Raw genomic sequence first — 518,530 nt, forward strand, 5'->3', positions numbered from 1 at the left:
CTATTTTATTAAATCGGGAACAACACCAGGCCATGGGCTGTAGTCCAGTATTAAAGCTCAGGAAAGTGCATACCATTCAGAAGGTCAGACAAGTGCATCCTCACAAGCTGCATTCTTAAGCTGAAGTGTTACTGATGGAGCACATGTTGGAAAGAAAGAGAACTAGGACTGTTAAATCACTTGTAGAACCAGTACACTGAGAAAAGATGGCCAGAAATGTTTTTATTTTGCACAAGTATAGAACAACATAAATGTCTTTAGACACTTTTGAGCAAAGTTCCTTAAATCCCAAGGTACATCCAAGTGTGCTAATCAATGATAACTGAATAAGCAATGAGACAACAGGTAAACACACCTCCTAATAATGTTGCTCAAATAAATTAAAGCAGAATATTTCTGAACCATCAATAGTATTAGCAGATGCTCTTTTTTCAATCTACTTTTGAAGCGATGTCATCACTGACTAACTTAAAACGATCACATTTTTCTACAACTAGGTACCCTCCTCTAGACTCTCAATCAGAAAGCAGGCAAACTGAATGGCTGTTTTTTGAAGGGGAGCAGTAGATGTGTCTGCTCGTGCAGTACTGACTAAAGATTGAGACAGTAAATCTTGCACAGACAGAAAAGATAAGAGATATGTCTGACAGTCCACTGGAATTTCACTTGTTCTGCAGACAAAATAACAAGGTTGCTTGGAGGTAATCCAATAAACTGTTCCAACAATTATTAACAGAAAGGATTCAAGAAATGTGGAAAAACTGTTAGATTAAAAAAAAAAAAAAAGCAAGGCTGAAGATTTCAAAATTTCTTCGTTTTCAACACTCTCATTAAATGCCTGAATCTCCAGAACCTTGCTGACATTAGTTAACCTTTAAAATGAAGGTTCAGGCATGAAGAACCCTCTCATAAAACACGAATAAGATCCAACGTTATCCTCAGCCGAGGAATATCAACATTCAGCACTTTAACTTCAACTCTTTCTCCAGGACCTAACCCCAGGCTTCTTCTCTTCTTCACTTTAGAAAGTTTTGCTTCTGTTATGTTTCGCACTGGAATCAAACCTGCTTTTCCCACACCAATATCAACAAAAACTCCAAATGGCGTTGCATTTTCAACTTTTCCAGTCAGAACAGTACCAACACTTAAGTCTTCAAAGCAGACTATGCTTCTCTTGAAGTCAGGTTTATCAAAATCTGTTATAAGAAACAAGAAACAAAAATAAGACACTGGAGAAAAAGCTGGCATTATTTTCTAAGGGTTGTTTCCTGCTCATTATTTCTAATTAAGAAGTCATCCCAAGGTAGCTCTAAAGTCCCAAATACTGCTTCATTAGTTTTTTAAATAAAGACCCATCTGTGATAAACAACTGATTTCTTGTATCTTATGAATCACTTTAAAAGACTACGATTAATGGAGTAATAAGTATAGTGAACTCCATGGTATGAAACTATCACAAGGGGATCAGAAGCATGTAGTTTGTTAGCTAGTGACTGAAAGATTCTTTAAATGTTATTGGAGCTAGGGAGAAAAGACTTCAGGTGACTCTTACTTGAGCTACATAAATTATACATAAAATTGTATTCCTATACAAATTTGCATACAGGAAGGTGAATACTCAGCCTCAACACACACTAAAGAGAAAAGTCAACAATGCACTGCTCTTAGGCTTGCTGTTCATTTGCACCACGACATCACACAATGAACTGCTTCCCATGACATCACACGATCAACTGCTTCTTTGCACTGACAACTTAAAAAATCACACACGCATGATATAAGCAATATCCCAATATATTAAAGTCCACATTCTGCATTTAAGGGCACAGACAGATTTTTTCAACTCTCTTGTTACTTGCTTACCACTTTCTGCTCCTGCAGAAAACCCTTCTGACTCATCTCAACAACTTCCCTTTCAACCTTTTCCTACTGCTGTTTTACCTTTTCCAAGATATTACAGGACTGAGATTTTCCACTGAGAGCACCACCAAACCAGGATTGCAATAATTTTCCTATATTTGCCTTTGAGAAATAAAATACAGCCTGAACAAGTTTGTAGCTAAAATGCACTGGAAATCAGTCTGTAACTTCACCAGGGTGTGGATCAGACCCCAACTGAGTACACAAGCTGGCAAATGCAGCAATAGGCCTTGAATGACACAAAATTTTCTACTGAAGAAATGTACCTAATTGCTTAAGTCCAAAATGGTTAATCCTTTTGCAACATTATACTGTGCAGTGGCACTTCAATGAAAAAAAACAACTAAACAGCCATTCAGGGCAAGAAGCACATGAAGATTCAGAGGAATGATGGGAATCTTTTTAAATGTTTGCAAACCTGTTTCCCCCCCCCCCGCCCCCATCCTGGCAGATTCATTACAGTTACCTGATTAGCTGTTCAATGTTAAAAAGACAATTTCTTGCAAGAAACGCCTTGCAAGACCTTGGCTAGAAAAACATTCTAAAAATAATATGATAAAAATATTCTATTATTTCCCTTTCCCCAAACAATTCCTCCCATTTTTCTTTGTACTAAAATCATTCAGGAAAAATAAACACCATAGAATTTCAATTAAATTTAAGAGGATACAGAGGAAAGCTACTCTTTGTCTGTAATTCCCTAACATCACATCTCTACTGTTGGGAACAAGGGAATTGAATCTTAAATCAAGATCATTTTTTGAATCAGGGTAGAGTACAAACCATTCAATCTGCCCGAGTCCTGTTAGATGTGATACATTTCCTCACTGATGGACATTATCAGGGTTGCAAAGACAATGAATTACAGCTATACAAGGCTACTAGTCTGCCTACAGTAATACCAAAATGTACTAGAACAGCAGCATATGAGTTACTTCCACTGAAGATCCTATTTTGCTTTTATATCTTCATATGTTAATAGTCTACCCTACTGTAATTTAGATGTGAGACCACCAGAACAAATGGAGACATGTAAAATACACATTTCCAAGATCACTAGTGGAAAATATTTATAATATCTGCAAGGAAACTACTAAGGAACCCACAAAAGGAAAACAGGTTTTTTTTCTTTTAAGCATAACTTTATTATTTGTTATTACAAGCCTGCATCTTTGCTGCCTACCTTTATCTCTTGCTGTCATAAGAGAATCCAGATGTAAGTTTCATTAAACAACAGCATCTCCAGATGTTTTACTTCATCGCTTACCTCATCTTTCTTCCCCTCCACCTCAAACTGTTCAGCACTACTGCAAAGTTCTAGCTAAGGTAGGTCATGAGCCATGTGTTCCAATTACACTTGTTGCCAGGAACTAGTGCAATTGAAGAGCAGAACTACACACTACTACAGTACTGCTCCACCGGCCTTTATTACTACTGTTTCAGCTTGTTCTCAGCATTCCCCTCCGTGATGGAGAGCCAACACACATTTAATCAGTATAGAGTCAACATATTGAAACTATTTCATTTGTTAACAGCCATACAACTCCCCTCTCTATGGCTGAAAATACCATGATTTAAGACAGGATACACACTCCTTACCTACTGAGCTGGAAAGAAACATCTGACTATGATACAGCTTTAACCTTGCCCGAGAAAAGAAATGGAGTTACAAGTCCGTGAAAATCTACTACTGACTTCAGAAGAAAACGTGCTGTTTCAAAACTGGTATGTGGAACAATCAAAGTGAGATTACAAACTTCAAAACAAAGATTTACCTGTTCGGATGTCAAAGCCTTCAGGCTGAGTCAGACCATCAACGATCAGCTGCAGTGTGTGCACCGTTGTATTTAGCCTTTTGGCTGTGCCTTCCAGTCCTTCCTTTTGAATGACTGCATTTACTTTTTGCTGCATATCTGATTTTCCTATGTCATTTGCGTTTCCTCCAATTAAAGATAAAAACCTGGGAAGTTCAAACACAGATACAGAGAGAGATTTGTAACATCCTTTAGTGGGAATGGAACTTTTACTATATTTAGGGGGTTTAATTACTTTTGCATTGATGTGTGAACAAAACTTCTGATAACAAAAAATATGAATAGTGAACAGTTTCCCAAGTGCGTATCCTCTCAACTCATCACTGATCAGACACATACACGGAAACTTAGAGTCTATCTGTATACATGTATCTCCTGGAATAGATGACAAAACCAGAAGCAAAATTTAAAAATGTAAATCACTTCTCAGACCAATAATTTCATCTCATGCTAAAACTGAATCTGTTCATGACTGAAAGATGTATTTTACCACAGAAGTTCCCTAGAAATAAGTGAGAGTTCTACAATATTGTCATTTTTATTGTCACTCTCATTCAAATTAAAATGAATAGCAATTTAGTAAAACAACAATGAACATTTAAAATATTAAATTGATATGAAGAATCTTTAACCAAATTTAAGAAAAACTTTACATAAAATACTTCTCTTGTTGATGAACTTCATGACTAAGAACAATGAGTTTTTCAGAAACTAGAAAATTATCAAGTTGAAGTAGTTACACGACACAAACTCCCTTATCTTTCCCTATTGTCACATACACACACACATTGCACATTGAGACAAATATGGACTGGCATCTAAAAAGGCTGAAAAGAAATACTTTAAAATAAATATGTCTTGATCTGTGATCTCTTTTTTTTTTTAAATAAAAGAAAAACCCCAAAACACACTCACTGAGGTTTTTAGTTCAGCAATGCTGGCACGTTTGCTGAGAAGTGCAAACAGATGACAAAAATTCACATGCAGACCCTACTCCTTCTTATCAGCTGTGATGCCTTGGATAATGTTTACTTATCACTGAATAAACGTCCTTATTTTACTGAAGGACTTAAAAATGCAAAACAAGTGTTTAATGGACATAAACCAATGAAAATGAGGATGCAGCTCATAGAAGCAGAGCCACATTGTACTAAATAAAGCAATTTGTCCTTTTCTCAGTAGCCACTTCAGTTATCTGTTCTGCTGCCCTGCTCTGCATCTCACCATGAATAAGCCTCTTCTACCCCGCTTAACCATGTCCCTTATTGTTGGAGGGAGGCACATGTTTTTTTGCGTGTTTTCCACCCCAGCAGACAGGTAGAATTATTGTCCCTGTCCTCCAGAGACTGAGTAAATGTTCCTTCCAAATTCCTAAAAGAGATCCCTCCTTCCTGTCCTTATCCTACTTCACAACAGGTGTAAACTACAAGCCACAAAAGAAGCGTTGACCTGCAGGTTCATGCCCTGCACTTGGGAGCGGTGGGAGACATTGCAGCTCCGTAAGAAAGCAAAAGCCCCCAGTACTCATCCTCCTTTCCCCCCTCAAAAAATACATGCTGTGCTTTTATCAAAACCTGAGGCTAGTATTTCTTCTGGTAGGAGACACAGTGGGGTTTTCTTTGGTTTTGTTGTTATCTTTTTTTTAACCTGAGGAACCCAACTGACACTATTTCAGGTGGTGAGTGATATAAAGTTATATGCACTGAAAACAAAATTAAATTTCTTTTTGAGAAAATATAAATGGAAGGAACATAACTAAAGCAATAACCAGCTTTCAGTAAATCACAAAAGTCACCTTTGAGCACAAGGGCAAATCTTCACTCTGAAATGCCCACTAATTTCGCCAAAAGGAGGACATCTGTGAAAATTGGCTGTCAGGACCTCTACTTTTTTACTGAATTCAAGTGCAAGCATGGTAATTTAAGTGTACTGTTTGCTCAAACACATATATTTGCACTTAGTAGTGATAGATATAATTTTCACATTAATTTTCTTAATGCATACAGATCTTTCACGTGGCAATGTATGAAGAAAAAAATTAATAAGGATTCAGTGGATGATACTGTTCTCAGGATTTACTGAATTTTGTTTTGATTGACTGCGTTTCAACTTTCAACACCACTTCTTAAAGTAGTTTGAGATGGTTTGGAAACAAAGTAAATATCAAAACAGATGCAAAATTGTTTATAATATTAAATAAACATTTTTATTTTCTGTAAGCTAACAACAACACACTACTACTCCTCAAATATTTTGGCTAATAAGAGCCTATATAAGAAAAATACCAGACCTTCTATGAAACCATCTTCTGTTGGTCTCAAAAGAGCACTAAAAGTGGTTTCAATGATAATACTGAAAATGCGCGTAGGTGCAGGCGAAGTGCTCCTCACAAAACTGCTGGGGGCTGCTGGCTGCTAACGCTGATGGATGGACAATGCCCTGCCAGGGCACTAGTGACAGGCGGCAGCTGCCCCAGCTTTGACTGACATGCCAGATGTAACACGACAAACCCAACCAGCCTCATGACTCAATCTTCTAAATAACGTAGGCTTTACTGCCCGCCCCTATAAACAAGTTTGCTGACATTCACATACTTGGCTTTATTTCACTTCAAATGGAAATTCAGCTTGAGTACCTTCAAGTAATATTTTTTCACCATTAGGATTTCGCAGAAGCCCATTCACTTTGTAAATCGATAACAGGGTGGGTTTCCCTGCTAATAAGTGCAACCACATGGAACAGCCACCGATGTATTAAAATAAAGCCTGTTACGTACAAACTGCCGACTGTGTGGATAATGCAATCAGAATGCACGGCGCTACGTGCGGGCTGCTGGAAAGAAAACCCTCTCGAAACAGGACACAACCCAGGTGCCCGAGCCCTCAATTACTATTCATGAAAGTTATTTCACCCCCTCCTCCTTCCTCTGCCTCTCACACCCTCCGGAAATCCCACTGAAAGTATGCATCTGATATTAAAAAGGATTCCTCATCTAGACAAGGGTGGTAGGTTTGGGCCCTACATTACCAATTACAGTTGTTTCAATAACTTACTAACGTGGTTACTGCGCAGAATAAAATTTTGGCTCCACCTCAAGATGATGCTGAAAAAACACGTGCCCAAGTCTAAGTATATGACAAGTCCCACTGACCTCAGCAGAATTATTAATGTTCTAAAATTATTAATTAATTATCAATGTTCTAAAAATCAGGCATTTGGTTAAGAATATTTCAGAATTACAAGGTATATTACAGGCAGAACAGAGCACTATAACAAGGCCCAGTGTGCACAAAAGAAATAATCTTTAACAGAAAGAATATATTTCTACTTTGGAAATTCTCACCTTTTCAGGTTAGGTTTTGGTAAAAAATATGTACTAAAATATTCCACAATAAAAGCAATTTCTTAGTGATTACAGATGTAGTTTTTTTAAAATACTGTTGGATCTAGTTATACATTTAATGTATCATTTTCACTCAAATGACCATAGCCTGAAGGCACTTAGAATAAAAATCAATATAAAGCACAAATCTCTGACTGAACAGTGGTGCATTACATTGATCATTTCTATTTTTAAATGTCATTGCTAAGAACAAAGTTAAATGTTGCCTTATTAAAAAAGCAACCAACAACTTCCTTCGAGAGTTATTTCAAGGTCAGGAAAAAAAAAGATATAGTCAGAAAGAAGACTATGGCGGGGGGAGGGGAAAGAGTTTTCCCTTAATTTACAAATTTTGATCTTCGTAAAGTTAAACTATCTCACTATGATCTTTGAAATATCTCACCCAATTTGTAAATGACAGTCCCAGGTGCACACCATAGGAACATGAATGATCTGTGTAAAAATGAAAGCCCTTCAAGTATTTTCCTGTCTACATATGTAAACTAAATAACATGTTGCAGTAGTTCAAGTGTTATGTTTATCTACTAGAAAGATAAAACCTAAAGAAAAATTAGCAGAAATGGAAATGGGAAAGACAAGATGTTTCTTCTGAAGTGAGGTCATTCTTATAAGATATACTATCCTTATTTCCTCAAATGTTGAGTGTCTTGAGTGAACAGCGAACTTTCTATTCAAGGCACATCAACTCAGATAAAAGCTGCCAGAGCCTTAGGAGAGTCTTTCAGAACAGAGTGAGATTTAGCTGGTTTAGAGACTTTGAGTTTTATGGGTTTGAAATTTAGAAGATACTCAGAAACCTCTGCAACCACCTTAGTTTTGAAAGCAATCTTTGCAGTCTTACAGGACCTGAAGAGAATGGTCATGGCTAAATCACTGATGTTTTTATTTAATACATAATTTCATCCATCTTACCCAGATAAAGAAAGAAAAGTAGCATAAATGTAACAAATAAGCACATCATGTTCACTTAACATACACATCTGCACAAAATTATAGCACAGCCCTTGCAATGCTTAAAAGATAATGCAAATTTCAGTGGAATGCAAAAAACAGTCAGAAAAGAGTAAAAATATTACCAAGGGAAGCCTTCAGCAAATTTTTACTGAAGAAGTTACTTTAAACCCCCCAAAAAGCGTCTTATAATGTGCAGGAGTTCTAAAGCTTTGCAAGCGTTTTAGTCACAGTCATTTCTGTTTTATGTAATCATTTCCAGCAACACGACTTAAGATCTGGGAGTACTGGATTCATTACATTAAAGCAACATGATACGCCATTACATCTTGTCACAGTGCACACATGAATTAAGGGTAATGCAACATAATCACTCTGAAAACAAAACAACTTTGCATTAGCATGTGCTTTGTTAGGTAAAACGTACATTCACGACAGTAGCAAACTTAAATTATGCAGACATTTATGATTCAGTAATGCTTTGAAATACAAAAGCATGATTCATATAATACAGATGTTGACTGTTCTTGTTCTCACCAGTGATATGGATCCTCCATTTTCGACTACTGTTGCAGATTACATATCAAACAATATTTGTGCATTACTCTCTGTAATTAGTTGCTGGACACAAAGTTAAAGTTTCAAATATATTTAAAAATATTTATGTGGTTTAGCCAGATAAGGGTATTTCACCAATATGTTTTTCCTCAAATGTGTAAATTATGAACATTATAGATTATCTGAGTGCGTGAAGAAGACTAGAAAGCACTCGGATAATTTATGACGTTTTGAACATATACATCTAAGGAACAATGAGTTTCTAAATGAGGAAAAAATTTCAGACACAGTTACACTGCAGTATAGCTCCTTTGCTACCATACCGTTAGGCACACTCTTGCTGGCTGTTTTCATGACTACCAAGATATCACATAACTGAAGCATAACCCCAGATACAAAAGTGAAACATGATTAGTTATCCACAAAGAATTAGTACTACAATTAAAAAAGATCATTCCATGAAAAGCTTATTTTTTTCGTTCGTATTTTTTTTTAAATGCAATCAGTAGGAAGTTATTTAAGTTTCAAAAATTTCAACAAACAAAAAAATACCACTTGATTTATGGGTCTAGTATTATAGTGTTACTGGAGAGTAATTCTTTATTATTTCCTGGTTCTTCTAATAATTCTTCTTAACTGCTTATTTTTCATCACAAAAGTTTAAAAATGTCTTTATGGGACGGCAATTAGCATTGAAAATCTTTTCTGCTCTTCTATTTAAGAAGATTACTTTCACAAATATGTCCTCTAATACTCCAGCTGCTAAGTTAATAGTCAGAACTGCAAATGAACTGGCCTTCTAAAGTGATGCATATGAACTATGATTTATTGGGCTTAATGGCCCTAATTCTGCAAGTGTTCTCTTTAATTAGGGTTAGCCATTTCCTATTGGAAATAGTAATAAAGATTCATTAATTTACTGAGCTTAACTTTTTTTAGGCTTTTTAAAAAGAAACGTAAGACTTTACTAAAAAGCATTATTTTGCACATTAAATAGCTTGAATACGCACACACGTGCACATACTCAAGTACAGTCTTACTGAAGTGGACAAAAGATGTTCCCGGTTACTTTGCAGTGAATTTAAGGAAAGGCATCCTACCACAGTAAAAACTCCTATCCTCTGTAAAATATTCACATGTAGCTGCATTATTAAATAGAACAATTTGTTTTCATTGCTCAAACACCATACCAAGTAACTGATATATTCCCTCCCTGATTTCTAGTCCCCTTAAGCATCGCCCCAGCTGCCCAGTGACATCGAGGGGACCTGGCCAGAGCATGCCAGCTCAGCAGAGAGCTGGAAATGCCATCAAAGGGCAAGTGTGCAGTTGCATAACGGGCAGAAGAGGCAGACCTCTTTCTTTTGGTGGTCTTTCCCTAATCAACAGTTTTCCTTCTGCATTTCCCTAAGCGTCAGTACTTGCCTTCAAAGCTACCAAGCGCAGCTACTTGTTGCAGCTTTTCAGCAAAGCAACTGAGACACTACCAATCAGCTGCTACATCCATCCATGTAAGTGACTGGCAGAAACATTAGAAATATTTGAAAAGTGATCAATCCCTCTACAATGGAATAAAAAATGTTTTCAACATAGTGCTCATTGCAGTAAAGCCTTCAACTCCAAATGTTTTACTTTGGTGAAGACAGGCACATGAATAAGTGCTTTGCTGAATCCTCTGGGGATTTTGAAGCCCTTCTGGGGATATCAAGAAGCACTATATCAATACACATCAAAGGGTGAGACATGAATCCTCATTGGAAGTCACTCTGCTCAGTATGTCAAAAAACTTCTCTTAAGGCATAACCAACCGCAGCGAGCAGTACTATCCTCTACCAGGCAAAGTCCTAAACTTGGGTAATTAGCCAGGGAAGATCCCCATCTGCATTATGCTAAATCACAACTTCAGATCTTTTATAAATATTGGTAAAATATTTCTAAGTCAGACTGAAATACAACCTGTCTGCCAGATGCTGCAATTTGTGAGGAACAAATACACATTCTGAGTGCCAACCTTTAGCAAAGCGCATTTTTATGAGATTTAAATAAAAGTCAGTAAATGTTAAGATTCAGTCATACGAAACCAACTGCACCCAGCAGACTGATACAACAAAGCAAAAACATCGCAGTTTCTTTCCAGCATTTTGGTTTATAAGCATAACCTGGTTGTAACTTCTTGGGACTTTCTAAACGTTTCCTCGGTTTTCCTAGCCGTTCTTTTACAATATGTACCAAGAAATTGGATATGCTCGACATGTTGTATTAATTGTATATAAGAGATTCTGCCATTATAGACTGGTTTTCACATATAAACTTTTCAGAAACTTGAAACACAGCTCTGCTTTGCAGGAAAACAGACTGCCTACAAAGCTGGGGGTTTTTTACTTAACTTTTAGGAAATCCTGATTCATAATATTTAGAGGTGTTCATAAGCTTGGTCACTCCCCATGACAAAGTCAAGCTTTGACAGTGTGGAAACCATGAACAAAAATGTTTTGGTCATCTGAAGATGTGTTAAATCACCAGTAGGATGTTTTCCAGTTATTTTACAGAAATTGTACAGATTTTAAGTTGTTTAAAAGCCATAAATCAATCATACCAGCACCATTTGTGCCACTGTAGTAAAGATTACATCAGCGTTTCCATTATAAAAACCCTATTTTTCCGGACTTTCTAATTCAGCCATAAAAATTGGCTCTAGCCTAAAGCTTGGCAACCAAAGTCACCACTTGGGAGCAATTCTTTTAACCAATTTCTTTTTTTTTTTTTTTTTTTTTTTAAATGGATTGGCCTTTCAAGCTACAAAATAGTTCAGAAAATGAAAATTAGCGGTTTCAAATTTTGGTGAACTTCTATCCCTCAAAAATATTGTTTTAAAAACTGATAATTTTGTATGTCATAAATCTGTAATGTGGACTGTTGCTTTTGGGTAATTTGGATAGAAGCAGTGGATAAAGAATCACCAGCTTATTTAGTTTAAAAATAAATGTAACTTCCCATGAAAGCTTTTAATCCAATAAAATTTTCACAAATGATTTTCTCATGGCAAGATGTGGTAGACATTGCATGAGGAAGCCTTTATGACTCATTTATGCAGTATCTATTCCATTTATTTTTATTTCTGTGGTAAGAGGTATGTAACTGTATTTTGATGCCTTGAATCAAATCTGCCCATCTTCAAGGCAACAATTCTGCCCTTTGTTGGCACAGATCCACCTCTGAGCTTGCCGTGGTCCCTGACAATGTTCTGTGTAAGTACAGAAAGAGAAGAAATACTTGGAAAGCGGCAAAGAAACAGAACTCCTTTAAAATGTATTTTGTTTAAAAAAATATGTATTAAATACTGATTCTAACCCACTAACAGTCTCAATTTTTCTCATGCACATTAATGTAAATTATAAGAATTATCAATTAGGTTTTAAATCTAGTTCAGTTCTAAGATGTTAACAAGTCCTACGGATGTTGGTTGATTTCAGTAAGACACCTCAAATCAACAACATGAACATGATTTGATCTTCAGGCTCTCAGAAGCTTTCTCATGAACACAGGCTCAGCAAAAGGGAATTACAAGCCCGGTCCCATCCACTGCCTCTCAAAGTCAGCAAAACTCATTAACAGCCTTGATGAGCTTTGGACTGAATCCTCCATGCGGTGTGAATTCCTAGAAGATTTTTTTCTTAATTCATATTTAGGCAACAAATTGGTTTGGATAGCCATTTCCATAAGTTTCAGGAAGCTTAACAGCTCATACACTTTTTTTGAAAAGTCCGTTTAAATATATAACCATTGCTAAATTATAGCATTAGTTGCTTGAGGGGAGGATGTCTGGTTTATATTTAGCCCTTATGTCATCAGTGTCAATTTTTAACACTACACCTCTTGGCTTTTGTCAGTTTGCTGCAGAGCTGCATTTTCTTTTCTTCAAATAGCTATTTGCAATGAAAAAAATATTAGAGATATTTGCCCCCTTCCCCACACCATTTTGTGGTATCAAGTTAGTGCATGTTAATACAATGTATACCATAAAAGTTATCACCTTCATATTTCAAGGAAACTATCTTTTGATTGCAAGAAAAAGAAAAATGCTGTAGAACATAGAGTACATTCATAGAAAGCACAGAAAGCACTTTGAGACTTTTTTCTCACATCCAACTACGTGTACAGATACTCGTAAGAAGGCAACAGAGAAAAAGCCCAAAGAAAACAGAAAAGAATGATTCAGTTTAGTTAGAGAGACAGATACTATGCTTACTAGTTTTGTTGTTCCATTAGCAAATATTGTTATTATGTTTTTATGTTTGTTTTTAAATCAACTGATATTCTTTTGCATAGAAAACCCTGTATGGTACAATACCTACAACATGCACTTGGATCTAAATACTTCACCTGAAAATTCAGTCTAGGAAGGCAAAGTGTGTGGTGAGAAAGAGAGAACAGACAATGGCACAGCTGGAAACTTACTTTAAAGTAACTGCATTAGCCAAAGAGAAATGACATGATAGGGAGCACTGGTCTGTAGCCACGTCATGCTTCTGCAATGGCTTTGCAGCTTTCAAAGTCCAATGAGTTTGACCCTGAGCACTTTTTAAGAATCTCCAAGGTACCTTCTAAGCAGTGTTGGCTGTGCAATAGGTGGCAGTCTCCTCTCTGAATCACGCATAAGCCTGTGACTCAAACTACTATCTTTTGGTTGAGATGTAAAATTTGTGCTCATTAACATTTTTTACAATTTTTTTTTTAAATAGTGATAATTCTGGGTTCCCAGCCAAATTCCAACTCACAGTCATATTATTTGTGATACCTACTAAAATTGTCTCCAGAATTTCAACTGTATGTGAATATTTGAGCTACCCAATGCAGTAATAATCCTACTCATCACTTCAGATATAAAAGTAATCTGTGCTGCTCTGGAAACAAAGTCACAATTCTTTATATTCTGATCAACCTTTGTAATGGTATTGTATGTAGATAAATTCCTGCAGTATTCCACCATTAACTGGCTATACTTCTCTGCTCCCTGAAGTAATCTTTCTACAGGAGTCTTTAAGTGAAGCTGGTAACACTGTGAACACTTTTACTGATTATTTTATTAGTGTACTAGGGCTGGAAAACTAAACGGACGGTTAACCAAATCCTGACTACTTGATACTTAAATTGAATGAAATACTTCATTGAAAATCAGTATTAATTTTGCCTAACTTTTTCTTTTTTTTTTCAATATTAACTCACTCTGAATAATCTCTGGTAGGGGTGACCAAGCTTCCTTACCCTATCCACTACCTACCAAATGTAAGGTCATTAAGATCAGGACCTTGCCTGATTTTTTCCACAGCTATGCACAGGGCAGAGAACTAGTAACAAATGCTGATGCATAAGGAAAAAAGTGAAATGGTCATGGAAAAGGGGAAACCAAAGTTACTTACACACTGCACAAAGAGCATAGACTCTAGCAAGCAATTGCACGGTAGCCCTAGAATCAGACACAAAGGAGAATGAACTGTGGCAGGGGGAGGATGGAAACAAAAGTGCACTGCATACCTAGCAGAAAGAAAGCATGTGGACCTATGCACAGGAAGTTGTATATGCAATTATTTCCCCTGGAGAGAGAACAGTGCACACACTGTAGGGAAGGTGTCCTAAAAATGGAAGGTCCTGTAAGACTTTTTAAGACAAGAAACTCATGCTTCATAAATTCAGAAATTCACCATATCTCTGAAGCTTAAAGATAATTTTGTTTATAAAACAGGAAGCAAGACTTTCTTTCTTCAGGAGTAATATTCTCAACAGACATTGTAAGAATCCTAAAGCATCCAGCTACTGCTGAAATTAGCTCCAGCACATTTTAAGAAAACAACCTGTTCACCGCAAATCACTTAAAAAATAAATACGTGATGGTTTATGGTAGGAGATAATGTTTTCTCAAGAGGACATGCAGAATCCAATTTCAACCAGGGCTGATGATGGAAAAGATCACATCTTATACCAGCATTTACCAGCTGCAGTATCCCCTAACCAGAGGCACGCATGGATTCCTAATTACTTTTTTCCTGACCTACACAAAGACCATTCTCTTCTTTTAGCCAAAGGTCACTTAGTAAAACCACCACAGTGTTCATGTATTTGGGAACTTAATATATACATCTTAAATAGATCTCGTAATATCAGAATTTAATTTAAGGCTCATAATAATGACACATGCTCACATATGTCCATGCATTTGTGTGTACACTCAAACACACAAACAAATTCTGGTAGTCAAAATTCACTAAGCAGAAAGTTTGTTTGGCACATGCTAAACATAAGCAACAATGTAAAAGCAGTTCTTAATTATGCAGAGGTATTAAACTACCGCTGACTGAAAATTTGCGTGGCATTTCAATTAGATTACGTTTAAGAACAAATAAAACTACATTTTAGTTATGGTCTTTTACATAATACATGGGGGCAAGGTAGAAGGAAAAAAAATCAGGTTTTAAACATTTCTAGAATGAATAGTTTGTCTCCACACTTTCTGAACTGAAAGTCCAAACTGAAAGTGATGTGTGGCATAAAGAGAGTTGGTAAACAGAAGGAAATTGAGAAAAGTGGCCTCAATGAGGGGCAAAGTGATGATGTGAAGACAAGGTCATGGGAGGAAAGTCTGGTGAAGTTTTGAAAATCCACTGATTTCCTCACTGAAAAAACAACGTGAAAACTAAGAAAAACAAAGAATAAAACTAAAAACTTGCATGCACATAAGAGGCAAAACACACCAATTGAAACACTTCACTTGTATTCCTGCCTCAAAAGGCTGAGTAGGCTGTTGTAAAAAAATCAGTACTTTCGTTTTAAAAATTGACAGCATCAGTGGTTCAGAAGCTTTCCCACTGCTTACCTCACTGCAATGTTATAAGACTCTGGATGAATGCAAGTTTGGTCCAAGGGATTGGGCAGTCGCGAGGCACATGGTGTTGGTTTGCTCTTCTTTTTACCCTGTGCACCTGCTTTAGTCAAAAGTGCATGACTTCCAAGTTCAGTTTTCTTATTGCTGTCAGAAATTGAAAATGGACACGTCATTCTTAATGAACAAGATCCTAGCCCAGTGCCCACACATGAAAAATGCAAACTTTTATATATAAATGTTCATTCTTTACAAAACAAAAGTACAAACCCCCTAAAGGTCATTGTCAGTGAACCTTAACAATACAATTATAGCATAAACAATAAAATATCAATGTATGCATAAATTAATTTAAAATAGAAATAAATATTGGGAAGAGATTCTGTGCTTCATTAAAATTTCTTCATGATGACAAGACTACAAAGAAAACACTACACAGCCTATTGTATTGTTTGCAATGTGGATAGCATCTTCTTTCTGTAAAATGGGGACAATTGCATTTACCTATTTGATAAAGATCTTGTGAGGATACTTTCATACTTAACTGTCAGTTAATAGTCTGCATCATTTTAAATTTGAGATATTTATAAACAAAATTTCCTATTCACACCATCTTTACGTAAGCAAATTGCATCTCAAGCATGTGTACAGAACAAGGAAAGTATGTGAATGCTTAAACATCACAACTCTGTAAACCACATTTATTGACTTCCTATACTTAAATTTCTGAAGAATTCTGCTCAAACATGGGCCAGGTCAAAATATGAAAAATTTCAAGTCAAAAGAACTCAGATCAAGATTTACTTAGAACAGAAAAAAGCTAAAGGCCAAATCTACCACTATTTCAGAATTTATAAACCATTTTTGCAAAAGTATCTTAATACAGCTTTCCTTAAAACTTAGTGCATACATCACTGACTCCTAGTCAGTTAGCTCCAGTTAGCATTTGGATTGGGCTTCCTCCCCTGGCCTTTAATTGGCTGGATAATGAAAAGGCTCCAAAGCCTCAGAGAGATCCATGGACAGACTGCCCACATTGGTAGGAAGACTTTACAGAAGACAGGAGAGAAAGATCTCTCTTTGTGTGCATGGCATATTCACAACTGGCACACTTCTTCCCTTAAAGTTTCCCTTAAGTAAAAAAGATGCTCAGGATACAGTAAAGGCAGCAAATGACTCCTACTGGCAAAAGCTCCTTTCTTGCCTCTTTTTTTGTTTGTTTCCGTTTCCTAAATCACAAGTGGTTCCTGCTTCTGTAGGACAAAAGAAAATGCACTGAAGGACACGGAATTAGCATGCACACTTTGGGCCCTACCTATGCATGGACCATCAGCAGAAATGCAGACATAACTTTTTCCTTCCATATCAATTTTTAAAATAACCACTATTTGTTAACTCCCAAGTACAATGCACAAAAACTAATTCACACAGCACTCTATAGCCATCAATATGATTAGAGAGGACAAAAATGAAACCTTCTCAAAGTCTGTTTCAAAAACATTTGGTTTTGCCACCTGGGCCCACAAGAAATGTGGAGGCAATGGTGTTAGAGCTTTATTTTGGCCTCAAACACCAAAGTTATAGCAGATTTTTCAGGTTGTACAGTGTTTTCAAGTTTTATGGAATCTGACTAACAACAGAAGCATGCTCCAGCAAGTAAAAAAATATAATGTTCTTAAACATTTCACTGGTGAACTTTTGGAAAAAAAACATGGCGTCAGCCTTTTCTTCATCTGTTATATTGCAGCATTCACTAGAACAGATCTGTAAAATGTAAGACCTATCGATCATCTACAGCCTTGAAAGCAATTTCTTTGGTCTTCTGGTGCTTACAGTGTGCACCATTTGGCCTGCAGCATGTATCTCCCTGCCAGATGGGCAACCAATCTGTATACCTTCCACCCGGGCAGTAAGCCAGCCCTAATGTGCCTACCTCCTGCCTGGAAGTTACGCGTGTGCTGTTTGGCCAGCAGCAACTGGGAGTACAGTGTTGCTTCTGAGCATTGGGTTGGCTAAAAAATAGCATGTGCTTCCCAGGAAAATATTTTTTGAGAAGAGTCAGCGGCAAAAGGGTGGGGATGGTGCTACCACTATGCCCTTTCTTAGTTCTTTATGTTGGAAGAAGCAATGGGAAAGACAGGAGAAGAGACATTGCCCTAGAAAGGGCAATTTCAGTTGCAGAGAGGAAGGATTTCAGGTGAAGAGAAGCACAATGAACGGTTGCAAGAGGGAAAGGCTTGCTACAGATAAAGGGAATGAAATGGCAGGGAAAAAGATGAGCCATCATTGACAAACTGGAGTTGGGAAAAGGCCTCTTGCACATTTGAGATACAAGGCAGTCACATCGCATTTGCTAGGCACAGGAGTATAACACAGACAGAGCTTGGTCCAGGCAGCTTATTCAACTTTCTCTCTCCAGGTAATGGAATTGAAACTCTCCAAAAATCCACTCTAGTTTACTACCATTATGTTTTGCAGAGTAATTTTACCACATTAAAAAGAATTTACAGATCTCTAAATCATGCCTCAAACACAAAACTAAGGTTTTAATCTCAGATCACGACATTGCTGCATGCCAAATTTCTTCTGCTGATTCAGTGGCAGAATTTGTAATTAAACTTTCACACTTCTAGAAACCCTGACTTAGAGTTCTAGGTTAATAAACCATGATTATTCAGCGGAAGGCTTATGTTCAACTACTGACTTGAAGTTTATTTGTAAGATACTGTCTTTCAGAGGGAAAAGGCCTAGGATTCCTCAAATCGCAAGCCTGAATATGAAACAGAAAGGGAAGAAGTCTTCTAATAATATTTTGGATAATTAAGTCAAGATAGCCAACATCTCTTTTACCTGCAGAAGGTCTTTATATATTCTTGATTGAATCTGATGAAGCCAGCGCACTGTTGGAAGGATTTGGGACCCAGACCTTTAACTTCCTTGAGCTGTTCTCGGTTTATAAATGGTCCGTTCTTCTCTCGCCATTCAATTATATTTTTAGCCCTGTTAGCATTCAGTCCTGCAATGTGTCTAAGAGAAAAGTTTACCGAATACACTTACTACCATTGAACAGTCATTAACGTAAGTCCTATCCATTACCAGGATACACATTACTGTAGAAAATCTGGTTTAAAAAACTTAAAAACAGCTAAAAAATTTGCAAATAGACTCCCAGATCAAAGGCATCTTCTGAAAAAGGATCCCTTCTCTTAGTTCTGTGTAAGGAATCCACTCAAGTCAGCAAAACTTGGTACAGCAATACGGTTCTGCACATACCTAAATAGTAAGCCAGGGATGTGTAATTTATGATCTGTTGGCTATTTCTGTAATGCCAATTTAATTTGTCATGTCTTATGGCCTGCCCCCAGCTGCCCTCTGCAGGAAACAACATGGGAGGAGGATTCAGGACAGATAAATTGTTCCTGTGAGAACAGCCCGCTCGCTCTCAGCTATTCTCTTCCAATGGTACCACAACACCTTGCCCCAACATGAAAGGCTGACGTCTGCTATCCAGAAGGAGAGTAGCTGGGAGCAGCTTGCCTTCCTCATACAATTTAACAGGTCCACACAGCTTGTTCCTTTTCTCTCAGCTGCTCTTGAGATAAAAGAGAAGCCGGTAACAGGCTGCACGAGTTGTTCTGAGGGCAGCTCAGATCTGGCAAAGAACTCACCTGTGAAGCGCAACTGCAGTTAGTCAAGTTCCTTCAGGAAGCAGTGGGTTTGCTGCACATTTTCTGTATGTACATGTGAGTACAACTTTCTGTGTATGGAGTACATTAATCACAGAAAGAGAGAAAAGAGCTGTGATGGGCAGTTACTCCTGGCACTAGAGAAGGAAATGTCACTCATCTGGCTCTATATCAGATGCCATTGCTTTAAGTCAATGGCAGCAGAGACTTGTTTGTGGAATGGCATGGGCTGATTCTAGAAAACCACCACCAACAAGCCTGGCAAAAATAGTCAAAAATCAGGGGGGGAAAAAAAGAAAAAAAATCTTTCCATTATCCTCATCCTCAAGCAAAAGTTAAAAAAATAATCCAAAGTTGGTGAAATATCAGAATTAAATTGGAGAGACACACCTTTAACCATAGACAAAGTATTAATCATTAGGAATGGAATTTTCTCAAAAAAATTCTTAGAAATATTACGAAATCCAGCTTATTTACACTGACAAAGGAACATGACAGCGAGTTCACAGAATTTTCCACTGATGATCTCAAGTCTTTCAAGTACGATACTCAGCAGTAATGCAAGTACTGTAGCATTGTCACCCCTTCCACGTGTAATATGTGTCAACAAGTGTATTTGATGCATCAGAAACCATGAGAAGAAAACCCTGCTCATGATATATTCTAGCTAGGGTGCCAATTTCAAACACTGTATATCTGAGGGAAACTTACAGAAACTTACATCTACACAGAACAGCAGAATTGAACTGATGAGGATTGAGTTAGATCCAGAACTTGTCGCAGTATGTGCATACGAGTATCATAAGCCAGGCTGATTAGACCGAAGTATTTAGCCAACATGGTTACCACCCGTAACCATGACTGGACAGTGTCACTCCACGCTCACAGTTTTGTGGAGACACAGCAGCACCTCAGCCTGATGCCCTCTGCTGAACTGCACAATATAGTCGTACCCTGCAGAAGGCTGACAGTGCTCACCCACTGCACTTGCTCAGGCAGGGTTTTAATCACGAATGAAAGGTGGTCAGCCTCATTTACCAATAGGTACTGCTTGCTCTCTTACTAATAGGTGATCTAAGTCTGAAAGAAAGTAAGACAGAAGATAAACCAGAAGTCAGGCTAAGAACCAGGTAAACACACAGAAAAAAGAATAAGGAAGACAAAGTGGAAACCCAAAAAGAACAGACAGAGAGCCTCTTCAAAGCATGGAAAGATGTTTTCAAGAATGAAAATAAGGGGTTAAAAAAATTAAAGAGAGCTAGCAAGAATACATTCTTCGTAACTTTGATACCTAATATAATTGTCACTACCTAGTTTATGGACATTCTTTTTCTTCCAATCCTACTACAGATGACAGCAACACCGCTCTTCTGAGAGGCTGCTCAGCTTCTCAATTCTACACCCTCAAAAGAAAGAACGAGCTTTTAATTTCTAACCAAGAGAAATAAAATCCAGAACATTTTCCAAGTAAATATGGCATAATTACTCAAAAAAAATCAGTAGAAAGGGATAAATTTTTCAGCAGTTTCCCCTTGAATCTTTCCTTTTCTCCTTTCCTTACCCAACTTTTACAACCTGTTCCATTTAACTGTACCTATAAAAATACCTTCTAAGAGACAGAAAGTACATTTAAAAAGCCCTTTCTCAGTGTAAAAATACAAATTAATTATATCAAGTTTTTCTAAAATTTCAATGTTGGTTCAAAATTTTTAAATATCTGTTTTTCTCCGAATAGTAGTTTTACCCTGGCGAATCACACATACTCTTAAACGCTGACTCTCAATGATCCAGTGAAATACTGTCTTAATGTGTCATTTCCATGTAATTGGAAGTTTAACACAGGAGCCATTTGCTCCAGCTGAGCTTGAGTCAGATGGCAGACTAAACAGAGACTCTGTGATCCCGAGCCATGTAATTACTGGAATAGGAAAATGTTTGACTCACCTTAATAGCATTTCTGAGCAGATGTTAATATCAACTCCTACAAAGCTGACACACTCTTCAACCACACTGTCCAGAGTTGCTTTGAGCAAAGTCTGTGATACATCATGCTGAGAAACAAAAATGGAGATATCGGGTTACTGAAATATCGAAGTGTACATAAATAAGAACTGCAAACAATAGTAACATTAATAAAATAGTTGATGGAATTTATAATATCTTATGTGAGGGTACCAGTTAAAAACATAAATTGTAGAACATTTTTAAAATGTACCTCTTTGAAGATACAGATTTTTAAAAATACCTCTTTGCAACATCTTTGTCATTATACAAACCCCTAGAATGTATTTTTTTTGTTTAATAACTATTTCCCTGCATCATGTAAAAACAAAACTATATTAAACACATAATGATTACTCAAAAGGAGTAATGCTTCTGTTCATCCACTGTCTTGACTTTAATCTGACATTTATTTACCTATAACATCAGTTTTTACAAAGTAAGACAACATTTTAAAAATATTTAGAGAAAGGATCACAAATGCTGTACTTTTGCACCTGCACACACATAAGTTTGCAAAATTGTCCTATTTATGAGCAACACACTACAGTACAGTTATTATTTACTAAAAGAACAAGCCAGGTATTGTATGAGGGTGGGCAATACATAAGGTATATATCAGCCCCGCAGCAACAAAATGTTTCAGATTTTGAACAGATATTTCTGGCAAGATTGGCAGGTCCTTGACTGAAGCACCACTAATGGAAATTCTTCCATTTTTTCCATTATTGTTCATAGTGTTTCCCCCTTCTTCCCCTCCTAAAAGAAAATCAGTCACACTTGTCAAAGATGAAAGTTCTGAAGCTCTATGATTTTTTTCCCCTACAATGTAGACATATTTCAATCTATAACTTTTAGTTCCCCACACAAGCCCATCAATGCTTAGAAGTCTGACCTGGAGGGAGAAGCCTCTCTAAATGCAGGAGCTAATTCAATCACTATGTTGGCTTAGCTTCAGGGCTCTTATATGTCACTCATGTAAATCTGGGTTGATCTGTTGTGGTTTCGTGATGCATTCATTTAGGACATCAAGCTGGATTTGAGCCATGACACCAAACACTTCACCCTATTTTGTTTTATCTTTCTAAGCCATTCAGATCTTTTAAAGATTTCACAGTTAAATTTAACAGGCCAATAGCATCAACCTCCATCTACTAATACCGGTAGTTCATTAAATAGTGGTTAATAACTGAAACAACCCTAAAACTTATGTCAATGTATTTCATAGCTACCTCATTCCTTAACATGATGATCATTCTTCAGAAGGAGTAACACACAGTTACGCGATTCAAAACTGAGGCATTTGTCGTTGTCTCTACAACGCCTTATAGCATAGGGTGTAGCAAAGAAGGTAAGCAAATCCATAGATGTGCCCTAATCTTTCTAAGCAGTTCTTTGGATGACACTTCATTCAGGAAGAGCGTTATTTCCAGTTCTGCTGAAAGTGAACTTAGATAGCAATTCAGCCAATCATAATCCCCCAAAACTGGGAAACGATATATCACAATCAAAAGTAAAAGTGTCCTGAAATAGCCACTAGTGGAAGACAGACCAGTGCTCGCAGATCTTCACTTTCAAATGCAAAGTTGGCATTTATCTGAAAATTTAAGTTTGTGGATGCAATAGTTTGTGCAAAATTAGGGTGACAGAACACATACAATGTGGAAAACCTGTAATATTCAACTGTTTATTTCTTTTGCCAGGAAGACAAGGAGTTCTCAGGTCTCTCAAAGATTATTTGTATCTTTTAACTTTATTGCTGCTTGACACTCGACAAAAAAAAAAACAAAACAAGACAAGCACAAGTTGTTCTTTATTACTCCAACCCATAATAGTTGTACCACTTGGAATGGACATTGCAGCATGCATGTGATGGCATAGATAAAGAAAAAGTGAATGGGCAGATGTGACAGGACAGGATAAGTATGAGACAGCATGGCTAAAACAATCCCTAAGCTACCAATACCTCCCAGAAGTAAGATACATTCAGCTAATGAATGGTGTTAAGTTGCAAACGCTAGGAAAACTTTCCAGATGGCAAATCTGCCTCCAAGATGCAGCTACTGACCATCACAGTTTCCCTTTTGCTATGATGAAGAAATTTCTACACCCCTCTTTACGCTGGTACAAAGCACAAAGAAGTGCTAGGAATTTAGTTTCCAAAAGTAGTTAATTAAAAACATTATTATCCCAATACCATTGTTAACACTTCCTACTGCTAACAGGTTACACTTCAGAAAGGTTTAAAGTGCAGTGCATTTTCCAGTCTTCCAAAAATTTCACTGATCTTCTCAAATATCAGAGGTTAGATGATACTATATACTTCTACGTACTATTTATATGCACTGGAGTGGTATCAGATTATTCAGGCACTACTGGAAGCACACATACTCCATGCTACTCACTTGCTACAACAGGTCTGTAAAGACAGGAATCCCTCTCAACTGTTGCATTAAGTGCATCGGAATAAAACCTGCAGAAATAAAGCCCAAGCCCAATATGCAAGGCTACTTTCAAAGTGTGCTTACGCAGAATTTTATGCTGCACAGCCTCCAACAACCTCTCCATACACCAACATGGAAGACCGCTGCATCAGCTGATCCCCTGCAAATTCCTTCTAAATAAAAAATTTTCACATTAACACTAACTCTGAATGCACCCCTATGCATGAGGGTGTCTCCGCTAAAACTGTTAAGTATTGCCTTTTTAATCAGAATAACTCTTATTTATTAACTGTCTTTATCGGTGGAACAAATACCACAACTGTCCCCTTACAAAACCAGGAGAAACTAGCTCCCTCAGCCAGCTAAACCATTCAGACCAGGACCTTCCTTCCTCAGAGTCAAGCACAAAAGGTGTCCCAACAGCTACGTCTAACAAGCAGGAGCATGTCCTTTGGTGTGACTTTCAAACATCATCTTGAATTTACCCGCAATACTTCAGCTATCTTTTCTTTTTAAATGGTATGAGGCAGAGAGCAAGGACTGTTGTTTCACTCAGTTTCAAGAGCTACAAACACTCACTGGAAATAATTAACATCACTGAAAAATCTGATCCTTGAGAGGGTGCTACTACAACTGCAATTGAAAGCCATTTCCAGTTTCAAAAACCTGTTGATGCACACAAAAGGAAGGCAGTATTTTGAACAGCCTCTCAGCTCAGTTATTTCTAGCAGCACACCAGTACAGACACTGTAGAAATACATTTGTCATTAGGATGACAAATTTATCAAGTCAAAGACCCACTGTTCACATGAAGCCTGGAGGCTGTACTTAGTCAGTCTGCATGAGCACAGATGGTGGACCAATACACTCATTGACTTTGCCTGACCAAACACTAGATTACTGGTGCTAGACTGGAACAACCCTAACCGGCATCTTTTACATGGAAGTAAATTACAACTCTAAGCTCTTTATCTTTGGCAACCTAAAAAACCCCGCACATACTAAACCAATACACATAACTATAATGCATTTGGTAATCTTTTCCTGGTCCCCTATAAAAAGCATAAGTTCAGAAAATACAGTATGTTTGCATGTCTCTCTGAAAGACAGATTCAAACAGCTTAAAATTCTACTGCAACACACAGCAATTCTTAAATATTTATTATTCTACATTTACAAACATTAGTAGACATCGACACAACCAGCCCGTGCATCGTTATTACTTTACAATGCCCAAGAGCCGAGCAAGGCACCTTACAACGCAGTTGAACAAGAATTATTCGTATCCTGCAGAGCCAACAAACGTAGTGCAGACATGACCTAATGATGCTGGTCACAAAGCAGTGGGGAGGGGAACAGTTCTTAAGTCTGGGCAGCAACCTGCAGGTTCTTGACCCAGGCTTGGCATTACAGTATTATAACAAGATCAACATTCATCCTAAATAAGACTGAGCTGCACGTCAGACAATCTATTTTGGTTTTTGATCAAGTTATACCTCACTTGTCCTTTGAATCTAAAAGCCAACTTGCAATGAAGTAAAGGCAATTTAATTTTTTCTGTCTTTAAGTAAGTCCTGAAACACTTCTAACACCTCATAAAACATTATTTTGTTGGTACCTACCATTAACTTCTGTATCCATGAATTTTAATATTGGCATGTGAGACTAGCCAACATGCCACTTGAAAAAACACTTTTTTTCTTTAAAAAGTGGTATAACTGTGCAAACTGAACGACATTTACTGAATGAGAAATTAGGTGGGACAACACATCCTAAGCAAAGTTCAAAACTATATTATTTTACAGAGATTCAATCCATGGAAACGTGTTTTAAAATTTAAAAAAGGGAAAAACATTCTCTACTAGTGCTGTGGCCTACATACAACCAGCTGCATTTCAAATGCTGGTGAAACACAAAAGCAAAATGCATTCAGGATGAGCCCTTAAGTACAGCAGGACTCACATAACACAAACAGTCTAATAAGTATCTTTTCATGCGCAGAATTAGAAAAAAATTAAAAATGCACCTTACATGTCAGGTGGAAACGTTGGAAAGTTCAGGCAGGGGTTTTTAATCTCTAGCAACCTCTGGAAAATCCCTTTCAGTTAACATTCTAAGAAAACAAGCTTATCCCTCTGAAGTTTGATAAAAGGACCTAACTTCAAGAATTTCTTTTGAAGATTGTTTGTGGTTTTTCCAAATGTTATATTGTTATAGGATATATTGTTATCCTATGTACTTAACTCTGACTCCTTTCTTATTTTCAAAAATCCAAATTCTGTTTATTTTAACAGCACATTAACTATTACTGAAATATCCCAAGAGAGAGAAATGGATTTATATTTTCAAAGAAAATGATAAAACAAAACCAAAGCCTGTCAGCTCTGACTTTAAAAAATGAAAACAAAAATGCACACTTTATCATGTAAATGCTTCAAGTCACTTGCACGTTGCTGGAATTCATCTTATATTTACTTATGCTTGTGTGCTAACAGAAGCAGTAATACTGCTAAGCTTGTTACACAAATTCAATCCCATTGCTAATATGTCTGATTTCTAAAGCTAACTACTGTGACATGAGCAAGCTAGCAGCAAATATCCAAAAACATCTTTCTCTTTCCAGAGCAGGTACCAGTTTTCTCCAATGCATATTGTTATGCAACTCAGGGGCAGCAATCTGAATTGCAATTATAATCAACCACGTAATTCCTGGAGATTTCAGTGGGACATTTTCTTTTGCTAATGAGTAGCAAAGGTGATTGCCCAAATTGCTATAGATGGAAAGCCTTACGTTTCAATTTCAGTCCAAATCTGTATTTTGGGGCTGTTAAAGCTCTACAAATATAGGGGATAGCCTGCAATACCACAGAAAGATAAAGCAAGGACCAGGAGGAGTGGAGTTTCATAGATAACATGGCTGAAAGGCAACAAACTCAGCTGGGGATTTTCCTGAAAAGTGCTGAAGGCTAAGAGGAAGGGAAAGAAAAAAAGATTACACTGATAGAGGAAGAAAGAATAGTACATTTCTAGAGGGACAAGACAGAAGTCATGAAGCCCAGGTGAGTCTGGTCATCTGTGGGAATTCTGTTTAGTCTGAAGCCAGTGACCATCTACCGCCCTGCAGCAGATGGGTGAGGAACAGCAGCTCCTGGGTATACAGTTCCCACCAGCCACACTCAGAGCAAAGGGAGCCCCCAGGAGATGTGAGGAGCTTGGGAAAAGTCTATACAAAGACACACATTTCGTCTAGCTCCACTGAAGAGACATTGGGCTTCCTCTCACTCATTTCTAATGACGAATGTGGTACTTGCAATATTATTAAAAACCACAACAAAAATGCAAATTCATTTAGGATATTTTCTAGAAAGGAAAGCTTTATACAGTTGATATGTACTTTATCATATCCTAGATGTCTCATATAAGCAACTTCTCGTGCTCACTGACTTTCTCAAAATTAGTATACAAACACATTTAGCAACTGCTACACCAGGTGACTCATATCTGCAATGCACTTAGAATGTATTTAATACAATGACGTATCCATTCCCTCATTAGGAAAAAATGTCTATGCCAAACAACGACATTCAGTAGGTTTTTAATCCCACACCAACAGAATTAGTCATAATATAATTAAGAAAAATAATTATTTTATTTAATGTGACACTACCTCCTTAAACACCTGCTGGAAAAAGCTTTTAAGTAATTTGACTTTCTTCAACACCCCCCCCCCCCCCGCCTTTTTTTTTTTAAAGTGAATCAGTTAAAATTGAATATGCTTAAAGAACACTCTCAAATCCTCCTGTTCAGTTCTCTCCCTCTCTTCTGTTTGGCTCCTCCTTTGCTTTCATCAGGCACTCCTCCCCACTTGATCCCCAACCTCTTCCACTGCATAGCTAAAGGCAAAACTAAGCTAAGAATAAAACAGAATGCAAGACTGTCCTGCAGAAGACAAAGCCAAACTCAAATAAAGCAAGCTTATGTTCTCTGCTTACTAAAAAGCATGCACTTCAGTTTGATTGACATATGGCAACTCAAAAAAGTCACCCAGGGTAGTGTTTATTGAATGACCCATGGAAGATTGAAAGCTGACAGAAAACCAGGAAATGTGAAAAAAACAGACGTTTGCTCAGAACCAACGATTATGGATTTGACAGGCAGAGTACATAAGCATCCATTGTGTCATTCACATCTTTGATAACTGAAACCAGTTTCAGCACCACTCATTACATATAACAGCAAGTTATATTTAAAGCAAAAGCATAAATAATTAATTGGTAAAAAAATCTCCATGATATAGTAAGTTTGGGCCTTTCTAAAAATCTGCTCTACATTAAGCTTAACAAAATTAGCATTAAAATGTATATTTAGTAATTTTCCTTTTACATATACAGCACAAGCAAAGTGTTTGCACATTGGAGGTCGAAAAGTTGAGAGGACTGAACAATAAATTAGCTGCACTAACTTGTCAGCACTAAAAAATTAAGTTCTCAATGACAATTTTTACAAGTGAACAAGAACACCAACATTTCTCTCATTCTCAAAACTGAGCAACATTTCAGATCCACCATCACTATTGACAGTATATTATTGTTTCTACTAAAATGATTAGCATAATATAAAGAGAAATCAAAATGAACTAGTAGAATGGCATGAACAAGAATAGTGCATGTACTACTCTGTACATGGAAGTAGCAATTGAGTACTCTTGCAACATACATATTTTTTTAAACAAACAAGATCTCAGCAGGTAGGAGGGAAAAGCACAAATCAAAGAGCACTTATTTTCCCAGTATCCCTGACAGATGCTGTGATTTGTGGCCTCATAACATAACCCTTACTTTTATTCAAGGTCTGGAAATGCCTTCAAAAGGCTTTTTTAAAACATTACAAAAATATAGTGTTTAAAGTATTTGTAAACTTATAAAATAATATAAAATTTTGTAGTGCAACAAATTAATAAAACTTGCTTGGAACATAAAGTTTTCCTTAGGTAGTCACTAGTGGAAAATTTGTAAATAATCATTGCATTACTATTACCGACTTACAAAGTTTAAAAGTTACTTACAAAGTTAGAGCTTTTAAGTATTGCATATATGAATATATTCATTGCAAATGTGTAATCTGATCACAGATTACAGCATCGTTCATTTTAAAGACTGACCTCTATTTCCCTTGCAAAATCTTTTTGATCTAAAAACAAATTTTAGGCAAGCTTGGGAATCTAATAGTTTAGAAACTCCAAAAAACTATAATTTTAAAATCAGATATCTTTATGAATTCTAATTATAAAAGCATTTAGTCCAAAAAGCAACTGTACTACTTCAGGTTTGGTTTTGCTAAAGTTTGTAAGGTAGGGGGAATAGAGTTCTCTATTTACAAACATTTACAACTGCAAGCTGGTATATAATCAAGCAAGTAGGGAATTAAAACCACCTCTGATTTTGCAGCACTTATGTCTGCCTCCCACCATTTGCAGAAGTATACCCTTACTTTACAATGTGAAGAGCAATACAGAATTAAGGTCTGCTCCATTGAAATCACTGGCTGATGTCCCAGTATGTTAATTAAGGACAGAAGTTCAATAGAAGTTTTATCTGCGCTTTGCAGGGCTGGGAGTTAAGAGATGAGGTACCAGATGGATCAATCAAATTATTAGATAGGCTTATTCAATGTGTGTCTGCTTTGGCAAATTATTACTATAAGTAATCCAGAAGAATACTACAAGAATCCAGAATTTTTAAATGTGAAAAAAAAAAATCTTTATTATTGGATGCTCCTTTCTGTATGGAATTTGTATTTTAATAACATCAAAAGACAGTTGTTTTTCTAAATAACCTAGATTAAGGCATCAAGCTTCGGACTTTTCCTCACACAAGGCAGAATTTGCTCTGATCAGAAATTAGACAACTGAGGCACCTTACATCAGCTACAGCCAAGCTTCACCTTCTGGAACACACAAAGCCTGGCAAGAAATTTCAAGTGCAAGTCTTGTAGTAAGGTCTACAGCACGTGGCTGGCTAGGCTGATGCAAGAAGCAGAGTTAATCCAAACCATGAAGAGATGAGGAAGACAGCTATGCCTGGCAAGTCATCATCACTAACTCTGGCCCAAGCAACTTCTACCTCTGATGCAAAAGGATACATGGACAGCTAATGCCGTTCCCAGCCTGCAAACTCATCTCAGAGCGAGATATAACTGAGGGTGCAGGTCTCGGCCCCACAAAGATTTGGTGTGTACCACCTGAGGTTCAAAGGTAATTCTTGTATACTCAACTGGAGCAAAGACCTATCAAAGTTTACCGATAAGCCACTTCAATAATGAGCATACGCTCAAAGGTTTGCAAGATTCCGTCATCGTAATTAAAAAGAGAATCTAGTAGGAGATTGGAACTGTTCAGTAACTATGGCAGATAGTTCAGTAGACTTAGAACAACACAAATAATTAGCTTTTCATAGGATTGTAAAAACTAAGAAAAGTTCAAGGAAGACAAAATATAAAGCTCCATTAGAAGAAGAGTTTCAGAAAAAACACACTATTTTTTAGCCATTAAAAACAGAAGCAGTCGAGAATGTGAAGAAGAAAATGCAGCCTAAAAAGTAATAGCATTGGTGATTCTGTGCTGCCTGGAATGCTCTTCCATCACAAAACCAGAACAATTTCCTCTTCAAATTGTTAGCTTAGCTTATTTAAAAGAAAACAGTGAAAATCCTAGTCAGCCTACATCCTAGGAATTAATTTTGTTTAAAAAAGAAAAAGCATTTGACATGCAGGTTAGAAGTTATACAAGGGTGTTTAAATTGCAATATTCAGACTGCTCTGTCTTCAGGTATATTTCAGTGCCAGGCAGAAGACTCTTGCTTTCTGACTTACAGGCAAGGATATAATGCTTTCAGCAGATCAGGGCTAGCTGCTGAAAAGGGTTAATATCATGTCACAACAGAAAGAGATCAGAGTTCAGAGATGATGTGGAAGCTCATAAAAACTCATCTTGCTAGCTTTCTACCATAGCAAAGCTCTCAAGTTCATATGCTACAGTTGGAACACACGGTGTTCTGATACAGGTTTAAGATCCACATTCAACAATATAATTTTCTGTTTTAAAAAAGATGTAAATATTGAGGTTTTAGCTGAATCAGGAATTTAGTGTTTCAATATTCCTTTCTAAACATTGACATACATGAATAATTCTAGATGTACATAAGAAATTCACTTGAGGTGACCTGCTTAACAGGCTTCTGTCTTCATTTGAGTTCTATTTTCATTTCTGTTAGCCTTTTGAATACAGAAAGACAGAGAAATTTCTGAGTGTTTTACCATATAAATACAATTAGGAGTAGACATCATTAGAATATGCTACTAGTCTAAAATAACATGTATATGACTTTGCCCATCACAAAAGACACAGGATACAGTTATAGGAAGTTCTATGATTTGTGCCTCACCATCATTAGCAATGAAAAATGCTGAATTGACTCTAATTCAATCTTCTTTAGGACATGAGACCATTTCAGTCGGGGGCTTGTAAACAGAGTTGAAGGTTTTGAGAATGGAAAGTAAAATCCAAAGTCATTAAACTAATTTATGTTTTTAAAGTTACAAGTAATTGAACATAACCTTTCAAACAGGTTTAGATTTGGGTTTTGGGGTATCAGGCAACCTGAAAAGACACACCAAATAGCAGCTGTATACAAGAATACACATGGTATTTTTCCAGTTACTCATCCTGCAACTAAGAGCAAACCAGTCACTGAACCTTAATCTCTAGCTACCATTTTTTGATTCCCTAGATCCTGCTCTTAAGAGTCTAGGAAATCTGCACATCAGAGTAGTGCATTGTCAAAAACTCTGAAGTCCTCTCATAAATCATGAGAAGTACTCTTAACTTCTCCCAAACTTTCAGTGGCAGAAAATACATAGTTAGTAGTACAGAGATACAAAGTGGTGACTTTTGGTTTTGGTGTACTTATTCAGACTACTTTGACCTGTAGGTGACAGAACTTATGGGAGATATTTTCTTACAGTAACAGTTCTGGTTTTGCTAGGACATTGTGAAAATAGAACAGCAATAACCTTCCCTGTCACAGCCACACATGCACAGACATTGCAGAACCTTTAAACTACACACTACTGAGATACAGGTTCCCGAAAACAGTCCCAGTTTTACAGATGACAAATCAAAACCACAAGAATTTCTCTTAAACCAAAGTGAATGAATGAAAAAGAACGGACTGTGGTCCCTTCATTTCCTGTCTGCAACCCGAGCATCATTACCCAGAAGCAAACAGCACACATTTTACCTCTCTAATATTTTATCATGTTCATGCACTGATCGCTATGTTCTCTGATTGCACAGTCCAGGGTCAGCTTACAAATGTTTTCGTATCTTTATTTTGAGATGTCCCATGCATCAATGGGAAACAATTAAAACATAGCTCTAAATATCTTTCACTTTTGAAGCTAATAACCACTTCTCACTAAGCAATTGTCTTAGTTATCACAGCTGGAGTAAAAAAAGTGCTGTAACTGAATCCATTATATCCTGCTCCACAGGAAGCGCCTACATGCCCAGTTCAGTGATAAAAATTAAGCTGCCCTCTTTCATAAGTTATTTTCAGGTAGGAATAAAGATTTAGATGCAACTAGGCTATCCCTTCAGACTAATGGATTCAAGGTCTGGACAAGAAGTTGGAAAACAAAACTATTTAATACCACAGATGTAGCCAAATCCTAGCAGTGGGGAAAAAATGTCTCCAAAAGCTGATCCCAAGTTCTCCTGCTGCTACTTAACTGCTAGCAACATCAACTAGACCACCTTCCATGCACAACCAAATAGGATGAATGGCTCCAAAATTGTTTCAGTTAAGTATATTTCTAAGATACTGACTTTGTAAAACAGGTATGTGGTAAAATGAAAGTGGCCTGTACTTCAGTTTGGTGTGGATTTTTTTTTCTGTTTTTTTGTTTTGTTTTGTTTTGTTTTTCTTTTAAATTAGATGTGATTTATGAGGAGCAGATTTTTCTTATTGCATGTATGCTTCAAAAAGAGAACTGGAAACCAACATCCAAATGGTTCAAGTTATATGCATACCAATGACCTCTAGGTATGAGGTGTGGAAACCTGGTCCAAAGTATACTGAAATACAGATAGTTAGAAAAATGAGAAGAGAGCATTGTACATAGACTCTACATTATGTCAGATCACATGAAAGAAATAATTAGTTCCTCTTGAAAATGTTTCTCAAAGGAAGACAAAACACTTCTGTCCACATCAGCCATTTGAAATTTATACTTGGAACAAACAAGAAGCTACAGCCGATAATGTTCCCCATGATGGCTTATGCACAGATACCTTCTTTACGTACTTTCAGTCTTCTCCATCATTCAATTCTAGTGCCTCAGAAAAGAAATGGATACCTCATGATTCAGATTTTTCAGGAGAGTTTAATTTCTTCCTTTTTCTCTTCCCATCTGTACACACTGCACCTCACTGCGCCACTGAAAGAGCTCTCCCGGAGAGCTGCACCAGTAGAACATTTCCAATATCTACTGACCCAGAAGCAGCAGAAATTCTGCAAAGAGATTGCTATGCAAAAATTACATTATTACAAAACTGCCTGAAATTTTAGCAACAAAATTCCTTTGTCACATAGAATAGTGTTCTAATAGAGTCCAGTTCCAGCTGGCTGTCTCTTAGGATATTGCAAATGCAAATCCACATTGACATTTTCAGAAGACTACTGCACTTGCCCAGAATTCACTCTCATTTCCAAGTGATTCAAAGGTTTCATAAAGCATTCATATCTTTAAATCATTTATATATTAATCTGTTTTCTATTTGTCTTAGTTATGTACCTCGCATTTTATGACTGGAAGAAAAAAAGGCAAAAAACCCACCCACAGAAAAAAAAGTAATTCTGAAAGTTCTCTCTAAAATTCAGGATGCAGACACTCAAAGAGACAGAAGTCTCAGCACGCTTCTTCCCAAAGCCCTGAAAACTAAACCCCACAACACATTAAGATATGCCATTTACTTGGGACACTGGCTTTTCAGAAAAGATTATGGGAGAAGCATAGTGGCTTACTAAACAGAGCTGGGAAATTATATGGTACCTAGTAATAGCAACATAGGATCTGATCTCAGGATGTGATAAAACAGAAAGACAGTCTAATGATGTGTACACAGAAGAAAGGAATGCTATGAAAATAAAGAGCATGGACATACTATTTTGCACACACTTCAGGCCAAAATCTGTACCATTACTGTTCTTGCCCACATTTGCAAGTGTTTTCAGCAAAATACCTGGATTCTTTAACAGCACTACTCAGAGTAAAGTACTTCTAACAATGGCCCTCAGGTAAGTAAGGAAAAGCTATGGCAAAACCATATTTCCCTGAGAGGTCCCTAACATATTCATTCATCATAACATATGTATAACATTCATCAACATGGCTTTACTAGACCACCACAGAGAGACACAGTTGCAGAGAGAGAAGACAGCAGGCAGCCCTGCCAACTTATACTTTCTGAGAAGACAAGACTGAGAGCGTGTTCAGGAACGCGGCTTTAGAACAGCCTTAATTAAGATTAAAAGTAGCATTTCACTATAATTTAGGAATAAATGGGTCCTGTCACTGATATAAACCTCTTCCACTGAAGAGACAGAAATTTAGGAGGACGTAATGGAAATAACATTTCCTTAACTTCCCCCCTCATTAATATATAGTTGCATCCATCAGCCAAATTAAAATAAAATGAAGGACGACTACACAGCAGGAACTAAACGGGGTGGGGGGGGGGGCAGAAAATACTCAAAAAGACAGGGAGGGTTTTAATACTTACAAAGAATGTCCACATTATCAACCCACCTGCTTTGAGGTTTTGTGATGTCTAAATTTCTGCTAATCTTAAGGGAGCAAACAGGTATGAGAATCTTGATTCACAGCAACATTTCTATGCAAGTTGGGGAAGCCAAACTGAAATAAAGTATGATAACTTAAAATAGTAAATTAGAAAAAAATACAGATGCTTAATTCTTCTGCCCAGATATATGTGGCAGAAAAAGTCCAGGCTCACCAAAGAATTTTCATCTTGCTCTGTAATAATAACATACCGTACTTACACCACTGCTAATAAGTATTACACTTGTTCTTGTAAAACAAGTGAGTTTAAAGACCTTAAATGTATGCTTATCTGGTTGAAATGAGGGGTTTTTTTTAAAGTTTTATCTTGCAATCCAAGATTTCTGTGACAGCAAATAATTCTAGTGTTTCAGTCCTTAATTTATTGATAAACATTCTGTCTTAACAGATCCTTCTTAACAAAAGGACACCATATGAAATGACCATACACGTTACTGAAAATTTACCACAGAATGCTAAAGAAGGAATACCAGAAAAAGTTACCATTAAATATGTAATAAAAAAGAAGCATCAATTTTAAATGTTTAGTCCTATTGCTGGGAGAGTCATAAGAAAAATTCAACCTGTTTTACTCTGCACGGGAACAGTGTGAACCAGTGACACATTGGTTAGTCTTCTCCACTCTCTGTATTCTCCTACTCATTTTTAAATGAAGAATATTCATTTGCAATCAATAACACATGAAAGAATGTTTTCCTACTGAAAATGACATGGAAGACAGCATTTCAAAATGGTAACCACCTTCCACTGCACCCAACAGGACAGTAGCCATTTACCTGTACCCCTTGTACTTGCAAGTGCAGGTCAAGGTCCCCATGCTGCCCTCTGCATTTTGCACAATTTGGGTCAAACTTCACAACAGCTCAACTTTCCTTTGAAACACTGCCATGTTTGGTCTATTTAAGAATGAAGCCTGCTTGCCCTTAGGGCTTGATAGAGTTAAAGGGCAAAATCCTGGCTCCATTTAAAGTCAGTGGGCAGTTTGCCATTTAATTCAATTGGTCTAGTATTTCACAGTGACCTTAAGGGTATACTGAAAAGCTTGTACCCATGTATCCTGTCTTTGCTTGGAGGAATAGTGGTGGCGTGTATTAGTTTTTAACAGTAACGTCTGGGTGGCAGCTAGGACAGTTTCGCTTTTACTTTGAAAGCTCACATGAAGGTCGCAAGCATTCATTCAAAATTACAGGACAGAACTATAAACAGTTCATCAACATAAAATTTATCTTCTGGTTGGTATTCAAAAATTAATTTTAAAATTTAGAAACTACAGAGTGAGCATCTGAGAAAACATTCACTTTCACTTAGTCTAGATAATTTTAAAGAAAAGGATCAAGGCAAATCATATTTTATTTCACAGAAGGAACACACATGGTTTTTAATATTAACCAAAATGTGGCTGTACCAGTGCCATATTGCGAATGACAGGAGACATTGCAGAGACAGCGTAAGTAGGACATATTTTACATTATCATCTCAGCATCCTAAAAAAACTACAGTGGCATGGGCTTGGATGAGTATGTCAATTTGTGTATCACTATGGGTAGGTAAAAACCTATAGAGAAGCTTTTTATAAAAGTAATTAGCCAGCTAAGAGAAGAGTTGATCAGAAATTCTAACTATGGTATGCGGAAAAGTTTTTTAATCAATCAGCAGCTTAACAATGTACAATCACTCGTAATCAATGACACTATTACCTCCTTATAAAATGAGATTCAAAAGCTCCCTCATACAAATTATACAAATTTACTCTTACAGTCCTGTACACAGTTAACCTGTGGAAAACTCCAAATATTTCCCATGTTTTACTTCTCACATTCGAGTAAAACAACAGTAGACATCAGTGATGGATGCCAGGATGCTTGGATCTCTACTTTTTTCAGTTCCCTTATGTAAACAGTAATCTGTTTCAAAGGTAAAAATACTCTTCCTCTCAGCTAATGTATATGGGTACTTTTACACCCTTATTTAGAAGCTTGGCAAAAAGCGCAGAGGGTGACTGATTTTGCATAATGTCTCCCTTTCCCATTTTCAACATTCTGGCATAATATTAAAGCCAAACTCGGTAAAGATAAGGGAAGAATAATTATTTTATGCACTGCTTTCTCAGTTTTTGACTAGAAATTAAATCAGTAATCATTGTTAAGAAGATTAGTTAATACCATAAGCTTGCCCTCACACCCAAATCTTCAAAAATAAATAGTAAAAGCTGCAGATAGTCACTTTTATCTTAAGACAGACACTGTAGTACTTGCACAGTCATTAAAAAACATTTTCCGCTTATTTTCACCATGTGAAATGAAAATATATTCCATCACTCAAATAATGGAAGCACAAACTAGCACAACCTGCTAGCCCAGGAGAAGAAGAAAGAAGGAGAATGCCAATTAACTCAATTACTGACAGAAAAGATATCAGGATGAGTACCTGTCAGGTCAGGTTCAAAAACACATCAGAAGCACCAGTGTTAAAAAAAAAAAAAAAAAAAAGAGAAAAGAAAAAAGAAAAACGAAAGAAGAAAAAAGCTCGCACTCCCTGTGCTGAGTAGCACTATTAAATTCAGATGCAGGGTTGTGTTTAGGTTGGACAGGCCCCAACAGCAGAACAAAGTCAGTCTGTCTTAGTACCATAACCAAATTCTACAAGTTAACAGCTTTTCATGAAAAGCTGCCATTTCAAAATGTCAATCAAACCTGAATATAAGTGGGAACTCCTGCAGAAATAACCAGCTGCAGGTTTGAAAAACATTTTTCACTGAAAGTGGAAACACAAAAGATGTTTGAATGAGATCTCTTTTCATTCCTGTAACAGTAGACGGTCATTTTCACAACATCAAGGACAAAAACACAAGACAAAATTGCAAATAACGTCTTGAAAGAACCATTTGCAGGGGTGATGAATGATTCAAGTTACAAATGACAGAATTATTGGCAAATGGAAACTCATTAATATGAAAAAGCTTCTCTTATAAGGCTGCAGTTTGTCTCCACTTTTTCTTATTGCATCTGAATGATTAGGTTGTACGTATTAATTTCAATCCATGTTTAATACTCGCTTTCTCACCTTGAGGCAGGAGCTTGCACCAAGATCATCCTACTTGCAATAACAGTAATATGTCTTTATGGGGTTTTAGGTGTTTATTAAACAAAAGTAACGGTCTCAGTTAATCAAAACGCAGATTCTAACACAACAAAGTTGAAATTTATAATCGACCCACTGAAAGAACTCAAGTTTTCTAATTCAGTTCTGTACATACAAACGTAAGTCACGTTTACTCAATAAACCAAAGGGAAAATATTATTTACACAAGTGTACATTATAATGGAAAAGCAGCTTACCAGTATCACTTTGGTTACATTCTCCTTTCTAAAGGATACAGCAGGAACAACGCTATTTTTTCTATTCTCTGAAAAATGCATGCTGTCTCTGAAAATAAATTTGCCGTCCAAATACCAGCTTCATCAATTTCTTATTCAACAACCAGACTGATGGAGAAGTGATTTATTTCACAAATCTCTACATTCAATGCTGTGAAACAAATTTAGCCAATAGGGAGGCTTACTGAAGAGATATACCAGTATTTAAAAGATTTGCCCCCCTCCCCAGAAAGGTAACACCTGTACTGTAGCATCAACATTCATAATCCAGTTTTCTTATTATAAACAAGTAATAAAAAGAAAAGAATACATTGCACAGTAGATGAACACCTCAACATGTCTCAAAGTTTAGAGTATTAACATAGACATACTGTCTTATACATATTTATCTCCTTGCAGCATGGCTATCACTGACTATGACCATCACGCGAATGGGATAACTAACTCTTCTGAGTGACACCACCTTTTTCTTAAGTTACACTTTTCACTAAAGTGAAAACACATTTAACAGTTAAATAAAATTCACAAATTAGAACGCGATGAAGCAGCACAGTTATATTAAATATAATTGAACATATTTAAGACTTAAAAGTTTGAAGAGTTATCAAAGTTGGAAAATAACAGATATGACTCCTCAGCAGCGTTTGCTGAAAACTAAGATGCTACACAACATAAAACTCAAACAACTCATCACCGTAGCCTCACTGTATTGAGATATCAGTTACATTATCCAATTCCACACTGTAGCACTGTTGTCTATAGCATACGTTAACTTCTGATATCCCAGATCTCCATTTTCATACTATATCAATCTGCATTTCTCCAGCTGCAGGCTGCAGCACCCTCTCAAAGTTACCTGAGATTTTTTTCTTACACTCAAACTTCACTTCAGTAGAGTCACAGCAGAAGTTTATCAATAATGCTCCCAACAAGATGACAAAAATATAGTAAGATTTTTCATCACGAGTTCTTGTTATCACTTTGTATCACCAGAATTTGTTTTCAAGCAAGCTGTAGTACATACAGTCTACTCTGAGGTTTTGGGGATGAATAATTAGCTGTATGAAGAAATACTTGAAATAAGATTAAGTTGACCATAAAATGTTGCTACCAAGCTATTTAAAAACTGAGACAGAAAAAAAGGGAAGAAGGAAAGAAACAAACTGTGCCAAACCTAGTGCCTTAGCAAGCAGAGCGTTTTTTTTTTGAACATTCTCAAAAGCATAAGGTTTCCTATTTACTTCAGGAAACAGCTTACAAGTCAAAACGTGCTGGAGGTTTTTTCGTTTTGTTTTGTTTCGAGCTGCCAATTGTTAGTCAAGATTACCACTCATTTTACAGGGGTGTTAAGAATGCAAATGGTTAACAGTAGTATAAACTATATACTTGGTTTAAGTTTGAATGTCTAAAACTATTACACACTGCATTCATCTGCATTCCCTGTTTATGGGAATGAAATATGTAGTCATTTGAAGTCCACAATATGTATACTGTGTTTGTAATAACTGCAGATTTTACAAGCACATTATTCTTTCCATTAGGATTAAAACCTCACCGAATAGCAATTTGTGAAAGAATTCTAGCAGGGCCCTGAGCCCAGAACTCTGACCTCTGATGAGATGCTTGGCAGCAACAAACTCTAGGTCTAAGCAAAACATCTGGTTTGAGTTAGACTTCCTGAAAAAATAGCCCCTGTACTGGGGAAACTGGTATTCACTCAGCTTTGTCTATACACTTTGACTGACTTCAACACTGTTGCAGGGGGGGGGAGAAAAAAAAGCTTTGCCAGAATGCACGTCAATCACTGTAGACTTCTTGGTGGCCTCCAAAGAGCCAGGCACTTACATTAGGAGATACTGTACGCATTTGTTCATGCTTCTTGGGCTTTTTGCTATTGTACTTCATAGCTCAATGTTTTTTTCAGACTTAGTGCCAACTCCGAATTATCTAATCCAAAACTACAGTCGAGCTCAAACTATAAATTTTGCCTGAAGAAATAGTTTCTGCAGGTTTTTTTTAAAACAATAATTATTTTAACTTCATTTTTCTTGCAAATTTAGACAATCACTGTCATCATAAAATGAATGGGAATATTCCCAAAAGAAACACAAACTCCTACTGCCAAGAAATTCGTAAGAACAGCAACAGCTTTTGGTTGGTTCCCAAAATATTTATATACAACACCATTTTTACATACGTTGCACAGATAACAGTACCACAGAACAGTAACTGTAATGAGAATGCTGATACACCGGGGCAGGATATCCTGAGCCTGCTGCTCGTACGCATAATCAGCACAATCTCCTACAAAAAGGGATAAGAAAGGATAGAGCTGGTGCTTGCTTCTCATTTTCCCGAGATGGAAGGTACGTCGTATCACAGAGTAGGTGAAAATGAAGAAATGAACAACTTCTGCAGGCTTGGCAAGAGTTGTGCTTTGTTAAAACTGACAGCCCAGGTAACGAAGACATGAACAGCTTGGTGCGGTAGGTAGGATGCAACTTCAGCAACACACATGACTGTCAAGCAGAAGTACGTAGCCAAACTTGGTTCACCAGACCGACATTTTCTTTGCAGAAGATTTTATATTTTTAAATATCATAGTGAAGCCCTTTGAAAGTAATTAAGCCACAATAATGAAACAGCAAGCAACACCTGCTGAGACCTGTTACATTAACAGATACACACAGGGGCATTAAGTGTCTTTTGTAGAACCAGGAAACTCAGATTAATTGATTTTGAAAGTAACAGATACAGAATTTAATGGAGATCTCTGTCAACACATTCATCGATGTTGCATATACATGCATGTATGTATAAGACGTGTAATAATACTTATCTACACAATTTTGCTATGTACAGATGAAATTACCTTTGCTGGCACTATTATTAGAAACCTAATTCTATCAGTAGAATACTTTTCTGTACACTCTCTACTTGATAAGAACCTGTTGTAGTGAAAAAAGCATCTGACAAAGTATTTTCTTCCATCTACTGCTCTATTTTACACAAGCCTGCCATACCCCTGTATATTGTCAATGCTCTCATAGTTTATTTTCTTCCTGTGATTGTTAATGCAAGAATATTTTTATGCCTGATCTAGCAGTAACTTTACACTGGAATTAAATGTCAATTTCTACTTTCCACCCCCAAAATTCTAAATTAAATGTCACTGATACTGACCCCCTGCACTCAGGCAAAATGCAGCCACCAACTCACAAAGGGACATTTATAAAATAACCCTTGCTTGTTTGAACTGCAACACTGCCGTCACTGGAGTTTCACCCGGGAGACTCAAATAAATAAAAATAAACCAAAGTAATAAACACCATGTTTTATGGAGCTGTGCAGGAGAGGAAAAAAAAAGAAAAAAAAAAAAAAAGAAAAAGAGGTCCTCCTGGCAAACTTGAAAGATTAGACTTAAAAGCTGCCTCTCTCATTCCGGAAGACTTCTGGCCCACACTACTCAATGCCATCTCTGAAGGACAGTCAGCTGTGGGCAGCAGGGCCACCCACACCAGTGCCTGCGCTCCCCTTCAGCGCTGCAGCGAGCTGCCCTTCTGTACACAACAATACAGGAAGGAAAACAATGTTCCAAATTAATTCAACTTAGAAATTTCTGAGTGCAACAGGAATAATGAATCACCTATTAGCGTCTCAAGCAACATAAGGCATGTTGAAAAAAAATTTCCTCTAGCCCAAGGCTTTGTAATATATAGTTATGTCCTCTGAAGAGCTAAATTTTTCTAGTCCTGATGGCATTCCAGTGGCCATGTAATCCAAATGTCTGATGTGAAACAATTTTTTTATTATTTTTACATTTTTTTTCTTTAAGAAAAAACTCACATCTGTCCACAGACTTTCGTTTTCAGGAAGACTGAATATAATTTTAGAATCATCATCGTCAGCTGGTTGACAGCAATAAAGACAACATTCACTTTAAATAACCCTGAATTATATACAGTTGAGTAAATTTGAATTTGTTTTGCTTTAAGGTCTTCCAAAGTTGAGGCCAACATGCTGAACAAAAATATTAAACTATCTATAACCCTGTGTCAACATATGATGCTACTGGGAATGGTAAGTGAATTAATTTTCCAAGGAAAATTAATTACTTATGACTTACAGTTGTAAAAGCAAACAACGTAACTCTGGATTAGGGCACATTTAATTTCTGTTTGGAGTAGCGATTAAATTAATTTCATATAATTCATGGTATGTAATGGAAAGCAGAACAAAGATGAAATCTTAGACAATGACTGACACACAAAAAAGTGTATATTTATGTTCCTGATCCAAAAATAAAGGTCACAGATATTAATCACTGTCTAGTAAAACATGATTTTAGTTTCTAAAATGATTTTTTCAAAACTGTTTGTTAGAAAAAGTTTTATTAGCAGGATAAAAATCTAAAAAGTAACAAATTAAAAAAATATCAGAGAGAGCTTGCATGTTACACTGTCTCAATGAAAAGAGACTACAATTTTCAGTGATATCTATTGAATGACATAACTGTCATAGGATTATTATAAGGAACAGCAACACTAAAATTCATCCTACATTAATTCAAGATCATTTTACTTTAAGGAATAGAGTAAAAATTTGATCACAGATCCAATATTTAAAAAAATATGTACACTAACACCGCACCACAACTTAAAGATAGAATGTAGGATTTTTATGAGTTACTTAGATTTTATAGTAATCGGTTACTGAGAAAAACAAATTCATAGCTCAAGTGAACCCATGAAAGAGTTCTTGCAGCATTCCATAATTTGATATTTGCTCAAACTAAGTAAGAATAACTATTTTATATATTTCAGTGCAAAACATATCAAGTTCTTATTTTACATAATATCTACCACTAGAACCATACATATTAACAAACCGTTTATGGGTTTAAAATATCATCAGAATTTTAATTGCCACTTATGGTCTCTGAATACAAATTTATTGCTGATTCCAGATTTTTGGATATCAAGTCAACAGCTGCTGTGCTAAGAACTCACATGGAATCACTCAAAAGTACGATAATATTAGTATTTTTCCTTATGAGTCAAATGAATATACTGTTAATTCATGAAACCAAAACAACAGATGCAACAGATGACTGCTGCACAGCAAGCAGTGACTACGGAATTCCACTAACAAATAATATTTACATTCATGATGTTTAAGTTGACCCCCCACACACATTCAAAGCAAGTGATTCACATCCCCACCGCCGCTTTTACCTGACTTTGGACACTAAAGAGATGCTTTTACTATGGTCATAGTTTAATCAATGTTATCATTATAATATTTACATTAAAATCCGACTTCATAACATAGCGTCTTAAAGATTAACTTACTTCACATAAAGGATGAATGCTTGAGCCTGAAACACAAGTTTTATGAACACAAATATCACATCATGGATATAGGTTATGCCAAGAGTAATCTGCGATTCTCTGGCTGTTTTTTACTGTAGTATTTTTAAGAATGTTTCAAAAATGTAAAGAACTTAAATTATGAAAATTTACATGAAGCCTAGATGAAAGGAGCTGAACAATTTTTCAATGCTAAAATTGTGTATTTTCACTTAAAAGTTATTAAACACTTGAAATATAAACAGGAAACCCAACAGCATCTCACACATTTCGGAAGCTGTTCAATCAAAATATTTTTGGAAAGATAGACCTTATCATCCTCTTTTTTGTTTCAGCTTGTAGTCAACCAAGTGTTTCCAAAACGATGCACAGAGAAGCCGTACTTGCAGGATCCCAGCCCTCACAACTCCCATTTTGCTCCTCTTGCCACTTGGCTCCCACGTCAGAACAGTCTCTCAAAAGAGTTTAAACCTGCCTGGCTGGATTGTAACTCAGCTCATCTGTGTTTGAACTAGCTCTGCCTAAGTACATTTACGGAAAGGAGAAGGAAAAAAAAAAAAAAATCAAACTGAAATATTAAACAGGCTTGAATAGAGGGTACCCCTATACCTGGGCAATTCTGCTCAGGTCACTTTTGTGGTAGTCTGGAAGTAAACAATCTTTACACCAAGTTTTCATGAACAGTAACACATACAATTTTAATCCAATTAGAGCACAAGAGAGTTTGCACCAAGAGAGTTTGCACCAAGTCCATTGTCATATGGCAACACAAAACTTCCTAACAAACTTCTGCCAAGAGAGCCAGTAATTAAGCAATCAGAAACAAACGGACAAGGGAGGGTAAAGCTGACCAGCAGCTGTTTCCTATCAATACCCTTAGATCATCCCACCTCAGTATACCAACACTTCTGCAGCTTCCCTACTTTTGCTAAAACCTCAGAAGCTCTATAAAACCCCACATATGCAGATAAAACTCTCTAATAATAAATAGCAGCAATGCAAGAGGGGGATTATTAGCGGTAACGTCTAAAATTTACCTGAAGTTCAGGTTACTTACAGAGGCACATCTCTGACAAGCTTTCAAATGCTGTCTACAGGGCATTTTTGGTGACAGCAGTGAAAAGAGATGCAGTCCCTGGGCTGCTTCGTGAGTGACATGTGCAGATGCGGTGATACCGCTGTGCTCTTGCACTTTCTGTAAATACACATGCACACATTTTCCATAGTTTCCTTAAAGGGGCAGCATCACACCTCAGTGAGCTGGCACGTCTTCTTGGAGATGCCAGTAAATATATAGAGTGTGCTAACTGGAATCAGTACTAACACAACTCTTACCTTCTTTCTATAATACCCCTTTGTTTTGTTATAACCAGCCATAACAGGCTAGCAAAAGTTTATTGTGCTTTCCTGATGGGACAGTTGATTACTCTTTGCCAGCCAGAGAACAGGTAGACACAACCAAAGAGACTCTGCCAAGTTCCAGAATATAAACCAGCCCTGGCAGCCAGCAAAACTGCTGCTGAAGATTAAATCACACAAACTTGCCAGAGGCGTAACTTATTTGGAAAGGAACCTTAAATTTTGCACACCTACTCCACTGGGGTGGGGAAGCATCCAGAAAACATTACAGGGTGACTACCTCTCCCTGACAAAGCTGTCTGCAAAGATTTTGTTCCCATAGATGTCAGCTGGCTTGGTTCACAGGACTTTACTTTTCAAAATGAGAAGCACATCATTTACCCTAGAAATGGCGTCGGGCAAAAAACACGTATGATTTTCCTTTCCTCACAGAGCTAATGCTTCACTACTACACAACAATTAAGGAATCTTTAAGTTGCTGGGTGTTAGAAATCCTGCATTAAGCACAAATGTATTCACCAGTCTACTTATCCACTTTTTTAAATATACCTTTTCCCTACTGACAATACACTTTTTGCCTGCCTTTAACAATATTTTATAGGTAAAGCCACCACACCCCATCCCTCAAAAAGTTTTTGTACACCTTTAAACTTTGAGTACTCCTCTCCCTTTTCCACAAATTTCAAAGCAAGCAATTCCTTACAGTGTGCTGCAAAAAAAATTCTGTGACTATAGTCTCTTTGCAGGAGCCTATAGGTTCACAGGAGAGGTTTCAGTTTCCTTTACTGAGGAGTAGAGCTAAGAGCACTGTGAAACCCTACCCTGCATGCCCCTGTCTCTCAAGTCCCAGTGAATTCATTCAGAGACGAATACAGAAGCAGCCCAGAATTTGTCCAGTTACTATAATAAATTTTTTATTCACAATAATGGCAACATATCCTTTAGTCTGTGTTGTTTCGGAATTTATTTAATACCAGGAACAGCCAGTTTCTCTCATCATACCCTGCAGTTTCAGCCAGACTGCAGTCCACCAGTATACTTCATATTATAAGTTTTTTCAACTTAAGGTACACCCACAGTTAACTGCCATATACTGCCAAAAAGGAGTGATACACATTCATTAATAAGTGGTCTCATTACTGTGAGATACATACGTGTGAGCATTGGTATCCTTTAACGCTTAGTGTTTAAGCAAAGGTTCTCTTTGCACAACCATTTAAATTAAAGTACAGAAAACCACAGGCAAGCTCACAAAACTGCAGTTATAGGAGACGCATTCTATGCGCAACTGTATGTATCAATTCAGTGCAGTAATACAGAAGGAATGCTGAAGCATTTTGTAGACAGACTGTTCAATTGAGCGTTGAAACCTGCAACCTACAATTCTGACCAGCAAACAACATTCCTGCTGAACTGAGTTTCCACAGGAGCTACGTGAATCACACAGTATAAAGCACTGCTCACCTAATAAGAAATCCTGTTTTCTTAATCACAAAAATATAAGTTGCAAACCAACATAAAGTTGTTTTAATAAGCTTAATAAAGCAAGCTCAAGGTTGAGGTGGTTCTGACAATCACACCTCAGAGATTTAAAAAAGAGACTCTTGCACATCGTGTATCACCATATTCTCACATCATACATGAGTGATTCTCTTATACTATCCAAGTAACACACCTAACTACTCATATACCCTATAGGTCAGTTAACCAAAAAAATATAGAAGTGAAATAAAGTTCTTAAATACTCAGTGAAAGATGTACATTTCTAACTGAAAAAAAGGAGCCAGCTCCAGTATTTTGCTCCATGTTATTAATTAAAAGCATATAGAAGGATGTATAACCAAAATCAGACACCAAGAAGGACACAAAGTCTTATATTTCACCATTAAAAAATGTGTATGTATTTTAAGGAAAAATGAAGACAAAGCCTTTCTTAAACCGCACACCAATTCTTTGTGATGGCCAATGTTCAGATTATGACAACTCTTGTTTGTACTCACCAACTACTGCACAGCTTTTTTGCTAGCAGCTTCCTATTTAAACACTAATTTTCAGGTTTCCACTGTTAGAGACACAATACATTTAATTTACCCAAAATATTGGTTTAGATCGTAAAGAAATACATCTGAAGTTTGCTAAGCCTCAGAATGGCTGAACAAATAAAGCTACTAAGTTATCCTTGCTAGGGTTTTGTAAAAATAGGCTGACAAACACCTGCAGTGCAAGAGACAAGCCAGCTTTTCTTGCAGGAAAAACAACAAATGGAAATAATGCATCGGCTTGTTCAACCCACAGTTGTATCAAGCTGACCCAACTGTATATGATCTCACTCTTACATTTAGAGATACCCTTGAGGTCCCTTTGATCCCTGTATTTCTAAAATTTTGCAATAGTTCATCTCCCAAATATCTCCAACATTAGTAGCTATTAAGCATTAATATACAGTGAGATTGCGTCACATAAATAATTTTCATGATGGGTGTGGAGAAAAGTAGTAAGATTTGGAATTATACTCCTGTCAAACATGAGGTTAATGCCACACCTTTCCAATACCCATCCCATCACTACAGGCACCCACTGGAAGTTTAGAAAGACTTGACAGAGGTGACACCACTCACATCTTTTGAGGGAAGAAGTTGATGATTAAAGAATGTAACAAACTAAAAGGGTTACATGCAATTGCAGCCACGTGCAGGAGAGGCCAGTAACATCCTTCCACCACTGCCCACCAGTTCCCCCTCATCAGCATGAGTGTGCTTTGGCACTGGGGCAGGAAAGGAAAGACCCACACAGGGATGGGCTGTGACAGCAGAAAGCATTCTTCACGACCTCCTAGGAGAAAGGAAAAAAGCCTCCCTCCTTTACTACAGGAACTGAGATATGACTTCAGTGAGATGCCTTGGTATTAACTAGCTGGCTGTAGATTTTAAACTGGTTTATATCCACAGTACTGTAATTATGAAAAACTGGTCCTAATAAGGAGGAAGTATATCTGATTAAAAGTGTTCCCTAAAGTTGCACTGTCATTTAAAAAAAACTTACCCATCTTTGGGGGGGAAAAACCTAAGCCTAAAAGGCATACCAAATTGCAACTGAAGTAATAAAATGCCCTACAGATAATAATCAAATGCAACACTGCTGCACTTCAGTAGCAAGAGGAACACGGGGAGGGAAAAGAACAAGAGGGACAGAAAAGGCATTTCCAAATTTAATTATTACTAGGCATTCTCATTAGGCTTTATGAAACTCTCCTTTGATCAGGATTCTCCAGCATTATATAGAAAATAAACGAAGAATTAGCTCAACCATTTTTAATTCCTGAAGGAATTGCTACTTAAGATTATTGTTGACAAATTTTATTTATTTCCCATTTATTCCAGCAGCATCTGGACTTAAGCATCCTCCCACTTCAGAGGTTACAAAACTACGTATATTATCTCTTGCATCCTTTTGGGTTGTTAATTTTCCAAATGTGTTAAACAGTGAAGATGTTACCACATACAAAAAATACATAATGAAGAGATTTTTGTGCTCCAAGAATTATAAAGACCAAATAGGATGTTGCTTTTTCAAGATCAGACATGGTGCACATTTTTTATTATTATACATGACTTGTCAAAAATTCTGATCCTTCAACACACACCACATATTTTGCTCTTAGACTACAGGTGAGTTTGAGCTCCACCTAGCTCTTTCCCTAGAGGTTACAGATTTTTTTAGCATCCAGGGATTTTGCACATTAAGTGAACAACAAAAGACCAACCAAACTTAACATAGTCCCTTAGCATTATTTCTCCTTTCTCTGCCTTATAATACAGATTCAGGTCTGACTTCTAAAAAGTTTATTAATTTAATTTCCCCTTTACCAGAGGCTATTTGTCTTTGATGGGGACTGGTGGAGATAAAGTTGATTCTAGTGCTGTTTTATTCTCCTGCGAAAACCTGGGTTTCTATTTGAGAGGAAGGAATTTTTTTCTTCTTTAGTCATCCTTTTTATTCATTTTCTTTGCTCTGGAATTCAATTCCCTAACCACAATCTTTGTGCAGCAGCTTTGTTCTCAGCTTTTATCTACATCTTCCAAGATCATTACAACCATAGTGGTAATTCATCAGCCAAAATTCAGTTTGCAGCATAATAAAGTCTTGAGCCACTAATTGCTTCTTCCTCAATAGGAATTTAGCTTTGAACTGGCATGGGGAGGTGGCAAGGCTAACACACTCTGTATCAGGCAGAGTCTGAGCACGATCTTCATGTTCAACTACAGAAGAAATCATAGTAATATAGCCTGAAGGTGATAAATTAATTTTGGCTAAGTTCCTGTCTGGGAGGAAAGAACAATTTTCCTAATGAGATAAAGATGAAGGAAGACAAGGACCTTTAGGCAACTGGAACTTAGTCTGAGAGAGGCCCTAAGGCCCTAATAAATCAGGTTGTGCTTCTCTTTGTTTAAGGAAATACCTGTTAGGCAATCCAGGGCCTGTTTATTTTTCTCTGACAAACTTGATTTTCTTGGTGGTGCACAAACTCAGAATTGTAACTTGAAATGAGAATAAAAGCAGGTGGTGAAGTATGAGTTTCAAATTTTTCTGCCATCTAAAGTAAGTAAACACAGACCCCAACTGATGAGACTCCATTTACAGAGATCTCTTGCTACCTGGAGACTCTTATTTCCTTACTCAGAGTATCCGTACCCAAATGAGAACATTTGCTTTGAAAACTTGCACTAGAAAAACCAGAAAACACCAATATTATCACAAACATCCATGTGAAGTACCAAAAGGCCAGGTGGGAGGGACCCAAAATCCCATGGAAGGATGCAGCCCCTTCACACAGCACTCGTAGGGTGGGGGCACACACTCCATGGGCTTTGAGAAAGCTCATACTGCGAGCAGCAGATTTAATGTGTGATCACCTGACTTTCCTGTAGCACTACTGTCATTGCTGATAGCAGCAGCAGCTCCTGCCCAAGGGGTCACTCAGCTGGACATACAATATTCCTGTGCCACAGTCCCATTGCAAAAGCTACATCCTTAGTCAGGCAGGTTTTGCTTCACCAGTCTCTCACTCCAACCTCTGAGAAAAATCTCCCAGAAAATTAATGTCTCTGCCCTTGCCTTTCAAGTAGAGTAGTTTGGGACCTCTGGCTATCTTAAACAGATAGAGAGGCCATGTCCCAAGTCAATCAAAACTCCTCCCCCAAGCCATGAATTGCTGCCCCTCCCTTATGCCAACCCAGGATATCACGTAGCTATCACCAGCACCAGAAAAGGATTGGGGCACTTGGGTAGAAGTAGCAGAAAAGGCAGGACCACCCCTTCAGGGAGCTCACGCTTTGATCAACACACAGTGAGTGTGCAACCATCCCTCAAGAAACTACCCTCATGCTTGGGCTACCCAGCTTCCACGGTCACCAGCAGCAGCACAGTCTCAGCCTGCCTCTGCCTAAAGAGGCAGAGGCTGAGCGCAGGACTAACCGCTCTCTGTCCTTCAGGACAAGAATGCCAAAACCTGGATCTGTCAGATGCTTAAATATCAGTTTCAGAGTGTTTAAGAAAGGAGAGGTCATATTTAAATGCTAGGTTTATAGTTACAGTGGGCTAAGAAAGTAACCACCTCTGTGAAAAGCCTGTTACATTTCTGATCTAGACTGCACATTGCATATTTCACCCCAGAAATTAAGAAAAAAGTTACAGCCAGCCATTAGATTATAAATTAGAATGTAATAAAACCTTTCAAATTGTCCTGGATAATAAAATTCTGTACCTGATATACTCTTCATCAGAGGGATTATGTCAGCTATTACTCTGGGACTCCTTGTACAACACAACAGCTTTTTACATGCCTGCCCTCTGAGGTGGCAGCACGTGACTGTTCTCTCTGAAGGAAGACCAGTCATAACAGCTTAATTCATTTTCTCCTCCCTTCCCCTCCCCTGCCACGAGAGAGCTCTCAAGCCCAAAGGGCAGCAGAGCTTCTGACTTTGCTTTCAAGAATACAAATTTGCTTTCAGTAGTGTCACATAAAGCTCTAGTACCTTAGAAATTTCTGTATCTTTGAACGAGAATCTTATAGCTTCTGTGGTGATACTTAAGAATTCTGACAGGACGTGTATCTATCTCAGAGGATTTATCCAAACCATGATGAAAGCACAGATAGCTGGGAATGAACAATTTTTGAGGTCTACCTCTTCCAGGCTTTTAGGAATTATTTCTCTGAAACTTTTCATATAACCAATTTGGACATGAACAAATAATGCAGTTGGGCATTTACTTGTAGTGGACCAAGAAGCTTCTCTGAAAGGGCCAGCAATGTGGTACTTACCCTGCTCTGTTTCAGCGCAAAGTAAATGACACCAGCTTCAGTCACTGATGCAGTAGTGAACTGCTGCAATACATCCATTGCAACATTCGTCTGATAATATCATGCTCCCATAAACCATACAACCACCAACTCCGTGCCTTTTTGCTTTAGGTGTAGGCTTATACAATGTGCACGTGGGCCACAGTAGATACTGTGCATCTAAATCAATACCTTCCAGTCACAGCAATGCAGGTTCCTAGTACTTACGAATTCATAGTATACTTCAAATAGTAAAATATTCCATTTTGGAATTGATTTTTAAAAATTTTGTTTAAAAAAAACCAACCAACTTCTCAAAGTGCTGACATAGCATTTCAAGATTGTTTTTGTTAAATACTTTTTTCCTTAAAGCAAGGACCAACAAAAATCTGTACCACTTTTCATTATTGTTGTTATTGCTACTACTCTTATAAATACAAGCAGTGGGTCTCCACAAGTAAGGAAACCAACTATGCTTCAGATTGAAGCTCCTCTTTTTGCCAGATGACCACTCCCCGATTCATAGCTGCCATTATTAAAACACATTTTTACTGAAATCTGGATACATATGTTAAATAAATCTACAGTATTTCAGCCCTTCAATCTTAATTTTCCTCAAAAACTATGGTATAGTTCATACTGAAAGATTAATTAAATAAGTTAGTTTTACAGTTAGCAAGCAACACAAGTACATTTTATAGGCTGTGGCAATACAAGTAGGGCTTGCAAAAGCAGCACTGAGCACTACCTTAACTCAAATGTTGACCTCAGTTCTTCAAAAACAAAACAAAACAGGATATACACTTTGAAATTTTTCGTAGCACCTTTCTTTGCCACTCCACCTTTAGCAGTGGCCGTGAAGGATTCTAGGCTGCTAATTGCATTCTATTCCATGAACTCTCATGCGCTAACCGAAAAGCACAGATCCAGACTGTTCTGTGGTTTCTGACTTCTGTTCCAGCCTTTCAAATTTACTCACATTCTGTAGTTTCAAAAATCTAGAGAAAAGCACATGCTGAATTTTCTGTTGTGGTTTTTTTTTTTTTTTTAATTTCTCTATTAGGTGGGACTTATGCACATGTATAAATGTTTTCCTGAATTGATGCCAATACGCTACAAAATGACAATAACTTATATACCAGTTCTCAATACCATTCACTTTGTAAATACAGACACTTTGAAGGTAAAAGTTACTTCTCAGAAATAACCTACAAAAATGTATAAAAATAAGAATTGTCAAACATTTTCCAATTCAGCTTTAGTAAATGAAAAACTTCAAAACAAATGCTTTTATTACAAACTTCTAAGAAGGAATGCACCTAATAGTATAAATTAATGGCTTCTGAATGGAGGATCAATATCTCACTGTATTTTACACAAAGAGCTAAAACCCCATTGCTGTAATAATACAAAAAAAAAGACAAAGCTTTACAGATCACTTACTTGTCTGATTTGATGTTTTTAATAGACTGTAAGTCTGGCTACAGCCATTTCAGAGTCTCAATCACAATCGTTAAAAGTAGAGATTAAAAAAAGAGGCAGTCTATGGCTCCTAAGTATTTACTACCATCCTATCAACTCGACAAAGGTCTTTTAAAAGAGATGTAACCAGCTGACAATTATAAAGCAGCATTTTGGTGTTGCTCTGTATCATGATAGATTACTTACATTAAATGATATGTATTATCTTACCTGATACATTCCAACTCCTATGTGTTTGGGCTCAATTTTCACTAGCTCAGCTAATGGGTCTTGGACGCGTCTAGCTATGGAAACTGAAAAATAGAATTAGAAAAAAAACTATGGGTTTTAGCTAAAAATCAGAATCATATAATTGCTTTTGCCTTTTTTTTAAAAAACTCTTCTACATATTTAATCTCTTTTTTAACCTGGAAATAATCAATAATATAGCAGAACCCTTTTTCACTGTCAGACACAGGACATGAAATGTACATTAATCAAACTTTTCAATTCAAGCAAAGACCTAAGGAGATTTCAAACTGTAATAATGACATTAAAAAAGTTTTTTCAGGCCACAGAGTTAACAAATAGGACTGTGTACACTGAATTTTCCCCCTTGTATCCAGACTAAAATGTACATGTAACATTTAAAATTAAACTCTGAAATATCCTTTAACCTTAAATCACATGTAGAAACAAATAAACATTTAAAAAAGAATGAAGTAACTGTTCACAGACTTCTTTATCAAATATAGTATTTCCTAAGGTATATATTATATACTTATATAATTCAACCATAAAATTCAGTGTTCACTTTGAAAATGGTTCTTGAACTTTACTAATCTCAACTGCATACCAAAACACATCAATTAGCAATCTGTCATTATTACAACCATGTTTAGAAAAAAAAAAAAGCCATTTCCAGCATTTCTGGTGCTATTAAGAGCACATTGGAAGAAACTTTAGTCTTCTAAATCCAAACGTTGAACCAAGACTGCACTTTTGAAGCCTATATTTATTGATGAATGATTGATCCTTTTACTTACTCAAATCTCAGAACAAATACTTATTTGCAAAATGTCAATTTGTAAATTCTCAACCTTGGTCTAATTGTGCAGAATGGAACTCAGTATCTGCAACTGTGCTCCCTTCCATCTATACTGAACTATAAGAGTTCCGCTCTACCAGTATTACATTTATAAGCTTTTTTTCTCCTGAGTAAAGTAAGGACAGGCTTGCTGGTTCAGCAGCTCTTAGAACATGCATTCTACCTACTGCGGTAAACACTGACAAAGAACAGGAGTGTCTGGAAGCACTGCAAAGATCTTTCAACAACAACAAAAAAAACCATCAAAACACCACCACACCCCAACAAAACAAAGCCAAACAAACAAAAAAAAAACCACAAAACCCAACAAAAAAACCCACAATCCTCCCAAAACAAAAAACTAAAGCCAGGCCTTGTTGCTTGTGCACTTGTGCAAGAATGAAAGACATGAAGTGGGACCGAAGCAAGCTGTGATCCTTTATAAGCTATCTCCAGAAGCACCCCCGCAGCTGGCATTAGTCATTCCAAGAGACATTTCCTAAAATTTACTTTATATTTAAATTAATTTTTAAGAAAAATCAAGAGAGGGTCAGAGGAAGAATAGACAGGAGTAAATATGTATATGCAATGGTGGTTTGGTCAACAACATATACATAATGTTTAAATAGGAAAACTGGAGCTATCTACAGTGGTCAACAGCTGATTTTATACACACACATGTACGTATAAAATCATGAGCATGATTATCATATACCTATGAGAGAGAGAGAGAGAGAGATAAAAATACATAAGCACCTTCATAGAATCACAGAATTGTTTAGGTTGGACAGATATCTTGAGGACAGACGTCATCTCGTTCAACTCCCCTGCTGAAGCAGGTTGCCCAGGGTCATGTCCAGTTGGGTTTTGACTATCTCCATGGATGGAGACTCCACATCCTGTCCGGGCAATCCATTCCAGTGTTTGACCACCCTGACAGTAAATAAGTGTTTTCCTGGGTTCAGATGTAGTTTCCCGTGTTTCAGTTTGTGCCCATTGCCTTTTATCCCGACACTGCGCGCTACTGAGAACAGTCTGGCTCTCTCTTCTTCATTCCCTCCCATCAGATATTTATACACACACTCATAACATCCTCCCGAGCCTCCTCTTCTCCAGGCTGAACAGCCCTAGTTCTCTTGGTTTCTCCTTGTATGAAAGGTGCTCCAATCCCTTCATCATCTTCGCAGTCCTAATTTAAACAGCAACAACCACTACTGCAGGGTGTTAAAGAATTCATAGCATTTTGGAAAAGGACTTGATTAAACATTGATACTTGAAGCCAAAACAGCAGATAGATCTAACACTTATTTCTTAGCTATGCAGGCTTCTCAAACCACAGATGCAAAGTTTATCAATTAAATACAGCATTAGAGATTTCTATTTTAAAGATTTGCACTGCTAAATGCACAGTTAACATGAAGTTCACTGCTCGGTCATGCAAGACTTCTCATATCCTTTATTATCCACTTTAACATATGCTGACAATAGCAGTTTGCTAGCTAGGCTCAAAGAGCGCTGTGCTGGTGACACCTGATACATCTGCCTCTCTGATAGAGTAGTTCTGAATTCAAAGGCCATCACATATACCTTCTTGGAAAAAAAAAAATATCATAAAAGGTTAACCAGTGTAAGTACACCAGCTATTGCTTACACAAATACAGCTTATGACAGAAATGCTTGCCTATAACAATCATTCATATTAATTACTTTGAAACGCAAGTGGTACGTATCACTAGTCCCCTAACAAAAGTGGAACAAAACATCAGTGAAAGTATTGATCCAAACCAGGAAACATTTAAAACTATACATTTCTTCTGAATGCATTTATGTCTATGTATAGGTACTATACTTGTCTTTCAGCAAACTTTCTTAAACTGAACTTGTTTAATAGCTATACAATGTTTTAGAGAATCTTCGTTTAGTTCCACCTAATGGCAAAACACATTTCAGAAGTTACATTTTAGATAAGCTGAGAGCAAATATCTCTCACTGTGCACATCTCCTTTCATTACATCTTCTAAAAATAGACACCTACATGGATGGGTTGATACAGGAATTTTCCAAGCATAACCTCCTCATGGGAGCCTTAAATTAAAAAGTAAAATTTAGACTCTTCTTGTCATAACAGCTAGGTTGACAATGCCATCACATCCCTAGGAGGTTTCCAGCAGAGGTTTAGGACCTGATCCAGCAAAGCACTTCAGTACAGATGCATGTCGGTATTCCCACTGGAACCAGCAAAAACTATTCACATGCAGAAAGTTACACAGACATTTAAGTGCTTTCCTCGATCAGGCCTAATAGTTATAATATCGAAGTGCAAAGATCAACTAACAGTCAGTTATATGGTTTAAGAGATGCAGCTCCTATGGCCAATACCAGCAGGATAGCTGACCTGCAGAATTCCCACTAAAGCTGCAGTTTTGCTCCAGAACTTTTCAAATTCAAAATAAAAGAGAGTACAACAGGAAAAAGGGAAGAGTTGTCCACATTCTCTCTAGGCACAAATTCAGTCAAGATTAGCACCTACTGTCTCTTGTACAGGCAAAACCACTTTTTCTTTCTTACAGTACTAGCACGCTGCAATAGATAGATCTTTTTAGGGGGCAATGAGGCTCTGCTCTGGCGATTTGATCCACGTGGCTGGACTCTTACAATACAAGCAGAGCCTTACTGAAATCATGAGGGCTCTGTAGAAGTGCAAGGTCTGCTACCATGGACCAGACAGAGACAGTAAAACCTGATGGTCTTACATTTTCCCCTTAAAAATTAAAACAACACATTTCAAAAGTTCTTTTTATCTTAAACTATTTTATACTAATACAAGTATTGCCTAAAACTATTTGTTTATATGCTTAAAGTACACTTCAGGGATGGCTAGAAACCACGCCATTTTAGAAGACTGACAAGGAAACAGGTAATGCGTTCTCAATTCTACAGTTATTACCCTATGGTTCACTTTTGCTCCAGCAAATACAAAATAAATTATATGATGGCATGCAGGGCAAAAACAGAAAATCAGATTTCTTAAAAGTAATCAGCAGGGCCAAACATGAAATGTTTGAGATGTTATTCTTAAAATAAGCTAGTCTAGGTAAAATGTGGAAAAAAACCCCCAAACTATTCAATATTAAACAGGGTATTAGGATCAGGATGACACAGTCCTCTATTTGAAAGTCACCACAAGAATCGTACACCCAAAAGATGCAAAGCTTCAAGTTGTCAGTTAAGAAGAAAACATTATTGCAATACTTGGAATGATAGTAAGAGATTGTACTGCCATGCAGTAAATCCATGTAAAATTTTAAAGCTTGTGGGGGACAGGATGGCCTAGGTGGTCCTCTGATTTTAATGTAGATGAACTCCACCTCCAAATGCAATGAGAAATAAAGGTGGTTACAGAAAGCATATTTACTGAAATCCTGTCTTGTCACTAGGACATTTTCTGCCATTTTGTAAGAAAGGCAATTTAACTGTTTGGTGGTCTTGATTCACTCCATACTTTGGTTATTTGACAAGAAAAACCCACCAGACAGTTAAGTATTTTTTCGTGTCAGTGGTGAAGTGCAATGACAGTGCGGTGGGTGAAAAGCCTCTGTAAGAGTCGCTTGCACAATTCATATCGGTCTCAGTGTCTGATCTTCATACAAAATAAGGAATTATAAAAAAATGTTTTCTTTCCTAATGGCTAATGAGCAGATGTGCCCTCTCATGAACTTGCAAGCATACTTAATTATCTGGCTACTCCTGTCTTAAAAAGATTAAATCTCTCTTAATTCCAAACTGACAAATTTAAAATTCAGACTATTTTCCCCACACATACACATCATGTAACTTTGTTTTTACTAGTACTGACTACAGCAAGTGATATCATTTTCCACAGGGATTAAAAAGGAGAGAGTTTCCACTCTGGAATACTGATAATAGTTTTCACTGCTTACGAGTGAAGAGCCGAAGGGGGGTCGCAGCTGCAGGGGGGAGCGGACAGGGCAGGTGACCCAAAATTGACCAACGAGGGTATTCCATCCCATACACGTCATTCTCAGTATAAAGCGGGGGGATCACGAGGGTCTCGCTCTCTTTCTGCTATGGCCGGTGTCCAAGGAGGACTCCGTCTGTTTTCCTGCTGCCCCCGATCCCGATCCGTGCATCCCTGAATCCAGCTCTCGACCGTCGCTAGGCCCAGCCTGGGCCTTCCCGGAGCCTGCCCTGCAGTGCCGGTGGTGACGTGGCTGACTTCAGGGGAGCTCAATCTTGGTTTTGTATATATATTTGTATATATTTGATTATTTCTATTATTGTTATTATACTCTTTTTCATTATTATAGTTTATTAAAACTGTTTTAACTTTCCAACCCAGAAGTCTCTCTCCCTTTTCCCTTTCCCTTTCCCTCTGGGGGGAGGAGGAGGGATAACAGAGAGCATCTGCCGCAGGTTTAATAGCCAGTCCAGCTTTAAACTGTGACAAGGCTATATCTTTTCAGACTAAAGATGGAAAAAAGTGTCCACTCTCAACAATAAGGGGCAAAACCAATATAGCAGGCTTTCAACTACTTCTCTAGATGGTATCTATACAAGGGCCATGTCAGCTGCCAGCCCTAAGAAATAAAACAGAATTAGTGCTAACTTCTTAATTAGGCTACCTGACTCCCCTCAATAATGGAATAGATCTAAAGCAATCATTATGACCCAAATCAGATGTGCACACTATTTAGGGTGCAAGAGCAGCTAGAAATCTTGTCAACCACAAAACAAAATTTATTATAAATAGTTTCAAGTATTGTGCCTGCTGCAGGGGCAGCCTGCCAACTTCTGTGTTCAGACACCCCACACATTAAAATGTTCCCCTTTTGCATTCTCTATGTAAGAGCCATACCATAAAGCAAAAGCTTAATGGCTATAGATAGGGAAAGAGTGAAAATGAACATACAAAGTTCTGCCAAATACAGTGTGAGAGACTGCCAGGAATTATTATGGGTGGGAGAATAAAAAAAAAAAAAAAAAAAATTTCTTTTAGTTAAAGTGGCATTCAAATGTTGCTTGCCACTGTAAGCAGAAAAACATTTCTGGCCAAAAGTCCAAGATGATGGCATTCCTTCTTTCAAACACATGGGTCTTTCTATAAGGATAAAAACTGTGACAGTTTAGCTACCTCATATAAGTGGCAGCATTTGTTTGTGTTTTGAAACTATGTGAAGCTTCCAGGTGTGAAGGCAGTGGATAGCTTTACAGATGTTTTACAAATAAATATATGGCAACCACAAGCTATTAGGCTATGATTAGTTCACCCTCAATTTTGTCATAAATAAGAACATTCTGTATTTTTATTATAAAACCTCAGTATTTCGTTCTTGCTGAGACATGCTACTATAACATCCAAGTAACTCAACCCCCCTCCTATTTTAAATTAAACTTTGCACCTTAAAAGTCTGGGTTGAAACTTCAACGTCAATGAAATAAAAAAAATATATATTAAGGTAATCACAGACTAAGTCATAAATGCATATGTAATTACTGTCAATATATCATACCAGGGTAGATATGGAAGCATTACAACTTATTTAAATCCTATTATAAAGCCTATTATTGTGTTCAAAATCAATTACTCTCCATAAGTATCTGCAATAATGTTTACTCAGTGATCGATTGTTCAGGTTTCCTGAGTCCTGGAAGCTTTCTATCCTGTTGACCTGAATTTCACCCTCCTTGCAAAGGATACAGTGAAATGTACAGTAGTCTTTTCATTAAGCATTCTTTCTCAGTAGGTCAGGATTTGTGACACAGTTTTGAATCCTCATATATCTTCTTGGTGGGTTTAAAGTACGCAATTTATTTTAAGCAACTGTTCAACAGCTGCATTTCATCCAAAATTCTTCTGTGGCAAGTGAGCAGGTTTTTGTTTTAAAAAGGTTACATTTAAGTTTACTTTTAACTCCATAAAACTGATAATCTGTTATTTGCCAAAGATTAATGAAATAATGAATGACAATGTTCTATTTATTTACTACAAAAATCTTTAAAAAAGATGGCTTGAATACAAAAAGGAAGTAAGAAATACATTTAAAGAGAAAACCTCGACAGTGAATATTACAATGCAGCTTTTTTAAGTCAATTTTTTTTCTTAGAAACATACTCTCATAAACACTTTTCTCAAGTAATAATTTCTGTATCACAGGACAGTAGCAGTTGGATTTTTTTTATCCAAGGTGACATAGGAGACAAAATCATTTAATTGAAGCCTGATGTGATTTTTCTGTCACAGAAACGAATTAGTCTTACAGGATGGTATAAGTTCAGAAAAATCTCTCCCCATCTGCTCAGCATAAAAGGTAGACATCACCAGTGTGCTTTTCACATTCAGACTGCTTGTACTAATTTTAACTGCATCACCGTGCCATTGATTATTGTTACTACTGCAAGCAAAAAATTACTTTAAGTTCTGTACGTACAAGAGTTATTCATTTATATCAACAACAAAAATTAACCTTTTGTAAGTGACCAGAATATCCCTTCCTATGCCTATAGTAAGAAAAGCAGCTTTGGTGAGCACATATCATACTGCTATACCAAAAGTAAACCAAAACACCTCGAATTGAAGCGCATCCTTATGCTCGTTGTTCCTCTGGCTCCACGCTTCAAAGAAGCAACAAAGCCTTCTAAGGAAAATACACAGACACACACATTCACAGAGGGAAGTAAATAATTTTTATAACTCTCTTATGCTAAGGAAAACTGGCTTTACCAGAGCCTGGACTAGTGCTCTGCTTCTGGAGATAGCTTTTAGACAGAACTGGTGGGGTATTTTCAGTTTGTTCAGAAGTACAGAAAATGATGCTCTGTAAATAAAAGGCCAAGTCCATCTGCTGAACTCGGACCCATCTAGGATATAAGAAATAAGTAAATGAGAGGAAGGCAAAGTGAACATCACATCTTTCCACAAAGCATGCAAAGATTACACATCAGCTGCAAACATCAACATGTGCACAGAGAATGATGCTCAGTTAAAACCTATACACACACACCCCTCTCTTAGCATAGTGAAAATACTGATACAAAACAGCCAGACAGAAAAGTTTTCATCTGGCTCAAAATAATCTCCTGTTTTAATTCTATAACAAGGCAGAAGACTAGGAGAATCTAAGTGGGTTTTGATCTTGCAGATCACAGAAGATCAAACTCCTCTACTCCAGCCTACTACTACACTCTACAGCTGCAGAGGAAATACAGTGCCGATGAACAGGATGTTATGATTACACACCATCTCTCACATACACCATGAAGTTTGCACAGAGAGGAAAACATTAGAATCTCGCTTAGAACAACAAAGTAGTAAAGACTACAAACACCTCTGTGTAACAACCCATTCAGCACTGTGCCACTGGTTTTGGGCAATTCAAGCCCATTTTTTTCTTTCTCGAAATCCTGATGCAGGCACACATGTCCATGCACAACTGTAGGAGGCCCAGTCACTTCCAGACTATCCACAGTCAGGGACTGTTTTTTAAAGTTATCCACATATTCCCTATAACTTCTGCTTAAACTGTAGAGTCTAGCCCACACCTTCAGACGGGCTTCTACTCATTAGTAGGAACTGAGTCCTATGGGGAGAGAAGGAATAAACCCCTCTTTACCCATTGCTGCTGCTCACCATCCATTTTGTTTCTAACCACTGCATCTTTTCCCTTCCAACAGTATAATTAAACTCATTCTTAAACACTACAGAACACAGTAGATGAAAGATGGAATAAAATTTCATTTCGTACTACTGTAATGCACACAACTCAACTAAACAGGCTAGCAAAATGTTTTAATGCCTAAGAATTCAGCGCTTAATTTTCTTTTCTTTTAACTCTTTCTGAAAACTTGTGGAACTTGCACCAATCCTCTACAATTAGCTGCAGAAGGAAGCTTCCACTGAGAAAGCAGTGTGAATGGTTTAACCATAAGACTTCTGTCCAATAAAGTTTCTGAAAAATGACCTTCTCTCCTCAGTAGCCAAGGGGGAGTAGTGCTCTTTTAAGAAGATAAAGAAATTAGCTCAAGTAGACATCAAGGCACTATGTCCCACACATCTAATCATCAAGTTGTTTTACTTTCCTTAAGATGAAGTCAAAAGAAATTACATTTTTTTCCAATCTCTACCTTCTACTTGCTGGCCAGTATGACAGCTCTGAACTGTATGTCTCTATCTTTAACAATACCCCAGGGGATAAAACCCCGTAGCATGACAGTCTTAAAGTCCTAACAAGCCCTCAAAGCCTATAAGGCTTTCTTTTGCAAGGAAAAGTGCAAGTGGTGTGCTGAACTTTGAGCGTACAATAATCCAATATATTCTGCCCTGTGGAGAGAAGACAAGCAGATGGGATTTGACAATGCTAAGGCAAGCTGTGCTATGTGACCTTTTGCTCTCTCAGATTCTTCTTTATCCTCAGAAATCATCCTTTAAAAGCAACACAGCTTCTATACTGGATCATACATGTGCATGCAGTACAACACACATGCTTGTCCTGTTAGTATTCCAAATCTTTGCAAAAAAGTAGCTTTAGGGAATATTTTATCTACACTCTTTTCTTTCCTAATTGGGTGACACAACTATGTGGTCTTGACAGAGGCCATGATGTTTGAGAGGAAAACAAGCATTTCTTGGAGTTTTGCATTAGACAAACCCAAGTATGTTGCCCTTGTTTCAGCATCTGAACACAGAAGTGCAAATTAAAAACCAAATACATACGATTGCATTAAGGTATGGAAATAAACTGGAGAGGCTTAGAGCAAAATCTCCTCTAACAAGTGATTACACAAACATGATGTCTGAAAAGATGTAACCCCCTTTCCCACCTCATCCTGTGTTTAAAGAACTCTACATATTCAGGTTTGCATTTTTATAAATGAATGCAATGAAGCGCATTAGGTTTTTATTCTGCTTTTTAAATAGTGAAAGAAAGAAGAAACTGCTTATTTGTTAGGGCAGTCATCTCAAAATGAAAGGTAATTCATCAATTTAATGAAATGAAGGCACTTCTCATTTAATATAACTGATCGTATATTGAAACCAGGGTAAAATCCCAGCATGACTACTGCCTCATAGCGATTCTCCACCATTAGGCCACTGTTTCACCAGAATTCAGAAGTTTCCTCTGGTTCTTACAGTTATTAAATGCCATTCATTTCATCATGGCATCCACTTCAAGAGGTGGAGAGGCGGCAGAAGGAAAAAAATTCTGATGTGAGCACATGCCAAACAATTGGTGCATCCTTTATCCTCCTTGTACTAAGGACAACAACAAGGCCACCACTAGCTGACCATACTTTAAAGAGTTTCCAGGCATCCAGGAAGTACATAAATTCCATATTTGTGTGTCAATCCTTCGACACGAGTCATATACACTTACACTTTCTATATACTTCACCTGTCCCTCCACAGTCTTCCCATTTTGCCTAGCCAAACTTGTTTAAGCCAACAAGCATTTGCAACAACAAGGAACTGTAGAAGTGGAAAAGTGCTATCTGAGAGAAACAACAGAAAGCGTGGCAGTGTCTATGTACCGACACCTGAACAGACTCATTTTATCTCTCATCCCAGAAACCTCATTTTCATTAGGAATACAGGTTCTGCACAACAAAATAAAAACTTGGGCAAAACTATATAGGACAGGATGGAGGTAAAACAAAAAAGATATCAACCTTTGGAAAATCATTTAATCCCAGAGTTCACAGGCCCAGTGACAGCAACCAAAAACCGGTTGACACTGATTGGCCCACTCCATCCATTTGACGGAGGAACGCTTGTCACTACTAAGTTTAGCTTTTTCTCTTTTACTCACGCAAAGAATACCACATCAAGACAGTCTTCTAAACTGCTCTGATAATGAAAGACAACTAATGGCAAGGAGAATTACTAGTAAACTTGCAAGGCAAAGCAACTGTTCACTAGAGCACGGTATTTAAAACTACTTCAAAGGGAAACTTGCATCCAAACCTTCCATTAAAAAAAGGCACAAGCAAATCTCAACCACAGATACCCAGAGTAATCCAGAAGATCTTATGGACAAGTTACAGTGAAAAACTCCTGCTTGAAATTGCCATGAGTAAAAGCTAACCAAAGGTTAAATATGAAGTGTTACACTGATGGCAGCTCAGGAAAAACAATAATAATAAAAACCAACAAAAGAACAGGACAGCCAAGTAAATATGAATTTGACAGCTTTACAAAAACTCCACCAAATTAAACATTTGACTTCTTCTCTGAGAGGGTGGCCAGAGGACACACACTGAGGCAGAAACAGAACTGCAGTCACCCATCCAGCCTTGCAGCTCCCTCATTGCTGTTCCACTAATCCTAAAGCAGGCACTCCCAAGGCCTTGAGGGGTTAAATATTAACAAGGTTCACAAAGGCGATGAACGTTTCCAGCTTACTAAGCACTCTTTTTATGGTGTCCATTCTCCCCTACAAAAATTCCCACCCCAAATCTTCAGTCTGTTCTTAGGCACAGCTTTGGGAAGGAGACTTCAAGGAAGCCTTACCTTCCCTGCTCTGTCAGGCTGCAACCTTATTGCAAGTTCACCCAAAAACTCCCCTTACTGAACTAGAGTCACTTGTTCTCTAAGCAGAACCCTCCTAATCTGCTGCAGTTGAACTTCCTCAGCCTATCAAGTAGGAAATCCTTTTATTGCTCTGGCCCATAAGCCTCTTATCTCCTAAATCTGTGAGGCTGAGAAATAGCTGTTCTGCTCATTAATCCTACAATGACTGTCAGAAGGGGATATAAACCTTCTCACTCTACTCAAACACGAGTAACGAGGTTTCATCAAGTTCTTTACTATCTACTTAGTTGAGTCCCACTCCACAAGATTTTATAAGAATTGGAGTAGCAGTACAGAAGCTTCTGCACTTGCATGAAATATTCAGATTTGGTGCTATAAAAATTTTAAAGAACATGGTTCAATGTAAAGAATTGATATTAGGAGCTGATATTGCCAGAAAGAAGGTAGCCATCCCTGGAGGACAATTCTAAAACTGGAGAGACCTTATTCCATTCTCTGTACTTTAGATGCCAGCAAATTGTTTAAGAAATGAGCATTTATTTTTTTTCCAAGCAAATGCAATTTTGGCTAAAAGTGCTGTATGGATGACTATAAAACTTTCCACTATAGTTTATACATACACCATTCATTTATAATGAGCCCTTTCTCAATCATTTATTACAAGCCCATGTCATACATGACCTTCAAAGACAGCTCAAAGGGGAAAAAAAAACCAAACCAACTGAGTTCTTGGCTCAACTAATATCTTTAATTAGCACCCCCAAGAAATGCTAAAGGTTGCTGGTTTTCCCCTTATATACAACACTCAGCCAAGAAGAAATTAATAAGGTAATATTTTTATCAGAATTGGTGTCTTCTATTTCTCTGTATGAAGTGAAAACTTACTACAAACAGTTGCTAAACAGCACCGCAAATATGACAGAGATCATATCACATGATGTGAAAGTTCTCATAGAATATGCACTATTTAATATTTCACATTTATGTACCTGATGGACATAGGCCTACCCATGTAATTCAAAAAACCCAAAACCCTTCTATAAAGTTTGTGTTGAGAAAAATGTTAAAGTGGCAAACTGCGTTAAGATCACAGATATCTCACATCATTTGTACCTTTTATTTTAACTACAAATGTCACACTTCATCATGAAGCTGTCAGTTTCCTTTAATGTACTAAATGCTATCATGTAAGCACAGAACCTGACATGATGTAACACAACAATTAAAATAAAAAGCAAGTCAGCTTTGACACGTTGTCACTTTTCTGTTTGCTGCAAATTAAAGGAAAATCAAAAGTACAAAAGTAAAAGCTACTCAAGACAAAAAAGTTTGCAAAAACCCCCAAACATCAGTTAATATTTCCTTCTAATGTTATGTCAGATTTTTATGTTCAGCTTTAAAAAAAATGTCCACAGCTTTAGCGCAGCTAATTACAAATTGACACCAAAAGACATCAAGAAGAAAGTCTAAAACTTCTAGAAAGATTCTATTGTAATAAATATACTTCTAGTTGTCAGATCTGTAACAGTCGACATCCACGGAACTAAGCAATTATTTTTCACTTTCTATCCACTCTGCGGTACTGCTGCGGCACGTTAAAATTGCTGGTGCTTTTCAAACCAGGTGCAACAGCACTTAAGTTATGCCCGAAGAAATCCCTAGTAATAATGAAGAAATTATGAACTCTAGATAATTAATACTGAAATTATGTATTTGATTTTCATTTACTGTATTTGATGTACAACACTAAGTAAGTGTCTGAAATTTTCAAAAATTAACTTCTGAAAAAAGGAAAATCATGTACATCTGGAAAAGTATATTGTTAATAATTAGATTTCCTCCTTTTCAGTGTTTTTCTGTTCATTTGTATCAACTCTAAAAACACATTTAATATATCGGCAACATAAAAAACTTTGGCCCAAGGGAAAGTTAGTGGCATCTGTCACAAATACAGAAATGTCACACACCTAATGTTTGCTCTGGCCGTACCGTGACACATTCAAAACCTCTGTGGCCCAGGGAAGAAATAATCACAACAGAGTCCTTTTGCAGGCAGGGAGGAAAGAATCAAGAAAAAAGAAGCTGGAGGCCTGTCCTGCAAAGGGAAGGGCTGCTATAGACATATATTCCTGTAAAAACATTCACTTGAAACATCGAGTTAACAGGAATCCCTTTTTCCCGTTTGAGGAAAAAAGAAGAAAGGGGAATATGGGGAATCCTAGAAAGTTTTACCCCCAAATACCACGTAACTTCAGAACTGGTTTCTGCTGACCTACTTCTATACCTTCTTAAGGATTTCCAGGCCAGTAACCTGTTAAACCAACAATAAAATTAAGAACAGTATCATTTTACTGGAAAAGATTTATGTATGAGAATGTTACTGCATTTTCAAATGTGCTTTATTTGATCGAGCATGACAGCAAATGGCAGGTAAACCAAGAAAATAAAAAACTGTGGTTAATAAAAACAAATACAAAAAGACACCCAATTGAAAACACACAAATGAAGTAATCCAAAATAACCTTAGACCTGCCCTTACAAGCTGTCTCACAATAAACCAAATCCATGAGTAGAATTTGGGCACCAATGAAGTTGCTGGGAATTTGACCTCTAAAGACTACTCTTTAACCAAACACTGAAAATTCTAACAGAGGCAACACTTGTACATTTCTGAGAACTTAGTCTGTATTATACCTCAGTGACATTTATGCTGAAACAGATAATTCTTTTAAAGCGAAAAGTATTTTACGAGTACTATATTCAGCTACATGAAGAATTCAAAAGAATCACAATGAAGGCAAAGAAAGTGCCGTCGTCATCCTTCAGGATGAATACACACCTTTAAATTATCTGTTCTCTTCTTATGTTTTTTCTAGCCCTTAAAATGCTTAATTATTGTTAGAGACATTTGTGCACAGACAAGGGAAAAGAGAAGAGAGGGAAAGTCTAGCTCTTGTGTGAATGGACATGTCCAACTGAGAAAGTTTTTGCAATTCATTGGTTATATTAATCCCCATAAATTCTCCTGTACCAGCCTATTGAAGGAATACGTCCACAAGGACACTTACATTACAGGCCTTAGTAGAAGACGATGTCATTTGCATACTTAGGACCTCAAATGTGAAACGATGGAAGAATTAAGGTTTAGAAACAAAACATCCAAAACCTTCACTTTTTTTACTTCTGACTATTATTATACTTAATATTATAAACAACACAGTGTGACAACTGAGAATGGAGCTCCATGTTGGAATGGTGATAAAATTAAATATACTTAATACCTGCACTTCGTAGGTTAGGGTCTAGGTCTGGCATTTCCTTGGACGCTTCTGGACTGACGCTGTAGATAGATGCTCCTGCTTCACTGACAATGCTGAAAAATAAAATGGCAAATAATCAAAACACCGCACAGTTGAACACCACAACTGAAAGACTTAGCAAGTGACTTAATTGAATGTTTGTTTTTTTTTTTTTTTAAAGCCTCATGTTTTAAAAATATTTTGAATCAACTGAATACTGATAAAAGACAGTATCAGATAAAGGGAAAGTTCTCCATTTGAGCCAAAACACCCGCCCCTGATCTGCAACATCCCTTCTTTTTCAATTCTGTCCCTATTACAATGATATCAGCCCCTGTAGTAATCTTACAACAGAGAATGAACACGAGAAAAGTGTTACCAGAAGTAAACAGGCAAATCAGCTTCCATAAACAAAACAAAAACCTACCTGACAATTTCATGACCTAGTTTAATTGATGCTAGACTTTAGAGTCTATCATGTGAACCCAAGTCATGTGTGTGCAGACACGTTTTCTAAAGCTAGCTGCCCTAAAATACTCAGAAACAACCCAACTCGACACAGACTGAGGCACAGAGCTGCAGCTCACTTCTCAGAGGCATTTAATACCGTCTTCTCCCCGCTCTCACTGCCATACCCAAAGAAAAACACAGACTGCATGTCTTCAGTAACTTAAACTACAGTTCACGTATCTACCACACACCTCAAACTCATTCAGTAATGTTGATAAACTCACCAATGCAAATCACAACACACAATTAAAAAACCCTCAAGTGCTCTAGTTCCACTCAAGAGAAAACTGCAATCAAGTATTCACAGTGTAAGTTTATTTTCAGCTGTGAAATTTTGACACCATTGAATCAACAGTATATTTCTTCAAATAACTTCAACAGAACTTGAATTTCAGGCTGATAATTAAGGCATCGTATAGCTACTGCACTGGAGAGGAAGACTCAGTTTCAGAACTATTTTTACTTTTACTTTTCCACTCTTAGAACAACCTTATCTTCACCATAAGGAGGGAAACCACAAACCTTAAGAACCAGACCTTTCAATAAAAATCATAACTTTGCTTTATATTGTTTTAAAATTAGACTATAAATTTTCCTGTTAACAACATTTAGTAGGTCAAGTTTTTAAATAAACTGATACCTAGACGCCCCTCCCTTTAGAAGAAGCTGGAGAATAGCTCAAGAGGTAAACACATTCGCATTCAAAGTTGCAAGCATATTAACAGCAAAAAGTGTAAAATGCAGATATAAAAGGTAAGAATTTCTTACTGTTGTTTTTACAGATTCCCCCCCCCCAGTCAAAACTGGAATTTGGTAGAGTGCTGTACATACAACTGGGATTTTAGTTACTCAAAACTCAAAAGAACATTTCAATATTACAGACAGATTGGATCTTTCAATAAATACAGAGAATAAAATCCTGTTCTCTTTTGTATTAGCGTTAACTCCAGACCCATTCAAACAACCGGTTTAACAGAGCAAAAAATTGCTCAGGCTAGTTGGTGAGCAAGCTGAATGGGGCAAATGAAATTATTTACATGTTTTTTCAAAAAAAAAAAACCAAACAGTATTATGGGTATTCCTTCACTCTAAATCGCATTCAGAAAACAGTCCCATAATAGAGTTCAGAAATATGGTCATATCGCAAAAAACTAACTGCTGAAAAACGAAGATGTTGACAGAAGCCTCAAACTGATTTTTCTGATGAACTGGCAGTTTAAAGAACAATGCAGCAGAATGTATTTCTTAACCTGTTCACACCTTATAAAGGCAGCATCTGGCAAGTGCTCCCTTTTTGGAAATTGCTTCCAAAAAACCGCACACGTTAGCACATACTTCTAACAGCTTTTAACTAATCGCTCTTCAACCTCTTTGTATTCTAACAGATCCAAAAGTTAACCTCTCATGCAATCTCTAAATTTAACACACTGATATTACACTTTGATTAAAAAAATTAGTGTTTTGCACACATTTTTACAGTGCTGTACTATAAACTGTATTACTGTACACAGCTTATTGCTTGAGCCCTCTCAGTATTTTGTGCAGTGAAAAAACAAAGTAGCATGGATGGGAATTTTAACACACTTGACGTTTTATTGATTCTCATTAATGCTACACTGACAATTCACAGAAGTGAGAGGAATTAAACAATACTATCATTCTATGGTAGTAAGTGAATCGTGCCAAATTTTAAGGTAGGTAATACAAAACCTCCTTGCTAAAAGGACTAAATAAAATTGAACTCAGGATGGGAGAAAGTAACATTTGAAAAGAGCACATTTCCTTTCCTCAAGTGCAAGAACATTCATACACTAGGGAGAAGTCAAGTAAAAAATTATCTCTAGCAGGAAAACAAGATATAAAAAGCACTTTCAGAAGCAGCATACACTGGATATTTGACATCCACTCTGAGATGGTTTTGTACATGCATGCAGTTATTCTATGAAGTATTTGGTGTAGCAGACTTGGAAGAGGGAGGGAAGAATTTCTGCTCACGCAGAACCCCATACCACTGCGCCTAAGACAGTAAAACCCAGAAGGTAAATAAATTTGTTACCCAGAGTAAATGCGTAGGGCCACAAGCTCCAAAGAAACCATCCTCTGGTTCGTTCAACCATAGTCAATTGAGATTTTAGACCTATTAGTGCCTGTCATGTGGTTTTATTTAGTTTGTTTTTAGCTGCAGTGAGGTGGTTACTAATGTGACACTGGTACACACAATGCTAAAATATTTAGCTTGGTCACAATACTAAGATTACAAGCAAAATAGGTTTAGGGATTTTTGTTTGCAGTTGTTCTGGATTTTGCATTTTGACTAGACAGGAGACAGTTACTTTGGTTCACAGACATTTTGTTTGTTTGCTTGTTTTCCACATTCTAATATTTCTCTTTAAAAGTGGGATGTTATATAGGACAATTTAAGCTAATTTAATGTAAAATGCTCGACATCATGCTTTCAAAGAATATACATATTTTATGTCAAGGCACATTAAGACAAAACCAAACCTGCTCAAATCAGTAGGCCATAGATATTTACTCCAAACTACTGCAGTCCACACTGTTCTCTAATCTCCCCCCCCTTTTTTTAAAGGATACAATTTTCAAGAGAGTCAAAAGAAAGCCTTCATAAGAGCTGGTAAAAACTGTACTCTAAAAATCTGTATATGTTCAGAACTAGAATTTGTTTCTACTTTGACTTTTTAAGCCACATAATGCATTAAACCAGAAAACTAGACCCCCTACCCCCTCATAAAATGAGATCCTTGTTTCTCTGCATTCCTTAAGAGGAAAGATTCTTGCACTGACCAAAATCTTAACAGTTAAACCAACATTGTTAAAAAGTTATTTTACTATTTAAAGTCAAAATGTAGTAGGTAAATAAGCAAGTGGTCATGATATGATATGCTAATGGTACATGAACAGACAAGTTTCATAAACTGCTCTCTGAATTAACAAATAGCAGGTAAAGAATCTGGGACTATGCCTCCATACTGTCTGCTTCTCACATTAGCCATCCTGCAGAGAAGATATTTCCTCAGCATCTATAACCAACTTTTAAAAATTAAAAGTGCCCAAACCACAAAGCTGCTACACAATATTTCAATTTACCCTTTTTAATTGTACACATAAGCTTGTTGCATAGAAAGTAAGTTTTCGTATACTGCACCCCACTCATTCACGTTTGTTAAGACCCATTTTAAGTACTGTCAAACCAACACTAAATCTATTCCACTAGCACCACCTCGTGGTCCCTCAGCTTTATGCAAGAGACCGTGCCTGCTGGGTTCCAAATACTTTAAGGAGCCTTGTAACATTTACCAGAGCAAGTTATTTTCTGACTTAGCTTAAATAAGCATTATATAATCTGAAGGTCTGTTCAAAACATTCAGATTTTCAATCTCTTAATTTTTACAGGGAAAAAGCCTTTCTTGTAAAAGGTAAAAAAACCATAAATCTAAGAATACATTTTTTTTAAAATTCAAAGCTATTACATACCTACAAAAATGCATAATGGTAAAGGTTACATGTAACAAACTAGAGTTACCGACAGTTACCATATATTACATTTTCATGTACATGCATGTAATGGCATGTTTTTTAAGACTTACAAGGTTCTTAGGTAGTAAGTTTTCACTGAAAAGCTTTTTAAGATGATGTGCAAAAATCTAATGGATGTATAACGGAAAAGATATATCAGGCTAGAGGCTTTTAGGGTTAAAGATGGATGCAGCTTCCTGACATTATCATGAACCTTAACAACATTTCAGACTATTTTATTACATTGAAGTCATTTCCCCACAATCAAATGCAACACCGGATTAATAACCTACAGAGAAAAAGCAACTTTATCCAACTTTACTTAACTTACTGTTTCTACAATCTCCAAAACCCTGATTTACAACTTGAAGTCTTTAACATTTTAAGAAACAATACTAGTACAAAGAAGAGACCAGGGTTAATACTTAGAAGAAAACGGTGGTTACTCTAAAAGCCAAGGATATGTCAACCTCAAAATGGGCCCAGATTTTCATATTTGGCCATAAAATGATGATCTGCCAAAATATAACTCCCTTCACAATCAAAATTTAGTAATTGTGGTTAACTCCTCTAACCCAGCTTTTTACATATTAACTGATAAATATACTCTTCATAAGCTTGTGGCAACAAAAGCTAGAGGCTCCCACAAAGGGCAGAAGTACAGAAGGGTCAAAGGATTATTCAGTGTTACTTACTAAAATAATTGGCTTAAGAATTATCCAGGACACAAAAATAAAACAAAATAAAATTACAAAATATTTGCTAGAAGAGAATGCTACATTTAGAAGCTTGACTGAAATGCTACAAGCTTTAATTATGTTGATAGATTTAGTGATGAAAAACAAACTGAAGACAGGCAGGGAAGACTTAATTAAGTACAGGCTCGAAAAGAAGATTGGGCTGTTTCACGAATGGGAAGTCCATTGGGCCTTACTGAAAACACATAAGTCACAACTAGCTCCAGAAGAGCCTAAAACCAAAAAATGGCTGAGAGATACAGGAGTACTAAAGAAATACAGGATGTCTGCATCTGTTTTTATACAGCGGCGGCAGCAGCGAAAGCGGCGGCAAGTGTAGAGTCCTGCATCTGGGCAAGAACAACCCCATGTACCAGTACAAGTTGGGGGCAGACCTGTTGGAGAGCAGCGTAGGGGAAAGGGACCTGGGGGTCCTAGTGGACAACAGGATGACCATGAGCCAGCAGTGTGCCCTTGTGGCCAAGAAGGCCAATGGCATCCTGGGGTGTATTAGAAGGGGTGTGGTCAGCAGGTCGAGAGAGGTTCTCCTCGCCCTCTACTCTGCCCTGGTGAGGCCACATCTGGAGTATTGTGTCCAGTTCTAGGCCCCTCAGTTCAAGAAGGACAGGGAACTGCTAGAGAGAGTCCAGCGCAGAGCCACGAAGGTGATTAAGGGAGTGGAACATCTCCCTTATGAGGAGAGGCTGAGGGAGCTGGGTCTCTTTAGCTTGGAGAAGAGGAGACTGAGGGGTGACCTCATTAATGTTTATAAATATGTAAAGGGCAAGTGTCAAGAGGATGGAGCCAGGCTCTTCTCAGTGACATCCCTTGACAGGACAAGGGGCAATGGGTGCAAGCTGGAACACAGGAGGTTCCACTTAAATATGAGGAAAAACTTCTTTACGGTGAGGGTGACTGAACACTGGAACAGGCTGCCCAGAGAGGTTGTGGAGTCTCCTTCTCTGGAGACATTCAAAACCCGCCTGGACGCATTCCTGTGTGATATGGTCTAGGCAATCCTGCCCCGGCAGGGGGATTGGACTAGATGATCTTTCGAGGTCCCTTCCAATCCCTAACATTCTGTGATTCTGTGATCTCCCTACATATCCATTTTTGGTGACTAATGAAAACCACCTAGGGGAGGTCAAAGCAGCTCTTCATATAAAACAGCAATAAACCCTTTATTTGCATTTTGACTTGCATCTCACTCTTTCCTCTCCTGTCAAGCAGGACACTGCCCATGGCAGAAGCAACTTTGACAGCCCCTCCAACTCCTCATCATTACCAACAGCAAGCTTCAGGCTTCTTGTCATTATGGGCAGTTACTTGCTGTTCCCAGGGTCTCAGTGTTCACCTATGCGAGCACTCCAGTCCTCATACACTATACACAGCACAGTTCCGTCTGCTGGGGAGGTGATGAATCCGGTCAACTGGAGACTGCAGCCCAGTGCAGGCTGAGCGAGATGCTGTGATTTATTCAGCCACACGCACTCTGCCACAGGAACAACAGGATACCAAGCTTGACAGACCCTGGCTCTGACACAGCCAAGCCATTACTTTTTCTTCTTATGAGGAACATATGTCATGAAAGTGCAAGATAAAAAGGTTCTGGTATACACTCAATAATGTATTCAAAGAATAAAAAGCCTGAAAAGACTTATAAAAGCCTGTTCATTCTGACAGATGAGATTAAATTCAAAATCTGGTCTTTTCCCCACCTCCAATGAGCCAGTGGTATGGCAAAGGAAGATGTTAGGATCATGAAAAAAGACTAGAAAGCAATCATTATTCAACAGAATTAAGCCAAAACCCATAACAATTCATCTATGCTTTTGAATAATCCAAAGATTTACCTTTAAATTTTAACAATATATAGAACTCAGGAGATATTCCAGTATTAAATATCTCTTCCAATGATAAAATATACTGACAGATAGGAAAGGAACTTTCATCAAATTTCCATTGCTTCATCCAAAACTTTTAGTCACTGCATACCACACAAGTTTTGCTTATGCAGAAGTCCACCTTTCAAAATCAGTCACATTAGACAAGAGGTGTTACAATCTTCTTTTGCAAAAATACTACAGAAGAGATAGCAGTGACTCATAGTGAAGCCATTCAATTACATGGGGGGGAGAGGAGGGAACAAGATCTAAAGAACAGTTCCTGCTCAGAAGCTCCTGAGCACACAAGTGTCTTCTGACAGCTCATCAAATGATAAGCAGTGATACAGACCCCGCATTGCTGTTCAGTCACATTCTGTAAGTTTCCATAGAAAATATTAGGCGAAGTTTTGAATTCACAACAAACGTTTCTACCCAGGTATGAATGAGTTTGCTCAGTATTTCACAAAGTTTACCAGAAACTACACTATACAAAGAAGAAAGCAATCTTATCCTGACCAGCTCAATCTACCTTTTAAAGTAAAAATTATTAAACTGTTTCAAACGAGGAACTCTGTCATGCAGCAAAGTACAACACAGAACAACAGTACGTCTTCCAGTCACAAACCCTACTTTTAAAATAGCTTGCCGACCCCACAGCAGGGACAATAAATAAGCACCTTATAAAGCAGCTTCTGAAATGACAGAATTTCAAGGCAACTATCCTTGCATTAAGGATTACTTCGGTCCTGTTCAGATACAAATGATATTTATCACCAGTCAAGCTGATGGCTTTCCTGGTAGACAGCATAGATCTTTAGAATCTACTGAAGAGAAAAGAATTAGGCCTGTTGTGATCAGTGTTTAGCAAGATAATCTGATCACAGTTTGTATCATTGCTTCAAATAGTTAATAGTGACTTATCTTAAAATAACATTAAGTCTTAGAACAATATTTGATTTTCTGTTTTCCAGTATGCTTATGCAGAACTAAACTTTGCTACAGAACTTAAGTATGCACTTTCAGATGAAGAACAACATGCAAAAGAAAAATTCAATGGTTTGAAATACCACATTACAGTCTTTCAACATCAGATAAAATGCATGAATTCTTTAATGTCTGTTTTATAAGATATTAGAAGGAATACAAGAAATCAAAGCCAGTTTAACTAAAAAGACCTGCATCCAAATCTCACACAAAATGTATGACAAAGACTGAAAAATTAGGAAGTATATTAAAAAAGCAATTACTGAAATAGTTGTCTTCAAGAATTACCCACTCCCCTGCAAGCTGGGAAATATGAGGGCTAACAAAGCCCAACATTTTCAACTTTCACTGCTTTAGAGTATAAAAGAGGGCTGCGTGTTGATTTTACATTCTAAGAGCATTTTGCCTGTCATCAAGCTAATAAAAGGACATTTCAAACATAAGGACAATTACGTTCTGAGCCACACAACCTGGTTGCCTATTTGTTAGCACAAAACAGGTTTTAAGAATTTGGGAGGAACAATTGTGGCATAGGATCTAAAAGGCTTCTCCTTTAAAAAAGTTACTACTTTGGAAAATGCAGCCCAGTTCTACTAACTTCCAGATTTGGATGAATGGAGAAAACGTATCCCACATAAAAGATTTCACTGCTAACAGAATCTGAAGAGTTTAAAATTTTCTGATTTCAACTCCTCAACTACCATCGTTCCCCTCCCCAAAGAAAAGTGGTGTGAAATTTCCTGCCATTAAAACAGCAAGACAGTTGCTACTTGCAGCAGAATGAAATAGGTTTGCAAATTATTGCAAGATGTAACAATGAGTTACCATGCTTTAATTTCTTCTGTATTAGACATAACTCTATGAACCCCTAAATCAAAAGCTACTTACTGTACTACACTAATAAAACTAACTGCGTAGCTATGGCCTGGAACCCTTTATTCATCTGTGTATGAAGCATGCCCTCAGCACATCCCTGCAAAGGGAAGAATGATCAGATATCTGTCTTCATCTTGTCTGAAAACGATGACATTTTTCAGTAAGAAAAGGGTCCAAATGGCAGGTGTCAAAGAGCTTTAGCTTCACACGTGGTGCTAGGAGGCAGAAAAACCAACAGTAGCGTGTGGCCATGTCAGAGCTGCACAGAAGCTGCCGTACAAGTACATATCTGAAAAGAGCAAACCTCATAGCCTGTTAAATCAATCTAGTGCCAGATGCTGTTACCAGAACAAGACTGGTGCTGCAGATTCATCCCCAGAAGAAATACACGTCCCATGTCTGCAGTGAAAAGTGAAAGACCTAGGGTGGCATGTCTCAAGACTGAAGGTGACAGTCACCTGTGACTGCCCCCACCGCTTTCATTGACAGTTTCAGAAAACAGGTCCTGTCATTGCTCATAAAGCAGCTGGAGTTGAAGCTCCTTTCTGCTCTTGCAGAGAGCTTTAAAATCTGAACTCCAGGCCCAAAATCTACTTCCAAGTTAACCATCCAACTAAAAAGCAGTTAAGTCGTGTATTTTTACTTCAAATGTTGTAGTATGGGAGGAATTTGTGAGAGAATTTAATTACTGCTCCTCTCCCTGTTGCTACAACGTCATGAAGAGAAATTGTAGCAATACAGATAAAATTAGAGAACACAATATTACCTTAATGTAAGAGGACAAGTTTTTTTTCAAAAAAAGCACATTTTATGTGATTAGAAATATGATAGCATTAAAGTAATTCTAATCAGAATTTATGATAACTAAACATATTCAAATACGTTTAAAAGTTACCTACCTACAGCAAATTAACATTAACATAGGAAAGATGGTAAAAAAGGCTTCAGGACCGACATAGGAAATGAAAATCCTAGAGTCCACTTTTAAAAATAAAATAGGCATGAAAATGGGTATGGTCAAGATCAATCCTGCCAACACTCACCCAGTTTTACACCACTAAATTATCCCAATGACCCCAGAAGAACAAACTGTATATACGATAGAGAAAAACATAGCCAAACACTAACAAGATTTTACCTAACCTCTTTTTACCCACTGGGAGGGGGGCACAGGGAGACAGAGAAACACAACTGATTTTGGCAATCACGCTTCAAAAGAAAGGGAAACTCTAGGTGATGTTAAACACTCGCATTTCGTATATTTATAGAGACTCCTGAAATGAAATTGCCTAGATGTATAAACTAAAAACATGGCACAGCCCAAAAAGATGACGCTGCTGCTCCCCCAAAAGCCTAGCAAAGCCATTCCACACTGAAGAACTCAATGAGCAGCCTTACTTAGCCCCTGGCCCTCCCAATTCCCAAGAGCTTGGTGAAGCCAACAAGCCCAACACAACACCATGAAGCACAGCAGACCAAAGGAAGCTACAAGTCCCAGAGTAGAAGGCCATCACCAACACTGTCCTGCCAGCAGCTCCTTCTCAGCTCAGCCAAGCAGAAACCCCTGCAGTGGTAGTGCACAGGGAAAGCTGGTGTTTCACCCAGCCCATTTCCAGCCATGCAGGATCTTGCAAGAGATAAGACCCATCCTGGCTGCGTTTAGAAACAGCAGATGCAAAGGGTAAAACCCTGGAACTCTGCAGTTTGTGTTCATGCATAGTTATTCAAGTTGGAGCATTATAAAGTACCAAGAACTAAGGTTTTGGGAACAAGACTTTTCTTTTTTAAAAAAAAAAAAAAAAAAAGATTCCTGCCTATAAAATAATACCTAGACTTTGCTAGTACCATCTATATTTGACGTTGTCACCAGCAGTTCATAACTGGGGAAACTGATGTCTGCCTAAACTCTGCCTAATTTTCAAACAAAAACATTTCCCTATTGCACGCATTGTCCTACCCACACCACCATTCTCCTGTGGGACACAGGACATTTAAGATAGAGACGATCCATGAAGGAGAGTCCATCAGGTTCTCCAGTGAATACAGACCTCTCAACCAGTTCATTTGTCAGTGAACTTCACAGAGCATTCAGACTTAGTCAAATAAAAATTGTATCAAGAAGTGTCACATGCGAACAGTCAGTTTGAAATTATCTAGAAAGGCTACAAGAATATGCTATTCAGTTGCTATAATTACTCTCAGGAATAATTTTCATCTGGTAGAACAGGCAACACAGATGCAGCAACTGTTGTGGCTAAAATGCAGTTAGTTATGCCAGACCAAAGGCTGGAGCTTAGAGTCACATTAACTCTCATGGAGACTTTGTCCCCAGAGTGGAGCATAACTGGACAAGACCACAACATATGGAGCAAAATGTCCCTTGGAGAACAGCACCTCCAGCAACTGTCATTTTCTTTAATGCTCACTCTGGGCAGTTGGGAGGCAGCCCGGCCAGCGCTGCCATGCAGCCTCCACAGCCTGATTCATGCAAAATTCTGATCCGAGTCAGGCTTTATTCTGTTCTTCCCCTCTTCCTACAATATCACCAATCTTAGTACTTGATCTCTCCTTAGCAAGCTACCCTCTCCTCAGCACAGACACACCAGGGAAGGCTGGGGTCAATTATGCCCCTTCCATTAGGGCTGAGCAATGCAACGGAGACTCTCTGCACGGTGCGAGGGAATCACAGATCTCCCGCTGCTGCTCCTCCCTCTTCCCTATCCCTCTTAACATCTAGGCTATATCTGCAGTCATATTAAATATTTTTAAACTACAAACACTTCCTGGCACAGTTTATTGAACTCCAAAGCATCCAGGTTTTCCACAGAGAAACTCAAAATAAGTTAAGCATTCTGGAATCAGAATGATTGCTGGCAGGAAAACTTCTTTGAGGTATTAAATACTAAGGAAAAGTGTGACCACATCTTTCTCGCCATGTCATTTCTTCTTACTGTACTTTGATTTGGAATTCACAAAAAAAAAAAAAAAGCTGTCTGCTTTAGTTCACAGAAGATACATTTGCCTCCTGTGTTTATTTTCCAGTTCAACATACTCGAGACAAACGTTACATAAACTAAATGGTGCTTCATGCAGACCTGATCAAAATCATATGCTGCTATCTCTCAAAAATAATTTCTGCAAACTTAATCATGACAATGCTCTTAGACTTTTTGAAGTCCTCATTTGGGTTTTTTTTTTGTTTTGTTTCATTTTTTTTAATACAGGAAAAAACAGCTTGCTTTGACATTTTCCTATACTCTATGACTATTCAAAGTTGACACTGACCAACAAGTGTTCCATTCTGTCCATCAAGGAAATTCTTTTTCTTCATTGGAAAAGAGGCTGTAAAACTGAGGTACTAGTTTAGTGCTTCCAGCAAAAGCTATTACCTATGAAGGAACTGTAGCATTACAGCATAAAAAGGATTATAGCAACAGACAGAGAAACAAACCAAGAAAGTTAAGAGAAGAGTAGGTTACTCATTCTTCATTAAAAGGTAACATTTTTCATGCAAAACAAAAAAATAAGTCAAATGAAGCCTGGTTTACCTTAACAAGCATATTTTAATAGCTCAACTACTTTTCTCAGACACAGATTTAAAGGTAAGAAGACATACTCAAATGTCTGTAGAGCAACGTAAGTAGATTGAGTGCTTTGTTATTAAATTACACGTTTTTCTCTTTTTAGGCCTCTAGAGTTCTTTCATGTCTTCTCTGGTGCTCCTCATTGTCAGTTTTAAATATTATTATTTTACTGATATCATATGTAACTGCTGGGCATCTAGAGTAAGAGATGCTAATCTGAATCAAATATATCTCCAAATGAAAGTGAGATAAACATTAGGTGTATTATTGGTTATCCTTTAACCATTAAAAAAAGAGTGAATACTGTCTCATTTTGTATTACCAACAGAAGTATGTATCAACCTCAGTGAAAAAAAATAAAAATAACCGCCAAATCCCCTCAAACTTGAAATCAATTCATGAATTGCATGTTTTTACAGAAAACAAATTCCTTTAGTAAGACTGTAACCAAAAGGGGGAAAAAACTGACGAAAATAAATATCTGGAATTAGTGCAATAGAAGTTCAGTTAGGTAGTGCTATATTTGTTTTCCTGCTGCTCTTTAAAGGGAATAATTTGTTCCCTCAGGTTGTGACAGATCCACACTGGAGACTTTCCATGAGTAATATCACTAGAACTGGCATAAACATATGCCGAAAGACCACTTCATTTAAAACATGATTTTCATCCAGTTACAAACACTTAAAAGAATTATTCTTCTGGACTGTAATTTCTTATGCTTCATTTCTAACCAATTACTTTTAAACTTGAAAAATAACCAAAAACTATAAAATAATCTTTTTTTTTTTTAGTTATCCAAATACAAAAGCATAGGATAAGATGGTTTTCCAGTTTTTAAAGAGATACCCTTACATCTAAATCATAAAAATGCAGTTGAATTATTTTATGTCCTACTTTTTACACCAGAATTTTCAAAGTGATTCTCCAGTCTCAGGTATGTTACACAGTACTTAGATACTCAATCACCTGCAATTCAAACAATACTACACCTTAAAATAGTGTAAAGGTTCATTAACACATCTATACATCTAATTACTAGTGAGTGCAACGAAAAATATTTTGCAGAAAAGAAATCTTGGACCATGCATCTTTTTAATCATGTTAACCCTCTTTTTGACCCCCCATTTTATAATGGGAAAGTCTCTTAGAAAGATCTGAAGAGTTGCAGGTCACAGTTGCACAATTTTAAACAAAGGCACTAATGAAAATAAAACTGCTGACTCATCCTTTTCAAATACAACTACGTTGTTTTCTCTAACAGATGACAAAGTTCGCACCAGGGAGTTCATATTCCAAGTTTTTCTTGGAAGGAAAAAAAAAAAAAAAAAATCCATCAACAGCCCAAATTCCACCCAAAACCAAAGCCTAGAATGAACTACTGATGTCCTCCTTCCTCCATTCAAAGCTCTGTTCTCTCTCCCCATCTCACATGTTACTTCAAAATGAGTGCAAGTTACTTCAAAGCTTTCCTGCCAATTCATACCCAGGCAGCAAGAAAGGAAGTTACGCTGGAACTCAATTGAAGAGTCTCATGGGGAGCATTACACAAAGTCCAGATGAACCTACACCTGCAAATACTGGCACCCTATCGTACGGGCAATGGGCATCAACTCCAAACTAACTTCTCTGGATCAGTCGTTAGATTCTTTTGTCTGGATCCTACAAGACATGCCAACAATGAAGAGTGAAGGTCTCAGAATGATTCTTTCAGGTTTTGGAAACTGTTGAATGTCAGGAAATCACAGCAGTTGAAAGGCATCTCTGGAGATCAGCTAGTCTAACACACTTGCTCAAAAGAGAGTCAACCAAAGCAAGATGCTCAGGACTGTGTCCAGTCAGGTTTCAAATATTTCGATGAGTGGAGACTCCAAAACCTACTATATATTCACAGGAACACTTGGATCCTCTGTAGCTGAGAACTGAGGTTTTGATAATATTAAACTGAGGTTCATAATTTTTTAATAGCAGTTTAAAAATTTAGCACCAGGTATACATTTCAAAAACGTACATATCTGCTCTGGAACAGTGTCTGGGAAACAAATGGAGATTTAAAACGTCAACATTCTTTGTTTTCAAACAGAGCTGCATTGAAAATTCACTAAAAAATCCTAGTTTCCTCAAATGCTATAAGTGAAAAGAAAACCTGAAATTGTTTGGAAATTAAATGAATGGAAATGTGTGCCCTGCTGATTCCTGCAGTAACAGAGTAGGCCCACTTAATTTCAAGTGTCTGATGTTAAACTGTTAAGACTATTATTGCAGTTGATAACGAACAGATGTTACTAAAAAATACCCAAACAATTTGGAGATCAGGGCTATAGAAGAAGAGACAACACAGTATTAAAACAATAATTTTCCAGATGAGAACAAGAGTTTATCTGATAAAGACTCCACGGCACCGCAGCAGTGAAGAGCCTGGAGGCGCTCTGGCTGATGCAGACAACTCCTGTGGGGGGTTATGGAGAACATATGCCAGGGTGGGATACACAGCACCCTTTAATAGGGCAGAGCATCTTCTGCCCTCGGGTGGCTGCTCAGCTCTGCTGGCTAGGGCAGAAGATGGCAGAGCCAAGCCTCGTCCTCAGCCTGCCCCTGGCAGACAGGCCAGTACTATCACTGCTGTCAGCATCTCTGAGGCCCTGAGCTGGAGCAGCACGAAGATCACATTTGCACACCAGCATCGTCACATGCAACAACATGACCCAAATCAGCACGGGACCATTCCAGGGCTTTTACTGGGCAGGTTGTTATGAGGCTGACAGCATTTCTTACATCCACTGCAGAGATGGGGTTACAAACTCCTCCTCCACCATTAGCGCCAGATGGAAAAGAACAAGGCACAAACATTAAATATCTCCCCCCCTCCAGAGAAAGGAGAGGCTTCCAAGTCTAAGCATAAATAGAAGTTCAACTAATTCAGATCCAAATTCTATTACAGAAGTATAAATGTAGATTTCAATATTAAGGGTCTAATTGCCACTTTCCAGCACTTTTTTTTTTCCTACTAATTTATACAACTGTAGAAAGGAGAATCTGATCCTAAAAAGCCAGGTAAATACTTCAAAAATACTAATTCAAAAATTTTCTGAAGTTAGCCAAAGGCAGGTATGTTCCAAATTCTGTTCAAGAAGTTGAAGTATTTTCTTCGAAAATATAAACAAAACCTTAAAATTACTAATACCACAAACTGGCATGTCCTGGTTTAGTCAAACCCTGAGAACCAGAACAAACACATTTCACAAGCTGCAAGTCTTAACTTCCTCTAAAGTTCATAAAGGCTCACATCACCACCATCATCACAAGCACCACGTGATTTATACAATTTAATTACATCAACTGTAGCACAGTAAAGAAGAAACCCCAAACTTTTATTTTGCCATTAAATCTAACGGAAACTAACTTACAAATGTTTTATAGATAAGGAGTAGACATGAACTTAAACCATACCCATATATTCCATTAAAATTTTGAAATGAGACCTGTTTTAATCATTAAAAGCTTCAACTTGTACCGAGTACAAAAACTGGTATTTCCAAAGCCAACTTACATAAAGCATCTCCCACAGAGTTCACTGTACTAATTACAAATTTTAGTTTATCACAACCTACTATTAACCACAAATCAGCTTGGCTTCATAGTACTGGTATTTAAGGTCGACCAAAAAGTAATCAACTTTGCACATTCTGCATTGCATATTAAATAAAATATATTTACACAAACTATTATAATCAACATTTAATCTGTATCTTTACTGTACAAAAAGCCGGAAGAAATTCCCTACAGACCATAAAACTGAAGAGAATCTGCTCTGAATTAGACGCCACCAGTTTTTTTTCTTCTCGCTTAGCACCAGAACAACCCCTTTATTCAAAATCCTGTCTCAATCAGAAAACATTACTCCTGCTAATGTCAGACGACCAGTAACCCACAACCTACTGTAACCACTTCATCAAAAAGAAGCCAGCAAAAGGAAAAACAATTTCCCCTAACTTGCTCCACTAATGATCAGCAGCACAGCCTTTCCAGTGCATGGTCTTCTCCAGAAATGCCAAGAGGTCATTAGGCAGTTTCCCTAAGGAGAAAGCTACGACCAAGGAGGCACCAAGTGGCTGTGGAGAAGCAGGTAAGAGACAGCGGGATGCCGGCAGAGTCAACCGGGACCTACAGGAGTAGGGGAAAACAAGAGGAATAGAGAAGAGGACAGCCTTAAGCATTCCTTTAAAAGGAATTAAGCAGTCCTTTAAAAGTCTTTCTTTTGTTGTTAGCTAAAGAAATGGGATATATTAAAAGGATACTATATCATGATTTCAAAACTATTTAATTTTAAAGCATTCAAATTGACAATGTCTCTTTCTATTTACTCTTATAGCAGAAGATTAGAGTTAACATTTCCTTCAGGAGAGAGATAATCACTGAGAAATAATGCAGGAATATCCAGTTTGATTTACTTAAAAATGACAAACTAACTTCTAGAAAATAACTTTAATTAAAAAAATGACAAAGTAACTTTGAGCTGTGATTTTACACTATGATGAAAAATAGACCAGAAACAAGTAATAAATGCATCACTGATTTTACTGAAAGCCCACTTCCAAAGTGTATTTACAGTACAACATCGTAATGCTGACAAGAGAATCACCCATGGAAGATGCATGTCTAAACTGTTTTCCTGAAACATTTATGTCAAATTCAAATGTCAAAATGTATTTTATCCAAACGTTAGTTCTAGTTCAACCCAATAAAAGAACTGAACAGGCAGTAGGCATGTTGCCTTAGCTGCCAAGGATGTTTAACAAAATATAAAAATTAATTAGGTTTGAGAGAGAAGTTTTACATGAAAAGACAATTTAATATTAGCAATAACTGCATATTGATGGACATCTTTCCCCACCCACCTCCAGGTTTTTTATTTAGAAAGCTCCATTGACAACTGAGCTCTTTGAATAGTATTTGCTGTTACATAAAATAATCTGATACAATTAGAAACTGTGATATTACTTGCAGTTGCAAACAGGATTAAAATGAAAACGTTATTTCTATGTGAGCAACAAATGTGCTTTCAGGAGTGTTAGGCGTTTGAAGGAAAGGAAAATAACTAAGGTACAGAACTGCCAGATGGACATGATTACATTTACAACTGTACGTGAAGCCACCAAAGCAAGACAAGTCTCCCAAAACTGAAAAGGAACAGGAAAACCAGCACCTCTCTCTCCTCTCCCCTCCACTTGCCCATTGCTCCATCATTGCTGCTAGGAAGGCCGGGTACTGAAGAAGGTGCTTCACGTAGCTTATACTTTTTGCTGTCTCCTTTCAGACGTACTCTTTCTTGCCTCCGTATCACCCACGACAACAAGGGGATAATTTCTCCTTCCCTCCACTTACTCATCATTGACAAAACTGCTGGGATCCAGTTATAGAAAGGAATTATCCTCAATAGGCACCTTCAGTTACAACTGTCTAACACTGCAATCATCTAAATCTCATCTCTTTCTTTTCAAGCTGAAATAACCTACTCAAAGGCCCTTTGAGACACACAGCATATCTATATTCTCTGCCTCTCACGCCCTGAAAACATCAGAAGTATGCTGAAGCATCTTCTGTTGCTCTGGCTTCTTTTGATGTCATTCATGAAGCTTTTAAAAGACTGCCATACACTTTCTTGATAAGAAAAGTTGAATGAGTTCAGGCAAGCATAGCCCCCAGTTTCAGTATCGCACAAAATTACCCCAAGTGAAGATGCAACATGGGTAGCGCTCACTCCTGCACTGCCAACAGCCTCTAAGAGCCAATAGCCTAAAATCAGGAATAGAAATGAGAATTTTATGTAACTGCAGAAGGAAAGAGCCCTTGCTTTACTGACAGACACGTCATATTTGTTTTTCAGTCCTGCAAGATTCTCAGGCTATCAGACATCCAGAAGTCATTAACATTTAATTTTCAAATCTCTGTAAAATCCAAGCCATTTTGTCTTTTTTTTTTTTTTTTTTTTTTTTATAAATCAAGGTTTTTAATAGTTGCTTTCCTGGTACTGAGGGAATTTGTTTAGCAGCTGTACAAGTGGCAATTTCCTGAGGTTTACTACTCAAAACAAACCTGAATATATTTTCAGAGGGAGACTTCTATCCAAACTTTGGATCTCCCCACAAACTTTCATTTTGTACCAGATCTCAAAAGTACTGATACTTCAAGAATAAAGAAACTTTCCCCGCTAATGACAGGATTTGTACATATGCTCACTCCTTCATTTTCTTAAACATTTCTAATCATTATTTAGACATACATGCAACCCACACATATACACTAACAGAGATCTAGGATAAAGAATTTAATCCCAAAGGTAACTCTCTGCCAGTTAAAAGCCACTGAAATTAAGGTCTCTGATGTAGAGTGTTAGACAGCCTAATGTAATCTAACCACCTAACCTAAGCTTCTGCTATCAGCATCAACTATAATAGCACAGTTTAAGTTCAAATAAATAAATAAATCTGTATATCACATCTCAAAACAATAAAGGAAGCCTAGGAAGAGCTGAAATGCAGAACACCAAATGTGGTTTCACAAATGAATAGGTATGAAGTTTGGCAGAATCTCAACTTAAGTAAAAACATATTTACTGGCAACCTCACACAAATGGGAAAATGCTTACTTTTCCATTACGTTCCTACAGAATATCTACTTGAAGACAAAATACTATCCAAATAGACAATCAGGTCAGACTGTGCAATAACACTCAGTAACTCACAAATCAGAGGATACATCTTGTATTTACATCATTTTAATCTGGATGCTCTCAGTATTAATCATACTCTATGTTTGGATACTTCCACTTTAATTAACTCCTGACAGGATTCCACAAGTAATTCCTGCTGGAGTTTTTTCACATAGTGTTGAGCCTAAATGAGTTTTCCCAATCTTTAGTACTGAAAATTTACCAATTGCCACAGCTATTTCATGACAAAGTCACTTAAACACAAATACAAATGAGAGGGAGGATTTCCTATGCACAATTTCACCTATTTTAAATATGACATTTCTGAGCCTTTCCACTTTTTGTTACTTTCAACCTGTGGTTCACAGGCTTCTTCCAAGGGGTTCACAAAGGACACAGAAGAAACCAGCCCACTGTCAGTAGCCTTACAGTCTCTGCAGCAAATTCTACACTGCCACCAGCAAATTTTCAATGGTCTGAAAATCAAAAATACATCAAAGATCCACCATCATTTAGTTTAGTCACTATCTAACCTCTCTCAGCTTCTGTTTGAGCAGGTAACATCCAAATCTGGTTACAAGAGAAATGGAGGTAACCTCACATGCCATTACTTTAAAGAAAAAAAACCCGCCTAAAACTACAAAGACACTGGAACCATACACGCTAATTTTGAAAGCTCTTAAAACAGTGCTGCAGCAGCTTGCCTGAAAGCCTAAGCTTTTCTGGTTTGTTTGAGATCAGTATCAATACCAAGTTTGCAACATTTGAGGCTCACACCATTAAATCTTCACAATTCTAGCTACAAAAGGAGTCATGCTCCTTATGCTTGTGTGGTATCTCACAGTAACTGACCAAAACCTAACCTTCTAAGCCTTATGATGAACAGACAGCATTTTAAAACATACTCTGGGGTTACATGGAACAAGCGTACTTCAGCTCACTACAGCTAAAAAAAAAAAAAAAGAAGAAAAAGTAGTATTGGGAAAAGACACATAGATGCAGCTGTTGAGACTCTGTCTCCAATTCCCACTGTGAGAAGCAGTAATATGTCATTAGGACACATTTTTCAGCTGAAGCCCAAACCTTAGTTTTAAGCTTGGATTGTACACCATCCATTTACGCTCACAAATTATTCGGGGAGGGAGCAGAAGAGAAGGGTGAACTGTTCTCTTGACATAACCTGCTCCATTGAAAAGACAAGCGACGCACAGCTCAAATGAGCTCAAAAGCTGTACAAAGTTCCCACAGTCTGTACTTCAGTGCCTCTGTCTAGAGGAAGTACCTTCAAAGTGCCTTGCCCCTTATTCCCTGACTGCACCCTTGTTCTTTCCACACCACTTCCTCCACCAACTACCCAGTTCCTCATGCTTCTTGTGTTCCTCAAGCCATCCCTAGGCCTTGGCTACCACTTAACAAAGGGCTCCTCGCCTTCTCCTGCCAAGAAGTACAAGATAGCACATACAGTGCAGAGACCTGCATGCAACCTTTCAGATGTAGACAACGACCTGAAAATTTCATCCTTCAGTATCTCTACTCATACTCCAAACACAACGTAAACGAGTCAACAGCCATCGCATGGAAGGGTGGTTTGGTGACCCTTAAGAGAAAGAAGGATGTCAGACCGAATAAGAACACCGATTCTGGGAGAAGTGGGCAAGCTATAATATCGCCTTATGTTATGTTCGTTCTGCTAAACAAGATCTTCCTGGAAATCTTTATTTGAAATTAAACTGATAAGAACCTTGTCGTGTTGACCAAATGGCACAGAAAAACTTCAAAAGTTGTAACCACATTAAACAATAACCTAAATCATTTCAGTCTGAAATAAAAAGCGTATTTTTAGCCTGTTAGGTACCTGACCCCCTCAAAAAATACCAGACACTCAAATGAACTAGTTTTGTTTCACTGTACAATCTAGCAAATTAAGATCTAGTCATCCATTTTTCTTTAAATCTATTAAATCCTTCTAAATTTCTGAGCTTTGGAAGTAGCCTTGAACAAGAGACTTTAGGCCATGGTAATTTTCATTGCCATCATAGAAAGCTCTTAAGAAAGGACAGCACATTGGAAACACTGACCAGCACACAATGTTAAGCAATAAAAGTAGTGTTTTTAAAGACTTTTACTACTGAATCAAACAGACCCCAAAAATAAAATCCCCTGCGCACAGTATAGTTTTAGTAGTTCTGTGCTGAACATTAAAATCACTGCTACACTTATTTGGTCAAAAGGTTATTTCGTTTTAAGTGAGCTTTAGGAACGAAATGCCCAGTCTTGCTCTATGAATATACCTCATGAAACAATACATTCCAAAACTGCTCCCAGGGAACCTGATGGGCACACTCTGCAGAAACAGTAGCACTTGCTCATTGCATATCCTTTGTCTGGCATATCTCAATAACCTTTTACCTTTCCAACTTGTTCTTGTTTTGTGTTTGTAAATATTTTTTGATGCTTCTCCCTCTTCACCTGACTTTTGTTGTACTGCAATACCAGATGTCTTCTAGCTGATTATTTTAAAAAACAAGATGTGTTTTACTTATCTGAAAATAACAAAGACCTACAAGGAAACAGCCTGTCTACAAATTACTGCTCAGTGGGGAATATAAAATTGAAAATAGAGAAGTCATTTTGCAATCCTAAATATAATGACTTATCTGTTAAAAAACAAAGGGGGGGAGAGGAATCATTGTGATAAATTTCTCACATTTATTATCTGATTTGCAAGAGTGTATCGAGATCAGTACACTTCCAACTGAAGAGCATGCAAAGTTGCCCTTGAACATATTGTCACATGCTTTAATAGCTTTTCATCCTAAAATCTTCCCTAATTTTACTGAAGTTATTTTGTTTGTTTGCTTAGTATCCTTTAAAGATCTCAAGATACTTACACATTGAGAATACATAACTTTTAAAATCACTGCTTGATATTATTGTTACTATGATTTTCTCTTGGAAAGAGAAAATGTAGAAGGGAAGTTGCATGAATAACTTTCCTCTCTCCCCCAAGACTGTTTTCCCATAGATTGCCCTGGATCCAAGTCAAACAACACGTCCTAGTGTTCTGGAAAAGTGGACTTTTTGCTCAAGATTTAGATTTCTTTCGCTAGTTACTCTCTTTCCTGACCCCCTGCCTTCACATTGCTGAAGTCTAGACTTCACATGTATCTTACTCTTTTTCTGAACTGAAAGGAATGAGTCATCTCTTTAACTACATTGACATACTCCCAATTAGTCCTTGTTCTCATCTTAAAAACTGTGAAGATATTTCTCTGAAATAGAATTCAAAGATGGTATTCCATAATTATGTCAAGTGTATCGCTTATAAAATTTGTTTTAAAAAGTTTCAAATTCATGCTATACAAGCCAGAAATTATCAACTCCTATTTCCCCTGTCCCACTGGATCTTCACTGCTTACCCATTTCTTTTCCTCCCCTCAGCAAAACACCTCTAGAGATGGTACTGGCATCTACAGTAAACTTTAAAAATAAGCAACAGAGCTGGGGCAGAGGGGAATCTTTGCTTTCCTGAACTGCTTCAAAATCTAAGATGACTTCCGAATTTCCCTTTTGAATATAGTATGGGTTCAGCTCAACACAGATACCAGTCTGTGGATGCACCAGGAACAAACATCAGATACTATTTTAAATCTGGACACTTATTAGAGTCCATGTTGTGCCAAACAACAGACTAATTACTGACTACAGTTATGAATAATCACGAGTAGCAGGAGGAAGTAGTCTCTATGCAGAGTGAGGTTCTAATTTACAGGACTGTCTACTTTAAATATAAATATACACAAAATGATTTTTCATTTGACGTGTGCATGATCATGAATTCTTACTCAGCTGTGATAAATAACCACAACAGAAAGTAACTTTAAAGTAAGGGACAGAAGACAGTTTGGCTGGAAATCACCACATAATTTAAAATGTTTTCATTGACTATGCTGCCTTCACGCATATTTTAAACCTGTTTGTTCCTCAGATTATTTCTTCATTGTTTAGGACTTCACGTGACTCCACTAGAGCTTGAAAGAGATGAAAGCAGAACAAAGGTTCTTCAGTGCACATTTCAGACGTGTGCATTGCTCCCGCCGAATACGTATTCCTTTTGCCAAAACTTTCCAAACTACTTTCTACCTTCTGTGTCAGACATCCAATGACCTAAGGTGTGTAGGTGTGCATACATAAATGTGTCATCAATAGTGTTATAGAGCTTAACAGACAAAAACAACAGCTTAAAGAAAATATAATCAAAAAGAAATCGGAATAAAGTTCCCCATATCCCTACCCCCCCTTTGTACTCTCAACAGACTTGAAACAACTGCATTAATGCAGCAAGCAATAGCTTGTAAAAGGATGCAAACCAGCTGAAACATTTGACAGACAGTGTTAAATACCAGAGGATTCATATCAACCACTTTATTTGAAAAGGTGCTTTGATGTTGGCTATCTTTCATGTACCTCTTTCATGGCACATTAATAAGGAAAACTGAGATGGGGTAAATTAAGTCCCAAGGTCATATCTAGAGTTACAGCACTGTGGGTACCTGATGAAATACGGATTAATGCTGCATGAGCACTGAATAAATAAAACCACTTCTGTTAACCACTCAAACAAGTTTTACAAGTAGTTCTGAACTTCATTCAGCAACTAGACTTCAGACATCTTAATCCCCCCACACTGCTTTGAAACCTAATTATCATAATGTGAACCCAAATGTTAGGTCCCTTTCAAACTGTGAGTGCTATGAAGCAGAAAAGTAATGGGAATTAAGCTAGTGTAACATTAGAAATGTAGAGGCATGGAACTTGAAAGTGGCATTTGTTAAAGCTGAGAGAGTATAATGTAGATATTCAACAACATAAAACACACATTTAAATTGAAAAGGATATTTAAAGCATGTGCAGACACCTATAAAATACAAGCGGACCTAAAATGCTGTAGAACAAACATTTCCAAATCAATTTCTTACCACCAAGGTCCAACTTCAAAAGGTATTAAACAGTCCTATTCTACCTTAGCAGAACATTTCTAAGTATTCTAAAGCAGACAATTTAAACATTAAAGAAAACCCAAAGAGAACTTTACAAGACATTACAGACTTTCCCCTATTTGTCACAGTACAGAAGTGTTTGAACTTAAACAGCAGTAAATTATTAATTACATTGCTTATAAAGTGTCAAGAGCAAGAAAAGATTTTGCTGAAAGTGGCAGAAAAGGATTTTGTATCAAGTTTAAAACCAAGTATAACACAAATTAAACACCAAGCCACCTAAAAAACAACAACAAAATACACTTGCCTGGCTGCATTCTTTAGTGCTTGTTGAAAATGATTAACAATTCATGATACCTATCAAACTTCCTTTTAAATATAAGCTGAAATACTTTATTCTGAGTGTGCATTAATGTAACAAGCACATAATAAAAGTCAGACCAGTAAGAAAGTTTGTATTGTGACAATGAAACCACTGAGGCTGAAAGAAAAACTGTGATTTTATTTTCCCAAATATGATGATTGAGCTGTTCGTGTTGTCCTACTCTAGCATAGTTCACCTGTCATTCAGAGAGCTTTCATTTCCCAGATGCCTACAAGTGACAGTAATCAAAGAAAAACAGTTGCAGTGATCAAAATACGGAATGAGATTCCTGAAATATTTTTACAAGATTTTCATTTAATCCAAAAAGGCCAATGAAATCCTAAAAGTTCATCATCAGCCATGTTAATGCTGAACACACTGTTGTTTCATTTACATTTCTGGTCCTGTTAAAACAAATACACTTGTCTAAAACAGAACATCTGTTCTGGTTATAATACAATGTATCTTTGGCAAGAACTCGCAATAGAACTAACATAAATAATCAAGAATATTTATTGAACCTTGTAACAAAAACTGATTTGTAACAAAAAACCTGAAGACTAGATATGACTGTCTCTGGGCTCTAGTCCAGTCCTAATCTAAGTCAATAAATATAGCTCTAAAAGGGAAACTACATTTAAAAAAAAAAAAAAAGTCAGTCCTGCAGTTATTTAGGTTGGATGTAGGTATCTGAAAGCATGTTGGTTACAAAAATAGTGAAAAATATTTGCTTTAAATCAAAAACTGTCAAACTGAGTCCAGACAGGTTTTAAAGCCACACAAAAAATCATGCCATATGCCTAATTTCCTACTACTGTCTTCACTGATTTGTCTTCTCTTTGGAAAACTTCAGTAAAACTATATGTCGTTTGTACTTGCCATTGCTGAGGATTTGTTATTTTAATTGCTTGCTTTTCATATATTTATTAGCACTAAAAAAGACAAAGCAGTCATCAAATAATACATCGTAACATTTTTGAGAGAAACTGACATGAACAAAATTATTTTGGAAGTCTCTTTGGATACTGATACAACTGAAATATTTTAAAGTGAGAATCAGTTAATTTGATTCTTGCCACACAACTAAAAAAAAGGCGAAACGGTGTTCTCATTTAAATCTGTAGTTAAGTGCTCGCTAGAGTTGGGTACTGAAGCCAAGGAATAACTTCATGCACAATTCTGAAATTATTGTATAGGAGTTAAGTAGTAGAGAGATTATTTCAGCATATTTCAGCATGTACTGCACATATGTGCAATCAAGTAAGTGTTCAGCTGGTTATTATCATTAACCTTCATCAGAGTGCATACCTGTCCAGATTATTTGTGCATGCATCAACTGCACACACCCTTCTTTCTGAAATTACAGAGTCTATTATTGTCTCATTTCCCTGGAAATGCATGATCCAAGTTCCCTATGACGAACTGGACATAAAAGTATGAAGAGAGTCTTTTTTTTTTTTTTAAATAATAATTTCTGATCCTATTCTCCACTTCTATCAAAAAATTTAAGTATTATCATATTACAAGCTTTATTTGCCAACGAAGCCATAGTCTGCAGTACCTCTCTATCAGCCACCTTTCTGAATGACAGCTTCGGAAGTTGATTGGAATTTTGGCTTTAAAGCACTATAAAACAATCCTGCCTCATCTGCCAAGCCACTTTACATTTGGACTCCTTTAAGGAAAAAGTCTGTAAATGCAAATACATTTGGCAATTCTCTGAAACTTACACACTGCAATGAACTGAGCTCTGTTTTGTTGGGCAAGGATTTCCATCTTCGTATAGCTCAGTGCATCACTACGAGAAGTTGAATGCTTGGGAAATGGTATCGTATTAGATGCAATCAACTCACTCTGCTACAGTACCAGAGGGCTTTTGTTTTGTTCTGCCTTTTTTGGGGGGAGTTTTTGGGGGGGAATTTGGTTTGTCGTTTTGTTTTGGGGTTTTTTTTGGTGGGTTTGTGTTTGGTTTGGTTTTGTTTTGGTCTGTTTTTTTTTTTTCCCTGTGTGTTCTGTTTTGTTTTTTTTTTTCCCTACAGTTCAAACATTAAATTGATTTGTAAATCCATTTTTTAGTTACAACTGCAACCTGTTAAAGCAGTTCTTCACAAATGAACTGTTCCAATGCTACTTAAATTGTTTCTTAGAGATTTTAATTGAAAAACAGTTTATAAAGATCATTTGATCCAAAAGCATGCCATGGGTTTCCACAGAACTGATCAGAGATCTGTATTCAGCCTATGTATAAACAAAGCCCTCATCTTTTCCCCTATCATGAGAAAACAACATAATGAAGGGAAGACTTTGTACATGGAAACAGAAAAGTTTTTTGGTGATCTGACAGCGCATGCTCTGTGTGACTTCTATTTTAAAAAAATAAAAAAAAAAATAAAAAAAAAGAGGACGAGCAGTGCACATTCTTCCAAGTCACCTTTCAGTTCCCCTCAAGAGGTACAGCAGTTCTCACAATGTATGCCCACTGTCACCTATTGCTCAAATGATAATTCTGTTCTAATTGCTCCTCTTTCAGTAAGTATCACTTACATTTCTGAACTCAGACGGACATAAATTCCAGGTATTTCACTGGATTATCAGAAGTGGAGGGGTGGATGTCTGGACTCATTATTCCTTTCTGTTACTAAGAAACACCAAGGAGATTAAGGAGAAAGTTTTCTGGAACTAGAAAGCAAACAGAGTAGCTATCCCAGCAGTGTGGTTGGGAAACCCCAGCACTGGATATTGCAATGAGATGCATGTAAAACTAGTTTAGCAGAAAGGGCAACATGGGAACCCTGACCTTCAAGAAAAAACTCAGTCAAGACTGTCAAATATGACAGTCCAGCTGCAAGTCCAGCTCATTTGTAAACCCACATAAACACGCACACAAACAGCAGTCTACAAAGTTCAACAGCATCAAATGTTGCCTATAGCGTGCAGTACAAAAAAAAATTACATTCTTCTGATTTTTATTTTAATATGCAGTACCTCAGTGTTCTGTATACAAATTCTGAAGCAGGGACTAGCTCTTCACCATATATGAGCACAGCGCAAGAAAACCATTAACAATATATACTGAAAGCAAAAATTCTTTTGATTATGCTAATTTTCACTTCCAGGAATTAATCTGGCAGGTTAAACAACTGCATTTGTATATTTTTCCTACAAATATCACAACAAGTTTTGGAAAAAGTGAAATGTTAAAAAATTATCTGTCACTACTAGAAAAAAACACCAACTTGATAACCTGACTTCTGCCTTAGAGCATTTACACTAATTCCCATTTCACAAGAGCTTTTATCAGTTCCAAGAACTTGGTACTACTGACCCCCAAGAAATCAATACTGGTAACTATTTTGCAAATTCTATAATCTTGAACTATAAAAAGGGAGAAAATATTAAAGCAAATGAGGAAAACACAGTGAGAAAGTAATCTGCCACAGTATTGCATAAATAAATTTTTCTATGTAAACTAAGTATTTACATTTTGCAGCATATGATCAATAAATAAAATCAGTATTATTGCTTCAGACAAAATGCTCATGTCAATGTAATGGATTTTTAAACTATATGAAGTGAACAACAGTAAAATTAAGCATTTGCCAAAACCCACACAGTATGAAGTGTTTTCTATTCTCTACAGTTATTACAAATCCACTGTTTCCAAGTTGGATTCAAGAAAGAGAATGCTTAATTTTTCAGAAGATTAAACAGCCTCCTTCCTTTGCAAACAATTAAAATCAGAAAAACTCTACTACATCTCACAGAATGGTTTGGGTTGGAAGGGACCTTAAAGATCATCTAGTTCCAACCCCCCTGCCATGGGCAGGGACACCTTCCACTAGACCAGGTTGCTCAAAGCCCCATCCAACCTGGCCTTGAACACTGCCAGGGAGGGGGCATCCACAGCTTCTCTGGGCAACCTGTGCCAGTGCCTCACCACCCTCACAGGAAAGAATTTATTCCTAATATTTAATCTAAATCTACCCTATCTAATCTAAATTTCTACCCTGAAATAAAAGAGAGATTTAAGTGTCACATCGTGTGCAAATTTACTTAGAAATCTTAGAAATAAAGAACAAGTGCAATTAAACGATAGTATAAGTTGGTAGGATTAATACATTTGTTGAACATTTCTGTAAAATAACTTCCTAATCTATGGAGAAAAGGCTCCATTAAACGCATATAATAGCTTGAACAGAGAAAGGCCGTAACTTTTTCAAAACTTTAGATAACTGATTTCAGTATGTTAAGACAGTGAAAAGTAAATACTGCTGTTAAACTTCAGCACAAAGGAGAATACAAAGTAAATCACCAAAAATGCTTTAAAACAAATAAAGGTGTGAATTTAAACAAAAAGAGCAGTTCTGCACAGGAGAAAAGAAAGTGATATAGTACAGTTTCCATCCAAACCAACAGCAGAATAGTTTAGTTTGAATTCAACAAACTAATGGATAAAATTTGAAGTTTAAAGAGGATAAATACCTTCACTACTTTCTGCTATGCATTAAAAAAGTATTTATGGAATGGTACGGTTAGACAACACAAGCTTTATCATTTGCATTTAAACCTCATTTATCAAGAAATAAACACACAATGCCAAATACACGTCCTTGGCTGTTTGAGCTGCTATTCTTGCATACTTTGTTACAATGATAACAGCAATGGAGTGAACCTCAGGAAGAGAAAATAAAATGCTTCAGTGAGTCTCTCTTACTGACTCAGGAGAACTACTTTCATGCTCCAAAGAGCTACAGCCATTTTCCTTTGGCAAGGAGGATGGGTCAAGCTTGACTCAAAAAGAAAAGACAAAGCAATAAACACTTCAAAAAAAGTCACACTCAAAACTACCTGTTAAAATATGCTGAACAGATGAGTATCACAGCAAGCAAAGTGATCTTACCAGTAAACAACATCCAGTGGTGCAAAATATTTCTTCATAATTAAGTCAGCAAAGTAAGCTTCTGTTTCTCTGCAGGCTGTGCCATTGCCAATCACAACAGTGCTACAGCTTTGCATGGGGTAAAAAGATGAACAATTACTCTCTTCTTTTAGACTTTTTTCATACATAGCATTCAATGCATGACAATGACCAATACATCTTATTTTATATAACACAAGGTCTAGATTTAATGAGAACATATTCCTAGTAATATCGCATTGTGTTTAACAGGTTTTCAGCGTGGTAGTTCAAGAGATGAGTCAAAATTTTCACTCATTTTAACGGAATTGAGCAGTTGTAATATCTGCAGAAAAATAAAAAATGATACTTCATATTCATAAAAGAAATATCACGTTATTTACAGTCCTCAAACCTTTTCACCTCATACTTCCCTCATCTGTTCTGAGTCATGAAAAAGGGCAGAAGCCCAAGCAACCAGAATCTTAATTCCTTAATGGGAACATCATAGCTTGCAACAGCTTGCAAGGTCATTGCCTGTGACTGCCCCACCACAGCCAGTCAGCCATCAAATAACCTTGTTTAAAGCCTATCTAATGCTTAAAGACAAACTGGACTGCGTGCTGTGGCAGTTCAGCAGCTGACTCAGTGGACCGGATGTCTGTCCACAGGGGATCCCAAAACAGTTGGATACAATAACCCTTTAATCATGCTGCCCCTATTTGTAAGTCTGTCTGGAGATCTATCTGAGCAGGATTTCCTCTGCTTAATAAAACTCTTCCAAAGACTAAATGTTGCTTTTGGAACAGGGAAAGATCGATGAGTGGTTTGGGGGAGTGGGGGGTAGGAAGAGTGAGGCTAAACTTATTAGCTGAATGTTAATTTCTATTCCTAAAAATAAATGTATTGGCAGAGCTTTATGGAGATACAGTCATAGCACGCATCCTTAGTCATAGCCACGGCTTGACTTCGTATGCTTCTAACATTTACATAGTGTAAAAGCATGAACATAGACTAAAAGAAAAATAAGCTCTGAACTACATAAAAAAAGAATAATTCCAGTTAAGTCATTAGAATACTTATTCCAGCCAAAAGCAAGTAGTTATATAGTGAAGATTTTCATTACATTTGGTAAGGAAGAGTAATAAACGGGACTTTATTTAGCATACTTGTACTGTAGCAGAAGCCTCTTTATCTTCTCAGCTTCGCGAAATCCTTGACCGGAATGCAAGTAAACGACATCCGTATGGAGTATCTGACCTAGAACAATGAAAGGCAAAGCCATTTGATAAAAACCACAAAGATCCAAAAGCTATATCCTGCGGAACTACTAAAGTTAATTTGATGATTCACAAAGCAAGCTTCTTAATAAGCCATCTTTACCTTTTATTTTTGTATCCAATTAGAAGAAATGTATAGTGGGCAGAGGACTAAAATGCTTTGGCTGCTGAAGCAAAATGAGTTGATACATCTTTTAGTTCCCTGGGGATATATCCATATAACAAATAATAAGCATCTAGTCATATTAGGCAAATAAAGGGTCTTATATTATCAAAGAGAAAAACAGCAATTCACTGCAAAAGATTTATTGCTCTAGTCTAGTAAATTTTACAGATCCAGTAAAGAGAGATGAAAATTAGGAATGCAGTCTCAGGACTTGCAGTCCAGGAGCTCTAGAACTCCAGTGTCAGCTATTGTCATCATCCCGTCTACCACATTGGGAAGTAACTCTGTATTAACTGGTACTCATAGCTTACTGTGCAATACAAGCTAATAACCATTAATAACCATTTACCTTACCTTTATTGCCATTTTAACACGTGTCAAGAACACACCTTTCCTTACACCCACCCTGGGTGCATATATTCTCAGACAAAAAGCAACGACAAAATAAAAGGAACGCAAACCATTTTCACATGGGCCAAAAGAGGTATGTATTCCCAGATCAGACTAGGATGAACTGGGAAGGCTCTGTTCTATATCTGTCTAAAAACTGAACTAAAAAGTTCTGCAAATACAATGTTTCTGACTTCTCACATTAACACACATACTATTAAACAAAAAGGGCTGATGAAGTGTCCAGATGGCCAAGATATTATCCATAAAAAAGCAAAGTTACAGCAAGTATTTAAATTCAAATTCTTTATTAAACAATAAAAATGCCAGGTGTTCTCTTTGCTGACTACTGAGAGGCACAATTATTTGAACCTGTATTCAAGAAGGCAGGAGGGATTTTAAATTCTATTTTAGAGAGAAGTAATAACACCAAAGGAGACACTGGAATCTGGGCACCAGAAACTTAACCTTAAGCCTGAAGAAAGGAATTTGCATGACAGGACGCGTAGAAAACACTAAAAGCTTAAGAAAAAAAATCAATTTGATAAAAAAGTAGGTTTTGAAACTATCCTTTCCCCTAAACGAACGTATTTTTATCAGTCCTTTCAAAAACATTTGGAATTGAAACTTACTGGTTGGTGAAATAATTGCCAACTTGCAGCCATGTTTGTAGCCAGGATCTACTCCCATCAAAGTACGGCCCCTCACAGGGCTGGTCAGAAGCAACTGCCGGAGGTTTCTCCCAAACATCATCACAGACTCCTTCTCTGCATCAGATGTCAACTTTGATCTTAGAAGGAAGAAAGCAAAAAACATTTTCCCCTCAATTAGCTTTCAAAGGCACTTTTGAATTGTTCCAAAATTGTAAGGCTTTTTCTAACCATGTTTTCATTATCTTTAATTAAATATTACACTTCCAATCAAGTTTTTGACATTTTTTAAAAAAGGATCAGCTATATGATCATCTCATTCTGGTTCTAAGAAAGTAAATCAACATAGAGTATAATCGAAACACCTATAAGAATGTACACATACCAACTAACATTCAAACATCAACTCATAATTTTGAGCAAAGAACAGCTTCCCGTCAAAGCTGATACCTAATTGCAAATAAAAGTGGATTTGAAGAAGGCATGGACTGACTTCTTCATAACTTGCCAGTTCTGGAGAAAAATCACTACCCAGCAAAAAAAGGATGATCATTTAGGCTGAGAGGTACTACAGAGAAACTGGAAGGGCCTATGTGATTAATTGTTAACACACCATGACTCATGAAGCATTTAATTTCATCTACGAATTACATGACTTCACAGTCATCACAGAAGTGTGTAGACTTGAGGTCTTTCTAGACTTGAGGTCTAGGAGGGTATTTCACTTCCTCAGAACCAGACTAGAAAGCTGATGGGAGTCATGATGGTCCCTACCTTTTTTTTCCATATTCTTCAATAGAAAGGAGTGAGTTAGTGCACTAAGGATTGACTGTGATGACTTCAAGCAAGAACACTTACTGCAGAATGTTATGAGAAACAAATCAGTCTTGTGGAGTGAAGGTGTAAAGGATGCATGATGTCTTATTTGTCAGATGTGGCCAGTAAGACAATGACCGATAGGGGCAAGTATTTCTGTAATGGTATGGCATGTTATATAAAAAAAAGCAAAATTGAAAAAGTAATGGGGACACAGATATTAATCACCTAGCTGCCTTTATTTTTTTTTCTTTTGCAGGTACTCATTGTCATTTTCAGCTGCACTACATTGTCAATAACTACAATAATTAGGCAAGCAACAGCAATCCAGTAAAGCCTTTATATAACTTAAAGTGTAGCCAGTAACCTTATTCTCCTTTTCCATTTACTCATCACTGAAAAAAAGTAATATCGGGGTTTATTTTTACAGAAGAAAAAATTTGCATTCTAGTTAACTAACCCTCTAAGAATGGGGTGGGGGAAATTACTGAAGTTGTTTAGGTCAATCAATGCACAACACAAGCAGGCTACAAACAGTTCAAACACAACCCTCATAAGGGCTATATGACACGGCAGGATATGAACATGTTCTGAGCAATTTTCAGATGTGGAAGAACTTAAGAGTCTGACTTGAGTTTGTCCAGGACCCAACCAAGCAACCAGCTCAGCCCTGTCTCATTCCACAGTGGTACAGAAAGAGCTGGTAAGCCCTCATCATCTCTCATTTGTAAAACAGTCTAGAGACAGATCTAGATTCTCTTTAATACATTATTGAATGAACATTTTCTAATTTCTAATTTCTGCTTATATACCCATGTGTTTCGTTTCTATATCAAGTATACCAAATTAACACACATGATTTAAAGCGAGATGGTGAAGGGTATACACACATTCCAAGACTCTTTAGCAATACAAATGTGCCCTCAGCACCAAAGAGCAGACACTCTGTATATTGCCACCACTAAAAACAAGAATATGGGAATGGCTGCACCAGTTCAGGTAAGTGGTCCCTCTATCCCAGTATCCTGCTTCCAAGTGGGGCTATAAGCAGCTGCCTAGGGAGCTGATACCGCAACACTAGTATAAGATTATCGGACAGGTATCCTAGCCTCCAACTATTTCCAGCTCAGAGCATTTCCTGAGCTTGACATGATTTATGTCTTTAGTAGCCGTAATCTCTTGTCCAACTATCCAGTCTCCTACTGAAGCCACGCACATTTCTTGCATCCATACAGTCCGTCGGCAGTGAGTTCTGCAGGTCCATCACAAACTGTTAAAAGGCTGTCACCTTTTGGTTGGAAGGTCTTTCTTTTTATGATGGCCCCTAGGTCTTATACTGGAAGAGAGTAAAAATTTATCCTTAGAAACGCTGTGCCACACTTCACATGCCATTCATCTCTAAGTCCTCTCTTTTCCAAGCTGAAGAGTCATAGCCTAGTCAATTCTTCTTCACACAGAAATTATTTCTTACCTTGTTCCCCTTCACTGGGCCTTTTCCAGTTCTAATGAATCCTTTTACTACTTTCCCCCCCTGCCCCACCAAGGTGAGGGGACCAAAATGGCCAATAATATTCCAAATATGGGCCAACTAAACCAATGATTCTGTTTTGTCTTTATTCCTTAACTAAATAACCCTATCTTCTGAGCACTTAACATTTATGTGGAGCTCCTTTCCACGGTGCCAAAGTGTCCTCCTTCCTGAGTGTCAGAATAGCTCAGAGCTCATAATTTTCCATATAAGAAGAGAATTACTTCCCCTCGCAAGCATCATTTTACACCCATCTCCACTGAATTTCAGCTGCAATTTCATTTCCTGATCATTCATTCTTGCAACATCCTTCTCCCATTCTTAAAAAATTAAACAAAAATAACCTAAACCACAGAATGAGGTTCTTCCAGAGAGAGTCCAAGGACAGAAAAATTTGTTGCCACTTGTGAGAGACCAGAGAAAACAAAGCAAATACCTAAGCCCCACAGCCGTATGGATCTTCCACATACGCGCACAACAGAGATTCAACCAACCAGTCACAAGTGCATAGAAATGAAGTTTAAAAGTGGCTTGTAAATGCTCTTGGACTGGAGGCTTTGTACAGAGACAGGCCAAGTTCCAGCTTTCCATCTATCCCAGAGATATGGCATCCCTATTGCCCACAATTCCAAGTCCTCCCACACTGCTGATTCACATCAGTTCACCTGTGAAGGGAGACTTCTGCAGGAATTAAAATTGCCCCTAAACACATGCTATTAGTTATGTGCACCTTATGGAAATCATGTTTAAAATTGGCATGGATATACAGAAACTTTTATAGTAACAGGAAATGTTACTGAAAGTGCCAGGTGTGTAGGAGGAACATAACGTATGTCCTTTCTACTACATAATATCCTGTATTTTTTGATTTTTAATATAGACTTCTCTTTTGTCTCTAACTGTCTCTCACTCAACACTTGTATCAATGACACTATCTACTGTCCCAAGTACTGGCACTTAATTTCAAGTTTGGGATAGTCATTTGATCCTTAAACAAATACCAAGCTACCTCAAACAATCTAGTATCTTTCTCTTTTTCAGTGCACTACTGGCTTTATCCAAATGGCAAGATGCCCAGCTTCATGTTTTTTCAATTTGTGACAATTGTCATTAATATGGCACAGATATAAGGCAGAGGCGGATAGCAGTCCTCCTCTCTAAACAGAAGAGGAATGGTTACTTTGTAAAAAAACAAATCTAATCCCTCAGTTGCTACTTTATGAAAAAGTATCAACTAAGTCAGAATTTCAAGCCCCTCCCTTGAAGTTTATGAAGCACTCAGGCTGTAAGTCACTAACAGGTATATTGTAATAAAAGAAAATAACCTAATAATGACCTACTAGCTTCTATATTCAATGTTATGAGTCAGTTTTTAAATTGAGATTTAAAACTCCCCACTTCCATATACACTCTGAGAAGCAATCCTTTCCGTGGAAAAATATCTGCAAACTAGCTTCAGGTGCGAAACAAGATACACAGAGAAATGTTGGTATCCCTGAAGACAGAGGAGAGAAAGCACTCACTTCGAGAAAGCATGGAAAATTAGGAAAGGATTATCCATTAAAAAATATGTCCATGCCACATCACTTGCATCAAATCCTGATGGAATCATTTCATGCAGTACTGCAACAAAATAAAATGTATTTCAAAGAGCCAAAAGCAACACTGGACATTATTATACCAGATACAAGAAATGATCGTATCTGACAGAATGGAAGAAAGGAAATTAAACAATAAATAAGGTAACCCTCTTGCTGGCAAGTTTCATTCTTCTGATCACTAGAAGCACCAGAAATTTCAATACGCTCTTGGAAACTTTCTGTTCTAACATTTAATGATAATAAAAAGAAAATAAAAAAAGAGAACAGTGGGGGGTGGGTTGGAAATATTAATGCTAAAAGGAGGTATTGAATACTTTAGCAGCCCTTTGCAAGAGTCCTAATAATCAGCTTTTGGTGTTGGTGGAAAGAGAATAAAAGAAGGATAAGGGTTAAGGGATCATGGAGCAGGAATATTACTGTCAGGTGCTTTGCATTCCTCTCTATAGGAAATGTTTCAGCTTTTCCTAACCAGACACCACCAATCACGCAAAATTATCACAAAGAGTAAAACATAAGCAGACATCCACTCAGGAACAGGTAGCAAGCTTTGTATTTGCATTTATGACTTGTGAGTTATCTAGGAAATAGTAGGGAAGGAAGCTTTTTTTTTTTCCAAGAGAACGGAAAACCTTCAGCAACCTACGGCCCTCAGTGTTATACACAACACACAGGCCACAAGAGTCCTGTAGTAGGAACCAAGAAGCAAAAACACAATAAAAGAGCCTTGAAGAACCCTTATGTCAGTTTGCTTATTTATGATAAAATCAAACCCCACTAAAAGGTAAGTCTTTTTTCTTTATTTTACAAGAGTTTGATTGTAGAGAAGGCTAGGAATGACAGCTACTTTCACTCTCATGTGACAGAAGCCAACAGTTGGACTCACCATCATGAGATGTTCATCCTTTTGATCAAATAGACACAGTGCCTCCCTTAAAGTAGCTACACGCACTGTGGTTCACAAAGTGAACTCAGCACTTTCAAAAATCTGTGAAATTCATAGCAGCAAAAAAACAGGCTCACTAACCAAAAGAGGTGAAGCAATCTTGCTTGCAAAGTAATGAGCAAACACAACACACTGTAGTGAAGAAACCCAAAAGCCATTAGGAGTATCTGCTGTTCAAAACTTTAGCTGACAGTTCTTCTCAGAGGGGAAGAACATACAACATCCAGCCAATGATGCTCAGGAAAAGAAGTGCCAGGAAAACAACTCCAATTTGAATAGAAACATAAGAGCACAACCAGGCAGGTACAGAACTACATTTCAGAAAGTGATTGCTGATTTTAGGTACTGAATAATCAACACATGTCATTTTGATACCAGTCATTTCAACATTCCTGGTCCAAGAAACAGGGTCTCTGATAAACTCCATTTGAACTACCTCAAAATAGGTATTAAAATTTAGGTGACTTATCAGAAAGCCTTGCCAGAATCAGACATGTCATGCTTTGGGGAGGTTCTCTTGTATTCAAGAGAAGAATCACACCATCAGTACTGTTAGCCATCTGAAGATAACACTTCTAGAATGTAGACTTTTTGACACATTAAATCATTTTGAATATGTGGTAGCGTCCTGTACTACACTATGAAAATACCCTATGTAATTAATGTTACTTTGATAACACTAAGTCTTAAATTTCCTTTAAATTTAGAACAATATTACAGATCTTAAAGTGACACTTTGTGTGATGACATCATTACTACAGTATCACCAGAAATAAGTTTACTGACTTCTCTAGAGCCATGACAATACCCACAAAATGGTCTCAGACTAGGACTATGACTAATTCATTTGCCACAAAGTGCAGATGACAAACATGAGGGACACTTCCAACCACAATTACTTTGCTGGTTTCTTTCAGACAAGTAAAAGAAAAGGAGTCAGAACAATGTCACTGACAGCACTATTGCTATGACATGAACAGATGCTGGGAAAATTCAGTGACATAACGGTTTATGCTAACACAAGGATAAAGATGCAACTGTTATGGTAATGTAGATCTAAACTCTACTTTATTAGATAAATGTACAGGCAACAAATATGTAAACATGTAAAAGATCTTCACAGAAAGATCATTTCTCTCCTGTAGCCTAAACTGGATAGGGTCATGAATTAAATCTACAGAACCAAGACTACATAGTTCATTTCTTTTGTTAAGCACAGAGGATTAAAAACATGCTGATATTTCCAAATGGATAAAAGATATTCTAATAAAAAGTTGGGGAGGGAATTGTTAAGAAATTAGTAGTATGAAAATACAAATTCATTCTGGGCTTACCTGAATTCTCTACAGAGGAGAGGATATATAAGGCGTTTATATGCATCCTCTACCGAATTCCGCAGTAACCTCATTAATTCTGGTTTTAAAAATTGCTTTGGTCTCCATCTGAAAAAGATCACAAAAACAAAAATTAAAAAATATTTTAAGAACATATGTAAAAATTCAGACAAAAGAGAATTTTCAAAAAGAGACTTCTATATTGAGTGTAATGTCCTATAAACTACAGAATTACTGCGATAATTAGGCAATGAAATCATAGCTTCAAATATGAGCAGAACGAGAAGTTGTTCATGGTTCTACTATTAGACAAGTGTCAAGGCCTACCTTTTCTTTTTTTTTTGTTAGGCATTAGAATGCAATTATATTTTATGTTTTAAAGAGAATATTAAAAAAAAAAGTTACTTTTCACTTTGAGAGGTCAAAGCTTACCACAACTGAATGAAGAACTTGGTTCCATATTACCATTAGAGTTGCATCATTTACTATTCCTCGATACATTAAAAAAAAATTACTAAACATCCTCATGAGTGTCACTGCAGAGCTACTGATGTAATACAGCTGTGCCCAGACAGAAATTCAAGAGCTAAACTAACATCAATTAATGAAACCCAATTCAAATTTCATTTGGAATGCTTTGAGTATCTCTATTCAAACTCAAAGTGAAATCTATCAATGTTGCAGCAGTCCTTTAAAAAAAAAACCACACAACACAATGACAGCAGCAAAACCCAAGCAATCTGCAAATTATTTTTCTCTTTTACCTGTTGTTGATATATTTAAAGTATAAATAATATTATAATATTCTAGCAAAAGGGAAAATGAAATAAACAACACCAAACACAAGACTATTTCCCAACATTTTCTAAGCCAAATTCTTTGGAACATTCCCTTTTCTAAGGAGACTGTGGACAGTGGTCATAGCCGTAACGACAGTTACTTCAAATTTTGTCCTAAAATACGCCTCAGTTTCAAAGCTCCCCAGAACAGAGATCCCACGTATTTATTCCATTCACCTTTTTTGTTTTGGGCAACATTCTATAAACATGAAGTTTTTACAGGTGGCAAGTATGACTACACTGGCCCAGAAAGTATCCTCAGCACAAATAAGAATGAATTTGGAAACCTGGCAGCCGTTTTGCCCTCTCTTCCATCCATTAAAGCTAGTTAGCAAACCTTTTCTCTGTAACTAGTTTATCACAGCAGATATTTTTATTACCTGCCTATATACAAGTAAAAATTATTTAGGTAACATTCTATTAGAAACCCTAGAATTGCTACAAATGCAAAAATACCCAAACAGTAAATTCAATCATAGCAAATACTGCATTTTAATCATTCCAGTACTTTATGAGGAAAGAGAAAAATCTACTTCACTGCAGAAAACAAAGCAAAAGCATGTGTATATAATTTTAAAGATCATCAAAGCCTGGTTAGGCTTCCCTCTAAGAACAGATTTTTCTTGACTAAATAATCAAGAGCTGACTTTTCAAGCCCTTTAAATGAAGCCCTATTTAGAAAAACTCCGTATAAATAGTATCATCTTACTCTGCTCATCAGCTCTCCACGTGCATGCGCTCACAACAGAGACCACCATAAGCATAAACAGCTTAGACTACGGATACACCTCAGAGGGTGAAAATATACCTCAACAGATTTAACATAGCCCACGTTAAGAACCACTAGCATTAATTAACAACTGTTCCAGGAAGAGCACAGCTAGGCTTTTAGACCTGAAGCACAAAAGACGGAGCTTTGTTTTCCTCCAAGACATTATATGAAACTTGTACCAAGTTGGTAACCACACACAAAGCATGCCTGTAAGGCCTCTACCATGGACTTTACATAGAATCTGAGAATTTTGTCTGGAAACTGAAAAAAAGATTGTCAGATAAGAAACTTCTGTCAAACAGCAAACTTGAGCTCACTCAGTTGGGAGGGATTCCATGGGAAGCTCATGGAGGATAAAGGAGCTAGTGAGTGCTGGGATTTTTTCAAGAATGCTCTCCTGGAAGCACAAAACAGTTCATCTCCTTTAAATGTAAGGGAAGTCAGTGAACCAAGAGGCCCCCTTGGCTTAACTGCGAGCTTCTGAGTCTGCTCAAAACCAAAAGAGAAGCGTACCAGAGATGGAAAAGCAAATGAATACCCATTGAGAACTACAAGTGCATTGCCAGGGCATGCAGAGATGCAGTTAGAAAAGCACAAGCTCAGCTTGAATTGAAATTGGCCAGAGTTGTAAAAAAAACTACAATAAAGGGTTCTTCAGGTACATAAACAACAAGCAGAAACAGAAGGAAAATATTGGCCCACTGTTAAACAGGAGAGGTGAATTAGTCACCAACAATGCTGAAAAGGCAGATTCTCAACACTTTCTTCACCTCTGTCTTCCCCAGCACTGTTAAGTTCCAGGCCTTGGGAACAAAAATCCAGGTCAATGCAAACACAGACCCACCATCAGCGAAGGAAGAGTTGGTATGCGAAGCATTACAGGAGCTTAACCCCTACAAATAGACAGGCCCTGACAATATCCACCTAAGGGTGTTAAGAGAGCTGGCTGACATTGCAAGGACGCTCTCCATAGTCTTTGAGAAGGGGGACATCCCAGAAGACTGGAAGAAGGCTAATGTCACCCCACCTACAAGGAGGATCCAAGAAATTACAGACCCATCAGTCTTACTGCAGTCCCTGGGAAAGTTATGGGACGAATCCTCCTGGGGGCTATCACAAGTCAAATGAAGCATGTGATTGGGAAAAGCTGGCATGGATTCACCAAGGGCAAATGGTCCTTGACAAACCTGATCGCCTTCTACGACAAAGTAACCTGCTCGGTTGATGTGGGGCAAGCGATGGACATTATCTACCTGGATATCTCCAAGGCTGTTGATATGGTTCCCCATGGCCTCCTCCTAGAGAAACCAATGCGTTACAGTCCAGAGAACTGGTCCCTGCAGTGGGTGGGAACTGGCAGACAGGCCGCACCCCGTAGTGGTAAATAGCTCCTTTTCACACTGGCAACCTGTCACAAGTGGGGTCCCCCAGAGATCGATATTAGGCCCAATGCTGTTTGGTATCTTCATAAGTGACCTGGATGATGGGATCAAGCGTACCCTGATGAAGTTTGCTGATGATACCAAACTGAGTGAGGAAGTGACACTTCGGGAGAGCCACCCTGCAGGAAGACCTGGATAGGCTGGAAGAGTGGGCTAACAAGAACCCCATGAAGTTCAACAAAGACAAATGCAAGGTCTTGCATCTGGGAAAACATAATCCAGTAGTGCAGCATGGGCTGGAACCTACCCAGCTGGGGAGCAGCTCTGTGGAAAGGGACCTGGGGGTCCTGGTGGACAAGCAGCTCAATATGAGTGAACAGTGTACTGCTGTGGCAAAGAAAGCCAACAGGATGTTGCATTGCATCAACAAGGGCACCACTAGCAGAGATAAAGAAGTCAGTACCCCACTCTACTCAGTGCTTGTCAAGGCACACCTGGAATACTGTGTTCAGTTTTGGTCCCCGCTATACAAAAAAAGACATGGACAGGCTGGAGAGGGTCCAGAGAAAGGCCACAAAAATGATCAAAGGACTGGTAAGCCTGCCATATCAGGAAAGGCTGAGAGAACTGGGTTTGTTCAGTTGAGAAAAGGCGGCTTAGGGGACACCTTATCACCATATGTTCCAGTATTTAAAGGGTAGCTACAAAGAACATTGAGACTCCCTTTTTACACAGATTCACATGGAAAAGGTGAGGGGTAATGGGTGCAAGTTACTTCTGGAGAGATTCTGACTGGACACAAGAGGAAAATTTTTCACAATGAGAACAATCAGCTATTGGAATAATCTCCCCAGGGAAGTGGTGGATTCCCCAGCATTGGACACTTTTAAGATTTGGCTGAACAGGTTGCTGGGCCATCTTGTCTAGATCATGCTTTTGCCAAGAAAGGTTGGACCAGATGATCCTCGAGGTCCCTTCCAACCTGGTATTCTATGAAATTCACTTTCAAGGCTGCAGTCTCACTTTGGAACAAAATCTTGCCCCTTGCCACAGAACAACTCCATGTTGTCTTTACACTCAAAGAGAGCTAAGCAGCCCCTCTCTGGCTGTTTCTCATTGATCCTTTTTCATTGTCCCACTTTACAACTAAGTCTTTGGGACCAGTGCAGTTCTAGTGTTAATGGAGCTAGGGTCACTGTCAAACCACAGAGATGCCATCTTCTGGGGAAACATACAATCCATAGGGCCAGGCATAAGGATATTCAGCACAAACCTGAATTTCAAGGAAATATAGATGCTTCTACAGGCTAATAATTATTATAAACTTGCAAAGAAAATACAGGCACCTTAGAGAGCATCTACATGAAGCTCAATGCAATAATGATCTCCAGTCTTCCAAACCCACTTTCTATCGGAGGGGCATTTAATGTCAAAAAATTCGCCTCAGAAGAACACAAAGGTCAGCATATTTGCTACTAATTCAACAGGCTGTAGGTGATACTGTTTTGTGGCTAGAATGCTGACCAAACTCTGTAGCAAGGTGGCATTTCTGGTTCTGCAACTGGTTTTGTGTGTGACTTTCAGTAAATTAGTTAGTACCTTTGCAAAGTTTTGAAATCCTTGCCTCAAACAAAAGTTCTTAACCTTCTGCTCTCACTAGTAAATCAATGCAATGAAAATAATGCAACTCCCACCCTTGGACAGTCATTTCCAAGCTTGCAGAGCAGAATACCCAATTACTACTTGTCAATTTGATAACACAGTTGTCAATCTAATGAGGAAGATGAGAATCTGTCCTAAATGTTAATGCACCAAGATTGACTAAAATCATTCCTTCTCAAGTTTTCTGATAGTGGAGAAGTTGTGCTTAAATAGTAAAACGCCCTAAGCATATATAGGCTCGTGAATGTTAAGTATTAATAAGTAGTTCTGTTTCCAAGGTCAATATTGTTTTTATCCCAGGATGACTCACAAAAGTGCAATCAACCAAAAATATCTCAATTTACGTCCCACTTCCATTTGTGTAGCAGTGACAAGCTGTTGCATTACCTGTGGCTCACAGTGCTTCCAAGTTTTATCATAGACACAGTTAAAGCAAAACTGCCTACAGAACATACATCTCAGGGGGAGGACAGAAATTCCGTTACAGGTATTAAAACTAGAATGAAATTTAGGTGTGCTTATGAATCTTAACACTTTACCGAAAAAAAAGTTACTTACTATTAGTCCTAGATCATATTGTTTTATCTGGCCAAACAATATTTTAACTCTTTCAGAGGTTTCCGTGTTGGAAACAGAACTATTGAACTTCTACAGTGAAAATGAACATTTTTACCACATCCCTTCCTTGGACTTGGTACGGAAGAAAAATACTAAAGCAATACCACAGTATACAATTTTATACATTAAAAAAAGTGCATCTTCCTATCTTTTTTTCTCCTTTTAAATATTTAATTTTAGGATGCAAAGGCAGGAGTTTCTAAGACATCCTCAGAACAATGCACAATATCTTGAACTATTGAGAAAGAGAAACCTCTCTTTTATACGTGCAAGGAAGATGCAGTTTGGATCACAATATTCTCCAACAGAGGACTTCAAGGTGCAGTTTCCAGGAAAAAGACTGACAGAGATATTGCACAAAACAACATATATTTAACCTAAACTTTTGCAAAAACCCTCAAAATTATGCAACAATAAACATCTCATTACAGGTTTAAAAAAAGCAACTTGTAAGAGCAAATCAGTAAGAAATAAAAGAATCATTCAATTTTTAGAAATTCAATTGCTTGAAGAATAGTGCCAGAACTCTCCAAATATGGTCAAAGGCATGATCTTTTCAGCATAATGTTATAGCAGTTGGAAATACAGAATAAGAATTATCCACCTGCTAATTTCATCTAATCCAGTAAGTATTTGTTTAAGTTGTTCTCTTAATGTAACGAGACATGTGAGGTACATTTCAGTATGCAGCTGTCTATAGAAAAAAAGATTTCTGTAAGAATATGTATCCATGCAGACCTTTCATTGACACACCACCAACAGAATTCATTCTTCACCCCGTCAGGAATGTTGACCTTCACTGTCAGGATCTTCAGATTTTCCCCTCGGTTAATGGCCAGAATCTGAGTGCAAACATAAATGGCAGAGACAGATGACACACAAAATATCCAAAAGATAAACTTATCAACATTTGTGTACGCGCTTGCTTGACATTCTGTAGCAAATCATGATGGTGGCACAGTAAATCAGTTCACAAAGTACTAGCATGTACAAATAACATCCACAATTTAAACACTGATTAAATCATGATGCGGCATAACAAATCATACAGTTTTCCTGGAGTCTGCAAGGTCAAGATCCAGTTTATCTTAAACACACTTATAAATACAAGTCCACATGAATTTAGTTGGTGGAGCAATCTTGTTTAATAATCCAAATTAAAAGTCAAGAAATTAATTGAAAAGTGATTCCCATCAGAACTAGAGATCAGAAAGGGAAAAAGTTAGTCCTAAGTTTCAGGCTTCCTTTTGCTTCTCAAGATCAATCCAAATTTTAAATTAGTTATGAATCAGAACTTATGACACAAAGGTAATCAGCCTAATTTTAAAGAGGATAAATTTTTCAGTTATTCACACCTAGTTCATAAATAGCAGAAAATATTGTAGATACACTCTTTATGTTAATAATAAACACTCCAGCCTTAAAATGTACACACATATTTCTGGTAGAGTCTTGTGTACACAACTGCATATTCATGATCTAAAGCTAAATCTGGTTGCACACATGCTATCTGCACAGAGTTCTGTTTTAAATGGAAGTCTGGGGCTCTACATTTAAAACCAGGATCACAATACGAGTGGCGGATCCGGAGGATACTGGTAGGTGTCTACTAGTCTAACCTCTCTATGAAGATGATGAGTGTTCACCTGGAGCAATCCTTACAGTATTCCATATTTATTAAGAAAACTCACTGGTAAAGAGATTTTAGAAACAGAATAACAGCTAGAAGCAGCTACAAATAAAAACCACATGTTTTTAGACTTCATTTTCCCTTCCAAAATACTTCGAAGTGCAAAAAATTAAAAAAAACCTGCTAGAAGTTGACATCCCTGTATGACTACACATGTTGCTGTATGTAGCAGGCCCTGAGCACTGTCACAACAGAGCACTCTGTGTCAATCATGAACTTTAATTCAATCACTAGCTAACTCAGACATGTCACATATGTTAAATACAATGGTTTAAAATGACTCCAGGACATAGTACCAGTTTATATTCCTCAGCCTTACTGCTCCTGTGACATACCAGGCCTGACATATCATTGAACAACAAAGCTAATAATAAAGATTGCATGTGAAATATTATAGCATCTGGTACCTTGACTGCCAAAGCAAATGTTTTCACATAGAGATTAGAAAGGCACATTTTAACAAATCAAATGCTTTCATGTTTATTCTTATTTTATTTTAAAAAAGGAGAAAGTTAAACGTCAAGCTAAAATGAAAACAAAATGATGTTCAGGACAGAGAATGTATCTGATAGAATTATAATGTCATCATTCAGCACACTGTTAGCGTAGTCAATATTTGCATCACATTTTGTTTCCTGGCACTCTGTCTGCAGAATATGTCAGTCACTTGAACTTAAACCAGCTATATCGCAGTCACTAATATTTTTTACATTTTTATTCTTAAACAATCTGCCTATCCTGTTTTAAGTGACACACGTTCAAAGAATTATCATCCAGGAAATGCTCAATTAAGAAAGTAATTACTGAATTTCTCCCCCTAGAACAATAAAGGTGGGTTGGTTTGGGTTTTTTTTTTTGTTAAGTAGCATGTTCAAATACAGCTATTCTAGACACAAAATAAACTTTCAGTTCTGGAACAGATCCAAGGGAAGGGTTAATAAAAGCAACATACATTTTTAAGAGAAAGCAAGAACAATAAGATTTATCAAACCTTATTCTGTTTATCAGAAAAATACAATATCCTTCATATTGCACAGCTCTCCTCTATGTTCCAGATTTACTTAGTCTCACTGAATAAGGTTTGTATATTTTGCCAAGGACTTTAATTTCCAATTCCTTTTTAAGTATGAGATTGAAAATAGAGCACTTGCCTCAAACATTACACTTTATTCATGAATTCTTTTCCTCCCACCAATTCAGTCATCTCCAAATAGAGTAAAGCAACCCCAAGACATACAGAAACACTGAACTGTTTACAATTAGTCAAAAATTCAAATAAACTCTTGAAAGATTTTTGCCTTAGTTATGACAGTGTTGGTATAGCTATCCAACTCCATCCTAAGAGTCCAGTCAGTTTCTCCTTGCTGCCAAAGGAAGTAAATGTGGCTGAACCTCCTGATAGCAAAATATTCCAGCTGGAAACACCCACAGGTATCTGATTATGTCAAAATCTGGAGTCAGGCTTTTTTAAACAAATAAGGTGTTTTTTTTTTTCTCATTTCAGGTTCAGTATTTTAACTTATTCAGTCAAACAACCCGACTCCATGCCAGCCCTGATTATTTCGTGGCATGTCTCAATGCACAAAATGACAATGGCACAGAAGCTAACCCAGAACTACAGCATGTGCAACAACAGCTGCAGAAACGCAGAAGCAAGCTGCAGCTTACTGCACACCAGTTACCTCATTGCCAAACACGCTGCAAGGCACGCTCATGGCTAGAAATGCTTTGGTCATAAAGACATAGCTTATTCTCTTATAGGTAACTTGCTAGTCTACTGCCCATCCCCTTTACTTACATGTAAGCTAGAGCAGAGCTAGGGTTGTACACAGACGTTTAAGTTTATTAGCACTTCCATACTCAGGCAATGACCAGTTTGAGTGCAATATTTTATGGAATCCTTTATTTGAAACTCTGCAAAGAGGTGATTTAAAGCTGACTTCTACTTTTGCCTCTAGCTAGATGCGTTGAGAACACTTGTCTGTGTGCAGTCACCTCAAAACAGTGAATTTTGCAAGTGTTCTTCAAACACAGCTATTTAACCTGCAGTCCTGGGGGATTAGTACATTTTATAAATCCCTCTGAGTTTCAGGCTTCTCTGTATCTTTTAAAGGTATAAGCTTCTTTTAAAAATCCTGAACCAAACCAGAGAATTCTTCACTTGAAAACATCTACACCTCTCCCAAAGCACATTCAAGAACATGTTTTTAACCAGCTTTTTGAATGCAGAACAGTATTTCTTCACAGTCTTAGGTGAAGGAGAAACTAATGACTTTTAGGTATTAAAAGGTATGGTTATAACCCAAGAAAATAAAAGAGAAAAAAACCCGGTCATTTGCATCAGCAGGGTAGTAAGGTCAGGCAATAAAGAAATTGAAGGTTATGAGACTTTCCAAAGAACAATACTAGGGTTTAAACTTAAGAAAGAAATGGCAGATAAAGAAAACATTTTCTTCCCTTATTTCATCATCAAAACACAAAAGGAAGACAAAGAAAGGAACTGGAAAACTAACAAAGAATCAAAAATCAACAGACATTAGAAGTTACAATATTTTTACAAAACAGAACTCTGCAAACTGCACATGTCAGAGATGATCATAAAATGCATTTTTTCCTCGAGTAGTACAAAAGAGCCCTGACATACCTTGGGCGCTGAAACCTCAGTGAAGCACAAACAACTCTGATTTTTAAGACTCATAACAGAGAAATACTCAATGTGTTAGTATAGGCACTAGCAGTAATATGCAGATGAAAGACAACACGTAAGAGTGCAAAAACATCCCATAGTTACAGGACGACCAGCTGCAAGAACAGTGGTTATTACTTCACTGGGGAGCCAGAATGGGGGGAAAAAAAAAAAAGGGATTAAGACTACTGACAGACACAAGGAGAAACCAACCAAAACAGATCAAGTTAATCTTAACATCAAACAGACAAACTAAGGACACATCCTGGATAAGAAACTGCAGCCACATGGCCAGAGTGTTGACCAGGTTTGGGAAATCTGGTTTCCAGCCCTGGCTCTATCTGAACAACAGTTTTCCTTATGTAAAACAGGAAAAAAAAGGATGTCTCAAACAAGCAGTAAATCATACCATCATCCCAGAAAACACTTGTACACCCAATACACATTGCACATCTCAGTATTCACCACTCTCAGTGCAGGAAAAACTAAACAGTCTTTGACAGACAGTATTAATTCAACAGTAAAGCACCCAAACAAAACATCCATATAGCACAACACAATCTCCTGATGAATCTACAAATCTTTCTGATATGTCACCACAATAGTCTTAGCTCGCTCTATTAACTTTTCCAGGCTCTCTAGAAGCAAGTTATCACCATCCATACTGGGAGGCTGGGGGGGTTAAAATTAGCCCTTACGTGTTATGAAATATTTTTTGTAATAAATTAATTTCAACACATGCAAGAAAATCCTTTATTAATTCAAAACATCACACACTTAAAATAGCAAGCAGACAGAAAATGAGAGCATATCATAGACACAAAAGGAAAAGCATTTTGCTGTAAAATAAGTCAGCCTTATAAAGGAAAAGGACATTTCTGGTTGGAAGTAGCTAAGAGGGTCTTTTTTGTGTGGTGTGGTTTGTTTTTGGTTTTTGGTTTTTTTTTTTTAAAGGTAGGTAATTGTGACCAAAACAAGAGACAATTCACTTGGTGATTAGTAATGAATCAGGGCAAAGGTCTTGACAGTTGCATTTAGTGTATCACACTTCAGCCTTTGAACTTCAGTAACAGGGGCAATCTTGCTATCAAGTCATCGGCTTCTCATCATCTAGTAAGTTTGCTTTGCCCCTCGTTTCTTTTTCTAGTCATATAGGTCTAGGCTTGAGGCTTAGGATTACCAAAAATGCTTCACAGAAGAGAATACTGATGACCTGTGAAACAAACCCAGTTTTGGGGTAGTGCATAGGATGTTCCCCTGAGCCTTTCTATTTTGATTATTCAACTTTTACATGAAATTGCTGCTGACAAGAACTGCTTTTGTAGGTCACCTTCAATTTCAATTTTCTGCATCCTTCCCTGATACTTCCCACCAGTTTCACCTGACAGGTTTAGCATCAATGGCTCAGAGCACTCTGACTCAGTGCTGCAGCAAGTATCCAAAAGAAACAAAGAATAAGTTTAGCCAAGTTTGCTTCCAACACTTACACTCCAACCAAGCAGCTTCCTCTACTGCGCAATACCCTAGTGTCACCCCTACAGACCATAAATTATCACTTAGGCTTTATCCCTTTATCCTCTCCTGATAACACTTGCTATGCACTTGTCACTGGAGGAAGGCAGGGAGGACATGACACACGCTGAAAATAAATCATACCAGTATTGAAATCTCTGATTATAATTATTTGTTTAATGAGAATTAATTAGGCAATGGACATACTGAATAAGCAGTCCTCTGCTCAGTTTCTTAAGACAGAGATTAACAGCTTAGTCCTGCATGTCAAGAATTTGAAAGTCTCTTATTACCTTCGATAGCTGAAAAGCAAAATCAAGTACCTCTAGAATCAATTTTAAGCAACAAAATTCAAAAGCAAAGCCATGTTTGCTGTAGTTAAAATTTTAAGAAAAAAATACAAATTTGTAGGTGTACCTGATGATGCTGAATGTTCTTTATATTACAAGAAAACTCATGGTACAGTTGGAATTTATCGATATCTTTTTCATTTCCACTTTTGGATGACACTTTTGCCAAGGCTGACTGGATACAAATGTACCTTTGCTGACATCTGAATAAAAGAAACAAATGTTAATAAGATATTTTAGCATGAAGCTTGGAACAAGTCAGTAGTGCTTGTATTAAGTAAAAATGAATTTTGAAGTCTGCCCAATTACAAGTTATGTTAACCTGCAGAACTGTATTATGTATCTTTATGCCGAGACTGACGTAACACATACTGACTGGAACATACCAAAAGAAAAAATTCAAGCAGACCTCAGTAAAAGCTGAACGCAGCCCTTCTCCTGAAGGGAATGGATACTCAAAAAGCCACCATCTGCACTTTACTTTGATCAGTTATTGGTTCAACTTCACACAACAGATTTTGGGAAGTTGAAAAAAAATTACAACAGTTATCTATTCTATAGAAATGCAACATCTCTCTTGCACCTATGCAGCCTCAGAATTAATTTCTTGCTTTGAGCACTTAACCCCCATAAAACTTTTCATTGTATTTAGGAGTAACAGGGATCCCAAACAGATAGCTTCCTGAATGCTCCTCCTGATTATTATACATACAACACACTTTAGATCAACAGGATATGTACTGCTGCAGAGCACTGTGTATCCAATTAAGGAGCTTTTAGTGGCCAAAAGAATGAAAGTGATAGCCTGCTAGTGACAGCACATCCTTTACAAAACACCACCATCGTTGAAATTACCACTTTGCTGTGCTCTAGGCTTTTGATGTAGTTGGCCATTACTCACAATAAACAGCAAACAAGGGTCAACTAAACAGAAGTGAGCTGATTCAAACCAATGCTGCATGCTCCTAAGAAGGTATCTGTTCTTTGATAACCCTGTTCTGTCCCAGATGGTACACAGTAGAGGGGAAAACAAACAAACAAACAAGCAACTCTTACTGTGTCACATCAACCCCCTGGACACGACAACCCTGAAGTCATTATGTAATGTAAGAAAACTTAAAGTCAGCTTACACAGTCAAAGGATCAGTAACTCCTGCTTTAAAAACAGTCACATTTGCTTGCCTGATTGACTTTCAAAGCCAAAATCAACCACTACTGCATGCTAATTACACTGACTGGTGTCAAGCAGGAAATATTGGAGCAATAATAAGTAAATAGTAAATATTGGAGCAGATACACCTCCGGAAAGTCATATCTTGAAGGAAGTGCAAGGCAAGAAAGCTTTCCCATACAGATCACTAACTGCAAGGGAGATATGCTCTATATGGAAGTCTTTGGGAGTCACAGTGTCATGCCATGCTCGCAGGAGATTTCTCCTCCACTGATAGCCAGATGGACAGAAAGGCTAAAGAATGTCTCCAGCACAAGTGAAGGGATGGACCCAACACAATCTCACAGTAACACTGTTTTCACATCATTAAAAAAATGAATCACTGTATTGGGTTTGCATAGCAAGGTTTTGGAAGTGGGGGGGCTACAGGGGTGGCTTCTGTAAGAAGCTGCTAGAAGCTTCCCCACGTCTGATAGAGCCAGTGCCAGCCACCTCCAAGACAGACCCACCGCTGGCCAAGGCCGAGCCCATCAGCGACGGTGGTAGTGCCTCTAGGATAACATATTTAAGAAGGGGGGGAAAAACTGCTGCGCAACAGCAACCGGAAGAGAGAAGTGAGAATATGTGAGAGAAACAACACTGCCGACACCAAGGTCAGTGGAGAAGGAGGGGGAGGAGGTGCTCCAGGTGCTGGAGCAGATTCCCCTGCAGCCTGTGGTGAAGACCATGGTGAGGCAGGTTGTCTCCCTGCATCCCATGGAGGTCCATGGTGGAGAAGGTATCCCACCTGCAGCCTGTGAAGGACCCCACACTGGAGCAGGTGGATGCACCTGACAGAGGCTGTCACCCCATGGGAAGCCCACGCTGGAGCAGGCTCCTGGCAGGACCTGTAGACCCGTGGAGAGAGAAGCCCATGCTGGAGCAGGTTTGCTGGCAGGACTTGTGACCCCATGTGGGACCCACACTGGAGCAGTCTATTCCTGAAGAACTGCACCCCATGGAAGGGACCCACACTGGAGCAGTTTGTAAAGAACTGCAGCCTGTGGGAAGGACCCATATGGGAGAAGTTCGTGGAGGACTGTCTCCATGAGAGGGACCCCACACTGGAGCAGGGGAAGAGTATGAGGAGGAAGGAGGAGCAGAGACGACGTGTGATGAACTGACCGCAACCCCCATTCCCCATCCCCCTGCGCCACTTGGGGGTAGGAGGTAGAGAATTCAGGAGAGAAGTTGAGCCTGGGAAGAATGGGGGGGTGGGGGGAAGGTGTTTTAAGATTTGCTTTTATTTCTCATTACCCTACTCTGATTTGATTGGTAATAAATTAAACTAATTTCCCCAAGTCGAGTCTGTTTTGCCTGTGATGGTAATTGGTGAGCGATCTCTCCCTGTCCTCATCTTGACCCATGAGCCTTTCACTTTATTTTCTCTCCTCTGTCCATCTGAGGAGAGGGAGTGATAGACCTGCTTCGGTGGGCACCTGGCATCCAGCCATGGTCAACCCACCACAATTACATATCTGGATGCTAGAAGAGTGAATCTTACCACGTAACTAGGAAAATTTAGAAAATAAATGAAACTTACAATTTCCTGACAAAATCCATTGTATCTTTATCTTTAGCAAAGATATCAGCTAAAATATGCTGTACTCCAGCCTCTACTTCCCGGATAGTTGAAAGACCTTATAAGAAAAAATAGTTAATAATTATAAAAAAATTAATATGAAAAATTACTTTAAGCAACTGCACACAGACTAATAAAATATATACAAGCTGAAAGAAAACTGATGCAAGGTATCTCATTGATTTGCAGAGGTTTCAATGAAGAACCCTAGTTCATTAGAATTTTTTTAACTAAGCTTCCTTTCCAATCTGAAACAATTTTTAATGAGCCTAAAGTGACCAATCATAAATCAAAATGACATCAAAATGAGAGAAAAATAATAATTTTGTGACTTTGATGCTAACACATCTTAGACATTTATGAGGCAAATTAATTATTTGCACCAGTAAAATCAGATATTCAAGTATAATTTTTGAGGTTGTAATAAAATGAGTAAAGAGATCTTTGCAGCCAATCCTGTCCTTTCTCTGCGTAACAATTTTATATTTTGACTGGTTTGTTGCAGGAGTTTGCACAGTGACACTTCTGAGGTCAGGGTACCCTCATCCTCTCCTACAAAACACTGTTCAAACAGTGAAGTTATAAAATGTCTGCATAGACAGAGTATTCTAGAGACCTGACAGCAGAATCATTCAACTTTCCAACAGACAGAACCAACCCTCACTTCAAAAGATGACAAAAGGTAGCACAGTATTCTCCTTAGCACAACAGTGGAATTAGACCAGAACCAGAAGGCAATGAAATAAAACTGACATCTTGTATTTTAAAATCAATATATCTAACCCTGTTTCTAGCAACGGTCAGTAACAAATGCTGTTTCAAGAGCTTTATTAACACCATTTTTAAAAAAACTGCATAGCTACAATAACTAATATTTTTACTGAATCCAGAACTCTGCTTCTGATTGGGCGACAGAGTTACACACTATAAAAAAAACTAATCTTGCCCTTTTTTAAAAAGGGGAAGCTAAACTTATCTGCCAGAAAGAAAAATATAAGTGTGAGAAAAAGAATTTGTTATTAAATGCCTGAACTGATTGGAAGTTGTGGAATTTCGCTCTTTACATCTATGAGAGTGTTTCATATGGTAAAAGTAACATAATATTAGAATACAAAGCTAAAGGAACTATAAAACATGCATTATACCGAATATGAATTATTATGAGATACTCAAGTACCAGAAGTGTACATGGTGACATTATTTTAATTCTAGCAGACACTTCAAATGAGATAGAACAGATCAAAACTAGTCAGGATTAAAGAAATAACCAAAAAACTCCCATTCAACAAGCACCACTCACACGGGCATTACCTGTGTCCATTGCAAAAACAGCACATGCTTGTTTAATTAGAGAAATATTGGATCATGCGTACAACTAAAAGGAAGAATAAAGTTCTCTGTTGAGCCTACTTCCATAACTTTCAAATATCTGGCTTTGAAACATGAACTGCTGTTTTTATTTCAGTTTATTTTTAGCATAAGTTTAAAAACACTCAGAATTTAAAATAACTGAATATTAAGATTTGACGAAAACTTTTCTGCACAGCAAATGGCTCATCCCTTTAACAGAAATTCACTCTGATCTCAAACAGTATATAGCTTGTCAACCTGGCTCCCAAGTTGATAAATGTGACCCAGTTCATATATGTATGTAGTTTCCAATATGCCTTTCAACTGCTAACCATTATATAAACCTAAGCAACACTATTTTTAGCACAAAATTGAAAATAGCTGTACAATTCCAAAAATTGAAGTGTTTATGCTGCAACAAATAGGACTCCCTTCTGAATGCACCCTAAATAATTTATTATTTAGATTTTCCTTTGGCTCTTTAGATTCTGCCAGAATACCCAGATATGTGGTTACAATATACTGCTATATGATGATGACACATGCTAAAATACAGTAATTAAGCAATAAGAATACGTGGTAACTGATTTTCAATGCAATGTTAGGGTCACTTTATAAACAATACTTAAATAAAAGAACAACAGAAGTGGGAAAACTAAGATTCAGCCTCACCAGTAGGTTCAGCACTTTTACATTAAAATTCAAAAATAAATGTTGGGGCAGAGAAGCACTTCTCTATTTCAAGACCATAGAGAAACTTGCAGCAATCTTTGTATTTTATTGTCAGAGATTGCCCCCTACAGATTCACCCATAATTGCATTCACAAAGAAACCCAATTCTGCAGTCTATGTGTTACAATCATATCGTTAAAGTTCTTACTCAAATTTCAGCCACTACATCTTCTCCAACCCCTACTGTCATTCACTCCCAGTCACCAAGGCCAGTTTTTATTAAGGTATGCTTTGATGGGTGACATTGACTTCAGTAAAAAGTATGAGCATAAGCCCCTTGTACAATCAGTGTGGCATCTGCAGTAAACAATTCAAGTAAGAGTAGAACCATGGAAAGGTCTCAGGTATGCAGTGCAGTTCTCTCTCTCTTACCAGTAAACACAGATGTCTACTATACTCTAACATCTCCAGACTTCTGTCTCCTGGTATACCAGAATTACTACTATTTACAGCACAAAAAGACAGGAAAGGTTTGGGAGCCATGACATTAAATTTAAAATCCACCACATGCTGCTAAAAGAACTGTGGAATTTAAAATAGTTGCATAATGCAACAGCAGAACAACTAAAAATACTTCCCCTTTTTAAACACTGTCAGGTATTTAAGACATTACTGCTCATAGAAGCAGATTGCTTACCTTTGGTATTAGGTCTAATGTAAGAAAAGAGATTGAGTTCCATAGGATTCTGCAGAAGCGAAAGAGCAGGAGGTTCTAATCCCAGCTGTTTGGCCCGCTGGGCTTTGGTGCCTTTGCTCCCAGTTTTATAAGGTGCAGACTTAAAACAAAAAATACAGTTATTAGGCAATGAAATATTTCAGTCATGCTATGTACTTTGCATTATGCACTATTTAGTTATGCAAGATTACATTTAAACTAAGGATGATCTGAAAAAGACTTGTGTACTGACCACATGGTCTAATTCTTCCAAAGTTCTGCAATTTAATAATGCTGTAAAAAGACATCCGGATAATTTCCCTTCTTTCTTCAACTTCTGTATCATCGTATGCGTCTTCTTTGCAACAGTACTAAAATGCAAGAGCTTGATATTAACAGTCACATTTCATGGTGGATTAAAAAGGCTATTGATTGTGACCTTGTTTATGACACTGCTGAAGCTTTCTCAAACCCCTGAAGATTGTATCTCACCCTAATCCTCAACAAAACAAGTATGACAATCCAAAAGAGTTTCTAACTGCTACTTTCTTTCTCCAATTAGTTCAAAACTGTTTAAAAATATCTTGTCATAGAATTAAGAGAAATCATCAAACAATAGTCATCACTGCTATATACATTTTAGCAAGATTACTGGCCTGGAAGCCAAATAAAAAGGCTGTAAGTTAAATCCATGCTGATGAGCACTTACAATTGTAATTCATATGAAGATTTTTCTGCAGTATCAAGTACAGGGTACCAGATTTTAAACTCTTAGACTTTCAATAAGATACCTGTGAACAATGACAGGCAGCAAAGGTATTTTGTTATGATTTAAATTACTGGTTCAGATAAGAACTATCTCAAGCTACCTTCCACCTTTGGAAAGAATCTCCTGCTAGGGAATAGACAAGGAGTACAAGGGAGAAGACACCATGTTGACAGAACAGCTGGCAAGTCTGTTCCCTGGCCATCTCAAGAACATACAGCCACGCAAAAGTAAGCAGTAGTGACAGCATTCTCATCCACCCCTGCAGCAGGCTTTGCTGCAATGGTCCGTGACAGTTTAGTCTGCCCTCCTGATGCACTACAACCTCAAGAAGTGTTCTTCACTAGATGCATCCCACTCCAAGCAGGGAGCTAAGGGATTCTTAGTGATTCATTTTCTTACGGCGCAGCTTACATCTAATTGGGCTAGGTATCTTGAGGACCTGTAAGTTACTAAAACTGCAGCAAGATTAAGGTCGTAACTTTTCTTTGGCAATTCATAATGCTAGATTTTTTGTTACTTGGAGTAAAAACCAGACAGGCATCAAACATAATTACTTCAGTTTTAAACTTTCTTCTTTAGGAGTTCCTTTATAATTGCAGTGTGTACAAAATGCCAAAACAGGGACACAAAAGCAGCAACCAGTTGTTAACTTACCTCCCCACCAGATACCTCCCTGTATTAACTTACTTACCGTAACTCTTCCAATGTTTGCTGCACTTCTCGCAAGGCATCGGCCTCCATATTATTGATGAGTTCTTTTCGATACCGAGCAATAAAAGGAATTGTGTTTTCTTCTTGAAAGAGGCGAATTAGGTTTGCACATACCCATGGTTCAACATTTGTTATTTCTGACAAGGCCTGTTACAAGAAAAAAAAAAAAAAAACCCAACAAAAAAACACCACACATTTAAGAAAGGTGATAGATTGCTTTAAACAGCCTCTCACTCAAAGTTCAAAACCACCCCCAGAATATTATGCTGTCCAGCAGGGACTACTGTCCTCCCTAAAATACGATGCCAGGCTTCCCATGCATCCAGCCACCACACCCAGTACTTCAGAAAGACATGGAGCAACCAATCTTTGCAGAAACTTGTAAGTACAGAAAAAAATGTAGGAAGGAGTGCATCCTGGGGACAGAAAAAAACCCAAACAATAAAAAAAAAAAAAAAAAAAATCAGAAAAACAACAAACTGCACATGGCAACTCAGAAAACTTGGAACTTTTTTTTTTAAACTAACACTGACATACCTCATGGTTAAACAAAACAAACAAAACCCACAAACCCAAAGCTGATCCAAATCCCACTCCACCAATAATCAGAAACTAGCATGATATTACTAAAGGTTCCAAGATGAACCAAGCCTCACTAAGTTAAATGTGATTTTGTACAAATTCGGCTCTCTGAAGATAAGGTTACAGTGTATCAATACAGAACCAAGGACAAACTATGTAAGTACCTTCGCTTAGTAAGACATTAGCTAACACGGTTTGTTTGTACTTCGCTACAGTTATTCCCATGGATGGCTGATTGAAAAGCCTTTCAAAAGTTTTGTTCTAAAGTCTGAAAATACAACTACTCCTGCACAATGATATTCACTGCTTTTAGAGCAGCGATACATAAAGATTAAATTATCCATCTGCATTTCCAGGAGTATTATACAAGACTCAGGAACAAAATGTTACACCTTTCTTAAGCAGGCAGTACTAAGGATGATGAATAGGATGTACCCAATCTATTCCCATTCTGTTCACATTAAAATCTTCCATAACTATACCCAGAATCCCAGGACAGGGCCTATCCTAAAACCACCTTCATCTGAACAGCTTCAAGGTTAACATCCTACAAAAACAAAGCCACTATCTCCCTTGACATCACTGTTGTTCCAAGAACGCAACCTCCTCCTTGATGGTACTGTATAAATTGATATCCAGAATCACAGAATCACAGAATGTTAGGGATTGGAAGGGACCTCGAAAGATCATCTAGTCCAATCCCCCTGCCGGAGCAGGATTGCCTAGATCATATCACACAGGAATGCGTCCAGGCGGGTTTTGAATGTCTCCAGAGAAGGAGACTCCACAACCTCTCTGGGCAGCCTGTTCCAGTGCTCAGTTACCCTCACCGTAAAGAAGTTTTTCCTCATATTTACGTGGAACCTCCTGTGTTCCAGCTTGCACCCATTGCCCCTTGTCCTGTCAAGGGATGTCACTGAGAAGAGCCTGGCTCCATCCTCATGACACTTGCCCTTTACATATTTATAAACATTAATGAGGTCACCCCTCAGTCTCCTCCAAGCTAAAGAGACCCAGCTCCCTCAGCCTCTCCTCATAAGGGAGATGTTCCACTCCCTTAATCATCTTCGTGGCTCTGCGCTGGACTCTCTCTAGCAGTTCCCTGTCCTTCTTGAACTGAGGGGCCCAGAACTGGACACAATATTCCAGATGTGGCCTCACCAGGGCAGAGTAGAGGGGGAGGAGAACCTCTCTCGACCTGCTGACCACACCCCTTCTAATACACCCCAGGATGCCATTGGCCTTCTTGGCCACAAGGGCACACTGCTGGCTCATGGTCATCCTGCTGTCCACTAGGACCCCCAGGTCCCTTTCCCCTACGCTGCTCTCCAACAGGTCCGTCCCCAACTTGTACTCATACATGGGGTTGTTCTTGCCCAGATGCAGGACTCTACACTTGCCCTTGTTATATTTCATTACATTTCTCCCCGCCCAACTCTCCAGCCTGTCTAGGTCTCTCTGAATGGCTGCGCAGCCTTCCGGCGCGTCAGCCACTCCTCCCAGTTTTGTGTCATCAGCGAACTTGCTGACAGTGCACTCTATTCCCTCATCCAAGTCATTAATGAATATATTGAATAGAACTGGTCTCAGTACCGACCCTTGAGGGACTCCGCTAGACACAGGCCTCCAACTGGACTCTGTCCCATTGACCACCACTCTCTGGCTTCTTTCCTTCAGCCACTTCACAATCCACCTCACTACCCGATCATCCAGACCACACTTCCTCAGTTTAGCTGCGAGGATGCTGTGGGAGACCGTGTCAAACGCTTTACTGAAATCAAGATAGACCACATCCACAGCTTTACCATCATCTATCCACCTGGTTATGTCCTCATAAAAGGCTATCAAGTTGGTTAAGCATGACTTCTCCTTGGTGAAGCCATGCTGAGTGCCCCTAATGATCCCCCTATCCTTGATGTGCCTAGAGACAGCACCAAGGACAAGTTGTTCCATCACCTTTCCGGGGATGGAGGTGAGGCTGACCGGTCTATAGTTACCCGGGTTCTCCTTCTTGCCCTTTTTGAAGACTGGAGTGACATTCGCTTTCCTCCAGTCCTCAGGCACCTCTCCCGTTGCCCACGACTTAGCAAAGATGATGGAGAGTGGCCTAGCAATGACTTCCGCCAGCTCCCTCAGCACCCGCGGGTGCATCCCATCAGGGCCCATGGATTTATGGATGTCCAGGTTGCTTAATGGGTCCCTGACCCAGCCCTCATCAACCAAGACAGATTCCTCCTCTATCCTGACTTCTTCTGGGGTCTCAGGCGTCTGGGGCTCCTCAGGACAGCCTCCAACAGTATAGACAGAGGCAAAGAAGGCATTCAGTAACTCCGCCTTCTTTTTATCCTCTGTCTCCAGGGCACCCACCTCATTCATCAGTGGGCCTACATTGCCTCTAGTGTTGGCTTTACCTGCAATGTATTTGAAGAAGCCCTTTCTGTTGTCCTTGACCTCTCTTGCAAGGTTTAATTCCAAGGAGGCCTTAGCTTTCCTAGTTGCCTCCCTACATCCTCTGACAACAGACTTACATTCCTCCCAAGTGGCCAGCCCCTCCTTCCATGATCTGTACACTCTCTTCTTCCACTTGAGTTTGCCCAGCAGTTCCCTGTTTAACCATGCAGGTTTCCTGGTACCCTTTCTTGACTTCCTACCTGATGGGATGCTCTGATCTTGAGCTCGGAAGAAGCAGTCCTTGAACGCTAACCAACTATCTTGGGCCCCCTTACCTTCTAGTACCCTTTCCCATGGGATTTCCCCTAGCAATTGCTTGAAAAGGCCAAAGTTGGCCCTACTGAAGTCCAGGGTTGTGATTTTGCTAGCTATTCTGTTCCTGCCACATGAGATCCTGAACTCTACCATCTCATGGTCACTACAACCAAGGCTGCCCTCAACCTTCACCTCTTCAACCAGACCCTCCTTGTTAGCGAGAACAAGATCCAGCAACGCTCCTCTCCTAGTTGTCTCATCCACCATTTGCATCAGAAAGTTATCATCAATGCACTGGAGGAACCTCCTGGACTGAGGATGGCTGGCTGAGTAGGCCTTCCAGTAAATATCAGGGTAGTTGAAATCCCCCACGACCCCCACGACAACTCTCAAACAAGTCTCTACAACGAGATGATCGACACTAAATCTTAAATTCTGAAATCTTGCAGCAACCCTTCCTGTAGGAGTTTCAGTTGACTATATCCACAAAAACAAACGTGCTGAGACAGAAGAAAGGTGCGAACTGTTACAGGCTAGGTTTATACTAAGGACTGCCTAAGTCACAGCTATTTGAATAATGTTAAAGTTTGAACTTGTAACAATTACCAACCAAAATTTGTATTTATACATGTATTATGACCATTTAAGCAGTGGTTAACAGCGCAATGACTCTGACACTTCAACTGATGCCAAGAGGACTCAAATCGTATGTTAGATTAAGTGCTAATTCTGTAAGAAATGGTTTCATTGATATCTCAGAAAAGGAAAATATCTCATACCTGTACAATATCCCAGTTCATTTCAAATTCTTCTTTTACTTTGTTGCCTCCTAGATTTTTTACTGGCTTTCCTTCAGGACATGTAGTCGACTTAATCTTTTTAAAAGGTGGTTCATCAAATGCAAAATTCTCCTCAGATTTCTCATGTTTCACTTGATTTCCCACTACAGGTACACTTGTTGAGGGTTTTTCATCACTTTCTAAACTCTTTACATTCTTCCCTTGAAATGGATTTACTTCCATTTTTTTAGGCACTTCTGGCTTTTGATTCAAAGTTTTTGGTTTTGTGCCTGTATCTTCTTCCTTAGGTTTTAGAAGTTGCATTCTATTATCTTCTGCAGGAGCAATAGGTAAGGATACATCCTGCCAAAAAGGCATTGAAACCATATTAAGCATCGACGGTTACAAACTGGTTCAACATTTCAATTGAAAGCCAGGAAGACTTGATACCAGACATCATTTTCCCAAGTGATGTCTCTGACTGGCAGGGAAATGTCAAGCCAGAAATCAAGTAACCTGAAATACATCTTGCATGGAGGAAGAAATACAAACATACCCACCAGAACTGTGATTTAAAGGATCAAATAAAATTATCCTGGAAAGACTTTAATTGGGCTCTCATTCAGAAGACACTGGCCTACAGTCCTTGCCTCAACTATCTCAACAAAACAGGAAACAGCAGGGCAGGGAAGCACTTTCTAATGAGGTGTTAGGTGCAGCATGGGAACTGGAACTGAGATTTACTCTGCTAAGATATTGTTTAACCTTGGACAAGCCACACCTTCTTTCCTGAATTTCCCCAGAGATATTCTTCAGAGTTCAAGAATGTATTTCTCAATATGCCACATATGTCAAAACATTCAGAAACATTAGTACAAACCAGAAGGACTGGCTTCTGTCATAACCTGACCCTTCATGTTAATCTTTGATAGAAGTAACTAACTTCTGATATAAGTGCATCTTGTATTCATCATCATAAAACTTCAGTCTTTACTGGGTCGAACAGCCATGCAAGGAAACATAAGTACAGGCCATCTTTTTGTTGTGGTACCCAGTTGGTGAAAAGGTAGAAGACATCAAAGGCGCAACACAGAAACCAGAGATACTAGAGTGTTTCGTTACAGAAAGAACAACAGAGGCATTTATTTACTTTTGTTGCAAGAGATCTCCAGGGACAACCATGTCCCATTACCATTGGCCAAAATTTTAAAGGAGGGCCCTTAGATCTGGGACACTTAAATACGTAAGAAAGACACGCTTATCAAATATACTGAATATTCACAGTAACAGTGGAATCAGATGAGCTGATCAGACTCAGGCAACCAAGTGAACGAGAGCTGGAAAAACTCTGCTCATGTTACTTGCCAACCACAGTAATTAAATGTCTCTTGCTTACAGTTACTCACCATTTCCTCTTTTATTGCTACCTTCTTGACCTTTTTCCTGGCCACAGCTGACCGTGGAGCAGTAACTTTTTTAGTTTTTGCCTCATTTTTCTTTGGCAAACGAGGTCTTTTGGCGATTTTGCTTTTTGGCTCCCACTCCTCCTCTTTATCCTCTGATTCAGAGCTCCTGAAAAACAAACGAGTGAACAATATGGCTTATGAGAAGAATAACAAAATACAGAAGCAAGACAGTCTGAGTGTTTTCTGACATGAAAGCAAGCAAACAGGAAAAATGAACAGAAAGGTAGGCAGACTCAACAAATACAGGTCTTTCATGCTGTTGCAGAGCTAATGGCTGGAACAATTTACCAAGCTTTCCTGAAGCTGGTCACTGCGATGTATAGACACCTGATTCCGTTTGGACAACTGGCAATTCAGTTTCACCCTAATCTTCACTGTGAGCATGAAGAGCACAGGTAATTTGTATTTAGTAATTGAAGTTTTGTGCATTAAAACTTTTAAATCAACCTCTCCAAAACTGAGTGTTGTTCTCAAGCAATCACTCATGCTTAACATAAACCTGTAAAAAAATCATAAGGAAAAAAGTAATCTTACGAATTAAGAAATGAAGGTAGTTCATCATCTTCCAATATAAGGGCTTTGGCTTCAGATTTCACCCTCCTTGGTAGAGATGACATCTGAAACAGAGGCAAGAACAGAGAAATAGAACATTTGGTTGAAGCTGTATTCTCTTATTCAGCCCTTTAACTCACTGCCAAGTGCGCCCTCATAATGTCTTCATCCATCACAAAGGTTTTCTCTAGAGCAAGTTTGGATTTCTCAGTATCCAAGAATTTAGGCTACAGCAGCACACATTCAACAATCTTTTCAACTGAGCAAATAGACAAACCAGTGCTATAGCCTCTCAAATGATTTTTCTCTTCAAATGGAGTTAATTATTTCACTTGCATGTAAAGTAGGTGTTACTTATATACTGTGCCAGCCTTTCCTCCATCAATCTAAGAAGCAGAGACTAAAATTAAGATTTAGTAAAGTGAGCTTGCATATGGTTTTGATGTGAACAGGACTACAAGAAGATTGTCCATTTTGATCTAGAATTTCACCTTTAAAGACTATCTGTTGCTTGTATGCGTAATAAAAACAATGATTTTGAAAGAGCTGCTCATTAGCATATAGAAAGTACATAAAACAATTACCAAAGGTAAAAAGGGAAGGCACAGACTTCCTCTGACCCAAGATTCATACCTACAATACCTGCATTTCAGGTAATCAGTTCTAGAATTTTTGGCAATGGTCGGGCCCATTAATTTCAATAATGACATTTGGCAGTTTTAGTTAGAGAATTTTAGGTACCCTCAAAATTTTACCTGCCAGAAAATTAAAATCAAAAAACAAACAAAGAAACCATAAAGCATTTCTATAACTATAAAATTCATAAATGTATTTTACCTATATCTCGTACAATTTCATCATTCATCACATTCTATTCTCCAGCTCTCGTACCCAAAAAACTTTTTGCACCTTGACATTTGATTCAGCCTTACCACTGCGATGCTAGCCTTAAAGTCCCACGTTTGCACATACAAACTGGATAAGCATTTTGCAAAGTGCCATTTAACTCAAGGGCAAAACGCTCTTTAATCCAACCTTATTCTGGCCTCTGCCCAATCACTAGAAGCGTAACTGTTGTTATAAATGGCTTTCAATAAGTTTTCCTTGTAAAGCAGTACCAGAATTTAAGTGACCGTTTTCAGCACCGCAGCGGAAGGACTATTGAGGCCCACATCAAATAGCACTAGCTATGAGCTTGCTTGCAAAATGCCTCCTTGTAGCAATCTTCATGGTCAGTAGTGGGTCAGCATTTCTGTGCTGTTCCACTGACTGAAAGCCCATTATGCGACCAATTAGAATGCATGTCTACCACAGGAAAACAGAAATGTCCACAGAACACAAAAAAATATTACTCACCTTATTAGCTTCCCAAGTGACTTTCCACTGTTCTGAGATACCTGGAGCTTCACCCAGCCACTCTGCTTCTTCGTTTTCCTTTGCTCTTTATAGCTGAACAATCATTATCATAGTCTTGAATTAATTATTTGTTTATTCTCATTACCTCAGAGGCATGAAAATAATGTTTCCATTTTATATTGTACTTCAATCTGTGAATGGGAGAAACAAAAAACATGTTTACAACACCAAGATTTCCAGAACTAGGTAACACCTGAGCCAGATGGATCTCTGATCCATTTTTTGCAGGCACTGGGACACTTTTCACATGGTTAGGTCTCACAGTTCTCTGTTTTCAAACTAGGTTTAGCTTACAATATCATGATCAGTCATGCTGCTTCAGCTAATCCAACTATTGTAACTTTTAGTATTTTTTAGTATTCCAGGCAATTTTGGAAGCCAGTGGTAAGTTTTTAAACACTCTAACCAGCTTCTTCATAGTTACCCATAGTTACCCACTGAATCATAGGAAGGAAGACGGAAAAATCCAATACGCATGTTCTCTCACCTGAGGTCTGCATTCCCCCTACGTAACACTGCTCTTAAAACTTCCCTGCCACTTTTGGACAGTCAGTATATCACCGTGATAGTTTTGGGGCTTACCCAAAAGCCCAGGTAAAAGAAAAGCCTCATCTGGAAGGTCTCTTTTCTGCTAATCTTTCCCTCCCACCTCAAGAGGCTCAAAGTATCTCAACATTTGTATTGTTACAGCAAGAGTACAGCTTACTGTATAAAGTTAATTGTACTTCCTGCCATCCAACACTGGTAACTCATTTAACTCTTCATATCAGCATAAGGATAGGAGACAAGCTCCTTGGTTTATGAAAGCAGGCATTTTCCGTATTCTTCATGAACAGATTACTATTTGCTCCTACACCCTTAAAGTCTAAAGTCTACTTGTCTTTATACAATGCACTGAATGAAGCAGAATTACCATATAGCAGATACGAAATGGCATAGGAAAGCATGAAATAGAATAGAAAGTGATATGTAATAAGGCTAAGTATGGGACACTTCAACATTTGTATTTTTATCCTTTTGATTTCTTGGATTTTCAACTTTAAAAAATAATTAATCATCTTTTAAGTGTTTGTTGCAGTCCTTCAGAAAGCTGAAGTAGTATCAAACACATTTGATCCAGAAGATCAAAGAAGATAAGACCAGCACAGAATCTGTCCTGTCCCACCCATAAATATTGTGTCAGTTCTTACAAGCACATAGTGAGTTGGGTCTGGCCTCAGATATGTGAAGCCCAACTTTAATTATATTATTAATCTACTAAATTTTCTTGAGAAGAGTGGTAACTTTGTTCCTAAAGGCTTTTGTACCTGCACTTAAAGTTAATTTGAACTAAGGTAAGATGTGAATTTAAAGCACAAAACTTATTTCAGAATAACTCTGCATGAACAAGCCATGGTCAGAAGTCAAAACGTAGTTCTACAGATCAAAATAAAAGTCCAGTACCAAAGAGCATCCGAGCTTAATATCAAACACAGAATATCACAAAGGAAAAAAAAAAGTCACAGTATTTTACTGTGAGATGGCGCCAAGTGATAACCACCTCCCTTTCTAGTAATGTATACACCGAACTAACTGTACTTCATATTTGTAGAAAAATAATCTTGCAGTTGCTACATATATTCTTTTTGTCTACAAAGAATGATTTTTTTTATTAGAATCCACAGAAGTACTTCTGATTTGATTCCAAATTGCCAGACAGCTGTCTGCTAAATTTTCCTCCCGAGCTGACTGCGCTAGGGTGTGCTAACACCTACAGTTAATGACTAAGAAAAACAGCCCTTCTGTGATTCACTTCGGAGTGGGAGTCAGGGAAGAGGACGAAAAAGCAACAAGTCTAAATGCCACTGATGATGATGAATAACTATTACAGATATTTTTAAAAAAGCTTAGAGACAGTCCCTGAAGTGAGGCAGGAAGACTCAAGAAACAGGCAAACACAGTTATGCCCCACATGGGGCATCTACAATGCTGACTGCACTGACTACGTGACAAGGCAATCAAACAAGCTATTGCCTGCTCCGTGCTCTGCTGCTACGGGGATATGGTCCCCCATGTCTCCTGCCTCAAGTGTTGAGGGAACTTGGAAGAGCTTTATTCACCTACCCCCCCAGCATGCTGGGATCAAGATCGAGTGAAGCTGGCCACTTATCTCCTACTATATTTTCCAGACAGACTAGCCTCAATGGGAAAACTGCCTTTACCTCTTCCTTCTCTGTCACCTGCAGGTAACCATACCCAAAGTAAGGGCTGGTTTCTACCCTGAGGAAAGAAACTATAGCTTGCATAGATCTGTGTCCCCTTCCCAAATTCAGAAAAGTCCCCCAGCTGTAGAAGAGCCAATTATAAAGCTGAAAAATTAAGAGTAACCAATTTATACCAGAGTCAGGTCAGAGCAAACTTTTTTTCCCGTCCTGTGTCTGGGTTCAGTATTGCTGTACCTTACCACAGGTGTTCACAGTGCTCGGCATCTCCTGTACTTACCACCTGAAGGAAGTAAACACGCAGCATCCAGTGACATGCACAAGTTAATCAGTCATCCTGTGCAGGATTTCATTGGCTTGCCAATTGGCATACTGAACTCCTATGAGCTCTGTTCTAGCAGCTCTCCTCACATCTGAGACCAGGAAACTTCCAAGTAACATTTGCCAACACATTTTTTTCTTATTTTATGTACGTTACTGGAAACTTTGAAGTAATTTTTAAAAAATGTTGTTCTTTGAGCAAAAGAGTTCTTAACAATCATCTCATCAACAGTATTTTACTTTCATGCCAGGCAACATGAGCTAGGCCCTGGAAACTTTGGCCTTGCCCACACTCTTCAGCTCCCAACTACTGTTTCATTTCAGATCTATCCGCATATGATCTTTTGCTTCTGTGCGATAGGCCGAAACCTTAACACTGAGCCTTCACACTAGACCCTTGATCCCCTATTCAAGGGAATCAAAGCTCTTCTGCTTGTCCATCTCCCAAATGAGAGCAGGCAGCATGAAACACCATTGCTTGAAAACACATGAACTCTCTTTGCTTCACACACTCAGAAATCACTAAAGCCTTGCTTCTCCACAAAACCCCAGTTACAGTGTGTTCTTCAAAAGTACTTCCATTGAAAAAAGAAAGAGGACTTTGCAGAGAAGAGTTGAGCCTATTTAAATCATTGCTATTGTAGATAAATATACTTCCCAGGTCTACTCTCCAAATAGTTTGACATCAGTTTTGTTGTTAGTTCTTTTGTTCCCACCACTTCTATTCTTTGCATCCAATGCAGAGCTCCACAACACACTAGAGCTATCCTGATGGCTGTAAATAGCACACTTCTCCCTGACTGTCAGCTATGCATTAAAATAAGGCTAGTGTAGCTTGGTGTTGGGCCACACCAGGAATAAAGAAGAGTGTCAAGGTAGCTCTTATTATATAGTTTACTGTACAGAATCTTAATATGGATCTGCACAAAACTTACAGCAAGGAAGTAATCATGTTTCTGGTCTCTCTCCCCAAACAGAAGTTCTAGGCTAGAAGTAGAGTGAGGCTTTAAAGGCCTTATGTTAAAGAGCAACCCAAGTCTCATTTAGAGACTGATACTCTCTTCAACCTCCCTATTCATGCAAAGAAACAACCCATTAAAAGTAAATTCCACTATATGTGAATCCAAGTTGCATAACTATTTGCAGAAAAAAATAGTTTAATAATAGTTTAAAAGTAATTTGATGAAAAAACCCTCCCTCCCCCCCCACGATTCTCACAAAACCCCCAAAAATCCCAGCACTAGCACAAGGCTACGTTTTGTAGCTCCACTATTAGAGCAACAATTTTCAGAGTCAGAAATTGATCCAGGAATCCTAACAGACTGTGATATCTTCTTCAGGGCACTTCAGAAACAAATTGTATTTAACAGTTGAAAGTTATAGAAAAGATTATACTTTCACAGTATGATCAAATGAATGCCATTATGGCAAATTTAAATCTCATAGCCTTACTACATTAAGTCACATAAATCCCTCATAAATAAATATAGATCTGAATGTCAACAAAGTCTACTGCGTCTTACAACTCAATCAAATAGATTCTTCTACCTTAAGGTACAGTATTAAAAAAGAAAAACCACAACACAGAACTAAACAAACACAACACCACCACCACATACATACTTGGAAATTAATTTAATTTCAGTAACTGCAAAAAAATCCCTCTCCAGCAGAAAAGGACACAGAAACCTCTAAAGCTCTTTTCCAGTTTATATAAAGTAATGCGTTCCTTCCAGAAAGGAAGTCTGTCTACATAGGAAGCTCCTCAAACATTGCTCCACAGGCTCTGCTTTTCTAGTATGAAGAAAATAGCAAGTATAATAGAATTTTGGATTTTAGCTTCTTCTTAAATCACACAGTACTAGTCAAACAGTTTATTATAACACAAAGCATCTGGGGCAGGACATAAAAAGCACTACGAATCCCATATGACAAATGAATTTCAGACCATTATTAGTAGCAGCAGAATGGCCCACTTCAATAATTACATGTAGGCTCTCAACAGTTTGATTTTGCTTATCATTTGAAGACATCTCCATTGCATGCTAGAATAACATCCTAAAAAATCAGTGTGAGCACACTGTCAGCAGCAAAGGGGAAAAAATGCTATGCAGACCAATAGCAGGGACTTGTATGGAAATTGTTCTATCACTCCAGAAGGTTTTTATCACCTATAACAACTAAGTTGTACTTCAAAATATAAATCCAACTTACTGTAATCCTCTCAAGGTTAACACCTTGGGGAACTCCCAGACATTTTTGCTCAGAGAAGCCGGCGCAGTAGATTTCCAAGGACTTTTCCTGCACAAAGCCAGTCAGGACTGCCTGAGAAAGGAGTCGCAGACACAGATCAGGAGACTCCAGTGCTAACTGGAAAATTACAGCCAGAAAGAAAGGGAGAGACATATAAAGTGCATACATACAGCAAAACAGTCCCCAACGCTAATCAGAAAGGAAAAGGTATAAGACTAGTATAACTACCACCTACTACTAACAGAAGTACCACCCAAAAATGCAAATGGCCCAGGTTGTTCCCTTAGAAAGCACACTCTCCTCCAAGCCTGCTCCTATAACTAGTGGTCCCACTGGGGAAAAGGAACAACCTGCGTTAGGCAGCAGCCTGTCAATGAATCAGAAGAGGTGTGCACAGGGAAGGGGGGGACACCAACACTTCCCATGCAGTTTTTAAATCCACTTATCTCAAGCCACCTACGAAAACAGGCATTATCCGAAACCAGGGGGATACTGCTTCTGATTCAGTAACAGACTGCTACATCACATGCAGCTACTCCTTTTCTCCAATCCACCAAACTAGGCATACGGTAACACTCCCATCCAGCTTCATTAAATGGGATTTCTTCACTCTTGAAGGATACGGAACATGCACGTCTGTTCTGCATGGCGGCAGCCACAGCAGAGTTTATCGCAGCAATAGTTAGCGGTTCGGAGTCTTGCAGGCACAAGGGGAGTTGAGACTAAAGCACTATTTCTTCCTTGGTGACTCACTACCATCCAAATCACTGCTTTTCAGCCCAGAAACATGACAGAGCTTCAAATACACTTTATGTACTTCAGAGCCCTATTCTTACCCAGACAGCACCCTACTTTCCTCTGATCTGTTGACAGCATTCCAGAGGAAGGCCTAACTGAGCTAAACGTCACCCTCCCTGCCTGGGAAGGGCATCAGTTCACAGGCCCAACCACGGGAAGAAGCCACCTCACAAGCCCCTTCCCGCCTCCTGCCGCGAAGGCGGAGGGCACAGGAGGCACCCCAGCGGAGCCCGGGAGCTCCACAGCCATCCTCCCGCCCCAGCCCCAGCCCGGGGGGTGCCCCGGGGCGCTGCCGCCGGATCCCCCGTCCCGCTCACCCGCCCCCCGCGGCTCTCGCACAGCGGGGCCCCGGGCACCATTTCAGGGAGAGAGGAGCCCTGAGCAACCCTTTCCCCCCGGGCTGAGGGAGCGGCAGGGGGCAGAAACGGAGGCCCAGGAAGAAAATGGCTCGTTTCCACCCGAACAACCGAGACAACAGGAAACCCCCCGCTTGCCAGCGCGGCCCGGCACGGAGGGCGCCGGGGCCAGCGCAGCCCCGCAGGCCGCTGCCCGCCCTGCCTCACCCTTGGCCCGGGGCCGGGGAGGGGCGGGAGGCTTCCCCAGACGTTACCCCCTGCTGCCGGCTGCCCCGTTTGAAAGGGCCGCCAGGGCAGCCATGGCGGAGCCGCCCGCCCGACGCGCCGCGGGGAGGAGCAGGAAGGGGCGGCTGTGCCGCGCCGCAGGAAGCGGGCACAAGAGGGGGGCGGGGTCGGCGGCGGCCCCGCCCACGACCCTGCCCCGTCCCGTCCCCTCCCCTCCGCCCCAGGGTGCCCGCCAGAAACGGCGGGGTTCCCCAGCGGTGCTGCCGGGGTTGGGCGATCCTCGGGGCGCCGGTGCCTACCGCGTTCTCTCGCTGCCGCGGGCTCCGGACTCCGGCCGGGCGGGCCGCTCCGCCGCTAGGTGGCGCTGGAGCAGCGGCCGGGGCGCGGGCGTGGCGCGGGCCCGCCGCGGGCCCGGGCCCTGACGGGAGGGGAGCGGGGAGCCGGTTCGTGGGCCGGGGCCGGGGCCTGTGCTCAGGGCCTGTGCGGGCGGTGGGCAGGGTAGAAACCGGCCCGCCCGTGCAAGTGTGGGTGTCTCTCCCCGCGCCTCAGCAGACCTGAGTCAGGAGGTCCGGTCAAGCCAGGTCTCCCCACTCCCAGCCTCTCCAGGCGGGTGTCGGTGTCAGGATGCCCCGGGGAGGTCCATACGCAGCAGCACCGCACGCCGGGGCCTAACGCGGCCTCGATGTGCCTCAGGTGCAAGGCGATGACAGTGTTTGGTCGTGGTTATCGGCTCCCCTCTTCCCCCCAGTTGCATGGGATGAAGGTGCAGGGGCTGTGCAGCCAGTGCCCGTGCGTTTGCTGCAATGCGAAACAGTCAGCAGCCTTTCACTTAAACTAAGGATAAAGAATGGAGATGCAAACTGTCTAGGTTCAATTCTTGGTTGATGGGAATTTGAAAGGTGTTAGAAACGTTTCCATTGCTTCTGCTAGCCAAAAAAAAAAACCACTGTAAAGTGGGGTTTGTTATTTTGCACAGGGGTATTGGGAGGCAGAAATCATTGTTACGTGAAGCTGAGATACTGTATGAAAGGTGACCACAGAAGACTTGGAAATAAATACATGCCCTTTCTCTCAGCTCACTGAGTAGATAAGAGCATGTAGATCCAAATATACATAGGATGTTCGTGTTCCTTTACCTGCGCAGACTAGAACTTGCATCATTTTTCCTTATAACCATAAACATTTGCACTCTAGTGCTGGAAAAAGTGTCCAAGTGTCAATCATTCATCTTAAAGTTTCATATGAAGTTATGGTTCCCTCCACTCTCTGCATCTATTCCTTTTTCACCCATGTCTGCTAAGTTAATATTCAGCAAGGATTCTGTGAAGTCCGTCTCATGCGTAACGTTTAATGGCTGCTGGTTTCTGGAGCCATTGCTAGAAGAGTGGAGTATGTAGGCTGTTACGTTAAAGCTGCCTTTCGAGCTTCCATTACCCTAAAAGGTCTTCTGCTTTGTATCATAAATATTTGTAACTTGCGGTCATAACTACCAGCCAGCTGTCCTCCAGCCTTGGAACGGCAACATCTTAAATGTAACTAAGGTGTAATAAACTTAAATAATTCATATTTTTTCTTCTTGACTTTATAATAAATGTGTGTTTAACGATCTGGAATGACTTTAAACACAATAATGTTCAGTGCAGTCTCTCTCTTTCCGTGAAGTTTACCTGACCTCTATAGCTTTCAGGGGCCCAGAGAGAGACTTATGCACATACTTGTCTTTATGCATGGGGTTGTATCTCTGGTGCCAAATCTTCAGCTGATATAAACTGTCACAGCTCTGTTGATTTAAATAGGGCCTGTGATTTACACAAGTTGAGGATCTGACTCACAGACCTCAATTGGACTGTTCACATATTTAAAGATAACAAAGTGTGTAAGAGTTTGCAGGCTTGGAGCTGGTTCACTTGGAATTTTGTCCTAGTAAGAGCTGAGCAAAGGGTACTTTAGTCTAATATTAGGGAAATAATCCATTGCTAAGACTCAGCTGTTGTAATTTAACCAGCTAATGTCATACATATGAAATCATGTTAGAACCTCAGACAGTTTTTCAGCTGAAACATTGTCATTTATAATAGGTAAGGTTCTGAGTTTTTATATTTCAGATCAGATGCTGCTCTTATGTTAATGTGAAAACAACCTTTACATACAGGAGCTCGATGCACTGTATAACTAAGGACAAAAGATTGTGAGTTTAAATAGCTTTAAAATGGTATTTGAACATTTGGTCTGATGATATTTTATACTACTTACAGTGAAACTTTCTTCAGAATATAAAAATACTGCCTGTGTCATCTGACTCCTTTGATGCACTGCGTTAAAATTCCTATGTCTAAGTACATATCATGGAGTCAACTTTATTTCTCTTCTAGTAATAGTTTGAAATTAGGTCACTGTTCTTGTAAGGATGGGCTAAGCCTGTACAACTGATTTTATAGAAGTTATCTCCATAAAACTGTTTGGGTTTTTTTCTCATGCTCCCCTACAGTGATACCGTTCCTTATCTATAATCAGTAATTTTACTGTCTATTCTGGCATATGTATTCTATGCTGGCAGGGTTTTTTTTAGATTTGTTTATAGTGACCCCTGCTGCAAAAGATTAAGACTGATGTTTCTCTAAACCTTTAAAAAAGCATTTACCCAATTATTTCAGAGTTCAGTTCAAAAGAACCAACCAGTTGTAAATTCAAGTTAAGTATATAAAATTTGAAACTCCCTAATTTGGATAATTTTCAATAAAATTAGTCTAATCCTACGAGGCTTTTTTCCCTCTCTTACATGTGTAGATTTACTTTCTAATGCAATGCAATATAGTTACAAAGTGAAATAGCTTTTCATGTCCCAGATGCAATGCTTGTTCTTTGTATTATTGTTCTTTGGTAGGGGCTAGACTTGACACCAACAAATCATTGCCTGAACTGCTGCATGTTAATGTTTTTAGAGCTCCACTCAGGAAAGCACATGCTTACGTTTATTTCTATTCAGGATAGCCAAATAGTCAAAAAGCAGATTAAAGCATAGGAGTAAATTGAAACACAGATTACCCCTCTGGTTTCAGAAGGACTTAAGTGTCAGTCTATTCCAGTATTGCCCTGAACAGAATGCTTTCTCAGGCTTGGGCTTAAAAATTCTTCAACATGGGGTATGGGTATGTGCTCTTTCACAAGCAAAAGATCCACTGACGCTCTGCGCTGGCCAAAAGCTGTGTAGCCATAGCTAGTGCAGCACTTTTTTTAACCTGAACAACTGGGCCTTGCTAATGGCAAGTGGATGAGCTGCAGCTCTATGCTATTATGGCTTCCTAGCAGTCTGCAGGCTGGACAAAATCAGCGTACACTTGCTTGCAAAAGACACTCCAGGTATAACCACGGTAAAATCTCTCATCTGTATATTAGTATAAATGTTACCATACAAATATGTATGCCTGATATGGTTTTTAAAAGCTGTGTTTAAAGAGTATTATTTAGGCTGCAAAGCCAAGCAAAAAGCCATGGTTAGAGCTCCTTGTGTAATCTTTATACTACATTTTGTGCAAATACTTACTGATGAAAGGAGGCATCCCACGGAAAACTGTGAAACTATATCAGAGTGAAATAACGACAAAGAGGCAGAATTAAAATATGATGAGGAACCTGAATTTTCCTTTCCCCCCCACTGAGTCCTTCATGTAGCATTTTCAGTAGCATTCTTATATGGCCGAGTGCAATTTTGTAAGTCTGCCAGAAAAGTAAAAGCTAAATTGAGTGCAGTTGTCCCATATTCTATATTACCAGTGGGATTGAATTCTATATTACCAGTGGGATCTAGACATAGGGATTGAGTGCACCCTCAGTAAATTTGCAGATGACACCAAGCTGGGTGGCAGTGTCGATCTGCTGGAGGGTAGGAAGGCCCTACAGAGGGATCTGGACAGGTTAGATAGATGGGCCGAGACCAACGGCATGAGGTTCAACAAGAACAAGGGCCGGGTCTTACACTTCGGCCACAACAACCCCATGCAGCTCTACAGGCTGGGGGAAGAGTGGTTAGAAAGCGGCCCGGTGGAAAGAGACCTGGGGGTGCTGATCGACAGCCAGCTAAACATGAGCCAGCAGTGTGCCCAGGTGGCCAAGAAGGCCAATGGCATCCTGGCCTCTATTAGGAATAGTGTAGCCAGCCGGTCTAGGGAAGTGATCGTCCCTCTCTACTCGGCACTGGTGAGGCCGCATCTTGAGTACTGTGTTCAGTTCTGGGCCCCGCACTTCAAGAAAGATGTTGAGGTATTGGAGCGAGTACAGAGGAGGGCGACCAAGCTGGTGAAGGGTCTGGAGGGTCTGGCCTCCGAGGAACGGCTGAGGGAGCTGGGGTTGTTTAGCCTGGAGAACAGGAGGCTCAGAGGTGACCTTATTGCAGTCTACAACTACCTGAAGGGAGGTTGTAGTGAAGTGCGAGTTGGCCTCTTCTCCCGGGCAACTAGCGATAGGACAAGAGGGCACAGCCTCAAGCTTCGCCAGGGGAGGTTCAGGTTGGACATCAGGAAGAATTTCTTTACAGAAAGGGTTATTAGACATTGGAATGGGCTGCCCAGGGAGGTGGCGGAGTCACCATCTCTGGATGTGTTTAAGAAAAGACTGGACATGGCACTTAGTGCCATGGTCTAGTTGACAGGGTGGTGTAGGGGCAACGGTTGGACTCGATGATCCCTGAGGTCTCTTCCAACCTGGTTGATTCTGTGATTCTGTGATTCTGTGTGAATCCTGTATCTTTTCCACTGTAGCCATAGTTTGATATAAAACCAGTGAAATTTGTCATTTTAGTGTAGGGTGATGGATTATGGGTCCTAACAGTGGGCAGTGGGCAAAAACTCAGCATAGCTGCATTTCTTTCTCTTTTTTTCTGGGAGCTGGAAAATTGATGCCGCCTGAAAGGTCAGGAAGGGAGGTGAGCCACTGGGGCAATGTGCTGGGTCTTCCTCTCTCCTTGTTGAGAACTGGAGGAATTCGAGTCCTTTACAGTGTTCCTGAAAATGTGCCGTTGGGGGCAGATGCTGGATTACTTATGGTATGAGAGCACAACCTGGTTCTTGGCCGCATTGCAGGAACGTGCTGAGGGTCATATGGTTTGTACTCAGGCTTCATAAAGAATGTAATCCATACTCCTGTTTCCTATCTCAGCACTTTTGGCAGCTCGTGAGTTAGCTTCTTCTGTAGCCATTACTGCTGCTTTGGTGATGATGTGAGCTGAACCATGAGGTGTTCATGTGTTTTGTTATCATCTTGGCAGACTGACAAAAATTTCCTTAGGAGTGCAACTGGGAGAAGAGAGTTTGTGATTTTTAACAGTCCATTTCTCAACAAAAGGTGACAACATGTAATGACATAAAGGTATACGTACATAGAGGAGGCCAGAAAGACAGGAGAACTCTGCCAGTGCCCTTAGCTTGTCAGACACTGGAAGGCCCCAGTCCAGAAGTAAGGTAACGGCATGAACCTAAGCTAATGAGCACTGCTGAGAGGCAGGGTATGTTAGTTTGGGCATGGTGCCACATTAGCATGACTCTACATCTTCCAGACGGAAGCCAGCTTATGTCTGGGCAGCTCAGAGCATGAGCAGAGCTTGCTTGTATCTCTCTGCACCTGTCTGCATGGCCTTGCCGAAGAAAAAAGCAGTAATTTCCCAATTAATTAGCAAAGGCCTTTTGCAAACGATGCAGGCATAAGAGCATCTGCCAAAAAAAAAAAAAAGCCCTGCTTCGAAACCTCCTCAATTTCTCTTTGTCTACAAGGCCTAGAAGAACATGGCCAGTGTTGTGTCTACTGTTCATCTTGCCAATATACTCTCAAAGTGCTTTTGTAATCCCCATCTGGTTTTGTTTTCTTCTGTTTCTTCCTGCCTTATATTTATATTGAAAGGTCTCTGAGAGCGAGACCATCTCACTGCCTGTTTTTGTACAAAAATACAGTGTGATGGCATCCTCATCTGTGCCTCTGACTCCTAAACACTGTTGTGTGCCCAGCAGTGATATGGGTGATCTGTATTAAGTAGCCATTTGATTTGGGACTGATTGATTGAAATGTCAGTCAGCAGAAGCAGAGATCTGTCAGGAAGAGTTTGCACTGCATTCGTATTTTCTACTTTCCAGCTGGACAAAGCACCAATATTTTTATTTTGTGTGGTAGTGAGTGCTTGTAAATGGAACTCCATGTCACTGTTACTTTTGCTGCTACTGCAATCTTTGGTCAGATAGTTAGACCCTACCTTTAGCCTATGCCCTGCCTGTCCACAATGCTAATGTGACCTCCACCATTGCAGACTTTGAATGCCCCACAGTCTTTACAGTATTTATAGTGATGCCTTCTCAAAATGAGGGTCTTCTCTGCTCAGATCCTAAGTTCCAACTTTCTTAGTCCAATACCTACTGAATCTACTGGCCATTGCTGTGTAATTGCTCTGTACACGTTTACAGCAGCTCTTCTTTGTGTGTGGATGATGCAGGGTGCATGGTCCATATGATGTAGAGTCCCTATGCGCATATAGGATGAAATACCTATTGTCAGAATGTGTTTGAAAACTTTCTGAATTACTCCAGAAAGCACTGGTATTTATCCTTACAGCCTTGTTTTTTCCCTGTTGTGAAGGACGAAGGTACAGACAAATTATGTGCCTTGTGCAAAGGTAGAGAACCGTATCCTGCATCTTCAAAATCCATTGGTATTCCACATGTGATCTGTCGACTGTACAGCTGCAGAGAGGAAGATAGTGTGGCTCTTCTCCCAGTTGATCCAGCAGCTGTTTTGCAGAATGACTCCTGAAGCTCCATTACATGCTAAAATGTCCAGTCTATACACATAAGGGAATGGAAAAAGAACTAAAGCTTGGAAGGAAGGTAAGGAATACCAAAGGATGTTTAGAATGAAGTGTAGACTATTGTTCCTGGGTTACTGCATGCATCTATTTCAGAAGAGAAGGTTTTGAATCAGAAGCAAACTTTGGCTTAGGGATTGCTAGAGGGCAATTCTACTTCTATAGAGGTCAGTTCTGATTTGTCTGAAGACAGGCTGAGAGGGTTGGGGCTGTTCAGCCTGGAGAAGAGAAGGCTCCACAGAGACCTTATAGCAGCCTTCCAGTACCTGAAGGGGGCCTACAGGAAAGCGGGAGAGGGACTTTTTACAAGAGCATGTAGTGATAGGATGAGGGGTAATGGTTTTAAACTGAAAGAGGGTAGATTTAGATTAGATATTAGGAAGAAATTCTTGACTGTGAGGGTGGTGAGACACTGGAACAGGTTGCCCAGAGAAGTTGTGGATGCCTCCTCCCTGGAAGTGGTCAAGGCCAGGCTGGATGAGGCTCTGAGCAACCTGGTCTAGTGGAAGGTGTCCCTGCCCATGGCAGGAGGTTTTGAACTAGATGGTCTTTACGGTCCCTTTCATCCCAAACCATTCTATGATTCTATGATTTCTGTAAATAAGCATGGTCAAGATTGTAGTAAACTTTTTTCTAGGCTGCAATGGTTTTTTGGAAAAAGTCACATTTGGGGGAATCAGAACTAAAGTACTTCACTCAAAGTTAGTCCACTGAACTAGCAAACCCCATTATTCCTGTACTATTATCCATATAAAATAATTTATCCTCTTTATTTTACCCCATATATATATATATATATTTGCCTATCACTTCTCTGCATGTGGGACTAGGATGCCTCAAAGGCAAATCAGAGTCTCCAGTTTCCTCTGCTGACTCTGCAGGAGCACCCAGGTCAGGACCTTCAAAAGCCACGAGGCCGCGTGTCTTGTTACAGAGGGACCGAATCCATCACTTCTGAAAACAGGAGACGATGTTGCCAAGTGGAGTGGCCTCAACATGTGTCCATTATTCACGCCTGTTCGAATAGCAGCTTAAGTGCTTACAAATTGATTAGATGCTTTCAGCAAGCTATGAAAAGGGCTTTGGTCTAGGGAACATTAATCTGAATCTCAGTTTCCATCTCAGCTACAGATGTCCTGTGTGACCTTCGATGAGTGACTCTTTCTGTGCCTCGGTTCCTCATTGGTACAATGGGCTACTAATAACGTTTCCTAAAACGGTGTGTGAGGATAAATCATGACTGTGATAGGCTTGGGTATTAGCATATAAGGGAGCTGCATAAGAGTCTTAGATATTAGTAACTGTAGATTTTACAGGAAAATTTCTGCCAGAAAAATTTTGTCCATACCCAGTCAGAGCATGGACAGTAACAGTATCTGATGTTTGCCATGTTCCCTACTTGTCTGTTACTTACTGACACAACAGTTTATGCAAGCATACTTAAACGTGGATAATTTTGAAACAAGAAAGTTTGTGTACAGTCAAAATATAGTCATAGTACTAGATATCATGATACAAATTATCATTTAGAGAACTTTCTTTCTCAGTCCTCGCTTCTTCTCTTTTCCCATCTTCGAAAGCAAGCTGGTCCTTTAAAATTCAAAAGGCATTATGTGGATTTTTATGCATGTGGCAAGTCCACGCAACTGTAAAGATGAAAATAAGAGTCATGTGAGGCCTTTATCACCTGCCTGAATTTTCACCATCTTCCAGAGCTGCTGGAGGTGGATTAGCCTGATCCTAGGTAAGAGCTGAGAAAGATGCAGCTCCTGGCTGCAGGGAGAGATGTGTTTTCCCTTCAGATCCAGCCCTTCTGGAACAGATGACTGCCACCAACAGCTAGACCATGGATGGCATGGCCTTCTCTGAGTGAAGTTAGAGCTTGCTTTCTGATTGATGTTGTAAAGTGTGCCAGCATTTTTACTAGCATGGCAGCCTGCAGTTTTGTTAAAAATACTTTGAAAATGGCTCTGTTAGTAGTCCTAGTGACAGTTCTTTTAAATAATTACAGTCAGTCTTGCAGACTCAGTCACAATATCTGTTCAGTTCGAAGCGTGCGCAGTATTTTGTAACCAGGCCAACATTTTGGAAGTAACATAAACATATGTAATGCCTCACCTTTGCTATATTTAAAGCAACGTTGTTAGGTTCAAGAAACAGTGATCCAGCAACCTTGGCTTTAACAGTACCAGCAGGCCTAGAAAATGGCCAGTTGGGTTGCTTCTATTATTTGTCTCGGTTATCCTGCAGCATCGCGGGTCATTCATTCTCTGACAAGAAGTTCCAAAAATTCCAGTGAATGGAGAGTGTTGACACATAAAACTTGGTTGCTATTTCTGTAAAATAGCTATTACAGTAACTAACTATATATAGCCAGAAGTAATTGCTTCTGTAAATAAAATACCACTGAACACATTACAAGATTAAAGAGAAACTTTGAGCTTCCATCACAGCTATTTGCTGACTCCCACCCATATACACACGATGACTTTGCAGTCATAGCTCTGCAATGCCACGAGACTTAATTTAGGATATGCGTGGCATATTACACTTCCTCACATTCCTAAATGAAGTGTTCTTCCATTATCTGCTTAGTTCTCATTTTAGCTGGCCACTTCGCCTTTCATTGGTGAAGAAAAGTACAGTCATTTCACCAAATATACTGCAATGCAATTATTTGTTATTCTTACTTTATAGTTAGGATTTATAAATGCATAATAAAGGCTTTAGGTGACCATGGATATTTGGATGTTTTATTTAGAGAATATTATTTTGAAACTCTTACTCTTTAAAAAAAGTCTCTTTAAAATGGCAGTTATAGGTAGTAAAAGTGAGATAAATTGCTAGAAGATCAGAAGTGATGTATCTTAGTGAATATGTGATCAATCTTTGAGAGGGAAGGTGATATTAAATAGCTTGAATACCATGCTGCTATAGGAAGAGACACTGGTTAAATTTACAGTGAACTTTACCATTCAGTGAAGGAGAAGAACTATTGCCCATAAACTGTGGGGTTTTTGCTTACTACTGGTGGTAAAACTAGAAAGACTGCTCATCCTTTATACCTTATATTTAGGTATTTAACAAGGGGATTTAGGGATTTAACAAGTTCACATGTGAGAAGTATAGAGGGCACCTACATAAGGGTTTGAAAGTCCCTTATTTTTTCTTCTCTATTTGTCGTTATTTAGACAAAGCTGGTTTTGCATGTGGACCTCTCAGAAAGAATACAAGTCTGTTCCTATGAAATACCTTTTGCTGATTCGGTCCTTATTGTTTCTATTACTGTTATCATAAGATCTGGGAGCTGCTGTGATGAAGCAGGATGCTGCCAAGCTGTAGGAAGAAGAAAAGCAGGCCAGTGTTGTGCGCATTTGTAGGTGTCACAGCAAAGAAGAGTTTTGAGTCTGAAGCCCAATGGGCAGATGGGCACGTGTCTCCAGGGAACTCCTAAGCACAAGGGCAGCATAGGAAAAGCACTTCTGTACTTGAATTAAAACGTAAGAAAGGAGTTTTGCTTCCTTCTAAGAGTCAGTGATCGGAGAAGGGTGTTGACATCTTGTTAGGAAGGAGCTATTGTAGGCAGATTGGGGATGGGCTGTGTAGGAACCTAAAAAAGAAAATCAACAGCATGAGTTTATGTGAACAGGAATAAATGAGAACAACCAGTACGTTGTTTTAGGCAAAAACCTACACGAATCCTTACAACATTCTGAATGAACAGGAGTGGTTCAGGAATACATCTGTCATAACCGAAAAAGCAGGCTGATGCTCCATTGTGTCTTGGACAGGCTGTGATTGAAGATTTTAATACTGAAAAAATCAGCAAGATGAGCTCTGAAGATAATTCAGAGTAGAAGATGATGCCTATGTTATTAGACCTGACAGTAGTGTGACAAGAAAGCAGATAACAAGAAAGATTCGCTATGGGAAACAAAATCATGTTAACTTGTTTGTTTTGTCTCTTTGTATTTGAATACGTTTGCAGCAATTCAATATCAGCTCCCCAAAACATGCAGATATTCGTGTTCTCAACTTGTCAGACAAAATGACATCAGGTAACAACCCATACTTTGGCAGTGTTGCTCCAGTAACAACAGTAATAAATGCTGTTGATGGTCAATAACTCAGTGTCACAACAGTATCCCAGTTGTAAATACACACGATACCAAAGAGTACTCGTATTACTCCTCTTTGCCCTCTTCCCTGTGGCCCGGCTCCACTGCTCTGTATCTTTCCTTTCTTCCTCCCTTTCCCCTCCCAGAGGCACAGTGAGATAACACATGACTGCTCCAGTGGAGAACAGAGAAAAATAGGGATATGAGGTGCCCGAGTTTCCTGCCCCTATAGCTCTGGAGATCTGGAAGATGAGCGTGTCCCTGTATCAGCCTGGGCTGCATGCCCATGTATCAGCCTCTACTGCATGCAGGCAGGCTTTGTCTAACAAGCCCATCAGATGGGCTCAAGAGTGAGCAGTTAATAATTAGAGAGAAAGAGCCCAAAGGCCCTAAAATTTCATAGCCTGTGTCCTGAAGATTTTGTAGTGTCCCAATATTTGATAGGTTCATGATATATATTTGTATTAGTACAATAAATATCCAAATGCTGTCATCCACTCTAAGTACCAGCAGGAAATGTAGACTGGGCTCTGACTCTGATCCTGTATATGTAGAAACATTATTTTAACACCACTTTCATCCGTCCGAGGAAAGTTGTATGGTCAAGCTACTAGTTTACTACAAATTGCTTAAATTGATGCTTACTAGAGGGTAGGCTATTATCAGAAAGTGCTGTGTCAGGGAAATTGTATCTAGCAAAAGTTGATTTCATATGTACACTCACCAGTTTCACACAGAAAGGCTATCGCAGGGATCTGAAGTACTAATGTAAGTATATGTAATCTTTCACTCGTAGATCAGCCACAAACTCTTCTGAGATTGTTGTACTCCCTGTTTGTGCGATGGGAGTGCTGTGTGCAGATTTTGGCATATGTGGTGAAGAATTGCCATATAGGACCAGTATGATCAATCTCCTGTGTTTACCTAGATAGATCTCTTCTGCCCAGTTCGAGAAATGCTTCTCTATAAAGTGTCTCTGTGAGAAAAGTTAACTGGAAGGTTGAAAGAGAAACACAGAGATGCAAGTCCCAGTGCTTGGCCCATTAAAGGAGGTACTGAGTGAGTTTCCTGTAGAGTTTGGAAAGGCCCTCCATAGAATTAAATAAATTTTTGTTTGCCCACCTAAGAGAGCTTTGGGAAGCTGTCTTGTAAAGCAGAAGGATATGGGCACGTATGTTGAACAGCTGTTTGAAGGGCAAATCTACAAAACATTCCTACCCAGGACAATTCCCAGGAACATGTTTAACTTTAATCATGCAGTGTAAATCAATCCTGTATTACCCATCTGTTGAGGATGGAGCATTTGTGCATTTCCATTGGAGTAATTGCACCCTTCCAGTGCAGTGACTCGCTGCTGCTTAGTCTCCCCTATCTTCACCTGAAGCTGCCTGAACTCACTTATGTCAAATGAAGAACCAGTTCAGAAAACCATATATGCACATGTCCTTTTTTATTCTGAAGCACTTTGCCGAAGTTACAGATGTCTTTTTAACCTGAACATATGCTTCACTACATAGCCTCATGGCTTCAGAATGGCTATGATACGACTACAGGTTGTCTCCTGAGGTAAATAAGCACTCACGTGCTAAGCTAAAAAAAAAACCAAACTATAAAGGGTATTTCAGACAATAAATACATTATCATCCGCTTCATGCAATCCACTAATAATCAAGAATGAGAAGAAAACCATCCACATTTCGTATTCCACATGGTGATGCACTGTCCTTATGGCAAAAGGCGAGTGGCAACATGTCACAGCTTGCCAGCTTCAAATACCTTTCTGAATGCTGTCTCTCATCACTAGACTTGTATTCCCAAAGTAAGTTATTCCCAAAGTAAGTAAGTATTAAGTTTCAGTGAAAGACTTGAATGTTCCATTAATGACCTAATGGATGAAGTAGGATTCAGTGCTTTTTACTCAAACAACCCCAGACTTGAAATATTTGAACTCTCTCTCACTTCTGCTTGTCTGTTTTCCTGATAGATATTCACAGGCATCCAATCATTGGATAAGTTTCTGAATCAGCAGAAGACATCTGAAATCTTTCCAAAAATACAGAATAGAGGTTGTTCAAATCAGGTATTTGAATCCATTATATCTCAGTACAGTGCCATAACTTTAAAAAGTGCTAAGTACAATGGGAGCTTTGCCTCATGATCTTGTAATTTGCCCTCGAGACCAGAACTTCAGTGTTTACATATCCCAGTGCATTTGAAATTGTTAGTTTCTGTCCTTTTAAAGTGAGAAGAAAAAGAAACCTAGGCAAAGTTTCCTTGAGGAAAATGTCTTATGTAAAGCTCATAACTTTGAAACAATTGTACTAATTTTTCCAGGCTTGGCGTTTTTCACATCACAACAAAATAAAAAAAACACAACCAAAATAAACTAGGTGTGATGTTTCTGTCCTCTGCCATTATTGAAATATTCAGGCATAAAATATGCTACTGAAACATCTGAAAAAGGTTATGTTACTAATCCACAAACAACTTAGAAATGTTTGGAATGATATTACTCAAACTTTTATATAAAAAAGATTAGGCAAAACTAGAAGAGTTTCAGTCCAAAAGAAGTATTTTTTAAAGTTACAAACATATCAGTACACACTTGGAAAAATGTGTTAGAATTATAGATTAAATTCTACTTTGATTATACTGGATAATAGCTGTTTCTGTGATACTAAATACTTACTAATTATAAAGCCATATTACTGTTTTTAACCTGATTGCTATCCCCCTTTCCTTCCTCTCTCCCTTATGACTCCTATTCAAACACAAACTGGAGCATAAGGATACAAAATTATTTTTTTTTTACAAAATTAAAGTCTCATTACTTTGAAAGGGATACAAAGATATGTTAATGTCAGTATAAATAAATAGATTAAAACAAATAAATGGGGGAAAACAAAAAAGAAGCAATGATGTACTACATGATCTGAATGAATATGTACTTTTAATTATTCACCTTACTAAGAATGAGGTGGTGTAAGGACTGCGGTACGTACAAGAATAGTGAAGTAATTCAAAAGCAGAAACGTTAGTATTTTCCCTACGCTATTTTTTAAAGCATCACATTTAGACCTCTAGATGAAGTGAATTTCTTTCAATTCCACTAAGGATGGGTGAAGGATACCAGATTCCCCAGACTCAGATAGAATGTTAAAACCATGAATATTGAGGATTTCCCAAGGGACTCCTTCAGTTATATTAATATTAGAGATGGGAGACATTTTTCATGAATAGCACTTCAGAAAAATGCCATGCCCTTATGATTATGACATACATTTTCATCAAATTATTTTGACAGTTATGACCAGAACAAAAAATACACAATGGTTTTATTAATATCTAATATTTTTTTTGAACACTGTAATCTAATTTAAACATTTTAATTAACATTCAGACTATGTGGAAAAAATAATTCATGTAACTTGTCCTATCTTGGATTTGTTAGGAGCCAGCAGCCCTACACTTGATTCCTTTGGATCAGTTACATATTTGACTTTACAAGAGCAGTATTAGGGCAAGCATCCCCCTATTTGTTTGTTTAAATTCAAATAAAAAGAAGTAATTGACGTAATTGTATAAGATTTAGATGAAGACAGTCAGCTCTCACACATTGATTTTGGAGTGTCTGCTTTCCTTAAAAAAAACCCAAAACCCTAAACTTTTATTTTCATAGGAAAACGTTAAATTCCATGATGAATGATTATTTTCAGCTGAGAGCTAGATTGGTTTCAGATACTGAACGTTTGTAGTTTATGCTATTGCTTTTTTGGTTTTGCCCCCAAATGCTTGATATGTCCAAAAGCAGAAATATTTATGTTAGAGAGAGAACAAAAGGATGTCTCTTAGAAGTTATCTGGTAAACATAGATAAATTTAGACTTATTTTTTAATGTATTTAGATAAAATATAAACCAAAACTGTTGTTTTCTTTGATTTTCATAAGGAAGAAAACATGTTTTTTTAATTAGATCAAACACAAATTTTCTTTGCCTTTATAGAATAGCTATCAAATCCTAAAATGAAAGTATGAAAGTCAAAAGGGTGCTTTGAGGATAGACGTGTGAAAATTTTGTAGAAAGCTATGAGGTTACAGAGGTATAATTACTGATTAAGTAGTACTGACTCAGACCTGTAGTGCTCTGCTTGAGCTCAGAAGTTCCCTGTACCTGTATGTAATGGGAGCGGATTGTGCCCTGTCTTGCCACAAGTGTTCTGCTTTGCAGGGTCACATCCTTTGCTTCTGCCCTTCTTGTGCTGTGTTAGAAGAAACTGGGATTACACTGAAGGAAGAAATTCTTTGCATTATTGAGAGCTTCTACAATCCAGTATAGAAAAGACTAAGAAAAACAGATGAAGCTTTTAGCTGGACAGATAGGGAGGTGGCTGTGTTTTGGGCATGTAAATGCAGAAGAAAAATGGAGTATGACAAACTTACAAACACATCCACAAAAGTAAAAAGGAGAAAGAAAAGTAAAATAAACTGTGGAGGAGCAATTGTGACTTGCTAATCCTTTCTGTCTTTATTCTGTTTGTGAACTTTAAAGTCATGAGTCATGTTAGTTTAGTGGTCAACTGTTTTCTATTCTGTGCTTGCCAGTAGAGGCTCATTAGGCATCACTACCTGGGTAAAGATGCCTCTGTCTGTCCACACCTCAAAGTTTTCTCCCAGCATTGACTCCCTTCCTTCCCTTGTGAGAAGTATGTTAGAGCAAAAACCATTGCTGGTCTATCCACGTCTTAAAAGAGTTGAAACTGCCAACTATACTTGGAAATGAAGCTGGGCTTTAGCCACTTTAAAGACACAAATATTATGTACTTGTGTAGCTAGATACGATATTTCAGTTCTCCAAAGACTTGTCCAGGAATAAGTCTACTGAAGTAGAGTCTCGAATCCTGACATTTCAGATTGTATAGTGTTATGCACATACACATAGGCCCTTTTAGGCTTTGGCCATCATTGTAACTGGTTAATGAAGCCAGGTAGAAAACAGAACTCAGCATGTCCTACATGTCTTGAGAGGCAATACTGCAAATGCTGTAAATCATGACATCACTTCTTTATTCTGCCTTAATTTCTCAATTTTAAAAAGTGTGAGTTCTTGAACACTACAGTGGGAAAAGGCTGGAGGAAGGCTGTGGGAATCATGAGATACGGGTTTTATCAGTGACTGTTAATGATGTCATATGTGATTTTAAGCAGGTGATTAGGACTAAATTCTCAAAACTGTCCACTTAACTTGAGATACCTAAAATATCTCTAGTCAGATATTTTACAATCAAAGCACTCAAAATTCAGAGACACTTCTAAAATGTAGCCCTTTAATCATTCTCTTTCTTAGTCCTCCTTTCTGTAAAGTGGTGATAATACTTACTTTTGAAAAGCATGTTCTGTTTATATTTAATTGGTACTACTGAACTGATGCATAATTTAAAATCGTCAAAAAAATTAGCAGAAGCTGGTAATGATAGCTACACCTTGGTCACACTTATTACTCTGCTGCAGCTTATCAACTGTGAAATGAGTTTGCATTCGAGTGTCACACGTAATCGTGACAGATGCTCCAAACCCTGTACAGGGTTCTGGGTAAGACAGTAAGACAAATCCTAGCAATGCTTCAGTTAAGCACATATACCCTGCCACTATTCTCAGGAACCTGACTACATCCAGTGATGTCTAGGCACGCGAATATCAAGTTGCCCTACTTAGAGCTTCCCTTATTTTTAAAATTTCTTCTGGTGTACTCACACTAAATAGTCCAGCAGAACAGGAGGCCTTTCTAGCCTGTTCTTCTGGTATGCTATATCCCACCATATGTTGTATGGCTCGCACTCCTGTAGTGTATGAGGAAGCGGAGAGTCAATTCCATTTCCTGGAGGCAAACACACTCAGATCCCCTCAGAGAGTTTGTTTTGGGGAAGTCCACCTCAAATGGGGAACAGTTTCCAGTAGCAACAATACTGTGGTACTCTACAGAGAGAAATAGAAAGAGCAAAAGCCAACAGGAGTATGGATAAACCGATCCCAAAATGCATTGGGTGTCCAGCCTCAGGGAGCTGTGACGATTGTGACATCCTGAGGACCATCTTTCCTATGATGAAAGGAATTGGATTTAGCACTAGACTATGCTTGCTCCTTGCCTGAAATTGCTTAGCTGTTAGAGAAGAAAGGAATGAAAAGGACCTGTCCTTTTCCCTACTTACTCTGCATGGTTGGTTTGGGTTTGGGTGTGGTTTTTTTTTTTGGATACGATACAAAATCATTCATTCAAGCAGCATATATACTGGATTTTTTTTTCTGTATGCTGCTTAACAAAGCACCAGCCTGGAAAGGCAAGACTGAAGTTCACGTTCCTGTCCTCTTCTAGTCCTGATGCAGAGAGTGAGCTGTACCTTTAGAAAAACACTTCTTCCAAGACTCATCCCATGCGTGTGAAGAATCTGATCTAGAGCAGAGGGTTCTCTCTTGCAGCCTGATCCATTCCAGAATTCAATCCTTGTCACTGTCACAAAATTACTCCCAGCAAGGACAATCTAATCATTCAGTCTGAATATCAACAGACTCATTATAGTCCTGAGCAACACCAGTTAACTGCAAGCTTCCCTGCCCAAGAAACCTGTTGTAAGTTCTCTAGATGAGGGCTGATAAACCAAGAACAGATCAGATCTGGGTTTTACCCTCCATGAGTTTCTCCAGCAACTCTATGTCTAGAATAGCAAGAATCCTGTGAATGGCAAACCCACAGTGAATGCTGCCAGCAAGGAAAGCTACGTATGTGAAGGCTGAGAGGATACATGTATTAGACCAAGTGGATGCCTATTTATATATTTGGAACACATTTCCAGTATAGAAATACCACTGTATTTTTCCAGAGATGTACAGTGCTAAAGCTTTTTATATCAGCATAATAAAAATCACTATCCACAAGCAAGAAAATAATTTTAAAAAGTCCACAATGGTGAGAGTCGCTGGCACAGCAGTGTTTGTCTGGGACCATACCGCTCTACAGCCCTGCCTAACTGAGCCAAAAGTCTCTAGCCTAGATGTGACCTAAGCATATGTTCTGCAACTGGTGGTATGTTTTTGTAGCACGTGGAGATATGCTTGAGCTGGCTCTAATCTTTCTAGCTCAGATAAGAACTGCTTAGGAAGGTATGATATCATGGGTTTCAGTCTTGGCTAGCAAACCAGGAGCATACCTGAAATCAGGCTGGCACTGAAGTCACTGTGTCACTATGTCTGCCAGAACTAGGTACCTTAAAGCTGAAAATCCTGCAGTTCCACATCAGTTGCAATGCAGATGTATTCCGAGAGATTTATTCCCAATGAAAGCTAACAACAAATTGAGGTAGCATTTAGTATGTTCTTTTAAAAGAGGTTGGGAAGAGTACCAAAAGTATAATTGAAAAAGAGAGAGTTGGAGAGCTAATTAATCACACATTGACAAGATCTCTTTTGCTGAGACATTTCACAGAGAACATGAGGACTGCCTTAAGTAACTTCCTCAGGTACATGCTTTGCAAGTGAAGAATAAATTAGTAGGCAATTGGCTGGACACACGGGAAACCTTGGAATGCAGTTGGAGGTTGGGCCAAGCTCAGTGAGACTGGGCTTTTTCTTTATCTTCAGAAAAGATGACTTAGCTATTGGTATACCCTAAAAATCATTTGCAGCATGACAGGATTGAAAATGTTCTTGAGGATGCTTTTTTCATAATCGTGTGTCCAAAACTAGGTATCTAAATAAGAATTTGACTTTCAAAGATAGTCAGCATTTGCCAGCAATCTTTGATTTCTTGCCAGGAAGGGACCGATCCCACTAACACTCAACTCTTGCACTTGTATGAGCATATCCATTAAGTTCAAAGGAATTTAGTGGATGTACTCATACTAGTGAACATCTTCACATATACGATGCTTGGAATATGTTCATGTCCAGTGTGGATTCAGAGCCAAAGTTCCTCAAATTTCACGAGGTTTATAACTTGGGTTCTGGCTTTTATTTCATTTTTGACATAAAGATGTTTCTGAAAGTCTCTCCTTGCATGCAAGCCTGCTTTTATTCCTTGTGCATCTGTTCAGTATAACTTGAAGAAATGACACTCCTTTTAAAAATAAAACAACACAAAATCTCCTTTCGTTCTTTCATATTGCTGTACTTGGAAAATCCTGAGAATATGCTGACATTTCTCAAAGCAGTTCTTCAGGAAAGCGCTAGAAACTGATATAAGCATTAGTTTTGTAAGCCAAATATATTCCCCTGCCACTTGGACTGTACAAAATAATAAATCCTCTTCAAAAGCCAGTCCAGCTATCTAACAACCTTGGGCAAACACACCTCGAAAGCAGTTGCAAATGCGGCTGTGACAATTGAATAAAGCCTGTTGCGAGTCCTGGAAGGACTTTACACACTCCCCCCACCAGATAGTGCTGTTTCTCCACAGAGCGACTGAGGATCCACAGGCCAGGGAAAGGTCAGGGGCTGACTCAAGGTAACAGGCTACCAGCAGCTTGCTCGTCCCTCCCTGCCACTGCCACTGCCACTCTACGTGAAACAGGGGAAGCACAGCCTGAGAGGGATTTGTGGGAGTAAACCCGTGTCATGGAAGGCTGTTGTGTGCAGATGACTGCATGCTGGTGTTGCCATCGTTGCTATCCGTTACCTGTTTGATGTATTTTCTTTCCTGAAGTAAGAATGCAAATAGAAGCTGATGCAAATAGCCTGCCCTTTTATGATCTCTCGGGGGTCTTTTCCTTACAGCGTTACAAGACACCCAAACGATGCAGTTGTCTGCCAAGTAATTGGTCGGACTGAGGCAACACTAATGAAAAACCAAAACCCCACCAAGCGGACGCTCCCACAGGTGAGCAGCGTAGGCCGGGAACAGTCCTGACACAAAGCTATGTGCAGTTTGGTCCCAGAAGGATGAGCAGAGGGACTTCTACCAGCAAAAGTTACTTCTGGGGAGTAGGTAGATCTCCTTAACCTGTCCTGAGCCTGCATACCCTGTGGGCCCTCTGTGTCCTCTTAAAAAAAACACAGCTGGGAAGAATACCTAAAGCATAGTAACTACAGCACATGGTTTACTACTCTGCTGCAGCCTTTGTAACAGAGTACAGAAATGCATCTAGAGTGCTTCTTATTGCCTTCTGCAGGAGAAAGATTGCATGTGCTGTATCTTCCTCCCCTGATCCTCCCGTGAGAAACAAGGAATAGCATTTGCTCTTCAGTTCTTAAAGAACCAAATCCTTCCGAATGCATAGCAAGAGAGCAGAAAAAAAAAATCAAGCAAACAAATATTTAAAAGCCTTTCAAGTGGAAAATGGTACTTACAGCTGGAGTGTTCTTTGCTGTCCATTACTTAGAGTTTGTGAGACCACTGAGACAATTTTTCAGATGAATTTTGCAGGAAGCATTATAATGTTGCTCAATGTACCCAAGTTACTGGATTTTAAGAATATTGTTCTGGGGTCTTTTGGTAAGTTAATAACTGCTTAGTGTTAGAAGTTCAGTCTTGACAGAAACATGCTTTCCCAAAGTATAATTAAAAAAAAAAAAAAAACAAACAAGAAAACAGTGCAAGGTATGTGTATTTTCCTAAGCAGTGTAAGGCTTTAGCTGTCTCATCCTAAGTGAGCTTGTAAATCTTTGTTCATCCAGGCAGTCGTCTCAGAAAAAAATGATTTTGAAACCAAACCTTAGCTTGCTTCAGCATATGGAAAAGTGCAGATGGCTCAAACTAGATATCAGGGCCTAGCTATATATGCAGTAGATTGTATATGTAATTAGCCAAATATAACGTTTATTTCTGTTATTTTGCATGCTGTGTTAATATTGTCTGTATTTATTCAGACTTTCGTAATATGCATGTGTGATCTCACAGAGATGCTAGGTCATTAAACTCACCATGGAGACTGTGTTTACTTAAATCTTACCTTGGGCATTCGGAATACACATAGTTGCAGGCCTCCTAAAAATAAACAGAAAAAATTAAACAGTATATCAGTTCAGCTTTTATGTTTTCCAATATCTAAGGAAATGGAGCATATTGTTTACGTTACCATTATTGAGAAACAACACAAACACTTCCAGAGGAAATGTTTAATTATAGAGTTCTTTCTGACACACTAAATGCAAGACCATGTAGCTTAATATTTGGTACTATATGTGCTAGGTTGTGAACGGAGGTGGGAGGAGAGGAGTAGGTGATTCTCGTATTTCTGGTGGGGCCTGTGAGTACGGTCCTTTACAGAAATAATGTGATAGACGTATCATGGCTGCTGTCAGTCCAGGAAAGGCTGAATTGCAAAAGAGGACATTTCCCGTAATTGGCTCCATATCACAGCTTTGTATCAAATGATTCTTCTTGGGGATTGTCAAAATGATAATGAACATGGAGATTTTGCTGTACTTCTACTTTGACTAGTAGATTAAGTGGCAACAGGCACCAAGAAGTCTTTCTTCCATTAGTGTGAATGTTCTCATGACCCTTAGGCTTCATTAGTACGGTATCTTCTGCCTGGAAACTACTCTGGAAGCACAGACTGGAGCTATTTCATCAGCTCCAAATAGAACACCTACCTCCTGAGCCATTACCTGTAGAAATCTATAATTATCTGTTACTTGCTCTCCAGTCAGGAATATCAGGTCCAGATCAAGGACTGGGTGCTCATCTTTTATGTCCTTACTTGACTGTATCCAGGCAATAGAGTTTCTTCCTTTTATGTTGCCTGAATCTCTGAAGCACCCCAGCTGCCCTCCTGGGCGCCAGCGTTGGCCCTCGGTTTCTCTTGTGATATTACAGTGAAGTCAAATCCCGTCGACGGGCAAAGTCCATCCCTTTTTCAATTACTTTCTCACAAAAGACTGGCAAAATCAGTAACTAAAAATAAATACGGCAGTAATACTTTTCACCAAAGGAAATCATCTAGATCCTGAGTACGTTTGTTCTGAGGAGGGGAAAGCCAGGCTGCACATAGTTTCCCGGTTATTTAAAACAGTGTTTGGTACCACGGTAATGAAAATGACTGAAATCTTACACGAAGTGTAGATAACGTTCAATAACATAGTCAGTACACCCTTTTACCCTTTCAGAAGATTTTTTTTTTCTCTTTTCAGTACCTTGCAGGGCAGCGGCCACGGGCTCCCCGCGGTGTGTCCCCCCTCAGCGCCAGCTCACAGCCAGGGCCGGCGGGGAGGCGCTGGGCGCCGCGGGGCTGAGGTGGGCAGAGCGGCCACGGGCCGGCTCTGCCGGGCCAGGTGATCGGCAGCAAACAAAGGGGCTGACAGCGACCCACCGCCACGGGCAGACTGCCGCTCAACAGGCGTCTTTTGCCGGGCCGGGCCGCCACCCCAGGCAGCCTGTCCCGGCCGGGGGAAGGGCGGCCGCGGGCCGGGCCGGGCGGGGCGGGCCCCGGCAGGCGGGAGGCCGCTTCCCCTGGCGGCGCACGGCACTTCCCGGCGCTCGCACACCGCGGGGAAACTCTTCCTCCGGCCCGGCCCCCGCTGACGTAGCGGTGTCTCTGCCGCCGCGGCGGCGGCCGGCGGGGACCGCGGTTGGCGGTGCGGACCGGGGCGCGGCAGAGGGCTCCCGGGGGCCGTGCTGTCAGGGAGAGAAGAGCGCGGGGCGGAAAGCCTGCGGGCAGGGGCGCCAGAAGCGCCTGGCGTGGTGGAAGTAGCCGTGGCAGTAACGGGAGCGCTGCGCGGCGGCCGGGGGCAGGACCTCCGTGATCAAGCACGTTAATAAAAGCGGGCGGGCTATTTACGGCCGGGGAGGAAGGTAGTCGCGGGTGTTTCTTCCACGCTTGGTTCACCATTTTATCCCGTGAGGAGGAGGAAGGGGGGGAGAGAAGGCCGGGGAAGGGGGAGGCAGAGGCCCCGCGGAAAGCCGCCCGGCGGGCGTGAAGGAGCAGCGAGAGCGGCCCGCGGGAGTCACGACCCCCGCCGCGGTTTCCCGGCTGGCGGCGGCCGCGTCACTCCCCCAACAGGCAAAACTTTCTACACACACACGCACGCACAGCCGGGGCCGCCGCCGCGCTCGCACCACACGCACCCGCACACGCACACACACACACACTGACGTCTTTTGCGCATTTCCTGCACTGGAGCGAGCGGCGGAGCGGCACCGCCGAGCGGGCGGCCGGGCGGGGGCTGCTCGCAGCGCGGAGCGGAGGGAGGCGGCCGGGAGGGAGACGGGAGGCGGGCGGCCGGCGGGAGGAGGGAGGAGGCGGCGGCTCTGCCCATCGCCAGGGCGGCGGCCGCCCAGCCGGAGCCCGCCGAGACCCGCGCGGCCCGCTCCGCTGCCGTCGCCCCCCATGCGCGGGGGTCGCTCCGCTGGCTCCTTGGCCTTGGCGGCGGCGGAGGAGGAGGAGGAGGCGGCACAGGACGGGCGGCTGCGGGCTGCGGCGCGGATGGAAGGTCCCCGGGTGGATGTTTGCTGAGCGGCGGCTGTGCAGTAGGCAGGGCTGGGGGGGCGGCCGGTGTTTCTGATTTGTGTGTGTGTGTGTGTATTGTTGCGCGGCGCACGGGCAGGGCTGGCGTGTGCGGGAGCCTGGGATCGCGGCTCTGCCCCCCTTGCTAAGGCTGATCCAGGATTATGGTCTAGGTGAAGGGAGAAGGCTCTTGCTCACCCCTGGGATTGATTATGCTCGGGTTTTGATTGCGTTCGGGGGTTTCTGCAGGCGCGGACGCCTCCCCCTCCCCGGCGGCCCCCCTCCCTTGTTTTCCGTTAGAAACACGGGCAAGAAAATAAATGTTTTCACTGGGTGTCGCAAGAGCAAAGGCTAAATAATCAAAGGTAACAGCAGCAGCAAGGCGAAGAGACCCGCACTGTATCCTGCTCCCCCGCTCCCAGACCTGCCTTCCTATTTATTGGCGAGACCTTCCTCCCTCCCGCTCGGTGCGAGTGCCTTGTGCGAGTGTCTAATCCCGGGGAAAGTGCAGCCATCCAGCCATGGTGGTTTTCAATGGCTTGTTGAAAATCAAGATCTGCGAGGCGGTGAATCTGAAACCCACGGCGTGGTCTCTGAGGCATGCGGTGGGTCCCAGGCCACAGACCTTTTTGCTGGACCCTTACATAGCCCTCAATGTGGACGACTCCAGGATCGGGCAGACCTCAACCAAGCAAAAGACCAACAGTCCTGCTTGGAACGATGAATTTGTCACCGACGTTTGTAATGGCAGGAAGATAGAGATGGCTGTTTTCCATGATGCCCCCATCGGGTACGACGATTTTGTAGCTAACTGCACTATACAGTTTGAGGACTTGCTGCAGAACGGGAGCCGCCACTTCGAGGACTGGGTAAGTGTTCGCACTGTAGACACGTATGTGTACATATGATTTTAAGTGGAATGGCTCTGCATGCAACATCTGTCTTGCAGAGCTAGGTTGCCAAGGGCATGTAATGGCTCTGAAGGCTTTTCATTATTTCCATGCTTTGTTACACTGAGATAGTCATGGTTACTGTGTATCTAATGCATGTGGTCTGAAAGCAAGAGAGGAAAGAAAAATAAGCTCAATCTAAGTAAGAGTTGTATAATTACCACTTTAGTTTCTGAAATTATGTTACATAAATACGAGTCTAATTATCTTGTTGTGTTTGAAAACCCCAACCAAACGCATCCATACAGAACATTACTGCAAAACCCTGATCCAGCACTTAGACCGAGTTCATCATTTCAGTGTTAACACTCTTGGTCAGCCCAGCAACGACGAGGCTTAAAAATCCAGACCTGACCTCTGACACAAGACACTTCGAGGTCTTTGTATCACTTGGAAGCTCACTGCATCACCACTTATGCTCCTCCTTCCTTCCCCCAGATGCTCTACACCTTTATGCATAGACCTAATGCAATGCTGCTTCAGTGCCCAAATCTGATAGCAGGGTCCTGGTGGATTTTGGCTCCAACCAGACAAATTCTGTTGCCTGTATACACAGCATGTCTTAACAGCTTCTGCAGCATCTTAAAGAGCCAGAGGCTAACGTGCCTCAGTGGGAGTACAAAAAAGCTGGAAAATCCTTGGTCTGACATCCTCAGGTACTGTGATTTAACATGGAAAAATCAAGCGAACAAAAAAAGAAACAGGAAACATGAATATGCACATTGCACGTTTTTGCACTTAAACAGTTAAATGATAAATCCTTTAAATAAGATGTATAATAAAACAATAGTAGCTGTGCTGTCTTCTCATTTTAAATGTGCCCTGCTTGACCAGCCAACTGAAATGTGTATGCTCATCTTTCTGTATTTTTATTTGTTATGGTCAAGGATACTAGTCAGGACAATATTTCTTTGAGAAACAGACAAAGGACTCAGGACCAAAGTAAAAATAGTGAGAGTTAATAGCTCTGAGTTTCATGTATTCTTTGGGTCTTCTTTACTTAATGCAGTGGTATAAAGAGATGTCAGAATGATGGAAAGGCATGAAAGAATTAGGCTCTATTTATGCTGATTAGGAGCTGAATAACTTTACTGTTAAAACTTTTATTTTTACTACTTTAAAATATTTTTCACTTCTGCTAAGTGCGTTACATTGTGATAATTAGAATCTAGATTATTCTGATGCTCTATAAAAGCTACACATTAGTAAGCTCGGATGGTAAAACTGGGTGGTGGGCAGAGGAAAAAATAGCCGAATCAGGAAAAGACAAATGCAGCAGTATTGCAGATGTCTTTTACCTGGATTGAATGATAATCAAGTTGTGGCTTTCCTGAAATCAAGGAGGGTTTCATCTTTGAGTCCAGTGAGACAAGGACGTCATCACAGATTTTTAGTGAAAGAATAATTATTTCATATGTTTTTTTTCTGTATGGTGCATGTTGTGAGTTTGTCGCCAAATCTGGAAGGACCTTGCAGATTGCAGACGCCAAGTTTGAATTTTGGTGGAGCTGATGTGCTGGGGTATGGCTCTGATTTTTAAGGTGAACTCGAACGTCCGAACACGTTCCCTAGATGAATAGTGGAATTTAACACATTGAGGCCCATTGTAAACATAATCTGGGAGGAATTACATGGCTGAATCAGATAAATGCTGTGTTTTATTGCACCAGGATTCATTGCTGTCCAGCATTCACCGGGTGGGAGGAGATGAGGGAGTGACTGTGCTTGTTGTCTGTTGGTGTGACAGAACGGAGGAGATGGCAGTGGATCATAACCGGCCAGCTCAATACAATGCAGCTTCTGCAGCATCGCTTACCTCGTTTTGGATTGTGTTTGTGCGGTACACATAATACACAGTGTATGCCACCCTCCCTCTATCACAGTTAGAATTAGTGGGGAGGAAAGTGTTTATAGGCTTGTGCTTTACCCTTTCCACAATCTTCCCATTTACTGAATGTGTCACTGTAATTGTAATACCGAGTATGTTTATTGGATTGTTAATAGATAGGGACCTTCAGAGAACTGGCTCTTACAAAATCACACTGTTGTTTTGTCTGATTTCACTGAGTTAAAATAAGGCCTGTGGCCATGACATCTCTATAGAGTCCATAGTGAAGTAAATAGATTTATTGGTATCTTCATCGGTGTCTGGAGTCTATATTAAAACCTGAAACAGAGAAGTTGTCTATGAAATTAATGGGTTTCACAATATAAGGAAAATGCACGTGGCCTAAACCAATGTTAGACTAAGATCTGCTGGTACAATACAGTCAGTTTTTTCTGTTTAATAGTAGGACTAATTCCTTCATTTCGCTCTTGGCCTTAAGGGCAGATATTTTTGTAGTACTCTTTCCCAACTGTATAACAAGTGAATTAAAAGCAGCAATCACAGGAACCCATTCCTCCTTACTGCCTGAAATATCAAATAAATGCAACCTAAGACACACTCTTGGAGACCATAAAGTCTTTTTGTGCCGTTATGACGGTTTCCCTTTAAGCAGTCCTGAAAGTTTGAACTGGGTAACACAGACTTGTTCAGTGTGTTCGGTGTAATTGCACTGCTGCCCCTCTTTACCTTCAGAATGATGCAACAGTTCTTGCAGGACTGGACTGTCACTATTTAAATAGGTTTGAGAAAATGCTCATGTGCTGAGAACAGCTCTTGTCAATATATTAATAGCTTTAATGCTTTCGATCTTACGTAATACTGCATGTATTTTCGTAAGGAAATTTCAATATTTGTTTTATAATGTCTGCACTAGGGTCAAGGTTACGTTACTTATCCTATAATATATTTCTATGTTCTTGTCAGAAGTTCAAAATGCAAAAAAGACTTGCAAAGAAATAATGTTTTGGTTTTTTTTCCCCTAAAAAGAAACTGTTTCTCTCTTTAGCCAGCTCACCTACTTTGATTGGTTTTTGCCATTGTGCAAATCCTTGTATTTTTTCTAAGAGATGAGTTTTTTAGGAAAATACTGGATATTTTTCTCGCTGTTAAGCCTGTGCTATATACTGATGCCATGGTTACGGTGGAAACACTAATGATAAACAAGTACGAAGCTTGAAATCATGATAGCTTCTATTGTATTAGGACAAGTCAGATAAATATGCAAAATCCTGGTTCCTTTTATCACAGAGTATTCAGCAGTTGCAAAAACGATTTTTACCTTATGATAGATATACTCCCTGAAGATATATATATATATTAAAAAAAATCAAACTTGTGACCTAGGTCGGTTGTTCAGATTTTACTGGATGGAAGCTTTTAAACAAAATATATACTTTTTTTTTTTTTAAAGATCGGTATAAAATATTTGTTTGGGTTTCTAAAAAAGGTATAGTGACAATTAAAAAGATGGCTGCTTTTCCAGTGGTGCATTAATAGAGACATAGCACAGTAAAAGTGTCAGTTTTGCAGATTTTTTTAGTCATGGCTACACTGCAGTTTTAAAGAGAGCTTTGAATTTATCACATTACAGGCTTTTCTGTAAGCGCATAAAATGTTATACGGAATGGCACAGAGTATTCAAGAGGATGCTGGTGAACTTACGCTTTGAAAAATCGAAATGCAGAACAATAAACAACCTGCAAGTTCTGACTGAAAAACAAACTAATAACATGAAAGCTGTGGCTGTATTTTTTTGAGTTAGTCATGTAATAATAAAGTATGTCTTTATCTAGATTCCTTACATGTGGCGCATGTAAATGTTGCATGTGAGTTGGTAATGCAGCTACATTTTAATCAGTAGAACTGAGATCAGGAAGGAAAATGCTGTTGATACTTAGCCCTGTGGTTACACTCCTGTGAATGAGCACGATCAATGTTTATGTGTTTGGATGATGGGTAGTATGGGTTCCGAGTTCAAGTCCACTTTCCAGAGTTGATGATAGTTGAAATCAGTGTGATTGGACCTATGCCAAAGACTCCATCTAAGGGTCTTAGCCATTAGCCCAGCTATGCACAAGAAAACCTATTGAGTTGTCCTAAGAAATCCTTTTGTGGGCTGAGTAGCAGAACCTACTAAATCAGTCAGGACATCACAATGTTTAGCAAGAAAAGCCTGTATTTCCACTGAAAATATTTTACAGCTATATTTGGGTTAATGAAAAAAGTTTAATTTTCTACTGTCTTAAAAAAATCCTAACACCATCAGGAAAACAATAAAACACAGATTTCAGTGAGCTTTTCTTTGCTAGTCCTAAATATCTTTCATACTATTTTTTTTCTCTTCAGTGCTGCTTCTTAAGGTCTAAATTTAAAACATTATACTTTTTTAAAAGCATCCTTTCATATCTCCATTTTATCAATGTGAAGTTAGTTATGCAACTGTGTCACCACTGCATAAAGCAAGTTTATTATGCATTAATACAGTATCTCAATAACAAGCTGATGATGAATTATGGGAAACGGTGTGGGGAAGAGTTACACAGTTTTACATACTCATTGAATTGTTGAGTTACATATGTTTACATCATGCTTACAATGTACTATTGAAGACATTTTCCTATCAGAAAGACTAGGTCTTTAAGTTGCAGTTCGTACAGTTAGACACCTAGGTTAACGGAGCTCTGAATGTCATGGTGCCCACCTCTCATAAGAGAAATAAAAGTAACAAGTGTGTCATACGTTAGAAAATCTGAAAGCGCTTTAGAGAAAGCTCAATATTCTTTCTTCTGTTTGAGGAATTGAGAAGTAGGTGCCTGCAGTCACCCAGACAGGCAATAGCAGAGGAGGGATTAAAAATCTGAGTCCTTGGTCCAGTGAGCTGTCCATGGACCTGACAAGTAGAACTGTCTCCTTCCAGCACGTCTAATCTGAATTAACTGGAAAGACGGCTTAGGTGCTTATCAAAGTTTGTCTATTTGGTTTTGTGTTTGGGGTTTTTTTCGGTTGTTTTTTTGTTGGTTTTTTTTTTTTTTTTAATAACCTTCTGCCATTTCTGTTGCTGAAATGGGAACTCCTTTCAGTCAGAAGGTGATCTGTGGGGGCTGGCAAACAGAGTGGAATAGTAATTGTTTTAGTGCAGCTCACGCTGTGTGTTAACCTCTGCTTGTGCCATACACTGCTCAAGATTGGCATTGGGCTAGCAGAGTGTGATTGTACCATATTTTCATTTTTATTTTCATTTACTGGCTGAACTTATCTGTGCTGATGGTGTTGAAAGGCCTAGGATTTTGCTTGTGAAAGCTTTACATCTCATCTAAACTGCGGTTCATGGGCTGCTGAAAAGCATTGTTTACAGAAGACTGTTGAAATGAAAGGGAAATTGCTGTCCTGTTTGATAGGTTTTTGCATGACAAGGCTGTCACTGAGCAAGGTCTGTCAGATTTGGGGGGGCTAGAGTGAGAGGGCTACAGGGTATCAGCAGGGTTTCACAGGGGCTCAGCATAATTGTGAGGGTGGGTGGTTGTCAGAGGAGATGGGAGACTTTGGAGAGCACGTTGTACAGGTAGGGCTCTTCCTTGCCTTCTCCCCCAGCCTGTCTCCCTCCTGTCCTCTCCTTTTCCCTCTCTGCTGGGTATGTGGTACAGTCACCACGCAGCTCACCCACTATCTCGTATCAATCCCTTTCTACAGCTGCATAAATCTACTCCTACTCCCCGCTTGAAATGTTCTCTCCTAACAGCTCCTGCTTACCTGCAGTGCTTCCCAGCCTGCTGAGAAGCAATAGAGGGGAAAAAAGCTGCCTTTGCAGTTGCTACTGGGAAAGGGCAAAGTGGGGATAGGAAGAGATGAGGCACGGCGAGAAACCTGGAGGAGGGTAACAAATAGCTGCTGCTGCCCCACATACTCCAGCTGCCCTTTTGGCAACAGCAGAAAACTGCACATGTAGGACACAGGGCTGAGCTGGAGTGGGCAACTTGACTAGTTGAAGGCCGTGTGTTGCTCACTGACCTGTTTTGGGGGAGGTTTTTTGCCTGCTTTGCTCAGTGTGTAGCTTTTGAAGTCTCACTTCAGACGTGAAAAAAATTGCTCAGGGCATGAAAAGTGTGTAGTAGAGCATGCATTTCACTTAGCACCGAATCATCATACACGTAGGTCAGGATTTGATCCCACGACTGATCAGAATCTCATCCTACTGTTACTAGTATCAATACCGATACTGATATGAAGTTCCACATAGTGAAAGTAATTCTACTGAACTCTGTAGTTTCGTTAGAACAAAGTTACCAGTGGCAGAGTCCAGTTCATAGGTATTAGTTCAAAGCTGGGCTTAAAGAAATGTCCAAGTGGAGTGAGAACGATTCCTACGTGTCCTTCTTGCGCCAGTTTTCAGGCAGTTCCATAGACACTATGCAGAACTTCATGGTTCTGAGTAAACCACCGATCTCACTGGATTCGCTGGGTTCACTGGGTTCACTGGATTTCATGCAGGCATGTGTTTAAATTCTTTCCTCAACTGGGGCCTGTGTTCCAAGGGAAAACTGAGAATAAATAACATTTAACAACATCCTTTACTTTCATTTTACTCTTACTGATTTATTATTCTTCTGCAAATCTTGCACATGCAAGCCTGGTTTCTTCTTTCCTCAGCCATCAAAACTAAATCTCTGCCTTCCCCATCCAGAATTCTTTAAATACTGCCGAAATGAGGATTTGATTTAAGTTGGAATTGTAGGACTTGGCATCTAAGTGTGATTAGTTTCCACTCCCTAACTAAACTTACATTTAAATGAACTTTTTGGGGCTTTTCAGATTTTGAAGGGAGGCTGTGAATACAATTTGTAAAAAAATTAGAGGTTTTGGAAACAATAGGGTATGCAAGTAATGGGAAATCTGTGGTCAGAGAGGGCTGAGAAGAGCCTTTCCCTCCATCCACATGGAAAGGTAGGGCTGGAACTATCTGGATATGGAATAAGATCAGAAGTCCAAAGACAGCTTGGAAAACTGCCATGTGGGGGGGGGCAAACAAACCCTTTTGTCAAGCTAGACAGAGCAAGGTCTGAAGAATAGGGATATTTCACGTGCCCTTCTGAGTCATGCAAATTGTAGCAGTTACAGGGATTTCTACCATTTGGGGGCAAAGTGGTCATTACAGAAGGCTGACAAAAAGTTTTAACCTTGGGTTTGTAAGTAACTGCTTTCCTATTTGGCAAGCAGTCACTAGAAGATTTAAAAAGTATATTCAGCAATATTAATATGAAACTGCAACTGTAAAGCTAATAAATAATTCTAGGGATTGGGTAACTTTAATGGCAGTTATGTACTTTGCACTGTATTTTAGTAAAGCAAAATGCAAATGAATATGATGTACGAACATCTGCAGAACTATTATCATTCACAGTCAGTAGCTTGAATTGCTAGTAAAGTTGATTTCTGAGCGTCCTCTCACATTCCTCTAAGAGTTAAAAAATCTTAAATTATCATTGCTGTGATTTAACAAAAGTTACAGAAGCCAAGATTTCAGATATTTATGAATAGCACAGCTAAAAAACCTGGTGATATTGGCATGTTCCCATTAAATATAACAAGAGTTTTAACATTTATTTTATTTGAAGCAGTGTTAGAGAAATGCTACACAGTTCTAAGAGTTTTTCCACCACTGAACTCTGTAGGGCTTGAATTGTTGAAGAACAGAAGTAAAGAAAGGCTGTTGCTCTTAGAATCAAAAAAGGCAAAGTTTGATTCCATCGGAGGCTTGCAGGCAGCCATTTCTGCCTTATATCGGCTAACTTGAGCTTATTTAGTTGTTCCTGACAATAGAATCATTTTGGTTGTTTCTGGTGTCCTGCTGGGTGATTTCATCACAGACAGGAACAAAAAAGCGTGAATAATGACTAGATGTTACCAAATAAATTTCACGTCTGCATTGTTTGAACAGTGAGCCCCCGTCGTATCTCTATATCTTAAATGAAGAATAGGCAAACTTAATACTTAGTGTTTCCAACTTAGTATCTTTCAGTACTTTACAGTATAAATACATTACAGTGTAAATACGTAACAAGCCTCTTACCATGGGGGACCAGAGTTTCTTACGCATTTTAGAACTCTTAATTCTTCAGTACATTGGCCTTTTTAATGTCATTAAAAATATATGGCTTTGTCAATGTTAATATGTATAAGTATCTTTAGATAGTGATGTGGTAGCAATGAAGCAGATGTAATGGTGGTGGAGACATGAAGGGAAGACTGAAGCATACTCTGCATAGATGATGAGGAAATGATTGGAATTGCTTTGCTTTGTTTCACAGTTAAAAGCCAGCAAGACAGTAGTGTTTTCTCCTTCCTTGTTTTCTTTCAGTTTCCTCTTTATCATCTGTTCTATCTTCATGATGGTAATTCTCCTTCATTCTTTATCTGTTCTGGCTTCAAGATGGTCAAGAAATGATAGGGTGACCTTTACAGGATCACGTAAGGTTTTGACGTTGGCAATGCTAGCAGACTATGTAAATGAAATGTCCTACTATAGACCTCTACAGAGACCTATTGCAAGTACAGTTTTCTTGCTGGGACCACATTTACTCATTGCATAAGTCTTTGTGGCATCTGTCAACTCCCCTTTATTTCAAGGTGAGATTGATCCATGGTCTTCGAAAATGATGTCTTGAGAATGTGTTGGAAAAGGAAAGGCTAAAGGTTTCTCATGCTGTGTCCACTTTGTTCTCTTTCTTACATGGTTCTAGTTGGATTTATTGAGGAATCTTTTTTTTTTCTTTTCCTCTGAGTTTCCTTGCCTTTTCCTTCCTTGTAACCCCATAGTACCTTGGCACCTCTTGAACATTTGACCTCATGGCCCACTTCTTTTCTCCTTAATACAGTGCTGTCACCTTGTCCTCAAGTCCTGTCTGTTTTAACTTCTCCTTCATTTTTCTTGTTATTACTTCCCATATATCCATATTGTTGTTATTCCCACCACTCGAACTCCTTCCCTCTTCTTGTCACTCTGGTGGACCAGTGAGCTCCTTGTGTCAGTAGGACTCAGCAGCATCTTCAGTACCTGACGCTCTATGGGGTTTGCCCAGCTCCTGTCATCCAGAGCATGTCCCCACTGTGCTTCTCAGCAAGCAGCAGGGAACTAACTGATCATACTGGTGGCTGTCAGAGCAGTTACCTTCAATGAGAAGTGATGCACTGAGTTTCCAGTTTGTTAATGTGCAGAAGTGGTTGAAGGAAGAAGCGTAATATGGCAGCTTTGAATTCAAGCAAAATACTCCGGTTTTAGCAGAGTCACTGGGGCGTTGAAGGAACATGATCTGTCCCTGAAAACTGGACTCTCCCAAGCAATGGGAACACTGTAGTAAAATTTTAGTTGGTACTCCCTGTTGGGATTTTCAGGGACTCCTAATCACAGAAAATACCTAGTATTGCTTGGTATTTTTATTTTTATATAAAGCACAATTATGGTTTCTGTCTTAAAAAAATTACAGTCCAAGCTCAAGTCAAAAAAATGCAGATTTGGGAAGCCAAAAGAAGTAATAGGAAAATGCTTACCAGTGTGAAAAGCTGTAGCGGTAGGTTAGCAGCAGCCACCTATCAGTTCAGCTTTGCTTGGTGTCCCTAACTCAAAATCTCAAGGCGAGAGGCAAAAATGGGCATTTTGCAGGAGGTATTTGGAGATCCTGATGCTTCACATGATGTTGTGTTTCGCTTCAAGGAGTTGACAGGTTTAGAGGGACAGCCCCTATGATCTAGTTGTGGACTGCTATGGTTCCCAAATTTCTAGTTATTTCTGAGTACCCCATATAGCTTTAAGAATGTTTGGGATCACCCACTTTTAGGGTACTACAGGATTTTTCTGTATAATTCCATGAAAGCTGGTATTAACTGTATATTACATTTGAGCTTTTGTCTTTATCAGTAGCTGGGTTAGAGCACTACCAGTACAATAATCACATACAGAAACGATATATAGGGTTAATCTTATGTACTAATGTCACTGGGCTGAGATAAGCTTTGTTAAGTTTTATTCCACACCTTTACACTTTGTGCCAGCAAGTTCTCACAGCTGTGTCAAGGCTCTGAGAGGAGGAAAGAGGAAAGAAGAGTTTTATTAACCTCTCATACTGTTTTTGTAGAAGTGTTACCTATTGCATCAGAAGCAAGTGACAGTGTGTCCTGGTTTTGTGGGGATAAAATTATAGAATCAGTTTTCTGTTACATTTTGTTTTGGTTTGTGGCCAGCTGTGGGATGGTGATCAAGGCTGTTAGCAGTTAAGTCCAGGGCAGCTGACCCAGGCTGGCCCATAGGTGTATTCTATAACATTAACATCAGGTTCACTATAAATGGGAAAGCTGGTGGGGAGGGGGAGGTATTTTGCTTCACTCTCCCGAATGGTTACTATCTCTGGAGCGACTTGCCACCACTCTATGAGCTAAGTATAATTTTGTGTCTTTTGTATTAGTATTGATATTGGTTTTCTTATTTTATTAAATCTATTTAAACTTCAACTCTCAAGTCTCCCTCCTTTTCCCGGTTCCCTTTCTCAGCTGGGGAGGGAACACTGGGTGATAGAACAGCTGGTTATTGTTTAGCCCTGGGTGTGGGCTAAACGAAGACACAGTGCTTTTCACCTAAAGAGCAAAACCTTGTAGCTCTTTGTGATGGCCTTTATGCAATACTTTATTTATTTTTATATATGTATAGTAAAGTCCATTTCTGTAAAAAGTATATTGGTTTAGTGGTCATATTTAGGAGGTAGCTTTGCATATGCATTTTTTATAAAGCCATGTAAAAAGTTTTAAAATACAAATTCAGCTAAACTGATTTTTAACAATTCTGTGGTGTATTAGCAGCCCAGACACCATGACCTAGACGAGTTCCTATGATCTCTTTAGGTGCTCTTTCCTTGCCAGTTCACCTCAGTCTTTGTATCAGCTTTGCCCATTTGTTGCAAGATGCCTTAGATAGGGGATAGCATGTTACCTTCTTCTACATATCATTTAGTAGGACTGTGGGGTGCCGATTCTTTTGTGAAAGACGTTCACAGTACAGCAGTAGTATGGTATATAAAACAGATCAGGGACAGTTGGCTTCTGTTTGTTACAGGCCAGTGAAGTGCAAAGACCAGAAGCTTTTCTGTGTTGGTTTTGTTGGTAAGCAAAAAACAATATACGTTAAACACAAAAGAAGTTTAAGCCTGTGGTGTGTGCCGTACATTAATGACTGGGGGGCATAAGTTGTCTTGCATACCGATTCAAAGCTAATGTTCCTATATTGATTTTAATGGGAATTTCTTTGGGTGGTGCTCCCTGTTGCTGAAACTGTTAAGAGTATGTGTATCACTTAGTTGCATACGTAGTGATTCCTCTGTGCTACTAGCTGAGTTAGGGAGATGGGTAGTTACATCACCATCAATTGAATTCCTTGTATGTTTAATATTGCACTCTATGTGTTTCTCAGAATTGAGGCCTATTGTAAATTTTTCAGATATGTAGAAGTCACATGAAGAATTTAGGCTCCCGATGCAGCAGTCTTTTGAAAGTGTTATCCAGCTGTCTTTTCATCAGTGGTTATTTCAGTGTCTTATCTGTTTGTGAATGAGTTTGTGAATGCATTGTGAACTGCTTGTGAATGCTTTGGTGAGAATGGTTGATTCTGACCAACGAGCCTTCTCTTCAGTTCGGTACGTACACGGTTTCTTGCAAGTGCGATTGTTCAGAGCATTTTTAAAGGAAAAAAGAGAAACAAAAACAAAAATCAAAAAAACCCAAAACCTAAAAAACCAAACCCTTAACATTTTGATTTGTTTCTGACTGATACTTCATTAATAAAACAATAGTAAGTCATGGGATATTTGAACAAATAAAATGAAAGTGATCTCTGGCCTTGTTTGAATGTACTCTGGACATCAAACTGACAGGCTCTAACATGTTCCAACTGTTACATTTTGTTTAAAATGTGTGCACTCTCCAGCCAAGCACTGTTTTGCTGTATCAGTGTTATTAATACCATAAAGCTTTCAAAATCCTTAGTGTAATCCAAAGTTTACAGTTTTAAAAATCAGATTTAAAATCAGATGTGAAGTGTGAGAATGTCATTTTGTCCTTCGTGCTGTTCCTGGAAGACCGGGGTCAAAAAAAGGCATCTGACTGGAATGGAAGGCAGGCAGAGTGAGAAATGGGGGCAGCTCTGGTGAAGCCTCTTCTCCCTACAGCAGTCTTCCGCTGGACTGTATGGACTTCTTCTGTTTGGGACCTGGGTGTAATTGTGGCCGTGATCAGTAAGACAAATTACAGGCCGAATGTTTTGTAGCACTGCCAAAAAGTTTGCAGCTCTTCCAGTGACTGTGAATCAGCCCTGCACCCTGTTTGCAGACTAGCAAGTAAAATCTGCTTCCCAGCAGCAGTGTGCTGGTCTGCAGAACCCCTGTATATAAGCTTTATGCATGGTTAATCAACTTTATGATGCAAATAATGTGAAGTCTCGGAGACGTTTTATGCTCCTATGAAAATGTACTTGATGCTAGTGATATCCTCAGTAAGACAGGAGTGAAGTGCTGAAACCTCCTCGGAGCGTGGATGTGTACCTCTGTCAGGGTGACGGTTTTGACTGTAGGAGTTATTACTTTCTCTTTGATAATGCTCACTGTGTGTTAGGTAGTGCAGAAACAGAGAATTAGTGGTTCCTTCCTGGAGGAGCTTATGCTGTAAAATCAGAAAACTTACTACCTTACTTTTGGATAAAAAGTCATAAACTACAAAATAAGCTCTATGAAGGTTTTGTACCTGGCATCAAGATAGAAGTGACATGCAAAACCCATAGAAAATGCCTAACAAAATACAAATTTATACTTTTCAGAACAGAATTATGCAAAATAAATAAATAGTGTGTTATTGCACCTTTTAAAGATGTATTTGATGGCCCTTGGGGAAACAGTACTTGTCCAACTGAGTAGTTAAGGGAGAGTGTTTTTATTCACATGAGTCAGCAGACAAAGGCTGAAGCTTATGTTGTGTAAACAACATAAGGAACATGTAAATAAGATGGACGGTCAACAAAGTGAAGCCACTTTGTAATAGTCCAGATTACACAAATAAGGAAGATCATATTTGCAGCAGGCTTTATTTAAATAAAAGTTTTAAAATGTCGTAACAGGTCACAACATAAAAATGGCTGTCATCAGTATTGCTTGATTTTCCTTAGTGTTTGTGGTAACTGGTGAGGTTGGTGAATTTTCACAGTGTGCAAAGTGTTCCTGATCCTGATTACTTTATGGTCTGAAGTTTTAGTGAGCCGTGAGGTAATGTGTAATAACTTCATCATAATCTTGCATGCTGTGAACTGGTCAGACAGGTTCTTACATACTTAGTTGTCCTACATCTACTTTTGATATAACACGTTATCTCTCTCTTCTGTAATTTTAACCTTTATTTCCATTCATATAATTCCTTCAAACAAATGAGGATGTCAGTAATCGGAAATGATGGGATGGGCATTCACTCATAGTTCAGGTATAAAATCTTCTCATAAAGTGAATAATCCAGCCTTTTATATCAGTGGTTCCACAAGAGGCCTTTGTCTGCTTTAGATTTACACATAGTGGTGCATAGATCTTATCTGTCTCATGTAGTAATAAAATTCATTAGCAAAATATCTGAGTCTGGAGAATCTTGAGCATAGTCATCTTCACAGCATTCCTAAGAGGAAGTGTAATGGATGGAGAAACTGTATTCCTCTGTGTCACCCAGAAGTATGTCACAAGCATTATGGTTTTAATCTCGGCGTTTTGCAATGGAGATATCAATATCCTCATTTTTACAGCGGGGAGACTGGGGCTGAGACCTAGACTACTAACATAAAGTTTCTGCCTGATACCTCTTAGATATCTTTCTTTCTGTCTTGCAGCGTCTTCCTCATCTGTCAATCACTCTTCTTACGCTCCTTTTCTAAAAGAAGGATTCTTACCATCACATTTCTATTTCCATCTTGTAGCATAGCTTTTGCAGGCTCTTGGGTTTATGGTTTGGTTGTTCTTTTTTCTGTTTTTAATTCGGCAACCACTTTATTGCAGGGATGCTTTCCTTCAGTTGTGAACAAGCAGAAATGCAGGGCTTCTGTCTTGCTGCATTCTTGACACTGGAGCTTTCTCTGTAGAGGGATGCATCTATGAAACCAGGCTTCCAGACTGTCAAAGCAGAGTCAGTAGTTTGAAGCTGGGCCGTCGCTCTTGATTAATAGTTGGAGGCAGCACCAGCTTTACTGTTACAGCAAAAAAATTACCATCTAGAGGTATCCTGCATGTGTGTACTTCGAGCACCTCCGGTACTGAGCCTACCTGTGTATGAATGTACATAGGCTGTCAAAGGGGCTGAAGAGTTGGGTGTGTGGATCCCTTTGAAATGTAGAACAGATTGTTTTGAACACCTCTAAAAGTTGTCGTTCTAACTCATAATTCTGTATATAATTTATAATCCCATAACTGTAGTTACCATGGTAGAAGACAACAGCAGACAAAATGTAAAAGTTGAAGTATTTGTTGTTTTATCGTTCATGCACTAAACTCAGAGGAAAGGGGACTTCCATTTGGGTCACTCATTTGAGGAAACAGAACATTTAATTTTCCATTTTTAGGGCCTCGTCTTTGTTGCTAGCAGTAGATATGGTAGGTTTTTATAGAAAGGCTTAGGATCCTACAGCTGGAGTTGTGTGAAGAGGGAGTAAGAGCAGCTGGTGTGTGCTGTGCGACAGCTGTGCAGTGCAGCGAAGCCCCATAGCCCAACACCTGAATGTGTTTATAAAACACATACAGTGAGATTATATTGGTGTTGCCTGCCTGGCAAACTGCTAGCCTGTGGTTTACACAAGGCTGTCCCTGGTTTTGAAAAAGCCACAGAGTCACTACACCAGATATGCTGACATGGCTTGGGGTTCACATGTTATGCTTCAGGATTGATCCTGGGTGGGATAAATGTGGTGCAGATTGTAGCAACTGAGGCTTTATGAATTTTGTGAAGAAAGATTCAGGGGAAATTAAAAGGTGTCAGTTTTGCTACCCAGAGTTGCTTTGCAAAATTATTAATTATTTATTGTATTTGGAGCTCAAATGAAGTGGCGGAAGGACACAACATACCCGCTGCCATCCTTTCACAGTGAAGAAGTGGCATTCTGTTGGGTCTTCTGATATTGTGTATATTATTGAGCTTCCTGATCAGTATAAATTTAACAGCTGGACTCGTAAGTGTAGTAAAGCTTTCTACTTACAGTTCTTTCATTGAAAAGCTATTGTGCAGACACTACAGGAGAAAATGTCAAAATGTGGATTGTTAAGGTCCATCATACTAAAAGTAATCAGTGACGGGAATATCAGTTTTGTGGTATTATGTGAAGCTGAAGGCATTGGAGTGCAAAGGTGATGAACTTACAGCTTCAGTTACTTAGAGTTTTCATCTGTTCATGAGAATTGACTTCAAACTCACAAGTTATACATTTCTGTGTGACCATCCAAAATTTAATACTGACTTTGCAATACACTGGTTAGTGATCTACAGCAAGAAACCAGCACCCTTAGAATATAGTCTTCTGGATTTGCTTGATTTCAGATGTATGTGGCTCATGAAATTAAATTAGAATAGCGGCTTAAGGGAGTATGTTAACAGCTTGATTTCTTACTGTAGGCTTATAATAGTGTGACACCTTTGGCTGCAGAGAGGCTGTGATTTTCTTGCATTAGGCAAATATGAGAAGACGTGGTGCCCAGGTATAACCACTTCTCTTCAAATTCTCCTGGTGTCACAGATTTACTTTCCTGGAACAGTAACACTGAGTAAGGTTCATTGTTAAGACAGAATGCTTTGAATGTATACTAGAATTGAATGAATACTAGATGAATACAGATTTATTAATATTGTCAGCAGGTCCACTGTACAATGTGAGACCATGTCAGTCATCATTGTTTCAATGTGAAGTTAACATTTGTGGCTTCACTTCTTAAAATGAGTGTAGTATGTTTGATGTTCATCTCAAGGTTGACATATTTCAACAGCAAAAAAAAGAGTGTATGGGAGAGGTACCCAGCAGTCCTGAAAGTATCTCACAAACCAGGTTCCTGGCAAGAGCTGTAATCGAAGACCCCAGGTAGGTAACTCCTTTGTGCCTCAGAATACCATCTGCCCTGAAGCTCAGATCGCGCATCCCAGGGCTTACATCTTCAAACCCATGGGCTCAATGCTGCTTTCCTTCAACCCTGCTATCATAGGGGATACTACTTTTCCAGTACCACTTCCCTCTTGTGCCTCAGTCTCCCAGTGGTACTTGTAATCACTGTTTCATTGGTTGCTGTTTGCATCTCCTTATTTGAGGACAACCTCACTTCTCCTGGTAGAATTTAAAAATCATGGTGACAGGCTGCATTTATCAAAACTCCAATGAGGGATCCTTGTTCAGAAACAGAGTATATAGCCACAGAAGACCATGCATATGCTAGCCTGATTTATTAAAAAAAAAAAAAAAAAAAAAATTGTTTTGGCTCAGAATAACTGGAGTACATGAGGATGAGAAGGGATGAAGTAATTTATCTTCATTTATTTGGTATGTATGTTCAGTTCATTCTGGATTTTCTTTCCTGTTAGGAATCTAGGAAAGGAGATGCCATTTTCCACCACCTGTGTGTTCTTTTTTTTCCCTGGAGAAAGAGAGACTGGTAGCAGCTTTAGTTACAGTTAACACATTTAATCATTAGAATGCTTAATTTGAAGACCTACTTTGTTACACTGTGTTTCTCAGTGGCTCCATCCAAATGTGAGATGGGGGTAATGGGTAGAACACATTAAGGCTGTGAATATGTGTCATAGGAAGAGGTTATGTTGGCTGGAAGGGGAGATGTTGGGCAGCCTCCCTTTTAGGGAGGTCTGAATGATAACTGTGTGAAAGCAGATACAGACAGAAAATATGTTACTGAGAGAGAACAAAAGCAAGTTCAGTCAGGTACTTCAAGGCCAAGGCGACTCAGTTGAGTTATTACTGGCTCTGATTAGCATGCCTGAAAAAAAGTAATGTTCTTTGCTTCAGCTGGGTGGCCCTCGGAAAGGGGAGAGATTCTTTCCTGCCTTTTGAAATCATCAAAGAATATGAGAGTAATCATTTCCAAAGTTATCTCTATGTCGGAAAGCCTCGCTGTTCAGGATAAGCCAGGGTAAACAAAGGACAAATAGGAAGTGACTTTTAAAAAGTATGGATTTGAACCTGCAAGGTGCTGAGTGTCTCCAGTGAAATGCTGAGCTTGCTTGATTTCCAGTAAGTTTATGGCTCTCAGTTCCTGACAGGATCAGGTCCTAAGATTAGATCTGCTTTCTGAAGTAAAATCAGGTTACTGCTGTCAGCTTTTTTTAGCTGCCAGTATTGGTTGCAGTGCACATTGTCAGTGCTCTGTATGTACACAGACATGTACAGCACTTGAGTAAAGGCAGAAGCTGATCTACAGGGACTGTATCACTTTCACATTTTCATTGTTTGTCTGTTGTACTAATAAGAACTCTGATATGAGAATGAGACATCAAGAGGGTAAAGCAAAAGGACTAGCAAAAGGAAGAATCCTTCTTTAGTTTTGCTCTCATGTTGAGGAGCATTTGTACATGGTTTTTGCTTATCTAGAGTAAAATAATGTCAAATTTGTATAGTACTTTTCATCAGTAGATTCCTAAGTGGATATCACTTTGATAAATGTATTGAATATGCAATCAAGACCTTTGGGTAGAGGAGCATGTAGTGGTGTAGTGCTTCACTTTCAGATGAATTGCAAAGCCCTTCACATTTAGTTTTGTTGGCTTCACTGGAGCCATTCATGGTGTGTGGGTGTCTCAACTGATCTGTATTGAGATTCAGAGCTTGCAAAGGATGTTTGAATTAGACTCCTCCTCTCCCACTAGTACATACTTTGCTGTCCTTATGAGGTTAATTTGATACCAATATTGAGTGCAGTCATTGTTGGTGTGGGTATCATGAGACTTCACTGTTATGCTGAAGGGGAAAACTACCTGTTTCCTCACAGTAGTTTCTAGAAGTTACACAAGGAAATCTGTATGCCTTAAGCATGAACTGAAAAATGTACATACAACAGTCAGACTGATTCAGTGTTCTCATAATTTATTGCTGTTATAACGAGCAAGTAGTTAAAATCTTTGCATCTGGTTATCGCAGCATGTACAAATAAAACTCTGAAATGATACTGAAGTTCTTAGTGACATGACAGAAATGAAGCATGATTTCTTTTCTTTTTTTGGCTGAAATATTGTATCTATGCTAATGTCGTATAGCATGCTTGGACTATCTTGAGTCAAAGAGATTTTGATTATATTATACCTTTCCCAGGGTTTGTATGTTGCTCTGTTTTCTGTGGCTTGAATAAAACTTGTGCATTCATTGACCCTTCCAATATATGGATTATAAACAAGTTGGAGGCAAAGGGGAGGAAAAATTAGACAGACTTTGAAAAGAAACAGTGCTTAATTCTACCAAAGCTGCTGCCTAAGGCTTCAGGGCTCAGAGTTTCATCAAACAGGTTCTTCTACCTCTGTTTCCTCATTCCTTCTGAGGAGAGTCAAGCTGACCATGCTCAATTAATTACGAGGCTTCAGAGCCTTCCTTGTGCTCCAGAGAAAGAGTGGCTCCATGCCTGTGGACCAGCAGCACCCAGGAAATATCTAAAGTACATCCTAAGCTATAATCATTTGGAGTGGGGGATTGTTTTCTAGGGTAGCTTTTTTTCACTAGGTCCACGGTGACACCTTCTGGGAGGCCACAGGGAGACTAAACCACATTTAGCGAGCAGGAAAGGAAGTTGCTCCTCTAGGAGGGGGAGGCAGTCTCCTGTCAAGCCTGGGGAACCTTGTTTCCCATAATGTGATGATGGAAATCAGCCAGAAAATAATGCAAAGGACAAGCCTGGGAAATATGGCATATTCCTTAATATACAATAATCTTGAGTGGATAATATTGCATAATCATATGATATCATCATGTGGGAGAGGTCAGTATTTCAAAGTCAGTGTTCCTCACTTTACCTAAAGGTAAATAGTGAAAAGCATGATGGTAGAAAGGAGAGCTATTCTGGTAGCTGCGTTTCTAACCTCCTTTAGCGTATAGACTTCCCATTACATCTTCTTGATCCCAAGTGTTTGGTACAGGACTTCCCTGAAAAACACTGATAAGGATATCTTCCTCAGAAACTTTTGCAGACTGTCCTTTGAATCTCTGAGTTCTCAGTGTGACAATAAATGTGTTTTGGACAGTGTCTACTCTGAGAAAAGAGCCAGACAAAACCTTATTCTTCACTGTACCAACAGGGTCAAAATTAGTTGAATATTAGCAATCAATTTTGAAATGGAAGGTATGACTACCTCTCTTGCAGCCAGGCCTGCAGTGATCAAGAGCTGGGGAAGAACCATTCCCAGTTTGTTAACCAATACAATGAATAAGTAACTGTGTGATATTTTTGGCTTGCAGACTATCAGCTTCAGAAAGGGAGTCCAGAAGCCTACAGAGCTTTAAATATACCTTGTGCTGGTTTTGAATGTTAGGGATGTTAGGGCTAAATGTTTCTGTTGTTTCCCTGAATGTCAAGGAACAAAAAGAGCCACATTTGTCCCTTCCTTTTCCATAATATATGGGGAATAAAGGACGGGTGAAGAGGTACACTCCCCACAACTCTTACTCCTCTTTTGACCCCATGAAGATGTTCAGTAAATAGTGGTACCTCGGTTAGTTTGGATTGTGTCACTCCATGGGCTGTGAAGCCCCTCTGTGTGAGATTGGGCAGCTGGGGGCCTTGAGGAAGTTCTCACAGGGAGAAAAACTCCTGCAAGGTAACATGGAGCACAAGACGTAGCATGAATGAACTGTTTGGAGAGTTTTTGAAATTGGTGTACTTATCTCGAGATCTGATTGGGAGCTGAGCGGTTCTCCCCTTAAATGAATAGGGTAAAGCTTGGTCCTCCCTCTTCCCTCACCCCCTTGTTTTTTACTGGAGAGCATGAATCAAAGCTGGCAGGGCTGTTGGGAGAGGAGTTGGGAGAGGAGGGAAGAAGAAAACTGGGATCATTATTGCAACATTAAAAGAATCAATAACGTCTGAAATATCTCAGCATTACCCCAGAGAAATGCACGTCCCTGATAAATGAGCCTTGATATTGTTAAAATGCTTATGAGAAGCTTACCATCTCAGGCCATATACAGCCCTCTGTGGTCTTAACACATCTATCTGTGTGTAGTGTGGTCCTGTAACCTGGCTAAAACAGTAAGCTGACAAGATGTACCTCAAGGTTCTTGGATTGTACCTGAATTATTCCATACTGGTTGATTTATACAATTTGTTTATATATGTGGAACTCTCTGCTCTTATATATCTTTAACACCAAGGCCTTAGTATCTTAATTACAAAATTGTGTGGGCTCTTCTGATACCTACCATGCCAATCGATACTTCCTCCTCAGGTGATCATGTGTCCGAAGAAGGGCCAAATGTGGACTGAGGGGGAAGAGGCGACTGTCCTTGCGGGACTGGTTGTTCAGTCATTGCCCACTAGGAGGTTTCCTGCACCTTTGCTTGCTGTGTTTTGAGGGGGTTACTGAAAGGTTTCTTCATTCTGCAGACCTCTGACAAAAGCATGGCGGTTCCTCTTTTCCATCTGAGGCTGCCAGAAGTAGTGGTTGTAAGTACAGTGTCAATAGAAAACTGTTTTTTTTTCCTAGCTAGTGTGTTTGATCATCGACTGCTTTGATTAACCAGCTCTGGGGCTCAAAGTGAGACATTGTTTTTTCCCATTCTTTGTAGTGTTTTTGGCAAGGGGTGGAGAAAATATAGTCATTGCTCCCTTTTCTCTCCGAGTTAGTTTTGTTTTCTGCTCTCTGTGCTCAAGCACAAAATGAAATGGTTTGCAAATAAACTAAATATTAAAACTAAAAAGTACTTTATATTCCCTCCTCACAGAGCTTGTATGAAGATAAATAGGAACAGATCATATTGGGAAAGTATTTCTTTCCCCCCACTCCTGAAAATAAAGCAATCCCTCTGTTATTGAAATTTTCTGCAAGTAAACCACAAGCAGGCAGGCTGAGTGCAGCCAGCTACAGGATGATGGCCTTGTTTTTGTTGTTGTTGTGCTTTGGGGGTTTTTAACTGCAGATTTAGCCATTACAAATTGAAACACTAAAAACACAGCAGTGTTATTTTGAAAATTCGAAGCAGTTTCAGCTCAGACCAGGAAGTGAGGTGTTGTCCTTTTAAAGCCTGATATACAGAAAAGGGTATTTCTGACGCATGACCTTCAGTGAACAGGAATTCCTCTACTCAAAATCTCATCCTTACCATGAACTTCACTGCTGCAATTCATCCTCTCACAGCTGTGTGAAAAGTGACATATTGTGGAAAGAAAAAAAAAAAACACAACCTTGAGAGATTTTAATCATATTTTCTTAAATAAATAACAAAGGCTGGCAAAATATAGAGCATGAGTTTTTGCTGAAATGTTTTGTGTGTAAATAAATGTAATTTTAAGTTACAAGAGGGTTTTTTTTGTAGAGTTCATTAGCTGTTAACTAAACTGATCACATTGTTAAAATCTGTTTATCTAATCATAAGTACCACAACAGAAACTACTGGGGCTTAGGTTTTTTGAAAATCTGGTTTGAATTTTGAGTGGTGAGTATTTGAAACTCCATGCTGAAAAAATCTGGCTCCGCATGCACTTTTTTTGTATATGTTTGCTTTCACTCCCCCCTCCACCCCCAGCCCCTTCTCTCTCTCTGCCTTCAGCTTAAAGGCAGTGAAAGAACACCTAGTAACGGGCAGGTTTGAGAATTAGGCAAAAATGACCATAGCAGGTAACATGCCGTGCTTAGTCAGTGATGGAGTGAATTAGCAGTAATAATTTTGTGCAGATACTGAGTATGACCGCAGTTAAATGCATGCTAAAATACAGCCTTTTTGCCAGAGATACAGTCTCTGGAAGGCATTGAATTGAAGCCTCTTTGGAGTGGGAGGGAAGTATCTGGCACGCGTCTTTTTTAGGACTCTGCACTTCTAGAATTTGCCAGTTCCTGCTGTTTAACAGCCCAGATCTGCTAACCTCTAGGACATACGGCAAGGCCTACTTTTTTCTTCTGGTTTTGTGTGGAAGTGGGTGTTGGCTAGAGCTAGATAATGATGAAGAGGGGATATGTTGCAGAGATTGCTCCGTTTTTGCTTTTGCTTTTGTTTTGTTTGCTGGATTATTTTATTTAACTTGAGGCAATTTATTTCTAGTGTTCAATTTTAAAAGCTTGCCAGTGACAGAGGGATCACTGAGCGACATTCCATTGTTTGAGCAAGAAAATGAATAAATAATAGTTTTGTAACTCAATTTCTCTGTAAAAGTATTGCAGCTGCTGATTATGTAGAGCCTGGATTGTTTTTATCTATAGGATGTGGTAAATATAGAAGAAATTTTTTCCTTAAGGAAAACGAATTCTCAAAACCAAGTGCATACATGGATCCAAATAAATGTAAGTGGTAAGCCCTAATGAAGTGAAACTAAAGATCTTGTGGGACTTCCAGGTACGTTAGGAGAAGGCAATATGGCATAGGCATCATAGTATATGCTGACACTTCCATACAGTAGCAGTGCAGATCAATCAATAGAGGTCTTTGATCATAGGCCAGCTTTTACATTAATTCGGAGACTGGGGATGAAGTAGAAATCAAAGGGATTGTACAATCGTACACCTGGAGAGACAGTACTATGCCCTCTGTGAGAGATATGTAAGCATAGTGTCAGATAGTACTCATTTTTAGTTGGTAAAAAGAGTTGCTCGTATTTGAGTTCAATATTATGTCATTGTAGTTAATGAACTTCCGACAGATAGTTTTACCAAAACTATTTTTAAAAGTAATTAAAAAATAATCAGTTGAGGAACAGAGGTGAATAGTATTTAAAAATGTTGGAAGAATGAATTTTATGATGTCTTAATACCAAAATTTATGAAAAAATATAAGCCCCACTTTAAAAAGCCTGCATAATATGACTTTGCAAAAAATGTTGTAGCTTAATTATAGTAATGTGCTTCGAATTTTCCAGTGGGGTCATTTATTTTGAGTATATGTCTCTTCTCTTATTACTGTAACTACGAATAAGCCTGTTGTTGGGTATGTGTTGTCTAAATGTGGCACATAACTTTCCTGGAATTTGTAAAGCTATTCTGTTTGACATTAGTTGGCATACCTTGTTTGCAACCCTTGTAATCCAAAAATAAAATATTTATGTGTCTCTAGTAGCAAAGTACAAAGTACCATATTAAGAGCAACCATGTACGGGCCTAGCTTTGAAAGATTCCCCTTAGCTCAGCAACTGGTTTCACATGTCTGTCTTAAAACCTGCTGGAACTACTCTGAAGTTACAACTTTGAAGCCAGAATTATCTTCTGGCTTGGCTGTATGAGGCAGACAGAGACTAAATTCTCTCAGTTTAGGGTGCCATGGCAGTTGAGGTGCTGCTGTTGGAAGCAGATGTGGACAGAGATTTTGGCTGCTGGGAAGAGTAGCTGCCACTTTGTCACCAAAGTGAAGGGAGCCGTTGGAAGGCAGCAGTAGCTTTTAGAGAAATGTATACAAAGGAAAGTGTTCCTTTTCTCGGAAAGGGGAATACCTTCTGGCCATCACCAGGGGTTTGGGTAAGTTGCCTGGCAGGCTGGAGGAGGAGGCAGTGGTCTGGCACCCAGAGATGGACTCGCAGCAGAGGCTGTGTGATCCTCCAGGTTTTTGGCTGTAGGAGAGCCATGTTGACTGATAGGCACCCAAGCTACAAATAGTGCACTTTTCCTGTGTTTTATCTGCTTTATTTGGATGTCCAGTTAAATATTTGTTTTGTTTTTATTCCTAGCTAAGGATGATATTTTTCCTATATGCTTTTTTTTTGTGTGATAAGGAAGGGAAGGAGGCATAAGGAGGGCTGGTGGGCTTTCAACCTGTCTTAAGGCTTCAGAGGTATGTTGAGGATTTTCTTCAAGAAGAATACTGTGCCAGCCATATTTTACTCTTTACTGCAGTGAGATTTGTTCACGTATCTTTCACCATCCTATCTCCTTTTCCCTCTAATTTAAATAATTTCATTGTGGGATAACAGTAATAAATTATCTAAAAATTATGCCAACTTTTTGACTCAGTGTTAGCAAATCAGTTGTGTAGAGGTAGCAGTGCTGCCCATCCGTAGCCAGAGGTTTAGGAGGAATAAAGCGTAGCTGGATTCGAGTTACTAGTCGTGCCCTTTGACTTTCATCTTGCATTGTAATTTTAGCATGGAAAGGCTGAATATAGACGCAAAAGGAATAAGATGAGTGCTGCTTGTGTTATTTTTGTGTCATGATGAATTTGCCATCTGATATTCTATCACGGCATTAAAATATGCAAATTTCTTACTGAACATTGTGCTATCTTGTGACATGGTGCTTGGCTTACAGACAGGTAGCTATTTGTCTTATGGGTTTTTAGTGTCTTTACATGGGAGTTAATTGCCAGTTGGTGGAAAATAAGGAACCATATCAACCCCAATATGAAGATGCGGTTAATAGTTACAGTAACTCAAAACAAAGGTAGTTTAGGCTTTGAAGGTGCAACCAGCGTGCTGCCAAACAGACTCTTCCTCTGACTGCACCAGGATTTCTGCCTTTATAAGGGATTGCAAGAACTCTGGGTGGAAGCCTTGCCATCGTAGGGGCTGCTGAATCCATCCCATAGGAAACCAGTGAGAGGAAACCCAGGGGTGGCTGCAGTCAGGAATACGTTTGCTGCAAATCACAAGTGGGAACAAATACAGTAAGGAAGCAGCCGGCATCTCTAGTGGTCGCCAGGAAGACACAATTAAATTTTCCGGCACTGGGGCGTGGTAGCGAACCTGAATCGTGGAAAGCCTTGGTCCCTTTGTGCTTCTGGGGAGCAAAGCAGTGGGGGAAGATAGGAAAGAGAGAGGCCATTTCAGGACATACAGCCTGCAAGGTTTCCTGCAACTCTTTATGGTAACGAACATTTTAGTGTTATACTCAAACTTCATGCTAGTTCTTAAATGTGGCCTATACAGCCTCCCCTCCTTCCTTCTTGACCGATTGTCCCTATGAGAGCATCTATTTGTGGAGATGTGTGATTTCTTAAACATTAACCTTTTCCCATTTAGCTTCCGAATTTGCTTTTGGTGAAGATGTATGAGTTTTAAGTATCATTTGCACTTTTGTTTGAAGCGCTCCTGGAACAACTCTTTGCAGTGGCCACTTGGATTATTTTATACCTCGCTTTTTCAAAAAGTGGAGACATTTGAAAAATAAGCATTATAAAGTTGTATCCATCAGTTCTTTGGCAAATAAAAACAAGATGTTCATAAATAACTACAGATAGAATTTGAGCAACATATTAACAAAAATGTTTATTTATATTTTTCATTGTAAAATTACTGCATCAGTGTTAACTTCTGATTTTCAAGAAGTCTCAGGCAGCTAGGAGAAGGGTACTGAATAATACGCTGACTTTCTAAAAATTAAAATGTCTAATCTGTAAATGAGCAAAAATATGTATCTTGTGTAGCAAATTTCAAAGCCAAATAGCACACTGTATGGAATTTTATGTATTGTATGGCTTTGACTGATTCGTATGAATGCTAATGCTCTGCTTCTTTCCACTGCTTCATTTATGCCAAGAACTGTTTTAGCATTTCAAACCTTCCAGCGATATAAAACTGGAAGGAGGAGATTCTTTGATTTGCAAGGCCCAAATAGCAAAGTATTGATGTATTTTATGCTTTTCTTAATACATGCATGTGTATATTATTAATTCATGTCTGTTTCCGCTAGAGAAATAGTAGTAGTATAGCATTAACACTGTTCTGGAAGGATAATGATTTTAGTTCATTCCTGTCTTAATTCCTTTTAATGGAGCCATCCTAAAATTGTGCCTAGAAAACCTTATACCACACTGCAGCATCGTATTACCAATGTCACCACTGTTCAGTGAGCCTGACCAATGTGATGTAGGGACGTTTCAAGCTGCATAATGAATCCATTTGCTACATGGGTCCAGTTGTCTATAAAATATGAAATGATGTACAGTGTATGTTATTTAAATTAAAATATGCAGGCAGTATCTAACCAAATTGAGTATTTCTTTGCATGATTCTATAATTCTCATAGATTTTGTCTTTGGCTGGAGAGTAGAGAGAGACAAAGCTTTTCTGGGTTAGGTGCTTCAGCGGCTGTGGTTAGATGCTAGTGTGTAGAATACCTCTGTTCTCGGTAGCCTAGAGGGATGCAGGAATCCTTGTCAGTTTTTACTGTCACACTTTGAGTCACGTATAAAATGCCATATACGTGTCATCGTGTAGTGCTGGTCAAACGCTTGTGGGTGTTGGTACGTGTGTCAAAGAATAATTTTGCCTGGATGATAGCTTGATAAATCATGAGTGTAGTTTCCATTGCCCGTGGAACGAAGCTATAAATTCCTTGGCAGTCAGGGTTACCTGGAGACTAATATAAAGGTTGCTAGTATAAAGGTAGCTTGCTTTGTTATTTCAGATGTGCGAGTGAGCCAAAAAGCAAGGCTAATGGTCTGCATTCCCAAGCTCAGGAGAAAGCCAGACCAGCAAACTGGAGACCTCTAGCCTATCCTATTTATTCCATCTGGTCAGGACTTTTTTGTTAATCCAGTTCTTATTTTGGAAATACCCATCTGTTGCAGTTTTTTTCAGTAGAGCAGAGCTGTTTTCATGTAATTTACACAGGAGAAATATTTATGAGGTCCTGGGTGGAATGCCCCCTCCTAGCCAGCAGCTTGTGATGGGGGTGGTTCGATGGTGTGCAGGAGAAGCACTTTCAAGGCCATATTTCTTTGCCGACTGTGGGTTTCTATGTCACATCTGAGCAGCCTAACCTTGTTACTGTTCGGGGGTAAATCTCTCTTCTCCTCCCCCCCATTTCATTTCAAGGCCTCCAAAGATAATTGGTTTCATTTTAATACACAGTAGAATAAGTTTGACATTTTAATGGGATGGGGGAGGGAAGCTATTTTCTGACCAGCTCTGTGCAGTAGTTAGTACCCTGGATATGCCCTAATGCTGTGTGCAAGTACTTTGCCTGTCTTTAAATCTCACCAATGGTGGTCTTTACGCTAAGAGAGTGTGAGAATTAGAAATTTCCCGATCTGTGGTGTCCTTGCCAACTTTCTCTAAGCACAGAAGAAATCCTGTACTGTGGCATATTGTCAGCCGGCGTTCATTCACTTCTTGCTTTCTTTACATTGTGAATCTTGGTTTTAGCTAATTTAAACCTCTCTGAACCCGAGGGTGTAACCAGTCCCTTTATTTATGATGGTAGTAAGGATTAAGCTTCTTTGTACAACCAGGAAGCTAAAACAATAGCAGCCTCCACCCTGCTACGGATTCTGGGGATTGCCGAGTGGATGGTTGAAAAGGTAATCTAAACTGTTAGGAAGCAGCCAGGTGGATTTCCAGCAGGGATAGGATTCATCAGGGCTAGCTTTCAGATGCTTGGAAAAAATGTGTGTTAGTTCAGTAACCACTTAGTTTTTAAAACAAAGTTTGATGGCAAATTCTCCAAAATGCAAGACCAGTTGGCTACATAAATTTGTAAAGGGAGGCTGGATTACTTTCATTTATTTATAGGTGACAATAAGGTGTTCTCTAAATAAAAAATGAGCAAACAAGCGACAATATGACCTTCCATATGACAGAAGCTGAGTCGCCCTTCTCCTTTGCAGCCTGCTGTCTAATATTATTTTCTTAAAATTTTATTGGTAGTGCTAGCATTCTTAATAAATAACAAATGATATACCCGATTTGATACACTTTTTCCCAGCAGCCTTTGGTTCACAAATCGCATTTCAGTATACTAATTAAATGGGGAAGCTAGCAAATTGTTGCTAGTTAGTTTAGTTAGCATTAGTCACACAGCTCTGCAAGAGCTTTTTGACGGGATAGTGTTGTTCTAAATAGAGATGTAAATCTTATATTATTTCTATTTTTTATTGTAGTTCCTGAGGCTCTAATTTTGGTTAAGCTGTAAGCAAAATATAAGTCTTGTAAGCAAAATATAAGTCTTGTTTTAATAGGTGTTTCACAAAAAGAAAATTACTGCCTCAAAGAGTAAATGATGTGTTATCCTTTTTTTTTTTTTTTTTTTTTGGTATATGATACTTGAAAGGCAGTAGAGAGAGGGATTAATTTATAATAGTTAAGTAGTACCCAGATATCTCATGTCCTTGATCACTCTTACTGTTCCAAGCATATATTAGCAAAGAAGAAGATCTGATCTCTTGCATCATGTCAGATGATGTTCATTCATTCTCACCTTTCTCTGTGATGTGAGATAGTTCAACTTCTCTGACACTGGGGTATGCAGAAGATAAAAGAGGTGGAGAATGAAACCATGTAGGGGGGTGGAGTATCTATAAAGAAGAAGGAAGATGGGTTGCTTCCCTTCAGAACAGTCTCATCAAAGTATCAAAAGTATCTCTTCAGGTTCTGGAGGTCACTGATGTGGTGCTTTTAGTCTTATGAACTGGAATGTCTAGTTGACTCCTATCTGGTTTACTTATCCCTAGAGATTTAAGGAAGGAAGACACTACTTGAATTTCAAGATGTTTAGTATTGCAGTTTTTACTGTTATTTGTATGTGTTATGTTACTATTTGGGGGCCAAAGATCCATTATCTTAGTGTTATACAAACAGTAAGATTCTTGTCTAAATGATGCCACTGTCTGTGATGGATACAGCAGATGTCTAGGACAGCAGGTTCAGCTGAGTTTTGAGATGGTTTTAGTTCTTTGCACAGAAGTCTGATGTCAACATAACCTCCTTTCCCAGCCAGAGGTCAGCCATACAGCAGACATCTAAATATTACTGTCATTGGTGAGTTTCTCAGCGGGTGCTGGAGGCAAAGCTATATACTCCTGGATTATGTATTGATACAAGCATTTGCACTATTTGATACTGCCTGTTCATTTACTGTAGCCGATAAGACGATAGAAAGAACACTGCTAATGTTCTGTGGCTGGTAAGTCTTTGAGACTTACATAGACCCACACAATGCAAGTTTTGATTAATGTTTACCCAGCTCCTTTAATTTAGTGTATTTGAATTTAGTCACTGCAAGTGTGTGGCCATGATGACCGAGCATGATTTTATACACTATAACATGTGTAGTCTTTGATTTTAGGCACTTGAAACTCTAGGTGTGCTCTTGGAAGGACTCATTTCCAAGTCCTGTACAGCTTTTACTAATTGGTTGTAAAACATGCGTGAAAGAGGGAAGACGATTCACTTTTTGGATGCACATAGCTGGAGCTGGGTTACTTGTGTGGCAGTTCAATGCTTCCTTGGGTAGATATACTAAAACCAAACTGGGGAAAGTCATAAGAAATTTCCAACAGCACAGTCAGATATTGAGAGAACCTTTCTTTTCCTTATGAGTATCATAACATATACATTTGTAACTTAATCAGGGCAGTTTCTTAGAGGTTCTAGTTGCAGCTTTGGGTTTTGGATATTCTTAATAAAAGAAGTTTCTATAGAAAAAGAACAGTGGTCATAGGTGTAATGCCTGCAGAAAAAGGATGCCATATAAATAATCCTTGGTGTTTATGTTCTAGTAAGCTAATCAAATCTTCCTTTGAAACAAAGAGCAGAGATGAGTCCCTATAATGAAATGCAGGAAAAAACTATTTGTCCTCTGATTTAAGATAAGTAACTCTTTATCTAATCTTGAATTTAACCTAAAAGTAATTATTTTTGCGTTAAAGTGTCTTTTAATTTTACTGGAGTCCTTTACTTGCATGTTAAAAGTATCTACTTATAGAAAATAGTGACCTCTTTAGTAGTTTGTTGAGTGCTTAAATAATTTTGAGGCTGCCAGTGTAGTACCTTTTACAATTGTAACTCAATTTCATACACTTCTTTTTTGGAAGCCAATTGCCGTCTTTTAAGATAGTGATGTTCACACTAGAGCTTGGGTTAATTTCTTTTTCAATTTACATCTTTTAGCAATTAAGGGAATCTCCAACACTGTTACTGATGTGTGAAGGGATAACACCATCTGTTGACCTTGAGAACCTGCGTTGTATTTCTTGATGTCCAGCCTGTGGTTGTGACTTTTTCCTGGTTTCATGTAAAATTCTAGGTGATGACTCTAATGTCCACACATGCTATGGGTTTTGTTATTAAGCAGCAGTGTGTAATGACAATAACAAGCATAAATGCAGGATAATAACTTTTGGAAGATATACTGATTAAATAAATTTTACTGATATTAATGAGTAATATGCCTAAGCTTCCTAGCTGTACGTGTATAGCAGATCAGGAGCTCAACTGAATCATATTGATAATCTTGTCCATGGAAGGCAACTTCTAAGAACACAGAAACCAGATACCATAGTATTCTTTTAAAGGGAAGTTAGCTATTTATTAAGAACGCTGCATAAATCATCCCTTATTTCATGTGCTCCTGGTACAGTGTTCATGTTTGTCTCCTATCCTGCTTCCTTCTATGCTCAGACCAAGAGTACTGCTTGTAAGATGTTTCTGTTTCTTTTGGTTTGTGTTCACCTCCTCCTCCCTGTTTCACCGTGTTCCGGCAAAACCTCTGTCACTGTGTCCACAAACCATCCTAAAATATTTTTACTTTCTTCAAGGTCTTTTGCAAAGCTAGCCTGTGAGGAGCAGAGCTTGTGAAAGTGTACTCTGCAAGAGATAGTCTATGGAACGTGCGATGTGGGATGCATGCATACGGAATTACGTTAAATCTTTAGAATGGTAAAGCTGTAAATGCAAGTTCTAAATTCCTGGTGAGGTAGGAATTGAACGTTAATATTAATATTAATATTCTCACATCAATACATAGAATACTTTGTAAAATACTCTTCATTTCCTGTCTTGAAACTTATGTGAGATTCTTTATGCAGAATTCTTCAGCTATTTCCCCTTTATAGTAAAGAACAGCGTCTGATTCCTGCCAACACAAACAAATGAGAACTTTAATTATGATGAATATCAGACTTATTATTCTTCCGAAAAGTAACATCTGCAGTAGCACGGTAGTCAATGGATTCAGTGTGTAATTTCCACTGAGTTGTTAGGAATTACAGGATTTTATAGGAGAAGGTACAAGAGGTATAAACATGAAATAATGGGTCTTGAAGCTGGAAACAAAATTGCTCTGTACTCTGTTAGAAGTTGCTTCTGGTGTTTGTGTGCTTTTAAAAAAAATAGCTGAGTCTAGATGTTCTTGGCTTAGAGTTAGGAAATTTCATAGCTGCAGGGTTTGCCTGCACACCTATGGCTGAAAATGGTCTAATTTGCAGAAATGTGGAGAGAACTGTGCACTCAGAATCACTGAGCTAGTAAGTCAGATTCATAGGCTCTTTCTTTTGAGCAGGGAGCTTGTTGTTTCCATCCCAGATCTCCTTCTTGGAGCAGAAGGGCCATGTCAATAATTCATTAAATAAATCCTTGAGAATTACATTGATTTAATATTTTCCATACTGAATTATGCTGAGTAGAACAAACCTGTAGAAATATTCCTACTGGTTTCAGTGGAGATACAGAACACATCCTTCAAGAAATTAAGCATGACAGTTAAAATTAATAATGAGTTTTGCTTAATTTCACTTATTTGAAAAAGAGCTGTACTACATATCGTAAGAGAAGGGTGTAAACTGTAGTGAAGAGGAATCGGAGTAGGAGTCCACAACTTGGTGCCAAAGAATAGCAGAGTGTTTACACTGACTTGCTTGCAGTGGAGACCTCGGGTTTATACCAGCACAACAGATCAGTCAGTTCCTGTTGTAACTTCACTAAAATTGTCCTCTAAGTTGAAAGTTTTAATGAATTTGTTTCCCCAACGTATTCTCTGCACATCCAGCCTTGCATTTGCTGGCTGTGGGAGGTTAAAACCACTGTCTCATGGCATGGTTAGCACAAAGTGAGACTGAAGGTGTTCCAGTTTTCTGTTGAAAAAGAGTGAAAAGAGAGCAAGACAACAACATTTTACTCATTTATAATCCTGTGGTAACTGGAGAGTTGTTTCAGAAGGTACATGATTTGTACCTTCTTTACTATTACAAGTTTGAGTATTGCAGCTCCCTTGTCTAAAATGATACCCACGTAACAACTGCACATTTTTTAAACTGTTTTAAACTAACATGTTGAGCAAGATAATGTGTATAAAGTCTTGCTTGAAATTCCTTTTTGAATCTGCGAGATAGGTAGGTAGCAAAAGAGGTATCTAGGTATACTAATTTTTACATCTGTTTTCTGGCACTTTGGGACACTTCGGGTGATAAGAAAATAGATTCATAGAACTATGCAGTGTGTTAACATTTCATGTGTTTCTTCTTTTTAAGAACTTTTTAGAATAAAATGATAGAATAAACAGGGATTTGTGTAAACAAAAATGTTGATAAATATTGGTCAGCTGTATGGAATTGTTGGATTCTTTTGGAGTCCAGATATGTAGTTCATGTAATTTGGCTTAATAAATTTTAACAGTTACATAACAGTCACTCCAAAAAGAAACTCTACTGTGGAACGTATTTGTCTTACAATACAGATCCTGGAAGCGCTTTTCTGGGTTTATCTCAGTGTAATAGATACGATCTATTTTCTCGTGAGACCCGACCTGGAGTACTGCGTTCAGCTCTGGAGCCCCCGACATACGAAGGACATGGAGCTGTTGGAGCAAGTCCAGAGGAGGACCACGAAGATGATCAGAGGGCTGGAGCACCCCTCCTATGAAGACAGGCTGAGAGAGTTGGGCTTCTTCAGCCTGGAGAAGAGAAGGCTCTGGGGAGACCTTATAGCAGCCTTCCAGTACCTGAAGGGGGCCTACAGGAAAGCTGGAGAGGGACTTTTTGCAAGGGCATGTAGTGACAGGACGAGGGGTAATGGTTTTAAACTGAAAGAGGGTAGATTTAGATTAGATATTAGGAAGAAATTCTTTACTGTGAGGGTGGTGAGACACTGGCACAGGTTGCCCAGAGGAGCTGTGAATGCCCGCTCCCTGGCAGTGTTCAAGGCCAGGTTGGATGGGGCTTTGAGCAACCTGGTCTAGTGGAAAGGTGTCCTTGCCCATGGCGCTTCTATCCAAACTATATATATGCAGCATGGTATGTCAAACAGACATTTGTTTCCACTGCCTTCTTGTATAAGAGAAAATATTGATTAACATCTTTATTTTCTGAGGAATGCCAGTATAGGTCATAATACCAGTTCATTTGGAGTCCGTCCGTATTTGTGTTGCTGACTTATGATGCCTTGTTGAGTTAAGGTATGAGAATAATAAATGTAATATTGTGCAAATGTGTGGGATTCAATTGCTGTCTTATTGCAATAGTGTCTAACTGAAATCGTACATTAACACAATGGGGAAAAAATACTTAGAATAGAAATTACAAGTTTGTTGGTGTGTTATATTGTCACATTTGTACCTTATTGTGCAATTATTATATTGTACATATTTGTGGGCAAAATCAAATGTTTGTTAGTCCAGTAACAAAATTCTCACTGGCTTCAGTGGTGCAGATTCAGTGCAGTGGTGCAGAATTCAAAAGCTAATACAGACTGGAATGTAAGAAGAGGTAATACTATGCGAGTAGTGGTAATACAGTAACTCTCTCATGGCAAATTTTGCTAATGTGAAATTGTTTCACTGAAAGGTTAGGTTCTAATAGAAGACTCATAAAAATAAGATGGTTTTTGGCAGGTTGTACAACAATATGTAGGATGCTTCTTTGCCATATGAAAGTAGTTGCTGTTGTAGCTTACGACGTTTTCAATAACAGCTCAATGAATACTGTACATGCCATCTTTTAAAGGGTTTTTCGTGACAATTATGAGAGACAGCTGTACTACTCAAAAAGCATATTTCAGGGAGGTCTTCAGTATGGGAAGCCAAGCTGAATAGTATATTTTAAACAAACTGATGATGCCCATCTCCTTCTAGGAGGGTGATTCTGCACACTTTGAAGAATTTGAGGTGGGCATAATATATCTTAACACATTCAAGAAAGGGCTTTCAACCTCTTGTCACATTTGGGACCAGTTAGCTAGACAATGAGCTCTTTTTTGGATATTTTCCATCTCACACACTTGTGTGCCTGAAACTCCAAAACCATGTCTTCTAGCTGGAAGGAAAAAATGCAGGGCTCTTGGACTGAGCAGCAATAGTGTTTTGTTGATTAAAGACAGCATGGATTAAAGACAATTTCAACCTAGAATAATTATTATTCTGTCTTGATCAGAACATAAGACCCAAACTTTTTTGTATATTTATATATTTTAATATATATAACCTTGAACATAAAAAAAAAGTATTTTTCTTGAAATAAAAATTCAAGAACTTTTTACTTTAGATCAGAGCATTGTTTTAATACAAGTTATTTAAATACTTAATGCAGAAAACTTTAATAAATTATTTGACATTTTAGAAAATAAAACTTCAAGCAAACCAATATGAATATGATCCATATTCATAAAGAGAGTCTCATACTATGAGTCTGTACCTTTCATTAAGCTACCTGTTTGAAACCTTTTACAGGATTCTTCTGCTGAAAAACTTAACAGTCCTGAAGGAGTTGCCTTTGGCTTCCGCTTCTTATGGCATTTGCTAATCAAGTTTCTTCAAATGAAGGAAGCTAAACGACTGTCCTGAACTGTAGTTTTTGAACGTCAGGCATCTGTAAAATGGAAGTTCTTCATCAAGTCTTGATGAATAGAGTGCTTCATTAATTAGCTGAAATATCTTTAAGCATGAGAATACAGTAAGAAGCTCTTTATCTATAATTAATCATACAAGATGGTATTAAACATCATTGGAAGAAATTAAAGGCCTCGAATAGAACTTCATCTCAAGTCATGCTAGAACAAACATAGAAATGTTTGCAAATTTTAGATCCTCATCATTGTAATCTGCAAAGTTTCACAGGAGAGGCGAATTTATATAACTTGAATAAATATGGGAGTTTGAATACACAGGAAGTAGTTAAGAGGCAAATTCACATGTAAAACTGGCCAAATTTGGAAGTTTTCTATTGTAAAAAGAGCAGGACTTCAGCCTCATCTGTCTTTATGGTTCTAAAAGTTCTATTGTTGCAAATCCAGAGTAATGACTTTATGAATCTGTACCAAAGCCCACTGTCAGTCAGACCAGTTCTATACTGGTCACTGGAATCTGAGTGGTGCTGACATGAGGTTATTCACAGCACTTTCTTGGATTGCTGCATTCACCATGCCTTAAATAATGCTAGTCCGTAGGCCACCTTGGTTATCAAGGAAAGACTATAATTTTAGCACATGCAAATTTTCTAGTAGTTTTATAGTAGTCATGAGTAAAGTTAATACTGGAAGTTAGAAGCTTCCAACCACTTAAGTTCAAGAACAGTGTTCTTGATGTGATAGTGGTGGCAAGATGGAAAGGCTGTTTTGGGGATGGAGTGTGACAATTTTGTCCATCACAAGGTAGGAAAATTCCTGGAGATTGAAAATTGAGTTATGATAGGAATTTTTGGCTATAGGATGTGCTGGTATCTCAGTGGAGTTGAAAGAGGGTATACTGTTGTTTGCTTCTGCCTTGCCTAATTATATGAATGTCAAGTTGTTGGTCTTCTGGTGTCACCTCTGAAAGTTGGAAAAAATCTTTTTTTTATCTTTGAAACATATTTTTGCTTCTGTTTTTTTCCCCCCTCCTAAGATTTGGCAAATATCACAGTTAGAAACACAGCGTACCCAGACTATGGTCGTGCTGTTTAAGTCATTCAGACTGTTTAGGTGTACCATATATATATGCTAGCTGTTAAACTGATTGAAGTTTCTGGGGTTGGGGAGTGTTTTTAGCACTGATGGTACTGACAGGGATATGATCTAGGACAGGACCATCCAGGATGAGAGAAGGTGGTTTTTGTGGTGGTTTTTTTTTTTTTTTTGTGGTTGGTTTGTTTGTTGTTTTTTTTTTTTTTAACCTGTCTAGGCTGTCACAGATACTTAGGCTATCTCTGATTCCCTCCATCTCTCTGGTATTTATCTTTGGTACTTTAGAGGTGTTGGTTTTGCAAAATTTCAGTCTCTTTCTTTATCACCTTCCTGAAAATATTTATCCTAGAAATTTCTATTAAATGAAAGAGTGGTTGTTCAAACAAGTAGGCAAGGGACTATCATGTGTTTTATCTGAAGACGATCAGAGTGATCCCAATTTAAGGTATACCATCTCATCTCTGCTGTTACCCAGGTGTCAGTACATCTCTCCTTAGTTCTTGAATTCAGCTAGACTGCAGAGGGAACTGCTGTGATTGTGTCCTTCACTAGAAGGCACTCCAAAGTCCTTTCTGTTACATTTTCATCTAATTTTTGGTGCACTGTGACACAGTTTTCAAAGTTGCTTCACACACGCAGCTACCACAGATGGGCGTTAGTCAAGTTATGTGTATTGTGGTGTAGCCCGTTAGCAGAAGGACCCACTGCTTCTCCCATGATTAACCAGCCAGCCAGCAACCTATGCTGTGAGATGGTGGTCCCAGAGGTGGTGGAGTCTGGAAGGGCTCCTCTTGAGAAGAAGCTTGAGTAGGTGGTGCTGAGGGGAGAGATGCAACTGTGAGATATGGTAGTGGAGGGATAACAGTGAGGTACAGCCTGGTCTCAGGAAGGTGGTATGCAATTCCACCACTGTTGTCTGCTTACCAGGATGTCTCTAGGCCCAGACCTTGGAGAGGATGGATTGTGGAGAGGGAGAACCAGACGTGCATTGGTGGGCAGAAGGGCTCTTCTGCGAGACCTGGCTATGGTGGGTTATGAGGTGTTTCACTTCGACAAATAAAAATGTGTGATAATACAAACCTGATGGAAATATGGTGTATCGCTTGTGTTAACAATAATTTAAATGTTAAATGCTCAAAGCATTAATTAATGTAATAGTTGGTGATGTTATTTTGAATTATGGATGCATAGATACTTACTCTTACAACAGGACTTCTGTTTTGTTAAAAAATGAAAAATATCTTTACGTTGTTATGAACATTTAGTCACAGGTGGGTTTTTCTGTTCTTTGTTTTTAACTTGATGCCCATATTGCATGAAATTCAGTTGGTACTTTAGTCAGTCCTTTGTGTGTGTGGAGACAGGAGTGGATATGAAGTTTGGTTCAAAACTACATGAGACTGCAGCCAAAAAATTGTGTTTAATCTGCAGAATGCCATTTAAAAGGAATGATTTCACAGGATGCCACACAGATGCTGTTGTTGTGCGTATCTGACAAGACCTATGAATTTCATGCAAAAGAGACGTGTTTTTCTTCTGTTCACTGTTAAAATTCCTACGTGAAGCATGTCCTTAATATTTAACAGATTTTACTACTTTTTTTTCAGTGTGGTACGGAATTCAGACATTGCTATGCTATGATCCTTGCTTCTGATCAGAACTTCCCTTAGCTTCCTCACCCGGTCTGTACTGGGAACCACTATGAGCATTTGCATATAGTATTCCTCACGTCTGGGATTTCAGATTGCTGCTACCTCTAGCTTGGATCAGCTAACATAATGGGGAGGCCATGGTCTTTTTCCCATTTTACTTTGCTAAGAATGTCTCATATTCATAAGTTGAAAATTTGTCTTGAAAAGCAGTCCCTCATAAGTGTGTGTGTTTTTCCCACGTACCATGTTTGTTAACGGATTACAAGAAGCAATGCCAGACATAAAAGGTATTGGTCATACATTTCTTTTGAATACCCATTCCTTGGAGGGAGTGCTTTGGTCTATGTTCAGAGCTCTGTCAGCTTATCTTTTCCTGCAATAGCTAGTGAGCTGTTCGTCTCTGCCTTTACATCTTGTCTCTTCCTTATGGCCACTTGCAGAGTGAAGGGGACAGCGTTCTGTATTGTATAATCTTTTCATTATAGCTGCAGCAACACAGTCTAATTGGCAGCCAGAAACGCCATGAAGTTAGTCTGTCTGTCACCTTTCACTCATTTTTGAAAATCTTTGTCTTTTAAAGTGCAGTTGAGCTTCTCTAGTGACAGCGCTTCCATGTGAATGAGGAGGAGAAACTGCAGAAAAGCTCTGTCTATGGTCTCCACAGCATTGCCATGAAAATCATGTATAATGTCTTGGCATCTATGCCCGGGGGACCAGGTTCAGCTGACTTCAAAGTAGGCACCACGCCATCTGAACAGATGGGCATTAATGTAAGCATTGGATATAGATGTTATGGACGTGATTCCCAGTTCCAAATGTTACAAAATGTTGTCTGTCCTGAACTTCTACCTCTGGGTGTAAAGGGTTTGTTGTAAATCCAGCTCAGTGAAGAGTTAGCTTTACAATATTAGAAATTTAAGTCTTGGATCAACTGTGTCGTTTGCAACGCTGGATAAGGGTGTGAAGTTGCTCAGGGGAACTTGCTTGTATTTTTGGAGGAGTTCCCATGAGCAAATGAAAAAAAGCATCTGTGGTGTTTACCACTTTCATATGAATAAATTATATTGTGAAGCCACCGTGGAAAAAGAGAATGATTTTACTTCTTTCTTCACCCGCAGGTAGGGATGGCAGTTCGTTGGGAATCTGATGAACTTCATTCAGCTCACCAGACTTGACAGTTCGCTTGTGTAACCTGATGGTTGTTCAGGGTGAAAGGTTCTTTTCTCTGCTTGCCCACTTTCTCCTGTATTTTTCTTGTATGCCTGTATGGTAGCAATGATAGATGCTTTCCTAGTCCTTGCTGACAAGGTGGTTTTTTGCTTGTTGTGGTCTAAGCAGTCTCTTGATTCTTCCAAGGTTGCTTCTAGGTCCTAACAAACTGAATTTCCTCTCTCCTGCCAGAGTTTTTATAAGCCCCACTGTGTTCTGAAAGTTTTTTTTTCAGGAGCTACCTGCTTCTTCCACTCTGCGTCCTAACATGAAGTGTAACAAGAGGTATTCTGAGAGGTATTTAGAGTTGCCCAGTGATTAGCATTGATCTGAATAGTGAAATGAAAAAGCATCTGTGAGAGAACAAATGGTGGCATCACCAGTCTTACACTGTGACTCGGGGAAAAGCATGGAGATGTGAATGACTGTGGGCCCGTTTACAGTCACGTGGAGAGAGGCTTTGTTGGAAGTCAGATGTGGGGCCTGTCTCTCAATGTTCTCTGCAGTGTGGAGGATGTGACCTAAATCCTATTCGTTTTCTTTTTATAACACAAAGAGATTAGAATATGTATTTGTACTGGAAGTCAGCTCCTTTTCCACATGATCAGATTATTTATCTTTTACATCCTGCCAAAAGTGAACAGAATGCCATTTGTTTGTTTATTTGGCATTTCTAAACTATCTTTTAAAATAATTTCTTTTGGGAAGAAACATCCCCCAAATTGTTAGTTTTCTTACAGCATGTCTAGTCCAGATAATTTTAACAAAAAGTTGATGTTAGTGGGATCATCCACTGAGGTCTTGGCTCTCATTCAGTCTGTACAGATGTTCTTTAGACTCTTATCCTGTCTAGATAATAAGCAGCATGCCTAGTAAGCAACTGTGGAGCATGTTAGCATAATTCACGTAATTCACAGTACATCAGCATTCAGCCTGGGGCTGCGGACTCTATAAATAGAACAACAGATTCTGCACAGCTTAATCCTACCTGCTTGTTAGTCATTATCTTCTTAATAAGCAACTAGCAGCAACCTTTTGTTTGTAGAGAATCTTTCATTCGAATGGTTTTACTTTTCATTTGGGAATGAGGCTGGGGCTTTGGCCATCTTCTTTAGTGAAGTGTTGTGGATGGGTGTGCTGATACTAGAGCAATCATAGTTAGATGCAGTTTTTAGTATTTCTCTTTTAGCTTATGTAAACTTAGAACAAAGAGGAACAGATGTTGCTTAGTAAGAGAGGAATAACTTATGTAGGTGCGATGCTGTGATTCTTTTTTTTAAATTTTCAATTCATTTTTTTCTTGGGCAAGTATATTCGATAATGATGAGATTGTCTTCTCTCTTTAAGGATATGCAGGTTGTAGAGGAAGATGCAGAGAGTTTGCCCTCCTGGCGGACATCCTTTCAGCCATACCTCTGCTCTTCGGAGGCAGCATGCCATGTGATTATTGTGCTGAGGGCTTTTGCCAAGACAAAAAGAGATTTATGCATGTTGAAGTGAAAATAGTACATGAGAATGGCAATCAGAAATATTTATGGTAATAAGCTGGGAAACCAGAACTTGAGTTTAATTTCTGCAACTTCCAGAGATAACTTTTATAATTTTAGGAAGTAACTTAAGCCCGTATTCTCAAATGCACCTTGCCTATTTAATTTTATAGTTTTTTGTTCCTAGTTTTCTGGGTGCCTCAGTGTTTAACACAGAGAGGATATGGCTTCCTTTGTCTCTTTCTAAGCTCTGTACAAACACATACAGAGTCTAATGAAGCTCTCAAGCTTGGTTTGAGCCTCTAGGTCAAGCAGTAGTACAAATAGCCTACTAATGAAAGGATAAGAAATGGGGGTAAAAAAATTACATAGCATTTATGGAAACAGCAACAAGGCTGAGAGGACAACAAAAACTTTTCTGAATATTTATAGGTAGGAACTGCAAGAGCAGTTCATCATCCAGGGATACATATATCCTATTGTCACGGTTTAAAGCTGGGCCAGCTATTAACCAGGTGGCAGATGCTCTCTGTTAACCCTCTCCCCCCCCCCAAGGGAAAGGGAAAGGGAAAAGGGAGAGAGACTTATGGGTTGGAAAGTTAAAACAGTTTTAATAAACTATAATAATGAAAAAGAGTATAAATAGGAAAGTGAGAATGACGTGTGTGGGATGGAATACCTCGTTGGTCAATCTTGGGTCACCTGCCCTGTCTGCTCCCCCCTGCAGCTGCGACCCCCCTTTGGCTCTTCACTCGTAAGCAGTGAGGAATTTAGCAGTGACCTTGGTTTCTCTAAGACTAATTGGCCTGGTTTGGGCCAAACCAGGACATTCCACCCCTTATTCCATACCATTCACGTCATACTCAGATCACCACTGCCTTTTCATTTTCAAATATATATACACATATCACTAGTTTATGATTCATCTCTATACAAAAAGTTCATTAAGTTCATTTGGTTCAGGATTGTGGGTTTCCATCTGGCTAGCAGTCTCTCAGCAGTCTCTCTGGCTAGCAGTCTCTCTTTCGTCATGATTCGTGCCCACGGGTTGCAGGTTAAAGATGTCAGACTCGAGGAGGTTGCTGGACGCCACTTGATGAAGCTAGCTCCGGTCTCATCACCACTGTCTTAACCTGAAAGACACTTATGCAGCAACAACATACAGTTCAGACTTAAGTAGTCTCGCCCAGAATCAGATCACCTTCAGGGACACATCGGACTTCACCATCTTGCAACATCACCCACCAAGTACATCCAGGTCCCTGAGCAAAAGCAATCCCACGAATGGGTTTACCTTTGCCCGTTACAGGAAGAATCCAGACAGTTTTTCCCAATAGATTCCTTTCATGCACCACAGGGACTTTATCTCCTTCTACTGTATGTAGAAGGTCTGACTGAGCAGGGCCAGCTCGATTGATAGATCCCCTGGTGTTAACTAACCAGGTAGCTTGTGCCAGATGTTTATCCCAGTTTTTAAAGGTTCCACCCCCCATTGCTTTCAGGGTAGTTTTTAACAGCCCATTATACCGTTCAATTTTCCCAGAGGCTGGTGCATGATAGGGGATGTGATATACCCATTCAATGCCATGCTCTTTGGCCCAGTTGTCTATGAGACTGTTTTTGAAATGAGTCCCGTTGTCCAACTCAATTCTCTCTGGCGTGCCGTGTCGCCACAAGATTTGCTTTTCGAGGCCCAGAATAGTGTTCCGGGCAGTGGCATGGGGCACAGCGTATGTTTCCAACCATCCGGTGGTCGCCTCCACCATGGTAAGCACATAACATTTACCCTGGCGGGTTTGAGGGAGTGTGATATAGTCAATTTGCCAGGCCTCCCCATATTTATATTTCAACCACCGCCCCCCATACCACAAAGGTTTTAACCGTTTGGCTTGCTTAATTGCGGCGCATGTTTCACAATCATGGATAACCTGTGCAATAGAGTCCATGGTTAAGTCCACCCCTCGGTCACGAGCCCATCTGTATGTTGCATCTCTTCCTTGATGACCTGAAGTATCATGAGCCCACCGAGCTAAAAATAGTTCACCTTTGTGTTCCCAGTCCAAATCTATTTGGAACACTTTAGCAGCTTGATCCGCTTGTTGGTTGTTTCGATGTTCCTCAGTTGCCCGACTTTTAGGTACGTGAGCATCTACATGACGTACCTTCACGACTAGTTTCTCTAGCCGAGCAGCAATATCTTGCCACAATTCAGCAGCCCAAATAGGTTTCCCTTTGCGCTGCCAGTTGCTTTGCTTCCACTGCTTTAACCACCCCCACAAGGCATTTGCTACCATCCATGAGTCAGTATAGAGATACAGTCTTGGCCACTTTTCTTGTTCAGCAATGTCTAAAGCCAGCTGGATGGCTTTTACCTCTGCAAATTGACTTGATTCACCTTGTCCTTCTGTGGCTTCTGTGACTCATCGTATGGGACTCCATACAGCAGCTTTCCACTTCGGATGCTTTCCTACAAGACGGCAGGATCCATCGGTGAACAGGGCATACTGCTTCTCATCCTCTGGTAGTTCATTATATGGTGGGGCTTCTTCAGCACGTGTCACCTCCTTTTCTTGTGGCATTCCGAAGTCTTTGCCTTCTGGCCAGTCCATGATCACTTCTAAGATTCCTGGGCGATTAGGGTTTCCTATTCGAGCCCTCTGTGTAATTAATGCAATCCATTTACTCCACGTCGCATCAGTTGCATGATGGGTAGTGGGAACCTTACCCTTGAACATCCAGCCTAGTACTGGTAATCGAGGTGCTAGGAGAAGTTGTGCTTCAGTACCAATTACCTCTGAAGCAGCTCTAACTCCTTTATATGCTGCCAGTATCTCTTTTTCAGTTGGAGTGTAATTGGCCTCGGAACCCTTGTATCCTCGACTCCAAAATCCTAGGGGTCGACCTCGAGTCTCCCCTGGTACTTTCTGCCAGAGGCTCCAGGTAGGACCATTGTCCCCAGCTGAGGTGTAGAGCACATTTTTAACATCTTGTCCTGTACAGACTGGTCCAAGGGCTACTGCATGCACAATCTCTTGTTTAATCTGTTCAAAAGCCTGTCGTTGTTCAGGGCCCCACTGAAAATCATTCTTCTTTCTGGTCACTTGATAAAGAGGGCGTACAATCTGGCTGTAATCTGGAATATGCATTCTCCAGAAACCCACAACGCCTAAGAAGGCTTGTGTTTCCTTTTTGTTAGTAGGTGGGGACATAGCTGTTATTTTGTTGATCACCTCTATCGGGATCTGGCGACGCCCATCTTGCCATTTAATCCCTAAAAACTGGATCTCCCGGGCAGGTCCCTTGACCTTGCCTCTTTTTATGGCAAAACCATCTTTCAGAAGAATTTGGATTATTTTCTCCCCTTTGTCAAAAACTTCTGCTGCTGTATCTCCCCACACAATGATGTCATCAATGTATTGCAAATGTTCTGGAGCTCCACCCTTTTCTAGTGCAGTCTGGATCAGTCCATGGCAAATAGTAGGACTGTGTTTCCACCCCTGGGGCAGTCGATTCCAGGTGTACTGGATACCTCTCCAGGTAAAAGCAAACTGTGGCCTGCACTTTGGTGCCAAAGGAATAGAGAAAAATGCATTAGCTATGTCTATGGTGGCGTACCACTTGGCTGCCTTTGACTCCAGTTCGTATTGAAGTTCTAGCATGTCTGGCACAGCAGCACTCAGCGGTGGCGTAACTTCATTTAGGCCACGATAGTCCACAGTTAATCTCCATTCTCCATCAGACTTTTGCACTGGCCATATAGGACTATTAAAGGGTGAGCGAGTCTTGCCAATCACTCCTTGATTTTCTAATTGTCTAATCAGTTTATGAATGGGGATCAGGGAGTCTCGATTGGTGCGATATTGTCGTCGGTGCACCGTGGCAGTAGCAATTGGCACCTGTTGTTCTTCAACCTTCAGCAACCCCGCAACAGAAGGATCTTCTGAGAGGCCAGGCAAGGTAGACAGCTGTTTAATATCCTCAGTCTCTACAGCTGCTATACCAAAGGCCCATCTATACCCTTTTGGGTCCTTAAAATACCCGCTCTTGAGGTAGTCTATGCCAAGGATGCACGGAGCATCTGGGCCAGTCACAATGGGGTGCTTTTTCCATTCATTTTTAGTTAGGCTCACTTCGGCCTCCAATACAGATAACACTTGAGATCCTCCTGTTACTCCTGAAATGCTGATAGATTCTGCCCCTTTATGATCCGATGGCATGAGGGTGCACTGTGCACCAGTGTCTACCAGGGCTCGATACTTTTGTGGTTTTAATGTGCCAGGCCATCGAATCCACACAGTCCAATAAACTCTGTTGTCCCTCTCCTCCACCTGGCTGGAGGCAGGGCCCCCCTAATTAAGAAATGGATTCGTGCTGCTCACAGGGACTGGACCTTCATTTCTGCTATTCACACTTGGGAAAAAGTGATTTGAGGCCCATCTCCCCTGACTGGGGTCCTGCTCACTGGTAACTGGAGCAGCCATCCTCCTAGAAAAATTCTCTCTGGTATTTCTTTTAGCTTGCAACTCATGTACTCGTGCCTGTAGGGTACTGGTAGGTTGTCCATGCCATCTGCTCATGTCCTCCCCATAACCACGCAGGGCAAACCACAGGATACCTCGTGATGTGTTCCGTTTCCTTTGAGCTGGTCCTGTAGGAGAGCGTTTTCTCCTAACGGCTGCAACGCGCGCCTGTGTAGGTAGAGAGTCAAGTTTATTCTCGATCATGGACAGTCTGTCTGACAGTTGTTTAAATGAGTCCTTGTTCTCCTTAGTCAGTTTTTCCACAGCCGAGATGCGTGCCTGCAGTGGGGAAGAAATACTATCTTCATACTGTCGCATACAGTTAGCCATTTCGCCCACAGTAGAATGTGCCATATCATCTTCTCCCCATACTAATATTGACAATGTATGGGTATATGTCGGTGGAGCATTCTTCACAACCTTCCGGAACATGGATCGGTTGCATTCCACTTCATCAGGATCTACAGGATCTACAATGTCCCGTGGGTGTCTATAAATGATCTCTTGCACAGCCAGTTCTCTAAGGTAGTTAATACCTTTTTCTATAGTGGTCCATTTGCTTAGGTGACTCATAACATCATCTTTATAGGGATACCTGCTCTTTACAGCTGAAAAGAGTCGCCTCCAGAGACTGATAGTGTTTGACTTTCTTGCAAGCGCCTTATCAATACCACCATCTCTGGACAGGGATCCCAGCTGTCTGGCTTCTCTGCCATCCAATTGCATGCTGTCTGCCCCATTGTCCCAGCATCGGAGCAACCAGGTAATAATAGGCTCACCGTCATAACGGCTGAAGTCTTTCCTCATATTTCTCAGGTACTTCAGGGATAAGGAGTGGTAGGTTATCTCTACGTCTGAGTCCTCCTCTTGTGATAGTTCTGCTTTAGAAGGACCTTTCTTCTGTGATGGGTCTGCTTTAAAAGGACGATCGAGGAAACCCCCATCTGTGTCAGGCCCTAACTCTGCCTGAGAAGGGCCCTCACCTGGGTCATATGATGGCTCTGCCTTAGAAGGCTCCGAGTCATCATCCTTCTCTTCATGAGATGATTTCTTTTGGTATTTCTTCCTGGTTACAGGAGCAATTGGTAGAGATTCGATAGATGCTGGAGTCTGAGTAGATGCAGTGGCTGTCTTGGGAGTGCTGAGAGTCTGAGTAGCTACAGTGGCCATCTTGGGGGGTGTAGCAGCTGTGATGCAGGCTGCCGAGGTTTCAGTGGGTTTAGTGGCTGTAGCGGCAGTACACACTGTAGGATCTGAGGTGTCTGCATAACACCTACAACTGTCCCTGCACCGATATTTAATCTTATCCCACATCAGAAACACATTCAGGACAACCAAAAATAAAAACATGCCACCTAGACAGCACCATCCTAATTTCGCAAAATCTAGTGGAATCAGCTTGGCAGAAAAGGAGAAGGTACTATTTCCCAAAGTAAAACTGGAAGTGTAATCATTAACAGAATCTGCTAAAGGACGCCTGGAGCGCGCAGATGAAGTTGCTGCTACTGATTCGCGATTAAAGCTGCCCATCATTGTGTCATAGAGATAAGATATCGGAATATTAACTGCCCAGTTTATCACAGCATAAATCAGTATCAAACCCCATACCAAAACAATACATTTCGACCAGCGCCCACTGCTAAACTGCATGTAAACATTCATAAGAAGCAAGCAATAACACAGTGCCCACGGCAGGTAAGGCATCATTGCAATACTCAATTGTGAAAGAAACTCCATAAAAAGATGAGATAACACAGCATTCAAAAATGACATCACCATCTTCACTATCTGTTTTAACTTTCCAACCCCTCGTAAATCTCAAAGGAAGAAATCTGATATTCTCTCAGCTGAGCTCTCCAGGTCTCCTCCCACCAGAGCCAGGATTCAACTTATCAGAGTAACCTGTTGGAGCTTCTCTCTTGCCCCACGTTGGGCGCCAATAAATCTGTCACGGTTTAAAGCTGGGCCAGCTATTAACCAGGTGGCAGATGCTCTCTGTTAACCCTCTCCCCCCCCACTAAGGGAAAGGGAAAGGGAAAAGGGAGAGAGACTTATGGGTTGGAAAGTTAAAACAGTTTTAATAAACTATAATAATGAAAAAGAGTATAAATAGGAAAGTCAGAATGACGTGTGTGGGATGGAATACCTCGTTGGTCAATCTTGGGTCACCTGCCCTGTCTGCTCCCCCCTGCAGCTGCGACCCCCCTTTGGCTCTTCACTCGTAAGCAGTGAGGAATTTAGCAGTGACCTTGGTTTCTCTAAGACTAATTGGCCTGGTTTGGGCCAAACCAGGACACCTATTCACCTCAGTTTTTTCTTTTTGAAAATAGGACTTAGACATCTAAATCACTTAAGTGTTCTTGAAAATTTAATTGGCTTATAAATATGGATCAATATACTGGTAACATAACAGCTGAAGTTAAGAAATGCAACAGAGGAAAGTGAAATCAGTACTTTTAAATTCCAAGATAAGTTTATACATGTGCTAATGATATATATAAAATTAAAGCCTTTATATGTCTATAAATTCTATCTGCTAAAATATAATTGGCTCTTGATGACTTTAAATAATTTGACTTTGTTTTCCCTTGTTTATACACCTTGCTGTCAATGATGTATTGCATGAAAGAAGAATGAAGATGACCAATGGATGAAAAGTTTAGGTAGTTTCTGAAGTTTATGTGACTTAAATTCTAGATTTGTGACATTTTATGGTTTAATTTGAGAGAGAAATGAGAGCTGCACTCAAAAGTATCAGTTATTGGTGTTGTTTCTGGACCATGATTCCCAGTGTAGCTAATGTTAGTTCATCTGCTTTTAAAAATTCACACAGGAATCTTGCTAGGGACTTTTGAGTCCTCTGAAACCACTGAGGGGGGAAAAAAAAAGAAAAATATCTTGTCTGGAGTTGAACACTCTTCTGGATATGCATATGTAAGACACATGATTTACAAGGCTGAGAGTGGTAGTGATTACCTAACCGCCCCATTGCTGAGCTGCAGGAATTTGTGACTGGTAGACCAAATTTTGACTGGCAAATTGCGACATCTTTCAGGACATTGTAAGTATTCTTATTCTGAAAATGGAGCCCATTTCAGTTCCTCCTGTAGGCTCCCAATATATGAGCCATCCAAAGCCATTAGCTGCTTTTGAAAAGCTTTCCCTACTTGCCTGAGGATAATATGGTTTTACATAGCACATAAAGCTCCAGACTTGCTGTTACTTGCTTCTAATACACTGAGTTACAAGTTAGAATTTGACCATTAGGTCCTTGTTCTGTTTTTCTCAGTTTGTATGTACTCCTGTCAGTGCCAGAGCACCATAGCTTTGACCTAACTCCAGTTGAATGTTCGGAAATATCTAGTTATTTATAACCAGCAAGCACAAATCTTGTCTTTTCATGTAGCTAACATACTTTAATATAATTTTGTTGGTTTTGAAAATAGCTATCTGGTCTTTGCGTCAGTCAGCAAAATTGGAGATGTCAGGTCTAGTCTAAAGCAATTCAGCAGCAAAGGCTTGATATTTTAAGGCAAAACTTCTGTGAGATTGATGGATTGCATTGACTTTCACAGAAGTATTGCACATAAGTGAAGTTAAGTTAAAATTTATACAAGGAGGTATGGTTCAATGATAACCACTCAAATGTCAAAAGGATTTCATGCACAGACAAGTTATATTTAATACGTATTTTATGATGCATTTAGTTCCTAAATATCTGAAAATGATCACCTGACAAACTTCATACACTGACATCTTCTTGTACTTGGCACATTTTTGTTTCAAAGCCTGGCTCACATTCCCATGGAAATTGGAGTTTCTTTTATTCCACTACTTTGCTTCATGGGAAGTTACCAGCTCCTGGAACCCTGTGGGAGCTGTGAGAGTTCTGGATTCTGGGACATTTAAGGCTTATCTTCTTGCGGACTTGTCTTGAGGGGTGTCTGCACAGATCCCTGCGCTAGTGAGCTGCATGGCGAAAGTGCATCTGAACTGGGTTGACTGCTGTCCCTGTGCTGCTCAGAAGCTACCCAGATACTTGGTAACTTTGATGACATGGATGAAATTGCTGAAAAAGTAGTAGGCTACTGTAGTTCGATAGTCATTTTGCTGTCGCCTTGGCTCTGATGGGGTTAGTTGGTTGGTCCGTGGGAGTGTGCCTCAGAGCAGCCAATTTATGTGCTTTGTTGAGGAAACTCAGGACTTGGCAGGCATGGACATGCTATGCTGTGCTACGCAAAATATAGTATTTGTGTTTTCTGGATGCTCTGAATGGTTTGTATACCTGAAGCTATAGCATTAATAACAATTATGAAGTAACTTGAAGGGTATTTTTTTTTTTCTTTGGAGCTTGGGAAAGCTTCTCTTAGCACAGTTGTGTTATAAATGCATTATAAATGCATTAACTGGTGAGCTCTGAAAACAGATGGCGGAATCAGTTTTGCTCTGCTCTATGGGCAGGCCAGTGTTCCTGCAGAGCAGGTAGAGGATAAGGCAGGTGGTCACCTTGTTCAAGAGCTGAGGAAGGCCTATTTCTGTATTGGTAGAAGGGGATATCTTGGAAGTGCTCTGACCTTTGAGGACCTTCAGAAAACAGGTTGCAAATACTAGTTAGCAAGGTGCTCTGGAAAATGAAAACTGTTTAAGGAATCCTGTTGCCTTCACTCAACCTGCATTTTCAGTGTGATCATTAGTGAGTCTGTCTGAGCTGAAGAAAAACCTCTGGGATTTGACGCATGAAATACTTAGTCATTGTAGTGTTTTTGAAGGACTTATCATGCCACATACTGATTTGAAAAAAATCCAAGGAGTTGTTTAAATGATCGTGGGGCAAAACCTTTGTCTGGCTTTCTGGAGTAATCTGCTCCTTCATAACAGTAATGGTATCATTATTATGGGAGACTGTGCTTTTTGGTTCTGTTGTCCAGCACTGGAGCCTTGAACAGTAACCTCCACTGAATAACAGATTTCCCAAGAGATGATGGGTAGCCCAGTCAATTGGTAACAGGGCTCCAGTGACATGATAGCTCTCAAATCCTGATCTAGACTGTAGTGAGTGGTTCTGTTTGATCACTGTCTGGTCTAGGCATGAATTGGGCAAGTGGTCTGGTGTTAGAAAAATTCTTGCAATGGGTTGTAACTGATAATATCTTAATTTTCTTGACAGCGAGCAGTTGAATTGTGCTGAGAGCGACAGCACACTGCAACTGTATAAACTATGGGTTCTGAAAAGTAGTAAAATCAGAGATTTGAACAACTTTTCTTTCCCTGTAAGTGACCCTGGTTGGCCAGAGTGGAGGCGTGTTGGTGAGGGAACATACGCATCCCAGCTGTACTTTGTGCAAGTGGAACACATGAACCTGACTTTCACAAGCGCAAAACTCACATCTGTAGAGTTTTAAAGCAGCAGCTGAAGTGGAGCTGCCATTTCAGACAGCCAGCCCAGCCCTGTGCCCTGTCCTAACTGGGTGCACAACTTCTGGTGCTCAGCTCTTCTTTTATCTGCTTGCAACAAAACCTTTGTTACTAGTTGAGTCTGTGCTCGTATTTTTGATGCATCTTTAGCCCTATAGTTGTTCCACTAAGAAAGCTGACATACAGGTAATTAAGTAAAATGTTTTGTTTTTTTTTCACGTATCTGTAAGTTCTGCTGCCAAAAGCCAGTGAATCCCTTTTTTTATCTTAGTGCGCAAATTGTTTCTAATATGCAAGACATTTTTAATTTAGCCCTCACATCCGCATTATTGCTATTTAAATGCCATAGCATATCTGTGGCACCGTTTGATGTATTCTGGATAGGAAGGGAGTTTTGCTCGAGCAGTATCAGATGTAACTCCATATGGCATTGTTGTGTGAGGCTAAGATGCTTGCCAGTTCCAATTTGGAACCTGACATTCAATGCAAATATATCATGATACAACTGCATTGCAAGGATTTGAGCCGATTGCTGTGCTCTGCTGCTTATAGGAATATATGGTTGTAGTGTTGAGGTTATGGAGTATACTCTTGCATTCAATGTTTAATGAAATAAAGGTGCTCTGTATACTCAACTGTAACTTTTTTATTTGTCTGTCTCATGAGTGTGCAGTGCACTAACCATTGTATGAGTAGGCTAAGGGGGGCTTTGTTTGCAGGGTACAACCAAAAGAGAACATTTTGGTTTGTGTTCTAATGATGTAATATTGTACATACCTTCTTCCGAGCTCAAGATCAGAGCATCCCAGCAGGTAGGAAGTCGAGGAAGGGTACCAGGAGGCCTGCATGGTTAAACAGGGAACTGCTGGGCAAACTCAAGTGGAAGAAGAGGGTGTACAGATCATGGAAGGAGGGGCTGGCCACTTGGGAGGAATATAAGTCTGTTGTCAGAGGATGTAGGGAGGCAACTAGGAAAGCTAAGGCCTCCTTGGAATTAAACCTTGCAAGAGAGGTCAAGGACAACAGAAAGGGCTTCTTCAAATACATTGCAGGTAAAGCCAACACTAGAGGCAATGTAGGCCCACTGATGAATGAGGTGGGTGCCCTGGAGACAGAGGATAAAAAGAAGGCGGAGTTACTGAATGCCTTCTTTGCCTCTGTCTCTACTGCTGGAGGCTGTCCTGAGGAGCCCCGGACCCCTGAGACCCCAGAAGAAGTCAGGATAGAGGAGGAATCTGTCTTGGTTGATGAGGGCTGGGTCAGGGACCAATTAAACAATCTGGACGTCCATAAATCCATGGGCCCTGATGGGATGCACCCGCGGGTGCTGAGGGAGCTGGCGGAAGTCATTGCTAGGCCACTCTCCATCATCTTTGCTAAGTCGTGGGCAACGGGAGAGGTGCCTGAGGACTGGAGGAAAGCGAATGTCACTCCAGTCTTCAAAAAGGGCAAGAAGGAGAACCCGGGTAACTATAGACCAGTCAGCCTCACCTCCATCCCTGGAAAGGTGATGGAACAACTTGTCCTTGGTGCTGTCTCTAGGCACATCAAGGATAGGGGGATCATTAGGGGCACTCAGCATGGCTTCACCAAGGGGAAGTCATGCTTAACCAACTTGATAGCCTTTTATGAGGACATAACCCGGTGGATAGATGATGGTAAAGCTGTGGATGGGGTCTATCTCGATTTCAGTAAAGCGTTTGACACGGTCTCCCACAGCATCCTCGCAGCTAAACTGAGGAAGTGTGGTCTGGATGATCGGGTAGTGAGGTGGATTGTGAACTGGCTGAAGGAAAGAAGCCAGAGAGTGGTGGTCAATGGGACAGAGTCCAGTTGGAGGCCTGTGTCTAGCGGAGTCCCTCAAGGGTCGGTACTGGGACCAGTACTATTCAATATATTCATTAATGACTTGGATGAGGGAATAGAGTGCACTGTCAGCAAGTTCGCTGATGACACCAAACTGGGAGGAGTGGCTGACACACCGGAAGGCTGCGCAGCCATTCAGAGAGACCTAGACAGGCTGGAGAGTTGGGTGGGGAGAAATGTAATGAAATATAAGAAGGGCAAGTGTAGAGTCCTGCATCTGGGCAAGAACAACCCCATGTATGAGTACAAGTTGGGGACAGACCTGTTGGAGAGCAGCATAGGGGAAAGGGACCTGGGGGTCCTAGTGGACAGCAGGATGACCATGAGCCAGCAGTGTGCCCTTGTGGCCAAGAAGGCCAATGGCATCCTGGGGTGTATTAGAAGGGGTGTGGTTAGCAGGTCGAGAGAGGTTCTCCTCCCCCTCTACTCTGCCCTGGTGAGGCCGCATCTGGAATATTGTGTCCAGTTCTGGGCCCCTCAGTTCAAGAAGGACATGGAACTGCTAGAGAGAGTCCAGCGCAGAGCCACGAAGATGATTAAGGGAGTGGAACATCTCCCTTATGAGGAGAGGCTGAGAGAGCTGGGTCTCTTTAGCTTGGAGAAGAGGAGACTGAGGGGTGACCTCATTAATGTTTATAAATATGTAAAGGGCAAGTGTCATGAGGATGGAGCCAGGCTCTTCTCAGTGACATCCCTTGACAGGACAAGAGGCAATGGGTGCAAGCTGGAACACAGGAGGTTCCACTTAAATATGAGGAAAAACTTCTTTACGGTGAGGCTAACCGAACACTGGAACAGGCTGCCCAGAGAGGTTGTGGAGTCTCCTTCTCTGGAGACATTCAAAACCCGCCTGGACGCGTTCCTGTGTGATATGGTCTAGGCAATCCTGCCCCGGCAGGGGGATCGGACTAGATGATCTTTCGAGGTCCCTTCCAATCCCTAACATTCTGTGATTCTGTGATACCTCCTCTGGGGCAAAGAAAAAGAAAAATATGTATTGTTTCTGACTTACCCAAGTGTCTGCTACGAGAGTTACGTCTTACAGATCCGAACAGACAGAGGTAGTTCTGAAAGGGTGGGTGAGAGTAAGGAGACAATCTGTCTGTATGTTTGGGGGTTTGAAATTAAGGCGTGCTCTTACGGATATTGGCACCAGATGCTTCAGAGGGGACAGGTGGTTGGTGGGTTGTTATCTTCCTCTTCCTCCTCTTCAATCCCAGCTAGTGAGCCACAGTGACGCAGGGGAGATCATGCTGTACTTTTGAAAGGCTTGCCATGCCTACAGTGATGTGCAATGTGGTACCTTTTCCTGCCCCTTCCTTAAGCCAAGCTCTGGTCTGCTGTCTTTTTGTGTGCATTTGCAGAGGTAGCTGCTTCCAGTGGACCCTCATAAATACTGTTAAGACTCGTCTTTCATGCATCTGTTGGCATACCATCATCTATGTTCTCTCGTAGTGTTTTTCTGAGTTTGTTCCTCCTGCATCTTGCATGTCAGCATCTTCATGGCTTCTTGGAAACACTGTCTTTCTTTTGCTTTCTGTTTTCAGCATGCACAGTTCGTCCTGGAAATAAAATCCACATCAAAGATTATCTTAAGCTTTTTGGAAACAAAAATAAATCCTGTAAATTTCAAGTCACGTGCCATTAATTTTGACCCAGTATACAGCTGAGCTAGAGATGTGAGTATGTCCAGAATTGCTCCTAATAGGATAGGAAAACCACATGTAGTAGCACGCTGTACAGAAGAGCTTCTCCTAAAAAAGAAGGGATAAAAATAAAGGATCAGAAGTAAAACAAGCACTTACCCTGTTGTTTGTACTCACAAGTGAAGTATATCAGTAATCTAGAAGTCACTGGAACAATTTTAGGATATTGCTTATGAAAAAACGTTACATTTTTGCCTGTTCCATTAGAACTTAACATTATTTTATATGTGAGAAAAATTTATGGTGAAAAGAAATAAATGTCATGGCAGCACATGGGCATAGCAAGAACAGATGCTGATTAGGTCATCTTGTTAGTAGCTTAAAAACGTCACTGCAGATGGGTACAGAACTGACAGCCCATGCTGAGGAATATATTGTTGGTGAGTTACACAAGCTGCTAGGGAACAAGAAGTGTGGAGACAGAGAGAGAAATCTGGGATCGTGGAAACTCTTATAGCAGGCCGAAAAACTGCACTATTGTCAATAACAATCCAGAATGCCTGAAATAAAATCCATTTTCCATAGCTTGTTGGCAAGAGATTTTGAAAGAAATGTCTAACATGTTTTCCAGTTGTGTGCAAATCAAAAGGACTGTTACTCTGAAATCCCCATGATCAAGTGTTCAATTCATGTGATAAAATATTTTAAATCCTTCTTAAGGGGACTAAACTTGTTAGCAGATGCTGCTTGACACAGTTATGGTTGCAGAGACAAAGGTACAAACTTAATGGTTTGTGTGCTGACAGCTGCATAGCTAAGTTGGGAGTAAACCACTATTGGACATGACTTGCAATATATTTAAGTTCCTAATCATTTGCCACCTACAGGGTACGCGATGGCTCAGTTAGTTTGTGTATGGGGCTATTTACAGAGATCCTGAGCTGATATGCAAAACATTGTGTGAGAGACTTTGTGTTAGAGGGTAGCAATGACACTGAATTTGAATGATTGGAAAAAGCAAGTTTTCCATACAAAGGAGGATAATGGCACCAGAGGCTCCTGCAGCTCTGACCTTTCAGTAATTTGCAATGACAATTCTTTTCTCTCATGGCCTGTTTGTCTAATTTTGCTTACTCCAGCTGCCCGTTAACTCAGGTGATATGTAAAGAATAAGGTTTGGCTTTCCTATCTGTTGAAGGTCGTGTATTTGGTTGCTGGTAGAATATTGTGTCATGAAGGATGACACTCAGTTTTGCTTGCACTGTTTTGCATTGTGTTAATTAATTACTGATAATATTAATATTACTTCCAGTCTCTGCTTTCAAATTGTAAGTCAAGACTGCAAAGAAAATGCTATTAGCTTTAAAGATTGGAAGTTTTTAATAATTACGAGAGGTTTTGTCTGTCTTCTAGTTTTTAAGACTTCCTGATTTCATATTTTCAAGCTTTGGTCTTCCTGGCAGGGGCTTGAAGGGTAGAAACTTAAAAAAAGAATATGCAACTGAAAGCTGAGAAGTCCATGTAACTTTCTGGAGCCCAGGCGTTCTAAAAATCCCACAAATGAAGCAATGCTGAACTGATCTTCAAATTTTCTCCCAAGTAACTACACCTGAGTTGTGTGCATGGTGCTTTTTGTGCTCACGTTGTAGTGGTGTCACTTTAAAGGCAGATGTTTGAGGAACTGCATGTTACTTGCTTTGCGAGTCCTATAACATGCTCATGAAAGTTACCAACAGGTGTCACCTCCAACAGTTTTAGGAGAAAGAAATGATTCACTGAATACAATCCATTATGGTTCTGCAACCATAGTTTTCTGAACGCTTTTTATGTCTGTTTCATTATTCATTTGCATAGATTAATATGACCTGATCCCAGTTTATTTTATTTTTACATAGAATTTTCTTTCTTTCTACTGCCTCATTCTTTCTTTGTTTTGACTTTGCATCTGTGACGACAAAGCTCAGCTTTACGTTATGCTAACTGTTCATTCACAAAACTCACCTTTGGGAAGATTTGCGTCTGTGCAGTCGTTCTGACTAAAACTTCCTGTGCGAAACAAGGAATTTGCATTTCAGTTAAAGAGAACAGAATCGGTCTGTTTCGGTGTTTTCTGTTTTTCCCATCACCATGGTATCCTAGTACTTGGTAATTTTGCAGGCCAAAAAAGAGCAAGCCAAGCTTATTAAGGAAATAAGAGATAGATCAAGCATTTATTTGATGATACAGTACAGTTTAAGAATCCCCACATGGTAGAGCTCTTGGTAAGATGCGTGTAAACGCATTAACCCTGAGCGCGGAGCTAACGTAGGTGTGAGTAGGAGAGACTCACCTACAGCATTCTTCTCTGAATGCTCTCCTGGCAGAGGTGGTGTGTGGCATCCTGCACACCCAGCAAGCAGTGGGGAATCGCTACAGCTTGGAGTTGTGCTCTTGCATGGTATCATCCTGAAAATAACTACATATATAGGCCACCTGCAAGTGTTCCCTGTTGAAACTCCTCTCCCACATTTTCATCAAAGAGCAGACCTGGGTTCGTCAAGAAGTAGGTATGCCATGAAAGTTGCCGTTGTATGAGCTGAACCACTTGCATTAGGGTTTCCTGACACTGGTACCCATCTCTCTCATTCCCTTCTTTCCAGGATGAGACAGCAGCTATGAAGAGCAGGTATTATAAAAAGATGACAAAATCTTTCTGATCTATCAGAATATTTTGAGAAGTATGCATGCTGAATGCAAAAGACAAGGAGTTGAGTTTCTTGGTTAAAAAGAAAATTGGCAGGTTGAAAAGGACATTCTTTAAAGCCAAACCTCTATGTGACTGTTGGTCCACTCTTTTCTTTTGCTCTTGTCTGAATAAGTGTGATTAGTCCTCTTACTGCACTGCCTCCATGGGTCATTCAGAGAGATTTTTCATATTTTTAAGTGTTACTTACAAAAAAATCATGTAAACACCAAAATGCACAAAACGTAACAAAAATTTTCTGCTCTGAGTTTGTCTAAGACCGATTTTCTTTTTCCATTGCTTTGTCACTGTTTTAGCTCCTGCTTTGAGTTGGGAAAGTTGTAGCATTGTGACAAGTGGATTAGCCAGTTGTATAATAATTTTACTGTAATGGTTTATGAAAAAGTGATAGGGTAGGAATGACAGAAAACAAAATAGAGATTGAAGAAGGTGGGTTGAAAAAGATGCATTTCTAGCAGTTAACCTGATTTTAAGAAGAATCAGGTAGGTGAAACAGGAATTGGTGGTCATAAAATGAGGAAAAGTATCAACTAACTTGAAGAGTTAAAGTTAAATAAAACTTTTAATATCTAGAGTAATTATATGATAGAATGCTTGGAAACATACAGCAGTACAGATACATTGAATGGAAAAACCAAATCCTCATTGCTCCATTTACTAGCTGATCAACTTCAGGGCTGATTGGCAGACTGTTTGCATTAATTTATGCCTTTGTATTTCAAACTGAAAAATCCTTGCTTCAGAACTTTTTTCAGTATTTGTAACCGTCATCATTTCACAGATTCCCAAATCTTTTAAGTAATCCAAATTGTTATGTAAATAGGGACTTTCTTCAGAGGTGACTGTTCAATCTATTTCACTGTTGAAATGCTAGGACTATGTTTTTCTACCATAGAAAATGTGTAGTTTTGACTGCCTTCATTATGGTAGGTGAATTTAGATGATACTCCGAACAGTACAGATGGAAATATTTTCTTTAAAACCAGTTCTGGAAAGTGGGTCTTAGTTTCCTCTAGGGACATTTGCAAATTCGTGTGACATCTGTAATACCGTTTAGGCAAGTCACATCCCTAGAGCAAAGAGGATTTGTAGTGTAGTTATGGCTTGTTATGAGATTTGTAGTATCAATAGTCTCAGTGAAACTGGATCAGACTGGATGGCTTACAGAGGAAGCTCACTTTCTGCATGATGATTTCCTTCTGTGGTGATTCTTTGACTATTTTGAGAAAAACTGGTGTTGGCAAGCGGAAGAATGGTGGCTTTTCCTTTAGTATTGTCTAGGCTTTGGCACTGCAGTAGAAGGCAGAAGAGAAGGGAAGTTGGGAAGCTGACACTTTGTAGAGGGTGAAAGTAGAGAGGTAGGTGTGATCGCCCGTCTAGCATGTGCAATGCTCCCAGTCCCCCTTTTGTGCATGAGTCCCACTTGATGAGAGATACCCAGGCCGGGATGTGGGATGTTTGTAACATCCTGCTACAAACTTTAATATGAAAATGAGAACTTCATGAAGTGAGGTGAAACCTACAAGTTGATGTACAATGTGAGGTTGTATGACACTAAGGAAGCCTGCTTAGGGGTTGCTGTAATACAGGCAGTAAAATAATAACCATAGCTGAGCAAAGTAGCTCATAGAAATAAGCAGAATATAGCTTTAATTCAGTGACTTTCCTCGCCAACTCAAGCGTGGGTTAGCTACGCCACAGGAAGCTGCGCTATTTATATCTCTGATTTAATACAATGTTCAGGTACCATGATGATGAACGCACATAAAAGCCTATATAGATTAACAAGAGGCATTAAACTTTGTGAGAGGGAAACAGAAAAGGATTGTCTAAGCATTGAGCGTTCTTTTAAAAATGTACAAGCTTCGTTCTGCATGACCTTTTTTATTGCTAGCTTCAAATAAAAGAATTGAGCTCATACTTTATCCTTTGGGCTGATGGAGCTGAAGTGCAGATAACCAAAAAATATTCTATTATCCTATCAAAGGAACTTGGGCCTTGACTAAATGAAAAGATAATGCCTTTCATGTGAGCCTTATCTGTAGGTTTCTGTATCTTCTTCATCAGTTGCAATAGCTTCTGAGTAAAATGAATGGAAAACGTTTTTATGGATGCTAGGCAAGTAATGCATCTCTTGGCTCTTAAAGAAGTGGCAATATACTAGTTAAATGTGAATGACGAAAGAGGTTTTGTCAAGCGTATTCACCGTCTACAGCCTGAGTCTTTCTTTGTTGCCAAGGAGAAAGATTCAAACTAAAATTTTAGGGCTGCAGGAGGAGGTATGTTTAGCAAGGTACTGTAATTCTGAGTATTATTTTCTTCCCGTTTTAATTGTTAAAAAAAAAAGGCTCAGTCCCTTGTAAACTGCACTGACTTCAAGAGGACCAGCTTCAGTATTAGATGTGGGAATGCAGGTATTCCCTGGCCTTGTTAAGCTGCTGACAAAAGTGGGTAGCAGCAGTAATCGGGGTAAAGAAGCTTCTTATTAACAGCTGCTCTCTGCTTCTCTTTGTCTTGATGGTGGCTGAAGACAAGCCAGGGAAGGGTGTGAGCTGGGGCATCCCCTGCACTCCAGGGGCACTCCTGTCATGCTAGGTTTCAGGACGTGCTGGGCATTGGTGGTGGGTGGAGGTGTTCCAGATCTCAGAAAAATTACTCGTGATCCTGTTGCTTCTTAAAAGTCAGATCATAGTTTTGCATTTGAGGCTTTTTATGCTAGGCTTCTGACAAAGAAGTTAGTCAAATAAAACAGAGTTATTAGCAAAGAGAAAAGGGGTAACCACCATTAGCAGTCTCTACAGCAGCAGCATGTCTACAGGAATTCTACTTGCCATGGAATTTATTTCAGTGGGTGTTTGGGGCACTCAACACATTGTTGGATTGACTGCCAAAGTGAGGAGGGATGAACTGATGTGCATGATATCATTTGTTTAGATAAAAACATTGAAATTACCAGAGTGAATCTTCCTAAAACTTTAAAGGCTTGTGTTTCTGCTATGTATGCATTGATAGTCAATTACAGACTGTAAAGTAAATACAATAGTTCTTTCAAACGGGAATGCCAGGCAAGGCAAAAGTCAGCCAGGAAGGAGTATTCAGACTTTCTTCATTATGGAGCTGAATTTAGGAGCTAAACTGGGAAAATAAGTTTCCTGGGGAGCCAGTAAGTTAAAGGGTGCTTTTGGAGAACAACTCAGAGCAGAGGTCTGTATGTCTAAACCAGTTTCGTAGAGAAGGTAGGCGCCTAGCATAGGCACCCAAACTGAGATGCTTAAAGACTGTGTGAATGCTATCCTAGAGCATATGTTGCCATAGTCACAAGAAGGCAATCTGCATCCCGCGAAGTATTTCTGCCTTACAGTTATTTCAATGAATAACTGTTGTAGTGTTTGGTCTTCTGTAAAAACAAGATTATCAGTTCAGTTGGCACATTATTGTTATATTTAAGAATACAATTGGATTTTTCTGTAAGAGAGACAGTGAACCAGTATATGTAGTAAAGTCTCTCTGTGCTTCCAACAAACCGCTGTCTAATTTCAGCCACCTTGATACTCAGAACTGGGATTTAAAGAGTACTCAAGAAGACCGTGTGGACTTCTAATGTGCCTTTTCTCATGAACCGTCTTTTACACTGCCTGTGTTATCCTTTGTTTTTACTGCAGCCACGTTGCATTTCTTTTCCTGCACTGTAGCAGATATTTGATGTTCAGCCTCTCTCTGCATACTTTTTTTATTTAATGGAAAGGGAAAAACTTACCCCCTACCCCATTCCTCTGTACAGAACAAATGTGAAGTAGGAATGCTAACTGATATAAATCCATTGCAGAGAGCCTAGTGTTAAGAGGAAATTAGCCCTCTTCCAGTAAGATTATATTGTGATTATTCGTAACAAAGATGTCTTACTTCTTTAGAAAAGCAGGTGATACTAGCAATAGATTGGGTACATTACGAAATGGACCACCCGTCTGCTTAATGCGTGATGTTAAGTAACCGCTATGTGAATTTTACAGCCACATCTCTTGTATTACATGGAAGCAGTTTTTAATCAGAAATTTTAGGGCCTGTTCTTTATCAGTACCACTATGTTGACTTCAACAGAATTAACATTGGCACCTGGTTTACACAGAGAGACCAGCGTATCTCTGAACCTGCTGTCTGGGCAGATGGGAATCACACTCTTCCTTTCAGAGCTCAGCATCGCTGGAGCCCTTGGCGTTTCCCGAACGCAGAGCAACCTTTCTAACGACTTCAAGGCTATAAATCTTCCTGTGTAAACCTATTGCGAGTGGTATTTGCAGAATTAAAGGAACGTCAAATTTATTTGTTGCATAGCAAGGTCACTGACTAACCAGCTTGCAGACTGGGATTACGTTGTGCTTTCTAAAGGTTTATTAAAAGATGCAGTTTGTATTTGTCTTCATTAAATTATTTTCAATCTCAGAATTAAAATCTTCAAGCCAAACTGGGAGGTCTCATCACAGCTCTATATATTGCATAACCCCCTAGAGTGCAGGTTCTGGAGTTTATGCAGAATCCTGGGGAAATAGGACATAAACGTCACTGACTGACAGTTGTGTTATGGTAACAACACAACTCACATCTTCATAGCAGATTTGTCTAAATTCCTTGTAAGCAGATTTTTTTAGTTTCCAGTGAAGTCAATTACCAGTTAGATGGTTTAATAGAGATGATACTAAAGTTTTGTTTAATGTACTGAGTGGTCCCTTGTGGCCCTGTTCAAATATGCATTGCACTTGGTTGTGGGCAGGTACCGGCTTTCACTGTCCAGAAAGGATGCACTCTTTGCTTTTCACAGCGTGCAAATAGTGAGCAGGTGTGGGAGAAGAGGTGGAAAAGAAGCAGGTAACTGAGGATGCAAGTACAAACAATTTTATCTGTCTGACTTTTCTGAATTAGGGATTAGAAGAGGGCTTATTAAATGGTTTCTCTGGTGCTGCTCCATACTGCTGAGTATGGACAAGAAAACTTCATATGAGTCTTTTTCCTCATATCAAATCAGACCAAGGGTACATTACAGCTGGGCTTGCTGGAGGCAGAAGGTGCAGCACTCTGCTTTTGTAATTTAATTTTGTATGAACCTCACAGTATGAGCATTGTGTGTAGAGCAGCTAGTTGAACAAGATAAATGGTGTTGCATTTTTGAAGTTTCACAAGCTTTATAATAAAATAATTTTTAAAATACAAGTAAGATGCAAGCTGTATAGCTTGACTGTTACTTCTGTTTAATGGCAGACTTTTTTAAAGAACCTAAACTGTCATGTGGCTGCTACCAAGCACCAGTAATTTCGTGCACAGCCCCCATGTGAAAACTCTTGTCGTTGGCTATATTTTGCTTTTGACCACTAGAAACCTCAGCCACTGTTTGTGTTTGCTGTGGCTGCACGTGCAGTAACCACAGAAAGTTGTTTCAAACCACGGATCAAAGTTCTGTCTCTACTGGTTTTTGCTTTAACATTATTTTTTGTTTGTGCTCTCACATTTGCTTTGGCTTTCAGAATACAGTAGGATAAAAGTTATATTTTTAAGAAAAGATTTTTTCAATTTCAAACACGAATAGGAATGTCTTACTGACAGTCTCCTTAGCTCTGAGTTTGGATGTTGGGGCTAGAGCAACAGGTATCATTAATAATTGCAGGGTTTGATATTCTGCGGGACTACAGTTACTGCAGTAGCCTGAAAATGTGAATAAATTGGCTTGTGGTTCATAGTGAGAACTGGGAAGGTCTCCAAACTGAAATTTGCAATGGAAGATATTAACACAGTAAAAGTGACCAAAGAAAATTTTATTTGGAGGCCAGGGATATCTGTGAAGCCAGATATGTCTCACCCTGTCTGTATGTCCCTTGAAATCTTCCTTTATTTTAACAGTAGGACTTTCTGTTGTACTAACATTGGGAAGTATTAAGAGTTTACCTAACTGTATCTTCTCTGCTACCATCTTCAGACTCTCTCCTTTTCCTCTATCAAATTTTTAAAGAACCTGTCAGATAATGGATTCTCTTGAAAACCCACTATTACCAAATAAAAGATTATGCTGCAAGGTGGGGCAGAGCAATACACATGAAGACACTTCATAATACTCTGCCTGGTTATGTCACAAGGCTGGGACGTGGGTCTTACTCAGCATGATGAAGAACCTTTGCAGCCTGAGTCGTGACTACAGTAATCTCTACCTGTTGGTTCAGGGACCATGACTACCCTGAGAGGCCGCACTGATAAGTCTGCCCTCTCTAAAAAACGTTTCCTTGCGTATGGGTGGTCTTTATGGGGGATGTGAATCAGTGCTGGAAAAGGCGGCATCCGCTACTGAGAGAGAATGCTGAATTGGACTTCAGCAATTTTTTTGGCTGTTTTCCTAACCTTTTGAGCTCCAGAGGAACTACCTCTTAAATTGCTGTGGTCTTTTCTCCACTGTACCTTTGCTTTCTTAACATTGAACTGTGTTTTATAGTCTCTCTGACGGGGCACATGGAGAGTTTCTTTGCTGTAGCAGGAATCCAAGGCAAGAGACTTCAGGTATAATCTCCCTAGGTTTAATGGAGTTTTTTTTGTTCAATGTTAGAAGATGATAATGGTAAAAAATCGCCACTGTTTTTTAATACCTGTGAGCTCTGGTTGTCTGGACCCTGAATGTAGAATGTACTTGTCTTCAATGACTAAATATTTGGTAGCTGTTAACAGCTCCCAGCTAATGAGGTGGTTAATACTGTATGGTGTCAGACCATCATTATACCCTGACTCCATACGATGGGAAGCTTGCTCCTCATCCACTCCAGGGATAGACCTACCAGGCCGCTGCCAGCTTCCTCTGGGACCTCTCAACCGTGCTTGCTGTGCCTCACCCGTGGAGCAGGTGCAAAGCAGTCACCTGTGGGCATGGGGTATTTCTGCAGCAAATCCTTGATTCGCTTTGGTCCTAGAGCGTGGCCGCAGCCCATGCTGACTATGGGGCCAAGGCAAATCAAGCAGCAAGCTTAGCCAAAAAGGCTCAACAACACAGGTGCAGTTTGACCACTGGATGGCAAGTTAAGAACATATCCTCATAAAGTTCTTAGGATTTTGAGAAGACGGTGGGCTTCCAGGTCGGAAGAGAGCTGGGGATTTGGCAGGTTTTTCTTCCTGTGGGTGGGCACTTGGTTTGGAAAAGAAATTGCTTGATTGTGGAGTTGGTTGGCAGGGAGAGCAGCAGAAACGAGGGCTCATTTTTGCTTTGAGAAGAGGCATGCAAGATGGAGGTGTTGGCAGAGACACGCAGTCTGAATTTATTTTTTATTAAATGGATACAATCATTCTTCGTTCCTTCTTTGTTTATGGGAGTAGAGAATCAGTGACCTGATGGGGACTGTTTCACTTAGACCCAAAATGAGGCAAACTAGGTCCAAATGCTGGGCCAGCAAGCAGAGGGTAGCAGATAGCCACAATGCCATTTCGCTCCATAACTGAATGGCAAATGCCTTGGGCCCGTTTCTTCTGAAGGTGCTTTCTGATTTTTTCCTGTTTCTTTCCCACTTCTGTGTCCTTTCCTTTCTAACTCCTTCTCCAGATTAAAGAAAAATAGCTTCAATTTATTTTAATGGTCCATATTTCTGTCTGTAAACGTTACATCTGTTTTTGTACAAACTGTTTCAGTTCAAAGGGGAATAGTTCTGAAAGTGATTGGTCTCCACTTCTGGATGCTGATGTTTTGTCTGCTGAAAAATTGACTTTTCTGGTCACTGGTAAAATGCATTTGGAAAGATATGGAGCATCTGTTCATAACTTGTCAAACAGATGGAGCCAACTAAATGAAAAAGCATTTTTGTGCCTATAGCCCCTTTAAAGCATTGCCTTCCAGCTGCTTCTTTCTTTAGAAAGAGTATCTTGCAGAAGACATACTGAGTATCCGGAATTCCTAATGGTAAGTCCAAATGCCTGCGCTCAGATGCTGAATTAATTACAATACTAAGTCTGGATGGAGTCATCTGAATAATTTTCTATGATGCCTAAGCAGCCATAACTGTGAGCCAAATCACCATGTTTCATGCAGAGGGAAACTGAACTCTGCAGTTTAATGAAATTCTTTGGATGTGCCCCTAAAATAGTGAGTGAACAGGATGATACAATTTAGACATTTAGAAAATTTTTGACAAGAGTTCCTCACAAAAGGAATTCAGGTCATAGGATAAGTACTTACAGGGCAAAAGGCAGTGGTGCATCAGCATTTGGAAACTGGCTGAAAGATGCAAGTAGGAATTTCTGTAGTGAATTTTTGTAGTAGTTCAAGTGTTGCAGCATATCTGTCCGTGAAGATTTGTTTGAACTCTTTGCCTGCGTTGCTGAAATGAGGGTTAACTCTAACCAAAAAGGTAAAAGCCATGGCCCTTATTGTCAGTGAATATGATCGTTTATGTAGAGGAGTGGTAAATGACCTATTTAGAATATAGATGTATTTCTTTTGCCAAAGTTGGAGATAGCCAACTAGACTGAAAGGCAATACATTTTGAAAAATAAATAACAAATAGCCCTCTACGTAAACTGTAACTACCTGCAATTAGCAGAGCCCTTAAAGGAAAGTGATGTTTCAGTGTAAAGGCATACTTGCCTTCACTTACTTTGGTAAAGGGGATCCTTAAACTCTGTTAAGCTGTTGCCAGTGATGATCCTGCAGCCCTCAGAGCAGACCTGTCTGCTGCCTCTGTGAGCGTACTGCAGGGGACGGGGTGGAAGTCAATGTGGTCTGACAGCTACTTTACCTTCAGTGACAGGTTCTCCTCTCTGCAGATATCTTTCCAGGTGTTCCTCTTCTGCAGCTGGGCAGCGTGTCTTACCGCACTGCTAGCCTGGAGGATGATCAAAAATACAGAGTTTTAAATAGAAGGCTTGGGCTGTTTGTCTGAGCATGTCTTTCAAGGGGAGGGTCTTCAGGTGGTCTTTGTGGCTGGATCAGTTCTGTGCTAACCCTCACTTGCTTGGTTTTGGGAGAGAACACACCCAAGAGCAGTCAGTTTAAAAGCCGAGGTGCTGCCTAAACAAAGCTGGGAGGAACTTCTTTATGATTCCCTATTCTTGTAATAAACTGAACCTGTGTACTGATAAAAGCAGAAGTCTCTTCTTTCTTATTTTTTCTACCACTGCTGCATACAGCAAACACTCTTTCAGCCTTGCTAAGTTTGTGGTTGCACGCTTCCTCCCTCTGCCCCCCCTGGCAGCAACCTCAGCCTTACACCCAATCTGCAGAATCTGCATCTATGAAGGAGAATTTTGTTTTTCATCTTCTGAAAATCCAACTGTCTTCTCTATTTACCTAGCTTTGAAAATAAAAGTAATGTATGTAAAATGATTGTGGAAGGGCAACCAACTATTCTTCTGAACCAGGAAAACAAGGGAATTAAAAGCCTCTTATGTAAAATTTGGCCTACGTCTCAAAAATTTCTTTCTCTACCATTCTTCTTTTCCTTCCTAAGTCCTCAGCTTTGCCATCTGCACTCTCACTAGGGGTTGGAATTTGGCTATGTGTGAAGTAGGGTAAGACAGCTGAAAAATTGTTCTAGGAAAAATTGCTGCTAAAGGTGCTCTGCATTCGAATGGTAACTGCTGAAAAAGAAGCACTTCCCTGCTTCCATTAGTGACTTTATCATGATTGCTGCCGCTGTTTTCCTGTGCTTTAAGTTTCCTTTCAGGTATATTCTGTTATTATTAGAGAAATATTCCACTTCTAACATTTACAATTATAAATCAAATGTCTTTCCTTTTCACAAGTTCAGAGACTCCTTAAAAGACACTGCTGAGTAAACTGGCCTCAGCCTTTTAAACATTCTCTGTCCTGCCTTTTTAGCCTGAGTTTGAAGGAGAGTGTACATGGACTTTTTCTTCCCCATGAGGACAGTGTGAGCCAAAGCATTCTGTAGCCCGATTCCTCTCTCTCCTTTTTGGCAACTGCGCAGAATGGCTTATGGTATGTGGAGTTTGGTGCAATTCCATTGGAATTTGCTAGAGTTGCACTGATTTATACCTGGTGTGAATCTCGTCTTTCCAAAATATTACTGATGCTGCAGAAATGCAGAGCTGAAGATTCCTTAACGAAGAAGCAGAGTGGTCTTTCTTTTGTTTTCCAGTAAGTTAATGGATCATTGTTACCACTAATGTCCGTTTTCATCATCAGCTGGGAAAAGTTGAATACTTCCAAGAGTATCAAAATAAAAACACCAATAAAAATACCTTATTCAGTAGCTTCTGGTAGAGTGGAATCCCTGAAACCTTGCTATGACTACTTTAGAATCCGCCAGAGCATCTATCTCAAAATTGGTAGGCTGCAAACCTAAACTTTTTTGTAATTGCAATAGATATTAGTATTCCTGTGGACATCATTTCCCTGTGTTACTTAAAGTGCTGGTTTTTTTAGCAGTGGCTTAGGAGGGTTGGTAGTTGGAAATACTCTCTTGTGATTGGAACATAAATCAGAAGAGCTTCAGTTATAGAGGTGGCACCTGTGTTGCTTTTTGTAGTCATGTTACCCAGGCCTTGTTTTATGTGATAAACATGGATTTTACGTTGTTTTCAGAGTATGAATCTCCCTATTTTGAGATGATGCATCTCTTTTTTTTTTCCTACAAACATCCAGGCAGTCCATAGCATTGGACTAGAAGGATGTCTAAGAAGGAAGTCAGTCACCGAGTAACAAACTTTTCACTTCAGTTGTATGTGATGTGATTCACTTCCTGCTTCAAACCTTAGTTCTGCGTTCTTAGGCAGCTGAAGTTTCACACCCAAAGTCTGTTTTTCTACAGCAGTTGAATTGATTCCTGTACATGTAAGGCCCTGCAGTCAAAGGACTGCAACAGAGAATGTGCCGCGTGTGGGTAGGTATATGTTTGCAATTGCCTACAGAAAGAATGTCACTACATCATTATAAGAGTGCTGTTTGCCTTTATGAGACCCCCTGCCTCATAAACAGCCTGTATTTTTTTCGTATATGATGGGGAGAGAAAGCAAAGTGAGGGACTGTGAAAGTGGTGGGGGAATCTGTTGGAGAGATACATCTGTGAAAGTGCAAATACTGTCTATGGTAACAGCTTCGGGTCCTGAAGGTTAATGGAATACCTTCCTTGGAGTTTTGCAACCAGTCTATTGTGTGAGTATGTGCTATGTAGTTCTAAAAGCAAGGATTGGCTTTATTACCGTGGAACTCTCTTGTTAGCAGCAGCTAAATAAATTAGATCTAATTGTCTGGCTTCTAGGATTCTGTGTGCTGTGAGTTAAATTTGCTGCTGCAGCCAGTGTAGTTCATTGGAAGTTCAGTATGTTACTGAATATTTATGAATGAATATTTTTTGCGTTTTACAATGACATTTAGCAATACGTTACAGCTAGAGCCAAATAAAATAAAACCTTCTTACAGAAAGAGCAGACTTAGGGGAAAATATCTCATCAGACTCTTGCTTTTCCTTGACAGATAGTTTGGGGACCTGTTCTGGAATTTTATAAATTGCTTGTTTGTGAATCTGGCATAAAATCCTGGCCTTGCTGAAGTTAATGAGTGTATTACTGCTGAGTCCAGCAGTGGTAACACTGGAGTTCTTGCTTCTACCCTTCTGTCCACTTTTCTGTTCGTGAAGTGTGTTGAGGTGCAGGGATGCAGACAGTGAGAGGACTGATCTTCTTTCAGCTCAAGAAGTGACTGTATGGAAGGATTTTCGGAGCTGGGCTATGTGTAGGGAACAAACTTTTTCCCCTACCCTCTGCTCTCCCCTCTGCTTCCTTAACTCTCCCTCCCACCTCCCACGCACTCTGTCTCTTGATCACTGGCATTTTCTGTAGAGAGCAAGGAAGGAAAACCTGGGAGGAAAGATTGCTGGCTATTAGCTGAAGCAAGTTCTGCCTTAAATGTTTACTTTTGCTGAAGGAAGGAAGGAAGACTGTTTGGATTTGCCTGATCTTTTAAGGGTCTGGACAATATTTGCATTTACTTTTCTGTATCAATACAATAAAGCCCAACACAGAGGTGTTTTAAACTTGACCCTCATGTGCAGCGTTCCATCCTAGCACTGACCAGTCTGTCTTAGCTCTGTATGATAAGATTGTTTTCTTTGCAACCAAGTTGATCCAAGTGACTTACTCACCTACATTCCTTCTGATGTGCTTGGAAGCTCTTTTCTTGTTTTGGGCTTGGAATACTTTTGATAATTTTTTTTTCCTAATGAATTCTCTGAAGTTGAGCTTACTGACTGTCTTTGACCTCACAGGTTCTGTCCTGCCCCTCTCTGTTGGTGCAATAAATTGTTTTAATTTGCTGCAAAATGTTTTTACTGAGATTTTTATATTTATAATGGCTGTTTCCAGGGTAAGGTACAAATGAATAGCATATGGCTATTGTGAGAATAAAATATTAATTTTGGCAAATTCTGTCAATTCACAGTGGGTGTTCTTAGCCTTTAAAACAAAATTATCACATATTTGGCACAACTATCAAGTGCCTGGGTTTTGACTCTAAGCCTTAATCACCAAATGAAGAGAGCAATGTGTTATTAACATATTATGAAGACATGGTAGCGATGACTCTGTGAGCTGAGGGTGGGTGTTCTACATGGCTGCCACGTGGTAGGAAAGAGGACAGGTTGCGAAGTTAGGGCAGTATGCAACAATTAATATACTCAAAATGGAGTTGTCTGAGTGATGTGTTTGGATCAAGCATGCCAGAACAATCAATTTGGTTTCAAAACCTAAAAATTCTGCAAGTGTTTGGCTGTGTCTGATCTTTGATATCACCCAGAATATTCAAGCGTGTTTTGGTCTGTTGTTACCATCAAGTCTCGAGGAAGAAGAAGATAGATTTATGTGTTGAAAAGCAGCAGAAGAGTGTCAGTTTGTTCATTGGAGACCCACTGATTGTAAATACCTGCATAGCACAGCATCTGATGGGCCATGCTGTATGACAGCAGCATAAGCAGTATCACTTACGACTTCATTGTGCACAGTGCTGACAGCTCCTGCAGAATCCTCTCCTTGGGAAATGAGGAAAGTCAGTGTTACATAGGAGGGCATTTGAGCTTTTTTTATCTGCATGGATATGTTCAAGTCACCTTCATTCATTTCTGAATACCTCACCCCTTGTCTGACTGCAGTCCAGAATGACATTCATGTTTCAGATTACATATTGTGGCCCTGTGGTGTTATTGATGATGGTTCTCATTTTCACGAGCATTAACAAAGCATGGTTTCATAAAGTGTATGTCATTGCTTCTGTGCTTCACTGGAGCATGATCTTCTATAGCACCACCAGCTGATGGAAAATACGGGGCTGGAGACAAGGCCATTTTCCTTTTGTTGTCGCATGTAATATGGTCTTTAAGTTATGTCTATTGTAAGATACTACGTGCCCTTATGAAGGGACAGATGTTGATTCTGTTGAAGGAGATCCTCAAACTGGGACAGATCTGTATGTCCCTAACACTGGCACTGTTAGGGAGATGACTGGTGCTGTCAGTTATGGATTCATGAACTGTCTTTGGCATTAGTATTTAAAAACTGTGGAGCCAGACTTGTAGGATTTGGGCATCTTTTGAGGGTGATAGGGAATTTGGAAGGGAGCACTAAATGAAAACTTCCTAAGATGCGAACATTTTTCATTCACATAAAACCTAGTTTCAGGAAAACTTTAATACTTTCTAAGAATACTTGGGGACTTGCTAATAGATGTACAGCGTTCTTAAATTCGATTTTTAACACAGTAAAATGCTTGTCTGTATGTGTGTGTAAGTTTGTGTGGACAGACATCGGGTTGGAGGCAGATTTCCCAAAGGGGGAGCAAGTTCAGTTCCCCTGCATGTAATTTCTGCTCCCTGTTTAGATTGCTGTTGGGAAGTAATGTGACAGTATTACTGGCTCTTATACAGAAAACATGTTCTCCTCCATCTCATATGCTAAGCAAATATACACCAGAGGAGAGAAGAAGAGAGGAAAAAGGATGGGGAAGGGAAGGGGAAAAGTCCATTCATGAAACAAGATTTTGATAATAGATTATTTTTTCTGGAAGCCAGCGTACCACCACCAGAAGATATGTTAAGTTGCAAGTTGAAGATATTTTGATAATATGCAAAATGCTTTCCAAAGTCTTTAACTAAGCCATTCTGAGATTGAACCAGTTATCTGCTACTAAACATTTCTCATTGTTTTCTGGCACTGTTTAAAAGATCCATGAGGTTTTCACTTTTTTCAAGGTCTTGTTCAAGACTGGAAATACTGGGAAGTATACTTGGAGCAATGGTTTTGTATCGTGCTTCATTCAATTGTGTTTAAGTTGTTTAATGAGATTACTGGCAAAGCAGAATAATAAATTATGAACTGAACTTAAATGACTGTCTCTTATTCTGAAATGCCTTGAGTTCAGGAGTCAGGACTGATCTGAGATTGCGAGCTGGTGTTTTTACTTGTAACAAGAGTGTAAGCTTTCTGCAGATAATTAAACTGTAGCATGTGACAGCATCCTTGCATACCAGGAACGGGTCTCTTGAACAAAATGTGGTATAACTGGGATTAGTATTTTGGTATGTCCCCTGGTGTAGTGTCTGATTACCTCACAGAGCATTCATCTTCCAAACTTAGTCCCCATTCTTCTTTGGCTTCCAGTTTGTAAGGGCCATTGATTAGCACAGGAATTCAAGTCAATGTAACCTTGAACTTGATTCTTCCAAGTCCTGGGTTCGTCATCCCTAGATGTTGTCCTTCATACAGTGTGCTACGTGTGTCTGGATCGCTGGGCCTTTCGGTGGTCCTTTGCACATTGCTGTCTGTGTTCTGGATGTCTCTGTACCCTCATCCTTCAGCGAATTTTAGAGGGCAAAGTTAAACATAGGAATTAATGTGATGACTGGCATCTGGCTATTTCTTTTTAACTCTTCACAATGGAAAATTCATTTTCTTTTTTAAGCTGAAGGATTTTTTGAAAGAGCATGGGTGTTGTTTTTTTGTTTGGGTGATGATTGCAATGGGTTTCTATGTTAGCTCTATTCTTGCTTGGATATTTTTAAGGCTACGGTAAAAACTTCCTAAAATGTTGTTTGTAGAATGATTTGAAGAATTTAGAAACATGTCTTCATGCATTTTGGTTCCTATGTATACATACAGACATCTGGTCTTTTTAAAAAACTAAAAGGTTTTACTTTTTATATTTTTTCTTTTTTTTTTTTAAGTAATCAGGCTGTTCTTTCTAGACCTACTGTCATAGTGACCCTTCCTCTGACCATGAGAGCTACAATTGGAGCCCTCTTTAATTTGGAGCTTCTTTAATACTGCTCTAAGCTCCTGCTTAATGTCACAGAAGGTTGTTTGAGAGTAAATTGAGATGCTCTCTCCTGCAGGATTTAAATGTGCTGTTTCCACTGCTGCATCCTGCTGATACAGTGGTAGAAGATTAAATTGAATATCTAATTTGATATGGGCCGAATTATAAGCCTAGCAGCCTTAAAAGCGTATATTGCATTTATTATTCATTTAGTGTCTTTTTGAGGTATTGTAGTCTCTATTTATAGTTTAAAGTGTATGTTGGCTAACTTATATGTATTATAAACTCTTTTTTCCCCACTCCTGTGATCAGTAAAGCCTAGTTTGGATATTTTTTTTTTTTTTAGCAGAAAATGCAACTTTTGGCAAACATGAGAAATACTGCAGTTTCCATTCGATGAGAGCATATTCCGCACTTGCAAAAAAACCAATATTGCCATCTAGTGGGAGTGAAGATTTTGACCTGTCATGCTCCTCCCTCTAGAATACTGTTATCTAGCTGTTCTCTTGGAGTCTAACATATGTTTTTATTGAATGTATAGCAGTTCTTCTCTTTCCCCAAACTATGGGAAAAATATCATCATTTTATTGCTGTAAGTTACTCTTGCATGTATTGCTGAATAATCAGAAATATTTTGCAGATGTAGAGAGCCAAAGGTGGCTCTGTACAAGCTGGTTTCTGAAGTACACCATCAAAGGACAGAATAGTGTTTCTATGCTACAGTCTCTTTGGGTAATGTTACTGTGTCAGTGCCTCTGCAACGTGCAGATGAATTTAAGCCTTTGAATGTGCTGATTTTCTGATACCTGTAAAGAATATGAGAAAAATACATCTTTTTCTCTTTCAAGCCTTTGTGCAAAAATATATTGAAAGTGTTCTAGGATATATGTGCAAAAATATATTGAAAATGTTCAATGAAACAGAGCAGGAGGTAGGATTTGGCTGAAGCTTTGGGATAAAGTGATTTTCAGAACATTTTTTCTCCCTTTTTTTCCCGTTTGCTTTAGATGAGGGTCCACTCGGGGTTTATAGAAATGGAGACAGGATGACACCTGATTAAATTTGTAACACTTTATTTGACTTTTGTTGCCTTGTTACGCTTTTTCTTCTGAAATTGCAGCTGGCTAGAATCGGCTCAGTAGCAATTTTTTTTCTTGGATTTAATCATAGCATTTAATCTCCTCGCTTTAGTCATTAGTCTGCAGTTTAACAATGCAAGCTAAGGTCCTAAGAACCTAAGCATTACTTCTAAGTACATTAGTAATGATTTTAGTTAATTCTCATGCTCAATCTTTGTGTTTTTGAATCAAAGTGCTAAAACAAATCACTAACGCACGCTCTACCTCACTCTGCTTTTAAAGCACAGAACAGCAGAGCGATAGTTCTGGCAGCATCGCTGTTACTGCTCGCTCTTCTCTTTCCTTTTTTTTCCCCAATCCTCCAGCAATCAACTGAATTTGATCTAGAGTGCCTTACGTATCTCTTGGCAAGCAAATTGCTACCTGTCTTTCTGAAAACGTAAATGATCCATAAAAGAGACAAATCTCTGTGTTTTCATCATATTCAATACTGTTGACTCAATCATCTTTCTTTGCTTGAGGATGTTTATTTTTTCATCAATTGCAATTGGTACTGCTAAGCTTTTTTTTTTTTTTTTTTGAGCTCAGTGCTGCATCATGGCTGATGCCCTGTTACTGTTTGTATTGGGGTGAGGCATGTCCTTCGGGAAGGTCAGGGTTGTGGATGGAGAAAGTTTTTAAGTTCAAACTATTGAGTTGGCTTGGGATGAATATCTGGGATCCAACCTCCTCATAAGCAGCACTGCGTGATGTTTGCTTCCTTTATTTGGAAGAAGACTTCAAAGCAATCAGGAGATATTTATTATAGGTCTATAATACTGCTCACATTTTAGTCATAGCAAGCAAAAGATAAAGGTAAGAGAAAAATTTGGACTAGGACCTGGTGTCCATAATAGCTGCAAGAGAGGAGGAATAAAGTGAAGGCTGGCATACGGATGCTGAAGCATACAGAGGACGTATTGGATGCATCCAGTACGTCAGTATTGTATACTGGTGGAGTCTGTGTACTTAGCACCTTTCAGCTTAATCTGTTTAGGCATTCAGCGTTGAGCTGTCTGCCATTTTCCAGTTGTTTTTCTAGCCCTGCAGAATCAAAATTTAAATTTGCTGTCCTGTAGTTGGGAATGAAACTCACTGTTCAAGCTTTCCCCGCCTCCACATAAAGTCAGTCTTGCACCTTCAAAATCTCTGGTAATATCTTTAGTCTGGAGAAGAGAAGACTGAGAGGGATCTTATCAATACTTATAAATACCTTAAGGGCGGGTGTCAAGGGGATGGGGCCAGACTCTTCTCAGTGGTGCCCAGTGACAGGACAAGGGGCAATGGGCACAAACTGAAACATGGGAAGTTCCATCTCAATATGAGGAAAAACTTCTTTACTTTGAGGGTGACAGAGCACTGGAACAGGCTGCCCAGGGATATTGTGGAGTCTCCTTCTCTGGAGATATTCAAAACCCGCCTGGACATGACCCTGTGCAACATGCTGTAGGGGAACCTGCTTCGGCCGGGGGTTGGACTAGATGATCTCCAGAGATCCCTTCTAACCCTAATCATTCTGTGATTCTGTAAACACCCTGTAACCTCAAGCCTTCTCATAGGCTGTGTCCCTTTTCATAAGGACTCTAGAACCTTCATATTATTTCTTCAAGTAACTTTACCAGTGTTTCCTGTCATTTTATTTATTGCAGACTGTAACTACTGCCAGACAAAACCTGTGAAGGCTGTATCTTGTTTATTGTCAGTTGTCAACCAGGCTTGACTGATGATGATGTGATCTAGTTTGGGTGATCACAGTGGTTTATATTTCAGAAGTAATACCACTGCTGCTATTTTAACTAATCAGAACTTTTGAAGACAGTTATACAGTATGATTAGTAGTTGTCAATGGTAGTTATCATTACCACCTTGAGTTTCAATTACCAGGGAGTGTTTTTAGTTTTTTGAGAGGAAAGTAGATCCCATCTGTGGCCAAGTAGCATTTGGAAAAAAGATAATAATACAACTGTAAATGTGATTGATCAAAACTGTGCTGAAGCACTAGAGCTTGCACTGTTTGTGGTGTTAGAAAATCTGGTTATGCATCTGATCTGTATTTGATCTACTGCTTTTTGTGGATCTTCAGGTGCTAGTCATTCAGATGTGAAAAGGAGTTTTCTAAGCAAAAATGGACATTAAAATTCCTGCTCTAGACAACATTTGTGAAAACAGATTTTTCTTCTCAAAACAATGTTTCTGAAATATTGTCATGGATTCTAAACCATCTTCTCTTCATCTTTGTGTCTCTCCTAGTACAAATTTTTTGCATGCTAAAACAGTGTATTTAATAGTAATTCTCTGACAGTATACACAACCAAAAGAAAAAGGACAAAGCTGATAAGGAGTATGAAAATAAATTAGCCAGCAGTTAATGGTCTTTGTTAAAGTAAATAATTTTTTAAGGAGATAAAAGGTAATTAGAATTAATCAGCAAGTGCTGTTACATTATTATGATAGAGAAGAGAACTGACAGAAATACTGCAATTGTCAGATTTTGTATAATTTGAAAAATAAGAATCAAAGTATTTTGAATTTTTTGAAGTTTCTTTTGTTAATATTATCTGATTTCCCTCTGCTACTATATGTGAAAAATATTTTGTGTGAAGAATAGTATATGATTACATTTCCATAAGTGTGTTTTTATTTGCTTTGCCATATTTTTCTTTGTTAGCATCTTCTTTTTAAAAGACCTTTTTTATGTTAGAACTGTATGAAAAGAAGAAGTGGTTCTTCAATCCCTTTTTCAAATCCCTTTGGATTTCTAAGGAGCTATTCCTCAAAAATGTGGCAAACATTTATTATAGATATGTTGCAGCAAGAATAATTTCCACCTGCTTTCTTTGCTCCTCTTTCTCAAAGAGGACATGGGTATCCTGAAGTTACTGCCTTGGTTATTCTGTAACCTGGAAAAAACATTATTTAGAGAGAACAAAGTTTTGCTCAGGCCAGCTGCCCAACTTTTCCTTCTAATTTTCCTGCAAGTTTTCTAATCCATCCTGCACCCTATGCTTTTAGAGCTACATTGCTAACCTTACTCGAGCTGGATTTTTTTAGAGAGAGAGTTTGTGTATGCAAAGAAATCTGGTTGAAGTTATTATAATGGATATATAATATCCCTTATTATTGTTATTCTCAATAAGCCTGAGAATAGCAGTATAGTAGGGTATTTTTCTTCTTTATAACCTCCTTCCAGGGTGAATGTCATATCAAGAATGTGGTAACGTCTGCAACTCAAATACCTCATTTCCTCTTATCTGCTACTAAAAATTGAGATGAGGGACATTTTTTCTGTTTGTTGGGAGGTTTTTTGTTTGTTTGTTTGTTTTTGTTTTGTTTTGTTTTTTACCCCAAAGAACCATTATTTAATTCTAGGGGAAAATAAGATTGTGTATATAACTTTAATTACCTTATTTTATGACTTGAGAAACCAAGATGTTGATTTCTTGAGTGTGTATTTTCCAGTATACGAGCTATTCAAAGATCCTCCCTCCCTCTTTCTTTTTGAAATTTATCTTCCCTGATTATTACTCCATAGCTCATTACTATTCACATAGAGCTATCCTCTTGCTGCTTGTTTTATGTCTGTAAGGACGCACATTAGAGAGTTAAGACAGCAACTGAATGATCTGAATAATAATGTGTAATACAAGGTCTAGAAATAAACCATATAAACAGGAAAAATTATTGCAATGTTGGAATGGCTAATTATATTGCACTTCATGTATTTTATGATGCATCCTATTTGATATCTAATTATACGTACATTTCCTATTCAATCTTTTTAATTTCTCAAGACCTTATTCTGTCACCCATACTCTCACTGAGCAGTTCCTTTGCGTTGTACCTATATGCTGTTGTCTGGTGCAGAAGAGAGCACTAATCAACTGTGTTGGAAATTATCAATTATGTTTGCTATTAGAGAATTTGGCCTTGATGATATATGCACAGTCTTTAAAAAAAAAAAAAAACAACCTTATCACCTTTCTTGATTTTGTGTGCTGACGCTGGTGTGTTCAATTTCAGAAGGAAATATGGAAAGCCCTGAACTAATTTTCATTGAACTCCTCTGGCTTTCAGTGTAGTATCTGTACAAGTTCAGCAAGACGTTGTTTCTCCTACTTCTGCATGTATTATGTTGTCCATGTATTTTCTTTTGACAAGGTCCATCAGTTGGACACTTAAAGCTATCACTGATGCTACCTTCCACTTCTCAAGTAAGTGGATTTTTGCTGATAGACCTGAAAGTGAGAGATAAAAATCTAAATTAAAACGTCCTAGTCTGTTGTGATCATCTTTGTAAGGGAGCTAGAGAGCCATGCTGTGTGCCAAGGAACAACTTCAGTAAAACACCTGCGGTGCAGAAATAGTACAACAGAGAACATTTCTCTTTGATTATAAGACAGGAACTTTTAAGCTGGGGTGAATTTTATGTCTTGGAGATAATTAGTAAACCACAGAGGGGGTTGGTTTTAGATTCTTGCCTGGAGATGCAAGTGTAATACAGCTACAGTAGGTACAAGGAGAAACTACAATATTGGCTTTTGATCCAGACAGTTTTGTAGGCTGGAGGACTGGTATTGAAACTGGGAGAACAGAATGAAAAATTATCTCAGAACAATGCTGAATTGGTTTGAAAGAAACAGGAAAACATGTTACGTGTCTTTAAATCTGTTACCTTACTTACCATGCATTTTTGTACTTAAATTTTTGTATTTGAAGCTTTGTCCACAATTATTCAAATCTACACTGCCAAGTTAGTCTGCTGTCTACAAAATTTTTGTTCCATTGAAATACACTGGAAGGAAATTGGGTAACAGGGAACAGTCGGTGTATGAAGGGTTTCACTGTGAGTGGATTCAATTATGACATTAAACTCTGGAAATACAAATATCTGTATACTATAGCTAAGCATATTATATGTACATACACTATGAAGAATTAATTTCAGAGAAGATACATTTAATATATCTTTTGTACATCATTGTCTTCTGAAATAATAATGGCAAACCTCTTCCTCTTCCATTTCCTCTTCGTGAAAATTCACGAGCTCCCACACCTTCTCTTTCATTTGTGAGCCATATGGAGGAAAAAGGGCCTCTTTGCTTCCACCTCCCCCATATTCCCTGTTAAAGACTATTAACTTTTAGTTTGTAATTTCCAGAAACTTTCAATCTTTGTCTTAAATTTAGCTTAAATTTAATTCACTCTGATGAAAAACCTGCTTCATCCACTTCATATGTGTTCTGTAATCAGTTAAAATTTCTACTCCAATCTCAGAAACTTCCCCCAGCGGGAAGTCAGGGAACATATTTTCCAAGATATAAGAATAATGGTTATTGAGATATGCAAATTGAAGACGGTGCGTATCCATCAGATGAGAGAACTTCCAAAAGCCAGAGCTAACAGGAACCTCAAGACCAAAGTGCTGGGATCAGGGAGGTTTGGGAGGAGTCAGCCTGAAGCTTTTCTCACTTCTGTTATGTCTAAAATCTATACTGATCCCAGGGTCTTAAGGAGTGTATGTTGTTTGCTATATATAGTATTGTGAATGGCATGCATTTTCATAGGTGCTTTGAAGTGTTGTTTTCAAGCCAGGACTATCTATCTTAATATGTTTGTGTGTGTGTGATTATTGGTTTCCTTGTTATTTTGGACTAGGCTTCTGAAGTTTGTTATATTGCAACATTGTCAGTATTCTGAAACAATCTGCCTTTATGTAGTTAAATTGAACTAATTTTACTTCAGCTGCAAAATAAGGAGAGTGGTCATCTTTTTCCCCTTGTTCTGGGTTTTATGTTGTGTTTTGAAAGTAGCAAAGTTGTTCTAGAGCTTTAAAGGTGGTCCTGAATTATAACAGCATTATCAAAGGTAACTAAGTTTATCAGTTTTCAGGGCTTCATGCTAAGTGACTTAACAGCTGCCCTTTTCATCATGATCTCTTCTGTTATTTGCAGTTGAATTTAAGACACTTGAACTACAGTACTAGTGGTAAACTGGATTTTCTAAAATCTGCTGATTCTGTTCTTTGGAAGTAGAATTTAAATCTTGCTTATTGTCCTGGTTTCATTGGGATTTGGTTTCAGTTTGTAGCCAGCCATGGTGATCAGGGCCATTGGCAGCTAAATGCAGGGCAGCTGACCCAGGCTGGCCCACAGGTGTATTCTGTATCATTAATATCAGGTTCCCTATAAAAGGGAGGGCTTGCGGGGGAGAGAAGGGGCTGGTTTTGTTTTCTTCTTGTCTAGCCTCCCTTTTTCTCATTGCTAATGATTGCCGTTCCTGGACAACCTGCTGCAACCCTGTAGCTAAGTATACTTTTGTGTGTTTGCATTTATATTGTTTTTTTTTTTTTTTAATTTCATTAAATCTGTTCAATTTTAACCCACGAGTCTCCCTCTTTTTCCCAATTTCCTTCCTTGGTTGGGGAAGGGACATTGGATGAGAGAAAAACTGCTATTGTTTAGCCCCAGGGGTGGGCTAAACGAAGACACTTATGAATGTTTGATAAAAAGAACCAAAACTCCTGAGTGTGTGTGTGTGCTAATTTCTCACTGTGTGGAATTGCTGTCCATATAAAACTAAAAAATGAACACTAGCAAAACTCATTTATAAAAGATTATTTTCCAAGTACTTTCAAGATTACTTTTAAGTGTGCATAGTAATTCTGCATCGATAATTATGTGCAGGTTTTAATGAAGTTTGTTCTTGTGCTGAAAGTACCAGTTGATACAGTGCTGTGTACTGTAGCATTTCATCTCAGGTGGGTTGCAGGTGAGAATCAGACCCACATAATCCCCACAGATATCCACTAGCTTCATATAGTGCTGCCTATGGTTTTTTTGGAGAAAACCCTCCAAATGCTCCCTGTCTGACTTGGTTCTGTTCCTCATTGAAGAAGCCGAAAACGCCTGCCAGCTGTTTTTTTCTGACACATTGTGAAGGTTGTTCCTGGAACTATTTCAGGGAGTTTGTACGTACAGCTTTCTATTAGATGGGATCAATAATTCCTATAACAACAGCTGAATCCTTTTACCATCTCAGATGATTCTGGGAAACTGTTACATAATCAAAAAGCCTGATTCTGCAGAATATGCAAATGTAATATTCCTTGAGATTATTGGTATGTTTGTCATGGTGCCATGAATATAGCATGTCCACAGAGTCTTATTTCCAGAAAACATTTATAATGTTTTTGGTGACAGGGAACATAATATAGTTTGTAAATGTATCTAGATAAAATGAAAAATAGGTAGAAACTTACAGAAGTCTCAAGCCCAGTGAATTACTAGTTTTGGTGGTGTTTTCAAACGTAAGTATTCAGAGCAAGAGCTGAATTTACCGAAAAGAATGTGTGAAGACCCCATAGGCTACAAGCTTGCAAAGTAACTTTTCAAAAGTTTTTGCTGGGAAATTTCAGCTGTGCAATACAGGTAGACTTTGGTCACTGAGCAAACAAAATCGAGACATTAACCATGTATTCTCTGCTGCTGCCTGCACCCCTCGCTGCCCCCCACACCCCACTGCTGCTTTCTGCCCATGGTGCCCACCTGCCCCAGCACCCGTCTGCAAAACCACCCGGACGGGGCAGCTGCTGCAGCTCCACTGCGGCAAATGTGATTACCTCAGTGTCGAATGCCTTTTAGGAAGCAGTGTTATTGATTTAGGAATAATGGCCCTTTTATCTGTCACTTATTTTTCAGCTTTCAACAATTGGCTTTTTCTTATTATTGCTCCCATGGACCTATTTCAAAACCAGTGCAGTATTTGTAGTTCAGCAGAAATAAATGGCAAGCAGCATCCTCGCTCTCTTTTATGAATAATGAAGCAGCAAGGGAAGGTTTTGGGCTTTAAAATCAGTAAATGTATTGATGGGGAAGGACAGGAAGGAATTAAACACTTGTAACTGCGTAAAACTTCTTAATTCTAGCAAAGAAACAGTTGGGTTTTTAAAAGTATTTGAAGGCAGATTTTTGAATGCCCATTGGGAAAAAGTGTAGGGATTGTAAAATAAGCATTGCTTCAATTTGCAGGAGTTAACTAACAGAGAAAAAACTTACATACATCTACTTGTCTTTTCATGGCTTTTCTACACCTCCCAGAGGAGAGCTTTTTCTGCTACTGGCCCCAGAAGTTCTTGTGCCCAGAAGCTCTGTGCTTTCAGGTGTACGGTCCCTTCCTGCTAACAACTAACTTAAATACTTTGCCCTGACTAGATGGACTTCTCGCTACCCACAAGCAACTCAACTGGTTGTAGACCAAATACCCTCGAACTTTTCTATCATAAAACAACCTTCAGACCTGAAGACCTTCTACTCTTTGCTTATTCTCAGCAGTCTACCTTTCACTGGTATTGTTTATACTAGTGCTGTTAGGTTTAGTGAAGCTACACTGTATGGACCCAAATAACCTTAAGGTTAACCTTCACAACCTGTAGTATCTTCCCTGTGAGATTTCTGGTAGGAGTGACAGGTAGTCTGTTGTAAGAATGACTTATGTGATATAGGCACTTGCTAAGCATGAGCTGAACTAGGACTGTCAGTATCAGAACAGGCTGCTCAGGGAAGTGGTTGAGTTGCCATCCCTGGGGGTATTTAAAAGACATGTAGACATGGTGTTTAGGGACATGGTTTAGTGGTGGACTTGGCAGTGCTAGGTTAATGGTTGGACTTGATGATCTTAAAGGTCTTTTCCAACCAAAACGATTCTATGATTCTGTTCCCCATGGGTATTCACCACCAGGGTAGCGAGAACCATGTTTTCTTAAGAGTGGGTATGGTTGATGGTTTTGAGTGGAATTTTGCCTCCCAGCCAAGCATCTGTCAGCTGTAAACTTGAGTTGGACATACAGTGAAAGAAGCTTAGCGGAGTAAGGAACTTAATGTAAGATGCCACTCCTCTGTATAAAAATCTGAATAGTTTTTTACTTCTAGCTAGAGAAAAGTACAGCACTGGCAATTAAAGGGATAGTGCTGTGGGTGGAGTATGGAAAAGGAGTATCTGTTCTATGCTAGTGCTAAAAGCAGAGATAAGAACCTCATGAAAACTGGCTATAGAGGTGGGATTAACCCTGCCTAGCAGTTTGCAAAACCGTGTTCTGTTTTCAGTAGACCTGGAGAACAGTCTGTGAACCAAGCTGGGGTAGGCCCTGCTGCAAAAATTCTCATGAGCTTTTGCTTATATTAAGCAGCAGCTGAAATCACATGAATATCACTGACATTGTGTGGGGTTAAAGTTAGGTCAGAATTTAACCTTGTAAACTAAATACTATTAATGCTTTCTCCATGTTAGATCATTACACCATATATGTTTGATGGAGCTACAAGATGGACTTGAACAGGGTGGATGGGATTAGGAATGATTTCTCTTCTGATGCCATTAAGCAGCCCTGTCACCCTGAGAATGCCCAATCGGGACATTTTTTTCCTTTTGGTGAATTGCAAGAATTAGTATCTCATTATGTGATTTCTAAGAGTGGCAATTATTGCTTGGGAAAGGTGATACATTGGATTTTTTAAAATCTGACCTTCCTGTGCCATGTGGCTGGATCACAGTGGAGTGATGGATCTCTGGAGACGGTACAGATGCGTGGCAAAAATATTCTATTAAAGATTTAGAGATGCATGCAGCACAAAAGTAGGAAATATTGAGGGATTTTATTATCACAGGATACTTCTATCTTTTATAACAAGTTTCCAAAGAATAACATACTTCTATGGATTTCTGTATGCCATAGCAATCCATCCTGTTTTTAAATAATGTAAATTTCATTAAATAATGTAATTTTCATGTCCTCTAAGAAGTATTTATTAACATGAACTAGAAAAGCTTTCTAAACTTGGACGTTTAAAGTTCTTCTGCAGTGTCAAAATTCTTAAACTTCTGATTCTCTCATAATGGGGGCAGCAGTTTAAAAAAGGCAATAAAGAATTTTTTTATCAAAAATGAGATGACTCCAATTTCAAGTCCTGAATAAAATGCAAAGCAGTTGAAAAGTGCATGCTAATTCTGAGCCGGTTATTTCCCACTGCAGCAGGTTTTGTTTATATTTTCATACTGGTATTTCTGTAATTTTTATTAAATTGAATTCAACTAATCTCAGTTATCCATTTAGAGTTAGTCCGATACTGTTCAGTTTGATGTCACAAGCACAAAAGCATCCTGTCATCTTTCTTGTCCTTTGGGAAGTTCCCTAAGTGAGTCAGTTGTTAATATAAAAATAAAAGTGCACAGTAAAGAAGGGATTGAAGAATAACTTAGTTCAATAAGTAAAAAAAAAACCAGGATATCTTCATTCCTGAGATGAATTAGCACTATAGGAAATACGGATGAGAACTCACTGATGCACACACTGCTGCTAACAGACACATGGGTATGATGTCCACTCATTTTGTACTTTGGATGGGGTTCAGTGATACATTTTTGGGGGTTTGTGTGGCCTCACATGAGTTTTAGCGGAGTAGGAATCTGTGGGCATTGCTGAAAAATAGCCAGGCGTGTAGGAGTTAAGATGCAGTTTTAAAAGCTGTTTGTTCTTCTCCAGGCAGATCTTCAGTGAAATGAAAATTGGGTTGAAAAATGTTATTGCTACATAATAAGCCAGAGCAAGTTTTATTAGAATAGCAAAACTTAGAAATACTGCAGCGGCTGTAAAGCATCAAATATATATAAATACATCAGTTGCTGTGGATAAAAGAAGGTACAGATATTTGTGTTTGTCATGATCGATTTACCACGTGAAATTTTGAGAGAATGCAGAAAAGAGCACAGAACATCAGATAATATTATAGAAGTGTTAGCCAGCTTTAATTAGAGAGCATTCTTTATCTGTTCCAGCCTTGCTTGTGTGGCTGCTCAGGCTTTCAGGAAGATTTTCCAGGCTTTATTTGTGGGGATTCTAATTTTGGTTTGGTGGGAGTTTTTTTTTGTTTGGTTTTGTTTTTTTTGTTTTTTTTTTTTGTTTGTTTGTTTGTTTTTTTTTTTTTTTGTTTTGTTTTGTTTTTGTTCCAGTTTCCTATGTTACCTTTTCTTACTGGTAGTAGGGTGGGTCGGCCCCGTACAGCGCCTAAGAGGTGAGGAGTTAAATGCTGTCCCCAACTGCCAGACACCCCACAGCTACTGCCAGCAATCCAACAATAAGGCTGAACAGAGCAGAGGGAGCTTCCTGGGGGGGTGTTAACAAGGCTACTTGGCAACATGCACTTCATTCCTGGCAGCTGGAGGACATAAACCATGAGCAAGCAGAGGTTTGGTGTGGAGCTTGTGGTGGGATGGAGTACAGGCAGAGAGAGGGATATACAAGCTAGGTTGAAGTAGTTAGAGTGCAATTTGCAGTGCTATCTCTATGCAGTGTGGCAATGACCTCTATTGGCCAAAGAAAGGTTTTTGAAGGAAGAAGCATCAACTGTGAGTTGCAGGTCCCTGCTTGCCAACTGCCTCGCCAGCCTGAAGGGCCGGCAGTCCCAAAGTGAGCGCTTGTGGGAGCTGACATGGGCCCTTAGGCACTTGATCAATGAAATCCCGTGCTTTGGTCCTTCATGGTGTAAGAGCAGCTCCTTAGTGTCCTGTACAGCCCTTGATCTAGTCCCTTGTGGTAGGCTTAGGCCATGCAACTCTGCATTTGCTCTTGTAGCCAAGGTTCCCTGGACAGCTTTGGGCTTCCAGCCTCACGCTAAGCACCAACCGTGGTTGCACTGAGTCGCTGCCAGGACTCCTGCTTGGTAGGTGATGGGATGGGGTGGTGGGCCAGGAGAGGTGCTTGTGCTCCACCCCAACACCTCAATGGTGGGTTCGGAGTGTTGCAGCACTCCCACGCCTTGGCTGGGTTTCTGTGATTAGGCAGTGCAGCCACCCACAGCCACCTACTGCTGCAAAAGCCGGAGGCCATTACCAGCAGCCCTTGCCTTGCAGAACTGCAAAGTAGCACCAGCAGATGCTGTGGGAAGTTGAAGCATGAGGACCCGGGGCACAACATGAGTCCCGAAGAGCTTCCTCTCCTGAGGCAGAAGGTGAGAAAGCAAAGCTGCTGGGCAACATCATGCAGAGGAGAAGCGCTCACAGGTGACTTTAATCTCTTCTCCTGTGTCTTTTGTGTCTGAGGTTTTCTGTCCCTCATCAGCCTACCGAAAAATACAGCACTGTGCAGCAGTTAGGTATGCTGGGCATTTCAAGGTCTAATTTGTTAGTATAAAACCAAAATGTTTGTTGTTTTACAGTGGCACGTGGAAGTAGTTGTGTATTCAGACCAGTGGTTTTGGAGCTTTCTGTTCTGTGTGTTTTCTTCTTAAATCTGATTTCTGCTGTAGATGTTCATAATGGGAAGAATTAAACAAAATAATGGAAGATAATTAAGGATTTTAAAATAAAACTCATTTTATTAAGGAAGTTAAGTGGTTAGTAATCCTTTTATACTATTCTGTGTTTGTAGATTAGAGCTGTTCACATAAGCTTGTAATTTTTGTTGTAATTTTTTTTTTGTGTATGAAATTAAAACTAAGAATGCTTTCAGTTATCTTGTTTCTGAGAAGGGTAAGTCGTCTTGGACGTATTAGTTTCATGTTGACCTTTGACAGGGCCAACAGGTTTTTGGAGGGGAGCTGTAGTTTAAGTTGTTCTGTTTAGGCTTAGTAGCACAAATATTTAATAAACTGTTTCTGGGCTGTTGTGGTAACACACTTGATTTTCTTTTCAAACATACATCTACTTTAAATTCTAACGTTTAAATCAGATATTGAGTAACGTTGAGTTATTGAAAAGTTATCAGTTTATAAGCTTCTAGAAAATGACAGGCATGCAACTTCAGATTTAACCAGAAATGTTGTAAATTGTTAATTTTCATAGCAAGTGGCAATGGATAGCAATTTGAACTCTCATAGTTACCAAGGTGATTTAGAAGCACAAGGTACGGATGACCAAGTCCCAATGAGCTGCTTACGTTCGTTAGAATCATCTGCTGCTTTTTGTTCCATTTCATCTTTCTGTAACTTCACTTGTTTGTTGGGGAAGAAAGGAAATTAAATTCTAACTCTTTTTCATTGAAAACCAATATAGTTGGAAAAAAATTGACTTCTGCTTGGAGTAAACAACCTTGTGTGTATGGAGGGCCTATTTATTGCAAATGAGATCATTTGTGACAACAGAATTACAAATATTCTTTAAAGTGGATGAATTGCTGCCTTTTCCCTTAGTTTCCTATTTATTTATCTATTTATTTATTTGAAATTTAGGGAGAGAATTTTTTGCTTAATCCTCAGAACTGGCTTGTTAAGGGGATATTTGAAGAAACAAGATGTAGTAAATCATACAGAATTTTTCTTTTTTTTTTCAAGAGCAATGAATTTAATGGAATAGAAAGTGCTTGCATGAAAGGCAAGACCATTATCAATGGCCATCAGTAACCCTCCCAGAAAATGCACTACCCTGGAAAGAGGGCAGTTAGAAATAGAGGTAACACTCATGCACCAGTTCAAATGGCTATCATTTTTGATACTTGTACTCCTTTATCTGAAGGAGTCATATTTTATTAATGGCTGCTTTTTTATGTGTAGGTTTTTGGTGAGGTTTTTTGTTCTATTTTAAATCTTGCATAGTTTAAAAAAACTAACTAAATAATTGTGATTCTGCCAGTATTCCTGACCTTAACAATGCAGAAAGCCTTTCCACTAAGTTTAATGGCAGGGAAGGTCCACGCCTTTCCAGCTTGGACCTGAAAAATCCTTTCCTTCTCTCTTAATTGCCTTACAAAATGGCCTGCTCCTGCAAAACTGCTGCCTCGCTGTGTAGGATGAAGGGCTATACGAATTGTGCCCAGGAGAGAAGTACAGACGGTCACGTTTGGAAAAAACTTTGGTTGGAAACTTCAGAAACACCAAGTTGACTTAAAACGTATGTTTCTCTGAAAAACAGAGGGATATGAGTGCCCACATGGCTTTGTGGGGGGTGCTTGAGCACACCAGCCTTGCAGGTTGTGCTTGCTTGTGGAGGGGGTCGTGCTTCCAGATCCACTGGGTGTTTCTGAATGTCTCATTGTATAAATTAAGAAAATAGATGGGGAAAGCAGGTGGAAATCTCTCTGGGGGATTTTGTTTTTAACTTGTTATAATGGTTTAATAGTTAGCAGTTAGAGCTAAGCAGGTGTTTTAAGAGCTCTTATTTAACAATTATCACTCATTTCCGGGCTTCCTGTTTGTTCAGGCTGCTGGAGAACATCACAAAATCAGCCAACTTGTCTCAAACCTTTTTTAACCCTTTGTCATCCAGTGCAGCTGGGAAAACTGTCAAAGATCCATGTGGCTGAAAGGATGAAGGACATGGCACAAAGCCGTTGTAGTGCAAAGACTGGCAAGTGAAAACAAGGCTCTTGAAAATTATGTTGGGCGTAGGAGCATTGCATCATTGGGAAAAGATTGTATAATTGTTTCATCTCTTTTGATTAATATTTTGCATCAGTTGTAGGGAAGGAACTCAGTGAAGCTTGTGGAGCTCATACAAGTTGGAGGTTTTTTGTTTTGTTATTTTTTTTTTCTCCTTCCTTAATACTTTCCATTAATCATTGGCCTGGGACATGACAGACACGTTGAGGATTTTTAAGTGTGATGGAGTTCTAATTCAGTGTAATTTAACCATCCGTCAGAAGCTCATATATGCTCCGAATATTCTTTGTCCTGAATCATCGTGATAGATTAGGATTTAGAAAAAAATATTAGAGAACTGTGAAAGATTTCCTTTTATCTTTAGCATTTACTGTTCTGTTGATAATATGCAAATGAGTTTTTCATCTACTTGTAGCTGTTGTTCCATAGATTAGTACTAAATTACACTGAAAGTGTAATTTTGATGAAGATTTGAAATTAAGCTGCTGACAGCACTCTGGAGTTTGGTATTTGGACACCGAGCAAACTGTAAGACTGTGAGGGCTTTTTTGGTTAGTGCTGTAAGAAGGCTTATTGTCAAATGGCTCACGTTAATATTTAATCATAAAATTAAATGTAGGCAGTTATTTTCTGGGGTGCATGTATAGTTTGCATAATGTGTATGTCTTTTTTTTTCAAGCAGGGAGTCTTTAAGAAACTGTCTTGGTAGGTTTAGAAATACTGCTGTACTTACTTGAGTGATAAAAATGGAAAAAATGGTTTTTAATTCTGCTACAAGTTGGAGTGCCTCTGGAGGTTGTAGAGACGGATAAGGATGGACAGCCTGCTTACTAGTAATGGCCCTTGAGTGATGAGTCCTGGTGAGAGTAAGAAATCTGGGATATATGTCTGTTCCTACATTCGTGTGCTGCTAATGGTAATCATGACAATTTCATCTCAGTTCATGCTGGTTTAAATATGTACTTTTTCTAGTTTGCCTGAAATTGCACCTCGGTCCTCCTAGTGTAACAGAGACTAGAACCAGGCCAGACGTAGCTCTGCTCTGGCAGAGAGGCTCCTGGTGAAGGAACTGTTCCTACCATCAGAAAAGCAATTTTTCTGAATGGGAGAGTGGGGAGGAGAGACCCTTAGCGTGCTCGGGGTGCGTGTGTACGTGCATGCACATGCACACCACAGATGGTATGCAGGGTCTGTGCAGTTACAGGGATATGCTTTCTTTACATACCCTCTCATGCACATATGTCTATTCCCAGTGTTTCTGCTGTCATCTGTGCTGGTACCAGGTGTCATTTAGTTCAGGAACTTCTGATAGTGAGTTTAAAAGTGTTACTGAATATAATGTTACAAGCTTTCTTCAGCTGAAATGACAGAGCATTTTAGTTTTAACAGGCTTGGGCTAATTTGCATTATGATGAAGCAGTACAAATGGATAAAAACAATATACATTAAGCATGTAAGTAGTAAAATTGATTTGCAGTTTAATATGCTACAAATTTGATCTTCAAAAGAGAACAGGGGGAAAGAACCCTGAATTTTGTACGCTGACTGAATTTGTGTATGGAATTACGATACCTTTCAGTTTCCTGGTTAAAAGTGTATCATAATTTCTCCTGTTGCATTTTAAGATGAAGTACATATTCTACAGATTTTTCTCTCCCAGATTTCCTGTTTGTTTTCTCATGCTGTGTCTAAAATCAAATTCCACTAATTCGTTAGTAGTAATTAATAAATCCTCATACTGAAAACCTAAGGAGACAAAGCAACGGAAACGTGTGAATGGTGTCCAAGGAAAGGAACAAAAGTATTTACTTGGAATGCCAAACCAGATTGTTATTCCTTGAAGTTCCCCAGAACAGGAGGTGGGTGTTTTATCCTGGAGCTGCTACATGGGCTAAAAGTTCTCACAGGCACCCTTCAGCACTACTGTTGCAGAGATAATAATTCATTACTCTTGTTGAGAGCCTACATTGTCTTGTAACATTTTGCTGGAGCTACTCTACTGAGCTGAAATTACTGTTGGCAGCAGAGCTGGACTTGATACTGCAAGCACCTGATTTGGCTTACGACAAGGTCAATATGCCTGGCCCAGGTACTTGGTGCTGTTTCGGGTTGATTTTTTTTTCAAAGGTGTGTTGAGGATTTGGAGGCACAATGCAGGAGATTTTGAGCACTTGAATCCTCAAGGTACGCTTCAAAAACCTAGTTTCAGTTAATTTCAAATGAAAGTTGTCCAAATGTAGATAAATCAGCTGGTAGGTAGATGCTTATGAATTACAACATTTTTATTTTTCTTTGTCCAAGCATTCTAGTAGTTGAAGGGTTGAATGTAGTCGAAGAGTTGCATGAGTAAGCATGTTAGATGTTGTCTTCTGGTATCGTGGTCTTAAATGAAGTTTGGGTCTTTTCTGATGGGTGATATATCATGTATGTCTTCCAGCTTTTCTCACTTGGAACAATCTTCCTCAAATGTTCTGCCTCACTGACCCTTCGGCTAATGTAAAATCTCACATGAGGATCTGTGTTTTACGGGGAGAGGTGGTAGTAGGAGGGAGGTTTTTGTTGTTCGCTTGAACTATGTGTAATGTGTCTTTTTTACTCCTACTTTGCTTTTCTTTTTTACTATAAACAACATAAGTATCTCTGAACACTTTGGGATTTTTTAGGATGTCTGTATCATATAGGTAGTAAAGACATAATTTACTGTTGTGTACCATGGGGAAAAAATATTACATTTCAGTCACTTGTTTGCTTTTAAAATAACATTGAGAGGGTTTAGTCAGTGACTCTGTGATAAAGGTGCGTGTCAAATATTTAAAAAACTTGGTGGCCTAGATAACTCAGGTTGATTTCTTTATAAAGAAATCTTTTCTTTATAAAGTCTACCACTTATGTCCCTCCCCTTTTTTTATTAATGCTCAACCTGGGACCATAATATTGAAACACAGAATTGCTCTGTTGATGTGGAAGCAGTAGGCACTAATTCAGAAGTTGAATTTGTGCTCATGTTCAGATTAATTAATATGTGATGTAAGGCCCTATGAGATCACTGTATGCCCAAATTAGTGCTGTTTCTCTTTCATATATGTATCACTTTCAGATTATTTTTATTTCCCATGATAGTTTCACAAGTAATTTTGTTCTGTCTCTCTGTTGTAGACAGCTTATAACAATGTCAAAGACAAAGCATGATTATAAAATTTGGAAGATTTCCTTTTCTTTTTTCTTCCTAACACATGCTCTGAACCGAGAAGAAATTTCAAAACTTTTCATGTATGTGGCAACTGGAAATGGATGTGTGTGCAATTCTGAGAGATGGAACAGTAACAGATGTTCTCCAAAGCAATAGGTAATTCCTTAACAATTCATCAAGAAAGAACATGCAACCTAGGGGAAACCAGGCTTTTTGTAAAGGGAGCATTCTCAGCTCCAGGTGTATTTGATTTATACACCAATAGACCAGGCTCTATTTTGGTGGGCCAGGAAATGTAACCAGTTTTGTGTAGAAAGCATCAAATCTTGGAACTTGTAGTTCCTATAAAAGTTTGCAGTGTTCTTTTCATTTAATAGAAGACTCCTCGACAGCCTTCTCCTGAGCGAAGGCAAGCATTTCTTCGTGTTATTTAATTTATTTCTTTTTCAAGTGCGTTAGTCTTATGTGTCTTCAATAATAACATCAGAAAAATTCTTGAAATCTTCCTTGAATCTTCTGGCTTGTAACACAGCAGTGCAAAATTCTTTGCTTGTCTGAAACTTTAGAGACAAAGGAATGCAGTGGGCTGCAGTGCCAACTTATTAGTCCTACCTCTGCCAAATGAGGATCAAGCAGATTTGCATCTTAATCTTTTCTAATGTGTTTTTAGTAGGTACCTCAAGACTGAACTCTTTTAAGAGGGGCTTAATGGATGTAATGTTTTCATTAGCTTGGAGTCCAAAATTTAGAATTACTTTTATAATAGTACTTAGAGACCACAACAGCTTATAAATATCAAGTAGATTGCATAGAAATTATGTGACTGCAAAACAGCAAAAATGTGGCACAGCTGAAGTCACAAAGAAGAAAAGAAAGATCTCTTTAGGCCTCTCAGATTCAAGAATTTTGTATATTGGGAATAGGAGCTTGGCTTGTGCATGGTGTTCCATATTCCTCTGTCCTTTGAAGTTGTAGGGGTTAGTATTGTTTTCCATCTGTGTTGCTTATTTTCATTTGCTCATCCTCTGTCCTCCATGAATTTGCACTTGAGTTATGAGAATAATACAACTTCATGAGAAGTCCTTTCTGTCCTGCATGCAGGCTGCAAAGACATTAGATAACAACACTGAATGCCTGTTTATTCAGTAGGAGCTAGTGTAGCCTCCAGTGGTCTTTCAACATCTCGGGGCACACCCAGGGTCCCAGATAATACTGATTTACTAACACTCTGCTACAGTTTGTGATTCAGTATGCAAAGCTGTTTCTTGTGCGTATAAAAGTTAAGGATTAATTATTTTGCCCTGTGCACAGGCATTTCCAAGAAGGGAGAAAAACTAAAAATAACAGGGAAGGGGAATAATACTGCTACACATGCTTTTGAATGGTTGCTTGCCCCTTTTTCAGTCCTTAGCCTCCCATAGAATAGTAGCATTTTTCCACATTGGAAATTATTTCTTAGGATTATTCTATGTGGGAGTTTAATTCATATTTGTCTAACTTTGAGGGATTAAAAAAAAATCATGTTTATGTACACTGTTTTTAAAGTATGAAATATAAGCTAAATCTCAATTAATCTCCATAAGCTAAAACTGGATTAATTTTTCAGATAGAGATGTGTGGACTGGGGGGGGTGCGTGTGTGTTAGACAGTATGTAGAAACCACAGCTTGTATCTCTGCTCCATATCTTGCTTTCTTCAAGTAGCAAGTATGAATCCCCACTTTTAATCCGCTCTACAAAATTTTAGTAAGCAATTTTATTTTTAGTTTCAAAGTATTTTATTATTAGCATTTGTATCATGCATACAGCTATAGAATGAGTAAGAGAAGCAGTTAAAACTTAGGTTTGTACAGGTCTGCTGAGACTTTTCAAGTTTGATAAAATCAATAAAATTTAAAAGGAAAAGGCTTTTTTTTTTTTTCCTGGCTATCTGAGCCTAGCAGCATTGGAATGATATTAAAGATTCTGTGGTAGAGCTTAAATTAGGGACTTCATTCAGCATTCTGTTGAAGTTCCCCTCTTTTGAAACCTACTCTGTATTCTTCTGATGCTGCTTTCTAGAGATGGCTACATGTGGTTTGTAGTACACTCGAGGGATAAAAGTATCCCTATCATTGCATGAGCATCTTTATTTTTGTGTCATCAATTTAGTGACACTTAGTAAAATCAATGCACCACGAATAATGGAATAAGACAGAAGAAACGCATGGACGTGCTCATAACCATTACTGCAGTACCAGATATTTTCAAGGAGAGTAACTTTGAGATAGATAAATAGACGGTTTTGCTGTTAACTTGTGTCTGTTTTGTCAAAGAGATCAAATGTCCTTTTCTGGAGTATGTCAGCCTTTTATTCTGCTTTCACCGGCTACATCTCCTTTTGTGGAGCTGTTCTTTAGCATGAGAGGGAGGTGATTTAGGGGAGAGAAACAAAGGGCATCATTTCTTTCTGTCTCTCCCCAAACATGTTTCCAGTAAACACGGAGCCTTGAGGTGTGGCAGATTTTTTTTTTTCTTGTTTAAAACCATTGGATGACGAAGCCCAAACATTGTTGGGATGCTCTTTGAATATTGGTTTGCTCCAGCCATCTGTGCGAAAGACCCTGAGTCTCTGACACCACTCTAACATAAACTACAGTCAGTAGGAGGTTTGGCAGTTAGGTGGGTTTTGGGCAGCCCATTATCTTTGGGATACCTTTGGAGTTCAGCTGGTTTGATTTCTAAAGATTGTTTGTCATCACTTCCAGACTGTAGCGAGTAAGGCCGCTGCTGCTGCCATGTTCTCCAAAAGCTGCTTTCAGTTTCGCCCTCAAATAGTGTCTCAAAGCTCTCAGGAAGGACCTCCTGTCTGCAGAGTGAACGTTTCAGTAGCTTTCAGTTTCTCTTCTTTGATGGTGGTTCACAGCCATCTAAATTTGGTGTGGAGGGCAAAGCTGCCATGAGCTAGCAGTGTTTCAATGCATGATCCTTCACAACAGCTCTTATGCTGCCATTAAACTTGATTCTTTATAGAAATTTTTGCAGCGTGAGCTCAGTAATTATCCTGATTGATGTACAAAGTGAGGGGAGGTAAAAGGAGGATAAGCAGTTGAGAGGAAAACATACAGTTTGGTTTGATGTGTGCTCTGTTTGTTTAGCTGTATGAGAAGGAAGCCATGTTTTTATATATATCATCTTACGATTTTTAATGATTTTATGAACAAAACACTACTAAAAATTGACGTGGTGCAGAAATAACAGTGATTTACACCTCTCAGAAAGATTGATATTCAGTAATTTTATAGAGAATGACAAATACGTAGTAATAATTAAATGCAAGTAATAGATTTTATCCTTAGGTACTGAAATCTTCTGGTATAAAAATTTCTTTTCAAATAAATAACTGCTTAAATTCCTAGAAAAACTGACAATAAAATAGGAATTCAAGAGTCAGAGTAGGAGGTATTTGAAGTAGTTGTTGCTCTAATATAAGTTAATTGGACTGTGGTTCCCAGAATGAGCTCTTGTTTCTTGAACACTACCTTTTCCAGCATGTAACATATATCTTCGTGTTTTAAAAATGTGCCTTGGTTCATGGTTATAAAATGAAAGCCATGTGTTTTGAAAATAATTCTGAATGAAATATTGATTCATCAATTGGTACTTAATTTTGTACCTGAAAAAAATCCTTGAGAAGCATTGGTTGTGCAGATAAAATGTCAGGTCTCAAAATGATGCTAACTTAGCTTCTGTGTGTATTGTCTTTTACTCCAGTATTGCTTTTTCTTGCCAAAATGTCTGTTGCAGCTTGTGAGATCTGTGCAACATGCCTATGCACTAGTCTCTCTGTTGTTTTTAATATTAGCATGTTTGCTGCTGCTTGTATTTTTCACCGTGCATTTTTTTTATAACAAAAGTTGAAGGGAGGATGGGAACCTCATTTCACTTAAATGATAATAAAATAAATTCAAGTAAACTAGTCAGGTCTTAAGTTCATACTTTGCTGAGTCAGAGAAGTCCAGTTCCTTCCTTTGATATTGTTCAAGGGGTGAGAGCAAAGCAAAGTAAAAAGCTCCCTTTGTAGTAAATCTATGGTAGCAGTCAGAAAGCTGTTGTTGTCTGCTGTCGTTGAATAAAAAGCTTCAATTTGTAGAGGAGTGAAGGGCGCAGGGGGTGAGGACTATCAGGAGAGCCCAGTGTGGCTGCCAGGTTGTGCCTTCTGCTCGCTTGCAGGGTGTTTCAGGCGTTACTTGGATGCCTGTAGGATCCTGACTGTCCCAGGGTAACGGCTCTCCTCGTTGCTGGAGTAGGCGGAGAGCGTTCAGCTTTCTCATGAAGTGGAAGAAACTTCATTAAAGTACTTCTAAAATACCTGGTAATGTTTCAGGTTTATTGCTGGGACTGTTCATGGTGTTAAAACCCATTTATTTTCTTTTAAAATGATCCCAGATGAAAATGAGAACAAATTGCAGGTCAGGGTTCAGACTTAACCTGTTTTTTATTAGGTTTGTGGAAAAAAAAATAGGCGTTAACCAATGATCTCAAAGAAAGTTTAACAGTAAAACAGCAATTGCATGTTTTTTCCCCAGCATTTCCTCAGGTATATGGAAAATACTGCTAAATTACATTGCTTCTGTTCTGAACACACAATTCCAAAGTTGCATGATCTCTCTTCTTTTGAGGACAGCATAAGAAAAATGACCAAATTACCCCAAATTAGTTACATCTCCACAGCTGAATACCAACACTATTTGAGCTAGATCCTGAGAATGCTGGCATTTTTAGCCTTTTATCGTTACTGGATCCCACTGCATCTTTATCTTCAATAGTTAGCAACTTTATTAGCATGCACACATGTATGTATGTTGAATTTTTAGAGAGGAAACCTTTCTCCTTGATGGGGGGAATGATTTTTGTAATGGGATAAATTGAAAGCACTTTTAAAGGCAGCTGCTTTGCAGAGAATGAAATGTGAAACAACCCAAAAGGGAAACTGTGTAGACTCCTGGGAAAAGTTAAAATGCAACATATTTGACTGAGCCACAAGCAACAGATTGGACAGGGTCAGAGAATCAGAAATGGAAACAGTCCAAAACTCTCACTCTGCAATATTACACAGACATCATGGAGATCTATAGGATTCCCCAGAGAGGCTTACTTAAAGGGGGGTTGCCTGGACGGTTAACAAGGTCATACTTGTGCATGAATCATTTTCATCTTTATTACAAGGAAGATAAAAACACTGCATTAAAAAAAAAAAAAGGACAAAACAAAACAAAAAAAACAAACAACCAAACAAAAAACCCCAAACCCACACACTCAAAACCTTTCTTCCGTAATACAAAGGCGATGTCCTTCCACTTCTGTCCTTGAGGTCTCTGGAGTAAAGGGACTATTGCTGCTACTCTGGTCAGGCAGATCTTTGGGAACTGTTTCTACACTTCTAGTGAAAAATTTAAATATTTAGTTCCCATTTTAGATCACCTTTTAAGATGAGTTTTTGCAGGTTAAGACTGGAGAGAGAGTTTTGAAACAAACTTGGATAAGACTTAAGTTTTGATTATAAGGCTGTCCAAGGTGGAGATTTCTGCAAGCTGTGTGGGATAGCACTTATGGAAGTCGTAGGCCAACCAGAGATGGAGAAATGAGGAGCAAGGGTATCCAAAACTTAGATGCATTCCTGAAGAAGCCTATTCTGCCTGCCTCCATGCTCCTTGCAGATGACAGATTTTTCGTGACACTTCCCCCAGGTGTGAAATTATTCCTCCTTTTTCTGTAGACTGTACATAGGAGGATTATGGGTGGTCAACTGCTTAAAAACTGATTGGAAATTGAGACAAAAAGTTTACTGAAGGCTGGATAGACTTGCTGCAAGACACCTCTGCCTTCTCTGTGTGGAATTAGAATTACAAAGCCTCATGCTGTAAAACCCAAATAGAGATTTTTTCTGTAAATCAAGGGATAAGGTTACTTGCTTTTGGGAAGTGATAGGTGCACCATAGCAGGAGTATGTGCAGGTTTGTCAGTAGGCTACAATAATGACTGATTGCTCCTAGTCAGAATTTAGCGGTTCAAATAAATCTACTAATGTGGCAGCATGCCTAGAACCCACAAACTCCAATGTAGGTAATGGTTACACTATTTGGCTGTGTAAAAACTAACCTAACCTCTTACAAAGAAATTACCTAAATACTCTTGTATTAAAAAAAAGTTTGACTTATAATCAGTTTTTTCAAAGAACAAAATCCAAATGCACATGTAAATAACTGCATTTCCTTTTTCATTATGGACTAAAAGAGGAACAACCAAATTGCTACAATACAAGGCAGGCTAAGTGTGGGGGGGAATTTTTGTTGATTTTTTTTTTTCTTAAAACCAGGAAATACTGGAAAGCTTGCATGGATGTCCGAAAGAGAGATTTTTAAAAAGGTTTACCGAGCATCTTTTGTGTCAAACTCGTATATAGTATCTGAGAACTCCACATGTGATTCAGTTTAAAACGCTGCAGTAAATGAAAATAAATGTTAAGGAAAAATGTCAGTTAATGCAGCATACACTACAACGTGTTTGTTCTTAGGGAGTTTTGAAGATGTATCTATTCCTCATGTGCCATTTCTGGCTGGTGGACTCCACTGTCTAACTTTTCAGGAACAGTAATAATAGTAGTGGCTATTTTTGCCATTTCCTTTTCTGTAATCTCTGTATTCAAGATGTTACGTTATGGACTATCTGTTTTATGGAATATAGGTTGCTTGGCAGCATATGTCAAGCTACTAAATTTTATTTTACTTGATTTTCCTTTTCGCATTTAAATGTGGGTAGCATGGACTATAGCAGTTTTCTGTTTTGTTTTTCTGTTAACAAAGTGTTTTGTAGCTGACGGGAGTCTCAGAGTTGCTCTGGGTTTGTTATGGCTAAAGCTGCAGAGGAAGTCCAAGTGAATCACAGATAATTGTAGTCCTCAGGATAGCCATTTTGGTAACAGAATTGGCTTCATTAATCTTTCTAATCTGATAATTAAACAGAGGGTAAAACATCATCAGAGCAAGACAAAAACTATGTTTAAAAAAACCCTTGACACTATTAAATGGTATCTAAAGACCTCATTGTAACACTTTCTAAAGGAAAAAAGAAACCAAACAGAACCAAAGAGAGAATGTTCCAAAGATGTTTTCTTCTGGAAGTAAAAAAGCTGGTTCCTTTGGCAATTTTTTTAGAAAGGCACATAAGATAGCATTGGGGGCAACATTTGCTGTCAAATTTTTGAGGTATTTTTTGCCAATTCTGCGTATTTGTTCAAGAAACTGAAAAAAAAAAAGTTAAATGTTTTGGTGGTATTTCTGAATTTACTTCATTCAGGGATTGAATGATTGAACATAACTCATTTGAATAATTTTATGTCATTGAAACTGCCACATTTACTGGCAAAATGTTTATCTAATACAAGTTTTTAGAAATTACCTTTTCCTTCAGGAAACGAGAATGATGTTGCTGTTTAGATATTGGACTCAGACTTGAGGGGTGCATCCAGTTCCCAGTCTGTTACAGACATCCTTACTTAAAACCCCAATGTGGAAAGGGTGATGGACAGAGAAGTCGGGGGGGCTCAGAGGGGTCGATGCAGATACAGCATCATTCTGCGTGGGCTCTGTGTGTGTGTGTGCTCAGTATGGAAAAAGACAAACGTATCTGCGTGGCAGCCAATTTCTGTAAATACTGCTTGCAGTTGTGTATGTCACGTAGTGTGAAGGGAATGAAGTCTTTCATTCTAAACTGAACAAACATTTTAAAAGGTATTTTTTAAAAAAAAGCAAAGATACTTTTGCAAGTAACTTGTATTTTATTTTCTTAATTCTGTTTTCTTCTTTCTTCTTTCACATTTCTTTAAAACTTAACAGTTAGTATAACTTGAACAAAGTCTCTGAATTGATGCAATTCTTGGCAGGCTGTTAAGTAGGAGAGCTATTTCCAGGAAGGATACTTTTGTTTAAACGCTTGATGCCAATTCTGTTTTACTATTGTGTTTTGTATATCATGTAATGTTTGTTTATTGTAATGTCAGTGTTTGTTGTAAAGCAGCTCAGGTTACAGATACATATGTGAAAGGACATAGAGAATATTTGTGTAGAACATACTTTTTCCTTCCATCTTCATAACCCAGCAGAATAATGTTTATTTGTAGTTCTTGAAGCCTGTGTATTCATGCTTTCATCTCGGTGCTTGCTAAAGAATTATTTTTTTTTGAACTAGGAAATAAATATTTTTGTGATATTTTTGCAATCTCCTCCCCTTTCAATAAACAAATTTAGATAATTCTATAAGGTGACTGTTCTTTTTTTGCTTGTATTTCCAATTTCTTTCATCAAAAAATAGAGGGGTATCTGTGGTGAACCTGAACGGAAAAGTAAGAGACATTTTTAAAAATTGCATTAAAATTACTAAAAATGATCAATTACAAGGATATCTAAACAGAGACATCTTATTTTTTAAAATTACAACCTTGCAACTCTCTGGATGAATAATAAAACCTCTTAAGTTATCATGTTTTTGGTGTATTGATTTAAAAACTGTTCTAAACTTCTTTATGACTTTTAAAAAGCTTAGCCCTTATGTTAGGGGAAAAAAAAAACCCGGTCTTTTGACATAGCAGGACAGCTGAAATAGTAATGAGAAGCATTCTAAGATTTGAGAATGAGGTTTAAAGAAGTAGAGTATGGCTCTGTTTCCAAAATAAAATTCAGCATTTTTAGAGTGATTTTAGCACAGCTTTGTTCTTGAAATGTTATTTTGCTTCCTCTTGTTTGCTTGTGACAACGTCATGCCACTCCTAAGCTGTATATTTAATTTCTGGCTCTGTATGTTCCCATGATTGCCTCTCTTCCCAAGGTCCTTTGTTCTTCTCATTCACTTGCATTTATAGTAGAAGGTATTTTGGTCTCTGTATTATGTTATTTCATCAGCTTTCTTAAGTTCTGCCTAACTGGAGTAGTGTTCTTTGTTTCTTACCTGGTAGTGGTAGTCCATAGAGTTCGTGCGCTTTGGCACTGCCTAGAGCAGCTTGGCAGTCTTGGTAGTTAAGAGTTCAGCCCTATGATGTTCTTCTTTGGCATCGGGCACCAAGGCAAGACTTGAGACAAAAACTGCAGTCGGTCACTGCACTATATGTTTAAAGGTCTCAGTGGTGTTGGACAGCTTGATTATTGGCTGAAATTTCACAAAGGGTGCACTTCAGTTAACTGCGAAGTAAAACAGGGGTTTTGCCATGTTAAAAGACCACTTTTGCACAGAAAGAGCTTGGTTGCTGGAGAATTTTCAGGCAAGTCTTGATAGCTTCTAGAGGTGTTTCTTCAAAAAAGATACTATTCCTTTTCTGGAAATTTGGGGGATAGAGCTTAGTAATTCATAGCCAGTTACTGAGATCAGAGACTCTTCTGGGCACATCTCCAGGGCTGTTTTAACTGCATATTCTGTAGTTTCAACCACTTTAGTTGGGGGGTGTGGGGGGAGGGAAATCTCATTCATATCTAAATCAAATGGGCAAAAGAGAAGAGTAAGAATTTACCAGTTTTTCTTCTCTGCTGATGAACTGTGGTTCACAGCTGATGTCGATGTCAGACATCAACAAGCTACTTAAAAGTTCCAGCAAGTGTCATTGAAGTACAGTTTGTCCATTTGCAGCATATTGAATCAAGCTGTTTCCTTCCTAATGGAGGATTAATTTCTATCGTGAATACAAATGGAGAGAACATTTAATGTGGTTGCCTTTCAGATAAGAAAGGCCGTTCTTTCTTCCCAGGGAGCTGAACTGAACTCAAACTCATAAACATTAGTTGTTGTTTTAATTTTTTTTTTTAATTGGAATGGAACCTAAGCTTAAATGCGAGTTTTGTTGCGAACTGGAACAAAGACAGTACAGCTTTACTTACCGCTAAACCTGAACTAGAAGTGAACCAAAGTGGATTTGGTTCCCTGTTGCTTTCTTCTAACTGGCTAACTGATGATTTTAAGTCCAGTAGGACCTCTCTCGAAAGTTACTGAAAAGTGTTGCACAGTAGCATTTGAAAGACTGAACATGTGAACCTCTTGTGGGAAGGGTCTGAGATCAATGCTGATCTGTCTGCCCAGTTTGTGCTGAGGTTTTGTGTAAGGTATATTTATTTTCTAATAGTTGGGCTGGGGAGATCTTCCATGAGAGCTTTACTCAAGCCACAATGTCATCAATGTTCCTAACTTTTATTTTAAAATACTGTTGGTTAATAGGCAAGTTCCAGAATCTTTCTTTTTTTACAGAGGACTAGAATAGGATTAACAGGTGAAAAACTGAAGGGCAACTTCCCATCATCTAAATATCACCATTTCTTAGCACTTATTTATATCCTGCCTTTGGAATTATTTTATTTCATTAGGAAGGATTTGAATTTATGCCACCTCAGTCTTGGACCTTCCAGCTGTTGATCTCCCTGATTTTTGAGGTCTGAAAATCAGCACAGCTATTTCCTTCATTCTTGGTACGGTAATGCAGTGTGGGTTTTTCCTACTACATACTGTCTTGAGTTTCCCAGAGTATACCTGGCAAGAGGAGAGTGCAAGAGAGGAGCTTTTTGACCATAAAGAGAAGAAAAATACCATATGTTTTACAGGAGACAGGTAGTGTTGCTTTGATACCCTAATCTGTAAGACTTCACACAGTAAGTCTTACTTAAGGGAAGTAAGGAAATAGGGAAATTACTTAGGAAATAAGGAAAAATATATGCAGTGCACCAAAATTCTTGTATGTGACCAGGAAAAGGACCAGTCAATCCTAAGGTCCTCTGCTTATCCATGTACTTACTGTTATGCAGATACGTATTTCATGATGATTGTCCAAAGTGTTGCAAAGATGTCTTCTCAGAGGAAATATTATTGCAATTTAGGAGAAACTCCAAATATCTGTGTGGTTAAATCATCACGTTTGGATGATTCCTGAGACTGAACAAATGTGCCAACTAGGAGTTTGGCTTATGCGTGTGAGCAAGTGGTCATCTGAAATTGTACTGTAGTAAAATAATTTGACAGCGTTTATCAGTTTTTAACATGTAGTAATCAGCTAACCATGATGTATGCTTGCAATCCTGATTCTCTAGTCAGCGTTTTATTCCTAGGTGTATAGGTAACCCCCCTCCCTTCTGCTTGCAGTTCTGTAGCATGACATTAAAAAATGTTGATAAGCCAAGACAATAAATGTATGTTAAATATTTTGTGACAGCTAATTATTTCCCGATGGTTTGGAGAGTGCCACTGCACTGGTGCATTAAAGAACAGATTTTGAAAAGCTTTGTGATGAAATTACAGGTCAAATCTTACCACATGATGCAATTCCTTTATTCTTAAATCAAATAACCATCTGCCTGGGAAAGTGTTCTGACGAGTTTCTTTTCTTTCTTGAAATATATTTAGCAGATGTTTCAAGTGAATGGCTCTATGCAGACTTTTGTAGGTGCTTTTACTGTCCTTTCACTCAAAAACTCTAGTTGAGCATCGTTCAGTCAAACCCAGCTCTTACACGTCGTACTTCATGTTCTCTGGGCTTGTATGGATAATAATAATGTACTTTACCTTCATTACTATTACTAAAATAATGCAACCACCATTTCTAGTGTGGATACAGTTATAGTGCAGTGAAAATGTACTATGTAACTTAGTCTTGTGAAGGCAGGGGAATAAGCCGTACTAATAGAAGACATTTGCATCGTCAGAATAACTGTACTGGGTTGAATAAACCAACAAAACAGCACACACGCATGCCTGAAACCCTCATACTGGTATGAGTCTCCATTGACCTGTTCAAGTGCAGAATGCCCTCAATGGTTAGTCTAGGCAGCCTCGTCTCTTAAGGTTATTGACTTCTTTTTCCGCTTGTGAAGAAATTTCTCTCTCATTGTTTTATTTCCCTCTCATGAATTGTGATTGTGGGTATTTAGAAACCGTAACCAGTTTGGGCATATAACTGTTAGAGACACAGTTTTCTAATAACATACTCTCAACATGGAGGAAAGGTGAAAGGAGGATCTCTAGGGAGTGCTGGGGCAGTGATACCTAGTGCCATACATACTCTCACCACCTGCTGCTTTCAAGAAAGTGATCTTTTCAGATCAGGGAGTCAGAAACTTGCTTTCGTGCAGTGACGCTTCTGTGGTCATGCTGCTTGATGCCTTTGCAGCCATTTGTACTGCTATGCTGTCTTGTTGCATGTAAATACAGCTGTCTGTCCAAGTTCACTTTCTGGACTCTACCACAATATGAACCAAGAACACCCTAGTCCCAGTAAAGTGGTCCATAAAAGTTGTTCTTCCTTGTAATACACAAAATGAGTATGTGACTCCTGAGTGTGTAGATGTGCATGCTTCTGCACAAACACACGTGCATTTGTGTGTCACCATGCATTCAAAAATGTTCCCCGTTGGTGCCTGGGAGGCCTCTAGGTACAGTAGATCATGGAAGATCAAAGTTGTATCATGTGATTCAGGACACTGTAACTGAATATCAGTATATGCTATACTAAGTAATGGAAGGATTCTTGTGTTAGACTCGATTTCTGAATACTGTGGTTATTTCAGCTGAATCTTGTTTTTCCCTGGCTGCTTCTGTTCTGTATTATGTCTGTGCATGTGTCTGGCACTGGAAAGTGTTTGATCTTTTCTGTAGGTCATGCAAGATGTTTGATGTCTTTTTGTTGACTTTTGAGTATGAGTAAATAAATGATACAATCCCCTGTGGTCAAAATTTCTTAACTTTTATGTATATCATTGTGGTCAATTACAATGCGGCAAGCTGTGTTACGTTTCTTTGTAATTATAATAATCAAATATGTAACATTTATAATGAAAGGCAGATTTGTGAACTTTGTGGCAGTTCACTGGCTCTGAAAGGGACCTGCTTTCTTTGGCCAGAAGAGCCAAGAGGCTGTGGGGGAAAAAAATCATGGAGGTAAACAGAGATTCTAGAGAAGTTTTCTCAACATGTTTTCTGGGCAATTTCTTTAAAGTCAAGTTTACCTCATGTAATTAATGATGTAACATGTGAAATCTGTCAATTTTCAGATAACTTTATTTAATAATGTTATCTCAGCTATTTTGCTGACCTTACGGAGCCTATTGCAAAGCTATCCATTTTAGGTGAGCTTGCTAGGGGTTCAGGTGTGAATGCTGGGGGAAGTTTGCAAGTTTAACCTTACCTCTAGCTGTTGTTTTGGTCAAGAGTTTGCTTCTGTTCCAATAACGATAGCGTTTTTGAAAGTTTTTACATGACTTGGTCTGCAGTCATTTTAACTATATTGAAAAGTGTCACTATTAATTTTTTCTTTTCTATTAAAATAGGTAGTCTATTAGCTATTTAAACTGAGGTAGGAAAATCTTGTGGTTAAAGAACAAAAGACCAGCACAGACTCTATCTCCAGTCATTTTCTATTAGATTACAACTGTTCTGATTTCCTTCTGCATTTTCATTGAATAATATTTTATCAAAATTGGAAAAGTAAATGCCCCTTAGAACAGCAGACGTAACCTCCCCGGCCTTTGCAGGTATCAGCTCTTTAAACACAATCCCTTCCCTCCTCCTTTCGGAGAAGTTATGGTTCAAAGAGAAACCTTATTATGCTGCGCTCAGTAAGGGTTAATACATACTGACTTCTCAAGTCCTACATGACTCAAATAACCATCTGCAGTGATAGATCATGTGCTTGGAGGTTTATACTTTAAGCTATCCAAATATCAGATAATCCTAGAACATCACAACAAGAGGTGCAAAGCAGGTTTATGATTTGATTCTTTCTGTTTCTGTTGCTTATACAGTCCATTTAGGTTTATACTATTGCCAAAATCCTAAACAGCTTTGTGGTTGAAGGGTTTTTGCTGTATTTTGCATACTGTCTAGCTAAGGAACATCAGAGTAAAACTTACTCAACCTTGGTGCTCTTAGGAACTTCAGTTACGGAAAATGCATTTGTCTGGGCATTGTTTATTCCAGATCTGAGATTTATGTCAATGACTATCCTTAAATTTCTCTCAAAAGACAAGCTGGCGTTTAAATGAGTACCATGCACCGAATCTTAGGTGACGGTTTTGTGTTGGAACATAGGTAGCTGATGGACTCTGTTATGATCAAATAAAAACCTATGGTAATGGAACACTGAGCCACTTGAAGGTAGGGGTTTTTCACTTGTTTACAACAGGTCTTGGTTTCCTCCATAGGGCATGCAAAATCTCTGTGCTGGTGCTATCAGCTAGAATGAATAAAGTACCCCCAAATGTTGATGGAATGATTCAGGCTGTACAGTGATCAAGAATGTAAAATCTTCTTCATATTCAAATATGAAGCATCAGTGCAACCCAAATAATTGCATAGCGTATTCTAATCTTCCTCGTCCCCATAGGATTAGAGATAGTGTGTGGTTTCCTTAACAAAATCTTAGTCTAAGAGAATCCTGTTTGAGGAACAGGAAAATCCTGTTTCGTATTTTTGAGGGTGGGATTTACAGCTTGCACCTGAGAGGAGGAAAGTGGTAAGCTTCTAGATGAGCTTAGAACTCTGTTTTTCAGAAGAACGCTTAGGAGTTAAACGCTTGCAAAAAGCAAACCTTGAAGAAAAGCTGGACTATTTTCACAATCTTCTACATAGTTTGATTAAATTTTGCATTACTTCAGAGTTGCCCAAGAACTGTGATGCTTTGGAAATGCTGCAGAGAAATATTTAAGCAGTTTTTTGTTTGATATTGTTTTTACTGATGAGTATTAACTGAATGGAAAAGAAAGGAAATTGCCTCCTAGGTATGTGCCCATTAAAGTTGTTTGGAAAAAATAAAAGTACTTGGATGTCTCTGATATTGCAGGAAGGCGGGTTGTGTATAGCTTGATGAAGTGAAGCTTGACTGAGGAATAGGAGAAATGGTCCAGTGGGCAGCCTGGGTCTCCAGAGAACAGAGTTCAGTTCTTGTTTAACCGTACTTCTTGTATGACTTTCTGGCAAGTCATTTAGTCTAGCTTGTGCCTTTGGGAGCATCTCATTTTACAGATGGGGAACTGTCTCAGAAGGGTGTTGAAAATAAAATCCATTAATGACTGTGAAACTATATAAATGCCTTCAATATGCTGAAACTTGGCCATGGTTTCAACATGGGTTTTTTCCTCTGAAAGTATGTCTGGTTTTGTGGATGGCTGCCTTTCGTTCCCTGAAACAGGCTACTAATACGCTTTATTCATGCCTGGAGTTTTTCAAGATCTGTTCTGCTTTCCAGCAATCTTTGTACTAATCTAAATACATTGCCACATAAGGATTATTTTAGCAATGTAGAAGTTGTTTAAAGTACCTTTACAATTAATCTTACTTGCACCTACTAAAACTCTGGATTTTAACAAAAGTCGCAGCAATAGCATGAGCCAGTAACAGGATAAAACACTGGTGATTAAACATTTTGCTCGGTGATAGCTGTTACATCTTTTGTTGCGTGTGGAGAAGTGGTATGTGTGAGGCATATATTTTGCAATGTATCTTGCTTACAGCAAAGCGCTTTTTGTATCCACTCCTCTGTCCCATCCCTAGTTTGCATCTTGTCTCATTCCCTGTTGTCCTTTTAAACAGTCATGTCTTTTTAGATATCTTCTTATAGCGTCTCTCTGTATGTATAAATGCTTGGCTGCGTTCAGAGAGAAGTATTTTTAGTCAAAGAGAAGGGTCAGAATCAGAACTGCTGTGATCAGACTATTTCCATTGCATTCAAGGATGTCTGTTATATTCAGCTGAATTTGGCCAGTCATTCTGTTTCTGGTTACATATGTCTGAGGGCATTTCACATGTGATATCTTCTGGGCATTTGGTAAAAAATTCGTGGAAACTTTAGTTTGTGCTGTACGCATCTTTTGTTACTTATTTGTAAAATGACGTTGCATAGTCTTTACCTTCTTCTAATGTGCAAATTGAAAGAAAAGGCACATAGCTTTTATTCTAGTAGTCTGACTGTTTTTTGATGTATTTATACCATTATGTTTCTAGGCATTAAATTAGAAATGTTTTGTGCAAAATTAGAATTGAACCAGTCCTCTTCATTCTGTGCTTGCTTTGATACATGAAAGACCCAAGATGAAAAGAAGGGTTTCCTATCATTTTGGGGGTTTATGCTTTTTTGGGGGAGAGGTTCTTTTTATATGTAAGGCCAGCTGAGGCAGCTGAGCAGCCAGCTTCTGGGAAAAGTACTAATTCATGTGACTGAGACTGTCAGCGTAGGTACGCACTGGAATGAAATGTGGGTATTTTATAAATCTAAAAATAAGAATGTCTATTTCATTCTTATTGTTATTCGAGCATTTTAAGACTGAAAAATGCTTTCTTTGTAAAAGACTCTCTCTTATAAATACTTCATTCTGTTTAAAGCATCAGAAAAATTCTGAATCAAAATCAGTAAGCAGCATTTCTAATAAACTGTACATGAAAACAGCCCACTTGATGGGTAATGGAAACTTGGATTCAGTGCTCCAGTCTTTTTCCTGAGTTGCTTCCAATGCTGTTTGTACTTAAATGAGCAGACCAGAGACTTTGTGATGGTGGTCACCAGCTCCTCTAGGTGCCCGGAGTCTTCTGCAGGGATGGTGTTGGGGTTTTGTATGTGTGTGCACACACTGGGATTTCAACTGCATGAAGTATTTTACTGAAAGCTTAACCAAACAGTATATAGTGCTGATACAAAGAGAGCATTAGACATGCCTGTCTTTAATACAGCCATCTGTTGAGTGCTATAGCAGCTTTTCAAAAGCCTCCCTCAGCATAGACATCAAAGTCTATTCATGCACCTGTGCTTCTGATCTTCTAATATTTTTTTATTTAAAAACTGCAAAGGAAGAGGAGCAATATTTCAAGATCAGTAGCTTTATTTAAAACCAAAAAACCTCCAAAAAACTCCCCCACAAAACTCATGCTGCCAGTTCAGAAATTGTTAAAAATGTCTTTACTTGAATATTCAACACTTTATTTGTGGAAAAACACTCAACCGGGCTTTCATTTTCCTCTCCTCTGAATAACCCCTGGCCTTGCTAACACCTATTTCCTGCCTCGTCTATTTACAATACAGCTGCTGAGATAATTTTCTTGATCCGTTGGTCCAATGACATCAGCTGGACCTGTGAACTCCTCTACCAGCTCACTCTTGAATGGCACAGAAGCGTTTTTGTGACAAGCTGGTTTGTGAAGGGAGGGAGCTTGTGTCACCCTGATGCATTCAGCAGCTGTGGCCCAAAACAGGGGAAGAGCAGAGGTGCCCCTCTTGTAAAGGTCCTGTCAGGTGATGAGAGAAACCTGGGGACAAAAAAGGTGGCCCCGTGGAGCTGCTCACTGAACATAGACAGGCAAAGCCTGGAACAGCCTGGTCCTTTTGGTGTCTCCTTCCTTTCCTCATTTAATTGCTAATTTGCAAAGACCAACAGAGTGGTCTCCCAAGTTACTAGTGTGAATTGGTGATGTCCTGATTACCATCTTATTCTGGCCTAGTGCCTTACCCTGATGTCGCTCATGGCCTAGGAGGCAGCTCAGTGTCGTTTGCGGATGTCGGTGAAGCAAGGCCCACCATTACCTGTTGCGGCAGAGTAGCGTGGTGCGGGAGGAGGAGAGCTGGGGCGGCATGGGAGGTGAGGTAGCCTGTTCCCAGCCACGAGACCCGTGTGCAGTTGCCTCGGTGTAGCAGAGGCGTCAAGAAAGTTCTGGGGTTTCTGCCTGTGGAGAGCAGGGCTTGGCTGGGCTCCAGCCATGAGGCACATTCCTTTCTTTTCACCCTGTGTCTGTTTGATCTGGCAGTGACAAGGACCCATGGTCCTGTCTCTCTTTTACCTGAGGGAAGAAGGGGCTTTTGGGGGCACATTTCCTTTTCCCCTTTCCTCACCTGCCCTCTGTACCTGGGTTTGGTACCCGGCAGGCCTGATCTCATCAAGTACTGTGTGGGTGTCAGGGCCCTGAGGCCAGCAACAGGCCCCAATGTCCTTACCTGGCCCCTGGGGCTCCCCCCACCCTACCCACAGCCCAGGACCCCATGTCAGCCCCCCAGGTCGCCAGCCTCTGCCTCAGCAACGCTGCAGCAGGGCCAGTCTCCAGCTCCCCACGGCCGTGCCCTGCCTGGCCATGGGCCCTGCTGAGCCAGGCCCACCTGCAGGCCCACAGCCTGGCCTGGGCCTTGCCCTGTCCCACCCTCATCCCCAGGGAGGTGCCCAATGCCCTGGGCTGGGGCTGCCCTGGTGCCTCCCTGACTGCCTGCTCCTGGCTGAGGTGGTGGAACACAGGGCGGGCTTTGGCAGACAAGGCCCCTTCAGGCACCCTGGCAGTGGGCATGCAGTTTTATCTGCGTGCTTTACTTATAAATAGAATGAGAATATAGTATTAATGTACACCATGTTGCATCACTCAGTCTTTGAAATTGTGTGACAACTGCTATGTGACAGTAAGAGCTATCGATTACATACTGGTTTAGTTACAGTTTAATTTTTGAGAGAGGGGGGGCTGCAAGAATTGTCTGTAATGTGTGGGGCACCATTAAGATAGTAAAATCCAGCAGTATTTAGAGCTGCTGATGAAATGTGTGGTAAAATATAGGAGGATTTGTAGTGAGCTCTTCATTGTGGTGCCTAAACGTACAGGAGCTTATTCCCACAGCCTATGAAATCTTGAAGTACAGCAGCTTGATACTGAGCACCTGTATTTCATGCTGAGTGAAAGTGATCTCCACAAGAGCAAAGACTCCTTAAAATCTACCAGAATGGTGCAGAAAGAAACAAATTTTGTATTTCAGAAAAAGAGGATAAAGCATGTATTTCTTTCTCCCAGTGGGGATACAAAGGGAGTATTATAAACACGTGTTAACCGGCCGTACGAGCTGTGTGTGTTCATTTACCCCGTTCTGTGACCGGAGCTGATCTGTCTTGCTGGGATCTGAATAGGTCACAGTGTTGTTTTTCACATTTGCATAGCTGGGCTCGGTATAAATTACAGTAAAAAAAGTTATTCGATGCTACCACTTTTTAACTTTCTTCCTTGTCTCCTTGGAAAGTGGTGCAAATGTATGTCAGAACAATGCTTTAAATATTTGATTTGTAAAATTCACTGGGTTTGAGCATTCCAAGTGCTAAGGGCACACACTTCTTTTTTACTTCAGTGAAGGTGCGGGCTCCTCAACACCTCTTTGCAAAAGGAGGCTCTGTTGATAGTGAACCATAGACCTGCCCATGTGTCCTGCCTGCACCTTGGCTTCACGAGTTTTGGAAACTTTGTTTCCTGCTTATGCAGTCACTTGCTTTGGGAGCCATTCTAAGTTTTCTTCTAATTGTCTTCTTGATTGCAGATTGACTTGGAGCCAGAAGGGAGAGTGTATGTCATCATAGACCTTTCAGGATCATCAGGCGAAGGTAGGGACCTTCAGTATTTTATTTTATTCTTTCATGAATGGAATCTTCCAAGAGCCTCTGCAATGGAAGTATTAGAGGAGGTGCTGTGCCAATATCCTCTTAAATCTGTATGAGATGTAGTTAAAGTGAACACATTTTGATGTATCTGCCTGTGAGTCAATGAGCAGTTGCAGTTCATCTTACCCTGTTAATCACCAGTGGTAACAATACCAGCTAAAAGGACAGTAATGAAATGAGACTAGTTTAATAGTATTAATTTCCAGAAGAAACTTCCAAATTCTTATTTTTGGAAGAATGCTAGCCATTACGTAGGTAGAAATGATAAGATGTCAAAAGGTGGGGGGGAAGAGTTTATTTACTTCTAAAATTATTCTGATATTTGGTTTTTTTCCACTAAATGTTTTCTTTTTCAAGTAAAGTAATGACGAAAACATTGTAATGATAAGAGGTGGTTTAGTTTTTATGACACAGCAGTTACATGTTGGGGAAAAAAAAACAAAGAAAGATGGAAGAGAAATATTTATTAAATTCTTAAGGTATTTTTCTGCTGTTAAGTGGGAACAGAGTCAGATGGTTTATGGTGGGAATAAGAGAATTTATGAAGAAGCAAATCTGTGTATCTTAGTCATGCTCTCGATGACAGCTTGACCTGCTGAAATGGTCTAGATGACTGGTTTGTGTTTGATCATTTTAAATGGTGTCCACTGATCAGCTTTCCCCAGTAGCTCATAGAGCTCAGATAAACGAAGTTATCGTTGGTTCACAGTACATAAAGAAGATTCACATAAACCCCGACAGGAGCTGAAACAGAAAATGCTATGAAATGAAATTATTTTCTTGGCATAGTTGAGAAACAGCGGAAGAACATGTTTATATTTCTGTTCTTTGTAATTAATTGCTGTGCTCTGACCAATTACTAACAGTAGCTTGCAAAAACACATATTGCTCTAAATCCTGAATTTTAAAAACAAAGCAAACTATTATTTAAACTTTGCCTTATAGCCAAATTTTGTACCCACAGAAGATATACTCTGCCTTTTTTTCTTCCTGCATATCGAAGAAAATATCAGTTTAATAGTAGTTTCCATGTATCTTGCTAATTGACAGGCCAATGATGGAACTAAAATGTGGTTAAAGGCATTGGTGTGGTTATGTCATAGGACAGGTAGATGTTCTTCCGACCTTCCGTTGATAGTTAATTGATACCCAGACGGACGTAGTGTTACTATTCCATCACAAGATGCATTCAGTTGTGTCGGACTGTCAAAGGACAGGGAGAATGGTGTTTTGTTGTTTAGAAGTTCTTTAAAACTCTATAACCTTTCATACAGGAAAAGGAAAAAATGGAGATGGTAATGCCTCCTGTATTATGTGGTACATTACCCTGTGACACTTGAAAGGTGCTCAGAAAGAAATTTGCAGAACTAGAATTTGTGCCGCTACATTAGTGTTGAAGGGGAGCACTTGAATGGAGACAGGGCACTGAGGGAAAACAGCTTATGAAATGCTGTCTTACGGGAAGCCCTTGGGAAGACCAAGAGGCTTTCGTTAGGGTGAATTTGGTAGAACCCTGTAGAGGTTGGTGTGCTTAGAAAATGCAATAGAACTTGTATAGTTTTAGAGCTTTCCCATACAATTAAATAGCCGTGTAAAACTATTGCAAAATTCTTTAGGAAAGTTATGGTTTTCCTCACAAGGGAAATTGGACCAGGCTTGTAAAACAGTTCATAAACGATTTTTATGGTGTTTTGTTAGCGAAGTTATGAAATCGTATATTTAGACTGCTTTATTGGGGCTGAGGCCTAGCTACTTTTAGATGAGTCTCCTAAAACTTTAACTGTCTTAGCGAAGCACCTAGTTTAACATAACAACTGTACGCATCCTTCTGTAGTGAACAGAAACACTTAAACCACATGGAAAGTAACTTATTCTACATGTTTCAAAAATGCCTATTTAATTTGGTCTATGTATATTTAAATATAAAAATATGTATGTAAATAGAGTACATCTGGTGTGTATTTTATGCATTTCAATGGGGCAGTTCACTGTAGTTGATCTGTATTTCATAGAATCATAGAATGGTTTGGGTTGGACCTTAAAGATCATCTAGTTCCAACCCCCCTGCCACAGGCAGGGACACCTTTTCACTAGACCAGGTTGCTCAAAGCCCCATCCAATCTGGCCTTAAACACTGCCAGGGAGGGGGCAGCCACAACTTCTCTGGGCAACCTGTTCCAGTGTCTCACCACCCTCACAGTCAAGAATTTCTTCCTAATATCTAATCTAAATCTACCCTCTTTCAGTTTAAAACCATTCCCCCTCGTCCTGTCACTACATGCCCTTGTAAAAAGCCCTTCTCCTGCTTTCCTGTAGTCCCCCTTCAGGTACTGGAAGGCTGCTAGAAGGTCTCCCCAGAGCCTTCTCTTCTCCAGGCTGAACAGCCCCAATTCTCTCGGCCTCTCAGCCATTTGTTGACTATGAGAGGAATGTAAGATTAAGGTTAGACTAAATCCATGACTTCTGAGTGGCTAGGGTTGGTTGAGATGATTGCTACTCTTGACCTAATTTGTTAACCAGGATCTTGTTTTTGAACTCCAGTCTTCATTGTGAATAGCAACAGAATACGTAGCATTCTCTTAATGCTGTGTAAATGGGTATCACTATTTCAGCTTGGATTCTGGAGGGGAAAAAATTGCCAATTTATGAGAATAAAAATACCTGTAGCAACAGTTTTAACTGGAGGAAGCATCATGTTGCATGTTTCTCAGCAGTATTTTTAAAAAAAAATAGGCATTAAAAAAATCTCAGCCATTGAGAAGTAGTATATAGTTGCCAACCAGTATTATCTTGTAATTCTGTGTACTGAAAATTGGACTTGTTTCTTCTGTGTGATATATGCAAGTTTCTAATTATCAGCAATCAGGAATGTAACTTCAGTTATTTGGCACTTCTAAAAGATTTTTTAGATAGATATCCAAATTCTGTTTTGGTATAATTGACTTAAGATTAGTTGAATCCATTAATATGGGCAGAGAGCTTTGTCCTCTATTAAATTGCCTCTAAGGGGCAAAAGTCCTAATTTTGCAAGTGAGCCCTTATGGGAATAAATTGCTGTATAAATTGAAAGTTTACGTATAAAATCCTAAACAGTGGATAAAGAAGAAACATTCTCAGTAGTAGTATATTCTCAATAGTTTTAGTAAACTTTTACGTAATATTGACAGAAGATGTTGTTACCATATACCTCTTAAAATTCAGTTGTCCCTTAGTCCCAGCTGCCAGATTGCTTATCCCTTTGCACTGTTTGCGCTTGCATGGCAAAACAATGCAAAGAGTTCATTGTTATAAGCTGACTTCCTCAACAAAAGTACACAATTTCTCTTCCTCCTTCTCCCTCCTCTAACCTGAATCATTCATGGACTTTCATCACTTGTGTGGCTTAGGTGTACGTAACAGATAGAAATATGGCAGAGTACAAAGGGAGGGAGGGTACTTCTGCCCCTCCTCGTCCCATTGAGACACACTTGTTGAGAGCCATTCTTAGATATCAATATCAGCATCAGGTGTTTTATGTGGAACTGTAGAAAGAAGAGTTGAGTTGCTGTCTTTGCTACTAGCAACTTTTTTCCCATTGTAAAGCTACAAATCCACAGGAGGTTATAGAGCTGTGCCAGCTTCTCTGCCACTTCCTGTATTGTGAAATTTCCTTCAGAAGCCGCCTGAAAGAGAAACTCTACTTCTTCAGCAGCAACAGTGCACTTGTTAGGGGACAGCCTGGAAAGCCCAAGGCTTTAGACTGCTCTCCACTGGATATCTTGCAGCACTGCCAGCTCCCACAGTGGATTGTTCAAATATCAAGGTATCTGGATTTGTTCTGAAAACATCACTTTCTAGAACATGCTCCCATTCAATTCTAGTCTTTGAAGCAGAAGAAGGTTGGAAAACACAAATGCTAAAGTCTGAGAAGTGGAAAGCAAACTACATAAAAAACCTTTACAAGAACAACAAACCCAACAGGAATGTTTTTGTCATCACTGTTTTTACACTAATCCTGTTTTGGAGCCTGCTTATAGCTTCTGAATGTTTGCTCTGCACTGAGAGGGAGGGTGAGTATTTATTTTAGCAGTATTTTGTAAATTCTGTAGTAGGGACTGTCTGGCCCACATACTGAAAAGAAAATGCTAAATTAACTATTTGTCACACAGAAGGTGATGTTCTCAAAAGTTAGGATTTAAATTGTTCTGCTAAAATTTGAATATCCCCATATTGTGCTTTGAAAACCAGAACTGCAAAATACTTTAGCATGTTTTTGCTGATGGGGACGTAGGAAGAGGGAGAGAAAGCAGCTCTTAAAATACATTTTTTAAATTATCAGTTTTAAACTATGTAACCAGTATTTCCATAACACCTATGATTCAGGTCTTTACGCTCTCTATGGCAAAATTGATCTGCAGGGTTATTTACCTTATGTAGATTTATTTTATTTAAAATGGCTCTGTGCATTCAGAGTAAATATGTATTTGTGTTTTCCATGAATGGAAACAGCTGTGTCGGTGGAAACTTCCCCTTCCCAAATGGAAATACACACTAAGGTAACCATTCACAGGGTAAAACAACTGCAACAGTTAATCAGTAAAGTTCTGTTTATAAAAATATTTGTTTATAATTTTAATACTTTTATTGGATTTTTTGAGTGTTGACAAATAATAACTGCCTGCTCAGAAATTTAAGGGATATTTTAAAAACAAATCTCTTTGGTCAAATGAAAAAACAGAGCTTCTATGGACCTGACACAGCATCCAGTAGTATTACTTGGAATTTTTTGGTTGACTTCATTGAGCCATGATTGTGCCGTATGCAAGCACATAGGATCTTTAAGCATTTCTGATAACTTGCTTTTGGGAGACTAGTTCAAAATATGGGTGGTGGTTGTTACTCTGCCAGAATATTTTGTCAGACTTGCAAAACATGTAATCAGTCAGTTCTGCTGTTAACCAAACATCTGGTGACTCCACTTTATATATGCAGTTACAAGAAAAACAACGTTTATAGTAGACTGGTATTTGTAAGAAGTAATTAGCTTGGGAAAGGTCTATCATATTTATTTTCTCTCACTTCACAAACTGGATCTAATGATTGCATGAGTTTTTTTGTCTTGTATCTTCAATGTTTGCCAGAGCTATGGAGAAAGGTGTGTCTGTTTATCAGTCTTTGGACGAGCAGGAGACTCTGTAAGACACGCTGTCTTACTGATTTCTTCAGTGCTGCTTGTTGTCCAAGGTCATACTGATTTTCTATATTAATTCAGTGTTGCTATAGCATATGCATTATTTCTAGGCTGAAGTACACTCATTGACTGTTTTATTGACATGCTTTGGCAGTATTTTTTGATTTATTTTAGTGCTTATAGAATTTTGTGAGTGAAGTGTTTTGAATGATTTCAGAAATATTTAAGAGCCCTGGGTGTAGCAGATCACCATCCAAATGCAGGCTGAAAGATTAAAACATAACTAATATGATGACACAATGATTCAATTTATAAACTGGAATAACAGATGGCCATCAAGTGGGTAAGAGAGGTAAATTGCCTCAGGAATGATTAAAAACATTTTCAACAAAGAGTCAGTTTTATATAGACTGAAAGACTGATGTAGCTATATTTAAAAGCTTGTGACCTCCTTGCTGCATTTGTCATTGTAGATTTCTTCTTTCTTTGGAATTATTGGTTTATGTGTGACACAAATGTATACAGTTCCTTATGGTAGCTTTCTGCCACCTTAGAAATTAAGTTACTGTTTGCAATATGCCAGCATGGAATCAATTGTAGCATGACTTCAGAATGACCTTGACACGTGAGGTTTTTCTAACTGTATTTATCATAGGTAGCATGTAATAAAAATTTAAGAACTATTCAAAGCTCTTTTTCTATGTACTATGTCTAATCAATTGTAATGATTTTTTATCACTGTTAGGTGTCCCAATTTGCATTATGCAATTGTATTTCTATATAATTGCGTATTCTCTATTTTAGAGCAGGCAGTTGAATTGCAGTAAAACACCACAGCTCATGCTGGAGGTGGTAGATACTGCAGAAAACAGCCTGTTGGAAGTTCTTGGTTATGTCTATGAGTTATGTAGTTACAAAAGATTACATCTTCTAATACATTCATCTTCAGATTAATCTGCTCATAAGATACTTAAGATTCACAGGATGAAGAACTTAAGGTGATACTTAACAATAAAGCCTGTTAGCTGAAGTGATGACAGTATTTTGTGAATGCAAAACATTTTGTTTAGCTTGATTATTTGGCCTTCTGCATTGAAATGCCCAACAAAGAAGTCCTTAGACTTCTGACTCTGTCAGGTTCTCTATTTAACATTTAGTCAAAATATATGAGCTTAGAAGAGGTTTTGCAGTTCTTGTTAGCTCATTTACTTGAAGGCTCTCCGTTTTGCAAATAAAATTACTGCTGATTGGTCTATGTCCCTGCTTATTGCAGGGGGGGTTGGACTAGGTGACCTTTAAAGGTCCCTTCTAACACAAAATATTCAATGATTCTGTTCTGACAGAAGTTCTGCAGGAGAAAGGAAAACAGTATTGGTAGAAGCAGAGTATGCTTCTTAATGCCATTTTTGTGTCTCACACTTCATAAATCTATAACGTAGATAGAGCGTGTTAATCAGAATACCCACAGGATTTGTCTCAGGCATCCAACTTTGGTAGAATCAATACAGTAAGAAAAATTGTATTTCTGTTCCCTGTTGTAGCATCTTTTGCAAAGATCTGTTAGTAGAAAATACCTCACGGGTTGAAAACTATTTCTACAATTCCTAATGTATCCATTTGACAGAGCTTTTGTTCCTTAGACTATTCTGTAGCCATCATCATCATCATCATTAATTATGCTTCTTACGCTATAAGGGCCCAGTAAATGAGATCTGGCTGTGATAGGCAATGTCTGAACAGAGAACAGCAGAAGGTGCTTATCCAGAAATAATCAAAGTCTAAATGATAGGCATCCAGGAGCTAGTGTTTTGCTTGGCTGTTTTAGGAATTTGCCTTTGTGAAGAGTGGTGTTTTATTTCACTAATGTCTTCTATTGCAAATACAACCTTGACAGGTTGGGTGGTTGTTGTTTTGGGGTTTGTTGTTTTTGTTTTTGTTTTCTTTTTATTATCTCTGATTGTTGCCATTTTGGAACATTCATGGTGTGCTGTTGAAAGATTCATCAGGCAGACGATTAAATAGTTTCTGGTAACCGTCAGCTGCTGATCTTAGGGTGTTGGTTGTGAAAGAACGCTTGTGTGTTTGTGTGTGTGTTCAGAATTTCTAGTTCAGAATTTCAGAATGACTAGGTAGATAGACCTTGGCTGAGTATTATTCCAGTAGGTGGAAAGCAGCTCGCCTCTTTGTGGAAACATTTCACAGTTTTTTAGAAGGTACAAATTGTTCTCTAGTCCCACTGATACATCGCTTCCATCAGGATGTATCTCTAGCCCACCTTTGCTACTCCTTCTGGCAAGTAGTATCTCTCTCTAAAAGAGTTCCAAGTTGATCACCAGCTTTTCATTGCAAATAATTGCATTTTAACATTTTAACACAGGAGTCAACCTTCTTTATTGCATTAATTTTGTCTGTGCCGATTTAACCACTTGTTTACAAAAGTTACATCTTTTCTAGATTTTTTTGGTTTTTTTTTTAAATGAGAATGCATGGAGAACCTATTGTATAATGACCCATAGCCTATGTGCTTTTGGTAGACAAGTGGAAAAGAAGAATCACAGAGTCCCTTAAAAGCTTCACTGCAGAGACCTTCTTATCTCTTATTTTGCAACCCAAAATTTGATTGAGCATTCAACACACACATCCTTGTCTTCCTGTGTATTTTTATGTCTGAGAGGAAGCTGATGTGTTGGAAGTGGCTTAGGAAGAGCCGTATAGTCTGGGGAGAGGCAAACGTGAAGTCAGAGTGCACTGCCCGCGGGGCTGGGCGGGGGGGCGGGGGGGGGGTGTGACGACAAGCCTCTGCAGCTTCTCCAGAGCTGTAGGTAGAGCAGAAAGGATCTGCACAAATGGATCTGTTGTGGCATTGGAGCAGGCAGTGTTCCAGGGATAAAATGTAAAGTATCTGCGAAGTAAGGATGCTGCTTGATGCCTGGGAAGCTGTTTACCAAGACTCAGCAAGCTGCATGGACTTTATATTTTTAGACATTATGGGGCTTTTTCTGAGAGTTAAAATAATCTGAAACTGTCTGAACAGGACAGTGCTGGACAGGCTGTGCCAAGTGGATGGTTTCTGTCTTCAGTCACTTGACTGGGGTAGGTTTACGAGTTAGAGCTCTTCAACAAATGAAAGTTCCCAGGGTGCTCAGGGACATAGGGTTTAAAGTATCCACATTGTAAACCTTTTCTCCCTTCCCAATGTGAAGCAAAATATCTAGTCAGAGAAACCGGGCACACACTTGTTGCCCTGCTCTGTTCAGTCTCAGTAAGGAGGCCTCTGCTTCTCCTAAAGGCCTAATCTCACGCTATTATTCATAGCTTGGGTAAAGGTAGGATACTACGCTAGCTTTTCAGTTTTCCTTCTGTAGGCTTCCTTACTTTAACAGAACAACAGCAAGCAGTAGTGTGTGAGCCAACTTCAAATGTAACCAGAATCTTTGTTTTCAAAACTCATTAATGCAGTGTATCAACTGAGAACCTGTTTCCTTTGAAGCTTTGGTTTTATCTAGGTAGGGTTTGGGGGATTGTTTTTTCCCCATTCAGCTTTTCATTTATTCAGCACCAAAAGATCAGCACTCATTCAAACCACAAGTGAGGAAAAAGGGTAAAATCAAAGAAATAAAAGCAGCTTAAACTGATTTTGCAAAGTTTTCTCCTTCTGCTATGTCTTAATTTTCTTCTCTTAAGAGGGATAATTCAAAACTTTTGCTAATATGTCTTTTCTCTTGGGTCTTATTTGGTTTAATGTTAAAATACCTCTGTGCTGAAGTGTGGATGCTTATTACAGAAATGAATTTTTTTTTTTTCTAGGTTTCTTTCTTTCTCTTCTTGGAACTATTAATCTATTTTATAACTGTGTTTACAACTGGAAGAAATCTTTTTTGCCCATCCAGATCTTGAGTTTCTAGTTTGTTTATATATATATAAAAAAATGCAACCAAAAAATCAAACAAAAAAAAAAAGCCAAACAACAGAAAAAACCCTGAAGCATTGCATTTGTACCAGTATGGAAACTTGAAAGTTATGTTGCTCAGCCAGAGAACTTTTTCATATCTCAAATGAACAACTTTAAATAAATATCTTGTTTTCCCAAATCTGTTAGAGTAAGTTAATGTCAGTAGGTATCTGTAATTCATCTGACCCTGGTGTGTATTTACTTGTTGGTCTGGTAGGTGATATGTTTCTTCTGAGACGAAATTTCACCTGTTGGTAGCATGGCATCTGAAAGCAGATGTCTGTGCGTTGTTACCTGAATGACAGTAACTGGAAAGCCTGAGAGGAGGAGCTGTGAAATAATAAGTGTGACAGTCCACATTTAGTTCTTTGTTCTTGCAAGTTAACACTGACTTCAGTAATGGCACAGGGATTTGGGTGGGAAAATGAAGTTTGCAGCCTAACTGGTCAAACCCAAAATTCTTTTTAAAGGTATTAGTGCAAATGCAAATCAGTACTTGGTGACAATTCAGTCTGTCGGTGCATGATCCTTTTCAACTGCACTACTGCGCAGTGAAGAGGTTCTCCAAAGGGTGCTTTTGTAATTTTAACTGTGTGGCAAATGCCTTTGTAACGAACATCTCTCTGTGGATTTATAGCCATCCCTTGGATTGTATCCAGTTAGCTGATGGAACATCTGGTAAGCATTGTGTGTTTGTAATAAGCCCTTACTGTATAAAGCTGGCTCAAGCTTTTCAGGCAAAGATCGATGACCTTTTCTTGGCAGGCTTCTAGCTGCTTGCCAAAACAAGTGCTTTGCAGGGAGCGAGACACTGGTAGAAGATTTGGTTTAAAGGTGCCTTTGTATTGTACTGTGAGAGTTTGTACTTGGTTAAAGAAAATTCTATTAGTCTGAAATAGAAAAGTAATGAAACTCATATACATACCGTGTTCCAAACCGCTGTCCCTCTCTTCTCCATTTATGTAGTATAAGCTCTGATTTCCATATATTTTTTTTCCTTACAAAATTGTGCAAGGCCTTTGGAATAGCAGTGTTTAATTTTACCACTGGATATGCCTAGCATGTTTTTTGAAGAAAACTGGAGAAAAGTATCAAATTAAAAACTGTAGTGGTGTTTTCATACATCAGTGAAACACAAGCTAGTAATAAGACTTGGAATAGAAATACAGTTTTGGAAGTCTGTATATGGCTAGCTGTTTCATAACATAAGACAACATAGATTAATCCAATGCTCATTGTATAGCATGGTATGATGTGAAAAATACATATAATATTATCATTTATATATATTTGTTTTGTTTTACTTCATAAAATACATAAAAACCTAGACTCTGTTATGATTTGTTAGTGTTTTGCTCTACACTTTCATTGTTTTAGTAGTGTGCTCTGAATTGATCAGTTCCCTCTTCACCCAATAATAGTCAAGTCTGTTTATTATTAGTATCACTGAGGAAAAAAGTCTTGGTATAGTCTATTTTGATTAATTGATTAGGGGTTGAATAGATGAGCTAATACATACTTTAAAGACACGTCTAGCCATGTTCCTGGCTGTTCCATATACCAGTGAGGTTGTGAAAACTTTGGGAGTGTTAGTGTCTTTTCTGAACGTTATTAACCAAATGTTTACTGCCTTCAACATAGCCTTAAAATCTACTTATTTTTAAAAAATGAGTTCTGCAGTACAGCTAGAGTCTCAAAAACTATGTATTTTTTGAGTATAGTCTTGAAAGGTTGAAATATTTGAGTACAGCTGGAAACAGAAGTCAGTTTAGGAAAGTTCTTAGCAGAGGCTCAAAATCTGCATACAGTTGCATATTTGTTCCATGAATCCATTGAAAATAAGCATAAAAGAAAGTATTGTAATATATTAAGTAGAGGTAAATAATTTTTCATGTTTTAAAAGCTATTTAAAAGAATAAATCATTTACTGAAGTTGAAAAGTACCATTGTTATTTCTTAGGTAAACGCCTGAATTTCAAACTCTCAGACTTTTTAAAAATAATATGCAGGTGCTCTAAAAAGACAGTCCTGTTACCTGTGCTTGTTTGCCACAGGATCTTAAATAATTTCAGTCTTTCGCGCTTTCCATTTCGGAAGAGTGAACAATATTAAAACCTGTGGTGTATAATATGGAGTTTCAGTAAAGATAAAACAAAGCATTTGAGAAAAGTTAATACATTATATATTCTTCAGATCAGCTAAATATATACTTGCTGTTACTTTTTGTTTTGAGGTAATGATGATGCAGTTCTTGAGTGTCCCAATAATAAGAGATTAAAGTTAGAGTAATAAAGAACGCTACTCTTGGAAAGCCCTTGTCTTTAGTGAATGTGGCCATCATTAAGAGGGGCTCTTGGACTCTGTTTTGCTACTGGATGTTTGGTACTGATAAATATGTGTTTCTTTATGCCTATCAGTGGTAAACCATTCTTTATATTGTTGGAGAATAAAGCAAACTATAATCTCAGTATTTTATAAGTGAGTATTACTAGCTGAAGTAAATACATAGCTAAAAATATTTTACCATAGAAGTAAGTAAAAAGAGCTGCATACAAAAGGGCAGTAGTTCTGTCGCTCAGAAGCTTTGTTGGCAGGTTTTGCAGGTTAATGCTTGCATGCTCAGAAACCTTTTTCTTTTTTTTTTATAACAGCAGCTGTGCTTATAATTGTTAGACCTTCAGTCTGTGATAGATCTTTAAGGCATATTGTAAACTAAAACTCTGGATTGTGCAACGCAAAAATAGAATGAATGCTTTGGAACCTCGTTATCCCAAACTATAATAGTGTAGGTTTGTGTTGGTTTGTTTTTTTTTTTTTTTTTTTTCTTTAACGATTTTGCTAATATTCTTGGAAATGCCTCTGCAAAGGCATCTGCAGTGCTAATACTGTATTAATTCTTGTGGTTCTCTCAGGATTACAGTATGGTTTGCGAGACTTGCTAACATTGCTTTTCCTTCCACCAGCCCTCTTGCCCCTGCCTTGCCTTCATGCAGATACAATTTGGTTGAAAGAATAGAAATACTCTGGTAAACTGTTGTTGTGTGTAGTAGGAGTTATATCTAAAATAATGAGGTAGAGGAGTTCATTTTCCATAGGTGCCTTTATCTGTCCTTCAGATTTTACTCTGTCCTTTTCTCCGCTAGAGCCTTTTCATGGATACTTTGTACCTGTGGGGGGAAAAATTGTTCTGCCACTATAAAAGGCAGTCTTTGGACAGAAAAATGACTGAGTAGAGCATGTGTGTATTCCTTGCAAGTTAGAGTTTTCAAAAGAAAGCTTCAAAGAAAGCAAGATGCAAGTCCGAAAAGGAAGATCAAGCCCTTGCATCATTTCTCTGGATTTTCAGAAGGGCTGTACTAAGGAAAGTACCACAAGCTGAGATAGATACTCTGATTTAAATGCTACCTAGTCCTTTGTCTTTTTTCATGCTATGACTTTTAGTTTGCTTTCATCACTTCTGCCATATTTCTTTAATGTGTTCTTCCAAGAAAGTGAATTATATGTGATATCGGGAATAATGTAATATCTGTATTTTAATCTGCAGTAGCAACTTTAACAAACAAACTGCCTGATATGTTGGACTTTCAGCTGTTGCATGCAGTATAGGTCCTTGTTTTCTCTTATACTAAAGATGAGGTATATTTCTCAGGAATTATATCTCTGTAACACAAACTAAACCGTTAATAAATAGTGAAGCAATATTGGAATCTAGGGCAAAATACTCAACCTGAATAAATCTGAGGATTTTAATAACTCTGGTTTGCACTAGCAGGGCTCCTTCCTCCAAGATAGAACAGATAGAAAATCTCATTTATATTACAGTGCTGTAAAGGAACACTGAGAAATATACTCTTTCTACGTACTTCTCTGTTTATAATTCCCAGATCAGTACCAGGAAACTGGATCTTACCAGGTAATTCCTAAGCATGTGCTTTTCTTCTTTATTAAACTCTGTGTTTTCAAAAAATCTTTAATATAGCATTTTTTAACTTCATCCCATCATCTTGGAAGTCTGCTCTGCTGTGAATGGTGCTATTTAAAGGAAACATCTTCCATTGCAATTCATGAATTTTCCATAGTAGATAAAAGTAATCCAGGGTATCTGTTCGCCTCTGTCTAAAATACTGGAAGCAGCTGTACTTCTCTCTTCTTAGAGCAATGTAATTGTTTACATTTGCACAGCAATATCACGAGGCAAGAAAGAACTAGAAAGGAAGGAAAAACTTATTTTCCCATTTAGACTTCAGAAAAATTAAACTGTGTGAATGTATAATCGCTTTCAGACTTTTGTCAGGGTGCTTGAAAATCTAGTCCAGCCTTTATTAAAAAAATGATGCAGTATTTAACTATTGTATGATGAAGAACTGAAGGCATCCTGCTTTCTCTTTTGAAAGAGTGCCCTTTTAACAGTATAGTTCTCCCAGTAATCCTGTGCAAGGACTTTATTCGGGGCTTGGTAAAAGTCGGATGACTACTGTGGGATTGTCTTTGCATCTGAAGAAAGATTCAGATGCACAGGTCGGAATATTAAGATCAGGTTTGAGGCTTTGCCTCAGTGGGCGAGTTCTTAGTTTTACAAAAATAGTCCTGTGCATTTCGGTCGATTAAGTAAACAAGCAATGCACCCCCATGTGTTCAATTAACATTATATTTGATATTATATTCAGAAGCATAGTTCACAAATATTTCAGTGTTTTGTAAACGTCAGTGTGAGAATCACATAGAATACATGCTGAACAGAGGGGAAAGAAAAAAAGGAAGAAAAAGGTCTCATTAGCTGCAAACGCAGTAAGTAAAATTTAAATAGCGGGGAGTCTGTTTTGTTTTTTAAACTACAGCAATTTGAGTTTCAGTGTCTGATTTACTTTGGTGTTAGAACAGCTTGTGGGCTAAATACATTTTAATTTACTTTCAAATGCTTTAAATATTTCTGAAGAAAAATAGAGTTAAAATTTAGAAAGAATTCTAAAGTTTTTTTAATAATTCATTTGTATGCATTCCATAAGTACAGCAGATTTTGCTAATATCCGTGATGGCAGATGTTTGTTTTAGAGCATGCAATTTTCATGTGTTTATAGTTTTTGGAGTGACTAGAAATATATAGTTATTACACCGAATACACTTCAAGACTGGTGCAAATTTAGTGCTTCAGGCAAGATAATATTCTAGCTCTCGATGTATGCAAGGGAATCACTGATGAACCCATTTTATAATAATGTTTTTGAAGATAGAATTGTCTGGTTAAACCCCATAACTGGAGCAGGCTGTACATCTGCCATCTTGTCTTTGGGCAAGATTATTCTGTGCGTCTGGAAAATAGGAGTACGTCTGCCTGTTGTGCTGTGAGACTTAATATTAAGTGGAAGTTTTCCTTGAGAGAAAGAGCTTGACAAAGACTGGAAAAGGACTTGAGTTTTAGATTTATATCTTGTTTTCAGTTAACTTCCTACTCGTCATTGAAAGAGTAGTAAGTACACAGTGATGTAATGAACTTACAGTTATTAAAATACAGTTTATCCCTGTTTCAGAATCGTAAATGAACTTTTAGTTTTGATGTGTTTTTACTGTTTTTTCAGGATCCGTTATTATTAAACTCTTTTTGCTGGCTGTAGTTACTAAATAGTAATAAGGGGTCCTTTTTCAAAATCCCTTCTTGGGACATTGTACTGAATATAGTACCTTTGTGTACAAATGCAGGAGTTATTAGTTCTTAGTTATATTTTTAAATTTGAGAGTGACAAATTGACCACAATGAATAGATTTTTTTCTCCCAATGTGCTGTGGTGCAGTGGATTTGAGAATTGATCTTAAACCAGCAAAACCAAACCAAACCAAAAGCTGAAGACTCTACTAACGACTTTCAGGATTTGTAGATCAAAAATCTTTAATTATAGTTTGGTGGGTTTTTGTTTTGGGTGTTTTGTTTGTTTGTTTGTTTTGTTTGTTTTTTTTTTTAAAAAAAAGGCTGTCATCCCTGGTCTTTATTATTAGAGAGCATAAATTATGCATGCTCAGGGAAAGTCAGATATCTAACATGTGTAAGATATATTTTACTTCTTCATTTAGTCTTTGTGGGATATGATAAGTATCAGAAACAACATTTCTTGTTTTGTTAGGATACTGCTTTGGTGGGTTTGATTGTGTTCATTTCAGAGGAATGTACACATCACTAAAAGTTATTTAACTTATCTTAGGTAGGTTAAGCATTTCCCTTATCTGTGCTTGAGTGTTTGACTAAGTTATGTAAGGCAATCCTATCTTGTTCTTCCAAGTATTTTTCCTAATTTTTTGAGTGGGAGAAGGGGAGGAAGCCTTCACATACTCAGTAGTACCTTGTTTGATGTCTTCTCTGAAGGATGGTGCACTCACGGACTTTCCACTTGGCTAGGATAGCCAAGCCATTAGGCATATTAGGATGTGATACAGCTATTCATGTTTCTGTTTCTTTGCAGCCCCACAGTCCTCATCGTCTACAGATTTCTAACTCTATATTGTTCCAGAAAGGCTGGAGTGGGATATGAGCTATCAAATAGCATGGGCCAATGTTTCTGTATTTTCACGCTTATCACTGATTTCCTGGGGCTCAGCAGGAGTCAGTGGAACTCTGGCCACCAACTGAATGGGTCACTTGGATCGTCGGGCACACTGTTTCCTTACAAACTGAGAATGGCAACTCAGTGAAATATCCTGAGTAGGAAATACAAACATCTTTCTTCTATGCCAGTTTAGCTACACATAATAAACTATGGAAAGTATTGGAAAGTACTTCATTTCATTGCTACTGCCTTTGGAGAAGAAAGCCTTTAAGAATCCTGAAGTAATTTGCCAATAACCTTGTGAAAAGCTGATGCAGCTAATACTGTCCAATATATCCTACGCTGGCTTCTCTGCAGTGTTAATATTTTTTCTAGAGAACAAGACTCCTGATTCCCAATTTAATATATAGTAAGAGTAGTGGAAGCAGTTTCCCTTTAGTTATGTATATGGCAGACGTACATGCAATAAAAGTTGTATTTGAGAACTTGCATCTTTTTCATGTCTTTGTCCAAACTCTTCTAACCATATAAAATATCAAAATGAAATTATTTTGTTACCAAATACTTTTTTTGAGTTACAAATACCATATGCTGCTGAAGTCACAGCTATCATCTCTCAGAGTTGTAGTTACATAATAGTTCAAGAGTGATTCATTCTAGCAATACTGCTACTGCTAGCATTACCAGCATTGAAGGACTGTGAAAAGACTTTAAAAGTGGTTTGGATTTGCTATAGCACAGGTGAAACAGAAATTGTCACAGCATTTCTGGTCTGAGAAGCTTTGGATGACATGAGGCATGCACTATTTCTTCTGTGATTGTAGTAAGGCCAACCCACTTTCACTGGAACAATTTTACATCAATAAGAGATTTGGAAGACAACAATGGAAAGAATCCAACCTTCCAGTTTCATACCTACGCTAGAATGACTAAGAAAAGAATCTGTCTTTAAACATCTGGAATCTATTTCTTCTATTTGCTGGTATTGATGTTGAATTTTCTTTTTTATTCATTCTTCTCCTCTCTGTTCCTGGGAGACATATGGTTGGGGTTTTTAATTAGCTAGAAGATGGAAGTTTCTGTTAAGAATTACTCAGAATAAAGTTAAATAATGGCATTGCTAAATTCAGTAGGATCTAGATTTTATCACTAGTTTCCTATTTTTATAGTACCCAACTAAATATTTTCCTTCTTTTCCCTTCTAGTCCTTCTTCCTCAAATAACAGTTGAGGACTGACTTAATAGGTTGGTATACATTAATCACAGATGAGATGAACGTGAAGTGTGCTGTTAAAGATTAGGTAATTCCGGTTCAAAATTATTCTTTTAGTGTTCTTAATACTGAGATACTTTTTGGAAATTTACCGCTCCTTTTGTGTAGCTATGTAATCAATAGCATTTCAGAAAGTCGTTTAGTAAGAAACAGGCATGAAACCTCAGTAATTATGAAGAAAGGAGATCTAATTTTTTTTTTAAAGACATAATCTTTCTTTCTTTTTTCACTTGGTTAGTGCCTGTTCTTTGTAGCTTCTTCTAGAGAGCCCAATGGAAAAGTTGTGGCAATTAGGCAAACGGTCTCTTTAGGCAAATATCTCTCCACAGAAGGCAATGTGGAACCAAGGCTTTTTCTCCTTTTGTTTCTTACGTGGCTACATCCCAGGGAAACTATCTCATTTAGGTTCTTGTGAAAATCCCTCTGGTATCTGTCTCTGTAGGCACTAAAGCCTTAATCTCTCCTGTAGTTCTTTGTACAAGGTTTGATTATACACAGCTCTCAGCACCAGCGCGTATGAGTAGTGTCTTCTCTTGCTCTGAATGCTAAACTAAACAAAGCTTGGTTTATGCCTTGTTACAATGGGAGGAAGAGAGCAGATGACCATTAATCGCATTGTTTGAATTTGGAGCTAAAAATCAAAGTCAAACTTCTTTTTCTCCTCCTTACTGTACGGTTGGATTGAATTCATTACCTTGCTGACTGGTCTGTAACTGCCTTCCCTTGCTTCCTGCTGAGCTGCTTAGCCCGGCCCGGAGTGCGTTGCTTCCCCTTCCACTTCCTGCCAGCTTCGTTTCCAAAAGCGCAGGCTGGCCAAAGGCTGAGGTCCCTTCCCCGGCAAAACTGATTCTTATTTGGATATTGGTATTTGGAGCTGTAATTTCCTGTAAATCCTTCCTTGCCAAGACCTTTAAAGCTTGCTATAGTTAGGATAAGTAAAAGTAGTTACACAGATGACAGAATCAGTTGAACAGCAGAGTGGATTTTCCTCTTTGATTTGTCTTGGAAAGGCTACTGAAATATGTAATTGCTGTGGGGTGAAGTCACTGTTTTGGTGTGGCAGAGAAACTGTGGCTGTCTATTATTTAGAGTTTATTCTTAGGAAAAAAATCATTTCAAATTGTAATATTTGTATTTTATTACAGGTTTTAGGGTTAAATTAGCCTGCCTTTATATGGCAATAATGTTTTTGACAATCCAAACCACCACTTGTACATTTTGTGTTTGAGAAGATAAACAGAATCTGTAGGAAAAACAGGATAAATAGGAGATACTCTCCCATTTTTAAATGAACATTCAGATTACCAAAAGAAAATTCATCTTACAATTGAAAAGACAGAAAAAGATGAAAAAAGTTTAGACTAAACTGGTTTCATCAGTCAAAAGGACATATATATGTGTGTGTGTGTGTGCATAAAAATATATATTTTTGTAGTTTAAAGAAATCATTTATAACTGAAAAACTTCTTATGAGTGCCTGGAAAATGTTAGCGTGTTTGATATCTTGCATCAGAAAAAAAAAGTAGGTCCGTTATGGTTTTATCAAACACATTAATAATCAATAATGGTTGTAATAGTATTTGTGTATTTAGTTATATTGATTTAGCATGTATCCTTTTTTATGTTCAAATGACCAAGTTACTTACAGTTTTAATTCTAGGTTATCATTGTGCCTGTTTGGAGTCTTCCTAGGGATAATAAATTATATCACTTAGCTGGAAGATGCGAGTACACAAAATAGCCTTTTACTAATTTGGTTGACTTTAAGTTGTCTTGTCAGTGCTACCTGTTCCTGTTGCACTGTTATGGTTTCACCTAAATAGCAGTGCCTATTTCATTAGTTTTGCATCTAGTTGCCCTCACCACATTAATATGTCATGTGTTTCTGTCACAGTTGGTGACAAACCTCCAAAATGAGCGCTTCCTATATTTAATATTGTTAAATTTGAGGTGGCTACATCTCAATATTTAAATCTTGCTAAAGAACAGCACTGATTTGTAAGACTGGATTATTTGCTTTTAATTCCTGTTTCTGCTTATGGCCTAGAGGTAATTTTTATATTGCTTGTGGCAAAAGCACAGAAATAGCTGTTTGAAAGCTAAATAAAAAGCCAAAAGGGAAAACTTTAGATGGCTAAGAGTTTCTGCAAGTAAGGAGTATGAAAAGCTTGCTAAAATTTAAGCAGCAACTGACTATGCAGCAAAACATAATGTAAGGCATTTTCAGTGTTTTATCAACATTTGTTATCTGAGGTATGAAAAAAGTGGTTTTACAAACAAGTTGCAGGACAGTAGTTAATGTAATTTAGAATTAAAATATTGGATAAACCATAATCTTGACACCATGGTCTTACTCCTTCTGCTGGTATTGTTGATGTCCCTTATATGGAATGAAAAACAGATGAGATCTCCTGTGTACAGTAATAATTGTATTTTATATGGTATTTCTTATCATCATAAAAGACTTTCTATGTTGCATAAGCTTTACAGCATCTTTACATGATGTGTTTTTACATAGAGAAACTGAGGCAGAGATGCTGCCATTCTTCAGACTGAGAGGATTATAGGCTGGTGGGTTGGTCAGTGGATACAGGATTCAGGAAGCAGCCTCAGCAAAAAAGTATTTGTGACTTTGGACAAGCCATCAATTTACCCCACATCTGAATTCTCTTTGTGTGTGAAACACTGTTATTAAATAGGACGGCCAGGGATAAAATACATGGAAAACTGAATCAAGCAGATAGCACTGCAAAGAGACTGGAACATGTTGGAGCTGAGATCAGTTCTGATGATGCCCATGCTACCAGCCTGAGCTCAGACAGTCAGGCGCTGTGAAGGAAAAGACTATGTAAAACTAATGGATACTTCTGTGTCAGTTGCTACATGACAGTAGCCTCTTAAATCCTTTCTCTTAACAAGTAAGCACTTTTCTGATTCTGGAGGAAAATATCATTAGAAACATTGATATTTCTGTTTTTTTTTTTTTTTTTTTTTTTTTTTTTTCAATGCAGTAATTTAGAGCCTCCAGCTAGTAGTGAGTGCTTTATTTTTTGCCTTAGGCTGTCTAACTGTGGCAGACTTAGGAGGCAGAGTTGCTTACTGGGCACTGGAGCTTGGGTTCAGTTCCCTTAAGGAGGGGTGTGAGCTACATTGTCTCTTTGTATTCTCAAATCAAAACTTCTGAATAATCTGTAACTAAAGTGCAGTAACTTTTAAATAATAATTTCTGAATTGCATACATACATGAAGTAAATACATCAAATTGTTCTGTCAGTTTAGAGGAAAAGCAGTTGGTGCAGATTCTGATTTGCTATACTTCCCTTTCCTGTCAGCTGCTGACGAAGGCTGAGACAAAGATCTGGTGTGCAGGTTTTTTCCCGTAGGATCAGCACTAGGCAGTCTTCTCAGTATTTCCATTAGCACTTACTCACTTCAGAGACACATTAGAACCCACAATATGCTTCACCTGTAACCTGCTTGAGAAGAAAATCAAGTTTGAGATATAAAGTCATGCAATAATATTGACATGAAAGTGATTAATTTTAAAGCTATTGAATTATGACTGAATCTCTTTACAGAATCCAGCACTGTGATCCTCATCCACACAAGGCAAGTGGGGATTGCTGATGTACAGGTAGCAAATCAGGTCCTTTATCCTGTCTCACCTGTGTGATACAAATAGGGGGAAAATAGCAGTTCAATGAAAGGGTGCTAATTAGTAGTTTGGCTTTTTTATTTTTTAATAATGTTTCCCATTGCAGATTTAGTGTAGAGTATCAAACCAACTCCATCTTGCTGAGTCTCTTATCCTTATGCTAGTCACTGTAATGTAAGATAGGGACAGTGCAATTTCTGCACTGCATTACTTGAAAACTCTTGGAAGAAGAGAGCAGAAGATTATGAAAGTAGCTGAAGCATCCTTTACAAGCTGCAGAAGGTCATGTTTGAAATAGGCAGCACGTATGCTTTTAAGGAGGTAGAAGGGTGATTCTGCAGGTCCTTCCTGGACTACTGCTTAGCTCCTTTTGTGAGAGAACTTCAAACGATTAGGATTCATCCATGACACGTTATTGCTTTAGATGATAGAAGATGAAATAAGGAGTTGCTTTAGATGATGGAAGAATTACTTTTAAAAGGGAAAATCCTCAGAGGAGTTTGTTTTGCTCTTGTTATTCAGAATTCATACACTGTTAATGTTTAGTTCAAAGTATTTCAACACAATGCTTTTACCTAAACAAAGTTGCATTCATTAATAGTACAGAGAATGGATTTTGATTTGTAATTGATTAACTGTCTTAATGTGTTTGCATCAATTGAAAAATGCACTAGCACAAGCAAAAGAGCAATATTGCTCCAAGTAATTTTCCAGCCCTCTGTGTTTCAGTGGCTGGATGGCATTTAAGGTAACTATGCAATGTAACGGATGCTGATTTCATCCTATATTGCTGTCATGGTAATGACTAATAATGCTGATAAAAAGCAGTTGAGCATTTGCCTTGGGCATGGAAAACTGACTCTCTAGGGTGAACTGTACCATGATGTCAGCGTTATTTGCAATGCATGGCTTCCATTATGGCTCTGTGTTTGTCCCATCTTTAAAAAGTCCTTGCTTTTATTCAGAATTTCTCTGTTCTGATTTACAGTAAAAATATTATATCTGTGGTGGTGTCTTGATGTGTTAAATTATGATTGGTACTACAGATAGAAGCAAAATCTTAGTTTTAAAAAAGAATCTCTTTCTGCTTTTGATATTGAGGGAATACTTGGGTGGCCTATGTGAAATCAGTTGGTGGTCTAGCTCTAATTCCTCATGGATACATCAAAAACAAACAAAAAAACCCTGTTGTTATAAACAACACCCTTGATGATACATTCAGCAGGGAACAAGAACTGAGCTGTGGAGGAATGAAATCCTCTGTGACCTTTAGATACAACTTCTCCTGGAACACTGTCCATGTTGGTAGAGAAAATTGCATAGTGCTCACTGTGTTATTTTGTTACTGGATTTCAGTTTCCTTAAATCAGCCTGCAGATATAGTTTAAGAAGGGAGCTACATCCACTGTTTGCTTATTTCTGAGCAAGTAGAGGAAATTAGCCATAGAAAGTTGTATTTGGATACTTACTTAATTCTTTGAAAAATAATTTCACTGTGTCTTACCTTTAGGCGTGCAATATACTTAAATCTTATAAGATTTCTTGCCTTAGCCCTTACTAATTAAACTAACAATTGGTAAATCTTATGTGATTTGTGATTCTGTGTATGAGGTTGTATTTTTGCAGTTTATAGACTGCTCTTCACTGTCAGTCGAAAGGAGGAAAAGGAGCGAGTGCAGCACAGACCTCCACTTACTGTCTCTGTTGGGTGTGGCTGAGGAAATCCACGTACTGGTTGATGAGAGCCAAAGAAATAAATTAGCTTCTTGGTGAAATACTTGAAAACTATCATGCACAGCACCATTAGATTTTAGCGAACTACATATAAATATAAATGGAGCAGGTATATTATTTGTGATTGATTGTTACTGAAATCTGCAGAGAAGCCTATAACTTTCTTCCAATATGAAATATGGTCTTTAAGGAACAGCAGTGATGTCATATGCAATGTGATCATTTTTATTTTGCTTATATCTGTCTATAATGACTTTTTAAAAAATTGTGTAAGAAAAGTACATCCTATATTAAAATATAGACTTTTATTATTACTGTTAAATTATTGCTGAAATTAACTTGGATGTGAATAAGAATAGGATGGCATAGAATTTATAAACCTTGAGCCCCTAGATGCTGTATGAAACGTATTAATTTGCCAAGTACTCAGAAGGGGTATATTAGGGTTGCGTCAACGTTTTTGTAGCAACCCATTTTATGACTTGTTAAATAAATTTGATATGCATAGGAAAGTGGTAATGAAGTCTACAAATAGCTATCTTATACCAATATTTGTTAGAAGGATTCCTTGGGGATGAGGGTCTTCAGAAGTTATAACTCATTTTTCTAATTCCAAATGGTAATAATTTTAGCTGCCTGTGGAATTTTAAAGTAGTTTTTGTTATTTGGTTTACATGTGGATCTCTGCCTGGGTAAGTTTATATTTAGCTTTTTTCAGTACAATCCTGTTTATTGAGAAATGGTATTGCATAAGTAAACACTATACTGACTAAGTATACTTAGATGGTGGTATACTTTTCCAGGAAAAAAAGCAGAAATTATAGATAGAATTGGTAGATTGCATAAAATAGACTGAAGATGGAAAGGTAACAAAAAAGAAGTGACTTTTCAGGTGTGGAATAGTCTGGTTCTTGTATGTATGAAGTTTCAGAAACTGCAGAATAATGTGAATAATATCGTTTTGCATCTACATCCAGAGGCTCTGTTTATCTGTGGTCCCCATCTAAACCTGTTGAGGTGACTAGGAATGCAGCAGATGGTCTAATTTCAGTGTCTGCAACATTGCATGTTATTGGTGCTGCCGCTTTTGGAGGCGCCTCTCTGGACAACTGTACGCAAACAGCTGTGCAGCGTTAGAGCAGAACACAAAACTATTCACCCAGACTTTTGTCTCTGGTCAATATAAGAATGTTTTACGGTTTGTGGAAGGTGAGGATTCTCTGTTCTGCTATAGTTTCCTGGTGCTGTACGCTTCTCTTGTGTTTGACTGAGAGCCTTCCTGTCTCATCCTTTCATACACAGTAACACTGCAGTGCTCAGCTGCTTGCTGGGCCGAGTAACCCAATGGAGTTTCTTGTTAGAGGATGTTTTACTTTAAACAAACCATTCGTGTTTCTGCTTCTGTTGTTTCCCAGTATTCTGCAAACCAGGAATTAGGAACGGGAGGTGCCCTAGCTGAGCAGTCATGCAGCTGAAAGGCTGCACACTTCTGCTTCGTGCTCTCCAAACCCACTTTTATAAGCCCAGTGCAAGAAGTTCTGGTGTGGTTTGACTGACACCTTCCCCCATGCATCTTCAGCAAGGATCACTGTGATGAAACTTAATAAAATTAATTATCAGCATGTTTCAATGTTTCCTGTGTTAGCCAAAAACATTTTTAGTGTTGGCTAAAGAAATTCTCAATGGCAGTGAAATTTAGCAGTAGTAAAAGTGGAAACAACAGTGTATTTCTATTGTACGCTTAACAGCAAATGCAGATCCTTTAAATGTTTAGTCTAAGTTAGCTTTCCCATTTGTACCCCTGTTTTCATTTCAGTTTCAGAAAAGTGTAATTTTGTTAGGCAAATTTCATATGCAAGTTGTGGATAAAACAATACTTTCTTGTCTTCAGTTACTTCCATGCAGAACACTCTTCCTTGTGAAATAACCTATAGAAGGGAATAGAAATGCGGAGAAAATCAGATCTAGTTCATGGAGCTAAGTGTATTTCTTTCAAATTATCATCATCCTCCAAAGATGAGATTCAGGAGAGACAGTACTCTTTCTTATGCGAGGCAAAGGGACATATGCAGGTGCATCTGGAGGAAACACTTGGATCCTGTGTGTTGCTGTCTGTTTTTACTGGGCTATTATTATTGGTCACTGAAAGGCAAGATGCCAGAACTGGACAGGAAATTTTTTTTTCTTTCTATGAGAGTTTTTGACAAAAATACATTTTGCATAGAAGCTTCTGAAAATAATGCAGAGTTTTGTCAAAAATCTTATTTCCCATCTTCTCCCAGCCATTTTTCTAAAAGGGATTTTGCCAATCAAAATAAAAAAAAAAAATCAGTGACCTTAACTAAACCTCCTTAAGTAACGTGGGGCTTTTTAAACTGAGTTTCTTGTAAATAGTATTTCTACTCAGCTTTGCATTTTGATAAAATAACTTTAGAATTAAAACTGCATGATTTTTTTAGGAGGTGCTGTTCTAAATATAGGAACTTGTAAAGGAGGTATGAAACACTTGATACTCAGATACGTACTAGTCAAAAACCCTATGATGACAATTTGTTAAAACTTGAAGGGTGGATTGAAAAGAAATGGAAACATGGGAAGTCCATGTTCTTCAGGCCTGTTGCCGCTCATGATTTTTAGCATTTCTTTCCTCTGCCCCAGTGTACACTCCCCCCTGTAAACAGCTTCAAAGCTATTCCATCTTTCTGTGTCCCCTCCTTCCTAATAAAGAAGATACTGTTCCTTCTGTGAACCTGTTGGCTTATTTCAGATGTGATGGTGCAGGAGAAGTGTCAAAGATAATCATGCTCCTACAAGCTCTATGAAAATAAATGGCACAGTGGAGAAGGGATGACCTTTGTGGAGGCTTCAGAAGCTGTTAGAGTTCATCATCTCTGGAATGCAAACTGGTAGGAAAGCAGGCTTTGGTAATTCCAGGGTTTACGGAAGCACTTTTCTCTATCATAGGCATCTACATTTATTTCACCTGCTGTTTTTCTTGCTCATTTTTTTCTTTTTCCTTAGAGGAGCTGTTGAAAAAATGCTCATTACTTTGACCACAAGTTTCTTAAAACAACTGTAAAAGCACAGGCTATTCTTAACAGCCATCCAGTCCTGTTTTGTCTTTCTGTGCGCCATGTAGCTGTTGATTCATTGCTTTGCTGTCAGGGATGGATCTGGTGGTTAGACAGTTTGCCCCTTTACCTGTGCCCTGAAGCTAAGCTTGTGCCCTTGTTGAGCACTCTTGTGATCTCACGGGCTTAATAGTCTGAGAGTTTGCCATACTTCACTGAACGGAGAACACGTATTTCAGTGTAATAGTCCAGTCTTTGACGCTGAATGATCCACCACCCCCATCTTGAAGACCTCACATAAACTCTATACATTATCCATAAGATACAAATATCTGATATGTGATTGTGATACCTAGCAGAAGATGATTGAGAGCTTTAGGAAGCAGGTCTGCTGCTAGGGCTTTGAGTTGTCCATCACATGGAAAAAAAAAACCTGCAAGGAACAAAACCAGTCTGTTCTTCTATGGAGCATCCATCTAGCAAGACCACCAAATCTGTTCTTTTAACCTTCAGCCTTCAGAGGTTTTTTTATATCATTCCCTATTGAAGTTTAACTGATTTCGGATTCTTTTTTTTGTAACATATTTGTTACTTTGGTATATGCATATTGTGATAACAAAAAACAAATCTTTGAAATAGGATGAAGTTTCTATGATACCCTTACAGACTAGAATTAATAGGATTATCACAATATAAATTTAATCAATTGGTTGAATGTATACTGAAAAGCATCCATGCAAAATTAATTTCTTTCAATCAGATTCGTTGTGCTGGTGTCACAGGTGTGCTGATCACACAATCCAACCTCATCTGAATTTGTGGCTCATATTAATATTTTGATTAGACTTTACTTTTTCTTATGAACAACTCCTTTATTGAAAGGACCAAGTGATCTTGATGTCTAGAAGCTGTTATACTAAAGGTAACAGGATAATTTATATTGTGTCACACAGGTTTAAGTTTTATTTTTTGATTGTTACATTCAGGTCATAGATCATACTTTGCAATAACAGTATCTGGTTTTAGGTGGATGAAAGATCTTGGCCACATAGGTAACTTTTCAAAGTCCAGTGTTACCATTGGAAAAGTTTCCATAGGCTGTTTGGTTTTACACTGACTCTCGGAGCTCGGTTTTGACCTTGTCAGCTCATTGCTGTGGTGCTTTTGTAGGCATGGTTTTAGAACTGAACCTGTGTAACTTGGTCTTACAGGTGTTAGCACCTCTACAAGGGACTAAATGCAGAACTAATATTGCAGGCTGTTCAGGTTTTGTAAAACAGGACTTCCATTTGTCATCGGTCGCCTTCGTTACTTATGTCTGATACATGGCTTCCCAGAGGGAGGAAAAAAAAATAGAGTTACAGGTTAATCAGTGATTGCATAATTGTTAAACAGAACTACCACAACAGTGGTGGCCATAGGCAGGGGCGAAATTTAGTAACAGTTTTTACTGTAACTTGAAGTATACTGTAATTTCTCTCGATTCTCATTGGTACCATTCGTAGACTGTATATATATCTTTTTTTTTATTCTGCTGGTAGACATGGAGCATCTGAAAGAGGTATCAGAGAGGCTGATAGCCTTTTAGCAGGTGCAAAATCAAGTCAGGCAACTTCATATAGCTACTGTTTTTTTGTAGCATTTAACATTGCAAATTCCCAAACATTTGGATTCTTTCTGCCCAAGGGTATGGTAGCGTCAGAAGCAGACATAGAGTAGGTTTATATTTAGAATTAAACATGGCAGCTATTTAGATTTTTAGCACACATTTGCTTTGTAAATGAAGTGCCTTGAATTCAAATCTTAGAAAGTATTGGTAGGGGGCAATGGCAACAAGTTCCTGCCCGGTGCAGTGGACATGTCTCCTCTGTGACTATGCCACCTTCCCAGGTGCCTTTGCATAATAGGTATGAGGCTCTGCAAGTGGAACCAAACAACGACAAGGACAACTGTTCATCTAGGTTGGAGGTGTCACCGAGGTTAAGTTGACCTAAGCCCAGTGTCAAAACCACTTCCATAAAGAAAAAAGGACGGGTCATTGTCATGGAGACCCTCTCCTGAGGGGAACAGAAAGCTCAATACACAGACTGGACCCACTTCTTAGAGAGGTCTGCTGCTTCCCTGGGGCCTGGGTTAAAGATGTGAAGAGAAAGCTTCCTACCCTGGTACGGCCCTCAGATTACTATCCATCAGGTAGGCAGGAATGAAGTTATAACAAGAAATCCAAGGGCAATCAAGAGAGACTTCAGGGCCTTGGGATGACTGATTAAGGGATCAGGAGCACAAGCAGTGTTCTTCTCTGTCCTTCCAGTTGCATGGAATGATGAGGGAAGAAGCAGGAAGAGCCAGGAGATCAATACCTGGCTACAAGCCTGGTGTCACTGACAGGATTTTAGGGTTTTTGATCATGAGTCAGTTTACATGACACCAGGCCTGCTGGTGACACACAGGGTATACCTCTCTCAAAGTGGGAAAGGGGTCTTTGCACAGGAGTTAGCAGGGCTCATTGAAAGAGCTTTAAACTAGATTTGAAGGGGGAAAGGGATGAAACCAGGCTCACTAGAGATAAGCCTGAGGGCTGCACACCAGTGTTTGGAGGGATGGTGCACTAGCGATGTCCTTCGGTCTGCTGTCTCAGTGGAGGTAGGGGATGGAGATCCATGCAAAGATGCAAGGGTTATTGATGGGTTAGAAATCACAGAAGCGCCTAAGAGTGGTCACATAGGAATTAGAGCTTCTCCCCTGAAAAAGGTGGCGGGATCAATAGCCCAGCTGAAGTGCATTTACACCAATCCATGCAGCATGGGTGACAGACAGGAGGAGCTGGAAGCCCTTGTGCAGCAGGAAAACTGATACAATTGCCATGATGGAAACATGGTGGGATGACTCACACAACTGGAGTGCTGCAATGGATGGCTATAAACTTTTCAGAAGGGGCAGACAAAGAAGGAGAGGCTGTGGGCTGGCCCTGTATGTTGGGGAGTATTTTGACTGTGTAGAGCTTGACGATGGTGATGGTAGGGTTGAGTGTTTATGGGTAAGAATCAGGGGGAAGGCCAGTCAGGATGAAGAGGCAGATGAAATATTCTATAAGCAGCTGGGAGAAGTCTGACAATTGATAGCCCTTGTTCTCATGGGGGACTTCAACTTACCAAATGTCTACTGGAAATACAATACAGCAGAGAGGAAACGGTTTAGGAGGTTCCTGGAGTGTGTGGGAGATAACTTCCTGACACAGCTGGTGAGTGAGCCAACTAGGGAAGCCGCCCCACTGGACCTGTTAGCAAATGTGATGTCCATCTACAAGAAGGGCTGGAAGGAGGATCTGGGGAACTACAGGCCTGAGTCTGACCTCAGTGCTGGGGAAGGTTATGGAGCAAATCATCTTGAGTGCCATCACACAGCATGTACAGGACAACCAAACAATCAGGCCCGGTCAGCATGGTTTTATGAAAGGCAGATCCTGCTTGACTAACCTGATCTCCTTCTATGACAAAGTGACCTGTTTAGTGGATGAGGGAAAGGCTGTGGATGTTGTCTACCTGGACTTTAGTAAAGCCTTTGACACCGTTTCCCACAGCATTCTCCTGGAGAAACTGGCTGCTAATGGCTTGGATGGGCATATGCTTCATTGGGTAAAAAACTGGCTGGATGGCCAGGCCCAAAGAGTTGTGGTGAATGGAGTTAAATCCAGTTGGCAACTGGTTAGAAGTGGTGTTCCCCAGGGCTCAGTATTGGGTCCAGTTCTCTTTAATATCTTTATCAATGACCTGGATAAGGGGATGAAGTGCACCTTCAGTAAGTTCACAGAAGACACCAAGTTGGGTGGGAGTGTTGATCTGCTGAAGGGTAGGAAGGCTCTGCAGAGGGATCTGGACAGGCTGGATCGATGGGCAGAGGCCAACTGTACGAGGTTCAACAAGGCTAATTGTCGGGTCCTGCACTTGGGGCACAACAACCCCATGCACCGCTGCAGGCTTGGGGAAGAGTGGCTGGAAAGCTGCCTAGTGGAAAAGGACATGGGGGTATTGGTCGATGACCGTCTGAATATGAGCCAGCAGTGTGCCCAGGTGGCCAAGAAGGCCAAGAGCATCCTGGCTTGTATCAGAAAGAGTGTGGCCAGCAGGACAAGGGAAATGATCGTCCCCCTGTACTCAGCACTGGTGAGGCCACATCTTGAATACTGTGTTTAGTTTTGGGCCCCTCACTACAAGAAAGACGTTGAGGTGCTGGAGCGAGTCCAGAGAAGGGCAACAAAGCTGGTGAAGGGTCTGGAGAACAAGTCTTATGAGGAGCGGCTGAGGGAACTGAGGTGGTTTAGTCTGGAGAAAAGGAGGCTTAGGGGGAGATCTTATCACTCTCTACAACTACCTGAAAGGAGGTTGTAGTGAGGCAGATGTCAGTCTCTTCTTCCAAGTAACAAGCGATAGAATGAGATGAAACAGCCTCAGGTTGTACCAGGGGAGGTTTAGATTGGATATTAAGAAAAATGTCTTCAGTGGAGGGGTTGTCAAATATTGGAACAGGCTGCCCAGGGAAGTGGCGGAGTCACCATCCCTGGAGGGATTTAAAAGCTGTGTAGATGTGGTGCTGAGGGATGTGGTTTAGTGGTGGACTTGGCAGTGTTAGGTTAATGGTTGAACTCGATCATCTTAAAGGTCCTTTCCAACCAAAATGATTCTATGGTTCTATGAAGGATAATCAATAAATAGGCCTGACTAACTACTTGGGGGAAAATGACTAATAATTAGGACTTAGAAAACATAAAGTAAGGAACTTAATTTAAAAATATATTAAGAAACTCTACTTGCCTGTTTGTGTGTAGAGAAGTTTAATTTTTGAGGGTAAGATCTGAGTCCTTTAAGAGTGAGTAGCACCTTACCATCGGCTGACTGCACTCTTCCAAGGCTGCCCCGTTTAGGAGGCAGGGCATAGTTATGCTCCGTAGTCATAGTCTGCTGTTTCCTTCCTTGGACAGCCTTCAAGAGCAAGGTCCCACCCACTCCCTGTCTATAGCTGCTAATTTGTTCAGTCCCCTGTGATCCCAGCTTGAGTTGAAGATTTACCTACAAACCATCTACATACTCTTAGCAGATTCTTTAGAACTGTTTGTGATACCAGCCACTAAGCTAATCAATTAATTTATATGTTAGTGTTCTTGTATATAAGTATGAAGAGTGATTATAAGGTGATAAATAGCAAACATATGTATGTTAGTTACATTTGGGAAATTAATTTTTGCAGTTCTGTAAATCAAAGATGCCAGTTTCATATGCATAAATGCTCTCACTTCAAACATGCGTCTAAATACTACCTGAAGGTTTAGAGTTTTGAAGGCATATCATTTGGGTTCATTATGTTTCCTTTCTAATTAGTTCTGCCTTTGAAATTCATGCAATGTTAAGTTTTTGCTGACAGAGTTGCTAATTGGCAGATATTTCAGCTGTGAAACAGAGTGAAAGTACGTGCTTTGAATTTTTAATTTTGATTCCCTGTCTGGAGAAAAATGTTGTCCTTTTAGGTCATATTGCTCCAAAAATAGAAATTTCTGAATGAAGATAAAATTTGGGCTTTTATGCCATGCCCAAATGTGAATGGCGTCCCTATGAATTACTCTAATTAGGTAATTAATTTCTTGGAGCCATGTTTTAAGGTTATCCTGCAGCATAATGTAGATTCACTTTCGATGGGAGGAATGAAATTAATACAGACTTTATGGCAAACTGTGTTTTGGTTTGTATCATTTTTAGGTGCATTTCTGCTAATTCTGAAGCAACTAGCTATAGTACTGCATAAAATAGGCCAAATATGCTCTAATCTTGCTCCATCTTTACTTTGGAAGAGTCTCAGATGTAGCAAAAGTCAAGCCTGAATAAAAGATGCCTACATTCTGCTGTATTTTCCTTCTAAAGATGAGAATGCTACATGAGTCATGTTTTAAACCAAGGAGATTAGCTATCGATGCGCTTGCTAAGTGTGCTCAGGTAGAATAATCTATTGCTTCTACTTTATGACTACAGGGGACAATTTTTCTTCAGTCTTATTTGAATTAATTTCAGATTGATAAAAATGTTTCACCTTTTCAAGATATTCAAATTTTCAGTTACCCATGTGTGTAGGGGAAATGTATCTCTAAATTATTTGAAATACATGAAGTTTATATTTGGGTTAGATTAATTTTCAGTGAAGAAGATTAAGGCATTGTAATCAAAAGCTGTTCTGCTTTAACACACTCACAATGGACAAGTCCAAAACCAGTGTGCGGTTATATTATAAAAGTCTTTAGCCATGTGTTCACATTAAAGAACAGTGTGCTAATCTTGTGTTTAAATATATATACGCAATATTTATAATATACTTAGATTATTTTGGGAGCCTTCAATTTATATTTCAACTTAAAATCCAAATTTGAATGAAAACTTTACTTTTTGAGAGAGAAACATTTTTGCAGAGTGCAAAAGAGAACCAACCTGACAATCACTGTAACTTTGACACATATAGTAATTGATCCACAAAAAATTATTTGAAGGTTGGGGGAACACACAACCATGAAAAAGTATGTGTACTAATTTTTTTCCATTTTGATTTAATCAGATGTAGTTAGCAGAAAGCATCCCAATAGTAATTTCATAGTTAATTGTAAGAGAACATCTGCAGTTGTACCAATAATATTTTATGAAATTATTCTTGAATCCAGATGATAGTTTCTGAGTTAGAGATTTTTTTTTTTTAACTAACCTTCTTTCTAGGTCATTCATTCTTGTGGGTTATTTTTCTTAGTTTAACACATTATTCCTAATTTCTATGCTAGAATTTGTCTAACTTTTTTTTTCACTCTTTCTTAATATATGAAAAAGAGAGTTGTTTGGTTTTTTTAAAAAAGTGAGTTCTTACTGAATATCGTCCTTCCAGAGGCAGTTAGATTTTGAGAACAGAAGATGAATTCACACTGTAGTTATAGAATGCTTGTCACTATTAATGTTGGACATATGAAGCAGTAAAAGATTTGCCATTAGAAACTGTTTGCAAAATGTGTTTATTTTGTACCTGGGTGCTGATAAATGGAATAGATTTTGTTTGCAGAATCACCATGACATTGAAAGATGTTATATAACAGCCATAATTTTGGTTAGCAGGAACTCAATATTATGTAAATATCAGAATAACCCAGCTGACTGCAGCAGGAGGTTTATAGCACAATCAGATTGATTTTCTGTAATGAATGTTAATAATGATCAGTTAATATTAACTACTTCTTTCTGCTGTGTGATAACAAGGGCTCCTGTTAAGTTGGGGATAATGTGGCAGAGCTTTTAGTGTTGTGTGACATCTCATACAGGCATGGAAAAGGTTCATCCTATCAGAGTATCGTCAGTTAAAGATGCTGTGGTGGGTTTTGTCTTCCCCTGCCTGCTCCTTTGTCGGTACGTGACTCAAAACATTTTGAGCAAGCATCTAGATAAGTCACAAGAGTACAATTGCTTCAGAGGTCACGATGACTTTGCATAATGAGTCCATTAGATGTGGTAATCAATATCAAGCTCTTGGATCTTATGAATATTGATGAAGCAATTGTAGAAGGGAGGTAGATGGGGAGTTGAGATGCATTTTGATATAATCAGAGAAACAGTTAATGGCCTAGGTAGAATATGGGTCCAGTAACCACCTTATAACATTTTGGAACATTCAAAGTTATTATTAATAATGGAAAAGCCATTATGGCATTTGCAGGGGAAAAAATTGTACAGGGCTTGCATTGTGTTCTGCCCGCACAATGCTTCTAAAGACAGTGGTGTCACTGCATCATCTGAAATACTGTAAAACGAGTGGATGACAAGGTGAAGAATTATGTCGCCTTTTCAATAGAAAGCAATATCAGATGTTGAAGAAAATGAGAAGGTACAGGTAATGGGTCAGTTCTCACCTACCGCAGCAGCATTCTGAACCTGAGAAAGCTGGAATAGCTGTCTGGCATCCTGCATACTCAGTGATTTTAGCTGCTGATCTCTGAATTGTTTTTCTGGGTTTTTTTCATCCTCACAATTCCCTCTTTTCTGTAGAGGAAAAAGGAAAGAGGAAAAAGAATTGGGAAAGTTTTGTGAGGAGTCATGAGCGTTAAGCCGTTTCTGTGCATGTGCACAGGGTTGTGTGCCTCTTCAGGCCTGTGTTCAATGCATTAGCTGCATCCCGCGGAGCCCTGTGAGCAGCACAGAAACTTCTGAAAATCTCTGCTGATAGCTGAAACGTAAGAGCTGGCTGAAATACATTACGTGGGCATTACGGAGTTTACAAGCATAAGCGCTTGTAGTTGTATTATATAATCGTCTAACCTCTGGCTCAGTTATCGGTCTGCAGAACGGGGTAAACAAAAAGTTTTTACCCTCCAGAGGTTGACCTGAACGTATGTCAATAAATAACTGGCAAACATATGGAGACTGAGGTCAGTTCAGGCCTTGTCCTGAGCATGGGACAAATCAGTCAGACAAAAGAGGGCAAGGGGAGAGATGCAGAAAATGGAAGAAGAAAATGTTGCTGCTTTATAAAGTAAGAGAAGAATCCCTGACAGAAGCATGAGATTTTAAGTGTGAATTCAGTAGAAAAACTCTGGCCTGTGAAGAGAGGGTGCACAATTTCCATTTCATGCGGTTTTGCCTGTGTAAGCAGCACGGTGTTGAAGCCACAGCTTTTCTCATTCGGCAGTGGAAATGAATGGCTCTGAATTGAAAGTCTAGGTCAAGGTTACTCTGCAGAGGGTTTGTAAGATACTTGGTTCTACTAGCAACAACCAGCTCACTCAAGTCATAGTACAAAATCCTGAGTCTCAATTCTTATTCAGGCATTTACTGAAGAAAACCAGTATGCAGAGCAATTTAGGGTTTTTTACAGAAAACGTGGGGGGGACTTCAGGATTCTGTCTTTTACTTAGGAAAATCCCACAGCTTCCAGATGCAGTGGGAGATGTATGTGGTTAATACAGCATGCACATAAAGGGCAAAATACAGTTAGAGCGACAAAAAAATTTACATTGACAGAGGATATTTCAAAAAATAGATTTTCAGATAGTAATAAGTACATTTAGCTGCAATTGTTCTCCAGTGACTAAAATAAATACCTAAAAATAAATGTTGTCTATAAATAAGTATTTGGCTTAATGCCAAATTTCTCTGCTGTTTATGGAAAAGCAGAGGGAAAAAAAAAAAAAAGCAGTTGCTGTGACTCGTTTTCCAGTATGACCTATTTTGACCCTTACTCCAACACTGCTGAAATGAGACCAGCGTGGCTGAAAATTGTCGGCCACAAGTCCCATGCCAGCAGAGAACTGTGCTAGGGACGTTCAGAGGAAACTAGGCATATCAGTTTTGAGATACGAGTTTGAAATTACAAAGGAATAGTGTTACATAACTTTGTTAAATATTGTCACTAGAACGTGTGACCTTGACTAGGTTTGGTTAAGTCTTTAGTAAATACTCTTTTGCTTTATATTTATTTTAGAGATATTAGACTTTATTATTATTATTGGGGGAGTGTATTATGGCTCTTTTCTATTCTAGAAGAATTTTGAAGGGCCCTTCTTCTTCCAAATAGTGCTGAGATGCTACAACGGTCGCCAAATATTCCAGCTTACAGCACTGATAACTTTCTCCATCTTGTAGCGTGCTCCTACTGAAGTTGGTGTTCAGCTGGACACTGACAGTGTCTCTCACTTGGCATAAAATTATGATAGCAGTCCAGCATTATTACCTGCTGTTTCACTACCTGTCCTCCTTGGAATATTTTTTTGCTTCTGCTTAGTATCAGACAAAAATCCTTACATCAAATTTCAGTACCACTTTCGACAGTTTCGTTAGTGATGCCAAAACTTGAAGATACGAGACATTTGCAACTATATGTACTTTTTTAAAATACTATACAACTTTTTCTATCTGGAACTACTCTGCTTCTCTGTAACACCTGGTAATACTATTAGAATATATTGCTGTCTGGCGTTGCCTTTATAATTTTGATTTCTAATCATATTTGTGTAGTTCGAAGCTAGATCTTGTAAGTTCGTTCATTACTTGAATTTTCCTGTTTTGATTGCCAGGATTATGGGGATGTTAACATACAGATGCTAGAATATTTTTCAGCTATTTTTTTTGCACACTGTGCGGACAATGGAGACTAAATTAACATCTCTGCACTGTGTCACACTTAGTTCTTGCTTAGTTTCAGCTTCTCCTTAATAATCGTGTTGAAATTGCTTCTGTATCTTGCAAGTAGTTTAATAAAGTCTGTATTTTATTTTGCTATATTTCTATGAATTCCTGCATCTAAATTTTAGAAAATGGCTTCTCCATCTTATAAACTGCTTCCATTCTGCCTTTGTTTTGATAAAGTAATTTTTCATACAAAGCTGGAATTGCAAACTGAGTTAAAAATGTGTTTATGAACAAGTCATTCTGCCTTCTCACAATCTTACTATGGTTTTATTAACAATTAGTTTAAATTGTACAGGATCCATTTTAATGTTGAATTATACCCTTCATTAGTGTCAGACAGTGAACCATAAATGTATGGCTCTAAAGGTATTTATTCCTCAGCTATGTTTTTTGCTATCAGTACTAACTTACTCCAGAATGTTACACCTTTTTGTGTTCTCCAACAAGCTGTGTGGTCACTCTTGGCCAAATAATTTCCTTGCTGCGTCTCTGGTGGCTGTGCATGCATGTTAAATAGTAGTGAGAGACAGGGAAGTAGTAAAGGTGCTACTGTAGGTTCAATCCTCTTAATCCCAGTTGTTGTTTGAATTGTTTCAGCTGCCAGAGATTCCCTACCACTCCTCCTGAAGCACCCTACCTGGAGTTCAGGGAGTGCAGCTTTGTCACGCAGTCTTTGAAAAATGCCGTCTTTCCTATCATGTGCTGTGAATGGATTGGTTTATCTCATGACATTCAGACCTTTCACATGGATTTCTATCTTTACAGTCACCAAACAGCTCCCTTCAGTTTGTCAACTGGAATGAAATTAATCGTATCTACTTGTAATGCCCTTTCTGAGGGTGCATGTGTGATTTCGCTGCTTTGCTCAGACTTGTGCTGGTTTTGGCTTTTACTTTTTTTTACTTTGTTCTGTTGAAAGGCAACGTTCCTTCTGCAGAGTACTGATTCTCGTAAGACAAATTTTAGACCCTTGTTGGCTTCTCTATGAAGTTTTCCTTTGCATTATTGGGGTGTCTTGGGTGTGTTGTGGTGGGATTTTATTGTTTGTTGGTTTTTTATTTTTATTTTCCAGGATTATTTTAAAATTAGTTTTTAGGCATTCCCTAGAGAGACAGTGTGCCAGGTGACACAGTCAGTAATTAGACTTTTCACAGAATCACAGAATCACAGAATGTTAGGGATTGGAAGGGACCTCGAAAGATCATCTAGTCCAATCCCCCTGCCGGAGCAGGATTGCCTAGACCATATCACACAGGAACGCGTCCAGGCGGGTTTTGAATGTCTCCAGAGAAGGAGACTCCACAACCTCTCTGGGCAGCCTGTTCCAGTGTTCAGTCACCCTCACCGTAAAGAAGTTTTTCCTCATATTTAAGTGGAACCTCCTGTGTTCCAGCTTGCACCCATTGCCCCTTGTCCTGTCAAGGGATGTCACTGAGAAGAGCCTGGCTCCATCCTCATGACACTTGCCCTTTACATATTTATAAACATGAATGAGGTCACCCCTCAGTCTCCTCTTCTCCAAGCTAAAGAGACCCAGCTCTCTCAGCCTCTCCTCATAAGGGAGATGTTCCACTCCCTTAATCATCTTTGTGGCTCTGCGCTGGACTCTCTCTAGCAGTTCCCTGTCCTTCTTGAACTGAGGGGCCCAGAACTGGACACAATATTCCAGATGCGGCCTCACCAGGGCAGAGTAGAGGGGGAGGAGAACCTCTCTCGACCTGCTAACCACACCCCTTCTAATACACCCCAGGATGCCATTGGCCTTCTTGGCCACAAGGGCACACTGCTGGCTCATGGTCATCCTGTTGTCCACTAGGACCCCCAGGTCCCTTTCCCCTATGCTGCTCTCCAACAGGTCTGCCCCCAACTTGTACTGGTACATGGGGTTATTCTTGCCCAGATGCAGGACTCTACACTTGCCCTTGTTATATTTCATTAAATTTCTCCCCGCCCAACTCTCCAGCCTGTCCAGGTCTCTCTGAATGGCTGCGCAGCATTCCGGTGTGTCAGCCACTCCTCCCAGTTTTGTGTCATCAGCGAACTTGCTGACGGCGCACTCTAATCCCTCATCCAAGTCATTAATGAATATATTGAATAGTACTGGTCCCAGTACCGACCCTTGAGGGACTCCGCTAGACACAGGCCTCCAACTGGACTCTGTCCCATTGACCACCACTCTCTGGCTTCTTTCCTTCAGCCAGTTCACAATCCACCTCACTACCCGATCATCCAGACCACACTTCCTCAGTTTAGCTGCGAGGATGCTGTGGGAGACCGTGTCAAATGCTTTACTGAAATCGAGATGGACCACATCCACAGCTTTACCATCATCTATCCACCGGGTTACATCCTCATAAAAGGCTATCAAGTTGGTTGAGCATGACTTCCCCTTGGTGAATCCATGCTGAGTGCCCCTAATGATCCCCCTATCCTTGATGTGCCTAGAGACAGCATCAAGAACAAGTTGTTCCATCACCTTTCCGGGGATGGAGGTGAGGCTGACCGGTCTATAGTTACTCGGGTCCTCCTTCTTGCCCTTTTTGAAGACTGGAGTGACATTCGCTTTCCTCCAGTCCTCAGGCACCTCTCCCGTTGCCCACGACTTAGCAAAGATGATGGAGAGTGGCCTAGCAATGACTTCCGCCAGCTCCCTCAGCACCCGCGGGTGCATCCCATCAGGGCCCATGGATTTATGGACGTCCAGATTGTTTAATTGGTCCCTGACCCAGCCCTCATCAACCAAGACAGATTCCTCCTCTATCCTGACTTCTTCTGAGGCCTCAGGGCAGCCTCCAGCAGTAGAGACAGAGGCAAAGAAGGCATTCAGTAACTCCGCCTTCTTTTTATCCTCTGTCTCCAGGGCCCCCACCTCATTCATCAGTGGGCCTACATTGCCTCTAGTGTTGGCTTTACCTGCAATGTATTTGAAGAAGCCCTTTCTGTTGTCCTTGACCTCTCTTGCAAGGTTTAATTCCAAGGAGGCCTTAGCTTTCCTAGTTGCCTCCCTACATCCTCTGACAACAGACTTATATTCCTCCCAAGTGGCCAGCCCCTCCTTCCATGATCTGTACACCCTCTTCTTCCACTTGAGTTTGCCCAGCAGTTCCCTGCTTAACCATGCAGGTCTCCTGGTACCCTTTCTTGACTTCCTACCTGTTAGGATGCTCTGATCTTGAGCTCGGAAGAAGCAGTCCTTGAATGCTAACCAACTATCTTGGGCCCCCTTACCTTCTAGTACCCTGTCCCATGGGATTTCCCCTAGCAATTGCTTGAAAAGGCCAAAGTTGGCCCTCCTGAAGTCCAGGGTTGCGATTCTGCTAGCTATTCTGTTCCTGCCACATGAGATCCTGAACTCTACCATCTCATGGTCACTACAACCAAGGCTGCCCTCAACCTTCACCTCTTCAACCAGACCCTCCTTGTTAGTGAGGATAAGATCCAGCAGCGCTCCTCTCCTAGTTGGCTCATCCACCATTTGCATCAGAAAGTTATCATCAATGCACTGGAGGAACCTCCTGGACTGAGGATGGCTGGCTGAGTAGGCCTCCCAGCAAATACTTCATTTCACTGAAATGCCTACAGGTTACACACACTTAGTTTCTAACCCATTTCGTTTAGTGGTATATGTATGAACATGGACATTGAAGCAGCCTTTGTCATCTGGGGATTTTTATCTTTTCTCAGATAATCTTTGCAGCTACCAAGTATCTTATTAAGATCATCATAGTGAGCTTTTATTTTCCATCTTTCAATTCTGCTTTTTAAAATTCGAAGGCAAAAATTATAATCTTAATTTTTTGTTAATATCAACATATTTTTTTTTTTAACTTGAATGGAAAATATGGGAGCCCTCTGGTGGCTGCTCAACCATCTGCAGATGTCCCTGTAAATAACAGCATAAAAGATGACATTGGTTACCAATCTGCTGCCAAAGTGAGAAAAACCCAAAGTGCATCCTTATTCTCACATGCAGTCAGTTTAAATCCTATTAATCGCACTTCTGGTAATAATTTCCATTACCTCTTGAATTATTACCAGTTTTCTAAAAGAAATGCAATTTAAATAAAAATTCTGAAACCCTTTCACCTATATGCATCACTTGTTTGCAATGTTATTTGCATGAGTTACTGGTTTGTATGTGCATATGGCAAGGTCTTGGGGAAGACGTACCCATGCATGTGAATTATGAACACCCTCCACCTGAGGTCATTCCAGCTTATTAGGGGGACATAACCACAACCACAGCCCAAGGCCTGGCCTTTGCTGGCAGATAGCAGTATATAATGCAGCCTTCTGTAGTTTCATTTATTATTTTGTTTTCCTATAATTCCCCAGCTCGTGCTTTGAGGGCTCTTCTGTTTGAGGACTTCAGAAATATCAAGGCAAAGAAAGAGCACTTGTATGTAACGTAAAAATAAAGGAATTCAGCTTGATTATTGTTTCAGATGCTTGAAAAGGCTACCAATTTTGAGAAATAACTCTCATTTAAGATGTAAACAGGACTATTATGCTCTCTTTCTCCCTTAGGTACTCTTGGATTGAAAATGCACATAGGTGGTTTCACTAGCTGGAAAAAAAGAAATCAAATGTCTCTGGAACTGATTACATAAAAGCAAAAGAACTCTTCCTGCCTTTAAACATAAGAGGTGGTTTTGGGTAAAAAGTGACCTTAAATTTTTTGACAAAGGTTTAAAAGAAATTAAATTATTTCCTCTTTATCCTCTTTTTTTCAGTCTACTTCAGTGGCAAATGGTGGGGGGTAAACAGGAAGAAGACAAAATGGCAATATAAACATTGAATGAAATAAATGGAGATGTTGGTGAATGTTTTTTTGGTTTTTTTTTTTTTTTTAGATTGCAGAACAAAAATCAATCTACTTCTATACCATTTTTGAAAAAAAGTTCTCTTTTTACCTATTTCAGTCTTGTTTAGTATAAGCACTTAAATTTTTTTTCAACACACAATTTTATTTTTATTGTCTTTTAAATAATGGAATTTTGTTCATGTTTAAAATAGAAGTCTTTTTGGCCTTCCTATACATTATCTTAAAACCTCATGATTTCCCTCCATTAGATAGATTCCCTCTATAGATGGTGAACTACATTACTACGGCAATGTTATATAGCCTGTCTGAGATCATCCTGGAAAAGGTCTACTGGATCAGAAGGTTGAATACTCTTCTGTTCAAGTCCTGGTGCCCTCTCTTATCTACAACATTGTTCAACCTGATCAATCACTATAAATCACTTAAGAGATGTCTACTGGATAAAAGGAAAGGGAGGAGAGATTAAAACCCTATGAAATACTCGAGTGTACATACTGAAAAACAGTAACTCATTCACATTGACTCTTTGAGGGTTGTATTACTCTACACAGGCCAAAGCCTCAGGGTGTCTTGGCTTCTACTCTTTCTTAATGTGTAAAAAAAGCACTTTTTCTGAAATAAGAGCATCTGCTGTGGGAGCTGCTGTGGACCAGCCGTTCCAGCTTGCTTCTCCATGTAGACAAGCTCTTACATTGTACTTCCCATCCTTTTTGGACCACTACAAAACTCTCTTTCTTATGAAGTTGGCAACTAAACATTTGGAAAAAATTAGCCTAATTTCGCCAATTCAAAATATTTCTGATGACTATAGTATTCATAACAGTAGCATAAAGGGATGATACTTTTTTTTAGTGCTATAGTAAGGTAGAGCACGTCACAAAATATATGAATTTGATTGTATACCAATGCAATATAAATAGCCTATTCCATTCCTCCATAGTGTTTGATGTTGCTGTCCCAGCTCCAACTAAATATAACAATAGAGTATTTAGACAAAAAAGATATTTGCAATTGAAAAATATGACTATTATTCAAATTGAAAATGCAATGATCAGACAAATCCAATCATACCACTTATGAATTATGCATGGTGGCTGGCAGTGTTATTACATTAGTCTAATATAGCTGACTGCTGAAAAATGTCATGAATTTCTGGGAATGTAAAATTTGGACTTCCTATGCATGATTTAAATTGGCATAGTAATGATATATAATTCCACACAAAAAATCCCACGTTTTTTCATATCATTTAAATGATACTCAGTTGTACTGCTGGAAATTAGTTTCTTCTCTCTTCTGCTCCTCCCTGCTTCTCCTGGGTGTGCTGTGGTGGCGAATAATGTATTGGGAAAGACCAAAAAGTGAGGAGCACGGGTCATAAGATGACTAGAAAGCTTCATGGTAAATTAGAAACATGAAGTGAAAATCAGTTCTGTGGTTAGCAATAACAGAAGTTAGAGCAAAATTCCAGGAACTGAAGGGGGAAAAAAGTAGGTGACAGAAAGTTAGTGTAGTTGGCATTGGTTTTGTCTTGTCTTTTTGATTGATGAGTGGAACATCTCCCTTATGAGGAGAGGCTGAGAGAGCTGGGTCTCTTTAGCTTGGAGAAGAGGAGACTGAGGGGTGACCTCATCAATGTTTATAAATATGTAAAGGGCAAGTGTCAAGAGGATGGAGCCAGGCTCTTCTCAGTGACATCCCTTGACAGGACAAGGGGCAATGGGTGCAAGCTGGAACACAGGAGGTTCCACTTAAATTTGAGGAAAAACTTCTTTACGGTGAGGGTGACTGAACACCGGAACAGGCTGCCCAGAGAGGTTGTGGAGTCTCCTTCTCTGGAGACATTCAAAACCCGCCTGGACGCGTTCCTGTGTGATATGGTCTAGGCAATCCTGCCTCGGCAGGGGGATTGGACTAGATGATCCTTCGACCCTTCCAATCCCTAACATTCTGTGATTCTGTGATTCTGTGATTTACGCAGAAGTAATAAAAGAGGTCTTTTTCCTTGGAAAGATCAGAAATTTGAGGTTCTGGAGTGAAAAATAGCATTAGGCGAGAAGTTTGCAGAAATATAGTCTTCATTTGTGTAATAATCAAGCTTTCAGAGATCAAATATGCAGAATACTTGAATAGGTAGATAGAGCACAATTCATATTGACATTTGTAGCGTAGGTTTTTGAGACCTTTTATATAGTTGTAAAGAAAACATTCCAAACATGAAAAGAGCTTCAGAAGTGTTGAAATTATTTCCTGAGTTTACAAGGCAGCCTGAAACAATAGCTATGAGGTGTGAATTGCTTCCTTCATTTCAGTTAAATGTAATTTGAATTAACTTGCTTGTCTGTGCCTACTTTGCTAAATCATAGTTCAAGTAACTAGGATTTAGGAAAGATGATTTATGGACTGTATCTGCTTAGTCACATCTGCAAATCCACAGGACTTTCATTTCCACCTTTAAATTTCTATCTGATCCTGAATTCCTAAAACTTCATCATCCAGTTTTACTGGTAAGTGAAAGTTTGTTTCATGGGGTTGTGAGGTTTGGCTTTTCTCTAGAATTAGGAAGTCCTTATGTATTTTAAACATGATGAATGTTGTTACTGATCTTTCTACAGAAGATGAAGTGACTGGGGAAAGATATTCCCCTACATTTCCTTTAATTTTCTGCCATGTATTTGGGCAGGGAAAGTAGCAAAATATACTGCTGGTATTTGGTAGCCAGAGTGGGGCTGTCAGCATGGGTTAGCACACCAGGCTTTCACCCACAGGAGGTGGTTATCTGGTACTCCAACTCCATTGCAGTGCATAATGAGCAAATATGAAGTGATGTTAAGAAAGGGATGGAGCAACAATGCTAGAAGTATTAAAAATATTGTTAAACGAGTAAGTTCATAATATATTTTCTTTCTGTTGATATTTTTATTATTCTAACTGGCTGTTGCACATGCAGAATAGTCCTGAAAAAGGATAGAAAAGTCTCTGATGGACTTCTATACATCAGGAGTTTATTACTAGTTATCATAATAAAATAATGATTGAAGAGCATAGCAGGGGCATATGTAATGGCCGTTAGGGAACATATTTCTGTAAACACTTCCTGAGAGAAGTTTGAAAGCTCTCCAGTACAATAAAAAGCTACCACTTTAAAACTGGTCACAGGAACTTATAGCCAACATGGCTGATACTTAGCAGAATATTTGGTCACAGGGAAAATATTGTCACATCCATAAATTGCGTACAAATCTGCAGATTTTAATGCATAAAATGCATTGAAAAATATTTTCAAGTTAATTATACTGTGTCCATAACCTGCTGCTGTAGTTTTTACCTGGACTGCTTTGCAGACTGGATGAGCATGTCTGTTACGGGAGCAGTTTCACTTGTGTTGCCTTGTATTTCCTGTAAAAACTTATCCAAAGTCGAATGAGATAGCAAGAAGGCTCCTATTGCTTCCAAAAGGCATCAGATTGGGCTCTTGACATACAGTTTCGTTTTCAGAAGATGATTTTCAGATGTGCTGAAGTGACAAGTGCTCTGGCTTTCAGGAGCATTTTAATAACCTCAGCCATTTTTGAAAGTCCAAGCCTGAGAGCTTGGAGGAGGAGTAACATAAAATGCATACAAGGCTCGCCCTCTTACTGTGTTCACTAGAACATAATGCACCAGCAAAACAAAAAGTAGGAATTATTGTGTTCCTGCTGACTAGAGGTCTTCTAGGCACTGAGTTTCCTCTCTTGAAGGTATCATTAAAGCTATGATGGTTCTGAAGAGCTGGCAATTTCTGTCGTTCAGTTGCAAATACATTTTGAGGAGACAGTCCAGGAAAGAATGAATTATTTATTGTAATAAACAATGCTACTTGCATTAAATTACATATTCAGCATTTATATTCACAGCTAATAGATGTTTTCAAATCTGTTGTACTACAGGCAACTTTTGGAGAAAAATTCTTCCATGCCCTGTTATTTGATTATTTATAATTCTTAAATGACTATTGGGAGGAATGAGAATTGATTTGAGATTCACTTGAACCCACGATCAAAATTTTTAATGAAGATTAATGAGGTTCTTCTTTATTGTTTGTTACAGTTCTCAAAATCAGTCTGATTTTTATATGGTTGCTCTGGAGCAAAAATTAAAAATATCTTATTTTTAACTTTATGGGCTTTTAATTCTGGAGTCATTAAAATTGTCGGAAACTATATGTATGCGTATCAACTTGCACTCGTGTATTTTAAGTTAAACTTTCCAAAAGCATGGTTTTTGCTTTTGTTGTAACCTCACCAAACCAGCATCAATTTGTGCACTGCTCTTAAGGAACCCCTAAGGGAGAAGACTTGGCTTCAGAATCACTGAAGGGTATGAATTTATTTCTTTCTGCTCTCTTAGATAGAGAGTAATAAATCTCTTCTGAGAATCAAACAACTCTGTACTGGACCAGAAAAGCTGTTTCTTGAAACAAAGGTCCTATACTCCTTACATTCTACAAATCAGAGAAAACAGATTTTTAAAAGTATATTAAAATTAAATGGTGCTCTTTCAGACAGCGAGGTTATGCTACCCTTATTTTTGCTCTTCCTGCTGGGAAAATTTATGGAGTTCCAACTTACTTCATCAACATTTTCACTGGATTTGAATTAATTTTAACTATTGATATTTGGATTGCTGTTAAAAGTCTTAGAAGTAATTAATTGCCTGTTAATGCTCTCCTGCATAAGACTTTAATTTCTTGCCATAAAATTTATTATCTATCACTACCTTTTCTATTGGCTTTAATATTTTCTAGCTTGCTGATGTGTAACTTTCAAGATGAATGCAGTATTAATATTACCTTTTCTACAGCTTCCTTGCTAGACTTAATCATCTTTAATGTAGCAGCACAGGAGACTACTAGAAAGATGATTCTTAGCAAATGACATTTAATATTGATGACACAAAATTAAGTCCAAAAATATGTAAAGGCGGTAGCAGCACTGGTTGTCTACTGCACGTAGGAAAAGGCAGGTTAAGTTTAAGTATTAATACTTTCTATATTCAATAAAACTTTAAAAATAAAGCATCCATCTTTCTCATCAGCAATTTCTAAGTCTTACCAAAGAAGAGAGGTATTGAGAGTCAGTGCCACTCATAGGACAACACGCAGTTTATTAATAAAGTTTATTTCTCTTTTCAGTGTAATTATGGATGCTTCAGGCAAGTGGAAATTGTGGAGTCTTTTCTGAGATGAAAGTTATTAGGAACAGAAAGTTAAGCTATTAAGTCTAGAGAATTAGTTTTCATTGCACAGTATAAGAGTACCAATGGTAATTTGGGGCGAGGGGGAGCGGAGCTTCGCGTGCTTTGGCCTTTTTATTCTTTTACTTTTATTTTGTAGGGATTTTTTTGTATCAGTTTAGGTACTGCTTTTTCTCAAAGGTTCCAGAGGACTAAGGTGACCTTAATTGAGTGGTGACACTGTTTCTTTTTATATTTGAAAGCTCAGTACAAAAAACAAAACTTCAGCTTAATTATCTGTAATTGTTTTAAGATCTTGAAAACTTCTCAAGCTATTTGCAACTTTTTGTTCAATAAGCAAGCGACCTATTTTTGGAAATCCTGCAGGAGGAATGGCAACAGTGCTGGTATTTACAGATTTTGACTTTACTCAAGTTGCCAGCATTTTATCCAAGAATATGCCTGCTGTTTGTATCTGTTATAGTGATCCGTAGATTAGAAGGTATTTTAAGTCATTATGAAATTGTCAGTACTGGACTTGAAACTTAAAGCAGTCAGAGAAGTGAGGGCAGGGGGAGAGCGAGGGTGTGTTGGGGTTTTTTGTCATTTTTTTGGTTTTGGTTTTTTTTTTTTTCTGTCTGAAGAGACCTTTGGGCCTCATATCTAATAAATTGGAGAGGGTTATCTATTTTACAGGTATAAACTATTTTTTGCAGTGGAAGTTTACATTATTGAATCAATGAGGTAGTTACATGCATATATGGTTCTCTATTGAGTAACAGCTACTATTTCTCCTGTCTTATTCACTAGACTGAAGGAATAACTTGTAAAATTAATAAGATGATAGGAAAAGTAGTGTCACTTAGGTGCTGTTTGTCTGTATGTTGTCCTTACAGCCGTTTGATTTTTTTTTTTGTTTTGTTTTGAAGTTGTTTTCTTCACCATTAACTACTGTGATGGTTTAAAGGAGATATAAAAGGTGGTGATGGATTAGGAACTGATTATTTTATCGGCTTTTTGTACTGCAGTGTTAGCTGCTATGTCTGATGATTGCTGTATGCATGTGCTTGACCTAAAGCAAACATGAAGTTCTTAATCCTTCTTTCATTTTGGAGTATTGATGAATTGTTAATTTAAGTTCATATTTTACTTCATAGCAGTTTGTTTGTGTCTACAACCTCGTAGTTGACTGTAGTGAAACCGTGCTGACCTGGCCTTGTAAATGGGATAGAAGTTCTTTGTGTCGCTCCTGTCCTAGCCAGCTTGCCTGGTCCATGTGCCAAATTGACAGGAGTATACCAGTGGCAATAACATGCTCTGTTCACGTGCAGAAAGCTGTTTTGACCACAGGCACTCTTAGTTTTCTGATGTCCTGCTGGTGAATATTTCTCCTTCTCTGTCTGTTCTGTCATCCAGAGGATACCTTACTGTCTTTGTTTTCAAAAGGCTGAAATCTGCATTTGGGTTATTGAAGTTAGTAGCTAACCCTGCTCCGTATTTAGTACTTAAATGAAAGATTAATTTTTTGGGAAGTGCTCATAATACACACTCTCATCTAGATATGGGTGACTGACAATATTTCCTAATAATATCAAAAGTGATTCAGATTCAAGCGCAGAAAATCCTCTGTCATTCACGTGCGCTGACTAGATGTCCTGGGCTCATCATGGAGTGAGTTACCCCTGAGGGTGGCTTTCAGCCTAAAAGAAAACCACTTTTGTTATGCTCTGTACTTAAGTACTTACATGTAAGCTGTTCTACTGAATGGGTAACTGGTAAAAGACATTTTAGTGTGAATGCATACTGTATACTTTATATTGTGATTGCTATTCCTATAATGACTGGGGAAAAAATTATACCTTTGTGGTCATCACAACAGGCTTAGAGCAGGGATTGTTTCTACATATTTGTTCTTGCAAATTATCAGATCCTTCACTGAAGGAACTGTATTTCAATTTATATGCTCACAGTTACGTTTTGTAGACTAGGCCTCCGTGTTTATGAACCTTACTAGGGCGGTAGGATTATTTTGAATTAGCGCAAATACTTGATGAATGAGTCCTTTTGAAGTTCAGGAGCAGCACACAATAAGATGATGGAAACTTTACAGTGGAATTTACTTCTTGCAAGAAAAACGTTAACATAGCAGATTTTTAAGAAGTAAAGTACATATTCGAAATCTAGCTTATGTTCCTAAACTGATGGATTGCTATGCTTTGCAGAACCGTTTTTCAGCAGGGTGTAGATGAAGACTTTATTGCTACAGTTCAGTCTCACACAAAGATATATGTCTGGCATATGTTGTAATAAGGCGTCCCTTTTGTGCAGCTCTACATCGTCTGGTTTGAAGTGGGAATAACATTGTGGCAGAAGCCTGAACAGTCTGCCCTTTTTGCCACCTTGATCATTCAAATGGCAGAAGAAAGCAGGTACTGAAAGATAGTAATTGTTTGTCTCTATATAGTAATGAGGATTCATCTGCTTTGATATGTAACCTGACCAGCACTAAAGACTGTGCTTGTCACAGAAAAGGACTTGTGCAATACAAACCAAAACATGGCTACTGCAGCTAATTTTAGACTTTCTGGCCTTGACAGTGTCCTTTATTTCAGTTATTTTTATTTATATATTTATTTATTTATGGTTTTGTTAGGTCCTCAGGCCATGTGAGTCATGGCAGCATGCCTGGATTTCAGTCCTTGAATTTGGCTAGTTATGTGTCCCCTGCAGACAAATACTCTGAGTGCTGGTCTCTCCCCAGGATATCTATTTACTCCTCTACTGCATTCTGCCTATTTATTATAGCCATGTAAAAGAGCATTATGACTGATAGATAAAAATCTTTTGGAAAAAGTTTGCCCACAAAAATCTTACTATCTAGCTTAAACTAGACAGTTTTTTTTTCTCTAGGAAACCAGCTTACATCCTTCAAATGTTGAAAATTTGGTGTCTGAAACAAGCAGTCCATTGGGCTAAGACAGAGTCAAGTTTTGAATTTTTCCTTTTTTGTCATCCTCACATACTAGTGGTCAGTAGATAGGTATGTAATGCAGGATGTTGCATGCTATATGAAAAGTCATACATGCTTTGTATCAGAAGCAAGTCAGCAGTTTTGAAGAATAATGCTTTTTATTGAGGTTTAGGCACCTCCATCACTCTTTTCTCCATTCCTCTGAGTCAGAGGAATGCTGTACAGCTGCTTGACATTGGAAGATGACGAATGGAGAAGAGACAGAGAAAGAAGTAGCATGATCTGGGGTCATTACTGTCATGAGTTTGTAGCAATATTTTATTAAACTCCATTAAAATTGTTAGGCGTGCTTTTATCTGTCGTTATTGAACAGACACAAAAACAGGCTCTAGTGAGGAAAGAAGGCTCTTCCCCTAACTTCTGGTTTGGAACAGACTTTACACTTAGCTGTATTGTGTATATGGCGATGGTGTTACAGGTCACTGCAAGGTTAAAATTATTTGAATTAGGGAAGCAATGGAGCTTAACATGGGAGTTCAGTAGGTGCTGTGTTAAGACCAAGTTCCGCTGCGGGGAGGTCGGTCTTGGGCTTGTTTCACTACTTTTGTTTTACAAAAATCAAAGCAGTGTCCAAAATAAATGATTTCTCTATAGTCTTCAGCAATAGACAGTTTTAAAAGTTTAAAGACTTCAATTGTGTGTATTATCTGGAACAGAAGGGGAATACTGTAGAGTCCTCGAGAGTTAGAAAGAGATTTTTCAAGCTATTGTCGGACAATCTACCCCATGGAGCGGTTACTCTTTTTTTCTGAAGCATCTGCTATTTGGGCAACTGTCAGATAAAACACTGAGTTAAATGTGTCCATCCCTATAACAGTTCCTATGCCTCTGTGTCAAACAGTGATTTTTCTTACCTAGTGGGTATAGGCTAAGGCAGTTTTTCCTTGGTTCCCTTCATGAGATATTAACCTCCCGTACCATTATTATTAGGTACCCATGTTGCCAGCTTTGCAAATTTGGTTTCTCATTCACTGTATGAGTCTCTAAGAGACACATTAGCAGGCTGTAACTTAATTTTCTCAGAATCTTATTGGGCTCTAATTTCATGTACTGCTATTTGTTGTTATGGAAACAGTATAATGAGTTCAGTTGTATAAGGGTGGAAATATCACATACAGTTTCTATTCAGGGTAAAAATGACAAAATGGCATTTCTATAAATGGTATTCCAGAATAAACTGCTTCAGTGGGACTCATGAAGTTTTCCTTCCAGCTAACTCTTCATCATTCTACGGTTTTTAAAGTAAGTGGCAGAAGCAGCATTTTAAAAATAAAACTCATAGAAGACTTTTTATAAAAAGTATCAGGAAGCTTACTTTTCTCATTTAAAGTGTAAGAAATAATCAGAAAAGCCAAGATATTGTGGCAAAAATTGTCCTTTTAAATACCTTTATTATATTAAAGAGTATGAATCTAATGTATCTTTCTTTGCAAGACAGTTTTAACTATCAACTATTTTAACTAAGAGAACAATGTTTTTACAGTGTCACATAATTATTTGTCTCATAAAAATAAAATTATGTCGCAGTAAATTTGAACTAATGAATGCTGTCATGCTTGAGGTTTTGGTTCCATTCTGGGAGTCTATATAGAAATCTGGCAAACATGTTATAGGTGTCATTTGTGTGGGTAAGAGCTCGCTCTATGTGGATAAGATAGATGCAGTACTTGCATTATTTATTATTTTATTATAATATTAAAATATAGAATAAATCTCACTTCTTTTTTTCTGGAAAGTTGACAGATAAACTCACTGGAAGTGCTATGTCCAGGTCATCTAATACTCAAGTAGATTTACCATTGACTTTTACTCCTTTATTGGTATAGAGGTGGAGAAATGTTTGAATGTTTTGAGATCACTTCACACTTGGTGGAGCACTAAATTTACACTAGTTGTTGCTTGTTTTATTCCATAAATTGGGCAGCATTTCTAAGAAGCCTGGATTTCATTGCATCAGAATGCTGAAAAGAGAAAAACAGAAAACCGAAAAGATAATATTTGCACTGAAGAGGTTGTAAAGCAGAAAAATAGTACCACTTCTTGAGCAGGAAAAATCTATTTCTGCTTTAACATCCTTAAATAACACTTGGAAGGGTATTAGATCAGAGAATTGCTTTGCTGCTTAATTAAGGGATGTGAGATGCAGAACAGAACTTTACGTATGTAGGGTTGGGGTTAAACAGTAGGTCTGCAGCTGTGGTTGGAGCTTAACTTCCTTAGAAGAGCTGGTAAAGTTTTTTTGTATTCCTTGGGATATTTGCTTTGTCATCATCTGCCATTTCCAATCTGTCCATGTGGCAAAGCTCCCTATCTTTTCACTCATCTGAAACATTCAGCGTTTTATTAACATCAGTTTAAAAATCAAGTTAAATATTTCCAGCAATAATACTAGGTAAAACCAGGCAAAAATATTTCTCTTCATAGTTTTCTATCAACCTTTACTTAAAGCTTATATTTCAAGTGAGACATTAGTAAGTGTACTGGACTACAAAAGAACTTGAAACACCTGGTTAGTACTAAGCTGACACAGTGCATTAGCTGTGTCACCTTAGAGTATTCTGGATACTGTTTGCAGCTGACTTTGTCCGTGTAGCATTAAGAAACACACAGGTATCTGTGGTGGGGCCATTACTGCCAATAAGGTTTGTATGAAGCCGGGGTGATGATTACACTGGTGGGTGTGTGTGCACTCGGTGGTAGTTTTCTTGTAGTTTGGATTATAGTCTGTGCAAGTTTTATGATAAGCAAAAAGACTAGATTAAAATATGTTCAGCCACTGAGAGAAACATTTGAAATTCTTTATTCTTTTTTAGGAGTATTCTAGAAATTTAAATGTTGATTTATGTAGAATTTAAGTAGGCTAGGTAAATCATGGGGCAGGGGCGGGGGGGGGAGGAAAAAAAAAGGGTTGTCCAGCTTTTTTTCCCTCACTTTAATAAACACTATTTTCTCCACAATGCTGCCTTTAACCTCCTCTAGTTGTGATCTGCGTATTAATATACAAATAGAGAAAGCTATCACATAGTCATAAACTACATTTTGCAAAAGGCTATTCAAGCTTAATGAAATCAGACCCTGGCAGTCTGGCCAAATCCCAGAGTCTAAGGCAAAAATACCATAATGGAAAAAGGCTGCAAGTTCGACTCATTCAGTTTTCATGTCTACCTGAAAATGTTAAAAGAATACAATCATGGACTATAAAATATTTTTTATCTCAGAGGGGGTGGAGATAGCTGAGGGCTAGGTGGACTAAGTATCTGCCCTAGTGAGGGACAGGATCACTCTATATGCTTCTGGCTGGAATGGAGAGAAGGGGAGAACTTATCTAAAACTATGGGGGAAACCCCACGCAGATAGTTCTGATCATTTGCTACTGTTACTAGTAGTAAAATTTCCCTCTCTGTAATTTGCAAAGGTGAGAAATCCAGTTGACTTGTTTTAATTATGCATCTTTTCTCGGTGTGTGGTCTTATGCCGTTTTTTCCTAGATTTGGTCAAATAGACCAGATGGTCAGAACATAAATAACTAGAATTAAGCTCAAATATGTGTGCAGATACCAATCTCCAAAAGTTGCCTGCTCTTTTTTTTTTAAAAAAAAAAAATTAAAGTTTTGAACTGGTAGCACCATTGTTAACTTTTGCTTGTTTCATTTACCTCTCCTCTTTCTCTAAAGAGAGACTTATTTAGTTGCATCAAGAACTGGCTGGGATTGTTCAACTGTTCAGGCCACAATTGTTTAAATACCTTCCTTTAAAATCACTCTTAGGCACTGTTTGGAACATACTAGCGGCTGAACACTTTCAGATTATCTAGAGCTACCGTTATCCAATACAGTCTGCATTTCAAATTCTTCTTATACTTGTACAAACAACAGTCTGATTCTTCCTTTTTATTAATATGAACTTTTACTTGCTAATATGCTGCTGAAAAAAAGAAGAAAAAGGTGGAATTAAAAACTGTCAAATAGTATAACTTTCTCTGTGGATGATCTTATTTTGTGTATTTTTCTTTAAAAGGCATTAATTGGCAGCATAATTATAAAACACAGAGGAATTAATGTGCCAGGCGTGCGGTCCTTATAGACGGGGAGAAAAGTTTCTACTCTGAAAAATAATCAGTATCAAGAATGTCTTGTTATTTTGTGAGCATCTTGATGTTCGTTACATGAGATAATTTTTGTATTGCATATCCTAAATATAATCATTATGCAATAAGTATGCAGTTATTGGTTTAGGCTTATGTAGTTTTGTTTGGTATTTTGCAGAACCTTGCTCATACTTCCTTCGCGTTGTTCTAGCAGTCTTGGGATGGGGGAGGAAAGACAAAGATAAAGGGGGGGAAAAAAAGATGCATTTCTGGCCTGCTGGTGCTGTGCGTGTGAGCATGTATATATATCTATGCACACACCCACACCACCCTTATTTGCCAGATCCAAATGTTAGCCCTAGATCCGTATCCAATTTTACTGCATTTATGCACTAAACAGGTTCGTTGAGTAAACGTTTAACCCTGTAAATTCTCTTACATTTTTCCTCCAGAAGAGGCAGAACTTCTTGTTTTCTGGAAGGACTGAGTAGTTTACCAGCACTCTTTGTTCATTATAATGGTGAAATTTTTGTGTTGCTGCTTTTGTCAAAAGTGGATGTCTTCTCTTTTGTTTTATGAAAGATATTTTGTAATACCTTTTGTAATACCTTTAGAATACCTTTTTAAATACCTTTAAAAGCTGGTGAAAATAAAATAACTGTTTATGTCAAATTGAGTATCCAAGAGAATATTTACCTAAAGATTTTCTGATAAAGTATTGACATGTGTATGTTTTGTATAGAGGACCCAGAGTCTCTTTTGCAACACTGTGGTCCCAAAAGTGCAACATCTGGAGGCTCGTAGTAGAGACTGTAAAATCTCAAGAGGAGATGGTAATGTATAAATGTACTGGTCTTGTCAGGAATAATAAGTAATGTCACATCATGGTATATGGTGTTTCTCAGTTTCCTATCCCTGCTGGCTCCTGTCTGCCAGAGAAATCACAAGGAAAGGACTTGGCAATTTCCTTTCCCATCCAAGGAAGTGGGAGAGAGTGGAGGATCTCCCCCACCCCTCCTCTGCATTCGTAGTGAAGTGTGGATCTTCCTTTTCTCACTGGCAAGGTTGTGTACCACTGAGTGGTAAGAAAAAGCTTAGAGTCATCTGTTATGGGGATGAGTTGTCGAAGAGTGGGATGTGAGGAAATTTTAAAAAGGTGGCTCCTTAGAGGAAGTTCCCATTATGTTTTTGTGTTGGTGCCTCGTATTCTGTTTAAAAAACAGCTCTCCATGAAAGATTACAGCTGAGTGAGTGAGCAGTTAGTTACAAATTAATAATGAAAGCTAGACTGCGGGTGGTTTGACAGTATTTCAAAATTAATGGCCTGCTATAGAGCATTTCATTTCTTTTTTTTACCTGGACCTCTGGCAGCCTTGGCAATACAAATGAGTTTAGTAAATCAAGTTTATGTGAACTAGTTTTTGGTGCTTTTAGTATAATTCTTAATGATACTGTAATGCTGTAAATGCTACAGCTTAAACCCAAGATATTGGTAAACTATGAATTGGCAAGCTTGAAAGTGGAATATTGAATGATTATCATAAAAAATATACTTCTGACAGTTAAGCAAATAATACCTTTTTTTAAAAAAATTGTTTTGCTCACAGTCATGCAAACTAATTTGGTGAAAGAAATACACATCTATTTTTCTTGAACTAACTGTCTGGTTTTAGGAGAAATGTGCAGTGGTTTATGTGGGAGGCTGTTCAAAGAGAGCAGCCCACACATGAAGAACTTGTCTTTTTGCACACATAATACAATTCAAGGGATTGTTTTTGGTGGTGTTTTTTTTTTTTTTGTTAAGACAAAGCTTAATTTCTGTACAAAACTCCAAACTGGTAGAAGAATCACATAAACATGTGCCTTAGTGGAGACGTTTTCACAGCTACATTCTTTAGAAGCATTTGTCCAAAGCTTTAGTGATTGTGTCTGCAGCAACAAGGATTTACTTGGCACTATAATTACATGCAGGATCTGGCAAGAGATCTGATGGATAATTGAAACTTTTACATTGACTTATTTTAAAGTGATCTTGCTTTGATTGCAGATTTCAGGATTTGGGCAGTTTCAAGGAGTGATGGATGGATTATTGCCCTTTCCCAGTGCTACACGTAGGAAAGATGTCCCACGCAGGCTGAGTGTCAGCCGCCTCCTCTGCCATCAGTGACAAGCTCTGCAAGAGCTGTCCTTCTCATAATCCTCTTTGATTTGGGTTTTAAGGAGAAAATAAATGCAAAGGGTTTTTTTCAGTATTAGCCTAATCTGTGGTCACTGTGCTTGCTATTGAGAGTTTAGTTTGTAGCAAATTAAATAGCCGGTGACAGCATAGCTTTAAAATAGATGAACAACAGTCATTGTAGGCAAGCCTAATAAGTATATGTTTATATATAAGATCCTGTAGACTAGCAAATATTCTTCTTTATGGAAAATTGAGAACAAAGAAACTAAATATTGCTTAGTGGCAAGACCTGTTGCCTATTAGTAGTCTGAAGGCTATTTTAAAGACTAGTACCTGAGAGTCTGACTCTCTTAGTGTCTGGCCATGTTTCTAGCGGAGGTTAGCCTCAGGTTATCCACTAGCAAAAAGAGCTTAATATTTACTACTTTCATAGAGCATAAATGCTACACAAGTGCGAATTATTACCAGTAATTTACCTGGAAGACAGTGATAGTGACAAATATTTGTATGCATTGTTAAGAATATCCGTATTTCTACTCTGTCGTTCTTTTCCGGTTAGATTGATAACCATTGAGCCATCCTTTCTTTTTGTATTTCTTCTTTAATTCTGCCCCTACATTGTAGAAAGCATCTCTAAACTATTCCTTTCGTACCTAAAGGAAGAACTGGACTTTGATTAGTTTGAATAGAAGGTACTAGTTTGCTCGTCTGTTTATTTTGTGGTACTGTTGTGGGAGGGCTCGTTGGCAGCACTAGGTTGTGTGTGTCACCGTGGGAGCACTGTGGTTCGAGGTGAGTCTGGCACACGCAGCGTGGCACAGCCCCTGCGACTGCCTGCAATCACACACACAGCAGCCGCTCACCTGAACCACTTCTATTTAGGCTTGGAGGGCATCCTGAAACCCAAAGACCCTTGAAAACAAAAGGGTTTAAGCATGTAAAAGCCTTGCTGAATCTTGGGTCGTCTTCAAATTGTGTGCCTGGTACACAGGTGTGCAGAGAACCATGAGGTCCTCCTGGAGGTGCTGCAGGGGTGTCCCACGGATGAGTCTGAATCTGCCTGAAGTGAGCACAATTTTCTTGCCAGGTGTGAGCAGGGAAAGTTGGTTTGATAGCTCTTCTGGGAGTCCTCATGAAATCTAAGCCAATAAGCTATCTTAAAATACAGATAAGTAAGGAATACTAATACTGATTCTAAAGAGTTTTGGACAGCAATACCTCTGTGCATGAGCATAATGTGGCTCTTAACTGAAGTAGGGCGTAGAACAGATTAAGAAACACTGGAGGAGGAGGTTGGGTTTTTTATGGTCACGAGCTATGGGAAAAGGAGGAGGAGCAGTACTTGTAATGGGATATTTGCTTCTTGGAATAAATAATTCATATCACCATAATAGTCCCAACCCTCCTCATATCTCTGAAAGATTTCTGAATGAGCTTTCAATGAACTCTCAAGAACCAAGGTAGTCTAGTTATGGTAGTGTGCATGTTAATCAGTCTCTCAGAGACATAAGACGTAAAAGATCCACTAATACCTCACAGAGTCAATATGTCTTTTTTGAAATTAATTCCAATTCCTGTTCTTGACTGGTGGAAATGAGAGGGAGCATGTGCAGACGTTTAGCCTGTGTGTTGCTTTGCAGAGCCTATTCCATTAGATCAGCAGGCTGTGGATGAATAATTAAAACGTATAATGTAGGCTGTTCTGTATGTGTGTTTGCTGAATGGAGTTGACCTCTATTCTTTGTCATGATACAAAGCGAGTTCATAAACTGTATTTAGTGTATTGATAGTGGTTGGAAAGCTATTTCAAGGTATTATATGAGCATTTACAAATAACAGAGTGCCTCATCCAACTCATAGACAAGACAAGGAGCAGCTGCAATTGCTGTAGCTGCTGCTGGAACCTAGGCAAATTAATTTTGGAAAAATTGTGTATTTTCCAGTGTATCTGTTCTCAGTTAGTCTGGCTGTAAACAAACAAACAAAAATATCCCTGGCAGAGCACTCAGGCACAAGAAGATTTGGGACGGACCATTCTAGTTAGTGTCTCTGTTTTTGTCAGGTTTTGTCCATTATAGACATCCTTGGGCCAAAGAGACAGGTGTCGTAGTGCACAACTGGTTAGCATTTTGATTATTCAGGAGATGCCCTCACCCCTCACAGAGCACCTGTGAAAATAGTAGTCACTTCTTAAAATAGATATAAGGAAAAAAAAATATACCTCTGTTGAAGGCCCTGTGGCACTATTTTCAATAACCTATTCTGAGAACTCTGTTGGTGTTAGCAGTAATTTTGATACAAGGGGAGATGCTTTTGTGTCATCAGGGTGATTTAAATTGAAGCTGTGTTAGAACAGTTGTAAACTTCAGTTTAATTGTAATCACAAATATCAAGCAGAAATGGACAATCTGAGATTAAGAGTGGGTGTGGAACTGCCATATTCTAACACTGACGGGTGAACATAGACCAAGGAAAGGGAAAACACTGAGCAATTTGGATAGTGCTTCTTTAAGGATTTAATTCAGAAATTAATAGATTCCTTTTGGTAAGTGTGTGTTGGGTTTTTTTTTCCACCCTTATTGCATAGCAGGCAATTTAATGTCATCTTGCCACCCTGTTTCAAAAGGATTTTATGACAGCACCTGTCCTGTCTGCTTTGATCGAAAACCTGAATTTGGGAGTGTTGAGAAAGCAAAGGCACAATTCCTGCTCTGACAGTACAGAGGGCCTTAGCATATCAAAAAAACAAGATAACCGTTTGTGACAGAGAGTGACAGTGTTCACAGCTTACTCTTCCTATCTAGGCAATCCCTTGTGTTCAGAAAGAAGGCTTTAAAGAACTGTCAGAATGTGTCACTCGTGGAGGAGGGGGGGAATTAAAAAAGCAGCTACATTGCCGAGGTGATAATTTTGATTTCTGATAATTCTGCCCCTGTGCTTGTGAGTGAGGGAGGTGGGGTAGCCTGGTTGCAGCCATGCCTCTCCCTCTGGAGTCTCCTGTCGTACTTAGTATTTATGCCTTGGCATAAGGTATGTCATATGGCAGAAAGGGTGGAAATTGCCAAATGAAAAGGTCTCTTCATTTTAAAACAAAGAAAATTACTGTCCTCCTGTAGCAGTCTGCAATAGCGAATGTGGCAAGTAAACAATGATAATGTTCACTGCGATGTTCTGCAAGTTGTCTGCAGGATATTGTAATAAACTTTTCCATTATTGGTTTCCCCAAGCAATTTGCAGTCTAACAGCACTAGGGGACTGCAGTAAACAGAGCAGTTCAGTTCTGCATCATAGATGTTTCCTGGAATAAATAGGAAATACAACATTTTTTGAACAAGGGAAGGGGAGGACATTTAAGTCAAGCAGCCTAATTTCATCAGCAGCTGGCTTTCTACCTTCAGAGGTGACCCAGCTCTAGGAGCCAAGTAGCCAAGGGATTTAAATAGCATGTAGGTCCTCAGAATCTGGGCCGCATTTGGTATGCTGTTCTGTGTACCAGAAGTGGTGTGGAAAAGTGATACAAACAAAGGAGCAAAAAGAGCCATGACTGCTCAGTGGATCAAAAGGGGAGGAATCCAGGCATGAGTGTTCAGAGAGGCAGAAGCCCCATTTGTAGAAAAAGCTAGTGGAGCACGGCAGTTTTATCTAAGCTTTCCGAGTGTTGGCCTTCTCTCCCCTGTTTTTGGCCAGTGTCTTGGGATAGATGTGTGGAATGTGATGCAGCAAGGCGGGGGGGGGGGTGGGGGGGGTGCAGAATTTGAAAGGGGATGGAAGATGGAAAACAGAAGGAGCTGGCCCAAATGAGCAAGCAGTGCTTGTTCCCTAGTACAGGATGCAGAAGCTGCTTCTAACACTTGGATAAGGAGGCTTAAGCTCCCGAATGGCAATTACCAGTGCAGTCTGCTCTATATGTAGAAATCGTTCTTCAAGCTGTAGAATTTTTCCTCCTCTCTGTCCCTTTAAGTAAGCATTGATCATTCACAATGCAGCCAAATCCAGCTTTCCTTTTGTCTCCAATTGTTTGAATCCACTGAAATAATAAAGTATTTCTGGGAACTGTTGCTTTGCATCTTTTTTTTTTCCAAATAGATGCCAAGATTTGAATCTATCCCTAAGAATTAGAATGCCACAAGGAAATAAATTGGAGCAAAATTATTTTCTATGACTGTCACTTCTTTGTTAAAATTAATTGATTGTAAGTTTACAGGATAGATTGTCTCTTAATTTAATCAGTGAGCTTCAGAAATTACCTGCGGCAGGAAGGCTACAGTTGCAGCTTTCAGGACTGCTGAAATAACACGTTTAGAAGCATCATCAAAAGCGGATTGAAGCCGTTCTCCCATACTGCTATTAAACAGCAGTTTAACAGCCTGGGCACTAATGCCAGGAAGGGGCTGTTTCATAAGGCTGACTATGAAGTTCCTAGTTTGAGACTGCTTTCCTTTTATTTGTATGAGTAAATTTGAAATCTGTACTCTGATGCTAGTCCAACCAGATCTCACCAGATATAAATAACGTGGTCGTGTATAGCAAGGGTCCTGGTTTTGTTTAGGTTGCACTACTTCAGCTATTGCTGGATGCCTAGAGGGCAACATCAGGTTTTCTTGGCTTCAGAGCCGAGTGCTGGCAAATGGGGCTTCATAAGGTTTAGCTCTGAGTTCAGCTCAAATCTCTTCAGAAGCATAGGCGAAAATGCATTTTGCCATCCTGAGGGTGACAAGCCAGGGTTATCCTGCTTTAGGAAGGGTGAATGAAAGCAAAAATACATAGAGCTGATCTGAAAAAGCAGCATTCCTGTTCTCTCTGCAGGGTAGGAAAAGCAAAGCCGGGAACTGCTGCTTTTTTGCAAGGGCCACCCCAACCATTAGCTCAAACATCACAACCTTTTAGTCTTCAATAGGAATCTTGCCTTTCCAGGGCTCTGTTGGAGGAAAAGGGAACAGTGGGGCATCAGAATTACAGATGTTAAATCAGCTGGTGATAGTCCAATATGAAAGAGGCTATGCAAATGTAAGAGCATTTCATTGCATAAAACTGATGTACCTGTAATTGCATCTCTAATTAATACACTGATATTACTGTCCTTGATGTGGGATCTAGTAAGCCCAACATCAGTGTGCTTTTTTGTAAGGGCGTATTGGCAGTGTCTGTTGGAGAGTCTTGAGAATGTACAGCCTTATGTTTCCTATTTGAAGGCATAAATTAAAAAAAATAGCATACAGACTAATGTTGAATTGTTCTGGGAAATTAAAATGAGACTGTGTTTAAACATGCACTGTAATCTGGCATAAGTTTGTGCTCTCCTTGGACCCTCTTGTTGTGCTGCTTTTTTCAGCATGTCGGTGCCCTGACCGAACCCATCACACAGCAGCACCAGGGCTAGAGGTGATGCTCTAGGAGAGTCGACAAGGGAGAGGATCACTTCTTCCACTGGCAGCATGGATTTATGACAGTCTAAAATGATTTTGTAACAAGAACCTCGGTGATTTTTTTTTCCTCATAATTTGAATAGGAAATAGCTCTTTGTGGCCAGTATTAGCGTTGCTTAGATCGCTGCTGTTCAGCAGCCAGATTTCTAGCCATGTGATTTCATGGAATTTGGATCTAAGATAACTTTTTCCCTAACTTTTTCTGTTAGAGAATACACCTGAATATCTAAATGCTTTTTCAAGTACCTTTTTGAAGTTTTATGTTATCCTCTGCTCATATACTTAATGTTTTCACATTAGTTTCAAGGTCTCAAAGGGATATATAAGCATTAGTAAAATATTTCACAAGTTACAAATGGTGTACTATTGTTATTCTAGAGCATTCGGTGATGTGAAGCAAAGCATGGTAGATAGGGATGATCATCAGACTTGCTTCAAAAAGGCACACTTAATCTGAGATAAAATGCCAGTGTAAACGCACTTTTCATTCACTGTGAGAGGGGGGAGCTTTGTGCTGTCTTTGTGTCCTCTATACACAAACACTGAAGCAAACTGAAAAAATGTTCAATGATTATCATTTTGCTACAGGCTTGACTAATATCTATGAATATGACAAGAAATCATCAACGTCATTCATTGTGGGGTCTATATCATTCGTTCTTTTATTTTGCTGCAGTCTAACTGAGGGCATTTTCAGTTTTGTCAGTAAACACTGAGGAGGAGAAAAGAGAAATAGCTGTTGAGAGGTAAAAGCATTATGTGTAATTATTTGAAGTTATAAATAGTAGCAGCTACATTTAGTGAGCTGTATAAAAAAGTTGCAAGATCCCTTTAGTTGGCTTCTTGATTTTTGTTGCAAAACAGAAGAATTTGTTTTAATTCATGAAATATATATTTTAGAAATTTTGCAGCAGGTATTCTCTGGAGCTTTACTTCAGTACATTTTCTGCCTGGTTTCACTTGAGCTCGGTGAGCTGGTAAAGCTTTCAGGCTCATCTAGGGATCATCCTTTTGGGTTAGCAGGTTAATTGTTTTTCAGCTTTTGTGGCAGGATTGTACATGTGTTGAGGAGAAGGAACAGTTTCAGGTGCAAGTGTCGGTTCGCTGGTGTGATGCTGACCTATGCTTGAGCAGCCGTGCAGGGATCACTTCTGCAGGCTGGGGCTGTGCAGGGTCTGGCCGTGTCTCGTTCAGCCCCTGCTCTGCTCTGGCTGGTGACTGTGAGGAGCCCAAGATCTTCTTGGCTTTTACACGGCAAAATATGTTCAGTTTTGGGAGGGTCTTGCTATAGTATGAAATAGAAGAGAGAAAAGTCAAATAGACTGGTAGTAGGAGCCCCTATTTATTAATCTAACTAATGATCTGTTTTGAAAGTCATAAAGAAACACTTAGAAATTATGGATGGGTATATAAAATTTTCAGTAAATACTGTTACTCGTACTGTGTTTTCAAATGGGAGATCTTCCAAATTTGTAACCTGAATGCGGCATTACAGTGATAGCTTGTTTGGGTTTTTTCCTGAAACTTTATTAACAATTAGGTATAAAATGATCTTATTTTAAATTGAAGTTTCCAATTGTACAAACTTTCTATCTATAAAGTAACAATTCAATTTGCAGTAGAAAGAATGCTCTGGGAAAATACGTACCTTTATCAGCCCTGAGGGCTGAGTTACACTGAACCAATGCGGTTTTCGTCATAGTTATTAGCGGCAAATCATTTAGTGTGCAGTACAAACCCATCAGGTTGCATGTTTTCCTGAGAGCAATACAGTTTCTGAGCAAGACATTGGTTCTTGTGCCACCATGTGGTTATCTTGTTTAGAGTCAACGACCATTTTAAGTAAGATGCACTACTGTGGTTTATATAAAAACTGACTATAGACAGTCACAGTTGTTTTATTTTTGATGGTCAGTCTGCATTAACTTATGTTGTGCTGTTTGTAAGGATTAAACTTCAAAATACATATTTAGAAGAAAACATTTCATTCAGTTAAATTGTGTCATTTCATCTGCTGGGGATTTACTGTAAATTACATATTCTTGCTTTAGCCTTATTTCCTGTTGAAAACAAGTAATAAAGTTCTGTCTTTGATATTTTAGAACAGGATTAGTCCCTACATTTTGAAATCAAAAGTGAAATTAGAATTTCCAACACCACAGTTGAATTGTACTTATTAAACTTTTTTCTGTTTTCCCCATTTGCTACAATGTATTAAGAAGTTAGGCCTTGCTTAAAACATATGAAAATTCGTGCTCCCTATTTAACAATTTCCATTTCAGTGGGAGAGGGACTTACAGAAACATGTTTGCAGATGGATTCCGTAAGACTTTTTGCTGCAAATTCCTTTTTTATGTATTCATAGCATTCAAAATTGGACCTTCAATATGAAAACCAAGAAAAGTAACAAAGGACAGACTTGGCATGCTTTGTAAAAGGGTATCTACATGTCAGACCATTGCTTTTCTTGCCTTCTTTCCATGCTATTTTCATACAGCTCCTTCAGATTTCTTGTCAAAATAACCAGCTGCCATAAACCCCATGATTATTATGTAAGCCGTGCTGCTACTGAAATACTCATTAACATGGGAAGGTACATGTCGTTTCACACCATGCATTGTCTGAAATTATAATTTTTGCTCTGAATAAGGTTTTTGCTTTTACTCCTCTGTAATAAAAGATATTTTTAGTAGAAGGGTTGAAACTTAAGTTTGAATGTTGAAGTATGGGGTATATGTGTGCAGGCAGATTTGAAAGCTGTAATTAAATCGCTTAGCTCTTTTTTTTATTAACTCTGCTGAGCTTTAACTCTGAGGCTCAGTCATCTGCCTTATACTGTTAATGTAGTTAGAATATGTTCAATAATAAAACCTGATTCTTTTAATTGATTTTGCAGATTTTGAAACCTTCAGTAAGTCAACCTCTGTAGACAAGCAGCCTTAGCAGTTGATTCTCGGTGCTCATTCCTTTGTGCTTGAAGCACTAGGTCTTATATTCATGTATTAGTCAACCGACCTGTCGTGCGGTGTTTTTTAGGTCGTATTTTGATAGACCCACGCACCTCTCTGTAGGTTTTCTTGGATGCATTTGAGTACATTTCTACTGTGCTGATGGACATTGTGTGGATGTATTGAAAAGGCTTCAAAATTATTTTGTAAAATACAATGAAAGATGTTTCACTAAAGAAATAATGGTTTTTGCAAAGTGCTAGCACTTTCAGTGTGCACTGGAAGCAAATTCCATACTGCTGAGTATTGCTTGGGCAGATAAGGAAAGGCACCATAGCCAAAACGATTCAGCAAAGTTTGGAAATGCCAAAAAACCTTGATTTAAAGAGCCAAAAATATAATCATTTTACATTTTCTTTAAAGTAGGTCATAGAGCTGTTCAGGACCAAATCTTTAAAGAATCTTTGAGTTCTGCTAAACAAAAAAGGCAGTGCAGTCACCTGAAACAAATAATATGCTCATTAATGCTTTGTGGGTATGAGCTTTTTCAGCAGGGTAATGTAATTTTTCATTCTGGAGTTCCTATTTGAGAAGCACACTCCACATTCAGTTCACTCTGCAAAGAAAGTGACTGCATTAAAGCAAGTGACAGCACAACACTGTGACTAATAACAGCTTATATTGTCATGTGTCCATGTCATGATGTCTTACATATAAACTAAGCAGCTTCTATTAATTTAAAATTTATTTAATATTTTTACATATAATTATTCTCTGTTGAGTTTTTGTCAAGTGGTCTCTCTATGTAAATTACAGCATTCTTTGAAGGCAATTTGGCAACTTATTTATGACTAGGTGAAAAAACAAATAATTGAAATCTCGTTGTTGTGCCTATTAAATAATAAAGAAAAAACTATGGTAATTGCCGCTTAGTTAATTGAAAGTTAGCTTGAATGGTTTTTCTGGAAAAACACTCCTGTTTTTCCTCCTGGCATCAGATTTGACTGTGTATGTACCTGTATGTGCTGATAAAAACTTGCCACATAATATGTAAGTTAAATAAAAATATTTAGCCTTTCTTTCTAAAATGTTACTTCAGTGCATCAATTGTCTACATCCCTGTGCTGAAGACTCCGTTTAGGAGCACAAGTTCAGTCTGGTCTGGAGAAGTCCCCATACTGTGTGCTGCTTTGCAGCTTGGTTTGTGCGGAACTTGAGTCCAGCTTGAGCTGTAGGACTCTCCACAGCTCCTTGTACGTATTACACAGACAGAAATGCTGAGCCTTCATTAGAGATCTAATCTTATGCAGCAAATGAGTGTTGAACAGTGCAGGCACTGTGCTTAAAAATATTCATGTGCACTGATCTTTCTTGAAGACTACTGTATGAATCATGATCTGTTAGAAAGATGTGATAGCCAAAAATAAAACAGAAAATCCTGAACTGCTGTCTCTCATGAAAAATACCTCCTTTCACAGTAAACCATACACACTAAATTTTAAAAGTTGATTGATCTATCTGCCTGCCTACCTACTACATTGTAAATTATATATAAAAATCTTGCCAGCTTTTATGTGCACTACTTTCTTAGCCCTAGATAAGAAAAAAAAAAAAAGGGAAGGGGCCAGTCATAGCCAAGTCAGTGTTAGTGAAATCAAAACTTTTATAAATAGGTTTCTGCTTTTTATTTAGACTCCATAGTAATGTACTCCTTAAAACATTCTATAATATCGTATTGAATATGGCTCAATTTTTGGGATGCTGATGTGATAAGGAAACAGGTATTTAGAAGATCATAATGGTCATCCTCAAGTTAAGTGATATCAAAAGATTTTGGGTATCAGTCCTAGCTTTAAGCAGTGGTAAGTTTTCTTCTGTTTCTTGCATTAACTCATTTTGTGTGTTAAGCATGTCAATTATTATGTAATATCCCCTGCTGCTTTTATGGGTCTTGCTCTAGCTTTTGCTTTTTTATTTGTATTTTTCTAAAGGACCTTTCCATGATATGAAAATAAGATACTACCTAAGAAACTTTGCATTGCACATAGACATTTTTACTACAGATCCACATGACAGTAAATTAATTCCTATAGTTTAAATTGGGGGGGAAATGCTGTAGTCTGATCATTGGATCAAGTGGTCTAAACTCAGATTTTTGGAGGTATAGTCCTGGCTTTGTCATTGATAGTCCGTGTAGCTAAAATTAAGTAAGCCAACAGAGGCTACTTGGGGAATAATTGTTGGAGAATGGATGTGAACCTTAGATATACTTGGATTTTAACTGGACAAGGCCCAGAGCAGCCTGCTTTAGCTGGAGCTGCTTGGGGCAGGGTTTGGACCAGAGACCTCCAAAGATACCTTCCAGCCTAAATTACCCTATAGTTCATGAAAACCATGTGTAAGAGAGAGACAGTAATTTTTGCTTCACATTTAATTATGTTTTGGATTGATGATGGTCTTCAAATAAAAAAAAAAACCAAACAAAACCAAAAACAACATTTTATCAAAAAAAACAGTGTTGTTATGTCTTCTAAATACATATGACAGGGGTTTTTTTATAAATTTTATGTCGTTTTGTGTCCAAGCACAAAGGACAGCTGACTGTCACAAGCGTTCAGTTGGAATCACAAAAGTAGTCAAAGAGGATACAGGATTACGTTAGGTAACAGGAGAGATGGTGATTACAAACTTAAGAAGCCTAAATTTGTAGTATATCTGCTACACGTATAATTTTCTTATGAACAAAACAAAGTGACGTATGTGGATCCCATTGTCTTTTTATTTAGCTAAACACATTGTGATACTAGTTTCCCTTTGAAAAACACAGCTATGCTGTATGTGTATATATATAGTATAAATAAAAGCGCTTGGTGTAGGTACTGTTAGCTCTGTTTTAGGTGTCACAGATGTTTCTAAGATTTCCATTGGCTTTTATCTGCAACTGATTTTTGATTACCAGTTTCTGCCCAACTGGGAGGTGGTAGAATCTGTAAAAATAGTTGGAACATGGTACAGAGTTAAAATATAGTTCAGAAACTGAGATATAAACTTAAAGCTACTGAGCATGAGCTAATGCCCTTTGTATTTTTTTCATACTATGAGGAAAAAATCATAGGAAAACAAAATGTCCTTATTTAGTGATCAAGGAGGAGGATTCAAGGAAGCAATTGTTTTGTATTAGTCATAAACAACATATCAGTCTCTCAGCCTTTAGAAATGATGGGAAGAAAATCCTGGGTGAAGACTGTGAAGGCACCATGCACAGGTCATCTGCCACAGGCTTTCTGGGTGGCCTTGGACATGTCATTCAATGTGTCTCTGCCTTTTGAAATGTAGCAGTTCAAAAAATGCTGTTCGGAGATATTGTGACTGCTGCCAACTGTCACACATGTTCACTGCTGTTGTAGTACTAACCACAAGTTAGTTATGAAGGCAAGAAAGACGTGAGAGCAAGGCTGTATACTCTAAATATCTTTTTCATGTATTTGTGATATATGAATAATAATATATGCATGGGATAACTTCTGGATGAGTCAATTGGCTTTTATATGTGGATTTATTAAGAGAAATCATTGGCTTATTCTTCCTTAGTAATTGTTTGCTTTGATGTTATCAGCCTTCCTTGTATGTTATTCTGAAATTAAAAATAACATTTTTCTAGTATAAAACATTTTATTTTATTTATGTAGCTTTTTCGTAATTTTACCTGTCACAGATTCATTTCATTACTGGACTATATTCCCAAAGTTTGAACTGGCATAGTCACTGTGAACACTGCATAGATGGTGAATACAAAAATCCTTGAAAGACGTCATAGAGTAGACAAAACCAGACGCATCAGTTCCAGCTGTTGTTCCTCTGAGACCCAGGGGTGGAGGGAAAGGGAGAATTGGTGTTTGACAGTGTTACAAGAAAAAACTGATTGTAGGAGAAATGCTATTTTCTAGGAGTTATACTTAAATGAAAGACATAACACTATTACATGTAAATAAATAGATAAATAAATTTAAAAAATTAGCAAGTGAGTCATTATTAGCCTAGTCCAATATAACCTGTTATTTCATTTTACGTAGGAGGAAAATTTCTAGTTTAATTTCTTAAAGAAGTCTCACACTTGCTGAGAGATTTTTGCCTTAATTTTGTTATGAGTAAGCTATAAAGCACCTTAAAAACCTGTTCCAAAGAACTGTTCTTCTGAGAATCATTACTTTATTTTATATATGCAGAGACAGATTCTTTTTCTGTGAGTTTACAGCAATATAATTCAAAACTCCAGCCAGTTTTTCAGAGTCGGCCCCTGACTAAGATCATTTTATTTTAGCATCTATCTAAGGGGGGGAACAGTTGATTTAGAGGTAGCACTCCTTAAAGAGATGAGTGGAAGGCTGAAAGAGTTCCTATCTTGGGACCAGTGGTATAACACCATGTTAAAAAGGGTAACTTATCAGTAATATTTCAGTAGCTGTTAGTAGGAATTCACTCTCATGTTGCATGTATGACCAGACAGGTGATGTTCTGAAATGTCAGCATGAACTTACACATTTGTGGGAATGAAAGGAAGGGAAAAATGTGATGCAAATAAAATTAGAGGTTTTCACTGGTCTGAAGCCAAGTGCATCTTGCATCTCATGATTACCCTATTAGTTTAAAAACTTGTAAATGCCCAGGTCAGTGTATTTTGATGGTTCCATGTTCTGGTAAGCATGATTCAAAAAGTTCTTCTGGTGCAATGGTAGGGCCACACACCTCTTTCATCGCTGATGCAGGCAGCAATGATTTTCTGATCTCTTGTGTATTCAATGGACAAATGTCAAACTGAGATCTTATTGCTTTTAGTTTGTGATGCAGCTTTCTACATCTTTCTAAATCGCCTACAATCCATTTGCACAGAACCCACAGCTCTGGCACAATAATCATGATGTTTAAAATGGCCTCTCTTAAGCTGAGACTTATTTTTGCCCTTAGTTTCCAGGAAAGCTGTCTATCCTGTTTTCCTTGCTTCTGGTAGAGATAAATACAATGCAGAGGGAGGATCATATTCATGATTTTGTGTCTGTCTTTCTGTCTAAGGGACAAGTATAATTTGTATTGCTTGCTGGAATAGATACTGGAATAATTATTTTAAATAAGTTTAGATGCTGCTAATAATAGTGCTAATGCTCGCTCAGAGGAACGCTTTCTTCCCTGTAATGTGCTGTGTGGGCTGGCTGAAAATCGCTTAGCTACATCTAATTTTCTTGGCCCATTTCTAGGACTTTTTTTCCCATCATGAAACAAGGGGTATTGTGTGTACTAAGATGATATTCTTGCATGTAGGAGAATAAGCAAACCGATTCTGCAATGCAGGCATGGTGGTCTGAGTTCCTAAATACAGGCAACTGTTCTGAATACCTCTGGATTTGGATATAGGATTTAAGATGCATTTAATGGAGCTGAGTTCAGACAGTTTCACTGTATCTTATAAAATCTGTACTTTCTAATGTAGGTTTGTTATGCTGGTCCCAAAAATACAGGATCACAAAATCACTAATTGCAATTGACTGGTTTGGATTCACTGTGTGATAGTAGATTTTCAAATTCAAGGACTGTTCCAGGTACACTGAAAAGAAAGGTTTGGTTTCATGTATTGGATGAGTGTTAGTAGGAGCTTTATAACAACTCAAGGACTAGTAGTGAAGAGTTACTATTATTTTAAGCGATTTTGGGAGTACTCAAATCTTGAAATGCTGTGCTTCTCTTTCCTTGCATTCCTTTTCTATTTGTTAAAAACAATCTTCATCTGTTTTTTTTCCTATGTTATTAAAATCTTTTGGTTGCTGTTTTTTGGGTGTGGAATAAAGAAAAGGGCAGACTACAAACATGGCTTTATTTAGTCTAACTTAGCTTTTAAAAATTGGCTTTTTCAGTCTTTATTTCCATTTCTCAAAATGTATTACATATTTTTATTTGGCTATTGGTATGCTAATGGCAAAGGTAATGTTTTATTAAGGAAAAGACATTTAGAGAAATCTTTTCAACATGTAAGAATGTTTGATTTTTTTATAGGTATTTACTATAGGAAGAGGTTTCATAGGAGACGTTAGCTCTTACCAATGCAATTTCTGATGGTAAAATCTCTTTCTAGTCTGGGGGATGATCTTTTTCTCAGAGTGTTTTTGTCTCCTTATTAACAAGGAAGCATCATTTTTTTCTGAATTGAAATGATTGTAAAAAACTAATTCATGAGTGCTGTGATGTGTCGTATGGGTTGTCAAGTCAGAGGCTCTAGCTACAGAGCTGTCAAAATCATTTAAAAAAAAAAGTGGGAGCTTTTCTCTAGAAGTTCTTTTTCTAAAGACACAACCAGTGTTAGAAGGATTTTTTTCGAGGAACTTCTGGCACCTTCTTAGGTAATTCACACTTAGAGAAAGTAAGTGGGAAATCAAAATCTCTTTGAAACCAGCTTGGAAATGCTGCCATATGTCTTATTCTTGAGATTATGCAAGTTTAAAAAAAAAAAAAAGGAGGAGGGGAAAAAAAAAAAAAAGAAATCTAGCCTCCAGCCTTCAACTGCCACATCCTTCAACCAGACAGTTCTGGGATCTGTTAAGTCAAATCTCCATACACCACACTTCCCAGCTTGTGAACTGATAGGTAATACAGCTTCCCGTGGTGGTATTTAAGTTTACCATGGGAACAGCTGTATCAGTGACAGCAGCAATAAGGAGGCACTGAATGTATTTTTTCAACTTACAGCCAGCCGACTTTCACATCCTTATTCCGCAACCTGATAGGGCTAAGTTAAAATGATTTATGTAGTGTTTGAATATGAGCAGAAGTGCTTGGGAAACCAAAGAGGACAAAAAGAGTTTGAGATCTTGGGCTGTGACTTGTATTTTTTAAGGAAAGCTTTTTTTTTAAGGTGTCTGCTATCTCTTGACCTGTTAAAAACAAAATAATAAATGGAATGAAATTTTAGAGGTTAGTATTTTACAGTTGCTAGAACATTTTTTATCCTTACAGTTTGGACATAAGCAATCAAGGTTTCTTTTTTTATCTTTACTGTGTGTAAACTGAGCCAAATTCTACTTGGTTTTATATAGTGTCTCTGTTCTCTGGCGTAACTGTAGGGCTGTAATCAAGGATAGAACTTATCCTCATGTAACTATGCATATAGAGCATTAAGATGTACAAATAGTCATCCTTTGTGCTGCAGGCAGTCTCCTTGCCGTTCACTTGGCGCTCCACAGATTTTGCTTGGACCCCATCCTCCTCGTGCTGTGCACAGGTTTCCAGATGAGTTGTGTGCTCTCAGTGGCAGAAGAACTTACCTGGTGCCTTAGAATATCCAAAGGTAGTACTGCTGGTGTGAAGACAGGGTCAGTGCTGAATGGAAAATAGTTAAAGCACTGGAATAATAAGAGAAAACTTAAATCAGCAATCATTCCAAGAATTGTTTTGTCTCTGTTTTCATTGTCTGATTTAGTTTCTGGACTAAATAGGGAGAAGGTTGTTTGGATCTTGAAGTAGAGTTTGATTTGACCTTTTTGCTGAAGAAGGGATGAAAAAAACCCAGTATTTTTTTTCTGAGTTCCATTTTCTCTTTCAGCTACAGTATACAGATGCACAGCCCAGAGTTTAACAAATATTTTTCTTGGAAGACTTACAGTTTTAAGAAGCAGATTTTCTCCCACACACATTGATTAGTTCTTGAATAGAGTCTTCACGTATATTTTGAAAGTCAGCCTTCAGTTGTGGGGATTTGTTAGTACTGAACTGCTTTTAGTCTGAGGATGTAGCAAAAGGTGATTTGCTTAAAGGACAAAAAAAATCAGTTAGTTTAGAGTAATATAATAGAATACAATATGTAACTGTCCTAACTGGCTAAGCTGGCTTTCTGTACCTGTTCTGCATAAACATAGTTTGAATTAGCTTTAACTGTCATGTATCTGAAGAAAACAGCAGCGGGTCTAAAGCAGCATGTATTTTTTTTTTTTTGTAGTTAGTTGTTTCAGTGAACTTGGTTGGCTCAGTGTCCTTGGGAAAACCTTAGCAAATCTAACATATTTTCTTTAGGCATGAGAATATCCACTCTCGTAGAGCACTGCAAGACAGGTATCTAGATCCCTGTAGAAAAAATACAGATCTTGAGTGCTTTTCTGTAGCTAACTCTTTGTACATATATATCTGCTAGTTCTTATGTATGAGTTTTCTGTAATAGGGAGAGTTAACTTTTCTTTACAGCAAATGGGTAGAAAGGAAATTAATTTACCAATCAACAATAATCCTAAACTCAGATTGGCCTTGGAGCTTGGGCCGTTGACTGATGTGAGCCACATTGCTCACAGTTTGTCCTACAGGGAGGAAAATATCTGATGTGTTCTCTTTCATCAGCCCTAGGTTCACTTTTATTCCTCCCTCCCATTTCTTTCACATCCTTTTTTTCTCTGAGTTTCTTTCTCCAGAGTGAGAGGATTAAAACTCTGTCTGATTCCATTTTGGTCTTTCCCCCCTTCCCCCCTCAATTCCTACAGTTAGGCACCTCATCATCCAACGTCCCACCCATCCCACTTGCCAGCTGCTTCCATCAGGAAGTTCTTAAGCATTCTTGAATATTACATCAATTTTAGAGAACTATGGGAAACAAAATACATCTCAATCAACACATCTGTTGCCTTTTCAAAGGCTGTTTGCCAATTATTTTCCTTTATAAATATACTTTTTATTAGAGACTTAATCTGCCACAGGTCAGGAAAAATGGCTCAGGTCCCGTTATGTTACTTCAAGCAGTTGATGCTTAAGAACTTTTTTAAAATTCTGACTCAGTTGGAAATTAGGTGTCCAGCTAAGCATCTTTTCATAAGCCAGAAGCACTTTTCATTTTGTGTGAAAGCTTGAGCCACATGCTGACCAAATCACTGAAAATGTGAAAGGCACTCATACATCTGTCTTACCAAAGATTGGAGAATTGGCACTAAATCAATATGTGGACACTTGATGTAGGAAGCTTGAAATATCAAGAAGACAGCAAAAGCTAGGAACAACTAAGTTTTTGTAACTCATTTTAAACACAGAGAGTCTTGTCTTCTACCTATGTGTGTGTCTTATACAGTAAGACACAAAGTTTGATCAGCCGTAGTGGGTTGACCGTGGCTGGATGCCAGATGCCCACCAACCTGCTCTGTCACTCCCCCTCCTAAACTGGACAGGGGGAGAAAAGTACAATGAAGGGCTCGTGGGTCGAGATAAGTACAGGGGGAGATCACTCACCAATTGCTGTCACAGGCAAAACAGGCTCAACTTGGGAAATTAATTTAATTTATTACCAATCAAATCAGAGTAGGGTAATGAGAAATAAAAGCCAAATTTTAAAACACCTTCCCCCCCACCCCTTCCTTCTTCCCAGGCTCCACTTTACTCCCAAATTCTTTACCTCCTCCCTGCTTGGGGTGCAGTCCTTCAGGAACAGACTGCTCCAGTGTGGGTCCCCCAGGGGGTCACAAGTCCTGCCAGCAAACCTGCTCCAGCCTGGGCTCCTCTCTTCCCATGGGTCCACAGGTCCTGCCAGGAGCCTGCTCCAGCACAGGCTTCCCACAGGGTCACAGCCTCCTTCAGGGCATCCACCTGCTCTGGCATGGGGTTCTTCACAGGCTGCAGATGGATATCTGCTCCACCATGGACCTCCATGGGCTGCAGGGAAACAACCTGCCTCACCATGGTTTTCACCACGGGCTGCAGGGGAATCTCTGCTCCAGCACCTGGAGCACCTCCTCCCCCCTTCTTCTCCACTGACCTTGGTGTCGGTAGAGTTGCTTCTCTCACATATTCTCACTCCTCTCTTCTGGCTGCTGTTGTGCAGCAGTTTTTTTCCCCCTTCTTAAATATGTTATCCTAGAGGCACTAACGCCATCGCCAATGGGCTCAGCCTTGGCCAGCGGCGGGTCCATCCTGAAGCCGGCTGGCATTGGCTCTGCCGGACATAGAGGAAGCTTCTAGCAGTTTCTCCCAGAAGCTGCCCCTGTAGCTCTCCCACTACCAAAACATTGCTGCACAAACCCCATACTGATTTGAAGTCATGTATCCAGTGCACAGAGACAAGGAGGATTTTCCATAATAAAGTTGGAAGGGTCCTCCACTAGGACTTTTTTGTGCTTTTCAGTCTTTAGATGCATTCATGTCACATTTTTCAAGCTTTTCTCCATAACCTGAGGGCTAGGTATGTGTTGCTTTGTTTAACAAGAGCCAGGGTTCTCATGTAATTATGTATTTCAGATAGCACACTATGCAAAACATCAAATGCTGCAAAACTTTGCTGGGAGTCTGTCACGGTTTAAAGCTGGGCTGGCGATTAAACCTGCGGCAGATGCCCTCTGTTATCCCCGCCTCCTCCCCCCAGAGGGAAAGGGAAAGGGAAAAGGGAGAGAGACTTCTGGGTTGGAAAATTAAAACAGTTTTAATAAACTATAATAATGAAAAAAAAAGTATAATAATAATAATAGAAATAATCAAATATATACAAATATATATACAAAACCAAGATTGAGCTCCCCTGAAGTCAGCCACGTCACCACCGGCACTGCAGGGCAGGCTCCGGGAAGGCCCAGGCTGGGCCTAGCGACGGTCGAGAGCTGGATTCAGGGATGCACGGATCGGGATCGGGGGCAGCAGGAAAACAGACGGAGTCCTCCCTGGACACCGGCCATAGCAGAAGAAGAGCGAGACCCTCGTGATCCTCCCGCTTTATACTGAGAATGACGTGTATGGGATGGAATACCCTCGTTGGTCAATTTTGGGTCACCTGCCCTGTCCGCTCCCCCCTGCAGCTGCGACCCCCCTTCGGCTCTTCACTTGTAAGCAGTGAGGAATTCAGCAGTGACCTTGGTTTCTCTAAGAACAAGTACAGCAAGAGCCTTACTGCACAACATCCCTACCGGTGCCTCAGTGATAACTACAAACTTCGAGCGTTATCAGTCCTGGAAGCAGACACTGTCCGCAAAAACATGCAGTTAGTTTCAGAAAGTGCAGTTACTTAGAGGAGACTTAGCTGAAAGTAAAAATCACTGAAAGGAAAATCGGCCTGGTTTAGGCCAAACCAGGACAGAGTCATAAGAAGCAGGAGAGAGATCCCTTTAATATTACTTTGCTTGAAGACCTGGAAAAGGAAAAATCAGCAGTACATTTATAAGTAGCAATCTAATATTACAAATCAGAGCACACGGTGGAGATAGTAGCAAATGCGCATGGTAGGCCCCAAATTCCTTCTACAGAAGTAGGATGAGTTAACCCTGTGGTTTCACCCTATTACTCTGTGTTTTTTTATTGTTAGGTAGAGTCTGGACAGTAAAATAACCTGTATATTGAAATCCAAAAGCAAATAAGTGTTAAAACTTCTCTTACTTAATCTCATCCCTAAGAAATGCCATGACAGGTCATGAGGGTGGCCATCCTCCCATCCTTGTTATGTGTCAGTCCCCGCCAGTAGAAACCTATATAACATATTCAGGCTCTACTGACAATATGCAACTCACCATTTGCAATTACCTCATGATGCTGTGCCCATAAGCCTGGCAGGGAGAAAGAACGTACTGTTAGTATGTTTCTGTTTTTACCACGCAATAGATGCATGGAATTAACATCTAGCAGGGCAGGTAAGTAGTGCTTTAAATATTGGGAGATTTCCATTGAAATCCATGGCACAGTGAATATGCTCTTTCATATAGCCATATCCAGAAGTGCTTTGCTAAATTGGGGTTTTGATGTAGTATGCTGATAATAAATCATATGAGTACTTCAAGATTTACATAATATATCTATTACTGTTCTCTGAATGGAAATTAGTAATAATATATTTAATGTTGAAAGACATCGATTGGAGAGTTGCTTTAATAGTGCTGCTTGTGAGTCAGAGACGTTCTTAATTAAGCTTTTGCTGTGTGTGGGGGGGGGGATATCAGAATAAGAAAAATTCCTCCCACGTTTGCAAGAAAGACAATGGAAAGAGGGAGTGAGTTCTCTTGCTGCTGACTTTTGTCTCTTAAAAATGATTGCAAGAACTGCCCGATTAGGAAACGGGCAAGATGAGGATGTTGGTGGAGGGTGACAGGGTTGTCATAATACGGCCTTTAGTAAAAGATGCAAAACAGAAAGAGCAGTGACATGTTAGAACACTGGCAAAAGTGTATTATGGGTTATATATCGGGCTAAAAAGGGAAAAGTAGTGGCAGGTGTTATTGGTTGATGGCAGCTGCCTTGGAGAACAGTCCTTTCTAAGGTGATGCGTAACACTAATATCTTTCACTTGTTTTATTCAGTTCAACAGTAGAGTTCTGAGAAATGATAAGTCCAAAGATTGATTGCCTATAGAATCCTACACCCTCCATCCAAGAAAAGAAAAAATTACCTGTTCAGTTCAAATGAGGACCCACTCTTTTACCTGTTGGGTGCCCTGCAGGCTCCACCGCAGAGCAAAGGTGTATCATGTTTTTAGCACGCAGAACTGATTTATAAAAGATGTAAGTGGTGAAACAAAAGGAGAAACATGTTAAATGTTAAATGTTAAATGCTGCCATCCATGAGGTGGCTCTCAGGGTTTCCGTAGTGCAGACCCAGGGCCTCCGGTTGCTGTGGTGGGGCTGTCTCAGAGCACGTCTCAGTGACACCCCAGTCCCCAGCCATTCCTGCAGACTGGTCTAAAGTACCAGATTTGGCTTCCTGGCTAGATGAAGAGCTGGCATAGAGGAGTTCAGATACCAGTGGCAACCAGGTGCTTGTTTCTAGCGTGCATCGAGATACTATGGTGTATTCTCTAACTCAAAAAATTAGCAAGAATATGTCATAAGAACAAGAAATAACAGCGGCTAGGTACTGTTTCTGTGGACAACCCTAGGTATCAACTTACTTCAGAAAAGAGAGCTTTTTAAGTTATTTTGAAATAATAATAGTTTGCTTTCTTGTTTCACTATTGAAAGATTTCTTTCCCAACACTTAATAATTTGAGTTTTTAATAGTATTGTAAATTAGTTGCCTAAGCAGACAAAGCTTCTGTAGTTACAGTGAGAAAACAGGTGTAAGGCATGCTGAAACTATTTGGCAAACAGTAGCTATGAAGATGATTGTGTCACTTGTTATTTCTAATAACACATCCTACTACTTGGGGTCAAATCCTCTTCTGTTTATCAGAACCGTTACAGTCTCATCAGTGGGTTTATCTACACGTAGGTACAGATACTTTGTATCTTACTACTTCAATACTGTTGGGGAGAAATAACTTCCAAATTTTTGCAGCCTCTATTTTAATTTGTTGAAAAATATCATTGCCATTATCTGAAAGTGTAAGGAAAAAGTCTGTAAATAAAAAATTAATATATCACTGTTGTTCTGTGTGCCCTTGAAACTAACTCCCTCTCGCCTTCCTGAGCATTTTTTGAGCAAAGATTGAGCATTCAGTGCTTTTTAATTTATACCAAAATCAGTCAGACTAATGGGAAGGATTCTTCCTGCTTGGGATAAAGGAGCTGCTGTGCAGTCTTCTCTGGCTTTCTCAGGTACTTACATAGACACTATTGAATTACAAGCAGTTCTGCAGTGGACTCCCCCTGCTCCATGGAGAGTACAAGCAAGCAGTTAGTACTTTATTGAGAAACAAATGAAGAAAAATGTTAAAAAAAATCAAAAAGAACCACTTCTTCAAAGTAAACTTGCTGAAATTTGTGTACTTCTCATGTCTGCAATGGTGACACCTCAGAATGGCGTCTTTTCCAATTGTATGTAAGAAGATTTCACTGCCACTGTGAAGCACTCTGAAACCTGAATATGTGTAATGTATATCACAGGCTTGAGCTTCGGGAGAGGTATAACCATTATAAAACTATGTTTTGAAAGCTGTCTTCTCTGGCCTGTGTACGTTATACACTATAGGTCCTTAATGTGGTACATGGAATTATAAGATTTAATGTGGAGGTCTTAGCACAAGTGAGCTTTTTTACATGCATTTCTAAGCTTGGATGGAAACAAGTTGTCACTGTCAGGAGGGGGATCTGGAAATGGAAACCACAAGACGACTGTGAGCTTTAGGAGCTTAAAGGTAGGAAGTGGTTTTCATTCCCCTTTTTATCTTCAGGTATCCTGGCTTTTGTGCAGCTAGCATGTGACTAGGGTATCCATGGGGACCTGTTTAGTTCAGAGCAGCTTCTGTCATGCTGTGGCCTGAGAAGTATGCAAAATTTCTACAGTCATGTCTTCTGAGACATCTTGCTGTATCTCTCCCCAGCCCCTGGTCTTTTGCATGGTATACAACAGGGTAATGGTTGCCTTGCTTACAGATACTTCAGTAGTTTCTGTGAAGGCAAAAACTTGCTTTTTCAGGTTGCCATTCACTCATCCAGCATAACTTACTGCAAAAGGATTTAGGTTGACTATTAGAAAAACAGCCTGCCTGCCACAGTAGTGAAAGAAGATACATGAGTGTGTTGTGGAATTTCCCTTGCTGGAGATTTTTCAAACACCATCAGAAAAATGGAAGCTGGGGATGCCTGAAGTACATGAGACCCTTCCCCACTGCAGGAGACTGGGCTTAGTCATCTCCTAGGTGCCTGCCACTTAGGCTTCTGTTATTCTATGGCAAAGGAACAAAGCTGGAGTTGAGAAAATATTTAAGAAACAACTCTTCTGAAAGACCAGAAAGCCCAGTCATACAAGGTTCTGTTTCATTGCGAGCTGTGTAGCTTTTGCGACTATTAGAAAAAGACTGTTGAATTTCTCTGATCTATCACAAACACATGCTTAAAATACTGTCATTCGGGATCCGTCTGGTTTAATAGTTACCTCTGGGAAAAGGGCTTTGTCCTGAAATTTTCACAATGCTTGTTTTCCTTCTTAGCATCACAACATCGTTTCCTTTCCAGGAACTGACAAAGGCCAGCAGCTCAGGTGTTGGACCCTGCAGAGAGGTCAATTGACCCTGCAGATACTTCCATAGTCTGGAGCTCTGTTAAAATAAACATGCTTGTGTACTTCACTTTGAAAGTTCATCTTCCATAACAGCCTTGACCATGATGTTTTGTCACATTTTTCTTCTTTCCTTGAAGACAGCTAAAGGACAGTCAATATGAGCGTGTGTCACCAGAGTATCGACCACGACTACCACCACAAGTGGCTGGGCATGGTCTGAAGAGCACGCTGCAGTCACATTGCAGGACATGTTTACAGACTTGCAGCAATAAGGGTAGGGAAATCTAGTCCCAAGGGTGGCTTTTGGTCTAATCATAGTTATAATAATCTTATAATAATAATATAATGTATTATATATATGTAGTTTCTTCATTCAAAAGATCATGTACTTTTTTAGCTTTAGTAAGTAGTTGATTTAATAAGAGAGATTGCACCTTGTTAGCATGTCAGGAGTTAACACTATCAATATTAACACCAGGCTACTAATACTACTCACTACCAACACTGTATCAACATGAACTGAATGTCACTGCCACAAACGAAATTAAATTTCTTCCTGTAAATTTATCATGTCAAGTTATGGCACAAAAATTGTTCTACATTTTACAAATTATTATTTTATATTACTGGTTATGACATGAGTAGACCCAGTACATTCCCTGGTGTAAGATTTTTCTCCTGAATAACAGCTTTAGTATTTACCATATGGAGAATGCATTTCTACCTCTCTAATTTCAATTGCAGATTTATTGACATAAGGGCATTGTGTTTAGAGTGAGGTTTCTTTGTACCTCCAGAAGGATAACATTGGAAGACCGAAATAACCTTATTTAGCATTGATTTTTTTTTTTTTTGTCCTCTTGTCTGTGACATCTCCTTTCCAACTGAAAAAGCTCTAAATTCTGTCTTGTGGAGAAAGTCTTTAAAGTTGAAATTTTATTTTAAAAACCTTGAGATGTGAAATTGACTTCTGATTCTTCTCCTATTAAGAAATTTCCTGTCAGCTTTCCTAAAGAAAGCAGATTCAAGATACAGTAAGCAAAGACCTGTGTGTTTATTCCTTGTTAAAGAAATAGTCTGCACATATTATACTTCTAGAAAAAGACATAGAAAAATTGCACATTCTTTCTATGACAGTGGTAAACTATCCAATTAATTTCTGTGTTCATCAGTAACAGCTTTATGAGATTATGTTGTAGCATTTACCTTGCTATTTTTTATCTCAAAGTTACAAAATTAGTTTGTTGCATGTGTTACTACTAGGCAAGGCTTTTAAAAGAAAGGAGTTAGAAATGTAAATATATGGAGGAGTTTAGGTTTTTTCTTTTTTTTTTCCTTTTTTTTTTTTTTTTTTTTCTCTAAAGAAGATTACAGCCTTAAAGGCAAAATCCTGTAACAGTTTCTGCCTGGAGAAATCTTGATGACAGTATATATGCTTCTGCTGCAGAGGCCCAAAATAGAGTTTGGGGATAATCCTTTGAGACCTAATTTTGATGCATAATGATCTGGTTACACTCCATCCTGAAATCTGAGGAGTTCTGGACATTGTTCCTGCCCCTTATCACTTTCCGATATAACTTCAGGCAAATTACCTCTCCTGCCTCAATATCCTTCCTCTGTTTAGATGTGATAAAGTGCTAAAATAAAAGCTCTATTTCAGTACATACATACAGGTTAAAGCGATCAGATTTAAATATGATACAAAAGCTCTTAATTTTCATCTTCAGCAATAAAACATCAGTACAATCATTGTTCCTTTGCATTTGTTGTTCAGTTACACTCTGTTGTAATTATTGAGGGTTGATGTTAAACCAGCTGGTTTTTCTGGATGCTTGTTGTAGTTATGGATGACAGCAATGTGAAGACACCCAAGAGAGGTGTCACCTGGAGTGAAAAGCCCTTTGTGCCAGAAGTGCTGTGGAGGTGTGAGTGTTGTGTTGCATGGGGTTACCTGGCAGCTACACTGATTGCTGTGAGTGTTACCATTGTACATGGCCTACAGTTTGGCTCTGCTGGGGCAGTAGCCATTTAACTAAAACATTTTGGTTTTTTTTTTCTTCCCTAAACATTGTCACTGTTCGATGCCAATCCCCTCCAGATTAAGGGAAGTGCCCAGCATATTCCCTTTTAGAAGTCAGCATTCTGAGCAATAACAACTGCTGAAAAACCTTTCTATGCGTGTAATCTCCCTCTCTTTTTCTGCCATATTTTTTCCTTTTTTTTTTTTTTTTTTTTGGTCAGAGTTCTGCAAGTACTCGCAACATAGAGGATAAGAAATGGGAATGGCACGTTTTGCTATGCAGGATAATTGTCTGTTGCCATTATTGCTCTGCACCGAACCCTTCTCATTTATGCTGAAACCATTTTGGTATGAAACAAGACTTGACACGGTCAAGCCTTTGTTATTTGGTGTCCAGGATCATCTTCCTCCAATCTTGCCCCCTTTGAGGGTTGCTGATCATTATGTGTCACTTTAAGTTATGACTTACAGTTTGTACTTAACAGATACTACACGATTAGCAGTGTTAAATGTATTTCCACACAGTTAATTTAAACATCCATTTTGCAAGTATTTATGAATTTTGTGCAATTTTTTATGCCAAATACTTCTGACTTTTATAACACTTCTGTAAGAGCTTGGAGTTAAGCCTGCAAGTCTTTTCAGTTTTGAAATTTTAGGCAGTATGTTTGTATGTATGTATGAGTCTATAAAAGCAATTATATGCTATTGTTTTCCAGATAACTCAGAGTTACTCTTGGCTGCAATGAAAAGAAGCAGTGGCATTACTGGGTATAGTTTTGAGACAAAATTAGTTCTAAATTTGCCAGTTCTCAAGTATATTCATATAAAGCCTAAACTCAATGTGCTGCATTGACAGTGTTCTCCATGAACACTTGGAAGTTTTCATGAGCCTTTCTTACTCCTTCTTTGGAAAATGAAAGTTAAATAAATGCATTAAAAAAGGATAAACTGAGTAATATAAAGGGCTGAAGGACTCAAAATCAAAGCAGGGAACAGAATGTACGTTACATAAAGGAACAGCTTTTACTGAGGAAACGATAACCCTCTGTGACTATTTAGTAGAAATACTGTGAGAAGAAATTGTTTATATTGGAACTTGCTTATAGACAGACTACGACAAATCCACTTAAATTTAATTTGAACTCCTGTGCTAAGAATAGAAATGCCATGCACAGTATGCAGTATCCTAATGGTATTTTCTAGAATCGATTATATGCCACTGTAAGACTTTTTCTTTTAAAAATACATTTAAAAGGCCAGTTTTGTTTGGGATGCTGATATTTCTAAAGTATATCTTGAAAACACTGGCTGACTGTATCACATAGATGTTGGGGATTTCCCCAAGTACTCACAGTTTTCCGATAGCATTTAGTAATTTTTGCTTTCCTGCTTGCGAACAATGAGAGAAATTTGGGGAGAGCAGTGTAGCTCCCTTTGTAAGTAGATGTCTTCAGACTGTTAAATGAATGTCTCTAGTGTGGCTGTTCAGTATGAGATAAATGGATTTCAATTTAAACATAAGACTATTCATGCTACTAGAAATGAGTGGTTCACAACCCTGGGTATGAGCGAGCACAGATGTGCTCATCTGCTTCTGAGTCACCTGGGAAAGCTACTGGCTGGTTTTGTGCCTGGGGTCCCCAACAGCAGTGTGAATTGTGCAAGACATGGCAGTGTTTTCCTTGAGGACTGTGGAAAATCATCGCTTATATGTTTTTGTTGGGTAACAGTGAACAAGCTATCTGAACTTAGCGTAAACTGAGTGTAAAGCTCATGGGTGAATTAATTCCTCCTGTGACTTGGTCTGCTTTGACGAAGGCTGATGTCCAGTTATCGAGCGTCCAGTCACGGTCTGTAATGCCAGATGCTACCCCAACCCCCCCAAACGAGTACTGCTGCTGACTGACGAGGTGAGGACTCTCCGCAGGCCGTAATGAGAGCTGAGGTGGAGGCAGAGTCACTGCTGGAGTGTCACTGCTCTTGCATGTGCAGCTCGACACTGCAGCAGGATGCAGTGCACGGATTTGGCCAAGTGCTGGTCTTTAGTGATAAATGTGGAACAGCAGACTGACAGGAGAGAGAGTTTTGGGGTAACTGGCTAAAGGACCTCGAACATTATCCAAGACAGACCAAGAAAACGACATTTCCCTGAGGTGTTTGAGCATCCTTCTCACACACAGAGATGCTGTTTGTGTGGAAGTGTTATCGATAATTGAGGCCTGCCATTTAATCTGGTAATTTCAGGACTGGTGTATTGCTTGTAGCTGTTTTCAAGTCAGTGCATTTCTGAAAAAGACACCGTTTTGTTGTTTTATTTTAACTGTAAGTATTGTAAGTGAAAAATGGCATTTCATAAAAATATTAAATACAGAACTGAAAGCAATACAGTAAAATTAGTTTTAAAACTTTGTTGGTTAAAGAAAAAAATAGTGTCATGATGTTGTGTTTATCTAGCCAAAACAAGAAGAGGATTTTTATCTGCTCTGTAAAATTACAGGTGCTTTATCTGTGAAGAATTACACTTTAGATGAAAAAAAGGAGAAAAGCGGTATTGTAGACTGATTATCATATCAAGTGTGAACTGTGCACTGTCAGAACATCTTGTTCATTTCATATAAGCAGATAACTTTTGGGGAACTCGTTCCAGGAGAGTGGGATTTTAACTTTCTCACATCCAGGCTGCATACTTTAGCAAATCCTACAATCTGGATGATAACCAAAAGAACAGTTCTGTGTTAATATAGGATTATTTCCTATAATAATAGCTTCTAAAAAAATTCCAGTAGCTTTGTAAAGCCAATAAATCATTCAGAAGCTGGAAATAAGAGTCTTTGGTAGGATTTCCAACTACTTGTTACATATTCTCTGTGGAAGACAGACTTTCTCTCAAGGGGCTGTGCTATTTATTAGACGTCAGTTTTGCTTAGTACATAAAAATAAACATAACTGACAACATAAAAATAAACATAATTGGTAACTGTTTGGTACTTCTTATCTCTTTCTTGAAGGAGGACCTAGAGCCCATTGCTTTTTGATTGTCTTTGGCATAAATCAAAGGGGTGGCTTTGCGTATAAGTCAATGTTTATTTACTGAGGGCTCACTTAGAACAGAAAAGTAACGCCATTCTGGCTGTTTCACAGATGTGTCTTCTTAGGGTGAAAACCCACTTTGAGTATAAAGTTTTTGTAAGGTGTTAATGTGTAAGAAGCTTAGGCTTTTTAGTGCATAAATGAATTTGCTAGTGTCATGGGTTTTAGCCCTTGCTGTGCAGTGAAAGAAAGGGATCTTGATTTGTGGGTCTGTGCACTGCATTTTCCCAGGTTATCCATCCATTGGCTTAATTTAAGACCATTTTCTATGAATTCTTAAATCAATACCTTTTAATTTTACAATCCTCAAAAACAGGGTTCATTTCGGTGTTTGTAAAAGACTTTGAGACTTATAGATTTGAGTTGTTCTTGGACTTTTAATTTTCTTTGTGTTATTGTTAAATACTGTACTGTTGCTTGGAGAACTCATTCATGTGCAGAAAAGCTTGCAATAGACCAAAGTTGGCATCTTTAGGCCATCGTAATGATTCAGGGTAGCTGAAATTCAGAGAATGACAAGTGTTAAATACGTTTCAAAGTATTATATGCACTGAAGTAGTGAGTACATAGATTCAGTTGGCAATGGATGGCTGAATGTGGTCCCCTCCAAATCCGATATTCTGTTTTGCAGAGACACAAGCGGCTCAAGGAATGCTTGTAAAATCTGTCTTTCATTAACAACTGCATGCTATTCTTCATTACTAATTCATCCTCAGCTTTTGCTAAATGGGTACAGAGTACTATGGAGATGTTAGTGATACTTTTCAAAATAAGGCCTTGCGAAAAAAAATCCGATGCACTCTAGAATTTTTTCCAAGGATTTTCATTCTGAGATATATCAACTTCATTTTTTTACTTCCTCTGCTATTAAATCTCATATACAATTGAACAGGAATTGGTTAAGAGGAACAAATTCCTTCCCTTGAACATTTTTGCTGAAAGTGTATTAGTATCAAAGTGGAGTATTAGAGCCTGAAGCTCAGATCTTAATCAGGAATTCTACAAAGTAATCAGTTCTGGATGGAATTTTTGTTCTGCTTGATAATATGTATTTGTACTTGGCTTTCTTGCACTTGTGTCAGCACTTTCTGAATGTATGGGGACCAGAGGATGTTGGTATTTTTTGATGGATTTTTTTTTTTTTTTCCCTCCCTGAAGATCAAATGAGATGAGTGTCTGAGCTGTTTGGAGAATCTAACTGTGTAATTACTGTTAAAGAGGTTGTCAGTGTGCTTGATAGTGATAAAGCGCAGACTTATTCCCAGCTTAGCATGAATTTACAGATAAAGGTTTAGAACAAACAGAAATTCCTGTAGTAGGCAATGAAAACCCTTGCCTTTAGTAAATAATGCTAAAAAAGAAAAATATTACCCACAACTTAGGGACGTTATCTTGCACTGCTAGCTAGAGGGGATTATTCGTATTTTTTGAGAATACCTACTTATGTATTGCATTTGAGTTTTCTCATATTTGTGTCTGATACAGCCAGTACTTACTGGTTTTTCCTCTGTTTCAGCACCCAAAGACAATGAAGAACGTGTGTTCCGGGAACGTATGCGCCCCAGAAAGCGTCAGGGTGCTGTGCGACGCAGAGTACATCAGGTTAATGGGCACAAGTTTATGGCCACCTATCTTAGACAACCAACATATTGTTCGCACTGCAGAGATTTTATATGGTATGACTTTGCTTTCTTTGCAACTTTGATTTGAAGAGTTAATATACCCTCCTGTTTTGCTGAAGTATAAGTGGTGTACAGTAGTAGTTCTTTTCCTCTTCATTTTAGTATTAAGCTGTCATCAGTTTTGCAGACGATAATAGAAGACTGTTGAACTTCCATCACAAATGTTAGAATTTGTTGTTTTCGTGTTTTTTCTTCTCTGAGCCACAAAGTTCAATCTTTTCCTGTCTAGTACACACTATAAATTCTAGGTAGACAGCCAGTCTCGTGTTTTGTAGGTCCCCAAGTGTAGATTTAGACCTAATATTAGACCTTTACATTTTGCCAAGATGACTGAATTCTTTAGGTGCTTAAGTATCACCATCTTCCTTCTAGGAAATGCCAAGCTTCTGTACATCCTACTGAAGTTAATGGAATATGGGAATATTAGACTTCTAATGACCAGGGTTTTGGGTCCTAAGTGTACAGGGTCTTTCTTATTACAGTGTATCTCAATAACTCCCTTCTAGAAATTATTTACATTGCTTTTGAGTACTCGCAATTTTCAGATAGGGAAAAGTGGTGGAGACATTCAGTTTTCAGTTATTTTTCAGCAACTCTATTGATGTTTTCCAAAGTTACCTAGAGATACTGATTTGCACCTTAATACACATAAGATCTGACGTGATCATTAATTAATATTTCTTACAAGTGTGTAACGAATCAGTCTTTCCTGCTGTGAAACCATGTGAATTGTAGATGAGCTCAACTACATTCTTCTAAGAAATGTCTGCAGGTTAGGCTTTAGGTTAGCTAAGGTGATTTCAAGCAACAATATTGGCAAATGCAATCTTCCATCTATTTAGAGGCCTGCTTGATGGCTGTTTTACCAGCTTGTGGCTTCCTTCTTTATGTACCCTTTGTCTGCTTATTTTATTATAGTAAATGTGTCTTTACTTCTGAATTCCTTTGTGGCCTGTCATCCTACCTGTTACCTCTTAGCAGCTGAAACATGGTTCCTACTTTGAACTGATCTCAGTCTAGGCATGCAGTTATCAGATGATTCATTATAAGAAGCTATTCTTTTAAACTTGTGCATGTCCAGTAAAGAGAGGAAAAAATGTTTTTCACTTAAAAAAATGTATAGTCTTCATTTTCTAAAGCACTGTTTTATTTTCAGGGGTGTAATAGGAAAACAGGGATACCAATGTCAAGGTAAGAGAAAATCTACAGGGGGACAGTTTGAATATATGTATTATGTTATAATATATAACGAATAAAATATTTTCATCAAGCATTGTATATGTACAGTGTGAAGAAATTAGCACAAGATGATCAGAATAAGTTTGTCTCACAAAAGATACAATCTTTACAGTAAGTCACAATAAAATTTTTTCAAAACTGTTCGTCTTAGGCATTGTATACAAGGTAGGGGCACAGTTAAAATCACTGAACAGCAGATCCTAGCTACCTCTTGATGCACATCCAACTAGGGGGGCATATCTGCGGATGTTGGCTTCTTCATTTTTCACTTCTTGCATTTTAAAATTGTGAATTCTTTATTCTGCTTAAGATTCTTTGTTTAAAAATGCCAGATAATTGCAAAGACTGTAATTAAATAGATGAGATAATTATAGAGGTCATCATTAGAGAAGGTTATAGCAAAGACTGCAGAAGTGCTTAATTTTCAACTCTATTTTTTCAACTCAATTTCTTGTACTCTTATTTTTTTATGCAGTCAGCTCTTGGGATCATGTTTTTCTAATTCTCATCTGAAAAGTAGAAAAAATCAAGTTAGTGATAATTTTTCAGTTACAAAACACTTGATGAAATCTCATGGTAAATAAATAAATGCAAATAATGGTTTTACATGCTATAATAAGAATTACTCTACTAACGTACAGCACAGATTTCTTGAGTTGTGATTTTTTTTTTTTTTACAGCAATGACCAAAGCTGGAAGAAAATGAAATTCATTATTTCACTCTGAAGGTTTTTTCCTTCACTTAATGACCTTGAATCCCACAGTACGATAGATCTTGCAATTTTTAATCTTATCTGTCATATCTGCAAATGTTATTCATTGATTAAGTAATCATTACGAATATTGACAAAGCATTTTTGCCTCCTGAAACATTTTACTGTTATCAGATTATGATAATGTGTTACAGAAAGCATGTTTGACTTTGTTTTTTCTGTTCTTTGACTTTTACAATGAGTTACCTTTATGTCTTTTTTCCTCTGGAAGCTCTTCAGACAGGAATTCTTTTGCCGTTGCGTTTCGTAGAACGTGGAGATCATGGACTTTAGCAGATAAAGAAATAAAATCTGTAAAAAATGAGAAAAATTGTGGTTAATATTTCAGAAGGTAATTTGTGGTTTTACATACTGAGATTTTGTCAGATATGCTTTAGATCTTTGTAAATCCATTGGTCTCTCAAAAGTCTGTTATCTTCTGCCTTTGTAAGCCAGACTTACTTCATAGGACTCACCAAGTCACCGGTTACTTGCTGCCTTTCAAGTCGCAGCATTTCTGGTCTTCTGAGTTCAGTCTTTTGCTTTAAAATCAATCTTCATAAAAACTCATTCTTTTTTTCTGTTTTTTGGTTATAGTTTGCACTTGTGTAGTCCACAAGAGATGCCATGAACTTATAATAACGAAGTGTGCTGGCTTGAAAAAACAGGAAACTCACGATGAGGTAAATGTTTATAAAATAAATTTTTCTAGGTTAAACTCCATCTTTCATCTGTTCAAAGTAGTGTCATCTCCTCTGTTTAATCAATAAATGTTAGACTTTTTTGTGCCATTCTGATTGTCTTGTGATATGGCATTTACTTTGGAATGACAGATCCCCATTTACATGGGAATTATTATACAGCAATTTATTTCTAACTACTAAACTTTTTATAACATCTGAATGCTTAAGGTCTCAGTGAGCTCCTTCCACTCCTTTTCATTTTTAACATTCTTTGTTCCTGAGTTAATACAACTTTAGTCATTTTAATTCAAAAGAAGTGGGATGGGACCCTTTATCCCTTAACTGCAATTTGTGTGGCTGAGTCATTAGCAGCTGATAGGATAGGCAGTATGTTTTAGTATCTTGGATCAACATAGAAGACCACCCAGAATTTTCTTGCAAAGTCTCACCTCAACAAAGACTGCATCCAAACTGTCAAAATGTAGAACAAAAGCCATCCATGTGCTGAAGAAAGCCCATGGATATTGTATAAGACAGTAGTGATAACACAAGGTACTGCGCAGCTAACAGGTTTTCCAGCATAATTACTCCCGAACTCTAACAAGCTTTTGTTCCATATTAATGGAATTAACAGAATATGTGCTTTATGTTATCATGCATTTAAATAAATGAAGACATCACCTGAAAATGATATTAGCTGCCTTCAGAACCATACTGTTAGGGAGGTAAATATATCTACCAACAGCACGTTCAGCTGTGCATAAGAAGAGAAAACAAAGCAATCCTTTCACTTGGGTTAAAGGTCTCTTTCAGCTAAGATGGCCCTTTTAGGCTTGGTTAGGAAATTAATGTTAATTTCTGTGGATAGTCATACACCAGGGAGTGATGTGGCTGCTGTAGTGGTCAGCTCCCTTGGACTCCTCAGGTTTGGGGTATCCTTTTATGGCTGGGTTGATAGGGAACAATTGGGGAGGGGGGTGGGGTTTATGGTTTTTTGAATAGTTGCAGCCCTCAACTGTAACCAGTGAATGCTTTACCTTATACAGCAGTTTTTTGTTTGTTTGTGTTTTAACAGAAAAGCTAATGTTTGTTCACTGTCCTGTTCTGTTTTGTGCAACAGCAAATGCCTACTATCTTTCACTATAGGATTAGATGAGGTAGTCTGTGAGTAATCCCAGTTCCTTGGCCACACAGAAAAAGTACATTTCTTAGTTTTCTTTGTTAAAAACCTACATTTACGTGCTTGAAAAAGCCTAGTTTTAAATTACAAATCAGAGTTGTATGTAATGACAGTTTTAAGTCACTCTTTGATATGAATTTGACTGAGACATTAACTGATCTCATTCTTCCTGTGCAATTCACTACCATTTTTCTACTGGAAGCATTCTCTAATATCTGGTTCACAACCAGGATTTTACATCCGAAACTTAAGGATGTGATAAAGGATTGTGTTTGGCTAGTGCTGTTTTTGCATAGTACTCACAGGAAGATACAAAATCTTGCATAGATTTATATTCCCAGGCTCCAGACTGGTGGAGACTTGTATGCTTTGCTGATATAATGCTCTCATTGTTTAGAAGGGGTACTAGATCACTGGAGGGAAGCCAGCGGTAATAGGAAAGGAAAGGAAAAACACGGAAATAAATCCCCTGCTATGCAGTGGCCACTTTAAAAACTTACCAACGACATCCTTTAATTAATAAGTAATCTTACCTTGGAATCCCTGAACACAATTTATCATTGTCATTTTCATAATCTAAAGAAGAGTGGGATATGAAAAGGTAATGGGGTTGTGGTGCATTTCTTTTTCTTGGTCCTGTATTACTTTGGCCTCCTGCTCCTAAAACAATTGGGAGTGACTTCCTTGCCTTGCATGTTAAGAGATCTTTTCTGATAGCTATGTATTTGTTGTTCCCAGAAGTACTAGGAAGTAGACTTTAGTCTTTATCTCTTGGGCCACAGCAGCCCTTCGCCCTCCTTTTTTCCCCAACGAAAGTAGTGAGAACTCTGGAGCTGGAGTATATCTAATGCAAAGATCATCATCTGAGCACAGACCTATTTCAGCTTGTTTGAATTCTGTGTGGTTTCAATACATAACAGGGCCTCGACATACACTGATTATAAAGAAATTGATTAGTATGAAATGTGCTGTACTCTCCTTTTTCAGCAAGTGGGATCCCAGCGTTTCAGTGTCAACATGCCTCACAAGTTCAGCATTCACAATTACAAAGTGCCCACCTTCTGTGACCACTGTGGTTCATTGCTATGGGGTCTTTTGAGACAAGGTTTACAATGCAAAGGTAAGGATTACCACTTCAGAGCTTTTCTTTTTCTTTGTGAGTGACTTGCAGACTTGGAAAGACTTCAAGTTATTCTGTAGTTTGCAGCATGTACAGAAATTAATAGACAGTAAATAGCAGACGGCTGTAGGGGTTGCCATCATGGTTAGAAAATGGTCCTTTACCCTGGATGCAACACCAGCCAATAACAGATGCAGAGGACAGAGGTGCAGAAACACATTTCGCGCTCGCTGCTGTGTAGGTTTATTGCCACACAGGAAATAAGGAGTTGACAGAAAATTAAGAGCATGAGAGTTTACATCCCTTCAGCTTATATGCCTTTTGTTTTCAGGTTTGTGGTGATGGTTGTTAAACATTTCAAACATCATTATTCCAGCTACTTTTCACTTTAATACCATCTTCAAAAATTACTATTATGTAGAACCAGTCCTGAGTGCCCATATCCAGAATAGGTATTCTGATACCTCGCTAAATCATCCTTTGTGATGGTCTGCTAGCCCCTCTGTTTGAGAAAACAAAGGATTCATTATGTTCTGCAGCTTAAGGACTGTGTACTCTGTACAGTAACTGTATATGAAGTTACTCCTAGAAGGTGCCTTCATGTCATTTTGGCTGACTAGCAGAAATAGTTGGTTCCATACATCCTTGTTTCAAGCAGATCTATATATTCTAAATGGGGGAGAAAACAGTACAAACACTTGCAAAGGAAAGTAATATTTTAGAAATAGTGAATAAAATACTTCAATTAGTGGGTTGATGGGAATGATCTTATGAAAATTATGAGATTCTTGGAAAGTAGTACCTAATGGAATTATATGCATTTTCATTTTGTTACACCTTTAAAAATGGGTAGGTCCTTTTCCATAAATACAAAAATTGTGTTATGTACATTTCTCAACTGCAGAAACATGGAGTCACATGTATATGTATAAACATGTAATCTATGAAATATATCCTTTGCAGTATTTAAGATGAGACATAACTATAGGTGAAGGTCAGACCTAATGTTTCGTGTCACAAATTGCTGAGCAGCAAGGGAAAGAAGAAATTTCTTTCATGGCAAAGTGATACACAGTGAGAGTGTTCTGAAGTTCAAGCCTTCCCTTGTGATTCTAGCTAGTGAGCGGTGATAAAATGTTAGACTCTAAATACTGTAGCTTTACTACTATTGAGATTTTGTTCAAATGCTCTCTTAATTATGGTGGAGGTACGTTCAGAGGATTTTCAATTAAACCTGATTTTTTTTCTCTCTTTCATTTTTAATCAGAGCTATAGTATCTCTCCACTTCATCTGTGAATATGTTAGTTCACTTTCATATTCTTTCTCAAGTACCATAGTGGTTCATTTGCTCTTAACTGTACAAAGTAATGTTATTTCTCATATGTATGCATTTGCTGTGTAGCAGATGCATAGAAACAATGTTCATAAAATTAGTGCCTATAAAAATGCAGTATCTGCATGAAATCTAGAACTCACCTGAGAGGGAAATGTCATTTTCTCTGTGCTTTGTTTTCTCTCTTAACAAGAGCTGAACAATGCTTCCTTCTTCAGAGATGTACTTGGTTGCCCAGTGACGTTATTAACACCGTGAAAAGTGTATTGCAGAGGTTTATTCTTCTGCTGGTTTTTTTACTGTTTATTCCTGTACTTCTTTTCACAAAATATGTTCATGAAGTTGGACTGCAGGAAGATTTTGCGTTACTTCAAGGAGTTCAGTTCCTCAGTGTCCACTGTTATGGATTGTAGGTCAAACATTTTACTTGCCACTGAACTTTTGTCACCAAATATACATGTGCTGAAAATCCCATGTGTAGCAATTTCTTTTTGCTTTTCTTGTGAGCTGAAACATACTTGAAAAGGAAAGGCACCTGCTTTCTGAAGTGCATGGTTACTGCTGCAGATAGACAGTGCCTGTGTATAGTCTCAGAGGCAAATGTGGTTTGTTTCTTTAGGGCTTATACAGTGAAAGCATCGTTGGTGAACAATATAGTGAAATGCAGCTTTATAAATACAGACTTTTTTGATTTTATTTCTCTGAAAAGTAATGAAGCGAGTAATTTGAGCAATTGAATGTTAATCTAGTATTTAATTACACTTGCAGTTTTGCTTGCTTTATGCCTTGCTCCGCAAGAGGGCAGTGAAGTCATAAAATATGTCATCTGCTCCTAACAAATCCATGCTATGCTATTTTTAATGTAGCTATCTTCTTCCCCACTACCCCATAACCTGGAATTGATGTAACCTTTTCCTCCTTTTACTAGTATACTTGTTTCAAGAGGTGGTATTTAAAAGAAATAGCTTAGTAAATGGGTTGACATCTAAAGAGAATGTCTAACAGTGCTAAAGACTTTTATTAAAATTTAAAACACTGTTGGTTTTATGCCTGCCTACAGTAGGAGTTAATCTACTTGAGTAAAATAGAGTAAGAAGCAATAATAGATGAGGAACTAATGTTGTGCTCTCAGTATGAGAGCAGGAGTGACCTGCTAAAATACAAGCTTTGAAGGACTTTTCTTCTAATTCAAATTCTATTTAAGATTTACAGTATCATTAGATTTTTTCATTTGTTCCTGTGTCTGTTCTGGGTACTGTGTGAAAACACTGTTCTCCATTATCATAGCAGAAGAATGATTACCAGGTTAATAATTTTATATTAGCATTGAAGTGTCACTGCAAATCCAGCTAAGTGTTTTTCTACTGAAATTATATTTATTTTAAAAAGTTATTGGCAGGTCCAATAAGGTCTTATTTAAGTAAGACAAGTGCATGCCAAGTCAGTATTTAATTTACTCTATTACTTTACATTTCATTGCAGTTTGCAAGATGAATGTACATCGACGCTGTGAAACAAATGTGGCACCAAACTGTGGAGTGGATGCTAGAGGCATAGCTAAAGTTCTTGCAGATCTTGGAGTCACTCCAGATAAGATCACTAATAGTGGGCAGAGGAGGAAAAAGGTATGGCTGTTTTGTAGCTGTGCTAGTTGGGGTTCAATCTCACTGACTTGACTTGCACAAGAATTTTTTTTAAGTCCATACAGAACTAAGACTTTCGCTTTTGATTTATAAGTGCAAATCATCTGTTCAGAATTTTGATACAAAATTTATTTTGATCTGCTACAATTTTGCAAACCTGGAGCCTGTACAGAGTCTGGAAGGATTTCCCTTTTTAATTTTGAGGAAGGAGATTTGACAAAGAGACAGTGTCTGACACAACAGTTCATAAAAACATAAATGTCTCTTTGACTCAGAATTGACATCAGATTAATTGATTGATTGAGACACAGCACTACTCCATAGGATTGTAGATGCTGATAAATGAGCAGTGTGCTGTTTCTCATGAAGAGGAGCTGTTGCCAGATGATGGTTCCAGAGTTGTTACCACTATTATAGGAAGAACTAGGTTATTCTAGAAATAAACAGCGTAGGTGATCCCAAGTACATGCAAAGCTGATGGAGTTATTATAGATTGGTAATATGTATCCTGGATCAGATTTTGGCCATGCTTTCTATTTCTATTTGCATGATTGTGACAACAGACCCATTGCTCTCACTTACAGAAATACACAATTTTTACCATAATTTCTTAAAACGTTGACACTTGGTTCTCTTAATTTTCCTGATTATTGCACACTTGGATCCCATGTACACTGTTTTAAAATGTTACAGAACATAGAAAACTCAGGAATAAGTTAATTGATCTGTGACTCCTGGGAAAAGATGTCATGTTGTTACTGCACGAGTTAGTTTGCAGTGCTTGCTGATACTTGTTGTAGTTAAATGTATTTACTGGATAGATTTCTACAGAGACTCATGGTGGCTGTTCAAAACTTTCCCACTCGCTGGGTATGCTTATTACATTTATTTCATCTCAAGAACCGATTTCTCTTTAAACTGCCAGTTCATACTCTTTATATTATGGTCTCCATTTGATGTGATGCCATCTACTGTATGGTTGAGGTCCTGCCAGTGAGATTCTATAGGGGTAGAACATCTTCACTTTCCTTCATACTTCTACTTGTGAATTAATGTTGTTAAATTAAATTTCTGCTTAGCATGGGAGGATCTCATAACTGAGTACCCCTTTTGGAATTGTTCTTAGCTAATTGCAGGTGCAGAGACTCAACCACCAGTTCCTGGAAGTGCATCATCAGAAGAAGATAGGTCAAAGTCAGCACCAACTTCTCCATGTGATCAAGGTCGAACATCTCTTTTTATTTCCTGACATATATATTGTCATGTATTTTCCTTCTTTATAAGGAGTAAAAAAGCTATCAGCCCCAGCCTCTGTAGAATCAAATCAACGAAGTAGTTACCACCAGAAAATGAAGCACTTAAAGTTATGAACTGCAAAAACTTTAAAAGGCCTGCTTCTCATTTTGTTTAAATCTGTGAAATTAAGTGGCTTTTAAAGTGAAAATTATAAAACAGTCATCTTAACAATATTTTAAGTTTACTAGATGAGTCCTTGCCTAACCAAATACCTTTACGTACGAGGTTATATATTCTATTGTAAGAGTGAGAACACTTTAAGTAGTACCACAGAACCTGAGAGTGCCTTTATTTATGTGAAAAACCTCTATCTATTAAGTTTTTGAGATAAAATTGCGTCCTTAAAATTCCATATTGAATATTTGTGATAATAAAAACTCCTGTCCAGTTAGGCTATGCTACCATGTCTAGGTGGTCTCTAGAGGCTTCGTAAGACCATGTTTCAGTTTTCACTGATATGACCTGATTTCATTGAGCTGAACAGCCTAACTGACAGGACTTGTATGTCAGCAGCACTTTTTGAATCTGATCTGATTGTTATTTTTAAAAATCAGAAGTCTGTAAGGTATCTTATGTGTGTAAACTGATGAATGAAAAATCTACACCAAGACATAAGAAGATGGATACTTTTATGTCAAATTCTTTGAAAATTGTTTACAGTTGAGAAATTTCTCAGCCTTATTTTTAGGGAAGACACTTCCAAAGCTCTATGGTAATAAGTACTGTAAAACTCTGAGTCCAGAACTGATTTAAATTTATGAACCTTTTGGTTTCGCAAACAGTATTTTGGTTAAATAATAGCTTTTAAATATCTGATGTTTTGCTTAAAATAAGAACAAAGAATTTGTCTAAATTCTCTCTTAAATTTCACTTTTGTAACTGCCCAGTAAAGTTGTTGCTTCCAAGGCCATCAGGCAGAAGTACTATGCAAGACCTTGAGGCAGACCCTGAGGTCCATTAGTTGCCAGGACTCTCTGTGTTTAACACTGAGAAACCGTCAGAACCATTTAGCAGATCTACACAATTTCTGCTTGAAGCGGCACTAGGAAGTGGTCAAATACTTTATTGGCAGCCATCTGATAACAGCTGGAGCTGAGTAAGATGCTCCATTCATGTTGACTTCAAGGACTCGGATGCCCAGCTATCCTTTGAACTTTTGAAGATACAACTCTAAAATACTTAAGCAGGAAGATGAGTAAGTGCTGCAGGAAGATAGAGGTATTCAAAACAAACTACTTCTCTGTGGTAAAGGAACACCCAAAATCACTAAAACAACTATTTGGCTACCATTCTGACTTATCTTTCAAGTCTTGGATATGTCATTCTCTTAGGTTCATTTTAAAAAGCCACCCTTCCTGTTAGAGCAGGGTTTTGGCTGATTACTGTAAGGTGGAGAAAGCAGTTTGCTAAATATGTATTCTTAACCACAGAATGCTCTATACAGCATTTGAGGATGATGAATGTCCCTTCCCAAAACGGATACAGACTAATGCGGGCTGTTTTTCTGATGGCTGGTTAAAATTAACACTTTTTTCCCTCACATTTCCCCAGAAATCAAAGAGCTGGAAAACAACATTAGGAAAGCGTTATCATTTGACAATCGGGGAGAGGAACACAGAGCAACAGCTACCACGTCAACAGACAACCAGCTTAACAAACCTGGGGAGAACGGTGAAAATGGGGAGGTCAAACAGGCCCAGACCAAGCGAATAGGCCTTGAAGAGTTCAACTTCATCAAAGTATTAGGGAAAGGCAGCTTTGGCAAGGTGGGTAGCTTTTTTTTTTTTTTAACTGATGTGTAGGCTTTTTTTGACTGTACTGCTTTGAAAGTATTCTGAAAGTGACATTCAGGAAGTGCTTCCGCCCTAGGGGTTTCCTTTTACCCATTGGATAAAAGCAGCTTTTACCCCAAAGATCAGGAATATCAGCCTCCTGATCAGCTGGTATTTTCTGTGCTTTAGCTCACTTTGTTAACTAGGGTCAAGCCTTTTGAAACAAAATGTCAGTGTTTCACTATTTCAGGATATTGGTAATGAAGACGTACATACAGTTACGTACATACTGTTCAAAAAGATAATTAGTTGTGGTCAAGCAGGAAGAATCAGCCAAGGAATAATGCTGTGGAGTTCTGAGTTCATTCCCTTTCTAGATAATACCCGGTTCAAGTTCACTTATTTCATAGAACACTTTGTGTGCTTGTTTTTCCTCAGTGGGTATGTTCAGTGCTGGAGGAAGCAGAACTTGAGCATTTCCACTCAGATACGATGAGTGCAAGAGACTCAGCTGCCCAAAATACCATGTATGCAGCAAAGATGTAACTCACCAGATACCTTCCCACAGTAGGGAATTGATGAGGGTGGAAGGGGCATTGCTCTATTTACAGGGCTTATAGCTTTTCTTTTCATAGTGCTGTGTACCATGGAATCAAAGAGTGCTGAATCAAAGTGGAATGAAATGTGAATCTGTTTCACAAGTACACTCTTCCTTCCTTGATATATGGGAACTGAGGATGCAGGGGAACAGAACTGAAGCAATTCTTTTGTCTCCCTGTTTTCTAATCCTTTTCTGAAGATTACTCTGGCTCCAAGCCAGAACTGACCTTAAACAGAGTATAGGACTTGAACCTTAAACAGTAGTAGCAGTTAAAATCAACAACTTTAAAGCGGCCGGACTGGTACATGGGATTGTATACTAAGTTCATCGCACACAGATCTCACTACCGGAAGTGGGAGATAAAAGTGGGAAATAAATTTCTGTTCTATATCAACTTCTTTCCTGTTTTAGTTTTTGAGATCTTACTAATAGGCACTCATTAAAATATTTGAATGAGGGGATAAAAACTTTTTATTTTCTGCATTCTTAACTAACAAACAAAATAGATACCATCTGTTTAAAATTTAAAGAATATCAGAGGTATATTTTTCTAAAATTACATTGCTTTTAATTTTATAAATATACAACTTCATTCAGGCAAGTACGTAACTGTCTGTCTGTTTCCAGTGCAGTCAAATTCATATGAAACCCTGCATTTATGGTGTCATTTGGTCATATGTAAACAGAATTTCTGTTTGTTTTAGGTAATGTTAGCTGAGCTAAAAGGAAAAGATGAAGTATACGCAGTGAAAGTCTTAAAGAAAGATGTCATACTTCAAGATGACGATGTAGACTGTACAATGACAGAAAAGAGAATTCTGGCATTAGCACGGAAACATCCATACCTAACACAACTTTACTGCTGCTTCCAGACGAAGGTAAGCTATGTGAATCTTTTGCCAGTTTGTGCCCAAGGAACAATATTCACTATTTCCAGACTAAAAGACAACAACGTAAAAGGTACAGCAATATTTCAAAAATATTTCTGAGAATTTTTTGGCCTTTCAGCAATTCAGTAGTATTAAACAGGAGTTCTGGCTGCTGTTAAATAGTGTAAATACTTTTACCTTGTAAGTACCAGGAGATGGCAGTAAATGAGTTAAAAAAATAAAAATAAAAAAAACCCCACATGGATAAAACAAAAAACTGCTGAGGTACCGTTTTCTGGGTTCCTTTTGTAGATTAACAGGGTGTATCATTTGTTGAAATAAGTACAAATGTTTTTAACATACAGTATTCAGAGTAAAAATTCTAAAATTATCTTGTCAGAAATGAGATTATGGCAGAACACTCATCTTTTCATTTTTTTTTATTGTGTAGTATACAAAATGTTCAAAAAAGAAAGGAAATAGGTATACTGCCTATCAAATAAGTTCCTATAGTGCTAATGCCGCCCATGTGCTTGAGGAGCAGGGAGAAGGAAAGGCAGAGAAAGCTGATAATGAGAGCCTGTTCCTGTGAGTGTTCCTTGTTGGTAGTTATTCATACAGAATCCCTCTTCGTAGTACATGTTTTGGATTTGCTGCTTAGATGTAAGTGAACGTTTGGATGGTGTAGCTGACTCTCTAGGATTTCTGAATCCAGTCAGTCTAAGTGCTTGAAACCAGTTGTGTTTACAGAATATTTCTGGGTTTCATTTTTTGGTCTCTTATTTCTCTCTTGTCGTTCAACTGAGCTGACAGTTTTTTGCCTGATTGTCCAGAAAGCTTTATGGACAAAAAAAATGCCACAAGGTGAATCTGTCTTGCAGATAGAATACCAATCACATATAATTGTATTTACAGAAGCATCCTTTATTTTTGAAGTACCTGATAAAATGTTTACTATTTCAAAGCACTAAAGTTTGAACTTTTGCCTGTTGAACTAAGTATGCCATTCATTTCAACGGGATGAGTTTTTGACCTGTAGGGAATAAGTTTAGGTGTTAGTATATATGCATGTTTTAAAAAAACCATTTGAGAAGCAATCAACTTCCTTCAAACTTCTGTGTTTTTTTTTTTCTTCAGTAAGACACTACATCATTTAAGTATTTGAGTCAATTTAATGGAAAAGTTTGGCAGATTAAATGAATAATTAAATTAGCATGTTGAAAAACATTGAGAGTTACTAATGGTGTGTATGAGTGTATGTGTGTGCATGTGTAAATACCTATGTATTCACATATTATAACCAAAACTATGTATGGCACAAATGAGCAATAGCAGCAATTATGTGTGTAGAATTACAGAAAAGCTGTGACTAAAACATCTTCCAGCAAAGTTGTCAGGAAAGGTAAACAGAGCAGTGGGAAAGCCGTAGGAAAATGGCTAGTAGGATCAAGACTATAGTGTGTTCAAATATGCAAATAACAAATGTTTAATAAGTTTATACAGTTCTTAAAATAGTGAAAATGCATTAGCGTTTTATGTTCTTTGAAGTTGACGCAAAAAAGTGTCCCAGGAAGGTGTGTATACAATTTATGTCTACAGAGGAAGTTTCATGTGTTCAGACTTTCATTTCATTTGAACATATGTGTGAACATGCTCTTTAAATGTTTTAATGTATTATTTTAAAATCTGGAACTAGAATTGACCATATTATTTCAGATGAAGAAAGTGATGGAAAGATTGTACTGGGGTGAGGGAGAGACTCTGTGAAGAGAGGGGCCTTTAGGACTAAGGTAGACTGTGCTCCCTGAAGTGTAAATAAATGTGTCAGCAGCCTGATGTGAATTGTGTGGCAGAACATCAGTAAAGATCAGTTTTACATTAGGTGAATTACGACAGAAGGTTCTCCTGCTACTCTGATTTCCTGGAGATTTCTTTCCTTTTGTATTTCTCATCTGTTCTCCCCTCTTTTGTATCACGCTTTCTGCCTTCCTCCTTGCTCTTCAAAGCCATTCATCAAAGATATTCAGAAATTCTTCTCACCATCTTCTCTCTTCCCAGCTCTCTTGACCAGACAGAAACTATAGTTTGTGGCTTTGCTTGAACTCAGAGGAACTGACAGTTAAGTGATTTACAGTTACAAGTCATAGGTTAGTGACTCTTATCAAACAACCAAAACTACACCTAGTGGTACCCAATCAAATTAAAAGTCCACAGCTGAAAAACTGGAGGTTTTTTTGACCATGGCCTGTGAACAATTTGCAAAAATCTCTATAAAGAAACAAAAAACCAAAACATATGTAAAAGGAAAAGCAATGCATCTGCTAAAGCTATAAAATATTTATTAATGACAACAAATGAAAATGTACCAAGTAAATTAGTCACTGAATGATTTGCTCAGGTTCAGTGGAAAAACAGGTAGAAAAACTTGCTTGAACAAACATGGTCTGTGGTTAAAATACCTTTACTGAGACAAAGGCTATTGTACAATAGAGTTTAAAATGTGTTTAACAGTAGTATAGTTACTTACGCTGTGATTGTATGCCATGCCGTGACTGCTGTACTTTGCAGAACTGGTCCCTGAAGTGATCATGCTGGAATTAAATTTTACGTTTCAAGTAGAGCATATTTGTTGTGTACATCCTGACTTAATGGGAAGATTGACTCAGTATTCATTTTCAAAGCACTCAGAGGTTGACTTTATATAATGAGATTACTGTCTTTGTTCCTCTTCCACAAAAATCCGAATGTATGAGTTTGACTTTATATATTGCAGTGTTTTCCTTTGGTAATAAGGTGAAGACACTGCAGAAAAGTTGCCTAATATGCTTTTTACAGTAAGTATGTTCCAGTATTTGTTTTTTACATGGAGCAGACTTTTCATTAGTATCATTTACTAAATGATACTATTATTGTCACAACAAGTAAGGGATCACATTTAAAATTATCTTGGAATTCAGAAATCATGCCAAATAATGGCTAATAACAGCATACCTTATACACTGTTGTGTTTTCAGCCCTACATATCTGAATTTACTTTTAGCAGTCCCATCTATCTTCCTTATTTTAAAGGATTATTCTTGGGACTGGTATTTGTCATGTTCTTACTTAATCCAAAAGCTAACTTTGATCAAACCAGTTTGCTTTAAGCCCATCAAAAATCAGCCCCCCAAAAAATCAACATTCCATATTAAAATTATATATATTCAAATATTGTACTTTGGGGATTGTTTTGTGGTCTTCTGCGGTGACCTGGAAGTCGAGAGAGCTGGGTTCTGTTCCAAAGCTTGGGATAAAGTGTGCGAAGCTGATATATGTTGTTTTGTCTGCCATAGTGTGAGGTATGAACTCAGCAACCTAGTCCTACACATTAGAAAGAACATAAAATCTACAGGCAGGACCTCAGCTGATGCATGTTTTTACATGGAAGGATCTCAGATATTTTGGTGTAGCATATCTTCTAAAACCATGTCACAGTTGGGTAGTATTTTTCAACACTCCTATACTGTGGCAGCATTTCCGTTATTTTGCCAGAATATGGTCAATGCATCTATCAATGTATTCAGAGATTTGAGTTCTGGTTTGCCTGTGGTCTGTCAGCTGGGATATAAATGAAGAATACTACATTCTGCATTTGGCACTCCCATAGCGAAACTTGCCCAAGGCCTAGCATACAGGATACAGCATTTTTGTAATAACTGACCTTTGCTTATCATCATCTTTGATTTATTCAAGACTGCATTGTGTCCTTTATTCAGAAAATGTCGGGTTTTTTCAGGGCTACTACTGTTTATATTCTTTTTTCACTCCTCCTTATATCTTCTCTTTCTCTTCTTCTGTGTGCTGGTTCCTCGTGTTTTCAGTAAAGAGTATCTTACCTGACAATAATGCTGATGCTGCCCAATTCCCCTCTCCAGTGTCTTCTTTACTCCAACCTCATACCTTCAAACCTCAAGTGATCAGCTATGAAACAGTATCAACATTAGGTTTTCTTGATAATGCTTCAGTCAGGTGGCTGATAAGGGGGTTTAAGTATTTCTAGAGCTATTTTTTCTGAAGACTTTCTTGTATTTATGATACTTTGTTCACAGTTGGAAGTTTCAGAACTGTGAAAATTAAAGTCTTTTTTAATGGAAGGTTGAGATTCTACAAAATAAAAGTATGACTAGTTTCACTTTGTTCCTCCTACACCCCTGTCAACCTTCTTCATAGTACTTAAAATTTTCTAGACCTCTAACCTATGAGATGCATACACATATATATATATACACACTCTATAATTTATAATGAATTATCCTAATAAATACTTTAGAAATAAAATGTTTTTAAGATATTTAAGACAGTGAAATCTTTATTATGATAATTCACTATAAATTTAGAAGACTAGAGAGCTACAGCTTTTAACATCTACCATTTACTTTTTTATCCAACTTCATGAAATTAGATAAATTTGAAAATAGTGCTCTCCTCTTTTCACAGTACTATATTCAGCAAAATTGCTTTGTACACAGTCATAGTAGAGAGTACAGTTAGTGCAGACCAATGTTTCTGTTGAATGACAAGAGTTCCATAACTTGTAAAGGACCGTTAGTCAGTATTATAGCTATTTCTATTAGAGAAAACAAGTAATTAAATAAATAATAGAGAAAGTCAGTTACTACAGGTAAATAGTTAGACTTACCCACCCATAAAAACATATTTTTTCCTTACAATTGTCTGCATGTTAAACGCAGCATATCTATTCATAGCATAGTCCAGTAGTACAATATTATTATAGTGTACAAGGATCAGTATGGAAAAGTGGAACACTGCAAAAGGTGTAAAATGGAGTTCCATTTTTAAAGTGACTTGTTTTCTTTGTGTAAGAAAATGTAAAACAGCAAAAGGAAAGAGAATCATATGCTTATGATGTCTTTAAGAAGAATCACTGTAGTATGTGACCAAAACTGTCTTTGGTAATGTAAAAGCAAGTCTTATTTCTCTTGAATGTATTTGTACAAAAAAAGTAAATGTCTTCTGCAATAACAGCTCAGAGGAGTGTCATTTATGATATACAGTGCAAATTAACCTGACTGGGCACTGTTACATTCATCTGGGACTAATCAGAGCGTATAATCCATTTTATCTGGTATTCTTGTACTTTTGTTGCTAAGCAGCTAAAGCCATTATGCAGATATTGCTATATGGGTGTAATCAGTTTAACACAAGTTTGCATTGGCTTTTGTTACTGATTAGTGTCAAATTAGAACTTTTTAGGGCCCAATTCTGTTCATTATTTTCCCTGCTTCAGTGGACTTGTACATGTGTGAGACAAAAGGCTAAATTAGCCCCTGTATTTTCAGCTACTTCAGTGCTAAAATATTTTAATACAATTTAAATATAAAATTATTGTCAAAGGTTTCTTAATAGTAAGTGATAACTATGGTAAAAAGGTAGAATAAAATGGTTCGTAAGCATAGAGCAATGTTATTTATACTGCTTATATTATGGTACCTTTTAATACACATTTATAAATAATTATATTCAAACTTAATTTTATTATTTTATTTAACTGCATTATTATATATGGATATACACAGAATATGTGTAATAGTAGGTATTTTTTAATTCCCAGGTGGTTTCTACAGGCAGTTCATACCATAAGAAATTAAAATGAACTGATATTGACTCATTCTTTGGAATATTTCCTGAAGCACTAGAAGTTAGAGTGGTATCTGGTGATGTTTCATATATCATACAGTCAAGAAGTCATGTAAATACATGAAATTTTGGCAGAATAAGGTTTTTCAGAAATTTGGGTACTGCGTATGTTAAATTTAGATTTCCTGTTGACTGCTACACAATACGAATGCATTGACCGCAATCATTGTATTGTCTAAAAGTAGACACTGTGGTCAAGAATAGTTGGACCGGTGAAGTTGATGATTAAATACTGTAATCATTGTCTCTCACACACACAAGCCCCTGTTTCCAGCATGATGACCCGATTTTGGGAAACTTGCTATTATGCTGCTCAGTTATTGCTAGCTGCTCTTGAAGGATTATTAAAGCCTGGTTAGCTCACTGAAGAGTCATTGTTCACATTAGTCCTTTTAGTGTTAAACTTCAAGTCAGGCTATCAGCACAGCCAGGCTCATCAAGGGCCCGTAGGAGAAATTGCTCCTTCAGCATCAATCAGAAGAGTCTAAATGCTTCTCTTTCAGACAGGCAAGACTTTTATTTTGTGATGTAGCACCCAAACTGAACAGGACTCTTTCACACCCTCTCAAAGCTAGGGCTTGTTCCTAGTTTGCATGTATACAAGTGAGTGCTGCAGCTGCAGCTCCATGGATTGCTTTGCCATAACCAACTGAGGCCTCAGCAACCCCAGGAATAGTCCCCAGTCAGCATCTGTGGCCAGAATTCACTGCAACTACCGACATGAAATAGGTGAGGGCAAGCTGGAGTTTGTACTGATTTTATTTACCTTGGTTCTCATGTCTGCATATTAGGGTTTTAGAGTTAACTGTGCCAGTAGTTCACTGTGTTAGAAACATCTTAGTGTAGCCAAGTGTAAAATTCAGCTTCAAGATTTTAATCCTGATGTGATCATGTGCAGACAGGAGGTTTTTAGGATAACAGGTGGAGCTAAGGGCCTTTTAGGTACTGTTTTCATATCTCTCGGACAGAGTAGCTGGAACTACATATTGCACAGTTTTCCTCTTGAGAAAAACGCGTTTCTCCAGTTGAGGCATGTTTGAGGGGAGGAATTTTCAGAGTATCTACCAGATGCTTTGCCAGTAACTTTCGTGGCAAGTCTGTCTGTCTTGTACACCGTGCTTTAGCAGAGATCAGAGGAGACAGAAATATTGCCATCCAAACTGGGCAAAGGGGGTAGCAGACTTTGGACAGAACTGGAGTAGACCTGTCCCTTACTGGGTGCACAAAGCCTCTGTATAAGCTTTGCACTATGGCTGTGTTAACATCATGCTGGTTGGTTCCTCATCTGGCATTCTTAATCTTACAACCTTTGTGGGAATGGAGTACTGTTCCTCATCCAGCAGGATAATTGAACAATGCTGCTTTAAATGAAATCCTGCAGGTTAAGGCTGGATTGTGGCTTTTAGTTTACTTTCATCTTGGGAGAGAGGAGTGGGAAGGATAAGGGTAACCTGCCTTGTGGCAGCAGCCCTTGGAAGAAATGTGCCTGATCAGTTTGTAGCAGGATCTATCACCTTGCAGCCTTGTGCTGTCACCCTCATGCTGTCACCCTCCTTTCTGTCCTTCCTCTGCACCTAGGTCTTTAGACCATCCTCGCAGCTGATGTAGGTTCCCCCTTTTGGACAGAAGAGACCCGAGTATATCACCTTCATGAATCCACTGGCCCTTTGCCCTGGCACCCTTTTTCTTGTATTGTATAGCCATAAAGCATTGTTCACAATTTACCTCTTAAGGGGTTCAATATAAAGATGCATTTGTAAAAATAAAACCTGTCTTTAAAATAAGTGGAAATGTAGTGCTCACATGGGTAGCTATCAGGATGTCTCATTTATGCTAGTTAACTGTTTTAAAAGCTATTTAAAGAAAGCCTGTTTTACCCAAGTGATTGTGGGAGAACATTTAATACTGTGTTTGTTAGGTGTTGCTCTTACAAGTAAACAACTAATGCACCCCAAAGGAAGAGTCAGGAAAAAGGAAACTGCATATAAAATTTGATTCTTCTGAAGCTTCTTTTCTAGATGCAGGAAATGATGCTCTTTGGAATTCATTTGGGCACTTTAATACAACTTTTTTTTTTTTGTAACAACAGTAAGCTTAGTAAATGATAATTGTGCACGAGAGAATTTCACCATGGGAAAGAAGTGGAATTTACAAAACATTTGGTTTTGCATCTTTAGTAAAATTTTCATTGCTTTTTTTAGCATGTACACAGAGTAACTTTAGTTTTGGCATAACATGTCTTCTGCACCATACACCATGTGTGAGGTAGGCTGAACTTGAGTAGGGTATAACTTAAATTACACTTCATCTCTTCTCAAAACCACACCATCAGATTATTTTTACACTGTTAATGGATGTGTGAGAAGATTTAAGGGAATCCATTTTATCCCATCTTATCTTCCTTGTGGGTGAGTACTTTTAGCAGAAACACATGCACTTTTTTGATGGCAGCAGGGTTTATTCTAGCCTAATTACTGTGGGCTAAGAGTAGCAATGCCCAGCCTATAGTCTCATGCCTCTGTGTGTGGAAGCATGTTGAGAGCTTCTTTGTGTTCCCACGTAAGGTGAGCCCAAGGCCATTCTGTAAGCTGAGAAGTGTTCAGTGCATTGTTTATCTCCTTAAAAAAGATGACGAGGAAAGTGATCCATAATGTCAACTTAGCAGCTAAGAAATGTCACTCTCTGGAGGAGAGTGAGTGGTATGTCACTTGTGGGCCTGTGAGTCCACAGTGCCTCTAAGCCAGGGCTGAAATGCTGTATGAAGAGTACATAAAACTTCCCCTAGTAGTAAGAAACAGTAAACGTAGATCTATAAAACACGTACAGGTAAACTGTATCTCATCGTTAATGCTTTCTGTTCTCTTCTAGTCAACTGATTGGTCATTAAAAGGTAATCGTTCAGAACTAAGGAAACCTGAATAATAAAGATTCCTTCCAAGTCCTGGCTGTGCTTCTTAATACAGTAGTTCATAGGAATGCAAAGAGTGTTTAGCAATTGGGAGATCATGACAGTGAGCATTAGGCTTTGGACTCTGCTATTTCATCTTACAGCAAGCAACTATGAACTACTGTGAAACACTTTCTTTTTCCATTCTTCAATTCCCATGTCTAAAAATGTGCATAATCACCTTTAAATGAGACTGAAAGGAGGGAAAGGGCTGTGAGTTTTAGTTAATATTCCTTTCATAGTAAGTAGATTCTGATTATTGCTGAAGCATGAATTATTTATATTGTGGTCTCAGGATATTCCACTAGCATGTCTATTATATTATAAAACTAGTATAAAGAGTGTTTTAAATTATTTCCCAAAGGGAAATCCTCTGCTTAATTTGCTCACAGTTTTTTGCTTCCTACACAGTGTAGCATAAATATTTTACTTTTCCTCCATTCAGTGTACTAATCCATCTTTTCCTGCATCACTCAGTGTATTTAATAATTCTAAGTCTCTTTCCCATGCACAGCGTCTCTGTGTGTAAGGTTAGCTTTGTTGCCATCAGACCACTAGGTCCTCTAAGGATTAATGGAGTTTTGTCGTAATGGTCTGACTCTTAAAAATAATAATCATCCAATGACACTACTTGAAATAATTTAAGTAATAGGAGTAGCTGTGCTGGAAAAAATCTTTCTTCTTTTAAAGGTAGTACATTATAAGGGAACTGAATGTTCATGGAAGGCACTCTGCAGGTTAACTTACAAACTTAACTAGTTTAATTGTGTATGGAATAATACCAGCTAGTAGAAAGTGTGAGTATTTCCATAGACTAACTTTTAAGTTGTGACGTAAAGAGGCCACCTCATTTTAGCCGTCCAAGAAAGACCCAGTTAGAATTCTTCCTTTCAGAGCGTGTATACCTTGCCAAGTACACAAGAAAGAAAATTGTCCTTTTAGGTACTTAACTTTCCATTCAGCCAGTAGAAGGATGAAAGGGATCCATTTCATAAGCTTTTATAAATAAATTTTTCCAAGAAGCTTTGCAGAATCACACAAGTAAATTCAAATACTCTAATTGATAAGTGGTTTCTTGAAAAGTCTGTGGTGGTACTGATTTTCTCTTTTCTATCCTCAGAAACCCAATATTAAAATAATCACGCACAATTCTGCCCCTTAAAACTGCTTCCTGAATGGTAGAAAAAACTACGCCCTGAAGATAAGATGCACTATTTTCTTCTGTGCTGCTTTACTCATTTTAGAGGATTTGGATGGCTTAAATGATGGCAGAATTTTGGACAATGTTTCCTGTTGTCCGACTAATTTATACTTGTGAATTGCCAGGGTTTTCAGCTGTGTGAAGCGTATGCTTTGCCAGAAATTAATCATGTTCTGGAAACAGGAAAGTATGGAAAATAAAGTAGATACAATTAATGCTTTTAAAGGTCACTGTTGCATTTATAGAACTACAGAAACCCAGACAGTGAGGAAAGGTGTATGAATAATGACTTTCAATAGGTATTGAAAAAGCCTGGCTCAGGTAGCTCATGTTTATCATGTAGAACAAAAAAATCAGTGTGTGGTGCTTACACAGATCAACGAGTATTTATAAAGAGCTTCATTTTCAGGAAGGGTTGACATGTTGAACAGAGAATGTTATATTAGACTAAGGATTTTGCATATATTTATCAGTTTTGGTTAATATTGTGTGCTCATGTAATTTTTCTCTTGAAACGTGAATTTTTAACCTCTTGCTAGATTCCTTTCATCCTCTTTTGGAAAACTAATTTGTATAAAGGGCCAAAGAAAAGGCAAAACCAGGTCTGATCTCATGAAGGATTGCATAAGACATACTAATGTAAGAACAGCCAATGGCTTGCTTGGCCCAGTATCCGGTCTCTAGCAGCACCAAGGTAGATGCCCAGGAAGAAAGTAAGTACAGGGTAATGCGTATCGCGACATTTTTCCAGAATACTATCCCAATATCAGGAGATCAATGACTTGGGCATTTCCTGAGCCAAAAATGGTGGTTTTGCATGTAATGAGGTGACATCTTTGCACATAATATTGTTTGTGGGAAATGTTTAAAGTGAGAAACTGTTTAGAAATGTAAATGTTGGAGAGCACTGTGTTGTGTTCTCCACCTTGGAGTGGAGAAACCCTCTTAATACCACACCTGCAAACAGGCAACCCTGTAGTGCAGTATAAATATTTACACCATTTCTTTTTAACCATATTTCTGAAAGTAGTGTTTATGTCATTAAAAATCTCCAAACTGATGTAGCTCACTATTCCTCCATCGTCTTCTACAGTAGTGAAATAATGTATCTGATCACCTGGAAATAGCAACTAAACATACTGAGGTTTCTCAGACAGAAAAAAACAGGATTCCCTACAGGTGTTTTGATATGTGTTTCCATAGTGTATTATTATGCATACATTAGATATAAAAATATTACATGATGTAATACAGGTAAATGGTGTATAATAGATTTGACAGAACAAGTTACATTTTCCATCACTGAAAGCTAAGGTACTGAAAGAAAGAGGTAAGTGTTACAGTATCTTGTGCTTTCCCATCAGGAATGTAAGCAGCGAACCACAGCTGGCAATGTCATGCCAGAGCCAAAAGGGCATCATGCATAATGCATTAGACTTAACTAAGAAGCATGCCAAAGAGTGATGCCATCCTCTTTCAGATTTTCAGTCTGCAGTGTTCTTTTGTTGAATTTCTGAAGTAGAAATGAAATAATTATTTTAAACTTAATTCAGCCACTTTTTAACACATTTATCTGAGCATTTCATAGAATCATGGAATCGTAGAATGGTTTGGGTTGGAAGGGACCTTAAAGATCATCTAGTTCCAACCCCCCTTGCCACAGGCAGGGACACTTTTCCACTAGACCAGGTTGCTCAAAGGCTCATCCAGTCTGGCCTTGAACACTGCCAGGGAGGGGGTACCCACAACTTCTCTGGGCAACCTGTTCCAGTGTCTCACCACCCTCACAGTAAAGAATTTCTTCCTAATATCTAATCTAAATCTACCCTCTTTCAGTTTAAAACCATTACCCCTCGTCCTGTCACTACTTGTCCTTGTAAAAAGCCCCTCTCCAGCTTTCCTGTAGGCCCCCTTCAGGTACTGGAAGACTGCTATAATGTCTCCCTGGAGCCTTCTTTTCTCCAGGCTGAACAGCCCCAACTCTCTCAGCCTGTCTTCATAGGAGAGGTGCTCCAGCCCTCTGATCATCTTCGTGGCCCTCCTCTGGACTCGCTCCAACAGCTCCATGTCCTTCTTCTGTTGGGGGTCCCAGAGCTGGACGCAGTACTCCAGGTGGGGTCTCACTTAAAGAAAAGATAGGCTATAGACAACTCTTGCCCCGTAATGTATTTAACTCTGGAAAGTCCTCTTTGGTTGCATTCAGATGTGAGAAACTTGGTGGTCATGATGCTGAGGTCTCATTCATACAGGCTTGTGCCACATGTTCGCTTTGTGCATCACATATATAAACATCCCCTTCGTGCTTGCAGTATTCAAGAGCAAATCCTTTAATGGCAACTGCTGTATTGCAGCAGTATAGGAAAGGAAGCTTGTGGAGCTTTTCTAGCATAATGAGAAACAGGAAGATCATATATAATGAGATTTCTGGATCAGAAATGAGGGAGTTTTAGACAGAAATCTGAATTTAGAGGCTTAAGCTCACCAAACCTCTGAACTTTTGGAAATCTGCCATGAACCTGTGGGAAAAGTTAAGAAAGAATTGTTGCTGGGTGATATGCCCGAGGAGATTAACTGCTTCCACAGTGCAGTTCAATGTGGTATTATTATATAAAACACTCGAAGTGGTTCAAATATCCCTTAGGCTAACATGTAATCTCAGCCACATGTGTAACCCAATATCTGAGTATTGTTTCACTCTGCTTTTTAACTGGATTTAGACTGATGATCTGCATCTAAGAAGCCGCAGACAGCTCCCTGGAACCTAAAATATCACCAGATTCAGGATTTGATACACAATACAGACTTCTTTAAAATTTGTTAACCATTATCTGATTGCACAATTAACATCATTCTGCAAAAAGCATTGACAGAAGGGAAATTTATTTACTGACCTTTTCCAGAGAAAAGTAATGTTTTATCCATTAGTAGTATGTTTTTTTTAAAGTTGTTTACATTCTTTGAGGAAATGTGGAAGCTACTGCTTGAAGAGGTTAGAGGACATGAGTTTGAGTTCTTTTTGAAAATATTCTTGAAACAAATGCTAAATTACATTATTCAACTAACAGCAGAGAGAACATTGTGTCTTGGCAAACTGGATTCACTGTGTTATATTTGAAGACAGAAATCTAAACTATGAAAAAAGTTCCCAGATCTTATCATGATACAGTGAAGAATTATATCATTTTTTGGTCCTACCCACAAGTTTTGCCTGCAAGTTACTGCCTTTGTCAAATTACTGATGGTCTTGGAAAGATATGCAGACTACAAATAAAATTATTTGAGGGTTTAAGTAGAATGCTTAGAAGGTTTAAAACCATGACTATCTGTTAATGAAAAATTCTGGGCTTTTAATTATTTTTCCTTTTCCTTCTTACACCCTGTAAGGGTAGATGTCTGTTAATTTAACTAGTAGCAATTTGTGATCTTCCCTTAAAGATCTCCTTTGAATTATGTAAGTTGTTGTCCCATAGAAACCTTAGGTTATAAACTTCAAAGGAGTCTCACGAAGCCTCGAGGTGAAAGTAGGGGAAAATTTCAAAAAGACCTTCTCTCTCCTGTGGAACTAAAGACATGGGAAACTGTGTCAGTACAACTGAAGTTTACTTTGAAATGCTGGGTTAGCATGGCCACGCAGTACCGAATGGGAAGCTTCCAATCACGGCTGGTGTACTTACTGAATCACAAAGGCTAAGTTTGTGCAAATTGTTACCGCTGCTCTTTTGTTCCTAATTCCAGAGAACATTTTTTAATGATTAATATCTTTTTCTTAGAATGAAATATTGCACTGGGCCAAGGTTGTGACATGTTATATTCCTTGAACATGTTTTAGTCCAGGAATAGTTGTAGAAATGCAATGTGAAACCACTGGGGCAAATATAAACTACAAGTTCAACATTTTGTAATCTTATGAAGCCAGAAATATATCCCACTGATGTTCTTTTTCTCCTCAAATATGAGATTTGTTTCTAGTTCTTGTTAGTTATCAGACACCAATTGCATAGTTCTGCTTTACTGGCTTGCTGTGTTGGTCCATCAGTTCAATTCTTGTGTCCTGAGTTTAGTTTTTGATCCTGAACTAAGAAAGATAAAAACTTTGCCCTCTTCCTTGCCTTGTTTCACCTAACACCACAACTGCTATAAAGGAAAAGTAAAATCAATGCATTGGAAATTACGGCATTTTTTCAACTTATTTTAAAAATAGTTATGTGAACCTTTGACATCAGTTTTGAAATATACAATTCACCAATTGTTTTCAAGGTACTGATGACTATGAACAAAAAGTTGTTCGTATATTACGTTCTTCGATAGGCTGAAAAGCTTTGCTACTTCAGGGACAGAACACTCCACAGTTCGAAGTTTAAAGCCTAAAATAATTTAAATTAGAAAAATAAATACAATCGCGCTTGTGTCTGATACACCGAATAAAGCAGTTAATTTATAGTGAAAAGAAAGGTAGCTTCTTTTTTTTAATGAGAGCTCAAACCTAAATATATCCATCTACCAGAAAGGAGAGAGAGATAGTATGTGTCAGCAATCACAGATACAACTACTCATTTTTTTAGGAATTCAGCAAATACCTATTGTGGGTGGTCTTTTAAAGTTTTTAGTTGCAATCCTGTTTGCATTATCCAAAGAGAATGCATTATTCATGCATTATTTAAGGAAAGGCACTTTGCCTTAACTTTGCATGTGTGGTAAAAAAAAAAAAAGTCCTGAATGGAATTTTCCATATCTTCTCAAACTATTATGAAGTTTCCATCACTCCACTGTTCATAAATACCATTGACATTTTCATAGCTGATGCCTGTAATCTCACCAAGACACTGGCTGTTTCTGCTTATTTTCTTAATATAAAAAGCTGTTGAACCTACTTTAAAACTTGCTGATGTTATACACATGGGATGGGAATTTTGACAGGTAAGCCACACAATTGAATGCATAAACATTCTTCATTTTTACTTACTGCTTATCAAAACCCATACTTATTTTTGCATGGTTTTAATCTTTGTATGTTCTTTGTAGTCAGGCTTGATATTGAAAAAAAGGTACTGAAAGCTCTGTCTTTAAAGCCATGTCTTAAAAAATAAAGTTTGTGTTCTTATATTGTCACTGTTTGCATGGAACAATCAAGTGAAGCTACAAAAGTTGTACCTGGAACTGTGATTTGATCCAGAACTCATAAAAGCTACTTTGCTTTTGATCGGGCTCATAATGATGAAAGCAAGATACTGTGTGATGGCACTGTGTAGATTTTAGGAATGTTGTATAACATTTTACTGCTGCAGTCTGTCATCTAATGAGAATGTTTATGGAAAGAATACAGAAAATCTACTCAGTCCCTATCTGACAACCAGGTATAAGTCATTGAAAACTTTTTTCAGGATATTCCCCAGTTCATGCAGGGTTGGGGAATTGGCGTTTGTTTGTTTTTAATTGTGACTGCATTTAATTCAATGGAAAAAAAAAAAAAAAGTGAAATTAACTATTGAGGGGTAAAAAATGGAAAATAAACAGTTTGGATCTTTTTGTACAAAACCAAAATACTGGTGTTTTATTCCAATGTTTATTTGAACATTGACCAATTGATAGTGCAGTTTCATGATACATGCACACTGATCTGAGACCGTGCTGCTCATGATGGATGAGGTGGTCTTCCCCTCTGTTCCCATTTGCCAGGGGTGCCCAGTCTTTCCATTGCATCTGTTCCAGTGACCTCCTGTGTGGATGAGTTGGATCAGTTTGCTGGTAGAGCTGAAAAAAGGAAGTTGCAAAAAATAATCTGTGTGTCAATGAGCAGCTCCAACCTGCCTGACACTCACTGGTGCCTGCGAGGCAGCAAGTGGGAAGGAGGCTGTTGCTCTCCTCAGCAGCAGTTCTCTCCTGGGACAGGAAGCCAGCTGTGAAATCCCATGTAGCCCTGCCTCTCCAGACAGCAATGGATTTTCTCCTTAAAAGAGTCATAAGAAAATTTGAACTACAGTTTTTTTCACATTGGTGTTTTGTGGCTGTAATCACCTTAGATGTGATCCTAAACTCTTTATTCTCATGATTGCTATTAAGTTGCTCATGAGAATGGAAAACAAGATTTGTGGGTCAGTTTTGATCCTTTTGAAGATAATGGTTATATTCCCACTGGCTTCAGAAGGGTCAGAAACATTAGCCGCCTTTTTTTTTTTTTGCTGTGACCAGAAAGAAGTATGTATTGCAGATGAGATGTGTCATTTTGTCATCTGTTAGAAATTCAGCTTTTGGCACTGCAACTATGTGAGCAGCACGTGCAATTGCTATTTTGTTTTTGGGTTTGGGGTTTTTTTTTAGTTTTGTTTGTTCTCCTGGTGTTTATAGTCAATGAAGCCTCAGTAGTAGTTGTTACACATAAATTAATTATACTCTCAAGGCGACATGCCATAATTTTTGGAACTAATTATTTCACTTCTCCACAGTATTAGATTATGTGGATTAGACGGTATGTTACCTATGCAGTAGAGGACTTATAATAGTTGATCCCAAATGGAATGTAAAATATCTGAATGTGGATTTTTAAAGGACAGAAGAAAAATTGGACGCTAGATTTCTGTACATCAAATGCAGCACTTAAGTTGGAAAACAGCTAGAGATTGCGGAGCATTTGTATAATAATGTACACTGGTGTTGGCACTCTCCAGACACATCAATCTTTCAGGAGCTTGCGCGTCCTTGTGTATTCTTCTTTCTTCAGGCAATTTTGTCTGAACTTTCTCAAATATCCCTTGTGACGGTGACTACCAGTCACTATTTTCTTGCAGGACTGTGAGCTCTGTAGGCAGGATCAGCCCCGCTCCCTGACCGCTGCTCTGCTTAGCATCACTGCCAAGCATGTGGCTGCTGGTTTGAAGTCTGCAATTTTGACATCCTCTGTTTGAACAAGGCCTGGCTCAGTTAGATAGATACAAGTCTTAACCTGCTGGCTACACTTACTTTGTGCCTTAGCCACTCTTACGGGAGTTTGTGGGATGAAATGAATAAAATAGGAAAATCAAATAGACGAAATGACATGAAAGGCACACACGGGTGAGTTTGCCATTGCTGTTTTGATTGTGTATCATGAGGTGTTCTCTCCTGAGTCTTGAAACCCAATTGAACGAGTATTTGTACACACTTTTGACTGCTTTTTGAAACACTTTGTTTCCTTTTCTAAATCAGAAAAGAGGATGCAGGACAGTATGTTTCAGGAGACAGAAACAGGTTAGTCTGTCACTGTTTTTCTGGCCAAACCATGCGTATAAAACACTTGCAGGGATATGTTTGTATATTCATGCACTCAAAGCACATACGTTTTTGCTAGAATATATTTCTATCCTGGTTGTTCAGTGTTCATCCAGCTTCCCCTATGCACAGGTTAGTTATTTTCATAACCATTTCTTGTATATGTCTGCTATAAATTTAAAACTTTTGGAGCTGTTTAAAGAAGTTTGACTTTTTAATTTTTTTCTTACTCTCTAAAAAATCTTGGCTTCCTTCTTGAGCTGATTTAAATTTTCATATATATCTGTGATTAAAACTGCATTCACATTACAGATGAAAGCTAGATCTGCTGCAGTGATTTTAAACATGGGTTCTACTTAAAAACCTTAATATGTACTAATAGAAGATTTATTATTTTTTTTACATTTCTGTATGACTTAATACTAGAGAAACAGTTCAAAGCCCACATAAAAAGGCTTTGGACTGAAAAAAAATACATTGAAACTCATTGGCACTGGGAAGAAGAATGCTCAGTGTTGAAGGCTTATGACTGATGATGCACGGAAATGATACTTGCTGGTCATCATCTAGCAAGAGGAGGGTCTCAACAGATGTCCATGTGGTTCCTTTTCTGTGTTACAACACAGTCACATTTATAATGCAGAGAGAAATTACCTATGTGAAGAGAAATATGTGGGAGTATATTATATTGGTAAGCTGTTTATATCTGTCTTTCAACAGAAAGGTTCTTTTTTCTGTAAACCTACACTATACATGCTGGAGGCTCGGTGACTGTTTTTCTTCCAGTATTCTAACCACGGATGCTTTTAGCTTTCTATTTCCAACACTTCAGTATGCTGAAGTAAATATTAAGCTCTGTCTTCAGACAGCTTTCGAGATCTGTGAAACTTGATTTACCTGGATTCAGAGATATGGATTAGGTCCTGTGTACATCCAAGTTATCTCTGTCAGATGTTCTTAAAAAGTTTTTTCCCTAAGAATTCCTACATCTATGACTAGGTACGTCCTTTCATGTAATTACTTTCAATCTAGATACAGCACAGTCGTTTTGAGTCAGGCTTGCTACTAGCAATTTTTTGGGTTGTTTTTTTTTGTTGGGTTTTTTTTTTTTGTGTTTGGTTTGATTGGGTTTTTTTTCTTAAACACATGCGCCAGGACTCTTGCTGACCTCCATTAGAGGTGTTTGTTAACTGCAAAATTTTATGTTCTAGATGTTGAACTGTGTGTGGTTTAAAGAAAAAAAATCTAGGTTTGCACTTTTAATGACCCAAACTTTCATTCATCATAGAATTCTGCGCTTAATCTGTTCTAGGATCTCTGCCATAATCTTATCGCTTTAATTACAGTCCCCAAAAATGCAAAAAATGTTATATAACTCTTTCTGAACTTGTTTGGGCTTCTTATAGGCATGCTTGTGTGGCAAGAAAAACATTACGCAGTCCAACAGTGGCATAGGGGAAAAGTCATGCAAGCAACAATTACAATCTGATTTTCTAAAAAGAAACTTCTAGAGATACAGTGTTCGCAAGAAACAAATTTTGAAAAATTAAAGAATGTTTCATTTTATCCCAAAGAATAGTTTCATTAGAGGTCTCTGAAAAATGTAGACTTCATGATCCAAAGACCGGAGTTGAGTAAATTTGAATTTGTCAAACTGAAGTTATTGCAAACTTTCCTGTTTTCCTTATGAAGTCGGGTTCTAACAGATTTAAAATGTGTGCAAGAAAATTACTTGCATCATCTTCTATCTGTAATTTAGAAAACTATCATTTCATTGTTTTCATATAGAAATAAAAAACATTTGGGGTTTGCACATGTTGTAAAAATCTATGCCTGTAGGGGTTACCCAGCTAGAATCAGAATGACTTTCTGCCTTTTCACATTGTAAAGGGTGTCTGCGTTTCCTTTTGTGGGGTCCCTGAGACAAAGGACTTTTAAAATAGTGGAAAAATGAAACCCTTCCTACACATTCTTGCCTGTGCTGAGGAAAACAGTTACAAGTTCGTCATTAATGTCATCATAACTATAATGGTAAAAGTGAGAAAAAAAGGAGGAACTGCTTTTTATTTTCGGTTAACAAATCCTTTTTTGTGTGTGTGTGTCTAGATTAAAGGTTTTTAAGGGCATTTTTGTAAGAGCTACTGACCTTTTGAATTGTTCATTAACTCTATTTCTAAGTTCCCTTGTTTATTTGTGCATGCTTTTTCTGTGTCTTCAGACTCAATTTTATTTTAAATCTGTCATATTTTAATACTTCCTTTTTTTTAAATGTCAAATAACAGGTCATAAAATCATAGTAAAATTTAGGCTTAGAAAGCAGGGACAGCTTGATCAGTCTGCCCAGAGCCACAAGGTCTCTCACCTAGACAGTGCAAGCAAATCTTAATGTGACCGTAGGCCAGGCCATTCGCAGAGAACTCAGACTCATTTGGTGGGAGCATAACAAAAGCAGTTTCTGCAGGATTAGCCTCATGAATAGTCTACTGTGTGTTAAAGTGTTATGAGAAATTCCATCACATATTGGAAACACGTTGGCTGTTGATTAAGTTCATGGAAGCAGTATATACCTGTACATATTTGTGGATACGGACAAGAGAGTGGCAAAATGAAAGTGGTGTAGAAGCATTTTTACTGGTGTTCAGGCCATCAGAATGACTGGAAAAAATGGCATATATGCTGGACCAGAGCCATCGTTCTTGGTGAATAGCACATGTTTTACAACCTGAAAAATTGTCCGGACTCAAAGAATCTCAATGTCAGAGCTGCCATTAAGCCACCACCGTTATCTGACTTTGTTACGTTAATTCATAACTCTTGTAAAATCTATTATATGAACTCCACATCTGTAATGTACAGGACACAAAAGTTGTTGATATTTAGGAACAGCCTGCTGGAATGTGTACATTGGGGTTTTTTTAGTAGATATTGAGACTTCCAATTCTTTTGTGTTTTGTCTTTGAAGTTTCTGGATTACAGTCAAGAATAATCTGGGCATTTTGAGGAGTATGTCACATTTTCATTCTGATAATGGGGAATTGCTTGTGTACCTTCTTGGCTTTGGTGGTTGCCATGTCAGAGTTTTACTTGAAGATCACAATAACACAGAAAGTTATTGTTTTATTTCCCCTTTGTTAGAGCTTTAAAAGTCACTCACATGTAATTGGTGATAGTGAACATCTGCAGTACCAGTCACATCCTTGTATCACTAACAGAGTCTGCCAAAGGAGCCTGAGGGCTTCCACAGTTCTTCTCCCTGGAGCAGGGGACTCTCCTGGCCAGAAGTTCTCCAGCTGCACTTGGTTTGTAATCCTTTTTCCATTAGTCATTGATGTTCATCCTGTAAGAGGCTCCATTCAAAGTGTAAAACCCTGTGTGTATCGTTGTCAGTCTCCTCTAAAATGGATTTTTAAGAGCTTTGCTTGGACAGGAACTGTCAGGAGTTTTGCTGCTGCTTTCAAACTGCAAAGATTATCTTAATTTATTTTTAGAATGTATGTACACTTTATCTTCTCATATCAGGACTATTTCTTAGTGCACAATCTATGACTTAGTATTTTTCATTTGTTTTTGCTGGGAATATGAAAGAGTAACGTAGTAGCAATACTTGGTGAGATCAGTCAGGAGTTTGAATTTCTAACCAACGCTCGCATCTAAATTACTACCTCTGAGTGGAGAGAGTGACTTCTGAGCCCTCCAAAGCTGCCGGAGCATTCATTTTGGTCCCCTCCACCCCTGCTTTTTTTCCTTCTGTTTTTGATAGGCCTAAAATAAATATTGCTGAGGTATCCAAGAACCCTTGGGCGGGGGAGTGGTTTCTCTGTGTGTATCTCCTTACATGGCACTTATCACAATAGTGCTTGTGCTAAACATTCCTCTTCTATGAGGTAGCGTCGTGATATTTAGTTGCTTTTTTACTTCTTAGAAACAATTTTTGCAACACTTTGAAATTGTTCAAACCCTCAGTTTTAATGTGGCAACAAGTTTAGAGGAGAAGAGAGGATTCCAGCAATTAATAGCTCCAAGAAAGTATGTTGGCATACAAAGGATCTTCTTATATAAGAAGTCAGATGTTTTTTCTTCCTCCCTTTCGTGCCCAGCCTCTTTTCTGTGCTAGTCAAGGCCTTTGTTATAGCAGTAGCCCAGCTGGGTGCTACTTCCTCTGCTTAAGTGAAGTTCAAGAAACCAGCTGCTGCTTAAAAGAAAACTGCTTATTGTTAAGTTCCCCTTCTTCCCCCTGCCAAGGTTAAACATGTCTCTTCTCCGTCAGCACCTCCAATGTAATGTGTCCCTAGATATTGTGGGGCACGCCTTCAAGGATATAAACCTCGTCTTTACCAAGTTACCTGCTGACGAGGCAAAAAGATAGACAACAGTTTCTAAAGTTGTCTTAACGTTAGCCAGCCACGCCAAGATCAGTTTCCCTTCCTTTAGAGGATTTTTCCTATCTAGACATGTAGTGCAAGGTGAAATTCTGGTTCTGTGGAAGTCATTGAGGACTTCTAGGAAGATGTTAATTTTAGTTTTCTTACTTTTGTGTGACTCTCTTCATCACTTTTGTAAGGAGGGGTGTTATTTCCTCCTCCTTATAAATCTCGTAAGGTGCTGTATAAAATCTTGTACTTTGGAATTTTGAATACAAGAATTTGCGTGATAGCTCTCCAAAACTTCTTAATCCAGTGATTACCCACACTTACATCCAGTAGGAAGTGATTAGCAAAGAATACATTAATATCTTTCTCCTACATGCAAACAGCTACTTTTAAAGAAGTTTAGGAAAATTCACTACTGTACTGAGATTTCCTGTGTAATTCAGCATTCTGAGTATTCAGTATGATGCAGTCCTTAGTTCCATGGCTGTGTACATTTTTATCCCAAACCATTGCTGTAGTAAAAGAGGAGTTGTCTTTTTCTGTTTCTGATAATCAGTGCGATGCCTTGTTTAGGTACCAGATATAAACCTTCTGCTAATTTATTTCCCAGCCTGTGCATTTATGGTTCTTTTACCATGCTGCCTGAATGCTTCACAATACAATGAACAGGGTACCCCGTGGGAGCAGCTCAAACTGCTATGATCATTTTACAGCTGGAGACCTTAGGTATGGAGGGGTCACAGCCATAGTCTTCAACAATTTTGGTTTTTTTAAACATCACCTGTGCCTAAATTCATTCTGCCTAACTGTAGCACTGAAATTGGAGATAAACTCTGTCTTCATGTAGGGAGCTGAGGTTGACAAGGCTCCAAAACTAGGCATCTTTATTGGCTATCTTAAAGTTGGATGGAATAAAATTGTGCCCAGAGCATATTAATATATTTTCGGTGTTACTGTTTTATACTCTATGAACAACACTTTTTGTTTTACTTCACATCACTGTTAATGTCCTGAGCTTCTGCAGAGAGGATGCAGAAGAGAAATAGGTAGCAACCAATCCTTAAACACTTTTAAGAAAGAGGCCTGACTAGTAGAGTTGATGATGTAACCAAGGCAAGGACAGACTCCCTCTGTTAGAGTGACAATTAATTCTGAAACCATCCTTTCTCCAAAAATAAGCTTCATTTACAATTTCTTTAAGCTTTCCTGTAGTAATAAAGTAGGGTTTCAAAAGAAAATGTAGTCATCATTTAAGTAACCAAAATCAAACTGCAAGCTAAAGAGGCAGAGGGGGAATAGATAAGGGTTTACAAGCATTCTTAATTCTGGCATTTCTTGGGTTTTGATTCTTTACTTTTGTAATGCTCTTTTACGTATTCTCGTGTATGTGTTTTTTATGTTTATTTACAAAGCACATATGCACTTTTGTATGCCTACATATATTCACAGTGATGGAAAATCAAGCTTAGTCCTTTAGCCCCAAATCCAGCTTTTACTGCTATGAGCAATTTCAGTTACTTCAGGGATGTACATAATTTGGTCCTAGTTTTAGCTGCTTTGTGCCTTTAAGTAGTTTCAGATATACTGTTTATTTTCTTCAGGGAGATCTTGTTCTTTGGCTTACCTTGACTGCATTTACTAAATCTGTTGTAAGGCTCCAGTAAAGTGAAGTCTACAGCGATATCTGCAGCCTATCATAAATTCCTTTATCAGAGTGATTTCAGTAACATATGTGCTGTTCTGTGATTAATGGAAGGTCTACTCTTTGATGACAGAAGAGTTTTAAGTGTTACTGTCACCTCCTAGTTTATACATCATCACATCTATTCAGAAGTCAAGGGAACTGAAAGGTAAAATTAAGGGCTTTTCCCAGATCTTTCAATAGGTCATTTTCTATGTAGGAATGGATATGTTATATGTAGTGGTGTTGTGGTGTTTCACTATATCCAGCATTCTGTATGTTTTCAAGAGTGTAATTAATAGCAAGTAACATGGGAAGCTTGTGTCGAGCAGGGATTGCTCTAAGTCTGTAGCACGTCTTTCACAGTATTACTTGCAGACCTGGCATCTATCTTGGCTTTGTATCTTCTCCTGAGGACATTGTTCCTGAATTCACATCTCTCCTAGAGAATCACAACAGGAACTCCTTCGTCTGTCCAGTGGAATCTTGCGAATGCTATCTGAAGTGTTAGTGTAAGTTTATCTGTAGCAAACCGAAAAAATAATTGCTGGCTTTTTCTAAGTGTCTGTCTGGTCTTCCCTCCTGGCCAGTGGGAGATAGTGTGCTGGGCTACCATTTAACATCATCTGTGTTGAACACAGTGAACTTATGCACTTTCATTGAAGTGAGAGGGGATTGAAGCTATGTTTATTGAGTCTTTGTGATAGTCCTCAAAAGCAAAAAAAAAGCTCTGTCCAACAATAAGTTAATTTTGAAAGCACTGCGTTTAATTGTAGATATTCTGGTTTTCTTAGAGCATTTCTGGAACTGCGTATGAACTTAGTTGGAGATTTTTAAAACTCGGTTACCTAAAGCCAAGTTCCTAAAAGATACCTAAACAAATGGGCAAGTTGTTGAAAAGTTGTTTATGAAAATTCCAGTGTCTGAATCCAGTGTGAGACAGAAATTTATGTATTATTTTAAAATAACTGACAGTCATTTTCTACAGAAAAAGAAAGGTTTCAACAGATTAATATTGAATGATAACATTGCTTACTTCAAGTCAGTTGTCCAAACAAAGCAATGCTAGATGTTGCAAATCCATCAATATTTACCGCCTTCCTGCTGTGCTCAGGGATAAAATATATGGATGGTGAAAGTGTTGATGTTATTTTTTAGCTATTCCCCCAAATATTCCATGAATTGGAAAAAAAAGAATAAATCAAGGAAGACCAGAATACTTTACAAACAAAATCTAAAGAAAATCATACCCCTGTTCTCCATTTCACACCCAAAATCACGCTTGAAATTTAGTCAGTTCAGTTAAGTGATGGATGCCTGTTCATAAATAGAGGCTACTAATTCAGTAGCTTCCAATTGCCAGAATGCTATGCATAGTCTGAGCTAGAAATATTGAAATATAGTCCAAATATTTCTTATTAATGTGCTGACTGCAGGAGAACTAAGCCCAGTGAAAATCAAATGGTGAGCTCCTCTGTCTCTCATCTTTGAGATAGTCTGCAGATAGGAATGTTAACGACAGCATTTGTTAACAAAAAAACTTCCCTGATTTTCCATTTGGAAGAAATGCTGGTCAGCTTCATCAGGATGGGGCAGAGCAGCTGATGCCTTAATGAGAACTGCTTAGGAGTGTGTGACACTTAGGGCTTGGATCCCCAGATACATGATTTGTGGAGCCTACTGAAATAAAAAGAAAAAACCAGGATAGCATTGCAGTTAGATTTATGTGCATTTCTTATTTCTGCAATTTAAGCTGATGGTAAATGGACATGTAGTCTTATCAAATATCTGTAGTATCTGTTTAACCTTATATATTAGTTTTCCTCTGCCACACAGGTTGCTTTCTTTTCACAGAGAAATCAATATTGCAGAGTCTGACTGTATAATTAGTGAAATTTCCTGGGTCTGGAAAATATTGTTCAGTAAATTTATTCCTCGGCTACTTTTCTCCTTCACCCCCACCTCCCTCATTCCAGGGGATTCCAGGAGGTCTGCCTCAAAACGTAACTGCTTAGAGAGTAAACTCTTTACTGCCTGCAACTCTCCACAGATAAATAACATCACAAGGCTAGTGATACTGTTATCGTTCCTTCAACAGCTGAGCTCTACTTTTATACCAGGGAAAAGAATCAGTATGAGTAAAAGAATCATCTAGCATTCTGCTAGCTGAGCAAATATTTATTAGGTATACAAAAAAAAAAAGCAACTACTTTATAATTGATCATTTCAAATCTCAATGAATTGTCATAAAATTAGATGAAATTGAATGATGTGCTACCAGAAAATACTGGAAACAACCGTTGTGTTGCCAGAATGCTTATTTCCAGGTTATTGTTTCTGATCTTATTAGGTTTTACATAATTCACGGGTTTTTTATTATTTTATTTAATGTGTTTTGAACAAAGATTTTTCTCTCTTTTGTATGCAGTGAGAGTGAAAGGCTTTTAGAGCTTTGTAAAGTTCAAAACAGGTTACAAATGAGGAGTGATTGATTTAGTATAGACTAGAAGTTTTCTTCTTCTTCATCCCGAGTAGGAATCAGGTCAGAGTATTTCTTCTGTCTAGTTGGGGTAGAAAAAAAAGGTTCTTTATCGTGTCTAACAGTTTTGCTTCCAGTCCTCGTCAGACTAATAAGATCGCGACCAGTAGTGAAAACAGAAAAAAGAATTTTCTTGAACTTCAAAAGAAGTTTCAATTTGTGTATTGTATAAAGGCTTGAGTCAGTCATTACTCAACTTCATGTTTGTACATAGACAATAGCATCTAGTACCAGTACTGTAGCAGTTTATTTGGTCGGTGTCCAGTACTGGTAAACACAGTAGATCGGCTTCATGGCTGGTCTAGGTAATCACAGCTCCATTGATTCGAGTGAGTTTTGACTTGCTTGTACCAGTGAATAGGTTATTTTTTTATATGAGATCATATTACCAAAAGCTTGCCAAGAAGTTAATACCATGCTGGAGTTAGATTTGTAGAAGCTTACTACATCTTGTGACCTCAATTTACTTAAACTTACATGTTTTCTACTCTGGTAAGACATAAATAAGCCAGCACTGGAACACTACACAAGCTTCAGAGAGCACAGTGCAACTCAGGACACTTCCATGGCCACCCCTTTCCGAAGGCTAAGTGCCTTGTCCCTCCATAAGCCAAGATCACTTTAGTAAAGGTCCAGTAACTTGTGTTGTGATGGAAAGAAACACTTGGAAGCAACCAGTTCACCGTCCAGGAGGTTAAATATTTTTTCAATAAAATAAGACTGCATTTAAGTAAGGTGAAAGGCCTAACTTTTAAGCCTCACCAGGGAAAAAAGTGGTAAGGCTTGCCATGCTGGCTATCACAGAATTTAGTGAATATGAAGGGCAGAATACTTAAACTAGGTTCAACCTCTGTCACTGTATTTTGACTGTCTTATCATCTAGTTTCTGTATAATTAAGTGGATTTTTTTTTCATCATTTAATAATGGTAAGCCTGAATGGCATCTTCCTGGGTTTGTTTTTATTTCCGTGTTATAGTAGACTCTCATGAACAGACCCAGGGAAGTCCGAGATCCCTGTTTCGCTTGCTGTGAAGGGGCTGCCTTGGGGCCTGAGAAGGAGTAAGATGAAGTATAACATGCTCCTGCAATCACCAGGTGGTGAATGGACCCTTAGTGATTGTTGCCAGACTGCCTTTAGGGCTCATGGGGAAACCTTTGATACTACACTTAGACTCTTTTTCTGGCAGGGTGGATTTAACTAAAGTTTGGTGACTGGAGGAGAAGGGCATCTGCTTTCAGTCAGCTGTGGAACATTATATTGTTGCAATTAGGTCAAAATTAATTACTTTGCATTTTTTATGTTTTATTGACGTGGAGTTTGTGGAATTTAAAATTTTTAAATGTTTAGTAAAAGCAATTGTTTTGTCACTACTGTCTTGGTAGGAGTCAAGGATACTGTTGTCTCCTAAGTAAAGATGAGAAGTGCAAAAGAAGCTGATGATTATGGTGGCTCTGATGCCTCGGCAACTTGCACTAAAGTAGAAATTCACCCCCATGCTGTGCTGATTTAAAAAACAAAAAGGAATTGTAAGATGAAAAGACTGAAAAAGTTCCACAGTAGTAGTAAATTGCTTGTGGTGTTAAAATACTAGCTAGGCAGTACATAAAAATGGTGTTTTACGTGATACTCAAGTAAAGGAATTATTTCCTGCCTTGGACAGAGCGACCTTCCTCGTTCTTATGGCAGCTTTGCTGCAAAAGATGTCTTAAGATTGAACTTGCCAGACTGAAGATCTTCCCTTCTGCTGTGCTCTTGAAGCACTTTTCAAGTCTCTTCATATTTTGTAGAATTTCAGCACTAACGCAACATGTAAACCACCGCACGTACCCTCTGAAAATGCACATCACTGAGTGCAGTCTGTGCACTTGCTCACAGGCTGACTTCACGCTTATAAGAAGAACTTCATCTGAATGATTTGACCAGAAAGCACTTTGAAGCTAGGAAAGCAATATCATAGAATCATAGAATGGTTTGGGTTGGAAGGGACCTTAAAGATCATCTAGTTCCAACCCCCTCTGCCACGGGCAGGGACACCTTTCCACTAGACCAGGTTGCTCAAAGCCCCATCCAGCCTGGCCTTGAAAACTTCCAGGGAAGGGGCATCCACAACTTCTCTGGGCAACCTGTTCCGGTGTCTCACCACCCTCACAGTAAAGAATTTCTTCCTAATATCTAATCTAAAACTACCCTCTTTCAGTTTAAAACCGTTACCCCTCGTTACCCCTACCCTACTTTTTACATGCCCTTGTAAAAAGTCCCTCTCCAGCTTTCCTGTAGGCCCCCTTCAGGTACTGGAAGGCTGCTATAAGGTCTTCCTGGAGCCTTCTCTTCTTCCCTCAGTGACTGACTCATCCTAAAAAATAACCTGTAAAATACCGATGAAAGTCTATTTCTAGCAAAGTAATTACTTTAGCAGCAGGATAATAAATGTAGAAAAAGAAGACAGAAAGCTACTAGTTTTCGTTCTTGCTTTGGCATCGTGTTTTTGTTTTACTTCCTGAACTACAGCAGCTGAAATAATTTTATTGTTTTATTCCTGCTCACTGCAGACATAGAAACATGTTTTGTTTGGCTTCAAAGTTAGAATAAAAAAAAAGCCCATCTGATGGGGAAGTGGAAACATTTTTTTTTTTTCTAAAAGGCATTTGAGGTTCTGTAAGTCAGTGTCAAGTTTATATTTTTTCCAATGTACAATGAGTGAAACTTAAAGTCATCCCATGTCACAAAAGCAAAATGCATATATTTTGAAAAATATTTCTCCAGGCTAAACAACCCCAGCTCCCTCAGTCGTTCCTCATAGGTCAGACCCTCCAGACCCTTCACCAGCGTGGTCGCCCTCCTCTGGACTCGCTCCAACACCTCAACGTCTTTCTTGAAGTGTGGGGCCCAGAACTGGACACAGTACAACCGTAATGTTCCAATATATCATATGAATCTATGTAAAACTCCCGTTGACATAAATAACTGTACTTTGAAAGACTTGTGGGGGTTTGTTTGGGTTTTCTTGGGTGTAGTTGTTAATTTTTTTTTTAATCTGCAGCTTGAAATTAGTCTGTTTATGTAGGTGTACATCCCTGGCTTTGTTTCTAGTATATCAGTGTGATCAGACATACATACAGGTAAAAGACCCAGTAAAAAAAATTAGGTCACGTTTGACAGTCAGATCTTCAAATTCACCCTTCAATCAATGCAGAGTCTGTAGATCCAACTGACTGGAGGGTTGGAACCATAATGAGCTTTATTCAGAACATGATATTCTAAAGGAGATTATTATTTTTTTAATACCTCACTCCATTCTTGAAAGCACAGGCTTTTAATGAAAGCTTGTGATTGATCAATGGAATTTTTTGACTATGTTTTTACATTTAATCTGCATTGTTGCACATTAGCAGATGTCACAATTCATTGATAAACGCAGAGGAAAAGGCTTTGAAATTCTTTTTCAGAGTTGAAAGACTTGGTACACACAAGTTATGTCACCCCTGTTCATTTTTGGTTTTTTTCCAAACATTTTTGTTTAAATATTTTCATACCTTAATGTTCGTTCATGAATCCTAAATTAAAACTTCTTAGAGCCAAGTATAACTGAAAGCCTGAAACAAGGTAATCTGTGGTCTCTTTTCCAAAATAAAGTGAAACTAAACATGACCTTTATATTTTATGCTGTCATTCTTCTTTCAAGCTGCTGCAGTCATAATTTCAGTCTTTATCCTGATGAAGTCTATATCACCTCCTTCATTGTTCTGTTGAAATAATTGCTATAATAATGCAGTTATTCTTCAGATAAATTGCCACCTTCACTAGGATAATGATCTTTAAAAAAAAATCTATTTTGTCTGTGTCTTTGTATATGTATATACATCATGTAAGTTTTTTTGTAACCTATGAAAATAAGAACTGTCCTACCATGTAAGGTCAGTGGTCTGTCTAATCCATTTTGTTGCTACTGACACCATGTAATAAAGAGGCTATTTAAGAGGGCATGTAGGTGCCACTTCTGCAGTCTATTCCCTTCATACTTCACCAGCATCCAGAATTGTAGAAGAATGTTAAAAGGGACTTCTCTGCCTTATTCCTTTTGCTGTCTGCTTATGGATCTGTTGTCCATGAATGATTATAATCCCTATTTGAAGTAGCTGATACAGTGCCTCCACAGCTACAGCAGTGAATTCCTGAAGTTCACTAATCACTGTGTGAATAAACACATTTTTTTTTACCCATTTTACTGCTTTTACCAGTGTCCCAGTTCTAGTATTGCAGGGCTTGGTGTACAGCAGTTCCACATTCAGTTTACCCACCATCTTCACAATTACGTTAATCTCACTTGTATTCTTCCTCAGCCCCTAGATTTTAGTCAGTTCTTGTATGGCAGCTGTTTCATCCCTGTAATCGTTTCAGGTACCCTTCTCTGTACTATCTTTACCTCCACTGCATCCTTCTCGAGTTGTGTAGGCCAGAACTGCACATGATATTCAAGATGTGGGAACACGAAGATTTTATGTAGTAGCAGAGTAGTACCCTCAGGTTTTTTCTTAGTGACCTTCCTGATGCTACCCAACATTTTTTTGGCTTTTTTGAGTGTTGCTGCACCTTGAGCCAATGATTCTGAGAACTGTCAACAAAAGCACCAAGATGTTCCTCCAGTTTTAACTCTGTTCCAAGTTCAGCATTACGTAAATGTGGTTTCAGGTATTTTTCCCCTAGAAAGGAAGTATTTTCGCTTTACAGTTATCTATTATGAAGCTCGTCATCACCTTTTTGCCCACCTAGTTTGAGTGATCCTTTTTAGAGTTTCTTAACTGTTAGCACAGCATCTGGCTATTTAAAAGAGCTTAGTATGATCTGCAGATTTGCACATTTCACTGTTCACTCCCTTCTCCAAGCCATTGTAAAGATGTTGAATAAAACTGGGCTCGGAAGTGATCCTTGGTGGGACCCCACCAATAAAGTGACATTTTTCTGCCAGTAATAAAATACTGGTTTGTTAAGGATCTGTCAGATGAAATAACTGTACTCCTGTATAAAGTTCTTCTTATACCAATTCCTCTAATCCTAAACAAGTTCCCTCAAGAAGAATCCTCTCCTCCTTGTGTTATTCTTACCTTATTTTCTCTAGATGTGATGCCATACTGACTTGTGCATTCTTCTCTCTTCACCTGCATTTCTTCAGCCAGTTCTTGCAGATATTAATAGTATTTCTTTTGCTACCCATAGTCACCTTGTTCAAATGAAAAGTGCCACGTGAGGCATATTCTTAAAAATAGTCTTTCCTTCAACAGAGTTTACTACCTTATCTGTTGTGCTTGTCAGTATGTGTTGGACTACCTCACAAGCATTCCTGAGTTTTGGTTTGGACTAGGAATGATGCTATCAGTATTATTTTACAGATGTAGAAATGGAGCATAAAAAAGTCAAAAAGTCGTTTCAGTTATTTTTTCTGTTTCTACTGTGGGATGACACACATACACTCACTCACTCTGGAAGTCTGGGGACAGTTGTCCTCACAGGTGGTCCAGGTGAGGTATCTTTACATTGGTGTTGCCATATGGCATAGCATAACATTAGCCCCTTGTTTCTTTAAGACAAATTTGAGGGGATTTTCATTCAAAGATTTACTGAAATTGTTGAGCAAGGTATGCTTGCAAACTTCATGAACCATGGCCAGGTCTTTGTTTCTGAGGTTGATTTGTTCCATCTGTTTGGTAGCATTATCTGCTTGTAATGGCACCAGATGGCTGAAAATATTGTTGCAGTAAAAATACCAAGAATCTAGTGTAAATTCAATGTTTCCACCTTGTAATTTCTCTCTCATGTGCTTTGAAGCATGTTACATTTTCTGTTTAACATGGAATTAAACTTTTCTGACCTGGATCCATTCTGTCATATCTTTAAGTATTTTTTAGAAACATCTTTCCTTCTAGATTTACAAAAAAGTGGTACCACTTAAGCTATTTCAATAACTGTCAAAATAGGAACTTTGCTGTATTCATGCACACATGCATTCCTTTTTCAGTTTATCTTACAGTGCAACACATTCTGCAAATTCCTGATACATACATCTTTCTTTTTTATGGGCATTCTGCAGAGAAGTAAACTACCAGGCTATTCTGTAATCATCTTTGATGTTGCAATAAATGCTGTGTTCTTTAAAGTTTTTTAACCAGCTAAAGAACAAATCAAAGAAGCAGATTTCTAGATAATTTAAAAAGACTATAGACACAGCAGATAAGTTGAAGTCTGTGTTTGGTGTATATCAAAACACTTTCCCTCCATGGGAAGACAGAAATTCATTGAGCAGCTAGCAGACAAACTTGACTCAATTTAGAGATCTCATCAGAAAAATAAATGTATATACAAAATTGCAGTTATTTTCCCATACAAGCATGTATTTACAGTACTAATCTTTTAAATTAGCCATGCTTCAGTATGCACTGAAGATTTCTGGTGAATATGTGCAACCTGAAGCCTCCACGTATATGCTACTCCAAGCAGTAGGTGCAAATCTGATCACACAAAAGCTTCGCCCAAGTCAGAGGTCAGTGACTGTTGGTAATGTCCTAATGGCATTACTTGATGTGTGTGTCCCTGCTTGTTGCTTCAGGGGAAACTTGCTGTTCCAGTTTTAAAACCTACTAATGTTTTACTGGGTCTTAGGGTGAGTTCAGCCTTAATCCAGAGCGAAGTCTTAATCTGTAACCTGTAAGGCACTTGCCATCTCCACAATAAGCCAAGGCAACTCTCTCTCCACTTTCTTTCCCTTAAGCAGTTTGGCTAGTGATTAAGTCATGCAAGGGACAACCTGTGCTTCAGACAGGAAATCTTCCTGTACCTGCAATTCCAGGGGATCACGTTGAACCAAACATTAATTGCCTTCCTTTGGGGTTATAAACGTACTCACCATTTGTTCAAATTTGCTTATACCATTGGAAGTAGATATACACCGTCTGTCAGCGAGAGTAAGGGCCAGCGTGAGCACGGGCAGTGAGAGTGACCCAGCGCAGGCCACTCTCACCGATGGGCACAGACATATGGGGTGTCCATGCGATGCATGGAGTTGGGTGCTGGTAAGGGCGTCCATCAATAGCCCCCAGCGTGGTGAGGGGATGAACCAGGTCCAGGGTCCATTTGGGAGCCAGGGCCAGAAGTGCACACCTACAGCCTTGGGCTAGACTGAAAGGGGGCTCCAATGGGCAGTGTGGATGGGTTGTCCCTCCCCAGGGGAGGCTGAGCAGGGACATTGGGGCCTGTGAGTGCCCTCGGGGCCCTGACTTTCACTAGCAATTTTGTAAGTGCAAAGAGGGTTAAATGCTAAATTTGAGGCTACAGAGAATGACAGTGTTCAGCTCAGCAGAAAGTCCTGTACTGAGGCAGTCTGTCATGGTCCTTATCTCCCTGTATCAGTTCATTTGGTAGCTCTGTATATATGCTGACCTCTTACCATTTGCTGAATAGGAGAATCTGTGCATATGTTAGGTATTTTGAAGTAAACACTTTTTTTTGAATTTGTATTAATCATGTTATTTATAGTTATAATTTCATTTTCCTTTTTTGTTGTGGGTTTGTTGGTGGGGTTTTTTTTGCATGAGAGCAAATCAAAGCATGAAACAGTGAGTTTGTGCATGGCATAGTGATGTGTATACAAGAGACACAAGAGAGAGCATATGAAGGTTAAGTTTCCCTCTCTGGCAGCTGCTCTCTAGCAGAGCAGGTTGTCTGGTTTCTGCTTAGCAACAGAGGCTGCCCAGGGATTTGCTCAGAACGTTTATCCAGGGTGGAAGCTCTGCCCATAAGCTGCTCTCCATACTGACTTCCATCTCCCCATGACAAGGGAATTTTGATGTTGTCATGTTTCCACAGAGAGGTTTCAGGAAAAGCACTGAAAATTTTGAGAAACTATTATATATTATCACTATCTAATGAATCTGTTGTTAACTGTTACCTAGGGCAGCCTAGGAGTAAGAAAGGTAGTGTAAGAGGAGATGAAGAGAGGACACAATTTTGTGTTTGGCCTTGTACCAGGTGTGAAGTTAGCAACAGGTCTCTTAGTCTCTCTCTTCCCAGATAGCCTGATTCAGTGGTAATTTCGTGTTGTTCTCTCTGAACAAAGGATACAGTTCCCAAAACATAGATGAGCATCTCTTCTTTCTTTGCTGCAGTCAATGCGATGAAGCTTGCTCAATGGGAAATAGGCTGGGAACCTGTAAAAAGTGAGGCATAACGTGCAATCCCTGGAGCTTTGCAAAGTGAGGTGATTCCTGAGGCTCCAGCAGCAGCTCCAGCACTCAGCAAAGGCTGCAACTCGCTCAGGTTAGGCAGCAGATGCCCTGCAATCACTTTTCCTAGTGTTGCTTTGACTAGTTGTCTCGTTGTTTCTCTGTGTGCATCCTAACTCTACCCCCTCCTGGTATATACTGAGTCCCTGTGCAGAGCTTTCAGTCTGTATTACTAAGTACAGTATCAGTGGAAAGTTGGTCTGTTATTGGGTCTTGTTATGGTATTTTATTACAACTAATAATAGTATACCTTTGAGCTCAACATATTTTTTTGGGTATGTACAGTGTGAAGGACTGAGCTTGAATTTGAGGAAATGAGCATCAGCACGTTAATGTGCCTGTCACTGTTAGAGTACTATGAATTAATACGTGTAAGAGAAGAGGGGTTGTGAAGAAAAAGATGGAATTAGATATTTCTGAATAGAAACATTTCTTAACTTACTTTAGAGCAGCAACACATCTATTTTTCTGTCATAATTATTTTGTTCTGGCTCAGCCAAGTTCCCAAAAAGAAAGTCTCTTCGGTAAAGACTGCAAAATAATACTATGCTGTTTTTCTTTCATGTGAGTGGAGACACAGTTACTCATCCTAATGTCTCATTTTAAGGAACTTGAAATCCTCAGCAAGGTTTTGGAAGTACAAATGCAACTATTTTTCACTCTTCAGAAGATCATGTTCCAGTAAACTGTAGACTTTCCAGGGCATAGTTTGTGAACTGATATGACAGTATCTCATACAAATTTTCCATCTGGATGATCACAGTGCAGTAGAAGTTTCTTGCTGTGTTGTCAAGCTAGAACCAACTGTTGTCACTGGCTGACCTTTGTTTTTAAATATGTGGGAACATTACTGAAACACTTCACATAATAGAGAAGAGCTGTTTCTCTGGTAGTGAATATCTTTATGCTGCCAAAGACTTCATTCATATCCTTCTTTTGAATGGAGCACAGGATTCCCTGTCCTCCCCTACCGCAAACTTTCTACAAGTGTAAATGAGCCAATTCCTTACCACTTAATCTCACAAAATGTCCTGTAGGAGTCAGTGCCTGGTCTAATGAACAAAAGTTAGAAAATCAAGTCCTAAAACAAGGCCAGAGAATGTTTTATTGTGCTCTGACTTGCGTAAAATTACTGATACAAAATACTGTGTGCTGGTAGATGAGTCGGTGAATGATCTTACACTTTTTTTCCTTAGTGCAAAATGATTGAGTTGGTTATAAGAGTAAGGAAGTATGAAAAACATGCAAAGGAGCGCTCTGATGGGAACACTAGTTATGAATGACTTATTGATGAATGTGAGGGAGATGATAGCCCGCTGGAGACTGGAAAATTATCAGCTCTGATAAATAAGAAGATTGTACTGAAAACTGGTAAAAGTCCTCTATTTAATGTTAATACTTTGTTTCCTGAGTTTCATTTGGTGATTCCTCTTCAGAAAAAAGAATTAACTGCAAGGGAAGTACCAGTCTTTTCACCCACCCCCTTTTTTGCTTATGCAAAAATAACAATTTGAAAGCAGTAAAGAATACCTGGTAGCAAATGTTTCTGTAACACATAGAGCATCATAAATGGGATATCCAGGCAGTACGTATAGAAGCTGGCACTACTGCAGCACAGTTCTCCAAAGCTCATTCCCACATTACAGGGAAAGAGGTTTGAAAGCTTTTGGAGAATTCTGATTTACTTCTTTCTTAATAAATACACTAATGTTCACGTCAAGCTCCTGTTAGCCAAGTTAACTTACCATACAACATATTGAATGTTTGAATAGCTTTTTGCACCCTTCTGCATTGCCTACTTTCCTTCTACAACATCTATTACTCTGTTCATGGGCAAGTACAATTTTGAGCTGGAAGAAGGGGCAGATTTTTTTCAGTGCCAAATTCTGTAATGCAGGACAACTCTCCTTTCACAGACTGGTGCAATGGCAAAAATTTGTTGTTGCATGGGGAAAAAGGAAAGCTCTATGCATCTGTGCTTTCTTTTCTTATAAAGATTTTAGCTTTTTGATGATTCTTCTGAGTGAAATTCTAATTCTGAACATGTAAACTGTTAATGAAATTTAAATATGAAATATGGTCATGTATTCCTGCTGTAGTGCCCATTTTGGTTTGGTATGCCTGGTCCTGATATATGTGACTGGAAATCATATCTCAACAGACTTCTTTGGTAGCTTTTATACCAGTAACTCATTGGTAAAGACATGGTAGTTTCCTCCTGGATCACGACTGACAGTTTCATAGATCTGAGAAGACAACTTCTGCCTTTTGGTCAGTTGGATTGCATCCGTAGAAACAAAAAGCGCTGTTGCAACGTATCGTGACTGTGATATAAAGACTTGCCCACTCAGCTAATTACTTCTGGTTGTTTTTTTCAGCAATAATGGATCATTTCTCAGAAAATGGTTGCCAGATGAGTATTTTGTCCCATCATTTTCGTTATCTTCCTTAACTGGGTTCCTTTTCCTTCTGATACAGCTGCTGCTGGGCCAACTGGCTGCATTCCCCAGAGTGTTCTCTGTTAGTTGTGTAGCATCTGATGCATTTCCTTGTGTGCTCAAAGACATTAATTAGATGCCAAGATGTCATAAGAAAATAGGAATTATAAAGACAAGAAAGGTTCCAGAACCAGCCTAGGGGCTGATGAGACACCTAGGACATGTGCCATCTCTGTCTGAGCTCCTTGATAGAATATAAACAGGTTAAAAGTTGTTCTTAGATGTTCTGAAGTGCCTTCAAAAACTATATAGTTAGTTCTAATTGGAAGATAGTGTTTATATTTTTTCCTAAGAATCAGAACAAAGGAATATTAATAGCTGCTTGCACATTGTAACATTTTCTGCATAATGACATTTTGCAGGCTTGATATAATTTTCTACCATGTACATCAGGCCATTAAATGAGAGGTCTTTAAAATTATCTCACCAGAACAGTTCTTCTTTCCAAACAACACAAAAAGAAGATGAGATCAAAGAATTTCATAAAAGGCGCTTTTCACAGCTTATCTGTCATCAAATGAAGGTATTAGGGAAATGGCCTGAGAAGCTTTTCCTACTTGATACCCCTTTTGAAGTGACTAAAACTGCAAAGCATGCCATTTCTGCAGAGGATTCCAGTTGCGTTTCTCCCTTGTATGAGAGGAAGGGCACAAAGAGCATATTACACTAGCTGGCACACTTCTGAGGTCCCTGCTCTCGGGGCTTGCTTGGGCTTTCGGGGAGCAGGTAGGGATCAGGGTTGCCGCCCCAGGGAGCCCAGTCCTTCCTTGAGCTCACCGTGGAGCTCGTGGCTGCCAATGCTGCAGCTTGGGGCAGACAGAAAGATTTGCACCAACTCCCAGAAAAATCCAGTGACAATAGAACACATCTCTCTCCAGGATAATTTGGGGTTAAAGATTTTCCCAAAGTTAGAAGTGTTTTTGTTTCAGTTCATTTCTAAGGTTAGATGGTAGGGGATCAAGCTGATGAAATGGCAATGCATATAATTTGTTCTGCATCTTCATTGCATGCCCTCGGCTAACAAATTCCACATATTACAGCATTAAAAATTTAATCCTGATATAAACTCTGTCTGCTCTAAAGAGAATCTCACCGCTAAGCCCTGTAGATACTGTGTCAGAACATTAGATATTATATTACAGGTGTCACAAAAAACATTCACATACACAAAAAGCATAATATCCATTAGTGACTGAGAAGAACAAAAAACAAAACTAAGTCTTTTTTAAAGTGGGAAGCAACTAAAAAAATACCAAAATCTTTGCACACAATAATATTTAGTATCTTAATATGAAATTTTTGTCTATTGGAGAAACTCAAGTAGAGCTAGAATTTTATGCCATATCCTCAGTGAGTAAAACGACAGCTCTATGGAGAGCAGACTGACAACTTTCCACTTGCTGTTTCTGTGCTACATTGAATTAGTCTGAACTATATTTTCTAAAAACAGGATTAATGAGGTTTTGAACCATATTTTCTTTTTACTTGCCCTGGTATGAGCCTGATACACCAACTAATCCAATGCATAGTAAATTTGGTCCAGATAGTAATCTGACAGAAATCATTGTCTGAAGAAGCAGTAGGAAGACTATATTCAAACATCAGGTATTCGTAATTTACACAGGAAAAAGCTCTGTGTAAGGGACATAACCTTCATCTGTTATTCTGATGTGTATGGGATTGTTAGTTGCAGATTCTAGGGTATAGATTTTATTCATATCCATATTTTATCATATTCTAAAATTTATGGTACATATGAAGACCTGTACATTTTAAAAGTGATGTTAAAGTCAGTGGATTTTGCAGGCCACGATAATGTGGGATTAGATTCTTTGAATAATTGAAACAATCAACAAAACTTTTCTAGAAGTATTAGTGCTAAGGGGATAACCAAATGGCACATTTTTTCACTTTCTACGAACTTGAGGCAGGCTGGCTTCTCTTCATTTTGGACAGTTTTAGAGTATTTTTGTATCTGTCTTTGGAAAAATCGCTATAAACAAGACTTCCTTCTTGAATGCCAGTCTAGATAAAACCTAATCATCCCTTGACATTTTTTGAAGACAGTGGGTGATGTCCATGAGGTCCTGGCTAATGTTTCCTGCTTTGAATCATAAGTTGTTGTTTCCATAGTTCTATGACCTACTGCTGGCACACAGTAAGTCTCCTACCCCCAGCCAGTCAGTTTATCTCAATGTACATACACTAGCCGTATTCTCCTTGTTCAACAGTAGTACTATGGGATGCGTTAGGGGCATGAAAACCACGTTAAAAATCCCTTTCTTTTCCAGTATCAGTTGATACTCCACAGGGAGGCAACATAAATCTCTCATGACAAAAGCAACATAGCAGGTCTGCTTTGTGAAGATTAGAGATCTCGGACAAACATCTTGCTTAAAGACCCTTTTCGAGCAACTCACGTTATAGATAAGTAAGTGCTACAGTGCAAGTCTTTACAGTAATACAGTGTAAAGGTTTCAAGAACCTATGTACTGATTCTGTAAGCACTGTTTGGAAACTAATTGTATTCAATTTGTAGCTTTTTCTGGCCCTTCACGTGGTATGGTATGATAGGCTAGAGAGGGGTTTTTTTTCAGAATTATTACAGTGTCTCAAGGAGGGGCAGCTATTCTTGAAACCATTTTCAAGACTGTAGAAGTGTTTTTTTATGCCATAGGCTCTCAATTGACGTGATGTCTGGGGTCTCTATGAACAGAATAGGAATATTTTGTGATCGGTTTTGTAAAATCAAGGAAAATCAATAACCAGTTCTTTGTGTGAGAAACAAAGGTGGAAAGCCCTGAACTGTTTCTCTGAGGGTAGTATATAACTTGCAGCTAGGAATTGAAATTTTGAGTAAGGTAAGCACAAGAAGTAATGCAAACTATTCGCAGCAGTGAAGAGAGTTTCCAGTGGTATTTTCTGTAAGTACTGAAATGGACTGCCAGTGGAGGTCAAGGAATGCTTACCAGTAGTGATTTTTAAGAGCTGGTTGGATTAATTTCAGGAACTGATGCAATTTTCTAGCCTGTGAGGCAGAATATGTTCAAGGACTGCTATTCACTACTGGCTTCTACTGCTGACGAGTCGACTGAGAAGGGAACAGAGCATTTCTGGCATATTTCTACAGCAGGAGACCCTGCTGAGGTGGAGTGCAAACCCACTTGCCCTCCAGCAGACCAGAGCAGCAGAGACTTCTGCTTCCTAGGTCTTTGTGGGCTAAATGGAGTCCACTCAGCAGGGCTGTTCAGGTTCACAGTTAGATTGCTGGCTTACAGTGCCCAGAGACTGCCTTGCAGCATTGAAAAAGTTAGTTCCCCTTGGCTTAGGTACAGCTGATCCTGCCTGTCAGCTGTGGGATAAGCTAGATGACCTTGCAAGACTTCTTTATCCAATTTTCTGTGGTTCTCTGACTCTCTTCAGTCTATGTCTTAACTTTGAGGTCATTCTTTCTTTCAAGGGCAAAAAATTGAATACTGGGCAAAGCTGAGTAAAACTGAGCAAGAAGTCCCTAGCTATAATAGTATTCACCAACTTGAGAGAAATTTGAAGTGTCTGTTTGACAAAAAAAAAGTCCTTTAATACAAAATCTGAATGCGTGCATTTTTTTGAAGTGGAAGATGCAAATATCCAGTGTGACATTTAAGATAGCAGTTCCCATGCACAGGGCATTTATTCCAAGAAATGTGGGATTCGTGGAAATTGTTCCCTTCTTATTTGGAAGTCCATGAAAGCACTGGTACAAAACAGGAAAAACAACACAATTAGCCCTGAGTATAAACACTGAAATCAGAGACAAATAGTGTGTTGTAGTGTCCTGTTGAAGAATGTTACTGTAAACTCAAAAAGGAATCAAATGAACAAGAGAGAGCTTTTTGTTGTTTCCTTTAGTGTTGTACCTGGTTTTCCTCTTGTTTTTAATTTGTCCTTCCTAATGCTGGGATTGTGGATGATGGATCTGCCATCCTGGTTAGTCTTCTGCTCAGGGTGTTGAACGTTTGCATATAGTTTTGTGTACAGTGTGCCCATGCAATTTCCATCAGAAGCAGGAAATGTTTATTCAAGTTCTGAGGGGTGGGACAGTTGCTGTAGTTTTAGGTAATTTTAAACAAACTGTTTGAGCATCCTGTTTAAATAGAGTTGAGTAATCACAGTTTTGTACTAGTTGCAAAAGAATTCCATACATGCATGATATGAATAAAATATCATCTTACAGAGCATACCAAGGTTGTGATATATTTATCTGACTTCTTGTGCAATAAAAGTTGTATCTTTGACTTCTGTTTTGCAACAAGTTTAATGGCTAAACATATTCTATTATGTAACAGTGGTCTACTAGAATATGAACGATTTTGTATTTAAATTTACCTGTATTTAATACACATATTAGTTTCCTTGATATTTTCAGTAGCCTCTGGAGAATCTGACTCAAATACAACTTTCTGAAATTGGGAGGAAAAAAGTATATTCACACAAAAGAACTTAGTTTAGGGATCTCTAGTGAGAATCAGGAAGAATTTGTTCCTAGCCAGTTGTATGAAAACATAAATGAAGGAAAAAATGGTAGTTGGAGTAGGCTGGTAAGATTTATCAATTGTGAATTTTACTTAAGGAATCCATGTTTGATGCCTTTCCTGAATTCTCTGATTTTAAATGTTCTAAGGATTGAGCTGGAAGACAAAAGCCAGTAGTGAGAAGATTTGTTCTCAGGCTTGTAGCATGGATGCACATCTCAGATTTGAAAGTGGGAGACAGATTGCATGATTTATTATTGTTTTGTAATATTTCAGTAATGAGGCTGTGCTGAACTGCATTATTGGGTCCCTCAGCTGGTAAGAGTCGTCTGAAAGGAAAAAAAAAAATGTTTGTACTCTTCAGATTGCAGTGATAATTGTACTTGACCTTATGTCTATCAATGGATTGTCTTTAAGCTGCAATCTAATGTTAATGAGCTTTTAATTGGAAAACAAACAAAAGACAGACAGGTTAATGACAGATAACAATTTAAAAAAAAATCTTTTAAGGGCTACACAATAATTAACGTAAACAATACATCAAAGTCTTTCCATGTCTAAGCTTTCATATGGGGTTTACGTAGAAGCTTGTTCCTCAACAATGGAATTATTCCACATCTAAACAACTAATAGACTGTATAGTGTCATCTGTTAAATCAAAACTGATTGGCTAGATTATCTGGTCTTACTAGTAGGAAGGTCTTGGTCATTAATCACACCTCCACAAAAAGGAGCTGAATTGTTTCTGTTATGTCCTGAGAGTTTATTACTGTTGATGTTTCTGGAAATCACCACCCTTTTCCCAATTAAAAACTTATACATTATTCCAAAAGAAACAAGAGGTAGAAGCTCTATCCAGTGGAACTCATTACATCTAAAAACAAGCAAATATAAACTGGTAGGGAGTGCACATCATATATGGGCTGATATTAACAAAACATACATAAATAAAACTAAAAATCAGAGAATGGTTTTGAAGAGGGAAGGTTATGGTAATAATCAGAATGAAGAGTAAATGATTAGTTAGAAGGATTTACTGTAGAGCTAAAGGGTGGCTATTTTGAATGTCAAGGAGGATGAAAAACAAAATTAGGGCACAATTAAAGGAGTGGAAAGAGACAGAACATGAAACAAGATTTCTAGTTTAAGTGACAAGTGTACTCAGTGATAGTGACAGAGACTAGAGGAGAGGTTGCTTTTAGAGTCCAGTTTTGAAAAACATAAAGCATGCAGAAGAGTATCTCAATTAAGAAAGTCAAGAGGTGAGACTGGAATAATGGAGATGTTAAGAGAGGCAGTTATGTATTCCGGTATAGTAGTTAAAGCCATAGTCAGAACATACTATGGAAATATAGAGTGAAGTTGAACTTTTTTTGTCTTGACTTCTAGCCTGTTTATTTCATGTCCGCTTTGCTTTTAAAATCTCTTACCCATGCTCTCTGCTCTGTTTTTCTTTCCTTTTATTATTTTAAGTATTCTCATTCAGCCATACCTTTTGAGAAATTCAAGGAAAAGCAGGTATGATTAAGGGCTAAAGTAAACCCTGTAAAAGAATCTAATTGCTTCAGAAAACATATTGGCTTACTCTGCAGTTTTTTTTTTCTTTATAGATGCCAAGAGAGGATTAATCTGTAATGTCTTTGTGATTTTGCCTTTTATTTCAGTTTATATAATGAAAGAGTTCCCAGGACTGCTTTATGTTTATTTTGTTCATCAAGACATACTTCTCGAATGTTATGAAAATGGAGTCCAAAAATAATGCAATCCAAACCAACCCCATTCAATTTTCTCTTGGAACACAATCAATGATAAAGTCATACCTTGTATCTCAGTTTTTACTGAGTAAACACTGTCTTGTCCCTTAATAATGCATAATTCTTCAGGGCGTTCACTTTATGTTCCCCACTTCAATATTTGAAGATATCCTGGTGATACATGTGGCATTATGATGCATATAATCTTTTGATCAACAAAAGACGGGGGAGTAGTTTTAAGAAAGTAGTTTTCATAGGGACTGAGTATATTTCATCAAAAAAGTTGGTACCTTGTAACGTTGAAACTCTGGCCTGCTGTGCATGTTGTGCATCTTATTGATTACCCCGTGTAAAATCAAATTCTTTCCCAGATTCTGTAAACAGAGAACAGACCTTTCAAACTATTTTTTTTCTGTGAATTCTCATTAGGAAGCTGAAATATGCACCCAAGAAAGCTGGAAAAGTAACTTGAAATATCAGTGTACAGCAGAAAAATGCAACAGCAGAGCAATTTCAGTCACTGAGCTGTTAATTCTGTTTTAGTAGGTATACTTGTGAAGAGGTCGTCAGCTAAGCTGCACAATCTGCCAGAAATACCCCTTCAAATTGAGAATGGGATGTGCATAATAAGGAAGATATGAAAGAGGGTAGGAGAGTTAGCACTCTTCAGCTCTGGGAATGGAGCTGCTGCTAAGCTTTTGCTCAGACTGTCTGATGACAAGATATTCTGCTAAACAATCCAGGTTAAATTTTCAGTTGCCTAAACTGGAAATGTCCTACATGGGACTGAAACAAAATAAAAGAACTTGAAATTTGAATTAAACACAATTTGTGATATTTAGAATTGGCAGTTAAATATCTGGTGAATGTCACAAAAAACATTTGTTCTATTTGGGTCAAACATAGAAGTATTTAATATAAAAGTGATATAATTTATATCCTGACATGTTAGGAAATGGCCCTGATCTCAACAGTTGCGTAAGCCAGCCTTTTCTTTTTGTGCACCGTCACTGGCTGTTGGAAGAGTGGTGGTATTACCGTTGGGAGCAGCAGCTCCCAGCTCAGTGGCAAGTTGACTGTTTGGGAGTCACAGCTGTAAGACACAGCATCAGTATCAGCATCGTTTTATACTTGTGATACAGGTGCAGCAAAACAGTAGCAATATTGGGAATGAGTTTGGCTGCACAGGGGAGTGTGAACTGCAGCTTCCTTTACCTGGCTGTGCCCACTCACGTCCAGACTGTTGACCTTGGAAAGGTTGAAATAGCAATGTAAGAAGGTTCAATTTCAACAAGTGATAGGAGAAGTTACTTTAGCCAAATGTTAGTCAGACACTCCCCAGCCTGCAGTCCAAATGGGTTTTGTACTCGAAACACTGAACTATATACATGTGAGAGAATCTAAGGCAACGTGTTGCAAAGGGACGCTCGTACCGCAACTGCTCTCTCTGTAGTGCAGTGATGAGGAGCCTAACGAAGGCCAATGACGGCATCTTCTTCTTAGGAATGTTGTATCCTCTTACGTTACATTACAGTACCAATATAGCTGTGCTTTTGACTGACTGTATCACAAAACTGACTGCATTTGGTGTTATCCTTAAACTCTGGCTTCTGAAATCATAAGACTATCTGAGAGCTGTCAGGTTTTCTTTTAAAAGCAAGGCTATAATTCTCATCAGTTCCAGAAAGAAGTCAGAGAAGACAGCACAAGGACCCATATTTTTGCTTAAAACAAGCAAAGGTGATATATAAAGGCTACACTAGTGTCAAGAGATCTGCACTATGATTATGAATGTTTCTTATCAGCAGTAGTGAGCATTGCAAAAAGAACAAAGGCATGGCTCTAAAGCTGTGCTCTTTTGGGTGTATGATACAGCCAGAAGCTTTGATGTTATTCTTTAGTAGGTTTTCCTTACTAAGGAATGGTACGAAAAATGTTGGAAAACGTACCAAAGTTGTTAGCAATGTTTTCCAAGAATGCCAGTCCACCTGGATCCTGAATTTGATCCAGTCTGGCAGTTTCTGTGTTCCCAAGATATGGGGGGAAAGGCACAAAGTTTTTTTTCTGCATCCTCTTTCTGTAATCAGCAAAAAGTCAGCCAAACATTTCTAGCCTCCTTCAGGAAACGTCCCTGATAAGTATAACATTTAGGCACTTAATGAGCAGGATTAATGCACATGCTTAAGTTTAAGGATATTTTTAAGTGCTGTGCTTTGAATCTGAGCCGTAGAGTAGGTGATTAAAGGCAAACAGCAAACATTTATGAATTTCTGGACTCATATATATAAACTATGTAATCTGCAGGCTTGGATTCACATGTGGGAGGTTAATTAACTTCCATCTTCTGGGTTTTTTTGCTTGTCCAAAACAATGCCACATCTTGTCTCCTTCAACCCAGCACACCAGACACCGTGAGCTAGAGCCAAACTGCAGTGTGACATGAAAGTTGGAGAGGTGAGCAGTTTGGCTCTAGCTCACGGTGTCTGGTGTGCTGGGTTGAAGGAGACAAGATGTGGCATTGTTTTGGACAAGCAAAAAAACCCAGAAGATGGAAGTTAATTAACCTCCCACATGTGAATCCAAGCCTGCAGATTACATAGCCAAACTTTGGTGAAGTCCCATGCTTACACACCTGTGTATTGTGTGACCAGAGAACAAAATGTTTGTGTCACATGAGCTAATGCAGAATGAAGAGTATATGCTCAGATCCATTTTCTGTGTCACATGAGAATTACCTCCACCACTGTCTAAACTCTTGTGCGTATAGATGTACGTACTTTACAGTAAGAAAATAAAGAATGTGGAAGTAGGCTTACAAACCAAGGGTGAACGGGCAAAGAATTGATGATTTAGGGCTGTTAGTACAGATTAGGGAAAACTGTGAAAACTTATAAGAAACATTTACAAAAAATAGGATCTAAGTTATATCAAGTGGACGTATGTCATTTCTTTGCTTACGCCTTCATCTGCATTGTCACTTTAGGTCATGAATGTTTCAAGGTGCCAAGCACACATTTAGTTTACTGGTGTTCTCAGTTCTGTTTCACTGAGTGCTTAACTTTTGGATGTTTTTTCTGAAACATGCCGAGGTGGGGTGATTGCCTGAGAATCTCGGTTGCCATTCTCAAGTAAAGTTCATTTCTAGTTCTCCATCATGGAATAAGGCTTGAAAACTTGAACTTTGAAGTGATAAGCATCAGAAGAAAATAAAAAAACTTGATATGTATTTTAATAATGTAATTATCTTTCATTATCGTATGAGAGTTTGAGGCAATTCAAAAAGTCCTGTGTAAGTGTTTGAGATTGTCAGTACTGGTTTCTATAGCTTAACAATTATGTTTTGTTTTTACATAATTTGGGAAAGATACTTTGCAGACAAAGTAGCTGGTAAGAGATTAGAGAAGAAATAAGGAGCCTGAAATTTGCCCAGCAGCCCTTCATTACTTGACAGAATTGACATATCTCTTCATTGTTATGGCTAAATTTGAAAAGAAACAGCATCATTTAAGTATCACCATTATTATGTAAAGTTTATTATAATTCCATATGTGTTTGATGTGTGTAGATTTGTGTGTGTGTGGCTTATTTACTACATTTTGATTCTATTCCTTTTTTCTCATTTCTCACTTTGAGACTCTTGTCTCGTTTTCTGTAGGTTTGGTGGATTTTGGTTGTCAGCTTTTCCTTTTTCAGAATTGTAGCATTTGTTTCTTTCATTTCTTGACGCAAATGCTGCAGTCGCCTAAAGCGTAGCTTCAAGCAATCCTTTGTGCAACTAAAAGAAATTAGCTAAATAGCACTGTTTAATTAATTTCAGGACCGCCTCTTTTTCGTCATGGAATATGTAAATGGAGGAGACCTAATGTTTCAAATCCAGCGCTCACGCAAATTTGATGAACCTCGATCCCGCTTTTATGCAGCAGAGGTCACATCAGCACTCATGTTTCTTCACCAACATGGCGTCATCTACAGGTACTTTTTTTTGATCAAAAATAAAGTATTCTTGAGGCTTGGGGCTGGTTTTGGCTGAAATCCTCTGTCTCCTAGCAACCAGATTTAGATTAGTGGTTTGTTCCAATTTGCTTACATAGAACTTTTTTTGGCTGTTTATCATTGAGAATGTTAACATTTGAATAGCCTCTGCAGCAGTTGCCAGCTGTGTGTGCCAGTTTTGTATTATAGTCCAAATAAAGCGGTTTTGAAAAAGCTTGGCACAGTGTGACCAAGAGGTGACCTTTCTGCAGATCGGCGCAATCTCATTGCTTTCCTCTCTGTGCCATAGATTTCCTCTCAGTTTTTAACTCCCTGCCACTTCCTGAGTTTGTTTGTCCTAGTTATCTCCACTCTAATACAATCGGGATGGTCGTTTGCAATGCTTTACTTATGCCCCTTCCTCTTGCCTGCTTGGGTGCAGGCTTAGACACAGGCGGGAAGCGGCTCTTTGCAGACAATTTTGATTTGCTTGCAAGTGCCTCACATCTATTCGAACCTCCTCTCTCCACCCCCCCCAAATCTCTGATCTTCAACACCCATGCACACACACAAAAAAAAAGTGCATGTTGTTGCACTGTGGTGAAGAATGCATTTAGGGATAGGCTTTTATTATTAAAAGGAAGGAATCACTTTCAAAACTTTCACTCTGATGTCAATGTGTTTATTAAGTCCTTTATCTTGTCATTTCACCCTTCCTCTCTCTTTTTATTTGTTTTTAGCAGCCTGTCATTGCTTGCAATAAATTCCGGCTTTCACAAGCAGAGTGCTTTTACAGGTTTTGTGATGCAGGTCTGTCCTGTCTACTGAAAATTCTGAGTTCTGTGGATCTAACTGAGTTTTGTTACTCTCTTGATATTCTCACCCTCTTTCAGGTTATCAGTTTTGATTTGGGGTAGTCATCTCAGGGACAGGCAATATCATATTTCTTAAGAAACATCAAGATGAGGATGTGGAATTTGTCACATCCCTGGATTCTTATTAAGGCTGCTTTCAAGACTACTAGAAATTGGAAGAAGTGAATTTTAAATGTTTAGTAACCAGGACTGAGTGGTAACTTCCATCAGAGGCCACTGGCTTTCCCACCAACTAGGATTCAAAGGGAAATGTCTCAGAGAAGGAGTCTCCTTTCCAGAGACATTGCAAACAGCAGGATGTTACATCTTCCGAGGAAAATAAATCTCTGTGAAAGAGGTCTTTCAGTCAAAAATCCAGTTTTCTTTAGAAAACTTTTTTGCTAGCTGCAGCTTTTAATCTTCATCTTTTATTAACACTGGTATGATATTTGCATACTGGGTTGGACTTTTGGCCCTACCACTTTGCACAGGTTTGTTTCCAAGTGCTGAAGATCCAACACATTTCTTACCTTTGCTGCCCATATCATATTTCCTATTTGTTGTCTGCATTTATTTCCAAAGCGATGTATTTGTACATTTAGATAGTAGTAGAACATGGCAACTTCGGAATTTATAAGTATTCATCATAAGGGAAACAGATAAGATTGGTACTTTAAAAAGTGAAGGATTTTGAGGATTTGTTTCCATAGAAAGACTTGAGGTAATTTCCTCTTCCTGAAAACTGGAGTTTAGACACTTTGTAATTAGCACTCAGTTTAGTGATTTCTGTGAACCAGGAAGAAAGTATCAGTAAAATGACCTTCCCCATGCTTTATATGAGTGTGCATTCATTCTCCCTCTTCCCTCCCTGCTCCCATCCTTTGACACACATCCTCTTCTCTCTCCTCTCTTTCTCTTTTCTCCCTCTGTTCCCTTGTCTTACATGTTGCTTCTGCTGTGTGTTGGCTCCTAGCTGCATTGAATCGCTTCGTGTGCCTGCGTTCTTTCTATGACTCTTTATCGTCAAAACACTTTGATCCCAAGAGAAATGTCATTGTGATGAGACAATGCTTTGTAATTTAAACTTTGCAAGATACTCTCAACTTCTGATTCAGAGACTATGCTGACATGTCTTTGGCATGCTACAGTAAAACACTAAAATTGTAAATGACTTGTTATATTGAGTGTATTATCAGAAGAGGCAAAAAAAGAGAAATAACATGAGTTGTAGGATGAAAGCAGAAACTAAAAAAAGCAACAGGAATAACATTAGGAACAGATTTAGTTGTATTCTGCTTTGACACAGGCTTTTGGATCTGGACATAGTTATGTCCGTAAGAATAAGTGATTTACCCAACGAGGGTATACAAAGAGCTTCAACAATTCATAAAATGTATATCTCAGTTACTCTATAAAATAAAAGTAGAAGGAAGAAGTTAGAGATTATCTTAAAAAAATTAATCGTAAGAAAATGTCACAACTCATTCATAGTGTGCCAGGCCCTGGGAGAATGCACTTGTTGATGTCAAGTGTATGTTAGAATAGTTGTCTTGCACAGAACAGTTTCAGCCTAATTATTCCATACCTCACTGCGTCATTTATTACAATGTTAAAAATGCATTGGGTTCAAGTCACTCCTTTACATCTCCAAAGCTCTTATTAGCTGGCAAACAAGGAAAGGAAAGGGGAAAACAAAGAAAAGAAAAAAAAAAAAGAAAAGAAAACCTATGCTACTGAATAACTACCATTCATAACTACCTAACATGCCTTCAGATATTTTAATAAAGAATACTTGTCTTCTGTGTAATTATATCTCTAGAAAAAACATTGTGGTGTGAAATTAATGGTTATTCTCCAAAGTGGGAAATGCTGCTTGTGTGGGCAATACTTCAAGAAAAGTGGGTAATATATAAATAAACTGTTTTATGGAAATGCGGGTTTCAAAATAGCTGCTATACCTTCTGATCTTTTTTCAGCCATGTATGTGGAAGTATTTGTTGGGAGCTAAACATAGTTATGTTTTTGGAAGTAAATAACTAGCTTTAGCTCATGCTTTGGCTTGTTGGTTAGATTTTTAGAAAGTGCTATGATGATACTAAATGATCGTCTTTTATAATAACTAGTTTATCCTCATTTCCCCTGAAGTTCAAAGAGAAAGCTAGCTCCCTGTTTGGCAATAGAAATTATTCTTTAAGTTCACTTCTTTGCAACTGGCCCAACAGTTGTTCTCAGACTCGTCCAATTATCTGCGTGTTCACTGGAATTACGTACCTCCCTTTTGTTTATCAAGTTTATGTTGGGAATAAAGATGAACCTCACAATTTTTATATATAAAGATGCTGCTGTTATTAAATGCATCTTGTATGATAGATAAACTTCAGGATAATTTTCAGTGTGGCATTTTTGAGGGTATAATGTTACTGTTGTTGTGTCAAGAACACCTCAACAACTTAATAAAAATATTTGCATTATACTTGCCACCTCCCCTCTCCTGGCATCCAGCTGTTCAGGCACATGTCAGACTGGGGCCTGATAATACAAGTAAAGTCAGTCAGACACTAGAGAAGTTTCAATCGCAGTTTTTGGCAGTTGTCATTGTTTGTGTTATGCAATTGCACCGCTTTTAAAAAAATGTATCCAAGCTTCAGGAATTAAGGGCTAGACTATGAATCTCATTTTGCCTGTGAGCTGAACTGGACTTTGAATTAGGTGATGAAAGGTTGTGGACTATGTTCACTGTCACCTGTCCCTGGAGTCTGGTATATTTAAAGTCAGTCATCGTCAGCTTAATATATATTCTCATGTAGGGAAGATAAAGCAAACTGGGCGTTAAGAAACTGCCAGTTCCGTACTCCCCTCTCGTACTTTCAACATTCCTGTGCACTTTCCACAGATATACGCAAATGTTACATGTTCTTGTTTCACCTGCAGTTGTTGGGCTGAGGACAGGAGTACCCAGGTGGGTGTCTCTGGCTTTCGTTGTAGGAGTTCAAGTGAGGTGGCACAAGTGGCCCTCTGGCCTGAAAAATATACAAAAAACTGTTGTCTCCCCAGGCAGGGACATCAGCACTAGAATGGGGTACCAATTCATTAACATAAATGCCAGTGTCCCCAGTTCATATTTGATTTAGGGAATAACTGTGTGAGCTACAACCCTTGTTTCAGTGAAGACCTGAAGGGCCAGTAGTTACACGTCGTGGGATCTCTGGCATGCTCCAAGACCATTCAAGTGGTTAAACGGGGTGCTCTCTCTGAAATACAAAAGAAGGAAACTGGATGTACACAATTTCAGTTCACCTGAGAGGATGCAAAATATCTTAACTGGGAAGTTAGTGTCGCTTGTTCTGGGTTAACTCATTCTTTTAGTTTCAAATGTAAGGTCTGGGAGATGTTGCCTTCAAATCGTACAGCACCTGGTCACAGGGGAGCCCTCATTCGTAACTATGGGGTATCATGTTCCTCAGCAATATGAAGTAATAATCCAGCCTGTAACTTGCTGTAGCTTTCTGAGGCTCTGTGCACTCTGTAATTAGTATGTTGGTCATGATGGATATATTAACACTGAATTGAGGAAAATGCGAATATAACTATGCTGATGCCAGTCCTTGAATACCTCCAGGCTTTTTCCATACACAAATACCCTAAGAACTTGTTTGAACACTAACTGAATTTTTCCTTGGATGATCAGCTTTCCCAACATTCCCGTTTATCAGGATAACTCACACCAGTGTGTCAGAAAGAAGAACAACCTAAAATTAAAAGCACTTTCATTAGTGTGTTTTTATGTGAAGTAAGAATATTTTAGAAAGTCTGACTTCACTGGCGGTTGTATGATTCAGTGCAACCTTGGCAGAGTAACGAGGAGTTATATTTACACTGATGAAAATGTTGCATGGTCAGTGGTTAACATGTTAAAAGTCATCATTCTCCCAAGTTGCCTTACTATGTTATTTCTGAGTGGCAGCAGCCAAATAAAATTCCCCTCCTCCCCCTTTTTTTTTTGGCTTTTTAAAATACAAAGCTAGACATGGAGCATTTTGGTTTACATTTGTTTTTAAATATGTAAAGATCATCTTATTGCAACACTAAACTTAAAGGTGAAATAGCTGATTGAGCTATGGTCCATGAAGGAGGGCAAGAAAGACCTAGTACCCTCAGACAGCATGTTCAGACCTAAGCACAGGAATATCCTAAACTCAAGCCCTTCCCCATATAAACTGCCTGTTGCAGGAGTCCGCTACAGAGAAGTTACAGTTCGCTTCTGGCACAAGTGAGCAACAAACTATTTCCATCACCTTAAGTAAAAGCAGAAAGCAAGTAGCGAATTGTACTGCTGTGTGTGTGTGTGTCTGAGTCCCAGTGTCTCCAGGGACTGCTGCCCAAGTCGTGCCACCTGACCAGTGCTCCTGGCCAGGTTTGTGCCCTGGGCCACATCCATGTTCTGCTCTCCCTGGTCTAGTTTCCAAAAGTGAGCATGAGCTCTGACGAGATTTTAGTCGGTGGCCTCCTGCCCTCTTTGCACTTTTTCTTGCTAGATCTAGGCAGGCCAGCCGTCATGAAACACATAAATAAGCAGGATATCTTCCCCGCAGGAAAAGGCAGTGGGCTGGGGTGGAGAGAAGCGGGGCCGAGGGAGATGAGAAGCAGGAAGAAGGGTTGGTTCCCAGGCTTCTGGCATTGGGACCGAGGGAGTCCACCCTGCCGTCTGCCCAGCTTGTGTATTGTGCTAAAGGCTGCGGTCGTATAGGAGAGCCTTTGACAAGGTTTCCAGCTGTGGAAGGATGAGTAAAGGCTGTGGGAATAGGATATGAACCACATGGTCTTGCCAACAGTAGAATGCTTTCTAAATTTCTACTGGGTTTGGAACATAAGAAGGTCCTCAGTTGGTTCTTGCGTGGGAGTTGGGTATGCGGAGGAGCAGTGCTGGGCAGTTAATATTTAGAAGGATAGAGCAGCACCATTGACCTCATTTGGGGAATGACAAGGTACTTCCAGGGGGAGTTCCCGGTAGCGAGGTCAGCATTGTTTTTTTGCTTCATGTTTATTTGGCGCAAGATTTTCTTGTTTAATGACTGTTTGTATAGTGCTGTATTGTGTAAATAAAGCTATGACCTTTACCTTCTGATAACAGTATAGGAGTGAGTTAATGTTAAATGAGAGAGGGCAGGGAGTGGGAATCTGCCAGGGTTAATGCCAAGTTTACATTCCTGTGAGGGCAGCCATGTTCCGGTACGCTCAGTAGAAAGGGTGACAGCGCTTCTTGACAGATAATAGCAGCAAAATGTTACAGAGCTTATTTGTATTTATTTCTGGGTGAATGTCAGTGATTTTAGATGATTGATGTTTGTGCTTTTATAACAGGAAGAAATGTGTGTTATCTTTCTGCATTTGATAAGATTTTAACTGAAAGAAACATACACAAAATAAAAATCAACTAGAGCTGCAGCACATGTAAAACTGAAATGTACTGACACAAGACAACCCCTGTAGTTTTCCTATGAGAGACAGCTTTGTTTCTACAGAAACACGTACACCAAACAAAATCATATTCTTCAAACAATTTTCTAACAGAAGAAAGAGAATGCTTTTTGTTTCATAGTGCATTAAAACTCTGAAGGTGCTTCCTAGATGTGATTCTGCTGCAAACAGACAAAAGTTAGGACTGAATTTTGCTGTGCCCTTCAGTCGTGTTTGTCTTCAAACAATGGAAAATATTTCTATAACCCAGTTGCAGAGGTGTTGAAACTATGTCATGTTAAGGGTGAGGCTTTGCCTTTTTGCATGCTATTGAATGCATCTGCCAAAATGTCACAGTAATACAGAGAAGTGCACAGCAAACATGGTTCTGAGGCAATAGGCATTTCACAAAGATTTTGTTGTGCACTTGAGATGCAACAGATAGGTTGGAGAGTAATGCAAACCGTTAGATGAAAACATGTAAGGAATTCTATTTAGTGTTTTTTAAATAACGATATCAAAAATACTAAATAACCTTAAAACAAAATTTGGATGATACACTTTGGTAAAGGCATTTTCATACAACTTTTTCCATCTTTTAGTCAGAACCTTGCTACTTTTGGCTCAAGGTTTGCATTTATTCTCTTTGCCCCCTCTTCCCCCTCCACTTTTATCCATCTCCTTGTTATAAAAGAGCTTATCACTTAGACGCTGCTCCAGCAAACATTTCTGCATGCAGATCACTGTACTCATAGGCTGATTTTGATTCAGTGAGACTATTCATATGCATGAAGTGTGCAGCTTCCTGGATGATTTGGGACCTTGGTTTGACTTTTCAGATTGAAAATGTGTTTATTTTAAAATAGAAAATCATCCCATTTGAGAATGCACTGTTATTAAAAAACATATGTTATTTTGCTTGCCATTGCAAAAGGCTGTGTACAGTGAGAATTTAGGCAATCTGAAGGCTAACATAACTGAGTTATCACTGAAACTTTTGAAAACTTTAAACCTGTTTAGCTGACAGGAGGTTAACTAAAATGGCCTAATGAACTAAAATGGAGAAAATACAGCCAGTAAGAACCCCAGCATTTTGGGGAGTGCATCAAAGTCTCTACTGCTACCAGAATAAACAGTGGTAGGATTACATCAGAAGGACCTTGGACAGACTAGGTGCAGTCTAAACAGGGGAATCAGAAAGTGGAACAAAAGGGATCAGGTGGCCATGACTGTGCTGAAAATGAGCAGAAAGGTGAGGGGTAACAAGGGCAGAGTGGTAACGAGTCACTTAACTTACCTTCTTGTGTCAGAAGTAATGCCTGCCCCTCTCCTCAGCTGCCAGTGTTTCATGGAGTCCAAACAAGCAGCTTCCTAGAGCATTGGACAGTGGCAGAAAAACAGTCTTCATCATTTCAGCAGCATTGAGTACGTGTGGAGGAGGCAAATGTGGAGCAGAGCTAAGCAGTAATGGCAGTGAGGCCAAGGCCAGCTTTTACTGAGATGGGAGTTTGTGTGGTTTCTGCACTGTGATACACCCAGGGATGGATGGCACCAGGGAGAGACACTCTCCTGCCACCACCAAATTGACTTCTGACCCCCCCACGACCACTTATGTAAAAATTCCTACAGTAACATCCAGCTTATGAGGAGAAGCCCAAGCAGCACTTCTTCTCACAACGTACACACCAGATGGGCCTTCACTTCTTGCCTCCTGTTTCTAGAATTTGTTTGCAGTAGTCAGTCTTGCAAAACAGCAGAGAGAGAGAAAAAATAAAGGGAAGAGGCCAGAAATAATGCCAATACTTACACAGGTATGCTTTTTCCTCCAGACTTTTCCTTCTGCTGATGTATGGAAGTCACAGAAAATACTGCTCTTCAAAGCATGTCAAATGCAAATAGTACGTGCAGTTGTGTACATTTTTAATGTAGATTTGACAGTGGCATTCTTCACAAGGTATTCTAGTCTTAAGGCATGTGATAGCCCCTTCAAGGAGAGGGAAGGATGGGGGGGCTTCAACAGTAGATAGCCAATACAGATGCTGGTATGAGTGCACCTTGGTATGAAACTGAATAATACAGAAGCAATGCCCTAAAAAAACAGCCAAAGAAAGCTTGGTCATGAATAACCTGAACTGAGGAACTCCATGTGTTCAAAACATGGAATATTAAGGATAAAATTAAGTAGTAACAAATAAACATTATAGCACTTCACCAGGTATTTACTTGATTTATTATAGGGTTTCCAAGGGAGATCCTATGGTCTATTAAAAATGCCTAAATATATTCTAACAAACACAAATAATGAGTCAGATGGAATTGCTATGGTCAATTAAGTGGGTAATGGATATTTTAAAAGCTTCCAAACATCAATAAACCTGAAACAGCTCTAAAGGAGTACTTGTAGAACAGAAATAATATGCACTTAAGAAACTGCCTGAGTACATATTTGCCTAAACTCAGCCACCAATAAGAGAACAGCAAGCATTTATGGTTCTGTATACTGAGGGCATAAAAAGGCATACCAAATGCGTGCCAGTTCATTTGTTGATAATCTGTAATAGGTCCAAAGGGGCCATAACTATTATAAAGAGGCCCTGATTCTCATTTATATTAAAGTCTTTAAATACCTGATAGCATAAAAGGATCCTCAGACTGTGAATGGGGGAAGCAGACAGCAGCTCAGCAGGATGCCCCTTGGCATGAGGCTGAAGGCAGTCCTTTGCAAGGTAGTTGAAGCTGCCTCTGCCAAAACTCTCTGAGCTGGTTTCAACAGACACTGAGGGAGAAATGCCCAGGGTGGAGGTGAGAGAAACCCTTTGGACAACACTGGGGTTTAGGCAGGTTCTCTTTTCATCTTTTGAAAATTCACAAAACAAAAAGGAGGGGATCTTTCGTCAGCCTCCACGAGATCATAGGTAGTGGTACACTTGCACACACAGTAGGACAAATGTTCTGATTTTCTGTGGATGACCCGAGAGGAGAAGGATTTGGCTATGATTTTTAAAACATCTGCAGATTGAGTAGAAGTTGTTCTGTCCATGAGCAGAAGAGTCAGAATAAATTTTGAAACAGCGTCCTGGAAATTCTCTATGTGGTAGTAACAACAAAACATTAACTATATTAGTGAGCTACAGCTTATAAAGCCAGAGATAATTCGGTGACAAATCTGGTATAAGACATTACCTCTACAACCTTTTCTCCCCTGGTTCAGCTGTGGATGCTCTTAGTTAGGCCAAGATAATTGTCTGTATAAACCTAATCTGAGAGATTTAGGCTAAAATCCAAAAATCCTGCCATAGAAAATGGGTTTATTTTTTACACACTTTATTTAATAGGATCCATGTAGAGAGTAATCACAGTTATGTTTGCCTAATTACAGTGATAGTAGCATGGGGGTATGAAAGAAAGTGGATGATGCCTCGGGCAGAGTGGGCAGTAAAGGATTGAACTGTGTCATTGCTAATGGAGTACTTAATGTCATCATTTGAAGTCTGAGTCTGGGTTGAGAATCATACCGTAGTGCCCTTAATATTTCATTTGCTATGCTATCAAGTCTTAACGCAATGCTACAAATTGGCTACAGAAACTCTAAACTAATATCCACATTTGTTTCAGGGTTGGGCAACATTGAGTTTAATATATCGTATACATGTCTTTGGGATATAGCACAACTTCTGCACCTTCTCTCCCATTTTCTTTTACAAGTGTTTTGATAATCTTTCTCAGATTCATTTGTTCATTCATTTTTATTTGGAATTCAGAATGTGGTAATACATAATAAAAATATGTTATAAATGTGATTCTGACATGACATGGGTCTATAGAGGCTGCTACCTGATGTATGAGACTGATTCTTTAAAAATAGTGATTCTCATTTACAGTAAAAGCTGTTTCTGACACTAGAAGAGCAAAACAATTTTACAATGGAATTCAGTTGTACTCAGTGTGTTTAGTTTAAGGCTGTCAGAAGGATGCAAAAAGACTTTATTGAACATTATAATTTAATGAAACTTTATGTAAAATAGTTCTTCTGTAAGCTGTATAATTAGGTTTCCTGCTACTCTTTGCCCACATAACTATCTGAGAGTTTTATAGGATAATTTCTGATCTTGTCAGAGCATAGAGACTGCTTAGCAGGTCTCTGAAGAGAGACCTAGTGGCTGAGCACATAGAAGTTACAAAAATTCCTCAAGCTCAAAATACTTTTTTTTTTTTAATGTTGACAAAATTGTTCAAGAACAGCCCACTTTGGTCAATAGTTTACATTGTAATCCTAGTGAAGTCGGTATTTACATGCAATGACTCCCCAGTAAGTACCAAATGTTAGAGATTAAAATAAAGTTTTAGTCTCTTGAATCTTGTATCCAGAATTGCCTCTCTTTTTTTTTCATTTGGACTGGACTATTAGGCTCTTCTCTGTAGCCTCTCTGTCTTTACAGCAGAAGGTAAATTGGTATAGCACTCTTTGCCAACCTTGATATTGGCAAAAGTGAATACGCTGTAAATTTCCTAAGTCATGCCATGTTTTATTTCATGTGAGTAACCCATGAGTCATTTTTCCATACCATTCATATTCATTAAAAATAGTGGGGTGCTTTGTATAAGTAGATTTTAAGTGATGATATTGTATGTTGGCACTACAGCCGAAGTAGTGTTCCCAAGCGCGTGTTTTCTGGAGAAGATGGGGGAAGGCTGCAGGAGCTTAATTTGAAACAATGCTGGAGCTGAAAGTTCATGCACAAGACAAGATTCTCTAGGAATGTGTGTGCAGCTTTCTGGCAAAGGTTGGGAGCGAAAGTAATTCGATTTTGCTACACAATCGTAATTTTAAAAGAGTGTCTTGTAAAATATAGTTCTCTGTATTAACATATAGAACCCTTTTTAATTACAAGCAAGGTTTGGAGTTGGAACCATCAGTGCAAAGCACAAGCTTCTATGGCCTCTGTCTGGAAGCAACATTAGAAGTTTATTTTATGTATAGATCAACATAGAAGGGCAAGCAACTCCCATTTTTCAGGCATCTTCTTCATACTTTACAGACAGATAATAAAGATTCTTAATTTTGCCAGAATCCCTCCAGTGCACTAATCTTCCATCAAACATAACAGAAAATTGTTGATTCTACAGAATTTTGAAAGAGACAAATCTATCTGTATAACAGAACGCTTTTAGAAGGTTAAAAAACAAAATAGATTTAACTCAGTTTTTACAAGAATTTCTGCAGAAAACTGTTAAATTGCTGTTGACTGCTGCTGTTTCAGTCCTTGATAAATACAGCAGGGTTAGAAAAGGTTTTTAATTCAGAGCCTACATACCCTTCCCAAGTTCAGACCACGTGATTGTGTAAAAAGATGTTTAGGTATGTGAACTATGCTACTGAAATCAGAATAGAAGTAGAAATTATTAAAATCTTTCTTCTAGTGATTCCATATAAGTAAACATTTTGTTGGAAGCAACATTCTTGATGAGTTACATCATTTCATTTATGCTATATAATTTATTTAGTCCATTCTGCGTAATATTACGTGCACCACTCTGTGGAAAGGCTTTCCATAAAAAGACCCAAGAGGACGAACTGAGACCAAAGTGAGATTGGAAAAATATCAGTGTCTGTACAAAAGTTCACTGCAGAGGTTTTTTTTTTCCTAAGAAAGCATTTTTCTCCATGGAAACATGATATGGAGCTTTAACAGGAGTCTGCTTACTGCTAGGAGCTGTGTTTCTTCCCTGCTAAGGGCACCCTTTAGAGCATAGGGAAGAGAATTCTGATAAATTTCTTTTATAAAAAGAAATGCTGTAAGTAAAAACCTTCAGCAGCCCTTCTCCTTTACACTTTCTGGGCATCATAAAGCTGCAGAGGGCCTTGGCTAGTAAAGAAAAGGCACTGGAATGTCAGTACATGCTGGTGCTGACTTGGTCAGGATATGCTCCTAGTCACCTGGGTTTGGCCATTTTATTGTATCCAACATGTTGTGGTTGCCAGACTAAAATCTTTTTTTTTTTTTTAAACATCTTCTTTAAAAGTCTACAGAGTGTATAGAGTTCACTCAAAGAAATGAAAGAAAAAGAAGACCAATTCAAGTTATAAAGTAGGTTTCCAGCATTGCCACCATTTTTTCCCTGAATCTAATGATGGTTTTGTCTGTTCCTGATAGAAGCATAAAATAAGCATTGCTGAGGATGTAAAAGATTTGTGCTACCTTTTAGAGCAGATTGTAATATTTTAAGAGCTCTTCATCTTCCTTGTGTGTTCTCATCTTTGAGTATGCTGAAGGTCTGGTCCCTTGGCTGAAAATGGGGGTTTATGTGAGTGTCGTTAGTTTTCTTTTGATAAACAACTTCAACTGAATTAAAGAGAACCTTTACTAAAGTTTTGAAGCTAGAAAAGGGGTGGAGGGCAAGGGAGAACAGGACTTAAGGTGAGCTTTGGAGGCCATCTGCTAGCACCCAATAGCCTCTACCATGTACATCTGTGTTCAGTAGCTAGATATCAAGGTTGCATGATGAGTTGGCTTTCAGCGTTACCACAGTGCTCAGGCAGGCTGCTCCTCTCCTTTACGTAACAGAACTGGACCAAAGCACAAGGTTTTCTTAGTAGCTGCTGGGAAAACACGTCATACTTTTCCCTTCTTCACTGAGTCAACAGTACACTTGGAACTGGTCGTTTCTGAGGGAGGCGTCGACATTTGTGTTACAAGTAAAAGAATATCATTTGGCATTCACAGAAGAAAAAATACTTTTTCTCTAGAAAAAGAATAGGGTCAGAGCACAGGACAGGAATGCTATATATCTTAAACCAGTCTGTATTTAGTGTGACAGTGGGATGACAATGTATAGGATTGGATCAAATTAACTTATGCTATTGTAGCTTTGACTTTTCTTTGTCATTTCAAAATTTACACTTGATCTTAATAGGCAGCACGATGGAAACAATAGGCTTCCAACTGAGGGAAGTTTTTGGCCCAATATTGTGATTGTGAATGAAAACTCGTCTCCCCCGTTGGACTTATATCATACTAAAATAATATCGGTATTGTTATGCAGCATGAGGTTGATCGACCTTTAGGCTAGGGGAAGTGTCAGGCTAACAAGTTAAATGCCATTGAAAACAACTATATAAATCATAAATTCAAATTGACCTGGTTTATGCATCTATGATTTAAGGAAGAAAATCAAAGATGTGGGATGAGATCCAGGACTTAATATCTGAAAGAAAGAGAATAAAGTACTCAACTTTAGTTGATTAAAGATAGTCTGATCCTGTTTTTCTCTGGTGTCTTGACCTTAGTAAAGTTCACTTAGTATGTAATGGAAAAAACAACTGGTTTGATAGCAAAATACAGGAAATGCCTTCAATCATGGCTGATTACAGTAGCAGCTTTTCTTCTGTTGTTTTCATTTTTTTAGAATACTCTTTCTATACGCCCAAAACAATGTAGAATAATAATGCTTTGGAGCCCTTTATTTGGTGTGTCCGAGTAGAGCAATTAAATATCTGGCTTTTTGATGGATATGCGTGTTGGGAGTTTTTGCAGTCAGGAGAGTGCCATAGGACATAAGTGAGAAAAATTAAGAATTATTACAGAGCATAACTTCAAAGCCTAGCAAATTGTGTGTGTGTGGCAATTCCACTATGAGTACCAAGACAAATGAATGCAGGTCTTATTTTTAAATATGCCTTTGTTTGGCTTTCTTCTGCAAAAATGAAAGTTTTATAACTAATTTGAATGAAATCTCTATCTGGAAGATAGGGAGCCGGGAAGGAAGCAGCTTATACTGAATATACACAAAGGCTCAGATTCATCTCACCTAGCTTTAGGAATGCAACTGAAGCTTCCAAGTCAGGATCCTGCTTGGCCTGGAGTGCATTTACAGTCAGTGGAGAACGATAGGCTTCTTTAGGGAGCTGTGCAGCCCACATGGTCCATGAATCATCTGTTCGGAGATATCTGTGTAGAAGGCCACGGAGGGAGCCTGGGGCAAACCATGGTACCTCATTTAAACCCTAATGTCAGGTGGGATAAATCTGGGTCTGAATCCTGGAAAATACTGGAAAGAAAATTACCATAAAACCAGAGCAAAATGTTTCAGAGCTCCAGTTACTTTCTTATTTAAGGTAAATTTTAAAAATGGGTGGAATGGTCATGATAACATTATATCCTTTTTTTCTGTCTTTCCTATTGCCTGTATAAGGCAGCAATATATCCTTGTTGTGGGTTGTTAAGAATTACAAGGCTTCATTGCTGACATAGCTGGATGAGAACTGCTACAGAAATGCAAGATGCTACCTGGATAGACCTGCATTTGTTGGCTGTATGTTTTTCTATGCTATGTAAGAAAGCTTCACTCAAAAATGGGAAAGAGAAAAAAGAACTTCAGTCTTTTCAGTTAGCCACAGAAACTGTATGCCTGAAACCCGAGTACTCTTCTCTTTGTGTTTGCATAATTTGTGTTCCATTGTTCAAATGATAGTGACTTTGTCATCCTACCTACTAAGTCACTGAGAAAAGAAAAAACAACACATTTTTGGTTTCCAAAGAAAAACTTTTGAACAGATCCAAACTTAATTAGTGTGTCTGCTGATAAACTTGCTTTCTAAGGTTCTAGTAACATTATTTCAGAATTGAGTTTTCAAAACTTGATCTGACAAGCTTTTCTAGCTTCACACCATCCTTTCACTGTCTTTCATCAAGTGGTTTTATCAAATAACGATTTAGTACTGTTTTGTTTAAAAGGATTATAGACATACATAGTAGGCACTTTTAGTTTGCGCTCCGCCTAATCTATTGTTATAATACACAATCTTATTTTTATGTTATTTGAGTTATAAAAATAACAGCACGAAGCATTGAACCTCACAGAGTAGAATACCGCAGCTTGAGTCAGTCCTTGGCTAAGCCCAGGGACCTCTATTGTCTTCAGTGGGATCACCGAGGTGTCAGTGAGGACAAGGTTTATCACATTACATATTTAGCAATGACTTAACACATAGGCTTTGTAGCGGAGGCTGAAACAGTAAATATCATTAGTGGTAGTACAGATTTCACCTTGTCATTCCCAGCCTGAATACATAGAGCCAGTTAGGAATTTTTCAGCTAAAGTCTTCAAGAAAAAAGTTAGAAAATAGTGTTTTTAACCAAAGTGGAGACGGTGAAAAAGAAAGAAGAAAATCCCTGAGATAAGTGTTAGTAACCTTAATGCCAGGGCACTCACATGCATGGTGGGGGACCAGGACGACCAGGCAGCTCAGCCTCAGTTCAGAGCCAGTCTCTAGGATGAGGACACTGTCCTAAGCACCAGGCCATTGGCTGTTTGCATGCTACTTTCACAAAAAGTTTTGAACAGTCTGTGTTTTCACCCAGCGTGAAACACAAATGGTTTGTAAAATCTCAAGAAGCCTTACAAAATGCGAAAATCATTTGCTATCTAGTTTAGCTGCAAGTTTCTGAGGCAGATGGCTTGTCCTATACGATAGGCCTAACATGAAGCCAGCTCCATTCGTGACAGTTCTTATTTGTTACAAAAATTTCAGGCCTGTGGGCCGTGGGAAGGCAGAGTTGCCACTGGGATCCAACACAAAACTTGTCTAAATCAGGGCTTTGGCAGCAGGCTAAGTCAAGAGGCACAGCTGTGGCACTACATCCCATTCCTGCCTCAGGCTCATGGAAAAATTGTTGCATTCCCAGGTAGAGGTCATGGAAGGATGAAGTTTATAAAGCAGTGTGATGTGAATGTAAAAGGCACCCTTCTCTTGAAAAAGAGAGACCACTCCCCTCTGTGCTTAGCCAATTTTTTAGAATGTTTTACATGATGCATATTTAAACTTCTACGTATTTCACTTATGTTTGCAAATAAAAACTTGGAAATAATAAGAAAGGAAAAGCCACACAAAGGAAAGCTGTTAAGTATGATATATTTATTTGTCTGCACATTATTTTAAGGAAACTCAGCATAATAAGATAAGCAGATCAGGCACTGTAATGTCCTAAGCGGCTACCGACAATTGTAATAAAGTTTTGGTCAAAGCCATTAAAAGCCATATATAGAAATTATTTTATAGAAAACATTTTTATGCTACCAGAAAAGTAATCGGTTTCCTTAAACTACTGAAAAGGAGTATTAAACCTTTGTTCAGTGCGTCATTAAGACATCAGTAAATAGTTAGGGCCACATGATGAACACACGGCCTTCTTTTCCATCTCAGGACCTTGCTGACCAGAAAGTTTTCTCAATGGTAGACATTGCTGGAGCAGCCGATGTTATACATCATGCAAGCCATACTTTTGCCTTGTAACGACTCGGGTTTACAGAGCCATAGATAGCAATAGTGTGTTTGTCGCCCTCTGATGTCCTTGGCGGGTAGATAGCAAACTGCCTTTTGCTACATCCCTCCTCCTGTCTCTGCCACTCCCTTGTCCACAAGATATTTGTGCAAATGGCAGAGTGATGGACGTTGTGTTATATAAGGAAAGTAAACGTGTGTGTTTTTAAAAGTAAACATGCCTGACAGAGAGTGTCACTATGGTCACATTAAAAGTCACCGTTTCCCATTAATGTTTACCCTATCTGAACTATCACGGTTTTCTTTGATGAAAAGTAGCTATAATATCTCTGACTTTATTTGAAACCAAGTCTGTGTGCTCTTAATTCATGTGCCACTAGCCATCATACATACTGATACACACTAGTATAAGGTGAATTCACTTTATTCCAAACCTGGCACTGCTGAAAAGTAGCAGTTTTCAAATCTGCACAGCAGATTTTTCTGTATATCGCTGAGTACGGCTCTACTATAGTTTTTGTGATAGATAATGTCTTTATGATTTGATAATACCGAGTAATGTAACAGTGACAAAGAAAATGTATATCATAAATCCAGTAATTATTTAATGGGTCAACATAAAAGCAAAGCAGAGAAAATTCCAAGACTTTCAGATAAACACAGGCAAAACTTCCTGAGATCAACAACAGCAATAAAAGCAGCAGAACCATCTTTTTCTCACTGTTAGACTTACTCAGGTTTCTTCCTACTCCCTCCCGCTAACAAAAACTGCCCTACTGTCATGAATCCACTCATAAGCATGAATAGTCCAGTGGGTGTCCTATTTCTTACTCCGTAGATGGGGGAGGTCACATCAACTGGTAGAACGTGACATCCAATGATGCTGCTATTACTGCATGTTTATGCTCAGTAACATCAGAAAGTATGGGATCCTTCTTTCCTGCACATTTTCTCAAATGGGAAAAAATGATATTATTATTTTGTGTTTTCTTAGAAGTTACGGTTTGGATTTTCCCATCTCTCTCTGGTGTGTTGTGGGGGAAAAAAAAGCCTTGCTGATGTGTTGTGACTAAAATACTTAAAGCAACAAAAGAATCCACTAGTGAAGTACAGTCCTGATATATCTGTCCCATAGGTTATGTATGGGAGCTGAGATTAAGTTGGTGAGAGCTAATGACTGAAGAAGCTAACATCAGAACATTAAGATTGTTGACATTTCTTTTTGTTTTCTGATCAGTTCCATATATAACTCCATCTTGCTTAGACTGGAACCTAGTACATTAGTTATCAGTATTTTGAGGACACCAAATGTATTTGAAGAACTGAGACAAGGATTTTGGTGAATTTATCAGCCTTCCAGAAAATACCATTTCAGACCCTATGGTACAAATGATCCAAATTCTGTGATATTTACTGCTTGTAATTGAAATTTGCATTGAAAACACAACGTTAACTAAAATTATAGCAAAGAGTAAATCTGTACAAGTGACAGGAGAGACTTGTTCTTGCAGGTGAGCATCTTTGTCTCAAAAGCAATTTGGATACCACTGAGTAAGTTAAAAAATAATTCTAGGAATGTAGAAGTCTTACCTTAATTAAATAGAAAAAACAATTCATCTTACTCATTGAAATTGTTAATTGATATAATGAGCATATTGCCTTCAGTTATGAATTTCAGTAACTGTAGTAACTAGAGAACAGCTCTGATGGTTCTCTGTGTTGTTGGGGAAGCTTCCCTTTTGCCTTCGGTGGTTCCTTCTGTCTAGTTCAAGCATGCAGAGGGGATGTGATTTTCCCGTACAGGGGAACAATGGCAATGATTTCGGATAGGCTATTAAAAGGGTTAACTGCAGTTGAAGCTCACCAAAAAAAAAAAAAAGATTACTCTGCTTCTTTGATGGTTGTTCAGTAGCTACATACTTTACACTTGTGTTGCTTTTGGATCTGTCCTCTTTATGTTCTATAGATGTTTAGTAAGCTATAGTCCTTCACTGAAATTTCACTCTATAAAGAAATATTCTTGTTTATTATTTTAGATAATTATTATTTGTAGATAATAATTATTATCCTTCATTGTGACCTATACTCCAAAATGTATACGCTTTCTAGTTTGTTGCTCATTCAGCAGTTAAAGGCAGATGCTATGGAGATATTTCATTGTAAAGTGATTGCTTAAACCAGCGTGTGATCATGTTTCTTAGCTACTTGATCTTGTTCTTCAAATACAGATTTATTTAGTCACTGATGTTTGCCATGTTCAAAGGCTACTGTTAGTAATGTTTGGCAGACTTTCTGATTTTATTGGTCAAACCCCATCTTGACTGTTTAATTGCCTTACTTTCAACAAGAAAATTAGCTGTTATCTAAATGACACGTGTGACACATAGGGACACACACACAAGATGGTTATCTTGCTGGTGGCTGTTGGGAGTTGGACTTTAAGAACCCAGTCCTGTGAAGTCCTCATCCATGGAGCATTTGTGAGAGGCCAGGGCAGTCAGTGTCTCATGGCACTGGCATGGGGAGGAAGGAATGAGCGTTACGTAAGTTTTCTCGCAGGTTACCTGCAGTCAGCCCGCTCTTCTGTTCCGACTTGCATAGACCTTACAGTTATAATCCTGATTCTTTCTTGAGATCCTGCCAATCATTCCAGCTTCTGAGGTGATTGTGATGCTGGCAGGTATCCAGAAATAGAAACCAAGGCTTAAATTTCTGTTTAATGCTTTCTGAGAAAGAAAAAAAAATATTTTAAAAAAAACCCAAACATTTTATGCGATTGACTGCTCGAGTCAACTGAACTGACTGTACAAAGTATCTTGGCAAACAAACAAAGGAGAGAAATAGCTTAATGTAGCATTACTGCATTCAAGCAACCCGGGCATTTTCCTGGCTTGACTGGTTAGGTTGTTTGTAGTTGCACGTAATTACTCAGGTTGTAGCAACTCATTTTGTCAGACACAGATGACTTTCTTAGTTCCTACAAAGAGAATGCAAAATGAGAAAAAGAAGAATTTAATAGACTTTTGTCATTGAGCTGACACGGTATTATTTGGTTTGCTCTCATTTAGAGGTAGACAACTGGCTCTAATACCAGGAACCAAATAAAAGACAGAATGGATCAGAATGGGTTGTTCTGTACAGGCAATTAATTTACATTCCAGAGATTGATAACTGTTTACTTTACTTTTTGAGATGTAGGAGAGCTGGCTGTTTCTTAGAACAGTTCTAGGGAGATGTAGGTGTTAAACCAAAAGTTAAAGGTTTTTTCCAGTGAGGCTGCTGCCCTGGAAAGACAAGCTTCCTTGACAACTCTTTCTCTGTTACTTTTTCATTTGTTTCCTCATCTCTATCTGTTTTGTTTTAGGTTTTTTCCTGTAAGGTGTTAAATAGCACATTACCTATTGTCTTACATTTATTTAGTTAACTAAGATTTCTTTTTCCAAAGTTGCATAATTGGTGGGGGGTTTTTTTGGGGGGGGGGTTGTCATTTTATTTTTTTTAATCTAGCATCTGTAATTTGACAGAATGGTTTTGAATGGCTTTCAGTGCAAGCACTTTTATGGACTATGATAATCTTCCAGGCTAGCTATGAATTTGGCACTTTGGCAGACTCCCAGCTTACCTTTTAACCTCCCATCTGTGTTTTAATGGGAGTCATGCTGCTGTTTTAGCCTCTTCCAAATTTCTTTTGAAACTTTGTTGCACTTTGTGATAATAAAAATCTACTGGTATTAAATTCCATTATTGCGTGAGTAATTAAGCTGATGTCCTCAGTGCCTCCAGTAGGGTTTTGAAGAGGCTTACAGGCTTCACTCCTTTGTTTTGGCTTAATGAAGGGGTCTGAGATGGGTTTTTTTCTGTCAAGTAGGATTATAGTTTGGTAAAAGGTAAGAAAGTTATATTGACTTTTGTTTTTACAGGTAGGCTTAAAATTTCACTGTCGGTCTTTACAGGTAGTCAGAATTTAATATTTAGACTGGGAATTTCAGCTTCTGGGATCAGAGTTAAGATAACATATGAGAGTCTTCTGATGATCACTTACCACTCCGAATTAAGGTGGATCCAGTTTTCTGAGCAGCCTCTTGAATTTTGTCAGTTTATGCATGAGACAGTGGATTTACTGTTAGTGAGGTAAATCTGACTTTGTTTTGCCATGTCAGACTTCTTGTACATGCACAAACCACTTAATAACATGTACTCAGCACAACTGATCTCTACACGCACAGTACGTCATCCAGTGCTTCCAAGTGTCTGATTTACTCCACAGATGTACAATGATATGCAGACCTTGAGTAGTAAGTCCACCACGTTCCAGAAATACCTGATTTTTATATTGTCCTGTGTACATGCTGGAGAAGTATATGTTAGATACAGGTGGGCCACCATGTTCGAAAATTTTGAACAAGCGTTAAAAGAAAAAAAAAAAGAATAAAATCCACCTACTGAAATTGGGATGATAGGGAGAAAAGAACATTTTTGGGGAAATCCCAGCATACTGTAGCCTTGGACACGTCTATAAAAACTCTTAACATAATGCAGCCTTGGAAGGGTTGTTTAATCATTAAATATGTGTGAATGCTTCTACCGTGTTACAGTGCCTGTGGTTCTAAGGTCTTGGGGCTGATAGGGAGACATTTCTCTGAAAAAAATCCTCAGAGTAAGCTGAAGACTTTTCATGCCTCACTCAGGCTGAATTTGTTGGCATAAAGGATTTTTGCAATAAAACCTGTATCTTTCCATGGGCTTTTGGGGTGCAATTTGTTTACAGAGGCTGGCACGATATTTTATTCCTCTATCTGATTTAGAACTTGCCTACACACACTTTTTTCCTCATCAACTCCACCTATGGAAATTTCTCTAATTCTTCTAGGAAAAAAGTTTTGATCAGAAAGTGTCCACACAAAGTCACCTCAGGACACAGTGTTCAGCTTTTGTTTCTCACCTCTGTGTGCATTCATACATACAATGCCTTCATTTATTACTGTGTATTTTTAATATACAGCAGAGGTACCTAAAGCCTAGACGAAAGTATAAAAATAAAATGGCCCATGCAATGTAAGTGGCATTTTTTGCCTTTGTTTTATGTTTGTTTCATTATTTACACATGATAAAGTCTTTTTAATTGTGGGACTTTATTCATGCAAGTGAAGGTTCTTTTACACATTGACTTTCCAGATCCTTTTATAGTTTAGTCTAAGGCAAGTGGCAGGTAAGTTAAATGGTACCTAGCATCCATTGTGTTGGAACATGTGATAACCATCAATAGTATATTTAGAAAATGTTCAGAGGGCAAGACAGGAAAGGTGGATATCCCTTTCTCAACCAGTTTTTGACCTCACCCAATTTAATAACCAAAGAATTGTGTATTTTTGACACAAAGACATTTGTACAAGTGATCAGAGGCAGCTACTAAGGTGCGTTGTTTAACCATGAATGCAAAATATTCCTGTGAGGCTATTTTTGAGCAGGTTTAAACTGCAGAAAATAATGCTCCCAGAGATGAGGGCATTGTTTTTTTCCCCTCTCATTGCAATCTGAACTTTGAATTGATAGTATACATTAAGAATCCAATTCAAAATAATCCAAGTTTGAAAGTACCTATTAATTCAACCCATATGATAGAGTATGGATAAATTGGTACTCCTCACTTTGTGCTAATGCAAAAACAGAGAATGGCTTCATTACACATTGGTGACCTATTTCACATAGACAGAATGTTAGATTTGTAGCAAACAAGACTGAGATCTTCAAATGTTTCTGATTCTGTCCTGAATACAGTTGTGCTTTCATGCAGCTAAAGAGTAAAGGCCTGGTCTTGCAAAATGCTTGTGTTTGCCTGCTTCCTTATGGCCTTTAACCAGGCCTATTTAGTGACTGGTACCAACTTTTTACTCACACATGTGAAAGACAGATTCTCAGTGGTGTTTGTGAAGCCATCTATTTGTCATATTCTGTAGTTTGTGATGAAAATCAAGAGCACATGATCAAAATTCGTGAGTTGATTTAATTTGGAGCCTTTTTGTTTCAGGGACCTGAAACTGGACAATATTCTTCTGGATGCAGAAGGCCATTGTAAACTGGCTGACTTTGGGATGTGCAAAGAAGGGATTCTGAATGGAGTGACCACCACAACCTTTTGTGGCACACCTGACTATATAGCTCCGGAGGTATTTTTTTTAACTGCACTAAGAATACAGATACTATCATTCATCAGACTGTTACATGTGTAATTTTAGACACTTTTTACATGTAGATGAAAACAGTAGAAGATGCAGACTAGACTGTGCCACAGTTTTTCCTGGGTAATCTTGCAGAAATTGTTTACTCTATTGCTCACAAGCACTATTCTATGTTGACAGGAGTGGCAAAGCATGGTTTTTCTGTTATTTATTCCCAGAACTTAACCATATTCTTCTCCGTACGCTCATTTCTGACTCAGCATCGTTGTGAAGGCACTTACTAGCCTTTAAAGTGCTAGATGCAACTAAGTACTGCCAGCACTGGTCTTTGGTAGCTATAAAAATGTTTTCAATTTTTCATGGGACTTAGAAGGGGATATTCATATGGAAGAAACCATACATTTGGTGTCATTTTGCCTAGGGTCTTTGGGGAAATATAATTTTTTTTCCTTTCTTTAAAGTATCTACAAGTGAAAGATACTATGTTTGTGGTACTTCTCTTCATATGAATGAACAGAAAGTATAGGCTTGCATAGAGAAGTAGGAACTTTTCATATGGATGCTGCATATAAGTTGGCAACATCCAAAGTCATTTCAAGGCACTCATTGGATAAAAGAAATGACTGAGAATTGTGCTTGTTTAACGTATCCTAAATTTTAATATTATGAGATGCATTTCCAAGTGCCTAAAATGAATCAATATGGTACGGTTAGTCTGCTAGGCAGACTTTATCTGCTCAGTTTAGTTAGTAACCTGTGCATCTTTCCGCTAAAGATTCAATGTGCTGATTTAATGCAGAAGTTTCATTGGTTTATCTTTCGTCAACTATAAATTTGCAGCAGGGAAAAATGTTAGTTTCTTATTTGTTAGAGACAATAAATTAGAAATCCATATTGTTAGTGTTCATGGCTGTCAAGCTTTGGTAGCACAACTGATAAGGTGTGAATCATCTTGAAACTATCATAATACAAATGTGTGTTTTATGGAGTTTGAAAAGTATTCCAGCATTAAAAGAAAATAAATGCCAGTGTGATGGTTTTGGTTTTGTATGAGTTCTTTTCTGATTCAGTATACTAATTGAGCCCTTTGACAAATTCTTTGAAAATTATTACTGAAAACAAAGCAATAATAGAATCCCAGGAACTTTTACATTAAATCCTGGTCTCACTGAAATCAGTAACTCAGGCTTCCATTTTGTCATCTTAACTGCAGAAGTTTATCTCCTGCCTCTATTTCTCTTGCATCATGGTGGTATGTTTCAATTTCCTTTTCTTTATCAATATCTGAGTTCCGAAGAGTGCCCAGAACACTTGAAAAGCACACTTTTGAAGAGTATAATTTTCTGTAATTAATGTCTAGAAAATGTAGTATCCATTCAACTAAGAATCCAGTTGGGATCCAGACCTCTATGTTCAAATGTTAAACTCATTTCTGGTTTTATGTTAAGGCTGAATTTGATTTTATATTGGTCGTAATTCCCAAATACAGCACTGAACTCAAATGGTTCACCACAAGGCTTCTGACTGTAGCGGTGTTTAAGGAGGAGGTGGTGGTGTTGCCATTCCAACTCATTTTAAGGCAGTCAGCTTCACCTTAAACAGTCACCCACTCTACTTTCCCCAGTCCCCTCTCATGCTGAAACTTTGCAGCCAAACTGCAAGCTTCTTTTCAGTGGAGAAGAGCCAAGAATGAAACTTGTTCCTTGTACAACACTAGTTCTGTAACACCAAGTACAATACAATAAAACTCCATCATGCTAACCTACTACTCCCCACTAAAGGTATTTGCTACAAGGTTGAACTTGTGCCATGTGAAAACTTGTAGACAGATTTTCTGAAAGCAGAGGCAATTAAGGTGAATCCCACAGCCATGTATTGTACAGTGTTTTAATTCTGTAAAAAGAACTTGGGCAAAAATGCTTTTGGCTTTCTTCAGCCCTACCTAAATTACTAGAATAAATCTCTCAGACGATTGCTGCATTACAAGCTGGTTCAGTTGTTTTGTTCAAGATAGAGACAAGGAAATGTTTCACATTTTCCACCAATCTGTTTTGTATAAGTGATCTTTTTTCCCCTATAGCGTGACCTGCTTTAAACAGTTTGGAAGGATATGCAGCTCTTTTGCTCACAAGCATTCTCTTATACTCAGGGGACTGATAAACTCAGTCAGTACTTCTGAGAACAGCTATGCATTGACACTTAGCTGTGTTAGTGCAAATTGCATGGGTAAGAAACCATGCCTGCTGTTACTGAAATCAGTGTGGGATTTAGTCCTGCTCAGGCACTGGGGAAGAGAAGGGGTGTATCATGTTGAAACAGCAAATGTGCAGCCGAGAGTGTTGTCCAACTTGTCTATTCAATCCAATCTCTTTTTCTATACTAGATCCTCCAGGAGCTAGAATATGGCCCGTCAGTAGACTGGTGGGCTCTGGGTGTTCTCATGTACGAAATGATGGCTGGGCAACCCCCCTTTGAAGCTGACAATGAAGATGATCTCTTTGAATCCATCCTTCACGATGATGTCTTGTATCCAGTCTGGCTCAGTAAAGAAGCTGTCAGCATTTTAAAAGCAGTGAGTCTTGCATTACTTGCTTTCCTCCTCCTCTTCATGTTTTTTTGGGGGGATTGGTTTTTGGGGTTTTTTTTCCTTGATTAAAATTGAATTTGCTGAAAGCTGTTGAGAGCAGTCACCACTGGGAGTTCAAGCACAGTTCAGAGTGCCACTGTTAGGATAATAGGGCCTGGGATAAATTACACCGCTTGTGGGAAAGGAACAGAATGTTTGTATTCCACGCAGTTGTACACTGTATAAATCTGTGTACCGCAGATTCATGTTTCAGGGAAAACCCAACCAACTAGAACTGTGCTATGACTTTGACGCTTTATGTGCTACATGTTCACTAGAGTGGGGGAAGCACTATGTAATTAAAGAAACAATGTTTTTATTTAATGCACTTATAAAAGTTCCTGTCCCTCTGCCTTTCTTCCCCTATCACCAAGATGGGTTGAAAGCCCTTTATTTACAGCTGTATGTTCTATTTTATAGTTCACATAACACTTCAATAAGCAGTCTTACTCTAGTGTGATTGTTTCTGCCTTGGTTGGAGTTTTTCAATATGAGTAATGACTTGACAGAAATTTGTGTCACAAAATGCCACAGTTTTTTTAATCAGTAAAATGTGCCACTGCGCAACTTCAGTTTTTAGACTACCTTTCTAAAGTCAGGTTTACGTCGTTAACATGACACTGACATAAATTCTTTTGACTGTGCTAGTATCATCCTAAAATAAAAAGCAAAACAAAACAGAAGCAGTATGCCATTCCCCACAGTTTGAAAACCTGAGGAGGATTTCTGGCTTAAAAAAATAACTTGTTTTTTATTCCAGTTTTCCACCTTCTTTGAAAGTGGAAAATGACTACCTTTCCACTTCTATTTTTCTTTCAGCATCTGGAATAAGGGAGACTTTCAATTAAGAGGGCTGCTGGTAGTGTAAAGTCCTGCAGAGATCTTCATACAGGGTTATATTTTGAAATTATATGTAAAACTTGAACAAATTCTGATTTTAACACCAGTGCACAGGTAACGCATTCTGCAGAAATGCTCATCTTGATCTTTTAATAAAAATTTCTTCAGGCTTATTTTAGCGGAGGGAGAGAGATGCTCTAGCAGATGGTTCAAAGCAGAAGTCAAAGTTAACCTCTCTGAATTGTTTGCTGGAGTATCCCTTTTGCTCAATTCACTGTAGTGAGAACATGGAGGATTTATTAAGGCTGACCCTTATACTTGTTCTCCCTTCTTCCCCCAGATGCTTCTCTGATGACTTTTTATTAGCTGACGTGATACTTTCATGCATCCATTTTTTTTTTCCCAGACCCTTCAGTTATTTTCAGTTCAGCAATTAAAATGTATGGACATGAGCTGCAGAATTCAGGCTGATATGTCCAGGGTTCAGGGGTTATTTTGGCATATTGTAGAGAAAGGGTTGTTGTCAATATTCATATCTGCATCGGAATTTCACTGAAGTCCGGGAGATTTTCTGTAGTGTTTTGGTTTCACAGTCTGTAAGATCTGTTCCTTTACCATCCACAGGCTCCTTCAGTGGATCTACCTTAACTGACCTTTCTGTTATTCTGAATCATGGAAACATTTGTTGGAGGGGTAAAGTTAACCATAACTTGGTTGAGTGTGCAGTACGAGACCCATTGTAACTATTAGGAGAAGGTGTTTGTTTTACAAAGGAAAGGAAGAAACAGATTATGACAGTCAGAGCCTTACTGTTACCTCTTTTGTGGTCCAAGTAGTGAGATGTCTAACTGTTAATGTTATACATATCATTCATTAACCATACACAAATGCAGACACAGAGTTGGGCTGCAGGTGTAAACTGTGTTTTTGTGAATGTAAGTGCAAAGGTGTTAGACCCTCTAATTTCTTTTAAAGCTGACTTTGCTATACATTTTCATGAAGCTGTTTTCCTGGGTCAACATTTTGATAAGTAGGCATGGTGGTTTGTATTTTGTTGTAGTTGTAGTATTTTTTTTTTTACATCTTTCTCTCTAAAGTTAATCCTTAATGCCATTATAAACCTTAAAAAGATAGTTGCATCCATTAAACAGATTTGCACTATAATAATAGATTATTCCTTAGTGGTCAAGATGTCTTCATTGGCATAAACTGATAGAATTTAATGGAGCTGTGCCAGTTTACACCATAAAAAGAAAATATTTCCTTACGTTTAGCAGCCTGCTGCCTATGCAGCTATGGTGTGAAACATGTTTGAAACTTGTGTTCTTCATCTGATCCTTGTCCACATTCTGTTAAATGAAGAACAGGAAAAACAGAGGAAAGAAAGAGGCGTCTATGTATTTTACTGATGAATGGTAGCAAGGGATTAACTTTGGAACACTTCATTTCCTCACATTGTGCTTTGAGACATGGGTTTTATTCTTCAGAAACTGTGTATTTTTACACTCCACCAAAAACAGCATGTAAGGAAAGTTTCATGAGAAGACATTATCTTGTATTAGTAACAATGTTTTCTTATTTTCTGAAGAGACAGTTTTCTTGTTATTTCCAACAAAACACTAAGGAGGATAATTTTACAGCTCAGTGTTACAAGGCAGCACATTGCTTATCCTGTGAAATCCTACAGATCTTACTAGTCCTGTTTCTGTGACTTGACAGGAATTGCTATTTAAAATTCTTTCCTGTCTGGTAAGGAAAACAATTCTTCATGGAAATTAGCTCTGCGCTTCTTTGCAAGCAATGGAGAGAGGTTGTGTCTACAGAGTGCGTCCCCTGTGTACAGAGATGACGGGGATCTCTGCGTACAGAAGCAGTGCTCTGTTTTTAAGCTGTGCCATTTATTTCAAGAAGCAAAATTTTGGGAGCCTGATGATCCTTGATTCAGGCCCCAAGTTGCATGGCTATCTCAGCAACCTTTTTTCCTGTTGTCATTTAAGTCAGTAGGAACTCTCATCTTAAAAATCTGCTCTTTTCATAAAAGGAGGTTCCTACCTTAACATGGGAAAATAAAAAGGCAACATTTAACAGCTATGGCTGTCAGCTCCATTGGCAACCATCTCATCAACAGAGTACAGTTAACAGCTGTCTCTGCCCTGACAGTTGCATCATTGTTGATGCTGTTGATAAATGTCAGCTTGTGCTTCAGAAATAGAAGGTGAAAAAATCAATATTTATTGCAGGGGAAGAAATTTATAGAATTAAATGTCCAGTTCAGAAGTTTGAGATTATTTCATCATATTTGCATATGATAATTGTTTGTTTGTTTTAAGTGTTCATTCTTAAAATTTATGCTCCCTCATCATCCATTTCCAAGTTTCGTGAAGTTTATGAAGCACAGTACTAAACTGTACTGTCTAGTCATGTCTATTTTCATGTCCTGGGCTTCTTAAAAATGACATGTTCTGATGTTTTCCCTGCCTCTGGCTTAAAACAAAAATAGGGCATAGCAGATACTAGGATCAGATTTTACTTCTTTGATACCTGGATTGTACGGTACAAAAAGCATATCCTGTAGTTTCTGTGCTCTGTTTCTGCAAAATGTGTGGCTGCTGGTTCCTGGCCTGCTTGCTCCAGTCCTGGAGGTGAAATAAAGCAGAGGAATGTAGGAATGCATTTTGTAGTTTTCCAAGAGACCTCACCAAAGCACAGTAATCCTTTCAAAACCTTTGTTTCTCCTGCCCATAGAAAATATGGCCTGTAGTTTAGATACGACTTGTCCACTTGCAAAAGAACTTGCAGAGCAGTTGAACACAAGACCAAAGAGAAGGATCATCTTCAGAGTGGTGCATATATGTCAGAAACCACAGAGTGAATTGCCTCGCTGATCTATGTTGTATCTTTAAAATTATAGCAATGGTATTCTCCTGTGGATGGTTGATTTAGCTATCTAAAACCATCTTAAGGGCTTCAGTAGCTACTTATCTAATAACTGGAGTACTAAAGCAAGGGTATGCATTATAGTGATTTTTTTTTTAAGTATTATTTCCTACAGATGTATAGTATAACGTGGTACCTAGGTTAAAAAGGCACTGAACAATTATTACATTTTGTTTAACTTGTACACTTTTTTTAAAATTTAAAAAAATGTCATAAAAATGGCTGAATATGAAGTTAAGCTTGGGATAACTCTATAATATGAGTGTGTGTGTGTGTGTGTGTGTGTAAGAACAGCATTTGTTGCTACTTGAATTTCAAGGATTCTGTGTCCACATGCATTAGGAAATAAGTAGAGCAATTGCTAATAAAAGAAGAAAGAAATAACAGCAAAATCAGGAAAAATATTATCAGCTGCCATCATTTGATATCAACGTCTTACACTGGTTGTAGAGGTTTTTGCTGAAAGTGAGAAGTTTAGAAATTACCACACTAGAAGAGACCAGTTTGTTCCAGTTGCTGCCACTAATGGTGTACTAAAGATGAAAGGGGAGGTGCAAGTTATGTTGTGGAGTTTCTCAAGGGAAGCTTTCTGCTGGTACTGATCACTCCATGTATTTCCTGAAACGTATGGACAGAACACTTATAATTCACATAGCTGCAGGCACTGTTCTTGTATTAGAATAAAATCCTAGAAATGTGTAAGGAGGTTATGGCTTTTCATGTGTGTGCTTGAATGGAGTGTATGATTGTGCAACCTGCGTACCCAAAGAAAATAAACAAGAGTAAGCATAATATGTAGCCCCTATCCCCCAAAATACAGCAAATAAGATAAAATAAGAGCTATCCTGACCATCTATTCAGAAGTGCTTCTGGAGAGTTTAATATTTTCCTTTTTTCCTTTAGTATTTTTGGCCAAAGCCAGAACTAGAAATACTGAAAGATTGTAGCACTCCCAGCCAGATGAATTTGGGAGGTCTCAGCAATCAGTTGAAAGAGCTTCCTGCAGGAAACTCACACTTCATAGTCTCTGAATCTTCTAATTTGGCTGGAACCTGTGAAATTTGGAAGGGCATCCTTGTCACTGTTACAGAAAAAATAACTTTCTGAAAGAGGACTGTCTCTAAAAACTAGGCATTAGGAACTGGAATGCATAATTGAACTGCAGACGGTTTCCAGCCATTGCCATTCATGTTTTAACTTCTTGCTTTTCTCCCTCCCCCACCCTGTAGTTCATGACAAAAAACCCAAATAAGCGACTTGGCTGTGTGGCGTCACAAAATGGGGAAGACGCGATTAAGCAGCATCCGTTTTTCAAGGAAATTGACTGGATTCTTCTAGAACAAAGGAAAATCAAGCCACCCTTCAAACCTCGGATTGTAAGTAGCAGTTTGTGTAACATTCAGAGGAAACTTGGTTTGACAATTGTAGTTGTTGACGTTTCTGAGACATGAGATTACTTGATGCAACATTCAGGGGGTTGAAATAGTAACAAAAAAAACACACTGAAAAGATTGCCTTGTCATTGTTTCTGTGAAGGTAAGTGTCAGGAATAGATTTAATGCACAGGAAGATGTTCATGTTCAGTCACATAAACCATGAGAGGGTTTGAGGCCCTGTTTTCATTATTTTCCTGTGTTCTAAAGATACCTTGATCAGAAGATATTATTTCAGTTGGGTATATACTGTCTGTACTTTCTGTGTGAACTCTGCTACAGTCCTGCATTGCCAACAGCCACTGGATTTTGTAGTGAAAGACAGAGAAAAAGATTTCTGATTGATAATATTTTAACTAAAGATACTTGAAAAAATGGCTTCCTAGGGGAAAGAAATATACATCATGATTAGATAAATTGTTGTACTTACATTTTCCTAGGTAATAATCAAGTATTTCTATTTTAAAGTAACAAAAATATGTAGCAGCCCCACATGCAGAAACTACAAAAGCCAAGCAAAAATACTTTATTCTTGTCTCCCTCTGGATGAAAATATTTACAGTTCACCAAACATCAGCTTTTCAGCTGAGAATGTGTGCAGTAAATTTTGTGCTTGAACAGTACAAGAGAATAATTTTATGATAAATCCTTTGAGATTTATTTGCGTCTTTTGACTTTGCACATTGCTAGTTACGATGTTTGATTTGCCTGTAAACATGAGCAAGGTACTTGTTTGTTTCTTTCTTTAGATAGTTTACAAAGGTATTTTAGAAAAAAAACAAAACAAAACTTAGTGCTCAACACTGAATCCTAACTTAAGTTTAGAGGTGAAGAAGTCCCCTCTGTCATTGCAGAATTGTTGTCTGTCGCATTTAATGCATTTACCATTAGTCCAGTGAGATGCATTTCCCCAAGTTTGTGGTGTAGGCAATGAAAGCGAGGCTGCCCATCCAGAACAGGAGCCTGAGGTAGCTCCTCCGAGTCCACTCTTGGAGAAGTATGTCGCTCTCTCTAGCTATGCAGAAAGAGCCTAAAGGGATTGACAACTGCAAGCGAAAATGTTAGCCCTTGTGAGTGTCTTTCTAGAGTAATAGTAAGATACAGTGTTATCATATGGGGAAGTTTTTCTTAATGTATTTCTTGGAAAATGGAAGCCTTGTAGTGTGGTAGCTACAGGCAGAGGGATGCCTGAGCCAGCCCCTCTCCTGGAAAGGGTCCAGCCAGCTGGGCATGCCGGCTCCCTTCCCCTGCTGCCCAGCTCTGCTCCGGAGTTGTGGCCAGGTTGCACCTAGTGCCTGAGCTGACTTAAAAATCTCTGCACTGATACTGGAAGTGTAAACCCCAAATTAACCCTATTAGTATCTGTCTGAAGCCTATTTAGTACTGTAATTAACTGCTTTCTAGTCAGGTTCCACAACCCTCGGATAGTTGCAGGCAGCCTTAGTCGGTGTTTAGCGGAGTTGTGTGTGTGTAGCTCTTTTCCCATTTTCATAAGAATTTGGCCTTTCATCTCACAGTAATTTTCATTGCTTTGCTCAGTATTCATCAATGTTTTGGTAATACAGTTATCAAATCAGGTTGCACAGTTCCAAAATTATTTTCACTTTATGTCTGCATCTAGTAAGTCCCAGATTCCTCACATCTAGTCTGTTTATTGGCTGTTTTCCTTTCATGATCAAGATGCACAGTCCCTTTGACAATAGTATTTTGATGAGACCTTTATTATTTTTGTAAGTATTCCTGCTGCGGTGGTCCTTCTTAAAAGTCAGGAGGGATTTAGTGTGTCAGACATTTTTATTCATTGCTGATCTAAATACCTTCTACCTTCTCAGTGCAGCTTTTTTCTCTTTCTGGTAATTATTTCACTGCTATTATATTGTAAAGCCATTCCTATTTTATTCATTCCAGTTGTTTCGTTCCTTTTGTCCTTTTCTGCTTCCTTTAATGGCATTTCAGTTGGATATTTCAGTTTTAGTAGTGATTTCAGATTATTTCAGAGTAGTCCTTTATATGATTTTCAAGACAGCTGCTTGCCCTTTAATAATTGTTAGGGTGATTTTATACATCTTTATTTATACCTTTTCTCATTTTTCTTCAGGCTGCTTCTATAATGTCAGATTTTCATACTACTTCTTTCCATATTGTATATGCCAACTTTATTCTACCAAATTTGATTCCTGCAGTTTAGTAGTTCTATATGGTTGGGTTTTTTCTGAACTCTTTTTTTCATGGTGGTGAATTCAGATAATATGTCGTCTATATTACAGACATCTCTATTATTTTCATGTTCTCAGTCTCTTCTCAGTCCTGCTCTCTCTAAGATACCTTCTCCAGTGACCTGGTCTTATCAACTTTTACTGATAACTTTTCTACACTTGGAAAGGGTACACCTTATATATTTACACTGTGTTTATGATCCATCAGCTGTTTTGTACCAGCTGTATAAATTTCACAATTGTTTGGATTTTGTTGTTGTATAGAAACCTTTGAGCAAGGTCATACTGAAATTTTTACTTGTCCTCTAAAAATTAAACAATTTATTACTTGGAAAGTAAAGTGTGATACATATCTAGGCTGGAGAGAAAGATCACACAAATAAAATATAATTATTAATTATGCAACTTCAAAAATGGTAAAGGAATCCAGGGCAGTAAATTTCAAATGCTGAAAAGGTGATTTTGGATACTTGCCAAGCTAGAAGAGATTGCACGCACTTTGAAAAATACAAGAAAGAGGGAAGAAGGTGAGCACTATTGAAATAAAGTCTACTTTAAAATCTAGATAGAGAGTTCCTCTCTAAATTCAGTTGTGGGTGTAGCATTGAGATTCATTGATTCAGATTAACAAGCATAACTGTTCCATAGCTATGGAATAACTATGGAAAAAACGTAACTAATGCCTGTGTTTGGAATGTTTTCTGGTTTTTAACATCTTTCAGTATTGATTGAGGGGTGTTGATTATTTAAAAGTGACTTGTATGTTAAAAGGGGATTAAAAAATATATTTTTACTCTTATGTTCAGGAGAGCCTAGATCTGGAAAATAGCTATGTGAAGAGAGGCCAGATTATTAGTCAGAAAATAGACATTCTTGCATGTGATATGTGAGTGTACATATGTGTAGGGAAAGACGCGTACAATGCATATATAGTCATTTGTGCATTCAAATTGAGTTTTGCATGCACATACAAAATTTGGCTCATGCAAGAATGCATATATTTACATAGGTATTCATCTATTTTCTGACCATTAAGATGACTAAGGGGGGAAACTTTATAATTACTATATCATACACACTTTAAAAAAAAAAACAAAAACAAAAACAAAACACAAGATCTATTTAAGTGAGCACTGGGCAATATAAAACGCTGACACGAACAAGTAAACTCATAGGGAAAACGATCAAACACTGAGGTCCCATCAGACAATGGAATAATCTGCCAAGGGAGGTCACAGAGGTGCTAGTGTGGAAACAAACCTTGCTTCAGTTTTGCCTCACTGTTCCGCTGATCCCAAAAACACAAGTTCCTTGGTTAGCACAGCTGTCTTCCTTTTCTGTTACCTTTTATCCTTTCTCTGCCATAATAGATTTTCTGAGGAGCTATATTACATGGTACTGTAAGGCCTGTGCTTCTCCATAGTTCAGGTGTGTCTCTTCAGCTCTGCCAGCCTTAAGTCTGAATTTTTCAGCTGGACTTGGAAGAAACACTGCATGGCTAATTATTAGCCAGACTTTTGGGTTTGTTTTTTTTTAAAATCTCATTCATACTGTGAATGTATGCAAACATATTCCTTACTATACCAGAAATATGCCGTTAATGTCTTTCTAGTTTGTACGTGATTTGATTATTCTAATGATGTTTTGGAAGCTGAAATTTCTTTCCTAACTGTTTTCAGCCTTCAATGAAAATTGCCGAAGTTCAAAAGGTCCTGAAAAACTGACTAGTGTTTTCTGAAAGCTTGCAAGAGTGCCCTGGGCAGAGCACTCATGGCTGAGGTTTAGATTGCTAAGCAATGACAGGAGTGCCACACCAGGTTGTGCTAGGTAGAGACAATGGAAGCAGATTTGGTGGCCCTGAAACCTGCTGTGAAGGATCTCTGTCTGCTCCTCCAGCTTAATGACTTGGAATAGAGAATACAAAGGGGTGAAAACGCACTGGGGCCCAGTCCTATGATGCATATTATCTACCAGCCCTTTCTTTCATAAATCCAGAATTATGAGGCTTTTCAGTGGCAAAATTAATTTTTTATATATATACACTATGGTTTACTACTCTTGAGGGTTTCTTCCCTGTAGAGCTATTGTAAATGTTAAGCTACAATAGAAAAACTAATAGCTCTGGGACATGTACATTAGAAATCAAGCAAACTTTTGAACAGCCATGAGGAGGGTATTTGTTACATCGAAGCTCCAGTGACCTTGACAGTGTCTCTTGAAGATCATTTTCTCTGTTCTTAATACCTAATGCTTAGAGTTTCACAGACTGTCTTGAAATTTTCTCAATAATATTATTCTTCCCTGCTGCTTTTAATGCAGACGTGAATATGTAGTTGCGTGTGCAAGAAATAAGTACAGTTTTAATGCAGACAGATATCTTGCAGACAGATATCTTTTCTCCAGAGCAACTGTTGTGAGACAGAAATCCCTTTGAGGCACTTTATTCCTATGTTGAGATATTTTGTCTGATGTAGTGTTCCTGGAATTTTCCATTTGGAGAATGAAATTCCCCTAATTAGTAGCCATAACACCAGGCTATGGTTTGCAGCATAATTTATTGCCCAAGAACCACAAACGCCTTAATATAGTATTCAGTGATTCTCTGCTCTCCATCTTTCTTTGTTTCTGTGGTTGTGCACCTGGCTTGGTTGAATTGGGTAGTTCCATTTTCAAAGTGCATTTGCCATAATGCAAATGAAAACCAGGGTGCAGTAGGTTAATTTCTTACCAAAGTCATTGATATGGTGGTAAGTGTGGTAGATCTTGCTTAGTGATGTGATGGGATGATTCTGTCTGTCCCACAATAAAATATGCATTAAAAACAGTGATTGAAACAGATTGCCGCTTCACCTTGAATGTCTATTGGTGAAATTGCTATTGTCCCAATTTGTTATTTACTGGCAAAGCTTGTATTAGAAACAGTGAAGCAAGGTATATTTTGTTATATTCTGCTTTTTTCCTCAATCTTCTCCATATCTTATTAGATTCCCTGCAAGAAATTCTTTGTGCCATTTCTGAGAGCACAGCTGGCCAGCTGCAGGCTTTCCAGACTGAATTTGTGGCCTGCTGACATGCCACTAATATCAGCCAGTGAAGCTCAGAGAGGTGTGCACAAGTGACATAAAGATACACAATATCCCTGTCCCACTTGCCAGGGATGGAGGAACGTCACTGCCCAAAATTTGTTGCTCATTTGGCTGAAGTCAGTGGTAGCCTCATATGAGCATCAATTTCATAGAATCATAGGATAGTTTGGGTTGGAAGGGACCTTTAAAGGTCGTCTAGTTCAATCCCCCCCTGCAGTGAGCAGGGACATCTTCAACTAGATCAGGTTGCTCAGAGCCCAACCTGATCTTGAATGTTTCCAGGGATGGGGCATCTACCACCTCTCTGGGCAACCTGTTCCAGTGTTTCACCACCCTCATTGTAAAAAATTTCTTCCTTATATCTAGTCTAAATCTACCCTATTCTAGTGTAAAACTGTTACCCCTTATCCTATCACTACAGGCCCTACTAGAAAGTTTGTCCCCATCTTTCTTATAAGCCGCATTTAAGTATCGAAAGGCCACAAAAAGGTCTCCCCGGAGTCTTTTCTTCTCCAGGCTGAACAACCCCAACTCTCTCAGCCCTTCCTCATAGGAGAGATGTTCCATCCCTCTGAGGGATTTCTTCTTGGTTTTTGTAGAATTAGAACAGCACAATAAAACCACTCTCATATTTCTTACACTGTTGGTCACAGTGGTTCAGTGTGCTGCGAGGATCTGTCCTCGCAGCTGTTAGGCGCTGTGCAGCAAGGACAGTCTCACCACAGGCACATTCCTGTCCTTTCAGGTTGACTTTTCACTGTCAACCCTTGAAACATGTGCATGCAAACAGACAGACTTGTCGTTTTCATCCACCCTGTTGTAAATGTCAGGGTTGGGAAAATTTGAGACTTTGACTGTGACGTCCTCAACATGAAAAAGCTGAAGAAGTCTGAGCCAGAGGGTAATACAAAACCTGATAAAACAGATGTTTGCCATATGTATTTCTTTTTAGCAATTAAGCCAAAGTTTCATCGCTAATGGCTTTATCAGTGCCTGTGGCAATCCATTCATAGTGTGGCTTTATGGAGATGAAGTTAACAAAATAATTGCATTACAATGATTTACTGTGAATGTTCAGCTTTCACAGAACAATACATTATTTTAATTTTCTCTCTGCATTCATAATTTCTTGGTTCTCCATTTTAAAAACTCACTTTCTTCAAGAGCATTAGAAACAAAATGAACAAGATGGTCTCTTGCAGAATTGTATCATGCAGTATGGAGCAACAGCAGCTGCCGCCGGCCCATTTACTTCATCTAATGTGACTTCCTTTGTTTTGCAGCGTCTTCCATTCCTGCTGTTATATGACTGAAAATGTGTTCTGAATATTTGTATGTTCCTTCTTCAGTTCTGACTTCTCAGGTGTAGAGAGTTGGTCTAGCAGCTAAAACCCGAGAATTGCAAGATACAAAAGTTCTTCTACTAGATTTTCTAGAAACTTGTGGTGTGGTCCAGGGTTCATCACCTAACCTTTTCATGCCTCAGTTTCCACTTTGTGGTGCTCTCAGGATGCTTCACGCAAAGCTCTGTGACAGAAAAGAAATATGACTGAGAACTGTTAAAAACCAAATGCTCAAGATCAGCCTGGCTTTTAAGTTGACTGTACGTGTAGCACTTCCCTTGGAAGAGTGTTCTATGCTATACCAGACCTCAGTGTTAGCAGATTTCATCTTGATCCTCAGTCTCAAATTTCCTACGCTAATTTACATCTCTCTCTCGGCTCTGGTAACTCTTAAGATAATCATAAACCGTTATCAAAGTCCCTCCCCCCCTAGTTATCTCTCTCTGAGCCACATTGTCTGTATGCGGTTTCCTTGTGAACCTGAACTCATTTGTCAAGTCTTGACTTAAGGATGCCAGCAATGTGTCCTCTTTCAGTTTTGTGCTGCAGCAAAGGTTTGAAATAAATCATTCCCAAAAACGAAATTTTAGTCCTAGCCAATGATTGTGGTTACAGCTGGAGTCAGTGAGCACCAGGAATTTTCCCCATCCCTAAATGAGTGAAAAACTGGCAAAATTTTGGGCAGCCCTTTGTCGATGACTTAGGACAAGCTGGATGCCCACAGTGTTTGGAAACTGGGTTATAAATAGCAAATACAAATCAGCACCTGTAGATTGTGCAGCTGGCTTGTTTGCACGGGCAAACAGGCAGAGGCCGCACCTGCCTAATGGGTAGGTGCCTCACTGAATGGCTCCTGAAAATGTGTTCGATTAGAGAGGCGTGTTTAAATTGCTGCAGCAACCGTCTGCTTACTGTGAAATATGGCTGGAATCCTTAAAGAGGGACCACATTTCTGGAGAAAACTTTCAAATATATTAGCCTGAAACATAAGTTTTATAATCTCAGATTTGTTTTCATACATGACTGCTAACAGGCAAAAATTTTTTTTTACTTTTTAATGAGGGATTTTTACTCTGGTGTTGGGAAGTCATGATACTATTTTGGTGGGTTTTTTTGGCACGCCTCTGTTTTTTTTGTGACAGTGGATTGTATCGACATACGTGCAGAATTATGACTTTGCCTTTACGCTGTGGGGAAGAAGCCCTGTAAAATGCTGCAGTATCATTCAGTAACACCAAAAGGAACTTAGGAAATTACAGGCCAAGTAAATTTCTTTTTGTATAAATGTTCTCTCTTTTCAAGTTTGCTTCAGTGTGAATGTCCCTCTTTAAGGTAAGGCCTTCAATATGGGGAAAATGTCAAGGTAGGTCCATTTTAGGCCTAATAACCTTGAGGTGTCCCTTCAGTTTCATAATATATTTCCATTCAGTCATCAGTGCATGGCAATGAGCATTTAGCAGATGGGCACGCAAGGGGCTATACTGCATGCTTTTGCATGAAGTGTTACTGCTTAGACAAACACTGGGGAGTGATCTTGAGCCCTCAGACCCTCATGTACCATTGTTAAACATTGCACATTATGTATTCCCCCCTTGCTGCAGGCATTTCAGGCATAGGAGAACAGTGGGCTTTCTTCTGAGAGTGCCACCATGGTGGTTAATACTGATGTACAAAAAAAGGTTTAGAAACAGGGAAGAATCTGTATTTGTCAGAATGGTTAACATATACCCTTTATAAAAACTGAAGAAAAATGGACGTGGACTTTCAGGACTTAGCCTTTTTATTACAAACAGCCATAACACTTGAAGTCGAAGACTTTGTTTTTGTACGCTGCCCCTGCCACAGGGCATAATGAATTAGAATATTACTGTCAGCTGGTTCCTAAAAGTTACACTTTTCTGCTACTGGTTCAAGTGTTAGCCAGGTTGCTGCTGTTTGAGAAGCACTGGCTATTGGCAGGTGATGAAGTTCGTGATCTCAGTTTAGCTTGCAGTAGGCAGTTGTGAGCAACAGTACTGTAACTGCTTACGACATAGTTCATACAGATCGGTCTAGCATGTGGCTGGGCAGGGCAGAGGAGTCTGTGACACTTCTGCCTTTTCCCTCAATAAAGTAAAGGACTTTGGTTTCCAAAGCACTGCAAATGGCTTGGAACTTTGTACAACCACTAAATTTGCTCAGAGTGTAAGTATATAGCTTTCGAGGAGCCTATGTGCAGCCTGTATCACAACTTAGAGAAATCAAGAGTAAGCGAGCTGGTATTTTTAAGGGATTTCAGTATTGTTTGTTTGGATGAACGAGGTTCTGTTTTCCCAGAATTTGCTCATTCAGTTAGTCTTATTTTTTGTTTCTTACTCTGTGCAGTGTCAGTGCCTGCAGCAGCTGTTTTTAGCTGTGATTACCACAACACTAGACTTACAGAAGTTTGAAAGCTACTTCCCAGCACTGCAGGTTCCCAAATATTTAGAAGTTAAACAACTTTTATTATGCTTTTGATTCTGTACTGAGGATCTGGCAGTATTTGTTTGGTTTTGTTGAGTCCTGGTTTTACAGCACTAAAATCTTTTCATGCTGAATAATTAAGTTAATTTAATCATCGGTTATATGTACATTTTTAAGTGGTGCCCATTGGGATGGAGTGATAAGCAGCCAGAGTGTTCCTGCTTTCCTTTTGGGCTTCCTCAGAATAAAACAAATTCTGTTTCACTTTTTGGCTGCTTTAATCTCCGGTGCTGTTTTCAGAAAGTAATCTAAACCTTTAGGTGAAATCCTATTATCATGGTTACTTACAGTACTTTCTTAAGCATTCAAACAGAAATATTTTAATTTTATATTCATGTAAATAATAAGTAATATTCCTGACTTGGGCCTGTTTCTGATGTCGTTAAAAGCTAGTAGCAAAACACCAGGTGATTTAAGAAGCAGCGAAATCTGGCTATTTATCAGACTGTGGAGAGGAATTTATCAGGAAAAAGCAAAGACTCATCTAAGGCTGGCAATCCATGGCCAGCCCCATTCACAGCTGGAGCCCAGTGAACATAGAGTGTAAAAAGAGCTTTGGCTTCAAGTTTATTTCTCATGGAGAACCTTTTGTATTAGCAGTATGCCATGATAAGGAGAGCATAAAGTTAACAACAGTGGCTTACTAGGATGTTCATCCAAAATGGGCAGCAAGAATTTGTCAATGTATGTGTTCACAACTCTGCATACTAGTGCAAAACTTAATTCCTTTGGCATTTGCACTAATATGCAGATGGTGACCTGAAGCAGCTGATATGTGGGCGCTTACCTTCAGTAGGACAGGAAAGGCATCTTGAAATGGTAAGGAATCCTAGCACTTCATTAACTGCTACTTTCCTCTTGTTACGCTGCTGTTTTCTTACAAGGGATTTTGTTACTGTGGAGGCACAGACCTTGTACTGGTCCTCTCAACACCTTGCCCCAGGAGTCATACAGTTAAATTACATGAGATGAGGGGAACACTCAATCTAGATATTTATAAAAAACCTTAAGCGCAGATCTTGTTCCTTGATTTGCACGCCATATTCATGTTTGCAAAGGACCTGCAGAAGAATTATTCCCTTTGCTTAATTATGGAGTATGGAAAAGAATGAGTTGAAGATCATGACTGCCGATGACTCTCTGAAGGATCGTGTTTATATTTGACAAGAACAAGAAGAAAGAGAAATTGAATTTGTGCCCTCAGGTCCACAACAACAGCTCCTGTTCCCAGCAAGGTGAGGTTGCTGCTGTGCAAAAATCCATGTAAGTGAGAGACAATCAAGGGATCATAGATAGTGATGGACAGAGAGATCACAGTCTGTGTATAGGAGATCAAAAATAGGAAGAAAATTAGATGCGTAGTGAGGAGAAAATTACTCAAGCTCAAAGCAGATCAGTAGCAGAACCAAGAATGAAACCCATGTCTCTACAAACTCTGCTATGTCTTATTCCACTCTTTTAATAAAACTATGCTCCAAAAAAGCCATTCCAGTGTCTGGCGTAAAGGTGGAAAGGAGATATACTGAGATGCAGCAGTAGTAGGCATTCATGCATAATTGTGCAATGCCTTTTTTTTTCCCCAGTCTACAATTTGTGTGAGTATGTGTATTAGTTTCAAAAAAAAGACAGCAGCTTCAGCTGCTTTCTAAAAAGTCACATATATTGTTATTTTAATCTGTCTTTGCAAAGGCTTAAAAACAATCATTAGACTTCAAAACATGATCTCTAGCAATTCAGTAGTCTTAGAATTAAACCATCATTGTTTAGCTTTCTCCATTTGTATAAGGTGAGACCTGCTATACCATTTCTCTGTATGAAAGCCTGTCATATGCATCATCCATGTCAGACTAAAAGCTTTATTCTTAATGAGCTAGAGATCATAATCAAAGAGCATGAGTTTCCTGAAATGTTTTAAAGAAGGCAGTCTTGCCAAAAACGCTGTAGCATTCCTGCTCTGTGGCCTATAGTGCAAACCGTTCTAGTGTGTAGCGGAGTCTTGGAATGATGTTCCCACTGTACATGCTTGCTGTTACCTTTCATGCTGTGATGTTTCTTTGCATCCAGTGTCACAATGCACATGTCCATGCCTTCTCGATACAGGAGGGGTTCAGAATCAGAAGACACTGCTATATATTTATGATTTCATAACATATTCAGAGAGGTTTTCATAATGTGTTACTTTTCTCTAATTAAGTGGGATAGGTGACTGTAAGCAGAATAAAGTGTTGGAAAGTCAGTCTGTCAGTATTTAGTCAGGATGTATGGCAGAGATATGAGCCTTGAAATATTTCATTACATTATTCACCTATTCACTAGCATTAGATTCTCCTCACTTTATTCCTTTGTGATGGCTTAAAGAATGGAAAGCAAAGTAAATCTATTGCTCTTTTACAGAATAAATCTGGTGAAATATCTCAGTGCACTGCTAGACTATCTGTATTTGTGTAGTTTTTCAGTGATTCATGGGATGTCTACTGGAAGCCACTGGAATTCTAGGGAAGGGTGCCCTAGACTTATCAACTCTCCTGCATCACTTTTTTCTCTTCGTTGCAAATCGGCTCCATTTTCTGGGTATAGCCAGTCCTTTGTGCTAAAGTGCTAGTTATCAGGAAGACAAAAAGGCTTCTACGCATGTATTTGAGGACTCACCAGCAGGTGATTTAGCATGTCACAGATGCACCAGCCCCGACTACTATAACTGTGTGGTAACAACAATGGTTAAAATGCAATTTCAGGAGAACACAACCGAAAATGAACTAATCTTGGATGAGTGCCAGGATGTAAGAGGGGAGGGGACATTGGTGGTCATGACCTTAGAGCAGTTGAGGATATCAATGGAGGCTTGCCAATATAATGTGAATTAAAGAGGCGTACATATAAACTCTGCGCTGCAGAGTGGATCATAAAGTTTGCAATAGGAATTACATTGTGCAAATGAAGGGTATTTTCATATGATTGTTCCTTTACTTTCTCTTCTTGTATTTCATCCCCACCCCAAGAAGAAATATAAAATTGTTTCCCATGTAGTTAAACCCTTAAAGAAACCTGCCATAAGGGAAACATATAGTGTAGATATTCAGAAGTTGGCACTCTTCCCCTGCAATTTTTTTCACTCTAAAAAATGCATGTATTCTACCATAGCATAGCTTATGTGCAGTGGTTATGTCATGATTAACTCCTAATGGAAGCAAGCCCTGATAAGGTGGACAAGATGGATCTTGAGACTAAAGGACTAACCACAGGTGGGAAGCTGTAGTGCTGACCTCCCCTGCAGCTCCTGTAAAATCTATCTCCATCGATGTTTTACACAGAGATAACTGTTGTGCTTTAGCAATCAGGCTATGAACAAAGCAGGTTTGGTGTATATAGCTTTAGTGCTGTGTACTCATTCATGCTAAAACTATACCCGAGTATGGCCATAGGGGACAATGGTTTTACAGCGACTTCTTCTGGGTGAGGTTCATTGCCCAGACTGTAAACACAGGGTGGTTGTCAGTGAACCTGCAGAGCTTTGATTTTGTTTGCCTTGCTGTTTGTTTTGTTGTGGTGGTTTTGGGGTGTAGGATAGGAGAAAGGCTGTGCAAAAGTGAAGTACTGAGGCTTGGCATCCTGGCCATGTAGTCATTATATGTTTGTACCCCCTAGTAGTTTAGGTTATTCCTCCTTTGTACTTGACCTATTTCATGTTCCTAGGAAGATCCATACTGTTTCAGTTAAAAGGTGGTTTCAGTTTACTGGATCACAAGTGATCCCTTTTAAAATTCATAGTTCTGTGAATTAGATTGGTGTTTATTAAATATCTGCGTACTTCCATAACAGATTAAATTGCAGACTGCATAGGTTGGCATGCTTTTCAAATACTGTTTCACTATTAAAATCTTTATTGAGTTTTTTTTTCCCCAACTTCTTTCTCTCAATTTGATGTCCTTTACATGTAACGAAAGCATAATCTAGGAGCACAAAATCTCGCTCTCCACTTGGAAGTAATGAGTGTTGGTATACTTGTAAAAACTACTTGGATTCAAAACGCTTTTTATCATCATAATCTTCAGTTGAATACACTGTAGTTCATGTCTGATTTGTTTAAATTTTCCATATGTGAATAGAGCAATTAACATACTGAAAAAATTTAATAACTTGTAAAGTTGTTCTGATAACACATATTTCATACCTTCTGAAATAAGACATTCTAGAAGATGCTTCTAATACTGATGTAGATTCTCAGGGTGTGCAAATACTGTGAAGAGGCATCACCAGGATAAATAGAAAGACAGACCTGAAGCGTTCTGCTGCTCAGTGTATTTCTTTCACAGTGTTCATACTAAATTTCTGTATATATAGAATGAGTTATGTACAAAAGTGAGCACTCATTGCAGTTGGTCTCAACTTTTTAGAAACTGCTACACCTTTATGAAAAGAGATCAAATCATTAGTGCAAAGTGATCTCTGCCTGTGCTGCGGTTTTTGTTATCATAATAAAGAGAGGTGAATGAGAGGACAGGGATATGTGAGGTTAGCCACATAACCTTGTGCTTCAAACCAGTTTGATGTCTTGAGTTTCCATTTCTCTTGAACAAAATAATCTGAAAATCTTATCAGTGACGAGGTAAATGCAAAATATTCAAACTCTGATCATCCTGATCTAAGAATTTCTTCTTTATGAAGACATTTATTTTTTAGTGAAGCAAAATTCAGGATAAAATTAAATGATACTGTGTAATACATATGAGAAGGTGTGACTCTTGCTACATGTCCCGTTCCTGCTGCACTGCTGTCCCGTGCCCCTGTAGCTGCACACTGAAAGCTGCATCAGGTTCCTGCCCAGTTTTAATGCACGTGTCACGTGTTTGATGTGCTGCTGATACAGCTAGATGTTGCGCTGGGAGGCTTCTCTGGTGAAGCTCCCCAAACGAATGTCAAACTCCAGGATTTCACTGTGGGCTTGAAAATATATGAAGAGGCATCAAGCACTGCTACTGACAGAAAATCGCAGTGGAGTAAAGTTAAAAATGTTTCATTCAGTGATATAAAAAGGCCAATCTGCATCTGCATTTCCGTGCTAACAGTATCTCAGACTGTGAAAATCATGGATGAGCTTTGTATATGTTTTGTGTCAAAAGGTCCACTTAATGAAAAATATCACAGCACAATAATTTTTTCTTCCAACGTATTGGATCATTGTTATAATGGTCATTTCTGGCCTCACTTGTATTGGCTGTCTGTTCTGGGTTAGCTCCTCATTCTACTGATCTAAACAGGAATGTATTAATTGATTTAAAGAGGATTCCTACAGTTATATTTAAACAGCATATTGTGAATTTGTAGGAAAATCAGACTAAAATAGAAAACTTAGGCTTTTTGTGGCAGTGTTGTTTTCGAGCCACCACCTCCATCTTTCTTTCACCTCCACTGGACAATTCCAGCCCAATTTAGTGGAGCCATTAAGCTTGCAAAGGAGTTGATAGAGTTTTGGTGATTTTCTGCAAATTAAATGAAAATAAACAATGGATTAGAGACAGATGCCTCTTAATTACTCCAAGCTGGAGAATTAATTTAATCCTTGTAAGGCAGAAGAGAGTCCACTGAGCCTCTTGGCCTCATGACACAGCTGATGAGGTGCCCAACCTTTGCTGAGTTCCCTGGTTTGGAACACCCTCTGTCAGGTGCCTTCTTGCGAGGATTTCTGTGGCTTTTCAATGCCAAAGCTCCTGTCATTCACATTTGATTCATGTGATTAATGGAAGGAATGGCAAGTTCTAACTTTCTTAATGTATTTTCAGTGATAAGAACATCAACTTAGATTTCTTTTTCTGTATGTTGCAATTCGTAGTGTCATTTAGTAATCGTTAACAGACATTGTTGGTAATCCTTGACACTGGAAGTCTTATTAAGCATGTTTTGGAGGTTTTTTTAAGCTTGAGTCTGTGACTGCAGGTAGAAAATTAATTTTTCATTGAAATGGTAGTGAAAATAAACCCAGTTCAGAAAACCACTGTTTAATGTGTGCTTATTAATAGCATATGAAGTTCCTTTTAATCTTTTTAGTAATCATGTGAAGAGATTTGAGAAAAAAAGCATTTTGGCTCATAAAACAATATTCCTTTGTCCAAAGTTGTACAGGCCAACTAGGAAAACTGATTAAATAGTGTTTAATGAAGAGATAGTCTTTTAAAATTTCCAATATCTTTAGCTCTTCAAACAGAAGTGGTAATTTTTGAACAGAATAAAACATGACTTAAAATTTGTTATCCTTGATGGGCAGTACATCATGTTAATACTTGTTAATTCAAAGGGTTCTGTTTCTGTAGCCTGAGTGTTACATCCAATCGGATCGTATCACCAACATGAAGCAGGTCCACCATGTCTCCCAGGATAAGCAGGTCACACTAGGTCAGTTCTCAGACAAGAGACCTGTGAAGCATTCACAATGCTGGAAAAAATAAAATATCAACTAGCTGGCACATTTACTGCACAAGAGGTAGTGAGTCACTATTCCTTCTCGCTATCAGAGATACCGTGCTGGTGGAGAAGCCATCTTTCAGATGAGGTTTAGTATTGTAGTCACACACAGAATCCATCAGGTTGGAAGAGACCTCTGGGATCATCGAGTCCAACCATTGCTCTGACACCACCATGTCAACTAGACCATGGCACTAAGTGCCATGTCCAGTCTTTTCTTAAACACATCGAGAGATGGTGACTCCACCACCTCCCTGGGCAGCCCGTTGTCATGTCATTCTTAGTCATTACAGGTGCCGTGATACTGCTGCTGCTCTTTGTCAGGTGGAGACAGACTGCCCACATGCTGCCTACAGCAGAGCAGTTTCAGTGCAGTGTGGAATTTGGCACCTATTGTTGGAAGCTCTTGGGTAGCTGCTGTGCCCCTGCTCTCATGTAGCATTGATGCATGCTGAACACAAGGTGTTTGGGTAGTCTAGAGAGAAAAAAAGTAGCATCTGAAACCTAGTCAAATTTCTATGTGTTTGGCTGGACAGCTGTGGTTTTGGGCGTTCTTTTTTTCCTAATAACCCTAGTTTCTTCAGTCATCTGTAACTGAGAAGCCTTACCTGGAAAAAAGTTTGAAGAGTTAAAAATAATGTATCCTAAAGTCTTAGGAGCTGCTGGTTAAATCAACAAAATCCCACGTATTTAATTACTGCATTTTTAATGATTCATTTGCCAGCCAATCTAAAGATTTTTCCTTTTTTCTTCATGATTTTTTTCATGTTCAAAGTTGGGTAATAGCTGCATTCTGTTTCCTTCATATACTCTCCTTACTTTGCAGGTCTTCTTTCTTTTCTCAGCTTCTCTGCTAGGAGACAGCCATAGCCCTTCATACCTTCATCCGGAGCCCTCATGCTGCAGCTGTCTATGGGGTTCATGCTGTTGGCCTGTGGAGTGTTCACAGTGCAAGTACATTAAAATAGCAATAGTAGCAGAAATGTGGCCAGACCTGTCTCGTCTTAGCAGATGGGGCCTTGCAAAACAGTCATAGCTCATTGCTAAAGAGGGTTTCTCAAATAAATCTTTCTGTTGAAAAGAAGCACTTGTTATGAATTCTACCTTTTGTCTTGTATGGCTTAATCCACTCACTTTTGTTCACTGTGATTTATTTAATCTCGCTTCATCAATTGGTTAGAGGCTTGCTAGCGTATCCTTGCAATCTTAGATTGCTCCATACTTGTCCTGTTAATAAATTGGGTGATTTACATCTATGCTGCCAAAAAGACATGGAATTATAAATCTGAGAAAGTAAAAACTTTTATTTCCTTCTTTGGTCTTGAAGGCATATTTTAAGACACGCTAGGCTTTTATGTCTAAGCAAATACTTTTGGTTGTTGTTTCAGAAGTGTTTGGGATTTGAAGTTCTACTGGAAGTACAATTATTTTTAATCAATAGGATTTAGGTACACCAGAACTGGGACAGTTTTTCAGATGTACTCATCGGCACTCTTTTTTCACCTAACACCTTCACAAAATCTCAGTGATGGTTTTCTGGAAAGAGTAGCTATTGGGGATTAATTGCCCCGATACACTTTGAGGAATTTGTCACCTTATTCTTTTAGCTTCAGCAAGGAAGTAGCACTTTTCACAAATACGTTCAGTAAGAAAACATGAAAATAATATGTATTGTATTTCTTCTCAGCTAGTCCAGAGCTTATTTGCCCTGGATAGCTAGTGGTTAAAGTGTGAGTGTAGTCACATTTCTCTTGCACATAACTACAGTTCTGAATTTGAATTCTACTTTCCACAAATATTCACGTACCTCCTTCTGCTTTAGTAACTATTCCTGTAGTAAATTCATTGTATGGGTGTGTGAAAATACTACGGTAGGACAAGGGGAACAAGAAGAATGTAGACGTAGTTGCAATGTAATGCATTTAAAAATCCATATGGAATTTCATTCCTGTTTTGCAGTATTTGCCCACACGACTGGGAAGAAACGTAAAGCCCAAAGCCATGTTCCTTACGCTTTATACAGTTCAGAGTATGCAGGTCACATATACTTTATGACCAGTCTTTATATATGAAGTAAATATTAGAAATGTAAACAATATAAACATATATATATGTTTAAGTGCATTTTCCTTTCCTTTTAATGGAGTTTTGTAGATAGAGAATGTGGATTTTTGGTTGCTTGCACTTAGAAATACTTGGTTTGCTAGTGACGGTCTCTTGCATTTACGTAGACCTTTTTTTCCCTATACCTGTAAAGTTCTTACAACTTATGTACGTGAAGGTTGCTATGACCATTTTATAATCGTGAGAAAGAAAACTATTTGGTTTAGTGCCTCAGTAGAGCTGATGAAGAAAATACATTTTTAAATATATTTTATAGGAAAATTTACCTACATTGAAAGAAGGCATATATTCCATTTGGAATACGTTAATGTACTTTATGAGGTATCTCTTTATGTTTTTATCATTTTACTCTGCAAGTCAAATAGCTATCCTGTTTCTGGTATCATCTTAATCTCAGGCACGTGCAGGGTGGACACAAAGCTAGTTTTCAGTGTGTCAGTGTGTCTCCATTAAGCATCACTCAGGTAACTATTAGATTTCATGAAACAAAGAGAAAAGTGTAAAGGAAAATGCTTGTTCCAATTCCTTGAACTTGTACATACCTGAAATACACTGCTAACATGGAAAACATGAACAGTGCAGATCTCAAGGGATTGACAATGGGGAATGTTTTCCCCTGTAACCGTAAGTTTTTTTACATGTAAGCAGACACGGATAGTCACTGTTGTGAGTGCCTTGAGGACAAAGAGTTGGCCTCCTCAAGGCTGTGTCTAGTCAATATGTCTTACCCCAACCACCACATGTACCGTTGCACTTTGTTGCCCCAACTTCGCTGAAAGAGCGAGGTGCTTTAGACTTCAATGGGGAAATCCTGATGCCATTGAAATAAAGAATTCTGAGGTGGATTTCTCTGGAGCCGGAATTTCACACTTTGCCATGGTGCTCTGAATGACATTCGACTGCATTAGGAAATCTGAGTTGCCAATGTGGAGCTCAAGGATTTTGGACTGAGAGCTGTTGCGAGGTCTACATCTGATTTTAAAGCTGAGTGTAGCCAGATACAAAGAAACAGTTAACTTGGAGTTGAAACAGTAGGCTATATTGTGGGGAAGTCAATTAAATCAGTTCACTCTGTGCCTCTGAAATGAGATATCATTATGTCCAAATCTAAGAGGAAACAGCCATACCACCTACTATGCCAAAGCCTTTTTTAAACTAGTCCTAATCTCAGCTTCCTGCTTTATCATCATACTGCTATTCCTTCGCCTGTCAGAGACCCATGAGTCTCTGGGAACTCATTTACAGTACTGCTTCTGTGGCCTCTCCTGAACTCATTTATAGTACTTGCTCCTGTAGCTTCTTTCATACGTCTGTTATTCTTTGTGTGAAGTAGCTCCTCTTTTATTTCAATCATTCCAGAAAATTCAGCCTTTTGGGGGGGATGGAGAGGAGGGAGAGCACCTTGTATTTTACTGTGCCATTTTACCATTCACCTTATTTGTATTTTTCTTCTTAGAAAACCAAAAGGGATGTAAATAACTTTGATCAAGACTTTACACGAGAAGAACCAGTATTAACGCTAGTGGATGAGACAATTATAAAACAAATCAATCAAGAAGAATTTAAAGGGTTCTCTTATTTTGGAGAAGAGCTACTGCCATAGACAACGTTAGGCTGACAGATGAATGATGCTGCAAGAAGTGATTCTGAAGAGATCGTCAAATTACTGAGACTCAGTAGATCAAGAACTACTTTTCTTACCCTGAGCCCATATCCCCGATTAAAGTATATATTTATTGGGTTTTTTTCCTTTAATCTTCTGACCTGAAAGCACTCTTAATTTCTGTCTCACAAAGCAATGCAAAATAATTTTGTATCAGAAATTGTAGATGTAACACACTGCCGTATATTTGCAACTTTTCTTTTATTCCTAAGATCTCCCCAGAGGACAAAAGTGCATCTTTTCCATGGAAAATGAAGCCGTGCTATTAAAAGCGATTTAGCAGATCACATTCTGTAATCATCACATGTATTTAAGCTAGGAAGGTGAGAACTGTTTCTTCTGCACTGGTGATTGTGGTGAGATCTGCACTCAGATGTGGAACAGATGAGTAATATGTTGCCCTTTGGTAAGCAAAGAAGTCTGCCTTCATGGAGGTGTAATCCTCAATTATGAATTTATTGTGGTGAGATACAAACTTAAAATAAAGCTGTCCAGAAAAAGAAGCACATCAATTAAGGCTTTCAGTGAAGTTCCTCATAAAATTTATGGAAAACTCTTAGGAATAAGAAGAGTCACAAGGATAACTGAAATTTTATTTAAAGCAGGAAATAGATAAAATATGGATAGTTATTAAAGGGCTAAAGAATAAAAAGCCTATAGTACTTTAACACAGCTATATAGGCATTTTACAGTTTTTCAGGCAATTGGGTGTACTATCCATGTTACCAAATTTAATATCCATTTAAATGAACCATTAATGTGATGGCAAGCTTGCAAATGTTTACAGTTAATTTTACATTAATAATTAATTACAAACATTATACATTTGCCTTTTCCATTGTAGCTAAGTTGTTAAATAATTTCTTATTTATATTTATTTTCTCAGCAGTGTGTTACTTTTGCACACTTTTACAAAATCATAATACTACTGTGTTTGTACTTTTTTATGTTTAAAATCTAAAGAGAAATCTGCTTTTAGGAGACACAAAATAAGGCTACACATGCATTATGTAGAAGTGTGTTAAAAAATTGAAGATCAAACATTCACAAACTGACATTATTGAAAGTTGTAAATTGAATTTTTTTGTGTATGAATTGAAATGGTAACTCGTGGACAATATTACTAATGTGAAGTTACCTCCTGTAGATACGCTAACAGTGTTATGTACTTATATTTCCAGGAGTACCCTGTGGTTTGGTTGGTTTTTTTTTTGTGTACATGTATCGCTGAGGTCATTTTATTATATATTTTACTGGACTGAGTGAGCGGTCATTGGAATCCATTTTAATTGTTGCACATGGATTTCCAGCTGCACAAAAATATATATACTTGTGATTGGCAAAGTGGCACTAAAGAAGCTTTTTTGCCTTTTGTACAGGTGAGATTTTGTATATAGTGTTTGCTGCAAGGCCTGTGGAATTCATTGAATATAGAGGTATCAACTGCTGCATGTTCAGGCATACTATTAAAATGTTAGTCTATGAAAGAATAATTATAATGTCCATGTGCAATACTCTTGTATGTGTATTGGTTCAAGTTCCTGTCAGAGAGATGAGGTTTTTGTTATAAAAGATGTAGACATATATTAAGCTATACTAAATCTCTTGTATAGTTCTCTTCAACTCTATTATGACATGATAGAGCTCGGAAAGAGAAAGGAATGTTGCAAATTGTGGTGGACAAAGTGTGAATCATTGGCTTTAAGAGATAATCTCGGTCTCAAGCAGATGACTTAGTTTGTGTCAGTTTTGCGTCTGGCTGCTCATAGCCTGTTACTGATGACAACATTCAGTTCCATTTTGTTTTGTTTTTAAAACTCAGGTGTAATTATTATATATATTCTTATGATGATTTCAAAATATTAAATATTATGATATATCAATTAATGTGTTGTCTGGCCTACAGGTGTAATAATGGATCAAGCCTTTAGTTTAATTTAATTTATCTTCAGTAATCTTTTGTACTGGGAAAAGACTAGCTTCTGGAGCTGAGTACCAGCACAGAAACATCTTAATGATTGCATCATCTCAATGTTTAAATTTCTTTCTCTTTTAGAAATATATTGTAGAACTGCCCATCAATCTGTGTCTCACCACTGGCTCTGTTTATTTCTCATCACGGTTAGCTTTTGACATCCAGGCAAGAACTGATCACAGTGCTAAAGCCTTCTTTTCCATAGGTGAGTAGACTGGCTAGGAAGACAAGTTATGGGATAGTGCACTACTGTTTGTACAACAAGAGGCCTTTACACAAAACTCTGAGCATTTATTTTGAAGGAATAGAAGCATCCCATACAGCTTTTGTAAGCAAGCTATGTAGTCTATGTTCTTTTTTCTAACATGAAGATAATTAGCAAACGTTCGTATTTCAAGAGGCCTCAGCACCTGCAATGTTTGGTAGGATGCTAAGAGAAAAGTCAAGAAGATAAAAACTTTTGCATGGGCAGGTATTTCTTCAATATAAATAGTTAGATCCTCTGCATTGGGTTTACATCAGAAGGTTTGTCTGTTACCTTGAACATTTTTTAAAGATAATTCTTAAAAATGGACATTCTGTTATATTTCTGCCTGTTCTGTAAAATCTTTCCTGTTTCTTCTTTGTAAAATGAGTGCAAAATGCCAAAAAATATTAATAATAATAATAATAATTATAAAGAATCCATCGTTTCTTGTTTTTTCTCCCAGATAGACTTTATTAAAAAATGGAAACACATTTTTCTCCAAAGCGTGAAAAATAATTCTCTCCAAAAAAGGCTTACAAATTACCTCTTTTTAAATTATGTGCAGAATAGTTCTGGCTAGCTATAAGATGTATTCTGTTGGGGGGGGTAGGGTTTTTTTTATTGTGAGGATTTATTTGTACAGATTTTTTTTTCTTATGGATGTAATTTGAATCTCTTGCCATTCATTAGTGTTATTTCATCGTAAACATTATTACTGTGCCAAATGTACTGTATTCAAAAGGATGTGAATGTGTATTGTTTCGGAACCTAATAAATACAATGATGTTAAATCTTATTTTTTTCCCCAAAGTTTTCCTGAGTGTTTCCTAATGAGGAAGAAATAAAGATGAAGGATGAATATTTTTCCTGTTACATGTTGTGCAAAATACCGTGAGCTTGTCTTTTAGGAGTGAGCATTTTGCAAAGGAAGGATTTGCTAACAAGGGCCTCATCTGTGAAGCACTAAACACTCCAAGAGAAATACAGGTAACAGTGTGTGAACACTATTTGTCTTAGGCAATATTACATTTACCTCAAAAACACCAAGCAGATGAGTTTACAGACTTTTTCTGCTTACCAGCTACCTAATGGTCACTGATCCCAGCACTCTGCTTAGCTGCATTGTTAAAACTCACTTCAGTGGGGCACTTTGTGTACAAACACGTGAGGCTGCTTTCGTCTTTAATTGGATTGATTAGAGGGATTAATAGTATGCATAAGTTTAATCAGGGTCATAGAGCTTATTAAACGATTTAACTTAATCTGTCAATTTGACGTCTGAAATATTTCAATATTTCATCATGTTTCAATTTGCACCTTAAATACTTTACATTTTCATGGTCTAAAATTCTTAACTTCTGTTTCAGTACATCAGTTATCAGCATACTCTGGCAGTAATTCCAGTTAACCTATCTCTAGGTAGGTATACTAACCTAGTAGGTATACTAACTAGCTTTAAAAAAGAAAAAAACAATTTGAAATGTGTTTTCTGTTCAAATTACAGCTTTTGTATAAATGTCCATTTTTTTCCTTCATGCTGAGTCTTCTCAAAGTCACTGAACGTGTTTGGTGCCTATGAGCATATTCCAAGTCTTGTGCATTGACGGCATTAGCATCAGCTTTGTTGCACAGATTTTACCAGTTAAAAAACTATGTAACATCTTGATTTTCTGGGTATGTTTTGCAACCTTAAAAGCATATGAAGGACTTAACCTTCATCTTACAAACAATAAGCATCACTGGTCTCCAAATACATCAATCCATATCATGTTTTCTTGTAATGTGGTAACTGATGTCTGTTAAGAAGAGTTTGTATCCTCACTGGTGGACTGCAAAATTTGGAAAGACAGGAGTCTTTTGAAGAGGAATGAGTTGCAGTCTGATTGACTATCCATGCTGTAAATGTGGTACTAAAAGTTCAGGGAGAGAGTCTCAGCATGTATCTGTTTGCTTCTGTGGCCTTCCACATTGGGGATGTTAGATCACTTTACAGTCAAAAATGTTTTTAGCCTCCTAGTAGACTGGTCAGATACATGAGTAAATCAATATGATAAGCACCTAAACAAACTAATAAAAATCAGAATAATTATTCCATAGTGAATTGAAGTGTTGTATAAGTTGACATACCCTAACTCGAAGAAGCTACAGAAATTCAGTTTGTGTCTTCATCTGTATATACTGTTTGAGCAAAACAGTTTTTTAATTAAAAACACATGGGGTGAACATGCCTTGTCCCAGGCATGAGGAGAAAATGAGAATGAGTTAGATCCGAGTGGACCTTTTTTAGGAATAAGAGACTTTTCATCTGAGTGACAAAAATAAGGTATTCATATCATCAAAAGAAAGTGTGAGCAGCCATACTCGGTCAAACCAAACATCGCTCAGGTCAAGTATCCTGTTCTTGGCAACGGACAGTAGCTTAAGCAGTAATGTGCACTGATTAGAAATCAAGAAGTCAGCTTTGGTTGTAGCTATAGCAGTATAGAAGTATAACCAATAAAAAATATCTGTGAAGAATCTGAGAACAAGAAAGCATGAGGTGGTATTCTGCCTGCAGCAGTTTGACTCCATGATGTGAAGAAGTAGATGGTGATGTCTTTATTTAATATCTCTGAATTAACTTCCATTTGACTAACCAGTTTCTGAACAATGTCAACTTCTGGCATGCAAAACATTCTGTGGGGAAGAGCTACACGGCTCAACTAATCGTTGTGTTAAAAATCATCTCCTTTTGTTTATTCTGACCCAGCCATAATTCCATTTTTTGCTGCTTGGGTCTTTTCTTGAAAAAGGATAAATAGTCATTCACTATTCACCTTTTTCATGCCACTCAGAATTTTATAGGTCACTGATACATCCTTCCTCAGCCAGTTCTTTTTCAGACTGAAAAATCTTCCCCTGCCTGGAGCAAGGCTTCATACAGACACATGCCATATTTTTGGTCATCTGTGTCAACTTTCTCTGAATCTTTTCTAGTTCTACTGTATCCCTTTTGAAGATGGGGAGTAGAATTACGTGTAAAATTCAGTATGTGGATGCAACATGGATTATTATAATGACTAGTGTGTTCTGTTTTGGTTTTTGTTACATTTTTACATCTTTTTTTCTTAATCCAAATTTGTTCTCAATTATTTTACAAGACTTCCCAAATTAGTGTCAGTTGTAAATCTAATATACATGCTCTCTATTACATTCTCGAGTCATAATGAAAATAGGTTCTGTCCAGGACATAGTGAACATAGGTTAAATAGAATTTTAACCAGTGCAAAACACTGCCTTGATGCAGGCTTCCATTTTAGCAGTAAACCTTTGATGGTTACCTTCTCAGTATGGTTTTCCTACCTCTTTTGTACACCCTGTATATAGCTATGTTTAGGTTGTCTTTCCCTAGCTTGCTTATTAGAACATTGCGTGCGACAAATGTTTTTCCAAAATCAAGATACAGGACATGCTTTACTCCCCTCCTATCAATACAGGCTCTTACTGTGTTCTTGAATGTCCCTTCTTTTGACACATTAGCTACAATGAAGGAGAGAAAGATAAAGGTTTTCTTAGCACATTGGGAAAATGTATGTATGTGCCAAAATAGTTTCCACTCCATCTTTCCTTTTACCTCATCATTGCTGTGGAAGCAGGAGATAAGAGCAGCAGACTGAGGTGGAACACAAGCTGCCACTATAAATATTGTGAAATGATTATGCAAGACTGTCCAAAATTTGGAAGAGCATTAAAGAACTTTCAGATTTGTACACAGGTGTTTAATCCTTGTAAAAAAATCAATTAGGAAGAAAGTCAGTGACCTGGAGTATATTGCTGGTTTGGGCACTGGATTGAGAACTGAAATGAGCATTGCATACACTTGTCATCACCATCCAATACTAACAATTTGATCTAGTGTCTTATGTACTACAGGGGGTAGCACGAACATAAGACTAAGGCTGCTAGTAACAGCAAGAGTCAGTGCCAGGAAGATGCTCGTCTGTGCCAATGTACATTATTTCTCTAAACCTATTAAGACAAAATGTTACCCAAAGGTGCCATGCATCCAGGATTGGTGCCGCAAGGTGGGAAGTAAAGAACAGGAGTCCTGCTTTTGGCGTACACAAGCTGTTAGGTTAGTTTGGTCACTTTATGTAGCTGTACCCTTGACAGCCGTTTAGGAATAGGCCAGATATTCCTTGAGTGACAATAAATACATCCCTGCTCAAATATGTCTATCAGATGGTCACAGTTAGAGAAGGGAGAGACTGGAATATCATCACGAAGAAGTGTGTCTAAAATACAGAAATGCACTTGTTACTTGTGCTTTCATGTAGAACAAAATGAGCAACCTTCTGTTCTCATTGACATGAGTGGCACAGAGCTTGAGACTTTGAAATTGTGCAAAGGGAGAGGTACTATTACAGCCATTTTACAAACCAGCAAACTGAAACTAGGTGCTACAATGATGATTTACTTCTTATTGTGTTAGTATAATAAAGTCAGCAGAAGTGCTAGGAAAAGAGCATGGGTGAAGCTAGTCAGTGCTCTCACTATACTGGTGTTTCTGAGCACGAGGTGTTTTCAGGCCATACTTCACTACCTGCTGGTTGTCTCCTGTGAAAGTGCTTTATGGCAGCTTGGAGTCCCCTTCGTTCCTCTTCTCAGTTGTTAAGCCGAAAGACAGTCAAAATTTGTGTGCAATCACATACAGTAGTTGATACATAAAGGAGGTGAGTTTTTTCATTTTACAATGGGCTAAGCTTTTTATTGAAACATGGTCACACATAGGCAAAGTTTGAGAACCTCTGTGTTCCAGGAAAGCTATTTACTCAGAGTCTTTGGTAAATCAAAAAAGAACATTTTCTGTTGATTTTTGGTTAATGAGCAGTGAGAAGTAGGCAAAGATACCAGGCATATGGAGGCACATTTTTCTAAATAATGATGTGGTTGATGAAGGTGAGCAGATTGAGGGCCAAAGAGATTATGCAAATCTCACTTAAGTAAATGTTTATGTTAGTGTGGGGATCACTGTCCTGTTTAGAAGCAAACTGAAGACCTTTAAACTTTGCTTGTTGGGATAATGTGGAGACATTTTTTCTTTGATTAAATGATATGCTAACCCTTTACATGCTAGTGCATTGCACCTGCACTCTTCTTATCCTTCTGCAAAGGCCAGGAGCTGAACTTCCTAAATCCTGAATTCTGCTGTTATGAGACCCATTCATGGTTTATGACGCTGCTTTCCTGAAGTACAGGGTTGTGTGAAATCCCTCGAATGCCACCTCCTAGCTGCTGAACTGGGGCTGTGGGTAACCCCAAGATCAGCCCTCCTGGAGTGCAGGAATCTCGCTGGAAAACTGGTGTTCTAGAGCAGATTTTTTTCCACACGTTTTCAATCCCAATTATAGAGCCAACTTTTTAAGCAGCTGTCACTACGAAACTCTACGGGCACTCTGAAATACGGTCTATGATGTGTATTCCCATTTAAAGCATCTCTGGTGATAGAAACAGCCTGCTAAAATCATCGGTGTGTTCCATCTACCAAATATGGGCCATAAAGTGCTGATCCAAAGTCCACGTTACAGTGAGTCCCTCGTATTGTTAATGGCATAGTCATCTTGCACTGTAGATAGGAGATTACTGTTAGCCTCCCATTGCACATCACCAGTGCTGGCTTGGTCAGGCAGGAGCTGGACATGTATTGACTTCGGTGGGAGAAGAAATGGGAAACTGTGCAAAACACCATTATTCTGACAAGTTGAAGGTCATCAGTCTTTGATACCACCAGAGAAATCTTCTTCCTCGAGAAGGAGTCAACTTGCATACAACATCCTCTCAACACATCCCTGCTGAAAGCCTGTGCACTATCAGCTGTTAGCCTTCTGAGAGGCCTGTACCAAGCAGTGGACTGTCAAGATGCTCATCGCAGTCACATTATCCTTTTCTCATTTGCTTGCTCAGGGATAAAAGTAACACACTGCAGGAGCATTTGGCGGTGGATAATAATGCTGCCACCATGTATTTGATTGATACACTGAGAGAGGACGTCCAGCTGGAAGACTTCAAAAATGAGAGCTTTACTGATGTTTTTGTTCTTGTTAATATTCCTGACTGTGTTGGGAGAAGAGCCTGGGTGATGAAGAGGAGTGGAGAGTATTAATTTTCATTTACTGAGCTCTCTAGCAATAACTTGAACCACCCACACAGCTGAACAAGTTGATTTCAGAGCCAGGGAGGTTATCAACACCAATAAAAAAGCAGTTGTCGTATAGTTTAGACACTATGCATGGGCAAAAACCTCCTGGTGTATCACTCATACGCAAATTGAAAGTATTTCTATAACCTCTGACCCTGCTTGTAAACAGCAGATTCCAGGAATTCTGCTGGAAACCATACATTACTAAGGCAAAATTGTACTTAGCAATAAACATGCTTTCCTCAGCGAAAGAATCTGGAAGTGGAAGAATGCAAGACCTTGAGATGCACTGCTGATTGCGGGGAAACCGCTGAGGCCACCTCCTGCCTAACGGCTGGGAAAACACCCACCCTTGCGGAGCTCCTGGGGGAAATATGTAAACCAGACATGGCTGTTGTGCGTGAGCACCTCGTTAACACGCTATCAGGCATTCGCAGGCGGCGGCTGTGCGGTGCCAGGAGTGAGTGGACACGCGATTTCAGCTTGCTCTGGCATGAAATAGGAAGTCATCGGAGGAATTCAAAGAACTGAGTGGAACGACAGGACAGTTATTCTAATGGCAGCAGGAGGACTGAGGAGCAAGGAGGTGAGAATGGGGAAGACAGAAAATGCAGTAGCAGTCCAAAATGAAAAATCCCCTTGTAATGGGGGAGGTTTCCAGTGGTCAAAGAGAACGGTGAGAAGATTGCTGAAAGGTGATCGAGGGAGGAACGTGAATCTTGGATAGAAGCTAAGCAAAGGAGGGAGCAAGAAGAATTCAAAGTGGATGTCTGTGCTTCAAAGACGTGCCCTAAGATATGCCCAAGCTACTTTTAAAATAGCTGGTGTGGGTACTGTTACCTCAGCAGCGCAGCCTTGTGTTCAAATATTTATCTGGCGCATGACGGAGGAGAGTTTACGATCAGCTGAGAACTCAACGTGGCTACTGATTACATTGCTAGGAATAAAAAGCGAGCTGGTTTAAAGCTAATCCAGGTTGTTCATACACAATTTCAAATTGTAGTGTTGACCTATACTGGAGGCACATCTAAATAAAAACCCAAAGGTTGTGTCCACGGAACGACATGGTCTCTTCCATCGGGATTACCGCTTGGCCACCATCTCCTGCCCAAAAGTATGTTCATAAGGCTCTCACATTCAGCTCTTTCAAGGGAAGGGCATAATTTTTAAAACCAGTAATACAATGTTGTAGAAACAGTGCAAGAAATCCAAGCTTGACAGCCTTTGTGTTAAAAATCTAGGGCAGATAGTGTGCTAGGGTTTTCCCTAAAAAAAGCAAAGAGGTGGATTATTGTAATATAAAATAGAATGAACCTCCATAATTGGTGTTCTATATGTTCTCACACAACGAAAATAAGCGTGTTTTTTCGTGATGGAAACATCAACAAAAGGTAGGGAGATCATAAGGTAAAGAATTACAATGCCAGTCTACGGCTCATAGCCCACTGTCATTGTGATACTGCACCAAATGGACACACTGATTTTCTTCATTCAGCGATGCAAGAACAACTCTTCACTCATCAAAGGCAATAAGGCAAAACAATCCAACAAAACAAATATGAGATTATTTAATAACTCGTTAACTTCCATGTAAAAGGTAGAAAATTATACTAGAGTGCTTATTTTATGTATTCAGAGTATATTTTAGTTTATCAGCATTCAGACTTCTACTCTGGTTTTGCTTGACTTTTCAGAACAGAAAACTAGCATAATGTTACTGGTAGACCACACTGACAAACTGACAAAGTCGGTACCACATGTAGGGCTACAGCGTGATACATCCTCCCTAGATAAAGAGGAGGGTGGTCTACCAGTAACATTGCAAAATCTTTTTTTTTTTTTTAGCCCAAAAGGTCTTCATAGGTGTAGTGTGCTGCGATAGTTAAGCCAGCCTGTCAGCTCATGGTGGCTGAAAGAGGTGACCCTGCCCATCTCTCCCTGCCCTCAGCCACATGATCCCAACTTTGTGGGCACTGTGAGCTGAGATTCAAGTGTGCTGTACTCCATTCCTCCTCTCCACTTATCAGTTCCCTGAAAAGCTTTTATGGGAAACAGTGTAGGCAACACCCACTCTCTTATTTACAGCGTGTAGAGCTTATTAAGCACACACCACTGCACAAAGAGGGCAGTTTCCCTTCCTGGCTCTTGGAGTTTCCTATTCGCACTGTGGGCTTTGTGCTGGCTCTGGCAATTGCCTGACCTCTTTTGAGACAATCCAGCTTGCTAACCTGATAGGAAACTACTCACTTTTTTTTTGTGAGTCAGTTCTCTGCCATTTTAGAAGGCTGAATTAGTTCATAAACAGGTCAGGTTCATGCTGGACCACTAAAGGCAAGAGATGTGGTTGTGGAACTGGGAATGGCAAGGTGGGAGAAAGAGGAAAGACTGTTCTTTGGGGTGGTGGGGCTGGGCAGTTCATCTCAGGTCACCTTATCCCTTCTTAACTTAACAGGGTCAGGGGACACCATTGCAAAGGTGAGAAGTAACTAAAGGATAATCCTGTGCTGCAGGAAGCCATGCTGGTGAATCAGTGGGGTGTTGCCCTGTCTTGGAATCTAGTGCTGGGGTGATGAATTAGAGGATGCAGTTGCTGAAGAGGTGGCGGTTCAAATGTAGTGATTCAAATGAGATATAAAATTAAGTTCTTGAAAGCGCATTTTTAAAAAAAATACTTAACAAGAAAGCCCACAGTTTTCAGGGGAAATATTCAATAGGGCATTAAGATAAAATACAAAATTTAAAATGACCCACCCAGCAAAAGAGAGGGAAGAATTGACAGTGATTCCAGTCAAGAATGTCTTGTCCTCAGGCAAGTGGCCTACATTACCTTCAGGGCTGAATGGCAACCACTCCTCCCACTCAGACATGAACAACATCACCCGACTGGGTATGACCTACTAGCATACTCCCTGTAGCCTTCGCGCTTGAACCAGAATCCAGAGTTCTGCTAGGGACTGTGTGATCACAGGCACACATTCCTGCTGCACTTACCAGTCTCCCGAAGAGATCCTATGGGCTTGCAGAAGCAGTGCAGGTCAGCACTCACTCTCCTACTTGCTGGCTGTGGAAAGTAATAAATTATGGGGCTGACAGAACTGTAGCATTTTAGTAGAGAGGTTTTGTGGTGGTTTTTTTTTTACAAACAGACATTCTTGGATTTTTTTTCCAAAACGTAGAGCCCAGAGACTCCAGGCAGATATCGTAGATCATCAGTTTGTACCGCTGTGGCAATACTTGAAGAGCTGAACATGCTTAGTGTTTCACCAAAAGAGCTGATGAACTAGCAGTTGTTTTGATGAAACTTATCTTTGTTTCTGTGCTTTCCATGGACTGGAGTGGGGATTTACCAGCCCTTTCCAAGCCTTCAGCTCACAGCTCAGCTACAGCCTTGGCTAGTACAATGACGGGAGGTTAGGTCCAACTGTTTAAAGCAAGTGAACAGAGAGCCTGGTCTGTGACGTGCAGAGCATCCTCAGGTCTTGGGAGGAAATAGAGTACTCAAATTCACTGGAGTGGGGGCATGAAAGATGTGAAATTCAGTGCTTCAAAGAGCCCTGCAAAAATACAAAGCTATTTGCAGCCCATTCTCCTCAATAATGCGGAAATTCAAAAGTTACCTATCAGAAGCACTCTCTCTGACTGTTTTATATTTGTCTGGCTTTGGGTTTTGGTTTTAGTCCATTTCTGGGTATTTTCCCACTGATATTATTAATTTCTTTTCCCTTCAACCTGATTTTGTCTCTTCCCCCATCTTTCTATTTTTTTTTCCCTCCAGTTCATGTCAACAGCTGGAGACTGAGCTGTTGGTTGAGATTTCTTCCTATGTTGGACAGTTTTACCCATTGACCCCGGTGCCTGCTGTGACTTTGGCTAAGATAATACAATTCATTCAGTGTCATTCACAGCAGGAGCAGAGAAGAAATTGTTTCATTACATGAGCACAGAACAATGATGATACTACCAACTATATATAAACACAGAGCACTAGTTACACACCAGCCAAGATTTTTAATGGAGGTGGAAGGCTGGATGAATTTCCTCGGCTACCACCATCTGCCAAAACGCATCCTGAAAGAACAGACGCCCAATGTTGTGCTTTGAAAGTTCCAAAACTTGTGATCCAACTGTTGAGTTCATACCCCCCAAACTGTAAATCACAGCTCTGCTAGCCTGCAAAATGATACCAGCTGACTGCAGGCTCAGAGCGAGCTAAGAGAGTTGCATCAGACTCCAGAAACAGCGTGGTAATTCATCTCTTTGATTTGGCAAAATGTTTTAATAGGTACGAACGCTGACTGAAGGAAAATGCTGGCATTCTGCCTTGTTTTGCTACCTCATACGCCTCTTCTTCCCCACAAACCCTTTTCCCTATCTCTGCAAAAAGTATGTTAAAGGAAACAGATTTACCAAAATTACAATCCTGCATGTGAGCCAGCCAGTTTTCACGGTATTGCAGCCAATAGCATGTGCTCTTGGAACACACCACTTTGGATATCAAAGAGAGATTTGATCAGGAGGCTAATGGGTGTTCTGAGCAGCAGCATTTGTCCCTCTGTTTTCTTTGAAAACTCGTTTCCATGTACAATAAAGGTACCCATACACTTTTATGCAACTGCTACCCAATACCCACAATGAGTGATTATAAGTGAAAGGAACTACTGATTCACTTAGTCATCTTCTGTCACAGATGTCCAATGACTAAACACTAATCGACTCTTTGAAATCTTTTTCAAAGTAGATCTATGCAAACAGGGAGAAAAAAAATTGCTCCAAATACTTGTGGTTTTGTTGGTAGCTGCTGTGACTACTGATCAGTCCTCTGCTGTTCTTTGGAGATGAGAAATGTGTTTGAGATTCACAGTGGAAAAAGATGAATTGGTCTTGCAAACTTATCCCTAAATTAAGAAATCCATGTTGATACTGCAACTACCAATGAAAAAACACATTGTGGGGATTTTGTTCTGTGATGGTACTGTATATCACTTAAAGGAAGGGCAGACCAGGTTAATCTAGGACTTTAATAGGGTGATTCCTCAAACCTAGGACTTTGAGACCAGAAAGTCTCTAATACAATTGCCTCAGGTCCTAATACGTTTGTGCTGTGAATGCTCCAGAAACCTCAGAGAAGCAACTGTGCTTGTTAGAAGAGGGACCATTTCATCCTCTTTTCCCCACAACTTCTGGAATAAGGTCACCACTCTGCTACCTCTCCTTTCCTCTTGAGACTGCAATATGCGGAAAATACTAATCTCTTAGCATGGCTTGGGAGAGGGTGAGAAGAGCCCTGGCACTTCATCTCCTATTGTTTTTAGACGACTTGTGGCTGTTTTCCTGATGGCATTGGGTCGCCCATGCTGTTCCCTCTGACAGTTTGTGCTGCTGGTGAGAGCCCAGCAGCAGCTTCCTCTTATCTCTGCACAGTTTGAGTGTTGTGTTTTTCACCCTGCCTTGCCTTGCCCCCCTGAAGAGGATGAAACATTTTCCTGCTGCAAGGCAGAGGGAGCATGGGCCAGGGTGAGGATGACTACGCACATGCTTCACAGGTGCAGGTCACTAGCAGATTTGGGCAGAGACAGTATTTGGAGCATTGGTGATACTCCTGCACTGGGAAGAGTAAAGGAGTGGTGTGCTTGCTAGAGACCTGCAAGCTTGGTTGTTTGAGTAAGTGAGGCCCTTCCAATGTTATTTCGACTGCAATACTTGGGAGGCATCTAGCCAGGATTTGCTCATGTGTCTTCTCCAGCGTGCTGCTGGTCATGTCCCTTTTTTCATTTTCCCTTCCTGTGCTTTTCTTTGGCCAATTGAAATTTGAAAGCTATAAAAAGGAGGAATTTTTTTACAAGGACCTGGAAGTGCATGATTTTTCCTCTTATTGTAAGTTTTAATATTGTTGATAGCTGTCAAATTTACTTGTTGCTTGACATGTCAGTGTGAATATATACAACTCTCTTTCCTGAGGATAGCTGAAGTGACAGATGATTTCATTGTTGGGTGTACAATAGGCATAAGCACAATGGAAAAGAAGGGCTAACATCTGCTATGGTGATATGTTTTCAAAAACATGTATTGTCATCTCTTTCTTTTGTGTGTTATGCAATGATAATTAGGAGTGGCAAAGTGAGCATCAGTTTGGCTGCTTTGCAGTGATTCAGAGTTTCTACTCAGCAATCTGTATTAGTGCCTTCCCAGTGTTTGATGGTGCAGTAAGTATGTTCAGGTACCACATCTTTCTGTTTCTAAAGTAGTGTGCTAACTGCAAGGACAGCAAAGGAACTGCTGTTTATACAAACCGAAATCCAGCAGTCCTTACTTAGGTCAGCTCCAGATGTCTCCATTCTGTCCATGAAATATCCACAGCATCATCCACCCTGGAAACGTCTCAGGCTAATTTTCTACGTCCTATGTTTTCTCTCTCCTGGTTTTCTCTCTACCCTGAGCATGAAGTTTCTGTTACATTTCACACCCACACAATACCATGGCAGTGAAACCTATAATACTGTAATGACCATTCAATGCCTAACCTGTATCTGAAGAAGAATCTTTACATCTCTGCTGAGTTTCACTCATACTCCCCATTTGAAAAGCTGCTGCAAGCCCAGATATGATTGATGGGTAATAAGGTAACACAGCCCGCTTGAAATATTAACCTCTATTCTCTGCTGATAACCGTATTTCCAAGCAGCTCAGGATCCCACCACATGGGGGATCTACATTTGTAAGTAACATGGTAGTTCTTGACCTAAAGTCCATTTCTAATCTAAAAAGAAGAGCAAGCAGGTAGTTGAGAAAAGCGGAGGAAGGAATAGAAGGGCTGTATTTGCCAGCATAGATTCAAAACCAATAGCTGCAGTCATAGCTGTCAGCACACTGCAGTGCCAAATGTACATTACAGAGCTGAGAGACGCTGAAGATGGTGCTTACAAAGCAAGAGTTGATTCTTCGTGTAAAAGGTAGTCTGGGAAGAAGTTAAAACGTTGGCAAGGGAATCAGATGTTGTCAGAGCAAAGAGTGGGGCTGATCTTTTCATGAGAGAAAGACCTCAACAGAAGAGGGGAGCTGAGCTGTGAAGACCTTTCAGAGAAAAAAAAAGCAGAAAAGAGGTTGCATTTCCTTTCCCCTCCCTGAGCATTTCATTTTCTCCCCAAACACTCTGCATGCCACATCACCTGAACATACTGCACTCTCCAGCCTATCTCCCCAGCACCACCCAACACCCTATGAGCTAAGGAAAAGTTGTGTTCCTTGTTTTACATACAGTGACTTAATGATTTACTCATTCAACCTTTACATATATAAAGCTGTTTTCCCTGCCTTGGGACAGCTGCGGTACTCATAGTATTTTTTACTATTGGTAACAATTCTCCATGCAGAGGTAACTTATTGCTCAACCTTTTCACTCATGTTTAGGAGGTTTTGGCAACAGCTTTACCCACCTCCTGCTGCACTTGGGTTCAGGAAGTTTTTTTCTCCAACCAGGTCTGAAGAGGCAGGTTGAGAGGGGATGAAACCTTGCTCCTGTCGCAGGTGCCAGCTGTTAAGCAGCAGTGTGGAGCTGGCGGGGCCATAATGAGCCCCAGCTGCTGGTGCTGGCTTGGGCACAGCTGGGGCTGATGAGAGCTGTGGTGACCATGGTAGGCTCTGAGCAAGTCCTGTGGTTAGGTCTTTGGTGTAGGGAGAAGCTTGGTCTGAAAATGTGCTTTTGTCCCTGTCCTGAGGTAGCTTTACAGGAGTGCTGTGGAAAAAATACAGGTAGGGCAGCAAGCAGTGCAGTTGTTCTTTGGGGCGGTGGTGTCAGGGATGAGTTTAAGGGGAGGAGGGAGTGTTGTTTGTACCTGTGAGTACTTTGTGATGAGGCTGGTAAAATTGGCCCTTTGTTGAGAAAGTTGACTTAATTTTGGAACATGTCAGGTGAATTCATTGTTCTCTTCTAAAAGTTCTGATATGTGAGATGTGTATTTCCTTGCATGTAGTCTACATAAGCATTCAGGATTTCCAATGCTTTTTTAATAAATGTGGGGGTTCAGGGTTGTTTGTAACTGAACTATTTCTCGTAGTAGCAGATGGAAGTTTCAGTCAGGCTTCTGTTGTGTTAGATTTTGTTCAAACGCAAACTCTATGCTTGTTTCTAGCCAAAAAAAAAAAGTTTTCTAGTCATCACTGCTAAATACAAGGTGCCTTGTGTTTCATGAGCTCTGTGGTAGGGTAAAATATAGTGAAAATGAAGCATGTTACTTAATTGTTATGTTGTGAAATTAATTTACTGATATGTAATGAAAGAATCTCATGTGATACTAAAAAAAAAAGTGTAAAGGCTTTACTATACTTAAGCATAAACTGGATATATTCCTCAGCCTTTCATTATAGTTGTAGAAGAAACTACTCTTCCATTACACTTTGTGGTGATGTGCAGGGTTATTTTGAATTATTATTTTCATCAGAAAAGTAAAATGAAGAGGAGCTAGTGAAGACAAAATTGCACCTCGACGTACAGACATTATAGTAAAGTCTCAAGATCTGTTCCTTGGTCTCTGATTTGGATTTGCTATATGATGGGTAAATTCCTACGTATGTTCTGGATCAGAGGCTGAGCCCTGCAGTTAACCAGTTTTGTGTGATTTCAGTAGTAAAAGGACAAAAGCTAAGAAATGGGGTCCTCTGACACTAGGATCAGCCTATTCTTCCACCTTTCTCACCACGGGGATGATGAGAGGGCAGAGGAAGGAGCTGTAGGTGAAGTTTTTGGTGTGCTTCAGCAGTTCCATGGTGGCAGAGGGAGGCTGGTGGCTTAGAAGCAGAGACAAGCGGAACATGCAGGACTGTGTTTCACCTTAACTGTGTGCAAAACCTACTTATTACTAATACATCCCTGTCTCTTTCAAGGATTGAAATATAATTAATGGGTGAAGGTTCAAGCTAGCTTCATTTGCATACAGTTTATCCTTGGTTTAACTGCAAACGTTTCCTTTTTCTAAGGTGAAACTTTTGATTGTCCTCGCAGCAGGTGTAGCACCTCTGGTAGATCTGCCCTGAAGCATCTGGAGTGAAAAGAGACTAAATGACTAAGACTTGGGCTTGATGTTCATAATGGAGGGCGCTTGTGGTGAGGCACTAACATGAATGATTGGGGCTTCACTCCTTGTCCAAGGATAAGAAAGTTAGTAGGGTTGTCTGTGATAGTTCTTGGGGTGCAACAGGCTGTGCTTGGACACATAAATGAAGCAGTTCTGATAATGAACCTGCCTTGGGTTGTTTGTTGGCTGCCAGTCCAGTTGCTGTTAATGTGGTCTGGTGGAAAATGTCCTGAGCTGCCATCAGCTGGAGAATAGAAGAAAGCTAGAACATTGACTTCAGTCCACCCTCTTTGGTTGTATATTTTTCTTTTTACTGCTTAAGTTTCATCTAGACGTGATTTCCCTGCTAGTGGCACTTAAAAAGATGTGAATGTCTCTGTGTGGGAAATTGCATGTCACAGTGACCCAGGGAACTTGTACTGCATTTTCTGTCCCTGGGCAGTGACAGAAAGGTCATCTGAACTACTTTCAAACCAGGCTGATGCCAGCCCTTCTGTTACACTAGGAAGCTGTGCAGGAAAGTGGTGGGAAGACTTCTATAACTGGTATTGCTGGTTTATTCCAGCTACAAAAGTGTCTGTGAAATTGGAGTGTAAATCCTCTCTCACAGGCTCATGTGGCTTGATCTCAGAGAGCTTATAGATGCAGGATCTTACAGACCAAACACAGTTGCACCATCTCCTCCAAGTTTAGCTCCCTACAAAAACACAACAAGTAACTGAGAATAGAAAAGGCTAAAAGGCAAAGCTACTTAGGTTTCTTTTTCTTGCTCTATGCCTGTCTAAATGTTCACCTTCTTACAATGCTTTATAAGTCAATTATCGATGTGTTTTCTTGTGCTCATGAACCAGAATTAACTTGAAGAAAGGAAGCTATAGCTGAGGCTGATAGCAGTGTTTACTAAATGTCACGAAACATCTCTGCTGCATGTCTTTGCCCTTGTGGCAGGCTTCAAGTTTGAACTTTTTGAAGAATGATACAGTAACCTCTTTTTTATAATCATCCCTTCAAAATCTCATTTTAATGTAAGATATAAAACACTCCAGTGCCCTGAGGTAAGGCTTCTCAAATCTATTAGGAGAGAAAAATCTGCGGAGAACCTTATTTCAAATACAAACTAAATGCTAGATTGCATTTTAAATATTGTCTGTATTTGCTCAACTTCGTGGTTTTTGCTTGCATGAGTTAAAAGGCTTCCGAGTTGTCTTTTTCTCTTAGTTATTTGGACAACCCACTGAAGTCTTTCAATCCATAGATTGAGAAATACCTCCTAGATTCATCTTTTATTCAATACTTTGCTTTCTATTCTGTCTCTTTCCATTTTCTTTCTCCTTTAGGCAGCCTAGTTTGTCTCTTGCTTTTTTCCCCACTTTCCAAAAATCAAAAGTATAATAACTAAGTTAAAACTGCAAACTGCTCTGTCAGTGGTTGTTGTGCCATGTGGTGGTGGACCTTTTTTTTTTTTTATCTTAGTTTTGAGTCACATGGTTGTATCTCTGTGACTAAGAGCAAGGGTGGTTTTGTTTGTAGTGTGAAACACTCCTATGAATCATGAAGCTCATACTTAATGATTGGCACTATAAGAAGAATGTTCTTTTTTCTTATTTGAACCTTCAATTTGTCACTTGCAGTCTTCATTTTGGTATGTACATGCGTTTCTGAACCAAGGCCTCTTTATCCCTACCTTTGTCCATTGTTTGGCTAATGAAAAAACTATAATTGAGAGGTAAAGTGGAGAGCAAATTTGGAGGTAGAGAGTTCTTAATAACACTTGTCTCTACTGCTCCATTGTGTGCTTCTGCAGAATAGGAGGACTGGAGTGGCATCAGAGGGCACAGGGATTTGGGGGGGCAGCGGTGCTCTGAGGGGCGGCAGAGAGGTTCTCTGCTCATGATTTTGGCCTGTCTTTGCCCCTTCTGTATGGGAAGTAAGAGGGCTCTTGATGTGTATAACTGACAGCTTAGTAACCCAGAACTCACCATCTATGTCTCCTCTTTGTCATCCTGTTTGGCTTTGACAACACCACTTAGGGCTGGGTGGCAGCAAGGTAGAGGGCAAGGTGCAAGCTGTGGGAGGAGACTGGGCATACCTTTCACAGAGATAGCTTGCTTATCCTCCCATTTACTTTCTGTTCCCCTTTTAATGGTATGCTGGGTTGAATTGTGCTGGTTGAACCAAACTATGAATATCCTCATGTTAAAGCTTAACATTGTTAATAGGCTATTTTTAGCCTGAGTCAGTTCTCTCTTGGCTGAATGCACAACTGCATGGGCAAATGTAGCGGCATAATGTGAATGAGAGCCACTGAGGAGCAAAAGAGTGAGGAAAAAGGACAAGGGGCTGCTAAAGTTGGTATTGCTGCTGAGATGTGCCTGTCAAATCACAACACAGGAGCGTGATTACAGCAGCAGAGCAGTATGTGTTGTGCTAGAGATTCACCAAATGTGTCTCTTGAATAGGCTGCAGAGGCATCTGTCCTCCCTTGTCGAGGCTCATTAGCAGTCAGTGCATAAGTCAGAAGCATAAGAATTTGGTTATCTTTATCTGACTAGACAAAGGTGAAAGTGCTTTTTACAGCTGCAAAATGTTGTTTCCCTCTTAGAAATGCAGGTCTGCTGGGTAAGAGAGTGATTCTTTTTAATAAGTGCTAGTTTTTGGACAAGTCAAGGTAAGAGGAAAACAAGGAAAATGAGAATCGTTCATATGCTGTGTACTCAGTAACACTTGGATACCTTGCCACTGCGTGCTCTGAAGTCCACCTTCAGTAATTCTCATGTGCAATCCAAATACCTGTGCCAGGTATTTTGGTGGCCAAAACACGGCACAGAAGGAGTTCAGCTCAGAATGGCGAAACACTTGCTGAACATGATCTCCTTAGAGAATCGGTTGCTGAGAAATGCTGTGTTGGAGTGTATCCGTAATCCTTCCTGTAACAAGGTATGGTCAACTAAAGCTAAAGCTGCAAAGAAATTTGGTCATCTGTTGGGGATCCCTAAGATGAGATCCCTCTTTTATGGTATGGTCTATAATGGAAGAAGCAGCAGAAGCGATTCTGATACATTTTGCAGCAGTCTGGAGGTAGAAACGCTCTCAGATCAAGTGCTGAGTTTCTTTGCATCCCTATGTTGCAGGGGCCAAACAGGCATCTCCTGCCACTGAGGAGGAAGCCCTGTGTGTCTCCTGACAGGTGTTGCCTGTTGAAATCCTGCCACTGCAGAGATAAGAGGGAACAGGACTCTCTAGTTAAATCATTTGAATGGGAAGCTGTAAGGTCCATCCCTTTACTCCATGTCCCTGCATTTCTTTTGTTTGTTTGCATTAGTGTGGAGAGCAAGATGCAAAACCAGGATTCTTGCTTAAGTGCCCTAAAACTATATGACAGATCAGGCTGTGTTTTGACCCTTGCATTCCCGACTGTATGATGCCACAAATTTTAAAGGAGGGATCAGCCCTGTGATTGTGCTCTATTGGGAAGAAGTCTAATTGCTAGGCTGTTACATAAAAGCTGGATGGTGCTACTTAGTACCCTAACTTTCATCTCTAAGATCAAGCAGATGCATTTTTATTTTACCCTGTTGATGTGTGTTAAGTGCATTCAGGACATGCCTACCTGTTTGGACATAAGAGGCCTAGCTATCTCTTGCTAGTTTCTGGATTACACTGTGATTTCAGTTGGGGCTAGCCAGAATTAGGTCAGACTGGGCATCTGGGTGGATGCAAAAGCAGAACAAGGGAAGTTTGGGCCAGACAAGAAGGTGCCTGGCCTCTTCTGGCCTGAGGCTGCTGCAGAACAGTGTCTCTTGGATGCTTAAGGAGGGGGGTGGGGGGAAAACCTGCACTTTAAATCTTCCTCTATTTTTCACACTTATCACTAACAGACCCAGAACGTCTGTTCCAGGTAAAGTACTTCACATTTAAAGAACCAAATTTATTTTCCTATGGAGCCCTGATTATCTCAGATGTGTTGCACGGGGAATGTGAACAATGCAGAGTTTTGTCTGTAGTTTGCTAAGCTTATAGTGAACATGAACGTGTTCCCCAAAATGAGGAAAGACCTTTTCCTTTGATGGTAGAAATACAAATACCCCATACTTGAGAGATTCACAAGTGGGCAATAATTTGTCTCCTAATGACCAAAGGTGCCTAGCTTCTGCCAAAGCCAATTTGAAGTGCCTCCTAGAAACTGTGTTCTACTGATCTCTGTGAAATATTTGGAAAGAGAGAGGATTTTTGACAAGAGGTCTGGGGTCATAAGTGCCATCTGAAGTAGTTCCCAGAACTTTTTTATGGGACTCAATGTCAATGTGCTGCAGGGACATTCACGTCCCTCACCAGGATTCCATCCAACCTCTTCATTGAATGGTGTTGTAATTGCAATATGTAAAAAGGTTGAATTAATTGCTTTTATAGCTAAAGAGTGTATCGAGCATTTAAATGGGTCAGACGCACAGTGCTTACTCAAAGCTGTTCTTATTTACTGTTGACTTACAACACAAAGTTATGCGACTTTATAAACTTGCAATTTTTACAAATTTGAAAAAGAACCCAACCCAAACCAGATCCCTTGCCAGCTGGGTATAGATCTGTGTGGGTAAATGAAGGAAAGTAAATAGCAAATCACATAATGTTGTGTTTGTGGCTTTGTCTCTGTTGGTCTCTGCAGCCAACTACCTTTGAATCAGGAGATAAGAGTACATGTAGTTCATGGATGTTTACAGTAAATAATGTGATGTTTTGGAATGTGGTACTGCAGGCATTGCATCATTTCAACATAATCTTCACCAGTATTTGCTCCAGAGTACTTTTAGGATGCAGTAGCCTGTTGGGCCTCTGGGAGGTAGAAGACATAGGTTTATATTTAAGTTCTGAATCACACAGAAGAGGAGGTGTTAAACCCAAGTCCTCTGAGCACTCCTTTAACCTTGGTTAATTTGGAGCCTGAATGTCTCTGTTTTGCATGGAAAGGCAATCTGTTTAGACATCTAACTCCAAAGGGGAGTTTTCCAGGGAACTGGGCACTACTTTGTGGGATTTTTCTTTTTCTTTTTTTAATTATTTGTATAAAGAAGGCTTCTAGAAGATGCATCTAGAAGATGGCTCTTAGCTGCAGCTCTGGGATGTGTGAAGGAATAACAGACTAGGCGAGAATATCCAAATTCATCCTTGCTTACAGCTGTAGCTTTAACTTTCCTTAGCCCTTTCAGAGTTGCCTGCATGAGTGATGTTGCCTGTAGATGCTGGAGTCTTCTTAATTGTGATGGGGATGGATAAGAACGGTGTAACAGTGCAGGGCTTTGATTTCCTAGGCTTGATAGACTTTGAAAGAACTGTGGGTTCAAAAAGATCGTCTTTGTCCATTACTGTTTACCTCATGCAGTTATTTCTAGCTGGATTAATTGTTCAAAAGACTGTGCTGTTCAAATTTGGTGGTGCTGATTACCTGCCTTTACCCAAAATGAGAGGACAAGGGGAAAACAAGTAGGCTCTTGTGCATTCCCACACAAAGGCTTCAAATCAGGAAAGAACACAGGCTGCTTACAGGTGAAAGAAGCAGAGTATTCCCAGTAGTGAGATAGCTAATGTGAAACCTTTGCTCTCATTCCCGAGGCTTTTGACACACAATCACTTTCTTCTACCTGTCCCTCCCTCCTCATAGCAAGTAGAGCACTGTGGGGCTGCCTTTGGCTTCCTACCTTCCTCACCACCCATTTCTGGCAAAAATTGGCCTCCTGTTTCCCACACGCACCTCCAAGAAAATAATTTTTAAACCATACTGAACTGTGTTAAAGCTATCAGCTTCAGTGGCCATTACAGAAACTTTCTAGATGGAGGCTGGAAGAATGCAGTAAAATAGTCTAATCTGACCCTCTGCAAAGAATGCATGTATGATCTTGGCCAGCAATGCCTGCAGGTAACCCAGTGACTTGCGAGTGAACCCAGCATCTCTCAGAAATTTATGCTCGTCAGCCTTGATCTGAAGATTGTTACTGCTGGCGCATTTGTTGCAGCCTTGGGTGATTTGAATTTCTAGTAGTTCTTTTGCCTTTGTCTAAGAGATGGAGCCCTGTAGTTATAGCTGTTCTATCCTTGTATAAGTACCTGTAGATTGTGATCAAGTTAACTTTTGACCTTCTATTTGATAAGTTAAATCCCCAAATCATCCTCACTCTGAGGCCTTGTGTCAATTTTGTGTCATTCTTTTAGACTTTTTTTTTTTTGAGGGCGGTGGGAATGGCAAAGGGTCAAATTCTTGGTGAAAGGAGCTCCTGTGTACTAACTTGTATTTCTAACATAGAAGTACCATGGCCTTTTCTGTATTCATGTGTATATGTTGGTTTATTGAGGTAGTTAAACATTAATATTCCCATTTCACAAATTGAGAAACTGGAGCTGAGCAGTCAAATAACTTTTTCGGGGTCATGCTGTGATCCAGTGATGCCTGCTCCCGTCCTCTGCTTGCTGGATGTCCCCTGCAATGCTGCTGCTCACTCCACGATGACTTTGAGATGCTAGCTGTTACCACGATGTGTATGCAAGTGCATTCCTTTATTAAAAAAAAATATAAAAAATTTGTTAGAACTTTGTTAAAGTTATGAAGTCTAACACTTCAAAGAAAAAAATCACGATTAAGACTGTAAAAATTTATCACCTTTTTCATACCTTACAGAAGTATTTCATTATGTCAGTGCATATGCTTTAATTTTATCTTACTACAAATACTCCTTGCCGTGCTAAGTGTACAAAACAACAGCAAAGGTATAAGTAACCAAAAATAGAGATGTGGTCAAAAATATTAAAGCAAATTCAGCTTGTAATTGAAAAGTGAGTGTTACGTTCTTCTTCCAAAGTTATTCTGAGAAGCACCTTTGCTTTTGAAGTATTCTCTGTAATTAACATCTGGGTTGGACTTCTGTCATCAAACTGAGGAAAAACAGATGATCTGATATAAGCAGATGTATGTCTTGTTTTGCTTTTAACAAACAGATCTAAATAACTAGCGTTAGTTACAGGTACTATTGATGCACCAGCACATATATTATTGAGACACCAGAACTTGAAGCAATGTGTAACTTAGGCTTTAGAGAAGCTTGTAAATCCAGTTGGCAGTGTCTAGAAGGAATATGAATATTCTTACCAGGTTGTGACCTTGCAAATTCCTCTATAGGGCATGTTCTTTGCTAATATCTCTGAGGCTGAGACTGTTGCATTTCAATGCATTTAAATTCCTTTCCTTTGTTTGCCCCTGGAATGTGTGTTCTTAGTCACCTAGCTATTGAAGGCTTGGATGCTTTTCTGTCTCTAACCTGTCCTAGACTGTCACTGTCTCCATGGCAGAAGAGGATAAGTATGGCTGATAATAGTATCTATTTAACACTTTCCTCTAATAGTGTCTCTTGAATAAAGGAACAGGCAGGCAAGAACCTGTTCTCAGGTCACTTTGTAAACTTCCATGACAGTATTTCAGATCCTCGTTACAATCACTAAGGGGTGGGAGGGAAGACTAATATTTTCTTAGTTCAAAGGGCTCCAAAATGGATAATCCAGTTTATCAGAAATTCAGTTTATTCCCTGACCAAGCAGGTTGTTTTTTGGCAGAAGCAAACATAGTTTATAAAGGCCAGCTTGTCTAATCAAGATGCACAAGGATAGCCAGGACAGACTTTAAAAGGACCCAGTTTATCCTACCAGTGGAAGTAATGTCACTTTTTTTTTTTTAAATAGGGTTTTACCGTTGATTTTAGAGAGTCATAAACCAAAAGATAGCTAAGAATCCAACTTGGTATGTCTTTACGTGCTTTGGGTCCTAGTAAAACGTAATTCACAAATCTGTGCTGTAACACTTGCAATCAGTCCATTAAATCAGATGTTTGATTCAAGCTACCTGAACAATCCCAAGCAATGGGAGGGAGGGAGGGGAGACCTCAAATATGTCCTTTCCTTATTAACAATTTACAAAGTGCAGGAAGGATAATCTCATCAAATCACAGTAAATAGTTCAATATGTTCTCATAGTTATCTCCTATCTTGTCACTACTAGGACTAGAGTCACTAGGATTTGAGTGAAGTTGGGTTTATTATTAACCAAAGCTTATGTAATATGTTATTGCATCTGATTCTATTTTTGCGGTTACCTGGACTCTGTTGGTCTTTCAGACACAAAATGCCACCTGTATAAAAGTGTTCATACAAAGCAATTGTAATTCACACTGGCTGGGCAACAAGTTGGGACTCACAACAAGGGTGGTGCAGCCCAACTGTGCTTCCTGCAAAGCAGTATACTTTGCCTTTGCTTTTCTGAGACATTTTGAGGCAGGGCTGGAGGGGTCGGGTGAGGTATAAGGACAGGGTACTGCCCCATATAGAACACGGCAGACTTAAGGTGGAAGGCAGTGTAAGCCTTGCTGGCAGGGTGCTGCTGCCATGGCTGGGAGTGAGACCCTCCGAGGTGGGTGTCGCTGAGCCCTGCAGTGCCTCAGCTCAGGAGTACTGGGCACCCTGCCTGCTCCCGGAGGCCGTGCAGGATCCTCATCCCATTCACGCAAGGTCCTGAGGCAGGGCTCCTCGCAAACCAGCAGCAGAGCCTCTTGAACAATTGCACGTGCAGAGGAAATGGGGCAGGGTATGCAGGGTTACCAGGCAGCTTGCTGGCCCATCGTAGGAGGCTAGCTGTGTGGCAAAACAAACACCTCCTGGTCGGGTTCCCCAGCTCTGAACCTTTTCAAGGGGTTACAGAAATTATCCAGAACAGTACCAGCCTGTGGGAGCCTGGCAGTGCTGCCCTCCCTTGCATGCAGAAGTACGCCCTTGTGCAATGCATCGTCGGTGTGGGATCCATGAATTGCTGCTCTATGCAATGAGGTGTCAGTTAGGCCTTTTACATTTTCTTGGTACCACCACGATTTTTTTTTTTTTTTTTTTTTTCTGGGAGACATGAGTGGAAACAGGAGAGCACAGGCAGGATCGAGGGAGCCAAAATCCCAGGATGGACACAAATGGGATTCTTCTCAGGAAGAGATATAACCCTGCTGTGAATGATGGGACATGGGGAATAACTCCTGCCCTTCTTTTTCTTGCCTGCCTCCAAACTGTGATGGCATTGAACTCCACCTGCTCCAGGCAGGTGTGCAGCACCACAGTCCTGTTCCCCTGCACCCTCCAGCCTTCCCTGCCTCCCCAAAATGTGCCCCTACAGCGGGCAGGTTGGTCAGTTCTGGCATGTGAGGTTGAGGAGCTGTGAAAAAAGCTGTGATACTGCCTGGTGAGTGTGTGAGGGGGACAGCACCCCACATGTACACATCCACTGTAGCAAGGGATCGGGATACAGAGATTTAAGAAAATAGCTGAAGTCTCCTGGCTGCTCTGAGTCAAATACATGGCATGGTTAAATGCACCATGCTAGTGTGCACTCTGTCAGAGAAGGGGAGGGAAGACCTTTTTTAATGTTTTGGGTTTGCCTGTGTCGTAAATATATACATAAATAAAAATGTGAGATTTCCTTAAAGCTTTCAATCTCTGCTGCACATTTTATCCCACGTCAGGGGAGGGAGGGGGAACTGGAGAGGTAAAAACTGAGATCTGTGGCTCCTGTGTGGAAATGCACGTCGGTTTATGGTGAGGGATCCCACTATCTCTGATCCACTTACCTGCAGGCAGCTGGTGTGCCTCACTGATGCTGACACAGTAAGCACCGCCCTGGCGAGGCATCCTTCTCCATCAGGCAGCAGTTGGAGCTCCTCACTTGTCGCCCCAAGGGCGGCTCGTGCTTGGTTTCTCCAACTGTCCACATGAGTCAGCCCAGGGTGAGATAGTGCCCCTAGAAACCTGGATGTTTTGCTGATTTATGGCCCAATCTCACTTTCAAATCTGCCTCGTACATCTCCTCAGGGATGAAAACCTTCTGGGGCATGAGAGCACCTCGAAGTTTCTGTGAAGTCTGAAGTACGCGTGGCTGTTTTTGAGAGGGAAGTTGTCAGAGCATGTAACAGCCATCTCTGGCACGAAACTGCAACAAAAATCACAACTTATCTGTGCCAATGACACAAAAGTATGTTGTAGCTCCAGCAGGTTTTGTCTAAGCCACTTCTGGCTTTTTTTTGTGGGTCCTTAGGAGTATGGGTTGTATCTCAGGGTGTGCCAGAGAGCCCCAGAGCTTGGAGCCACAGCTGTGGGCAACCATTGCTTCTGCATGACATCTGCTAGATCAGGGTGTGAGAGCCTCTGGAGAAGGGTTAGCGTCTTGAGGAGAGGAAAACGGGGCTGTTGCGTGAGAGTTGGTGTCGTTGACTTATCTGAGTCACAGGCATAAACAGCTGAAGGAAACAGGCCAGTTGATGTATGTGCTGTTGCTAAATAGTGTTCAAAATGTGAAATCTGTCTGCTTTTCCCAGGAAAGGGCAGGGAGAAGGAATCTACTTTTCATCTTTCTTCTCTATCCTGCCATAATTTAAAAAAAAAACCACCAAACAAAAACCAAAACCAACAAAGACATCCACCCCCCTAAAAAAAAAAAAAAAATTCCAGGACCTTAATTATCTTTTAATACCCCTTTGCAAAGCTGGATTGAAATCAGTGAAGTTCGAAAGCTATTTGAGATGAGGAGGTAGACTGAGAGTTTAATTGTATTTTAGAGTCACAGGACAATTCAGGTTGAAAGGTGCTTTGGTAGATCATCCACGCCAACCTCCTAAGGGAAGCAGGGTCAGCTATTTTAGCTTATGAAACTAGTCTATTAAAAACAAAAAAACACACCAAAAAAAAAAAAAAAACAAAGCAAAAAAACCCCTGTTGACTCCAAGTCCTGCAGTAATGACTGAAGACCAGAGTGTAGCTACATATATATATATATGTGTGTGTGTGTTTTACACAAGCTGTGCTTTCCACAGAGCAGCAGTCCTGTTCCTTTGGAGAAGAGAGGGATGGGTTGGATCTGAAGAGGGACACGAATGGTCTCGAGGCCCTGGCCCAGCTCTCGCTCTTAGCTAGCTGGTGACACCACAGCGGGATCATGTGGGCTGGCATTTCGAGGGGTAACAGAACACACTTTTCTGAAACACGTGTTGCAATGGGCAAAATCCTTGAGAGCCTCTCTTGGCAGAGCAGCACCATACACAGGGAAAGTGAGTCACTGCAAAAAGCCAAGCCCCGGCCCTTCGGTACCGCTCAGAATCTCGGGAGAGCTGAAAGGGATTTTCTAGAGTAAGTACAGAGAGGAAAATAGAGGAAAAGACTGAAAAATCAGATTTTATTTATTTATTTATTTATTTTAAAGGCATGGAAACCAAGGTGGCTTTCTATTAAAATCTGTCTTGCTTTTTCTTTAAAAGAAAGCAAGCCTTTCAACATTTTCCTATGACGCAGCGAATCCAAACACAACAGCGAGAAGCCGGTTCATGGGAACCGGAAACTGAGACAAGCTGGAAAACAACATCCTCGGGGAGGGGGGCGCGGGAAGAATGCTGCTTTCAGGGCTCTTTCTTTTTTATTTTTATTTTTATTGCTGTCGGAAACAAGTGACCTACTGCAGCCAAGTAGGCCTGGGGCTAAAATAAAAGGACCTTCAGAAGGCAACCAAAATAAACAGACCAAATGCTGTACTCAACATCAGTGTAATTGCCACTGTGCGGTCCGTTTTACTCTACCAATGTCTGTCATTTTAATTTTTGAGGGAAAAAAGAAATGGAACTGGAAGGTTTCTGTGCCTCAGTTACTGCTCCCAAAGGGGAGAAAAATTGAGCTAAACGGGAAAATAGACAAGAGCATGAGTTTGTGTGCAGATAAGGGCAGGGGGAGAGGAACTGGAGGAAGTTTTGATGTAAAATGGTTCTCACCGACATAAATGGAAGGATATAATATGCAGAAAATAAATGTTACTATATTTGTGTATCTGTGTGCCATAAAGTTGGCAGATGCTAAGCTTTAGACTAGACCACAATTAGGGTTTATTTCAAGCGAGAATAAGATGCAAGAAAGATTGCCAGTTTTCAGTAAGACATAGATCTAAGAACCGGACAATACTTACTAGATTGCTGTAGGCTGTTGCTCCCGCCAATACGCGACTCCCCTGTGAGACACCAACCCAGTAACATGCCCATGTAATGTAATTTAAAGTAATTAAATGCAAAAACAGTTAAAAGCAGACATTTGCATCAGTCAGTGTTACAGACATGGGATAACGAAAAGCAGAATTACAGGCTCTTTTCCCCTCTGCGTTTGTCTGCTTTTTCTGTCTATCTAAAAAGCCTCTGATCTGGATGATGCAATCGATATGCTCCGATGACATCTGTATTCCAATGACTTCTATGTACTTAAAACAGCTTGTATGAAATAAATTTGCATCTGAACTAAAGGATGCAAAACTTGGTTTTCCCTTATCAGTTGTAACAAAACTTTTTTTTTTTTTTCCCCCTGTGAGAAAGCTTTATGTATAAAATAGTGGGTTAGATGTTTAGTGAAGCATTTAGATGTTTGAAATAATCAGTGTTGCTAATTCAGAAGCCTGGGAAGGGAGATGCTTTAGACTTTGAATTCGGGAAACACCAAAAGTCTGTCTTCAGGTCCAAAGACTTATTTTCTGTTATCTCATTAAGTGTGCTGCTCCTCAGGGCCCTGTATGATTCCAGTAAATAACCCCCCTCAGATTTGGTTGTTAGTACCTGCTAATCTGGATTGATAAATAGCCAGGGAAAGGAGCTGCATATTTCACAGCAGAATCACTCTTCTATGGGGTATACTTTTCCCTACTAGCTTACTTTCTAGGGTTTATCCCGTGACACTCATTTACTTTGTATTTCTGTAACTTCAGTATGGGCTTTAGATGAAGACTCAAAAATTCCCAGGTCTGTCTCCCGCTGCTGCTGGAGACTGCTCAGCCGGACTAGATATGTTTAGCTCTAGTGAAGAAGCCTTAGTCAGTTCCTCCAACCACAAAATTGTTTTGAAGCTCTTCTCAAAATCCCTCACAGTTGTTTACATCTTTCTGAAGTTCAGCTGAAAATGCTGCTGGATTGTCACTGGCCTTGCAAAGAAATGCATTTTGCCCTTTCTGATTCCAGCCTTTTAAAGACTACCCTTTTTGGTTGTAGTGTTGCCTGCTCTCACTGCAAGGGCCAAACAGCTTCTCTCTGGAATTTAATTTCAATGATGCAGCTTTGCAGCTGGGATGAAACAGGCCCAGCTCCGAATTTCACACTTCCATGTTACTGTGTTTTAACTAACATTTGTCAAATTATTTTCCTTCCAAACTCCATCTATAGCTGATGTTTTCTTAGGTTTTATTCCATTTAACTTTGTCCTTATTTCTAACCCTTTTTTGTCTCTCTCCTGCTCATCGTGTAGTCTGTGGATGATGATTAAGATACCATTGAAGCCTGCTTCCAATATAATTTTAAAAGTACTGAGAGAAATTTGATCTTTCTTAACATCATCCTTTTCTTGGAAGCCCATCACGAGGTTGCCATTGATCCCATAGAGGGCATTCAGCAATAAAAAGGAAGAGTTGAAGAAGACACAGTCCTGAAGCAGTGCTGCTTGTTCATACACTCTGTAGCTTAACTAAACCCAGTGGTTTTGTTAAAGATGGATTCTTAGACAGTGTTGCTTGGCCTAAGTGTCCATTAAAGATCTCAGTCTTCACTGACTTACACTGGCTCAAAGTTGTGATGACTATACATATTCCTATAGGGGTCCTGTTATTTTGTTTCTCTCTTCTGCTCAAATTGAACTCAATGAAGTTTTAGTGTTCCTGTTAAGGTGGAATAATTATACAACAATTGAAAACTGCTCTGTGATCTCCAGTTTCAGCAACCTAGTTGAATACCTCCCTAATCTCAGGTATGTGACAACAGTGTTTAAAGTGAAGGATGTGATCACTCCAGTGTTTTAGCCCGGGGGGGGGGCTAAAGTGAATTCAGGTGTTGGAGAGCATACAGTAAATGGTTAAAAGTGAACTTGTTTACTGTGGTTTCAGTAAACTTTTACACCTGACTTGCTGTGAGAGTGTACCTCAAGTTTTTCACCTACTCTGCTCTCAGTTCACTCGTTCAGCCACTTTTCTTCTGCGTAGAATCACACACAGATATTTACCTTTTCTGAGATTCTATTTTATAAAGACAGTGTCCAAAGTGGAAAATGCTTTAGGACCAGGAGAGAATGCAATACAAAGCAATGAAGACAGACAACAAACTTGCAGATGGTTGTGGAAGACACCATGTGCTGTGTTACTGCTTGTCAGCTGGCATAGTGCACTGAGGTACCAGTAACTATGCAGCAAGCTTTCTCAAGTCTTTCTATAGTCTTAGAGGCAGCCAATCCATACCAGCCATTAGCAGATGATCACATTAGGAAACTACCAAAACGTTTATTGTACTACATAAAGATGCAGATTTCCTGTGGTAAGATGACTTTTTTTTAAATCCTAATTTGAATTTCAAAAGCTTATTGTCAACCTTCTACCTTTTCAGTCCCAGGGTTTATGTGAAAGAAAATACCTTTGCTGTACCAGTATGTCTGATAGGATGGTGCTGTGCCCTTTGACACGGCTGTTTCTCTTGCACTGTTCCTGTGGCTCAAAGCGTGCTCAAATAGATCTTGCATCTCTGGAGCTGCCTGGCAAGGCAAAGGGCATCTCTTTCTCTTCTGCCCCTTTTGGGAGAGGCACCAGGCAGAGCGTGGAGCTGGTGACCCCATGTGCCAGCAGCTCCAAGCAACTGGTGGAAAAGCAGCCAGCTAGTATGGGACCAGCTTGTAGCTGATGTAAGGTAATTTAGATTGAGATCAGGGATGGTATAGTTTCCCCTTGGAGACAAGGGAATTCAGCACTGTGCCTGTGGCTATTCCCATGCTATCACTGATCGAATTGCTAGAGAGTCTCTGCAGTTTATTTCTCCAGTGGTTTTGAGAGCTAACCACACCCGCTGCTGGTTTCTACAGTACCAATTTACAAGATTGGCTGGTTTGGATGAGGAAACCCACATTTCCTGAGGTATCCCAGGGAGCTTGAAAGCCAAGATCTTAAGAAAATTAATAGAAGTGGTGATTTTTTTCAGCATTCTACTGTAGAGAAGGCTGTGTGTGTTTCTGCTCCTCTGGAGGAGGCAGCTGCAGATGTATGCTTTCAAACATCAAGAACTTCTGGTATCGCTCTTGTTGCAGAGCTGCAATGACTAGCCAGTTGTTTGTTTTTAGTCTTGATCCTGAAATAACTCTCTGCCCTAGGAGTAATCAAGCTAGAGTCCTTGAGTGTCCTTACTCAGGTAGGCAAGTGGATGGGTGGAATAAGCAGATGCATCAGTTTTTCACCGCAAAGGGGAAGAGGTCTGTCTCGCTCCTTTGCACCAGCTGCATGCTGCTTGGACTCTCTGAGATGATTCAGTCTTAATACCAGCACAAAATTCAGTACTACTGTTTGTTTGGTTTTTTTGTTCTGTGTTGGTTTCCTCGTGGGTTAATGGGTTAAAGTGGCTGATAAGAATAGTCTAATGAGCCTCAGGCTTGGCACAATGTAAGACAGGAATGAGTGTGGGAAGCCAGATGCTGGAAATAATTTTGGCTGTGATGAACAGTTACAGTGGCTCATTTGGTCTCCTGGAGTCTTACTCCCGCAGCAAGGCCTTAATGCTTTGGTCAACTCTTGTAAGTGGGATGAGAGGCCAGGAGGAAGGGTTTCTGGTCCATACCAGCTTGAGACCCTCTGGGCCTCCAGTCACCTGCTGGAGCTTTCCTGTGCTGGCTGTGCAGCTCTCCTGAAGTGCCAGAAAGTGTTACAAAAACTCTCGTTGAGGAGATAGATATAGGAGGATGGAGGCTTTTTTCGATGTTGTTTAACTCCATGTCATTGGGCATTCAGTTTCTTTTTCCAAAATTACCAATAACTGTCCTGAGAGAATCAATTTACCAGAGCAGTTTTATAAAAGTATGTTTTTTAAAAAAAAGGCAGCTTGTAAGGAATTGCTGGCATAATTCTAAAAAAAATCACTACTAATATTAGGGGATAACTGTTAAAAAAAAGACTTTGTACTATAATGATTACTGTTAAATGCTGTGTGCTCAAGGAACTCAAAACACAACTTACAGACACAATTCTGTCCGTTGTAATATTAAAGTACTATTATTGCAAACAGGTTATACACAAGATCCAGTCTAGGGTAGTGCAAGGCTAAGGCTATACATCTGGAAGTCGCAGAGTCAACCCATGCAAAATATACAGCTGGAAAACAACGATAATACAGCAGCATATCCATTTGATTTTACAGAACATATTTAGCAAATGCTGAAGCATGTGGGTCTGCTACTGAATGCGTCCCACTTAGCTGAGATCCCTGTGAGCTCTCTTCATGTCTCTAGGAAGTGTTTTGGGCATCTTTCAGGGGCAAAAAGGGAAAGATATGATCCATCCCTAAAGAGACTGTAGCCTGACACTGGTGACGAGCTAATAAAGGGTGGAGAGGGAAAGATACGGGAAAGGATAAGGGTCACCGTCAAATTATGGTGTGATTACACAGTCTGGATAAATTCACAATGTGATGGTTAATTCCTGGTCCTGCAACTTGCAGCAATCCACCCACTCGCTGCAAATCCAAAGCCCCAGAGGCTTTGGGGGAATTCCACAGCAGGCTGTCAGTATGATACGTTTTTCAGGAAAAGGTTTTTGAAAACAACAGCAGTGATGATAATTGCTGTTGGAACCTCAACTCTTGCATTTCTTACCTTTTAGTGAAACTTTCTTTTTTTAAATTTGCTTCCTTTAAAAACAATAATTTACTAATCTTTCCCAGTGGTTCATCCTACCAACTAGCTTCCATGTTTGTCTTAACAGTGCTCAGGGTATGCACTACTCAAAATTTGAAATGTTCTTGTTGAATGTAGGTAGGTATCTTTATGTCCCACCTCCTGCAAATATACCTCTGACCCAGTAGTACACAAGGAAAACTTTGAATTAAGACTGTAATTCTAGAGGGAGTGGAGACTCTCACTCCAGATGAGTCTTCAGTGTGGTTTTTCAGGCAGAAAGGGAACCTGTTGGCCTGTGAAAGGGTTTGTCATGTGGTCATAAAACATTCAGAGCACTGGTAGTTTCATCTGCATGTGTTACCTGACAAAGAATCCAAGATCTAAAAATCCCAGTCCTGTTACTTACATAGTTAAATACTCTAAGTACTTAAGACACCCACAGCTCTAAGTTAGGTCCTGTTTGAAGGAGAGCCGAATATGCCATTTCATCTTGCTCTCTCTTTAAAACAAATACTGTTTTCTCTTTGCCTGAAAGTGTGTTTCCTTTTAGATGAATGTCATATATCAGTGTGAGACTTTTTTAAAACAGGAGGGATAAGAGAATGGGAAATGACGCTTGCTTTTTCATTATTGGGAAGATTAAACAGGTAATTTTTTACAACAACTCGTCTTGCTTAAGAAATGTCCAAAATCTTTACATAAATGAGCTGGGAATTAAGGATTCAGACAAGTGCAAGCACTGAAGTGCACACTTGCATTCAAGCGTGAGTCGTTATGGTATTTACTCATGTACTTACGAATGAGCACATGCTTTACGTTGCAGAGCTAAATGAGCTGGCCTTTCTAAATTCAAGATGATTTCTTTAAATTTTATTTTATTTTTTTCTGCTGTTATAACATGAAATAGTTGTCTATGAACCTGACTTAACTACCACAGAAAAATATGCAGATGCAGACACATACACTAGCTCCTGGCTGCAGATGACCCTGAATCTTCCTGTGAAAGTGAGAAATAGGTCTACCCAAAACGTAATCTTCTTTACCCCAAATGCCCCTAATATTGTTCCTTACTTGCCCTTCTCATAAAGGGATAAAGAGGGTATTATCTCCTCATGTCTTTGGCTAATGATCTGGCCAAAAGTAGATACAGACTGCATCACGGGAATGCAAAGGGCTTAGCTACTGCTGCTGGTATCTTGGTCAGGGACAACCCTCCTCTGTGGCTGCCTCACCACAGCTTTGCCGGCCCGACGCGACTCATGCCCATGGGGCTCTGCCAATGGAGCACACACATGCTCCTCAGAGAGCAGCAAAGCCACCATGCTGGATAAAGACCTGGGGCCTCCTGTAAAGCATGTAACATGGTGGCAGCTCTTCCATCTTAAAAGCACTGTGAAGAAAGTGTGCTGGTTTGCCTTGCTACCAGTGTAAAGGGCCCTACGGAAGGACCCATTTTGCTGAGAAATGTGGGTGGTGTTTGGATGAGCAGAGCTCTGGCATTCTTTATTCTTTGCACTTTTACACTTGCATATTCCTAGTTCTCTTGTTTTTTGCTGTTCATGATGGTATGTACTTCCAAAGAGGAAGAGAGGTTTCTTTTCTTACTAGTGAGACACACCACCACATGAAAGAATCAATCCTGTGTGGTGGCGTACGGCAAATGATTAACAGCAGCCATATACTCTTATCTAGCCATAAGTGTATCAGTTGTTCCACATGAGAACTATCAAACCTATTCTTCTGACAGCCTTGCACCAGACTTCTTGCTTTGCTGCCTGATAGTCAGGCTCCTTAACTGTTGATGAATAACTAAATGTTGTACATGCGTTATCTAACATTTAAAACAATAATAATAATAATAATAATAAAAAATCCCTTTAGATTTCTTGGGTCTTTTGATCTACTGTGGGCAAGCGCCCTTAAAGTACATGCCTGTAACCAATATGGTTGTATTAGAGATTATGGAAAAAGTTTAATTGATAATCTTCTCCATGCACTGAGGTCTGAAGATAAAGTGAGTAAAACCTTCGTTTGCCCCTGGAGAAAGGATTCACGACACAGAAGACAAGACTAGGAGCTGGATTTTTGTTGGGGGAATGTCTGTGCACTTCCTAATTTTGGAAGAGTGCAGTCTTTTTATTCTCTGCCATGTGTTCACATGATTTGAAAAAAAACCAATCCAACAACTTATTACAGTATCGGTGCAGTTGTAAGAACACTCATATTTTGGTGCTCTTGGAGTTAGTCAATATTAATGACAATTGGTAGTGATAAGGCTTTAAATATCCCTCAAAAGAGAGAGGCCTCTGTTTCTAAGGATCTGTGTGCACAGGTGATGTACGCAAAATGCAAAGATGTGAGCAGCCGAGGGACTCCTGTACATGTATAGGCCCCAGCCCAGAGAAGTACACAAATTAGACATTTCTTCTCCACAATCTTCAGTTGAAACATCCCCAGCCTTCGGGTAAGCTGTACGTGTTACCAATCATGATACTTCTCTGCATGAAGTATCTTTGTATAACTCAGTGCTAAAGATGCTTTAGACTTCTGCATTTTGAAAAGAAAAAAGCTCAGGATTTCCATGTCAGGAACAGTGCATCATAGCATGCTTTTTCTTATGTTACTATGAGTGAGGCAAAGTTAGTATATCTAATGAACACAGATGAAACCTGAAATAAAACCCAGGGCAAAAATAAAATTATTGGTTTGGAGCATACTTGTGGGATTTCCACTGATTTCTTGGGTTACATATCATAATACTATGAACAGGTGAAGAACGTGGTATTTGTTCAGAAACGTGTGGGGGAAGAGGACGTGTGTTTGTATTGCAGTCTTACTGAGCTACGAGTATTTATATAGAAGTTTTTCCAGGGCAGGAAACCCTGAGCTAGTGTAAATTGATTGAGTTCATTTATCATGATGTTGCTGACTTTAAAGGCGGCACCTGATCTACAACAACCAAACATCTGCATGCATTCAGTCTTCCTCTGCCAGGAACTGGCAAATGAGACCTATGCAAATAAATAAAGAATAAAATGCTTTCTTATACTGTAACCATACACACCGGACACCTAACCCAATTTCTGCCTTCGTGTTAATGCTTTACATGCACAAAAGTTTAGTCTGTATTGCTATTCAAAGCCATTGCTTTTAGATGGAGTCTCTGTATTTATAGTATTGATTATAAAGTTGGGAATAAAGCATTACGATAGAATTAATCCAAATCGCTGTCAGAATTTCTCATGATAATAAAAATCTTGTGTAAAAGCTTACCTGTTGATGGAGGAAACAGACTGGCAGTGCTGCCTGCCTGTGGAATTTGTGTTCCTGTAGTGTAGTACTTAGGTTTGATCTAATTCCTATTGTGGTCGATAAGCATCTTCTGACCTATTATTTTCATTTAAGAAGTGGTTAAAGCCCTCAGTCTCTTGTTGTTCCCATGCTAACTGGGTGATTGTGTAAGAAAACAAACTTGAAGATAATCCTAAATTAGACAAGTCAAAATAACAAAGGATTATTGTGTTAGAGCATCAATTTAAATTATTTTTTTCTGGGTTTTTCTCTGTTGTGGTTTTTTTTTTAACTTCTAAATAAAGATTAAAAAAAGGTGATAGGATGATGAAGAGAACTTGTTTTAGAAGGTGAGAACTGTAAGACACGTTGCATAGATGGAGGACCAGTTCCTCAGCCAGAGTAACTGGTGCAATTTCTCTGAAGATTTGACCTGTTCTATCTTAATGTCAACTATATTGACCACATGTAAGCATGAATAACTCTGTTTAAATACATTTTTTCCCATATGTTGGATGTGAGGATATGTGTGACAGATGTGCAAGATAAAGCAAGTTAACATAGTGTAAAAGGTGAAAGGAAATAGCTAATAGTCTATCACTTTTGCAAACTGAGTAACATGTATTTAGATGCCTGTTTGTTTCTGTTTCAGTGCTTAAAACTACCAAAATGTACTGTAAACAAGAGATAACCTTCTGTGAGACAGCTGTATTAAACTGCTTCTTAGAATTTTTCTTGCTACTGAAAGAACATTAAAAAAAATAACATCTTATGAGACAATCAGTCCTTCTAGGAAAATGCCAATTAATAGATAGAGAAGTCACCCTGTTTCCAATAACCGCACGCCCTCCCCCTTTTTTTTTTAACTGATTAAAAAATACTTCCTGGTGCAGTGCAGTTGGAGAACTTGGCAGGCAGTCTGCATTTCAATGGAGCACAACTGCTGCCTTTTCTTCCCTTGGACTCTCTCAGCCCAGCTGTAGCAGCTTCCTCCCTTCCCTGGCTCTGCTCCTTGTGCATCGAGGACCAGGTGGAGTCTGGGTCTACAGTTACTTACATCAAAGATTTAATGCTCTTCTTCTGCCAAAATGTTACAGAATTTTTGCTTCCCAAATTTCAAATCTTTTATATTTGAGAATAGAGTCATTTATTGCAGAGACAGTAATAGTGTAAAGCCCAAAATATATTGAATTAAAAGAAAATAAACAATAGAAAGCCTGACTGGAAACCAGAACATGGCACATAATAGTAATAGAGAGAGATGTGTATCACCTTGGCAGCTACCCACTGCGGTGGCTGGTAATGGGATTAGTCACAGCTAGACCTTCATAATCAGGAGGTTTGTGGCGAAGGCCCTCTGAAACCAGTTGTGAAGCCTGAAAGGCTGATACTCTCTCACCAGGCAGCAAGGTTCCTTCAGCGGTATTGACATTATGCCCAAGTATATTAGTCCATTGACACACGTGGCTTTCCTTGGAAACCAGTTTTTCATTATTGCATTCTAAGGAAGATTAAGCAATAAAGTAGGCAGGCATCTGACTGGCAGCCCTGACAAAGCTAACCAGGCAATTTTGACTGGGTTCATTCATGGGTTGTTGTAACTGCATAACATAACCTAACCTTGAAGTTATTTCTAACATTACCCACCTCTGCTAAAAGGTAGTTCTGCACAGTAATGGGGATATAGTGCTTATAACTGGTTTTGTAACTACCATGTTGTACCATCTGAGGAAGATCAAAAGGTCTTGCCCCCACACTTCTGTTGGCCGCCTTGTGAATTACTGGATTACTTCAGAAGGTTTGAGTGTGCATGTGTATCTGTCACTTTGAAATTTGCTTGCTTGCCCTCTCCAACACGCACGTAACTAGATTACTTGGTATGATCACACAGAGCACAGACAGATCCTCCTGTCCATACACCAGCCTCCCCTCCACCATGCAGCGCACTCAAACAGAAGCTAGAGGTTGTCAAGTACCCATTTCAAAGTGCTTAGAAATGCATGAAAAGGTATAGCTCTTCTGCTGTTCCCAGCCCTGAGGAGAAAGCCTTGGGGATGATGGTTGATGAGAAGCTCAACATGAGCCTGCAGTGCGTGCTTGCAGCCCAGAAGGCCAACCGCATCTTGGGCTGCATCAAAAGAAGCGTGGCCAGCAGGTCGAGGGAGGTGATTCTGCCCCTTTACTCCGCTCTTGTGAGACCCCACCTGGAATACTGCGTTCAGCCCTGGGGCCCCCAACATAAGAAGGACATGGAGCTGTTGGAGCGAGTCCAGAGGAGGGCCACGAAGATGATCAGAGGGCTGGAGCACCTCTCCTATGAAGACAGGCTGAGAGAATTGGGGCTTTTCAGCCTGGAGAAGAGAAGGCTCCAGGGAGACCTCATAGCAGCCTTCCAATATCTGAAGGGGGCCTACAGGAAAGCAGGAGAGGAGCTTTTCACAAGGACAAGTAGTGACAGGACGAGGGGGAATGGTTTTAAACTGAGAGAGGGTAGATTTAGATCAGATATTAGGAAGAAATTCTTTACTGTGAGGGTGGTGAGACACTGGAACAGGTTGCCCAGAGAAGTTGTGGATGTCCCCTCCCTGGCAGTGTTTAAGGCCAGGTTGGATGGGGCTTTGAACAACCTGCTCTAGTGGAAAGGTGTCCCTGCCCATGGCAGGGGGCTTGGAACTAGGTGATCTTTAAGGTCCCTTCCAACCCAAACCATTCTATGATTCTATAAACCTCTTGTCTTGACAAACTGCCTCCCTACAATTTTGCCTTTCACATAGTAAAAATAAGCGGAGTAATATTTACGTTATTTGTAGATACCATAGGTGTGTAGCCCAAGAAATTATCTTTATAAATCGCTGCTTGGAGAGTATTAAGGGAAAAATGCTTCCTTCAATATATTTACATATTTTCAAAAAAACCAAGGTGGACTGTTGTTGCTAGTTGTATTGGAAAAGTATGTGTCCAGATCCATGATAACTGATTTGATTGCCTCGCAGTGTATTAGGGCTCTTCTTCTTGTTTCTTATTTTTTCTGCTGTTTGGGCTTTTTTTTTTTTTTCCTTCCACTGTTACCTTCTGATTCCTGAGATTATGCTTGTGTCATCTTTGCAAGTTTTCCTCTAAAACTATGAGGTTTAGAAACCTTTCTAAATGAAAGTTGAGATTTTCATGTAGTTTTTGGTTTTGGGAAATGGGATCTAAAGAGATTTATCAATAGTAATGAGATTAATGATAAAAGTAAACAATTTTAATATTCTTGATTTCATAGGGGCATAGATGGAGACTTCCTGACTCACCTAAACCAATCTCTATTACTGTATGTGAATGTCATAATATCTTTTTGAAAATGTACAAAGTGACACATCTAAAATATTTAGGTGTTTTTTCCCAAATCCTTTTGCTACACAGCTGTTTATGTTGTTGCTCTTCCAGTGACTGAGCACGTTCTTCTCAGTATGAACATTTTTTGTTGCAGAATTACTATTGATTTACTGAAACTTATGTGTATTGCTCACTTCTAGAAAAGAAAAGGAATGGGATGTGGTACCAGTTTGTGTCTGCTATATACATCAGATCACTGGTGTTTAAGGGTCTGGAAAACCTGGTATCTGGTCTCGCAGCACAATAAAAAACAAGTTACTGTGGAAGACTAGTATATGACAGTTATGCATTACAAGCTGTGAAACAAATATTATTTACAAATAATAATTGTAAATACCAAATGAAAAGTTTTCAAACGCAGGAAATGGGTACCCACCATCAGGGAGGATGGAAGAGATGATGCATCTTTAAAAATATTGTCTCTGTAATTCCTCTTTCACCATAAAATTAATGGAGGGGGAAAATATAGTTTAATTGCATTGATTATATTTTAATTCTATTCCATTTGCACAAGTCTGTGAGCAGTGTCCTATACACTTTTTGCCAGTTTCATATTGCTGAATCTGGGCATTCTCATGCTAACTGTGAGGGGAAAAAAGGACAAAAGGCACCTCAAGAGATGATCTTTTAGCTGTATGTCTGTCCTCATCAGCTATTTGTACGTCTTTTCTGAGAAGTGTTCACCTAAGTCAATGTCCGGTCACAGCTGGACAAGGTTAGTTTTCACTAAAATCTAGGTCTGCACAGTTTAAGTCTCAGTTTTGTCCTTCTCACTGCAGTTGATTACTAGATGGTTACCTTCTTTTTTTGCAGAAGCTTTTCTATATTTAAAGTTTGTATTGGCCAGCATTTCTTTCCTGGTCAGGCTGAAGACCTCTAACCACTCTTGTCAATCCCTCCTAGTTTTTCTCTGGCTTTATCCACTTTGGAGCACTGCATTTCAGGAAAGGTATGGTTCAGCCTTACGGCTCAGACCTAGAAGCTGAGCAAAGTGGCAGAATTTTTCCATGTATCTTATGAGCTGTACTTGCACATGGATGTCTGAGTACAAGGATTATCATGCTGTTACAGATTAGGAAATGCTGAATTATGCTCACTTTGTGATCCACCCTGTAATGTCCAAATTATTTCTTGCAGAATTTTTGCCTTGCCTCTTGTTTTCCACCCTGTATCTGTGTAGTCAGGTATCCTAGTAACTTGCATTTTTCCTACTGAATTAACTTCTTTCCCCGCTTCTCCAGGTTTACCGAAACTGTCTTTTCTTTCTAATGCTATCATTCAACATACACCAGAAGCTCCTCTGTCTCCAGTGAATTACAGACAAAAATAAAAGGATGTATCAATGTATTCTGTGGCTTGCCAGAAAGCACTAATGAATTTGAGAGATATGACAGTCATTGATTCCTATCTAGAAGGCCTGCAATTGTGTTCCAGTTCAAAATTAATTTGGTTAGGCAAGATTTGTTGTGGATAGATCCACAGTAACTGCTGTTACTCTCTTCCTTTCCTTCCACAGCAGATTAATTTTTTACCATACAATTTTTCTAGGGATTTACGTTATGTCTAGAAATCTATATGTTGTTTGACATCTCCTCTCGCACCCCACCCCCCTCCCTTTTTAGAGGCAGCCACCAAGTTTGCTTCTTCCAGTTCTCTGGTACAGCAAACTTTCCCCGTTAGCTCTCAAAGATAACCATTTGAGGTTCTGAGTTTAATTTAGCCCAATCTTTAAGTATCCTATGACAAAGACAAGGTGAAAGCATTTAACTTAAGTATTCTCTGACTGATTCCATCTCTAATCTACAGGATCTGTAATCCCTGTCACTGATGTTACTGTACCAACAGCCTACTCACAGCTGGCTTTTGGCAAATGCCAATGCAAAGATGGTGTTAAACCCTTTGGCCTCCTTAGCATGGGATCAGCTGGCTGATTCATAATTTGAAGTAATCACTCATGTTTTTCTCAATTCTAGTGAGACTTTTTTAAAGAAAATGTTGTGAGGTGCTCAAAAAGCTACTACAAGTAGCTGTAGTAAGGAAGTTGCCCGTGTGGGCAAAACTAATGACTGATGTAGATCAGGCTATCGATGACAGAGAACTTGCAAAAAAAAGGAAATTAAAATCATAGGGCCATTGGTAGAGCTATGAATGGTAGAGCCTATGCTGAAAGGGATTTAAAAATGTGAATGGAGAAAATATTATTAGTTCACTTAAATGTAAAACCAGAAGAATTAGCAACAATGCTAGAAGGCTTCGCATTTATATTTGTGTTCTGTATTTGAGAGAAGCCCAGTGACATAGAAATCACAGGATGAAATCAAAAGTGTTTCAGTATCACTCATAATAAAGGAGGATACTATATAAGACTTTCTTGACTTGCATATTGACAGGCTGAAATGACTTGCATCTGAGAGTTTTAAAAGAGCTGGCAGAATGGGTCTCTGGGATACTGATTTCTTCCCCAAATAGCTATTTGAAACTGTGGAAAAGATGAAGAGATTTGACCCAAAACTTAATATAGTAGCAGCATTTTTAGAAAGATGAATTACAGTCATATTCTGGGGAAGATAATGGAAAAACTAAAATGAAACCTGGTAAAGAATTAACAGATTAACTTAGTGCCACACAGCAGTGCTGTAGTGTAAAATACACCCCACAAAACAAAACTTTTCTGGAAGATTCGCTTCCAGAAATCAGGAGTGTTTAAGTAACGTGTTTTGCTTCCTGTAAAACATTTCAATTTATATCATACACTACTTAATTTAGAAACTAGAGTGACTCAGTTTAGCAGAAGATACAGAGTGTATTAAAACTACATGACTGACAGGTCTTAAAATGTAATTGCGATAGGGGCAGTGTTTCTAGAAAGGTTTGTAAAAGCTTAGGTCTTCACTGGACACTGCCAACCTGAGGCTCGCTATGCAGTTACACAGCAAAATAAAAATGGAGGCTATGTTTGCAAGGTGCAAACCTGGAGCACAGTGATTCTGACAGCAGTTTAATGAACTTTGGCTGGATGACTTACTGAACCTCAGTATCTAGTATGTTTGTAACTCTAAAGGCTAATGTGATCCTTAAATTTATGAACTGAAGAATTTCAGGCAGTATCGACAGAACCTACATTTGCTCTGTATTTTAAGCAGGAGATGCTTTTATGGCGATTTCCAGTCAGTCCAATGTAGAAATTGCAGGAGATCCATCTGGGAATAATTAAAAGAGCATAAAACTTCTTGTAGTGGGACACAGGGAGAAAAGACCTGCCTTGAAGGGTCAAGCAGAAGGATGGGAGCTAACTAGGCTGCAGATAATGAGTAACTCACAGGCAAAAGGAATGGAGTTGAAAAAACTTCTTACTGATTTCAAAAAACATGTAACATGTTACAGGTAGTAGAAGACAGGCCGTTTCAAACTTAGTGTAAGTTTTCAACCGGGAGGATAAAACATGAGAGCATTTACCAAGAGTTGTGATGAATTCTTGCCAAGACTTATCTAAAAGATACTAGAAAACGTCTCTGTGATATGCTGTTTTATTGGCTTTTATCTATGGATTTACGACAACTGTATTTAATGAGTCTTTTTAAATGGGGCATTTTGAGTGAAAGTGAACTGGCAGTTTGAGAAAAGGATGAAAAGTGACATGGGGAGAGAGCTGTGAAGGGGGAGTCTGGGATGGGTCTGTGGGAGAAAATGGAAGGAGGCAGGAGAGAGGGTGAGGATTTAAAGGACAGTAAGGAGCTGGCAGTTCATCGGCGGACTCCTGCAGGAGAAAAACTGGTTAGGAAACAACACTGATAGTATCAGATGGCAGACAGAAACATGGGAGCCTTTCTGTTTCACTGAAAGGGGGGAGTCCTGTGGCAATGCCTAGAGAACTCTTCCCTTCTTCCCAGCTTGGGTACAACCTCAAACTGCTGAAAACCCGCTTTGCTTCTCTGTTACTCCAGAGGAGACCTGTTAGAGACTCCCCAAAGTGGCAGAATGACATATTTTGTAGGATACTTTTATGGGCATCTTCTAAAACATGAAGATTAAAATTAACCCCACTTTCATAGGGCAAAAAAGAGAAATTCCAAGAGAAAAATGAACCAAAACCCATTTATGAGGCATGGAATATTTTGGTCAGTTGGAACAGTATTTCATGGTTCTCTTTCTTCTTTCTTTTTCCCCATCTTCCTCTTTGTGGCTGAAGTTTCTGTATCACAAAAGGGGTATTTCACATACCATTTTCTGTTTGAAGCTAATAGGAGCTAACCATCTGTGTTGTTTATGGACCAAAAATCTCAGCTAGAAAGTGAAAATTATCCCACATAAACGTGGGATGAGAACACGCACCAACCTCGGAGCTCGGTACTTTGATTCTGGTACTTGCCAGTAACACTACACGCTTCATGCCAGGAGTTGAGCAGCACAACTTCCAACCTCCCTGCTTGCATTTCAGTGCATCATAATCTGTGTCTGTTCTTTATTAAAGAAATTTATAAGTTTTGACATAAGTTACTTACTTATTAATCTCTCGGGAGATTAATTCTCTCATTTGTTTGCCAGGTTTCCTGGAAAAGAATTGAAAACTGCCTTGCAGAATAGATAGTTCAGCGTTGTCTTTCTGTTTTCATGGTTTTAGGTTTTGTGGCAGGGATATCTGGTATTTTCTGGTAAAAATCACTTTAAAAATACTCAGTATTGTTAATGTGAACTAGCTTTTAATTTGAATATAAACTTCTATTTAAGTTGCATGCATTCAGACTGCAAAAATACTATTTCCATCCAAAAGCATTTGTTAACGAGCATCATCTCTTCTGGAACATTTTTAGGAGACAAAACTACAGAACATCAACAGAGTAATTAAAACTAAATAAAATACGTAAACAAACATATTTAGGTACAAAGCAAAAGCCGTGTTAATAACGTGAACTCTGAGATAATTCAGCTTGTTGGAGAACCCTGCTGAAGTCATTTATGTGCCTGTAAATATGGGATTATGCCAGCACCCCGTGTTAAGCCAAATCATGACTATCCAGTCAATGAAGGACTTAAAAACTTAAGTTCTTTACTGTGTTCAGGACAAATCATGGTTTGTTTAAGTAGGACACTGGTTCCCAGTTGTTACCTTGCCTTTGGAGATTGCCACAAATTATGAATGTACTTTTATTTTTCTGACAATGTGATATGCACAGACTTTCTAATGCTTTTTTGAGACTCAGATGCATTACATGACACAGATCGAAGGACTTTTAATAAAGCATACATCTGGATAACCAGATGAAGCTCCGTGCCATCGGTGTTAGGAAACGTGTAGGTTTTGGGAAAAGCTTTGATATCCAAGCTGGTTTTGAGCTGAGTTCTTGTTGTAATGACAGTGGGTGCTGTGATTTCAAAATCCTGCTGCTTTTATTGAAAACTCGTGTCAGTGAGGATTTACGAAAATCCCACGAGTGATCATTTAGCATAATGAAAAAAACTTGTGCTGACGGTGGGAAATATCTCAAACTGACTGATGTAGATGCCTTCAGTGTTAACTGGGAGGGGGCAGGAGGTCCTGTTTTCAGTTTCATGATTTGCATGGATGCTCTGTAGGACTCTTGCAGCAAAACTTCCACCTGTGTCTTTGAGAACTTGAGCGCAGTGTTCACGCTTGTTGTTTGCTTCTGACGCAAGGCATGTCTGGGGCTCTGCTATACTTGTCTCCAAGCTGGTGACACAATTCAGAGAGAAAACCTGCTGAGCCTGTCAGGCTGGCCGAGATTTTGGGCCGTACTGGCCTAACATGCTCCGCTATTTGAAAAATGTAATTGGAGGTTTTAGCTGCGTTCCCGAAGCCTCCCTCTGAAGAGAAAAACAGTTTTTAACATTGTTCTTCCCTTTTGTTGCTGGGCTTACTTGTTGACAGGGCATATCATATAAAATCAATAAGTCAACAACTCCCATAGCTTGAGCAAACACTTTTGTTGCAACTGCTCTGAAGCAGAGGGTAGATGTAGAGCCCCAATAAACTTGCTGGAGATGGAGATTCAGAGATTTTAGCACTTTTTGAACTTAATTTTAAGACCATTGAAAGATAATGTGACTCTTTGGAGCAGTTCCTTTGTCACTTGTAAAGAAAGAAGAAAACCCACATATAATAGTGTCTCAGATTCCATGTTACTAAATGGGATTTTCAAATGTTTGAAATCTCATTGTAGTTGTCTGTAGCAACGTAAATGAAGAGTAGCTTGGAATCAGTGTCTACATAAGGGTATTTATGTAGTCCCCAGCTTTGGCTTTGTGGAAATATAAGTACCTACCCTTGTTAGTGGTGCTGCTTCTTAATGTTAATTTGTATGCAAAAATGGGATGATGAACTCTTATTTGAATGTATGTGTTGTGACCAAACTCACTGCTAGATTAAATTATCTTGGGTTCATCATTAATGCTAATTTGCAGCAAGCTGTAATGGTCCTTCTTGTTTTAATTCTTATGACTACTGAAACCCAAGGGTTAAGGGCTTAGAGAATGTTAAAGCATTCCCTTACCAAAGCAACTTGCAATGAAATTAAATCTGTTTCTCCACAGAAAAAAATTACTTGGGATATAATAGTTGCAGTTTTCTCCTACTCTTGGTTTTTTTCTTTCTCAATGAAATGGCACATGTTATCGTAAATTATATACTACAGTGTAATGAAGACAAATGTCCCTTAGCATGCACAACCAGGGTCATTACTGGTAACAGGTGCCTCACGCAAAGTGTTCAGCACATAGATGTGGAAGAAAAACACAACGCACAGAGATGGGTTTGGGGAAAAGGGGGATGACTGTACAACCCCTTGTCTGTAGGTAAATCACTTGTATTGTTACCAATAGCTCATGTTATCTCTACTTAAGAGCCTATAAATATTTCCAGGAGCAGATCTACTTGAGAAACAAATGTCAGGCCCCGTGCCAAATGGATCTTGGAGTGGTTCCCCAAAACAGAACAAGTTTCAGGGTGGAGGGGAAAAAGGTGAACTTTAGCAGCACTTTAAATAGTCAGGTTGCTGTCATCTCGTGGCTGTTGAGGAGGCAACTCATGAGCAGCTTGGTTGCCTGGGCAGTGGGGGTGTGCTAGGTAGGTGGAGGCTGTCCCAGATGTCTGAGACCTGAGTTAGGCTCTTGCTCCAGGTCACGCTCTCATGGAAGTTATGTTTTCATCATTGACTTGTAGGGAGCTAAGGGAGGCTTGGTTACAGCTATCCACTGTGAGTATCTGTGGCTGCCTCAGATGAGTTAAGGTTTTAGAGTACCCAGGATACGTTTGGGAGTTGTACCGCAGTACCTTTTGGGCTGGGATTTCATTTACCAAGAACCTCACCCACTAAAAACTGCCTTTCTTTAGGACAAAAGAAAAAGATCTAGAAGTCTGAGAGCTCCAGCAATACTGTGTGATTCTTTCAAAGGATGCAGTGATAAGGAATGTATCTTTTTATGACAGTTTTGTGCTCCCAGAAAAGGTCATTTTTTGGCAGGGATTTGGCATTTAGTATTGCAACACCTGAAGAATTTAGGATTTTTTTGCAGTTTTACAATAATTTGTCATCTTCTTTAGGTGACAAGTGTCCACAGGGTTAATGGGTTCAGTGGCTTTGTTAAACATCAGTAATTTAAGAATGACTGTTTTAAAACAAACACTTTTCAAGATCTTCATTAAAGTAAATTAGTCTTCAGCGAATAAAAACAAAGCCCGAATCTATTTGCCTGGATTAGGGTTAAATCAGCATTTAGTGCTGGGATAAAGAAGAGAGCTCATTGCTTCAGTTTCATTCTAACCTGAGTTTTCGTTGGAATTACATTAGAGGGAAATTACTGCTATATAGAAAGTCAGTATAGGCTTGAACATCACCCACGTGCCATGCAAACCTTCTAGAAGTAACCGCCAGAGATTAAAAGATTAGGAGCTGCATTGCCTTTGATATTTAGGTTCTTTAAAAAAAAACAACAACTCTCTCAGCTCTTTTTAAAACTCAAAGTTCTGCAGTGGGCATGTTACACTGTTTCTAAATAAATATTTGTCAAATGACTGAATGTTAACTACTAGGCATTGGTATCAGCTTCAGTATTGCAAAAATCTTCAATCACAGCTTCCCACGTCTCTGGACATTCATCCAGCACAAAGAGCTTTTGCTAGTGTTTATATGGCTTCTTCTCTCCTGTGATGACAACTGTTTCTTGGGGACAGGAGGTAATGAGTATTAAAAACACCGCTACAAAATTTGGCTTTTAAAATCCACCCAGAGGAATGGTTTCCCTTCCCATCTCCTAAATGTTACTGTTGCTTTTGTTGGCTTTGAGTAAAACACGCCTCTGGTGATCTTGCACCCATGTTTCCTTCTCAGAGCTACTGTCAAGGAGCAGGAGGAGGCTGCAGACTCTTCTGCCCGACTGACAGCTAGTGTGGGTAATTTAGAAGGTAAAGTAAGTAAGTCAAAATACAGTAGGAGGTAACAATATTGTATCTGTGTGGTGCCTACCTTCCAGGAACACTGCGTAAGAACTTCGGCAAATTAAGGCCATATCTGCTTCATACTTCATTTTCATTATATTGGACTGTTATTGCATTATATATCAAAAAGCATGCAGTAGCAGACTATATTCCTAGATTAAGGTCACTCCTCTTCAGTAAGTTTTTTAAGTAAGCTGGAGTCTCACACGTGCCCTAAGTTTTTAAGCTGCTGAGTGGTTGCCCTGGCTGCCTGGCAGTTGTTTGCATTCTAGATGATGAATCAGGGTCCTGCTTAGCAAATGTGTTCAGCTTTTACTCTCCATAGGCCAATTAAAAAAAAAAAATGTAACTGTGAAACATAGTATTTCTAAACAATAAGCTATTGGAGGTCAAGGGAAAAACCCAAACCAAAAGCCTTCTTCATTGAACAGGCCAGTTTGCATCTGTTTTCTCCTTGGTTTCTTGGTTGAGCCTTAGCAAAATTTCAAAATGATGGTTCCCAGTATTGTGATGGGAGTGTTTCTGTGTACTTATTCATCATCAGTTTTCTTTCTAAACTGATTCTATTGCAACAGATCACTATGTTAATTAGACTTTCTTTGTTTCACCACCTTTCCTTGGGATAGGCCTAAGACATCTTCAGTATGTCATTTTGAAAAAGGCTAAAAGATAAGCTGAGTAATTTTAAGCCTTTTAATATTTACAGGTACATTCCCAACATTTTGGCCATCATGTCTTTTTTTTTTTCATGGGAGTATGATGGCTGAAACGTCTGGAATGTGTCTGTAAGTGATCAATGCCTCAAAACACCGGAGCTTATCTGTGAGCCTTGCTTGAAGGGGTGCACTCAGTATTTGGGAGTTCTCAGCGACATCTTAATGTATTCCCTCAAAATGACATTTTAAACTGGCTGGTCCAGAATTGCCTACAGTGTATTGCTTTCTGCCTAGTGTAACAGGGACAATGCTGTTATAAGTTGTTCTTAATATCTGTTCTTGTATAAGAGCAATATATGTGTCTTAATATATGTTCTTGTATAAGAATTCTGTCTCTAGCATGAAACTGTAGCAATAGGCAAAGGAACCCTAAAGACCCCACGTGTGCTAGCTGAGGTGAGGTTTCCTGCCCTGGCAAGTGGTTGGTGCCACCGTGGAGAAAGGGCACAGCCACCGATTTTGCAGAAAGTACGGCTATACCAAGACACAGGCACGCACCTGTAATTACGAAAGGTGTGAGTGCATGTAAGCCATGGGTCGCACAAAGAACAGTACTTCATTGCTTTGCACCACAGTTCTGGCGTTCTTGTTACATCTCTGAGTAGTCCCCACTTTCTCCTATGGACCTTTTATGTTTTATCTAGCTTATAACTTTTTCCTCTGCTAACAAATTAACAAGAAGTTTGATATTTTGCTCTCTCATTTGCTGTCGTGTGTAATAAATGTTCTGTGGCTGTAACTTACTCTGATATGAGTAAGTGAAGAATGCTGTCTCTTTCCTTCAAAGGATCAGCTGTGCTGCAGTAACAGAGCTCTCCTTTCTCCCCTTCCCTTTCCCATAATGTCAGTATTTGTTATTACAAGCATCAACTTTTTGCTGTTGTACTTTTTAACAGCATTGAGGAGCCAGAAAAAGAAAGAAAATTAAGAGGGACTATTAATGAATCTGAAACACTTCATCCTCTTAACAATCTGTTTTTAATTTTGGTAATAATGCTTCTGCTGCAAGGGATGGAGTATCCATGTGTTCTTCGGACTACTCTGGAGCAATAATTGCTGAACAATGTTGAACTTCTGTATGTTTTACCAAGCTCTTCAGTCAGTACAGGCGCCAGTAGCATGCATACATAAAACAGGGTATTAGAACTGCTTTCACTTCGCTCCTGATAGCTATGCGCATTCAAACTGGTGCAAGCGCTGATTTGGATGGCTGATTACATACATATGCACATTCTGAGAAAACACAGTGTAGCATAACTGGTCCTACATCAGTGGTGTGTTTCAGAATAAATGGCAGTCTTGTTTGGGTGATGGGGTGTTCCTGCCCAGGAACAGCAGAAGGATGAGCTGAGCACCAGGGGCCCACTCACTACCGTATGCAGATTTTCTAATTTCTCAGTGTAGTTTAAACTTGAGGGTGGATCATGAAAATTGCTAACACACCACTGTTTCCTTTTTGTAAGTCTTCAGGGTTTTTTTTGCCTAGAGCCTAGTCCAAACACAGCTGACATAAACTGATCCCGTGTAGACTTGAAGGGCCCTTCAAAAACAAGCCTCTGCTATCCCAGCAGATGTTAATGAGTCATTTCAAATACCTCATCTGAAGGTTGCTTTTAGGAAATCAAGGACTTTCTGTTCCTGTAGCATCTCTAGAATAATTCACATAGGAGCAATGTGTGTCACCTCATATAATTTACAGAACAGAGTGGACAACATAAATACTTATATTTTCTCTGACCACCAAGAGCAAGGAAGCCCCATCTGCTATGTTGATTCTGCTGGAAACCTTGATGGTGGGGGCGAGGGGGGGGACACAGAAGCTAACCCACGCTAAGGTCGGCTCATGAAGTGTTCTGGGTACTTCTTCCCATTCCCTGAGCTTTTCTCTGAATTACACCTACCTTTTCTAAGCCAAGTGCAAAATGTAGCAAATAAGAGATAAAATATAAGGAGTAATATGGGAATACGAAACAGAAAGAGCCCGTATAATGGTGATGGTAATTGAGAGGACAAACTGTGCATACTGTCAGTTTGAGTTTTTTCTTGGCTTTTTCAGCAGTTGTCATCTCCTGCAGGTTAAATAATGTACCTTTGTAGAGTAAATGCATTCACTGTGTGGCTCTTATTGAAGCTTCTGGGTAGTCTAAGATTAGAGAAGGTCCACCTTAGGGTGGATACTGCTGTTAATAAGCATTGACTGACCATAAAGGAGATCAAAGCAGTAATGAGGTGCATTTGAGAATAAAATTGTGTGATTCTCTCTACCATTCCCCAGCAAGGAGAAAGCTTTCTGCATCCCTGCAGGTGCTGTGGGGTCCCTTATTGCTGCAAAATGTGTCAAGTAGAATGACACTGCTATTAAATATATATTTGATCTTTTCCTCCCTGAATAGTCATGGGAAAGAGAGGGAATTAACTACTAAAGCAAGCTGCATAAGACAGATCATTTATTTTATTCATGGTCAAGATGGGGAGCTCAGTTGCCAGAAATAATAGTATAGACCACTTCAGGAACTGAAGTTGCGAGGGAGCTGTAAGAATCACTTCGGTCTTGCTTCACCTTTCTGACGCAGCAGCAAGATTCTGCTTTTGCTGGACATTGACCTGTGTTGAAGCCCACCAGTCTGTCTCCACAGAGGAGGACAGGTGGTGGTTCTTCAGTGGTGCTTAGATGTGAATTCTCCTGTTGTGAAAGCACCTTTAGGCCTCGCTGGTCAAGAGAGCAAGAGATTTATACTGTTAATCAGCTCCACTATATCCATGTAGGCAGAGCCAACAAGAGTTAGGCCTATGGGCTAGACCTGAAATATCTGAAATGTACTGAGTGTTTTAGATTTAGCCGATTTGAATGCTTTTCTTGTCTGATTTTCGAAGGTGAGTTGCTTATCCAAGTGAAGTGCTTTAAGATACAGCAA

The 518,530-nt window shown here is 38.9% G+C and overlaps 3 protein-coding genes across 5 annotated transcripts; 1 reads left to right on the forward strand and 2 right to left on the reverse strand.

The window, feature by feature from the left end:
- Positions 1 to 202: 202 nt before the first annotated feature.
- On the reverse strand, positions 203 to 137,487 carry SRBD1 (S1 RNA binding domain 1). 3 transcript variants are annotated; one of them, XM_068406691.1, is made up of 23 exons: positions 137,362 to 137,487; positions 135,962 to 136,072; positions 131,166 to 131,356; positions 129,792 to 129,874; positions 129,198 to 129,363; positions 127,792 to 128,154; positions 123,705 to 123,871; positions 122,498 to 122,615; positions 122,227 to 122,365; positions 119,469 to 119,565; positions 116,783 to 116,918; positions 111,216 to 111,319; positions 105,205 to 105,312; positions 98,965 to 99,122; positions 97,666 to 97,756; positions 96,500 to 96,607; positions 67,395 to 67,486; positions 52,712 to 52,794; positions 21,154 to 21,260; positions 18,374 to 18,550; positions 15,518 to 15,670; positions 3,696 to 3,880; positions 203 to 1,196 (listed from the first exon to the last, which is right to left on the reverse strand). In XM_068406691.1, exons 4-23 carry the CDS (start codon positions 129,872 to 129,874, stop codon positions 907 to 909), a joined length of 2,925 nt encoding a protein of 974 aa, XP_068262792.1. In that variant the 5' UTR covers positions 131,166 to 131,356; positions 135,962 to 136,072; positions 137,362 to 137,487; the 3' UTR covers positions 203 to 906. The 3 variants fall into 3 exon arrangements, with proteins under 3 accessions (XP_068262792.1, XP_068262783.1, XP_068262800.1); XM_068406682.1 differs by having other exon boundaries at positions 135,962 to 136,117; XM_068406699.1 differs by lacking the exon at positions 18,374 to 18,550 and having other exon boundaries at positions 135,962 to 136,117.
- Positions 137,488 to 146,646: 9,159 nt separating this feature from the next.
- LOC137661473 (basic salivary proline-rich protein 1-like) lies at positions 146,647 to 160,160 on the reverse strand. The gene is made up of 3 exons (XM_068397065.1): positions 159,466 to 160,160; positions 158,280 to 158,314; positions 146,647 to 147,833 (listed from the first exon to the last, which is right to left on the reverse strand). Exons 1-3 carry the CDS (start codon positions 160,158 to 160,160, stop codon positions 147,748 to 147,750), a joined length of 816 nt encoding a protein of 271 aa, XP_068253166.1. The 3' UTR covers positions 146,647 to 147,747.
- Positions 160,161 to 160,428: 268 nt separating this feature from the next.
- PRKCE (protein kinase C epsilon) lies at positions 160,429 to 468,579 on the forward strand. The gene is made up of 15 exons (XM_068425548.1): positions 160,429 to 161,644; positions 271,253 to 271,316; positions 356,231 to 356,390; positions 357,553 to 357,587; positions 358,985 to 359,070; positions 361,238 to 361,370; positions 364,187 to 364,329; positions 365,474 to 365,570; positions 367,195 to 367,409; positions 368,721 to 368,894; positions 415,424 to 415,578; positions 438,200 to 438,338; positions 440,734 to 440,922; positions 445,983 to 446,129; positions 465,373 to 468,579. Exons 1-15 carry the CDS (start codon positions 161,297 to 161,299, stop codon positions 465,517 to 465,519), a joined length of 2,232 nt encoding a protein of 743 aa, XP_068281649.1. The 5' UTR covers positions 160,429 to 161,296; the 3' UTR covers positions 465,520 to 468,579.
- Positions 468,580 to 518,530: the final 49,951 nt, after the last annotated feature.

This window comes from Nyctibius grandis, chromosome 1, assembly GCF_013368605.1.
Source record: "Nyctibius grandis isolate bNycGra1 chromosome 1, bNycGra1.pri, whole genome shotgun sequence".
Classification (NCBI taxonomy): domain Eukaryota; kingdom Metazoa; phylum Chordata; class Aves; order Nyctibiiformes; family Nyctibiidae; genus Nyctibius; species Nyctibius grandis.

What these genes read in the sequence shown, in the direction of transcription:
- SRBD1 (XM_068406691.1), bottom strand. Translation starts at nt 129,874, where the DNA reads ATGTCATCTCTACCAAGGAGGGTGAAATCTGAAGCCAAAGCCCTTATA. An exon ending in TGAACTGGGATATTGTACAG is followed by an intron (nt 123,872 to 127,791) that starts GTATGAGATATT and finishes TTCTTGTAACAG; the next exon opens with GCCTTGTCAGAAATAACAAA. An exon ending in CATTAGACCTAATACCAAAG is followed by an intron (nt 119,566 to 122,226) that starts GTAAGCAATCTG and finishes TTTTCTTATAAG; the next exon opens with GTCTTTCAACTATCCGGGAA.
- LOC137661473 (XM_068397065.1), bottom strand. Translation starts at nt 160,160, where the DNA reads ATGGTGAACCAAGCGTGGAAGAAACACCCGCGACTACCTTCCTCCCCG. An exon ending in CGTGGCCGCTGCCCTGCAAG is followed by an intron (nt 158,315 to 159,465) that starts GTACTGAAAAGA and finishes GTTTATTTTTAG; the next exon opens with GAGGCCTGCAACTATGTGTA. An exon ending in GTGTATTCCGAATGCCCAAG is followed by an intron (nt 147,834 to 158,279) that starts GTAAGATTTAAG and finishes TTTCTTTTTTAG; the next exon opens with GTTCCTACACAGCCCATCCC.
- PRKCE (XM_068425548.1), top strand. Translation starts at nt 161,297, where the DNA reads ATGGTGGTTTTCAATGGCTTGTTGAAAATCAAGATCTGCGAGGCGGTG. An exon ending in ACTGCTGCTTCCAGACGAAG is followed by an intron (nt 368,895 to 415,423) that starts GTAAGCTATGTG and finishes AATTAATTTCAG; the next exon opens with GACCGCCTCTTTTTCGTCAT. An exon ending in CACCCTTCAAACCTCGGATT is followed by an intron (nt 446,130 to 465,372) that starts GTAAGTAGCAGT and finishes TTTTCTTCTTAG; the next exon opens with AAAACCAAAAGGGATGTAAA.